The sequence below is a fragment of the Myotis daubentonii genome, chromosome 8 (genome assembly GCF_963259705.1).
Source record: "Myotis daubentonii chromosome 8, mMyoDau2.1, whole genome shotgun sequence".
In the NCBI taxonomy this organism is placed as follows: Eukaryota; Metazoa; Chordata; class Mammalia; order Chiroptera; family Vespertilionidae; genus Myotis; species Myotis daubentonii.
The window spans coordinates 57,058,114-57,634,829 of NC_081847.1; the positions used below are offsets into that span (position 1 = coordinate 57,058,114).

At 42.3% G+C, this 576,716-nt stretch overlaps 11 protein-coding genes, 3 long non-coding RNA genes and 3 pseudogenes across 27 annotated transcripts in view; 8 read left to right on the forward strand and 9 right to left on the reverse strand.

The window, feature by feature from the left end:
- ROCK1 (Rho associated coiled-coil containing protein kinase 1) overlaps positions 1-7,184 on the forward strand; it is a 150,666-nt gene extending 143,482 nt beyond the window's left edge. For both annotated transcript variants that reach the window (XM_059706498.1, XM_059706499.1), the window contains 4 exons: positions 2,576-2,654; positions 2,814-3,075; positions 4,323-4,530; positions 5,699-7,184. In XM_059706498.1, coding sequence (XP_059562481.1) covers positions 2,576-2,654; positions 2,814-3,075; positions 4,323-4,530; positions 5,699-5,702 — 553 coding nt within the window. In that variant the 3' untranslated portion in view covers positions 5,703-7,184. The remainder of the gene's footprint in view (positions 1-2,575; positions 2,655-2,813; positions 3,076-4,322; positions 4,531-5,698) is intronic.
- A 15,459-nt stretch (positions 7,185-22,643) lies between these two features.
- Positions 22,644-70,996, forward strand: USP14 (ubiquitin specific peptidase 14). Of its 3 annotated transcripts, none has more exons than XM_059706506.1 (16): positions 22,644-22,973; positions 26,699-26,844; positions 29,816-29,848; positions 35,571-35,675; positions 36,352-36,455; positions 44,266-44,324; positions 49,039-49,169; positions 53,249-53,329; positions 53,880-53,965; positions 54,608-54,722; positions 61,266-61,331; positions 61,716-61,808; positions 62,922-63,050; positions 68,843-68,903; positions 69,519-69,626; positions 70,265-70,996. In XM_059706506.1, exons 1-16 carry the CDS (start codon positions 22,958-22,960, stop codon positions 70,414-70,416), a joined length of 1,485 nt encoding a protein of 494 aa, XP_059562489.1. In that variant the 5' UTR covers positions 22,644-22,957; the 3' UTR covers positions 70,417-70,996. The 3 variants fall into 3 exon arrangements, with proteins under 3 accessions (XP_059562489.1, XP_059562490.1, XP_059562491.1); XM_059706507.1 differs by lacking the exon at positions 22,644-22,973 and adding an exon at positions 23,172-23,318; XM_059706508.1 differs by lacking the exon at positions 22,644-22,973 and adding an exon at positions 23,242-23,324.
- Positions 70,997-73,210: 2,214 nt separating this feature from the next.
- Positions 73,211-106,279, reverse strand: THOC1 (THO complex subunit 1). The gene is made up of 21 exons (XM_059706504.1): positions 106,160-106,279; positions 103,678-103,751; positions 103,525-103,585; positions 102,263-102,329; positions 95,774-95,892; positions 95,296-95,344; positions 94,809-94,904; positions 93,954-94,036; positions 91,630-91,703; positions 86,597-86,705; positions 85,190-85,321; positions 84,473-84,573; positions 83,113-83,179; positions 82,864-82,914; positions 82,710-82,780; positions 81,981-82,076; positions 81,367-81,432; positions 78,236-78,319; positions 74,763-74,910; positions 73,960-74,035; positions 73,211-73,615 (listed from the first exon to the last, which is right to left on the reverse strand). The coding sequence occupies exons 1-21, from the start codon at positions 106,211-106,213 to the stop codon at positions 73,320-73,322; spliced, it is 1,974 nt and encodes a 657-aa protein (XP_059562487.1). The 5' UTR covers positions 106,214-106,279; the 3' UTR covers positions 73,211-73,319.
- Positions 105,780-166,345, forward strand: LOC132239742 (uncharacterized). 8 transcript variants are annotated; one of them, XR_009454138.1, is made up of 5 exons: positions 106,315-106,371; positions 111,908-112,001; positions 117,964-118,080; positions 161,597-161,779; positions 165,205-166,345. It is a non-coding gene; the product is annotated as an uncharacterized LOC132239742 (long non-coding RNA). The 8 variants fall into 8 exon arrangements; XR_009454140.1 differs by lacking the exon at positions 117,964-118,080 and adding an exon at positions 139,643-139,727; XR_009454141.1 differs by lacking the exon at positions 111,908-112,001 and having other exon boundaries at positions 106,286-106,371.
- On the reverse strand, positions 129,938-131,899 carry LOC132239739 (cyclin-K-like). Its single transcript, XM_059706505.1, has one exon. It carries the CDS (start codon positions 131,814-131,816, stop codon positions 130,086-130,088), a length of 1,731 nt encoding a protein of 576 aa, XP_059562488.1. The 5' UTR covers positions 131,817-131,899; the 3' UTR covers positions 129,938-130,085.
- On the reverse strand, positions 147,029-326,503 carry COLEC12 (collectin subfamily member 12). The gene is made up of 10 exons (XM_059706502.1): positions 326,312-326,503; positions 307,215-307,265; positions 186,273-186,395; positions 176,292-176,390; positions 173,953-174,999; positions 166,494-166,982; positions 165,499-165,635; positions 162,482-162,591; positions 155,371-155,516; positions 147,029-148,483 (listed from the first exon to the last, which is right to left on the reverse strand). The coding sequence occupies exons 1-10, from the start codon at positions 326,316-326,318 to the stop codon at positions 148,464-148,466; spliced, it is 2,229 nt and encodes a 742-aa protein (XP_059562485.1). The 5' UTR covers positions 326,319-326,503; the 3' UTR covers positions 147,029-148,463.
- LOC132239744 (uncharacterized) lies at positions 150,567-152,056 on the reverse strand. Its single transcript, XR_009454144.1, has 2 exons — positions 151,123-152,056; positions 150,567-151,085 (listed from the first exon to the last, which is right to left on the reverse strand). It is a non-coding gene; the product is annotated as an uncharacterized LOC132239744 (long non-coding RNA).
- Positions 326,504-376,976: 50,473 nt separating the features above from the next.
- CETN1 (centrin 1) lies at positions 376,977-377,551 on the forward strand. The gene has a single exon (XM_059704910.1). It carries the CDS (start codon positions 377,033-377,035, stop codon positions 377,549-377,551), a length of 519 nt encoding a protein of 172 aa, XP_059560893.1. The 5' UTR covers positions 376,977-377,032.
- Positions 377,552-378,627: 1,076 nt separating this feature from the next.
- On the forward strand, positions 378,628-379,009 carry LOC132239030 (insulin-induced gene 2 protein-like; annotated as a pseudogene).
- Positions 379,010-402,792: 23,783 nt separating this feature from the next.
- Positions 402,793-426,094, forward strand: CLUL1 (clusterin like 1). The gene is given in 10 exon segments (XM_059706509.1): positions 402,793-402,895; positions 403,778-403,896; positions 405,285-405,433; positions 410,024-410,191; positions 412,040-412,473; positions 413,272-413,273; positions 419,731-419,868; positions 423,088-423,302; positions 425,358-425,397; positions 425,400-426,094. Coding segments are annotated over 9 exon segments (1,398 nt in total). The 5' UTR covers positions 402,793-402,895; positions 403,778-403,790; the 3' UTR covers positions 425,546-426,094.
- A 2,031-nt stretch (positions 426,095-428,125) lies between these two features.
- On the reverse strand, positions 428,126-430,424 carry LOC132239736 (RNA polymerase II elongation factor ELL-like). The gene has a single exon (XM_059706501.1). The coding sequence runs from the start codon at positions 430,085-430,087 to the stop codon at positions 428,261-428,263; it is 1,827 nt and encodes a 608-aa protein (XP_059562484.1). The 5' UTR covers positions 430,088-430,424; the 3' UTR covers positions 428,126-428,260.
- A 5,663-nt stretch (positions 430,425-436,087) lies between these two features.
- TYMS (thymidylate synthetase) lies at positions 436,088-445,319 on the forward strand. The gene is made up of 7 exons (XM_059706511.1): positions 436,088-436,338; positions 439,918-439,991; positions 440,756-440,930; positions 442,088-442,189; positions 442,927-443,102; positions 443,580-443,651; positions 444,722-445,319. The coding sequence occupies exons 1-7, from the start codon at positions 436,137-436,139 to the stop codon at positions 444,857-444,859; spliced, it is 939 nt and encodes a 312-aa protein (XP_059562494.1). The 5' UTR covers positions 436,088-436,136; the 3' UTR covers positions 444,860-445,319.
- Positions 445,320-445,929: 610 nt separating this feature from the next.
- Positions 445,930-466,566, reverse strand: ENOSF1 (enolase superfamily member 1). The gene is given in 12 exon segments (XM_059704928.1): positions 445,930-446,337; positions 446,339-446,371; positions 447,365-447,446; positions 449,379-449,478; positions 449,737-449,855; positions 449,857-449,864; positions 451,744-451,785; positions 454,891-455,025; positions 457,121-457,208; positions 459,730-459,764; positions 464,460-464,564; positions 466,396-466,566. Coding segments are annotated over 12 exon segments (900 nt in total). The 5' UTR covers positions 466,480-466,566; the 3' UTR covers positions 445,930-446,268.
- Positions 466,567-470,643: 4,077 nt separating this feature from the next.
- On the reverse strand, positions 470,644-524,952 carry YES1 (YES proto-oncogene 1, Src family tyrosine kinase). Of its 4 annotated transcripts, none has more exons than XM_059706513.1 (12): positions 524,775-524,952; positions 495,290-495,562; positions 491,258-491,357; positions 488,368-488,466; positions 486,763-486,866; positions 486,515-486,664; positions 484,731-484,886; positions 484,383-484,562; positions 479,501-479,577; positions 478,072-478,225; positions 476,000-476,131; positions 470,644-474,110 (listed from the first exon to the last, which is right to left on the reverse strand). In XM_059706513.1, the coding sequence occupies exons 2-12, from the start codon at positions 495,552-495,554 to the stop codon at positions 473,902-473,904; spliced, it is 1,626 nt and encodes a 541-aa protein (XP_059562496.1). In that variant the 5' UTR covers positions 495,555-495,562; positions 524,775-524,952; the 3' UTR covers positions 470,644-473,901. The 4 variants fall into 4 exon arrangements, with proteins under 4 accessions (XP_059562496.1, XP_059562495.1, XP_059562497.1 ...); XM_059706512.1 differs by lacking the exon at positions 524,775-524,952 and adding an exon at positions 524,087-524,254; XM_059706515.1 differs by lacking the exons at positions 470,644-474,110; positions 524,775-524,952 and adding exons at positions 475,794-475,834; positions 524,087-524,258.
- A 7,097-nt stretch (positions 524,953-532,049) lies between these two features.
- On the reverse strand, positions 532,050-532,163 carry LOC132240377 (small nucleolar RNA SNORA38; annotated as a pseudogene).
- Positions 532,141-536,698, reverse strand: LOC132240105 (zinc finger and SCAN domain-containing protein 4-like; annotated as a pseudogene).
- A 3,809-nt stretch (positions 536,699-540,507) lies between these two features.
- Positions 540,508-555,948, forward strand: LOC132239031 (uncharacterized). Its single transcript, XR_009453961.1, has 3 exons — positions 540,508-540,868; positions 543,726-543,869; positions 555,125-555,948. It is a non-coding gene; the product is annotated as an uncharacterized LOC132239031 (long non-coding RNA).
- Positions 555,949-576,716: the final 20,768 nt, after the last annotated feature.

Genomic DNA, 576,716 nt, shown 5'->3' on the forward strand with positions numbered 1-576,716 from the left:
TATAAACACCCATGTAATCACCACTCATGTCACCACCATGTAACATTTCCATTATCCTAGAAATCTCACCTTTGCCCCTTCTCAGAAGAAGAAAAACCTGGCCTTAGCCAGTGTCACTCAATCAGTTGAGCATAGTCCCATGCACCAAAAGGTCACCTGTTTGATTCCTGGTCAGGGCACATGCCAGGTTGTGGGCTCTATCCCTAATAGATGAAGATGTAGGAGGCAGCGGATCAATGTTTCTCCCTCACATTGATGTATCTCTCTCTCTCTAAAATAAATAAAAACATGTTTTTAAAAATCTGAATTCTAGCCAGGCCAGTGTAGCTCAGCGGTTGAGCATCAACCCATGAACCAAGAGGTTTCTGGTTGGATTCTCAGTCAGGGCATATGCCCAGGTTGTGGGCTCAATCTCCAGTAGGGGGTGTGCAGGAGGCAGCCAATCAATGATGTTTCTCATTGATGTTTCTATCCATCTTCCTTCCTCTCTCTCTAAAAAGTAATAAAAAAATTTTTAAAAATCTGAATTCTATCACTAAAATTAATTCTGCCTATTCTACAATATAAATGGAATTATACAGTGTATACTCCTTATTGTCTGGCTTTTTTCACTCAGCATAGTGTTTTACTATGTGTAGCAATTTCTGTTTTGTTTTTTTATTGCTGAGTAATATTCTATTGAAAGCATATATCTAAGTTTTTTCATCCATTGTTCTGTTGACAGACATTTGGATTGCTTCCAGTTTGGGACTATTAGAAATTAGACTGCTATGAAAATTCCTTTTAGGAACTTTAGGAGTGGAATTCTGTGTCATAGAGTAGACCTGTGTTTAATCTTTTAAAAAATCTACCAAATAGTTTTCAAAAATGTTTACACTACATTATACTTACCAGCAGTATGGGTTTCAGTTGCTCCACATCCTCACCAACATTTGGTGTTGTCAGTCTTTGATTTTTTTCTGTTCTATTTGATATAAATGCTATCTCATTGTTTTAATTTGTATTTTTCTCATGACTTATTATGCCAAGAATCTTTTTATGTGTTTATTGGCCATTTGTATATATTTTATTAAGTGTTTCCAAGGCTTTTGCCCATTTTTTAATTATGTTGCTTATCTTTTTAATATTGATCTGTAGTTCTGTATATATTATGGATACAAATTCAGTGACAGAAATATGTAGTGTAAATATTTCCCTGTGCTTAGCTTGCCTCTTCTTGTCCTTTACAGTACCTTTTAACAGAGACCATATAGCAAGTTTTTTAAAAGAATTATTGTGTTTTGTAATCTGTCCAAGAAATTTTTTTCTGCCCAAAGATTGTTGAAGGTGTTCTTTGTTTCCTTCTAGAAAATTTATTGTTCTAGGTTTTACAATTAAGTTAAGATTGATCTAAAATTTAAGAGGTACTGGTTGAAGTTAGTTTTTTCCCGTGAATATCTGGTTGTTGTTTTTTTCCCATATGAGTATCTGGTTGTTCCAACACTACTTCTTTTTTATTTTTATATATTGATCTTGAATCCTCTAATCTTGTTATTCGCTTATTTTTAAAGTTTTTTTTTATTCCACAGGGATTTTCTATATATACAATCATGTCATCTCCAAATAATAATAGTTTTACTTCTTTCTTTTTTTTTTTTTTAAATATATTTTATTGATTTTTTACAGAGAGGAAGGGAGAGAGATAGAGAGTTAGAAACATCGATGGGAGAGAAACATTGATCAGCTGCCTCCTGCACATCTCCCGCAACCCAGGTACATGCCCTTGACCGGAATCGAACCTGGGACCCCTCAGTCCGCAGGCCGACGCTCTATCCACTGAGCCAAACCGGTTTCGGCACTTCTTTCTTTTTAATCTGTACGCCCTTATCACATGCATAGATTCTTATGACCATCACCACAGTCAATATACAGAATAGTTGCATCATAGGGATTCCTCATGTTACCCTTTTATAGTCACAGGAAGCTCCTTTTTTCCATCCCTCCCTAATTCCTGGCAATCACTAATATGTTCTCCATCTCTATAATTTTATCATTGCAAGGATGTTACATAAATGGAATAAAATACTATATAAACTTCAGGATTGTTTTCTTTCACTCAGTGTAATTCCTCTGAGATTTATCCAAGTTGTAGTTTTTTCTTCCAGTTGTTGAATAGAGTAGTTTTGTATTCCATGGTTTGAATGTACCACCATTTGTTTAACCATTCATTTGGGTTGTTTCCAGTTTTTGGCTATTGTAGATAAAGCTCCTGTGAACATTCCTGTATAGATTTTCACATAGATAATAAATTTTTCTTTGGAGTAAAGACCCAGGAGTGGCCACCCTCTTTTCCAGAGTGGCTCTGCAATTTTACATTTCTACCACAATTGCATGAGTGATCTAGTTTCTCTGCATCCTCATCAGCATTTGATTTGTTAGTATTTTTATTTTTCAAATTCTTATAGGTGTATAATGATACTGTGATTTTAAGTTATATTTTTCTAATGACTAATTTCTCTTTAAGAAATGTTTGTTTATACCTTTTACTGTAAATGAGTTTTTATGATGGCCTATATCATATTTGTTTCCATTTTAGTAAATTGTTTCATGTTCGACCTGTAACCCAAGGAGATGTGTACAGAGCTGAAACTGAAGAAATTCCTAAAATATTTCAGGTAAAAATAATGAAATTATAATTTCAGAAGATCTTTTACCTAAATACTAAATATATTTTTTGAGGTAAATATATATTCACCAATGCTTTTATACATTTGAAATTTGTATGTACAGATACAAATCTTTTTTATCTTCTTTCTTTTACCATTCCTGAATAGATACTTTATGCAAATGAAGGTGAATGTAGAAAAGATGTAGAGATGGAACCAGTACAACAAGCTGAAAAAACTAATTTTCAGAATCACAAAGGCCATGAGTTCATTCCTACACTCTACCACTTTCCTGCCAACTGTGAGGCCTGTGCCAAACCTCTCTGGCATGTTTTTAAGCCACCCCCTGCCCTAGAATGTCGAAGATGCCATGTTAAGTGCCACAGAGATCACTTAGATAAGAAAGAGGACTTAATTTCTCCATGTAAAGGTAAGGCGTGAAAAATTTTACAACTTAAAACAAATTAGAGCCCTAGCTGGTTTGGCTCAGTGGATAGAGTGCAGGCCTGTGGGCAGAAAGGTCCCAGGTTCGATTCCAGTCAAGGGCACATGCCAGGATTGTGGGCTCAATCCCCAGTAGGGGGCGTGCAGGAGGCAGCCGATCAAGGATTCTCATCATTGATGTTTCTACCTCTCCTTCTTCATTCCTCTCTGAAATCAATAAAAAAATATATATTTTTTTAAAAAAAACAAGAAACACACACACATAAAACAAATTAGAGAATTACATCCCAGTAACTTTTTCAAGTGTAGCATTTTCTATACCAAGTTGAAAAGAGTATAAGCTGTGAAATATATGTCTAAAGAACCTTTGTTGCAAGGTAGTATCTACCTCCATTGGTCTGGATCCTTCAAATAAATACAGAATGCTCAAATTTAAGAAAAAAAGATTATAAGAAGTAACATTTTCACACTAGTGGAGCAACATACAGCAATCATTTTACAGTTATAGATTTGGCTTTGAACATAATGTCTTTAAAAGAGAATCACCCATTTGTAAAAAGAAAAAAAGTTATAAATTGGAGAGAAGAGCTATATAGGTGAGTTCCACTATATGCCCCCCCCCCTTGAATTTTTTACCTCTGACGTATTTTCTTTTTTTTATTGATTCAGAGAGGAAGTGAGAGGGAGAGAGAGATAGAAACATCAATGATGAGAGATCATCATTGATTAGCTGCCTCCTGCACGCCCCACACCCAGGCATATCATTTGCCCTGACCAGGAATCTGACTGTGACCTCCTGGTTTATAAGTTGACACTCAACCACTGAGCCATGCAGCCAGGCCTGATTTGTTTTCTTTTTATCTGGTTTTCACTGCCTGGACCAGTATGCTGTATCATAGACAAAATATCTATTTTACCAGAGGTAGCTAGAGGGAAATAATACAGAATATAGTTATTTTAAGATAAGAAACTTGTGTTCTAAATATACATTTATTTGTTTCACTATGCATTTATTGTGTTTCTGGTTTTACTTTGTTTTTCTTACAAGTTTATAACTAGTGTTTTTTTTTTAAATTTCAGCCTTAATTATATTAAGAAGAAAGGGATACTGTCCAAGCTTAACTAAGCATACATAGTAAATCTTTTCAGATTTTAAGAACTTAGAAAATTATGCATTTAATAGGGCTTTTTTAGATTTTATATGACTTTAATTCTACTCTTTTTTTCTTATAGTAAGTTATGATGTAACATCAGCAAGAGATATGCTGTTGTTAGCATGTTCTCAGGATGAACAAAAGAAATGGGTAACTCATTTAGTGAAAAAGATACCTAAGAATCCACCATCTGGTTTTGTTCGTGCATCCCCTCGAACACTTTCTACAAGATCCACTGCAAATCAGTCTTTCCGGAAAGTGGTCAAAAATACATCTGGAAAAACTAGGTAAGGATTGAAATGCTTACCTTTTTAACAATGTGAAAGTGATGAGTATCTATGTAGCTAGGTATTTATATATGACTAGAAATTATTTTACAATTAGTTTAACTGATTCCTGTTAGAAGTTAATAATATTTCTGTATATCATATTGATTTACTTCCATGTCAAATTTTGTCATTGGTTGGTATACATGGCACATATTTAGCCCATAATGTTTTTTGTTTTGTTTTGTTTTAATAATTCTTTATTGTTGAAAGTATTACGTATGTCCCCTTTATTCCCCCATTGACCCCCTCCAGCTCACCCCCAGCCTCCCTCCCTCCCATCCCCCAGGCCCTCCCTGCCCTATTACCTGTGGCCGTGGGCCATGCATGTATGCATACAGGTTGTTGGTTGATTACTTCCCACCCATAGCCCATAATGTTTTAAAATCTTGTGGTTTATCCCTTTTATAATGTAAGCAGATTTATATAAAACTTTGCTCATCTTTTATTTTTAACTATATTGACATAGTGGGGTTTTTTTTAATCAAAATTATTTGGTATTATCAGTGAATGACTATGATGTTACAAATAAATGTCTCAGTAAGTTCTCATTTTGACATGAGTAAATGAGACTCAAAGGAATTAGATAACTTGAACAAGATCACACAGCTAACTAGTAGCAGCATAGTCAGGATTGGAACCTCTTTTCATCTAATTCTAAAGCCCATGCTTTTTCTCCTGTACCAAATGCCAACTTTTGCTGGAATGTAGTCCCTATATTAAGAGGGGCATTTGACTCTAAAAGTGAGACCTATCACAGATTTGCCTCTCTGTAGAATCCTATATCAATCCCCTCCTGTATAGGCTAAAAGCTAGATCTAAAATTATTTAAAATTGCTTTTTTTGCTTTGTAAAGTGTGTGTGTGTGTACATATATATGAATATATATGTATATTCATATATATATATATACACACACACATACTAGTATATGCATATATGTGTGTGAAATATATATGTTTGAAATAGAGTAGAAGCAAAAAGGAGATAATATTAAGTGTATTTTTCCATTTTCTTGTTTTTCAAGTTTTGTGTGTTAGTTATTAGATATAAAAATAATGTAATTTACCTTTCCCTACAACTGAGTACATTTTTTAAATTATAGTTTTTCTTTTTTCCCCACCAACAGTTAACCGCGTGACCTAATACCTTGTGGAATCGTGTGGGATGCTACCTGATAAACCAGGCTCCTTTAACCATGCAGAACAGACAGGCTGTTCCTTTGACACAATATCACAGGCTTCAGGGTTAAGATTGCTGTTATTCTGTCCATGCTTTGGCACAAAAGCACACCAAGGGTTTTGTGTTTGTTTTTTGTGGGTTTTTTTTTTTATTGCGGGTTTGCCTACAGGTAGATTAGATTAATTATTACTATGTAATGCAAATACAATTGGTGAAAAGCTTAGCTCGAGATATATATATATATATATTTAAAAGGTGCTGCCTTTTTGAATTTCTAAGAAAATGCCTGTCAATCATGATAGAACACAGTTTCCTCGGATGAGTGAGAGGAAGGGACTTTCACTTTTAAGTGGAATGGCCATCACTATCAAGATCAGCTCATGGAAGGAGTAAAGAAAATATCTCAAAATGAGACAATTGCAATTTTTTTTAATGACTTCAGTTTTTGTGCTCTTGCAAGACTATACAAAACTATTTTAAGAAAGCGGTGACTTCACTTGACTTCAGTGCCCTCACTGTAGAATCTAAAAGCCTTATTGTTGATTACCGTGGTGGACTTAATGGAGAATAAATATCTTACATTTTGCTTTACAAAATACTGTATTTGTTTCAGCAAATTTGTAGATTGGTGAATGGGAGAAGGCAAAAAATATTACACTTAATCTATGCATTTTTGCCAAGCCATATTGAGTTATTTTACTACTAGAGACTTTAGGAACTAACTGTAAAAAAGAACCAAGTTTAAAAACATTTTGTGGGGTACATCATTTCCGTAATTGTATAATGTATTTCTTTGTGGTTTTAAGTGATAAAGACATTAAGTTAACAAACATATAAGAAATGTATGCACTGTTTGAAATGTAAATTATTTTTAGAACACTTCAATGGGCGTTGCATTGAGCTTTTAGTGCCTTAATTTGAGAGAATTATTTTACTGCCATGTCTAAATATAGAAGTTTCACAAAACATATTTTCAAAAAATTATGTGTCAGTGAGTTTTTCATTGATATTTGGTTTAATTTTAAATATTTAGAGGTTTGTTGGACTTTCATAAATTAAGTACAATCTTTGCATCAAACTACCTGCTAAAATAATGAATGACTTTATAAAACTGCAAAACATGTAGAAGGTTGCACCAGTATAAAAGAAAATTATGGCAATACATCTGTGATGTTTTCCAGTTAACATAGGAATTACCAGATAAATACTGATAAACTCTTGTGCAATAGCAAGAGTAGATTTGTATGGGCAGTATGATTTATTGTTTATTTTTTTAACCAAATACCTCCTCAGTAATTTATAATGGCTTTGCAGTAATGTGTATCAAATAAGCACTGGAAAACTGATTTGTCTCTAGGATGATATGCATGTTTCAAGTGGTATTGAAAGCCGCACTGATGGATATGTAATAATAAACATATCTGTTATTAATATGCTAATGACTTTGTGCTCATTTAATGAGAAATAAAAGTAATTTATGGATGGATACCTTTAATAATGACTGTATGGTGATTTCTCCTGTCTGAAATGAAAAGAAATCATGCTATAGTTTCTGACTATGTACAAATGTTTGTTCAATTCCACAATTAGATTAAAGTTAGTTTTTAAAAGATAGAACCTGTTTGGGTTCTAAAAGAAGAATGGCTACAGTTGTAATGAAAAGTTGACTATGTCTTTGCAGGGGTAGGGAAACTTATTTCTGCCAAGGGCCATATGGATATTTATAATATCATTCACAGGCCATATAAAATTATCAACTGAAAAATGAGCATGCTCTATTTGGTCAAACATTTAATTAACTCACCCTAATGCCTTGGCAGGGCCAGATCAAATGACTTGGAGGGCCTTTTACGGCTCTTGGGCCAGACATTCCCCATCCCTGGTCTATTGGGAAACCATTTTACCTATATCTCTTACATTTCTCATATCTTATGGGCAGAGAGAGGCTCTGGCAGCCTTTTTTCCAGAATCTTTTCCAAGGAGTTCTTCATAGTGAACAACCGTGGAAGATATTGTGTCTCCTCGAGAGGAAGGCAGGTATGTGTACCATCCGGTATATCAGTGTTCCCTCCAGATCTGCAAAAGTTGGGCAGATTTGCTTGAATTCTTTACAAAAGATTCAGGTGCCCTAAACTTGGGGTTCCTCAGCTGTGATGTAAACCCACGGTATGTTCGGGCACCCAACTGAGCCACTTTGTATTGCTCCCATGGGACTTGTGGGGCAAGGGTAATTGACAAGAACATGAAGCTCATGCTGCTGGTACTATTAGTGTAAAGTTGTTTGGCTGTGATCCAGGAGTCTCATGTCTTTTGCCAGGATCCATGAAATGTTGGCAGGCTAACTTCTGTTTGCAAGTACAGTTAAATCTCAGACTCTTCATTTTCTTGACAATGTCCTTAACCATCCTCTTAGAACCATTCACCTAATGTACTAAAGTAAAATGTATTTTTTATTAATTTTTTTTTCAGAGAAATATGATTTTATTTTATTTTATTTTTTTATTGCTTAAAGTATTACAAAGGGTATTACATATGTATCCATTTTATCCCCCCGCCCTAGACAGTCCCCTAGCCTCCCCTATCCCCCAGTGTCTTATGTCCATTGGTTATGCTTATATGCATGCATACAAGTCCTTTAGTTGATCTCTTACCCCCCCCTACCTCCTGCCCCCCAACCCTCCCCGGCCTTCCCGCTGCAGTTTGACAATCTGTTTGAGGCAGCTCTGCCTCTGTATCTATTATTGTTCAAAAGTTTATAATGGTCTCTATTGTCCATGAATGAGTGAGATCATGTGGTATTTTTCCTTTATTGACTGGCTTATTTCACTTAGCATAATGCTCTCCAGTTCCATCCATGCCGTTGCAAATGGTAAAAGTTCCTTCCTTTTTACAGCAGCATAGTATTCCATCGTGTAGATGTACCACAGTTTTCTAATCCATTCATCTACTGATGGGCACTTAGGCTGTTTTTTTTATTAATTTTTAGAGAGAGAGAGAGAAAAACATCAATGTGTTGTTCCACATTTGTTATACATTCATTGGTTGCTGCTTGTATGTGCTCCAACCTGGGATCAAACACACAACCTTGGCATATTGGGACAATGGTCTTACCAGTTGAGCTGCCTGGCCAGTTTGTGTCCTGTTTAGAAATCTTTCTATTCTGCAGGGTCATGAAAATGATTTGTGTTAGTTTCTGGAAACGTTATTGTTTAAACTTGCACATTTAGATCTACAATCCATATGGAATTCATGTGTATGTATGTGTGATGTAGAGTTTAAAGGGGTTTTTTTGTTTGTTTTTCTCCATGTGGATATCCAATTGATCCTGCAGTATCTATCAAAAAGACAATTCATCCTGAATCATAAATCAGGTGACCAATCTATTTCTCTATTCTTGCCAATATCACACTTTTAATTACTGTAGCTTTATAAGATTTTATATCTGTAGTGTTAAGGTCTCCAACTTCATATTTCTTCCAGATTGACTTGACTATTCTTGCATTTTACATTCCTATATAAGTTTCCAAAACATCATAATTTCAACCAAAGAAAGAAAAAGACTTCTAGGCTTATAATTGGGATTGCATTCAATCTGGGGGGAATTGACATCTTTACAGTTTTGTTTTCCAGTCTATGAGTATGGTAAGTCACTGCATAGAAATAAAACTGACATATTTGCAAATGTCATAATAGTGTATGTAGAAGTCTAAAAGAAGTCACAAAGTGCTAGAATTAAGTGAATTTTCAAAGGCCTCTGGATACAAAATAATATACAGAATTATGTTGTTTTCCTGTTTACTGACAACAATTGGAAAGGGAAACTTTTTAATGCTACCATTTACAATAAAATAAGAAAAATTCACTGAAAGATGTGTACAATACCCACTAAGAAAATTATGAAACATTCAGAAAAATTAAAGACCTACATACAGGTAAATAATTTTTTTAGGTAGAGCATTTTCACATAAACGGGTATACTCTGAGGACCTAATGAGATTTTAGCCTTTTTAAAAATAATACATACATACTTTTTATTGATTTCAGAGAGGAAGGGAGAGGGAGAGATTGCAACATCAATGAGAGATAATCATTGATCGGCTACCTCCTGCATGCCCCCTACTGGAGATTGAGCCCACTATCTGGGCATGTCTGGAATTGAACCTAGGACTGTTCAGTCCACAGGTTGACACTCTATCCACTGAGCCAAACCAGCGAGGGCAAAGCCTTTCTTTTTTTAAAGGAATATACTAGAGGCCCAGTGCATGAAATTCATGCCCTGCGGGGGGGGGGGGGTGTCCCTCAGCCCAGCCTGCACCCTCTCCAATCTGGGATCCCTCTTACAATCCGGGACTGCTGGCTCCCAATCACTTGCCTGCCTGCCTGCCTGATTGCCCCTAACCGCTCCTGTCTGCCAGCCTTATCACCCCCTAACCACTCCCCTGCCAGTCTAATCAACACCTAACTGCTCCCCTGCCGGCCCGATTGCCCCCAACTGTCCTCCCCTGCTGGCCTGATCACCCCTAACTGCCCTCCCCTGCCAGTCCAGTCACCCACAACTGCCCTCCCCTGCTGGCCATCTTGTGGTGACCACCTTGTGACAACATGGGCGCTGCTATCTTGTGACCACATGGGGTGACCATCTCATGTGAGGGCATGATGGTCAATTTGCGTATTACCGCTTTATTATATAGGATATATATATATTTTTTTTTTATTGATTTTTTTACAGAGAGGAAGGGAGAGAGAGAGTTAGAACATCCATGAGAGAGAAACATCCATCAGCTGCCTCCTGCACACCCCCTCCTGGGGATGTGCCTGCAACCAAGGCACATGCCCTTGACCGGAATCGAACCTGGGACTCTTCAGTCCACAGGTCGACGCTCTAGCCACTGAGCCAAACTGGTCAGGGCAGGATATATATATTTTTAATGATTTTAGAGACAAAGGGAGACAGAGAGAGAAACATCAATGTTGAGAGAGAATCATTGATTGGCTGCCTCTTGTACACCCCCCACTGGGGTTCGAGCACACAACCAGGGCATGTGCCCTTGACAGGAATCGAACCCAGGACCCTTCAGTCCCCAGGCTGACACTCTATCCACTGAGCCAAACCGGCCAGGGCAAAACCTTTCTTTTTAATTTACACTTGGAAATGTTAATCACATTGTTTTATATCTATGATTTTTACTAAACAAATCAGTTTCTAGTTGAATAATATGTGTTCATAAAGCTGTACTCAGTACTTTAATCCTTTTTAAAGTTTTTATATATTGATTTGAGGGGGGAGAGAGAGAAACATCAGTTAGTTGCTCTATTTATTTATGCAGTCATTGGTTTCTTCTTGTATGTACCCCGACCAGGGATTGAACCTGAAACCTTGGCATAGCAGGATAACCCTCTAACCAACTGAGCTACACATCTAGGGCCCCCACTCTTTTCTACTTTTAACATTTTTTTTTATAACAAGCTCTATGCTCATTGTAAGAAATTGAAGAATTGCGAAAGTACAAATGGTAATTGAAGGCTGCCCTAAATCCCACCCCACCCTACCAGTTCCTTAATAACAGGCCCTGACCAGCATGCTAAATGGTTAGAGCGTGGGCCCTGAGCACCAGAGGGCCATGAGTTAAATTCCTGGTTTAGGGCATGTGCCTGGGTTGCAGGTTCGATCCCCAGCCTCAATTGGGGTGCCTATGGAAGACAATCAATTGATGTCTCTCTCCCATAAATGTTTCTCCCTCCCTGCTTCCCTCTCCCTCCCCCTCTTCCTCCTTCCCTCCCACTCTGTCTAAAAATCAGTGGAAAAAATATCCTCGGTGAGGATTAACAACAGCAACAACAAAAATAATATTAGCCTAGCTGAGTAAAAGGAAATATTCTGGATCTTCTCCTTTGGCTAGATGGTTCTTAGATCTGATCCTCATTACATCTGGTCAAGATGTCATTGATTCTATGTGATGTAAGCCCTGTTATACCTGTAACACATTTGCTAACTCAACTCAGACCCAATACTCATTCAAAACATCTCAGTTAACCACAAGAAGGACCGTCTGAAATTAGGGATAAATGAGGTCAAGTATATAACTACCAAAAGAAAAAAAAAAGGAAAACTCAAAAAGATTTTCTTTACTGCATTATTACCATGAGATACCCCAAGATCTTGAAACTATCGAGCATGTTTCAAAGATAACATGACTTCATTGAGCTTTATAAAAGTATATTTAACTCTCACTAATAACTGTATGAAATAGGTATTACCATCCCTGGTTTATAGATGAGGAGACACTTCAAAATGTTTTATACTCTATTCTAGATCACACAGCTATAAATCTGGGATATGATAGTTAACCCAGCTTTGAAGGAAAATAGTCATAAATTAAATCTTGATTCTTTCCTTACTAGACTTTGGTAAGTTTCACATGTTGTAGCCTATTATTTAGGGAGGAAAACTTGGACTTCATTGCCACGGTATGGAAAAATGCCTATTGGGTTTCTAAGCTATATAGTAGGCCAAGATATAAACATAAAGAAAAATTCATCAAATACAAAGTAACACAAATACAGTGATGGGTGTCATTTATTTTCACTAGATTGAAAACCTCTCATTAATTGAATACACTTCACGAAGGAACTATTAAGTAAATTATGAGCATTATGCGCCCTAACAATTATTTCTCCTTTATGATACATCATTTAACAGGAACTTTATTTGCTAACGTTTATCTCTAGATATTGACCTCTAGATTTATTGTTCAGTTGGATACATATTATATTGTACATTTTCATTATTTCATAATGAAGCTAATATTTGCTTTTTTACATCCCTACTTCAGAACATGGCACATAAAATTGCCCACAATCAGTAATTCATCCTTTATAATGCTCCTTGAAATAGTTATCTCTATTTTTATTGGCCTCGAGTGTATTAATTACATGTGTTCAGTACATTATTTTAGAATCTAGAGTGTAATTACAATTAGATTTTACACCTAATTACAAACAATTTATTATAATTGCTTCAGATGTTACTTTCTGTCTAGAGGGTATTTTTAACTGTTTTTCCAATTTCTAATGGAATTTTTATAACCACTTATTTTTTATGTCTCAGAACTTCACAGCTTTCACCCAAACATCAGCCTCACTTTTAGAAATCATAATTTCTTATTTCAATTATAACTTCTTTCACATAAAATCACTTCAGGCTTGATGTAACTTCCTGTTGCTGAATTTTTATTTATGTAGCTCCTTTATGATTTTGGCACTATTTCAGCATATTTTTCTACTGTTAAGTAATACAGTTAACAATCAGTTTTAGGAAAACTTGGAGGGGAAAAATCATTGCATGACTTTTTGCATCAATACAATGCTAGCCTCAGCCTTAGTCATAATTACATTACCATTACCTCCACTCTATGTTATTTATATATGTGAAACAAATCAAGCTTTAAGAATGTGGTTTAGAATCTTTAGGGTCTGTTTAACCACCTTACTACAGTTTTGCTTAGTCACCATACAGCATTAGTCAGGAGAGGCTGGATTGTGCAGTAGTATCAAATAATCCCCTAAATCTCAGTGGTTTATGGAAACAAAGGTTTTTCTCCCTCAGCTATAGCTTTGTTCCACGTGCTATTCACTCTAGCAACCCAGGTGATGGAGCAGCCTCTGTTTGTGTTACCACTGATCATGGCAAAGGAAAACAGAACATAGTGACTCAGGAGCTAACTCAAAAGGCTTCTGCCTAGACATGACCCACATCACTTACATTCACATCTCATCGCCAGAGCAAGTCATAAGGCCAAGCCTGCCACCAAGGAAGCAAGAATACATAATATTCTGATAAAGTCAAGAATTATTGAGGAACAATGATGTATCATACCACAATTATTTCCTTTTTCTTTGGCCAACAAATCAAAGCTTTCATACATGATCACCTCAAATAAATACCCAGGTTTTACTGAAAGTGATTTGATTTACCTTCTCTATTTGCTTCAATTTAGTATAACTTTTTCCCGGTCTGGCCACATGCCCAGGTTGCGGGCTCAATCTCCAGTGCGGGTGTGTGCAGGAGGCAACCAATCCATGATTCTCATCACTGAAGTTTGTATTTCTCTCTCCCTCTCCCTTTCTCTCTGATATCAATAAAAATATATTTTTAAAGAAATTGTTTACATAATTAAAGGTGAGTAATACAGGATCAGGAGCTGAGGTTGAAAGTGATTCAAGAATGTCTCGCTCATTCCATAGTAATGGCACTGTTAGACTTTCCTAATATCAATATCTTTGAATGCAACATGTTTTTGACCAATTTTACATGATTTTGTACAGTATTAGTGAAGCTTTGGAGTCATTCTAGTCTCTCTTGATGGCAAGGACAAAGACATTATAGGGGTTATTTATGGTTTTGTCATCCAACATGTATTTTCCTTTTTTGTTTCAGCATCCTAATTTTGGGGGGTAGGAGCGGGAGGAACTTCCTGTCTGCTATTGTGTTCTGTTTTGACTGTCAATCAAGGTGATTCCTCTGATTAAGTGTGTCATGGATTTTGTTATACCAGTAGTGATGATTAATTTTATGTGTCAGCTTAACTGGGCCATAGGATGCCTAGACATCTGGCCAAACATTATTCTGTGAGGATGTTTCTGCATGAGATCAACATTGAATCTGTAGACTGAGGAATGCGGGTTGCCTTCTCGAATGTGCATGGGCCTCATGCAATCAGTTGAAGACCTGAATAGAACAAAAAGGCTGAGTAAGAAGGAACTCCTCCTGCCTGGCTGCATGAGCTGGGACATTGGTCTTTCCTGGCCTTCAGACTCAAACTGAAATATCAGCTCTTCTAGATCACAAGCCTGCTAACTTTCAAATGAAAATTATGCCATCAGCTCTCCTGAGTCTCCAACTTGGTGGCTGTGGATCTTGGGAATTCTCAGCCTCCATAATTGCATGAGCTAATTTCTTTTATAAGGTATACTAGAGGCCCGGTGCACAAAAATTTGTGCACTCGGGGGGGCGGTCTCTTAGCCTGGCCTATGCCCTCTTGCAGTCTTGGACCCCTCGGAGGATGTCCATCTGCTAGCTTAGGCCCGCTCCCTGGGGGATCGGGTCCAAGCTGGCAGTCAGACATCCCTCTGGCAGCCTGGCAGCCCTCGGGGGATGTCCACTTACCAGCAGGGAGCAGACCTAAGCTGCAGTCAGACATCCTTAGTGCTGCTGTGGAGGCGGGAGAGGCTCCCACCACCACCACTGTACTGGCAGCCATCAGCCTAGCTTGTGGCTGAGCAGAGGTCCCCCTGTGGGAGCACACTGACCACCAGGGGAAAGCTCCTGCATTGAGCATCTGCCCCCTGGTGGTCAGTGTGTATCATAGTGACCAGTCATTCCCAGTCATTCTGCTGTTAGGGTCAATTTGCATATTACCCTTTTATTATATAGGATAGAGGCCTGGTGCATGGGTGGGGGCCGGCTGGTTTGCCCTGAAGGGTGTCCTGGATCAGGGTGGGGGTCCCCACTGGGGTTCCTGGCCAGCCTTGGTGAGGGGCTGATGGCTGTTTTCAGGCTGGCCACACCCCTTTAGGGTGGGGGGTCCCCACTGGGGTGCCTGGCCAGTCTGGGTGAGGGGCTGAGGGTCATTTTCAGGCTGGCTAAGCACCGCCGGCAATGGAAGCTCCCAGCTTCTCCTTTTTTTCTTTTTTTATTCTGGGATTTATTTACCTTCTATAATTGAAATTTTGTAGCCTTCAGAGGAGCTCAGAGCTGGCCTGGGCAGGCGGGAGGGAAGCTTGCCTTCCTCCATCACCAAGGGCAACCCAAGCCTCCTGCTCGCTCCAGCTCCATCGCCATGGCCTGCTGAAAGGTATCTTGGGTTTAATTATCTTCTATAATTGAAACTTTGTTGCTTTGAGTGGAGCTCAGAGCCAGCCGTGGCAGGTGGGAAGCTTGGCTTCCTCCATCATTGGGGAAACCAAGCCTCCTGCTTGCTCCACCTCCATGGCTGCCGGCCGCCATCTTGGGTTAATTTGTATATAGTTGCTCTGATTGGCTGGTGGGCGTGGTGTAAGGCATAGCAAAGGTATGATCAATTTGCATTTTTGTCTTTTATTAGTGTAGATGGGGACAAGAAAAAAACAATTTTAATGATGTCCAAAAAATGGCAAACCAACAACTCTAGAAAACAGGACATTTTATAGTATGAAACAAGTTACCTGGCTTTTCTAAATATCAATGGCATGAAAATAAAGGAACAGAAGGAGAAGGGAAAGCTGCTTTATTTTAGAAGACTTAGGTGTCATAACAACCCATTGTAATATATGAATCTCATCCGGATCCTGAATCTAGAAAACAAAACAAAACAGACAAAAAAACATTTAGATGTAATAATGACATTCTGGTTATATAAGAAAATAATCCATATATATATATATATTTTTAAATATGTTTTTATTGATTTCAGAGAGAAAAGGAGAGGGAGAGAGAGATAGAAACATCAATGATGAGATTCATTGATCGGCCGCCTCCTGCACGTCCCCCACTGGAGATTGAGTTGCAACTCAGGCATGTGCCCTTAATCGGAATCGAACCAGGGACCCTTCAGTCCACAGGTTGACACTCTATCCACTGAGCCAAACTGGCTAGGACAATCCATATATTTTTAGAGATACTTAACTGAGGCTCTTGAGCAAAGAAAAAGAGGAAAGGGCAAATGAAGTAATTAGGCAAAACTTAAGAATTTTTGTTAAATCTGGAAACTGGTAATACAGATTTTCAATATATTAATTCCAAAAGAGAGATTAGGCAATATTAAAAACGAAGTCCTTAGTTCGAAAGCTTACCTCTAGTAATGAGAAGGATAAATTAAAATAAAATACATGCCCAGACATAAAACAATGAAACTGGATAATATTTTAATTTTTTAATTTATTTTAGGGAGAGAGAGATAGAAACATCAATGATTAGAGAGAATAATTAATTGTCTGCCTCCTACACGCCCCACACTGGGGACCAAGCCCACAACCCAGGCATATGCCCAGACCAGGAATCGAACCATGACCTCCTGGTTCATAGGTCGATGCTTAACCACTGGTTCACACCAGTTAGGAGAAGTAGGAATGGAAAGGGGAGAAAGATACCCCATAATAAGCTACATCCTCATATTTTACAATGGGATTCAATAGATATTGTGTAACTTGATAAATTAACAAATAGGGTTATAAGAATATTATTTAGAATTATGAAGGTGATCACCAGGAGCCCTAAATCACAAAGGGTGCAAGTCGGCTCCCTGTGAGAAGTGGGATTGGGGCTGGGATGGGGAGAGAGAGCTTTTTCTTTAAATATCTTCCTGTTACTGTTTGCATTTTAAACCTTGTACATGTATTACTTTTCTCTAATTTTAAAAGTAGACAACATAAAATGGCCTTTCTGCCTTGACTCACTGGGATCCCTATAAAAGAATTCTTGACTTAGATGTTTGCTTTGGAATGAGACATCATCTGGAAAAGTCTAGCACATGGAAATGTCAGTATTACTTTTCTTGTAGGTGATGTCTAGAGACTTCACGAAGATAGAAAACTCCTACATTTTTTATCCTGGCACACAGGCTGTCTATAATCATGTCCCACATTAGCCATCCTACATTATCTATTGCTACAGCCTGCACATATCCTCTGCTCTATTCTAGCTGATCTCCTTCCCATCCTTCACATGCATAGTTATTAATTATTTTAATATTTTTCTACATTTTCTGGCAAACTATGAGCTCCTGCATGCAGGGTCCATGAATAGGCAATCAATAAATAATTGTTTTGCTTTTTATTCCTCTCTAAGATCTTCCTGCCCCCCAATTGCCTTCCACTTGCTTCCATTTCTTTTTCTTTGAATCCCTATCACCAACACCAGCCATCCATTATTTAGCAAATAGATAGGGTACTTACTTCACGCTGGGCCTGTGCAGGCCTAGCAGATACAGAAATGAACAAGATATGAAGTAGATAATACACATAGTGATCTAATTAAAATTATAAAAGTTCTTCAGAGAACAGCATAGTCCTGAAATTTTCTAATTCAATTAACCATGAAATATTTCTGAAGGAGGCACAAAGAATTTTCATAGTTTAGATGAAAAGATAAAATATATCTACTATATACATATATAAAAAAGACAGTAAACATTAAATGTTAAACAAATGATCAAAAAAAGCAACTTCTTAAAGAGACAGACAAATTTGTTGTTTGTAAGGTAGAAATGTGTCATGGAGGTGAGATGTAAGTGGAGAGAAAATAGGGAGAACTTGACTCTAAGGTAGGGGTGGGGGAACAAAAATGGAAAGCAAAAAAGCACAGTAATTCAAGCATCATTGAATTTAATTGAAGTATAAGTTAGTATAGATAGGGAAATATTAGGCCAGAACAGTTTATTTCTGTCCAATTGTGGACATTTTTGTTTCTGAAATAAATTTTTTGAGGGTGAGAATTACAAATCATTTACTTCTGTTTTGGGTTCATTAATTAGAACTTCTGGAATATAATTTAGCCTAGAAGGTAGATGTTTAAACATATACGTGTACCTGGTATTCATTCTGCTCTAGATAAGCTCTATTTGGTCATTATTCCTGACATATATGCACTCATCTAGCTATTTAAATTTTAGAACATTGAGAGGACCCAGGGACAGATATTATAATTTTCCTTTTACAGATCAAAAAAACACACACAAAACCCTCTAAGCAACCAGGAATGTTGTCACTTATGTTAGGAAAACTTTATGAGCTTGAACATTACTTACAAGAGTCCAACATTTGCTTGGCAGAAACAGCTGATTTTCCACCAAAATCTATTGCCTCCCTCTTGCATAAAATAGAGTTTAAGCTTGAATCCCTCTGCCCTGTTAGAGACCACATTTCCTGGACTTCCATGCATGGAGGCCAGGAACTGTTTTTACCAATGAACTGTGAATGGAAGTGATTTGTTTCACATCCTTTCCATTCCTTTTGCTGAAAGGAAAATGCTACCCTGTAATTCCCTCCCTTCTATTTCTTCTTCCTGTGGGCTAAAACCCAGATGGTCCTGCAGCCCATCTTCAACCAACTCCCTTAATGACTTGCTGCTCAAAAGGGTGATTTTTGCCCTAGTCAGTTTGGCTCAGTGGATAGAGTTTAGGACTTCGGACTGGAGGATCCAGGGTTCAATTCTGGTCAAGGGCATGTAGCTTGGTTGCAGGCTCTGGGCTCTGGGCTCTGGGCTGGGGTGGGGGGGGGGGGGGTGTAATGAGGCAACCAATTAATGTCTCTCTCACCTCAATGTTTCTGTCTCTCCCTCTCCCTCCCACTCTCTTTAAAAATCAATGGAAAAAATATCCTCGGGTGAGGACTTTCCTTAAAAAAAAAAACAAACAAAAAGGGTGCTTTCCTGAGAGCTTGGTATCTTAGACATCATCCCAGACCTACTGATTCAGAATCTGAATTTTAACAAGGTCCTAGGTCAGTGATGTCGAACCTATGGCACGTGTGTCAGAGGTGACACGTGAACTCATTTTTTTTGGTTGATTTTTCTTTGTTAAATGGCATTTAAATATATAAAATAAATATCAAAAATATAAATCTTTGTTTTACTATGGTTGCAAAGATCAAAAAAATTCTATATGTGACACGGCACCAGAGTTAAGTTAGGTTTTTTCAAAATGCTGACACGCCGAGCTCAAAAGGTTCACCATCACTGTCCTGGGTGATTCACATTCACATTAAACTTGAAAAGAACTGCTTTAGGGAATGTTGGCCTTTGAATGACCTCATGTAGCAGAGCCGTTGCTCTCCCCCACTCATCCACAACTTTTTAGCAATTGAATTTTTTTTTTTAGCAATTGAATTTTGATGTCTGTTATAGCAGCATAGCATTCACCCTAATATAATTTGCCTTATCTCTTGACTGAAAATTAAGTTATGCATTTATTTAGGAAATGCTTATTGAACACATTTTATAGGGGAAGCACTGTTCCAGGCCCCCTCCCTACCCACAATTTGGAAATATAATATACTAGAGGCCCAGCGTGCGAAATCGTGCAAGACCCAGACCTCCCGCACCGGCAGGACCCAGACTCCCACCGCACCGCAAGACTGAGACCCACCGCGGCAGGAGACCCATCAATGGACCTCCTGGTGACCGGGCGTTTGGTTGTCCTAGTGTTCCGGCGTTCCGGCCACTGGCTTTTTATAATATAGATTACACATAAAATATTGTACATATTTACACATATTTAAATAGTTTGATATATATGTATATAAATAAATAATATTTCGGAATATAAATTCCCAGATTATTTAAGGCTGTTTTTTTTCCCCTCCAAGAGTTTATAATTTAGTAGAGGAAAAAAGACATAGGAATATTAAAATCATAAGTGCTATAAGAAAGCATAGTCAATATTTGGTGTTTTTAAAAAATATATATTTTTATTGATTTCAGAAAGGAAGGGAGAGGGATAGAGAGATAAAAACATCAATGAGAGAATCATTGATTGGCTGCCTCCTGCACGCCCCCTACTGGGGATCAAACCTGCAACCTCAGCATGTGCCCTTGACCAGAATCTAACCCAGGACCCTTCAGTCTGCAGTCTGACGCTCTATCCACTGAGCCAAACTAGCTAGGGCTTTGCTGTTTTATTTTGTTTTTTTAATAGCAAAGGTGGAAATTTATTGAAGAACAAGTACAGACTCCCATGTGGGGAGGGGGAAAGAGTCCCCTGTTTCTCTTTTTTGTTTGTCTTGTTTTTTTATACCCATGGCAGAATAATGTTACTGCAGAGATGCCCATGTCCTAATCTCTTGAACCTGCGAATATACCACCTTCTATGCTAAGGGTCTTTGCAGATATAATCAAGTATGAATTTAAGGTGAGAAGAATATCCTGGATTACCCAGGTGGGGCCAAATGTAATCAAGATGGAGACAAAGGATCAGAGTCCGTGCAGGAACTGTGAGGATGGAAGCAGAGGCTGGAGTAGTGCTATTGCTGGAATGGGCCATGAGACAAAGAATGTGGCAGCCTCTAGGTTCTGGAAATAGGTAAGGAATGAATTCTACATAGAGCCTCTAGAAAGAGTGCAGTCTTGCCAGCACCTTAAGGTTAAGACCATTCTTGGACTTCTGTAGGCCAGAACTGTAAAATGATAAATTTGTGTTGTTTCAGGCCACTAAGTTTATAGTAATTGTTACAGTAGCCATAGGAAACTAATACATAGCCCTTCTATTTTGGGCAGCCCATGCCCCATACCCCAATATGTCTGAGTGGGAAGCAGAGCCAGGCATTCCTTTCCTCATCATTGGCCAATTATATATTCTTGTTTGGTCTATGGAATCTTGAGGGTATGAAGTAGACACAGAATTAGAAATTACTCATGGAGGTGATGGCAGGAGTGGCCAGATGGTTCCTGTGACATGACTTTGTCCATGTTCCCTGGTGCCCATATCCCTTGGTTCCTATACAATATCTAAGCTTGGTTTGCTGCGTTTCCTATTGATTCTGTTAGCTTACCCTACATTCTACCAATCAATTTCTTCTCTGGTTTCTGTTGTTTATAGCCAAGAGCTTTAACTAATTCAGAGACCCATGTAGTTAGTGTGCGCATATTTCAGTACTCCTAGTAGATTCTCAGTCTTATGAAGGCAGAACTTTTGTTTGATTCATCTTTGTATCCACAGTTTCTGTGTTGAGGATCTTGCACTCAATATATACTTATTAAATAAGAGAAGCAAACAGCTACAATGTAATGCTACTTGATAGAAGAGGATAATTGCAGGAGTAGACTTGATAGGAAAGGATAATTGCAGTAGACTTGATAGAAAAGGATAATTGTAGGAGTAGGCTTTAAATGTATATGAGAGCATTAAATGGAGACTTTAAAGTTGGATACAACTTCTGTTGACCAGATGAGGAGGGGGCATTCTACGCAATAAACAGTAGGTAATTGACTTTCTGATAGTATTTTTTTTTACATTTTATTTATTTATTTACATTCAGGTTAAGATATTACCAATATCTTGAGAGCTTGTTTGGAGGTTCTAGCAGGGGAGCGCAGCTACTCGTATACCCTTGACCGAAGACCGGTCCTCTCCTGGGGGGGGGGGGGGGGGGAGGTCGTCCTCTTCGACCGAGCGCGCAGCTTCGGGAGGGACGCACATGGATCGGTGAGGGAGGAGGGGGACACCCGCCTAGCCAGCCAGATCAGCCAAATCAACCCTGGCGATCAAAGGGGTGACAGATGTCGCAGCCAGATCGCCCTCACATCCCCAATATCTTAATTATTTAAAGAAGTCAACCTTAAGCAGAAGATTCTATCCATTAGACACATGTAGACCAGGCTTAGCAGCGTATGGTATGTGGGGCAAGGTTGCTATCATCAATAACTCGCGCTGACATTGAGGCAGGCCAGCTATGTAAATTTTCTTTTATGCTTTCAGTTATTAGCATCACTCCACACCCTCACTTTGCCCCATTTGTCTTAAATTCAGATCCCTATGTCCCCCAATGAGGCTAGATAGAAGTTAGTTGCACCAAAGGGGGAGGGGTGTGCTTAAAACAAACTTGGTCATACACTATTCATTTTTGCCACAAAAATCCTTAAAGGGAGGGCTAGCTGTTTTCATTAAGAAGTAAACAGACCGGTTTGAGGGGTGGAGCAAGGGCTCTCTCAGCTCTACCACTGGCTACATGCACAACAAGAATCCCCGGCTTCTACTGACCCACCGTTTTGTAAAAGGGGGGAAAGACGTTTTTAAGAAGCCGCAAGAACGTCAAGTTCCCACTGCACCAGCGGCCAGGATGGGCGGGGCCAAGCCCACGTGGCCGGCGGGCGGGGGCGGGGGCGTGCAGTGCGCAGGCGCCCCGCCGAGTGGCGCAGGGGCCGCGAGCCCACGCGCCGCGCCCGCCGTCTCGCCGGCCTCCGCCAATCCCGGCTCCCTCCCCACCGCGCCGGCCCTCCACCCTCCAGGCCCCGCCTCGCCGCCCCGCGCCTCGCCGCCTCCAGCTCGGCGGGCGAACTGCGTGTTGCTGCGTCATCGCTAGTGGCCGGTTTGAATGAGACTCCTGTCGCACCCGAGCTGCCGCCAACCCCGCGCTGCCCTCTCGCCCGCTGCCATAGCTTCTTCGTGTCCCTTTCCCTTCGCCGCCCTTGCCAGGCGCAGCCTCCCTGTGCCGTCGCCTCCCCGCACCCCCCGCCATGCCGCTGTACTCCGGTGAGCTCCCCTCTCGCCTCCGGCCCCGCGCTCCTCGCTTCTCGTCAGCGCTAGGCCTGTCAGGAGGCCTGGCCTGCGGGGCGGACGCCCGGCTGAGCAGGGGCGGGGGAGGGGACGGGAAGGGAGCGGGGAGGCGTGGGCGGGGGTGGCGGCGGCGTGGAGCGGAGCTGGCCTCTCTCTCTCCATGCCCGTCGCGCCCGGCCACGCGCGGGGGCGCTGCCTGTCCAGGGCCGCCTGGTGGGTGGGGTGGGAGCGGGAGCGGCGATGGGGAAGCCGGCGCGTCGGCCTCCGGGAGCGGTGACTCTGCAGAATAGTTTCTGTCGCTGTCCTCGCGAGCGGGGACAGGTGAGGGTGTGTCCTGGGGCCCCGGGCCGGGCTGGGGGGGGGGGTGTCCTGGTGCTCCTCGGGGGGGCTGTGCCTGGGGGCGCACGGAGGGAATCCTGAGGCCGGGGAGGGATGGAGGGACCGGGGTTTCCCTTCGCTTACCCCTTGGGCTGCCGCTGCAAGACCCTCTTTGGTACCAGTTTCTGTTTAGTTCCCAAGCAGATTGCGACTTTGTGTTTGTGTGTGTGTGTGCGCGTGTGTGTGTGTTTACTGCGTTTTTACTTCATCAAACGTACTGAGTTTCGAAGTCCGAAGCATGGTGTTAGTTAGCTCTGGGAGGCAGATGAGTGCAGTGCACCTGTCCGCGGGCATCGTTTCCTTTTGGTTGGCGTTTGACGGATTGTTGCCTGATGGTAGTCTGGGTCTCTAGGGGGTTGGCGGGTGGTCAAGTTTTTAATTAATGGACCTTCCTGTTTCCTAATCTGATTCAAAATGGCAGCTAAGATGTACGTGGTGGCTTCAGTTGGCTATGGATGTGTGTGTTTCTTGGCCCTACCTGACGATCATAATTCCTCTAATCGAAGATTCAGCATTTTCCAAGAATGACATGCAGCAGAAAAGTACCGTTTAACATCGAGGTGGATTCTTGATCTAGATTCTTCAATGGAATGCTTTAATAGTGATTGCTCAAGCTGTTTCTGTAATGATTAGCAATAGGATAATTACACAATAATTTAACAGAATGATACTTGAAATATTACATTTATGCAATGTAGAGTTGAGGGAGCACTAATGTTGATAAATCCCACCGTAGGCTAATACTTAAACACACACAACAAAACCAACCCCTCTCTTTTGTTCCCCTAAAAATATGCCTATATTCACCAAACTGTCGCTCTTAAAAAACGAGTTCCTTCTTAAATATTTAATCAAACTTTTCCTTACTTCCAAAATGAGGGAACTGAAGTCGATTTCTAAGGTTTCTTCCTCTGACATCTCTATATTGAGAATCTCTATTTTCAGGTTCTGCAAAAAGCCCTATATTAAAACGAGAACATTTTAAGTACTGTTTCATACGTTTTGTTAGAAAATTAAATATCCAGATTTTTATATAGTTAAGGTAAGTGCCATAAAACTCAGTGACCACCTGTGTGCCTGGTACAAAGCTAGTGTTTTTGTACATGTAGCTTTGTTTCAATCTGCAACATAATCCTGAGATACTGGTATAATTCTCCTTTATGGGTTAGCAAAAAAGTTTAAGTAACTTGCCCATGTGACATAGCTAAGTACATTTCAGATAGGTCCCTCTTCCATATTGTTCTGGCTTAGTCCTGTATTTTGCTTGTACTATTATGTTTTTAGCTTATCTCAATGTTTACAGTTGTACCATTTTCAATTTCCCTGCTGCTGCTAGCATCATCTAATGTGCAAACCAAACCAGACCAAAGTTGCCTTTATGAAAACCTTTCAGAGATTGCACATTTTCTATGACATAAAGCCTGTATGTTTTAGCATAACTTATGTTATCTTCCTTGACTTGATCCTTGGCCAGCTTCCAGTTTCAGCTGATTCTGGTTCACTCTGGGAATTATATACCATGCTGCTTTATGTTTTTCTTGTCTTTTCCAGGAATGCTTTTCTTTTTTCTGGCTAACACCTAATTTATCTTTGAGTCTTAGCTTGATAGTGATAAAAAATTGATAGTGAAAACACAGTTATTACTTCCTCCAGGGAATGCTTCCTTGCTCAGGAAGCATTCTTCTGTACTCCTGTAGCATTTATAATACTTATATTATTTATCTTAACCTTTACTTCTCTATTTCTCCCTTGTTAGACTATAAATAAATTCATAGGGTCTTCCCTAATGCTTGTTACTGGACTTATCATTGAATGAATGCTGAATACATTAATTGAACTGATGAAAGAATTGGTATTTGGAGTCAGGGTCAGTTTTTCATATTCTGATTTTAGTAGTTGGAAATCAGACAGCTGATAGTTGTGAGAGTCTCGTTTTAAATAGGTATAAAGTTTTTAGTGGAAACAAACTATATCCTTGAGTTTGTTTATTTTTACATATTTCAAAAATTAGCTATTTTATGAGGCTAATTGAAAGTTTTTTATTGGTTGATTGAAATTTTTTTATTACGGTAAAGTATATGTAACATAAAATGTACTATTTTAATCATTTTTAAGTGTACAGTTTTTGGCATTCAGTACATTCACCTTGTTGTGTAGTCATCATCACTAACCACTTCCCAAACTTTTTCATGTTTCTAAACTGAAACTGTTTCATTGAACAATATACTCCCTTTTTCCATTTCCTCCATTCTACTTTCTGCCTCTGAATTTGACCACTCTAGGTACCTCATATAAGTGGAATCATACAATAATTGTACTTTTGTGTCTGCCTTATTTTGCTTAGTATATAATGTCTCCAAGATTTATCCATGTTGTAGGGTGTGTAAGAATTTCATTACTTTTTAAGGCAGATAATAATCATTGTGGATGTATGCCATATTTTGTTCACCCATTTATCTGATGGACACTTGGGTTGTTCCCATCTTTTGGCTATTGTGAATAATGCTGCTATGAACATGGGTATAAAATATCAGTTTCAGTCCCTGCTTTGCTTACTTTTTGGTATACACCTAGAAGTAGAATTACTGGATCATATGGTAATTCTATGTTTAATTTTGTTAGGTACTGCCGTATCTTATAGTCTCATTAGCAATAACAACGGTTCCAATTTTCACCACATTATTTTCTAAATAGCTATTTGAATGGCTGTGAAGTAGGATTTCAATATTTTTTAGTGACTTAATTATATCTTTATATAACCAAAGAAATATATAATTTTTAATATTTGACCATCTTGTGCTCAGGAACCACACTTTTCAATTCTTAGAATTCAGAATCTGTATTCCTTGTTTTAAATACGCTTTTATCTCCCAATTTTTTTTCTCTCTAATCACCTCTCAAAAACCTCTCTTTCTCTTCTGTATTCCAACAGTATGTAGATTTTAATGACTGCTTAATTAAAATACATTTTGAAGTCTGTGAACCTTATTCTGGGAAATATTTCATTGTGATCATATTTTGCAGAAATTATTGATATAAGATTCTGAAGACTTGAATATTTACTAACCAGCCTTTTTGACATTAGTAAGTCAACCAACTTCTCTTAATTGTTGGTTTCCTTATTTATCAAATGAGAAGTTGGATTAGATCCAGTTAAATTTTGTTCAGGACCTACTGCGTTCAGGTCACTTCTGATTTAGTATAGGCATTGTGAACATAAAAAGATGAATGACATAGTTTGGCTTTCAAGAACTAGCTTTCTTCTCAATCTGAAGTCCTGTTATTTTGTAAATGAAAACAATAAATTATGGTTTTGTTTTCAGTTACCGTGAAGTGGGGAAAAGAGAAATTTGAAGGTGTAGAATTGAATACTGATGAACCTCCAATGGTGTTCAAGGCTCAGCTTTTTGCACTGACTGGAGTCCAGCCATCCAGACAGAAAGTTATGGTGAAAGGAGGAACATTGAAGGTAAAACTTAGTCCGTATTTTCATTACATAATACTAGAGGCCCGATACATGAAATTCATGCACTCCGGGCGGGGGGCATGGGTCCCTCAGTCCGGCCTGCGCCCTCTTGCAGCCCAGGAGCCCTCGGGGGATGTCTGACTGATGGCTGTAAGTCAGCAGTGGGATATCCTTAGTGCTGCTGCAGAGGCGGGAGAGGCTCCTGCCACCGCCGCTGTGCTCGGCTTTTGGCTGAGCAGCACTCCTCCCCCTCCCCCTGTAGTCAGTGAGTGTCATAGCGACCAGTCTTTAGGCCATTTGGTCAATTTGCATATTAGCCTTTTATTAAATAGGATTATTATATAATTAGTGAAATGTGGCATATGAGGTTTTTTTATTTGGTGAATATATAGTTATGCGATTGTAATTATTTTATTCATACTGGTTTAAGGAGGAACATTGTAGCCATTTCAAACATTATATTATAAAAACATCACTAAATTTTTTATTTTCAAATGCACTATATTAATGAATACCTCTGTGGGTCATGGGAGTCAGGTCAAGCCCTGATTTTGAAATACTGGAAAACTTAATTTGTTTCCTGTGGCCTTTCTTGCATCCTATCCCTTAAAAAAGAACTTCATTCTCTTAAGAGTAATTGCTATCTAAAACCTGTTTGGAGGTGGGAGAGAAAAAATTTTGTTTAAAAAAATAGAGAATTAAATTTTTTCAACTTACCTTGGAATGATCACATTGACTATAGTTAAGAGTCCAAGCTTACTAGCATCATTGGTGAAGGGCCACAAAAAAAGATGCAAAGGTATTTTCTTCATTGTTATTTATAATACTGTATAAGTATAGTTTTTAAAACATACTTCAAGAGTTAGATATGAAATGCTAAGGGCTGGCTACCCCTGTTAGGTGGGCAGTAAAACAGATGTTGGTGAAGAAACATTATTTCTCCTCCAAGTTGCAGTATGAACTTTTAGTTATTGACTAGAGGCCTGGTGTATGAAATTCGTGCACTCGGGGGGGGGGGTCCCTCAGCCTGGCCTGTGCCCTCTCGCAGTCAGGGAGCCCTCGGGGGATGTCCGACTGACGGCTTAGGCCCGCTTCACTGGAGTGGGCGAAAGTCGTCAGTTGGACATCCTTAGTGCTGCCACAGAGGTGGGAGAGGTTCCTGCCACCACTGCTGTGCTCACCAGCTGTGAGCCTGACTTCTGCCTGAGCGGTGCTCCCCCTGGTGGAGTGCACTGTCCACCAGGGGGCAGCCCCTGTGTTGAGCATCTGCCCCTGGTGGTCAGTGCGGGTCATAGTGACTGGTTGTTCTATCGTTCGGTTGATTTGCATATTAGCCTTTTACTATATAGGCTAACCTAATTTCTGCTGAGCTGTGTGCAGGCATACCTCAGAGATATTGCAGATTTGGTTCCAAACCACTGCAGTAAAGTCTATTAAGTGTGCAATAGCTTTATGTCTAGAAAAACAATGTATATACCTTAATTAAAAAACACTTTATTGCTAAAAAATGATAATTTTCTGAGCCTTCACATTTTTGCTGGAAGAGTGTCTTGTAAAAATCACAGTATCTACAAAGTCCAATAAAGCAAAGGTAGTAAAACAAGACATGTCTGAACTGATGGTGTACTGTAGGGAATTTTAGAAAAATGCTAATTAAATGAAATTGACTACTAAATAACTATCACTTAATTAAATACTTACTTTGTGTCAGGCTTTTATTATTTAAAAAAAATTCTCATCTGTATATATTTAAAAAATGATGAAAATAATTGTATTTTATATATTTTATAAATGAGGAAATAGCATCAGAGAGCTTTAAGTAAGATAAAGTAAGAGACCAAAAGGGAATATGATGTACAAGTCAAGTAGACTTGGGTTCATCTCCTAGCTCTTGTGACCTGGGATAAGTGCTCTGAGGGGGCATATATAGTTGTTATTACTTATAATTAGCAGTAGTAGCCCTTAAACTGAGAAGTCTTTTTTTTTTTTTTTTATTAATATGTTGTTATTGATTTCAGAGAGAGGAAGGGAGAGGGAGAGAGAGATAAGCATCAATGGTGAGAGAGGATCATTGATCGGCCCCTACTGGGAATTGAGCCCACAATTCCGTCATGTGCCCCAACCAGGAGTCGAACCATGATCTGGTTCATAGGGCGATGCTCAACCACTGACCCACCTGGGTCGGGTGAGCTGAGTCTTTAGGAAGTTAATGTGCAACTTTGAAGCAGGGTGTCTGGAGAAATAATTAGTGACTCCCCCAAAAGGAAGCAGATTGAGTGCCTGTACCTTCTTCCAAAAAAAGGAGTAATATAGAACTGACTATCCTGTATAGGGAAGGGCATAGCTTTAGTAGGCCAAAATATCTGTGAACCACTCACGGTATTAAGAAAAAAAATATTGATTTAATTGAACATATTCAAGTAAAAGTATTGTTTAATTGTTTCGTAGATGTGAAATTTTGTACTTAAGAAACATTGGACAGAGCAAGTATTATTAAGGGTTACTTTGCATTGGGTGGTCCTGTTTACTCTCCTGGGACCATTTTCAATAGCATTTTATCAAGAGTCTCCTGGTTTGAATGACAAATTCTGTAATTACCCTAATTATGCAGACCTTATTTCATATTACTCTTCAGTCTTGTCACCTAAGGCAGATATTGGCTCTGTTGATTCCAAACATGCAACAAACATGCAAAAATTAGCATCTTTCATTTGTCATCAATCAGGTGTTTTTTAGTACTTTTGGTGCTGCCAGGTTTCCTGTCTTAGATTGTGTCTTATGTAGTTTAAGCAATTGATAGACTTAGTATCTTTAGGATTGCATGTGTTTTTTAAAAAAACACTTTGATTACAATAATTTAAATAAAATCTGACAGAAAATATTATATTTTGAGTAGCTTATAATTAGTTGATTATTAGAATATGCTTGGATTGTACAGGGATGATTAAAAGTTTTCTATTTGTCTTTAAAACAGGATGACGATTGGGGAAACATAAAAATAAAAAATGTAAGTATAATCCTAAGAACACTATTTATTATAATGCAATTTCCTAATTATTATTTAAAAATATATTCCAAATGTCCTTTTTTCCATGTGTACATTAAGTTGTTCCAGCAACATCTGTTGAAAATACTTTTCTCTTTCCATTGACTTGTGTTGGAAACTTTCTTGAAAATTAATTGTACGTCTGTTTTTGGCCTCTTGTTTCATATACTATATATTAGATAAAACTTACACCACTACCATATTCTTTTTTTTTATTTTTTTAATTAAATCTTTATTGTTCAGATTATTACATTTGTTCCTCTTTTTTTTCCCCCCATAACTCCCCTCCTCCCAGTTCCCGCCCCACCCTCCGCCCTCACTCCCCACCCACTGTCCTCATCCATAGGTGCACGATTTTTGTCCAGTCTCTTCCCACATCTCCCACACCCCTTTCCCCCCCAAGAATAGTCAGTCCATTCCCTTTCTATGTCCCTGATTCTATTATAATCAACAGTTCATTCTGTTCATCAGATTATTTATTCACTTGATTCTTAGATTCACTTGTTGATAGATGCATATTTGTTGTTCATAATTTGTATCTTTACCTTTTTCTTCCTCTTCCTCTTCTTAAAGGATACCTTTCAGCATTTCATATAATGCTGGTTTGGCGGTGATGAACTCCTTTAGCTTTTCCTTATCTGTGAAGCTCTTTATCTGACCTTCAATTCTGAATGATAGCTTTGCTGGATAAAGTAATCTTGGTTGTAGGTTCTTGGTATTCATCACTTTGAATATTTCTTGCCACTCCCTTCTGGCCTGCAAAGTTTCTGTTGAGAAATCAGCTGACAGTCGTATGGGTATTCCCTTGTAGGTAACTGAGTTTCTTTCTCTTGCTGTTTTTAAGATTCTCTCTTTATCTTTTGCTCTTGGCATTTTAATTATGATGTGTCTTGGTGTGGTCCTCTTTGGATTCCTTTTGTTTGGGGTTCTCTGCGCTTCTTGGACCTGTAAGTCCATTTCTTTCACCAGGTGGGGGAAGTTTTCTGTCATTATTTCTTCAAATAGGTTTTCAATATCTTGCTCTCTCTCATCTTCTGGCACCCCTATAATTCTGATGTTGGTATGCTTGAAGCTGTCCCAGAGGCTCCTTATACTATCCTCGCATTTTTGGATTCTTTTTTCATTTTGCTTTTCCGGTTGGATGTTTTTTGCTTCCTCGCATTTCAAATCATTGACTTGATTCTTGCGCTCCTCTGGTCTGCTGTTGGGCGTCTGTATAATATTCGTTATTTCAGTCCGTGTATGCTTAATTTCTAGTTGGTTCCCCAATATAAGATCGAGGGTCTTACTAGTTTTCGTGTAGATCTCATTAAGTTTATCGGCAGCTTCTAAACAGTTCTTGAGAGACCTTAAAAGTGTGGTTCTGAACTCTATATCTTCCATTGACAATTTTGTGCTGTTTCTTTGTCTCCGCATTTTGTTATGCTTCCTTGGTGTACCCCCTAGTGGTCTTTGTTCGCAGTCTTATAGTTAAATCTTGATTCACTACCATATTCTTGATTATTAAAGCTTTATAAGTCTGAGAATAAGATAGTGTAAGTTCTCCAACCTTTTCTTCTTTGAGACTGTTTTAGCTCCTTTGAATTTTTGTATAATTTTAGAGAAGTCTGTCAATTTCTACAAATGGACTCCTGGAATTTTGTTTGAGATTACATTGAATTTGTAGTTCAATTTGGGGAGAATGCACATCATAACAGTATTGAGTATTACAATCCTTAAATATGGTCTACTTCATTTGTTTAAGCCTTTATATTATCCTCTTAGCAGAGCTTTGTAGTTTTTCATTTCAGCATAGAGGTTTTGTATGGTTTTTGTTAGATTCATGGAACTTAATGTTTCTTAGTTGTTGAAAATGATACTTAAAAATGTGTTTTCCAATGTTCATGGCTAGATTATAAAAATATAGTATATTTTCATCCACATAATCACCAGCACTTTGTTGATTAATTTATGGTTGCCGTTCTGGCAGGTGTAAGGTCAGATAACTCATTGAAATTTATTTTGCATCTCTGATGATTAGTGACTTTGAACATTTTTTCCTGTATCTATTGGCCGTCTGTATTCTCTTTGGAGAAGTATCTATTTAGGTCCTTGGTTCCTTTTTTAGTTGAATTGTTTGTCTTGCTGGTGTTGAGGTATGAGTTCCTTGCATATTTTGGAAATTAAATCCTTATCAGATGGATCATTGGCAAATGTTTTCTCATACAGTGGGAAGACTTTTAATTAAGAATTTAGTGTCTTTAAATAAATGAAGGACTATCAGATACTATATTTTCTTTTACATCAGTTTTGGTAGTTTGCCTCTTTTAAGAAATTGGTACATTAAATTTAAGTTGTTGAATTGATTGGCATACTATACTTTTAATTCTAGAATCTGTAGTACTGTGTTTTCTTTCTCTCCTTTTCCCCTTGGTATTGGCAAATTGTGATTTCTTAGCTGTTGTCTTGGGTATGAATTTGCTACATGAATTAAAGATTTTATAAAGTTTCTAATAAATAAAGATTTTATAATTCAAACAGGAATTTCATTAAATTTGGATAATAATTTGGAATCATGTTTTTATAATAATTTTTCCAGACTAGAAACCTGTCATGTCCTTCAATTTACTTAGGTGTTTTCTTATATCCCTAACTAGAGCTTTATGGTTATAATCTTTATGGTGAGATATATATATATATATATATATATATATATATATATATATATATATATATATATATATATTGATTTCGGTGAGGGAGGGAGAGAGAGAGAGAGAGATAGAAACATCAATGATGAGAGAGAATCATTGATCGGCTGACTCCTGCATGTCCCACACTGGGGATCAAGCCCGCAACCTGGGCATGTATCCTGACCAGGAATCGAACCGTGACCTCCTGGTTCATAGGTCAACACAACCACTGAGCCATGCTGGCCGGGCCATGGTTATATTCCTATTACATATTTCTTGTTATGCTTTCTCTTAGATATTTGTTGGTATTCTTTCTTTTTGTATTTTCTAACTGGCTGTTGCTAATCTTTAAATACTTGGTTTTCTTGAGAGAGTTGTCTTTGGAAAAAGATTTTTTAGTGATGGCTTAGTACTGCTTTGCTATCCTATCTAATAAAAGAGAAACATGGTAATTAGCGTATGACCGCTACCCTTCCCACTGGCTAATCAGGGCGATATGCAAATTAACTGCCAGCCAAGATGGCGGCCGGCAGCCAGGCAGCTTGAAACTAACATGAGGCTTGCTTGCTTCAGTGACGGAGGAAACCAACGTTCCCCGCCTGCCTTGCCCGCCTCTGAGCCTGCAGTTTGAAACATTGTAACAAATATAGAAGCTAAACAAAACCCCAGAAACCTGCTTTCAGCCCGCCGGGATCTCAGAGCTGGAGTTGAAACAGTGTTTCGATTATAGAACACAAACAAACCAGATACCTGCTTTCAGCAGCAGAGGCCTCAGAGCTGGAGCCAGAGTTAAAGCTGTCCCAGAAGAAAAAAAGAAAAGAAAAAAAGGAGCAGTTGGGAGCTTCAGCCCTCAGCCCCTCACCCAGACTGGCCAGGCACCCCAGTGGGGACCCCCACCCTGAAGGGTGTGTGACCAGCTGCAAACAGCCATCATCCCAACACCCAGGCTGGCCAGGCACCCCAGTGAGGACCCCCACCCTGAAGGGTGTGTGACCAGCTGCAAACAGACATCATCCCCTCACCCAGGCTGGCCAGGCACCCCAGTGGGGACCCCCACCCTGATCCAGGACACCCTTCAGGGAAAACCAGCCAGCCCCACCCATGCACCAGGCCTCTATCCTATATAGTAAAAGGGTAATATGCCTCCCAGCACCGGGATCAGCGTGACAAGGGGCAGCGCCCAAACCCCCTGATCACCCTGCAGCTCTGTGTGTGACAGGGGGCGGGGCCACAACCTCCCTATCCGCCCTGCTCTGTTCGTGACAGCGGAAGGCGCCCCAACCCCCTGATCAGCCCTGCTCTGTGCCTGATAGGGTGGAGCTCCCCAACCCCCTGATCGCCCTGTGGCTCTGTGTGTGATAGGGTGCGGCGCCCCCCCGCCCCCCCCACGGGCCCTGCTCTCTGTGTAACGGGGTAGAGCCATAACCTCCCCATCGGCCCTGCCCTGAGTGTGACAGGGTGCGGCGCCCCCAAACCCCCTGATCATCCCTGCTCTGTGTGTGACGGGGCGGTGCCCCAACTCCCCTATCGGCGCTACTCTGTGAGTGACAGGGGGGAGCTCCTCAACCCCCTGATGGGCCCTGCTCTGTGCGTGACAGTGGGGAGCTCCCCAACACCCTGATGGGCCCTGCTCTGTGCGTGACAGGGGGCAGCACCCCAACCCCCTGATTGGCCCAGCTCTGTGCATGACGGGGTGGCGCCACAACCTCCCCATCCACCCTGCCTTGAGTGTGACAGAGGGCAGTGCCCCAACCCCCCAATCGGCCCTACCCTGAGCGTGACTGAGGGTGGCATCACAACCTCCCAATCTGCCCTGCTCTGTGCATGACAGGGGGCGGTGCCCCAACTCTCCAATCGGCCCTGCTCTGAGCCCGACCAGGGACTGCATCTAGGGATTGGGCCTGCCCTCTGCCACCCGGGAGCAGGCCTAAGCCAGCAGGTCGTTATCTCCGAGGGGTCCCAGACTGAGAGAGGGCACAGGCCGGGCTGAGGGATCCCCCTCCCCCCCCGAAGGCATAAATTTTTGTGCACCGGGCCTCTAGTTATAATAAGTTTTAAGTAAAAATTAAACCTCTGTACCCTTTTCTTTGTTTCATTTGTTAATATCTTCCAGTTAAGATATTGAGTAAGATTTTGTTCACATTTCAGGATTATGAGATTTAGGGTGACAGTGTCTTCATTGGTCTTTTGTTGTATAGAATGTTACATATGTATTGAATATAAGTATTCAGTTAGGTTAATAATATGTGGAATTATAAAATTGAGTATTTTGAACTTATGTGTTTGGTTTGATGTTTTCCAGTAATGGAGTTTTCAATGTTCCCAATGTTTTTATTCAAATGTAAATAATTGTTACAGTTACATAATAGATATTTATAGATAAAATCCTATCAGTGCTTAATTTATTTGTTTGGGAAGAAATTGTGCCATTAAATGTTAATGATCATTTGAAGAATTCCCTTCTCTGCAGTATGTAAACATTCTCAACTTTGTTTATGATAGTATTTTTTCATTTAGCTTTATTGATTTATAATTTTTACAGAGCACAGTTTACCTTTTTTTATTGTATAGTTTGATGAATTTGGTTAATTTTGTATAGTCATTTAACCACACCACAATCAAGATACAGAAGTTCCATCACTCTAAAAAGTTTCCTGGTGTCTTTTTGCCAATAAGCTGACTACCTCTGGTCGGAAGCAGACATTTTGTACTTAATTTTTTTTTGATAACTCAGTAATTTTTAGTATATTTACAGAGTTGTGAAATCTTCTCCACAGTCTAATTTTAGGATATTTCCATTACCCTGAAAGAAATGCACGTCTATTTAAAGTCACTCCTTCTTCCCCACCTTCAGTCCTAACAACTGCTAATCTACTTTGTATCTGTATAAATTTACCTTTTCTGGCCAATAGAAGCATGCAGTATGTGTTTTGCTATGTCTGGCTTCTTTCATCGAACATAAAAATGATCAACTTTTGAGCATTTTATGAAATTAAATTTTTTTACAACAGGGAATAACTCTACTAATGATGGGATCAGCAGATGCACTTCCTGAGGAACCCTCAGCTAAAACTGTCTTCGTAGAAGATATGACAGAAGAACAGTTAGCATCTGCTGTAAGACAAACCACATTTTATACAACCACTACTTTTCAGAAGTACAGTTACTAAGGTGCCTTTCAGAAAGTAGCACATGAATGCTTTGACGATTTAACAGTTAATATCAAGATGTATTCATTATAAAGGCAGTTAATATCTGTAATATAAGTCTGGCAGGTAGTCAGCACTATTTAAGTGTTTACTATTTTTATGGGGAAACAGGCTCAAAGAGATTAAGTAGTTTAAATGCTGGGACATTTAAATTCTTAAAACCTTCCATGTTGAAAATACATACAATTAATCCTCAATTTAAATGCAATGTTGGTTTAGAAACTGGCCAACATACACTTGTCAAATGTTATTAGTTTTACCACCCACATTTATGTAGTACCATTCCTTTTTTTGTAAATATTTCTATGTATATTTCATCATCCTGTTTTAATGATAACCCTGAAAGAGGACAGGATTGATATGACTATCCTTTTGTCCTTTTAATATTTTCAAGAAAGGAATTAAAACAGAGAATAACTGTTAGTACGATGCAAGGAAAAATTTTAGTTGGGGAAATAAAACATGTTACGTTAGGGTAAAAGTGGAATATACATTGGTATAAGTTGGAAATTTTACTTTGAAGTGTGAACTTTAGTGATTTATATATGCTATGTCATTTTATAAAAATGATTTCTCTTATCAGATGGAGTTACCATGTGGATTGACAAACCTGGGTAACACTTGTTACATGAATGCTACAGTTCAATGTATTCGTTCTGTGCCTGAACTCAAAGATGCTCTTAAAAGGTAAGACAAAAGAGAAATGTTTTAAGTCTTCTTTAGGTAACAGAGTTTCACATTTGTGTAGTGTTGTGTGTGTTGTGTGTGTGTGTGTATGTGTGTGTGTGTGTATTTAGCATCTATATTGAGATATAATTCATTTATCAGATAATTCATTTAAAGTGTTCAATTAAATTGTCTTTATTATATTCACAAGGTTGTGCAACAGTCACTACTTCTAATTTCAGAATATTCCCCACCGACCCCACCCTAAAGAAACCTCGTACTCATTAGCAATCACTTCTTACACCCTTCCCACCTGCAACTCTAGGCAATCATTTATCTCCTTTTTGTCTTATAGATTTGTCTTTCTGGACATTTTATATATAAGTGGGATCATATAATATGTGGTCTTTTTGTATCTGCCTTCTTTTACTTATATTATTTTCTAGATCATTCATGTTATGTATTAGCACTTCATTCTTTTGTATAGCTGAATAATATTCAATTGAATGGCTATACCACATATGTTTATCCATTCATCAGTTGTGGACATTTGTATTGTTTCCACTTTAAAAATATTTTTTATTTATTTCAGAGAGGAAGGGAGAGGGAGAGAGAGATAGAAACATCAGTGATGAGAGAGAATCATTGACCAGCTGCTTCCTGCACACCCCTTACTGGGCATTGAGCCCGAAACCTAGGCATATCCCCTTGACGAGGAATTGAACCATGACCTCCTGGTTCATAGGTCAATGCTCAACCACTGAGCCATGCTGGCCGGGCTGTTTCCACTTTTTTTTTTTAGCTATTATGAATAATGCAGTTGTAAACATGCAGTCACAAGTTGTACAGGTGAGTTGTTTTCATTTCTCTTGGGTATGAGTGTATTGCTTGTTCACATAGTAACTCTATGTTAAACAAACATTTTGAGGAACTGCCAGACGGTTTTCCAAAGTGGCTTCACCCTTTTACTACCTCGCCAGCAATGTAAGAGAGTTCCAATTTCTCCACCTCCATGCCAATCTTGTTACTGTATGTTTTTGATTATAGGCATCCTGAGGGTGAAATGATATATCGTGGTGCTTCTCATTTGCATTTACCTAATGAGTTGTAACATTTTTTCAAGTGCTTATTGGCCATTTGTACATCTTCTCTGGAGAAATGTTTGATCAAATTATTTGCCAATGTTTTAATGGTTTGTCTTTATGTATTCTGTGTACAAATACTTTTTCAAATAGATAAATTGCAGATTTTTTTTTTCATTTGGTGATTTTTTTTTTACTCTCGATGTTGCTTATAGCATAAAAGTTTTGATTTTTTCTTTTTAAAAATAAGTTTATTGGGTTAACATTGGTCAAACGTTTTAAATTTTGATGTAGTTCAGTATTTTTTCTTTTGTTGCTTGCTTGTGTTTTTTTTTTGTGTGTGTGTGGTGTCATGTAAGAAACCATTGCTAATCCTAGGTCACAAAGATTTATTCCTGTTGTTTTTATTAAGAGTTACATAGTTTTAGCTCTTACATTTAGGTTTGTGATCCATGTTTACTTAACTTTTATGTGTGATGAGAGGTAGGTGTCCCATCCCATTCCTTTGCATGTGAATATCCAGTTCCTGTAGTACTATTTGTTGAAAAAACTAATCTTTCCCCGTTGAATTTTCCTAGCATCTTTGTTGAAAATCAATTGATCATAATGGGTGTAATAAATAAGATTTAATTCTCGACATTCAGTTCTAGTCTAGAAATAAATTCATTGATTTGTATGACTGTGCCAGTGAATTATGGTTTTAAAAAGAAATGAAATTTTGTTTTATATCACTATACATAAGAAAAAAGTAAACAATTATGCATGTTTTGAGAACCTGTGAAATAATCTATATATGAGGGTCTCTTTTTTTTAATGAATCTAAATGTTCAAAATATGACTCTGTCCAGGTTGCACAGTTGGTTATAGTGTAGTCCTGTATACCTAAAGTTGTGGGTTCCATCCCCAGTTGGGTATGTTACAGGAGACAGCCGATTGATGGTTCTCTCTCACATCGATTCATTCTCTCTCTCTCTCTCTCTCTCTCTCTCTCTCTCTCTCCCCCTCCCCTTCCTTTTTCTCTCTCTCTCTCCTCTCTAAAAAAATCAATAAAAAATATATTCTCACATGAGGATTAAATATATATATGTATCTTAATTCTGACAATTTATTACAACTGTCTTGATATATACATTGTAGTTCTTAATGTATGATACAATTCTAAACTGCAATTTGGGTTCCTAGCTTCATGAATGTTAATTTTTTTATTTCCTTAGTGGCTTGTGAAATGCTTTCATAGAACTGAGCATTAGAGAGGAGAAAGTAGGGATACACAGAAACGTGAGAGTAACTGAAGGTTTTCTATATTTCTCTGAAGTGAATACTTGTCACATATTTATATGAAGTTGCCTAGAGTGCAACTGATGTATTATCAGTGAACAACACACATTACCTGTCTTTAGGCACTTACAATCAAATTGAGAATGATGATCAAGTAAACAGGTACTATTTCAGAACTGTTTTGATGGGAAATGTTACTTATTTTTTTTCAGAGGCCTAGTTATTTCTCCACTGTTTTAGAACTCCCACATTACAATTTACATCAAGCAACCAGATTTTCTTGGCCCTTACTGCCTCTTCAATCAATCCAGTCTTTTTTTCTTGAATGTACTTTCTTTCTACTCACTCCCTTTTCCCATCAGAACAGAAATAACAGTTATTTCTCCACACATTTTTACATATGTGTAAGAATGATATTTTCTTGATAGAATTTACTCATAAAATTGGCTGGATCGAACCTTCTCTTCTTCATATTCAATGTATACTTTTTGTGTCTTTTATTTTTTTATTATTTATTTATTATTTTTTAAAAAATATATTTTATTGATTTTTTTTACAGAGAGGAAGGGAGAGGGATAGAGAGTTAGAAACATCGATGAGAGAAAAGCACCGATCAGCTGCCTCCTGCACACCCCCTACTGGGGATGTGTCCGCAACCAGGGTACATGCCCTTGACGGGAATCGAACCTGGGACCCTTGAGTCCGCAGGCCGATGCTCTATCCACTGAGCCAGACCCGTTAGGGCTCTTTTTATGTCTTTTAGAGTCAGTTTTGGTAATTTATGTTTTACTACGAATTTGTCCTTATGTCTTTAAACTATTTTAGCATAAGGGTGTTTCCCCCCCCATTTTTATTTAAGTCAAACCTCGCTTCTTGAAGTCTCCCACCTCAAATAATTCTGTTTTCGATCAAGTTGTTTAATGAAAAAGTCTTGGTAGTCAAACAAAATTTCGGTTCTCTACCCGACAACCCCTTCATGCTAATAACCTGTATGATCAGTAACCAGACTCTTGGGTGACAAAGGAGAGAGTGGGAAGTATGAATCACTTTACCGCTAAACCTCGAATTGTTAACATCTCAGAAAATTGTGCTGTGAATATTTTTGTGCTTTGTGGTTTTGGGGTCTGGAATGGATTTTTCTAATGGGAAAAAATGATTCGGTTTTTGAACAAATCAATTCTTGAACAGCCTTCCAAAACAAATTAAGTTTGAGAACTGAGGTTCCATTTTATTTGTTAAGTATTTTCCTTTCCTCCCTTGTTTATCTTGTCAGAGGCTAACGTAGTCTGTTTTTCACAGAACCAGCTATTAGATTTATTCACTCAATTATTTCAATTGTCTGATTCATCCTACTTTTGTTTGTATTAATTTCTTCTACTTTTTTAGGCTTGTTTTACTTTATTTATTTATTTAACTTATTTTGCTTGTTTTACTGTTTTCTAACTTCTTAAGTTGCATGCCTGGGTCACTTATTTATATCTATAACTACAGGCCCGGTGCACGGGGGGGGGGGGGGGTAGGGGTAGGGGGGCACGGGGGGTATCCCTCAGCCCGGCCTGCACCCTCTCCATTCTGGTACCCCTTGGGGGATCTCTCACAATCCGGGACCGCTGGCTCCTATGCTCTCCTGCCTGCCTGCCTGGTCACCCTTAACCATCTCTGCCTGCCTGCCTGATTGCCCCTAACTGCTCCCCTACTGTCCTGATCTCCCCTAACCACCTCTGTCTCGCCCCGCACCTGGGACCCAGGATTCCCTCCTCTGGCCGGTTTCAGGCACCTGGGACCCGGGCTTCCCTCCCTCTGCCCAGCTGCAGGAACCCAGGACCCAGGCCAGCTTTGCCCGGGCCGGCTACAGCTGCAGGGGACTGTGGGCAGGTGGCTTCGCCCAGGCTGCAGCCCCAGGCACCCGGGACCGCAGGGCAGGCAGCTTGTCCCTTTCCTGGGCGGCAGCTGTTGGTGCCTGGGACTATGGGACGTGCGGCTTGTCCCTCTCCCAGGCCGTAGCCTGGCTGGTCTCCATCCTCTCTCGTGAGCTCAGTTGTGCCTGGCTGGTCCCCGTTCCTCTCTTCCCAGTGTTGAGTGTCTGAGCAATTCCGGCACGAGGGCGTGATGACCATTTGCATATTAGCTCTTTATTATATAGGATAGGATAATAAAAGCATAATATGCTAATTAGACCAGATGTCCTTCCAGACGACCTTCTGGATGAAGCTGGGGCTTCGAGAGTAGCCCGATCCCGGGTGCCTGCCTGTGGCTGGAGGGAGCCCGTGTCCCGGGTGCCACAGGGAAGCTGGTGCTGGCAGCTGGGGGAAGGAAGGCCTACTCTTGCATGAATTTCGTGCATCGGGCCTCTATTGAACATATAAATAATTAGAAAATGCCGTTTAGATATTTTTTAAAAATAATACTATAAAATCTCATAATTTTGGCCCAAAGCTTATTTTTAATTATTGAATTATAATATCCAGAAAAGTATACAAATGAATTATCCCAGAATGAACACATCCATATAACCAATACAGATAAACAGAACCCTGTTAGCACTCCCTAAACCCCCTGACCTATCCCTTCCCAATCACTACTCCAGCCTTCTTTCTAAAGTTGTTAATATTAACCTGACTTATTTGACTATTTTGAACTGTTTATGAACAAAAACATATACTAGTATATTGTGTTTATTTGAGTCTAGCTCATTATGTTTGGTTTATCCATGGTGTGTATTTGTAGTTGTAGTTCATTCATGTTTGTGCTATATAATATACCATTTATGTATATGTTACCAAATAGTTATTCAGTCTTCTTCTGTTCATGAATGTTTAGGTTGATCTGAGGTATGATTGCTTGTTCTGAATATTTCACAGATAGAAAAGTAAAGACAACCTCTTTTTGTAGGTGATAAAGTATAATAGACATTAAGCTAACTTAATTAAATTTAAAATTTTTATATCATAATTTAATTTCTATTTATTGACTTGACAAAGACTCTTGGTTCTTTTGTCTGTAAAACTCAGTAATCCTATCTTTTAAACCCTTTAGTATTTTTGTCAGTTCCTCTCTATTTTCTAACAGTTTTTCTTTTTAAAGTTCATTATTAATGTTATTTGGCTTATTAGATAGTTTTATCTTAAGTAGGAACTATGTTTTCCTGTAATAGTGAGAGTTTTTAGGGGATAGTATTAAATTAATGTGTGATATTTCTATTCTCTGTTTCCAACAGATCTAAATAAATGAAATAAAGAAAAAACTAAACTATTCAATTGAATATAATTTAACGATATTTTCTGTGACCTTTCTATTTACATAAGCATAGAGTTTTTGTTGTAGATTCTATTTCAATTTAAAAAAATCTAGTGAAAGGCATGCATTTTAAATGTTCAGTGTGATCAGTTTTGATAAATGCAAATTCTCTATAACCTATCCTATCTAATAAAAGAGAAAAATGGTAATTGGCGTACGACGATACCCTTTTCATTGGCTAATCAGGGCTATATGCAAATTAACTGCCAACTAAGATTGGCAGTTAACTGCCAACAAGATGGCGGTTCATTTGCATATGTAGGCACAATGCAGGGAGGCGAAAGGGAAAGCAGGAAGAAGCCCCCTGCCACTGACAGTGATCAGAAACCCAGGGGGGAGCTAAGAGGTGGGGGGCAGGGCAAAGGCGGCCCCAGGGCCGCCTTTGCCCTGCCCCCCAGCCATGATCGGAGAATCAGGTCCCTTTTCCGCCCTGGCCAGTGATAGCAGGAAGTAGGGGTGGAGCCAGCGATGGGAGCTGGACACGGTCGAAGCTGGCAGTCCCGGAAGCTAGGGGTCCCTTGCCTGGGCCTAAAGCGGAGCCCATGATTGCGGGGCCGCTGCAGCTGTGGGTCCCCGCTGCCCGAACCGGACGCCTAGGCCAGAGGTGTTAGGCCTGGGCAGGGGCGGAGCCTGCAACCACGGGGAGCTGGGGGGTCCCCTGCCCAGGCCTGACACCTCTGCCGGAGGCCTCAGGCCTGGTCAAGGGGCCGATCCGGTGATTGGTGATTGGAGGGTGATGAGGGTCAACTCCTCTGGCCGAGGCATCAGGCCTGGGCGGGGGCTGAGCCGGGGATTGTGGGGATATGATGGTCCCCTTGCCCAGGCCTAAAGCCTGGGTCAGAGGCGTCAGGCTTGGGCGGGGGGTGGAGCAAGCGATCAGAGGGAGATGGGGGTCCCCTGCCCAGGCATGATTCCTGGGCCAGAGGCCTCAGGCCTGGGCGGGGGCCAGAGCCAGTGATCAGGGGGAGATGGGGGTCCCCTGTCCAAGCCTGACACCTCTGGCGGAGGCGTCAGGCCTGGGCAAGGGGCCGATCAGGCGATCGGAGGGTGATGGGGGTCTATGCCTCTGGCGGAGGCGTCAGGCCTGGGCAAGGGGCCGATCCTGCGATTGGAGGGTGATGGGGGTCAACGCCTGAGGGCTCCCAGTATGTGAGAGGGGGCAGGCTGGGCTGAGGGACACTCCACCCCCCCCCCACACACACACCCAGTGCACGAATTTCGTGCACCGGGCCCCTAGTTTTACAATGAAATTATAGAACATTTTCACCATCCTATAAAGTTTTCTTATGCCTTTTCCATTCTGTCCTCATCCCCTTCCACCATCGTGCATTCTGAACCTTAAATGCACAGAATGTACTTTTTTTTTTTTGCTTTTGTTTTGTTTTGACTTAGTTCACTCGAGCATAGTTTCTGAGAGTCATCCATATTATTGATTGTGTCAGTAGTTCTGGTTGCTCCACATTCTTGCCAGTCTTGGGTGATATCACTCTTTTTCATTTTAGTAGATATATATTAAGTAAGCATAGTTTTGATCATAGTGAATATGCAATCTCTCTCCTACCCGTAATGTTTGAATATTATCTGAATGATAATTTCTGATCTTTTGTCATAAAAGATATTGTATTAGTAAATACTGTGGTTTGAATATTTCCTTTGGAAAGCCAGTTTTTTGTACTACTATAAGGTAACAATTTAGAGCTGAAAATGCATTTAGAAATCATTTAATAGAAACCCCTCATTTTATAGGTGAGCAAACTGACTTGAAATTTAAGTGACTTAGTTTTGAATATAGGTAAATTGATTTTGATTTAATGATTTTGATCTAATGTCTTTTTTCATTATTTTGAAGTTTTATTTTTTTCATAATAGACAGTTAATTTATACTTTTTGTTTTACACTGTTTTCAGAAAATGTTTGGTATAGATGAGCTAGACAAGGGGAAAGAATTTAAAGTGACTTTATTCACTTAAATTCCCTTTTTTTTAGTACTCCTTTTTTGCTTATATAAGGCTTAAAGGAACAAGACCAGAGAGATGGAAAATAGAAAGGTGGGAGCAACTCTGAGAAACTTGCAGTTGAGTGTGTCATAATAAGTCCTTTTAACTGGTTTCTTCCCATTTGAGTTTGAGAATGAATTGAATCCTAATTATTTAATTCTGCCTTAATGTCCCTAGGTATGCTGGTGCCTTGAGAGCTTCAGGGGAAATGGCTTCAGCACAATATATTACTGCAGGTCAGTATCTTAAAAATATATATTTTTCAAGAGAGAGTATAATCTTCAGTAAATGTTATTTTTACTCACAGTTTGTTTAGTGCCTTTCAATTTACAAAATGTGTTTTCTAAAGCATTACCTCATTAAAATTAGTCTATTTACTGTAAACATCTGGGGACTTATTTTATCATCCAAATTATAAACCAGTGATATGAGAATTTTTTGGAAACCAATCTTTGGATTAAATTATAATTTTGGCTTTAGGTTTATTAGTATAATATAGCTTTAGGGATATCCAGGGAGAGGTTTTATTATAGTTGATGTGATCATTATAAAAGAGAATCCTGGTGGGTATTAGTGTAAGGAAGTGTGGTGTATGAGGAATGAGGAGACATGGAAATTCTTAAATGATAGAAATAATTTATTTCTTCCTTACATGAGGCCATGTATCCCCCTGTCTCATTTTGGGACAACTTGACAAAATGAGTACCCTCTTTTTTTTTTTTTTTTTTTTTAATTGATTTTAGAGAGAGGAAGGGAGAGGGAGAGCGAGAGAGAGAGAAATATCTATGTGTTAGAGAAACATCAATAGGCTGCCTCCTACACGCCCCGCCCCCTAACTGGGGAACCAACCCACAACTCAGATATGTGCCCTGACCAGGAATTTAACGGGTGACGGTGACCTTTTGGTGCATGGGACAGTACTCATCCAACAGAGTTACATCAGGCAAGGCAAAATGGATACCCTCTTAAATCATTGGGCTAGGTTCAGTGATCGTGAACCTTTTGAGCCCGGTGTGTCAGCATTTTGAAAAACCCTAACTTAACTCTGGTGCTGTGTCACATATAGAAATTTTTTGATATTTGCAACCATAATAAAACAAAGACTTATATTTTTTATATTTATTTTATATATTTAAATGCCATTTAACCAAGAAAAATCAACCAAAAAAATGAGTTCGCGTGTCAGAGGTTCGCCATCACTGGGCTAGGATAATAGGGGTTTTATAGGCATACTTTTTTTTTTGTAACCACTTTATTGAGATATTCATATACTATACACTTCACCCATTTAAAGTGTACAGTTCATTGCTTTTTAGTATATTTACAGAGTTGTGCAACCAACACCAAAATCAATTTTAGAACATTTTCATCACTCCAAAAGAAACTCTAGCTTTTAGTAGTCACCCAGTTTTCCATTCACCACTCCCAGCCCTATGCAGCCACTAATTAGCTACAGTCTCTGTAGGTTTATTCTGGACTTTTAATATAAATGGAATTACACAATATATGCTCTTTTTTGACTGCTTTCACTTAGAATGATTTCAAGGTTCATCCACATTATAGCATGTATCAGTACTTCATTCCTTTTTATTGCTGAATAAGGTTCCATTGATTGGATATACCATATTTTATTTATCCTTTCATCTTTGAATGACATTTGGATGGTTTCTACTTTTTGACTTTTACAAAAATTGTGGAACATTTTGTGTATAAGTTTTTGTGTGGACATAGGTTGTCATTTTGGGTAAATCTCTAGGAGTGTAATTACTGGGTTATATGGTAACTATACTTAACCTTTTGAGGAACTGCCAGACTTTTCCAAAGCCACAGCATCATTTTACATTCCTTTCAGCATGTATGAAGGTTCCAGTTTCTCTGCATTCTTGATATTGCTTGCTATCATCATTCTTCATAATGCTTGATATTTTTTTGTCTTGATTATAGCCATTCTAGGTGTGTGAAGTAGTATCTCATTATGGTCAACCCTTAATTTTTAATACTATTAACAGTAAGTTCTTTTGGGTCATTTGGAGTTAGATTTCCTCTAACCTCTTTCCTAAAAGTAGATTTGTTTTTTGAAATGAAGTTTGTAATGAGAAAATATGATCACCTTTATCTAGTTCATTTGATGGCTTATGTACCTGGTATCTAATAGTAACTCAGAATTTCAGCAACTTTGTCCATTATCATATACTAGAGGCCCAGTGCACGATTAAAATCACGTGAGGAGGCGTCCGGCGGGCCACGAGGGGAGTCAGGCCCTACGGTCACCATGGGCAGCCGGGACCCGCACCATACTTCCGCCCCAGGCTCGCCCCCCCACCTGTGTCCGTTCTGGGCCACTGGAGCCGCCACGCTGGTTCGGTCAGGGCCCCCGTCTCTGTTTCCGTCTCCACTCTTGGCCTCACCTGCGCATGCAACTCCTCCTGTCCCGTTGTGGCCTGTTACAGCGTCCAGGCCTAATTTGCATATTTCCTCTTTTTATATATATAGATAGGAGGCTTATAATATTGATGAGATGAAAAATACTGTTCTTTACTTTTTGCTTCTTGACTTTTTAAACTTTTTTATTTTGAACTAAATTTAAATTTACAGAAAAGTTGCAAGAATTCACCAATTTCTAATTTTTGTCCCATCTGGTTTATTATTGTCTATAATGCGTATTCTTTTTTTCTGAGCGTAAGTTGCACACATCATTGCACACATCATGTCTTTTATTCCTGAACTAGAGGCCCGGGGCACGAATTCGTTCATGGGTGGGGTCCCTCGGCCTGGCCAGTGATGAGGGCCCATTGGGGCTGTCTCACCCAGTCCTGATCGGGGCTGGCCAGCTGGTGGGGAGGGGCTGTGGGAGGTTGGCTGGCCATGGGAGGTTGGCTGTGGGCGTGCACTGACCACCAGGGGGCAGACACTTAACGCAGGAGCTGCCCCCTGGTGGTCAGTGCGTGTCATAGCTACCAGCCAGTTGTCTGGTCATTGGGTCATTTGGTCATAACTGTCGCTTAGGCATATATATATAACTGAAATACGGATTTCCAAACAATAAAGATATTCATAACTACAGGATGGTTTTTAAAATCTGGGAGTTTAGCACTGATATAATACTCTAAAATACAGACTTTATTTAACTTTTGCGAATTGACCCAGTATTGCCCATTGTAAAGTTGTTTTTCTTTTTTGCTTCAGGAGCCAGTTTAGAGTATACATTACATTTAGTTGTTATATCTCATTAGTCTCTTTTATTTATTTTTTTGGTTAAACCTCCTGAGGATATTTTTTTCATTGATTTTTAGAGAGAGTGGAAGGGAGGGGGAGAGACAGAGAGAAAGAAACGTAAATGTGAGAGACACATCGATTGCCTCCTGCATGCGCCATGGTGGGTGCCAGGGATCGAGCCTGCAACTGAGGTATATGCCCTTCACCAGAATCGAACCCACGACCCTTCAGTCTGCGGGCCAATGCTCTAACCACTGAGCCGAAGCGATAAGGGCTCATTAGTCGCTTTTAATGTATAGTTATTTTTGACCTTTTTTCAAACAAAGGAAATATTTTGAGATGATATATATTAAATAATTTCTTCATAGTACATATTAAATATTAAACCGTCGTTTTTTTAGTGTGTGCTTTAAAGTGTTATTAAAGTTTAGACTTTTTTATTTTAAAAATAGCTTAGTAGTGATGCTGTAATTTCAGCACTCCCTCCAAAAAATATATTTATTGATTTTAGAGAGGAATGGAGAGGAAGAGAGAGAGAAACATCAATGATTAGAGAGAATCATCGATCGGCTGCCTCCTGCATGCCCCTTATCAGAGATTGAGCCTGCAACCAGGGCATGTGCTGGGACTAAGAATGAAACTGTGACCTCTTGGTTCATAGGTCAATGCTCAAACACAGCCACAACGGCTGGAACCAAAAATACTTTTTAAGCATTATGTTTAATTGATTTATTCAGGAATATTTTATTGAGTGCTTGCTATGTGCTGAAATGTAGTATTTACTGGGTTTCAATTTCTATAACAATAATAGATAACATTCACATTTTTTTTTAATATATTTTATTGATTTTTTACAGAGAGGAAGGGAGAGGGATAGAGAGTTAGAAACATCGATGAGAGAGAAACATCGATCAGTTGCCTCCTGCACACCCCCTACTGGGGATGTGCTCACAACCAAGGTACATGCTCTTGACCAGAATCGAACCTGGGACCCTTCAGTCCTCAGGCTGATGCTCTACCCACTGAGCCAAACCGGTTAGGGCACATTCACATTTTAATTAACAAGTCAAGATAAGCTAGATTAGAGTTTTGCTGTACATGAAGTAAAGACAAAGTGATAGATAGGAACTCAGCAAAGGAAAAGTATTCTGACCTCCAGAAGCCAGGGCTGAGTCCATGATTATGGGATTCATGATGTTGAGAGGGGATAAACAGGAAAGATTTTGAAGAAGGCAAATTAGTTTGTTTTTTTAAGTTGTTCAGTACAGTCAGGAAGTATGTTGTTTAAAGAGCCAGATTTCAATATTCAGGATTTCAGTAGATGGGAACCAAGTAAAGGGAAGTGAGTCAGGAGTTAAGAACTGATGGCTTGATAACGGCATAGTGGCAGAACAGTAACATTATACCTGTTTGATCTCTAGACAGAAGTTATATGTATTTGTATTGAATTAATATATACCCTGCTTTGGGAAAACAGCAGCTGGCAAGGAGAGAGGGGCAGGGCTCAGAAGTTGTTTATAGCTAGTGACTGCAGTGTAAATTCTGGTGAGTTCATTAAGATTTGAAAACCAATCTTTTTCTTATTAGGAATCTAACAATTGCAAATGGAATAGATGTACATAAAAGTTATTAAGTTATTAGGCAGTTTCTTGTTTATAGCAATTGAAATTTAATTTACAATAGCATGTGTTAAATATGCCACTCTTACTAAGGTACTGTTGCTTTGTTTTTAAGCTCTTAGAGATTTGTTTGATTCCATGGATAAAACTTCTTCTAGTATTCCACCTATTATTCTACTGCAGTTTTTGCACATGGCTTTTCCACAGTTTGCAGAGAAGGGCGAACAAGGACAGTATCTTCAACAGGTAATCAAGTTAAGGTTCTTGGTTTTCATTTTATAAATGTAAATCTTGGGTTTCCTACATTTACACTTATTGAAATATATTTAGAAATACAAAAATAAGTCATCTATTTCTATTATGTCTTGCCTGGTGTGATGCAATATTCTGTTAACTGATCCTCTTGTCTTTTTTTGTTTCTTTGCAATGTTTCTCCATATAGTCCCCAGAGGCCTTTTAAAATGTAAATAAGGTTATGTTGGTTCCGTGTTCAGTGCTTCCTAGTGATTTTCTATCCTTAAGTAACCTAAATCCTAAATAATCTAGCTTCTGGCTACCTTTCTGAACTCATCAGATGCCACTGTCTTCCTTGCTTCTCTCCAGATACTGGCTTCCTTGCTATTTTTAAAAAAAGTATGTTTTTATTGATTACAGAGAGAATCATTGATTGGCTGCCTCTGCACGCCCCCTTACTGGGGATTGATTGAGCCCACAAACCAGACATATGCCCTGACCAGGAGTCCAACTGCGTGACTTCCTGGTTCATGGGTCGACGCCCAACCACTGACCACACCAACAGGGCTTCCTTGCTACTTTTTTTTTTTAAAATATATTTTATTGATTTTTTACAGAGAGGAAGGGAGAGAGATAGAGAGCTAGAAACATCGATGATAGAGAAACATCGATCGGCCGCCTCCTGCACATCTCCCACTGGGGATGTGCCCGCAACCCAGGTACATGCCCTTGACCGGAATCGAACCTGGGACCCTTCAGTCCGCAGGCCGACGCTCCATCCACTGAGCCAAACCGGTTTTGGCTCCTTGCTACTTTTTAAACCCTCCATGTACCCTTGTTCTACAGGGCCTTAGCTCTTGTTCCCTTTGGCTCTCAGTGCATGACTCCAATGTCAGGGCATCAGAGAGACTTTCTTTGACTGTCGTATTGAAATAGCATGCTTTCCTTGCATCAATCAGTTTTTGCTCCTGTATTACTCCCCCCCCCCCCAACATAACCCTTCTCTGAACTTGAATGCATGTTATATATTTTTTATCTGTGTTTCCCATTTGAACTTTATTTTATTTACTGCTATGTATTCCTAGTGTCTAGAGCAGGGGTGGGCAAACTTTTTGACTCGAGGGCCACAGTGGGTTCTTAAACTGGACCGGAGGGCCGGAACAAAAGCATGGATGGAGTGTTTGTGTGAACTAATATAAATTCAAAGTAAACATCATCCTATACTAATAAAAGAGAAAAATGGTAATTGGCGTACAACCGATACCTTTTTCATTGGCTAATCAGTGAGATATGCAAATTAACTGTCAGCCAAGATGGCGGCTGGCAGCCAGGCAGCTGAGAATAGGAGGCTTGGTTGCCCCAGCGATGGAGAAAGTCAAGGATCCCCGCAGCTGCGGGGCTCTGAGCTCCTGAAGCAACAACTCCAAAAGATACAATGTTTCAATTATAGAAGCTAAAAGATGGCGGTTAATTTGCATACTCAGGCTCCAAGCAGAGTGAAGCCGAACAGCCCTGAAGCAGCAGGGCAGAGAGGCCTCCCGCCCCGAGATCAGCGGAGGCCAGAGTCGGCCCAGCCCCGCAATCAGGGAGGCGAGAGTCGGCCCAGCCCCGCGATCAGCAGAGCCTAGAGGCCCCCCAGCCCCGGTTATCATCCGAGCCGAGAGGCCTCCCAGCCCCGCGATCAGCGGAGTCGGAGGCCCCGCGATCAGTGGATCCGAGAGGCCTCCCGGCCCCAGTGATCAGCGGAGTCGAGAGGCCTCCCAGCCCAGGTGATCAGCGGAGTCGAGAGGCCTCCCAGCCCAGGTGATCAGCGGAGTTGAGAGGCCTCCCAGCCCAGGTGATCAGCAGAGTCGAGAGGCCTCCCAGCCCAGGTGATCAGCAGAGCCGAGAGGCCTCCCGGCCCGCGATCAGCGGAGTCGGAGGCCCCGAGATCAGCGGAGCCAAGAGGCCTCCCAGCCCCGGTGATCAGTGGAGGCGAGAGGCCTCCCAGCCCAGGTGATCAGCGGAGTCCAGAGGCCTCCCAGCCCTGGTGATCAGCGGAGTCCGAGGCCCCGCGATCAGCGGAGTCGGAGGCCCCGCGATCAGCGGAGCCAAGAGGCCTCCCAGCCCCGGTGATCAGCGGAGCCGAGAGGCCTCCCAGCCCAGGTGATCAGCGGAGCTGAGAGGCCTCCCAGCCCCGGTGATCAGCGGAGCCGAGAGGCCTCCCAGCCCTGGTGATCAGCGGAGCCGAGAGGCCTCCCAAGCCCCGGTGATCAGCGGAGCCGAGAGGCCTCCCAGCCCAGGTGATCAGCAGAGTCAAGAGGCCTCCCAGCCCCAGTGATCAGCGGAGTCCAGAGGCCTCCCGGCTCCGGTGATCAGCCAAGAGGCCTCCCGGCCCGCTCCAGGCCGGTGATCAGCCGAGTAGGAGGCCCCACGATCAGCGGAGCTGAGAGGCCTCCCGGCCCGCGATCAGCGGAGTCGGAGGCCCCGCGATCAGCGGAGCCGAGAGGCCTCCCAGCCCCGGTGATCAGCAGAGCCGAGAGGCCTCCCGGCCGGCGATCAGCGGAGCCAAGTGGCCTCCCAGCCCAGGTGATCAGCGGAGCCGAGAGGCCTCCCAGCCCAGGTGATCAGCGGAGCTGAGAGGCCTCCCAGCCCTGGTGATAAGCGGAGCCGAGAGCCCTCCCAGCCCAGGTGATCAGCAGAGTCGAGAGGCATCCCAGCCCCAGTGATCAGCGGAGTCCAGAGGCCTCCCGGCTCCGGTGATCAGCCAAGAGGCCTCCCGGCCCGCTCCAGGCCGGTGATCAGCGGAGTAGGAGGCCCCACGATCAGCGGAGCTGAGAGGCCTCCCGGCCCGCGATCAGCGGAGTCGGAGGCCCCGCGATCAGCGGAGCCGAGAGGCCTCCCAGCCCCGGTGATCAGCAGAGCCGAGAGGCCTCCCGGCCGGCGATCAGCGGAGTCGGAGGCCCCATGATCAGCGGAGCCAAGTGGCCTCCCAGCCCAGGTGATCAGCGGAGCCGAGAGGCCTCCCAGCCCCGGTGATCAGTGGAGCCGAGAGCCCTCCCAGCCCAGGTGATCAGCAGAGTCGAGAGGCCTCCCAGCCCCAGTGATCAGCGGAGTCCAGAGGCCTCCCGGCTCCGGTGATCAGCCAAGAGGCCTCCCGGCCCGGTCCAGGCCAGTGATCAGCGGAGTAGGAGGCCCCGCGATCAGCGGAGCCGAGAGGCCTCCCAGCCAGGTTATCAGCAGCCGAGAGGCCTCCAGGCCAGGGATCAGGGGAGCCGAGAGGCGTCCTGGCCCTGGGATCAGCAGAGCAGCGAGGCCTCCCAGCACCGGGATCAGTGTGACAGGGTGCGGAGCCCCAACCCTCTGATCGGCCCTGCTCTGTGTGTGACAGGGTACAGAGCCCCAACCCCCCTGATGGGCCCTGCTCTGTGCATGACAGGAGTGGTGCTGCAACCTCCCTATGGACCCTGCCTTGAGTGTGACAGGGGGCGGTGCCCCAACCCCCCAATCGGCCCTACCCTGAGCGTGACTGAGGGTGGCATCACAACCTCCCAATCCGCCCTGCTCTGTGCATGACAGGGGGCGGTGCCCCAACTCCCCAATTGGCCCTGCTCTGAGCCCGACCAGGGGCTGCACCTAGGGATTGGGCCTGCCCTCTGCCACCCGGGAGCAGGCCTAAGCCAGCAGGTCATTATCTCCTGATGGGTCCCAGACTGTGAGAGGGCACAGGCCAGGCTGAGGGACCTCCTCTCCCAACCCTGAGTGCACAAATTTTTGTGCACCGGGCCTCTAGTTACTTTATAAAAGGGTACAGTCTTTTTTTTTTAGTTTTATTCATTTCAAATGGGCCGGATCCGGTAGTTTCCCACGGCTGGTCTAGAACAATGTTTAGCATAATTAGGAATTCAGTAAACATGTCTTGAATGACTGAAAAAAACTATTTTGGAATTTTTGTTGTTTTGAAGATCATAAAATACTGACTTTGGCTTAACATTTTTAAAGAAAAAAGTAGCTTTCTTCTTCCCTAAGAATACGAATTATTTTGGGAGGATTCTATAGACCAAACACTGTCACAGCCAGGATTACTTACTATGTCATTCTAAAAATTACAGGATGCTAATGAATGTTGGATACAAATGATGCGAGTATTGCAACAGAAATTGGAAGCCATAGAGGATGATTCTGTAAAAGAGGTAATCTATATCATAAAAGGCCTGTGGTCGTGATGCCATAACAGAGTCATGACCAAACGAGCAGTGGCTCTCATGGCAGGAGGTGTATGAGCTACTCGATGTGGAGAGCTACTAGCGGCGGAGAGCTACGAGCAGCAGAGGGCGGGGCACGAGCTACAAGTGGCGATGGGCGGGGCGTCCAGCTGAGGCAAGCAGAATCATGCGTGCTGGGCTTCTAGTTGAAATATATTTGTGATTACAGATCTTCATTGTACTTGATTCATCCCCACCCTAAAGGCTTGAAATAAATTCATCTTAATAGACATGTACTTAAATATTTTAGATGGTCAATCTATAGTTGGAATTTGGAAGCTTGCATTTGACAGTTGAATTCAATGTATTGTGTTAAACTTAATTGATATCGTGCATCAAGATTTTGGCAATATTTTTTGAGCAGTAGAAGGATTGTGTAGAAAGGGATTACATTTTAAAAAACTTACATATATATTATTAAACTGGATTGTGTGGAAGGTAGTATATATTAATAAATACATGATTTTAATTTTTGCAGACAGATTCTTCATCTGCATCAGCAGTGGCACCTTCTAAAAAGAAAAGTTTAATTGACCAATACTTTGGAGTTGAGTTTGAAACTACGTATCCTTATGAGCCAAGATATGTATAAACTACTCAGAACTTACTAGAAGTGTATGAAGTGAATTGCTATAAATACCTTGGCTGATTGGAGTGGTGGGTGGGATGGAAGGAAAATTCTTTAGAGGTTTTTATGTCTAAAACATGTCATGGAAATAGGAAATTTGGATAAGTATACCCATTGGAGTGATCTTAAAGGTTAGATAAGTGTATATACATTAAGGATATTCATTATTTTTTTCTTATGAACATCTTTAACATAGTCAACTTCATTAATTTGCCTCAAAGGGAATTTTTAATTGTATGCAATAGAGTGCATCAGTTATATACATGAGATTGAACCAATTCATAAAACATGAATTTAGGGAAGTATTACTTTCTAGCTGATGGGTAGAAACTTAGAAAATATTTCTCTTTATGTATCTTTTGGTTATTAAGACCATTTTAAGACTGTGTAAATAGCAACTTACGTTTGTTTAATGTTTATCCTTTTCTTAGATTCATTACTGAATATTGTTGGTAAGTGAATTAGCATTTTAAAATATGTTGAAATCTCTATTGGAAGATCAAAATGTTTTAAAAGCTAATGAATGATACTATTAATTTTAATAGCATTAGCCATTTTCCTTATCTTACTTTGGAAAGCATGAGATGCACAGAATCTGAAGAAGAAGAAGTCACTAAAGGAAAAGAAAATCAGCTTCAGCTTAGCTGTTTTATCAATCAAGAAGTCAAGTATCTTTTTACAGGACTTAAATTGGTAAGAACAATTGGAGTTGATCATCATTATTTATGGATTCTGCATTTGCAAATGCACCTACTTGCTAAAATTTATTTGTGACCCAGCATCAATACTTGTGGTGTTTTCACAGTCATTTGAAGACATGCTTAGTGTGGCAAAAATTTTGAGTTGCCTGAAACACACACTGTACTACCTGAGGTCCAGAAAGGTGATGCTCTTGACTTCTCATTTCAGCTCTCATACTATAAACAAGTGTCTTTGCAATCCTTTTTTAGTGCCACATATTTTGCAGTTTTGTGCTTATTGATTTTGCTATTTAAAATGACCTTCAGACATAGTGCTGAAGTGCTGTCTCATGTTTTAAATGCAAGAGGGCAGAGGGCAGACGAAACCGGTTTGGCTCAGTCGATAGAGTGTCGGCCTGTGGACTGAAGGGTCCCGGGTTCGATTCCGGTCAAGGGCATGTACCTTGGTTGTGGGCACATACCTAGTAGGAGATGTGCAGGAGGCAGCTGATAGATGTTTCTCTCTCATCGATGTTTCTAACTCTATCTCTCTCCCTTCCTCTCTGTAAAAAATCAATAAAAATATATTAAATAAAAAAAAAAAGAGGTCAGAGGGCTGTGACATACCTTAAGGAGAAAATTAAGTTTCTTAGATAAGTTTCATTCAGGGATGAGTTTTAGTGTAGTTGTGACTGAATTCCATGTTAATGATTAACAGTGTATGTTAAGTACGGGATCATTATACAGAAACACATAAAACAAGGTTATGTATTGATTGGTTGGCAAAAATGGAGCCAAAGGCTTGCAGGAAGGCTCTGAGGTGTAATAATGAGGTTATTTTAATAATTATGAGGTATAAACCGATTGTACTGTGCAGATCAGGACATAGAGTCATTCTGCCATTGCACTAGTATTGCAGTTGAGGTCCTAGAATTAAAGTGACTTAGTTTGGTTTGTGACAGGTCCAGAACAAGAACTTAGTATTCTTTGCCTAGTGCCATACTAAGGAATGTACTATAGTGAGCAGATTGATAAAATATAATGGTTTTCTTGCCAATTTGTTAATTTGATGTGATTTGGGGAATATGCACATCTTTTTGAAGGATAGGTAGTGAATTGGGGTAGGTATCTTGATAGGATAATTTGTTGTCAGGGAGCTCCCATTTATAGTTTGGGGTAAAATGGGTTAGGGGGAGGGTTAGTAAATTTAGACACAAGTAGATAGATAAATAGTGATATTCTTTGCCCTCTGGTATTGGGAGGAGAGTTGTGAGGCATAATGGCTTTTGAGAGAAGTTAGTTTTAAAAGCATTACAAATAATAGCTAACCACCAAGAATCCTATAACAACTTACAATGTGCAAGGTTCAGGGTTTCAAAACATGAAGTATAAGTATTAATTGGAGAGTGTGGAATAGAATGTATGTCAGGGATTCTCCAGGATGATCTTTTCTTTAAAATTTTATGAAATTCTATAAAAACGAAATATACTTGGAACTTCTAGATGATAGTGTATTGGTGATAATAGGTATAGCTTATTATCTGATGAATAACATGGCAATAGATATGCTTTCTTGAAAAACAGGTATACATGAGATTTTAAATTTATATTATCGTAATTTTTAGATCATTCTGATTATTGGATCATTTTAATGTGTTATATTATAGATTATTTTAATCATTTAAGTAATTTGGCCTCACATTTTATTACCTTTATGTTGCTGAATAAACTTGATTAAGTGTTCAGAAGCTACTCTGCTGTGATAACTTTTGTAATGTGATTTGCAGGTTTTTTAAATTGATTTTAGAGAGAGGGATGGAGAGGGAGAGAGTGATAAAACATCAATGATGAATCATTGATTGGCTACCTTCTGCACGCCCCCTATTGGGGATTGAGTCCAAAACCCAGGCATGTGCCCTGACTAGGAATCAAACCATGACCTTCTGGTTCATAGGTCAGCATTCAATCAGCAAGCCTCACCAGCTGGGTGTGATTAGTAACTTTTAAAAAACAAAACTTAAAAAAAATTTTTTTAAACAAGTATAACATGCTTAAACTAAACATTAACAGTAAATTGTTTTAACTCTGCGATTTCTTGTATATTTATATTCTCGAAAGTAGAGCACATTAGTAGTGTTATTTTTTTTCCCAATTTCATTTTACTTTTTAAAAAATATATATATTTTTATTGATTTCAGAGAGGAAGGGAGAGGGAGAAAGAGACAGAAACATCAATTAGGAGTGAGAATCATTGATCTGCTGCCCCCTGCACACCCCCCAGTGGGGTTGGAGCCTGCAACCTGGGCATGTGCCCTCGACCGGAATCAAACCCGGGACCCTTCAGTTCACAGGCCAATGCTTTATCCACTGAGCCAAATCAGCTAGGGCTCATTTTACTTTTTAAAATGAACTTATTGGGGTGACATCTATATATATAAAAGGCTAATATGCAAGGTATCCGACCATATGACCGGTCGCAAAGACGCACACTGACCCCCAGAGGGCAGACGCTCAATGCAGGAGCTGCTGTTGATGCACACTGGTCATTTACAGAGAAATGGCACTGTGGACCTGGCACCCACAAAGCAATACTTGGTTTCCCCCAAATGGGACACAGGCCCTGCCACCACCCTGGAGTGAAACCTCACCAAATCGCAGCCAACTCTGCTGAGACCCCATGGCGCAAAATGCAGCCCACAGCCCAGTCCAGCCTGGAAATGATGGCCGTGGGCACTGGGTAATGATGTCACATGGCATTGTCCTTCCTCTCCCTAGCAACTAGCTTCCTTGCAGTTTCTTCAGTCCAGGAACACAGCTTGCTTTATAGCCAGGTGCAAACATTCATTAGCCGGAAAACGGAGATTTAGAAAGCTTAGAAACTTGACCCAACTGAAAAGAAGTAAGAAATGTTGGACCTTGAAAATGACTTCAAGTTTTCTCACTGCTCAGAATAAAGTCAAACACTGCTGCTGTTAAATATTTTACCTTTTGTTCTCCCTGTGTGATCTATAATAACCTGCTTCGTGTTGATATTTACTGCTGTGTTGCTGACAATTATGTGAAAGAAGTTGGAGTGCTTCACTGGGCTGGAAAAAGTTTAGCTACATCAGAAAGCAGGTCTAATTAAACAAGTTTATTCTATATATACAAAAGGCTAAGTTGACTTGCGCATGTGCGATACACATAAAGCTCTCAGTGCCAATTGTACATGTGTGTTGCCATCTGTCATTGTTGATCGTGAATTTGGTTGACACTTCTATAGAAAAAGGATGAATAGTGATATTAAAATATTTCTTCTAATTAATTTCCTTTCAATGTGCATGAATTTGTGCACTGGGCCACTGGTTGATTATTGAAATTATATAGGTTTTATACGTACAATTCTTTAATATATCATCTGTGTATTGTATTGTGTGTTTGCCACCACAAGTCAGGTCTTCTTCCATCACCATTTATTCCCCCTTTTATTTTATTTTTTATTTTTCTTTTAAAATATATTTTATTGATTTTTTTACAGAGAGGAAGGGAGAGAGATAGAGAGTTAGAAACATCGATGAGAGAGAAACATCGATCAGCTGCCTCCTGCACATCTCCCACTAGGGATGTGCCAGCAACCAAGGTACATGCCCTTTACCGGAATCGAACCCGGGACCCCTCAGTCCGCAGGCCGACGCTCTATCCACTGAGCCAAACCGGTTTCGGCTTATTCCCCCTTTTAGTGCTAACTTTTTTTAGTATTTTTTTTTTATTGACTTCAGAGAGGAAGGGAGAGGGAGAGATAGAAATATCAATGATGAGACAGAATCACATAGGTACTATTATCACCATTTACAAGTAATGCCCAGAGGGGATAACTACCTTGCCCAGTGTCACACAGGCTCTAAAAAGTAGATATGATCATTAAGGTATGCTTAATGGACAAAGGCTTTTCCACATTGGCTAGATTAACAGGGTTCCTTTGAAATAATAAGTAGAGGAATGCCATAAAAGAATTTATCGAGAAACCAAGATGGCGGCATAGGTAAACACCTGAAATTGCTGCCTTGCACAACCACTTCAAAAATACAACTAAAAGACAAAACGGACATCATCCAGAACTACAGGAAGGCTGGCTGAGTGGAAATTCTACAACTAGAAGGAAAGAGAAAAGTACACTGAGACTCAGAGGCGGTGCGGAAGTAAAGTGCAGAGGTACGGAGGCACACGCAGAAGGGGCTGACAACTGAGGACGTGGTTGTCTTTTTCAATTGGGAGGGAGTCTCAAGCTCCCAACTGCTCTGAACTCCAGTTCCAGGCGAGTCTCTGGGGACCCAGACTCATATGGGGAGAAACTGGACTGTCTGGCATCAGTTGGAACTTGAGGGCGGCTTTCTCTCAGAGGTGCTTGCAGCGATTTCCATGGGACACTGAGACCTGGGGCCTCTTAAGGCAGGGCTGACGATCAGCCATAGCTGTTTGCTCTGCCCTGTTGATTCCCTGAGACCCCGCCCCACCCAAGCTGTGCACAGAGGCTTTTGCATATGAATGGCCTGGTCTTTGCAATCTAAAATTACCTAATAAACTGCAGCTGGGTCAGAGAGACCAAGAACATCCAAAAGAAGGCCCAAGGCCCCACAGCAGTTTGCATTACTTCAGAGTTGGGCCTCATCTGCGCACCTCTAAACCCCAAACAAAGAAGAGGAATTTGCAGATCCCTCCATAGCTCCTGCTGGGTAGCCTCAGGCTGAGGCTAAATTAGCACCTCCTTAGAGATCCAAGTGCCAGTGTACCTAATGGTCAGAGTGGGACCATCCAGATTATAACTCCTCAGATCCATAAGGGACACACTCAGGGGCCAGACTCAGTGAGCACCAAAGCCCTACTGCAGCAAGTCTTGCCCCATAAGGGTGTCTTCAGCACAGAAGTTCTCCCACTGTAGACACAGCTGATTCTCACAGACAATTGGCCTGGAGGTCAATTCCTCCCAGTGATACCTACAACAATCAAGGCTTAACTACAACAAGACTGTGCACAAAGCTCACAAAGGGGTGCACCAAGAGTGTCCACCTCAGGTAATTGGGGAGGCTGAGCCACTGGCCCTATAGGACACCTAGCACACAAAGCCACTCTATCAACACAGGGAAGCAGCCAAAATGCGGAGACAGAAACAGGTCACAAGTGACAGAAATGGAGGAAAGCAAACTACTGGATATAGAGTTCAAAACGACGGTTATAAGGTTTTTCAAGAATTTTCTAGAAACCGCCGATAAATTTAGTGAGACCCTGGAGGATATGAGAAAAGACCAACTAGAAATTAAGCATACACTGACTGAAATAAAAAATAATATACAGAGATGCAACAGCAGACTAGAGAATCCCAAGAATCAAGTTGAAGATTTGAAATACGAAGAAGCAAAAAACAGCCAACTGCAAAAAGAAAAAGAAAAAAGAATCCAAAAATATGAAGATAGTGTAAGGAGCCCTGGGACAGCTTCAAGCGTACCAACATCCGAATTACGGGGGTGCCAGAAGAAGAGAGAGAGCAAGATATTGAAAACCTATTTGAAGAAATAATGACAGAAAACTTCCCATACCAGGTGAAAGCAATAGACACAAGGCCAGTAAGCGCAGAGTGCCCTAAACAAAAGGAATCCAAAGAGGACCACATCAAGACACATCATAATTAAAGTGCCAAGAGCAAAAGACAAAGAGAAAATCTTAAAAGCAGCAAGAGAAAAACAGTTACCTACCTACAAGGGAGTACCCATAAGACTGTCAGCTGATTTCTCAATAGAAACTACACAGGCCTGAAGGGAATGGCAAGAAATATTCAAAGAGATGAATAGCAAGAACCTACAACCAAGATTAGTCTACCCAGCAAAGCTATCATTCAAAATTGAAGGTCAGATAAAGAGCTTCACAGATAAGGAAAAGCTAAAGGAGTTCACCACCACCAAACCTGTATTATATGAAATGCTGAAAGGTATTCTTTAAGAAGAGGAAGAAGAAAAAGGTAAAGATACAAATTATGAACAACAAATACATATCTATCAACAAGTGAATCTAAAAATCAAGTGAATAAAAAATCTGATGAACAGAATAAACTGGTGAATATAATAGAATCAGGGGCATAGCAAGGGAGTGTACTGACAATTCTCAGGGGGGAAGGGGTGTGGGGGGTGCGGGAAGAGACTAGAAATAAATCATACACCTATGGATGAGGACAGTGGGGGGGGTGCTAAGGGCGGGGGGGGTGGGAACTTGGTGGAGGGGAGCTATGGGGGATAAAAAAGAGGAACAACTGTAATAATCTGAACAATAAAAATTTAATTAAAAAAAAAAGCTTTATGTAAAATGCATTATAGACTCAGAATCTGAATAACATTTTATGCTTTCTGATGCCTTTTAAAAACTGAACCATATCTAAAAATAAACATCTTCCCACATTGTCTTCATTCAGATTATTTCTCAGTAGTATAAACCCATTGTCTATTAAAGAATTAAAGGTGTGATTCTATATTGTGGAAGAATAATTTATTAAAACTAATGTTTGGTCTTCTATTATGGTTTTTTTCAGCGACTTCAGGAAGAAATCACTAAACAGTCTCCAACATTGCAAAGAAATGCTTTGTATATCAAATCTGTAAGTTGTTCATTCCTTTTGAAATAGAATTCCATTTTTTTTAATATATTTCATTGATTTTTTACAGAGAGGAAGGGAGAGGGATAGAGAGTTAGAAACATCGATGAGAGAGAAACATCGATCAGCTGCCTCCTGCACACTCCCTACTGGGTATGTGCCAGCAACCAAGGTACATGCCCTTGACTGGAATCGAACCTGGGACCCTTGAGTCCACAGGCCGACGCTCTGTCCACTGAGCCAAACTGGTTAGGGCTAGAATTCCATTTTGTTAAGAGTTTTCCACTTAATTACTGTTGCCCAGTCTTTGTTTTTACCAGACCAACAAACTAAAAACTTGTGTGGCATATTCATGTAATATGATTTTTTTCTATTTTTTCTTCTCAGTCCAAGATCAGCCGGCTACCTGCTTACTTGACTATTCAGATGGTTCGATTTTTTTATAAAGAGAAGGAATCTGTGAATGCTAAAGTTCTTAAGGTTAGTGTAACAAAATTTTCAGTGTAACAAAAAGTTATTCTTTGAAGGCAATTCCTAACTTACAAGACAATTCATAACTTACAGTAGGTTTCTTTAGTACTTTAGGGATAGTTAAATTTTCTTTAAAATATTACAAATAGGGAAGTTATTAACAATAGCCAAGTGGTTTTTAACCAAGCTATGCATTGGAATTACCTATTGTTTTCTTTATTTTAAATCATATACATGTCTGGCTTTTTCCCACCTCCCAGATTCTGATTAAGTGGGGCCTAAGGTAGTACATTTTAAAAAAGATTTCTCGAGAATTCTGATGGATACCCTCCATTTCCCAGAAACACTGCACTAGATCAGAGATCCTTATCCTTGGAGGTTTAGGGCTGGGGGTGGGCTCAGGTGCAGTATAACACACTGCACTCTGTTCTGGGCAGTTCCTTTCTTTCAGGTGAAGAGAATGTTAAATTATTGGTGCCCAAAGAGTACTTACATTGAAATTGGTTGATGTAGGAGCCCGCCATATGATGTAGCTGTTTCATTGAACTGTAGCTATGCTATATAGCCCGAGTTCCTGATCTAGCCTGTTGAGCTGAAAGTCATAATACATTTTTAAATATACTTAGTGTTATATTAGAAGGTTGACTATAGTTGCAGTATCTACTTGTGTTCACTTCATATGTTAATATTAGTTACTGAACTATATCACTATTGTTTCTATGTGAAATTGTATTTCAAATTATAGCCAGAAGTGACCCCATTTGTAAATTGACTTCTCTGGTGGTCTCTGTTATTTTTCACAACAACTGGTTTAATATTTCTAAAATGCTTCTTTGTTATATGAAATTTGCTAACTCCTCTGTGGTCAGTTTCATGGGTTAAAATGTTTAATGGAAAAAGTGTTTAAAATTTATCTTACCTTGAAGTTACTATCAGATTGAAAATAAGCACTATGATGTTTCTAATTGCAAAGATTTCCAAGCAGTTTTTACAGATTTTATTTTCAACTTTATTTGAATTATGAAAGCACTACTTTAAAATTTAAAAGTGTGATAGATATTTTAAATAACTACCTTGGTAAGTCTGTCTACACATTTTTTTTTCTTTTTGATTTGTGTATAGGATGTTAAATTTCCTCTCATGTTGGATGTGTATGAACTATGTACACCAGAACTTCAAGAGAAAATGATCTCTTTTCGATCAAAATTCAAGGATCTAGAAGATAAAAAAGTGAATCAGCAAACAAAGACAGTAGGTTCTTATTGCTGACTTTTTAGTCTTAATATTTTAATCTTCAACAATTACTTTGTATTGTTATTTATTGTAGAAATGGATGAGCCTGTATTTTATTTAGCTCACATACAAATCCCACATATATTGGTGTAAGCCTTTAAAGTTTTAGGTGTATTTTAGCATATGCAAAATAACTTTAATTATGGTAAAGTGTTCTTTATAGTAGAACTATGGGCCCGGTGCACGAATTCGTGCACCCTGAAAGGACTTGTGGGCCACAAGGCTGCAGTGGGCACAGGGGCAGGTCTCGGCCCATCCATCCTGCCCCTGCTTGACTCCTCCTGCAGTGGCCCCCGGCCCCTGTCTGCCGGTGGCCTCGCTTCTGCCACTGCCAGCCCTGCTCGCACCTGCTGGCGGCGTGGAGCGATTGGGACCTGCGCCCGCAATGGGTGTGAGCGGGGCCGGCACCATCAGCAGGTTCGAGTGGCGGCTGCTGCCCCGATTGCCCCTCAGGAGCAGGGGGAGGCGGTGAAGCCCTCAAGGGAGATTGGAGCCAGCAGTCACCTCTCCCACCCGCTGATGGCACCAAGGGATCGGGACCGGTGCTGGGTGCTGGCAGTGGGTACGAGCAGCGGCTCCAGCATCAACTGTGGGTGCGAGTGAGACCAGTGCCAGCAATGGGTGTGAGCGCCGGGTGGGACCGCCCTGCGTAGGCACAAAGAATTTTCAGTAACCACCAGAGGTTTGCCCCAATGAAAGTGGCTGGCGCCCTGCCTTGGTCTGGCACTCCCGCTCACCTGCTCCACCATTCTGCTTCGGCCGATGCCCACCATGTTCAGTGCTCTGCCATCTGCTGCAGACACCTGCCATGTTTCACACGCACCCCTCTGGTGGCCAGTGCATGTCATCGAGACTGGTTGTTTGTTTGTTCTGCCATTCAGTCTATTTGCATATTAGGGTTTTATATATATATAGACTAGAGGCCCAGTGCACAAAAATTTGTGCCCTCGGGGGGAAAGGGGGGTCCCTCAGCCTGGCCTGTGCCCCCTCCCAGTCTGGGACCCCTTGGGAGATAACGCCCTGCTGGCTTAGGCCTGCTCCCGGGTGGCAGAGGGCAGGCCCAGTCCCTAGGTGCAGCCCCTGGTCGGGCTCAGAGCAGGGCCAATTGGGGAGTTGGGGCGCTGCCCCCAGTCATGCACAGAGCAGGGCAGATTGGGAGGTTGCGATGCCACCCTCAGTCACGCTCAGGGTAGGGCTGATTGGGGGGTTGGGGCACCGCCCCCTGTCACACTCAAGGCAGGGTCGATGGGGAGGTTGCGACGCCACCCCCTGTCATGCACAGAGCAGGGCCCATCAGGCGGGTTGGGGCTCCTTACCCTGTCACGCACAGAGCAGGGTCGATCAGGGGGTTGGGAAGCTCCCCCCCTATCAGGCACAGAGCAGGGCTGATCAGGGGGTTGGGGCCCCTTCCCCTGTCAGGAACAGAGCAGGGCGGATAGGGAGATTGTGGCCCCGCCCCCTGTCACACACACAGCCGCAGGGCGATCAGGGGGTTGGGGAGCTCCCCCCTATCAGGCACAGAGCAGGGCTGATCAGGGGGTTGGGGCCCCTTCCCCTGTCAGGAACAGAGCAGGGCGGATAGGGAGGTTGTGGCCCTGCCCCCTGTCACACACAGAGCTGCAGGGCGATCAGGGGGTTTGGGTGCTGCCCCGTCACGCTGATCCTGGTGCCCGGAGGCCTCTCGGCTCCGCTGATCCTGGTGCTGGGAGGCCTTGCGGCTCCGCTGATCCCAGTGCTGGGAGGCATATTACCCTTTTACTATATAGGATAGAGGCCTGGTGCATGGGTGGGGCTGGCTGGTTTTCCCTGAAGGGTGTCCTGGATCAGGGTGGGGGTCCCCACTGGGGTGCCTGGCCAGCCTGGGTGAGGGGATGATGGCTGTTTGCAGCTGGTCACACACCCTTCAGGGTGGGGGTCCCCATTGGGGTGCCTGGCTAGTCTGTGTGAGGGGCTGAGGGCTGAAGCTCCCAACTGCTCCTTTCTTTTTTTTTTTTATTCTGGGCCAGCTTTAGCTCTGGCTCCAGCTCTGAGGCCTCTGCTGCTGAAAGCAGGTATCTGGTTTGTTTCGGTTCTATAATCGAAACAATGTATAACTCCAGCTCTGAGATCCCCACGGGCTGAAAGCAGGTTTCTGGGGTTTTGTTTAGCCTCTATATTTGTTACAATGTTTCAAGCTGCAGGCTCAGAGGCGGGCAAGGCAGGCGGGGGAACGTTGGTTTCCTCCGTCACTGAAGCAAGTTAGTTTCAAGCTGCCTGGCTGCCGGCCGCCATCTTGGCTGGCAGTTAATTTGCATATCGCCCTGATTAGCCAGTGGGAAGGGTAGCGGTCGTATGCTAATTACCATGTTTCTTTTTTATTAGATAGGATAAGCTTAATTTCTTTTCTCCTATAAACTGCAACTTATATTTCTTTTCTATTTATCTCCTCACAGCATATATAGAAAACCTTGCCTAGATTTTCGTAGTATTTTATTATTTTCCTTGCAAGGCATGGAATTATCTCCATTTTTGTGTGTGGAAGTGGTGGTATAAAATATTGACTCATTTATGTCCACTGAGAAAACTAACTGCTGCTGATATGCTTGTAACTGCTAAAATTATAACCATATCAACTTTATATTTAAGAGATTGTTATTTTGGGTTTATATAAAGTATACCTGAGTTACTATTTATTTGATTTTTTTTTTCAAAATGAAAAAGATATTTCCTGTTAATAAAGATTTTCAGTGTGATATTATAATATGTCAAATTTTAAATTCACCCAGCCGGTGTGACTTGGTGGTTGTCAACCTCAATCACCCAGCCACACCGTGGAGGTCACAGTTCAATTCCTATTCAGAGCACATGCCCGTGTTGAGTGCTCAATCCCTAGTATGTGGCATGCAGGAGGCAGCCAATTAATGGGTCTCTCTCATCATTGATGTTTTTATCTCTCTCTCCCTTCTTCTCTGAAAGATCTTTCTTGGCCTAATTTAATGAATTTCTACTCTTACACTCCTTTTTTCTGCTTGCTTTGTGTTTATTTTGCTCTTATTCTTAAGGTAGGGGAGCTTAGTTTTTATTTCAAACTTTTCTCTATTTCCTAACATAAGCATTTAGGGCTATAAATTTCTCTCCCAGCAGTGCTTTCAATATGTCCTTCAAATTTCATTATGTTGTACTTTCATTTTCATTCTGTTCCTTGTATTTTTTTTCATGTATTGCCCTTCAGACTTCTCTTTGATCTTGAATTATTTAGAACTATCTTGTTGACTTTCTAGATGTTAGAAAATTTTTCTGCTATCTATTATAGATTCTAGTTTGATTCCATTGTAGTGAAGAACATACTTGTGATATTTACATTTTTAAAAATGTGTTGAGGTTTGCATTAGATGCTTCAGGATGTGATCCAGCTTGGATACTTGAAAAGAATGTGCATTCTGTTGTTGAGTGGAGCGTTCTATAGATACTGGTTAGATCCAGTTGGTTAATGGTGTCGTTCGTTGCGGTTTTTTTGTAACCTGGCTGTTTTTCTGTCTAGTTCTATCAGTTGTTGACTGTGGAGTAGTGAAGTCCTCAACTAAAATTGTGCAGTTGTGTGTTTCCCTATTCAGTTCTGTCAGCTTTTGCTTTGCATGTTTTTTAGCGCTGTTAATTAGTGCATATACATTTAGGATTTTTTTTTGTCATCTTGGTGGAGTGAACCTTTCATTATGCAATATTCCTCTCTGTCCCTTGTAGTTTTTTTTTTTTTTTTTTTTGCTCTGAACTCTACTTTATCTGATTAATATTGCCACTGCTGCTTTCTTTTTGTTACTGCTTGCATGATCTTTTTTTTATTCTTTTACTTTAAAGTTTCCCATACTGTTATATTTGAAGAGAGTTTCCTATAGATCTTATTGATCGTGTATAGTTGGGTCATGTTTTTAATCTACTTTGTTAACCCCATTTATGTACAATAATTTACATTTATGTTATTATTGATATGTTAGTGTTTAAATCTATTTTATATTTTCTTCAGTATTTTCTCTCTCATTTTTGTCTTATAGATTACATGCACATTTTCTTTTTAAGATTTTTAATTGATCTTTAGAGAGGAAGGGGGAGAGAGAGAGAGAAAGAGAGAGAGAGAGAGAGAGAGAGAGAGAGAGAGAGAGAGAGAGAGAGAGAGAGAGAGAGAAAGAAAGAGAAAGAGAGAAGCATGGATCAGCTGCCTCCTGCATACCCCCTATAGGTTATCGAGCCTGCAACCTGGGATGTGCCCTGATTGGGAATCGAACCAGCAACTATTGGTGCATGGATGACTTCCAACCAACTGAGCAACACTGGCCAGGGACTGAACATTTTTTTAGAATTCTAGATTGATTTATGTATGATATATTTAAAATGTATTTCTTTGCATAGCTTTTTTTGGGTTATTGTAGGCATTACATTATATACAGTTGACTCTTGAACCAATGTGCAGGTTAGGAGTATAGTAAAAAATGCATGTGTAACTTAAGTTGGTCCTCTGCATACACATTCCCAACCACCAGTTGACACTGAATAGTGCTGGTTTGAACTGTGCGGGTCATTTGAAAACAAACTGCATATAAGTGAACCTGCACAATTCAAACCCATGTTATTCAAGGGTCAGCTGTATATGAAAAGGAATGGTTGGCCTAATTGTACTTTTTTGTTGTAGTGTCCTTTGATTTCTTGTTACTCTAGCTATATTTAAACTGCTTGCATTGTCTTCATTTCTATTAAAGTTTTCAAGAATTTTGTGCTCCTATGCCTATATAGGTTGTTTAATTTTTTTGTATTGCACATGGAAATGGGTTGGTGCAGGAAGTTCCCACTTTAAAGATCCTTGTCTAAAGTAGTAAATCATGCTTCTTTTAATGTAGGTAAATATTTGCTGAATTAAATATTTGTTTATTTGGGCCAAAGTGGCAGGTGACCATGGCTCAATAGATTGAATGTTAATTGCAATAATTTAACTTCTGTTATTTTGAGGCAGCTTTTTCTTTTCTTTTTTTCCCACTTACGTGGTTTGATAGTATTTTGGTAAAATAAAATTATAAAATTGGGTTTTCCTTTACTACTCTAGAGCACTGTTCATCTGTATTACTATATTCACTGGTACACTCTCTAGCTATAGTGGTTTAACATTGATCCTATAGTCAGAGGGTCTGTTATTAATACATACAAGATTTTATATTATTAAAATGTAGGACCTTTGGGTTTCCAATTTTATGTTAACTGTAGTTATATCATTTTAGTAATTTGTAAGGCAGACTAGATTTTGTCTTTGTTTTGCCTCATGTGTAACTTAAGTTGGTCCTCTGCATACACATTCCCAGCCACCAGTTGACACTGAACAGTGCTGGTTTGAACTGTGTTACAAACCGCATATAAGTGGACAGTAAATATTCGTGGAAATGAATATAGGTATTCACCACTTTCCGCAAGTTCTCATTACGCAACTTCACTTTTATGATAGACCTACCCATTTTAGCAAAATGAAAGAAATCTGAAGAGGAATTTTGCTTTTATGAAAAAAGCCATTACCATACTAATGTAGGTCTTTTGCTTTTTGTAAAAGTAAAGTGGAATAATGTGAACTTTCTGAAAGCAGGGGATACTCTTTGCTTTATATATGCCAGTTTGGCTTTTGAAAGATTTCATAGGCACGCTACTTTCAGATACTGGGGAAACGTACTCTTATTGAGAATGCAAATGTTACTTCTGATATCATGGTCTAAAATTAAACATTTTTTTCCTTTCAGAGTGACAAAAAGAGTAGTCCCCAGAAAGACGTTAAGTATGAACCCTTTTCTTTTGCTGATGGTAAGTGAATCTTTATTTCTTTTCTTTTTAAAGATATATTTTATTGATTTTTTACAGATAGGAAGGGAGAGGGATAGTGAGTTAGAAACATCGATGAGAGAGAAACATCGATCAGCTGCCTCCTGCACACTCCCCACTAGGGATGTGCCCGCAACCAAGGTACATGCCCTTGACCGGAATCAAACCTGGGACCCTTGAGTCTGCAGGCTGACACTCTATCCACTGAGCCAAACCGGTCCAGGCAGTGAATCTTTATTTCAGTTGTGGTGTGTGTGTGTGTGTGTGTGTGTTTTAAGGTAAGATTACTGTCTAGTCACATAAATTTTTTTTTAGTTATCATGCTTTAAAAAAAGTCAGGGTTCTTGAAATCTAATTTATCTCAATATGACATACAGTAAAAACCACTCTTTTTAGCATAAGCTTCTATGAATGATACTTCTTAAAACATCTTTCATGAAGCCTTAACTTTGGATAGTAGTATCTTACTGGATTCTAATAGTAGAATAGTGCTTCTCTAGGCTAAACTTCAAAACATAGTTCTTGCTTGTTATTTGGTTTTAGAAAGCACATGTCTGTTTATTTGTCTAATATTATTGAATTTATATCTTCCTTTAGACATTGGCTCCAATAATTGTGGATACTATGATTTACAAGCAGTGTTAACACATCAGGGAAGGTCTAGCTCTTCAGGTCATTATGTATCATGGGTGAAAAGAAAAGAAGGTAAAGATTCTATTTTTTTTTTTCAGTTGTTACATACTATTTTAATAGTTGGTTTAATATAAATTTTATAACAGTGGTTCTCAAACTTTTCGGTTTCAGAATCTCTTTACACTCTTACATTGAGAACCTTCCCATTTTGTTTATGAGGATTATGTTTCTTTACTATAATAGAAATTAAAACTGAGAAGTAAATTAATTTACTCAAAACTGACAGTAATAAACCAATTACGTAAATATTTAAAAAAATGAAAATCATAATTTTTCCCCAAACAAAAAAAAGTGGCAAGAAATGGTATTGATTTACATTTTTATAAGTCTTTAATAGGAGACGGCTAGATTCTCCTAATTATTTCCGCATTGTCTTTTGCTTTATCATACGTTGTGTAGCCTCAGGAAAATTCCAAAGTACACTTGAGAGAATGAGGGGTAAAGGTACTTAAGGCTTTAGTAGTGTTATGAGAATAGTTGTAACCTTCACGGAACTCTTGAAATGGTTTTGAACCTGAGTTGCCCCTGGATCATGCTTTGAGAACTGTTGCTATGGTAGATGGAATACTGCTGTGCGTAAAGTACCTTTTTGAAATGGAACTCTGAAAAATTGTGAATGATTTTAATTTCATTTTCCTCTCGTTCTTTAGATGAATGGATTAAGTTTGATGATGATAAGGTCAGCACTGTGACACCAGAAGATATCTTGCGGCTTTCTGGTGGTGGAGACTGGCATATAGCTTATGTTTTACTCTATGGGCCTCGCAGAGTTGAAATAATGGAAGAGGAAAGTGAACAGTAACCTTCATTTTAGCTATTTATGCTTAGGTGTGAAATAAATGTTATTTGTTGATCATTTCTATAATCCAGAGCTTTAGAGGAAGATATATATATATAAGTGGTTTTGTTTCCCCTCATATGGAACAAAGAGCAGAAGCAGACCACTCTGTGTGTCAACGTAAAATATTGCAGAAAAGAGAAGCCTTTGAACTGTTTTGCTCTGTATAAAGGTGACAGGAAGAAATTTTTTAAAAGCTTATTTCTTGCATTAATTTTTTAAAATTCTGAGTTGAAATGCCTTTCAACCATTATCTTCTGTGATAATTTTCCCTGCCTTTTTCAGCTCAATATTCAGCAATGAAATGTTTATTGCACACCTATTACTGTTTTGTTGTTCTTGCATGGTTCAGACCACAGGTAATTTCCTTTGCCTTATCTAACAAATTCTGCCAGGAAGATGGAAAGGAAGTAAGTGTTGCTCTCATTGTGCTCTCAGTGCTGCTGTCCACATAGCCCATGGAAACATGGATACAATCAAGTATTTGTCCAGCCTGATTGTTGCTGGCTTTTCATGACTTTAAAATAAATTGTGATCAATAGTACATTTGATTATACATTTATTACTGTCTCTTTGATGTACTATGGTTTGTACATTTAACTCTGCAATGGCTTTGTAGTAATCAACCTTAACAGGATGTTGACAGGCTCTGGTTGCTTATTTTTAGAAAACAGGGATATTTAATAAAAAAAGAAAAAGAGGGATTAACAGTTTTTGACCTCAAGTCTTGTCTGTTGAGTTGGCTGAAGTTCCAATATGTTAACCCTGATGGTTAGTTTTACTCTGCTGTTAAGCATCCATTTAAAAATGTTACCTTTGCCAGTTAGTATTACATTGTTTAGAAAGAAATAACGAAGTTGTAAGAGCAATGCTGTTTTTTGGATGCTGAATGCAGCATTTATCAGTCAGATCTGTCCTTTGGCTCAGTTATTTTTATACTTCTGTCAGTTCCCAAAAATCTTAATGTCTATTTCACAGCTTAGTATCAATGATTTTTCTAGTGGGGGTTGGAATACCAAGAGTATGAGGTATTTCAGTATAGTAGGCTTAATATATTCTAATTAGTCAGTTCCTCATCTTTGTCTTAGGAGCCTTGATTGTTAGAGAAAAGATAATTACCAAATTTGTCTCTGATTTTGAGTTGGGTATTTATAATTAAGTTTTGGGGATTATCATGAAATCTCATCTTTGCTTACTCTCGTTTTAATGCTCTGCAGAGCACAGACAGCACTGATAACCAGTAGATTCCTTAAGAATAGTGGCTATTTTTGAGTTTGTGAGAACTCTAGGGGACATAAAAGGAGTATTTCAGGGAAACTTTATTTGTATATAGCTTCTTCAGCTAATCTCTAATTACTTGAATTATTGGCAATCAGTACTTCCTTTGCTTTGAGGGAGGGTGCAGAATAGGATGGGGAAAATGAGACCATAAGAATTGTGATGTTTTTTATATATTGGTATGCTGCTTGTAATTCTGCAGTTTTTTTATTCACTGTTATATTTGGCCTGAACAATTTTGAGGACATAATTTAGCAATTAAAATTTAGATTTTTTCTGATTTGCAGGATGCTGTAGCTACTAGAGATCAGGTGACGTAGATTTAGAACAAAGTATATAAACCTTCTATAGAATTAGAATTTTAAAATTGTAATTCCTTGTCATTATAAAAAAAAACTTTATTTCACTTTATTTGATCCAAAAAGCATTATTCCAAAGATATTTTAAGTATAAGAAATTGGACTTATACCAGTGTTGTTTTAAACTAATAAGGCTGTTTTAGAGTTCAGCCTTGCATGTAGGGTCTTTGAGAGTAAGCAAGAAAAGGTCTTGACTCCTGAGTGTGCCTTATATGCTTTGCCACTAGCACGACGCCCTTTTGATACTAGAGCTGTGCTGTATACTGTTGGACTAGCTAGTGAAGTTAAGCCCAAACAAGAACATTTATTGTATAATGTGTGCATTTAGTAGTAGTTGTTCTCGATTCAAAACAATGGTAACAATCTTAGACACCTAAAGGATAATGCTTATGTGGGGACAGGAAAAAGAGATAGTTCTGTCTCCAACCATTACTAACTACCTAGTGCTTTGCTGTTTACAGGGTGCTTTCACAGACATCTCATTTGAACTTCACAACAATCCCTGAGCAATGCATCCCTATTTTAATGACTTGAGAGGTTAATTTTTATAAGGCTAAAGGAACTAGGTTTTAGACTTTACCCCATTTCTTTTAAAGTTGGGGGTCAGCAAACATTTTCTGTAGTGAGCCAGATAGTAAATATTTTAAGTTTTGCAGACTATAACTTTTTTGTTGCAACTACTTAATTTGCTGTTGTAGCAGGAAAGAAGCCATAGACAATACCTAAAAAATCAGTATGGATGTGTGCTGATTAAATTTTACTTATAAAACCAAGTGGTAAACGGACCATTGTTTGCTGATCCTCTGTTTTAAAGCATGAAATTAGAGCAGCCATATGGATTCAGAAAGTCTTATTTTGGGATTTTCAGAATAGCAAGTTAAATTTCATAACTGCTAATGGCATGCAGAAACTAATTTGGCATAGTGTATTTTAGGAAACACCATGCCTCTAAATATCACTTACTGACTTAATAACACATTTAACAAAAATATATTGTGACCTTAAGGTCATGTCACTTTGGCCATTTTTCCAACCTCCTCCTCCCTCCTCCCAAGACCTGACTGAGGTCAGTTATCAAGAGCCAATATGTGTTTTGTTCTTGGAATACCAGCCAACTGTACAACTGTTATAAAAATGTTTATTGTTTACCAAAACCAGTGGACCTCTTAACAAATGCTGCTTGGTAACAAAATCTTATCACAGTTTTAATAAAAAAAAAAAAAAAAAAAGCTAACTATTTGTCTCATTTTCATTAGTTAGACTTTCTGCAAGGTCACTTAATCCAGACTTATTCAGTGCATTAATCAGATTCTCAGGCGTTGCATGGACTCCCTCTTGATCTTGCCAGGCAACTAGTAACTGCCTAGCTCTCATCTTCATGTCTTCACTATCACACTCAATCTGTCTAATTTCTGAGTCTTTCATTTCCAAGTAGGGAGCCAGAATCTTCCATTGTTCACCCAATTTGTTGGCAAATATCTCTATTTGTTCCCCTGTTACAGGTTTGTCTCGGCGAGCATCAGGGCCTAGAAAACACAAGAAATGTAAATTATGTACTAAGTATGAGGACATCTACAATTCAAAGTATACAACAGAAATGGGAAGATATGGGGCCACCAAAATAATAATCCCCTTTAATAACCTTTATTTTAAAACAGTTCCTTTTTATATTTTTCCATGGATTGAATACTGTTCTTATGACCATTAGGAAATCAATTTTAAGTTATTGTCAAGCAGTGCTTTAAATTCCTTACTATAAGAAGCAGCTGAAATACATGGTAGAAGCTGAGAAGTAGATCAAATTAAATAACGTACCTCTCAACAAAGAACCACAATCTTTGTAAAATAGCCAAGAAAATTCAATTCTTACTTTCATTTTCCTTCAGTAAAGCATCATTATCTTCCTCATCTTCATCCTCACCTGTTTTTATTTCTTCAGAAGGAGGCTAAAATGAGTAAGGAGAATGTTTAAAAGAATGCCAACTTCTAAAGTAACTTGGGATTCATTTGTTTAGATAAGCTGATTGTGACATTCCAAGTATAGGACCCAGAACTTTACCCCTGAGGGTGTTAAATATGACAAGTAGAACAGTGTTAACCTGGAGAAGGAGTGGATGGGGAAGATCTGAAAGTTGGAAAGACTCCCCTTATTCCCCCAACCTGGGAAGAAGGGAGTTAGTAAAAGATGTTAAAGTGATTTTCACATACCTAGCATATAGTAACAACAGTCTAGGGAAGACCAGGGTTGAGCACCTATTTCCTTAACATTTTTTGAGTGATTAGCTTTTATGCACACAGTTATTAGTACCATATTGTAGAAATACAATGAGAAAATTGTATTGAAAAGGAGAGCCAGAGTAGTAAGGCCAAGTTGCCTACTACTACCCTGTCTTTGAATATAATGCACCAACAAACAGGAAAAACGATAATAGTTTCTCCAGAAGTATTACAGACAGATTAAGTTATATACGTGCTATAAAAATTATTAAAAGTTTATCAGTTTATGTGCTTCCTATGAAGTGTGTCCTCAAATGCATTTCTCTTCATTCTAAAACATGGAAGTTGGTAGATTTTTTCCCACAACTCTAAATTCAGCTCTGTTCAAACGATAGCAGTTTTAAAGAAAATAACATCAACTAAAGGAAATGAAAAAAATAGATTTATAATACTTACTGGTAATTCCTTTGCTAGCTTTATTACCATGTTTTCAAGATATTCTGGCAAACTTTTGAACTGCTGGTTGGTTGGCTGGAAGAAGTGAGGGCTTCTCCGTGCTAACAGTCTCAGGGCTCTCCAACCATAATTTGAATTGTTCACAGCCCTATAAAAAGATGTTGGTCTTATAACTTTATAGTCATTTATTTCTATATTCCCTTCTAGTTAATGTAACTCACCAAGTGAAATTCTGTAACTAAGATAAGTAGCTGAAGGCACCATTCTTTTCACTCTGATCGTATTCCCAAAGAACTCAGTGTGCAGGTCACTTATATCAGAAACCAACAGAGTCTGAAGAGGGCGGTCACACCAGCAAGCACATTTAAAAAGTTTGTATGCATTTTACTTAATTTAAAAAAGTCAATATGTGCAGTACTGGCTAGGTGTTGTATATGTAGGACAGAAATAATCTAGTTATTTAGGGGGGGGGAATGAATTCATAATAGGTTCAACATGTTTTAGTGAGTTGATATCTGCCAGCATAATGCCACCTATAGGTGTGAGTTCCAGAACGTAAGTTCAACACTGAGTTCCAATCATTAATTTAATCAATGCTTGGTTTCCTATTTATACAGTGCCTCAACTTTAATTTGCTCAGAACCAACCTGATGGGATAAAAATGGCTCCAAAACGAAAAGGGAAATATCCAGTAGTCAAGAGAGTAAGCAATGATGCCAAGAATAGAACCAACCCATGAACTGTTCCGTAAGGAAGCAAAGTGGTAATAGGTGGTATCCAGTAAGGTGAGAAATGGAAACCTCAGGGAAATTCTAAAGACAGTGTTCCTGAAACAGGCAAGCTGCAGAAGAGTCCAGAGCACAATTTTCCCCCCCCATTTATGAGTTTTTTTTGCAAGTCAGTTGGAAATGCCCTCCCTCCCTAAGTTGTTGAGTAGCAACCTCGTTTACTTGGAGCCTCATTACCTTTGAGGCATGCTGGCACCTGCAAAACTACTCCTAGACAGTGGGGACCCTTACCAAGTTAACATCATGCTATGAGGCTTTGCCAAAATAGTTAACCTTCTCTCTGACACATTTCTGTTTAGATAATTTGAATCTTTTAAGCATTCTGTCAATTATACATACAAAATTATTCTCCAGAGATCCATATCATCCAGATTCTTAAACTAATCTTAGAGGGCTATCGCTCTACCTAGTCTTACGTAACAATAATAAATCAATATTCATTCAACAAATGCTTGTTGAGCTGGGCACTCAGGAGTCATGGAGTTCAGGGCCCCTGAGGTCACAGTGATTTTCTTGGCTTTGCCATTTACTAGCTGAAACAACAATTTCTACCTAAAGAGTTATATAAGGTAAGTGCTTAGGAAGTAACTGACATAGTAAATGAATCTGTTGCAAAGCATCATTATTGATAAATACAAGGGTTAAGACAATTTCAGGTAGTGGTAAGGATGAGAAAAAAATGACAAATTCAGATGGTGATATGTACTATGAAATAAATGTTAACAGGGCTGCATTAAGAGGGAAAGGAGAAGACTTGGTCAGGGAAAACTGCTCAGTATTTAAGATGAGAGTTTAAGTGAGAGAGCACGCCATGGGATTGCCATGAGGGAAGTTTCAAGCAAATGAGCATCAAGTACAAAGGTCCTGAGGTGGAAGTACCTTTTGAGTTGAATGGAAACAGGGCTGGTATGGTTTGAGCAGAGAAAATAAAGATGATGTGACTGGAGAGGTAGAAAGTTGCAAATCGGATAAAGGAGACTTGTTTAGTAAGACTTCATCTTAATTTTATTTTCTTTATTTATTTTTAAATATATCTTTATTGATTTCAGAGAGGAAGGGAGAGGGAAAGAGAGAAACATCAATGAGAGAGAATCACTGATTGGCTGCCTCCTGCACGTCCCCTACTGGGGATCAAGCCCGCAACCTAGGCATGTGCCCTTGACCAGAATCGAACCTGGGACCCTTCAGTCCGCAGGCTGACGCTCTATCCACTGAGCCAAACCAGGTAGCAACAGATTTGACTTGTGAATTTAAAGATCACTGGCTAATGCATGGAAAACTGACCTGAATTGGTCATAGCATTCTTTTTGCAGTGCTAACTACGTCATGCATGGTTCAAAGTAAATCATCTTAATCCTCAGAATAACCCTGTGAAATGGGTACTATTCCTATTAATAGACAAGGAAACCAGAAGGGTTTAATTAGTCCTCGTAGCCTAGCAAGTTAACACATTTCGTATTGCTCAGGAGTTTTCTCATATTTCGCGCACCATCTGTTAAGGACCACTCACGAGTGTTCTCGTTTTTCACGCCCATGGAAAAAGGAGCGAATCTAGATACTTATGTAAATTTTGTTTGGTCCCTCTTCACAGAGGAAAATGTTTTACGCAGTACCATACGTTATAAAAGTACTAGGAACTTTAACTGTTTGTTTGTTTTTGTAAATAAAAATGTTATAATTATTGAAAAACAACACCTGAAGTGCATTATGATGATTTAAATAACGTGCAGTTTGCCCCAAAACGTGCGGTCCCTGGTGTATGTCTTAGAGATTGCTATGCGGTACACAATGTGTTAAGTGGTAGAGTCCCAGGATTGGAACCTAAGCAGTCTGACAAGAGGGCCCTAGCCCTTAGGTCAGTACCGTAAGGCCTATTCAAAATCATGGAGCTGTGGATTTAGTTGAAGAACCTGAGACTGAGTCCTGAAGCTACTCCAAAATTTTAAGTTAGGCAGAGGATTGGGGAAGCCAGCAATGGAGACTGAAAAGCAATTAGACAAAAGGATAACAGTGGGAGCTATAGTTAGATGGCTGTTGAGAGAAGAAAATGTTATCTAACAAGACAAATCAACTAGGGAATTATGCTGAGGGGTTAAAAAAAAAGTGACCTTGATAAGAGCTATATGACAGCCAGAGACAGCCCACCAGGAATGGGCTGAGGACAATGGGAGGTGGGGAAATGAAGGCAGCAATTATCAAGAATTGTTGGGAGATATAAGCACACCTCTCACCTTGCAGATACTGTGGGTTTGGTTCCAGACCACTGCAATAGTGAGTACTGCAATAAAGCAAGTTGTAATTTTTTTTGCTCGTAAAGGGTTTTGCCTTCAATTTGTAAAAAACCTGACATTTGTGAAGTGTAATAAAGTGAAGTGCAATAAAATGAGGTATGCCTGACTGGTCTGAAGGAAAACAGGGAAAATAGGTGATATTTGGAGAGAGATGTAGGTTCAAGAGGGATTTTTCTGATTATTTTTGAAATAATCTTGATTTTAAGTAATGCCTGTTAAGTTGATGGGAATGGTCATTGAAATCAGATGTGTCATAATGTGAACTTGGTACATAAACTCACCTAAGAGGAAAAGTACCACTCTATCAACTGCCTCCCTTATTAGCATTCTAGTATACATAAAATTCCTAAGGAAAAGAATTGGAGAAAATTAGCTCATGAGAAACATTACTTACTTATATTCATTTTCAACCATGCTTTCCGGGTCTGCCTGTTCAATGGCTTCTTCAAAGAATTCCTCCAAAGTTGGCATATATTCTCTGGATATTAAAAAAAAAACTAGTGAGGATTCTAATGTTATTCACACTTGACTTACAGTTAGATTACTTAGGAAATCAAAATTTTAAGGAGATAAATGACTCAAAACAAGTTAAACTTCTCAAAGGGGACAAAAAAGAGGGCAGTGTGGCATTTACCCACTATGTACTATGAAGTGAAGCACTGTATTACGAAATGTGACACACACTGTATCATACAATAATGTACGCTGATGTTACTAGTCACAGAGGGCAGCCAGGGGTTTACTAGCATTTGAATTTCTCCACCAAGCAGGAAATTTTCACATTATGTCCACACATGGATGTTTTCCCTTTAAACCAGAATTAAACTGAAAATAATAACCAGACATACTGAGATTTCAAGAACTTTGAGCTTTTAAGATTGCTGCCATGGTAACATGGCTTTTTAAAAATTTTTTATTGATTTCAGAGAGGGAGAGGGAGACAGAAACATCAATGATGAAAGAGAATCATTGATCAGCTGCCTCCTGCATGCCCCCTACTGGGGATTGAGCTCACAACCCAGGCATGTGCCCTTGACCCGAATTGAGCCCCTGACCCTTCAGTCCGCAGGCCGACGCTCTTATCTACTGAGCCAAATCAGCTAGGGCACATGGTTTTTAATTGCATCTTCTTGAATTTGTCTTCAGAAATAAAAACTTGAGACAGAGTCAAATAAGATCTAAGGATCTGATCAGAAGACATCTTTTTACTAACGTGAGAAAAATGAGCTCTCCGAAGAAAAACTAAGCATAAAATCTAATGACTTACTGGAATGTAACATGCTTTGTAACTGGTGAACATTAAAGGCCTGTAAGGTTGCTTTTGAGTTTACCATCACTCTTCTACACATCACACTAGATAAAACAGGGTTCACACTAAAATTCCAACCAGAACATCATAAATGTTTGAAACCATTTGCTAGTTTTGTAACACATTGTTTGCGGGTAGTTTTTATCGCGCGCTAACAGGTGGCGCGGGCCATTTTTGCTTATTTTTTGCGCAAATGGCAATGTTCAGTAAAATTACGATAACTTTAGTTTACGTATTTATACATTACCTGCATTCTACCGCTAGTCTATAAAAAACGTATTAATACGTGTCCTGCGCTCTACTACACTGGTAGAACGTATAAATACGTAAAACGTGTAAACACGTTTCCCGCATAAATGTGGTAATAAACACTGCAGGTTTTTGCCTTATCTGCTTTAAGACTTTCAAATGCTACCAATACAGTTGAGAGTGCCCATGCACCCCTCCCTAATCTCATCTTCTCCCCCCATGGGTAGCCATTCTTTAGAATTTGGTGTTTATCATTCATGTGCTGCTTTTTTTAAAAAAAAATTAAGTATATGTTGTTTTGAATCTTTTCAAATTATGAAATTCAGCTTGTACCCGCCTACAACCCTGATTTATATTTTATTTTCTTGAATTTTCTATATTTACTTTTTCCTCAACTTGTTTCTTTTACATACTTAGCAAGCATGCTTTACTTGAAGTCTAGTTATTATCTCTATCTTCACCTGTAACATTAATTCTGATCACTCCTTATATTAAGGTCACTTTTCATCAAGTATGATAGTTCCACCTTTTTAAAATGCCCCAATTAGTAATATTACTGCTTTATACAATGAATCTGATGAGACTTAATCATATTTACTAATGTCTTTGCATAGCAATCCTTGCAACTTCACATTGTTTTGGAGTTCAACTTCTTTCTGACAGGTTTTTAAAGACTGCTGATGACAGATTCTCAGTTTTAATCTGAAAGTAACTTTCTCTCTTGACTAACCGACCCACTGTTTAACTTATACAGAATTCGGAGTCCATGCTTTCAACACCTTGAAGTTATTCCACTGTCTGTGGTTCCTTTTGGTCTTGAAGTCTGCCATCAGCCTGATTTTTGGCTCCTTTGAAGGCAGTCTGGTTTTTCTCTCTGGTGACTTTTTTACAATGTGTAGAGATAAGTATTTATTCTGTTTATCCCACTTAAATCTGTACCACATGAACCTGAGAATTTATGCTAATTCTTGGTCCTGAAACAAAAATTCTGTCATTATGTCCTTGATTACTGCCTCTTTCCCATTCTCTTATTTCCTCCTTCTATTAGAAGTCTGTTGGACCTTCTCATTCTGTGGTTCTTGACTTTTTCATATTTCCTAATTCTTGATCCCTCTGTACTGCTTTCTGGATGATTTTTTAAATCATTAATTCTATTTCACCTGTGTCAAGCCTGCTATTTTTACCTGCCTATTTTGTAATTTCAATGACTAGATGATGTCATGTTTCTTTTATATCTTTAATTACCTTAAATATACTTATTGTAAGGCTTAATCTGATGTTAACTTCTGTGGCTTGTTCTGTCTGCTGACTCTTACTCATGGTGAATGGTCTTCTTGAATGTTTTGTTAAGTCTGGATGGTGAAATTCAGATTTTTATCTGCAGGATCCTGGGCTTAGGTTGAGGATGTGACCTCCAGAAAGCCCAGGGTCCCTTTACACTGCTGGCAGGATGTATGTACACGTAAGAGCGCATGGCAGCAGATTGTTATAGTTATTTCTCAGGAATACTTTTTCCTTTTTGCCCACAGCCTAGATCATAATGGACAAGCTTTCTTGTTTCCTGTACCAGTGGGCAAGTATCCCCATCTCCCACTCTGCCCTTCTTTTACAGCAAATGAATGTAGTGCGTCAAGGGGCTCGGCTCTATTCAGGGGAACTCAGTTACAAATTCATGCAAGCCCAAGGCCTTGCCTTCTGTCCTTTTGTGGCTATTAAAACCCAAGTTCCCTGGTTCCCAAAAGTGGGAATCATCTGTACTGCCCCTTAGCTAGAAGCAACCACAGAATTAGGTCATACCTTGGTTTGTAGTTCCTTCTATTTTTGCGAATTCTTATTTTCTTGTGATTTCTAAAATTATTGTGCCAAAGTCAACCACAATTTTTTGAACTCTCCTGGTAGCTGACAAAAGGCCATTCTACTCAACATTTTAGAAAAGCAATACTTGATGTGAAACATCTGAAACTTGCCTTGTGTCTGATTTACAAGCTTCCATATTATCAGGGCAGAGATTCCAAAGCCTTGTTAACTCCTCACTGAAAAATAGACACATAAACAAATACATTTTTAATGGACACCATCCTGATATGTCTAAAGTTATAAAAATACTTAAAGTTAAATAGTGGAGTTTTAATTATCTTCACTAATTTTTGGTATTTAGCAAATTTTCTATATGAGCATATATTGAATGACAATAACTACTTTTTTTCTAAAAATATTCAAGCACAATATAAAGCAGTTTGCAGTTAACTAGAAGGTAATGGAAAGGACTGTGGTATTTTGCAACAACTAGAAATGAGCTGGATCAATGCAACTGTATTGTCTGTGATGTGGTAAAAATGTCATAGCCTACAGCCTTGGATTTTTGAAGCAGGAGACATAATGGAAGTACTAGTATGTGTACTTGCATGAACCACATAATGGGCCGATAGATTGATAGGGGGTATTTTGCTTTAGTCATCTATGTATATACCAAACACTTAAAAAACTAGACAAACACAAAAATTGGAGAGGTCATATAGTAACATCTTCAAAATAAAAAAATAACTAGTAACATTCCACATATGAAGACAGGATAACCTACTTTCCCATCAGAATCTTTTTGTTGGGCCCTTTCCCCAGGAAGTCCTCTGGTGCTGTTCTCTTTCGTACTGCTCTCGTTGGCTTAGTATCTGATGTTCTGTGGTGAACAAAACATACTGGAATTACAAATGGACAACAGAAATGGAAGTGTTTAATGTAAAAGAAAACACTGTTTTCTTAAAAAGATGAAAGCTTGATATTAGTATAGAACACTCATCAGATAAAAGATAAAAATGCCACACCATGGTACAAATAGTGGTATACAAATTTTTTTTCGATAATAATACATCAATTTGTTCTGGGAGCTTAATTACAAGAAATTTGAGATGAAAATTTCACATAAAATAAATTGGAGTGATTATATTATTGAGCTCAACTTATATTTTTTAAAACCCTCATCCAAGTATATTTTTTTCCATTGATTTTAGAGAAAATGGAAGGGAGGGAGAGAGAGAGAAACATGGATGTGAGGGAGACACACATTGATTGGTTGCTTCCCACATGCTCCCCAACTGGGGCCAGCTATCAAACCTGCAACCCAGGTACGTGCCCTTGGCCAGGAATCAAACCTGCGATCCCTCGGTCTATGGGCCAACGGTCAACCACTGAGTCATACTGGCCTGTGCTTAGCTTACATTTTATATGAAATACATATACACCTACCTCTACATAATAGAACCACATCAAATTATATTTTAATATTTCTCATATTGCTTCAGTATGTATTTACCTTTCTTTCACAAAACTTGGGCAGCCTTCATTTTTCCATGAGTTCCAGTTTTCTTCAGTGTTTAATATATGCTGAGAAAAACAAGTTACATTTGAATAACGGGAGCTTCTAAAATTCTATTTGGTTCTAAGAAAACTAAATATAAAACACATACCTCTACCATCTTTGAAAATCTTTCTCCATCAGGTGGGTTTTCAGATAGCAGCTGTGATTAGAAAGAATATACTAAGCTTTCAACAACTTTCTGCATCATAGGAGTGGTTTGTAGGCAGAGAACCAGGAAGTGTTTGTGGTCTTGTACCTGAGCTTAACTTTATCCTTATTTTCCTATTTGGGGCTGAAACAAAGAAAATTCTAAATTTCCATTTTGTTCAATCATGGGTTTGTTGCGTGTTGAACTTACTTGATAAACTGATTTTGTAGTATCTTCAATCCAGAGTGACTGCTCATCAGTTAAAACATAGTTTGAACTACGGAACAAAGCAATAAAAGCATGCTTGAGTTAACAGATTCAATGTACATTCAATTTTAAGGTTTACATTCTTTTTGAAAAAACACAAGACATGTAACAGAAAAATCATAATATAAAAAGTGTCAAAAATTACCAAGACAAGATCACAAATGAGATAATTATATGAGAAACTTCTTGCATTTCATCCTCAAGATGGTTAGAATTGAAGACATGAAAGTATGGAGGAGACTAAAACATTCCATTAATTTGATTAAATATAAACAGAGCAGTGAATGTTTCCTAAAATACTAAGTTTAATGTGGGGTGAAAACCTCTGAGAGATATTAACCTATTCCTCTCCATCAGGGGTGGGGAGCGTCTGGCCTTTGGGCCATATAAGGCCCACAAAATCATTTGGTCTGGCGCTGCCAAGGCATTAGGGATAAGTTAATTACATGTTTGACCAAATATAGCAGCTAATTTTTAAGTTGATAATTTTGTATGGCCTGCAAATGATGTTATAAATATCCAAATTGGCCCTTGGCAGAAAAAGGTTCCCCATTTGTGCTCTAAATGATGCACATTCAGATGGAGCATGCTGCATTCTTTTAAAATGCATTCCAAATATAGTGAATAAAAACCCCAAGCCCTAAAGAAGGCAGAGAGCAGACCCAAATTATTAATAGTTGGCATTAGTTCAGCTCTCACTGTGTATTAGGTGCTTTATGGCCAATCGATAAATATTAATAGACTACCATGTGCCGAGATCTGAGCACTTTACATGCATTACTCATTTAATTCTCAGAACGAGAAGGTGTGCATGTTAAACAGACTTCAGTGGTTCAATGATCTGCCCAAGGCCATAGAGCTTGAATTCAAATCTAGGTTAGGCTTCAAAAAGCCCTCGATCTTTCTCTGTGCTATACCAAATCTCCACGACAAACAGAAGGATAAGAAAGAACATTTCTGAGTGCTTAATACGTGTTATCTTAAAATTACAAGTCAGAAAGAGCTGAACTGCCGCTAGTGAGTAATGAAAGTGGGATCTGAAACCAGCAGGCAGTAAAGCCATGTTTTTACACAACTACCCTGGTAATATAATACTTCTTTGCAAGTATTTACACCTTTTTTCTAAAACAAATATCCTAACGTCTAGTCTAAATAAAAGCTCAATTATCTAATATTGCTGCAAAAGAAATGTTTTAGGGATGTGACCGTTATACATAAAATGAGCCCAATACATAAGGAAAATACATCAAGTCCTTCTCTTTGTGGTTTATAAACTACTATCCATTTATTAATTTATACTTACCTTTTGAATTTCACCTGTCCCTTGAGATATTGGAATAAAATGAGATACTGCAGTAGGATGTGTCGGCGAAAGTTACTGTCACTCAGTTGTAAATCCATCAACTACTCGAAAAACAAGCATATACACAAACACATTAAATTAAAATTTTGCCTAAAGGTACAGGTTATGTTGTTACAGAAATGAAAGATTTCAATTCAAAAAACATTTGCTGAAGGCATTACCGCACACGAGGCATTACTGCAAAAGCCCCAGGACAGAATGGCAAAAGCTTCATTTAGATTTCTATCAATTTATGTCATGACATATTTGTGTCGGTGGATAGCAATGTTATATTTATGGTCCTGAAGTCAGAATAAAGGCAGAAATATAAAAAAGCAAAAGGCTGCCACTTCCCCACATATAAAGATACAGTGGTGAGAGCCCTGCTGGAGTGGCTCAGCTGGTTGAGAGTCCTTGCATCAAAAGGTTGCTGGTTTGATTCCCAGTCAGGGCACATGCATTTATTATAAAATAAGTCTACAAAACAGACTTAATGCAGAACAACCTCTTTCATCATAGAAGCCAAATTAGTCTTACTTGTAACAACAAGGAAGAAAGAGGACTCTAAAACTAACATTCGTCAGCTTTAACCAAAAGTAAGAAACATTTCTATTGAACTTAAATTAAAAAGTATATCAATAGAAAAAAAATATTTTTCTTATGCTTAGTGAGTTATACCTTTTCACTTGTTAAAAATTTTGCAAAATATACATGTTCTCCTCCTGTTTTTAATTCTTCCATCTTTTTTCTTGAGGCCTGAGTATCATCTAATTTATAACTCTTGAAAACAGCCAGAACTTCTTCTGAGTACTGCAAAGTAAAAATATCAATTAGTTAAACTTGCCATTGTTGCCCAATAATTTGTTTAGTACTTTTCTGTATCTGAATATCTAAAATTCATTCCCAGTTACCATATATGCATGTGGTAAGGCAAATTAAGAAAATTATGATAGCAAAACGAGGGTAAAACTATTTTGTAGATTTATGGGACTGTGAAAGTAGGAATAAACTCCTCTCGATGAAATGTGATTTCTTATGCAGTGTGTGTAAGGGGCAAACAGAGAAAGGAATGCTTTGAGAGTATATAGAAATTTACCAGTGAAATTAGTTATTTAGCCAGTTATGGAAACTCTTAACCATTTCTGTGCTAAAGACTGTGACAAAATGAAACAATGATGTCACACCCTATCCAGTTGAGGGGCAATTCCAGATGATTCCTCACTCATCATTTAACCTGAATTGAAATGTTGGTCAAAAAAAAAAAAAAAAATGCGTCTAAAATAAAAACTTAAAAATAACACAGAACATATACCATCCCATTTTTAAGAGCTATTGACCTTACATTTTGATTATTAAAAAAAGGACAACTGATCTGTAAGTAGCTAAGAAAAAAGAAATACAGAGAATTCTTATAAAACAGGGCTTAAACTTTTTCTGTAAAGGTTCAGAGAGTAAAATAAGTATTTTAGGTTATATATATAGCTCTTATATGGTCTCAGTTGCAAGTACTCATCTGCTATCATAGCCACAGATAAGGAACAAATGAGTGTGGTTGTGTGCCAATAAAACTTTGTTCACAAAAATAGGCAGTAGCTTGGATCTGGTCCAAGGCCATAATTAGCAGACCCCTGTTCTAACAAAAAAGCTGAAATAATTTTGTGCAAAGTACAGACAATGTATTCTGCAAAAATTTATCAATTCATGTTGATAATACTACGTTATAAAAATTACTGACTTTTAAATTCTCATCATTTATAATCATGTTTAAGTATCTACAATTTAGCTACTGTATATTATGAAATAGATACAAAAACATAAGAGGTAGCCCTGGCTCGGTAACTCAGTTGGTTACAGCCCAATACCAAAGTAGTGGGTTCAATCCTCAATCAGGATACATACAAGCAATCAATGAATACATGAATAAGTGGGACAACAAATCCATGTCTCTCAAATTAATAAATAAAAATTTTTAAAAAGGAAGCGGTATAATTATATAGTGAAAAGTATTCTGGACAGAGTCAAGATTTGGCTCTGCCATTAGTTATAAAATGTTGGACTTTTGGTAGTCTGGGATTGGCGACTCACCTTGAGAAAAGTTTTCCATGAAATCTTCTCATAGCATTGCACAGGGTTCCTGAAGTAATCCTGAAGTGACCAGAATTTTCGATACAGGTTGTAATCAATTGGAATGGAGCTAATAAAATAAATGATATATAAGTAATTTAAGTTCTCTTAAAAATATCTAAATGCTTTTAACTTTTCTTGGGTCACAAACTCTTTTAAGAAGTTGGTGAAAACTACGGTCTGTTTCCCCAGAAAACTGCACATTCATAAATACTTATATCATAAATAATTTCAAGTGAAATTAATAAATAGACCCCCCCTTTATCTATAGTGATGGAATCCTTGAATTTTGGTTGTATGCATCATTTAAAACAGCAATGAAGCCTTTTAGTATAATCCATACGTAAAAACTGCTTGAGATATTAAATACTGCATATCCCAAATATCTATAAAAATGTTCAATATTATTGCTATAAAATTAATTTTGTCTGTAATCACAATTGTGTACTTCATTCTTTCTAAATAAACCTCAATTGAAACAGTGGATTATAGTTAGTTTTCCTCTAAGCTTCATGCCCATACAAATATTCTAAGTAAGACTGCAATTTAATATGGGAAACAGAACATAGGTTTGGTTATCCACACAGTCCCATGATCTTAAGAGTCCTGCCATCTCTATTCTGCCAAATGACAGCAAGTTAACCTCCCATTCTTCATCTTTAGGATGGATATATCAAAAATTACCTTTCCTGATGACTAGGGAGTATCAGATACATATAATAATGCTTTTGAAAGGATTATAGTAAAAATCAAGTGAGTATAATTTTTAACATCTACTAAAAAGGTTTTTTTGGAGGGGGGAACTAATGTTTAAAAGACTGAAAAATGCCTTAGTTTCTTTGTATATAAAATAAGATAGAGTGAAAAAGTATAAGATAATTTGCTAGTGTAAAATTTAGTTTCAGAAGTCTGAAAAGTTATATTAGTGACCTAAGAAAAAACAAGGGGCAAAGTATTTTAGTAAAACATATGGTAGCACATTTGATAAAAAGCTCACCACAGGACTTCAATTCATATTGTTAAGAAGACAAACTGCAAGTCAATATCATAAAATATCCATTTAAAGAATAATTTTATTAGTTTTGAATTGACATCAATTGGAATAACACTTCAAAAACAACACACACATCGAAAATCACAATAGTAACACATTACATCTTTCATTCACACTTCTGACAACTTAGCTGCCTGGAAAAAAGCTGTGAACTTGGAAATAATTGAAAAAGTCCATGATTTGCAAAAAAATAGCAGTCACAAAGTCCATGCATTTTATTTTATAAAAGACTAGAGGCTCGGTGCACAAAAATTTGTGCACTCAGGGGGGAGGAGGGGTCCCTCAGCCAGGCCTGTGCCCTCTCGCAGTCTGGGACCCCTCAGGAGATGACCACCTGCTGGCTTAGGCCCGCTCCCCGGGGAATTGGGCCTAACATGGCAATCAGACATCCCTCTGGCAGCCCGGCAGCCCTCGGGGGATGTCCACTTGCCAGCGGGGAGCAAGCCTAAACTGCAGTCGGACATCTTTAGCGCTGCTGAGGAGGCAGGAAAGGCTCCCACCACCACCGCTGTACTGGCAGCCATCAGCCTGGCTTGTGGCTGAGCAGAGCTCCCTCTGTGAGAGAGCACTGACCATCGGGAGGCAGCTCCTGCATTGAGCGTCTGCCCCCTGGTGGTCAGTGTGTGTCATAGTGACCAGTCATTCCCAGTCCTTCTGCTGTTGGGGTCAGTTTGCATATTACCCTTTTACTATATAGGATAGAGGCCTGGTGCATGGGTGGGGGCCGGCTGGTTTGCCCTGAAGGGTGTCCCAGATCAGGGTGGGGGTCCCGCTTGGGTGCCTGGCCAGCTTGGATGATGGCTGTTTGCAGCTGGTCACACCCCCTTCAGGGTGGGGGTCCCCACTGGGGTGCCTGGCCAGTCTGGGTGAGGGGCTGAGGGCCGTTTTCAGGCTGGTGGGTGACTTGTAGCTCCCAACCTCTCCATTTTTTCTTTTTTTTAAATTTATTCTGGGATTTATTTACCTTCTATAGCTATCACTGGAACTGAGAGCCGGCTTTAGCTCTGAGGCTCAGCTCCAGCTCTGAGACCTCGGCTGCTGAAAGCAGGCATCTGGGTTTATTTGGCTTCTATAATGGAAACACTGCTGCAGCTCCAGCTATGAGGCTGGCTGGCTGAAAGCAGGTTTCTGGGGTTTGTTTAGCTTCTGTAATTGCAACATTGTTTCTTAGAGTGCAGCTCAGAGGCTGGCAGCGGCAGGCGGGGAACCTTGGCTTCCTCCGTCACTGGAGCAAGCAAGCCTCCTGTTCGTTTCAGCTGCCTGGCTGCCAGCCGCCATCGTGGTTGGCAGTTAATCTGCATATCGCCCTGATTAGCCAATGGGAAGCGTGTAGGAGGTATGGTTAATTACCACGTTTGTCTATTATTAGATAGGATACTTGAAGTTATCTCTCTATATAAAACCCTAATATGCATATAGACCGAACGGCAGAACAACCGATCACTATGACGTGCGCTGACCACCAGAGGGCACATGCGGAACATGGCAGGTGTCAGCAGCAGGTGGCAGTGTGTGGAACATGGTGGGCATTGGCTGCAGCGGGACAGTGGAACGCCAGACCAAGGCCGTGCGCTGGTCACTGTCATTGGGGCGAGCCTCTGGTGGTTATTGAAAATTCTTTTGCTCCTGCGTGCCATGGTCTGCTAGGTGCTCACACCCGCTGCCTGGTCGCCCCTCGCACCCACTGACGGAACTGGCCATGCTCGCACCCACTGCTGGTGCTGGCCCCAATCACTCTTTGCCACCAGTGGGTGCGAATGGGGCCGGTGCTGTCAGCGTGTGGGAGTGGTGGCGGTGGGAGCAGGACTACCGGCAGACAGGGTACCGGGGGCTGCGGCTGGAAGGGCTGGGCGGGGATGCAGAGGATGGGCTGAGACCCACCCCTCTGCTCACAGCAGCCTCGTGGCCCACAGTTCCTTTCAAGGTGCACGAACTCGTACACTGGTCCCCTAGTCATATATAATAAAAGCCTACTATGCTAAGTGTCAGGTCGACCGCTCAACCAATCAAAACATAATATGCTAATGATATGCTAAGGCCGCTCAACTGCTCACTATGATGTGCACTGACCACCAGGGGGCAGATAGCTGACCGGTCGACCAGTCACTATGGTGTGCACTGACCACCAGGGGGCAGATGCTCTGAGCGGTAGGTTAGCTTGCTGCTGGGGTCCGGGCGATCGGGACTGAGCAAGACAGGCCAGATACGCCCTGGAGCCCTCCTGTGTTACCTCCCTGGCTGGCCAACCTCCCATGTCCCTCCCAGGCCCTTATTGTGCACTGGTGGGGTCCCTCAGTCTGGTCTGCACCCTCTTGCAATCTGAGATCCCTCGGGGGATGTCGGAGAGCTGGTTTCGGCCTGATCCCGCAGGCCAGGCTGAGAGACCCCATTGGTGTACAAATTTGTGCACTGGGCCTCTAGTGCTTATATACTCATCCAGATTACAATGGCTTTGAATTATGTGTAAAGTTAGGTAAATAATTTAGTAAGTTTAGCTAATTTTGATAATGTTAACTGCTAGAGTAACTGCTAATATCTCAAGCATGTGGATCTTGCTTCAAATCAATAATGAAGAATACTGACAACTTTTAATTGACAAAAATCTAGCCTCTGCCAAAAGTTTTGTCAAGAACCAGCAATATTCCAAAGAATCTAATGGGCGTGTTAACTTTTGCTTTTTCTAAGCTCTTTCCTAATATCAACTCTGAAAACAGGAAAACAATTATCTGAACATCAACTTCTTTCTATAATTAAAGCAACATTAATGGTTTACAAAATAAGATTATAGGTATGAGTTTTCTCTGGGTCAAATTAAAAAGAAAGAAAAGCCACAGAACATTTCCCAAAATGTGAAAGTAAAATGGAATAAGAAACAGCTATATAAATTATTTGTATTCATGAAACAATACAATATTTAACATTTGTATAATTCTATACACTTCATAAAAAAAGCCTACTCTATCCGTAATGCACATGAACAAATAAGTCTCAAAAAAATAATCCAAAAGACAAAACACTATATATAATAGCTACAGGACACTGAATAAATACTGTCCTAAGTGCTTTACATATATCACTCTATGAAACATCAATACATATAGTCATAATAAGGATAACAGATCACTTCCAAATAGCATCTCATTTAATCTCAACTGAAGCAGATAGATGGCATCACTACATTTTTAAATACTCTGAAACTGAGTTGCTGGTAGGTTAATAGTTTGTTCCAGGTTATATCAGTAGTAAATACAGGAATTATGCCTGGAGCTACACTACTTTCAATGTTCCTTGGGGCTATGTGTTTGAATTTGAAATGTGGGATTAAAGGAATATATCTCCTTGTACAGATATAGAAACCCTTTCTAGATCTTCAGGAAATCTTTCAATTGCAACTGATGATAACTATTTTAAAGAATTCTAGTGAAAGTGTTCCTGTATAACTTCATGTTTCGCTTCCTCATTGCTTCTAACCAGTACTAAAAAGAAATTATTTGGAGGGAAAGCATAGGGTTATAGAGGATGAAATAAGAGACAGTGACAGAAGGGGAGCAGAAGGGAGGAGGAGAGAGAAAGGAACTTTCTTATCTCTCCTATTTCATTAAATAATCAGGCTCAATATCCACAGGTATTGAGTCCACAAAGGTGAATGGAAAGGAGGAGGGGAAGAGGACCTAGGTTGCTTATGCTTGGTCTTTTAAATGTTATGAACATGTATAAAATAGGCTGTGTAAACAATGAACCGTCTGTGCACACAATTTAGAAACTATTGGATACAGCCCAGTAGTAACTGGAATTTATAGTTTTAAGTAATTTACATGAAAGTTACAAATAAATCTACAAGCATGATTTCCTTCATCTTTGTCTACATTCTCTCTCGAGAACTCAGTAAGTCATTAAGGTATTAATTTTGTAAATCAAGAAATCTGGACTAAAAACTCACCAAGTTGTTGGAGCTTCATCATCACCCATTTCACCTTCTTCTACATCCATTCCTTCTTCTCTATCTTCAGCGTGCTAAGTTAAAACAAAACAAAACAGTTCAGCCTGTTGTGAAGCAGTTGTCAGGCAGAAGGTAAATGCTGGAATGTCATTCACACAATGCTAGAAAATCGTTTGTAGAAAAGTCTAGTCATAGTAACTATCTAGACCTATAGTTAATCTTTAAGGCAATGTGAATTTTATGCAACAGGGATCTGAGAACTCAAGACCAGCATGACAATGATATAGGAGAGCTATGAAAACAACGTGAAGTTTTAAACCAGTATTTCTCCAAACATAGTCAGTAGATTCTCTCTGGGAATAAAGAATGTATGGCAAAATACCTTTTGGAAATATATACAACGACCTTTTAGAGAATTGAGAAAACCATTAGTATATTAAGGACTCTAAGAACTGTAGTAAATAAAGTGAACTTAAGTAGTTTTTAATCTCCAACTTCAATTTGACTACGGAAATCCTCCCTAATTCCTACACAGAACACTTATTAATCTGGGAACATGACAGGATATGCTGTGTGTCCAGCTCTATATTGAAAATTCAAAATAAGTTCACATGGAATAGTCTAAGAAGTACCTAAAAGATATATAAAGGTGAAGGACAAGATTTCGAAAAAACCTTAAGCAAAGCCAACATCACTTCTGAACTGATAATGGTTTTATACTTTAAGTAATAAATTACATAAAGTAGTCATTAATCTACAGTGAGATATTAGTTTTATCTAATTAATAATTTTTAAAACTTTTAACTGGCTTCTAAATGAAGAGGAGGTGCTGAATGACCAGGAATTTCCCAACTCTGGACTGTCTTCTGGATATATCATAATCTTAAAAAATCAGTGGGCAAACAATGGATTATTTAACAAATGGTTCTGAGATAACTGGATTATTTGGAAGGCAGCTATGCTCACCACTATACCACCAACGCAAGATAACTGGATTATTTGGAAAAAAAATAAAATAATTCAATTTATTTTAAACTAATATGTCTGCTGGGTTAAAAGGAAACAACAAAACTTTAAATGCACCAGTAGAAAACAAAGGGGTTGATTCTTATGGAGGAGAAGCTTTAAGCATGACACAAGGCCAGAAATAATAAAGACCAACAAATGTTAATATTATAACCAAATAAAAAAGTTCTATACAGCAAAGACTCCATAAAGTTACAAGTAAAAGTATAAACTGAGAAAAAGTCTATCAACATATGGTAGGCAATGAATTAATATTCTATAAAATGAGTTTTTACACATCAGTAAGAAAAAGACATTTCACAGTAAATTGGGCAAATGGCAAAAATAGGCAGTTCTCTTTCTCAAGGCTTCAAACCAGCACAGAAGTAAATTCCAATCAACAAACAGTAAGTTCCTCGATTTTATTAACCAAGGAAATAAGTTAAAATAAAGATGACTTACTTTTTAAGTACACAACAATTAAGCAAAGGTTTTTTTTTTGTTTTTTTTTTTATTGCTTAAAGTATTACAAAGGGTATTACATATGTATCCATTTTATCCCCCCGCCCTAGACAGTCCCCTAGCCTCCCCTATCCCCCAGTGTCTTATGTCCATTGGTTATGCTTATAAGGAAAAGGTTTTTAAAAGTTGGTAATTCCCAGGATTGCTGTGAGGTTGTGCGAAAATGGGCAGGCATTCTCTATGTGCCACTGGTGATAGTATCAATGATTAAACCCTCAAGTAAGTAACTGGGCAACATCCATCAAAATCTGATATATGTGTTATTTAGACGTAGCAATTTCACTTATTAAACTTTATCTTACAGACACACCTGTATAATATAGCAATATTATTCACTATAATGCTGTTAACAACTTTTCACTTTTAGACGTTATCTAAATGCCACCGTCAGGATTGTTATACATCAAAAAATTTATCAAAAGCCATGAACACTGATATACATATAAACATACTGATGCAAAAATGCATCCAATTTTTTTACTACTTGAAAAGAAGAAAGTGAATTTCAGAACAGTATGTAGTGTGTGACTTCATTTTTGGAATAAAACTAACTTTATATAAAAAGTCTTACAAGGTTAGAGAATGTTAAGAGTGGTTATCTTTTGGGCCTTGGATTATGGGGTAGCTATACTATTTTAAATATTTCTATTTTGTTTGAATTTTTAACAGAGAATACATATTATTTCTATAAATTGGAAATAAAGGTTTTTAAATTTTTGATGACTTAGAAGACCCATTCATAAGTTACTTCAATAATAAACATAAACATGTTCTGTTAGATTTTATATCAGCCTCACCTTCTGACCCAAGGTGCTTTCCTGCTCATTGGTATTGAAAACAGTGACATTTTCCAGATTAAACTGACTCTGCAAATTAAGACCTATTAAAAAAAAAAAAAAGATTTCAGAGCAAATCCACCAAACACCTAAATTAAGAATGTAAGTTTGTTGTCATATAACTAAAACATATGCAAGAATAAATCCATAATTAAGAAAAAGCTCAAGTTAGAAACACCACCACACTTGTATGTTCAAATTGTTCTAAAATTCATTTCTTAAAGATGGCTTTAGAGCACACGGAATTCTACATACAATATAGTTGATCCTTATTATTCATGAATATTTAAGAACAATTTTATATAATGCAGTATATAGCAATTTATAATTTTGCTGAATCATAGATAAAAAAGTGTATTAATCAAAAAGTGAGAGTATATAACAGTATTTATAGGAAATATATTGTAGTTAATGAGCCAGGTTTCTCACTGTCAGAGAAAGAAGTTATACATAAGCAGGTCTACTGGTGGCTGATAAACTCAGAATATTAGTATAATCTCATGGTTTTTGCTGTGGGTTATTGAAAAATATATATATAGAGAGAGACAGTGTGTTTCTGTGATTTATAAGAAATATATCTGAAAATAAAAACAAAAACAATAAAAAAAAAAGAAGGAAAAAAAAGAAATATATCTGGTTTTCATCCTCAGTTCCTGGCTCACAGCTCCCAAACTGCTTGGAATTTCGTAAGTGATGAGAGCAACAATGGTGACTCTTATTATGTTAGAATCATTTCTTGTTAACATGACAGATTCTAATCCATTAAAAACTGGAAAAGACTTTCCTGCAAAGCACGTTTAATGTAAAAAAGCTTACCGGATTTCTCAGATAAAGGGAAAAGCCTGGCCAAAAAGAGTTGAATTCGTCCACAGAAAACTGTGTTCTGGGATTTTGATAATCTTCTTAAGAGATCTAATAATATATGGAAATAAAGGTTACACAGAAGAGATGATTCTTCTTTAACATTCATACCCACAGTTTTAATCAGTTTGTTAAGAGTATTTTCCTAAAGAAGCAGTTGTCAAGATGGGGGTAGAAACTGTCACAAAAATGCAACAATTAGAAATAAAAACAATTAGAAATAAAATAAGTTTAACATGGGCAAGATAAGCTTTACCTTTTTTTTTCCAACACACAACAAACAATATAATTTAAAGTCATTGATCAGTTTTAATAAATCAGATTTATTTAAAAATGAAGGTGCTAGTCTAACAAATTTTATTATTTGTGGTTAATTGAACCACCTGCTTTTCTGGCCATATTTACATATTAAAAAACAATCATTTACCACTGAATTACCTACCATTGCACATACGTAGTAAATAATTTTTCCCAGCAGAATAGAATGTATTCTGAAATTAAGACAGAAATAATTACTATAGTTCAGAAGTTGCTGCACATCCTTCAATAAGTCACAGGAAGTAAAATATTAAAGAATACTAACATGCACTGAGAATCTACTATGCCACTTTTGCTTTTTCTAGGCAAATAACATTTTCAATGAAATAAAAATATTTTCTTATATAAATCATGATACCAAAACACGGTTTTAAACATGAGAAAGTATACATTTTCAAGTTGTTATTACTAAGTACTTCAACTTTTTCTCCATAAATGACTCTTACTTGCCTCTCCCAAGAGAGCAGAATACATTAATTCTTTCATAGGAACAAACTTTTTAGCAATTAGCAGTATTAGAAATACAAACAATAAAATCTACCCTCACAATTCTGGATCAATAGAAAGATAATGTTAGTAGAAAAAGAATCTAAGGCACTTACTGATTTCCAAGTAGCAACATTTTTTTCCACAAAAGTGAATATTGTGTCACATTGATCCAAGGGGAGACAATCCAAAACATCTCCCAACAATACAAAAGGTGTAGATGCGGTGCAAATACCTTTATGCCAAATTGAAGGGAAAAAAGTTTAAAATACTGTTGAATAAAATAGCACATGAAAATCACTCTGAAGAATATCTTAAAGGTATACTTTGTCAATCCTAAAAAGTCTTTAACAGACAAGAAATGAGAGGAACCTAAAAGTTCCCAAACAGGACATACTTAAGTTTTGGTATGTGTACTCAATAATGATGATGATAAGATGTCTAGAGCATTTGCTATATGTCAGGCACATTAACGCTTTTAACCCTATTAGGTAGATAATATTCTCTCCAGTTTACAGGATGGTAAAACTGAGATACAGAGAAGTTAAATAACTTGCCCAAGATCATAGAGCCAGTAAGTGGTAGAGCTGGGATACGAACCCAGGAAGTCTGGCTTCATAGTCTGTTTTCTTCACCACTAAGCTATTCAAAAGAATATAATGCAGCCAATTAAAAATGGTGGTTATGATCACTATAACCTGGAATAATTAAGTGAAAAAGGCAAGATTCAAAACTGTATGTATATTATGGTTACGACAATAAAAATTTTAAAAGACTAGCAAAACTAAAACCACATACCAAAATGAATGGTAGTTTTTAATGTACAGGAATTGTGACTAGTACTTTTTTACTTTTTCTCATTTCTAACTGTTCTGCAATGTTGCTAAAGGGTCTTTGAGACTTGAGAAGATTATTTTTAAAAAGATAAGGTTTGATATTGATTTCAATTATTATTGAACATTTAAAATAATAGTACATATTGTTTTAGGGGACAGAACAGTAAAGTTGTTTATTTCTAAATTCAACATTGTTAAAGTAAAGCAATAAATTAAATATTTTAAGAAAAGGTCATTTAGTCTAGCTAAAAATACTTTAATCTCTCTGCTAATTCTGCCTTCTATTTTAAGGTAATATAATTACTAACACTTGTTAAATGTTTAAGAGAGTAGCCACCTAAGCATGGCATGTAAAATAAATAAAATAAATATTACTGTAAGCTCAACACAATGCATTAATATAGTATATTCAGAAAAAGAAGGCAATATTTCCAGCTCTGCTGTGCACTGGTAAGATCACATCTGGAATGTGACGTAAGGGATACTGCCTAGAGTCAGTGGGTGGCATAAGGCAGCAGATTTCAACTCAATACAGGGGAAATCTGATAATCAAAACTACCTAACAGAAATAAAATACTTAGCTCCATCAATGAGTGTAGAGACTAAATGATCACCTGCCAGGGATGTTATAGAGCAGTGGTTCTCAACCTTGGCTGCACATTAGAATCACCTGGGAATCTCTTTAAAATCCTGATTTCTGGGCCTCATCCTCCGGAAATTCTGTTTCTTTGTTATGGGTGGGGCCACAACATTAGTAACGAAGAAACAGAATTTCTGGAGGATGAGGCCCAGAAATCAGGATTTTAAAAAGATTCCCAGGTGATTCTAATGTGCAGCCAAGGTTGAGAACCACTGTTATAGAAGGAAGGCAGGAAGCCAGAGATGAGACTGGACTAGATGACCTTTCAAGTCCCTTAACACTTAGATTCTGTAATACTATATGTATGCCCTGTACATCCAAGAGATTTGAAAGGCATACTCCCTGCCCTTAATTGCAGTGTAGTTTGGCATAACTTAACTCACATTTGATAATTATAGAACTTAGATTACTGTAAACGATTCTGATTCAGTAAAAATCAATTTAAAATAAAGATCTCTGGTTATTCTGATGAGGTGGGTTATATACATGATCCCCCAGAACTTTCACAACCTGTGTCCCAGCCTCTACATGGGCCTCGTTGTTTCACTTTAACCTTGGCCACAGATAGATACCTTCTTCTTAGTTCCTAAACAACTTGCTATATTCATACTTCCATGATTTTGTTTACAATGCCTTTTCTGCCTAAAAAGTCCTCCTCCTACCATGTGGTAAATTCTTAATCTTTCAAAATATAGAGTATACAGTGTATCTAAACCAGTGGTTCTCAATCTTCCTAATGCCACGACCCTTTAATACAGTTCCTCATGTTGTGGTGACCCCCAACTATAAAATTATTTTCGTTGCTACTTCATAACGGTAATTTTGCTACTGTTATGAATAGTAATGTAAATATCTGATATGCAGATGTATTTTCATTGTTACAAATTGAACATAATTAAAGCATAGTGATTAATCACAAATACAATATGTAATTATATATGTGTTTTCCGATGGTCTTAGGCGACCCCTGTGAAAGGGTCGTTCCACCCCCAAAGGGGTCGTGACCCACAGGTTGGCGATGCACAGGTTGAGAACCGCTGATCTAAACGAAAACAACAAAAACCCTTATACCTTTGAGCAGCCCACCTCATCTGTTTCTGAAGTACACTGGACATAAATTATAACACTTATTATATCCTGTTAATCTTATGTGTCCTATGAGTTTTCTTAGGGTAGGCAATTTTGTATATATTAACAAAAGTGTCTGAAACTGACCAGAAGCTCAATAAATATTTGCTGAGTTGAATTTAATAAACTATGGACAATTTGAAAATGTGTCACATACATAAACAATACTATATTCTCTTTCAAGGAGGAATTTTCCTCGTCAAACTAAAGTTAAAAAAGCATTTATTTACAGTTTAACTAAAATCATAAGTCCTCACCTTTCTCAAATAAAGCAAAAGTTCTAAATATAGACTTTGTACAACTTCAAGTGTTAAAAACGTTGCTAGTCTACAAGAGTAACACATCAATGTACTCAACGTACTCAATGAACTAAGCAGATGCTGCTAACTGAGAGGAGCTAGGCAAGGAACACTCCATTTTAGAACTCACTAAAGTATGCTGAATGAATAAGTGAATAAATAAGCATTTTATATAAAAGTTTAATATGAAAAGTCAGAATTTAAGAATTACGCTGAGTTCACAAAATAGCCTGCCACTACACTAGGTCACTTTTACCATGTATATTCCAGTTTTTGTAGGAATAAATATCAAAATAATAATGTGACTAAATGCTTTATACATTAAAAGGCATTTCACATAAATTACCTAAATTAATCAAAGGAAAAGTTTAACCAGATCAACTATTTTTTCATTGCTTCTTTCCGTAAATATTTAACGAGCTCCTATGTATTAGGCACTGTGTACTTACTAAGCCTTTTAAAAAAATCTCCTGCCACTGTCCCATTTGGAGTCCCCTATCTAGTTTTCCCTGCCAGCAGTCTCTCCCAACCCAACTCTTCGTCCATAGCTCCTCTTTAGCCTGGTATACAAAGTACTTCACAGAAGACAGTAACTTATGCTTCCTGTGTCTCTCCTTACCGTGTTCCTCATCCTCTCACTCCCCTGCTGCAGTTCTTTAGCCATGCTGAAGTGGGCCCTTACAGATAACTATCCCATCTGTTTCTGCCTGACAAATTCATTCCTCACTTCCCAGCTCTCATGCGACAGCTTCCTTTCTAAGACCTTCCTGATTCCTTTAGACACTGAAGTTTCGAGTATTTCAACCAGATTTCATTCCTACTTCAACCGCAGTGATTACACCACAGTAAGACATTTACACTGTTTCCTCCATTAGCTACTAGGCTCCTTGCAGTCAGAAAATGTTTTATTCACCACTGAATCTCCAAGTCCTAGCTTAGTACCAGGCACATAGTAGATGCTCAGAAAATACCATATTTTTCCATATATAAGATGCCCCCTAGGTTTTCCAACCCAAAATTAAGAAATCAGTATTTTAGGCATTTTGCTGGTTTTCCTCTTAGGGCAGCCGTGGGCAAACTACGGCCCGCGGGCCGGATCCCGCCCGTTTGAAATGAATAAAACTAAAAAAAAAAAAAAAGGCCGTACACTTTTATGTAATGACTAGAGGCCCGGTGCACAAAAATTTGTGCACTCAGGGGGGGAGGGGTGGTCCCTCAGCCCGGCCTGTGCCCTCTCGCAGTCTGGGACCACTCGGGAGATAACGACCTGCTGGCTTAGGCCTGCTCCCGGGTGGCAGAGGGCAGGCCCAATCCCTAGGTACAGCCCCTGGTCGGGCTCAGAGCACGGCTGATTGGGGAGTTGGGGCGCCGCCCCCTGTCATGCACAGAGCAGGAAGATTGGGAGGTTGTGATGCCACCCTCAGTCACGATCAGGGTAGGGCCGATTGGGGGGGCTGGGGCACCGTCCCGTCACACTCAAGGCAGGGTCGATGGGGAGGTTGCGGCGCCACCCTCGGTCACGCACAGAGCAGGGCCAATCAGCGGGTTGGGGCACTGCCCCCTGTCACTCACAGAGCAGGGCCCATCAGGGGGTTGGGGCTCTGTACCCTGTCACGCACAGAGCAGGGCCAATCAGGGGGTTGGGGCGCTGCCCCCGTCACACAGAGCAGGGCGGATCAGGGGGTTGGGGCACCGCCCTCTATCACCCACAGAGCAGGGCTGATCAGGGGGTTGGGGCGCCCCACTCTCACACTCAGGGCAGGGCCGATGGGGAGGTTATGGCTCTACCCCGTCACACACAGAGCAGGGCCCGTGGGGGGGAGGGGGTTGGGGAACTCCCCCCATCAGGCACAGAGCAGGGCTGATCAGGGGGTTGGGGCACCTTCCCCTGTCACAAACAGAGCAGGGCAGATAGGGAGGTTGTGGCCCCACCCCCTGTCACACACAGAGCCGCAGGGCAATCAGGGGGTTTGGGCGCTTCCCCCTGTCACGCTGATCCTGGTGCCAGGAGGCCTCATGGCTCCGCTGATCCTGGTGCTGGGAGGCCTATTACCCTTTTACTATATAGAATAGAGGCCTGGTGCACGGGTGGGGGCCGGCTTGTTTGCCCTGAAGGGTGTCCTGGATCAGGGTGGGGGTCCCCACTGTGGTGCCTGGCCAGCCTGGATGAGGCGATGATGTCTGTTTGCAGCTGGTCACACACCCTTCAGGGTGGGGGTCCCCACTGGGGTGCCTGGCCAGTCTGGGTGAGGGGCTGAGGGCTGTTTTCAGGCTGGGAGTGACTGAAGTTCCCAACCGCTCCTTTTTTTTTTTTTATTCTGGGCCAGCTTTACCTTGAGGCTTGGCTCCAGCTCTTAGGCCTCTGCGGCTGAAAGTAGGTTTCTGGCCTTTGCTTACAATGTTGTGAATCTGCTGGCTGAAGTCTGGCGGTATTTGTTACAATGTTTCATAAACTGCCCGCTCAGAGGCCTGCAGCCGCAGGCGGGGAACGTTGGTTTCCTCCGCACTGAGGCAAGCAAGCCTCATGTTAGTTTCAAGCTGCCTGGCTGCCGGCCGCCATCTTGGCTGACAGTTAATTTGCATATCTCGCTGATTAGCCAATGAAAAGGGTAGCGGTTGTACGCCAATTACCATGTTTCTCTTTTATTAGTGTAGATGTTTACTTTGAATTTATATTAGTTCACACAAACACTCCATCCATGCTTTTGTTCCGGCCCTCCGGTCCAGTTTAAGAACCCATTGTGGCCCTCGAGTCAAAAAGTTTGCCCACCCCTGTCTTAGGGCCTTCTTCTTTTTTGGCTTCCTAAGGAGTTGTTTTTCCTGTTTTCTCTACTGACTGATCATGCACTCAGTGGTAGGCAGTCCAAACTGTCTCTCTGCAGCTCTATTGCCATGCTCTTTTGCACAGTTGATTACATTTAGTTTGAATTTTTCAGAGCAAGACAACTGCTTACAGGTATTTATCTTTTTATTTTTTGACATCTTTATGGGCTCAGAACACGGTCACTGTGGCATCTGTCTTCACCTCCAACTCCAATTACGGCATCAGGTGATGTCAGTAACAATAAGGCTCATGATTGGAGGAAGCCTGTTTGACAAGGTATGGGCAGCTACATACCCTCCTCGGCTGACTTCCATGTATGACGCCCCTCGATTTTCAGTCTAACAATTTTAGAAAAAAATAGCATCTTACATGGAAAAATAGAGTATTTAACAAGTGAATGAAATAACTGGAGAACAAAGAAAGTACTAAAATGTGTGCTACATACTGAAAAATAAAGGTGAGCTACTTTCATTGGTCTAACTTCTTGGTAAAGGTGGTAAGAACTTGAAAAATGAACAGTATCAGATAGATGGAGAGGTATGGGATGAATATGTTTGTTTCTAACCCTCACTACAGGATATTTTTACTGATTTTAGAGAGAGCGGAAGAAAGGAAGGGAGAGAGGGAGGGAGGGAGAAACAGACAGAGACAGATACCAATGTGAGAGAAACATCGATCGGTTGCCTTCCATATGCCCCTGACCTACTGGGGATCAAACCTGCAACCTAGGTATGTGCTCTGACCGGGAATCAAACCTGAAACCTTTTGGCATATGGGATGATGCTCCAACCAACTGAACAACCTGGCCAGGGCTGAGAATAAGTTTTAAATAAAGCATATCGTGTCCCAGATTTCTTAAAAATAAAACACATACTTACCTTCAGTTACTCCCCCAATAGCAAGAGAAATAATAGCTAAAACATTTTCACACGATGAGTGATTTATCTACCAACAGAGGAGAAAACAATTTAATTTAGGAGCCAGAGTTCAGACTAATTTGCTAACAATAAAAACATACCCTGTCATTAAACTGATTATCACAAATATGGGATAAAGCTATTTCTCATAGAAGATAAAATTATTTTTAAGATGAAAATACAAAAAATGGGTAGTAATAGAATTACTAATCTAGAAGTATATTAAGTAAATAATAAACAGGCAAGTCACTTAAAATCCAATGGTCTTACAAAAATGGTTTCATTAGCATGATTAAGCCTGTAAGCTAATCAAGCACAGAAGTGCTGATGCCATAACTCAATCAAAGGCAAAGGCAGAGCCAGAGGAATGAATTGTACTGGTACATCAATATGTCTGAGGGAAGGTTTTAATAGAAGTAGTACCTAGGTTTGATAACACCATAAAATCCAGCATTTATTGTGCGTTCATTAACTGTCATTTTACACAACAACGTTGAAAGAATGTCATTTGCTTTCATACAAAGAAACTGAGGCCCAGAAAAGCAAAGTAAGGTGCCTGGTGCCTCACAAAAGGTAAATGAGTAGGTCTGAAGAAGAGGAAAGAGTGAATTCTGATGCAGAAAGGGACACTATTATTGCCACAAGAAAAAGATCTACCTTCTTGGGACCTAACCTTCACTTAACCAAGAATAAACTTTTGAAACTTTTTCTTTTATTATTCACTAATGTTAAATAAATTCAGATTTTCCATATTTAGAGTAAATTTATCAACTGAAGTTAGACAAGCGCTAGTTATTCTTTTATGTTGATGAGAAGGATGACATAAGAAAATGAGAGCATGGAACCCCAGTTCCCATGCTGAACATCCTTGGACTGGACTTCTTGTGCAACTACAAAATGTGTCACACTGTCCATACAGCAAAATGAGAGACCTAACTTCAAATCCCAGTTCTTGCTCAGGAAGACCTAGTGTCAACTTCTCCCATACTGTTCACCTGGAGAAGGCTCTCTTCATCTATTAAACCGAACCCTTATACTGCACCTGTGCTGCCAAAAGCCTTATTACATTACTCCTAGGCTATTATCAAGGCAGCTTTCACAAAGTAGCAAGCTCACTCTAGAAAAAGTAATCATATTTAAATATTCATTCTAAGAATAAAAGCAAATTTTAAATGACCTAATTAATTAATTTGCCAGCAAAATCTTAATAAAATTATACTTACAATTTCTTCTTCTAGAACACCTCTGAAAGCTTGGTCAAGGGTACATTTTTTTTCATTTTCACTATTAAAAACAAAAGATACCTGCATTTTTAAAACAGCTCAGGATAAGTATAAAGATTTAGGCAAGGTGTTTTAGGGATATCAATGCCTTACCTTCCGGGTAACTGGCTGAAGGTATTCAACAATGGCTTGATATTTTTGTTGTTCAGAGCTTCTCTGGTAGACTTCTAGAAAAATAAAAATAGCAAATAATTGAAAAGATTTTTACTTATTATTTTCTGAAAAACATGTCATTCATTAGTAATATGTCTAACTAAAAAATGTTTGTAACTGGGAAAAATTACCTATCAGTCATTCTATTAGTAATTCTTATTCAAATGCCACTTCTGATAGACTCTCATTACTTTAAAGCTGGCAAGATCTTTCTAGATTGATTTTCTCATTCCAGTTTTTTCTTCCTATCATCTCTTTAAATACTACATTCATGAGAATATTCTATTTATTTTAAAATATATTTTATTGATTTTTTACAGGGAGGGAGAGGGATAGAGAGAAACATCCATCAGCTGCCTCCTGCACACCCCCTACTGGGGATGTGCCCCAACCAAGGTACATGCCCTTGACCGGAATCAAACCTGGGACGCTTCAGTCTGCAGGCTCTATCCACTGAGCCAAACCTGTTAGGGCTATTCTGTTTATTTTTAAAGTTTCCAATGGCTCCTTATTTACAGATTTTGGTTTTGAAGTTTTATATCTCCTCTCAAGGTCCTATGATAATCCCATTTAATCTATCCAGTCTTACTTCCTACTCCTCCTAACACAGTCTCCACTAAGGTCTAGCCATTTCCCCCCATAATTTTCTATCAAGCGCACTCTAGTGTATTCATGCATTCATGTTGTTTTTCCCACCTGTCCAAGCAAATTCTATCCATTCTTCAGGACCCATCTCAAGTCCTGTCATCTCTAGGTAGCTTACTCAGCAGTCCCTCACTACAGTAAACACTGAATACATACCTGCTGATTGTCTTAAAGTAGTCATAATTTAAAGACAAAAATATTGCCAAGTCATTCCTTCTGTGAAAATTCACATACACTTAAAAAGTCATCGTATTAACCTCACAGGAATTAGATTTATACTGGAAATGCCCGTTCCTGACTCTGCCATGATCAGGCTGTCATCTTGGTCAAATCCCTTAATGCTTCATTTTCCTCACCAGTTAAATACGAGGGTTGTTCTATCAGTGGTTCTCAACCTTGGCTGCACATTAGAATCACCTGGGAATCTTTTTAAAATCCCGATTTCTGGGCCTCATCCTCCGGAAATTCTGTTCCTTTGTTACGGGGTGAGGCCACAACATTAGTAAAAAGAAACAGAATTTCCGGAGGATGAGGCCCAGAAATCAGGATTTTAAAAAGATTCCCAGGTGATTCTAATGTGCAGCCAAGGTTGAGAACCGCTGGTGTAGGTGACCCCACCGCACACCGAGGCTGAAGCAGCACTATCCTAGAGACGATCTCCAATTAAGTGGTCCTTTCCAGGGCTACTGTGATGATCTTGGATAGTCCTAGCAATTACTCTTAGCAGAATTTCAAAGCACCAGAGATTAGAGCAAAATGCACAGAAAGAAAATATCCCTATGACATAAACAAGATCTACTCTGGCAAAAAGAAACAAACCCCATACCGTATGGTAAAGAAGTAATAATAACCTGCACACAAGAAAAATTCTTACTACAAAAAAAAAAAAAAAAAGTCCTTTCATAGAATGTTCATTCTGGCATCGCTGTAAGTACACAGGCACTGTTAAATACCTAAGCCGTTAAATCATGCCTTGAAACACAGGCGCAAACGCTAAAGACAAATTCAGTCAAACAGGATTTTTCATGCTGGGGATGTATGAACAACATAAAAAGAGCAGTACTGGGTTTGAAGCCAGGAAAAAACCACCACTTTAGTCAATCACTTCACTTTTGGGGGTCGGGGATGAGGGAGGTTTGTCTCAGTTTCTACCTCATCTACGAGGGATCATAAAAGTTAGCCTAATTAACAGTGTTAAGAGGTACATAAGCTCACGTAAGCTGTTTCTCAAATGCGAAAATTACTCTTCCCCAACGTGAGAATAAGATGACCTCTGGCCACGCTTCCTTTCCCCCTGAGACTCTCTCCATCCCTCTCCGAGGAGCGAGGTGCGGAGGGTTCAAGGTGCGCGGAGCTCGCGGCCCGGACCACCTGGCAGCGAGGGGGCGGGGCGGGAGCCAGCCTTTGGGTTAAAGCCGAGGCGGCCCTCCCCTCCCAGCAGCATCCCTCCCAGTTCCGGAGACCCAGGTCCGGCTCAGCGGACGTCGCGGAGCAGCTGGACCGTGCGGGGCTCCGCCCGCAGAGGAGCCCTTCCCGCTGGGCGCCCGGAACGCGGGGTCCTGGGTCCGGCCGGCGGGGTGGCCGAAGCGGGCAGCAAAGGGGCGCAAGAGGCAGGTAAGGCGCGCCTCCCCCCCCCCGCCCCAGCCCCCGACGGGGTCGAAAGCCTACGGCTGCGGCGTACCCCCCTTCACTCCAGGGCAAAATCCCAATAATCGCAGGGAGAGGAGGGCAAAGAGTAGCGCCGGGCCCAGCTCCCACCCTCCTGCCGCCCGCTCACCGTAAACCGCGTCCGCGCTTCGGGTAAACTGAAGAGCGGCGGCGTCGGAGACATCTTCTCGGCTGCGCGTGCCCGCCACCGCGCTGCGGCGCAGGCCGATGACGTCGGGGCGGGAGCAGCGAGACGGCCGCCTCCGTGTGCGGCTAGAGCGGCCCGCGAGCCGAGGGGCGGGGCGGCTGGCGACCGGGAGCGTCCGTGGTGACCGAGTTCAGGTGCGCGTTGGAAGATGGAGGCAGCCGCTCAAGGCCAAGTCCGGGTTCGGGGGTAGCCCTTGGGGTGACGGCGTGTGCGCGGCCGGGCGGGGAATAGGCCGCGGCGCGCACCGGGGCGGCTTTTCGGGTTTGGGGAGGCCGGGCTGGTTACGGCTCCGTGGGCCGCGCAGGGAGGTCCCGCTGCCGGAGAACGCGAGGCCGGCGGGTTATCCGGGAAAGCTCCGGGGGAGTAGGGGCCGCGGCCGCGGGCTGCCGGCCGCAGTCATTGCCGCGGACGGAGGCGTCTCAGTCCGGACTTACCCATCAGCCGTGGAGTTAGGTCATGGGCAGCTGTAGCTCATCGGCAGCTCACTCTTCCGTGATCATAGAAATGTCGTCTGTGTCACGGGGCTCTTGAGAAGCGGTAATAAAATAATGCATGCAAGTGTGGCTTGCATAGCAGTGTAAGGATTCAGGCAGGATTCTGTGCTACAGGGGAATGGGTGGCGCTGCCTGCAGGGTAGAGGCACCCCTTGCAAAACCCCGTCCCCTCAATTCCCTCCCTTGTCTCCTCTCCCTGGAGAGGCTTGGCCCAGGAGAAGCCAAGTAGCAGTAACTTTCTGAGTTGGAATTATGCTGCGGGGAGAGAAATTTTGTATTGACCCAAATGCGAAGAAATTTCTGCCAGTTCTTATTCCCCTAAAAGAAGAAAGTTAGGTGTATTTACCTAAGCTTCATTGGCCTCTAACGGGAACACAGGAAGCCAACAAAAAGGTAACTTTGCAGAGTGTTGCCTGTAAGGGGGAATTGTGAAAAGTGACGGCTACCTGGAGCATTGCAGTCTTTTTTAGAATCAACAGAATCATTCAGGTTTAATTGTATAACAAATCTCAAAATTGGCAAAATAAACTGGTATTAACTGATTTAATAGGTAGCTGTTGTAAGGGAATTATCGTGGGGCGCAGCGACAGTGTTTTGGACAGGTTCAAGCCTCGGCCTGAAGAGAGGGCACAGTCCTTTCATTGCCACGTGCAAGTCCCAGCCAAAGCCTTCCCAGCACAATGGTAGCCAACAGCTGTAGCTGTTAGCTTGAACCTGTGGTCTGAACACGTGACCCCACGTGCCTGAGTGATAGAGTCAGGTGCATGTAGTTGAGTAGGATCAAAACCCACGAGACTGTTGTAAACATCTTGATCACGCCCTTGTGGGTGTCGGCACTGCCTCCTCATCAGAGAAGCAGCGTCCCACCGAGACCCAGCTTTCATTCTCTTGTCTGTCTTTTCTCAATCCTTCACCGCCCCCTGTCAGGGTCACTGAACCAGGCTGAGCTGGCATGGCACTTAAGGCGCCCTGGGGCTGAGTGTGCTGTGGCTGTGCCGGCTCACCACAAATTATATTACAGATGATCATTAACTGTCTAACGCACAACTACGACCTGAGAGAGAAAAACAGTTGTGTTTTTTGGTTTTTTGTTTTGTTTTTACAAAAATCTAAGCATAAGAAAAGCTGGAGTTCATTGACTTACCCATCAAAGCCCAGTCACTTAGAATTCTATTACTCAGCACACATTTGTTGGGTACATTGTACACCATGGACAGTATTTGTGGAAAGAAGAATAGATATATGAACAAAATAATAAAGCTTAATTCCTGTTAGTTTGTTTTTAAAATATATTTTATTGATTTTTTACAGAGAGGAAGGGAGAGGGATAGAGAGTTAGAAACATCGGTCAGCTGCCTCCTGCTCACTCCCTACTGGGGATGTTCCCGCAACCAAGGTACATGCCCTTGACCGGAATCAAACCTGGGACCCTTGAGTCCATAGGCTGACGCTATATCCACTGAGCCAAACCGGTTAGGGTTTAATTCCTGTTTTGAGGAGCTCTTAGTTTGGATGACATAAAAGAAACAATTATAGTATGTATACAATTTCTTTCACAAGTAACTTAGATAATAGCTGCTGTAAGAGGTCAAAGGAGAGAGAAATCGTTACCCTATGAGGTGGTCAAGGAGTCTTCATGGAGAACATAGCATATGAGCTGGACCCAGAAGAATTCCAACAGACATAGTTAGTGGGAAGGGGTGAATGGGAAAGATATTTCCAAGGGAGAGAATGGAATGAGCAGAGGTGTGGAAGGGAGAAAGCATAGTGAAAGATAGCTGTTTAACATTGGGTTCCAGATGGAAAGAGGGCTGAACAGTCAAGTTAGAACCACACGGTATTAATGTTTTCTCTTCCCCTTACTGGTTTCTTTTGAGACCACCTTCAGTCATTTGCTCACAAATTCTCACCTCAAGATTTGTTTCTGGAGATCCTGATTGTGTTAGTTGGGTATACTAAGAAGCAGACATCAACACATGATTAGATGTGCAAGAGGTTTATTTTGGAGGGAGCTGGGGCAGGCAGGGAGAACTTGCAGACCACAGTGCAGCTGACCCCCCTGAAAGGAAAGAGGGTTGGGCAGGAAGCTTGCGTGAAACGTAACTCCAGGGAAGGTTTGACTTTGCAGTGGGGAGTCCTTTGCAGTTTGCCAGAATGGCTCTGCTACTCTGCCGTGCGCAGTCATTGACTAGAAGCAGCCTTAGAAAGCCTGGCCTCTGTGCAAATGTGATGGATCCAGAGGACAGTAGCTGGGCTGTTGTTAGTTGTCCTGCCCACAGCAGAAGATCTGAGGGGAGCTTGTTCATGGCCACCACACTGTCCTAGGGTATTGTTATTCATTTTCAGAAAGTATTTTCTTGGTTTAATCCTAACTAATAAAAGAATGATATGCAAATTAACTGTCACTCCATCACTGCGACAAAGATGGCGGTGCCCATAGTGGCCAGGGCAGAATGCTGGTGGTGTCACCCCGGCCACGTGAGCCCAGCAGGCAAGTGCACCCGCAGGCAGCACCCAGCAGGGCCTGCTTGGCCATTGCCGCGGCGACCTGCGAGCAGGCAAGTGTGGCCCACAGGCAGCACCCAGCAGGGCCTGCTTGGCCGTTGCTATGGTGTGGAGCAGGCAGGCCCCGCAGAGAGCAGAGAACCATGGGGAATGGGCCCTAGCTGTCAGTAGGACATCCCCTGAGGGCTCCCAGATCGGAGAGGGTGCAGGTCGGGCTGAGGGATGCCCCTACCCCAGTGCACGAATTTTGTGCACCGGGCCTTTATTGTATATATAATCTGGCACTGTGAATAAAACAGTAGTGCTATTATGCTCATCTACCTTTTATTCTGTGGGAGAGCAGATTTTTTTTTAAAGTAATTAAAAACAAACAAATTTTACTGTATGATAAATGCCATGGTGGAAGTAATAGCTAACATCTATTGAATGTGTACTTGAATTCTATGTGCTTTACAAATATGAACTCATTTAATCCTCCCAGCAACCTTATGTGGTAGGTACTTTTTATTCCCAGGTTACAGAAGAATCTGAGGTGAACAATGCTTAATTAACTTAGCCCTAAGGTCATTCAAAATCAAAGGAATGAGAAACTACGGTAGAGAATGCTTTAGGCAGTATTTATTTATTTTTTCAATTACAGTTGACATTCAGCACCATATTAGTTCCAGGTGTACGCATTTATATAATTTATGAAGTGATCCTCCCAACAAGCATAGTACTCACCTGGCACCATACACAGTGACTACAACACTATTGACTATATTCCCTATGCTGTGTTTTACATCCCTGTGATGTTAAAAAAAAATCAAACCTGCCAATTTTCACTTCTTAATCCCTCCACCTTTTTCACCCAGTCCCTTAATCCCCCTCTCACCCAGTCTGTTCTCTGCAATCCATGAGTTTCTCTCTGCCAGAAAAAACCCGAGGAAGTGTTATTTAAGTTAAAACTTAAAGACTAGAAAGGGAATTAATTGTACATTTGTGAGGGTGGGGCTTGGGAGGGGAAGGCAAGAAAGAACATTCCAGGTAGAAGGAACAGCATGTGCAATGACTTGTGTTAGGGAGGAGAGCAAGATGGAGAGCAGTGGAAAAAAGGAAAGAGCCAGATTCTTCAGGAGCATGTACCTCTCTGGAGTTGCAGTCTCTTCTACTGCACATTGCAGTCTTCTGGAATCTGGTGGGACACAAAGTTTGTTTTTAAAAGTTTTCTACATTTTGCATAAAGTGTTTCAGAGGAGAGTCATTTGCTTTCATTGGTCAACTTGCTTTCACTCTGGAGCATCTGATTTCCTTCATGTGACTGGTGATATTTCATTATGTGTTTGTGTTTATAAATGAAGGTTAGTTAAGGCTGTTCATTCCGCTCACATATTTCCCACTCCTTACTTGCCATTCCCACCCCCTGTCACCTCATTTTTGTAATAGACAAAGCAATTGGATTATGACCAGACCTAGCCAGCACTAAGTCTCTAAAATGTTTTTCTGCAGCTGGAAAATGTGGCTGCTGGACTCACCAGAGTTCACTTTTATAAACAATAGAAACCTACTTCGGTTAGTATTTTGAGAAGTAAGTTATTGGGAGGTTATCAGGAAGTTCAGACAACCAGGTGGAGAGCTCTGGAAATAGTGTTTGGGTTCAATGGAAGTAAGACATAGTTTCAGTCTTAAGATGTCCCCATTAACACCGCCTCTAATGCTCGGTTCTGCTCCTGGATTCTGGGACTCCTAAACACTTGTCACCATATCACTGAACGCTCACCACCCCACCATGCTGCTGCAGCCATTCTGCGTTATCGCCAGCTTTCACACCTTTGCACTATTTCCTCTAGATTCAAGGTCTTGGCTGGGAGTATCTGTGTGGCTACACTCCGGTCTTATGCTTGTGCCCTGGCTTCCAGAGAACAGGGAAAGTTATGCCCATCCTTCCTCTTTCAGCTTCCGTAGTGAGCTGCAGAGCTCTATTTTGGGAATTCCTCCCTACTGGAAAGGGTATTAGGATGCTGAACATCCAGTTGGATAATATCCATTGGTGGTTTCTCTACAATTTATGTTGCCTCAGGGGCTGTGGTGAAAATTGAGCTAATGTTGCCATCTATTACTTGGAAAAAAGCCAACCCACAGAAAGAGAAAATGAGACCAACTCACAGAAACAGCTGAAAGATGGGCTACATAGGCAAAGAAAAGAGAGGAAGAGAAAGGTGTTCAGTGGGGAGGAGAGATGTGGGGTGGGGGGAGAGAAAGAGATGGAAAAGTGGTGGGAAGAGAGATTAATTGCAGATTATTTTGAGCTCTGGGCTTTTTCCTGTCAGATGATGGCTCTGTTATCCTCTAAGTTATATGAACCATGAAATTCCTTTGGTAACTTAATGCTATTTGGTGTTGGAGTCATTTGCCATTAGAGAGTCCCAATTAAGCAGGAATTGAGATGGGTTTCATCCACAATTTTGTGAGTTACTATTTAGTGTCCTTTTCATTTCTCAGTGCCAGAAAGAGGAGCCTGGGCCACTCCTATAGTTCTATATGGGGTGGGTTGACTTTCAAATGATCCATTGTGCTAGAGGTTATGGTCCAGTGGCTTTGCACACCTCTACTTCCTCCTATGATCCAGGTGAAGTGTGTACTTGGATTTTATCACTGAGCAGTGGTGGAACTTTTTTTTTTGGATGCACAGGAAAGTAGCAGTCATGCCTCCTCTTAGGTGAGGGGTATTTCAGTGGCCGTAGACATTAATATGAGCCTATCATTATATGACCTGAAGAGATCTGGTAAGATTTATTTTCTGTATTTAAAAATATATATATTTTTATTGATTTCAGAGAGGAAGGGAGAGGGATAGAGAGATAGAAACATCAGTGATGAGAGAGAATCATTGATTGGCTGCCTCCTGTAAACCACCTATTGAGGATTGAGCCCACAACTCCAGGCATGTGCCCTTGATCGGAATCAAACCCGGGACCCTTCAGTCTGGAGGCCAACGCTCTATCCACTGAGCCAAACCGGCTAGGGCTATTTTCTGTATTAATGATGACTCTAAGAACTCAAAATGTCAGCAGAGCTTGGGAAGTTTTAGAGAGGGATGGAAGAGAAGCGCTTTAGTCTGGGTAACCTCCCAAAATAGAGTCAAAGACTTGTGTCTAGGTAATTTATTTGAAAAGTGACCCAAAGAGGCAGTGGAACTAGAGAGAAAGAAACAGAGGAGGAAAAGCCATTGCAAAAGTACATTATGGTATTGGTCACTACTATGGGTTGATTGGAACTCAGTTTGCCGTAATCTTGAGAAGCTGTATATAATGTGTCTCAAAATTGACTGCCCAAAGAAAGGGGAAAAGCATCCACTGACATCCAGTCCACATTTATCTGAGGCTAACTTAACTTTCAGTTTCAGCTGGGTGGATATGGCTGTCATAGCAGCAACTAGTGTAAAAGTGGGTCCAAAGGATGGGAAGCAGGGCCAAGAGGTTTCTGACATAAAGAGAAAAATGTGGATTAATCTTAGATAATGGGGGCTAAAATAAATAGTTTAATTGGGTCTTAGTTAATTAAAGATAATCGATTCAATTATATAGATTTTAAAAACATAAATGATACAGCCATTTGTAAAACTAAAATAATATGTACACCTCCAAGATCACTGGAAAAGATAAGAAAAACATGTAGTTCCTAGGACAAGAGTTAGAAAACAGGCAATGAAAGCAAAAACAGACAAGTGTGACTCCATCAACCTAAAAAAGTTCTGCATAGCAAAGGAAACAGTAGTTATATAAAACAACAATGAACAGGTACATGAAAAGGTATTCAACATCACTGGTCATCAGGTAAATGCAAATCAAAACCACCATGGGCTATCAGCTCACACCTATTAGAATGGTTATTATCAAAAAGAAAAGATAGAAAACGTTTGTGAGGATGTGGAGAAAAGGGATCCATTGTATACTGTTAGGGGAAGTGTAAAATGGTGCAACAACTATGGAAAACAATATGGAAGGTCCTCAAAAAAATTAAAAATAGAGCTACCATTATGACCCACAACCCCACCTCTGAGTATATATGTATACTAGAGGCCCGGTGCATGAAATTCATGCACGGTGGTGGTGGTGGCAGGGGGTGGGGGTGTGGGGCATCCCTAAACCTGGCCTGCACCCTCTTGCAATCTGGGACCCCTGGCAGTCGAACATCCCTCTCGCAATCCAGGGCCGCTGGCTCCTAACCACTTGCCTGCCTGCCTGATCGGCCCTTACTGCTTGCCTGCCTGCCTGATCGCCCCTAACTGCTTGCCCGCCTGCCTGATCACCCCTAACTGCCTCTGCCTTGGCCCCCGCCATGGCAGCTTCATCCGGAATGATGTTGGAAGGTCATTTGGCTGTCTGGTCTAATTAGCATATTACACTTTTATTATTATACTAGAGGTCCGGCGCACAAAAATTTGTGCACTCGGGGGAGGGGGTGGTGCCCCTCAGACCGGCCTGTGCCCTCTCACAGTCTGGGACCCCTCAGGAGATGATCACCTGCTGGCTTAGGCCCGCTCCCCGGGGGGATTGGGCCTAAGATGGCAATCAGACATCCCTCTGGCAGCCCGGCAGCCCTCGGGTGCCGGGGTCCAACCCCAGCGGGCCCAGGGGTCCCCAAAGGTGTGGACGGAGTCGGCGAAGAAGGCATGACACGGAGGCAGCATTCGGGTGATCATCATAGCCAGGTTCCTCTAGCCAGGTTCAGTAGCCAGGTTCTAGTCAGGCTCTCTTGCCAACCTCTGCAGTCAGGTTCAGTCCAGGATCCCTTGCCATGTTCTCCCGCTAGGCTCTGTCTCTAGGCTCCGAGGCCAGTCCCTCTCCAGGATCCTCCGGCATGCTCTCTCCAGCGAAGTTCTTCTGTCTCTAGGCTCCGTGTAGGTTCTGTCTTCTTGATTCTGTTCTAAGTTCTGAGTGTTTCTGTCTTGTTACAACTGTATTTATACCAGTTGATTCAATCCTATCAATCTCTATTACAAAGGTTAGGGCGTTTCTTATCTCCATTCTGGGGAGAAAAGATTATGTAGTTTAAGCATGATTGTTCGTAGTTAAAGGGATTAATTACCCGCCTGGCACTTAGTTGAGGGGTTTTATTCCCTCCCTAACTTCAGGGGAAAATCCCTACCTGGGGATTCAACCTTTCTCGGAGAGGTGACCTTGGTTAAAACACAGCGCCAAGAAGGTGAGCAAACATATTAAGAACCGTATGCCATATATGCCAGGTCCCTTGAAACAGCAAGGATGGACCGGTTGCCAGCGGGGAGCAGTCTTAAACTGCAGTGGGACATCCTTAGTGCTGCTGAGGAGGCAGGAGAGGCTCCCACCACCACTGCTGTACTGGCAGCCATCAGCCTGGCTTGTGGCTGAGCAGAGCCCGTCCCATGTGAGAGCGCCCTGACCACCAGAGGGCAGCTCCTGCATTGAGCATCTGCCCCCTGGTGGTCAGTGTGTGTCATAGTGACCAGTCATTCCCAGTCCTTCTGCTGTTAGGGTCAGTTTGCATATTACCCTGTTACTATATAGGATAGAGGCCAGGGGCACGGGTGGGGGCCGGCTGGTTTGCCCTGAAGGGTGTCCCGGATCAGGGTGGGGGTCCCGCTTAGGTGCCTGGCCAGCCTGGATGAGGGGATGACGGCTGTTTGCAGCTGGTCACACCTCCCTCAGGGTGGGAGTCCCCACTGGGGTGCCTGGCCAGTCTGGGTGAGGGGCTGAGGGCTGTTTTCAGGCTGGCGGGTGACTGAAGCTCCCAACCTCTCCTTTTTTTTCTTCTTTTTAATTTATTCTGGGGTTTATTTACCTTCTATGGCTGTCACTGGAGCTGAGAGCTGGCTTTAGCTCTGAGGCTCGGCTCCAGCTCTGAGACCTCGACTGCTAAAAGCAGGTATCTGGGCTTTGTTTAGCTTCTATAATTGAAACACTGTTGCAACTCCAGCTCTGAGGCCTGGCTGGCTGAAAGCAGGTTTCTGGGGATTGTTTAGCTTCTATAATTGCAACATAGTTGCTTAGAGTGCAGCTCAGAGGCCGGCAGCAGCAGGCGGGGAACCTTGGCTTCCTCCATCACTGGAGCAAGCAAGCCTCCTGTTCGCTTCAGCTGCCTGGCTGCCAGCCGCCATCTTGGTTGGCAGTTAATCTGCATATCGCCCTGATTAGCCAATGGGAAGCGTGTCGGAGGTATGGTTAATTACCCTGTTTGTCTATTATTAGATAGGAAATATCCAAAGAACATGAAATCAGTATCTCAAAGAGATGAACTTTTCAATAAACTTCATGTTTATTGCAGCACTGTTCACAATAGCCAAGATATGGAAACAACCTAAGTGCCTATTGATGGATGGATGAATAAAGTAAATGTGAGATATGTACACACACTATAAATATATATAATACATGTACAGGGTGTCCCCCCAAAATGTATACACACTTGAATATAGCTCAATTGATGTTTCTTTTCAGATTTAACCCATTGAAATTAATAATTATTCAAAGTGTGCATACATATTTTTTGGTACATCCTGTATATATGTACACACATACTGGAATATTATTCAGCCTTGAAAAAGGAAATTCTACCATTTTGACAACATGGATGAAACTAGAGGACTATACAAAGTGAAATAAGCCAGGCACAAAAAGACAAATACGGCATTATTTCATGTATGTATGGAATCTAAAAAACTGAACTCATAAGAGTAGAGTAGAATGGTGGTTGCTGGGGGTTAGGGGATATGGGGAGATACTAGTCAAAGGGTAGAAACTTAGTTATGAGTGTTCTGAGGATCAGAGCTTATGCAGCATGATGACTATAGTTAGAGGCCCGGTACACGAAATTCATGCACTGGGGGTGGTGGGGGGGTGTCCCTTCGCCCGGCCTGTGCCTTTTCCCAGTTCAGGACACCTCAGCGGACATCCCTCGTGCAGTCTGGGACCCCTCACTCCTTACCGCCTGCCTGCTCACTGCTCCTTAGCGCTGCCGCGGAGCAGCAACTGTGAACCCGGCTTCTGGCTGAGCAGCGCTCCCCCTGTGGGAGCCCACTGACCACCAGGGGGCAGCTTCTGCATTAAGCATCTGCCCCCTGGTGGTTCGTACACATCATAGTGACTGGTTGTTCTGCCATAACGGTCACTTAGGCTTTTATTATATAGACTAGAGGCCCGGTGCACAAAATTCATGCGGGGGGGGGGGGGTAGTCCCTCAGCCTGGCCTGCACCTTTTCCAATCCAGGACCCCCTGGGGGATGTTCGACTGCCTCTCTCAGTCCGGGACCCCTGGCTCCTAATCGCTTGCCTGCCTGCCTGCCTGATCGCCCCTAACTGCTCCCCCACCAGCCTGATCGCCCCTAACTGCTCCCCTGCTGGCCTGATCTCCCCTAACCACCTCTGCCTCACCTCGCACCTGGGACCCAGGATTCCCTTCTCCGGACTGTCGCAGGCACCCGGGACCCGGGCTTCCCTCCCTCTGGCCAGCTGCAGGCACCCAGGCCCTGGGCCGGCTGCAGCCACAGGGGACCGTGGGCGGGCAGCTTCACCCAGGCTGCAGCCACTGGTGCCCGGGACTGCAGGGTGGGCAGCTTGTCCCTCTCCCGGGCTGCAGGTGCAGCTGCTGGCACCCGGGATCACGGGGTGTGCAGCTTGTCCCTCAGGCCAGAGGCGTAGGCACAGCTGCTGGCACCTGGGACCGCGGGGCGGGCGGCTTGTCCCTCTCCCAGGCTGCAGCCTGGCTGGTCCTCATTCCTCTCTCGCGAGCTCATTTGTTCATGGCTAGTCCCTATTACTCTCTCCTCAGTGTTGAGTGTCTGAGTCGTGATGGCATGAGGGTGTGACGACCATTTGCATCTTAACTCTTTATTATATAGGATTATATAGATGATACTGTATCATGTACTTGAAATATGTTAATAAAGAAGGCCCTTAGGTGTTCTCATAACAAAGTAACTGTATGAGGTGATATGTTATTAGTTTGATTGTGATGATTTCACAATGTATATGTATTTCAAAACAGCACATCATACACCTTAAATATATATAATTTTTGTCAATTATACCTCAACACTGGAAAAAAGATTTAAATTTTCCCTGCCAGATATAAACTTATAACAATAGCAATTAAGATCCTATAGGGGGAAGATAGACTAATGAAGGAGAATAGGGAGCCCCCAAAGCTTCCCACTATGTAGAAACTTTATATTTTATTTTATCACATAAGACATTGTGACTCACAGTCAGTAGGAAATGGGAGAGTGTATAATAAATCATCCTGGGGCAATTGGTTGTCCTCGGTATGGCAAAAAGAAAAAAAAAATAGATCTTTCATGTCAAAAATTTCCAGGATTAAAGACATAGTATGAAATGAAAAACTAAATTATTTAGATTATTTCTTAATTACTTTACAATAGGGCAGGATTTCTGAAACAAAATTTGAAAAACAAAGGAAAGGATTGATAATTTTGGCTACATTAAAATTAACTTTAGCTGACCAAAATACATAATAAAATTGGAAAGATGAGATTTGGAGTGATAGAAAATATTTACAACTCATATAACCAGTGATTAGTATCTAGAATATATTAAACACTTCTATAAATCAGTTAAAAGTGGCACCAAAATAACTGGCAAAAGACATTTAACAGGAAACTCATGCAGAAGAGTAAACACAAAAAGATGCCTAATCTCAATCAGGATAATGCATTAAACAATACTGAGATATTGTTTTCTCATCTATAAGATGGGCATGAATTCAAAAGCCTGATGAATGAATGTTGGTGAGGAGATGAAGCTTGTATACTGAGCTGATGGAAATGTCATCTGGCACAACCATTTGGGAAAAGAAGGTGGCATTCTGGTAATGTTGACGATGTATAATATAATACTTTTCAATCCAACAATTCTATTTTAGGGTATAAACACTAGAGGATTTCTTAACACATGTATGTAGAGACATGTTCACGAATGTTTATTTCAGTACTGTTGATAATACTGAAATGACAGGTCAGATAATGAATATAGTCTTAATATTAAACTGATGAAAGTGTAAGGCAGTGAAAATTTAAAAAATAGCTGTACTTTTTTTCAGTGGGAATAAATCTCTTTCACTGGTTGAAGTGAATATGATTTGTAATTTCCAAAAGGAATATGAAATCTTGTGGAGGAAAGAGAAAGTTCTTGGGATTGCCAAGGAAAAAGCATTTTGTGAATGAGTCGCCCCCCCCCCCCCCATTAAAATATGATCATTTCGTTTCTTTCCAGCCATAACACAAATTACCTTACATTCCATTGAAATGATAGCTTTTCGAAATAATTGGTTCTTACCACAAGAGGTCAGCATTTGCATGGAAATATTTCCTGTAAAGTAGCACAGTGGAAAAACAGACAAAATGAGAGCTTTTTTGTGTTTGAATGTATTCCTATCTGATTCGGATTCTGGTACTGATCTTCAGCTGCCTTAGCCAATGGAAATTTTAAGTAAGTTATTACAGAAAATGGCATGTACTAGTACAGTGTTGTGTTAGAATACTTTATTTTCATTAATTCTGAACAACTCAATAGCTGCATGCCATAGGAGGCAGGAGTGCTCATCTTGACTTTGGTGTTTTTCTTTTGAGGAGTTCCTTGGCTCTTTATAACAGTTTGAAAAATCGGTGATGCATACTTACATCAGGGGGAATTACTAAGTTATGATTATTTCATGAGGTTTTGTGACCCTCATTTAGCATGTATAGTTTTTAATACTCTTAGAAGAAAATGGAGCACTTTGCTCTCAGGGCGAGAAGAAGGCTCTGCCACTTGGTTCCAGGTAGACTTTCCACTACAGTGTTTCTTTACCCAACTCCAGGTTCCTTCCACCCACTTTGTAAATGGAAAGTAGTGAGGAGTTTCCTGTTTGGAAGTCAGCACCAGACCTGCACTAAATTGTCAGTGCTGATGGCAGTGAATTGGAGAGTAGGATAGCATTTTTATTCAGACACCTTCCCCACAGTGCTTTGCACACTGTCTTATACTTGACTGTCTGCCTTAATGAGAACAGAAATCTGATCAATTCATTCCCAGCTAAAAATCCTTCAGTGGCAACAAGTAGCTTTTAAGACCTAATTGAATTAGCTTCATGTTCTAAAATATTCATAATGTGGCCCTGCCAGCCTTGTATATTAATATATTTATATTTAGACTAGCTACTATATGCTAAGCTTACATTATATGTCATTATTACTTTTCACTCTTTATATACATGATATTATGATTGTTCCTTACTTTTTGAAATATTGTATGCAAAGGAGGAAACCAAGACTCAGAGCCCTGGCCAGTGTGGCTAAGTGGTTAAAGTGTGGGCTTTCCCACCGAAGGGTTGTGGTTTTTTGTTTTTTGTTTTTTTTAAATATTTTATTGATTTTTTACAGAGAGGAAGGGAGAGAGATAGAGAGTTAGAAACATCGATGAGAGAGAAACATCGATCAGTTGCCTCCTGCACATCTCCCACTGGGGATATGCCCGCAACCAAGGTACATGCCCTTGACCGGAATCGAACCTGGGACCCTTCAGTCCACAGGCCGACGCTCTATCCACTGAGCCAAACTGGTTTTGGCAGGTTGTGGTTTTGATTCCTGGTCAAGGGCATGTACCTGGGTTGCAGGTTCTATCCCTGGCCTCAGTGTGTGAGGGAGGCAACCAATCAATGTGTCTCTTTCACATTGATATTTCTCTCTGTCTCTCTCTCTCTCTCTCCCCTCCACACCCCTCCCCTCCCCGTCTCTTCTACTCTTTCAAGAAAAAAATCAATGGGAAAAATATCCTCAGATAAGGATCAACAACAAAAATCCTTTATACAACTGTGATTGAACTTGAATGTATTTGACTCCAAAATCATAGCTATATATTACATTTCTCTCATCTTGCCTCTCCTCACAGCCAAACACTCTGCAGTCACACTGAACTACTCTTGCTTCCTTTTATGTCATACATTTTTGCTTCTTCTGAAATCTCTTTCTCACTTGCTCTAACTGGTCAAATCCAGGTTGGCCTTCCCCAACCTGTTCAGTTGTGTTTTTGCCCTTGTGCAGAGTTATAGGGTCACAGTCCTGAGTAGTTTTTCTTAGAATGTGTGTGTGGTAGTGTAGCAGAAGATTGGGGAGGTAATGCTGATGCTATACTGGAAGAACTTGCTCTGTGCAGGGCAGAAATCCATTTTTAGCTTGAAACCCAACAAGGCAGTGATTGTTCCTTCCAAAAGGAACAAAATAAGTCCATCTCCTTTGACCCCAGGATAAGTCACTTGGGGGGGGGGGAGAGGGAGGGAGGGAGGGAGGGAGGGAGAGAGAGAGAGAGAGAGAGAGAGAGAAAGAGAAAGAGAAAAAGAGAAAGAGAGAAAGAAAAGGAGAGAGGGGGACACAGGGAGAGAACTGACTGAAGCAGTAACTAACATTTCAAGACAGACCTCCCAAGTTACAAGGAGTTGTAGGGTCAAGAGAGCAGACAATCATTACCTGGGTTGACAAATCAAATAGGCAGCTGTACTTAAAGGCGAGACTGGAAATGAACTTTGAGTCTTTGCAAATGTAAAGACCAATGTAAAGGCCTTGTAAGTAAGGAGCAACAGCCCCTTCCCAAATCACTATAGGGAGGATTTGGGTATTCAGGATGGGCAAATAATAGAGAAGTAACACTCCTTTCATAAAATTCTTTTCTTAAAGTAGCTTATTGCTGTTTGAGCATGCTATGTGGGAACAGAAATTTTGAGAGATTATAACTTCAGCATTTCATTTCTCAAACTGGGAGCTAGACTCTCCACTTAGATTTGTAGAATGAGCATTTTTTTTTTAAAAAAATCCTCACCCAAGGACATGTTTTTAATGATTTTAGGAATCATGAGAGGAAATGAGAGGAAAGTAGAGGGAGGGAGAAGACAGAGAGAGAGAGAGAGAGGAGGGGAGGGGAGGGGAGGAGAGGGGAGGGGAGGAGAGGGGAGAGGGAGAGGGGAGGGGGAGAGGGAGAGGGGAGGGGGAGAGGGGAGGGGGAGAGGGGAGAGGGAGAGGGGAGAGGGAGAGGGGAGAGGGGAGAGGGAGAGGGGAGAGGGGAGAGGGGAGAGGGGAGAGGGGAGAGGGGAGGAGAGGAGAAACTTCTGTGTGAGAGAGAAATATCAATTGGTTGCCTCCCGCCTGCTCCCTGACTGGGCATTGAACCTACAACTCAGGTATGTGCCCTGAGCAGGAATTGAATCTGCAATCTTTTGGTGTACAGGACAGTGCTTCAAGCAACTGAGCCACCCAGCCAGGGAAAGCATTGCCTTCTTATTTAGCTACTAGTGGCCCGGTGTACGAAATTCATGCCTGGGTTGGGGGGCAGTGTCCCTCAGCCCGGCCTACCCCTCTCCAATCTGGAACCCCTCGGGGGATGTCTGACTGCCAGCTCATAAAGGCTCACCTGCCTGCCTGATTCCCCCTGACCACTCTGCCTGCCAGCCTGCTCGCCCCTAACTGCCCCCTCTTGCCAGCCTGCTCGCTCCCAACTGCACTCCCCCCACCACTGGCCTGATCACCCCCAACTGCCCTCCCCTCCTGGCCTGATTGCTCCTAACTGCCTCCGCCCCGCCATCGTGGCTTTGTCCGGGAGGACATCTGGAAGGTCTCCCATCAAATTAGCATATTACCCTTTTATTAGTATAGATCAGTGATGGCAAACCTTTTGAGCTTGGTGTGTCAGCATTTTGAAAAACCCTAACTTAACTCTGGTGCCATGTCACATATTGAAATTTGTTGATATTTGTAATCATAGTAAAACAAAGACTTATATTTTTGATATTTATTTTATGTATTTAAATGCCATTTAACAAAGAAAAATCAACCAAAAAAATGAGTTCACGTGTCACCTCTGACACGCGTGTCATAGGTTCGCCATTACTGGTATAGATGGTTTCTTCCTCTTTTTTATTTGCATTTTGAACAATTTTTTTAGTTGTTGAGACTCTGGAAATTTCCAGGCTGAATTATGGCTTCATTTTCTTGAGAGGAAGGAGTTCTTTAAAGATATGGCTTTATTAGTTTCCCATTTTAAATATTTTCTTTTTATCACCCATTCTCCAAATGTTATGAGAAAGGGAAGGGACTTAGTATTTTCTATGCATATGCTAAGTGCCAGACAATCTTTCACATTATCTCATTTAGTTCCTGGTACAGTCCCTAAGATGTGTTAGTATTTTCATTATTTCATAGAGGCAGAGATCAAGAACGATACAGATCAAATAACCTGCTAGTAGGTGGGGAAGGTGAGATTTGAATAGCATCAAGTCCGACATAGACCCCTTGTGTTGACTAAAATTATTTTAATGTTTCTTAAGTGAACAAGCATAAAACTAGATGTATGACATAAGCATGCCTTATGATATTGATATAACTGTAGAACTAAAAGCAAATACACAAACTAAGTCCTCAAATAACATTAATAATGGACAGTTAGTATGACTTTGTTGAAATAAAATGGAGACAGTATAAGTACAGTAATGATTCTTTTTACTTTGGTATTTCTAACTGCTATGTGATGATTTCATTTCCACATTATTGTTTTCTCTTAGAACTGTGAAAATCCTAGATTTGTACAGCACATTGTGATACAATTTAGACTTCGCTTGGCCCAAATGATTATTTTATTATGAAATCCCACCTCTGTTCATTAGCCCATAATAGTAAAAAGGAACTGTATTACTGGAATGTCTACTGCTTGAAGGTGGGCCCTTTGTCTGCCTTTTTCACTGTTGTGTTCTTGGTATCTAGAACATTGCCTGGCACATGGTAGGTGCTCAATAAATCTTTATTGAATGTAGGAGTTAATGAACAAATAAATGCCTGGGGTTAATACATTTTTAAATGTAAATGCAGGCCCTGAAATTTTGTGGCAATAATAGCTTGTAAGGTGGTCTTCCAGATGATTCAAAATGTGCTTATATTGCTGAGGTAGTATTTCCAGATATTGTTCATTGATTTCTCCCTGTGTTGGCCTCCCCAGCCTTACCCTTTCCTCCTACCCAGGCCATTCAAGCAGGTTCTTGGGCTCTAGGCCTGTGACCTTATGGGAGAGATCTGGTTGGTCAGAAAAGCAGAGATTGTTTGCAAGCTTTCTTGATTTCTGTTCCCTAAGCCTCCAGATGAAAGCCGTTTCCGGCTTTCTTTTCCTCAATGTGCTGCTTATCTTCCATTTATACTCTTCATTCTTCTCAATCCAGATCTGTGCCCTCAGAGGATGGTCATATGAATTGCATCATCCAGTCTCATGCCTTTTGGCTTCTGCTTGGATTTGGCCAGTGGGAGGCAGTGGCATGAAATTGGGGGAGGAAGAGGGGCAGGTGTGGGAGGGTGAAGGGGGCACATCTCCATGGCTATTTGTTAGGACTTTCTCCCACAGAACCCCCCATGTTTGGTATTTTGGGCTCAGTGAAAGGCCATGGAATTGTGACAAAACCCTGGAGATGTGGGGGCGAGGGAGCTAGGAATCTGAGGTTGTCCTCCTGTTGTAATCGTAGACTCCAAGTTAGAAATTAAGTTTAGTTATAGATAATTAAGTAATGGTTTTTTTTTCCCATACATAAGTTTGCATACCGTCTAAGCTTTAGCATTTTTTTAAAGGTTATCATTAAAGTGGAAACTTAAAACTTAAAAAATGTCCTAGTGATCTCAATGAACCCCTTTCTGGAATCCAATTTGAGACACACTATACTATGCTAAACTTTGTGTTGTAAAATTCTAAAAGCTGGTTTCTTGTGTGCATGAATAAAAGTTGTGATTAAAAGTTACACTCGGGGAGGTAGCAAAACATAGTGGTAAGAATGAAGCATCTGAATTCCAAATCCAGCTTTGCCACTTAACAGATAAATGACTTTCAGAAAGTTGCTTAATCTCTGTGCCTCAGTTTCCTCATCAGTAAAAGTACACAAAACTTTGAGGGTTAAATAAGATGTGTAAATAACTTAGAAAGGTGCACATAGTAAGCTCTCAGTAAGTTAGTAGTATGCTATCCCTAGTCAGTCCAGCATTCATTTATTTCACTAACGTTTACTTATCACAAACCTGCCATGCACATCAGGGGCACTCATGCAAAGATGAATAAAGCATTTATCTGTTTTCAAGTAGATGGCTAGCTGTTCACCAAAAAATCCATTTCTTCTTTTTCTTGGGCACAGAGGGAGACGATATTTCTTGCACCCTTATAGGTAGGCATAGACTGTAACTATGCCCATGATTTTTCTAGCCAGTGATTTGTGAATAGTATTTTACATGTCACTTTTGAGCCAGGGTTTTTAAGAGACAGTTGTGCCCTCTTTATACTTCTCCCCCTTCCAGTGTTTTGATGCAGAAGAGGACAAGGCCCTAGGAAATGACACAGCCACAAAACAGAAGGAGTCTGGGTTCCTTTCTTGCTTTGTGGAAGAGAGCCTCACACTGAATTATAGGTTTTGGAAAGAGATAAATTTCTATGTTCTTTCAGTAAGTGTGTACTTTTTTGAGGGCTGTTTATTATTAGCAGCTAGTATTATTCAAATTAATATATTCTCTTATAACTATAACCATAATGAAAAGAGTGGATTTTTGTAGTCAACTATGTTGTCTAGTTGGATTCAAATTTTCAGGATGGGGAGGGGAGGGTAGAAGCTAGAAAAATGGAATCTTTTTGCATCCTGTTTTTCCTTTTTTTCTGGAGCCATACTTCTCCCATATCCTCCTTATCTCCCTTGGTGTTTCACCCTGGGCAGTGTTTCCCCCAACCCATTCCCCATTATTTTCTTTGTTATTAGAACTCCCAAGCAGCAGCCTTCTCAGCTCAGCCATGAATGGCATCTGCTAAATGTGCTGGCCCCTTTTCATATCTGGGTCATGCTTTGTGTGTCTTTATGCATTAGTATGACAAAAAGCTCTTCCTGACCCTTCAATTCCTTTCCCAAATGATCAATTGGCAGTTTGTACAGTAAGAGGTTGGTCTTCCAACAGCCCTTAAATAATGTGACTTACTAATCAAAGGAGTTTCATAATACACAAGGCACTTAACTGTTTCTCTTGAAATATAATTTATTGTTACTTTTGGAAAATATATATATTTTTTTAAATTTCAGGTTAATTACACACTACTTTGTAAGACAGAATACCTTACTTTTGATCAGCACTTTTCTGGAATAAAAGGCCTACACCTTCACTAAATGGTAAAAACAGGTAGTGGTTCCCATACTGTTTTATCACCATTCTAACAACCTAAATTATGGAGTTGACAAAGATACTTCCTAGGACACACACAAACACCATTTAGCAAATCTGTACCTGCCCCTAGACAGGCCTATCCAGAGGAGGCTCTAGTGAAGACGGGCGCTGAGGGTGCTGCTCTGACTCAGTGTAGCACAGAGTAGCGGGTCAGTTTCAGTGTGGCCCTGCTCCAGGTTCGGATGGAGGCCTCCCTAAAGGGAGGTGTGGGTGCTACCCAGTTCACTCCCTTCTCCAGGGCACTGCCAATCTGCAACCTTGGCTTGAAAGGTATCATAACACAACTAAAAACAAATATAGGCACATTTTTACCTGGAGCTGCCAACTGTCCTGGATTGACCGTTCTCATCCAGTAAGCAAACCTGAATCTCAGAAAAATAAACACTTCAGAAACATTTGAAAATTCTTTCTCTCCTCTCTCTCTCTCATTCTCAAACCCTGAAACCAAAAGAAGGCGATACTTCTGAAGTTGCTGTATGTAGATTCAAGTGCCTACATTGATAATATTTGCTATCGGGACTTTATTTTACATTTTAAAATAATATTTCAACTCTGACAAAAATTATCCTTTTGGCATGTTTTTAAGAAATGAATGCTTAACATGTGAGCTTTTAGAAAAAAGGAAGGGAAATTAGTAACTCAATACATCCAAGCATCCAGCAACTTCTAAATCCCTGAAAAAGATCAACACAAGGCAGACCTCTTGCAGATTTCTTAAGTTTTCTGTTCTCTTAGGCATGCCAATCAGAGGGCTGGAACACAATTTGGGAGCCAGGATTGGCTTAAACCAAATTGTGGTTTTTTCATTTTTCTCTAGCAATGGCATTCAAGCTGGTAATAATAGCCGCAGCCTAAAGTATGCCCCCAAAAGTGGGCAGAGTAGGGTCTGGCGCACGGATATTTTTCTGATCTGCTCTGCAGAGGGTGTCATGTTCTGGCCTGTTGCTACAGTAGTAGTGACCACCCACTGGGCATGCATTCCCCTCTGGTTTGGCAGGGAGAGTTGTCAAGGGAAAACACAGACTTAAGTGCCAAAGATCCTCACTCATATCACATCTTTGCCCTGAACTTACTGCAGCAGGAAAGTTAGCCACCTACCATCCATTTTCCAGCACAGTGGACGAGAAAGATTACGGAATCTTGGTGCTGGCTGGAAACGGACAGCTGCCATATTATAGCCCCTCTCAGAGTGACCTTGACAGAATTAGTGAGAGTAATTCTTTCAGTGGACAGAGATGCAAACGGTGTAATTGGTGGCTCACTTTATAAAGAGGGAAAAGTGGCCTGAGGTAGAGATTGATATGAATTCTGGGACAAGGGTGAATGGCTTGGCTGCTTGGTAAGGGCTTGCAAGGAACCAGATTGGAAGGTCTATGATAAGGTAACCTGGGGAAGCAGCATGATGATGAACTTGTGGTTGTGGGCACAAAGTTTGTATATCTTATATTAATGCCCACCAGAGAACTCCCACTGCAAAGGAAGCGCTCAACAATGAGGTAGACAAGATGTCAAATCTTGTGGATGTGGACAGCTAATGATGAGCCTTGAGGAAACCAGACCACCCACTTGGTGGCAGAGTAATTTCAATACTTGCCCTGACCACTGATCTATTAGTACCCACCATCCAAAGGCTCACAGAATTCCTGACCTATTGAAGTGGCATCCTGCACAACATTGTGGCAGTGGGCAAGTGAACACAAGAGCCACTGGTCTCACCAGATATCGGATCACCCAGGAGTAGCTAGTCTAAAGGGACAGTGGAAAGACTATTGAAGGCTCAGCTAGGGTGCGAGCTTTGGGGCAATGGCCTTTAGTGTTAGGGTGCTGTCCTCCAGTGTGCAGTATATGCACGGAGGCAGTGGCTATGCTGCTATGTCCCCAATACAGGAACCAAGGGTAGAATTTGGTGTGGATCCTCTCACAATCACTGCTTCTCAAGCTTGCAGCTCTAGGCTCTGTCCTATTAAAGGTCCTGGTTCCTATGAGGAAACACCAGGCAGTCATTGAACTTGAAGCTGTGACTATTGCCAGGTCATTTTAGGCTTTTCATGTCAGTGAGAGAACTACATTAGTGGACAAAATTGACCATAATGACCACAAGGAGTAGGGTCGCTCCACATAATGAAAGCATGGAGGAGTGGACTGGAGCCTAGAGGACTCACTTGGGCGTCTCCTGGTGTCTCTTGGTGCTTCCATGCCAGGGATAATGGTAAATGGGCCCCTTCAACAGCCATGGCTTGATAAGGTCAAGGCAGCTAAGGACTCAGGGCTGAGGTCTGGGTCAGCCCATTAGGCAGGTAGCCTCGGCTGCCTAGAGTACTGGCCAAGGGTGAGTGAAATCTAGAATGGCTGGTGCAGGAGGGAAATGAAACCTTTATCTTGGGAACTGCTTTCCAAGGAACTCGAGAAAGATCCCCAGCACCTGGCACAGGATCTGGAACCTAGTAGAGAGGCCCTATGTGGTTGACTATAGGAGTTGTAAGGGTGCTCGAGCTGTTTGAGAAGGGCTTAGGACTCTCAGGGGGAGGTCTGTGTGTTAACACGTGGCACTCCCAGCCCCTGTTTCAGCAAAGTTCACTAACTGTCCCTCACACAGAACCAGGTCTCATGGTAAAGGCACACACACAGCTTTGGATGTGCACCAAACCACCTCGCTGCTTGCCTCCCCAAGCCACTGTGTCACCAGCAGGAACTCATTATTCCCCCAGAGTGAGAGCGACAGAGAGAAATATAATCGCTTAAGGCTTAACCATTTTCTTTCCCCAAAATAAAAAAGCCAAATCACACATGGCCACAATTTGGGTGCTGTGTGACTTTCACACTTAACTGGTCCACACATAAGTCAGTTGAATGTTTTTGCAAGTGACTGACTGAATTTAGTTTTTAAATTATCCAATGTACCTTACCCCGGTAAATTACCAAAATAAACAGCAAGGGTAATATAATTATAGCGTTGACAGTGGTCTAAGGCTCAGGTAGGGGGAAAAAAGGCTTTTCTTCCACCCTTTCTTTTTTAAAAATATTTTTAAAAATTGATTTTTAGAGAGAGGAGGGGAGAGAAAGACATCAATGTGAGAGAGGAACATCAGTCAGTTGCCTCCCAAACATGCCCTGACCAGGGATGGAACCCGCCATGTTTTTTAATTCTCACTCCAGGATATTTTTCCACTGAATGTTAGAGAGAGTGGCAAGGAGGGGGAGAGACAGAGAAAGGGAAACATTGATGTGAGAGAGACACATCAGAGAGACACATTGCTTGGTTGCCTCCTGCACGTGCCCCAACCAGGGCTGGGGATTGGGCCTGCAACCGAGGTACCCTTGACTAGAATCGAACCCAGGACCCTTCATTCTGAGGGATGAAGCTCTATCCATTGAGCAGAACTGGCTAGGGCAAGCCTGTCACCTTTTAATGTACAAGACCATGCTCCAACTAACTGAGCCCTACTAACCAGGGCTTGTCTGTCCCTTCTTTTCTCTCTTCTGGTATCAGCTGGTGGGAGATGAATTCTCTGATATAGGAGCTATCTTCTTCAAATGTAATCATAGGCATGGATGGGCCCAGAACAGAATTGGGTTTTTGTTTTGTGTGTGTGGTTTTTTGTGTGTGTTTTTTGTTTGTTTTTTGCCTTGTGCCTAATCGCGTGAAGTAGAGACTTTTCATATAGGATCAGAAATCTATCAGTCTTTCTCTCTGGTTCCATCTTTTTTTGCTTTCTCTTAGCTTTGACATTTTGACAGTCTGGCTCAGTGACTTTCAACTCTTAAGTCTCCAGCCCATTCTTGTGTGCTAGAACTTTTGTGACATACTTGAAGAGATCGAAATACTCAAAACAACAGTTAAAAAAACAAGCAATAAATTATCATGTGATCACTGCTAGAGTTTAACACTTTTTTGTGGTGTCTAGGAAAGCATGCATGGTAATTGCCTCATTCACCCAACAGTTATTCATGCCAATGTTTTGTTTGAGAAAACCTTATCACTGCCCTGGCCTTTCACTTACATGCTTAAATTAGCATAAATGTTATCTTTATTGGCCCAATAGAAGTAGACATTTTACTCCCTTACAGTAAGTTTCACATAGCTTTACATTATTATTACAACCTTCTCACCTCTGTTTTTTTTTTTTTCCAGAACTGCTTTTATTTGGATAACTGACTGAAGGAGTCTCCTGTGTAACCAAGATGGAAGTCACAGTATGTTGTTACATACACTTAAAAAATGTCTCTCTATGTACAGGAACTTGCAGATTGATGTAAGCATACATTACTTCCCAAGTACATTCCTCCCCTTATTCCCAGAGGAAAAAGAAAAAGCCATCCAACCAGGCAACCCCTTCAAAATAACTTTAATACAAAGATGTAAATATCTCTAAATCAGAAAGGTTCTTCTGACCGACTGGATGTCATGGAAGAGAACACGGAATAGAAGTGATGACGACAGCTTGACTTCAGATGGAGGGCCATCTGATCCATCTCCTGGGCCTGGTCCATGTCTTCCCATACTGCAACTGTCCAGCATGATACAAGGTACCCTGCTGCTTCCTCACCTCAACTACCCCTTCAAGGTAACTAGAAAAACTTGTTAAAAAAACAAAAGGGGGGAAAAGGCATCAGGTTATCTCATCCAGGCTGCGCGCCCCAGGCCCCCGACTGGAGGCATGCCTGGTGGGGGGATGGGTGGGGACACAGGTGGCTGTCCTCCAGGGGGGACAAATGGAAGTGGGTAGCTAGCTGGAGGCAGGCCCAGGCCTAGAGGAGGGTGAGGTGGAACGGCATGGGTGGGGGGCACGAAGTTGGGGTTGTAGGTGGGTGGAGGTGGAGGGTACCAGGGAGTTGGGGGTGGGATGGCAGGTGGGAGGAAGCAGGCTGGGAGAGGGGGCACCAGTGGTTGGGGTGGGTTGGGGGGGTAGACATGGTAGTAGGGCAGGTGGGCTGGAGGCCCGTAGGCAGGGTGCAGGGCGCTGTAGGAGGGGCCCTCAGTCTTCATCATGGACTGCAGGCTCTGGTAGCCCTCTCCAGACATGTAGGAGCTGGTGGTGGACATTCTGGTTATGTAGCTGGAGGGTGGCGGTGGCCTGTGTGGCAGCGGTGGTGGCTGGTGCACAGGGGCCGGGTGGGCCAGAGGAGGAATCTGGATTTTGAGGAGATCACTGGCATCCACAGGGCCTGGTGGCTCAGCCTCACCTAAGGCAGTCGCGAGGGGAGGCTTCCGGTCTGGTGGTGGGTGGGCCAGAGGCAATGGAGGGTGAGTGGTCTCTATTTTGGGAATTTTCGGTGGTGGTGGTTTTGCTGCTTTGTTCTCTTCTTTGGGAGAAACAACCGTGGCTCGCTTCACCTGGCGGGGGGGAGTAGGCTGTGGGGACAGTTTCTTGGGCTGCTGGACTTGCTGTGGCAGTGGCAGCGGCGGCGGCTGGGTTGATGTCTGTGGGTCCTTCTGTGGGCGCTGTGGTGGTTCAGGGCCTGGAGCCGACTGTGATGGTGGCACTGGTGGCACTTGTGGTGTGGGGTTGAGCGATGGGGGCTGATGCAGCTGATGAGGCGTGTGATGAGGCATCTGTTGTTTTCCTTGTGAGTACAGATCCAGGATTTGGTGGCAGATATCTTCCAGAACATCCATAGGGACATCTTGCACAAACTGCTCCCACCATCTCCGATTCATGGGTTTGGAGGTCCATTCTTGGATTTCAAATTTACACAAACGACCTGTGAAATACATCACTGCCACTGCTATGATCTCTGGTTCCCACTGCAGTGACAAGGTCGTGCAGAGACTGTCATTTACAAATGTCCATGCCATTTGAACCAACTTTTGAACTTTGTTTTTATCACCTTTGAGTTGTTTTGCATACTTGAGTAGGAACTGGTATGGATGTTCTACCTGTAAATCAAACTTTATAGTCTGTAGTAGGATTCTCTCCAGAACCATTACTTCTTCCTTTGGGTCATCTCCAAACTGGCCAAATTGTACATCATTTAATAAACTACGGGCTGTTTTGATGATGTCTTTACATTTTTTGGGTGTTTCTTCTACTTTCCCAGCCAGAAAGAGACAACAAGCTCCTGTTATATATCTTGGAAATTGCTTAAAGGAATGAAACATATAGAAGCGATGAAAATAAATTATTCCAGTTGCCAGGGTATCATAGTGTAGTCCCAAATGTGTGCCCACATCAGAGATGAACCGAGCCCCCTCTCGGCGGTACCTGGCCTCAGTGGCTGGGTCAAGTCCTTCTAGCTGAGAGGGTGTATGATCCAAGTCTTTCTTATCCCAGTACCAACATGGTTTTGTGTGGTACAGGTTTGCTGGGGTTACTGAAGGGCTTGAATTTTCTTTATTCGCCTTCATTTATTAAAGTAGACTTGTTCTTTTCAAAAGATTCTCTGAAAATGTTAGAATCCCCTTACCTCCGGTAAGTCCCTCAGCAACATCTCTCCTTGCCGACTGTGGCCATCTTGGACGTGGGATCCTTGTTGGGGTCCAACCCCAGCAGGTCCAGGGGTCCCCAAAGGTGTGGACGGAGTTGGCGAAGAAGGAATGACACGGAGACAGCATTCAGTTGATCAGCAGCCTAGCCAGGATCTCTAGCCAGGATCTCCAGCCACGTTCTGTTTTTTATTGTCGTGTTACATCTGTATTTATACCAGTTGATTTTAATCCTATCAATTTCTATTCCAAAGGTTAGGGCGTTTCTTATCTCCATTCCAGGAAGTAAAGATTATGTAGCTTAAGGGCGATTGTTCATAGTTAAAGTGATTAACTACCCGCCTGGCATTTAGATAAGGGGTTTTATTCCCTCCCTAACTTCAGGGAAAAATCCATACCTGGGGAAACAACCTTTCTCGGAGAGGAGACCTTGGTTAAAACACATAGCACCAAGAAGGTGAGCAAACAGTATGCCATATACGGTAGGTCCCTTGAAACATATGCATGCAGATGTTTCTTCCCTGCAGTGACTGTGTCAAACAGCAAGGATGGACTGGCTTCCGGCAAATTCTCCCCTTTTTATTTTTTTAAATGATAGCGCATGTAAATCAGCGGCCACCTCTCTGATTGGGTTGTTTAAGACTCGGAAGAAGACTGACAAGCAATGATAGCGAGCATACCTATAAACATAGTGGATGGAGTGCACAAGGAGCCTTGTTCCTGTAGAAGGTTGCTGGCCTCTTCAGTCAAGGGATTTCAGCTGTCCTCAAGCCGGGGATTTGGTTGTCCTTGTTGATCTGGCTAGCAGGTGGCGTCATTGGCGACAGGCTTCCCGAAGTGTCAGCGAGTTGAAGGGCTGCATCAAAGGGTCCATCAGGGCCGTGCTTGATGGTGGTGTCGGGCTTTTGGGAAACAGACCATAGAAGTGAAGTCCTATTTTCATTACATCACATATCAAGAGGGTACATGTTATGAATACTAATATTGGCCTTGATCACCTGGCTGAGGCAGCATTTGTCAGGTTTCTCCACTATAAACTTACTTTTTTCTTCTCCCTTTCCACTGTGTTGTTTTTGAGAGGAAGTCACTGTATATAATCCATTCCTAAGGAGTTTTTCTCACCCTCCTTGGAGGTGGAGGAGCCACATAAATTATTTGGACTTCTTCATGGGAGATTTGTCTCTTCTCCCCACTTATTAATTCAGTCACTTATTTGTATCATATTTATATGGATTCTTGGATACTGCATGCTGGGTATATTTGTTTCTAGTTGGGAGTTGTTTCTCTTAGGCCTTCTCAGAAGAGAGCACAGAAATTTATGTGTATATATTAACCCCTGTGTGTACACACTGTCTTTGAATAGTTCTATATGTAACCATCTATAACCATCTATAATAATAAAAGCATAATATGCTAATTAGACCGGACAGCTGAACGACCTCCCAGATGTCCTTCTGGACAAAGCCGCGGGGGCGGGGACCAAGGCAGAGGCGGTTAGGGGCAATCAGGCAGGCAGGCAAATGGTTAGGGGCGATCAGGCAGGCAGGCAGAGGCGGTTAGGGGTGATCAGGCAGGTGAGCAGTTAGGGGCAATCAGGCAGGCAGGCAAGCAAGCAGTTAGGGGTAGTCAGGCAGACAGGCAGGCAAGCAGGTAGGGATGATCAGGCAGGCAGGCAGAGGGGTTGGGGCAATGAGGTAGGCAGGCGAATGGTTAGGGGCGATCAGGCAGGCAGGCAAGCAGTTAGGGGTAGTCAGGCAGGCAGGCAGGCAAGCAGGTAGGGATGATCAGGCAGGCAGGCAGAGGGGTTGGGGCAATGAGGTAGGCAGGCGAATGGTTAGGGGTGATGAGTCAGGCAGGCGAGTGGTTAGGGGCAATCAGGCAGGCAGGCAGAGTGGTTGGGGCAATCAGATAGGCAGGTGAGTGGTTAGGGGTGATGAGTCAGGCAGGCGAGTGGTTAGGGGCAATCAGGCAGGCAAGCGAGTGGTTAGGGATGATGAGGCAGGCAGGTAGAGTGTTAGGGGTGATGAGGCAGGCAAACAGGTGAGCGGTTAGGAGCCAGCAGTCCCGGATTGTGAGAGGGATGTCCAACTGAACTGGCAGTCAGACATCCCCTGAGGGGTCCTGGATTGTGAGAGGGTGCAGGCCGGGCTGAGGGACACCCCCCTTCCGTGCACGTATTTTGTGCACCAGGCCTCTAGTATTAAGACCAATGTCGCCAACTCTAATCACCTGGATCATTCTGGCCTCCTCCCCTTTCTTACCTATAAATCCTCTCTTCAAAGAGTGAGAAGCCTGTATCCCACTAGCCACCATCCACTTCCTTATTCAGTTCCAGGATATATGCTGAGTAGTATCAGAATTGTTAATCTGTGCCCTGATGGGAACCCATATTATCTGCTAGAGTGCAGTTCGATTCCTTTGCCTTCAGTCATGCAGACTCCAGTCATTTCCAAAGCTGCTTAGGCCAGCACCCTTCCCCTTCCTTCTTCAGTGAAGTTGCTCTAATATATATAAATAAAACAGCCTAAGCAACCATTATGACCGAACGACCAGCCAGTAGCTATGATGTGCACTGACCCAAACCTTGCTGCTGGGGCCCTGACAGCCCTGAATCTGGTTCACCCGCACCCCGGACCCAGACAGGAGGGAGGAGGGAGCCCGATTCCTCGGGGAATCGGCATTGGTTAGCTTGCTGCTGGGGCCAACCTCCCGTGGTCCCTCCCCCCACAGGCCAGCCCCCCCTATCAGCCCCGATTGCTGGCCAGGCCTAGGGACCCCACCCATACACAAATTCATGAACTGGGCCTCTAGTACATTAATAATACAGATTCTCACATCATAGTTTGCCTTCCTTCCTAGACCTGCCAATCTTATAAATGACTTTTGAAAATTTTGCACACATTAACATTCACTCCGTGCTGTAAAGTTCTATGGTGTTGTGTTTTTGTTTTTTTTTAGCTCATGTAATATTTTTTATTAAAGTGTAACACACCTATCAAAGTACACAAATCATTAATATATAGTTTAATAAATTCTTGCAGTGAACACATCCTTGAAACTAATACCCGGATAGATAAACAGGACATTAAGAGCCATCAGAAGCCCTCCCTTGTATCCCCTTCCAGTTGCTACTTCCCCCACCCTAGAGTTACCATTATCCTGGCTTCGAACATCACAGATTAGTTTTGCCTATTTTCTAACATTATATAAATGGAATCATTCAGCATGTGCTCTTTTGTGTCTGGCTTATTTTGCTCAGCATTATTTAAAAACCATTTTAACTAAGATATTGACATAATATTATATTTGTTTCAGATGTAGAACATAATGATTTGATTATTTGTGTACATTGCAAATTGATTACCACCATAAGCCTAGTTAATGTCCATCACCACACATAGTTACAAATTATATATATATTTATTGTTGACAGTATTACAGATGTCTCTCATTTTCTCCACTTTACCCCCCTCCATCCAGCCTCTATCCCCACAAGCCTTCACCACCCTATTGTCTGTGTCCATGAGCTATGCATGTAAGTATATAAGGGTTTTGACAAATGTGTAATGTCATGTATCTGCCATTACAGTTTCAAACAGTTTTACTGTCGTAAAAATCCTCTATCCTTCACCTATCGTCTGTCTCCTCTCCCCTCTCTCCTGGAAACCACTGACCTTTTTACTGTTTCTGAAGTTTTGCCTTCTCCAGAATCCTCCTTCCTATATAATAAAAGCCTAATATGCTAAGTGTCCGGTCGGCCATTCAACCAATCAAAGTGTAATATGTTACTGATAGGCTAAGGCTGCTCAGCCACTCGCTATGACATGCACTGACCACCATGGGGAAGACACTCTGACCAATAGATTAGCTTGCAGCTGGGGTCTGGCCGATCAGGGCTAAGTGAGAAGGGCCGGACATGCCCTGGAGCTCTCCCACGGTCTCTCCCCAGCTGGCCAACCTCCCACGTCCCTCCCTGACCCCGATCATACACTGGTGTGGTCCCTTGGCCTGGCCTGCACCCTCTTGCAATCTGGGCTGAAGGACCTCCCCCCCACCCCGTGCACAAATATTTTTTTTCTTATTAATTAAATCTTTATTGTTCAGATTATTACAGTTGTTCCTCTTTTTTCCCCCCATAACTCCCCTCCACCCAATTCCCACCCTACCCTCCTCCCTCACTCCCTATCCACTGTCCTCATCCATAGGTGCACGATTTTTGTCCAGTCTCTTCCCGCATCCCCCTCCCCCCTCCCCCCCCAAGAATAGCCAGTCCACTCCCTTTCTATGCCCCTGATTCTATTATAATCACCAGTTCATTCTGTTCATCAGATTATTCACTTGATTTTCAGATTCACTTGATGATAGATGTGTATTTGTTGCTCATACTTTGTATCTTTACCTTTTTCTTCTTCCTCTTCTTAAAGGATACCTTTCAGCATTTCATATAATACTGGTTTGGTGGTGATGAACTCCTTTAGCTTTTTCTTATCTGTGAAGCTCTTTATCTGGCCTTCAATTCTGAATGATAGCTTTGCTGGATAAAGTAATCTTAGTTGTAGGTTCTTGGCATTCATCACTTTGAATATTTCTTGCCACTCCCTTCTGGCCTGCAAAGTTTCTGTTGAGAAATCAGCTGACATTCGTATGGGTACTCCCTTGTATGTAACTGACTTTCTTTCTCTTGCTGCTTTTAAGATTCTCTCTTTGTCTTTTGCTCTTGGCATTTTAATGATGATGTGTCTTGGTGTGGTCCTCTTTGGATTCCTTTTGTTTGGGGTTCTCTGCGCTTCCTGGACTTGTAAGTCTCTTTCTTTCACCAGGTAGGGGAAGTTTTCTGTCATTATTTCTTCAAATAGGTTTTCAATATCTTGCTCTCTCTCTTCTTCTGGCACCCCTATAATTCGGATGTTGGTACACTTGAAGCTGTCCCAGACGCTCCTTACATTATCTTCGTATTTTTGGATTCTTTTTTCATTTTGCTTTTCCGGTTGGGTGTTTTTTGCTTCTTCATATTTCAAATCATTGACTTGATTCTTGCAATCCTCTAGTCTGCTGTTGGGAGTCTGTATAATATTCTTTATTTCAGTCATTGTATGCTTAATTTCTAGTTGGTCCTTTATCACAACCTCGAGGGTCTCATTTGATTGCTTGTAGATCTCATTAAGTTTATCAGCAGTTTCTAGAAAATTCTTGAAAGACCTTAAAAGTGTGGTTTTGAACTCTATATCCAGTAGTTTGCATTCCTCCATTTCTGTCATTTGTGTCCTTTTTCTTTGTCTCCACATTTTTTATGCTTTCCTGTGTTGATAAAGTGGTTTTCTGTGCTGAGTGTCCAGTGGTTCAGCCTTCCCAATTACCTGAGGAGGACACTCTTGGTGCACCCCCTTGTGGTCTTTGTGCACAGTCTTGTTGTAGTTAAGGCTTGATTGTTGTAGTTATCACTGGGAGGAATTGACCTCCAGGTCAACTGGCTGTGAGAATCAGCTGTGTCTTCAGTGGGAGAACTTCTGTGCTGGAGACACCCCTCTGGGGCAAGACTTGCTTCAGTGGGGCTTTGGTGCTCACTGAGTCTGCCCCCTGAGTATGTCCTTTATGGTTCCATGGAGCTGCAAACTGGATGATCCCACTCTGACCTCTGGGTGGCTCCTGGATCTCTAGGGAGGTGCTAATCTAGCCTTTGCCTGAGGCTATCCAGCAAAAGCCTCCCTGCAGGGCTTGGTCTGGGTGGGGCAGGTCCCACGGGATCAACAGGGTGGGGCTAGCAGTTATGGCTGCTCTCAGTCCAGCCCTCAGAGGCTCTGCTTCTCAGTGTCCCGGTAATCGCTGCAAGCCCCTCAGAGAGAAAGCTACCCTCAAGTTCCGACCGATGCCAGACAGTCCCGCTTCTCCCATATGAGTCTGGGTCCCTAGAGACTCGCCCGGAACTGGAGCTCAGAGCCTGAGACTCCCTCCCAATTGAAAACGACAACTGCGCCCTCAGCCCACTCTGCATGCACCCCCGCACCTTAGTATTTTACTTCCAAACTGCGCCTCCTCTGAGTCTTGGTATGCTTTTCTCTTTCCTTCTAGTTGTAGAATTTCCACTTAGCCAGCCTTCCTGTGGTTCTGTGCCGGAAGCCGGTCCATCCTTGCTGCTTGACACAGTCGCTGCAGGAAAGAAACATCTGCACAGCATATGTTTCAAGGGACCTGGCATATATAGCATACTGTTCTTAATATGTTTGCTCCCCTTAGCACTGTGTGTTTTAACCAAGGTCACCTCTCCTAGAAAGGTTGTTTCCCCAGGTAGGAATTTTCCCCTGAAGTCAGGGAGGGGATGAAACTCCTTAACTAAGTGCCAGGCGGGTAGTTAATCACTACAAACAATCATGCTTAAGCTACATAATCTTTACTCCCTGGAATGGAGATAAGAAACGCCCTAGCCTTTGTAATAGAAATTGACAGGATTAAAATCAACTGGTATAAATACGGAAGTAACAAGACAATAAACACCAGAACCTCTCTGGAGATCGAGACCAGAACTTGGCTCAAGATCCTGGCTAGGCTGCTGATCAACTGAACGCTGTCTCCGTGTCCTTCCTTCTTCACCAACTCCGTCCACACCTTTGGGAACCCCTGGACCTGCTGGGGTTGGACCCCGGCAGTTCTGGATGATGTCCGTTCCGTCTTTTAGTTGTATTTTTGAAGTGGTTGTTTGAGGCAGCAAACTCTGGTGTTTATCTGTGCCGCCATCTTGGTTTCTCCCCGTGCACAAATTTTGTGCACTAGGCCTCTAATGTCATATAATTGGAATCATATAGTATGTAGTCTTTTACTTAGCAATATGCGTTTAAGTTTCCTCCATGTTTTTTTGTGGCTTGACAGTGCATTTCTTTTGTCACTGAATAATATTCCATGCATGGATGTACCACAGTTTATCCATTCACTTGCTGAAGGACATCTTTGTTGCTTCCAGTTTTTGGAATTATGAATAAAGCTGCTATAAACATTCATGCCAGCAACTTTTTTTTTTTTTTTTTTACTGACTATATATACACTCATGACTTGTGTACTTCTTTGAACCAGTTTTTCCATCCTGCTAGTTTCTTCATTAATAACATGTGCCCACTATACACTGAGTGGCCAGATTATTATTACCACCTGACATTTGTAGGCAAATTAGCTATAATTTCTCGCTGAAGTTGCTAGAGGGCCAGACTATTATAAAGGTCTGAATAGTACAGCATACCTAAGTATCATTGCTGATCAAGTTCATCCTATCATGTTGATGGTGTATCCCAATGGAGATGGCTTCTTTCAACAAGACAATGCGCCATGCCACGGTGCTCGTATTGTGCAGGAGTGGTTTCAAAAATATGAGGGAGACTTTACCTTGCTTAGGTGGCCCCCACAATCACCAGAACTCAATCTAATTGAGCATTTGTGGGATAAAGTTAAAAGAGCCATCAGGCAGCTGGTTCCAAAACCATCAAATCTCACAGAACTGGACAATGCTATTCATCAGGCATGGTGTCAGATTCCTCGCATCACCTTTCAACATCTTGTGGAATCAATGCCAAGAAGAATCGCCACAGTATTGAAGGCAAAAGGTGGCCCAATGAAGTACTGATGGGGTGGTCATAATAATCTGGCCACTCAGTGTATATTTCTATGAGAATTCTGTTCTTAACCTTTTTGACAACCATATCGTGACATGCTATTTTTAGAATGTGTCTGGGGTGATATAAGTAAGGTATTTTCTTTTGTAGCTTGGGACACATATTGCATGACCTCAAGGTCATGGCTATCAACCTTATATCCATTGGCATGGACCTTCATGTGGCCTTAGATTGGGTGAGCACTTTTAAAAAAGATATGTTTTTATTGATTTCAGAGAGAAAAAGGGAGAGAGGAATAGAAACATCAATGATGCGAGAGAATCATTGATAGTCTACCTCCTGCATGTCCCTACTGGGGATCGAGGCCCCAAAGCCGGCATGTGCCCTGACCAGAATCAAACTGTGACCTCCTGGTTCATGGGTCAGTGCTCAACCACTGAGCCACACCTGCTTCCACATGCTTTGCACTTCTAAGGGTAGCCACAGGGGAACATTTCTGATGATTGGTGCTATTGTTGGAGACCTCTTACAAGAGGTTGTTGAAAGTATGACCTTGCTTTTAAAGCTCCTCAGGATGGTTCTGTGTGCCCTTCAGACTTCTATCAGGTCACTTTAAGGACATTGTTCTTATAGGGAGAGTGGCGGGACAGTGGGATGGAAATAGTGCTGGGTTTGAGGACCCTTCTGCTACTCAGTGCCAAGTCCTTTAACACCTTGAGCCTTAGCTTCTTCATTTTGTAACGTAGGAAACATAGTGACACTGCAATACTCTGACTGATGAAATATACTCATCCATTGAGATGTTTTTCTGAGATAAATGAAATTATATGTATGACATGCTTTCTAAGCACTATAGACGGATAAGTTATTACTGTCTAGTACAGGGTTTGGCAAATTTCTGTAAAGAAACAGATAGTAAATATTTTCAGCTCTGCCCTTGTAGTTCAAAAGCAGCCACAGACAGCACATAAACCAATGAGCACAGCTGTGTTCCAATAAAACTTTATAAAAACAGACATATGCTGACTTCTTGTCTAGAATAAGCATGGAAAAACATAACCCACTCCCTGCTCCCTTCTTCCTGAAATCTCTTCCAAATACAGTGCTGGAGAGGACATTCAGTAATTCCCTGAGTCTTGACTCATAGACTACAAAGTCCCTAGGTGGGCTGAGTTACTTAACAACCCAGCTTTTTAAAAAACACTACTTCCCTGCTTTCTACATGGGATCCCATCTTCTCTGTGGGTGGAGCCAACCCTGCTTCTGTAGAAACTACCACTTTTGTCTATACATAAAACTGATCACGCACTCTCCTGGGCCATATGATTGTCTGGGATGACCAAAACCCTGTTATATCCTGAGCTGAACCAGAGAGAAGCAGGAAGGAAAAGGACTTCAGATCTTTACCTGCATCTTATGAGCCAGACACTGTGCTAGGTGCTTTTCGTATTGGACTCACTTAAAACTGGCAGTAATTCTGTGAGATAGGTATTAGCACACCCATTTTACATTTGGCAAGTTTAAATTCTGTAGTTAGAATATTCAGCTTTCCAGATACGTACATTTCTTCCATAGTCAGGACATGCCAATTTCCATAGAGAGTAGAAAGTTATTTTGTCAACTCAAGGTAGCTCAGTTACTTCTGGACTTAAATGTCGCTAGTACAGTTTTAAACCCAATGAATGCAAGTTTCCCCCCACTCCTTCCTTCACCCCTTGTCTTTGGAGGTGAGCTAAGTTTTTGGGTCACTGGCGTAAATACCGTCTTGAGGGGAGAGGTAGACACCGGTTTCCGTCCTTGCGGCATTTTCCTGAGTAGAAGTTTGTCTTTTCTAGTCTTCATGGTCCTCATGGTTTCCTGTCATGTCTGTGGGATCATACCCTCCTCCTCCTTGTTTCACACCCTGGCTGCTCTGGGACTATGGCTCCTGCTCAGTCACTTACCTGTTTGTCCAGGAACTCAGGAACCTTTTGCTTATGGTTCTATGAAGCTGCCCTGAGAGTCACCTGACCAGGAAGTTCCCTCAGCCATTGTTAGGCTGATCCTCTGGTGCCAAGCTGGACATGAGTCTTCTTCATAAGAGTTGAATTCTGAGCCAGGCAATGGTCTCTTTGGCCCTGGATACCCTGTAAGATTATCTGGGCTTTCTCTCTCCCCTTCTGTCCAAGGTTTTTGATAAGTGGAGGGGGTACTTCTTTGGGACCTAAATGTTGGCTATAGCCCTGCTGTCCTTTTTTTCCACAGTTGATGAATTCCTCTTTGTCTTTTTTTAAGCAGAAAAAAATCTGTTTATGTCATCTTACATTTTTTTTTTTCCTGTTTTTCAGCTCATAGTATAAACTCTGCAGAATTATCTAGGTCAGTGGTTCCCAACCTTTTTTTGGCCATGCCCCACCTAAGCATCTTTAAAATCCTAATGCCCCCCTCCCCCTGGACATATAGTTATTATTATTCAAAAAGTGAACTCCTATTCACATGGAGGAAGCCTAAAAGGCCATTAACTTGGTCTAAACAAGCTTCCAAAGAACATTGCATCCATGAAAGAGAAAAATAAAAGAATGAAAGGACAGTTGAAGTACTGAGGAAGAAATCACTAAGAAATTGTTAAAAAAAAAAAATCCTATATAATAAAAGCCTAATATGCAAATTGTCCCCTCGGGAGTTCAACCGACCAGGAGTTCGACCGCTTGCTATGACATGTGCTGATCACCAGGGGGTGTCACGGAACGAAGGAAGGCCCCGGCCAGCAGCCCAAAGGCCCCGATCGGTCCTGATTGCCGGCCCGGCCTTAGGGATCATACTCATGCATGAATTTCATGCACCAAGTCTCTAGTAGTAGTATGAAATGATATGAAAAAGTAGCAAATAAAGTTTCAAAACATATAATAAAGAAAAATGCATAAATATGTCACTATATATTTATATACTGTATATGAGGCCCCTAGAACCATAAGAACTTTTAAAATTCACTGTTAATAACTCATTCTCAAATTGTCTCCCTTAAAAATCAAATTGCCCCCCTGTGGGGCATGTGCCCCATGTTGGGAGCCACTGATCTAGATCCTAGTCCCTTAAGAGTTCAACATTGTCTCTTCATTTTTCTCTCTTAAGCCCCCTGCCCGCTGCAGCAAAAAAATTGCTTTGTTTTCAAAATATTGTCTCCATTCTAGGCTCCAAAAAAGCCTAATTTTAAAACTCACAGGTGAGCAGTTATTTCTTTGATTTCAGCATATTTGCCTTTTCCCTAAGAACAGTGTTTGTGGATAACTGCTTTCGTTTAGTTTGTTCATTTTTTCCCCTAGAGATAAACTATGAAAAGCTTAAGATCACATTCAATACAGATCAGTTTAGGATTCTGTTTATTTCTTTGTCTGAATGATGAAGGCAAGGGAAAGGGCACAAAGAATCAGAAGGAGAAACCTTGGATAGCATCTCCAAAGTATCCTCTGTGCATCCTCACCTATGAGGAAACCGAGGTCCTGAGAGGTTGACCAGTTGGCCAAACACCACACTGGAGAGAGTGGAGGATGCGGGGCTCCTAACTGGGTCAGCTCCAGGTCTGCCTGATTCCAAAACAAACACTGGAGTGGCGAAAGGAGTTTGCAGTTTCAGCAGTTTCAAATGCTGTAGAGAAGCCCAGTAAGATAAGAATGAAGACAGTTTTTTGGATGAGGGGCTCATGGGTTACCTCTGTCAGGGCTGTGCTCTGTCCATGCATGCTCAGAAGCCCTGATCCTGGGGCCAGATGTACCACTGAGGTGTTGCTGATTGTGAAGAGCTCCCCAGGAGTGGTGTGTCCTTGCAGCATTTTATTCTTGGGTGTGCAGTAGAGGAAGGTTCTAAAGACTAGAATGTCAGTAAGAATATACAGTACTTTACATAAGATACCTGGGTGGAGGAAGGTACGGATTTGAAGAAAATAAGAAAATTTGGCTCCAAAGCCCATCTCTTATTTGACACCAATCCTATATAATAAAAGCCTAATATGCTAAGTGTCCGGTTGTCTGTTCAACCAATCAAAGTGGAATATGCTAAGGATATGCTAAGGCTGCTCAACCGCTTGCTATGACATGCACTGACCACCAGGGGGCAGATACTCCGACTGGTAGGTTAGCTTGCTGCTTGGGGTCTGGCTGATCGGGACTGAGCAAAATGGGCCGGACATGTCCTGGAGCCCTCCTGTGATCCCTCCCCAGCTGACCAACCTCCTGTGTCCCTCCCTGGCCCTGATCGTGCACTGGTGGGGTCCTTCAGCCTGGCCTGTGCCCTCTCGCAATCTGGGACCCTGCAGGTGATGTCGGAGATCTGGTTTTGGCCCGATCCCACAGGCCAGGCTGAGGGACCCCACTGGTGCACACATTCATGCACCGGGCCTTTAGTTATATCAGAAAACTGAAGTCCAGCATCTCTAGAATCTAGGTGGTTTCTGCAAACTATCTCTTTGGACTTCCGTGGCATTGGGCACCAAGTTGTCTTTGGCCTCTTTGCTCATTAACAACTAAGGGTTTAGTAATTTTATCTAAAGTGTGCAAATTGGGATTCCTCCATTAGTTCCCTGATTCTCTTAGGAAAGAGGTAATCTTGGTGACTCGGCCAATTTCTTGTGACAAAGAACAAAATACAATGCAAGCAGCCCAGGCTGACAAGGAAGATCACTGTTGGAGCATAGGAGACAGCATGGCGGGTGGGAGCTAGATGGCCATGGGTTCAAATCTCAGTTCTTGGAAAAATTACTTAAGTTGTCTGGTTTTCAGTTTCTTTACATAGGGGTTGGAGATAGAATATGTCATGTTCCTAACCCATAGTAGGTGCTCTCATAACTACTATACAGTCAGCACTTTGTGCTTGGTTACATGGGGCCTGGCCTAGCTCCTTTGCTCCAGGGCACAGCCATTGATTTTAAGAATCTTATAATTCCCTGCAGCTTCCAGGCATGATTTTACGGGGCATGGCAATGAGCAATGATTAAAGAACACAGCAAACCCTGGCACCAAAGTTTGGAAGACTGGCCAAAGGACAATTCTCCATTCCTGGCCAGGAGGACTAAATGGAGACCCTTTGGCTAAGCCCACTTAATGACCTCTTTGGATGAGCTGTTGGCAGGAGTCTCCTCACTGGCAGCTGACTCCTGCCTAAGTTGCACGGGTTATCCCTGCTTTGCAGATTTAGGGCTAATAAGTCCTTGGAGGAAGGCTGGAGACTGGGACACAATCCTGGTCATGGCAGACAGGGCTGGACTGAGATAGTTCATTCATAAACTCATTCATTGAAAATTTGAAAACCAAGGGCTCTGCCTCTGGCAAAGTAACATAGATTTTCCAAAAACCTGTTTTTCCCTGGACTTTTGCCTATGGGGCGATATGTGCTTATTTGAACAAGGATATCTAGGAAAGGAAAAAGGATGAATAGGTGGAGCAAAAACTTTTCAACATCTGCTTTATGATTTATAAAAGGGATATAATGCCATGCCATTAAGGGAATCTTCCCAGGAAAATGTTGCTATTGTACAACGAAACATCTTGTTAAAAAGCTTGAGTTTGCCTGTACTTCTAAATCTGTTGAGTATAACAGGAAGAAAAGAGATTCTATTCCACTGCCATTTAGAAACAGTTTCTAGAGCTTTTCCCTGACTTGGCTATATGCTGGTCAATAGAATGAAATCTGTTTTACCACCTGATTCTTTTCACTCAATCTTCCATTCATTTTGATGGAGTAATATGTATATTATACATACATTCAATATCTTGGCTATGAAATAACCAACTAATATCAACATAAATTCCTTCCTTTCTCATGACTTTTCTCATCCTTCCGTTCTTTTAATATTTCATAATTGACTGGCCACATTCACCTTTCTTCTTAATTCAGTAATTTTTAGGCTTCTCAGCTAACTTGTAGATTTTCTAATGTAGTACAGAGTTTTCTTTCATATTGCCTTGAGCACTTGTACATAGCATTTGGCCTGGAAGAAGGAACCAGCTCTACCTTTAGGGTGTTTTGTTGAGAAAGGATTCAGGCAAGAAGTGATGCTTGCACTCAGTCTTAAAGGAGGTACTTTCCAGGTAAAAAGGATAGGAGAGGAAATCCAGGTAAAGTATGGGGTAAGAAAGAGCATGGAGGAAAGTGCAGGTGGACTGTAAGGCTGTTCTGGTGCTTGGTGAGGGCAAGTGGAGTTGCAGCTGGGAGAAAGGTGAGAGAGGTGTCTGGGAACCTGGTCACCAATGGCCGTATGGCCCCTGCATGGATGTCCTCCTGTGGAAGATTGTAAGCTGGGGGTAAAGGGTAGGATGGACTTTGATTTAGGGATGGAAGAATGAGGAACCTGACCGGATTTGAATTTTTGAAAACAGCTGTGACAGCAATGTGAGCAACAGGCAAATCTTAACCTCCGTTTCCTATTTTCTAGAGTAAGGACTTTCGGTTTTGCACCAAGATTAGAAAAGATTATGTGAAAGTAATAAATATATTTAAACTAATATTATTTTTGTGTGAGTCATAAATGAGTTAACATGCTTACTTTTTAAAGAAGAGATCAGCTTTGTGATTGGAGGCAAAATACATATGCTTGGTAGTGGTACCTGATTTATAGAGCTTTTAAACATCTGTGGGGTTTTTTGTTTGTTTTTTGTTTTTGTTTTTTAATGGGAGCAGCTATTGCTATTTGGTTGTCTGCTTTACCTTAAACTCTACTACAAATTAGGATAGGGGAAGAGCTGATGAACATTGATTATTGAAGAGGAAAAAAAAGGTCCACTCCTCCCACACACCCCCCCCCCCCAATTGTGCCTTCATTCTTCCAAGAGCCACTTGAAAAGAAAAATGTTTTCCATCTGCTCATAGCATGTAGCAAGCCAAGTGCCTGAAAACCTCATCATAGTTACCAAAACTTTTTTCCCCAAAGAGTAGGAGTTGTGAGTAGGTGAATAGAAACCTGTTGTGTAAATAGCTTAACATCCAAAGGAGTAACGTACACGAGGCTTCTTATAATGTGTGATATTCATCTGATTTTATTCACTGAGCCTATTAAGAAGGACCCTGGTACTTAAAGAAAATTAGGACATTTTCAAAGCTCAAGTCTGAACCCTGCATCACTCCTTGGTGATGGTGATCCAGCAAATCACATCACCTCCCCGAGCCCCTCCTTTCTCTGTAAAATGGGGAATGTAGGAAGTCCTACTTCATAGGGCTGCCGGGAGGATGACTTGAGGTCTGATTGAAGCCCTCCAGTCAGTGGCAGACAAATGATAAACACGCAGTAAGTCATTAGGGCTGGGATAGTGCTGGAGCTGGCACTATTCTTTTCTGATGACAGCATCAGACATTTAATTTCAAGTTGCTTCTGATGAAAAAGAGGATTGAGTTGAGTCTATGAGCCTGAAGATGCAGGGCCCAGACAATGATTGGTCCTTCCAGCCTGTCCAGGCCACATGCACAGGACAGCAGGGCATAAAGGTGCTGAGGAGATGGCCATTCCGTGCTGCAGAGACAGCACGAATGGGGACCAGGAGCAAGGCAACACAGTCCGCGCAGCAGATGTGAAAGTCAAATTGTCTTTATTCTTTTACCATTGTATTTGAATGGGTAGCAGCACTGCCTGGGGAGCTTGGGAAGGGAGGAGAGGGGATCTGTTGGATGGAAATCTTACCATTGAGCATCAGTTATATCTGGTGCTTATTTTAAGCACAGTTCATGTTAGACTTTTCAATGGCAAATCAAGGAGTAGACGGAAGATAGGCTCAGAGGAAAGGTTCTTTGCAAAAGTTCAAAGTGGCCAAAAGTTTATTCTTGCATTTCATCATGCATATGCCTTGGAATTGTGTAATTTTTATTTTTATTTTTTTCAAATTATGTAATTTTTAGAACCTGACAAACTTTCCAGGTAGCACATAGCTGTCCCCATCTTTCTAGCATCTCTGCCTTTGGCTGATGTGATGCCATGCATTCTTGACAGTCAGTATCAGCTCTGGTATGGGTCTAAAACCAAGTATATTCATACCTCAGCCATAAATCAGGATCTTCTAGACAGCCAGATTCAGGTGCTGTACTCTTCCCAGCAGATGCCTCTCCGCCACCCCCGGCCCCACCAAAATGAGGAGAGGCACATCCTGAGTTAAGCTCTGGGCTTGGCCAGGCACACAGCAAGGTGTTGGTTGGTGATGAGCTCAATGCACAGCCCACTTGACTGAGCCATGTATGTGCTCAGGCTTAACTACACTGGCAAAATCTGTAAGGGTATTTCTAGATATTTCACATGATTGACTCCTCTGAGGAAATGATAACGTTTAAAAATATATATGTACACACACATATTTAATTATTTTTTTAAAACCACAACTAAAAGATTCTTTGCCATTGGGTAAAATTAAATCTGACAAGAAACCCTATGAGTTTTTATTAGTACCATATTGTTTTCTTTGGCTCCATGTATTATATTGGTAAAATGGCAACGATGACAAAAATAAAAAGGAAAAAAATTGTAAAAAAAGGCACATATTTTGTACAAAAATACAGTTTTAAAAGCTCTTTAAGTATATTTCATATTATTAAGAGTTGGCCTATATATCTCTATGTCTGCATATTTTTCCTACATTTGGGATTTTAGAAATGTCAGGTACTGTTTACACAGTATATGTGTAAGTTCTTCCTAAAGGTCAACAATCAACGATAATCTTTTTATAATCGGAGCATTCCATGTTTTGGAAGATATGATTTGCATACACTGTACAGTTACTGGCTGATAAATCTATGTGACTCAGTCCATACTAAAAATCAGTATCTCATACTGGGGGAACATTTTAGTTCCAAAGTCCTTGAGTAATGGCAAATGGTAAAGAACATTAGCTGTCAATTTTTTCAGGAGTTAGTTTTCAGTGCTTTTTCCAATCTGGTGAGCAGGTGATACGATCAGAAGGAAGTATCCTTTGCCTTTGAGAACTGTCCGAAAATTTGCTCATGTTATTATCACAGTCCATTATAATGCAGATGATAGCACTAAAAGAGAGGGAAAAGGATGGGTGTTAGTTTTTGTTGTTTTTAAAGAATAACATTAATGTATAATTTAAAAAAAAGAACGTGTTTTTTTATAGGAAAGATTCCAAAATACATAATTTAGTAATGTTTATTTTTTCAAAGAAATGCCTAGCAGTTCTTATTCAGGTGAAGTAAAAGGTAAGATTCATTTCAAAGGAGCCTATTCTGGGGAAGTGTAGTCCCAACTCAAATCCCAAATGACCAAACAAGGGAAACAAACAAACATGGGTAAGCTTGTCACTCGCTACTGATTTGTAGTCTCTTGTTTAGATATTTGTGTTCTTCTCTAACACTTTTTTTCTTTTTATAATGACCATTCTAATAGGTATGAGGTGTTATTGTGGTTTTGATTTGCATTTCCCTGATGATTACTGATGCTGAGCATCTTTTAATGTGCCTGTTGGCCATCTGTATGTCTTTGGGAAAGTATTCAGATCATCTGCCATTTTTAAATTAGACACTTTTTTTTTGCTAGAGTTGTATGAGTTTTTTGTTTTGTTTTTAATGTATTTTGGATCCTAGTCCCCAACCAGATCTATGATTTGCAAAAATCTTCTCCCATTCAGTAGGTTGCATGTTCATTTTGTTAATGGTTTCCTTTGCTATGCCAGAGGCTTTTTAGTTTGAAATAGTCCCACTTGTTTATTTTTGCTTTTGTTGCCTTTTCTTTTGGTGTAAAATCCGAAGTTATTGCCAAGACAGATGTCAAGGGGTTTATTGCCTGTTTTTTTTTTTCTAGGAGTTTTATGGTTTCAGGTCTTATATTCAAGTCTTTAAGTCAGTTTGAGTTAATTTTTGTGTATAAGATAGTGGTCCAGTTTTATTCTTTTGCATATGGCTGTCCAGTTTTCTGCACCATTTACTGAAGAGATGGTCCTGTCCCCATTGTATATTCTTGGCTCCTTTGTCATAAATTAATTGGCCGTAAATGCATGGGTTTATTTTTGGGTTTTCTATTTTGTTCCATTGATCTATTCTGTTTTTTTAAAGTAAGTTTTTATAGATTTTTAGAGAGAGGAAGGAAGAGGGAGAGATAGAAACATCAATGATAAGAGAGAATCATTGATCTGCTGCCTCCTGCATGCCCCTATTTGGGATCGAGCCCAAAACCTGGGCATGTGCCCTGATCAGGAATCAAACCAGTGACCTCTTGGTTTCTGGATCGATGCTCAACCACTGAGCCACACCGACCAGGCTATTGTTTGTTTTTGTGCCAACACCATACTGTTTTGATTACTATAGTTTTGTAATAGAGTTTGAAATCAGGAAGTGTGATGCCTCCAGCCTTATTTTTTTTCCCCACAAGATTACTTTGGCTACATGGGGTCTTTTGTGGTTCTATACACATTTTAGTATTGTTTGTTGTATTTTTGTGAAAAATGCCAGTGGGATTTTTAAAATATATATATATTTTATTGATTTTTTTACAGAGAGGAAGGGAGAGGGATGGAGAGTTAGAAACATCGATGAGAGAGAAACATCGATCAGCTGCCTCCTGCACACTCCCTACTGGGGATGTGTCTGCAACCAAGGTACATGCCCTTGACCGGAATCGAACCTGGGACCCTTCAGTCCACAGGCCGATGCTCCATCCACCGAGCCAAACTGGTTAGGGCTGCCAGTGGGATTTTGATGGGAATTGCACTGAATCTATAGATTCCTTGGTATGTATGGATATTTTAACAGTATTAATTCTCCCAATCCATAATTACAGAATATCTTGCCATTTATTTGTGTCTTCTTCAATTTTATTCAACAGTTATCTTATAGTTCTTTAAATATCTGGTGGTGGAATTTATTAGTGAAGCCATCTGGTCCTGGATTTTGTTTGTTGGGAGGCTTCTGAATACTGATTCCACCTCCTTACTAATAATTGATCTATTTGGATTCTATTTTTTCATGATTCAGTTTTGATAGGTTATGTTTCTAGGAACTATTTCTTCTATGTTGTCCAATTTGTTGGTGTATAAATTTTCATAGTAGTCTCTTATGATCCTTTTTATTCCTCTGGTATGAGTTGTAATATGCCCTCTTTCATTTCAGATTATATTTGTGGCCATCCTTTTTTTTTTTTTTTTTTTTTTTTGCGAGTCTAACGAAAGGTTTGTCATTTAAAAAAAAATATTTTCAAATACCAGCTCTTGATTTCATCAATCTTTTCTATTGCCATTTTAGTCTCCATTTCATTTATTTCTGCTCTTACCTTTATTTCCTTACCTCTACCAATTTGGGGCTTCATTTGTTCTTTTTCTAATTCCTGGAGGTGTAAAGTTAGATTGAGATTTCTCTTGTTTCTTGATGTAGCCATTTATTGCTATGAAATTCCCTCTTAGAACTGCTTTTGCTGAGTCTCATAAGTTTTGGTATATTGTGTTTCCATTTTCATTTGCCTCAAGGTATTCTTGATGTGTTGCTAATAATCCTCACTTGAGGATATTTTTTCCATTGCTTTTCAGAGAGAGTGGAAGGGAGGGAGGAAGGGGGAGAGAGAGAAACATTGATGTGAGAGAAACACATCCATTGGTGGCCTTATGCATTCGCTCCGACCAGGCAGGGAGTGAACCTGTAATCCAGGTATGTGCCCTTGACCAGAATCGAACCTGTGACCTTTGGGTGTTTTGGCTGATCTCTAACCACTGGAAATACTGGCTGGGCTCAAGATATTGTATTTCTTTTGATTTCTTATTTGACCCATTTGTAGTACAGTAGCATACTGTTTAATCTCCATATATTTGTGAATTTTCCAGTTTTCTTCTTGTAACTCATTGCTAGTTTCATATCCTTGTGGTCAGAAGAGATGTTTGATATTTCAGTCTTCTTAAACTTATTAAGACTTGTTTTGTGGACTGACATAAGATATATCCTGGACAATGTCCCATATATACTTGAGAAGAATATGTATTCTGTTGCTTTTGGGGGGAATGTTAAGTATATATCTCTTAAGTCCATTTGGTCTAATGTGTTGTTTAAGGCCAATGTTTCCTTCCTGATTATCTATCTCAGCAGTTCTCAACCTGTGGGTCGTGACCCCTTTGGGGGTCGAATGACCCTTTCACAGGGGTCTCCTAAGACCATTGGAAAACACACATATAATTACATATTGTTTTTGTGATTAATCACTATGCTTTAATTATGTTCAACTTGTAACAATGAAAATACATCCTGCATATCAGATATTTACATTACGATTCATAACAGTAGCAAAATTACAGTTATGAAGTAGCAATGAAAATAATTTTATGGTTGGGGGTCACCACAACACGAGGAACTGTATTGAAGGGTCGCAGCGTTAGGAAGGTTGAGAACCACTGATCTATCTGGATGATTTATCTTTAAAGTCCTCTGTTATCAATGTAGTGTTATTTCTCTCTTTAGTTCTGTTAATATTCGCTCTACATATTTTGGTGCTTCAAATATAATGTGTTGCGTGCATAAATACTTACAAATGTTTATCCTCTTATATTAACTTCTTTATCATTATGTAATGACCTGGTCTTATTACAGTTTTTGTTTTAAAGTCTATTTTGCCTGCCCTGCCAGTATGGCTCAGTTGGTTGGGTGTCATCCCACGCACCGTAGGGTTGCTGGTTAGATTCCTGGTCAGAGCATATGCCCTGGTTGTGGGCTCCATTCCGTTTGTTCTTGCATCAATGTTTCTCTCTCTCTCTCTAAAAATCAATTTTAAAAAATCTCTAAAGTCTATTTGCCTCATATACATATAGGTACCCCAACTTCTTTTGGTTTCCATTTGCATGGAATATCTTTTTCTATCCTTTCACTTTCAGTCTGTGTGTCCTTCATTGAAGTGAATCACTTGTAGGGAGCACATAGATTGTATTTTTATCCATCTAGTCACTCATATATTAAAAAAAAGTTTTTTAAAGGCATTTTACTGATTTTAGAGGAAGATGGAGAGATAGAAACATCAATGATCAGAGAGAATCATTGGCTGCTTCCTGCACGCCTCCTACTGGGGATCGAGCCTAAAACCTGGGCATGTGTCCTGACCAGGAATTGAATTGTGACCTCCTGGTTTATAGGTCAATGCTCTGTAAATCACTGAGCAACACCGGCTGGGCCACTATGTCTTTTGATTGGAGAATTTAGTCCATTTACATTTAAAGTAATTATTGATAAGAATGTACTTATTGCCATTTGTTTTCTGGTGGTTTTGTAATTCCTCTGTTCCTTTCTTCTCTCTCTCTTTTTTCTCTTGCTTTCTTCCTTTGTGATTTGATGAATTTCATTAGTGGTATGCTTAGATTCCTTTCTCTCTCTCTTTTTTTCTGTGTATCTACTATAGGTTTTTGCCTTGTAGTTACCATGAGGCTTATGTATAACAGCTTATATTTATAACACCCTATTTTAAGTTAAAAACAATTTAAGTTTGAGCACATTCTAAAGCTCTACACTTTTATTCTTCCCCCACCATTTTTTGTTTTTGATGTCACAATGAATATCTTTTTCTATTGTTTATCCCTTAACAACTTATCAGTTATTTTTACTACTTTTCTCTTTCAAACTTCATACTAGCTCTATAATGATTAATGTACCATCTTTACAAAATGAGATTATTCTGAATTTTACTATATTCACCTTTACCCGTGAAATTTACATGTTCATCTGTTACCCTGTTACTTTTATTTTCAGCTTAACATTTTTTATAAGACTAGTCTAGTGATGATGGACTCCATTAGGGTTTGCTTTTCTGGAAAATTTTTTAATCTCTTTTAATTCTGAAGGACAACTTGCCAAGTAGTGTTCTTGGTTGGATGTTTTTTATTTCAGCACTTGAATATATTGTGCCACTCTCTTCTGGCCTGCCAAGTTTCTGTTGGGAAAAAAAATCTGCTGATAGTCTCTTAGGAGTTTCCTTGTATGCAACAAGTAGTTTTTCTCTTGCTAATTTTAATATTTTCTCCTTTAACTTTTGATATTTTAAGAAACCTGCTTCAGGTCTCTTTGGGTTCCTCTTATTTGGAGTGCTCTGGTTTCCTGGATTAGATGTCTGATCCAGCTTATGGACATTTCTTCCCTAAGTTATAGACATGTTCAATCATTATTTCTTTAAATAAGCTTATCTTTTGCTTTTTCTTCTGGGACCTTCTATAATGTGAATGTTGATCCACTGGACGTCTCATAATTCCTTTAAGCTATCTTCACTTTTTGAAATTCTTTCTTTGTTGATTGAGTTAGTGAGCTCCACTGCCCTCTCTCAGTTCACTGATCCTTTCCTCTGCTTCATCTAGTATACTGTTGAATCCCACAGGTATAGTTTTCATTGCAGTTATTGTATTCTTCAGCTCTGTGACTTCTATTTGGCACTTTCTTATGTTAGCTCCATTTCATTAAGGACTTTTTGAGGTTTTATCTTGTTCTTTTTTGGGAATATATTTCTTCATTTACCTTGATTCCCCATTTTGGTTTCTATACATTAAAGTGCCACCTTTTCCAGTCTTGAGGGAATAGCCTTGTGTAAGAGATGAACCTTATCGTTGAACCCTGCCCTAGCTCTTGATTGTCCAAGTAGCCTATTTTATAATTAGTCCCCCAGTAATTGAGGCAGATCCAAAGGAGAGGTACCCAAGGAGAGGATCTCAGTCAGCACCCAGATTTGGACTGATTGGAAGCCAGATCTTCAGGCAGCTGCTTTTAAGATATGTAAATGTACACAGTAGGACCACAAGTGTTTGTTCCTCTGGCAACCAGAGCTGGGTGAACTAGAAGTGTCTCCTGAGCAGTTGTCACAATGGTCAGGGCACCAGATGAGTGTACAGGCTTCTTTCTAGGAGATACTGATTACCTTGAATGAGGCAGAGTAAGTGTGCAAAGATGGAGTCCACTGGCCTCAGAAGTCCCCTAGACGTGTGCCAAACCAGAAGCCTTGCCCCCCTTGCTGAAGCTCCAGCACAAGCAAATAGGTTTCTTTCACAGAAACACTTGGGGTGTAATTCATTCTGCTGTGTGTGCTGTGCCCTGGGGGTGGTAGCTGGCCAAGAACTGTGTCTCTGTTACTAGCCCATGGGAACTGAGGAATGCAAGCTCTAGAAGTAGGTGATCAAGGCATGTCCCCTGGGCAGCAGCTGCAAAACCTGGGGTACCCTTTAGAAATATACTGATTCTCTGCAGCATGGCAGAGGGAGAGTGCAAAGATAGTGCCTGCCCTCCATGGTCTTCCAACTTTTTTTAAGAAATAAAGGCTTAATAAGATACACTTCACATATCATTTAAAGTATATAATTAAAGTGGTTTTTATAATATTCACAAAGTTGTACAATTTAGAACATTTTCATCACCTCCAAAAGAAATCCCGTAACTATTAGATTCACTCCTTCTCCCTAAAACTTTTAAATCTAGTTGTGATGAAAAAAATTAAGAGAACACATTCTAAAGAAGGTCATGTATTAAATGAAGCTGTAGATAAGTACTTTTGAAATGGAAAAAATCTCTAAAAGCCTCTTTGGCTTATTAACTTATAAGGGGCACTGACTATATCTCTCCATTATCTACTACAGCATCTTGCCCATAGTAAATACTAAATAAATACAGGTGGAATTAAATGCTTGGCTACCTGAACTGTGTATGGAACTTTATGAAAAAAATATAATACTGGTGCCATATGTTAAAGAACAAATGTCTGACAGTGTAACCTAGGCTAGTTAGTCTAACATTTATTGAGTACTTTCTCTACATTAGGCACCTTTATTATCGCCTCCTCACAATGACCTCCTTAAGAGGATGCTATGATGATTCCTCAGTGGCAAAACCAGGACTGGATTCAGAGCCCTCTTGCCCTTTAATAGGAAATAACCTCTGCAGCTCCCTCTTCAGTTCCCTCTACTGCTTACCTGTCTCCCTGTCTTTTTCACATATGAAGTTATTGATGTCTTCACACTGGAAATCGTTCCACTGCCCAGCGTAAATTAGCCCAGCACAGTCTTCTCCTCGCCCATGGCCATGGCCCCAGTCATCTGGCTGTCCAGCTTTCCAATTTCTTTTAACAAAACAGAAATTGAATGTTATTTTAAAGTCATGTAGAAGTTTTCTTTCCCCAAAGCAGCAGGGAAATATAAAAAAAACAAAACCCCAAAACTGAAGCATGTCATTTGTCTTAGAAGGAAAATGCATTGTTTAAAAATCCATGCATACTCTTTTTTTTATCTTCATCCAAGGATGTGTTTATGGATTTTAAAAAAATTTTATTTTATTTTTTTTTTTGAGAGAGAGGAAGGCAGGAAGGGAGGGTGGAAGGGAAAGAGAAAGAGAGAGAGAGGCATCAATTGGTTGCCTCCTGTTCAAACCTGCAACCAATTGCCTGACCGGGAATTGAACCCACAATCTTTCTAGTGCAAAGGACAACCCTCCAACTAACTGAGCCACCTGGCCAGGGTGCATGCATAACTCTTATTCAGAATAAGAATCAGCTGTTTTGCAGAGTACAGCTATACCTTATTTTATAGTGCTCTGTTTTATGATGCTTCAGATTTTTATTTTTATTTTTTACAAATTGAAGGCAAGAGCCTCCCCCAGCAAAAAGATTATGACTTGCTTTATTGTGGTCTGGAACCGAGATGTGCCTATAGTGTGTATTGCAGCATCTCCCTACAAGGTTGTTTTCCTTGTCTGAATGAAATCAACTCATTGAGTTACTTTATCACAATGCTGAGAGTAAATCCTTCTTTAACACAGTTAGATGAATGAAGATGGTCTCCTGTACTGCAATGCTGACTTCTGGACACGTGTAAATATTTGTGCATGAATTTATCTACACTCTGAGTATATGATACACACACACACACACTCTCTTGTGAGAACCTAGAGGGATCCTTGTACATTTTGATACCTTGCCTCTCTAAGTCAAAGAGTCAGGCAGAGAAAGTGAGAGGCCCTTGATATACATTTACAAGAGCCTATAATTATAGACACTTGGTTATGGTTGTGTGGCTAAGTTTTAGATCGTTGGTTGCTTTAGAAAGAAACAGTAATTTAATCTTACTGAAAATGACTCAGACATTTCACTGCCTTTTTTGGAAGAGAGATTCTTAAAAACAAGTTTTCTTTAGGATGAGTTCACTTGGGGCTTATTAACTTGGATGCCGCTGCTCAAATCACCACTTTGCCAAGTTTTGCTCTTCTTTACTCTATTTTCATGCAGTAAGTTAGATGTGCTATCAAGACTAAAAACTCGAAAGGTAAATTTTCTCTAAGAAGCAGGCCTTGCACAGAAGCCTGTGGTCACTGCCTGAGAGGACAAGCTTGCCTCACGTGGAGGGTCGGGAAGAACATCTGCAGCAGGAGTGCTTCCCATAAACTGTGACTCATTATTCCATCAGCCACAGTGTCCTAGGGCCACCCGAGGAGAGAGCCCAATCGTCCCACATCTTTTGACAATGAAACCAGCAAAATCAGAGGGCAGTGGGAAAGGACAGTTGAAAATTATAAAGGATAAGGCAACAAAATAGAAGATTTTCCCACATCAAATGTATATTCTGGGATTTAAAAGAAATGATGAGTAACCTTACTTAAATAAATCTAGTGATGAAAGGTAATTTAGATAAAACCGTCAACTGATGAGATTAAAAACAGGGTCATAGGAGGGAGAGTTAAAAATATGAATTCATTCACATTTTCACACAATACATATCCACAGAGCACCTACTATGAGGTCAGGGATAATTCTAGGTGATGGCAACACAGCAAAATAGAGAATAGACAGAACCCCAGCCCTCAGAGAACTCACATAGCAGGCAAGAAACAAATGAATTAAAAACTTAAGACTGCCACCGTGATGCCAGAGAGAGATGAAGTTGGGAGGGAAAATAGTTGACTTCCACGTGGATACTTTAAAAAAAAAAAAATCCCCACCAAAGGACATAATTACAGAGAGGGAAGGATGGGGGAGCAGGGGCGGGGAGGGAGACACAGAATGGCAAAGAATGGGAAAAGAATGGCAGAGGCCTAAGCTGAAAAATTCCTGCATCCCATACTATATCCTAGTATAATACACGTCACAGAAGTGGTTGGATAGCATACTGTAAGTACACCAGGGACCTCGGAAGCACTCGGACTCACTGTCCACTGAATTGGAAACACAAGCACGTCCGCTTGTGGGTGTGACCTTCCCCCAGGATTCTGGGCTGACCGTACTGGAGACAAAACACAAAGTCCCAATCTTGGGAATCGCCCCTTCCAACTTGGTAACTTTCTTATTGACCGCAAGATTGACTGAGGCTTCGTGGCCAAAAAACTTCTGCTGGTAAGAGCCTGGCTTCAAAATAGGAAAAATCTTGCTGGTGAGTATTTCTTTGCTGTAGAATTTTCTCCTGCTATAGAGGTCTGTTCAGTGGAAGACTTCTCTCTAGTGGCCTGAGCCAGTGCCACTCTGGTAGAAACATGAAGCATGAGTGAGTTATTGCTGAGTTAGATGGCACTGAGTGTTCCCTTCTGGTGCCTACCATTCCTTTGCCCTCTATTATATAAAGTTGTTTGGAGCAGTCTGTAGACAGAAAGGCAGGTATGTTTTATCTTTGTGATGTTGAGATGAAAGCTGTCACTCGTAACTTGACAGCATGTTTCCACCAAGTGATGTCCTGTGCAGGGGACCAAGAAGTGGGCAAGAATAAAGGAGATTCAGTGTGTTTCAGGAAACCTTCAGGAAGAATATCACACCTCTGGTGATTGATCTAGGTGGGCAAGGGCAAGTCGGGTGGGCAGGCAAGGCCTTAAAAGGCTGTTTCACAGTACTGCGCTGAATAAGTGGATAGAGTCTGCACATCCCACTTGTGGCTGACTCCCCTGTGCTAACTCAGCCTCCATTAACAGTGACAACTTCTGTCAAAGGACGTGCCTGCATTTGTTCCCTCAAGAGTGGAAAGATTGGCTTTGACATGCTCCTGGCTCACGGATCCTCTCCTGTTTGTACGTTTTCTGTTTCATTCTTTCCAGTCTTTGTTTCCTTCCTTCTACTTATTGTGGAATTAATTGCTCTTCTTCTTCTTCTTTTAACCTCTGAAAGTAGAAGCTCAGATCATTGATTTTTCAACTTAAAATATTTTTTCTAAGTGTTTTAAAGCTATAAATGCCTTTTTAAAATTGTTAGCTGCATCCCAAAAAAAAACTTGATATGTTTACAAACTTTCATTTTGTTTGAAACACTTGAAATTTCTTTTGTGATTTCTTCTTTGATTCATAGATTATTTATAAGTGTGTCCTGTAATTTCCAAATATTTGGGGATTTTATAGCTTTTTGTTCTCCATTTCTAATTTAATTTTGCTTTGGTTAGAGAACATATTCTGCATAATTCCACTGCTTTTAAATTTATCAACACTTGAGGGCCCAGCATATAGTTTCTCTTGGTGAACATCCCTTATGTACTTGAAATGCATATATACTTGTAGTTACTGGGTGAAATGTTCCATAATGTGCATGGAGTTACGTTAGTTGGTAGTGTCTACTATATCCCTTCTGGGTTTTCTACTAGATCTGTCGGTTACTGAGAGGAGAATGTTGAAATATCCTTTGAAGCCCCGCTCTTTGCTATGGCCACATTTAGGGTTGGTACATATGTCTTCTGGATTGTGGTCCTGGAAGTCAGGTTTTCTTACATAAGTGGAAGAATACCACCTCTCGCTCATACTGCTGGCCACACACTCTGGAAAGGATCCCGCAGGCCAGCATGGAGGCTGGCTCACAGGTGCTCCGGGATAATCACTGACTGTTACCATGGGACCTTGGCCAGTCACCCGTCGGGGGGCTGGTGCTGGCAGGAATGGAGTTTTCACAGGCTTGTGGTGAAAGGAGAAAAATAAGGACTCTGTGTGTGTGTGATGGTCAGCAGTCTTTTATTGAAAAGGACTGTAGGTTTCTTTTTTTTTCTGTGCTGAGATTTGTTGATAGGTGATTTTTAAAACCCACGTCCATAGTTGGTAAATAAAATCTTGGCAGTGTTTGTCAACCTCCAGTCTTCCTTTTGGAATTTCACTGGTGTGTGGACCTGAAGCATCTGGGACCCTGTCTTGGGCACTGCCCTGAGACGTCGCAGATACTGTAGCACATGCCGTCCTTTTCCTCAATAGCTGGTCCTAAGTCAGTGAGTCAGGTCATATGCTGTATAGGAAATAAACCTTAGCTCAGATTTGTGTGTCGCTCAGCCTGTGGCATCCACTCCATATGACTGTTACTTTTGTCTGTGTATTCTAGCCCTGTCCTTCTCAATCAGCTATCAGCATAAAACATGGAGGTTTCAAGAGGCAGAGAAGAGAGCCTTTTATCCCTTGTCTATTTCCTCTTTAACAGAAACCACAAAACCCTGAGACAGTTTCAAAAGGGCATGTGAATGTATGTAAAAAAGGTAAGAGGAAACCTGTGGCAGGCGAGCCAGGGTCTAGAGCAGCGGTTCTCAACCTGTGGGTCGCGACCCCTTTGGCGGTCGAACGACCCTTTCACAGGGGTCGCCTAAGACCATCCTGCATATCAGATATTTACTTTACGATTCATAACAGTAGCAACATTACAGTTATGAAGTAGCAACGAAAATAATTTTATGGTTGGGTCACAACATGAGGAACTGTATTTAAAGGGCCAGAAGGTTGAGAACCACTGGTCTAGAGGGTAAAGGTGAGAAGTGTTCGGGCAGACCTCTGAGAGCCTGATACCCAGCCCCTATGCCAAGGCATGGCAGAGAACAGTCTGTCTTCTTTCCAAACTTAGTCTGATACCTGGGCTACTGTGTGTGGCATCTCAATCAGGACACTGTATAATATATAAATGCTACGTAGTAGTACTCTGCTGTTACTGACTAGCATGAAAATACTTGGGATTATGACAATACCAGTGCTAGCAGGTGACATTTCTTGAGCTCTCCCCATGGGCCAAGTACTGTACTAAATGCTGTATGTGTATTATCTCATTTAATATCCACAATACCGATGTAGGGCCTTCCATGATACTCCTTTCTATATGAGGACGTGAGGTTTCGCGTGGTTGAGTAGCTCGCACAAGGTCGCACAGCTGAGAGTGCTCGGTCAGGGCCTGGAGCCCAACCATCGGCCCCGGGGCATGTGCGCTCTCCCCTAGCGGCACTGGCTCTTTCTAGTTTGTGCAATGTTTATTATTCTGTGTCAAGTTAAATTAGCCTCCAGTGTTGAGGCCTCATGCTATGTCTGCCTAGTTTATTCTTGCTTTTAAAATTTGATCCTGCGGGGTTTTACACGTATATGTGTTCCTTTGGGTGGAAAATGAGAAGCGCAGTCGGTGCTGTGGCTGGGGTGCAGAGCCAAAGCTCGCAGGGGGGTTCCAGGGTGGCTGGGGACAGGGTCCCGGGAAGGTGTCTGGTGATGTAATCTTTTGGTACCTCGGGTCCCAGGTACGAAAGCTGGTGCTCTCCTTCCAAATCATGTAATTCTCGCTGGAGCCTGGGGACGAGGCGAAAAGTCCCGCCTTGGGAGAGCTGGCGTAGACAGTAATGTTTCTCCTCAACCCGTTCCATATGTGCCAATCCGTTGGTTTTTTTCTTGGAGGAAGGCTTAAGATTGAATTTCTTAGTGAGTCTAACCCAGACCTTTTTTGCATTTATGGCTGTGAGAAAAGTGGGGGAGACTGGTATTTTTTCAGCACCCTTTGGGCTCCTTTAAAAAAAAAAAAGGTTTTGGCATTCTTACCTGTCAGTCAGATTCATCCTTTCCTTTAATCACCACTGCCTCCCACACCACCTCCAGCCCTGCGCTGCTCCGATTTCAGATGCCAACTCTCAACTGTTTGAGTCTCCTGAGCGCACCTCAGCCATGCTGGGCACTCTCCTCCGGCTGACGGCCATGTTCCCGGGGACCAGGGTTTGGTGCCACTTCCCCTCCCCAAGGACAGGATATCTGTCAGGCCAGGCCGAGGCTCATCTTCAGCCAACCTAAAATCTTCAACGTTCCACCTTGACTTTTGGGCCCTCGCTTTTTTTAAAGACATGGCCCTATTCTGGTCATCTGTATCTTCCAATCGTGATTTTCACATGGCTGACTTAAAAGTACAGAGAAGCCCCTCTCCACCACCTCTGACCCACTCCTGCTCCTCGACTCCTCCAGGTCTGGCCTCAATGCCCGTGACACCGCCTGAGACCCGAAGCGCCCTTGCTTTCTCCTCTCCTGGTGCCATGGATGCTGCAGTCTCCTCCACGCTCGGGACATGCTCCTGAAGCTGAGATGCCCTCACCCCTATGCACACCCACGGGCCTGTCTTCTGTCTCCAGCAAAGGAAAGGATTCAGAGGTGGGTTTTTAGAAATTCTGCTCTATTTAGTACAGTTTATTTCCACATCCATTAGAGGCAAGGCAGGACTAGGAAGAAGTGAAATTTAAATTGGCACGAAGTTAGTTATCATCAGACCTTTGGGCAGGATTAGGGGCAGTGGACACCTGGGGTAGGCAGCTGGGCCTAGGAGCTCTGAGAAGGTGCTGTGACATGCTTGCATTCTTCAGAGAACCCAAGTCACATCGGACCACACGAGGGAATCTTCAAACCTTTAGGAGACGGTTACCCCACAAACACCTTTGTTTAGAGTACACTTGAACTTCCCGTAAAACTTGCAGTTCATAATCATGCTCTGGACAGAAGCCCAACCAGATTAAGGGTGAACTCTGAATGTGCCTGAGGTCGTCTGGGCTCCCTTCTCCTTCATGGCAGCATTTAAAGGGAACACTTCAGCCACATAGGTGGTTTTTGTGAGTCTGATTTTCTTTCATAGAAATGAAAAAAGTTCACTCCACAAAAAGAAAAATCCTACTTTATAGCATATATCATCCCAACTACAATTTCCCTTCATAGAAATGCACAACGGGTACCAGGAACCTCAGTGTGCAGAGTGTCTAGGACATAGAGTTGTTAAGGAAGAAATTGTAGGAAATCAGGCAAGAGGTGAAAAACAGAACAGTGCGAGTCTGACAACCGAGCTGGAAGTTTCTGAGTACTCACTTATACTCTAGGGACGTCCCATCCAGCCACTTCCATTCATTTTCATGCTCCAAATCCGTGAGGCCGATCCAATGGCTCTCTCTCCCCACCATCTGCTTTTTTATCCATTGCTGAGCAATAAACCAGAGACGGTGCATTAGTATTTCTTGGAACAGATGTCTGTGGGGTTTCTTCCCCAACATTTAGAAAATAAGGACAGTTTAAAAGAAAATGTGTGTCAGCACATTACTCTGCTTTTGCTGTACTCCTTTTTTAAAAATATATATATTTTATTGATTTTTTACAGAGAGGGAGGGAGAGGGATAGAGAGTTAGAAACATCGATGAGAGAGAAACATCAACCAGCTGCCTCTTGCACACTCCCTACTGGGGATGTGCCCGCAGCCAAGGTACATGCCCTTGACCAGAATCGAACCTGGGACCCTTGAGTCCGCAGGCTGATGCTCTATCCACTGAGCCAAACCAGTTAGGGCGCTGTACTCCTTTTTATTGTACTTTTGTTTGGCACTGTCTTGGGGGCTTTGACAGTTTTCCTCTTATCCTATACTAGAGGCCCAGTGCACAAATTTGTGCACAGGTGGGGTCCAGCTGGCCTGCTCCAATCAGGGCCAAGGGGGCCAGGCCAGCGGGGGGAGGGGCCGCAGGTGGTTGGCTGGCCGGCCCCGCTTCCTGGTTGAATTCCCGGTCCAGGGGACAATTTGCATATTAGCCTTTTATTATATAGGACTAGGGGCCTGGTGCACGAAATTCGTGCACTGGGTGTGTGTCGGGGGGGAGTGTCCCTCAGCCCAGCCTGCCCCCTCTCACATACTGGGAGCCCTCAGGCGTTGACCCCCATCACCCTCCAATCGCAGGATCGGCCCCTTGCCCAGGCCTGACGCCTCTGACAGAGGCGTAGACCCCCATCACCCTCTGATCACCTGATCGGCCCCTTGCCCAGGCCTGACGCCTCTGCCAGAGGTGTCAGGCTTGGACAGGGGACCCCCATCTCCCTCTGATCGCTTGCTCCACCCCCCGCCCAAGCCTGACCCCTCTGACCCAGGCTTCAGGCCCCGCAGCTACAGCGGCCCCGCGATCGTGGGCTCCGCTTTAGGCCCAGGCAAGGGACCCCTAGCTCCCGAGACTGCCAGCTTCGACCGTGCCCAGCTCCCATTGCTGGCTCCACCCCTACTTCCTGCTATCACTGGCCAGGGCGGCAAAGGCGCCTGATTCTCTGATCATGGCTGGGGGCAGGGCAAAGGCGGCCCCAGGGCCGCCTTTGCCCTGCCCCCCAGCTCTTAGCTCCCCCCTGGGTTTCCAATCACTGTCAGTGGCAGGGGGCTTCTTCCTGCTTTCCCTTTCGCCTCCCTGCATTGTGCCTACATATGCAAATTAGCCGCCATCTTGTTGGCAGTTAACTGCCAATCTTAGTTGGCAGTTAACTGCCAATCATAGTTGGCAGTTAATTTGCATATAGCCCTGATTAGCCAATGAAAAGGGTGTCGTCGTACGCCAATTACCATTTTTCTCTTTTATTAGTGTTGATAGACCGAATGGCGGAACAACTGGTCGCTATGACATGTGCTGACCACCAGGGGGCGTGAGCAGGGGTGCCAGACCATGCTGGTTGCTGTCATTGGGGCAAGCCTCTGATGGTTACTGAAAATTCTTTGCTCCCATGCGCTGCGCTCCTGCCCGGTGCTCACACCCACTGCCGGTGCTGTCAGCAGGTACGAGCGGTGGCTGCCAGCCCGATTGCCCCTGAGGGCTTCTGCACCTCCCCCTGCTCCTGAGGGGCAATCAGGGCAGCAGCTGCTGCCACTTGCACCTGCTGATGGTGCCAGCCCCAATTGCTCTGCACCATCAGCGGGTGTGGCACTGTCAGCACGTGGCAGGAGCAGGGCTGCCAGCAGACCAGGGGCCATACAGGAGGGGCCAGGCAGGGGCGCGGAGAATGGGCTGAGACCACCCCTGTGCCCACTGCAGCCTCACAGCCCACGGTTCCTTTCAAGGTGCACGAATTCATGCACTGGGGCCCTAGTAAAGTCATAAGTAATATTTCAGCGGTGCTCTTCCTCCTCTAACTCACCCAGACCACTCAGTGAGTTCAGCCAGCTCTATCCCCTTCAACCACCCACCCTTCCTGTGTTTGTCTATAATAGCAACAGCCATGGCATCATAGAGCTCTTTCCCTGGGCCAGGTGCCACATCCAGTATGTCACATGCAACGTGTCTTTATGCCTTACAACAACCTACGTAATAAAGATAAGCGGCTGAGCTGGGATTGGGCCCAGCTCTGTATATCCTAAAGCCGCGGCACCTGATTATATGCTCATTCCCAGTCAGTTACTATGGGAAGCATCTATCTTCTGGGTTGTGTTTGCTGGAGAGACTTAGGGAAAAGGAAGGAGGCCACTGGAACAGTGTGGCACCGAAGAAAGAGCATCAGTATTGCCAGATGGACCTCACTTTCAGGCTCAGCTCTGCATTGTTTGTCATCCCATGATTAAACCATTTAAACCTTGTGGAACCTCAGTAGGGTCATAAAGTTTAAAGGAGAAAATGGCTTGCAACGGTGCCTGGCACACATAAGGGCCAACGGAGTGCTCACCATCACTAGCTCGTGTGGGCTCTGTCCCTATGGACTTTTCTGCTCTTTCTGACCCTGCTGGGGCCACATGTCTGGTCCCTTACACCTCACTCTACCCCTACGGTGCTCATGCCTCTTTGCCCCTCTCTCCTCAGGTGCCAGCCCACAGGCTTCTCTTCTGCGTTACTGCTCTTGACAGCCACCAGGAGGAGCCACACGTCTCCCAGGCTGGATGAGCAGTCTTCCAGGTGGAAGCAGGAGGATACAATTCCCATGCCAGGAATGCTTCTTGTCACTGGATAAAGCCCAAATCTCCATAATACAGCCTTCTGTTTTTATACGACCACGAATTCTTGATATCTTTGACTCCCCAGTAAGCATGCAATTTCCAAATGTAAACTATCCCTAAATTATAGTTTTCCCCAACTCTAAGTATGCGGCAAACATACCTGTTCCTCTCTTGTGTTTATGAAAACGAGATGTGAAGACTTTTCTTCACAGAAAAGTTTCGCATCCTCAAAAATTTCTTTCTCGACCGAAAAATAGTAGCATTTGTCTGTGAAGTTCTTCCAGTGAGGCGGGCAGCCTAGGAGTGCAAAGGTTCACAACACTGATTAAAAACAAAACAGGAAAAGCACCGTGCTTCTTCAGCTGTGTGCAAGAGGCCCTGCTTCCCGCACAGGCCTGGAGCAGCCCCGTGTCCGTGTGTGGAGCCCGGACGTGCTGGGAGCAAAGACAAGTACAGGGAGCTGCAATTATGGTTAAAACTACATAATCTGGAAAATGTCTATGCTTTGTTCTTCTGCATCCAGATTAGTCCTTACAATGACAGAAACAACAACCCAAGGCAGGGCAGGCACAGATGGTCACCGTCAGCCTGGGGTCATATGGAACCTATAGACAACTGCATGGGAGAACCCGGAACCTAATCGGGCTCACAGAACAGCAGAGATGACCCGAGTGGTACTGAAGGAAATCAAGTGAAATTGGGTGTGGGTCCAAAGAGAGAAAAATAGGCTTGGGTGCAAACCCAGCATTTAAGAATTTACCAAAGGCTTAATTATGAAAAGGGCTAGAAGTCACCATAATACCTTCTCAGAAGCCATGAAATCTGGGCTTCAGTAACACAAAGTTCCACCTGCATGTTAAGTGAGGGACGTCCGTCCCCAGGTGAAGGGCATAAAGTGAGGACAGGATGGGTCGGGAGTGGCCAGCCTTGGACTTTCATGAAGGAAATGTCTGGGGACAAGTTTGTCCCTGAGGGCCGACTCAGTTAAATAAACAAGGGCTAGAGAACCTATCATGTTTACATGCGCCTGTGAGAGCAGCAGAGCCCAGTGCCTCCCCTCGGGTGTGGGGGAGCATGGAGGGCACACTGGGGCCAGCCCAGCCATGAGCACACACACTGCCCCGTCCCCTGGTGCCAGGGAGGGCTCAGACTTACCATTGGCCTCAGGTGCTGTGGTTGGCTCGTTCTGCAGGGCCAGGGGCACTGCTGCTCCTGATGGGCCTGGAGGGCCAGGGGGGCCCTTAGGGCCTGGCATGCCTGGCACCCCAGGCAAGCCCGGCAGCCCCCGCGGTCCAGGCACCCCGGGCTCCCCCACGGTGCCTTGCAGTCCCTGGAAGCCAGGAGGGCCCTGGGGGCCGGGGAGTCCGTCCTTGCCTGGTGGGCCTTGTGGGCCTGGATCCCCACTGGGTCCTTGAGGGCCGGGCTTCCCTGGAGACCCACGGGAGCCTTTGGCGCCCTGAGAGCCTTTGGAGCCTTTGCTGCCTCGCTCTCCAGGGGGGCCGACCGGCCCAATTGGGCCCCTCTCACCAGCAGGGCCGGGCGGACCAGGCTCCCCTTTCTCTCCCTTCTGTCCCTTGTTGCCAGTGGGACCAGGGGGGCCCTGCGCGCCCCTGTCACCTTTCGGACCCCTGGGACCAGGAGGACCTAAAACATAAAAATATAAATGGTACAACATGAAATCCATTGTAAGTGATAGTGAAAATGTCACCCTTTTATAAAACTTCCAATTTAAAAAAATCGAGACATACAAAATATATACATTAAGGATTGCTTACTGTTTTACCATACTATTGTTGACAGTATTTTTTTTCTTTTTAACAGAAATGTTTCTTTCTAAGCCCACCCCTCCCTCTCCAAGCATTTAGAGTAGCTCTTATTGGCACACAACTTTCTAGTACCCACTGATGTTGTAGGGGAAGGGACAACTTCATGCAGCAGCAGCAGCACAACTCCCACCATCGAACTGGGTTCTCCTAGTCCACTGGGACCATGTGTCACCAGCGAAAACTGGGCAGCTTGGGATCAAGATTCCCTCCCACTTATTTCCTCTTTTAGTCACTTATTGGACAAATATTTATTAGGACCTGGGATGCTAGTATTGTTTTATTAGCATCTGGATGATCCCAGATGCACCACAGAAGGTACTGTGGGTACCTAAATAGTTGATTTAGAAAGAAAAATGCTATCAAGTGTTGAGAGGTACTGTCCTGATAACCAGAGAAAGGCTCTTCCTCTGTTGCATCCCACCTGGCGTTCCTGTCCTCTTCACAGGTGCTGCAGCGACACTACTGTCCTTAGGGTGAGCCTTGCTCATCATGGACCAGCTCAGAGAGACAGGAGGTCTTGGTGGAAAGTACTCCCGGGGCCAGGCCTAGGGAGGGCCGGTTTCACCTTTTCCGGATTGTTATTCTAACTGCAAATAGGGGAGGTGGGCTAGAGGGGGAAATAGGTGGACCACTGAATTGGCAGGGAAGAGAAGAAGAAAAAATACTTTTTTTCTACCAAAAAAAGGAAACAGCAATTCTCCCTGAAAAAGGCAGGGGGCAGGGTGGGGAGGAAAATACCTGCTCATCTCACAAAGCGGCTCACTTTACATAGGACTGTCTTAAGTTCTCAGGGTTGACAGGGAACTTCATTCAAATGCGCCAAGATTCTGCATAGTGAATGACAGTCTTCAAGGCACTTGCACATCCGTTATGCCACCTGACCTTTATGACATATAATTCCCACAGCACATCTGAGGAAAACTCAGGGCCAGAGGCACCAAGCTCTTTGTTCAAATCAAGGTTAGAATAAAAACCGATTTTTTCGTTTGAAGCACTGTATCCATCACAAATAGGTTATCTGTCTAAGATAAGGTTTAATATTTATGGCTGTGGGTAAAATCCTAGCATGCACACAGTCACCAATGTCTCCATCCACAGCTGCTCAGCCTTAGGAAACCCATCACAGAGCTACAGCAGGAAGCTGGGTCTGCCTTCAGAGGCTGGGCTTTGAACATGTACTGCAGGTGTTCCATACATAAGGGGATTAATCATTCATATACTTTGCTCATTAAGACGATACTTGTCTCATTAAAACTTAAAAGTTTGCTATTTCTTTTAAAGAAATGACTGAGAAAAAGAGCCAAACCCATGTTAAAAGTCAGTGCTGGATCCCCGTTAAAAGATTATTAATGCCAGGGATATATCTTCCTCCAGGACCTGGGATGCTAGTCTTGTTTTATTAGCATCTGGATGATCCCAGGTTTTTAGGTCTTACTTGAAACTTTTATTGGGTGGTGGTTGAAGTGAAAATAAAATGAAATAAAATATAAGCTACCTTTAGTGCCTTAAAACCGAAAACACTGGGATAAATGATGTGGGAGTATTTATGAGCTTGTGCAGTAATAACTTGAGTTCAGTCGAGAGAATGGTTGCGCTACATGGGGAGGCATGTGTGATGTCCCACACAGGAGCAAAGCTGAGATTTGCTTTCAAGGCCAAGTGGGTGGCCCCCTGGCTCAGGATCTGAAATGCCAGGCTACCCATGTTGCTGGTAAAGCCATCACAAGCTCCCGAAATGCCTGAATATGAACCCTGAGCAGCCCATGTTTGCACTGCCAGCAAAACCTCCTCGTGTTCCCCAGACTCCAGCTGGGAGTCTGGAACACCCGAATCCTGGCACCAAGCAGTTCAAAGAGCACGGACTTTAAATCACTGTGCTGTTTCTGTTTTGCAACCAAACTGCAGGCCTATCCCTGAGATAACTTTTCAGTTGGTTATCCAACATGACTGCTGGTGCTTAACAGAAGGCAGAGAAACCACTTTAGTTCTTAGTGCCAGCAAAAATCTTGGAGACTCAATTTTAGAACCATGAGTGGTAAGGTTGGAAGAACAGAGGAAAAGTAATATAATCTGACTTATCTTCTCACTTAAAAATCTACTTTGACTGTAATTAAATTAATCAAACATGTATTAAACACCTACAACATGAAAAAGTCATTCTGCCTCACTGAGGTGAAATGGAATGCACAAATTAGAAGGAAATTTGCCCTAGCTGGTTTGGCTCAGTGGATAGAGCGTTGGCCTGTGGACTGAAGGGTCTGGGTTAGATGCTGGTCAAGGGCACATGCCCAGGTTGTGGGCTCAATCCCCAGTAGGGGGGCGTGCAGGAGGCAGCCAATCAATGATTCTTTCTCATCATTGATGTGTCTATCCCTCTCACTTCCTCTCTGAAATCAACAAAAATATATATATATTAAAAAAAAGGAAATTTAATAGGTATCATTTGGCAATTATTCTGAAGAATAAATTGCTTCTCAACCTCATGTTTAAGACAGGCTTCTGGAGAGTCATGGGAGCTCCCTGTCTATAGAGGAGGGACATTTAAACTACGGTTCCTCACCAATTGGCCAGTCTGCTTCTATGCCTCCAAAGCCTGTTCTCCAGGATCCCAGACAAGCAGTCTTCTGAGGAAGTGTATCAAGAAGTGGTGGGGTTGGCCAGGAGAGGAACCGAGGCCTCCTGCCTGGTCCACTTTGCTTTGTCCCCTGTCTTGCAGCCTTCCTGTGCATCTTCCAAGGTCCAGCTCAAATGCCAGTCCCTTACTGAAGCCTTAATCAATTGCTCTCCTGAAAATAAACTCCTGCATCTCAACCTCCCTGAATAGGTCATCTGTTCTGAGTCATCGCAGGGCAGCAGGTGTCATTGGAGGCAAGGGCCTGGGAGCTAGACAGACCTGAGTTTAGCACCGTCTGCCATTTACTAGCTCCTTGACCTTAGGTAAGTTACTCAGGCTCTCTGGGCCTCCGTTTCCTCCCCTGCAATGGGAGTGCTGATAATTCTTAGCTTAAAGAGATGTAACAAGGAAAGCAGACAATTGATCCAAGTGCTCAGCAGTGTGACTGGCATATCACAGACACTCAATAAATATGGATTTAAAAATGAGTGAAAGCTGGCTGTTGGTGACACCTGAGACTGATTCCAGGGCTGGGCACCAGAGAGCCAGCAGTAACTGGACCCAAATCAATGTTAACCATGTCTGTACAATTTTATTCTTTGTGCACATAAAACTACTGTTTTCTACTGTGATATGTTGGCTGGTGCTACAGTAGAAGGGGAATCTTGGATAGGAACTGAACTTGGGTATGAATATTAGCTAGCCCCCTGTCAGTGCTTTATTAACATTATTGCATTAAGTCCTCATGAGTCTAAAAGGTAGACACAGGTGGGGAAATAGAGGCACAGAGAGGATGAGGAACTTGGTACTTGTACCCAGGTCTATCCGATTCCGGAGCTCCTGTTCTCACCCACTAACTCTCATGCCTTGCTCGGAAGAACAGATGTACTAGGAGGATGCAACTTACACAGTTCCACAGCTTGCAGAGGAATAGCTTAGGATGTGATGTGAACTTCCCCCCGAGTGTGCATTGTGCATTGTGAGGGATGATTTGTATAAAGCACTCAGTACACTCATACTTAATATTAGCTGATAAAAATAATCAAAATAACAGAAACATTAGCTAATTTAAAGCTAGGGTCTGACTATTCAACTACGAGCTTTTCTATACCTCCTTAGCTGACAAGTCATGCTATTAAATATGCCAGAAGTTTCCTTGTATAAGACAAGCTAAAAAAACTAATGGAATAATAAAACTATGAAATTTATAAGTAGAAAATAAATATCCAAATACCATGACAGAATTGTCTAAAGGTATTACAATTCCAAGAGCTATTTAGAAAACTCATATTTTATGAGGTTGCACATCTGCTGAGGATGTGCCTTCATTCTGAATTTAGGTTGAGAAAGTATAGAAAAATAAATAGATCAAACACGGAAGAACTTTCCTATTATTTGAAAGCCCACCCCGTATTCATATGACTCCCACCTACAATATTCCTGACTTGCAATTGTCCAGCCCCTTTAGAGTTCAGGCACTCCTGTTGCTTAGAGAAACCATTACATTTTCAGGCATCACCAATTTTTATAAGGAACATCATATAAAACCAACATTTATCTTCCTTTAGTGAATACCCACTAGTTTGTTTTGGTTTCACCCGCTGGAGCTCCTCGGCTGTCATTTAAAACCCCTTTCACATGCCCAGCCTGTGTTGCTCAGTGGTTGAGCATCGACCCATGCACCAGGAGGTCACCAGTTCGATTCCCGGTCAGGGCGCATGCCCAGGTTACAGGCTCCATCCCCAGTGGGGGCATGCAGAAGGCAGCCGATCTAAGTTTTCTCTCTTCCTCTTCCTTCCTCTCTCAGAAATCAATAAAAACATATTTTTTTAAAAGAAAAAAGTCCCTTCCACATGCTAGCCTTTTAAATCATGCAGATAGCTGCCTTGTTCCCCATTAAGCAGCCTCTCTTACAGATTAAAATCCCCAGGTCCCTCAATCCTTCCTTACAGCTCATGGTTCCTTTTCTAAGCATGCTGCTCTATGAATGTCCCTCTTAAAAGGGGCTCTGCAAAGTATACCATATCCTCCAGGGGTGGTCTTGCCATACCGAATGGAGTTTCATCTCCCTCATTCTGGATATCACATTTATTTAATATAGTCAAAGATCACATTAGCTTCCCTGGTAGACACATTTGTTGCTTACTGTCCATGAAAACCCCCTTGCTTTCCATGCATACTTCCTCTACCCATTAACATTTGTGTTGGGTTCCATCTACAAGCAGAACTTTACACATGTTCCCTATTTCATTTTGCTGGCATTGTTTTACATTTCCGTCCTTCCAGATCATTTTGAATTATGATTCTATCATCCATTAGTTAGTATATACAGTTTCATGTCAACAAGTATTGGATTACCAGGTCATCCATATCCTCACACTAGTCACTGACAAAGCTGTTGGACAGGACCCTGCCATCTGCCATCCAGACCTGCCTCCAGGCACACAGGGGCCCATTAACTATCACTCTTTATATTCATTCAACCAGTGTGGCAGGCACACCCTGGGGTGACCCCCAATGACTTGTGCCCTTATGTAATCCCTCCCCCTTGAATGTGGAACCTGTGACTTGCTTCTAATCAACAGAATATGGCAAAGGTGATGGGATGTCATACCCCTGACTAGGTTACACTGTTTAAAACTCCATCTGAGCAGACTGGAGGGAGACAGACACTGTTGCTGGCTTTGAAGAAACTGCAATGTTTTCAGGTAGTCAGTCACAGGGAATGTGGTGGCCTCTAGGCACTGAGAGTGGTCTCTGGCTGATGCACCCCGCCCCCCTCCAAAAAAAACCAAAACACCCAGGAACCTCAATCTGACTTGGAGATAAATTCTGTCAAGAACCTGAGGGAGTGTGGAAATGGATCTTTCCCCAGGTAAGCCTGGGATGAAACTGTAGCTCCTCCATGAGACTGCAGCCTGGTCAGACCCTAAGCAAAGGACCCACCTAACCAGATACCGAATCCACGGACACAGATAAGAAATGGGTGTTATAAGCTTCTGAGTTTGTAGTAATTTGCTATGTAGCACAGAAAATACAACTAATAAATCCATCTAACGGTGCTATAATCCAGCACCTATTTCTCCATCTTGTTACTTGTTTTTGTAAGAGGTAGGAGTGAGCAGTAGAAGAAATGGGCTCAGGAAACAAGTTACAGAGGCAACAGAAGAGCCCTTGGAGCTTAGAAGAGAGAGAGGCAAGGAAAACGCGCCTGGAGGAAGGGTATGGAGAAAGGCGCTGGGTGCTACATAGAGAGGGCGGGGCCTCTATCTTGTTCTTGGTGAAATACAGGCATGCTCTTTTTCATTGCACTACTCTAATCAAGCTAATAAGCCTATTAATGTGAAGAAATGTTAGGTTCGCCTGCCTTCTTAGTGACTGCATTCTAATGATTGCTGCATCCCTGAAAGCTCACAAATTATCCTCTTAATAATCTCTTCTCAAATCTTTGCTGGGATGGCCATCCATGCATGTTTCTGTCACTGGAAATAGGAATCTCTTAATGATAACTGTGTGACCTAAAAGAATTAATCTTGCTTCCAAAGAAATCCAGTTTATAATATCATTGAAATAGCTAGGCACTAATAAAATCCAAATTAACCAATCTTCTACTCAAGAAATATTTGATGGAGCACCTTTGAGCATTGTCCACAAGTTCTTAGTTACACCTCTTCTCAAGACATGGAATTTAATTCGCCACCCCACCCCTCGAGTGAAGGTTGGGCTGAGTCACTCATTCCTAAAGAACAGAATATGGGAGAAGTGATGGTCAGTGACTTCTGAGGCTAGATCATAAAAAGCATTGTGGCTTTTTTCTTTCTCTTTCTCTTGGATCACTTGCTCTGGAGGCAACCAGCTACCATGTGGGGACACTCAAGCATTTTCCATAGTGAGGAACTAAGGCCTCCTAGCAAGTGTCATGTGAGCCATCTTGGAAGCAGGTTCTCCAGGCCCAGTTATGGCTTCAGACAACTGCAGCCCTGGCCAATACCTTGGCTACAACCTCATGACAGATACCGACCCAGAACCACTTGGTCAAGCTGCTCTTGAATTTCTGAGCCTCAGAAACTATGAGAAAATAAATGTTCCTTGTTTTAAATTGCCAAGTTTTCGAGTAATTTGTTATACAGCAATGGACAACTGGTACAAAAATAGATTCAGAATTTTCACTCACCTTGTAGTATTGTAAAATTCTTGATGAGCTGACCGTGTTTGGAGTCCACAAGCTTCATTTCTTCCATAATCACTGATAAGTTTGCTACTTCAGTGTCTAATCTCGATCTCATCATATCTTGTTGCATCCTGAGAGAAACAGAATCCAAACGGATATTGGCCAGTGTGTTATTCAAGGAGGTCAGGTCATCCGTGTGTTTGGTCAGGGTATCTGTGCAAGTGGTCCTGACTTCATTCAGATTGCTGGTCAGCGTCCGCAGGTGGTGGGCTGTGTAACTGATGTTGCTAATGATGTTTACAATATCTGTTTCAAAGAGCTGGAAGCGTTCCTCCAGCTGGCTGAACTTGATGGCTGTTCTGTTCTCCGCATCCTTGTGTATGTCCTGCAGGTCTTTCAGGTTCTGCTCGTTGGCTTGTGAGGCCGTGGTGATGTTGTCCATCTGACCTGTGAATGAGCTGAGCTGGCTGTTCATATCCTCCAGGGTGTCATTGTTGGCTTTGGCCAAGGCAGAGTTATTGGCAGCCAGCATCTGCAAGCTCTGGACTTTCTCCTTCAACCAATCGGTGTCCTTCTTGGCTTGAAGAAAAACCTGCTGCAGATTTTGGAAGTCGTTTTTGATTCGTTGGATAGCCTGGCTCGTGTCATCCACAGACTGCTGCAGGTTAGTGATGAGGCTCCTCTGCTGCACTTGAGTCAAGTTTAGGTTGTTGAGGTTCATAATGACCACATTATGAGAATACATTTGACTCTGCAGATTGCCCTGCAGCACACTGGTATCTTGTTGCAGATTCGTAACATAGCCATTATACGCCTGCAGGGTTTTGTTTACAGTGGTGATGAAGAAAGAGTTATTCTCCAGAGTTTCTTTCAGTTGACTCTGCCTGTCCACCAGGGCATCCCCACTTGCCTGTAACTTCTCCAGCCTGTCTTTGTTCTTGCTGGTCTTTTCTGTAATGTCGCGAAGCTGTTGTTGAAGATCCAGAATGTCTGATCTGAAGGTGGAGAGTTCTGAATTGGTGCTTATAGCTTTCTTCCCAGTTTGGTCCCCTGGAATAAGATATGTTTGTTACTTAGATTGGTGATACGGAGAAGTGTTCAGGTGAGGTCAAAGATTCTACAGAGACTTAACTAGTATGCCTTGTGGTTTAGGTATGAAATCTGTGGTATACGCAGACTGCTCTGCATTAGTAAAATCCACATATCTATTTTTAAAATTAAACGTATTGGGGTGACATTGGTAAATAAAATTATATGGGTCTCAAGTGTAACCACAAATATATTAAAATTGGGTCCTGGGGAACTGGAAAGGGTGCGAGACCAAGACTAACTTCTTTTTTCAAAAAGGAAATGAGTATTTACCTGACTCTGAACCAGTGGTTCTCAACCTTCCTAATGCCGCGACCCTTTAATACAGTTCCTCACGTTGTGGTGACCTCCAATTTCATTGTTACAAATTGAACATAATTAAAGCATAGTGATTAATCACAAAACAATATGTAATTATATATGTGCTTGCCGATGGTCTTAGGCAACCCCTGTGAAAGGGTCGGTCGACCCCCTAAAGGGGTCATGACCCACAGGTTGAGAACCACTGCTCTAGACCATCAGACAGGGTGTCAGAAGGGAATAACCTAATGTTTGTTAAAGTCACCAAAATCTCTTTTCTTTTTTTTTTTTTTTAAGATTTTAACTTTTTTTTTAAAAAAATATATATTTTATTGATTTTTTACAGAGAGGAAGGGAGAGAGATAGTTAGAAACATCGATGAGAGAGAAACATCGATCAGCTGCCTCCTGCATATCTCCTACTGGGGATGTGCTCACAACCCAGGTACATGCCCTTGACCGGAATCGAACCTGGGACCTTTCAGTCTGCAGGCTGATGCTCTATCCACTGAGCCAAACTGGTTTCGGCACCAAAATCTCTTTTTAAAAAATGAAAACAAAAATCAAAGGATACAATAGGTTAGAATCATTTATTTTTAAAATTAATCCCTGTAATTCTTCAATGCAGAGATTCTTCTATGATTCAAATAGGAATTTACTGAGCATTTTATAAATGAGCTTTGGATTTGTGGTTCTTTTTGATCAGGATTGACCTTCAGATATTTTGGGCACATAATATTGTTCTTTGGGGGATTCAACTCCAAAATTGGTCCTTATTTTTAAAATTAAAAGTCTGAATTAAATCATGAGGAAAGATTCAACACACAACACAAAAATTTCATGTCCTTTCGGGTGAATGTGAGTTTATAGTAGCATCATTCTAAAAAGCTGTAGTCATTTATACAAAGTAGAGTCAGGGGATTTGACTTTGTGGTTCACTCTCAAACAGATTACCTAATTTTTTCAGGTCGCTTTCCACTGCTGTGAGCTTGTCATCATAGGTTTGGCGAGATGTCTCCATGCCCCCTGTAACATTGTCCATTTTCTCTACAACTAAGATTTGGAAATCAATTCATTAGTACACATATCTGCTTAAATTTTATTTTTCAGTTTCAACAAGAGCATTTCATTACAGAATAAAGAAAACAGACTGAAACAAAGAGTATAAATGAAATCAAATACTGTATGTGGAAAAAGCCATTCTTTCAGGAAAATAAGTCAGTTACTTATCTTAAAACCCAGTGGCAATTTACTGGTATGCCTGAGAATTGTATGATTTTAATTCTTCTCGTGCTTCGGTATTGCTGTAGTAGTTTTAGAAGTTGTTTGAAACTGATTTGTAAATTTTTATGTATTATACAAGTCCTCTACCTGGATTGTTTCCTATATAGATGGTCTCTGACTCTATGAAGGTGCAAAAGTGATATGCATTCATTAGAAACTGTACTTAGAATTTTGGTCTTTCCTGGGCCAGCAATATGTGATAAGATATCTCATGATACTGCTATAGCTCCCAGCCAGCCATGAAATCTCCAGGGTAAACAACCAATACTGCACAATGTATTCATTGTGCTAGAGGATTTTGCCCAAGTGTAAGCTGATGTAAGTGGTCTGAGCAGGTGTAAAGTAGGTAAGGCCTATTAAATGCATTTCCAACTTTTGATGGGCTTATCCGGATGTAACTTGATCTTCCTAAGTCAGGGAGCACCTTTAATTTCCATAACACTGGGATCATTACTCATCATACTCCCAACCACCTCTGGCAGGTAGGACTCAAGTAGTAGGAGATTTCATGGCAAAGAACACCTAGCTCATTTATATACAAAGTCTTTATAGACGAGATGCAAAATCCAGAGTTTTTGCCACTTTCTGTCTTGAGTTCCACCACTGAGACCTGAAAATCTGGCTTCCCTTTAGTGACAAGTGAATCTGTACTTTACCAATTCCCATTTAGATGCCCAAGTTTACAAAGAAGACCTTTTATTTATTTTTTTAAAATACATTATTTTTAGAGAGGAAGTGAGAGGGAGAAAGAGATAGAAACATCAATGATGAGAGAGAATCATTGATTAGTTGCCTCCTGCATGCCCCCTACTGGGGATCAAGCCCACAACCTGGGCATGTGCCCTTGACTGGATTCGAACCCAGGACCCTTTAGTCTGCAGGCTGACTGACGCTCTATCCACTGAGCCAAACCAGCTAGGGCACAAAGAAGACCTTTTAAAAAGCATTCTCTTCATGACACATGATAGGGAGTTAGTGATGCAGTGTTAAATAAAAGCTCCTGTTATTATTCTTTCTCAGGAGGCAGTAACTCTCTATGGTTATGAATACAAGTTTATTTTTCTGTAACGTCTAATAAGATAGGATTTCTCTGTAAGGGACACTTGTGAGATCCAACGTCTAGCAAGTTAAGATGAAGTCCATCCTTCTTGCCCTCAACAGCTTTTTAAAATAACAACTTTAGCCCTAACCGGTTTGGCTCAGTGGATAGAGCGTTGGCCTGCGGACTGAAAGGTCCAAGGTTCGATCCCGGTCAAGGGCATGTACCTTGGTTGCGGGCACAATCTCAGTAGGGGGTGTGCAGAAGGCAGCTGATCGATGTTTCTGTCTGTCTATCCCTCTTCCTTCCTCTCTGTAAAAAAAAAAAAAAAAAAAAAAAAAAAAAAAAAAAAATCAATAAAATAACAACTTTAGCCTTAGCCGGTTTGCTCAGTGGATAGAGCGTCGGCCTGCGGACTGAAGGGTCCAAGGTTCAATTCCGGCCAAGGGCACATGCCTGGGTTAGGGCTTGATCCCCAGTAGGGGGCATGCAGGAGGCAGCCGATCAATGATTCTCATCATTGATGTTTCTATCTTTCTATCCCTCTCCCTTCCTCTCTAAAATCAATAAAAATGTATTTTTTTTAAAAAAAACACTTTATTTTTTTAAGCATGACTATCCTTTGTATATTAATTGTGAGCCAATGGGTCTAGTTCATTTTATTCATCAAGTATTCCACCCACACATGATTGTGTGAGAGGATTCTCCTAGTGTCTATCAGGAAGTAGAAGTACAGTCCCATGTGTCTGAATGACCTAACGTGAAGCGGCTCCCTGGCTCCTGGCACCTTCCCTGGAGAAGCCTGTTGAGCTGTCCCTTAGGCTTCTACAGTCTGGCCATAATGACATGTGTACACTGCACCAAAATGCTCCTTCTCACCCTAGCCTTTCCAGGTGTCCTTCTTCCCACCTAGAATGTTCTTCCCTGGCCTCTTCACCAAGCTAAGACCTACTTGCTCTTCAAGACTCAGCTCACTGGAGGAGAACCAAGATGGCGGCATAGGTTAACACCGGAGTTTGCTGCTTTGAACAACTACTTCAAAAGTGAAACTAAAACACGGAACGGACATCACCCAGAACCACAGGAACGCTGGCTGAGTGGAAGTCCTACAACTAGGAGGAAAGAGAAACGCATACGGACACTCAGAGGAGGCGCAGTGCTGAAGTCAAATTCTGAGGTGCGGAGTGCGCGGAGCGGGCTGGCGGCGGAGGGCGCGGTTGGCGTTTTCAATCGGGAGGGAGTCGCAGACTCTGAGCTCCAGATACAGGCGAGTCTTTAGGGACCCAGACTCAAAGGGAGAAGCGGGACTGTCTGGCTTCGGTCAGAGCGAGTGCAGCTTTCTCTCTGAGCTTTGCAGCGGGTGCTGGGACTCAGAGAGGCAGAGCCCCTGGGGACCGGACTGAGAGCCGCCATAACTGCTCTCTCCGGCCCACCCTGTTGATCCTGTGCGACCCGCCCCGCCCAAGCCCTGCACAGAGGCATTTGCCGGATAGCCTCAGACAAAGGCCAGATTAGCACCTCCCTAGAGGACAGAAGTTCTCTCACTGCTGACACGGCTGATTCTCATAGCCACTTGGCCTGGAGGTCAAACCCTCCCTGGAATTAGCTACAACAATCAAGATTTAACTATAAGACTGCGAACAAAGACCACTAGGGGGTGCACCAAGGAAGCATAACAAAATGCGGAGACAAAGAAACAGGACAAAATTGTCAATGGAAGAAATAGAGTTCAGAACCACACTTTTAAGGTCTCTCAAGAACTGTTTAGAAGCTGCCGATAAACTTAATGAGATCTACACGAAAACTAATAAGACCCTCGATCTTATATTGGGGAACCAACTAGAAATTAAGCACACACGGACTGAAATAACGAATATTATACAGACGCCCGACAGCAGACCAGAGGAGCGCAAGAATCAAGTCAATGATTTGAAATGCGAGGAAGCAAAAAACATCCAACTGAAAAAGCAAAATGAAAAAAGAATCCAAAAATGCGAGGATAGTGTAAGGAGCCTCTGGGACAGCTTCAAGCGCACCAACATCAGAATTATAGGGGTGCCAGAAGATGAGAGAGAGCAAGATATTGAAAACCTATTTGAAGAAATAATGACAGAAAACTTCCCCCACCTGGTGAAAGAAATGGACTTACAGGTCCAAGAAGCGCGGAGAACCCCAAACAAAAGGAATCCAAAGAGGACCACACCAAGACACATCATAATTAAAATGCCAAGAGCAAAAGATAAAGAGAGAATCTTAAAAACAGCAAGAGAAAGAGAGTCAGTTACCTACAAGGGAGTACCCATACGACTGTCAGCTGATTTCTCAACAGAAACTTTGCAGGCCAGAAGGGAATGGCAAGAAATATTCAAAGTGATGAATACCAAGAACCTACAACCAAGATTACTTTATCCAGCAAAGCTATCATTCAGAATTGAAGGTCAGATAAAGAGCTTCACAGATAAGGAAAAGCTAAAGGAGTTCATCACCACCAAACCAGGATTATATGAAATGCTGAAAGGTATCCTTTAAGAAGAGGAAGAGGAAGAAAAAGGTAAAGATACAAATTATGAACAACAAATATGCATCTATCAACAAGTGAATCTAAGAATCAAGTGAATAAATAATCTGATGAACAGAATGAACTGTTGATTATAATAGAATCAGGGACATAGAAAGGGAATGGACTGACTATTCTTGGGGGGGAAAGGGGTGTGGGAGATGTGGGAAGAGACTGGACAAAAATCGTGCACCTATGGATGAGGACAGTGGCTGGGGAGTGAGGGCGGAGGGTGGGGCGGGAACTGGGAGGAGGGGAGTTATGGGGGGGGGGGGAAGGAACAAATGTAATAATCTGAACAATAAAGACTTAATTAAAAAAATAAAAATAAAAAAGACTCAGCTCACTGCCTGTGGGAGAGCTTTGCTGAATTTTCTTGGCCAGCAGTCCCTTGTTTATTACAGCACTTACTTGACTGTGTTGTCCTGGCTTGTTGACTGCAAGATCCTTTAAGGCAGGAACATTTGTATTCCGTTTGATCTCCAGCTCTTAGCTCAGTGTGCGGTACTTATAGGTGTTCAACTCATATTTACTTATGCCATTTATTTAAATAAATGAGTTTCTGCCTGCTGACTGCTGAGGCCTGTGAAAAACCCGCTGAGCTGGAGGTCATGCAAACAAATGTGCAAACCACCCAAACCCGGAAAGCCTCAGCACTGGCAATGAGTATGACATCTAGTTGAATAATTATTGTTTTTTTTTAAATGACTATATGGACAGGGAGGTATAGTTATGATAATCTGCACCTTAGGGTTGCCTGATGGGCATCCATACTCCTAATCCCTGGAAACTCTGAACAACAAAATGTTTCCTCTGCATTTTAGCAAAGCTAAACTGTTAAAAAATAAAATAGGGAATGTTTATAAGTTTAGGTTCAGTTCTGATCCTCCAATCCAAACATATGCCTCCGTCTGTCCTCAAACCACACACAGGATCTTAAGTCCTGCCCTTTTTTCCTGGGAGCCAAAGAAACCTCTAAATACGCTGACAGGCAGTCATTTTCTAGTCCCTCCGATTTTACTTCCATTTTAGTTTTAAGAAACACAGAACTGTCACAGACAGATAATGGAGATTTCCGTAGCATAAAAATATATATTCATGAAAAACAAAACCTGTGAATTTTCTCTTCGGTGTAGCAAGGAAGTGACTTGCCCTGCGCACAAGTGCTAATGAACTGGCTCCATGCACTGGAGCACGTGCCTCTGTTTAAACACAGGATCTGGGTAAAAAGCTCCTACAAACTCTGGAGTTGCAAAGCTGGCAGCTTGCTTCTGCATAAAAATACTATGCTGATGGAGATCCAGAACCAACACTTGCTGTAACAGCACACAGCATTTTCGTTGGTTTTTACTCCCAACTTAGTAGCACAAAGTCTAAGAATGGCAGAGTCATCCTTTCTTACCCTAGAAACTCTGAGTCTAGAGCTGCAGACCTCAGCTTGTAGACTGTCCTCATAGGAGGAAAACAAACATGAAGCACAGAAGGGTTACCAGCAGTCTGATTTCTCATGGGCTCCCCTTGATGGGAGATTGTTTCTTGACAGAGAATTTTTCTTCAGACCATCAGGCCTTTAGTGTTATAGCTGGAGAGTTGTCCTTCTTCAAGTACCCAAAGCCTAATTCTCTAGGATAGTCTGACAATAATACCTTTTCTACAAAAGGATTATAGTATCATCCTTTGGCCACTAACCTCCTTTTCCCTTGTCTTGATTTCACCCATCTTTTAAGGTCCACTCCAAATCTTGTCACCCCATTATGCTAAGCCTTCCCTGGTTATTTGATTCCATACTACACCAATTGATTTTTTTTTTGATTTTTTTTTTATCTGAATGGCAATAATAACAGCCTCCATTTACTGAGTGCCTATCCTTTGCAAGGTGCACTGCACCATCTCTGCAGTTAATCCACAACTCCTATTTTACAGATGAAGAAATTGAGTCTCAGATATATTCAGTGACTTGCCCAGAGTCACACAGCGAGTAAGTGACTAAGTGGCTAGGAGATCTAACTCCACAATCCCTGCTTTCTCTGTAAATCCACATTGCCTCTGATTTAGTATTTCTTTTCCCTAAGTATGGTTTTCTCCAAGAAAAATCCCTGGAAGGGAAAGATTATGTCTTGTCTTCTTTTTATAGTCATCATCCTTAGATGTTTACTAAGCATCGCTATGTATGTGACATAGTGTAGACAGTGAGGATACAAGCTCATGGCCCAGTCTGAGGACAGGGAACAAGAGCAGAGCACAGCTCCCGCCTGGTGCTCACGAGAGTCTACACCAAACTGACTGTGGTACTGAAGGGAAACCCCCTCCCACCCCCCACATTGGTACCTGTGACTTCCCAGTAATTCCAACTACACTTCCTGGAATGCAACTAAGACATTTCTATTTTGAACACTATTTCAGTTTCATTACAAAAATAAAGAAAATCTGGTTGTAGGGTATTATCCTAGACTCTAACAACAGCTACAGTGTGCACATTTGATGCACATTTTGAAAGTCTGCTTTGTCACTGCTACTTGGGCAGTGCTTAGCAATGTAGACATTCTACAATAGGAATGTGGAAGTAAAGGAAAGCCTTACTGAGAGAGACTCAGATTTCTGTCCTCTTTCTTTATCTCTTTGTTACCTTCAGATGGATGCCTTCTGGGCAGGACAAATGAATAGGATTCGGGGAATGTTCTGGAAGAAACATGACCTATGAACTGAAGAGCTGGCTTCTGCCACAGAAGCTCCATTGATGGGTGATAGAAAGCCCAGGGCAGAGGACCATGCTGTAACCGTCCAAGAACTTGCTTTCTGGAAAGCAGCTGACGTGCCTCATGGTCACAGTCACTGTGCAGACCTGTCGGGGTGACTCAGCAGTCCTCTGACTGGCTCAGCAGATTCTCTAGAAGGAACTTAAGTGGCGTCCTAACTGGCGGCTGTGTAAGTGACATACAGAAGTAAAGAACATTTTGAGGAAACCACGGAGTTGCCTTTGCTAACTCTGACAAATAAGGAGTTCCTATTTTCTCTCTTTTCAAATCCTCCTTCAGAGAAATATCTTCTTTCACTGAATATTTTTTCTTTCTTTCTTTTTGAAAAAAACTGAGTTTCTCTAGACTTCAAAGGGAGATCTGTGAAAGGAAAACCGAGTCTTATCTTTCTGCCTTTTACAGTGTGGAGTCGCCAGCATCTTATCAGCAAGAAAGAGGATTCACTGTACAAGAGAAAACACATCTGGAAAATATCAACATTTTAGTTCATCAAGGCTGTGCTTGGAAACCAGAATCGCATGTTGTTTTATCTTATTTTTGTCAGTAGAGGCCTGAGGGATAAGGGCCTTGAAGGAGGTAAAAGCCTCCACTTCTCTCGCTCCCTCAGTCTCTTCCCCCTTCATCCTCGTCAGACCACAGCCTCCAGAGCAGACCAAGCCAATCTCCAGGGTTTCAGGTTTCTAGGTAGGGCTTCAAATTGCCGCAGTTCCCTAAGAGCAGCCTGGCTTAGAGGTCCTTGGGCATTGGCTGATTGCCTTAACAGAAGTCAGCTCTACTCCACAATTCATTCACCGTCCATCCTCTCATTAATTCATTCGGTAAACTTCATCGGGTTCCTCTGAAGTACCATGAGGCTAGGTGCTGGTGGGAGATATATCAAATAAAAGATAGTCTCTTTTCTTCATGGAACTTACAGTTTGGGTGGCAAGACAGACAAGCCCACTGGCCATAATGATACAGTGTGGCAGGGGCTAAAGTAAGTAAAAGATGCTATAGGAACAAACAGGAGGGCACCTAACTCAGCCCTCAGGGGCTTCTCGCAGGATGTGTGAGACATGAAGGGGAGGAAGGAGCCATTTAGGGGGAGAGCAGAGAAAAGGTTTTCCAGGCAAATGGACCAACACACAAAGCAAACCAGAGCCGACAAGGGCTTTCCAATGTTATAATGCAGAAAATACGTGTGCTTTAAAAAGAAAAGAGAAAAAGAAGAAAGCCTCTCCTTTGGGTCTTCCTATGTAATTCTGAAGGCATAAAGACCCTAGACCAGGGGTGGGCAAACTTTGTGACTCGAGGGCCACAATGGGTTCTTAAACTGGACCGGAGGGCCGGAACAAAAGCATGGATGGAGTGTTTGTGTGAACTAATATAAATTCAAAGTAAACATCATTACATAAAAGGGTACGGTCTTTTTTTTTTTAGTTTTATTCATTTCAAACAGGCCGGATCAGGCCCGCGGGCCGTAGTTGCCCACGGCTGCCCTAGACCGTATTTCCTTGCAGAAGTAAAAATTACAAAATATCATATGGTGACAAGCTCTTCAAACCTTTTTCATCTCCCTTTCAAGCAGAAAATGTTTACTTTCATATCACACAGTACTGAGCCCTAAAGATATTCATTAAATGGCTGTTTGATTCCAAATTCCTCCTTTATCTGGGTTTGCTGGCAAAAGTCATGGAGAAGTGAGGAATAAATAACCTAGTAAGGAGGACAGTCTGAATTACTTAGGACATAAAAACCCTCCTATCCCCCCTCTTAGTCCCCTCCTTCACCTCATCCAGCCCTTGCACTTAATCACTTGGTTAATCCTAGGGTAGAGTAACTCATCACAAATGGATACAATGACCTGGTGATTTTCCAAATTGCCATTGCTCAAATTCATCAGTCAACATACTACAGGAAGCACCCAGCTTTTCCATGAATATGTCCCTAGAGGTGGGGACTTCTGACTACACTAAGTATTTTTAACATATTGTACCATATTAATGGCTACAGCTGTATAAATGCAGTCATAAAGAAAGAAGGAACAGAGAAATACAGCCACTTATCTATTGGGACTGACTATAGGACAGGTGGTTTAATTACATCACCTTTGCTCATCCCAATCACCTTAAAAGGTGGCATTATAATTGCCGGTTTACATATAAGAAATCGGAAACTCTAAGAGGTTACGATTCATAACTAGGTTACACAGCTATGCAGAGGACTTAGCATTATGCTTGGCACGACAGTCAGCATTCATAAACACTCATAATTGTATCACAAATGGCAAAGTCAATAATTGATCTAGGACCAAAACCCATTCTCCTTCCAATACACTGTTTTCTCAGGAAACCACTAAACACTGGGAGAGAGGTGGGAGGAGTACAAATTGGAGAGAGTTTACATTGAATCTTTCTCTTCCTAGGCCAAGTCTACAGGCCAAGGAAATGAGAGGGAATGTGTGGGATTCTCCACTGTTAGTTAACCTGCCACTCCTGAGGAAAGGCTGAGATGGTAGATGAGTGAAGGTTTTGAAGATCAGCAGACCCCATATCTGTCTCACGTGTCTTTGACAGGAAGGCTTCCATGGCTGTTTTCTATAAAAGCGTTTACGTACTTCGTGGTTCTGTATCATGACACCTTCTACCTGTGGTGTCTGGACTGGGTATGGGGTTTGGGAAGGGGAAACCTACTTCGTCTGCAGGTCTGGAAGATTCAGGCAATAGGCCTCCAGTGACCTTAAATCAGGCACACTGAGACTGCCTAACGTCCCATAAAGTATAATTGAGGAGTGGTGCTGTCTCGGTGTTTAATTTCTACAGGGCAATATTTTTATGGCGCTATATAAACAACAGTGACCACAGTAAATGTGCTGAGGAGAGAGAAGAGGAATTAGTTGGCCAGTCCCTGGGTGAAATAAGTCATATCTCTGGAGATCCTGTGTTTGGCTTCTCCTCTTCAATATAGTTTTCCTGTGTGCTGACTCCAGAGTTCCCACAGGATTCAGAGATAAGATGAAACTGATAGAGGAAGAGGGAGTAGCTGGAAATAGGTAGGAAAAAACAACAAAGAGGAAAAATCTTTATAATTCAGAGAGGGACATCATTGTTATTGCTAAAATGAGTCAAAAGGAATTACTACTCTCTCCTTCCAGATCCCACAGCTACAAGAAGCTGAAGACACACAGGAGGAACTTAGGATGTTGCTTAGTTTTGCATCTGAGTTGTACTCATGAAATGCTTCATTCTGGTAAACATGGGTTTTTATCATGTTAATGAAGGAAAACTTACTATTTGGAAGAAAAAGGAAAGAATACTTACCTTTGTATCCCAGAATGGCCACTGTGATTGTTAGCAAGGCACACAAAATGTATAATAATATGATAGAAAACTTCAGTGCCCAGTTGTTTTTACATTTGGTACATTGTGTTCCTTCCTGAATACCTGTAAGAGAAGTCAAATTTTAATAATAATGACCAAAAACATTTAGAAAAGTATCTTTGTACATTCTGGTTTAAATATTATGATTAAAAATAATTTTTTTTACACATGCCTTACTACAGGATGAGTGGTATTTTAAAATTAAACATACCTCTTTAGCACTACAAGCACTGTAAATATTACCATGCTGTTATAACTGTATTTACTATGACTTGAAAATAACACATAACTTTGTCTCATAGAATAGTTTTGAACCAAATTCCACTCTGATAATTATGATTATAATTTCAATAAAAATCTCTACATGACAAAAGATTTAAAATACCCAAATACCTATAGCAATTCAAACTCAACCAACCAAAAAAAAAAAAAAAAGTGACTTGTCTTTTGAAGATGTTTGTTTCAGTGGTATGCTAGAACTAGTTGTTACTGGTTTGCTCTTGCTAAATTTTTAGGAATTTGAGGAGCAGATTGTTAAACTCTTGGTAGCTTGAAATCAGTCTTGGAGGGAGTATTTACACCATGGAAATTGGCAAGCACTACAAATTATGATCCCTCCCCTGCCCTTGAACTGGTGTACTATCATGCCACTAGCTCTAATGGTACTATAACCTATAACAGAAAAATAGGTAATTTTAAGATTAAAATGCTCAATATATAACCATTTTTATATAATACACATATACAGTAAACAGACACAGACCTTTATGTAAGTTATTACAGTTATTTAAATACTAGAGGCCCGGTGCACAAAAATTTGTGCACTCTGGGGGGAAGGGGGGCCCCTCAGCCCGGCCTGTGCCCTCTCGCAGTCTGGGACCCCTCAGGAGATAATGACCTGCTGGCTTAGGCCTGCTCCCGGGTGGCAGAGGGCAGACCCAATCCCTAGGTGCAGCCCTTGGTCGGGCTCAGAGCAGGGCCGATTGGGGAGTTGGGGCGCCGCCCCCTGTCATGCACAGAGCAGGGCGGATTGGGAGGTTGCGATGCCACCCTCAGTCACGCTCAGGGTAAGGCCGATTGGGGGGTTGGGGAGCTGCCCCCTGTCACACACAGAGCAGGGCCCATCTGGGGGGTTGGGGCTCCGTACCCTGTCACGCACAGAGCAGGGCCCATCAGGGGGGTTGGGACTCCGTACCCTGTCACGCACAGAGCAGGGCCGATCAGGGGTTGAGGAGCTCCCCCCTGTCACTCACAAAGTAGGGCTGATAGGGGAGTTGGGGCACCGCCCCCTGTCATACACAGAGCAGGGCAGATCAGGGGGGTGGGGCGCCGCCACTGTCACACTCAGGGCAGGGCCATTGGGGAGGTTATGGCTCTACCCCATCACACACAGAGCAGGGCCCGTGGGGTGGGGGGGTTGGGGCGCCGCGCTCTATCACCCACAGAGCATGGCCGATCAGGGGGTTGGGGCGCTGCCACTCTCACACTCAGGGCAGGGCCGATGGGGAGGTTATGGCTCTACCCCGTCACACACAGAGCAGAGCCGATCAGGGGGTTGGGGCGCCGCACCCTTTCACATACAGAGCCACAGGGCGATCAGGGGGGTGGGGAGCTCCCCTTATCAGGCACAGAGCAGGGCTGATCAGGGGGTTGGGGCCCCTTCCCCTGTCACAAACAGAGCAGGGCGGATAGGGAGGTTGTGGCCTGCCCCCTGTCACACACAGAGCCGCAGGGCCATCAGGGGGTTTGGGCACTGCCCCCTGTCACACTGATCCCGGTGCCAGGAGGCCTCTCGGCTCTGCTGATCCTGGTGCTGGGAGGCATATTACCCTTTTACTATATAGGATAGAGGCCTGGTGCATGGGTGGGGCTGGCTGGTTTGCCCTGAAGGGTGTCCTGGATCAGGGTGGGGGTCCCCACTGGGGTGCCTGGCCAGTCTGGGTGAGGGGCTGAGGGCTGTTTTCAGGCTGGCGGGTGACTGAAGCTCCCAACTGCTCCTTTTTTTCTTTTTTATTCTGGGCCAGCTTTAGCTTTGAGGCTTGGCTCCAGCTCTTAGGCCTCCGCTGCTGAAAGCAGGTTTCTGGCCTTTGTTTACCTTCTGTATTTGAAACAATGTTGCGATCTTGCTGGCTGAAGCCCGGTGGACTAAAGCAGGTTTCTGGGGTTTTGTTTAGCTTCTATATTTGTAACATAGTTGCTTAGAGTTGCAGCTCAGAGGCCGGCAGTGGCAGGCGGGGAACGTTGGAGTCCTCCATCACTGAAGCAAGCAAGCCTCATGTTCGCTTTAAGCTGCCAGGCTGCCGGCCGCCATCTTGGCTGGCAGTTAATTTGCATATTGCCCTGATTAGCCAATGGGAAGGGTAGCGGTCGTACGCTAATTACCATGTTTCTCTTTTATTAGATAGGATGAATTATGAAATTACTAGAAAAAGATCTTTTTGATGAGAAGAGGTGAATTTTGACTGCTCACAGTTCAACTTTTTGAAAAATATTCTAATCTAAATGAGAAACCATCATCACTTCTGCAAGTGACTCCAGAAACCCATAACAGGGAACTTTCCATCATTGATTAGAAACACAGAAGACAAAGACTGTGGACATTTTAATGTGAAAATCACATTGTAAGGAGCACCAGCAGATTCCTTCTTTCCCCGACCTGCTTTCCTATATGTCTACTAACCGCGTCCCCCAGGAGCAACCACACATAAAGGGCTCGTCTTCCATAGCTGTGCTCAATAACTTTTGATAGATAGGTCGTGAGGATTAAGCCACAACCGAAGTTTCTCTCCTTGGGTTTGTAATTTTACCCATAGTGCCCTGCTTCAGTGAAAAGAGTTCTTCAGCTGTGTTTAATGCAAAATGATGAGAGAAACAGCATAGAACAATGATTCAAATTTAACTTTCAGGGTTTAACCAATCCCACCGTTGTTCTGGGCCAGAGACCCAACAGGAGGGGGCTCAATCTGTCCCAGGACTCAGAGCAGTGACTCTCAAACTCGGGTGCATCAGACTCATGTGAGCAGTTCGTTAAAACACAGCATTTCTAATGCAGGAGTCTGAGAAGGCACCTGAGAATCTGGACTTCTAACATGTTCCCAGGGGATGCTGATACTGCTGGCCTGAGGACCATACTGTAGAACAGTGCTTCTCAATCAAACCGTAAGGTGCTTATGAATCCCGCTGTTCCAATGCAGGCCTGATTCAGCAGGTGTGAGGTAGGAGGTAAGATTCTACATAAGATCAGGTGATGCCTGGTTAGAGAAACACACTTCGAGGAGCAAAGGTCTAGTTTAGAAGATGACCATGCTTGGATCAACCTTTGGTTAACCAATTCCTTGAAGGTAAAGCTGTAAAATCAGACTCTTTGTTCAACAGATCTAGAGTAAAACAGCTTCTTTGCATCGCAATTTTCCCATTTCTTTTACATATTTTCCTTTCCATCCTCTTTTAATTGCCACCTGGAGGTCTCAGCACCACCTCTCATGTCCAAAACCAACCTTGGTACTAGTCCTGCAAAACCATATCTCAAACTTTCACCTAACTTTCTTATTTCCATCCATTCTAAAAACTACTAATCTCTTATCCCTCCAGGTGCTTAAACTCAAAGATACCCTGAAGTCTTCTCTTTTACTTAATCTCTAATTCAATCAGTCACTGGGCCCTGCTAATCTTTCTGTGGGATATTTTTATCATGATCATCTCATCTACAGCTAACTGATGTTCACTCACTGCTTACATTGTATCAGGTACTTGACACACAGTGTCTTTAATCCATATAATAACCCTTCAAGGAGGAATGGTAGTGAGGGCCGAAATAACATCCCATAGACATTACAACCAGGATTCAAACCTGGGTCTGACTCCAAAAGCCATGACCTCTCCACTACTCTATGGTGCCTCTCTCTGGTCAGTCTTTCCTCTCCATTTCCACTGCCACCATCCTGGGGTGAGATTCTTCCATCTCAGCAGAAGCTTCCCCTTTCACTCCCACTGGAATCAGCCTCACCTGTACTGACATACCGCTATCCCCATGACAATGCTGAAAAGGAAAAACAAAAACTTTCAACAGCTTATCCTGCACTAAAGCATGAATACACACACACACAGCAGCTCTTAGGCTCTTCGTAACCTGGCAGTTTAAAATGAAACCGACTCCTCACATCCAGTTAGAGTGAATATATTTTTGGAATTGGGAGAGGGAGAAGTACAGGTAGACCCATGAACATACCACATTTCATGTTCAGAAACAATAAACTTGCTTCAGTAGCAACTATAAAACCCAGAAGGAGATCAGACACAGGGCTGCCATGGGAGTGTGGAAAGGCTGGGAGGTAATTTTATGGTTGACGGGGGTGTTTCATTCCTTTTGGATTTTAGGACCATGGTGGGTTCTTTACACCGCTCCAGGGCTATTTCTTATGTTCTATCAGAAGAGCCTCAGGAGATTTAATCAGAGCAGAGATTATGGGAGAGAATAAGGTCTGGGACTAGAAGGTTGCTTCGAGGGCATCTGGTTAGGCGACATTGTGTTACTGATGGGGAAAGTGAGGCCGGTGAGGTACAGCAGAATCAGAGGCTACTCCCAATGCAGGAGTGTCTTCCTCTCTCCTGGCCGTGTGCGCTCACTCTGTGTTTCCGCTGGACATCTTGTGCACGCGGCATGTGTGCACATCCACTCCCGGACAGTTGTCACTGGTTCACATTCTGAAGAACAGTCACTTCCTCACAATGTGCACTTCGCATTGCTGACTCTATCAGCATTTAATCAATATCAGATGGCACCATCTGACCTCCCTTTCCACTTGACACACTTTTTCTGTCTTGTTTTTTCTCCCCCCTCCCAGACTTATTTTTAATAAGAATTCTGTTTTATCTTTCCCTTTCTGCCCTCCGCTGGGACGATGTAGGAATGCCCACTACAAAGAGACCCCGCTGGCTCACGTAGCTGGGGGACTCCTCCTCCTTGAACCTAGATGGTCACAAAAAAACATTCGAGAGCTATCCCCCTGTTAGCAGCCTTTGTAGTGTTTGTTTTCTTAGCATTACTTTCCAGAGACTGGGGACTCTATTGCCGTTGGAGGGGTTGGGGTAGGAAGGGCAAGGGAAAGGATCTGCAGAGTGCTGCGGATAAGACTCTAGTGCAGGAAGTGAAGCAGTTTTGCCCCTTACCACCAAGAGATCTAGGTTATAAAAAAAACCTGGCCCAAACAGCACATTTGTAATTCAGCAGGCCACAGGCAGAATGTGCCTGAAGGTTCCATGCCTTTCCACTGGTTATCCCTCTTGAACTACCTCCCATTGAACTTAATTCTTGGCTCACATTCTGAATGTATTTTCCCGTGTCCAAGTCTTTATTATACAAAAAAAGTTCAGGGCAAAGCGAAGCCAAAATCACTCTGGTTAACTCCTTGCGTGTTCTACGGAAGTCCAGAATAGCTGACAATACGGTCCCCAGTGCCCAAACTCAAAGTCCCCTGTGTGGCCCTGTTTCCAGCCCAGGTTTAGAGTAAGAAGACTGGTGGTGGTAGCGTGTGTGTGTGTGTGTGTGGGGGGGGGGGGGTGGACGGGACACAGATCAGGGACTGTTAGCTGGTTGGAGAGAATAATTGAAACCCTGCAGGAATGACAGTGCAGATGGCCAGAAGAATTCCCCAGCAAGGAGCATTCCTTTCTGCTGTGGTTCTCCATAAAGAGCCCTCCCAAGTGCTGTGGTCCAGGCTCCAATCCCGTCTGTTTTTCCAACCTTTTAGGAGAACAAAAGAGTTTCCTTCATTATCGTATTTTTCTGCCGTGTACATCACCAAAGGAAGGCTTATCTGTTCAGACGGACACATGCTTGTTATGCTAAGGCTGGCATTACGGGCAAGTGTGGGGCACTTCTGGGCTGTTTGAATTATCACAAGTGTCTAGAGCTCAGTGATGTTGCCATAAAGATCATGTTACCAAAGATAAACTTCAGTAAGCTGGTAGTCTACAAAACCCAGAAAAACACAGGTTTTGATCTGAGATTTGCAGTGACCTTTTCATGTGGTTTTTTCATAGTTATTAATCTACTGCCTGGTGGCATATATTCCCATAAACTCATGAGAATGATTTGGCTAAAACAGTAAAGCTGATGATTCAAATACATTTCTATAATTAGAATGCCCTCAAAAGCAACAAAACGTTAAGAGTTAACATCGTGGTTAGTTATTTGGATGTTACACAATAGCACTAGAACAAAGTTAAACACATAAAACACTTTATTAAGTTTTTCCTTATTATAAAGGCCACTTACTAAATGATGAGATATGAATTTAGTTAAAAACTGTTGTTGTTTTTTTATTAATGAGTAATTTAGATCCCCAAATACAACTCCCAGCCCTGGATGCCTTATTATGCCAAGTTTCCCAAACAATGTGGAGAATCATAAAAGCAAAAGCAGGACAAGAATTGTTAATGAAATAGCTTTCTGTGCAAAATAAAGCCTCACAGCATCTCTGTATTCAGAGAGATGTGCTCAAATCAGAAAAAAATATTTAGAAGAGAGTTTTATGAGTTTGAAATCTTCAGCATTCATTCTGAGCTTATAGTAATAAGGTGCACATGTACTAAGGATATAGTTTATGGTTTTTTGGTTTGGTTTTAATGTTTAAAAAGTGTGTATTACTTGTTTAACGTTTATAATTCGTACCCTCCCTACTAAAAAGGAATTGTAGGCAAAAGCCAGATGTAATGATGCCACTCAGAACTAAGAGTGTCTGCCAGTACACATACCGTCTCAGAAGAATGCCATTATTTTCTCCTTGTGGTTTTTATAATAATGAATCCTTTATTATATGAACTGTACACAAATGCTTTCAATTCTGAGGAAAGAAATCTTGCTCATTGGGGAGCTGAACCATCACATCTCTTCCATTTGTCTCTCCCCGCTGGCCCCTTCCTCTTGGCCCTCTTCCTACTCGTGTTAATTCTATGGGCACAGAGAGCTCTCAACAAGCCTGATGATTCTATCAGCAACCCTGACCACTTCATTATCTGGCACTGCCAAACAATGTCCTTCTATGATTAGGCACTGAACCTTTTCATTAAAAGGACTCCTGAGCCTTCAACTCCAGTGTGGGTCATCAGAGTCTGCTGTCTAATTGAGAGGGACACTTGTACTTCACAGGTATTTGGAGGAAGGCCGATGGACATTTGGCTAGTGGGTGAGAGTTTCCTATTTCTGCAAATGCAAAGGGGAATTGCTGAGGAAGACTGCCATTAACTAAGGACCTGGTATGTGCAAGGCACCATCTCCTGGTTACTTACAATTCCTTTAATAATCCTGCAAAGTAGGAACTAGCCCTAATTTTATAGATTTTAGGAAAGTGATGGTCAAAGAGATTGAGTACACAAGCCAGTGAGTGGCTGGGTTGGGAGTTGAACCCAGATTTATCACATGTTGCTTCTCCAAGCTTATTGACTTCCAGAAATGGAAAGCAGAACAAAGCAAGATTAAGGATGCCTAACAAGATAAACCATAGACAGCTGACAGGTTAAACCTGTAGGAGTGTTCTGTCAAAATAAAGGGGGGAAGAAACATTATTTCAAATGTTGACAGAAAAAAACAATAGAGCTCAGTTCCTAGTAAGTTAACTATTACTACAGGCTGGAATTTCTCTCTTACTATTCTACGATGACATATTTGAGCAGCAAGTTAATTCCATCCTAATAAACACTCATTATCTCTGTGAGAGGTCAGGGCTGGCTTGGAGATTTGGCTGGTAAGGTCTTTGAGCCCCTCAGAGAAATCATCCCCCTTGGGGAGGGGATTTTTGGAATGGGATAGGCTGCGGGAAGAAGGTAGCTTTACAATGTCAAGGCAACTATGGGACATACAAGGGGCCTTGCTCCCTGTAAGCTGGAAACCAAAACCAGCTGGTTGTCCCTACTGAGCTTTCTTCTTTAGTTCTAGTGAACGGAAATAGGAGCCTCAGAAGCCAGTCTCTAATGGTTCCTTCATCAGGGGACCCAAACACTTGCTGGTGCTTCAAGTCTGCAGAAGTTGGGTGAGATAAGTGAGTGGAAAGGAAGGACATGAAAGAAGGACTGATTAAATGGTAATAAATATTTATTTCTACCCTCTTTACCCCCTTTTAAAAATAACCTTGTTGGAGTCCATTGGCAAACCAATTCTTTTTACAAATGTCAGCTTGACCCATGGTTCAGAAATCCACAGTCATTCTTTACTGCCATAGTAACAGCTCTTGGTGGCTCAAAGTAGATTCTGAGATGCTCAACAGCTAGCATCCTCTGACCATGCAGGTTCTTGGGACCTCGGGACCAGGAGGAGTATCAACTGTCATCTCTGCCAACATCCATCTTCCCAGTGAGGGAACTGTAGCCCAATGAACCCTATCATCCACCCACTCACACAGGGGCCAGCCCCCATTTTGCTGGATTTCTCACCAGAGTTATTTAGACCCCAAACATTGCCCACTTCACTATGCTTCTTTCTTTTTTAAATTTTAATATATTTTTATTGAGTTCAGAGAGGAAGGGAGAGAGAGTGAGAGATAGAAACATCAATGATGAGAGAGAACCATTGATCAGCTGCCTCCTGCACGCCCCCACTGGGGATCGAGCCCACAACCTGGGCGTGTACCCTTGTGGCTGGAATCAAACCTGGGACCCTACAGTCCACAGGCCGACGCTCTATCTACTGAGCCAAACCAGCTAGGGGACTATGCTTCTTTCTTGCTACATCCCATTTATTCATTTATGTAAAAATTAAGTACGGAGAACCTACTATGTACCAGGCACTGGATGCAATAGTGAACAAAACAGATAAAAATCTCTGCCCTAATGGAACATATACTCCAGAGGGAAGATATTTTAATATGTTAGAAGGTGATAAATGCTATGGAGAAAAATAAAGCAAGGAATAGGAAAAAGGGCATATGGGAGAGATTGATGGCATTTTAAATAAGGTGGTCTGAAAGTGGTTAAAAAGGAATTGCTAGATCATATGGGAGTTCTAGTCTTAATTTTTTGAGGAAGCTCCATACTGTTTTCCACAGTGGTTTTATCACTTTACATTCCCAACAACAGTGCACAAGGGTTCCTTTTTATCACTTGTTATCTCTTATATTTTTTATGTATCATTCACAGGATGAATGGATAAAGAAAATGCCACACAAACACACATAGCCTCACCACTCACATACATAATGGCATACTCTTCAGCCATAAAAAAAGATAAAATATTAACATCTGTAACAACATAGATGGCTCTCGAAGGTGTTATGCTAAGTGAAATAAGTCAGACAGAATAGGACAAAACTTCATGATTTCACTCAGACGTAAAATATGAAACAAAAATGTAAAATATTAATCCAGTCAAGATGATGGCGGAGTAGGTAAATACAGTACTCACATCCTTCCACAACCACATAAAAAAAACCAACACAATTAAAATATAGAACCATCATTCAGAACTGCCTGAAATCTAGTTGAACAAAAATCCTACAACTAAGGATATAAAGAAGCAACCACGCCGAGACAGGTAGGAATGGGGAAGATGTGAAAGGGCTGGCTCCTCACCCATGTGTGGCAGATAAAAAATGGGAGGGCTATATCAGCTTCGGAGGTCCTCCCTGAGGATTGAGAGGTTCCAACCCCACACCAGGCCCCCCAGCCCAGGGTTCTAGAGCCAGGAAGATAAGTCCTATGACTTCTGACTATAAAATCAGTGGGGATTGTGGCTGAGTGAGATGGAAGACTGCTGGAGTCCTAGGCATTCCTCTTAAAGGGCCTGTGCACAGACTTACTCAGGTGCACTCCCTCTAAGTTCCAGCACTGGGGGAGCAGCTCGAAAGGCATAAGGGACATACGGGGAGGAACTGAAGTGTCTGGCATCAAGGTGAGAGCTGGGGGTGAGGTGGAGGTGAGCAGCTTTCTTCCAGATTGAAGTACTGACAGAGGCCATTGCCCCTTTAAAGAGCTATCCCTACACAGAGCAGGCAGGTGGGTGACATATATGAGTCTCCATCAACCTGGCTAACACTGTTTGCCTTGCCCTAGTGATTCCCTAAGAGCATGCCCCACCAACACATGGGCCCACCCAAGTTGTTTCCAATGGCTTTTCCATATGAATTACCTGTCTTGGTTCAGGCTTCAGACTTTCCTAAAATCTCTTAAATAAGCAGCACCTGGCCTTGGTATACCTTGTACCTCTTGCTAAGTGGCCTCTCATGTGGCACTAGGGGAAGCCGGCCTTGGTTCACAGCTTGGCCTCTCCTGGGTACTTCCAAGCAGAGCAAAAGTAGCAGCCATCTACAGATCATTTTGTAGCTCATGCCAGGTGATCCAGGCAGAACACAGGTAGTGGCTGACCTTGACCCACACCTCCTGGGAGGCCACAGAGCCAACACACCTGGTGGACAGCTTCAAACCACATCAAAGCATCACCAAATACCTCTATAAGCAACACACTCAAGGGGCAGACTCAGCAGGCACCAAAGCCCACTGAAGTAAGTCCTGCTGTATGGTGTGGGCCCCTGCACAGCTGACACTCCATGGTGGTCAGTGGTCTCAGCTAATCCTTGCAGTAGATTGGCTTGGGGGTAAGTCCCTCCCACTGACATGCCAATAGCAATCAAAGCTCAACTACAACAGGAGGGTGTGCATAGCCCACTTGGGGGGGAAGGGGGAGCACCTGGAGTGCTCAGAACAGGTGAATGAGGAGACTGTGCCACTGGACCCTATAGGACACACACTATATTAGGCCACTCTACCAAGCCTGGGAGACCTAGCAGCTCTGCCTAATACATAGAAACAAACACAGGGAAGCTGCCAAAATGAGGAGACAAAGAAATGTCCCAAATTAAAGAACAGAACAAAACTCCATAAAAATAACTAAACAAAATGGAGACAAGCAATCTACTAGATGCAGAGTTCAAAACACTGGTTACAAGAATGCTTAATTAACTTAGGGGAAGAGTAGATAAATGTAGAGAGACCTTCAATCGCATAAAAAAGGACATAGAAACCATAAAATAGAACCAGTCAGAAATGAAGGATACACTAACTGAAATGAAAAATAATTTATAGGGAACTAGGAGTAGAGTAGATGAAGCTGAGAACCAAAACCATGATTTGGAATATAAAGAAGCAAAAATAATCAAAGCAGAAAGAAGAAAAAAGAGTCCCCCCGCCCCCCCCCCCAAAAAAATAATAGTATAAGGAGCCTCTGAGACAACTTAAAGTGTACCAACATTCACATCATGGGAGTGCTGGAAGGAGAAGAACGAACACAAGAAATTGAAAACAAAATAAGTGGAAAACGTCTTAAAAAAAATAAGTGGAAAACTTCTCTAACCTGGTGAAGGAAATAGACTTACAAGTCCAGGAATTGCAGAGTTCCAAACAAGATGAATCCACACCAAGACACATCACAATTAAAATGCCAAAGGTTAAAGACAAAGAGAGAATCTTAAAAGCAGCAAGAGAAAAGCAGTTAGTTCCTATAAGGGAGATCACATAAGGCTGACAGCTGATTTTTTCAACAAAAACTTTACAGGCCAGAAGGGATTGGCAAAAAAAAATATTCCAAGTGATGAAAAGCAAGGACCTACAACCAAGACTATTTTACCCAGCTAGGCTATCATTTAAAATTTAAGGAGAAATAAAGAGCTTCCCAGACAAGTAAAAGATAAAGAAATTCATCACCACTAAACCAGTATTACATGAAATTTTAAAGGTCTGCTTTAAGAAGAACAAGAAGATAAAAAGAACAATAAAATGGCAATATATATATATATATAATCTATCTCAACAATTGAATCTAAAAAAAATGAATAAATGAACAAGCAGAACAGAAAGACTCATAGATACATTTTGATGATTGCCAGATGGGAGGGGTGTTGAGTGAAAATGGTGAAGGGATTAAGAAGTATAAATTGGTAGTAACAGAATACTCATGGAGCTATAAAGTACAATATAGGGAATATAGTCAATAATATCCTATAACTATGGTTTCAGATAGGTATGAGGTTTATTGGGATGATCACTTAGTAAGTTATATAAGATCTAATCACTAGGGGTATATTCCTAATACAATATAATACAATATCAATTGTAATTGAAAAATAAAAAAATGATTTAAAAAATATGAACAAAACAACACAAGAAAAAACTCATAGATACAGACAACAGAATGGAGGTTACCCAAGAGGAAGTTGTTGAGAGACAATGAAATGGGTAAAGTGGGTCAAATACATGGTAATGGATGGACACTAGACTTTTGGTGGTGATCCACAATAGAAAATACAGATATCAAATAATGTTGTATACCTTCAATTTATATAATGTTATTAGCCAATGTTACTTCAGTAAAAACCAACAAAGAAAACCTTACAAATTCTCCCCTCAATGAATCAATTGGCCTCATCCCAAGTCCAGCTGGGCCTGAGTGCCTTCAGCACCTATGTGGTTTGCATTGCATAAATCTTTGCTTAATTGTATGTGTTCAGATAATTTAAATGCCATCTTCATGGCCATTACCTCGTATAGGTCTGGGAATTGTGTTTTTCTTCAGTATTGCTTTCGCATTTCTCTAAACAAACCAGCACTAATACTCTGCATGTCGTGCAGTTTAACAAATCCCTGACTGAAGTCACAGATCCTTGCAGTGGGGAAAGTGGGCTCTGTCATTCCCTCAGTGAATCTCCCTCATGGAAACTGTAAGCAGCCAGCATCCCCCACCTCTCAGGTGCAGGGATTTCACACCTTCTCTTACACGTTGTGTCCAGCTTTCTAGGTGACAAGTGACGTGTGGACCTTACTATGCTGCAGGTTGGGGTGTGGATGTCCTGGGACAGACATTCAGCCCAGTGGCCTGGCAGTCAAAACGCAGACACTGGAAACACCTTCCTCCCAATCAAGAACCCCGGGCCAAAAAGGAAGAGCTTTCACAGCAGGAGGCGGGGAGTGCCATGGGATTTATTAATGAAAGGAAGGCAAAGCTGTCCTTTAGACCCAGACTGAACCAAACCCCAGGATCTAAAGCAGCACAGCAGCGTTCTACGTTTTGTGTCCCTCAGCACTCATAAAGTAAATCTGTTAGGGCAAAGATGAGAAAAGCAAGCCCCCAATCCAACGTTTGCCTTGACTGTTCTTGCTTTAAAAAGTATCATTTGGGGGCAGCTAATAGGATGATGGGAACCCTACTGAGCTGAGCAGGGTGGGCAAGTCTCAGTTAATGACAGTGTATTTGTTTATCACTGAAACAGTTGTCAGGGCATGTAGAAATTATGCTGAGGAGCAGGTGCTAGCAAAACAGACTAAATCCACTCTCTCTCACCTACCTACTTGATTTTTAAAAACCAGCAGAACTAGTGGTTTCATGAAAAAAAAAAAAAGGTGGGGGGGCTCAATGGAAATGAAAATACCAATCAGCCCAACAGACATTCCTCATTCCTTTATAAGTAGGTGTTTTTTACTCTCATCACATGAAGGCTATAGTTGAGGACACTTAAATTAAGGGAAAAGTGAGCCAAGATCGGGGGCGGATTTTACTCTTGGTGTTTTCAAGGAATTATCTATTCTGCACTGAATGTAGCCTCAGATCTGAATCTTGGTAAGAAATGAGTCACTTGACTTCAAGTGACCGAAATGAGGAAAAGTTGGCAAATAAATAGAAAGGGAAATGGATTGAATCTGTTTTACAGCCCAGTAGTGAGAGTGTGGCCTCCAGATTCAGTGAAGAGCAGCCCACTCATGAGCTTGTTACTCATACTTGTTATTAAAACTGGAAAAAGGACAGAGAGAAATCACTTCATGGAGCAGAGAGCTATGATTATAGAAGTAAAAAAAAATGATACTGGAAAATAAAAATGGAAAACTACTACACAGAAAAGTCAGAAGGCATGCAATGAATTATAACTGAATGTGAAGTAAATGAGAAAATGTTTGCATATGAAGTCCTCCATGCCTTTGTAAACAGTTCATAAATGACAGAGTTAAATTTAGAAAACTGCTTAAAACTGAGATAACTAGATAAAGAGATGGGTAAGTACATACATTTGTATACACACATGCACAGTGACTTTCTTCAGACAGTAGAGATCTTTTTAAAAGAAGGATTTCTAAGTCAAAAGTCAAATCCCCAATTTGCCATCATTTCTCAGGGATGTGCTGGAGCCAGCTTACACTGACTGGTGAGAGCCAATTGTTTATATGTCTTTACAGCCCCATGTTCAGTGACTTTACCAATCTGGCCCAACTGAACCGAGACAATTTAAACAAATCAAACAACTGCTCTGTCAGATGGAGTAATCACTTGAGAAGTTCAGGATCGCTGGATGTGATGGAGACTATACAGACCTTTGATCCTTCTCTCCCCTATCGAGATTATAGAGATCTCATATGCCTTCTTATTAGTGATATTTGTGTGAATTCCAAACTTTCACGGAAGCTTAATAAATTTCAAATTTGTAATCGCTGTGGGGTGAGATAATCTTAGCTTCCCACTGAAGCAGACAATGTTTAGGGTTCAATTCCCATCTGTCTGTTAACTTCATAACATGGGTACAGGTTTGACTTAACTGTGGCCAACCACCTGGAAAATGAATTTCCTTCTCATATGGAGGCAACTTATACAAGGACTGGCCTGGTCTGCCATCCACCTGAAGGTATCATGGCAAAGGTGAGCGGCGGGGCGCAGGTGAATTGGCCTCAGGACAGGAAGTCGTGAAGGACACATTTGGCTTCAGGTGGAGGAATCACCATAGAGCAATGGTTCTCAACCTTGGCTGCACATTAGAATCACCTGGGAATCTTTTTAAAATCCTGATTTCTCGGCCCCATCCTCCGGAAATTCTGTTTCTTTGTTACTAATGTTGTGGCCTCACCCCATAACAAAGAAACAGAATTTCCGGAGGATGAGGCCCAGAAATCAGGATTTTAAAAAGATTCCCAGGTGATTCTAATGTGCAGCTAAGGTTGGGAACCACTGCCATAGAGGAAAGAATAGCGAATGACACCACCTCAAATCATGCAGGAATTAAAAACCAACCTGTTAGGCAGAAAAAATCCAAGAGTTCAAAGGAGCAAGAAACCTCTGAATGTTCAGGAGATGCACAAATGTCTGTGACAGCTACAATCAGACCCAGAGACAGACTCAGAAACCAAACTGGGGATTTGATTTCAGAACGTTAGAAACACACCAGCTGAACTGCCACTAGTGGTGGCGGAATGCCTTTTGAACTTCACCTTTCATAGCACAGAACTGCCACATCAGCTCTGGCCTATTATTAAATGGAGATCAGAGATGCAGAATCTCCATAAACACAATTTCACCCAAAATGAAATTCTTAGGGGAAAGCCACTGAATTGTACGTCATGCTCAGAAAACTGAATTTTATTTCCCAAATGGCCAAACAGCTCCTAATTAGGGTTATAAACAGGTTAAAGAGGCTGAAAGAAGAGGCTTAGGACAAGTCCTTAACAGCGCTGTGGAATCCACACCTAGCTCAGGGTTTTCTACACTGCCCTCGTGTGGGTGGAATTTAGAATTGGTATCACAATCACCCTAATGGCAGTCACTCATATATTTTATTTCCGATTTGCAGTATATATTTGTTTACATCAATTCCTAATATATTGTATGTAATTTCAAATAAACTGTGAGTTCATTGCTTATTATTCTTTAAAATATCCTAAGATCCCTCCCAGTTAAGAAGTAATTGTCTTGACTGGCCACTACACAGTGGGATGCCAGCAGATCTTGGTTGGCTCCGCAGACCAAGGACAAACACCCCTTCTAGAACGGGGCCGGAGGAGGGCTCTTCTTTTCTGGGGCAGTGAAACTTCCCAATCCCACTGCTGGGAAACCCGCTGGAAGCTCAGGTCCTACTGGTGACAGCCCAGCAGTGCTATTTGCTCACCCTCCCATTATGCTTGCACCGAGGAGGAACTGAAAAAGGAGGATTCAGTGATTCTCAAAATGCCCGTTCCTAAATGAGGAATAAAAAGAGCTCTGGACTTTATAGCTCGTTACTATGCAATGTTCCTTCCTGCCAGAAAGCAGTTGTGTTACAGCAGCAACACTAGTAAAGACAACCAACCACCTGTAAATACAACCTACTATTGCCCTGAAACAATCTGTCACTTTATACAGCACTTAGGGGAAACAACACCTAATAAACAACACCTAGTAAAGCAAAGGAACATACACTACAGTAAAAGGAAAAATCCTACTTACAACCGTGGTTATGACAGTGCTTATAAAATTAGAAGCACTAATTTATTAGGGTATGCACAGCCCCAAAAGACCATGCGATTATATATTTACTGAATGTTATCTATAGGACTACTGCATACAAGTAACTCTTCTTGGCTTTGAGCTTGGTAGGAAGAGCCGTCTGGTTCCACTCCTGCTTACTTCCCAGACAGACATCACAACTGGGCACAAATCATCTAAAAGAAATGTTTATTTAAGTGGAGCTGGAAAAGGCAGGGCTCTGGGTGGGCCCTGGGGCTCAGCGAGGGCTCCTTCTTTCAAAGGCTTCTGCTGTACAGGCCAGGGTAGGATGGAAAGGACCACAGGGTAGGGAATAGAAATAATAAAAAAAATTTTTTGAGGAAAAGAGCAAAGATTTGTGATTATCTAGAAAGAATAGGAGAAAGGGGAGAGCTGTGGCAACAACAGGCCTCATGCATAGACTATAAGGAAGGGTCCTACCACTGAGTCATTTGCGTCCTAACAAGCTGGGAGGTTCGAGGAGGAGTGTCTGTGCTTTGCTCCCTGGGATGTGGATTCTTTCTGTTAGTATTAAAGGGCAGGTTTGAGAGAGTAAAGGGAAAGTAAACTGGAGCACAAAGGTCATATAGAATTACTTGGACACCTAGGGTAAAAATCAAGCAACTACGGCTCCACCCCTCCGTCAGACACCCAGCCACTTGGGGCACTTTGTCTGAACAATGGAAGAACTTTTCTTTGGTCGATGTATTTCAGAGTTCTTCCCCAATCTCAACTCCCTTCCCTCCACCTGCCCTCATGAAACAAAAATAGGTAATAAATTGAAGATACCACACTGACTCTGTTTATTTTTACTGCACTGCCTCATTTAAGTGCCAGGATTCAGAAGTCCCTGAGCCACAGTTGGGAGCAGACTATTCAAACCCTTAAATTGGTACAGAAGGAGGTACAAAATAGATTCCTACTTACATCATTTTGTAGGGTGCACCGGAAAGTGCTATTTACTGACACTGGGTGATACATTCCACAATGTTGGGCAGTTAAGCCCGGACAATGTAGCTCAGTGGTTGAGCATGGACCTATGATCCAGGAGGTCAGGGTTCCATTCCTGGTCAGGCAGATGCCTGAGTTTCAGGCTCGATCCCCAGTGTGGGGCATGCAGGAGCAGGTGATCAGTGATTCTCATCCTTGATGTTTCTATTTCTTTCTCCTTCTCCCTTCCTCTCTGAATTCAATAATATATATAAAAAGTATACTATACCTCAAACTATTTTCTGCCAAGGGGACATGTAATGTTGTGACACAGGAAGTGTATTGATGCCTTATTAATAGGGGATCCATTTTTTTAGTCTCATCTTCCAGAAGGAAAAGGCTTTGGCAAAAGAGGTTAAACCTCCTCCCATCTTTAAAGGAAACAAGAGTTTACTGCTCTGTAGAAAAAGAATGAATCCCTCTGGGACACTGGTATTGTTAAATTAATGAAACAAGGAGGCCATGAGACTCAGGTGGCTCTAACGCCTTGGAGGCCTATATAAGCAACCCAAAACCTAAGCCGGTAAATGCTTCAAAGTTACAAAATCTAAACTTAAGGACAACCTATTAGAAACATCCAACTAGGCCTTAAGATAGCCAATCAATCATGACTTTTTTTGCTCCCACCCTTGCTCTATAGAAGTCTCCCTGGGCTCCTGTTGGTGGAGTGCTCCTAACCTCTTCCAGTTTCCCACTGCCAGGTTGGGATAGATTTTTGTTCAAAATAAACTCATAGTCCTTAATATGCCTCAGTTTGTTTTTAACAGTATATTCAAGTTAGAGAGGAGCACAGACGACGGCTCTCCTGGGACCAGGGAGCAAAACTGAAGTGTTGGCAGTGGTGGTCGGACAGGAACACAGACTGAATCAATAGCGAGGACACTTTTCTCTTTTAAAATTTCCATCTTGATAACGAACACAATTTTCTATGCAACTGAAGAATGAACAGATTTTTGTCCCATAATTATGTTGCTGATCTTATCTACTTATCGAATATAAGCTGGTGTCATGTTTCTGACGGTGACACGTTTCCCCCTCCACGGTGGTAAATAAGAGGCATATTGATGCCTCTGACTCTGTCCTGAGAGGCAGACATCTCCAGGGAGACTAGACAGAGGGGGAAAGGGCAGCGTGGACATACGGCAACGGATTCAGACAAGACCAGAACGATTTCCTCAGCCACACTGATGAAGGGTTTTCACCAGTTCCTTAGTGAGGAGGAACTGGAACCTGATATCAAAACCCACCGTATGTCCTTTATAGTTTATTGTATATAATTATGTACCATAAACTGTGCAGGGCTTGCATTCCAGGGCGTGGGATCAGTCATTCTCGACAAATCCTTCTGTTGATTTCTCTGAGTCCCAGCTAAGAAACCCTGAGGGCTTCTCTGAACGGGGTGGAAGCGACTTCTGTGGTAGAGCTCTGGGGCTGGGGAAGCAGCGCCCCCACCGAGTCCCACCTGGTGTGCTTCCGGGACGTCTGCAGGGGAGCACCAACCAACAGATGCACCGGGCGCTCCCCCCGCCCCTGGGACCAGAGGGTGCCAGTATGCGCCAGCTTGGCTTGAAGGAACATGTGTTTCTATCATTGTACTGCTGAGAGGTCACTACACTTCCCCGTTAAGTTCTTTTCTTCTTCCCCCTTCGGAGCTTGGACCTTGTCTTGCATGTGGGGCCTGTTCCATGAAGCATCCAAGGGGCTGGGAGTGGGGGGGGGGGTGGCCAAATACCTGCAGCCTAGGTTATTGTTTTAAACCACTTGGCTCGTGTGCAGGTCTGTAAAGCATTGCTAGAATTGGAGGTGTTTCAAAGGCAATGAGGAGCATATGAGAATAAATGATCTAATACAGCGGGTGAATTCTTGGTGACTGAGATACTGAGCAAGGAGGCAAAACAGACCTGGAGCGATAGTGCACCTTGATGTACTCAAAAGTACATGCTACACCTTCTAAAAGACCGTAATTTGTATTTCTATCTTGGGCACACCATAAGTAATATTTGCCAGGTATAAATAATACAGATTCTTAATAGTAGGAAAGTAAAAGAACCCTTTAACCCCTTTTTGAAATGTACACATTTTCACATGCTTGCACACAGGTTATCCAACTATGGCCTGCAATTGTGATGAAGCCATTAAAAAAACAAGCAACATCAAAGCTTTGACCTCTCTCCAAAAAACTGTACCAGACACACATTTGGACACGACTTTAGGAAGATCCATGGGCCCCAGAAACCACTCACAGAACTTGTGATGCTTCGCCTCTCACAAGAAGTATAAAGATATCCTTTGCCAAAAGAATTTATAGGTGCTAGTAAGTTCTCTGGTTGTCACAGTGAGGGGGCAATTCCATTGACAAACATCTCATCCACCACTCTTCCTCTCCATTGGTTCTCCTGGTTGCCTGGACCATGCAGTATTTATCTGTTAGTCCCTGGTCCCAGTAATTAATTCCACACAGCAACGCATTATGAATCGTGAGTGTAGGCCACAGTCATCTATACGGCGAGTTAAGTAGCATCATCAAGACAATACAATTCAGAGAGGCAGCAAAGTTCAGACTCGTCCAGAAGGGAGGAGGCGGGATGCAGAGGCAGGGGAAGTTGGGGAAAAGTTCATCTGTTGTTAAAATCAACAAGTACAATGTTGACAGTGAAAGCCCAGATGTCCCGTTAAGAAATGTCCTACTTAAACAGTCTCAAAAAGTTGGCAACTGTCCCTGTGGGAACCCACAGCGGGAGCAGCAGCTGTAGTGAACAGATCAGAATGTCCTTCCTACACGTTTGGCTCCGTCTTGATCATGTCCCTCCGCTGCTCAGAGCTCTTCTGGTAGCTTCTCATCTCACTGAGACAAAAAGCCCCCCAACCCTGACCTCATCTCCTCTTCCCTTACTCCTTCTACTCCAGCCACACCAGCCTCCTTGCTGTAGCTTGACCACAGCAGGCACACAGCCCCAGGACCTTTGCACTTGTTGTTTCCTCTGCCTAGGTCTCTCTTCTATAGATACTCTCATGGATCCCTCACTTTTCTCCAGGTCTTTACTCTAATGCCACCTTGTCAAAGAGGCTTTCCCTGATCATTCTTTTGAAAACATGTAACACCTCCCTCTCATTATCCATCCCCCTTTCTTATTTTATTTTTTTCCATAGCACTTGTCAGCATTTACTATATTTTACTTATCTTTTAGCCTCTCTCAGCAAGAATGTAAGTTTCAAGCAGATATTTTTATCAGTTGCACACACTACCGTATCCCCAGGGGCTAGATAGGACATAGTATCTTCCTCACAGGAGAGGTACTACATGCAAGTACCTTGTATGTTGAGAGTTATACATGCAAAACACCTAACAGCACATGGCATATAATAACAATTCTGTAAATATTTGCTCTTTTTTATTTTTGTTTTAAACTTCATGACAAACCGAATGAGTAGTTATTGTGCCAGTTTTACAGATTAGGAGACTGAGGCTCAGAGCAACTTACTGAAGCTGACAACATTAGTGTTTGGAAGAACCAGGATTCAAACCCAGGTCTGACTCTATATGCTGTGCACTCAGTCTCCCCACTCTGCGAGGAAGTCCTGGGGTAGAAGAGGCAGAGATCCAATCATTCTGGAACAAGCCCAAAGCCCTAGAAGGCCCAGGCCCAAGCAGCAGGGGGTAAGGAATAAAGCCTCCAGAATCCAGAGACCTTTATACTGTATGAATCTGAAATGGCGTGTGGCATTCTGTTTACTTCCTAACTTCACCAAAAAATGTAATAGAGCCTGCCAATTAAAAAAAATGTTTTCATGACCCCAGAAAATCCGTGTGTTGGTGACATTTAAACAGTCATTCCACCATAACAGGAAGAAGAGGTAGAGCAAAGGAGTTTATTATAACAGCTGCTTTCATACCCAAAACAAGGTTTGGCTGTTTTTGGCAGGTTGTACTGCAGTTGAGTTGGCAAGAAGCTGACAGACTGCGTGAGTTTCCTTTCAAAAGATCATTTTGCTTCCTTAGAAAAACCCATGCCTGGACTCTCCAGTGGGAACCGCAGATGTGTGCTCCTCCTTTGCTCCTCTGTCCTCCGGGGGCCTCCACCTTACCTGGGCCTAAACTGGGCCACCAGCTTGTGGAGCAGAAAGAGGGTGGGCTTGGGGGTTGGGAAGACCCCCTCGAGAATCCAATGCTTCCTTTATCAGCTGCCTAACTCGCCCAGGCTCAGCGTCCTTGTCGGCAGGGCTACTATCAGGATTGGAGTAAGGCCAGTACTGCTCCTAGCACATTCCCAGGTACCACCGGCAACAACTATTACGATGTAGTTATCATGACTTTAGATGTAGCAATTTTCAACCTTCGTTTGATGGCACACTTAAACTAATGACTAAAATTCTGAGGCACACGAAAAAATATGTATTTTGCTGATCTAACAAAAAAATAGGTATAGTTTTGATTTGTTCACACCAGACGGCTATTGTTGTGTGGTCATTTCTTTTATTTGACAATCTAAGGGGAAAGAGGCCCTGCCCTAAGTAGGCAGGTATTGCACGTTTTAAAAATTCTCGCAGCACACCTGCTGAAAAGTGCTGGGCTAGAGGCGCGAGTCCCGAGTTCCTCTGAGGACTCTTCTGAGACATTCCGTTTTACAAAATGCACACAGCAGAGAGAGTAAAATGCAACTCCATTCCTGGGGGCTTTTAAAAAAGTGACTTATTTACAGCCCATTCCCTTCGAACCTATAAAGTGGACAAGAAACGAAGCAAGGCGAGGTGCCAGGATCTCCCCGCAAGTGTCATTGCTCTCGGGGTCCAAAAGGGCAGGAAAGGGAAGGGAGAGAAGGGGACCCAGGGAGAGCCTGGGAGGCAGGGCTTCACTGGGTTTTAAACTGGAAATCCAACAGGAAGCGAAAGGCTCCTGGCTCCTAGGACCGGGCTGTGCTGGGCTGGCCTCCTGCAACACCGAGTGCACAGCAAGTGCCTGAAACCATTTCAGTGCTAATGGCTTCCAGATGGCAGGCGAGCAACCAGCTCACGATGCACTCGGCGCGTGTGAGCCCAAGGGGTCTGATGCCCATCCGTCGGGCTGGTGGCCCAAACTCCTAAAGAGCCCAAATGAGTTAGACCAGACCCCTGGCAAGCTCGGGTGGCCTAGCTGGACCAGCAATGCATGCTACAGTATTCCAGTAGTGGGCAAACCTGTTTTCTGCAGTCTCTCCCTCGGCAGGGAAGCCCCCTCTTCACCCCCCACCCCCCAACCCCCCCCAGCAAAACTTGCTCCTCAGCATCCAAGACTGAGATGCACAGACAGCACAGGCTTGTTGCACAAAGGAAATGCACTTTCCTGTGCCTCTGGGAGATGTGTGCTGGGCTGGGCTTTTGGACCCATACTGTAGTGGAGGGAACCCTTGGCCATTGCTTCGAAAACCCATTTTTTATTTCAAAAGCCTTTAATCCTGTGTCTCATTAGAGACTGAACTTGGAGCACTTGCCTTCCAAAGAAAGACAGGAAAGCCAGTGAGCAATCCCGGGGCGGGGGGTGTGGAGTCAAGGGGCACCCCAAGCTGGGCATGTGTGAGCCCCCACTCCTGTGCTTGAGCCTGGTGAGGAGTAGGGTTGGGAAAAGTGGGTGAGTGGGTGGGCGGGGCCTGGACTCCTTCCCTGCTGACAGCGCTGTGGTTTAATTTAGCTGTGAAAACACCCCATATCCCAAATACCAGTTGAGCCAAAACAAAGCGAATATATGATTGCGTACAACTTCAGCCCAAACCCGTACCCAGGGCTGACATTCCAAATATTAAATAAATGTTCTGGCGTGAGCACTGGTCAGTCAGAACGGTGATACCACGGCGCTCCACAGCTGACTATCAGCCCTGCCTAAATCCCGACAGAAACATTTAAAAATACCACAGCAATTACTTGTGGGTGGAATATCCAACACACTTTCCACTGTTGACACAGAGCTTTCACTGCCTGGCGCTGTTCCTGGAGGGCACCCTGCTCTGTGGAAGCCTGGCCACACAGGGCTGATGGGACACCAGGAGATGGACGACACGCCCCGTTCTGAATTAAAAACAAAACTGTTATAAAAGTAGAACGGCTATTTTAAGTTGCTCCACTGTTCAGGGAGAGTAGTTGCAGGGACAAGTGCCAGGGCTTGGAGAATTCTCTTTCATTCCTGTGAAGCTATGTAAAAACCCCAAGTGTTTTACTGCTTTGTGAACCAAAACACTCAGAGGCCATTGCCACCGGTCCCTCAGCCCGATGACCAGCATCGAGTCCTGAAGGGCGTCAGGGAGGAAGAACGAGGCCAGCGGCACCCAGGTCCTGCCCTCCAGGAACTTGCCACTGAAGTCTTGGCGACGCTTGCCTAGGTTGTATATGACTCGCTCCTGCCCGGGAGCAGTCGCCACTGCCCTGTGTGGGGAAACTCTGAGTCCTGAAGAGAACCATATTTTGTCTTGTTCTCTCAGGACTCTGACACTGTGGACTTCTTCCCCACAGATTTCCCCTTTTCCTTCTCACTCTTGGATTGCGACCCTCTTGATTCTTACCTTTCTTTCTCCCCCCACATGCCTGCTCTCCTCTGCTGTTCCTTTCATTCTGGGTGGTTCTACTTCCTCTCACTCTTTCTTTCCACGAATGCCCTGGAGAACTTTACCTCGAAGCCACCAGAAAGAACCCTGAATGCCCGTGGGTGACATCTGAGTGGGACATGGTGCAAACTCCCCGAGCCAAGGGGTCACCCTGCTCGGTAAACTAGAGCTGGGTGGATTGTTCAACCTTTTCATCACAACACTCGATCTTCGTTAGAAAAAGTTTGTTAGCAGAAAAGTTCACGTACTCCCGCCCAGGTCCATGCAACCTAGACATTTTGGAAAAGTGGGGGAGACAGAGGGAACCAGGAGGGAAAAGGGAAGAAATAAAAGGAACAAAGGGCTGAGGAGGAAGACTCAACTTCAGAGTGATCACAACTTGTTCAGGTCAGAGTTCAAAATACTAACACCGTTGCTAATGTTCCACTAAGCAGCGGCCTCTCGGTGCCTCTGACAAGTGATTTAAGAGAAGTGGTCTGCTCCCGAGGGGGCTCCTGAACCTCCATGCAGGACGGTCCGACGGAGAGTCTCGAGCCACACAGTTGGGAAGGTGGCGATGCAAAGGTCAGATGCACAAGGGAGGAGTTCATCCATCAAACCCGACAGGCGAGCAGGCCTGCGACGGCGCCCAGGCCAGGACGAGAGCCATCTGCTGTCTTTGCTTGCAAGACCAGATTAAGAAAGCTCCAGCACAGAAACCACAAAGGAGAAGATGGAGCTGTATTTCCGGAGGAAAAAGCAAAGATTTCTACTCAAAGCTGAGGTAAGAGCTTTGTTTATTTCTTTTCCAACGATGAAGAAAGAATCCTACTTCCCTCTGATTTGGATTATTTTTAGCATGTATGACTCAGCTTCGATGCCCAGCATGTCTGGCCATGTCTTTTCCCCAGCCTGAAATTTGTCAGTAACTTCCCACTGCCAAGAGTACAAAACAGAGACTCCATCGTGTTGCACTGAAGCCTGTAGGTTGGGACCCTCACCCCACCCTTCCCCTTAGCTCAGACTTCAGTGCTTGTGTCCTCCAGAGCACACACGGTCTCACTTCCCCCGTGCATGCGTGCGTGCATTTCCCTCGGCCTGGAATACCTTCCCCAGCTTGCCTGCCTGCCTGCCTGCCCAAATTTTACTCATCTTCCATAAACCATCTCGAAACTCTAGCTCCTCTGTGGAGTCTGATTTCTAAGGGGTTCCTTTTCCTACTGCACTTGGATGCCATCCCATCACATGAATTATCTTTCATAATAGACACCAGAACTGTATCGTTTCATCTTTTTGTCATCAGTACCTAGAGCACAGGAAGTACCCTAAACGTATGCAGACTATTCAGGTAAACGTTCATTTGAATTCTACATGTGTACACACACACACACACACACACACACACACACACACACACCCCTCCTGCATCTCTAGGGTTGTGGGTTCTAGTGTGGACCCTGCTGCAAAGTTTCTGATCTGGGTCCTGAGGTTGGGATGGATGTGAGGGAATGAAGTGCGTGGTATACCAGAAATCAAGTTGGGAGCTTGGAAATGAATGGCTTCAAATGCTTAGAGACTTCGTATGCACAAATCTCAGCTTTCAACTCAGATAGAATATATATGTCTGCATGAGAGAGGAGAGCAGATCAAAGTGAGTGAGAGCAGAGCGAGAAAGGCTCGGGGTCTTGTGCAGTCTCACACCTGGTCCCCCTCCAGCCTCCCAGGAAAACGGCCCCTGCCTCGTGGTTGTATATAAAACAGTCACAGGTCGTTTCCATCAACTCGAATTCCATTTTAAATGAAATCAAATTCCATTTAAATTCCCAAAGAGCCACAGCATGTCCAGGGCGCTGAGATAAGGAGCTGAGACTTTCATAAATGGCAAAGGCAGCGAAACCAGACTCAGAGCAAGTCAGGTACGTGCAGGAAGGGCCCCCTCGCGTTTCAAAGCGTGTGCAGAAGCGTGCAGAAGTGGCTATTTATGTAGGAGAGAATTTTTGAAATGGTCCGTTGTATTGAGACATAGTTTTGCTCCCAATATGTCTGGCACGAAACTGACAGGAGAAAGGGATATCTAAATCTCATATGTGTCATGATAGAGAACCACGAAGTTCTGAAATTTGGTGTAGCTTGTGTTCCATTAAAATGGTCACCTCTCATCAGGAAAATAATTGCTGAACTTAGAAATGTCAAGAACTCACCTGGGCGTGTTAAACAAGCATAGCCAGTCTGTGATCTTCTAGAGACCTAAACACAGCTCCTGCCACCATGGCGGAGACAGGAGCCTTGCTAGGAATTGGGACTGCGCTGCTACACTCTATAGCACATTCACAATCGAGCTGGAACAGTATTTTCATTACCATGGGGCAGGCACACTGTGGGTTAAATAGGCATTGCAGATGGCCAGAAGATAGAGTCTTTCTAGGGCAAAATATATCTGTAAATGATCAAATATCTGCCTTACAAATCACCTTTCCTGTTCCAAGTGAGGGGTTACGTATACAAATCATTCAGACACACTGGAGAAGAAGAAAATCCCTTTTCCTTTCTACTTTTTGTGCACAGAATGGAGAATATAGGATCAATTAGTTTCACAAGTATATGGTCTGACTATCTACTTTATGCAGTAAATTGCTCAAAGGAAGAAGGACCCACATTTCCATCCTGACACCCACTTATTAGTGCTTAGCCCCTCTGAACACCAGTTTTCTCATCTGTAATTTGGGCATAATTACGCCCCTATCACAGATTACTGTATAGGTTAAATAAGATTATGCATTTACAATGAATACAGCGAATGTGGCACATATTGGTCCAATGTATTGTAGTTCCTCCTGTTTCCCTCCTTTCAAAATGCAATTCCTTTCTGGGGGTGTCTGGGGGTATACGTATGTTTTATGACAGTGTCCACATGGGAACTGTAGTTTTCTAGTATTGCCTGTGAAACTTGTGGGAATTCCCGGCTAACTCTGGAGTCGATCGGGAATCCGCTCATTGCTGTGGCACAGCTAACCACCAGCCTTTATCAGTATTAAAGGTGAGTTACAAAAAGTATTTAGCAAAGGACAGGAGGGGGGAAAAAGTAGGTTTATAGTTGTGAGAATGCAAAGACAGAGTTTATTCTTGTATTATTATTACTTATATTATTTTCCATACGAACAACCGTAGACCTACTTCTGCCCACCACTGTATGTGACTGGAGTAATGGCCTATGAGTAGCATGAGCGGGAAAAGACGTAGGAGTTTGAGCAGCAAGTTCCATTTGAGTTAGTGATCCATAACTCCATGTATAACAGGCAGTGTGATGGGGCTGGGGAGGGGAGTGGTATCTCAGGAGAGAGATGTGCATCCTCCCACATCCCAACGCCCTGAAAGCCTCATCATAACATCCCAGAGAGCAAAACAAAATATCTGCCAGGAATATGATAAAACATGAAGCATAACATGAGCTCAGCTGGCTCAGCCGTGAAACTTAAATTACGATTCTACTCGTTTTGTATCAATGTAACAAAATTCAAGACTAAAAACCTAAAAGCCAAGAAACAAGTATGAGCTCCAGCTTACGGAGAGACCTACAGTTCAACAACAGGTCGCACCTTCTCCCCTGTTCTCATTCCTTCTCCACCCTGAGCTCGTGCAGCCATCGATGCCTCTGATTGGTAAAGGAACAGTGGCTCTCACCTCGGCTTCATTTGATATACCCCAGGAGGTTTTAAAAACCTTGATGATCAGACCACACCCCAGGTCAATGAAATCAGAATCTCTGAATGTGGGGCCCGGGCATCATCCAGGCGATGCCAATGTGCCAAGGTTTGTTATCTGACCATCTACTTTATACAGTAATTAGCTCAAAGGAAGGAAATCTTCTAAGTGTTCTGCATCTCATCCAAATTGAGTAGGTGCTCCTAACTTAGCAAATGCATGAAATGGGATTCAGAAATACTTGGAAAGGCTGGAACTTGGGAGGGAACCCAATATGATAAAATTCAAATGGATGAAGGGCCTTCCTTGCCTTAACAGTATGTGATGGTAGAAAAAGAATGACCCACTTGGAAACGACTGCTCCAGAAGGCTGGCCCCGTGCCACCGGGAGGATGGTACCAGCTCTGGACCACAAACCTGAGGAAGGTTGCAGAGAAGCAAGAGCCTGTCCAAAGAACAGTGACCAGGAGAGTGAAGAGTCTGCTCTCCGATACAGGGGCACTGGCGAAGGTTATGGAGAAGAGGAGACTCTGAGGAGTATAAATGGTGCTTCAAATGCCCGACGCTCTGTCATGTGACATCAAAGGGTGGGAACTAGAGAGAAACAGATTTCTGCTCAATCCCCGGAAGGACTTTCTTACAAGGAGAATTCAAAGACTCGGAGGCCTTGAGGGAACTTCCAACTCATAGCTGGATGCGTGTGAGCACAGACTAGCCTGGGGCCAGCTGTGGGCAGAGAGTGTTTAAAGGAAAATCGGACATTGGCCGGGGGTTAGGCTGGATGACCTTTCAGGTCTGGTCTAACTGTGATTCCAGGTGCCTTTGATTCCAGGGGCTAATGGACTAAATGACCAATTGTGCACAATGAGGAGAAAACTTTGTTTAGATCAGGAGAACAAATCCATTATAAACCTTACCAAATGGATAAACTTGAGTGAGCTAGGACACAGGAAGAAGCCCGAGAAGACTGAAATGTCCAAAAGTGCTTTCCATATACCACACAGTTCATTAGGACAATTCGAACTACAGCTGTGAAAGGCAGCTTTTCTGAGCGGCCTGGCTGTGGCGGCTCTGCAGGAGGCTATCTGCCGATGGAAGGCAGACGCTCCGGAGGAGACCCCCGCTGCTCACGTGGCTGTCCAAGTTAATTATCCCTATATTTTCAGATGAAGCCTATGGTAATCTGTTTATCTAGGTCAAAGGTCTGGGGCTGCCTCTGACCCTCGACAGTTGTACAAAAACACACAGTGTTGTCCTACTGGGCGTTATAAGAAAGATCAGGTTAAAAAAATTGCATCCACTTCTTTATAGGTTCAACACAGTAATCCCTTATTTCTGAAATACTCTAATTCGATCCAATTCTAAACAAGTGGTTTAAAATGGAATTAAAAAATACAGGGATTAAAAAAAATTGAATTGAGGCCATATTTTTTGTCTGGAGCTTATGAATATGTTTCCCCATAGAGATAATGAAAGTCGGGCATCTGCAACCATTCCTAAGAGCAGTAACTTCCACAGCACAAGGAAATATGCATGAAGCTACCGCAGTCAGCTAATAAAATGCTCCCACAGTCAGCTATGGGTTACTAGAGCTAAGAGGGGTGTTGGAGTGGAAGAAGAAACAGTATATGTCATAACGTATGTACGTGGGGAGGATGTGATTTAATCTGGAAAACAAATAAAATCTTTGGAAGAGCAACATGCTTCCTAATGGTATTTACCAGATATCCTTTAAGGCTGATCTCATTTTGGGCTGTCGGTCAGCGTGAGTGGGGGTGAAGTCAGGGTGGATAAGCCCACCCAGTGGAGAAAGTGAAGATTACGGAGGAACCTGCTGTGGGTGGGGGTGTGGGAGAGGGCCCATTCCTTCAGGGAACTGCAGGACTTCCCTTCCACCGTGTCCTTTTGAGCCATTTTTTTTTTGTACTAACTAGATCCAGTGTATCTTACACTACTGAGTACCAACCATGCCAGGCACTTCGTCAAATGCAGGTGTGTAGTGATGACTGGAAGGCTAAGCTATGGGAGCCGCCATGCTAGAATCCCCGAAATGATGCTGTGGTAAGACCTCGGTGCTCAGAATGCTGTTGGCACCTGCAGCAACGGCAGCACCCGGGAGCTTGTTAGATGCAGGCCTCTCCCAGACCTACTGAATCAGAGTCCGCATTTCAACAAGACCCTTAGGTGATTCCTATGCTCACTAAAGTTGGAGAAGCACTTCGATAGAGACCTTAGAGTTTCTATCCTCTTATTCTACAAAAACTTAAATTAAGACAAATTTTTTTAGAGAAGTTTTAGGTGTACAGCAAAATTGAGGGGAAGGTACAGAGACTTCCCATATATTTCCTGCTCCCACACAAGCATAGCCTCCCCATTACCAAATTCCCCACCACAGTGGTATGTTTCTTACAACTGATGAACTACATTGACATATCATAATCCACAGTCCTAGTTCCCATTAGAGTTCAATCTTGGGGTCATATTCTATGGGTTTGGACAAATGTGTGATATATGTCCACCATTATAGTATCACACAGAGTGGTTTCAAAGACCAAAAAATCCTCTGTGCTTTGACTGATCATCCCTCTGCTCCCCTCATAACCCTTGGCAACCACTGATCTTTTTACTGTTTCCATAGTTTTGCCTTTTCCAGAATGTAATACAGTGGGAATCATACAGTACTGGTATGTAGCCTTTTCTGAATGGCTTCTTTTACTTAGTAATATGTATTTAAGGTTCCTCCATGTCTTTTTATGGCTTGATGGCTGAGTAATATTCCACTATCTGGATGTACTATAGTTTATTCACTATTGAAGGACATATCAGTTGCTTTCAAGTTTTGGCAATTATGAATAAAGCTGCTATGAACATCTGTGTGAGGTTTTTGTGTGGACATACATTTTCAGCTTCTTTGGATCAATACTATGGAGAAAAATTGCTGGATGTTATGGTAAGAGTATGCTTAGTTTTGTAAGAAAACCTCTCATTTTTTCAGATACAAAGCTGAGATCCAGAGAAGTTAAGTGACTTGCCCAAAGTCACACCATCAATTCATGACAGCCAGGTCTTGAACAAGTATTTCTTGATGCTTCATGTGGAAGTGCGTGTTGTTATGGCAAAAGAATGGATATGGGAACCAGGGAGACCTGAATCTGGAGCTCTGTGCCTCTGTTTCCCCACCTGTGGAAACTAAGATATCTGTACTTCCCGACTAGTGTAATTGTGAAGATCCAGTGAAATCACATACCTGAAAGTGCCTGAAGTGCTCAAAATATTTAGTATCCCACATTTTTTTCTGTTCCTACTGGCATTTTCTAAGGAGTCAGAGCCTCTGGAAGAGGCCAGGTCAGGCCTGAGGGGTGCTCCGCGTGATAAGGAGTTTTTCTAGGCACAGAATGTAGAAGTCTACTTCATGTGCTGAAGAGTGGTTCCATGCTGCTGCCCATGTCCTTTAAGACCAGGCTTTATATAGATCCCTAGATGTTTCCAGTCCTGTTTTCTAACACAGTGACATGCTCACTTTTGGCAGATTAATTGGTAGAGTTGTCAGCACAGCTGCCTTTTATTGCCAATAAACTTGGGTCCCTGTGAGCCGCGGTCTTAATTATTTGTTATTTCTTTTTCTAAGGGGGATAAGGTATGTCCTGCTTTAAGCTGGTGTTCTCTTGCATCAGGACAAGAAAGTAAAGAACGCACTGAGGAATTTATCATATGGCAATGACTAGGAATGCCTTATAAAAACCAAAATATTAGCAGGGGCTACAGCACCCTTATTGCCTTTTCTCTTCCTTTTCTTTATCCTCTCATCCCCTCTTTCTCATCACACCCACTCCCCAATCCATGCTTCAACACAAGAGGCACAGAAAATTCTGCCTCTGTTCTAAGCCTCATAACGAAACGTCTACCAGTAAAATACTGTGATTTCCTTCTCCCCACTTAAGACATGTTTGAAGGTTTCCATGCCATGGTGCAATCCCCCAGTGATATTTTCCCATGTAATATTTGAGAATTGGTCAAGCTCTCGCCGTACATTCATCAATTCAGACACAACCTACACAGCTGTGCATTTTCATAGCCCTTAAAAATAATACGCTCTAGGAAAGTTCAGAATCTGTGTTACAGCATTTACAGTTAAATAGAAATTGTTTTGATGAGTGTAACCACTGTATAAACCATGTGTAGTTTTAAAAAGCTTCACTAACCTGTTGGGTTTATCAGTGTTTTTCCTTACATGTGCCAAAGTCATTGTCATATAAAGCAGGATCCTGCTGACTTTACTTTTTACACCATCAAGAAGTATTCGGTTCAGCTCTTTCCAATATTGGGGATCAGGGAAATCAGAGGAAAATGTCATCCATGGGGAACACAAAGGTCTGTTTTAGCCAACAGTTTCAGTATCTTCCTCACAAAATAGTTAACCAGATCTGTGTCTAGGCCAGCCGTGGGCAGACTACGGCCCGTGCCGTTCGGCTGTTCTATCCGGCCCGCGGAGCCGAAAGAGCGGAGGATTCTCTTGCTCTCCCCTCCGCTCCTTCACCAGCAGCAGTGTTAACATGGCAACGTCGGGAAACACGGCCGCAGCTCCTTCTGAGTCCAGTTTAAGAACCCATTGTGGCCCTCGAGTCAAAAAGTTTGCCCACCCCTGGTCTAGGCAGACAGATGTGAGTTCCCCCTTGTCTCATTTCTACCTTCTAGTCAAGGGGCTAATGAACTGTAAAGCAGTCTCAACTGAAGGGATAAGAACAAAAAGAATTTGGTAATAAGCTATCTACATAGTTGGACCTTGAAAAAAATCAAACTTAAATGGTAATTTTTAAGGCTGTTAGTAGCCTTTGGCTTCCACAATGGCAAGACACAGTAAACTATATATTATACTATTTTATTCTAGTCATATACCGCCTCATTTTAAACCAGTGGTTCTCAACCGTGGCTGCACGTTAGAATCACCTGGGAATACCTCTTCCTCTTACAGCAGACAATCCATCTCCTGGAGCGTGTAAGCCAGATGTCAGAAGAAAAGCAACCGACTGCACCATTCACAACCTAGTGTGAAGATGGAACAACTCACCACAACTCTCCCAAGGGTATTAACAACAAAGATGAGCTTATTGATAACTGAATTTATTGATAGACTTTAACAGCCAATGTAATGTTGGAAAGAAAGTTATTTCAGGGGCATTAGGAAAGAATGTTTGAAAGGCAAAGTATATACATAGCTCTCTGTCACACACACAGCCGTGCTACAGATTAGTAGGCAGCAATTAAAAAAAATGAGATATTGCCATACACACACACACACACACACACACACACACACTAAAATGGAAGCTCTCCAAGATACTGTAACAGCAAGTCCCTTTTGGGCTTCTTAAAGCCAACCACCAGGTCACAAATAAGGTCAACCCCGGTCTCCCTCCACAAATTCAGAATACTCATCCCTCGCCCCTCCCCCTGCTCCCTGAGAGAATCGAGCTCACTGGATGCTACCCACAGACTGAAGCCTGAAGAACAGTACTGGAAACTTGGCTCAGCACTTCTGAGAAATTGCTAACCCCTGAGTCTGACCAATGGATGTGGAAATATCATTTGTGGTCAAAATCACACTCACAGATCCGGCCACAAACGCAAATTCATTTTCTGCCATAGTATCCACAAACCTCATCTACAGCTTCGTAAGGAGTAGCCTTTGTTCTAAGTGAAAGGCCAATGATAAGATCCTGATGGAATTTTTTAAATCCTCACCCAAGGATATGTTTTTATTGATTTTCAGAGAGAGAGAGGAAAGGATAGATAGGGAGGGAGAAGGAGAGAAGGAAAAGGAGAAAGGGGGAGAGGAAAAGGGTAAGAAGGGGAGGGGGGATAGGGACAAGGAAGGAAAAGGGGGAGGGAGAGAGAGAGAGAGACATCCATTGGCTGCCTCCCATACACCTCCTGACCAGGGATTGAGCTCGCAACCTAGGTATGTGCCCTGATTGCCAATCAAACCCACAACCTTTTGGGGTACAGGACGACGCTCCAACCAACCGAATCATCTGGCCGGGGATGGAATATTTTCTTTAACATTAATAGCAAAAATAAAAACAAAACGTTGAGCAAACACACTTTCACACTCATAATGAAGAGGCTGCAATCTCAACTTTAAGTCATTCCCAGGATCCTTAAGAGCTTTGTCTAAGCACGACGCTGCTCCCAATCACACCTGCATTTCCAAGAACGGGCCACAGGTGCTCCCAAAATCTGGGAAGAAAATCCAGTCCTGCTGCCCAATTGTTGGTTTGTTATGGAAGCAGAGATGGCTTATGACTCACTGCCTCTGAGCTGTTTTTGAAAAAGAGACAAGTGAGAAACTTGATTAGCATCTTTCAAAGCAGAAACTACTCTCTGGGGCTCAGATTTTTTAAAGGTGTTCCATTCAGTATTTCAAGGCACTAAGAATCATTCAGCAAATGACTCTTTTCTTCAAAGATTAAAAAGATAACAGGCAATGACTCCTTTGGTGCACAGGAGTTAAGAAAGCTCTGTTTTCCCAATGCCCTTGTCACAGCTTAGCAGCAGACCACATAAGACACTGAGACGCTGCTTCCTGTACTGGTGGGACACACATCGTCCCCACAGCCAAAGTAACTGCAGCTGTCTGTGGGCAGCTGTGTGTTGATAGGGACCTGGTTCACTCTTTTTTTTTTCCAACCTGAATTTCTAGTTTTATTGCAAAGCCATTTCTGAACAATGGGGTTTCCAAACCAGTCTCAGGTTTGGCTGTCAGAGGGTCTTGTTCCCACTGACTTCACATAAACTCTAACCCTTGGGGAGGTTGGCAAGAAGGCGGCTTTTGGTGTGTAGTGACTTTCATCTCAGAGACCCAGTCTCTGTAAACTCCCAATGTTTTGAACTGGAAGAGACTTTGGATATGAACTATTCTCTTATTTTAGGAGTGCATGCAGGTGCCAACTGGAAAGGGGGGAGTGTTAATGTGTGTGCCCAGAGAAGAGAACAGAAAAGAACATGCTGGGACATTTTACTCTGATGGACTTGGGGACAGACTACTTTTGGGAACCTTTGCCAAGTAATTGCATCAAAAGTATCTCAGTTTTTCAATGGATACACAACACGTATTGCGTTACCAGGTCTTCCTACGAAACTGAGGTCTGGAATCTCCTCCCTGGCTATAAATTGGGGATACTGGTGCTATGTTGAGATCATCTCCTTTGAGCGCCTGTGGCTCTGGTTATTAGTACTCTTGCTGATCTGGAGGAGAGTCCTGTCTTTGGGAACACTAGTCTACAATGTAGTGCATTGTGCCAGCGGTGGCATCAACGTCAGAATTTACCTTCTGTCTTTGCATTTTCAGCAGGAACCAAGAGAAAACAGTCTATGCCCACAAATTCTTCAATGCACACAAAAGTAACTAGATATGAATTAGCATGTTAGATGTTCATGAAAAAGTAGACGGAAGTGGCAATAGTTTATTTTTCCTTAAGTAGGGTACTCAGAAAAGCAATGATTACAACATGCAGAGTTCAAGTTTATCCTTATATTTACAGTGAGTAAGTACCTTTGGGAAGATTTGGTCATTGAGTATCAGCAGGTGAGATTTTTGAAGTTTCTACAATGTTTGTGAAACTAATCTTGCCTGTCCACACACTCATATGTGGCAACACACTTTGTTTGTTTGGTAAACAGAGGGTTGAAAGAACAAATCCTCGGATTGTTTCTGGCTGGTGTAGACTTGAGTCATCTATGGGGTCCAGGAACCAGAGAGTGCTCGACTTCCCACAGATGCACCACTGTAGTATTTCCTGCCTAAGGAACTAATTTTTCTCCTAAATTAACTGTAGGGAGCATTGCATACCTGCAGTGTTTGGAATTCTTTTTCCAACAGGCACTACTGAAGCCTGGTGGCTGCTGAGCCTGGTTATCATGACCTACAATTCACTATTCCTTCGGGTAAGTCAGGTGAGCCTGAAAAGGTAGAAAAATAACTGTACTTACAAGACCTAGGTTATGATCTTTGCTCTTCCACCCCATGTCCATGCCAACTTGATTAAGCCTTAGTTTTCTCATCTGTATGAGGGAATAATTATACCAGTTCTGCTCAAGGTTTTTATGCAATTCAAATTAGATATTAGATGGGAATGTATTTTACAAATCATACAATGTTGTATACATATGTGGGGCTTGTTATTTATGTTTAGGAAAATTTATACACTCTTTTTGCTTGGGTGCTATATGGTGAATACCACAAGCCTTCTGAGACAAAACACCGAACCAAACAAATGCCCATATACCAGCCTTTGGACCTAGGTTTCTGCTTCACACAGTAGCTTCTGCTGCTAAGGAAAAGGACCAAATCTCAAAAGATGCTCAGCCCTCACAGGTTTCCTTGTATGATGTGTGGGCTCTTTATACACCCACCTTCAACTAAAGCTCAAAGTAAGAAAAGTGCAGTCAAGTCAGGAAGCTCTCCTTCGCAACCCAGCTCTAATTCCAGGTCGGTTTGAGCCGAGTCACGGGATTGCACTATAAGTCCAGGATGACCAATTACTTTCCTCCCATGAGAAAGCATGTTTGGAAAAGTTATTTTTTCTTTGTTACATAACTCAAAGTTCAAACTCCTTTGTTCCTGAGGTCTCTGCCAATGAGTAGAAGTTCAAGTTCACTGCCTGCTGCCTAATGCTTTTTAAGAGTCCCGTTGTAAGAAATAATATTCATGGATGACTGCCTAAAAGATATGAAAACCTTCTACTCCTCTAGATACCCTAAATTGTATCTGCACATCAAGCCAAACAATCAAAAGAGCAGCAGGCTTAGGCTGAATTGCTCTGGCCCGTGTAGAGTTGCTTTTACTGAATTACACCTTGGCAGTATGCCATTGGCTAGCACTGAAGATATTACAAGAAACAGTTCTATAAAAATTGCTAGTGTGGGGATATTGTTGATATCTCCACCATATCCCCACAGTGAGCCTTTGATGAGAATCAGCAGAGAAATTTCCCTTGGCTCTTAGTTCCAGCAAAAGCCTCTTTCTCCCAAGCCCCTTATTATTTCTTTCACATGGGCACAACAAGGTTCACATTTCCCTTTTTGCTTTGGCATCTGGTAAGCTCAGAGTCCATTTTTCATCCCTCTTCTAAGAACTAACTGTACATAGACTGTATAGGAACAAAAAACTGGCCATGGTCTCATATTAGTTTTCATCCCTTATATTTCCTGCACTTTAACTCTATCTTTATGTATTGTGTGTCGCTGTAAACTCCCCAGAATCTCTGGAGCACAATTGTGTATTTAACTCATCAGCTCGGCATAAGGCTCTTCCGGATCCCAATCTGCCCTTTCAGCCTTGTCTTTTAACAGTTTCTGTCATGAATCTGTGAGCCAGTCACACTGACCCTCATCATGCCGTGACCCTGCCACTCGCTTTCATGATCTGTATTAGCCTATGCAGATCCCTCTGCCTGGAGCACCCTTTGCCTGTTTCTTAGCCAAGTGAAATCCTTGCAGAACTAATAGTTCCCGTCTCTGTTCTTATGTAACTGTTCATCATATCACCAGTGTAGCACTTACATTCTAATAGACTATGTACACATTTGTGTCCTTTGCCAGGTCAGAAACTCCTCGAAGGCACTGCCATTTGCATTTATCTTTGTATCTGCAGTGCCTAACAACAGTTCTAGGGGTGTCTACAATAGATGCTCAACAAATGGCTGTAAAATTAATGAGTAACTGAATACATCTGTTCCAGCACTACACTCGGGACCTTTGGGATGCTTGTTACCAAGGATGATAACAAAATGCATTTCAGTATTTGCATGGGCTGCCTGGCAGTGGTTGCTGGAGGTATACGTGCAGGTGAGGTGTCTTCCAGCATTTGGGTTACTGGGCCATAGCAGTGCTTCCTCAGAGTAGACCCCAACCCTCAGCCTTCCTTCTGAAGACAGGAAGACTGAGATGTTCTCCCCACCCCCAATATTTGCCTCTGGCATTTGGTATGTGGCCAATTCCAGCTGTTTGCCATCAATGAGGCTAATACCAGAAAACCAATCAAATGAAGTCAGAAACATAGCAAGAGGGATCCAGAAAGTGGAGGGTGGGAGGCATCTGGGGGCATGGGAGTGTGAACATGCATGTGAGTGCTGAGGAAAGTGAACACCAGGAACCAACTGTCCAATCAATTCCCCGAAACTGTGGTGAAAATGATGCTCCCGCATTCTCTCTTTTTCTTTCACTGGCAGGCAGTGTGTTTCTCATTTGTCTAAGAATCCAAAATACCCATTAGATGATGAAATAGAACGTGAAAGTAGTATCGCAGTGTCTACAGCGGAATGTCACACCAAAATATATTAAAAGGGCATTGTAGAGCAATGTTCAATATGGTAAGCAGTTACTTTCTACCCTGAAGGCTTCCTATTTTTTCCTCTTGCTTTGGTGTTCCTTTGAAGCCTTATAGTAAAACTAATGGGACTACGTATTAATGTTTCAACAGGAAGACCACTGAATCCAACACCTTCATTTTCAAAAATGCACAAGCTGAGGCCCTGTCTGATATGCTGACTTGCCCAAGGCTACACAATAAGCTGGCAGCAGAACCAATATACTTGACTCCCAGCCCACTGTTCGTCCCAGGACACCAGGCCAGCTGCCTCTCATAGTCATCACCACAAACTAAGTACAAACAACCAGAAGCTCCTGGGAGGATAAGCTAGTCCGCTTGTTTCCACACGGATGCCAACTCAATAAAACAACAACAAAAACACCTTGTAATGAAGGGCTAACACACTCAGCTAACAGCCAGTGATTAATGGGTCCAGGGACTAAGGTTTGCAAAGAGATGTTATATCTTCAGGCTTGGCATCTGGAATCGCTTCAGCAAACACTCTCAGAGGGCCTGGCATCTGTTTACCCAATTGCTGGAAGAAGATGAGGTGAATGAAAGCCAAGCATGGAAGAACGCAGCAGAAGTCTAGGACTCAGACCTCCTGCTCTGCTGACGAACACGTTATGTATGTTACTCGGCAAGTGGGACATGGCGTGCGTCCGTGAAGATACTCAGGATTTCTGCCGCTGCGTTGGGAGAACACGGGGCCCTACAAACAGTTCACAATTCAGTGTGTCACAAGGAAGATAAGAGTGTTGGTGCCTTTAGTTTCAATTCTGGCACAACACCCCGTTTTTAGGGGCCCAAGTGTGTCCATAATCCCCAAGCATGTACAGCACAAGGGACAGGCTCCTGAACAAGTACCAACTCAACCGCGGAAAGAGCACTAGACATATTTCGGTTTCTGATTGCCCTTTTTAAACAATAAAAACACGGATAATAATCCTTCCCAGAAAAATGTGAGGTTAAAAGTTTAATCTGAGTTCACAGCGCACACATTCCAAGGGGGCACTGCACTTGGGGAAATTACTCACCTAGAGTTTATATAAGTTCCGAGGCGATTAGAGTCAGCCGACAAATTGGAGCCAGGACACGTTTACATTTAAGGCTTAAAAATGTAGATTCCTCTTACAGAAAAAAAGAAGGCGGGGGACGGGGGGGGATCACCCGCCACCCAATGTTTCTTGTTAAGGGACCAGACCCCATTAAGTGTCAGGCTATCGTCCTGAAGAGTGTGGATGATGCCAGTACACGGTCCCCCGTCTACCCTTCTTGCTAAGCACGTCACATCTGCTTGCTATCAGCATTTATCTCGCAGCGTGCGTCTGACTCATTTGGAAAACTCAAAGCACATGTTTATTTCTGCTGAGGAGCCAGCCATTACCGTGCAATTTACAGGCCCTCTGCAGCCCAGAGCACACAGCGATGGAGAGCGCGGCCGATGCCAAGGAGCGGGTCGGGGCTCTCAGAGCTGCTTGGTTTGATGACTTTGCTCCCACCTTTGGGAAGGGAAATGACACCCCCTTCCGCCTCCAGTGAGCTCTCTTGCCACTTCCCAGCCTGAGTCACAACCAATGCTTCTCCTCCTGCAGCCAGGGCGCGTGAGAACCCGAAAGCCAGTGTGTTTGGGAAGGAGTGACAGCAGGTAATGAGTGAGAGACACACGGCTTGTTAATTTCCGGAACCGAACAGCACTTGCACAACAACTCAAGAAGTCTCGCTCGCAAAATAAAACCGACGCGCTCTTTCTTCTTTAAATCCCTGCCGTCTCTGGGATGGATCTTGGTGATGGCAACACATTTTCCACGCTGGGCTTCTCTCCATCACCTAATCTGATTTCAAGCGGTTTCGCTAACAACACCGAAAGTGAATGCGCATGAACTCACCTCACCTGGGCCCACACAAAGCCACACTCCCAGGTGAAAGTGAAAATTCATCAGGCTTGGCGTTTTGTCTGTTGAATATTTTTTCTTTCTTTCTGCTTTTGGCTCTATTCTGCCAAAATTCACAGCAGGCGATGGCCATGGCCGGGTCAATGTAGGTGCTTTGCATGAGTCAGTGAAAGGTGCACAGCCAGTAGGGCCGGCTCTTCCGGGAGCCTTTCTACAGAGCAGAACCTGCACCACGGGCAAGAGCCCCCAGGCCCTCCTTCCCAGAAACCCTGAAAAGCAACGGAAACTCTAAGTTTGTTCGCCTTAATGGGAAAAGGCTACACCAGGATGATGAAATGCAAGAGGCTAAAGGTTCAAATCAAAACCTGCCATGCACCTCTGCCTGTGTTCTCCGAAGGCCGAACCACCCAGAGGGCTGGACGGAGAGGCGGGAGTGAGCTTTCTACACCCAGTGGGCCTCTGGCAGACGACCGTGTAATACTCGGACTGCTCCAGAACCAGCTCCGAGGTGAAACTTTTCCTTTGGTGAGATTGTGTCCACTTTCCTGGGGTATTCACTAAGCTCTGCATTTCTCTGAAAAGACAGGGAGACTCCCCATTCTCCTCCCAGTTTGTACAGTTTGTCCTCCAGGTTCTTTACTTCACATCATTAGCCTCCATCACTCCTCAGACTATGTTTGCAGGCAGGCCTGTCCTCGGAACAGGCCACCTTGGAATCCCTGACCTTTGAACATGCCACCAACCTTTGACCATCCTTAGTAGATACCATTTCCTTAGAGCAGTGAGGTCCAGGCATTTGAACATATATCCTCCAATTTCCTTATTTATTCTTCGTTACCATATATATTATCTACACAGGATACTATCATTGCTAAGTAGTTCAAGACACAAAATGTAGAGTGAGATTTATCATAACAATTTTACATGTAAGTTTTCATCCATTCTCCCCAGTGACATTTCAATAATTTTGAGGGCATTTTTTTAGTTTTGAGGTTTTTTTTGGCCAACTTGCTTAGCACATCAAATTAGATTGTCACTGTTTCTACCTTGTAATACTGTAACCTTATAATGTGGTCGGCAAACATTTTGCATAGAAGTAGCAGAAGTGCTGCCTCTTCCATTTTTGTCTGTTTGTTTTCTTGGGGACTGCATTGTTAGAGCACTACCTTTAATCCAAGGTTTCTTTAGAGCAGCGGTCGCCAAACTTTCGGACCTCACGGACCACCAGTGGTTGGCGACCGCTGCGAGGAGTCTTTAAAGCCACGTGTCCATTTTGTGAAGGTTAATACTGGCAAATTCACTTAACCAGTATAGGAAACCAGGCACGGAATATACCCTGACTTTGAATTTGAGAACGTGGAGGCAAAAGACTGAAGACCGACCCATTCGTTCATTTAGGGTTAACACCATGTCGCCCTGTCAGGAAAAAAATATGGAGGGTTTCAGGGCTGCCAGAAAAATGATAGTTTCACAGCTGATTCCACATCTATATCCTTTCTCCTTTAGAGCACTTTCAACCAAGAAAAGAGAAGTTACAGACACTAAATATGCCCAAGTACCTTAAATGCCTCCAAAGGCCATATACCTAACTTTTGGGGATTAAAAAACAAAACAAAACAGCAGAGACTCTTTCCTCCCCGGGCATTCAGAGACGCGTGGGGACGCTGGGAAAGGGACGTGCTGCCCCGGCCATTAGCCCACACTGCCGCTCACTCAGCAAAATCTACAATCTTAACACGTCAGTAAATTGATTTTGTCACCCCATTCTGGGTTTGAGAAATTTAGAGCTGCTACATACATTTTCAATCTCAAGGGCACAATTTCCAGTTTTAGAGGAATGTTGCTACTTTATCCAAGACAAGCAACTACCATCAAGATGAAAGGAGCTAGCTGCTTCCCCTTTCCACCCACCTCTATGGTGAGAACACATCAGCAGATTTCTCAGGTGTTGCCAGCGAAGACTTTTCTCTGATGCTTGGAAACAACCAGCCCTTCTGACCCAGGTCTCATCTCTGTGCGTGAGCCTCTCTCTGAGGCAGAAGCAGCTCTGGTACTGGGAAGGGGTTGGGGAAGGGGTGGGCAGCTGACCGTAGCTGTGCCAGTTACAGGAAAATCTCACCATGGGAAAAGAAGATTCAAACTGTGGAAGAGTTAGATGAGCTGGCTCACCATAAATTAACTCTAAGTTAGCTTATACACAGAACTATTTGACTCAGTGGCATCCATAATGAAGTTTAAAGGCAATAATTATATTAAAAATGTATAAAGAAAACTAATGTTGGAGCCAGCTGAAAGTATGGATTGAAACATATGAAGTCTCCAGCTTTCCTGGGGAGGAATCTGAGCTGTGGGGCGCGGTTACGGTGTTTTGGCCAGGTTAAACCTCAGACTAATGAAAGGAGAGGGTCCTCTCATGGCCACGTGCAAGTCCCAGCTGGAGGGCAGGGCCCTCCCGGCACAATGATAGCCAACGGCTGTGGTTGTGAGCTTGAACCTATGGTCCGAACACGTAGCCCCACGTGCCTTGTGATAGAGTTCGGGTGCATGTAGTTGAGTGAGGTTGAAACTCACAAGAATGCTGTAAACAACGTGATCACGCCCCTACTTTGCCTCGTGGCATCTGCTTTAAAATAAAGACACGGCTTGTGGGTGCTGTCGTTGTCTCCTCATCAGGGAGGCAGCGTCCCACCGAGACCCAGCTATTATTCTCTTGTCTGTCTTTCCTTAATCCTTTCACCCCCCCCCCCCCCCGACTCGGGATCACCCTTGGTCGTGCTGGCGTGGCACACTGACCCAAAGGTTTGACTTCAAGTCCCACATGCTGCCTCCTTTTGTGCTATTTGGAGGCATTTATATACTGATTCTAAGTGCCCATGGACTTTAATACAAGAAGGAAAGAAGGAATTAAAAGCTGGTCTATATGTGGTATTCAGACCTAAGTCCTAACCTAAACATACCCAAATTCCTCTGATCTTGTTACCGATTTAAGACAAAAGAATAGGCCCAGAAAAATGCCAAGCCTTTCAGCATGTCAGGGCCACTAGGCTACTTTACCAGCAATGCAAGGCGCTGCTTCTGAAAAGCAAAGCGATGCCCTGGCCTACCTGGTTAGTGTGGCTCAGGGGTTGAGCATCAACATATGGACCGGGAGGTCATGGTTCAATTCCCGGTCAGGGCACATGCCCGAGTTGTGGGTTCAATCCCCAGTAAGGGGCAGCCAATCAATTATTCTGTCTCATCACTGATGTTTCTGTCTCTCTCCCCATCTCCCTTTCTCCCTGAAATCAATAACAATATGTATCTTTACAAAGTGCCCTGGCCAAGTAGCTCAATTGGTTAGAGCGCTGTCATGATATGCCAAGTTTGCAGTTTCGATCCCCCAGTCAGAATCAACCAATAGACCTTGCCAGTGTGGCTCAGTGGAAAAATAAACAAATGGGACTACATCAAACTGAAAAGCTTCTGCACAGCAAAGGAAACAAGCATAAAAATGAAAAGGGAGCCCTCTGTATGGGAAAATGTATTTGCCAATGATATATCTGATAAGGGGTTAATTTCCAAAATATATAAAGTACTCATACAACTCAGCAAAAGGAAGACAAATAATCCAATTTAAAAACGGGCAAACAACCTGAATAAACACTTTTCCGAGGAGGACATACAAATGGCCAAGTGACATGAAATAATGCTCAACATCATTAATCATCAGAGAGATGCAAATTAAAACCACGTCACACCCGCCAGAATGGTTATCATCAATAAATCAATTAACAATGAGTGCTGGTGTGAAGAAAAAGGAATCCTTGTCCACTGTTGGTGGGAATGTAGACTGGTACAACCACTATGGAAAACAGTGTGGAGTTTCCTAAAAACATTTAAAAAACATTAAAAATATTTGACCCAGTGATCCCACTTCTAGGAATATATCCTAAGAAGCTTGAAACAACAATCAGAAAGAATATATGCACTCCTATGTTCAAAGCAGTGCTATTTACAATAGCTCAGATCTGGAAACAGCCCAAGTGCCCATCAGTAGACAAGTGGATAAAAAAGCCGTGGTGCATTTATACCATGGAATACTGTGCGGCAATAAAAAAGAAGGATTCTCATACCCTTGGAGACAGCATGAAGGGACCTGAAAATTATTATGCTAAGTGAAACAAGCCAGTCAGAGAAAGACAAGTATCACATGATCTCACTTAAATGTGGAATCTAATGAACAAAATAAACTGATGAACAAAACAGACCTAGACACATTGAAGCACGTAACAGATTGATGTATTTCAGAGGGAAGAGAGAGGCGGGAAGAGATCAACCAAAGAATTTATATGCATATATGCATAACCCATGGACCCAGACAATAGTGTGGTGAGGGCCTGGGGAGGATGTGGGAGTGGGGTGGAGAGGGTCAATGAGGAGTAGGGGAAGGGGACATCTGTAATACTTTCAACAATAAATACAAATTATAAAAGAATTAAACACAACCAACCAAAAGCCCAAACCTGAATTGCCATCCCAGATTATGCACCATGGATTCTGAGGTTGAAAACATTTTCTATCCTGCTTGTCTCAGGCCAAGCAGCTACTTGATGGACCTAACTTCAGATGATTGTGGGGGGTGAGGGGGGACCAAAAGCATTAGAGACCTGGTGTGTAGGGCAGGGGAGTGGCCAGGGGAGTGGCTCACTCGAAAGGGCGCTTCTCCTCACTCCCTGGTGGGCATTCTGCCCCCTGCGTGGGCTGCTTCTGCCAGCTGGAGTCCTGTCTTATCAAACCGGCCCAGTGGCAGGCCATGCTCTGCCATCCCATGTCATGGCATCCACTAATTTACACATCCATTTAGCAAAAATTTATTGAGCTCCTCCTAAGGGTCGGCCCCTGGGGATACACAGGAGTTGGACACACACGGTCTCTGCCTTCATTTGGAGCTCTCTCTGCGTCTCTCCGGCAGGTTGTTTGCTTGAGTTTTAGTTCTGGTTAGAATGCGGGTGCTGTAGGGCAGAGCTGTACTTCATTCTCTTAGAGCGTTTAACTTCAGGCGGATGCTGAGTGCTTGGAAGGATTTGGTCCCCACTCCGGACCAGGGTAGAGGTGTGTGAGCATCATGGTGGAGCACTGGGGAAATTAACTTCCATCTGTTTCACAGTTTGCTTGGGACTAGCTCAGCCTATAACAACCCCATCCTTGGCTTAATCCTTAGTCAGCCCTTGTTAAAGGGTGCCAGAGTCTATGGACATTCTCAGGACACAGCTTTAGCAAGGACCTCCAGCTTTCTCTTAATATAAACAGCTCACCCTTTCCATCTCCCTCTGTGTCTCCGTAGTGCTAGTGAGAATGAAACGGCAGACAGTGGCCAGTGGGTATCTAGAAGATGGGAAAGGTCCAGGGAAAATCTGGGACATCTCTGGGTACTGGATAGTGAAGCGCCGGTGCCCTCTAAAAGCGAAGCAACTTCTAGTCTCCATCATGCCAATTGTGCGTTCAACAGTTTACAGTGTAAACAGATCCTTTTCGTCTGCCATAAGTTCACACACTTGGAATGACCAGTAATGTATACTAAAACGTGTAATAAAACGTAAGGGGAAAGTGGGTCCCGGGAGTGCAGGGGAAGTGAGCTATTACTCCTCCGGCATGGAAAGACCCTTGTGTTTCATGTATGATTTGACCATGTTTCAGGAAAGCAATTTTTGCTTGAAATGGCACATTTCCTTTCTTCTTTATTAGGCTTCCTGGAGGGTTACTTCACCCCAGGTACTTTCTTACACTGAGTAGTATTTCAGCTGTATCGTGCAAACCCAGAGATCTCACAGAGGTCTCCGTAATACTTGGTATGTCACTAATTGTCCACAACTGGCAGGCTGTGGTTCTGGAATCCTGGGATGCATACTTGAATCTGTGATGGATGTTTATAACCGCCGGAATGTGTCTTCAATCATCGCAGAAACGCCTGCGCGCAGGGCTGTCAGTTGTGCAATGTAAGACATGACTGACGTGTTTCTAACGATGGGCACTTGTGCCAATATTTATTATTGTTCTGGTAACATTTACTATTTTGGAGAGTTTGTTGTTCTGTTTTAAGAAATAACAATTTGAGGGGTTTTTGTTGTTGTTGCTGTTTTTTAAGAAGTAGCCCAAATCCTCTTTCCTTTAGTTTTGGAGCAAGGCAGCATCTGGGAACATATGGTTTGAGCTTCCTGGAAAAGAAACTTTCCTTATTTTGTTTAGATGCATTCTTTACCCCTAGTGAAACCAAGACTAGATTAGTAAGTGGAATTTTATTTCCTTGGGACTTATCTACATGGGAACATCAATCTCGTTAGAGCCATGGAAGAGCTAATGGAATGTAACACATGAACGCCTTCTGATCATGACCTAGCAATTCTCACCTAGGAACTGCACATACCATTTTCAGTACTATCTGCATTCAGGCTTGCTTCAACCTGCCCGGTATTTAGGTGTCCAAAATTAGTTATTCATGAGCAAAACCAAATATTTTTATTTGCATACCAGTGCCTCAGATCTGTAACTGTCCATATTGGCTGGTCTTTTAAATAATTCCTCTGTAACATCTCCAGCAACTCTTGTTACTCAAAGCAAAGCAGTTACATTGGCTTCCTTACAGGGATTTAACCCTAATTCCAAGGGAAACAGACCAGGTTTTCAAAAAGCCAAACAGTCCTTGGCTCCTTAGTTGCTCATGAAAGTACAATTATCATCAACAAAAAATATACTTTCTGGTTGTTACCAAGGACTTGTCCTCAGTGTTCTGTGATTGTCTTGGGCTCAAAGCCTCTGGGTGTATAGGCAGGGCCAGTGCCAGCACTGGCCTGAGATCCACCATGCGTCCTCTTGGCATCTCGGTGTTCCTGTTTATGAAGTTGGGCAGTTTTATCCCTTAGAGATACTCTCCCAAGTACAGCAGGTCTTCTAATAAGGTCCCTTTGTTCAATGTCATTTTCGTTATTATGTTGATGATTAAAAAATAAAAAAAGATTTTTGGCCAAGGCCACTGTCTGTGTGGAGTCTGCATGTTGAACCCATGTCTACGTGGGTTTTCCCCAAGTACTCTGGTTTCCTCCTACACCCCAAAGACGTGCACGTGAGGTTAACTGGTGTGTCTCTATTGTCCCAGTCCGAGTGAGTGTAGGTGTGTGTGAGTGGCCCTGTGATAGAAGGGTGTCCTGTCCAGGGCGGGTTCCTCCTTGTGCCCTGAGATGCCAGGATAGGGTCCTACCACCTGTGACCCTGAACTGAAATAAGCAGGTTGAAAATTCATTATCTTGTTTTTATTAATCTTTCTCAAATGTATGTATAACTCACATTTATTTCAATGTTTAATATTATAAGTGTTTGGGGTCTTTATTTAGAATTTTGGTGATGCTTCTGTGACCAGAAATATGCTATAGTTACTGAACTCTTGTTTCTATCAATTAGTTTATAGTAAAATTGGTTTCCTTCTACATCATTTTGCTTAGTCACAGTTTCCAAGAACCTATTGACAATGCTAACTGAGGACTTACTGTACCCAAAGGGAATGTGCTCAAACATTTGCTTTAATATCATTCTTAGGGACGTGGCAGGGGCCACAATGTGTTACATGAGACTTCATAGCAGGCTTCCAGCCCTATTTCCTCAGGGCCCAGAGAAGGACAGGAAGGCTGAAAACAAGCTGTGCTACAGGATAACCTGGAACTCAGAGGGTCTGAGAGGGCCTGAGGGGAAGCTTGTAGAGGAGTTAACACGGCTCTGACAAAGACCTCCATTCTAAGGCATTAGAAAGAGCTGTGCACCAGAAGGCACAATTAAAACACTCTGAGTCAAACTGTGGCATTGCCACAGTTGACCGTTTCCTCACCTGTGCATTGAGTGTTTGGGGATATTCAACAGCCTTTAGAACAGTGGTTCTCAACCTTGGCTGCACATGAGAATCACCTGGGAATCTTTTTAAAATCCTGATTTCTGGGCCTCATCCTCTGGAAATTCTGTTTCTTTGTTATGGGGTGGGGCCACAACATTAGTAACAAAGAAACAGAATTTCCAGAGGATGAGGCCCAGAAATCAGGATTTTAAAAAGATTCCCAGGTGATTCTCATGTGCAGCCAAGGTTGAGAACCACTGCTTTAGAACCAACTTCCAGTTCTCATTCGTGTGCTTCTATAATTTATTCTACTCAGAATTATATCCTAGCAGACGATGATAGAGCAAAACTGCAATATAACGGTATAAAAGAGGGGACTTATGACAGTTCACCATGGCAGATGGCACAAAGGCTAACCAGAAGTGAGGCGAGGAGGTCATTTCCCTGGTCTCCTCTACTGCAGTTAGGAAATCTGGCAGAGATCTAAAAGATCCAGAAGTCTTGCCCTAGGAAATATTCAACCTTCACTTGAGAAAGGGTTTTAGCAGCAGCTGAGTTAGGGCTATCTCTAAGGCTGGGATAAGGATCCCACCTACCACCCTGGGCGGCAATGGAAGCTGGTTCCTTGTTTGCAGGTGTATGTTTGGGAGCCTCTCTGTGGGTCAGGCATGTGCACAGAAGCAGGGAGCACATACATTGGGCACAAATTGATAACGCAGCCACGGCCTGGGCTAACGGTTTGGGAGATGGTCTAAGTGTTTCACAGGACTTGTCCGAAGGTGTCCATGCTCCTGACACTGAGCCGTCTATATTCACTTCTCCTTCAAGGGTTAAATTTCTCTGACCTTCAAAAGAGGTTTTTGTCTTCCCATGTTAGCTCTCAGAAGAACGTTAGTCCTACTGAGAGGACTTTTAAATATTTGGTTCTTAAGGACTAGACTTTAAGAGACAAGGACGAAGAGATCTGTGACCAGCTTATGAAAGACCCCGAAGCAAGAAGTGCAAACCAGACCAAGTGGGACAAGATGTGATAGAAAGGACTCCGACTGGACCAGAGCTCCACTGGCGAAGGGCATCAAGTCCTTGGTGAGACAGACTGGTAACAAAATAGCTGAACCCACTTTACCTTCATTACGGTTTAGTGGGTGTTCGTGGGAAACGGAAAATTGTATAAAGTCCTTACTGGTCACAGGGTGTCTTTTTATCACTCCCGTGAAATCCCTTTGTTGTCTTCACACCGACCCTGGGTTAAAAAACAACAAACCTTTTGGGTTTTGTTATATAAAGGGATATATGAATTGGGTGAACATGAGGTGACTATAAAGACAAGATTGTGATGGCCAGAATGGAAAAATCCAGGCTAGCAGTGCCCATTGGCCACCACCACCCCCTTCAGTACCCAGAATACAGACAGCACTGGGTGTGCTAACACTATCAATACCCACTCACTAGTGCATGCATAAAAGAACAGTATACTAAGCAAACAGTGTTTTGTTGGTGGCAATTATTTTCCTTTCAGTGACATTTTACCATCCAATCTTCTGAAAAGAAGGCTTTGACAGGAAACACATCAATCTAATTCCTTTCAACCTAAAAGAAACGGAGTTAATTATTACAGTTGTATTGCCATTATCTATCCAAAGTGGAGAGTGGAGGAAACTATCTGGTTTGAGCAAAAGTAAGAGAAAAGTTATCCTTTCCAATCTACAATGCCCACCCTGGTCTCTGCAGCCCATTTCACCAGGTCAGTGGGCACCTGCAGCCAAGTGAACCTGGAACAGGGATGTCTCCATTCTGTTCTCACATGCCTATGGTATGTAAGGGAGAGGTTTTCTTTTGCTTCTGGAATTGGAAGAACTCCAAGATTCAACCCAGGGCACCTTCCTTTTTCTCCCAAATGTATTCCTCGTTTGTTTGTTTGTTTATTTGTTTAAGGGAAAATGAGAATAGCAAAACCACCTGAAAATTAGCACGAAATGGAAATTCTGATGCCTTCATCTTCGCACCTGGCAGCACCAGCATACCAGGGTAACTGCGTACCAGTGCTGTCTATACCACAGTGATGAAGGAAAGCACTGCTAGATGAACTTTGGTGACTTCTTTTGATTCCACAAAATCTGTTTACTCTCTTGAGCTGGAATAATTCCTGTGGCTTTGTTTGTTTATTGGCAATTGTTTTTCAAAGTTAGAAAAAATGTAGCAAAAAATGATAAAACAGAAATATTATTCCTTTCCCTGCTATTTACAAGACACTAAAATAAGTTAAAATTTACTCTAACAATACAGAATCCCAAAGTACCATTTCATATGTTTAAAGATATTACCAGTGTGATAGAAATTTATGGGGAACTGGTTTATGGTGTTGTAAACCAAGGCTTTTTTGACCAAGTCATGAACTCATGTTACCAAATAAAACAAAATGTTCAAAAGACAGGATGGAGCCATATATAAAAATGGGACTAAGGATGAGGCTGTATAAATTGAATGCAAAATTAGCTACCCCTACACAGGCCTTTCACTCAGGCTGATCCATGTATGGCCAATACCAATGATTCACTGATATGCAACAATGGGGACTTCTGGTTTATCTTCCCATCTCTCTCACACCACCCCATCCCATTCTCTTCTGGCTACCTCAGTTGGGCTTCTGATCCTTTGGCTCTGCCCTCTTCTCTGGCTCCCTGCTTGCCCCTTGGACTAGAATGGGACACTGGCCTGGCCTTTAATGCTCTCTAGGACTGGCTTGCCCCTGTCTTTGGTTCATCTTTCTCTTGTCTCTCTGAGTAGTCACTTCCCTACTCAGTGCGGGACGCTAGGCCTCAAGTTTAGTTTTGGCCATCTGACTGAGCCACATCTGCCCTGCATTAATGTTGAGATGCAATCTCAGAGATGTCCATCCAAACTCCTTTCAAAGAACTTTCCTTGTGTTGTCTCTAGGGACATAAAATATGAAAAACGTCAGAGACAGAAATGGTTTCTAAAAGTCTTAATTTAAAAGGGAGTATATGAGTTAGAGTTCTCTAGAGGAACAGAACCAATAGGATGCATAGGAATTGGCTCACAGAATTTTGGAGACTGAGAAGTCCCAAGACCTGCATTCAGCAAGCTGGAGACCCAGAAGAGGCAAAAGTTTAGTTTTAGTCCAAAAGTCAGCAGGCTTAAGATCCAAGGAGAGCCAATATTTCAATTGAGTCTGAAGGCAGGAAAAAAAACCAATGTCTCAGCTAAAACAAGCAGGAACAGGAGGGCCTTACTGGGGGAGGGTCAGCCTTCTTGTTCTATTCAGGTCTTCAATGAGTTCTAGGAGGCCCACCCACATTAGGGAGGGCAATCTGCTTTCTGCAATCTACTGATTTATGTGGTAACCTCATCCAGAAACACCCGCACAAACACACCCAGAATAATATTTGACCAACTGTCTGGGCACCCATGGCCCAGTCAAGTTGACACATAAAATTATGAAATCAGGAATGATGTCAGAGATTAGAGGAAGCAACGAGGCTGCAATGTATCAATCCTGGCTACACATCAGAATCACCTCGGGACTTTAGAAATAGCTTCCTGGGCCCCATCCCAGGCCAATTAGCAGAATCTCTTAGGGTGGAGCCTGACTTATGCTTTAAAAGCTCCCCAGATGATTCTGAAGTGTAGTTAAAATTGAGAAGCTCACCCTAACTGGTTTGGCTCAATGGATAGAGCGTCGGCCTGGGGACTCAAGGGTCCCAGGTTCGATTCCGGTCAGGGGCATGTACCTTGGTTGCAGGCACATACCTAATAGGGAGTGTGCAGGAGGCAGCTGATCGATGTTTCTCTCTCATCGATGTTTCTAACTCTCTATCCCTCTCCCTTCCTCTCTGTAAGAAATCAATAAAATATATTAAAAAAAAATTGAGAAGCTCTGGACTAGAAGGAAAGAATACAATAAATGTTCAGATGTCCAGACAAATAATGATGAACAGAAGGAGTTGGTGGCTGATGTTAACCTAGAAAATGAATTTTTTTGTAGGTTTTTTGTTGTTAATCCTCACCCGAGAATATTTTTCCATTGATTTTTAGAAAGAGCAGAAGAGAGAGGGAGAGACAGAGAAACACTGATGTGAGACACATAGATTGGTCACCTCCCACACAAGCCTGCAACTGACGTACATGCCCTTGACTGGAATCAACACCAGGTCCCTTCAGTCTGCAGGCGGACGCTCTATCCACTGAACCAAACTGGCGCAAGCATATCAAACTCCCGGGTGGCGGGCCGCATTTAAACAAGGCATGCGGACCGCCGGCCGAGACTTTTACATGCATGGCTTGGAAATTTATTAAAAGGTCAGTACAGTGTTGCACCCCTGATGGAATACCAGCAAATGTTGGTCTCTTCCTCCAAACTCTGCAGGCATCAAGTAGTATTAAAATTTGAGAACCATAGTCATAGCCAATTTGGCTCAGTGGATAGAGCCTCAGCCTGCAGACCAAAAGGTCCAGGGTTTGATCCCGATCAAGGGCATGTACCTTCATTGCAGGCTCCTCGGGCCTGGACCCTGGCCCTGGTCAGAGGCAAACCAATCCATGTGTTTCTCTCACATTGATATTTCTCTCTGTCTTTCCCTCTCTCTTCCACTCTCCATAAAAAAAAAAAAAATCAATAGAAAAATATCCTCAGTTGAGGATTAACAAAAAAATAAAATAAAATTTGAGAATCAGAAACATTCTCATTTTACATGTAACCCTATGTATGTTTTCAATAAATAATATATCTCATACTGAACTTCCTTTAGCTGTCTTTCTTTTAATCACTATCTTGTACCAAAACTTCATGTAGTTCATAAACAGAAAATAAGTTGTCATATTTTGAATGTGGAAAGGAGTGAATGAAGGATTAAACTTGAATTATTCATAGATGTCTCAAAGTTGAAACTCTCCAAGGAATTCAAGTATTGTCAAATATCAATAAAACAAAAAAATTGGAAAATTAAAAGAGAAGAAGAAAAGATATTTAAGGTTAAATCAAATTTCAGAGACAGTAAATAGGTCTAAACTCATTCATGTGTACAGAAATCCTTAAGGAATAATTTTGCCACAACTTATTTCACACTAAAATAGGGATTAAAATGCCTGACTCCAGACATCATTGTGGTCCACAATTATCAGCTTATTAATCTTAGGTCAATGTTTTTCACAACTGAAAGAATATTATCTGGATATTATGCCTGCAGATAAATGTTTAGGCTCTAAAAGATATGCCTCCGTCCCCCAAAATACAAGTGTTCTTAGAAAGAGTGCCAAAGAGTTGCTTTACTTACAATTTTGTATGTATTTATTCACTTATGGAATCAGCCTATTATGTCATGGGCACACTTTATATAGGAATACTGAACATAGTAACATTGTGGACTCGTTCACTAATTTGCTCCAAAAGGTAGTTATTCATTTCCTACTGTAAGTATAGGGCTCCCCTCTGTGCAGTTATAACTACATTTCTACACATAACTAAAAAAAGAAAAAAATGAATAAATTTTGCGTGACTTAAAATTGATTTGGGGTGGCATGGGATTTACTGGTTATGGACATGCAAAAGAAGCAGGAAAGACAATCTCTGTGCTAGCTGAGTTCACAAGATGACTGAAGCATGTGGTAGGAGAAAAATGTGGGCACAACTGGCCTCAAATCCTGGCTCTGCCAATTACTAGCTGTGTGATCTGGAACAAGTTACTTAATTTCTCTGAACTTCAGTTCTCACCTCTGTAAATCAGGGTTAATAACACCCTCTCTGTAATGTTATTCTGAGGATTAGGTGAAATTATGCATAAAGTGCCAAGCATATGGTAGACACTTTTCCTCTTACATAAATCCTAAAAACAAATGTTTCCTGCAGGTGGTTTGGTGTCCTTCTGGTTTAAGCGGTGCCTCATGTTCATAAAACCTTGAGCCTATAAAACCGAACTGATTAAAATGAAAGCTCCAGGACTTCCACTTCCAGGAAGTGGACATACTTTCCCCCATTTCTCTGCTAAGTATAACTAAAACCCTGGACATCAGATCTAGAACAAACATGAGACTCTGAAAGGTGAAGAGAAGAATGCAGACGAGCTAGAGATCTCAGGACCCATGAAGCAACACGGTGAGTTGTTCTTATTTCTTTTTGTCTCATGTATCCCACACTTAGACTTGAAGAAGCCAGCAACCTGCGTACCGACAAAAGATGAAAAAAGTATCCCCAAAAGCATGCGCTCTCAAGGGAAGAGGCAGCCTAACAAGATAATCAACTTTTAAATAAACAATGCTGTGCTACAGCCAAATGCCACACGAAAAATTGTGAACCAACTTCCACCCGTGCCAGCGAAGCCGAGGTGGGGAGCCTAGAGGTCCACCCTTGTAAAGCTGTAATGAGGTGACTCAACATCCGCACTGGGGTGGTGTCAGAGAACGCCTAGTGGAGAATCAGGACTTCGCCACAACCTAGCAATAACAAGGCCAACCCCACTGCGGTGTTAAAGGAGACCAGGTGGAGAGCTGGAACTTGCACCCCTGCCCAGAAATGATGCTTAATGGGGAGCATGATGATAACGAGCAATAATGACACCCCTCAAGTGTCAGTGAAGGCCAAGTGGGGGACCTGGACTTTTGTCTCCACCTAAGCAGCAATGAGGCGGTGCCCTCCCCTTCTCTGCCAAAGTTCTGTAAAAAACTCAACAGCAAAAAAAATCAAGTGATCCAATTAGAGCATGGGCAAAAGACATGAAGAGACATGTCACCAAAGAAGATAGACAGATGGCAAATAAGCAAATGAAAAGATATCTAACATCATCATCATTCAAGTAATAAAATTAAAACCACCATACACCTATCAGAATAGCTAAAATAAAATAAAAATAGTAACACCACCAAATGCTGGTGAGAACATGGAGAAACCAGATCACTCATACGTTGCTGGTGGAAGTGTAAAATGGTGCAGCCAAATTGTCTGGCAATTTCTTAAACAGCTAAACATACAACAATTCTATCCCCCAGCAATAATTGTAGTCCTGGGCATTTATCCTAGAGAGAGGAGGATGTATGTTCAACCAAAAATCTGTATACAAATGTCTATATTAGCTTTATTCATAATACGCTCAAACTGGAAACAACCCAGATGTCCTTCAATGGATGAATGGTAAAACAAATTGTGAAATATCTGTGCCATGGAATACTACTCACCCATAAAAATTATATTCAGTACGGAGGGAAAAGACAACCAAGAAATACAACATTTCGTTTATACAACATTCTTAAACCACAAAATGATAGAAATGGGCAAGAGATTAGAGAAGGTGGAGGGGAGGGAAGTTAGTGAAGCTCTCTGTATAAGGAAGCTCTCTATATAAGGTTCCTAGCACTGCAGGACCTTGTGATAAAAAAAATTTTTTTGTATCTTGATTCTACCAATGCCAATACCCTGGTGGTGATATCGTACTATATATAGTTCTGCAAGATTTTACCACTGGAAGAAACTGGGTAAAGGGCACACGGGATCAATCTGTATTATTTCTTGCAACTGCATGTGAATGAATGTACAATGATTTCAAAACAAATTTTAACTGAATGCTCCAGAGGGGACTTGCAAACTAGTAAAAGAAAGTAAGCAAAATAAAACAAGCAAACTGAAACCAAACTCTTATGGAAACACAAAGATAGAAGAGTCCTTAACTATCAACTTGTTTGATTTCTTAATCTGAATTTGGGAATTGGAGGTCTAAAAGTGGAGTGACGTGCCCAAGAACAGACTTGAGACCTGGGACCCTGACCTCCAAACAGTCTTGGACCCAGACATTCAGCCTGCAGGCCACAGCAAACAGATGTATTCACTACCCTCTAGAGCAGGGGTGAGCAAACTTTTTGACTCGAGGGCCACAATGGGTTCTTAAACTGGACCAGAGGTCCGGAACAAAAGCATGGATGGAGTGTTTGTGTGAACTAATATAAATTCAAAGTAAACATCATTACATAAAAGGGTATGGTCTTTTTTTTTTTTTTTTTTTAGTTTTATTCATTTCAAACGGGCCAGATCCGGCCCGCGGGCCGTAGTTTGCCCACGGCTGCTCTAGAGCCCTAGGAGGGAATGCAGAAACTACTTCACTATCTGAGCAGAGGATATTTCACAAAGATTACTTCACTGCTTTGCACCTAGCAAAGCTACAGTCACAAAGATGAGAGAGTAGCCTTGATTTTCAAAGGTTGAATTCAACATGTATTTGTACAACCTTGGAACAAAGTGATTACTTATGATAATTCCTCTAGAATGACATATACTGTAGAGACAAGATGAGGGCAATAGTCATTGGCATGAAGCTTTACAGTTTATTAACCCTTATATTTCATTATGTTACTTGATGACAGCAATGATTCTGTGTGATGTATTACTCCCATCTCCATTTTATGGACAAGGCACCTAAGGCTCTCAAGAAAGCTACATGACCAACCAACCCAAAGTCAGAAAATTAGTAAATAGCAGAACGAGAGCTGCTACCTAGGTTTTCTATCTTCTGGCACTGCTGCCTTTTCCTCATATTGTTGTGATATTCTGATACTGACCTAGAGAGGAGAGAGGAGCTAAATCACTATAATTCCTGGCTGTGAATTGCACTCTCCAGCCACCAAGTTAGGCCTAACCCTACCACCCCTGTCCCAGACCTTCTCTGCACTGCCAAATATTTGTGCAACATACTCTTATATTTTGTGGCTAACTGAATTAAAATTATCTGTAGGACTGTCTTATACTAATCTTTGTACCCCCTATAATAGATATCGATGGAAGTGACTTATTTGTACAAGTTGCCTCTCTTGTCCTACACATACACTGGGGCTGTCTTATCTGGTGCTTCTTTGAAATGTAAAGGCTTCTGAATTTAGACATCTAGAAGCTCCTATAAGGCACTGGCAAGCAGGTCTGTATCCAGAGAAAAGGAACTATCTTGTTGGGAACTAAGAGGAATTGAATAAACGCACAGCTTTTCTGATTAAATGTGCAATAACATGAGGTTTATTCAGTTGCCTGTCACAGTGACATATGAACCAAATTACAATGCAATTCGTGTCTGTCTTTCTTCAATTATTCAATCCTGTGATATCAAATATGTTAGGCTTAAAGTAAGTCAGACTGAAGTAAAACAAATGAGAAATGAGAATCAATAGCACTAGTTCCTGGTCAGGCTACTGACTTTCACTGCCCTCAAATGAATTATCATCATGCTAGTAGGCGGGGGTGAAATATTTGCGGAGAGATGACTTTTAAACCTCTTTGTCTGGATCCTCCAGTTTCTATTTTCTTCAAGAAACCCAAAGGCCCAACAGATCGAAATTCAAGCCTGACATGTTACGTGTGTTGAACCACAAAAAATTTCAGTTTGGGAACTGTTCCATCAAAATGCAAGAGCAAACTGAAAACAGCAAAGACCAGCCAGGAACATCCAGTGAAGTACTTATCACATGCCGACTGTTGTAGGTGACTGAAACATTAAACAGAAGTGGGTTCTATGAGATTATCTGATGTGGAGGAAAGAAAGAAGACAAAGATGAGTCAGGCCAGAAGAGATGTATAGGCGAGTCACTGCCAGGCCTCTCTAAATGTTCTCTCAACATTTAGGTTAAATGCCTCATTTTTATAGAGAAATCCCACTACTTATTGAAGGTGGTGTCTGTGCCTCCTCTCTGGTGGGGAACCTCTTCCACCAAGAGCAGGGAGGTCAGATCAAGTTTCCATCCACACGATGAGACTTTGAGACTCTTCTAGGTCCGACTGTGCTCCCTCACAAGGCAGGTACACTGTTCATGTGCGTCTCTGGAGGGGTGGTGGGGAAGCACCAGTTCCAGGGGATATTTAGGTCTGATAGGTCTCTGTACTTAAAAGGTAGATTGTTGTTGTTTTTAAGTAATATTAAAGAGGAGACCTGTCTTGCCGTGCATTCTGGACAGCATGAGATGAAGTTTGGCAAACTAAGGGGGAAAAAGAGGGTAGAAAAAGAGGAAGTGGGGAGGGGAGAAATTCCAGGCAGAGGGTTCAGAATGTACAAGAGCATGGCTGTGTGAGAAATCATGCCAGGTTTAAAGAACAGCAGTCTCTAAGAGTGATTTATTCATTTTATATATATTTGTTGAGCACCTGGACCAGCCATTGTTCTAAGGGTTATAATGGTTCCCGACCTAGACAAGGTCCCTACCCCTATAGATTTGCCTCTGACATGGGCATAAAGGGGTAAAGAGGAGACATACACTAAACAAATAAAGTAACATAAAACTATCAGACAGTTATCAGTACTATGCAGAGAATCAAAGTGGCTGCTTTTAGATTGGGTCCTCAGGGAAGGCAGGGGGTGATTACTGGAGATCTGAGTGACAAGCAGTCAGTCGTACCAAGAACACTGGAGACAGAGAGTAGCTAGTGCAAAGGTTCTAATGCAAGAAGGAGCTTGAGAGGAGAAAGCGGGCCAGCGTGGAAGTGGGGAAGGAATGTGGAGCTAGGAAATGTGTCCTGTAGCCAATAGCAGAGATACTGCTTACATCTAAATGGGAAAATGGAAGAATTTCTTAATGTGGCTTCTGCCTCAACAAAACTCCAAATAATTTTTCCTGGTTTTTGTGACATCTATAGATGTGAGATTTTGATCTAACCAAATTACTGCCTGTCCTCTTCACCATCATCCTGGCTCCCCTTCCCCCAGAACATGGCCACAGATGAGCCATGTTCCCAAGGCCATTGTCAACATGTCTGTCCAGTGACGTGAGCAGAGACCGTTCTTGCCCTACTTTCTGGCCAGGAAGAAATGATGGTGGAAAGCAAACATGGTAGAGGTGCTGAAATGCTGGAGCCAGGTTCATTACTATCAGCATCAGAAGCATGATTTAAAAAGGAGAAATTTCATTTCTAAGGCCTGTTGCTGTCAGCAAGTTCCATGAAACATTGGCCATTGCTGTAGCAACTGATTTCACATGCATCAGGAGAAATCCTAACAGTATATTAGTTGTCCCTGGAGACAGAGCTGAAACTTCCTGCGATTAGTGTTCCCCATTTCCTCTAATGATGCCGGCGCTACCCTGACCTTTTTCCTTTCTCCAACCACTCTGGCTTATTCAGTCTTCTGAGGCCCCCATTTTTGTCCTTGAAGAAGATGGGTCCTACCCTATATAACCAAGCCATTTGTATGCAGTTCTGAGCTTTCAAGGCCAAGAAACTGGGAGCTGGGGATGAAGAAATGGGGGAGGAGGGTCAGACAGCAAGAATCACAGGGTTCAGAGTTTGAAGTTCTGGGCTTGGGCACCAGCAATACCAGTTAGCCATGTGATCCTTAAGCAACTTACTTAACCTCTCTGTACTTCTGTTTCCCCATCTGAAAAATGGTGCTGTTAACAATACTCTCTCTCATGAAATCAGCAGGTGGAACAAAGTAATAGGTGTGAAAATACCTTGTAAGTAAAAGATCCACACAAACACCTGTAGGAGATAAACATCCAAAATAACGATTATGTTTTAAAAGTCTATCATAGTCTTCAGCTTATATTAAGGAATTCATGGAGGCCATCCCTGGAAATATACAGCTAATCTATTCTGTTCTGACCTCTGCCACCGTTAGTAGCCATGTGATCTGGGACACTTAACCATTCAGAGCCTCAGCTTCCTCATTGACACAACAAAGATAATACCCAAGAGTTGATGTAGGGATCAGATATTATACAAGCATTCCTCAGAGATATGGCAGGTTTGGCACCAGCGCATTGCAAATAAAGCGAGTATTGCAATAAAGTCCAGTCATATTTTTTGACAGTGGAGGGGCTTGCCTTCAATTTGTAAAAAATGCAACATCTGTGAATCTTAATAGAATGAAGTGCAATAGAATGAGGGATGCATGAATCTTAAAATTCTTTGGAAAAGATATAATAAATGTAGAAATATACATTTGAATATCCTCATATTTTTAGATCAGTGGTTCTCAACCTTCCTAATGCCTCGACCCTTTAATACAGTTCCTCATGTTGTGGTGACCCCCAATCATAAAATTATTTTCGTTGCTACTTCATAACTGTAATTTTGCTACTGTAAACAATATGCAATTATATATGTGTTTTCCGATGGTCTTAGGCGACCCCTGTGAAAGGGTCGTTCGACCCCCAAAGGGGTCGCGACCCACAGGTTGAGAACCGCTGTTTTAGATCATTGTGGAGTCATAATTTGAGTTTGAAGTCAAAATTTTTCCATCAAAAGTTTGCCATCAACAATCTTTATATGGAAAGAACTCTGAAATGAACTTCAGTTGAATATCTACCTTTTCAAGGAAGGTGCAGAATGAGATCAAAATAATCCCCTTTTTGTAGATACGCTAAGTGCCTATGGTAAATTAAAAATGACCACAGATTCTTGGCATTCCTCCCACTGAGAGGTGAAGTCTATAATCCCTTCCCTTGAATCTGCAGGGTCAGGGTAAGGGTGTCCCTGAAAACATTACCAACAGAATATGGCAGAAAGGAAGTTGCCATGCCAACTTCCAAGCTAAGCCTTGGACTTCTACCTCCTGACTCTTGAAGACTTGTTCGTGGAGCCCTGAGCCACTATGTAAGAAGTCTCGCTACCATGAGGCTCCCATGTTATGAAGAAGCCCAAGCTGGTCATTTGGAGAGACCATAGGAGAGAGTTGCTTATCTACCCATAGGGCCTTCTAGTTCTCCGCCATTCCTGTCACCCCAGCCGAGCCCCAGGATGGTAGTGCAGAGGTGAGCTGTACCTACTGTCTGAATTCTTAACTCACAGGTTCCAGAGATATACGAATAATAAACTGCTTTAAGCCACAACATTGTAGAGTAGTTGGTTTCTCAGCAATAAACAACTAGAAAATCACCCAAACATGAAATGATAAAATACTTATGGAAATTTATAAGACTGTGTCACTGAAATAAAATTTCAACCCAAAGTTGCTTCAGTGTCAGAACAGGAAAACATTTTCCTATGGCTAGCTGCTAGTTACTGTCAGAAATTATGGCAAATTGGAATGATTTCTCGGTACTTCCAAGTACACTGAAATAGGGGAAAGCCTCGTTAAGTTTTGTAAAGCAACAAAATCTATAGAGGCTAAATCTCTTCTGCATAATACAACAGAAAAAGTCTAAAACTCTAATAGAAACCCTCAAAAAGTTTTGGGGTGAGGGGAAGAGATTCTGGATTACCCCCAAGGTCCAGGTTAAACTCATTATTAGATAACTTAAAGACTGTATAAATACAGTACCATTTACTCAAAATCATGTAGACCACTAAAGACAAATAACTTCTAGAACACATTTGGCAAATAATTGTGCAACTCCATAAGAGATAATTTTAAAAGATTCAGACAAACAAATATGCTAAACTCATTTGCATTGTACCTAATTTAAATTGTCTGTATATTATGATGTTTTGACATCTTAAAAAAAAACCTTTCTAGCTGGAGAGAGACTGCCCCTCCTGGGGCTGGCCAATTCTTAGATAGCGAAGGGACCTGCTGTGTGCATGCCTTTAAGATGCAATCTAACCATTCCAGACCTCCTCTATCTGGTCCTTACACCCCAGGAGGGAATATTTCTCTATCTTTATTATCCCAGGACCATGTATCAGGCAACTAGAGGTCACCCCAAAGCCAAAAGCCCTCTGAAATTATTCAAACTAGTGGATCCTAAACTATTCTGTCATGCCTTGCCTTTCCCCACCGAAATCCCAATAAAGGCCATGGCCTTGTTTGACCATACCACAGCCAACGTGGGCATTCTTAGAACACCACTCAGAGGGTTATATGTTCAAAGACTTAGCTGAAGTCAACAATAGCTGGTGGGGATTTGGGGTGGGTCAGGTGAGGCTAGTTTACTGACCGTGGGAGCATAGAGGCTTTTCTCTGCGTCCTGACTGGAACCCTCATGTCTGCAGCCTGGTTTGCAAGTGCAGAGGGGTCAGCAAGTCTCCCATCATGGTTAGAAAACTACCCAGAAAACCTGTACTGTGAAGGGAGGACAGAGATGTCATCTCATTATAAAGGAAAAGAGGCAAGGAAGCACAGGAAAAGAGAATCTCAGCTACTTAATTCCCAAATTCCGTTTCTCCTGTAGTCTAGCAGAAGAAAAGTTGCATGGCTTTCCAAGTACCCACTTCAATTAGTTCTTATAAATAAAATATCGAAATGGTTGTGTAGTTTTAGAAAGCATACAAAGGTTTAAGTTGAAATGGGCTACATAGCTTCTGAAAGTGAAGCCTGTCTCTATTGCTGAGTTAGGAAAACTATGTTAAAAAAGGTGATAAGCATATACTTCAATAGAAATAGAAGATGAAATTCAACCTTCTTGCCTGGTGATATAAACCAAATATGGATTATTAATCATCCATGTTAGCAGGAAGCAGATGGCAAAAAATATACAAAGGTGTGACCCACTTCTATCTTTTTTTTTTTAGCTTTCTTTTTTTTTCCTTCAATATATATTTTAATTAATTTCAGAGAGGAAGGGAGAGGGAGAGAGAGATAGAAACATCAATGATGAGAGAGAATCATTTTGGCTGCCTCCTACAGGCCCTCCACTGGGGATCAAGCCCACAACCGGGGCATGTGCCCTGACTGGGAATCGAACCATGGCCTCCTAGGTCCGCAGGTTCATAGGTCCACACTCAACCACTGAGCCACGCAGGCCGGGCACTCACTTCTATCTTAAAATGCTTTATTATTCTCTACTAGGAGCAGAAGTCAGGTTTTATATCTTCTAAAGTTGCAAGCACAGTGTCTTTATTTTTCTCTGAGAAAGGCTATAGAGAAAACAAACGAATTGAGGTCTTTCATCCCTTTACAGATCTTCTGTTTGTCTCCTGCTGGTAGGTTGCTGAAGCAGGAGGCAAACATGAATGACTCAATGGAATGTAGGAGAAATTTGGAGGTGTAATTAAAAGAATTACATGTCTGCCTTTTGGTGCCTTTAATTTAGGAAGTCAGTGGCTTAAATCACCTACTTCACAGCATGAGTAATGCATAGAAGTCTGTGCTGTGGCCACATTTAAAAGAACTCTGCCACCCAGACTGAAGCTGAGTAGCACTTTCGTCACTTGATCAAAATACTGAAGTTATTCCTGATTGCCTACGGTAGCCACTGGGATTTTTCTACCAGCTTCTTCAAATAGACGCCAAACTGCCGTTCAAGCATTTTAAATATCGTCAACTCATTTCCTTCATAAGGGACCAAGAAAGGGTTTCATGCATTTGGGTCATAACAGCGGGACTGGGGTTAAAAATTCTCTCTCATCATGTCAATTTTTGGACATGAAGCTACAGGGAAGGTCTATCTCAGTGATGGCGAACCTATGACACGCGTGTCAGAGGTGACACGCGAACTCATTTTTTGGTTGATTTTTCTTTGTTAAATGGCATTTAAATATATAAAATAAATATCAAAAATATAAGTCTTTGTTTTACTATGGTTGCAAATATCAAAAAATTTCTATATGTGACACGGCACCAGAGTTAAGTTAGGGTTTTTCAAAATGCTGACACGCCGAGCTCAAAAGGTTCGCCATCACTGGTCTATCTGGTCAATGCAGGCAATTCACCGGTGACCGAGCCACCAGATTGCTGTCTCCTTTCCGGAATGGTCTCATTAGTTCTTCAGATGATCTGGCACACCGTCTGTTGCCTGAATACGGCTGTGAGGACAAAGGCCTTCCAGCCCATATGCCTGTCCAGCCCTATCAGGTGAGCAGGTCACCGGGGTAGTGGCCTTCTTATCAGGCCACTGGACTTTTTTTCAAGCAAGAAATAAACCCACAAGGACATGTACGATTAGGACTGTGTTACTTGCCAATGGCAGTCAAGCAGCTAGTTTGGCACAGTTTTGTTTTTAAAAGTGAAGAATATGCAGTTTGGCAATGGCAACCCAAAACTATTCCTTTATTTCTAATGGCCTCTTCTAGTGAGAGATCTAGATGATGTTCTTTTTTCCCTAAATCTTCAGTTCAGTTTCCTTATCATCATTCCACCTCTAACTCTTTCAAAGCCGAATTTTTTAGTATAATTTGTATGCCACTCTATTGACTGATTCACCTAAGTGTTTAACATTGACTGAATGTTCACTATGTGTCAGATGCTGTGTTAAGAATTGGAGATCTACAAAACGTACTCACTATAAGAACATTTCAAAAAAGAGAAATATGTAAGGTAAAATGTGAAAGTTCCCTTTATATTTCACGATTTTACTTCACTCTCTAGAGAGAACTACTATTAGTAATCTATATTTTCCATAGCTTAAAAAATAAAAATGCATATATATGTGCACACACTTATACACACACAACCTACGTATTATATTCTAAGTATGTACCATGGAGATGTTGTGGTGTGTGTATTCACGTACTGTTTTAGATACGGAAGTCATGAGGTTAAGAAGTATACATTATTGAAAATTATACTAAATGTTCTTTTTAAATTCTCACTCTGATCTTTTTGTTTATACAAATTTATCAGAGTTTTCAAAAAGAAGACACCATTGCACTCACAGCCAGCCACCCCAGCGGCTTTTGCTTTGTAAATATTCTTCTCACTCATTCATTCAAAAAATATTTATTGGGCCTAGAGTAGACCATCTTCCAGACACTGTGCTAAGTAGGAGTACAAAAATGAAGATGGAGCCTTACCCTCAAGTCCAAAATACACTAAAATAAACACATGTGCTATTTTTCCAAATACAATTTTTATTTTTTTTAGAAAATAACCTCAAAAATCCTTTTGGTTATAAACAGTTTTTAAAATTGTATAAACTATCAGGTGCTATAATAATAGTTTTCAAATATCAGCCTTCCCAGGTAACAAGACATAACAACTCGGTATCAATGCATGTCTCCCCAGAAGAACCTTAAGAAGTGACTTTTCAAAGTAACTTGAGAAATTTTGGGCAGCTTTCACATCAGACTGGCCACACACACACACACAGGGCTGGCTTGATGTAAGAATAGTTTGGGAGCTCTGTTTTCCACTGTTTATAACTGAGACTGGCTCACTCAGAATGTGCTGATGTGGCCCCTGGTTCAGGAGCAGGGCAAGAAGTGACCCTAGAGACCCGTCTCTCCTCCCCAGGAGATAGTTATGCAGGGTGAGAGCCGAGGAGTTCACTTGTTAACAAGCTTTAGTGCCATCCTTTCCCTCTCGTCTTAGTAGAAGACATTCTTTTTTTTTTTTTTTAATATATTTTACTGATTTTTTTTACAGAGAGGAAGGGAGAGGGATAGAGAGTTAGAAACATCGATGAGAGAGAAACATTGACCCGCTGCCTCCTTGCACACTGCCTACTGGGGATGTGCCCGCAACCAAGGTACATGCCCTTGACCGGAATTGAACCTGGGACCCTTCAGTCCTCAGGCCGACGCTCTATCCACTGAGCCAAACCGGTTAGGGCAGAAGACATTCTTTTGCTCCTTTTTCCAATTGGGAAGAAAAAGAAAGTGACTTTGGAATGTGCTACAGATGGGCTTTTATAGCTGCCACTAACTCGGTTTTAAGAACAGCATCTTCTAGTGAGAGAAAAATTATACAACAAATGTCTCTGATCATTTTTCTATGTAGAGTGAAAGCCCAGTTGTAAATTACACTGAATACCTAAATCATGGCATGACCTACAAGTGACCTTTTGCCTTCCATCAGTCCAGCCAGCCCGGTGACTCCTCCCGCCGCACCACTGTCGCCATGGATACTGTATTACAGAAGGAGTGAAGGTGGTAGCAGGACTAACGTAACCCACAGGCCCGTCTCCATCCCGGCCCTCTGCTCAAATTAACATTAAGCAGTATATAATTCAGAAGGGGGGAAATGCAATCATAGCTTTTGCCCCCACACTGCTATGAAATTCCAGGCTTTTATGTGCAGGAAGCTCCGTGTTGATCTTGGCCTTCCCCTGGGTTAAAAATCTTGTTTAAATGTTGCAGCCTTAGAATAGTCTTTGAGGTTTTTCTATGTTATTTTATAAAAGGCTTCTGCCTGATTATTTACAGATGCTGTCTCTGAGAAAGCTGAAAATAGTCTCACTATGAATGCTGAAATCTGGACTCAGGCTTCCTTTACCATGTTATGGTGAACAGTTCAACAGCGCTCAAGCCCAAAGGTTGGCCTGCTCACCCAGCTTTTAAATGGGGTTCCTGTCAGTGTCTCTGGTATTGAGGTTTCTGTTGACCTGACCTCAGCCTGCCAAGGAGTCATTCATCAATGTACTCTTTCAACATATACCTGTTGAGCCCTACTGTGTGTCAGGTCTTCTGCCAGGGGCTGGGGACATGCAGATGAAAACCAGGGCTCTGTCTTTGAGAAGCTCAGCCTAAGGAGAGGCAGTAAATCACCAACAACTAGCAGACAGTGTAGCAAATGCTGTCACAGATAAGCAGGGTATGTAGGGGACCCCTCACAGGGCACAGGGAATGAGACGAGGTAAGCAGGGAGGCCAGCTTAGTTACTCAAGCTCCCTTACTCATAACAAACAAAGTAGGACAATGAAGGTGTGGTTCCCTTGTCTCAGTTTTTTTTTCATTTTTCAAATCAGAATCAGGATTCCGCCTTTTGAGGGGCAAAATCTGTAATATTTCAGGTTAAGAGAGAGACCCATTTTCGTTCTTCAAAATCTCTAAAGAAGAACTTAATGCAATCTTCATCAATGTGTCATAATATTCACCACATTAGGCAGAAAGCTCGTCAGTGTCCATAACAAAATCCTTGAGCTGTTGTGGAAGTTAATTTCTCCTGTACCAGCCTTGGTGGAAATCGGGCCTCTGTGGAAGCATCTGTCCATACTTACACTCATGCCCCCACCTTCTTATTTCCAGGCTAGCGGTCCCAGCCCCTCCCACTCAGGGCTCCTTCATCTCCTCTCAATTCTTTCCGCATCATGTCCTGGACTCAATCCAAACTCTCCTTATCCCTTCTCAATTACAAAACCCAGAACTGGGCCAGGAAAGGAGTGTGCTGGGCCAAAGATTTCCCTTCCCAATTCCTGCAAATTCCTTAGAGTCTCCACAGGCTGGTTAAATGAGTCTCTTTTTATGTGATAACCAGGGGGAGATTCTTGGATGACAGCACTGGGGGGAGAGGTTGAGGAGAGTAAAATACAGTCCTTACAGGTTTAATTAGGGACACGGCCCCCATGGTCATCAACATTACCATTCCTGACACCACTTACTTCTCTCTGGAGCCATCAGGACATGTGGGTGAATATTGGAGAAGTGCTTTTGGATTAACAGTAATGCCATAAATCACTGTTACTCAGTTAAAGACTTCTCCATGTGATTTACAACTTGGAGTAATAATGACCTGGTGAGTTAAAGCACTCACCACTCCATCCTGTTCTATGATTTCTTTTTAAAGAAAAATGTGCCAAAATTTAAGCTGAGAGCAATAACATAATCACATCTCATTCTGGTATAGCATTTTCTGTTTTACAAAGTACTTTCCTTCATATCACCTTATCTAGTTACCACGATAACCTGGTGCAGTGAATCTTAAATACACTGACTTACAACTAAGAAAATGGAGGCACAAAAGTGGTATGTGACTTGTTCAAGGTCACATAGGATACAAAAAAGAACCATCAGTAATAAAAACTGTGTGGGAAGTAACTGTGAAATTTTTTGAAATGGATCAGAATAATTGATGGGAGTTATCAATGAAAAACAAGGTGCCTAGCACACCTGTTCTAGGATACCTGATTCTATGAGGTTTTGTGTGTTTTGTGGTCTTCAAACTATTTTGCAACTTGTAATTTGTAGACATGAAGCAATTCAATGTAAATGACTCTTGCCCATAGACATGCAAAGAAACTTTGTCCACTGGAAGTGCAATTGATTTCCCTCTCCAATGGAAGAAGCCAGCTTTGCATTTACTAAGCCAATTCAGCCATCATTCCTGATTTCCTATGGAGATGCCTGCCCTTTGGGCTCTCCTTTGAACTAGCGGTAAGATCTTACTGATTCTTTCATTAATTAATGAATTACATAAATCCTTGACACAGGTTCATTTGATATTTGTGTGACAGTCATGATTTTACCTTTTAAAATAATTATCCTTTAACAACAACTAATATTTCTTGGGCACTTAACTATAAGCCTTGACTAAGGGCTTTTTATACATTTAATTCTCACAATCATAAGGTAGGCTCTCTTATTATCCCCATTTTCTAGATAAGAAGACAGAGATTCAGAAAGTTTAAATAACTTACTCAAGGTCCCACAGTCAGTAAGGGAGAGAACACTTCATTCTTGCTTCTCTCTGAGGCCATCGCTGTTGACTTTTTCTTGGGATCTATGCTATCTGAAACTAAATAATTCGCTAGGGCAGCAAGGTCCCTGACAGAGGTGGCCATGTGAGCCATTCTCAAGCAGCTGTGGATGGCAGTCTGTGGTTCACACACTATGATGTTCAAATCATTCTCCTTTGTGATGTTGATCAATATCTCACTGACAGACAATTTGGGGTGCACTGTATATTTTCTGTCTCCCACACAGTGCAAGAAGCCAAGGGAAGATGGTGTTTGGAAACAGCACTGGCCCCACAGTTACAAGATGTGCATTCTTGCCCTGGCTCAGCTACTGACAAGCAATATGACCTTAAGCACTTAACCTTTCTGGTTCTCGTCTGTAAAGTAAGAAAGATTGGGTGGACAGAAGGGTGAAAAGGAGGACAAATCTAGCTGTGTCCACATGCTAACAAAGACAGTGTGCATGAGACAGGTAAGCATCATATGTGGGTCCCTGCCCTTTGTCATTAAACCTGGGCCTCAAAGGGGTGGTGGGGGGCGGGGGTGGATGATACCATTTTAAAACTGGTAAAGAAGCCAGAATCCAGAATCCAGTACACGCAGGTGGAAGTGCTGGGTAGAGCTGTCCTGTTCTCTCAGGCCCAGCCTTTTAAAAACTTCTTCAATGGATCCCTGAGCAGCCCTTTTGGAAGAAAAGTGAAACTCTATGGCTGGGACTAAAAGGATGCCAAGCCTTTATCTATGTAATTATTAATCCCCAGAGGGGAAAGATCTTGTCTGATTCATCTTTGTGTCTCTCCATCGACTGGCACAGCTCAATGGTGGAATCCTTTCTCAATGCACATTTAATCAAACTGTCACATTGTACACTAAATACCTTACAATTTTGTCAATTATACCTCAGTCAAATGGAAAAAAAACTTTTAAAAACTACACTATAAAACTTTAAAAAATTATTACAAATCTTGCATTGAATTTCAAAAATAAAATAAAAATAACCTAAGCAATAAAATTCATACCTTCCATATCTTTCCAGAACAAGCCAAAGAGGTTGATTTCCAGTTCTCCCATTTTCAGAGAGTAAAGAAATCACATCTTTTTGTTACAGGGCTAAAAGTGAGTAACTGCATCAAATGGATCACAACACATACCATAGATTTCTCAGCAATTTGCTCTTATGGCTAAAAAAGCAACTGATTAGAAATTATATCCAATTGATTTGCATAGACACATGTCTGATGGAATTCATTTAAAAAATTACTTTAAATAATTGTTCCCAAAATGACACAGCATTGCATTTAATTCAATAACTAAAAACTGTGTCTTTTTTGAGACTTAAACTAAAAATTATAAACCAATATAGTTTGAGAGAATAATCATTAAGACACCAAATATAAGATAATGGCTTTCCATTAAGATTCCATTAACTTCAAGTTTTTCTCGCTTTGGATTCAGTTACATCAGGCCAAGATGAACTGGCCCTAGAGCGGATTCTCTAAGGGATGAATGTAACATTTACTAGGGAACACAAACAGAGTAAAGGAATTTTTTAAAAAGGTATTTTTTAACCAGATGGAAAGTTTTACTTTAAAAATGTCAAAGGTCATTAAATCTCCCTTTTTGGAGGTAATTATAATTTGTTTAACAGGCCAGAGTGAATATTCATAACATACTAGTGAGACTTTTAATTCTTTAAAATGCAGTGGGGAGTAATTTTTCCTGAATGGTAAGGAGGAAAATCCCTCTGAGATCATGAGGCCACAGAATTTGAGACTAAAAATTTGCTCACGTCAAGATGATGTTAGTTAACCATATGCTCTGTATGTGTTTGTGTGTGTTTTCTTAACAAAAGCATTTGGCCTTCTCCATGGTAATGACACAGATGTCAAAGTATTTAAATTAGTGTTCGAACAATGTGTACCATACTAAACCATCTCTATAGCTGGCTGATTTGATAGTAAACAATGCAAGCTATTTTCTCATGCAATTCGTTACCAACACCAGCCAGCAAAGAATATGCACCAGAGTGAAAGGGAAAGTTGGACTGCATGATGGTAGATGTGGATTTGAAGGTCTAATTCAAGGCTGTGTGAATTAATGACATCCCAATGAAGAACCAAGAAGGCAGAAGCCGTGCAATCTATGTGAGATCCCCCACAACCCCATCTCTCTAATCTAGCACCCTTCACTCTCTAAGCCTTATTGCCCTAATTTCAATTCAAAGTTCTCACCATCGCCTGACATCATAGGTTTATTGTTTATTCCTCCATTTTCTGTCTCTCCCAATAGAATGTAAACTGCTTCAGGGAAGCACTCTTTTTTGCTCACCGCTGCATCCCCTGCTTCTAGAATAAGGCCTGGCACATGCAAGTGGCTCAATAAATATTTGGTGAAAGAATAAATAAATCCTTTGGAGAACTGCAGACTCTGTACCTAGATAATTTTGCCCATTAAATATCTCTATTTTGAAAAATTATGTTTCCCAGAGTTCTTTCCTACTTTCTTAACTATAAATTTGTTTCTTATAATTAATTATACATTCATTAAAATTAAAATTTTATTTATTATAATAAATAGAATAATTTATTACATTTTGAAAAAGAATCCTCTCACTTACAGTGAATTAAAAATCTCTAAGGTTTTATTTGCACAAACAACTAAGAATATGAGTATTAATGAACAAAGCTAAATTTATAAACTCAAGCTAGCTTATAAAAAGAATTTTTAATTGAAAAGTCCATTTTAAGTTATTTTCAACCTACCTTTACAGCACTACAAAAAATAATCATCATACTGACATAAATCCAACTGAAGAACTGACTATTCTAAGAAAGAGGAGAAACGTTTTACTGTAAGTCTTTATCATGTGAGAGAACATTTTTAGGACCCCAAGTGAAGAATATAATGAGTAATAAAACTAGTTTTCCTGACAAATATGTTTTGTTAACCCAAGGGGCCAAATTTTTAAAAATATACAACAACCCCTTGATTATAACCTTCATCAACTCAGCATGTAAATGGCTGTCCACTTTGAATTTAAGTGGGTGGCAACATATAGGAACTATGGCCATACCATGTGGCCTCTTATAGCTGATCAACATATTTTATTGTGACTTGGCCTACTGATGTAAGATTTGGATCAGTCACCTCACAGTTTGCATCTGTCTTATAATACTAGTACAGTGAAGATTATTCAGGACAAGGATCATCTTATTTATGTTCCTTTTTCTTCTTTTATTAATTCTCACTCAAGGATACATTTTTTAATATATTTTTATTGATTTTTTTTACAGAGAAGAAGGGAGAGAAATAGAGAGTTAGAAACATCGATGAGAGAGAAACATCGATCAGCCGCCTCCTGCACACCCCGTACTGGGGACGTGCCTGCAACCAAGGTACATGCCCTTGACAGGAATCGAATCTGGGACCCTTCAGTCCGCAGGCCAATGCTCTATCCACTGAGCCAAACCGGTTAGGGCAAGGATACCTTTTTATTTATTTTAGAGAGAGAGGGTGGGAGGGTAAGAGGGAGGGAGGGAGGGAGGGAGAGAGAGAGAGAGAGAGAGAGAGAGAGAGAGAGAGAGAGAGAGAGAGAGAAACATGTATCGGTTGCCTCCCTTACATGCCCTGACCTGGGATCGAACCCGCAACCTTTTGAGGTACAGGGATGACGCTCCCACCAACTAAGCCACCTGGTCAGGTTTGTTTATTTCTTGAAGCACTTTGGAGAGTACCTGGCATATTGTTAGTTCCTAATAAAATCATAGTTGAATTAATAAATGACCCATGAAATATGGAAGAGGAAGGAGAAAACAAAGAACAACTGAGGTTCTAGCATGGGTAAACAGTGATGGCATCGATGACAATGGGAATTCATGAGGAGGAGCGCACTGCAAGACAATGAGTTTGATTTTGGACATGTTGAGTTTGAAGTCTTTTTACATATGTTGGTGGAGATGTCCAGTAAGTAGTTATGAAAACTGAGCCAGAACTCAGGGAAAGTACCAGGGCTCCTTTCGCATTCATTGTCTGTGGTTCCAATATACAGAGGGGTATGTTGGAAAAGCAGCAACAGTAGTGGCGATAGTGATGAGGATGGTGATATGCTAACACTCTGCCAAGGGTGTGTGTGTGTATGTGTGTGTGAGTGTGTGTATGTATATACACACACACATACATACATACTGGTATACACACACACACACACACACATACACACACACACACACACACACACACACACAAATAAGTCTTACAAGAACCCAATGAGATACTGGAATTATATGGAGAGGTTACATAAACTGCCTGTGGTCTGTAATAAGCCTATATTCTTAATCACTTTACTAAATTCCAAACCAACCCAAGAAGTCTTGAGGAGTATAAAGTTATGTCCATTCACTAACTTCATTAACTTATTCATTCATTTACTAACAAATATTTATTCAGTTCCAGATACTAGGTTAAGTGCTGGTATCTACATTAAAGAGCTAGTTCTGGAACCTACATTAAAACAATTAAGTACTAGGCCCTGCCAGGGTAGATCAGTTGATTAGAATGTTGTCCCAATATGTCAAAGTTGCAAGTTTGATTGCCAGTCAGGGCACATACAAGGAGCAATCAATGAATGCATAAATAAGTGGAACAGCAAGTTGATATTTTCTCTCCCCCCGCCCCCTTGCTCTCTCTCTCTCAAATCAGTTTTAAAAATTAAGTACTAAAATAATGTTATCAGCAATAACAATAATAATACCAGGGATTTATAAAATATAGCAAGAGAGGCAACAGAGTATGGTGGACATTCCTACTGCAAAAGGAGACTGGTGTCCAGGAATCCACACTCAGCTCAGCTACTATCCTGGCAACAAACCTCATTTACCCTGGATCTCAGTATCCTTAAGTAAAAAATAAAGGGTCACAGCCCAAGTGCCCATCAGTTGACGAATGGATAAAAAGCTGTGGTACAGTTACACAATGGAATACTATGCAGCTATAAAAAAGAAGTATCTAGTACCCTTTGAGACAGTATGGAGGGACCTGGAGATGATTATGCTAAGCTAAATAAGACGAATATCACATGATTTCACTTATATGTGGAATCTAATGAACAAAATAAACTTAAGAATAAAACAGAGCCAGAGGCATGGAAACATGGGACAGACTGACAAATCTCAGAGGGGGGAGGTGGGGTAGGAAGAGATTAACCAAAGAACTTATATGTATATATGCATTGCCCATGAACACAAACAATAGAGTGGTGAAGGCCTGGGGTGGAGTGGGAACAGGTAGTGGGGAGCAAGGGGTGAAAGAGGGGGCACATTTGTAATACTCTCAACAATAAAGACTTTAAAAGGGTAAAAATAAATAAATAAATAATAAGATTACCATCAGTTCTGCTATATTGCTTGTTTTGAAAATATAAGTTCCTTCCAACCCATTTGATAGGTTAGGGAACAATTTGAGCATAACATGAATTTCATTTTTTGCCTATGCACCATTTCTTTCAGAACAAACAGTGAATACAGAAAACGTCATCCATCTGAAGTGAGCCACGCTAGAATTCACAAAACACACACGAACTTGAAATACCAACCAGCTACATCAGTTCACTGTGTGCTATGAGCCACACCCACCTACTCTGGCTTTAGAACTTTCCAATCTGATTTCAGATATAACCTTCCTTCCATCCCTTCACAAAAACTCACAAGTTGAGTACCTTCTGGTGCTTCCCTCCTCAAGTAAACTTCTCAGGATGAAGTGCCACGTTTATTATAGTATCTATATATTGCTTAACTATTTAACATGTAAAACTGTGTTGACATGTTTATTACGACCTTATCTCTTATTTAACATGTTACTGGCACTGTTTTTTAGTGTAGTGCCCCCTTTCCCATAAGCCCATGGTTTTCATCACATGTGGCTTTGCACAGTGTGATGGCTTTTAGGAAGGCGGTTTGTTGCATGACAGCAGAACTGGCTGCACTCAGATAATTTTCAAAAATGTTTGTTGTTGTTAATCCTCACCAGAGGATATTTTTTCCACTGATTTTTTTTTTTTTTGAGAAAGTGGAAGGAAGGGAAGGAGGGGAAGGAAAGAGAGAGAAAAAAAACATTTATGTGAGAAAGATACATTGATTGGTTGCCTCCCACAGGCACCTGACCAGGGCCAGGGATAGAACCTGCAACCCAGGTATATGCCCTTGAACTTGTGACCCTTTGGTGGGTGGGCCAATGCTGTAACTACTGAGAAACACCAGCCAAGGTTCATTTTTCAAATTTAACATTCAGTTCCAAGGAGGAGCACCTTCTTCCTTGTACTTGGAAATTCAGCACTTCAGAAAGGCTGCCTGTCCTTTGGTTTCCTACCCCGACCAAGGATGCTTGCAGCTTCATTTAAGGCAGGACTGATATGGGCCCAAGAAACTTAATATAGTCTGAAGGCTCTTTGAGGGCTGCTGCCAGTTTCTCCTCTGAGACTCTTGTGGTAACGGAACAACTGGTTTCTTAGAAGATTCTGGCATCCCCAGGAGGCACTGAAGTCAAGTAGTTGCTCAGCCCAGAAGCCAATCAGTTCTAGGAGTCACCACTTAGAGAAGACAACAAAAGACTTTACAGGCCTGGTCTGATCATCACAGCGAATCTGGGTCTGTCCTGCTTACTAAAATGCTGAAGAAGAGATCTGCTTATGACAGCTGGTAATCTTCTAAATATAATTAAGAGAGAAAAGAAAGGAGAAGAGGAGAGCTAAGTACCTTGCAAAGTCTACTACAAAAATCAAACTCATACCCCAAGAGGAGTCATTACAACAAATATGAGGCCATCATTATTACTAATAATAGAACACCTCTGAAATATTATCCATAAATCATTAAACTACATTCATAGGCTGGGGAAAAAGAATAGAAATTATTAGAATATATGCTTTCTACTGATAACAAACTACTGTGAAATATGCCCAAAACTGAAAAGTGGTTCAAAGTATCATTTGAAAATTCAAGAAACAAAGAACATACACAATATTTAAAACTGAAGGCATTTTTAAAAAATATAAACCAATAATGACTGAGAATGATCCAGAAATATAAATGCAGTACACAGTATTTTCATGACAAATCTCCATAACCAACTATGAACTAGATCTGGATTGCTGTCTGTGTTTCTATCTCCCATTTTCTATATTATCTGAGCAGCCACACACGGCCCATTCTTCCTCTACGAGGCCTCTTTTGGCCATTAAGACAGGTCTTTGTCACTGCCCTGATCAGCTCAAACTGCCAAGTATGATGCAATGTACTGTCAAACTCAAATCCTTATTTCAGATACCTCCTCTCTCTAATCACTTCCCCACTCATACTGCCAACAGAATTATCTTCCCAAAGCTCACATTTGAAGCTCACCCTCCCCCACAATCACACAGTGGCTACCCATTCCCTATAGACTCCTTCAGATGGCTCTTAATGCAAACATCATCCTCACTGCTCCACACTGATTTGGCGTAAACAATTTTTTCCGGCTTCATCTCTCATACTATGTACACATCCTTCAAGTGAGCCCAACCACTTGCCATTCCCAGAAGAAATGCACTATCGGGCTCCTTTTCCAAGGCCAATGCTCATATCATTTGCTCAGCTTTGAATGTCAATCCTATTGTCTCATTGACTTCCCTAATCTTGACTAGCAGCTTTTTTTGATTTTTATTAAATTTATTGGGGTGACATCGATTAATAAGATTATGTAGGTTTCAAGTATACATTTCTATGATACATGATCTTCATATTGCATTGTGTGCCTACCACCCAAAGTCAAATCATCTTCTATCACCATATACTTGACCTCCTTTATCCTTTACTACCCCTTCCATTCCCTCTGGTAACCATCACACTGCTGTCTGTGTCTATGAGTTTTTGTTTGTCTTGTTTGTTCATTCATTTGTTGCTTTCAGATTTATATCCCACATATGGGTGAAATCATATGATTCTTAACCTTTTCTGTCTTATTTCACTTAGCATAATATTCTCAAGGTCCATCCATGTTGTTGCAAATGGCAGTATTTCATCTTTCTTATGACTGAGTAGTATTCCATTGTATATATGTACCACATCTTCTCTATCCAATTATCTATTGAAGGATACTTTGGTTATTTCCATGTCTTGGCCACCATGAATAATGCTGCAATGGACATAGGGGTGCATATGTCTTTGCGAATAAATGTTTTCAAATTTCTCAGGTAGATACTCAGAAGAGGGGTATCTGGGTCATGTGGTAACACTATTCTTAATCTTTTGAGGAACCTCCATACTGTTTTCCATAGTGGTTATACCTGTTTACATTCCTACCAGCAGTGAAGGAGGGTTCCTTTTTCCCCACAACCTCTCCATCACTTGTTAGTACTTGTCTTGTGAATAACAGCCATTCTAACAGGTGTGTGATGGTGTCTCATTATAGTTTTGATTTAAGTAGCAGCTTTTTTTATATTGACTTAGCACTTATTCTTGATATTATAATTCTCTTTACTTATACTTCCCTAGATGGATTCTGAGCTTCTTAAAGATTTTAGCACCAGCCCTAACCAGTTTGGCTCAGTGGATAGAGCATCAGCCTGCAGACTCAAGGGTCCCAGGTTCAATTCCGGTCAAGGGCATGTACCTTGGCTGTGGGCATATCCCCAGTGGGGAGTGTGTAGGAGGCAGCTGATCGATGTTTCTTTCTCATCGATGTATCTAACTCTCTATCCCTCTCCCTTCCTCTCTGTAAAAAATCAGTAAAATATATATTTTTTTAAAAAAAGATTTTAGCACCTGGCACACTCTCTCGCACATAATGAACACTCTATTAATGTTCACTAAAATGTTACTGAGTTGAACTTCTAATTAGAGAGAGGATGAGAAATTAAGTACATTTACTTTATATGTATAATTTTGCCTCCTTTAAAAAAAATCCCCTAAGGATACAAAATCTGAATTTGCATATATTGACTAACCTTCTACACATAAGTTGAAGAAACTCATTTGTTTTCAACATGCAAAAATGTTGAAATATAATGACTATTATTTTGATGGGTCAGTCTGAGGAATTTCCTGGAAATTTGCACTCTTATTTATGATAACAAATAACAGAAATTTGGACTTAAGTCTAGACTCCTCATCTGCTACTCACAGCAAATGTCCGCAAAAGACTCTAGTTGGATTTTTTAAAGTCAGCTATTATTAATAACTGTTCACCTTTCTTTGGTATTCTATGTGTGTGTGTTGTCCCTGGAGAGAATTTAAGTCAGAATCCGTGACTAATGTGCATAGTTATGCCAGCCAGACTATTGCTACAAAACATGTAACGTCCAGCTAGCCATCAACTCTTTGTTGGAACACTGCTTCTTGGTTAAGTTACTTGACTGCATGAAAGAGCCCTACTTAATGATTACAATTCTGCTCTGCCAGAGACTAGCTTGAGAAAGGGGTCTTTCTTCACTAGATATATTTATTTTTCAGGTAATAAAAGAAAAGAGAATGAATTTAGATTTGGGATCCTACACTATAAATAGTTTTGCTCTAAACGCGTGGTCGGCAAACTGAGGCTCGCAAGCCACATGCGGCTCTTTGGCCCCTTGAGTGTGGCTCTTCCTCAGCCTTAGGAGTACCCTAATTAAGTTAATAACAATGTACCTACCTATATAGTTTAAGTTTAAAAAATTTGGCTCTCAAAAGAAATTTCAATCGTTGTACTGTTGATATTTGGCTCTGTTGACTAGTGAGTTTGCCGACCACTGCTCTAGACAATTACATAGGTCTCCTCTGTGTTCAGTTGGTATTTTCAGGCCTAACTTCCAGCCTATCTGGGAGTTGCCTGAACCCAAAGTCACAACCAGAGGTGGATATTACACGGAGGCATGTTGTTTTCCTCTAAACAGCTATGGAAGAGTTTGTATTGTTTTTTGATGCTCTTACATGTGTTCGTTCACCTTTCCTCCACAATCTGCCTGCAAATTCCCTGAGGCCAAGGTCTATGTTTTATATTTTATTTGTATCCCTCACATGGCTGAGGGAGTCACCAATGTTGAAATACCTAGCACATTACTCAATAAATACTGTCAATTAATGAATTTCGCCATAAAAAGGTAAGTGATACAACATGTGTTTTTCAGAGATTTCTAGCTCATAACAAGAAATAACCACACAATTACATGACCTAGGAGCTTCTAAAATGAGAAGCAATTCTCTGAGGAGAATAAAATTAGAGATGGGGGTAATGGGGCAGTGGAGGAAGGGAGACAGCAGTCACTTCGGAGAAATTAGAAGATATGGTAGGTTGTCTTGGTCCAAACCAGGGCCTCTCTTATCAAGACTATATTTTCAGAGAACAGCTCCATTAAATATTGATGATAGGACTGTGAAAGGCCTAGAATTAAATTCCAATCCTGTTTCAATTTTATGTGCCGTGCAACATAAAGACCAAGAAAGAACATCTGCACCAGTGGGCCACAATGCACATGTTCACAGCTGGAAGAGATCATAGATGACCCAAGTTAAATTAGCTTCAGGGTGGCCACCTGCACAGCATTTTCATTTCTCTAAAATTCTTTTCCTTGCCCATTTTGACCTGTTCCATGACTCTTTGCTTAAACTGGATTCTTTTTTCAAGTCTATTTCCATAGTCTCTTTTGTCTCATACTCTCAAGTTGGTTTTCATTGTGATGGTGGTATATGTACACACACATGGAATGAGGAACTTGCAATCATTTGCTCAGTTGATAGCTGGTTGAGTTATCTCTCTTTGGTATATTCCCAAGTACAATTAGAAAGGACAGGAAATGACTCCAGGGCTAAAAGTTTTATTCTGATTTGGATAAGTGGCTTGAGTCAACCCAGATGGTGATACTTCATGTGACAGTATTTGAGTTAAAAGAAAAGTCTTTGGAAAAAATAATAGTAATGACAATAGCTTACATTTTTACTGAGCCTTTACCAGATGCCAGATACTTTTCTAAGATCTTTTGCATCTATTAATTCATCTCATGGACTGTTAGAGCTACAAATTGGGTTTTTAAAAATCCCTAATATTTCTCTGGCAACTAATAAAACAGACTAAGCAAAGTAGAACTTAAAACTTGAACTATCATCCCATAGCACACATATTTCTGAAGAAATATACTCTACACACATATGTTACATGTATATAGTCACTTATACTTTAACTTTGAACTCGGATATATTTTGAGTTTAACTTTTAAAACAATTATAAAGGGGATAAGATGACATATGTGCTAGATTGTAATATAAAAGCCATATTCTTAAATAATGTAAAAAGGAATTAATTTGGTCATAGAGATACTATTGGATATAAAAAAGTATACATGAGTGGTTTCAGATGTTGTAAAGTTGGAGTGCCAGCATGGACCTCATGCTATTACAACCCAGGCTGAAAGATGAATTAATAATTTACTTTTCCTAACTTTTCTTCTATGTTGATAGCTTAGCCTTAAATATAAAGTGGTACTATATCATGAAGCTAAAATTCATTCCAAATTTTAATATACTCTGCATTTCGGTCAACTATTTATTATGTTTAAACATATTAAAATCTGAAGTGAACATTTGTCATTTTACTTTCAATACTTTAAAGATTTATATATCGACTTTAGCTGCACTTTATGAAAAAAGGGAGATGCAATCGAAGATCAAAAGTTTTCATTCCATAAAGTCCCAATCACCCCACATCTACAAACTTTCATTGAATCTCTTTGAATAGCCACAGAAGAAAAAAAAGAACTTCAGAGTTAGGCGATGTAACCATGATTATGGCAAGTAAGGGAGCAACTGGCAGGACGGAATAATAAAGGAAGCAGGAATAATAATTTTGGATAGGAACTGGCTGCCCTAACTGGCTGCCTCATCTATCTGGGAAACATTTTCACGACCCACTCAAACTTCTCTACCCTCCTCTGACAATGCCCTTGCTCTGAGGAATTAACCCTCATCCCAGCATTCTTTGTACATACATCCACACTGGTACATTCTTCACTGTTTTATAATTATTTGTTTCTATGTATGTCTTTTCCTCAAAACCATGAACAACTTAAGAAATATTTTGTTTTCTTCATATTCACTGTTCATATGTCTATACTAATCAAAATGGTACATCATCTTCAAGGCTTACTAAGTATTTATTGGACAAATGGATGAATAAATAAATTAGCAAATGAGTGCAAAGAGGTATCTAGGCTACTAAGGGAGAGAAAACCTGGAACACAGAGATGAGAGAATCACATTCTAATAGCCTCAACGATTCAAATTTTCTAAACCTCATGGTCTCTACAAACATAAATTCTTTTCCCCTCCACTTTTCCAATTCTATCTTTCTATCTATCTACCTACCTACCTACCTACCTACCTATCTATCATCTATCTATCTTATTTGAGGTATAATTCACATATCATAAATTCATTTATTTAGAGAACAGCACATGCAGTTCCTAATAATAATTAGGGAACAATACTAATACCTTCATTTGAATAGAGTTGTACATAAAAGCATTTTCACATTGGATCTTTCCAACATTTCTTGAGTTATACACCATAGATTTTACCATCACTATTGTACATATCAAATATCTGAGTTTTAGAAAGGTTAAATTACTCACAATTACATAATGCTTCTGGGAAATGGTGGATTAGACTAAGTTAAACAGGCCCCCTACACACATTCTGCTGTGCAACGTATGCTGTACATCTCCACAGAAGACTATGCCATGTAGCTTTTTCTACACTGACAGTATCGAAGGGCATTTTTTAAGGACCGTCTTTGGAGACTATTTTGAAGGAACATACTTTGGGAAACACTGGACTTAATCATTCAGGGCTCATTTGGAAGTGTTTGTCATACTACATGACCCTATGTGTGTAATAGTGAGCAAAGGAGACACAGTCCTTGTCCTCCGCAGCGTACAGATTGCAGCTTAGGGCATTCTTGGGAATGGACACAGGAGGACACTGTCCATATGCACACACCAACCAAAGTGGTGCCTACTCTGCCTCATGTTTTTATTTTCCTTTTGCCAGTGAACGTGTCCCAATAAAAGTTCACTTTGGGACAAATAATAAGAATATTTTTCTTTATATAGTTGTAGTTGTTAACAGGAAAACATCCAACAATATCTCTTGGGTTAATGTAATTGGTCAAATGCTCTAAAAGTCATATCAGATTCAGAAGAACAATTTCATTTCAATCAATAGGTTTAAAAACTAGGGATGCTCCTTACCCAGATTTGTAAGAAAAATAAAATACCTTAGGGGGTTGGAAGAACAATAAGTTAACAAAAATTTCTTAAACACCTATCTGTGTCAGGTACGAGGATGAAGATGAATGAGGCCAAAATCCCTCCCCTCAAGTTGCCAGAGTCTACGGAACAGAGAAGTATTAAAAGCATTATAATTGGATACAATGAATGCCATAATAGAATGGGGTGAGTGGTACTGGAGCACCAAAAAAGGAGGCACCCACATCTGCTGGAGCAGTGGTCACCAACCGGTGGTCCGTGGACCACTGGTGGTCTGTGAGGTCCGAGAGGTTGGCGACCACTGAGCTGGAGGTCCAGCAGGGAGGGTAAAGTGGCAGAGAAATGTAATGCTTAAATAGAGTCTTGAACTGGGAGTAGTGATTAAAAGTCTGAAGTCTCTTCCAGCATTCTAATCTCTTCTATCACTTCACTCTCTTAAAATGAAGTTCTAGAATATAATTAAAAATATTGTTTCTGATGACCATCTTTGGGGAATGAAAAGGGATTCTGAGCCTGTATGCCAATGCTGGGGGGTGCCTGAGGAGTAAGTCAGAGACTGACACAGAAAGGGAAGAAGAGATTACAAAGTGAAAGGTAGGCTGCTGCCAGGCCACAGAGGCTCAGTGGTTGAGTGCTGACCTATGAATCAGGAGGTCACAGTTTGATTCTCGGGTAGGGCACATGCCCAGGTTGCAGGCTCAATCCCTGGTGTGGGGCGTGCAGGAGGCAGCTGATCAATGATTCTCTCATCATGATGTTTCTAGCTCTCCCTCCCTCTCTGAAATCAATAAAAATATATTTAAAAAAGAAAAGGTAAGCTGCCACTTTCTTTCCTCTGTATTTAAAGTGTGGCTCTCTGATTTTCCATTTCCACATATTTCCATCAAAGACAGGTTATAAATTCATGTATTTAATTATGATGCCTATGTAAAAGGCATTTGAATCTTTATCTTCAGTCCTGACTTCTCTCCTGAATTCCTTATGGATGAGTCCAACTCTATAGATACTTCTATCTGGAAATCTTATCATCACCTCTTCCTGCTTACCTCAAACTAGCAATAGATCATCTCACAAGTATTCCTGATTCAAATCTTTCTTTCAATACAAAGATTCGAATCAGGAATCCATTTTATAAACTGCAACAGAGCTAATGCTTTTAAAACAGAGGTTGTAGTATGCCTGCCATTATGTGACAGCTTCCAGACTTCTTCTAGGCTGATGTCCAACAATCCCCCTGTCCCCATCAAGGACAGGATCCTGGCCTCATGGATAGGAGTATAGGCAGAAGTCTACCTCTGGGACTTGACTGCCATGACCTTGGGCAAATAACTAGGCCTGGAAGAACGGAATAAGAAAACCCACAACAATGCTTAGCACAGATCCAGCACTCAGCCCCCTTCAGGAAGGAAGACTTAGTTACTGCTTTGTGCGTTCCTGCCCTTTGCTCTTCACATATACTGCTTCTCCAACGTGAGTTCAAGTCTCATCTTACTTATGATACTTTCCTGAGCACTCCAGCCCAGGGTGACCACTGCTTTCTCCAAGCTCCTAGGACCTTTTTTTTAAAAAATATATATATATTTTTATTGATTTTTTACAGAGAGGAAGGGAGAGAGATAGAGAGTCAGAAACATCGATGAGGGAGAAACATTGGTCAGCCGCCTCCTGCACATCCCCCACCGGGGATGTGCCCGCAACCCAGGTACATGCCCTTGACCGGAATCGAACCTGGGACCTTTCAGTCTGCAGGCCGACGCTCTATCCACTGAGCCAAACCGGTTTCGGCACTCCTAGGACCTTTAATACCAGCTCCTGTACACAATCCTAGAGCCACCTCTCTGAAAGCTGAAAGTCACTGCAAGAGTTTATTTTGTCATTACCTGCTGGTGGAAGAATCACCTCTTTTCACTGATAAATCAAGGTTGTCTCATATGCAACCCTGATTGTTCAGTAATTTTCTGTGTGTGTGTGTGTGTGTATGTGTGTGTGTGTGTGTGTGTGTGTATGGATAAAAAAGTAGGTTTATAGTTGTAATATGAATAAATAATACAGTAATAAATAAATAATAATACAAGAATAAACTCTCATACTCACAACTGTAAACCTCCTTTTGCCCCTCCCTGTGTGTATATATATTCTGTATATGCATATTCTCTTTCCAACTGCTTTGTAAGCTCTTTTTTTTAATGAGTTCTCATCATTGACCTGAAAGCTCTTGAAGAACAAGTACTTTTCTGATTTTTCCCCACAGCACCTAAAACGTAGTATGTACTTCATGAATATTTAGCTAACTTCAAGTATCTTCAGATTGAAGTTAAATTATTGATTAAAATCTCCAAATCTGGAGAAATGGATACATCAATTTTCTCATGGCTGAAAGAAACCAAAGGTCAACCCAAAAGCAATTCAATTACCTTGCATTTCATTTTCATGTCTCTTGGTTAGTAAGAAAAACCACTCTCACTTTTGGTTTAACTATCCTCTCGGGCCTTCTATTGAAATAGTGGTTAAGAATAGTTGGCTCTGGAGGTGTGGCTGTCCTCACAGGTTTCATGGGAATGTGTTAGTTTGTGAACCCTAAGGTATGCTTGGCTCCAGATCTGTGCCTGTATTCTCTCAGCCTAATGATACAGGGTGAGGGGAAGGGGAGCCAATAAAATTGAATCGTGGAGCTCGAGCCTAAGGATAAGGGCTGTGATGGGAAAGAGAAGGCAAAGAAAAGAGAGTGCGCATCAAACCCTTTGATCAAACACCGTTATCAGAAAAAAAGTAATAAGCAAGTGTCCTCAGTATATGTATTTTATTGATAAATTATATATACACACTGTGCTTAACCATATGTTAAACAGTATTACGTCTGAAATGTCTTTCACTTTTTCAGATAAAAACCAAGCAAAGACGTTTATGCTGCATTTTGGAGGTCACTGCGGGGGTGGAGTCTAGAATCTATAGCCAGAGGCTGGTCCAGTGAAAAAGCTGTGGCAGGTGAATGTGCTGACATAACTGCAGCCAAACCTAAAAATAATATACCATCTGTACAGTTAATAAAGCCTGCAGATAGAAAATCTAAGACCATATTTACATTTCATGAAAAGGAAATAATTTATTTTTGAGAGATGATATTCAGAGAAGTGGCTTCCAATCCTGACACTCTTAACTTTCTTTGGAGCAATATTTTTGTTTCGTTTTTTGTTTTTTTATGGAGGGAGGGAGACAGTGGGGAACGAAATTCAGAGGGGGAAAGAAAAGGTTAAAATATAAGTATAGGTATGAAAGTCAAGAAAACGGTCTTTTCCCCAATGGGAAAACAACTTTTATTTGAAAAAATACTTATCTATATGTCAATGAGATTAACACATAATATTTCCATACTACCTTAAAGCAAGAAATTTAGAGTTGTCAGAAACAATATCCTGAAATCATGTCACTGGGTCTCAAACCCACGGTGACGGCAGTTCTCTAGCTGGTATGTAAGATTTGAGAAAGGGGACCGTGCACAGCGCTTTTCCACATCTAGGAAAATACCTCCTCCCAGATGTGTTATGCTTTGTTTTTACTTTGTTGGTTTAAGCTGCTTTTGTTTATTAAGATATTTGTTCTTACATATTGTTTTTAAACAGAGGACATATCTAACTCATTACCCTCTCCTTACCACATTCATAGTTCGTTTCCTCTAGTTGGAAATGGTTTTCCCACAGGATGTTTGCACTCTGAGGTGAACATATAATAAAGTAATCAAACCTGACCAGGGCAATATTTTTCATGTGGAACGCAGAATGGAACGCATGCCAGAGAGCCCGAGAATATGCACTTTTTCTTCTATTCGGCACAAAGCATGCGTCAGCAGGTTCCATTTAGTGGGGATTCCAGAGTGCCCTGGAAAAAACATTATCAGTCTCTCCTGCTACCATTTCTCAGCCTTGTTCCTTTCAACTTGCAGATGCCACCTACATTACGTTGTAAGATATTAGTCATCTGAATGCCAATTACTCACATCCATGAAAATTCTGATAGGGATGGACTGACATTTATCTTTATATATATATATATATATATATATATATATATATATATATATATATATATATTGATTGATTTTCCACAGAGAGGAAGGGAGAGAGATAGAGAGTTAGAAACATCGATGAGAGAGAAACATCGACCAGCTGCCTCCTGCACATCCCCCACTGGGGACGTGCCCGCAACCCAGGTACATGCCCTTGACCGGAATCGAACCTGGGACCTTTCAGTCCGCAGGCCGATGCTCTATCCACTGAGCCAAACCGGTTTCGGCGACATTTATCTTTTTTAACAGAACTAGCTTTATGGAGTTATATTCACATACCATACAGTTCACCCACTTAAAGTGTTAAATTCAATGGTTTTTAGAATATTCAGAACGGTGCAACCATCACTATCATCTGTTTGAGGATGTTTTCATCACCCCAGAAAGAAACCAAACACCCATTAGAATCCTCCAGCTGCTGTATTGCCCAGCCCCTAGCAACCACTAATCTACTTTCTGCCTCTGTAGATTTGTTTGTTATGACATTTCATATGAATAGAATCATTTTGTGTTTGGTTTCTTTCATTTAACATACTTTCAAGGTTCACCCATGTTGAAGCATGCACCAGTACTTTTTTTATAGCTGAGTAATATTCCTTTGTATGACTACACTCTATTTTATTTCTCTATTTCATCCATTAATAACATGTAGGTTGTTTCCACTTTTTGACTATTATGCTGCTATGGACATTCCATGTGCAAGTTTTATGTGGACACATTTTCATTCATACCTATTGCTGGGTCATGTGAAAATTCTATGTTCAACCTTTTGAGGAACTGTCAGAATGTTCTGACACTTACGTTTTTATCTATGTAAACAAGTTTTGTGAATAAGTTCAAACGCCAAATGTAAAAAAATATAATATTCACTTCTTTTCTAAAAACTTCCAAACCTTTCAAAATTTTAGCACTATTTGCAGAAACTATTTGTTAATTGCAAGTTATTGTCTTTTAAAAATATACATATATATATATATATATATATATATATATATATATATATATATATATATTTTAATTGATTTCAGAGGGAGGAATGGAGAAGGAGAGATAGAAACATCAATGATGAGAATCATTGATGGGCTGCCTGCTGCACACCCCCTACTGGTGATCCAGCCCACAATCCAGGCATGTGCCTTGACCAGGAATCAAACTGTGACCTCATGGTTCATGGGTCGAGGCTCAACCACTGAGCCATACCAGGTAGGCTGCAAATTATTGTCTTATTAGAGCAAGTCCAGTTGATCGTAATGCACATTGTAACATTGTTAGCCATTCATTTGTATTATTGCACACTCCTAAAAACAATAAAAAAGGCACTTATTACATTCACATATTCTATTTGACCTTTCCCTAATCATCCTGCATTATTTTACCCATTTATCTTCAGACTATAAGGCTCCCAGTGACATTGGTTCCCCAAACCATACAGGTTTCAAGTGTACAACTCAATAAAACATCATCTGCACACTACATTGTGTGCCCATCACCCCAAGCAAAGTTTCTTTCTGCTCCCAGTTTGCCCACCTCAATGGACCCTCCACCCCTCTTTCCCTCTGGCTATCACTATACTACTGTCTGCATCTATTTGTTATATATTTTTTTCTTAATCCCTTGACCTCTTTCATCCAGCCCCCTAAGCCTCCTCCCCTCTGACAGCTGTCAGTCTTTGACAGGTTACCATCATTGTTATTCTTGACTATTTGTATTGGCTTATCTTCCTACGGTCAAGATGCTGATTATTTATGGGTTCCTCTGGCTCATGTGATTGAAGGGAATGACTTTCTCCTGGGAAGTACATGGCCTTTAAGTCAGAAGTCACATATTGATGCCCTCCCTATGACAAACTATTCACATTGTGCAGATGACACACCCATTCAGATGTTCTCCTTGGCTTAGAGCCTTTGTTAAGCAACAAAAAGGGTATCTTTAAGTAAATCTTCTTTTTCTACACATAATTCAGGGTCCATCATGGTTGTACTATCTAAGAGACACTTGTATCTGCGGCACCTTCCTACATGGGGTGAGACCTTGCTCCTCTGAGTAGGATCTGACTTGTCAGAAGGCAATCACATATCCCTGCCCCTCCCCGCCGCCCCCGCCCTATCCCCTCCCCCAGGACAGCATGAACCTTCTCCATTTCTCACAGAGGTAGAGCCGCCGAGCAACCACTTCTGGAAATTCACCCACAGCTCTTGCCTGGCGTCCTCAATGAAGGCCACCCAGTCTGGCTTCTCTAATAGAATCTGATGACTTCGCCAGACCAAGTGAAACAGATCCACCCAGCAGAGAGGCACTCCAGGAAAAACAGCAGAGCGTGACCCCCGCCTGCTGAAAGTCTGGTATCCTGCTCTTCATAAGCCACTGTCAGAAGTGGGAGGGGCTCATCCCAGTTTCTCCTTTCGTGAAATTCACCCCTCCACATACACTTAACATTACGAAGAAGCAGCTTCTAGTGCTTGCATCTTTTACAAATACGCAGTAAACATACAGGTAAAACTGTAAATGCAGGCACTGTCCTCTCTGATTTTTACTAAGTATAAGGCTACAGATCACTTTTTTCCCTCTAGCAAAACATAACTATAATGTAGTCATAAGGGAGGAAAAACTCCAACCTTCATTATTGATAATTATCAAGTTTTTTTAGGACTCTCTTCAAAAATAGCCAGTAGTTAAGATAAAATGTAATTTGGGGGGGGGGGGGTCAGTCAGGGAGAATCTGATTTTTAGAAATAATGTGCATAAAAATATGTATCTGAAAAGCTCAATGTGAAATGCAGCACTGCTGTGACTGAAAACAATAACTGATAAAAACAAAACAAAATAAAAAACAAAACAAAATAAAAAAACAACAACAACAAAAAAACAAAAAGCCCAGTAACTCTGCCGCTTCCAAATACCCAAGTGGTGGCCACAGAGTTTGTCTTTCGCTGGAGCCTGTCTGCATCGCTTTCTTTTAACCACTTTATCGTCATCATGGGATAAAAACAATGGAGTTTCCAAAATGAATTGAGGAGTTTGGGGTTGTCTAGATAAAACACCACTGGCTTCGGCAAATGAAGGCTCACAGAGGGCCTGATCCTGTAATCTTTGTGTTGGCAGAACACTGCTGTAGTAGAGCTCGGTTTGGCAAACCTCGTGTAAAAATAGGACCCTTGACTTAAGATGCAGAGTAAACAGACTGACTTCCTAAAAACCTCAATGGGTATGTGGTGAATGAATGCTTACGTGCAGACTCTGCTATGTCAAACTAAATGAACTTGAAATATAATCTGTCTCTTCGCTCTATGTTTTTTCATAATATATGGGCAGCCCAACAACACCCCGCCCACCCACCACCCCAAACTTCGCAATTATGATCCAAATTCCTGTGGAATCCAAATGGGAGATAATATTCAACTAATGGTGAACTTTTAATAAACTGAGATGTCTGTGAGGCCAATTAGGTTGTTAATGGGCAAAAATTAGTGTAAATTACAACAATTAAATAAATAAAAATAATCAAAAGAAATATGTGGGGAAAATCTTTTTTAACAAATCCTGTTTCCAGATTACACAATTGCAAACCCCTCTTTTTACTGCATTTAAAAGATTTTTTAAATACTTAATTGAAATTTAGGCATGCTGTACCTAAATCTAATAAAAATAAAGCAATGATTCTTGTTATATTGTACAGAGGAATAAATTCTATAGTTTTTTTAAAGCTATTTTTATTGAAGGAATATTTTATACTCAGTATATTTACAAACAAAAAGAATTAGTGTTACCTTACTTAGAAAAAGAGTCTTTGCAGGGGTGATTAAGTTAAGGATTTTGAGATGAAATTATCCTGAACTGTCTGGATGGGCACTAAATACAATGAAAGGCGTTCTCATAAGGATCCTTTATGGATTGATGTTTTGTCTTCCAGGCCCACCAGGATGGCAGCCCATTCCCTGAGCCCAGGATAATGGCCAAGACCTCTGGAACTGAGGAGGTGGCCCTGCCCCCCCCAGCCTGTGCTTGGTAAGTAGCTGTCCAGCCACACCCTGGGGGTTCTCTCCAGAGTGCAGTTTCTCTTTTTTTTTTTTCAATATAAATAGGCTGAGAATTTCCCAAATCTTCAAGTTCTGTTTCTTTTTTGCATAACAATTATTTCTTCCATTTACTTCTGTCCTCTTACATTTGACTATAAGCAGCAAAAAGAAACTAGGCTGTGCTTTCAACATTTTCTTAGAAATTTCACCAGCTAAATATCCAAGCTTATCACTTCCAAGGCTACTTTCCATTCAACAGAGCACAGTCAGCCAATTCTGCCACTTCATTACACGGGTCACCTTTCCTCCAGTTCAAACATGTTCCTCATTTCTGTCTGAGACCTCATCAGAATGGCCTTTAACATTCTTATGTCTGCAACATGCTGTTCATGATATATGCATTCTCTAAGATGACAGAAGCTTTCTCGCACTGCTCTCCTCTCTTTTTTTCTGAGCTCACACCAAAATTGTGATTAATGCCCGAATTTCTACCAACGGTCTCTTCAAGGCAATCTAGGCTTTCTCTAGCATGAACCTCCAAAATCTTCCAACCTCTACCCATTACCCAATTCCAAAGCCACTTCCACATTTTTAGGTATTTGCTGCCACACACCACACTTTGGGATACCAAAATCTGTATTCGTTACCCAGGGCTGCTGCTGTAACAAAGTACCTAAACCTGAGTGACTTAAGAAACACAAACTAATTCTCTCACAGTTCTGGATGCCAGAAGTCCACCATCAAAGTGTCTGCAAGGCTGGTTCCTTCTGCGGGCTGTGATGGAGACTCTCCTCCATGCGTGCCCTGGCTTCTGTGGTTTTCCGGCCATCTTTGATATTCCCTGGCCTCTGCTAATCACCCCAATCTCTGCCTTCCTCTTCACAGGACGTTCTCTGTGTGTCTTCTGTATCCAGATTTCCCCTCATGATAAGGACAACATTCATATTGGATTAGGGCCCACCCTAAGAACCTCATCTTAACTTGATCATCTCCAAAGATCCTATTTCCAAATAAGGTCATATCCACAGGTACTGGGGGTTAGGAATTCAACATCTTTTGGGTGGACACAATTCAACTCAGAACAAGTACCTCAAATTCAACATGTATATAACATAATCCCTCCCCCCCAAAAATAAAAGTGAGCTGGTGACACCACCACCAACCATCCAGTAAGAAGTTTTGGTTATCTTTGACACTTCACTTTCCTCTGAAATGCATCAACACTCAACCCTGTTTATTTTACCTCCTTAGTATTTATTGATTTTATCAGCATCTCTCTATCCCTCCAGCTAATGCCTTTAGGTTAAGAGTTTAGGCCCTTACCATATGGGCTGTTGCAATAGACTCTTCACTGGTCTCTCACCATCCAGTCTGGCCCTTCTCATATATGTGCTCCTATCTCCTGAGCTCCTGAACTACATGCACTGCTTCTCATTCATCTTGGAATCCCATTGACCTCACACAGAGCCCATCATATAGAAGACACTCAGTAAATGCTAATCATTGAATTCATTCAGGAAATTGCATTATATACACAACAGCAAAACAATATCATTTGAGGTCTTCCATGGATTTAGAGATAAATGCCCTATTGAGACAAATGTTACAAGAGAATTTCTGAGAATGGGATTGTATCAACAAAGTTTTCACTTTGGTAGAAGGTACATCTTAAATAGTACTGAAGATAAAGTTTTATACACCATTAGTTCAAAATATAATTATATTATAGAAGAGAGATATCACCTTGACCTTGGCAACACACAGTGACTTACTCTCCCTGGAGCATCTGTAATATTTGTCTACATATCTCATTAGGCACTTCATTATATACTGCCTTATACTATTCTCAATTTTTATTTTAAGATTATGTGTTCTCTCACTTAAGTTGAGAAAAAGAATAATGTTGTATATCTTTGATTGTCCCCACTATGCATAATCTAGTGTTAAAAATAGGTATCATTGAATGAACAAATGTCACTGGCATCAACACTCACATAGACGGTTAGAAAAAAACCTTGAATTGTACACTATTGCTTCCAGTATATATGATTCAATTTAGGAGCTTGGGTAAATCAGACATACTTGGTTTTAAATTTCTCCCATCTACTAGCCTGTAACATTGGGCAATTTATACAACCTCTTGAAACCTCAGCTTCCCCTTCAATTAAATCTGATCCCTCCCTTTAGTTCCTCCTTTAAAGAATCATAGTAAGGATCAGTTGAGATAGGCAGGTAAAGTATAGCACAGTACCTGGCATATGTAAATACTCACTAAACACTTTTAGTTATCATCAGCATCATTACCATCTTTTATTCCTTTAAAGCTTTGGTTATTGCTTCTCTTCAACATGTTCCTCCTCCTCCTCACAACCACCACCATCAAAGAACATTTCTTAAAAATCTTAAGAAATATTTTGCTTCCAGGTGTTGGCTCTGGCAGAATTTTGTGTGAGTGCTGAAGACAAAACCAAAAATGTCCCCAATCCAAGCCAGGACCCAAAGACTGGATCTCTAGGACTGACTTGCAGATTTGCTAGTTTTTAAAAATTACTGTGTTCTACTAATATCTGGTTTGTTTTGTTTTTGCCTTGGGTTTCTCTACTGAACTTTACATCTGTTCCTCCTGCCGCAGGAGCCCCTGAGGGAGAATGGGGCTGCTGCAGAGGGAGGTAAGGATGATGACTTTATCCCACTAAACAGTGCCATGCAGGGACGCAATGTTAGAAGTCCTAACCCATGGGAATTTGAAGTGAATATTCTCCAAGTTGAAAGAATGTAAGCAAAAGACATCATCCCAAAAACCAGCAGGAAAGTAGAGTTCTTTTGTATTATTCTCTGCCAAATCCATCTTCTGATACTCAGAACTTTTGAACAACAAAGAGAGGTTTCTGGGGTTTGGTGGTTTATTTTTCTCCTCCCCCACCTCCAACCAGTCCAACTTCCCTTACTGAGAAGGGGCAGTGAATGTAGCAAGCAAGAATTCTGAATTACTGTCATATGATCAATGTCACTTGATCTAGAGATCAGCAAAGACAGGAATGTGCTAGGAGACACAGAAACACAATCCACTCCTGGCCAGGTTGGGGAACTCTAGAAGTTAGTAAATAATCAAGAAAGGAAAAAGGAGGGGGAAGGAAGAAGAAGTAAGAGGGAGGAAGAAAAGGGAAATAAGGAAGATCAGTAAGAAGGAGGAGGAGGAAAATTATCAGGCCCTGTCCCGCCTTCCTCTGCTCCCTGGCACACATAAAGAGCACAGAGCTGTGTGCTGGTAGTGGGGAAATGGGTATGTATTAGCAGCGTCAGTGCTGAACTCTGCAGAATAGAATGCTTACTTCTTCCTCATCTTCTCAAACTGTAAATAATCTCCAGGGTTCAGTCCTTAGCCCTCATCTTCTCTAGCTACTAGTACATTCTGTTCTAATATAACTGCACCTCATCACTTGGCTTTACACTGAGGCTCCCAATTTTTATCTGCGGTCACAACCTCCCCAATGAGCTCCAGACGCATGCAATGTAGAATAAGTATCTAAAAATGGGCATGTTTAATACAATATTCAAAATATGCTCCCCTTGTAGGCTTCCCAGTGTCAATAAATGTACCACTGTTCACCAAGATGCTTAGACCAAAGACTTAAACATCCTTCACCCCACTCTTTTCCTTCCACCCATATCAGCAGGCTCAGTCAGCCTATAACATACACCCCAATTCCTATGGCTTCTCATCATCTCCAGGACTACCATTTTAGTCAAAGACACCATCACCTCCCACCTAGTCCACTGACACAGGCTCCTATAGTTCTCCGTTTCCACACTTGCCTTCCCAACCTCCATACCCCATAATCACTTTCCCAAAGAGGAGCCATTATGAGATTAAGTCAGAAGATGGCACTTCTCTACTTGAACCCCACAAAGGCTTTCCATATACTCCACAGTCCTCCCCATGGACCACAGGTCTGAACGTGTTCTAGTCACTCCCATTCTTTTTTTTTTTTTTTTAATCCTCAGCCAAGTTTTTTTTTCTTCTTCATTGACTTTTAAAGAGAGTAGAAGAGAGGGAGGAGGGGGGAGAGAGAGAGAATGAGAGAGAGAGAGAAACATCCATTGGTTGCCTCCTGTATGCGCCCCAAGCAGGCTGGGGATGGAACCTGCAACTGAGGCACATGCCCTTGACCAGTAATGGAACCCACGACTCTTTGGTCCACAGACCTACGCTCCAAACTGGCCAGGGCTAGCCCCTCCCGTTCTTGATCACATATCCTCCATTTCCCCTTCATTCTAGTCTAGTAACATCTGTCTTAGTTCTGTTCTTAGACCACACCAGGCTGTTCCCAACTCAGAGACTTTTTACTTATGATACCCTCAGGCTGTAACATTTTCTCAAAATCACAGCATCCATCACTATTCCTGTCTCTGTTCCAATGTCACTTCCTCCTAGAGGCCTTTCCCAACCATCCTATCTAAAACAGCCATGTACCTCCATTGCTCCCTAGTCCCTGTCCTGGTTTTTCTCCAGAGCACCTATTACTATTTGAATTTTTTCAGTTTATCTGTCTCCCTCATCTGCTGGAGGACAGATAGTTTCTATCCTGTTCTCTACTGTATTCCCAGAGTCTGAAACCAAGTCTGGCATACAACAGATATTCAGTGAATGTCTGAATAAGTCAATGTTAAGCCAATGAGATTGGCCAGAATGGGCTTCCTATACTCAGAATTTTGAGTTTTATTTTCAAAGAGATGAAGGATACATGTTGGCTAGAATCATACTTGAAGATCACAAATGTTCCTGATCTTACAGATATCCAAACACCCTCCCTCTCCCCACCAGCAGGGCCGCCTTTTATGATCACAGACCACACATCCTTCAGATGGTGCTTGTGAGCGAGGCAGAAGCAACGTTGAAAATCACTGTTTCCCATCCCATGACTGTGTGGTAGCTACAGTGGAAGGTAAATAGAAATGAAAGGTACTGTGATGCTATAATGTTATAAAAATAGTGCAACCTATTTTAAATGACACAATACCTAAGTGTATGAGGCACATCCGAGTAGGGTGTGAAATTAGACCATATGTCAGCCCTCAGGTGGGATTACAGAGCACGTGGCTGAAGGCTGATTGGGTTAAGAGGGGCCTTGCAATACATCATATGGAGCATTTTACTACTTTTCTGAATTGAACTAGCCATGGAATTGAGGAAAACCATCTGACTTCCCCATTTACCCCGTCTCATAGAGGTGGGCCCACTGCAGCAGTGCTCAGTTCCAATTCTCAAGGCAGAACTACAATGCTGTGTTATGCCGTGTTTTAGTCTTAATGAAATAAAACATTATTGATTTGCATAGTGCACGCGGCTTAGTTCTACACCCTTCATACAAAACACAAATCCCTTGCTGGTTTAAGAGTGCCAGAAACCCCTGGGGAGTTTGAACCAATGGTGAGCAACTTGTGCTCATAAGCCAGGCTCACAACACAGCTTTGCACAAGGAGGGGAAAGCGACTCAGAAGCCTCCTCTGGAGAAATACTCAATATTGCCCGGGCTCTCCCTGCAGCACCGGAAACAGCAGCATGACTTCTGAGTTACCAATGATCTGTTCGCCACACTTCACTGGAGCCTTCCCGCACCTCAGCTTAAGGTCACAAACCCACTCTGGGTTAAATGCTCTCACAGCTTACTGGAAACCCACTGGCGGCTTACGTAGTGTTTTGAGAATAAACTATTGTAATCTTCAAGATTTCCAAAAGGCACATTTTCTCTTCCAACGAAGAGCAGATATGGATTGAGCTGTGGGCTGTGGGCAGTGGTCACCCGTCGGCTGCTCACTGTTTTGCTTCTGGAGAGATCACACATGAGGATCAAAGGCTGTTGGGATGGCCAGATCAGCTTTCCAGCCAGAAAGTAAAAATAAAATACAGGTGGTAGGGAAGACGGATGCGGTCATGCCCACGTACTGCACAACCCTGAGACTGCAGCTCCCCTCTCTCTGGTCAAATGGTTAGTCATTCTGCTTCTCCCAGGATAAGCCTGGAACTGCCTTCAAGTTCTTAAATATCACTGCTTTCAGCAGTGTTTTCCTGGGCGCTTGGTTAGGATGGTGGTTTGCTGGTATCCTCGGGAGTTTTCTCTTGGCAAGGATCGGTGCAGCTAGGTGACTGCTCTTCCCCTTAATGACCCTTAATTAGATTATATTTAACAGCATGGACTGTACGGAGGCCCGCTGATCTGCAGACAAGGAGTGGCTTACCCTGTAAATTAATAGGGCTGATGGGGATTATGGAAGCTAGCTGTGTAAACGCAAACGGAGCCCCCTAAGCCAACAGTCCTTGGCCTGCTGACACAGCTGCACCAGAGTAGCCAGTCACTGCCGCGCCAACGGATATTCAGTTACAGGGAAGAAATCATAACAAAGACAGGAAACAGATCAGCACACTCTGGATTTAACACCCTCCCCCCCATCGGGGAACTCTGCTGATTTCTAGGCTGCAGATGTTTTAAACCCTACCTTGAAGAATGTCTATGTCACATGCTCATGCTGATGGAGCCAAGTACCGTGTTTAGTTGAGGCATACATATTCAGAAAGCGGACTAGAATTATGTTGCTTAAAGGTCCTCATCTCTGAATGAAAGGCGGGGCAACTGTTAGGATCTGTAACATCCTTGGGTGGAATTTGCTGAGCTGTGGGGAACTGGGTGCCCATAGAGCTCAGTGTGTGTTTACCTAAAATAAGGTGGAAATGAAGTGGACTCGGCTCTTCCATGAAGGCCTTGCTGGTCCCTACAGTTGTGGGCTTTCTCAGCTGTTTCCTACTTTTTGCTATTCTCAGCATTCTACACCAAGTGGAGTAGAATGAAAACAAGCCCTCCTCATTCAGCATTTTGAAACATCCCTGCCAACAAAAACGGGATCCTTGACTGTTTAGGGCTTATGATTAAGGGGATGGCATATCTTACTGGCAGGATATAGGTCGTTTTCAAAAGTTACAGTAAAGTTTGCAGAATTGGAAATTTATCTTTCAAAGTTCTTCTGACGGAGTTACGTAAATATGTCCAAGGCTACATAAATATGTGGTTTGCCAGAGGCACCACATTTTTCTATGTGGCCGAGGGACCAACTGGGCCCTGCCAAAAGGAGTGCAGACAAGAGGCGGACCATGGGTGTCAGATAAACATCAAGCCCAAGAGTCAAAAAAGGAGAAAAATGTTCAGCTCACTTGTGACCTTTTATGGGCGGTCCCATTTCCAGCTATTTTACTGCTCTGTTTCCTTATCTATAAAATGAATAATTTTTAAGAATGCTCTCAGACGACCTTGTCAGGACCCCAAACCTTATCATCAGTTTCCTAACTTATCCTTAAAACATCCCACCGAGGACATATTTTTGTTTTTCATGTTAAGAAAGCAATGATCGTTTTAACCACTACTGGATGGAGTCTTCTGGGTGAACAGACACAGATTTCTGGTAATTTAGAGCCATTCTCCTGTCTTGCAGACTCATCCAAACGATTGAGAAGATGTGAGTGTGGCCTGGGGAGGGGGGCAGGGGGGAATTATCCAGGCTGGGCCTCTCCTCTAGCCAAAGGCACTAATCGTTCCTTGACTGTCGGGCCAACTTTCTGAAGGCAAGCCCTCACTTCTGTGAATGGGTGGCAGCTCAGGACCTAGGGGCTGATGATAACTCCCTTATGGGGTGGCCTGGTGACAGTTCCTCCTGTTAAAAAGCCCCTCCTTACCTTTTCTATCTAAATTCCTGTCTAGCAGAATTTATAATCCCAGATTCTCTCCCCGTATGATCACTCCCCAAGACTTCTCTTTTCCAGATGAATGCATTTCTCCCAATTTCCTCTCTGCCCCACCACTGCATCTGATGGAGTTCTCACTTCACACAGTGGGTACTCAGAGAGTTCTTACTTGCTATCTAAATGACTGGTGGATAGCATTGGGTCACCCCTACTCTAATGAGGAACTTGGACTTATTAGGGACAGGATGGCTCTTAGGTATGGGCAGGAAAATCCTTCCTATCTTGAACTTATCCAAACAATTGAGAAGATGTGAGTGTGGAGTGGGGAGGGGGACAGGAAGGGGATTATCCTTGAGATCGGAAGGATGTCAACAAAACTGACTCTGTCTGTCCATCTGCACTAAGTCTAGCAAGTCACTGGTTATGCGTTCTTCTCTAGGATTAAGCAGCACCCTCTCTCAAAGTTCTACTTTTGAAAGAATGACCACTGGGAGGAGGGGACATGCACAGGGCCTGGTACATATGTGCTGAATGAATTTATAAGTGAAATCATAAAGCAAACAGCTTTCTCACTGGGAAAGCTCAAAGGGGTTAAGGGGCTGGATACCTAGAAGAGACAGATGGGGCGCAATATATAAAACCCGAGTGGAGACATGAGGGGCGTTAAGATAGATCTACATACCTTAAAACTCTGCTAAGATGAAGTCCAGGCTAGGAAAGCCCAGGCCAGCTTTCTCTGCACACCCAGGGCAGCAAGTATCATCCATGTGCTGGTACAATTTTGTTTACTCCTTTCTCCACCTTCTGGAAGCTTCATGGTGGAAGTACAGCTGGAACCAGGTTACAACTCCCTAACTCTCCCATGTTTCTCAGCCATGAGGTAGCAGGGTATAGAAGGAAAAAGGGATGTGGAAGACCTTCTCAGAAAAGAATCATTGCTTATAAGGTTGGCCCTGAAATCAAACTGGAAATCCAATAAAACATGTGTTCAACACACGAATTGGTTGGTTGGACTGTTCTCTTTTAATTACCCTGCTGCTCAGTAAACCGTAATGACCTCTCGGTATTTCCCAGAAGGACTGCCCTGAGGTTCCCCTTTAAAACGGGCAAGTGATGAGTGATGATTGATTAGCCTGCCGAATCTTTCACTTAAGAACGCCTCAGGAGAAAGAAGAAAATACTCAGCTATTTTGAGTTGGCAGTGAGCTGAAGCAAGCAGTGTCCATAAAATAGTAAAAATGTTTTTGACAAGAGATGTCATTTAAACACATGTGGAGTCCCTCCGCTGTTGTCCGAGAATAAAATCCTGGCTGTCTCCTACCAATTTTTCTTCTTCTTTTTCCATGGTCACTTGGGATGGGCCACAGGAGAGATCAGGATTCTTTAGTCACTACATGCCCTAAGGTTTTATGGACTTTGTCTCACCTCTTGAGGCCCCCCTCAACTGCTGCCCCAAGTTTCATTTTATGCATCAGTGAAAGCCGCAGCCAAAGGGAAAGAAGTTTCCTTCCCATTGGAGTGGAATCCAGGAATTTATCTTTCGTAAGGTCCGGAGTCAAGCTAAATTATGTTACCTGGGGATGCTGCCAAAATACAGGTCTGTTCTGTTTTGAATCATGAAACCACTAGTGGTAACCTTATTTCCAGATATTTGAGATGAAAAACACCAGTACAAAAATGTGTGTTTTACAAAAGAGGATTGCCAAAGTACGTTATGCCTTCCACCTAGCTTTCCTGGTCATCTGAACATTGATCTTCAATATAAAGGGCAGGAGAGACGCCCGGGGCCACCTTTCTCTATTTATGATTAAATGGTATTCACTTATCTGTTGAAGGACAACCTGGTGACCAACCTCCCCCAACATCTCCCAAATAGTCTGCCACAGATGTTGCCTCATCTTTTCTTCTTTAGTTTGTAGTCCTGAGTTACACAGCAGAGAGGGGCATTGTCTCAGGCCAGCCCATTGCAAGGAGGGTCATGAAGGAGCTGTACCCAGTTACCACTCAACTTTGCTTTGATGTTTTTGCAGTCATGCTTCTGTTAAGGCTTTGTCTTATTTTGTTGGGTGGGTGATGAATTAACTTTGAAGGAAGGTTGATTGGTTAGTCAGTCAAGGCCCTACTGCTGAAAGCTGACTGGCACTCATTTGACTCACTGTTCTCAACGAGGTGTCTTTCTTCAGTTATAAAAAGATTTGCTAATAATCATCTGAGTTTTCCCAAAGGATATTTAAATTTTTTCTTTCCCAGTAGTTGAAAAAATAAGCCTTGAAGATAGTATATAACAGCACTGCCCAATAGAAATATAAGCCACATACGTAATTTTAAATTTTCTAGCTTCCACATTTAAAAAAAGTAAAAAATAAGCAAACAAGGGAAGTTATTTTTAATAATATATTTTATTTAACCCAATAAGCCCCAAATACTGTAATCTCAACATGCAATCAATATAAACATTATTACGAGATATTTTATATTCTTTCTTTCATATTACGTCTTCCAGCTCTGGGTGGAGTTTAAACTTCTAGCGTATCTCAGTTTGAACCAGCTACATTGTCAAGGGCTCAGCAGCCACGTACAGGTAGGAGCTGCCACACAAAGTTCAGGTAGAGCACTGCACTGACTACACACTCACTGACTTAAATGGGAATTTAGGGGAAGGGGGAGAATAAAAATGTTAACCAGGACTTCTTTTCCACATGGTACCAAACGAAGTGTAGTGAAATGACAGATATTGAGATGTAAAGAAATGACACCACATCTAAAAACACTCTAAAGTCATTTCAATTCTATTCCTTTTAGTTAATACACATCACCCTTGTATAATAGCAAAATAATTCAAGCTGATTTTTCCCCCTTTTAGAATAAAGGAAATGGGGATACTCAATAATGAAGGAGAGGTCCGGCAATACTACAAAAGCTTAAACACAGAGTTGCCCCATGACTCAGCAATTCCACTTCTGTATAGACGCCCAAGAGAAGTGAAAATATACAATCACACAAACACTGGTACATAAATGTTCATAGCATTATGCATAATAACCAAAAAGTACAAACAACCCAAACGCCGATCAGTTGATGAGTGGATAAATAAAATGTGGTATATCCACACAATGTAATTTTATTTGACAATAAAATGGAGTAAAGTGTTGACACATGCTACAACATGGATGAACCCTGAGGACATTATGCTATGTGAAGCAAGACGGACACAAAAGAATATTATATGACTCCATTTATACGCAATGTCCAGGACAGGGGAATCCATAGAGACGTAAGTCAGCTTTGTGACTTTGTGATTGCTGGTAGAGAGGGGTAGTGGTAGGCGGTAGTTGGAGGGAAATAGAGAGTGACAGCTAAAGGTTACAAAGTTTCTTTCTGGGGTGGTGAAAATGTTCTAGAATTAATTGTGGTGATGGCTGTACAACTCTCAACACACGAAAAACTCATCAAATGGTGTACTTCAAATCGGTAGAATGTATGATATGTGAGTTATACCTCAATAAAGCTGTTATATAAAAAAAATAACTGATGCTGCCTGATATCTGAGACCCTGCATGCCACACACATGAGATTGAGATGTGACCACATATACACGGATATATGCTTTCATCCAATGTAAACAATGATTGAAATGTTGAAGCCTGTATGTTTCTTCTATTGGAAAAAGGCAAAGCAGAGAAGCCCCAGGCCAGCCGTGGGCAAACTACGGCCAGCGGGCTGGATCTGGCCCGTTTGAAATGAATAAAACTAAAACAAAAAAAGACCGTACCCTTTTATGTAATGATGTTTACTTTGAATTTATATTAGTTCACACAAACACTCCATCCATGCTTTTGTTCCGGCCCTCCGGTCCAGTTTAAGAACCCATTGTGGCCCTCGAGTCAAAAAGTTTGCCCACCCCTGCCCCAGGCTAATGTCTCCCTAGCCAGAGTTTATGAAGGAAAGTGCAACATCTTGGATTGTAGCCTCCTCAGCAGCAATGGAAGAGCCAGCTCCTCCCATAGCTGTGCTTCCAGGAGGGTGGGTGGGAGAGGGCTGTCCGGGGGAGAGGGCGGCAGGTTCTGCAGCAGCACGGGCTCAAAGGGAGAGGCCTCGCTTGCTGCTGCCATCCCACTGCCCTGCTCACCACTTCCTCCTCCTCGGTTCCCCAAATGAGCTGCCCACCTCAGCGCTGGCTTTCAGCATCAGCTCCTCCAGAAAGCAACGTACTCTTGGCAGAGTATCATCCTCATTGACTTGTTTCTTACTGTTTTTACAATGTTTTGTCTTAGGCTTGGTTTGTCGTCGTTTTATTTTCCCCCAAATCAAAAATACTTCCAACATCGCACTGTCACACCCTGTAGTGACAGCTGATTAGTAGAAAGTGCTATTTTTTGTGCCTGACTATATACATGGTGATATTTAAGACATTTGGCAATAACCAACCACCAAAAGATCTATTAAAATTAAGGAAGTAATTAACCACACACACAGAAAAACAATTAGTTGCCCGATCGTCTCAATGCAGTTACAGCTGGGGGCATGTGTCGTGAACACTGCATGGGCCTGGATTCCTCTGGGGGTGCTGAGCGCTGTCAGGGCCCCGCTGTGGCTCTGCTACTGGCCTGGCTGACCTTCGAATCTCAGTGGCAGATGCTATCAGTGACCCCAGTAAGAGTCGGAGACATCTTGGAGTCACAGATTAGAGTATCTCTCTCACTTCATTCCCGTTGTCACAAGTCCATTATCAGCTTATTCCCTGGTGACAGCTATGGCTCTCTTCTCCTGTTCCTAACTTCTACTCTCTCTATAACACTATTTGTCCCACCACATCAGAAGCTCTCAATACTGCTGCTGCCACACAGACTGCTCTGTTAAAACACTTTCCAAGTCCGGTTATTTTAATCAAATCAAGTCTAAATTCTTTTGCCTCACTTTCAGCTCCCTAACCTGGCCTCACCCCCCACTACTTATCGTACACCCGCAGCTCCAGGCCGGAAGGTTTTCTGGTTTCCTCTCTGGGGGCCTTTTCTCCCCATCCCCACACCCACTCTTGAGCTTATTTCTACCTCTCCTCACCCAGGGCCCCAGACCACTGCGATGGTTTCCCTTTTCTTTCCTGATTCCTTCTTGTCTTCACCACACGTCTCTACTGACTTGGATGGCTTGCTATTGTTTCATGTGAGTAACTTTTGGCTGTAACATCCTGATCGTAAGGACCAGATTTGTAGTTTGAATCCTCCACAGCACCCAGCACATAGTAGGTGCCTAATAGGCATAGCCTTTAATGACTGTCACTGGATACTGGATCCCAGAGCTGGGGTGTCACCTCTGTTTGTGGGTATATATGCGTTTCCCTCCTAGGTACAGACCTCAGTCCATTTCCCCATGAAGACAGGCACTCCATGTTCCTCAGTCCCAAGGTTCTATCTTCCATCTGTTTCTTTCCTGCCTTGAGACTCTCTCCTACTGACTGCCTGGGGACTCCTCATTTTCATGCCCCTCCCTTAAACAATCATCCTTCTCTATTGATTTCTCTGATCACAGGTTCCTCCCCTCTCGGCAGAATTAATGACTTCAGAATCTGGTCTTCTATACTAGTACATCCTCTATTTCCTTTCAAGCATCTTTCCAACTATAGTATGAATACATTGATGTCTTTCTTCCCATGTCAGATCTGTGAGATCCACAAATACAGGTGCCAAGTTCAAAGCCCAGGGTCTAGCAGAGGGGTGTGAGATAGGCTCATATCAGGTGTTGTATTTTATTCAGGGAGCCCTCATCTAAGGCCCAAGACTCACACAAATGATAAGAGCTCACTTCTATTCCTAGTGAAAGCTAACCCTTTCCACAGAATGTGGCTGAGGAGTCCTTCCCAGTGGGGGCCGAGGGGGCTTAGCCCAGGGGAACCCGTCCACCTCTGGCTCTGTGCAGTAGGATCTGGAGCCTCCTGTGACTCTGGGGACCTACATTTGACGACAGTTTCCCCTGACATCAAATGCTCCCTCCAGCCCTTTAAAGATGGCTCCTTCTCACTTGCTTTCTGGGAAGAGAGGGAGACAGGCACAGACCTAACAAAATAGTTAATTCTGGAAAGTTTGTGTTTCACACTCTCCTTTCTGAGCTCCTGCCCTACATCTAGAAACTTTTCTTCCCCAAACTCAGGTTCCACGGTGCCTGCAACCTTTCTAATCTCTGAAAGACAAATCTCTTAAAAACAACTTCACTAATTGCCACTAGATTTTAGGAGGGAGGCAATGACCTTGAAGTGCAGATGACTATTAGTAACCACCATCCTTCCTAAAATTTCCCCTAGTGCAGTGGTCGGCAAACTGCGGCACGCGATCCACATGCGGCTCTTTGGCCCCTTGAGTGTGGCTCTTCCACAAAATACCACGTGCGGGCGCACATGAAACTTCGTGGCCCATGCACAGAAGTTGGTATTTTGTGGAAGAGCCACATTCAAGGGGCCAAAGAGCCGCATGTGGCTTGCATGCCGCAGTTTGCCGACCACTGCAGTGTATTTACACGTCACAGGGGCCCTACCATCTTAATTAAGTTTAAGCACAAAATAAAGTAAATTCAGCTGAAGCAGAAAAAAAACCTTCCCGGCGTCTTTCTGAAAAAGCAAACAGACACCTGCAGCTACCTCACTTGGAGATTTTCGGGTGCTTCAGGGCAGCTCCCTCGAAGAACACTAGAAAGTCTCATACCGCCTGCCCCCGCCAACCCCAATGTTGGCTTTACTGCAGCGGTTCTCAGCCTGTGGGTCGCGACGCCTTTGGGGGTCGAACGACCCTTTCACAGGGGTCACCTAAGACTATCGGAAAACACATATATAATTACATATTGTTTTTGTGATTAATCACTATGCTTTAATTATGTTCAATTTGTAACAATGAAATTGGGGGTCACCACAACATGAGGAGCTGTATTAAAGGGTCGCGGCATTAGGAAGATTGAGGACCACTGCTCTAGTGTATCCTTGTCCTTCTTATTCAGTCTGTTTGATTAACTGTTTGATTTGGAGCCTGGGCCCCTGTCTCCCCTGAACTCAAATTCAGAAAATGTTCTTCAGCTGCACACAGGCACTTTCGGGGAGAGGCCTTCCAGGGCATGAGCTTTAGTAAAATTTAAGATAAGGAGGAGAACATACGTTAGAAGCACACAAACATACTACTCTTCCTTTCTTAAATATTTGTTGAGCTGAGGAACTATCCCAGGTACAATGGTGAACAAAAGAGACACTATCTCTGTCTGTACTGAACTTACACCATGGCAGGATAAATACATTTTTAAAAAGTAAGTAATTATAAAGATGCAAGGGTTTGCTCATGCCCGTATTCCTATAATCCTAGAAAATGAAGTTTGATTGCCTCATACCCCCAACCCCCGAACCTGCTGAACCGTCTTCAACCTCCAGTCTTCTCTCTTTCCCTCCCCTATTTCTTTTCTTTCCTCTTCCTTCCTTTTGCACCCCAGGAACTCCAAAATTTTTAGCTCTCTCCAACTGTGGGAGTACCTACATCCACCCCAAGTGCTCAGCAAGAAAAAAAAAAAACTTTCAATTTATGACAATCCACCTTTTCTGGGTGTTTGCAATTACACATATGGAAAAAACCCCACTCTTTGGTCTGTCCTTCCTTTCGTCTTCCCTTCATTCTACTGCTGACTCATTCACAATTTTCAAAGTGAGGCTAACTGTTTACAAAAAGGCAGAGACGGAAGGAGTTGACCTAATCATTTCCCAGCTGGGAATAGGACTAACTCACAAGCTGTTAAAAACTGTTTCCACTTTACATAACCACAATCTTAGAGGAAGGGAAAAGGCCCTAAAACACAGAAGACCACTGGGCACTCTTTTATTTTATTTCATTTTATTTTGGTAGAATCTAATACTTGGTAATTAACCCAAGGTGAGAAAATCACAGCTCCCAATGAGTCTTCTTCTCAATAAGGGGTGAAGCTAAAGTGATTTTTTCCTTTGTTGATAGCTAGTGGATTTGTTTTCATTCAATATGTCCTGCATTAACAAGAGGAGCACAAAGAAAAATTTCATAATCTGATAAATATAAACAGATCACTGAATTGAGAGAAACTGCCAAATTTTCTTGAGATTATTAATGGAAACATTATGCTTTTTATTAAATATGCAGACACATGTATTTGAATAATTACCCACTGGTTTTATAAAGCTTGGAGGGAACAGAATCTTCCATATTTGAGTGTAGAAATCTAGAATAAAGTGAGTTCAAAACACGTAAGCCTAGAAAACACTTCAATGCCTCTGAAGTTACATGAAAGAAGGAAAATATAACCAAATGAAAACCACGAGTCATGAGATCACTAATATCTTGAACAAAATTAATGAGAAGAGAGTTTTCCATCTACCAATTTTTGCCAACTAAATTTTTTATCAGAAACATGGAAAATATATCTGGAATGAGGGTACTAAAATCTTTATTATATTTATTCTGAATTGTTAAAGTAAGAGAAAGAGTAAAAACATATATATATTTAATTGAAAGTAGTAGCAGAATAGAGCCTTGGATCACATTGTAGATGCAAACCCTTAACAATGCATGGCCTAGAGAAGTCCTTGAAATCATCTACTCCAACCCCTTTACTTTGCAGAAGGGCTCTTATGAGACCAACAGAGTTTATGTCATTCTGCAAAATTAACACTGCTAGTTAGTTAATATGTACCAAAGAAAGACTACACTTCTGATCTTCACGCTTCCAATTCAGACATCTTCAAATACACATTTCAAGTGTTGCATGTGCCCATATAGAGTATACACACACATAGGTATGTGTGTGTGTCTATATGGACAAGGAGGGAAATTAAGTACTGAATTCAATTTTTTAAAAAATTAGTTCTCTTTCTTCATCTTTTTCTCTTGATTAATAATGAGCATTTATGGAGTATTTGTAAGTGCCAGGCATTGTGCTAAGCACTTCACTTCCATTAATTCATCCTCACAGTGCCCCTCTAACAGAGATAGTTTTGTTATCCCTCCTTCCACAATGAATGAAGGTTTAGTGGTGCAATGCTCGTGTTTGAGGTCACTCGGGTCCTCTGAGATCCTCATTCACGGGCTTCCTTGTTTACAGGAGGTGCATGTTGATCTATCAAAAGTGGAACAAAGAGTGAAGTCTTCTGAACCAAATTATTTTATTACTCACTTTCTGAGTTGTGTTTGAAATGAACATAGCTAGCTGCTGCTAATTAGTAGAGCAGATTCACATGGCCGCAGTTTAAGAGCAGCTGTGGTTGGATGGCATGAGCAGCATTTGGAGAAAGAAATAACCTTCCAACCTTCTTTCACGGGCTTATATCAAACAAATTCTCACATCTTGTCCTGGACCTTTTCTGTGGGGCAAAGGAAAGGACTGCATCTATACCGTCTTCATTTGCACAGACAGTGAGAGGAGGGTGCAAAGGAGAGTCCCAACCTTACCCAAAACCACTGAAGTTTTGCCACTACTGAATTTAACACCACTGGAGTCAGAAGAGGTGGCTCACACTCAATCTGGCATATGGTGCCCTCTATTGTGCCTTTTGGAATTCTGCGGGTGGGCGGGAAGCAATATGTAGGGTTGGTTGATATTTTTCTTTTACGCAAATGCACCACTGTTGGAAAACTCTGCCTGCTTTTCATGAAATCTGGAATTCCCAAAGGCAAAAGGCCATACCTCCCTTCTTTACTGTGCACGATGCCCAACACATTATGGATGGTTAATAAATGTCATATCATTTTCACATTGCATTGAGTAAGAATGACATTTTCCCAGGAGTCTTGCTTGCTTCAGCAAACCTCACAAAGCGTATACATTTCCCAAGAAAAAGGCACTGTTTAAGGCTGGTATTCCTTGCTTGACTCTCTTCCCCAAATTCCCATTAATACTTCATTCACCTTTCCCCTGGGCCAATGGACTTCCCCCGTGTTGCCCATCTGTTTTACTCTCTTTTCCACTCCCATCTGCAGAATTTACATGTGACTCTAACACCTTATTTCATATCACTCCCATCCCCAAAATGGCAGCCCTCTAGTCTATATATACTTATGATGTTTTGGGGGAAGCCTTTGACAAGGCTTATGAACTTGGCTATTCCTTGTATGGGCATTTTTAGGGGAAAATTTTTGTTTTCGTAAGAATTTTTATACTTTTTGTTTTCCAGAAAATTTTTGAAAAATTAATCCTATCTAATAAAAGACAAAAAGGGTAATTAACCATACCTCCGCTACACTTCACATTGGCTAATCAGCAAGATATGCAAATTAACTGCCAACAAAGATGGCGGCCAGCAGCCATGCAGCGGAAGCGAGCAGGAGGCTTGCTTGCTCCAGTGATGGAGGAAGTCAAGGTTCCCTGCCTGCCGCGGCCTGGCTCTGAGCTCCGAAAGCAACAGCTCCAAAAGTAACAAAGTTTCAATTATAGAAGCTAAACAAACCCCAGATACCTGCTTTCAGCCAGCTGTGGCCTCAGAGCTGGAGCGAGCAGGACGGCAACAGAGTTTCAATTATAGAAGGTACATAAATCCCAGAATTTAAAAAAAAAGAAAAAAAGGAGAGGCTGGGAGCTTCAGTTGCAGGCCAGCCTGAAAATGGCCTTCAGCCCCTCACCCAGACTGGCCAGGCACCCCAGTGGGGACCCCCACCCTGAAGCGGGTGTGGCCAGCCTGAAAACAGCCATCAGCCCCTCATCCAGGCTGGCCAGGCACCCCAGTGGGGACCCCCACACTAAAGGGGGTGTGACCAGCTGCAAACAGCCATCAGCCCCTCACCCAGGCTGGCCAGGCACCCAAGAAGGACCCCACCCTGATCCGGGACACCCTTCAGGGCAAACCAGCCGGCCCCCACCCGTGCACCAGGCCTCTAGCCTATATAGTAAAAGGGTAATATGCAAACTGACTGGGAATGACTGGTCACTATGACACACACTGACCACCAGGGGGCAGATGCTCAATGCAGGAGCTGCCCTCTGGTGGTCAGTGCGCTCCCACATTGGGGAGCTCTGCTCAGCCACAAGCCAGGCTGATGGCTGCCAGTACAGCGGTGGTGGTGGGAGTCTCTCCTGCCTCCTCAGCAGCGCTAAGGATGTCCGACTGCAGCTTAGGTCTGCTCCCGACTGGCAAGTGGACATCCCCCAAGGGCTGTCAGGCTGCCAGAGCGATGTCTGATTGCCAGTTTAGGCCCAAATCCCCGGGGAGCAGGCCTAAGCCAGCAGGTGGACATTCCCCGAGGGGTCCCAGACTGCGAGAGGGCACAGGCCGGGCTGAGGGACCGCCCCCCCAAGTGCACAAATTTTTGTGCACCGGGCCTCTAGTTGTAAAATAAAAAGGGTAGTAAATAAAATAGTCAAGAGCAAGGATCTTGTTTTATTCACCTTTGTACCCCAGTTCATGGCACATGGAAGGTAGTCAGTGAATGCTCACAAGAATGGTAAGTATTACACCCTAACTGGTTTGGCTCAGTGGATAGAGCGACAGCCTGCGGACTCAAGGGTCTCAGGTTCGATTCCGGTCAAGGGCATGTATCTTGGTTGTGGGCACATCCCCAGTAGGGGATGTGCAGTAGGCAGCTCATAGATGTTTCTCTCATCAGCGTTTCTAACTCTCTATCCCTCTCCCTTCCTCTCTGTAAAAAATCAATAAAATATATGTTTTTAAAAAAGAATGGTAAGTATTCCTACTTCCCCTCAATTATTTCCAAAAGCAATTCAACAGTAAGACTTCTATATAACACGTGAGGTAGAGCAATCATGACACCTTGATATTCTTTATCAAATGGCCCCAGTAGAGTACTAAATATGAGATATGATGAGGATTTCCTCTCCTTTTGTTGGTTAATCCTCACCCAAGGATATTTTTTCATTGATTTTTTTAGAGATAGTGGAAGGGAGGGGGAGAGACAGCCTGACCAGGGCCAGGGATCAAGCCTACAATCAAGGTACGTGCCCTTGACCGGAATCAAACCGAGGCCCCTTCAGTCTGCAGGCCAATGCTCTATCCACTGAGCCAAACCAGCTAGGGCAATTAGGACTTTCTCTTACACATACAAAATAAAACTCAAAGGGGAAGAATATGATTCTCTCTCATTTATACTTCTTTGAATGCTTGAGCTTAGATTAAAGACTCAAACTCTAAAATGTTAGCAATGATTTTATGCATTTTCCTGCTTCACGGAACAAAAATGATGTGTTAGAAAGCTTATTTCATATATTAGAGACTAGAGGGCATCTTTAGGCATTTAGAATAAGAATGCAGTCGGGATTTCTGACAGAACTTTTGCAGACTTCTAGTTCTGTTCTCCCTTGTTTTCCTGACAAGTCTAAAGGCCTCCATCTTCTGCAGTGTGTGAAGAAATTGATCTGTATGGAAATATTCACACACACCCCAAATACTACCCTCACGTATAAAAAGAGAAGCTTGTTTCAATCAGGGCCAAATGTCAGTTTTCAAAAATGTATAAAAATGAAATATCCAGAGAGGCAGAAAGTGTTCATAGTTATGACTCAGAACAGGAGACCAATTTCGAAATACCATATTTCCTGTAGCAAGAATGGTATTCACTAAGATTTGGGACTTTCTCCATTTTTTTTCTAAGTTCCTCTTCTGTAAAAAGTTGTTTCTTCAAATCTGCTTAACACTATTGAGAATACTGAGTTCCAAAAAAGCAAAATAACTTTTCATTCATCTTTTCATTCCCTTTACTATCATACTGATTTCTTGTTTTTGAAGTTTTCTCTTGTTATAAACTGTCAAAAACTAAGCACTCCAGATTCTGGAGACTCCAACACTTTGTAGCGCTATTTTTTTTTGGGGGGGGGGGAGCGGTTAAGTTTTTTATTGATTTCAGAGAGGAAGGGAGAGAGAGAGATAGAAACATCAATGATGAGAGAGAATCATTGATTGGCTGCCTCCTGCACGACCTCTACTGGTTATCAAGCCCGCAACTGGGGCATGTGCCCTGACTAGGAATCGAACCTGTGACCTCTTGGTTCCTGGACTGACGCTCAACCACTGAGCCACGCTGGCTGGCCAGGCTTGTAGCTCCACTTGTAACAAAATTACAAATCATTTAAATGTAAAGTTGTAATTATTGTATGAATAAACTAAATTTTTCAATTGTTACATAAAACATGAAATTTTATAAGTGGAACAAATTATAAATATATTATATTTGATTATAATTGAATTATATTGTTATTTAATAATTAATAATCACTGTCTAATTTAACATTAAATTATAAATATGTATTTTATAACATTATATATAATATGTACTTATTATATTACTAGAGGCCCGATGCACAAAATTCGTGCAAGAGTAGGCCTTCCTTCCCCCAGCTGCCGGACCTGGCTTCCCTCCAGCACCCTGGACCCAGGCTTCCCTCCAAGCCCCGGCTTCATCTGGAAGGTTGTCCAGAAGGATTCCAGTCTAATTAGCATATTATGCTTTTATTATTATAGACGAAAGCAGTGGTCAGCAAACTCATTAGTCAACAGAGTGAAATATCAACAGTACAATGACTGAAATTTTTTTGAGCGCCAAATTTTTTAAACTTAAACTATATAGGTAGGTACAGTGTTATTAACTTAATTAGGGCACTCCTAGGGCTTAGGAAGAGCCACACTCAAGGGGCCAAAGAGCCACATGAGGCTTGCGACCTGCAGTTTGCTGACCACAGGACTAGAGGCCCAGTGCACGAAATTCGTGCACGGAGGGGGTCCCCTTAGCCCAGCCTGCACCCTCTCCAATCTGGGACCCCTCAAGGTATGTCCACTGGCCTGGTCGCCCCTCACTGCCCCACTGCTGGCCTGGTCACCCCATGCAGTCTGCTGTTCAGTCACTTAGTCGCCCCTCACTAACCCCCCTGCCGGCCTGGTCGCCCCATGCAGCCTGCTGTTCAGTCACTTAGTCGCCCCTCACTAACCCCCCTGCCGGCCTGGTCGTCCCACGCAGCCTGCTGTTCAGTCATTTGGTTGTCCCTCACTAACCCCTCTGCCAGCCTAGTTGCCCCATGCAGCCTGCTGTTTGGTTGTTACTGTGAGGGCATCCTGACCAATTTGCATATTACCCTTTTATTAATATAGATAGGATATATTATGGGTATTAAGTTATACATAATAATAGTGGTCAGAGTGCTTAATTCCTCACCATATATTCTACCCTAAACATTTCTCCCAAGCCAACCAGAGCCAGCACATTCCCTTTGTCCATAAAGATTTAGGAGAAGACAGTGGTTCAATGTTGGCCAATGACATGTGAGGGAAAGCCTATTGAAGGCCTTCTGGGAAGGTTTTCTTGCTCCCAACAAGACACTGAAACAAAGACTGTCTCTCATGCACCTGCTATGGAACTGCTATAGCCACCGTGTGACCACTTATGTCACTTTTCATAATGCATACATTTATCTGGTTCTTCTTTGTGCAAGGAACTGCTCTAAGTATGAACTTGTTCAGTTTCACAATATCCATACAGGTATGTCATTACCCCCATCCTTTAGACAAGGACGTTGAGGCACCGAAAGGTTTAAGGCTATCTCACCAGTAAGTGGCAAAGCTGGAAACCGAATCCAGGCAGCCCAGCTTCAGCGTACGTTCTCTTAGCCAAGAGGATGCTACGCCACTTCTCCATGAAAGCTGCTCTTAGCCCCAGTGTATGTTCCCGTCCTTAATATGTATTCTTTGCTGGTGGTCACCAAACCTTTAAATTAAAGAAAGGAAGGCAGGCTCTGGCCTGTTTGGCTCAGTGGATAGAGTGTTGGCCTGTAGACTGAAGGGTCCCAGGTTTGATTCCGGTCAAGGGCACATGCCCAGGTTGCAGGCTCGATCCCCAGTAGGGGGCATAGAGGAGGCAGCAGATCAATGATTCTCTCTCATCAATCATGTTTATATCTCTCTCTCCCTTTCCCTTCCTCTCTGAAATCAATAAAAATATTTTTTTAAAAAAGGAAGGGAGGGAGGGAGGGAGGGAGGGAGGGAGGGAGGGAGGGAGGAAGGAAGGAAGGAAGGAAGGAAGGAAGGAAGGAAGGAAGGAAGGAAGGAAGGAAGGAAGGAAGGAAGGAAAAAAAGAAAATAGTCTCTTTTGATATTGATTATGGCCTGGATGCAGAGAATACAGGAGTGAGGGCAGTAAGATTTTGATGAAGGGAGGACAGAAGGTGGGAAGGATCAGAGAGCATAAAGGAAGCACTGAGGCAACACCAACCCAGGGATATGAGGCTTGGGGAAGGGAAAAGAGAGAATAGTCAGCAGTTTAATGACAGCCATGGTTGAGTGCAAACCTACTATAACCTGGCCCCTCATATATATAACTTATAGGTTTTATAATCCATGTGCCTGTAAAGAAGGTATTATTTCCATTCCCATGTCACAGATGAGCAAAGTGAGGCTTATAGACATTGGGTACCTTGCTGGTAAAGGACTAAGCCAGCATGTGAACTGGCACTATTCAATTCTAAAGCCTTGCTTCCTAACCAGCCACCACCCTGAACATCAAGGGCACCAACAGGCAATGTGAGAGAGAAAGAGACTCTAGTTCACAATTGTGTTGAGGGCCCTGGTCTTCCCTCAAAACCCATGGCTCTAGGACATCTTTCCCATTCCCAGGGAGCCTCCAAATGAACAACTCAAGTGTTTCAAGGAAAGTTTCCAAGTTCATCTGTTTTAAGTTGCTTGGAGTTGCGAGCAGAAGGAATAACTCTTTCCCATCCTACCCCCAGTGACCAAACGCTGGAAACAACCTAATGTCTTCATGCTGCCATAACAAGAAAATGGCCAAGGAGATATTTTTCTTTAATTTTTCCAAAAATAAAAACATAACACACTCAGCTTTAACCGAATTGTAGGGAAACCAAATGATTGCCCTTCTTCTCCATCCCCAACTCTTACCAGGATGTATCAGTGAATGAAAACCAGGGAAGGCAGGGGTGGGGGTGGGGCTGGGGGTTATATTTGAAATGGTTGAAAATTCAGGGCTCAAGTGTTCAATCTACACATATTCTGAAATAATGAAATATAAGACCATGTATAACAACTGTTGAGTTAATCCACATACATCTATAATCATTGATTTTCCCCATCAAAACGTTGGGATGCTCTGAGGAAGAACATGTCCGCGTGATTCTCAGTCATGGGCCGAGTGGAAAGGACAATGGGGATCGAGGTGAAGTTGGAAGAACAATGGGGACTGAGGTGAAGTTGAATCAAACCTTGGCCACGCCACTCAGCCTGGTCAGCTTCAGTCCCCTCATTTGCAAACGGCAGGTAATTCCCACCTCAAAGGATTTCTGGGAGAATGAAGCAACTAGTGAGTGGGAAACTGCCTAGCACAGAAAGGATGCTTAATGGTTTCTTCCACATGAAAATGGTAACAAAACAACAACAACAAAAATATCATAGTCACGTGGGAATGTGGTGGTGAACAAATTTTTACTGATGAGCAAGAAAGACTAGGCAGGGAGCATCTGACCTAACAATGAGAAGTTCTTGATGGGGAAAAAATGAAACACTGTTGTCAAGGGAGATTGTGAATATCGCTTTAGCATTTATAATGTTAAAAATCGGGAAACGTCCTCCAATTATTTAAAAGAAAGTGATGGCCGGAGAACTCCCCTTCTCAGGTCTCAGGAGCCCTGCCTACTTGTTTTTCTGCAAATCCCCTGCAAGGTGATTCTGCCTGAGAATCTCTTTTGCATCTACTTCTCTGCACGCCATGTGACATGAAATTCTTATAGAATCAGAAATACCAATTCCATTAGGATTCGCACAGCCACATAAACAAAACCCTCCCACTAAAAGATGCCAATGGCTTTGAACATTTCAAAGAAATCCCACTGAGGCACCAAATCAGACCCTCATTCCCTGCCTCTAACTTATCTGCTCAGGGTCAGTCCTCTGCCTGATGTTGTACCCTTTCCATCTAGAGATGTTTGGAAAAGGTGCTGCTGAAAGGACAGCCTCACGCTGGGCTTATTTAGTCCTTCCCCACAGGAAATGATGGAAATTCCTGGCATTCTTATCAGAGAAAGGGGTGAACTCTGCTGGTGTCAGTCTTGAAGGGCTGTGGCGAGAGGAATGCGTGCAGCTCTCCTTTGTAGTTGGAGGTGGATAACTTCAAAGCGGCGCCTTCTCCAAACCCAGAGATGAAGCCAGCCTTCTGGGACGGGTCCCAGGAGAGCAGAGACGGGCAGCCTGGTCCCCAAGCCCAAACAACCACAAGTTGAGGCATCCAAGTGTTTATCTTGAGCAGCTTCCCAAAGACAGTTCAGCATCCTCTTGGTAAACTCTTCAATCCTCTCTGCACTGAAAGCAGAAACTCACCCTGTGCCTAACAAAGCACCTTTCTTTCTGGCTATTTGGCTAAGCATATCCGGGCTGCTGCTTCTCAGAAGCCCAAGTAGTCCTCTACACCGTTAGACATTCAGTTCCTCTAAACCAGTGGTTCTCAACCTTCCTATGCCATGACCCTTTAACCCTTTGAGTACCAACCAATATCCTAGGAACTATGCTAAAGTTGCCAAGGCATTTTTGCTGATTTTACAGCAGTTTAGGAAAAAAAAATTATGAATCTCAAGTAAATGAAGTTACATATTCAAAAACTTAAGGACACCTTTACTACATTGACATATTTAGCAATATCATCATCACTAATAAAAGCAGACTTAGAACTGGACGCCATTTCGAAGCTTTGATAGCGCTCCCAGCACTTTTGGCAAAAGACAGGAGGAGCGTGATCGCGCTCCCTGGCACTCAAGGGGTTAATACAGTTCCTCATGTTGTGGTGACCCCCAATTTCATTGTTACAAATTGAACATAATTAAAGCATAGTGATTAATCACAAAAACAATATGTAATTATATATGTGCTTTCCGATGGTCTTAGGCGGCCCCTGTGAAAGGGTCATTTGACCCCCCAAAGGGATAGCGACCCACAGGTTGAGAACCGCTGCTCTAAACCTTTAGGCAAGAAACAGCTCAATGACTTTATCTTTGTCACTGGTTTGGAGGATGGGTTTGGAAGGAGGGGATGAAAGGTAAAGTGTGTGTGTGTGTGTGTGTGTGTTTTGCGGGGGGGGGGGGGGGGGGGAGAGGGTTCTGGAACAGGGCTGGGCTCTACTTCAATACAGATGTCTCAGGCTGCTTCCGGATGCCCAGCACTATGCAGGTTAAACTGTTAAAAAATATTCTTATTAATCTGAAATTATTATCCAAGGGAAGAAAGGGAAAAGGAAAAGCCCAGCTTGTTTGAAACCATTGGTTTGGGGAGGCCTGTGAAGTTGTGAATAAACAAAACTATTCAAACAAAACACTTAGAGAAAGGCATTGGAGACCCTTCTTTAGCTATCGCCCCTAAATAATTTTTCAGTAGTTCTCTTACAATTTTTCCACTTCGTTTTTACAAAAGACGAATTCTACTCCATACAGAATACTTCCTTTTACTTGTTGCTGTTTCACAGTTTGCAATTTTTCAGATTATTTTTCTCTCATAACTATAAATACTCCCTATAGCTGAGCCCCAAGGAAGCAACCGTGTCAAACACAAACAACAACTGTTTCCAGCTGCTCACATCTACCCATGCTTGTCACAGGCCGAACCAAGTCTCCCCTGCTCCTCCATCGGTCCGACTCTAGACATCCTATTCTTTCCCAAAGATAACCAAGAGACCGAGACCCTCATGCAACCAGTGAAATAAAGGTGGTCTGTCCCCACCCCCTTGGCACAGAAAGGGGCAAGCAGACTCCAGAGGGAGGGCCCAGGACATCCAGGGTGGCGCTTGTCATTATACCAACACTGCCCACCATGGGGCTGGGGCAGACAGTCACTGTCCCCAGGCCTCCTTGCCTCTCTCAGTTCGCAGCAGTAAAGCAGGGAGTGTGACCAAACAAGAATCCATGAAGGTGCTGGAAATAAGAAGGTTCCAGGGACCTACTGAATCCTAGACACCATGTTCAAGCAGCAGGATCAAACAGTTGAAGAGGGAAGAGCCTAATATCAGAATAATGGGCAACACTTGTGGGATGCCACATGTACAGGCCCTGTACTGATCCAGTATCACCCTTAATTCCATAACACCCCTAGGGAGTAGGCCTATTATGACCCAAATTTTACAAGTGAGGAAATTGAGACTTTACAATTTTTTAAATTATTTTTATTATTTTTAAAAATAGTTCTTTATTGTTGAAAGTATTACCTATGTCTCACCTCCCCCCCCCCCACCACCACCATTAACCCTCTCCAGCCTGACCCTGCTCCCTGGCCCCAACCCTCAGGCCTTCACCACCCTGTTGTCTGTGTCCACCAGTCATGCATATATATATGCATACAAGGTCCTTGGTTGATTACCTCCCACCCACCCACCCTCCCCCACCTTCCCTCCAGAGACTCTGCACTGAGACTTTACAATTTTAAACAACAATGTGCCCAAGGTCAGAGTTGATGAGTGCTGGAACTCAGATCCAAAACCACATACCTGGTTCCAGCGTCCACACACTTAACCACTGCCCCCCACTGCCCCCAGAAAAGATGAAAAGCAGCCATCAAGTGGGAAAGATGACCCCTGGCCTGCTGGCCTCGTGGGGTTGTTGTGAAGGAAAAATATGTTTGTAAGTCCTTTGGTAAAATAAAAGTGAACTGGAGTCGTTATAATCATTCCCAAGAGCCACGTGTGCTATTTTTGAGGACTACAGTAACTGGGAAATAAGCAGAAGGATATCATTGTAGTAAATATCATATTCTATCTATAGAACATAAAAATTAATATACTGGCACCTCATGTTCCAGAGGATGATCTCAGCCACACTGTAACTATAGCTACATCCCAAATTAATTAGCTCTGCATACTGAGGCCAAGAAATGTTGACCCTCAGAGCCTGATTAAATGTTGAAAATGCTCACTTCATTAACCTTTCAAAATTTCCCTCATCAAAGCTTTGGTCAGAGGAGAAAATAAATGGCAAACCCATCAGATTTAACTCTCTCTTTTCTTCAGACACATGCCTAGAACTTTGGGAAAGAGGTTAACAAACATGACACATAAAGAGGCTGAAGAAAAAGAGAAGACCTGGTTAAGACGGAAGTACAATAATGAATCCTGGAATAGACAAGCGATGAGGGTTCTGAAATAATATCACACCACACTAGATCACTGGAGATCACCCCTTTTGCTCTTTATTGTAATACTAGAGGCCTGGTGCACAAAATTCATACACAGGTAGGGTCCCTAAGCCGGCCGGTGATCAGGGCCGATTGGGGCCTTCCTGCTGCTGGCCAGAGCCTTCCTTCCTTCCAGCTGCTGCCGGCAGGGGCCTTCCTTCATTCCGCGCCATCCCCTGGTGGTCAACTTATGTCATAGCAAGTAATCAAACTCCCGGTCTCCCCATCGAACTCCCGAGGGGACACTTGGCATATTAGCCTTTTATATATACAGATTGTGTTGAATTTGAAGAAACACATTATCATTTTATTGATTTGAGAGACAGAGGAAGGGAGAGAGAGAGAAACATCAATGTTTCTCTCATTTTCAATGTGAGAGAGAAACATTGATCGGTTGCCTTCTATATAGTACATGCCCTAACCAGAAATCGAACCTGCAACCTAGGTATGTGCCCTAACTAGGAATCGAACCCACAACCTTTTGGTGTACAGAACAATGCTCTAACCAACTGAACAACCTGGCCAAAAGTACAATATTGTTATGTAAACCACCTTGACTATGTAGTAAATGCTTCTAAATAACTATATATGAATAACCTTGGAAACAAGCTACCAGGTCACAATTTGCTAAAACAGTGGCCCTTTTGTCCTGGGGGTAAGTAACCTCTGGTTCATCTGGAGCCTAAATTCATCATTGTATTTGCATAAATGAGACATATGGAAAATGAGACAATAATTAAACCCTCTATGTTATCCAGTCTACTTTTGCAAAAATAAAAGCCATCGATATTACCATATTCAGAGGTAAATCACACCTTTACATGTCTTCAGGAATGAGGGTTCAAACCTGACACACACACTCTGAAGTTCAGCAGTAGCTATGCCAAAATATCCAAAGTGGTGACAGCGCCAAATCTCAGGAGAGTGATCATGCCACCTTTCTTTTTATAGTGCTGCCCCCTCAAAGCACTTGTCCATCTGGTATTTCTCTTGGTCTCACCAAAGGCCTGTGAGGTAGACTTATCTACCTTGGCAGGTGTCACTGCTCACTGGGCAGCATCTGAGACCCACAGAGTTGAAGTGGCTTTCCAATCACAAGAGTAAGTAGGAGCAGAGCCTACAGGATTGGCCCGTCTCTCCTACCACCCCTCACACCAACTTTGTCCTCCTTTAATGATTAAGGTTGACTATACCTGAAGGAATGGGCTTTTGGGTTCTGTTGCTTTTAATGACCAGCTCCGGCCATTTCTTAGGAAATGAAATCCCATTTATCTTCTATAAAACCAGGTCCAGAGTCGTAGGTCCTGCAAAGGTGACAAGACCTCCCTGGTGGGGCCATATTGGGTGTCCAGCCTATGCTAAGAGTTCTGGAACTACAGGGACCCTCCTAGGACATAGAAGTTGACAGGTCACATCAACCTTATTGCTGGACCCTTCCCCCAAAACTACTCTAGCCTGGGAGTTGAAGACCTAGCATCCAATCCCAGCTCCAGCTAACCTGCTTGAGAAGAAAATCTTTCTGGGCCTCACCTTCCTTATCTGTAAAATTAAAGGCTGATTTAAATAATCTCAAAGGCCCTTCCATCTCCAAAATTCTAATCTACCCCTAGACTGGATATGCATCACTTTACCTAAAAGCTGAATCCAAGAATTCTCAACATCAGAACACCTCTTTCACAGCCTACTCCAAGGTCTCCCATTTTAACTTCATCCCTTCTCCTACCTGTACCACTTGGTATCAGCCTTTCACTCCTCTCTGTTTATGTTACCAAGTGTTTTAAGTTATCATGTCTCCTCTGAGTCATCACCGTGTGATTTCCACACATAATTTAACCACCACACATTAAATTCTTTCAGCAGCTTACTATTTTTTGTGAGTTTGTTGTTTTTTCACCGAATCCCCACCCACCTAGCTTAGTTACATGGTCATCAAATTTTAAATAACATTTCTCTAAAGGTCACTCTTTTTTAAAGCAAACTTTTCTCTTGGTTCTTCATATTCCTACTGATTTCCAACGACAGATCTGAAATCTACTGATTTCCAAGATATGTGAGCATGTCAACATTTATTTTGCCTTATTTTGACAAGCTTGATTTTCCTCTTTATTTCTGCCTTTCATTTTTGTTTTGTTTTCCTTCCCTCTGTAATTCTTGGTTTCATTTCCACTCCTGCTGCCACCTTCGGTGAACCCACCATCAGAAAGCAGAATACAGGGTACCTATCCAGAAATATGTAATTGTAGATATGTAATTGTAGATATATAAATATGTAAATATGTAGACACAGAACTGTGTACTGTGGAGGAAGGCAGGGGGGATTGAGCATAAGCCACTGTGCCAGCACATGAATGGAGGAGCTATGGGCTTGGCACCTCTGTACTCCCATTTTAAAGCCCTAGTTTTCTCCGGAAAGAAATGCAGAAGTGTGTGTCCAGAAGGAAAAACACTAAAGCAGTGAGGGAGCCAGAGCAGCTGGGGGTTGTTAACTTTTATCAAAGTCCTGCAAGGATGTTTGTTAAGCAACAGGAAGTAGATTCATTCTCCTTCATATTGTGTCTCTCTGTGTGTGTATGTCTCTCTCTGTCTCTGACACACACACACACACACACACACACACACACACACACACACACACACACACACATTCTTTTTCTCTTCCAACCTTCTTCATTTCCTCTGCCCAAGGCACAGAAACAAGCTGGACAGAAAACCTCAGTTCCCTTGAAGAACCTTTGGAATTCTGCAATGTTCACTGGCAGCTCACAGCTAAACTGCCGAATACGAGAGGCCTGGTCAGAGAGAGAAGAGCCCCGCAACAGCAGATTCCGAGGCAGAGGAGTGCGAATTAGTCCCCCAGAGCTGCTTCAACAGGCTACCCCCACTGCGGCACCTTAAAAGAACACAAATGTCTTCTCTTAGAATTTTAGGGGCCACGGTCTGAAACCAGCCTCAGTTGGCTGAAATGAAGATGCTGGCAGGGCTGTGCTCTCTCCAGAGGCTCTGGACAGAAAATCCATTTCCTTGCCTTTTTCAGCTTCACCTGTGTCACTTCGCCACTTCAGCTAGTGGCCATCTGCGCTCCTTGGCTTATGGCACCGTCCTCCGCCCTCAGAGCACATCACTCCAATCTCTGCTTTCATCATCATACGCCTTCTCCTCTAGGTAGTCAGATCTCCCTCTCCATCTCTATTATAAGGACACTTGGATTGCATTGAGAGCTCACCCAGATAACCCAGGATAACCCCCATCTCAAGTTCTTTAACTATATCACATTGCAAAACACGCGCTGCCATACAAGGTTGCATTCAGGTTTCAGGGATTAGGGTGTGGACATTTTGGGGGACCATAATCCAGCCTACCACAGAGCACATGTGCTTAGTTGGGTTTCTAGAAAAAGTCTTCTCACTGTCTACTAACATTGACTGAGTTATGAGCATGGGGCCTGAGGAAAAAGGGAAGATGTTTTCTAAAATCGAAACAGAAATTCCACATATTTTTGCTCCTGTCTTGTCACTGGTTTACCTTTCCCACCATGTTTTGCCTTTTACGCCAGCTGGTTTGCACCCATCGAACCCCATAAGCTTTCCATGCCTGAGCACAGCTCCTGCTCCACGGCCCTCAGTGTTGTGAGAAATCATCCACCTGTTATAGAGAAACTCAACTTCCAACCAACATGGGGCCTCAGAGCCACCCACACTCATGTGTCAAGGTTCCAGCAATGGTCTTGCTGTATCCCAGATCAAGCACAGAGAAGGAAAAGCTGTGTCAGAACTCACCAAACCTCTTGTAACCAAAGGACTGCATCTCCTCCTCCTCTGCAAAGTCGTCTGCAGGAGAAGAAAAAACACAGTGTTAAGCCTGGTGAGGCCCAGAAGTGCAGGGTCAGTGCAGGGCTCAACTGTGCGACTCCACCTGCTCCCCCTCCCCTTCGTCACAGTGGCGTTCCCTCTGCTCCTGGAACGCACCATGTTTTCTGAGAAAGAACACAGTGTCTTCCTCCTGTTTCTTATGATGACACTTCTGAGATGCCTTTCCCAACCACCACCCCGCCACTCCGTCACACCATCCTATCGTATTACTCTCTGATATCCTCGTGTGTGTGTGTGTGTGTGTGTGTGTGTGTGTGTGTGTGTGTGTGAGATCATGAGTCCTGTAAGCAGAAACTTTTCTGTCTTGCTTCAAAAATGAATCCCCTATTCTTAGACTGGTGCCTGTCACAGAGCAGGGGCTTAACAAATTTTGTTGAATGAATGAATAAATGAATAAATCCGAAGAGTTAAGTTATATTCTAATGATTGAGCCTATAGCCCTCCCTTTCCGATGCTGTCTGGGCTCTGTGGTCATCTCTTCCACCAACTGTGGCATCTCAGGAGCCCAGCCTGACTCCTGCAATGACAACCAAATCCTCCCCCACTCCCTTTCCATTGGATAACTGGGACTGACAAGTGGTTTCCCAGTAAATGCATTTCAGAAGGTAGACCGACTGTGGAAATTCCTAGATTGTTATGCCAGCCAAGCTTTCTACCAAAGAAGCTTAAGTGGTTTTTTTTTAATGTGAACATGATGCAATTCCTTGTCACATCAGTAAAGAACGTCTCCTTTTCTAGTTCTACCAGGTGTCGGTGCCGGCAATTAATTGTGCAATTAAAGGTCACTTTTGATGACAAACAAAGGTGTCAAGACCAGGCCTTTCCAATTATTCTTGAATTGGTCACCATTACTGCACCAGCACCCAGCTTTCTCCCCACATGCAATTCAGTTCAAAAGCATTGATTCAGCACTTACTATGAACCAGAGGCTGCCAGGCAGTGGGGCGTCAGAAGTGAGTGAGACATGGTCCCTTCCATCAAGAAGCCGAAAGGCTTTCAAGGCAGAGAGGCACGTAGGGAGAAAATAAAGCCTCTGTGATCATCTTTTCAGCTCCCAAACAGGACATAGGGCCTGGCTATATCCGAACCTTGAAGTGTTGTGGAGAAACCAAAGATGTATGCTATCTGCAATACAATGTGGTGAACCTCAGAACACTAGTTTGTTATAAAATGCTATGCAAACACACGTAAGAGAGCAATTAACTTCTAACAAAGAATGGAGAAGTGTGATATCTTTGTATTTTCCCTTTGTTTCCTTATCAGAGAACAGGGGTGAGGTATTTGGACTCTAGAAGGCCAGATGTTCATAATTAAAGTAGTCTTCTGATGTTAAAGATTAAAGCTTTAGTTCTTTCTACAGCAGTGGTTCTCAACCTTGGCTGCACATTAGAATCACCTGGGAATCTTTGTAAAATCCTGATTTCTGGGCCTCATCCTCCGGAAATTCTGTTTCTTTGTTACTAATGTTGTGGCCCCACCCCATAACAAAGAAACAGAATTTCCAGAGGATGAGGCCCAGAAATCAGGATTTTAAAAAGATTCCCAGGTGGTTCTAATGTGCAGCCAAGGCTGAGAACCACTGTTCTACAGGGGAGAACATGCTTACAACCAAGAGAACAGCACCTTTCTCACTGACCCAGTAATTGGTTAGTTCCACAAAATACATATTAATCCCCTACTTTACTAAGTAATTCTATCCTGTTAGTGGCTGAGCAGCTGGGTCTAGTCTCAGTTAAAGAGAAAGCCTTATCTGCTGCTTCTGCTTAGAAAGCCATGCATTTACTCATTCATTCATTCAATAAAGGCTTACAGCCTAGGGGAGCTGATGAGACATGAACGTAAGTGAAGGACGATGCCACCCACACGCCAGCTTCCCCTGCCAGCTCCAGCCCCTCCGCCGCTGTGCCAAGTCTGCAAAAGAACCTACTCACACGCAAGCCGTGTGGGCCAAGGAGGCACCACTGAAGATTTCACAGTGGGAACAAAAGAGCAGCTTGTGCTGCATTCCCAATAAAAATAGCATAGAATTTCCCATTAGACATTTCTGCTCTCCTCCAAAGCTTCTTTTCAGCAGGCCCACCATTAGTTTGTTTGTTTGTTTGTTTCCTTTTCCCTCTCTGATCTTTTTCCCATGCAGCATTTAGTCTGACTGACTCCTCTCTCCTTCCTGAAGTTTCCCTGGGAACTTCAAATGTCTCATACTTTTGTTATTAAAGCATTCCAGCTCTGCCTTCCAAATTAACATGCCCAAACTCATTAGGGGGTGCAAGAAAACAAAGGCCTTACAGACGACCCCCTCATAGAACTAGAGTAGGATCTTCTGCTTCTTGTCTTAATCCTCATCCCTAAAGAATTAGGAATTTTCATGGCAGCCACTAAAAGAATACAAATTTCTATCTCATCCAACTCTAAAATTAGGTAGAAAATTACATGAGACATAAGGGGTACAAGTAAAGCACCACAAATAATGTCTGACTGGGATTATCAGTTTTTCTTAAATTTTTTTTTTGAAGTGAAAAAGAGAACTGGGAAACATTGCACACTATATCCCTTTTTTTTAGAAATTCATAATGGATTTTGAACTATTAGAGACTCTGAGAAGTGCTAAGAGAGAGAAAGATAAACAAAACTTGTTTGGTTTACTCCATGCTTTCAATATCCTTAAAAGCAGTAGAGTTGGGCAGGTAACACTTGGTATAAGAGTTCATCAGCATAGGTGTCCCCGAGAGCCCTGCTGCCAAATTCTCCCAGCTGTTCAGCTGATAAACAGCCAGGTCAGGCTGGTGATGGAGTTGGGCATTTGGGGAACTGAGAATGAGGGAGAGGCAAGAGCTGATGGGGTGTGTGATGTGTGGAGAACCCTCCTCAGGCTACAAGAGCCACAGGAGGGAGAATTCGAAGTCAGGCGTTCCTAATGTCTGGGCATTTTAGAAGGCGAAAGGCAATGATAGGGCCCACGATGGCTGACAGACAGGTCTGAAGAAGACAAACAGCCTAATGTTATGTGCAATGTTATTTTCTGTTCTCGAAATCTTTTCCTCACACTGTGTAGGCCCAAGCTACGTGTGTCCCAGGTTGTCTTTATAGAAATGGGGGCCTGCAAAGGTGATATATTCAAATAAGGATATTCTCCCTAGAGAATCTGCAGTCATTTTAGCAACTTGCCACTTTTCAAAATCTGTCTCTGACACAACCTATGCCACGCGACTCCAACATGAGCAAGGACTGGGCTAAGATTTAAGGCCTCTAAGCTGTGTAATGATCAGAACTTGATCCCTGCTCTGATAGTTTGTCTGCAGGAAAGAGGCAACCTTTACCTACTAAATAACAAAACGTGTGTGATGTGAGTTATACCTACAAGCAGGGACTTTCTCGGCTTCCGCAGATGTACTTAAGCATTTTCGCTTTAATACCTATGAGCTACGGCTTGCCTATTTCAAAATGTAATTTTTATTTTATTGTGGGCCAAGCTGTGCAATATCCCTACGGTCAGACATCACCTCTCCTTCCCTTATACTTCCTTTCCATCAGTGTGACAGCAGTTAACTGTCTGCCTTATATTTCAACTCTGGTTTTGACTCCACCAGATGGGAAGCCATTTGAAAACAGGAAATTTGTCACATTGTAACCCTCAGCAACTAGTACATTAATGGGACATTACAGGCATTCAATAGTTGTTGAAAATTAAGCAGGTTAGAATTATTCTTATGTCTATCTCTCCCACTAACTGATGAATTCTTGATGGACAGAGACAAACTCTTTCTTTTTTTGAATGACCATCATGTTTGGGGAAGATAAGAGAATGAATATTTAGTCAACAACTACTGAATATCAGGTACTTCCCATTCATTGTGTTTCTCTGTTTTACAGATGAGAAAACTGAGGCTCAGAGAAGTTAACATACTTTGACCCAAGGTCTTACTGCCCGTGAGTAGCCAGGCCAAGACTAAAAGCTAGCCTGTGGGTCCCTCCACACAGTGGTGGTAATGACCACACAGACCCAAGAAACTAAACTTTTTACTAGCAACAGAGAAAGCCAAGAAGCAATGATTTATACCATAGAATTCTGAAAAGGGACCCAAATAACTCTGAAAGGAGGCTAAAATTGGAGGGCTAGTTGAACATATATTTAAGAAGGAATTGACTATAATAAAAAAGATAGATAATAAGTGTTGGTGAGGATATGAAAAATTAGAACCCTCCAACACTGTTTGTGGGAATGCAAAATGGCATCACCACTTTGGAAAACAGTCTTCCTCAAAAATGCTAAACACAGAGATACCATATGATCCAGGAATTCCACTCCTGGGTATACATCCAAATGAAAACGTATGTCCACACCCACTTTTGTACATGAATGTTTATAGCAGCATTATTCATTATTGTAAAAAAAAAAGGGGGAAACAACCCAAATGCTCATGAACTAATGAATGGATAAACTGTGGTATCTCCAAACAATGGAATGTTATTCAGCAATTAAAATGAATGGAATACTGCTGTGTGCTACAACATGGAGGAAACTTGAGAACATTATGCTGAGTGAAAGAGGTCAGTCACAAAAGAGCACATATTGTATGACTCCACTCATATGAAATCTCTACATTAGGTGGATTCATACAGTCAACAAGCAGATTAAAGGTTCCCTAGGGCTGGGGACTTGGGGAGAAATGAGGAGTGCCTACTAAATGGTAAGGGATTTCACACACACACACACACACACACACACACACACACACACATCTTACCATTAATATCTTTATGGAGATAAGAGAAAATAAAATATCCTTAAAATAGTAACAGGGTGCTATAAAAAGGAGCCATCATCCATCACCATTTACCCTTTTCTACTTCCACTACCTCCTTCTCTCTGGTAACTATCATATTGTTGTCTGTGTCTATAAGTTTTTTTGTTTTTTTGTTTATCTTGTTTGTTCATTTGTTGCTTTCAGTCTTATAACCCACATATGAGTGAAAAAGATTTGACTTTGGGTGGTGGGCACACAATGCAATATAAAGATAATGTATCATAGAATTGTGCACTTGAAACCCATATAATCTTATTAAGCCCTAGGGGCCCGGTGCATGAAATTCATGCACTGGGTGGCGGGGGGGAGTGTCCCTCAGCCCAGCCTGCCCCCTCTCACATACTGGGAGCCCTCAGGCGTTGACCCCCATCACCCTCCAATCGCAGGATCGGCCCCTTACCCAGGCCTGATGCCTCTGGCCTAGGCATCCGGCCCGGGCAGCGGGGACCTGCAGTGGCAGCGGGGGGTGCCGCATTTGGCGGGCTCCGCCCCTGCCCCTGCAGGACGCCTCTGGCTGAGGCGTCCGGCCCGGGCAGCGTGCAGTGGCCCCATGATCGTGGGCTTCGCTTTAGGCCCAGGCAAGGGACCCCTAGCTCCTGGGACTGCCAGCTTCGACCATGCCCAGCTCCCATCGCTGGCTCCACCCCTACTTCCTGCTATCACTGGCCAGGGCGGCAAAGGCACCTGATTCTCCGATCATGGCTGGGGGGCAGGGCAAAGGCGGCCCCAGGGCCGCCTTTGCCCTGCCCCCCAGCTCTTAGCTCCCCCCTGGGCTTCCGATCACTGTCAGTGGCAGGGGGCTTCTTCCTGCTTTCCCTTTCGCCTCCCTGCATTGTGCCTACATATGCAAATTAACCGCCATCTTGTTGGCAGTTAACTGCCAATCTTAGTTGGCAGTTAATTTGCATATAGCCCTGATTAGCCAATGAAAAGGGTAGCTCGTACGCCAATTACCATTTTTCTCTTTTATTAGTGTTGATTGCCACCCAAATACGTTTAATTTAAAAAAATAAAAAGGGACCATCAGAGAAAAAGAAAAACTTTCAGAAATAAAAAATATGATTATAGAAATGAAAATTTAAGAGTTGGGAGATAAAGTTGAAATATTCCAGAAAGAAAAAAAAAAGACAAATAAATAGAAAAGAGTAAAGACAAGAAAAAATTAGAGAATCAATTCAGGTGGGTCTTATATTCAAGAAACAGAAAAAGGAACAAGGGAGAAAACCATCGCAGGAATAATCGAACATTTTCCAGTATTGAAAGACATGGTTCTCCAGAATGAAAGGGCCCATCACTTTCCAGGACAGAGAAAGGCAAGAGACCTCCTCCAAGGCACGTCATTGTATCATTTCACAACAGGGACAAAAAGAAAACCCTAAAGGCTTCCAGACAGAAAAAAGTAAGATTACCACAGAATAAAAATAAATAAACAAAAAGAACGGCTTCACACGTCTCAACAGCAAACTGGAGCTAAAAGAAAATAGATCAGTGTCTTCAAAATTCCAAGGCTAAATTATTTCCAACATAGAAATATCTCAATTAAATGAGCAGATAACAGAAAAAAACTTTCCAGACTTACAGATTTTCCAAAAATGTACCTCTCATGCACACTGTTTCCAGAAAGTTGTTGGAGAATGCATTCCATTAAAATAGGAACAAAGCTAGAAAGGTGTATGTGTTTGTGTGTTTGCACGCACGCGTGCATGTATGTACCCTAACCTAATCTTAACCCTAATCCTGAGTAGGTCATAAGGCTCCAGAAAAAATTTCTTCAAGAAGATAAAAATGGGAGAATACCCAATGTGTTTGAACACATTGCACAGCAATTTAGGAAAGCGATTTGGAATGAATGATGATATATACATACATAGGAAACTAAACAAAATAAGAGGATTATTAACGCCAGGGGAAACAAAGTTACACAAGAAAGAAATACGAGTCTGCTGTGAATAGCATTTACTTCATTGTAATAACGCAAACACTGAATATTGAGCCAATCAAGATTGGGACACAATTATATTGGGACGATGGAGGGCAACAGGTGTCCATTAGATGGAGGGTGAAAGGACTAAATTCTCATCTGCTCTAAAGGGAAGTCAATATATAGTGCCTAAAACTAAAATAATAACAATAGATAATGAAGCATACCAGAAGCATATCACTTACGGGTCATGATATGGGTACTGGGAGAATGTCTGCATGAAGGGCTACCAACAATTATTTCCATCCCTCTACCTATAAGTCCATTTCCACTCCTTTTCAACCTGGAAGGGCCCTGTGACTGACTTTGGCTGATAGAATGTGCCAGAGTGGGTAGCCTTGGAGCCTACGCCTTAGAGGCCTTCCAGCTTGTTTCCGCCCCCTTGCAGGCGGCTGTCATGTGAAAGGTCTGACTACCCTGCTGGACTAGGGGCCGCCTGGAGAGAGAGGATCCCTGGAGGATGAGGGACTGTTAAAGGAAGGAGATAAAGAGCAGGGAGCCCTCAGCCTTCTGTCCACCCCGCTGACGCTCCCTCCATGGGAGTGAGGCCTCCCACCCGGCCAACACCTTGGGAAGCAGAGGTCAGCCGTCCTCCCGAGCCTGACCCGAACCGCAAAATCATGAAAAAATAAACAGCTGTTGTTTTAAGCCACAGGGTTGGGGATGGTTTATTAGGCATCAGTAGATAACGGAAAGAAAAGTCAATGTAAAAAAAAACAAATGCCAAAAATGTTCTAAGAGGTTGTCTCTGGGGAATGGTAAATGATGAAATGATGGAGGGCTGGGCAGGAAACTGTTTTTCATAATAAATCTGTGATGTCATTGGACTCTTTAAACTAGGCACATCTCTAACTTTGATAAAAATAAAGTAAAGCAAACAAAACAAGGGAATGTGAATGGAAGATAAAAGTCAGGTAGGCAAAGGAAAGCGCCCAGGTCCAACACACGCTGATGAGCAGAGAGGCACCCTGCTCTCCAAAGGGCCAGTGTACGGAGTTCAGCCTGGCGCAACAGAGTAACAAGTCGGCACCTCCAGCCTTAAGGACCAGGCACAAAGCAGGTTCCGACACACGCCAAATTGAACAGAACACGTTCAGACTTTTCCAGAAGCCAAGATGAAGGACCCTGGACAGAGGTTAGACTGAATGTAGACCTCTCTGCCCAGCTGAGCTCAGTGCTGCCATTCATGTGCGCATGTCCACCAGCTACTCTCTACTGTTTCTACCTTGAGGCAGCTCCAGCTCTTGTCTAGTCATCACTGTCAGAACAAAACAGTACATTCCCATCCACTGTTCAAATATATCACTGCTTCCAACCAGCCCGTGGACACCCTCTGCTATGAGCATTCCTGCAAGCTGCCCCCCACCTGTCCCCCGACCACTACCTATTGTGGAAGGCCTCTTGGTGAGGAGGGAAGAAGGTGCCCTGCACCCCTAGGGCCACATGCTCAGTGCAATCTGGATCCCCAAGTCTACAGCCACTCTCCTCTGGCCAGTGTCCCATGGAGTCGCTTTCAGGTGGTTGTCTGTGGGAACTGTGGCCCCCACAATGTGTCACAGGATTGCTAAATATTTCGGGGATCACTTCAGATGCTGCTATGCTATTTTGGAGGACTTTTCTCCTAAGGCCAGATGCTGATGTAATGCTAAAGCTTGGGCTTTGGGACTGAAAGACCTGGGTTTGAAGAATGGGTCTACCTTGTACTGGCAACATAAGCTCACATCTGCCTCTCAGTCTCCTATAAGATGGGACTAATAATTCCCATCACACATTGTTGGGATGGAAAAGTGAACTGGTAAACAGAAGCGCCTGACAATAAATATGAGGCGGTGTGTGTGTTGTTTTTTTTTTTTTAATAAGGTGGCAGAGGTAGAGATAGCAGCTGCTGTGCTTTAAAGTCCAAAATAAATATCCCAGAACTTGAATGTTCGTGAAATACAGAATAGCTTTAGGTTTGCGTAGGGACTACTTTAGTCATCTAGTTTCAAAAGACACAGAGCTCCAGTCTGAGGTTAGCATTTGGGGGAGGGCAACAGCAGGGAAGGGACATATGTAGGGTGGGTTCAATTTGGGCCGTAGGTAATTGACACCGAAATGCCTATGTGATATCGAAGAAAATTTACCTCAATGTACTTGGGGCTGTAAAAACTGAAGACAGACATACTTTAACCTTGATTTAACCCTAAGGGCAGTATTGATAATACCTGCCCTGGTTTTACAGCTTTACAAATATAAAACCTCATGCTACCCCGCTGGCGTCTCTGGGCCATGGACGTGTTCTGCCAGTGAATGAGTCAGTGCACGTAATAAAATACCTGAGGTTCAGGATATTTTTCATAGGGCCTGTCTCCCATTCAACAGCTCCAGGTCTTCCCCCTACCCCATCCTAAATGGATAAAGGAGTCTGTAACCATTTAAATAAGTGTAGATTATTTCAAATATTCCAAGGGACTTATGTTAATTACTCAACTACTTTCTGAGTTTCATGTTTTGCAATGGGATTACTTTTTGGGTGTTTTTAAAGTCAAAATTATAAAAACATAAAATGACTCCATATTCTGGCATAATTTGTAATTCTGATGCTTGTGAAAATAGCAGATTCTTGTTTTTAGGACAAAGAGCGATATAGTATCTTTTTCCTTCTGTTACAGTCCATCAAAATTGAGGAGGACTGTTTGTTACTTTTATTCCAAATTGGTAGTGGGGACTAAACCAAATTTCCCCCAGCAGCCAACTTCAACACTTAAAAAGAAACAAATATGGCACTCCAAACCTTGACCCCTACCTCCATCCTTCATGTGTAACTACAGGGGAGGCGATGGACCTCCCTTTCTTCAACGAAGGACCTTCTCATCCAATCATGTTGGTCAGGCTGATCACAAGAGAGTCAGGATGAGGACTTGAACACTCACCTCAAATTTTATAAGGGCCCTTGAAGGGACACGGGTCATTTGGCAAGAAAAACTAATGCCATCCGTTTCTCCGGAGGCACAGAAAAAAACAAGTGGCCTTTGTTTAAAAAAAACACAAAACACCCACAAAACTTATACATCTGTTTTGTTTTGAAATCACTTAACTTTACATTTAGTTTATCCAAACAAATATGCCAAAGCAATATACTGTAATTAATTACAAATGATGGACCAAAATAGAGCTTAGTAGACAGAGTTTGAGAAAACTTTTGAGTTGGATTTTCTCTCATTTCCCACGCTGACATGTCATACTTGACAGTTTCAGGGTGGCTCTGATGTACCAACTGCCTCTTTAATGTCTATTAAATCACTATTAGAGTAATGTAACCTGAAATGTGAAATGTAATTCAATCTAATGAATCAGCTCAAATCTCCCCTCCAAATGAAAATAACCCTGTCTTCAGCCAGGTTGCCCTCTCTTCCTGGTTCCTCCAGCTACATTTGCCTAAACCTCAAATAGGACATTTGGCTTTTACGTTGGATTCCAGTTGCTTATGCATAAATCTTATCTTGCCTACCAGCCTGCAAGTTCCTTCAGAGGCTATACACATAGTAAACATTTGGAGATATCTAAATAACAACCTGGATAAAGAATAAATGAAAGCTAGTTAGGGCCTTGTGGCCCAATTATAAATGATAAATAAAATAGTAAGGTGACAGGTTAATGGGAAATGCACAATACCAACTAAATAGACATGATGCCAAGTGGTTAAGAAAACATATACATAAATCTGTCCTAACATTTATCTAGAGACAAATTTGTCTTATGTTTTAATTCCTTGATGTCATATCCTAACTGGATAAAGGTGGACACTGGATTTGAGATACAAATCTATAAAAATATTATGTCATTATTAGTAGGCACCTGAATAATAGTGCTCCTGGAAAATTAATGTTCCTAGCTATATTAAATGTATTTACATATATTTACCAATGTTATACCACTATCATAACAAAGGAGAAAATTGTACCATTTCACTAGAGTGACAAACCTCACTATAAATATGGTCCCTGCATTTTCAGTAGAGCTGATTTTTTACTGTATTGGAAAAAATGGCAATAACACCAGTGACGGCAGCTGGAGATGGACCAATTTAACACTGTCCTCCACTGAGAGCACAGCTCTTCCTGTCCCTGAGGTCAGTTTTAGCACATTTGTCATTTGAAAATTACTTTCATTTCAAAACTGAACTTTTGTTTTCATGGTAAACTTACCATAAATGGTTCATAATTGGCAATTATATTACTCCCTGAGGGAAACAGCAGGTCAACTGAAATGCCTTGAGTTCCCATTAAGTGCTAGATACCATTCTAAACAATTGATCTACACTAACCTATTTAATCCTCAAAACAGCTCTATCTGGTAGATGACTTTGTTCTTCCATTTGACAGATGAGGACCCTGGGGGCCCCAGTAGTTTTGTAATTTGCATGTGGTCACCAGACCCTCTGGATTCAGAGCCCACACTCTTTGCCATCACATTAAAATCACCAGATTCAACTCCTGGAATCAGTACATATAATTACATTTTATAAAAATGGTTATATTTTAAAGTAATATTTTCAACTCTAAAGTTGGACAATTTTTACCTTTGAATAATAAACTGCTATATACATATCAACTAGTTCCCTAACATTTCTATGTCACAAGGAAGTGACTGAGGCCCAAAGAAGTTTGGCTACTTCCACAGAACCAACAAGAAGTTAGTTTTTCACGCAGAATGTCAAAAGTCCAACTTAGGCTACTGAATATGACTTCATGTGATACTGAGTTATAGTCCCAAACCATTCAGGAAGCACAGAGTCATATTTAATATATCCAAGTACAATAAAATTATTAAATCTCTCATATTGAAGAACACATTTCTTTTATATTTTGAAGAGTGTTGATTGAATAATTATAGTCAATTCAGGGGTTAAAAGAGCTCTAAGCATATCTTTGGAATCTTAATTTGGGATTACTAGTTTCTGCTTACATTGGCTTTCACTGCTATGTAATTACGAAGGTCCCTTAAGCAATTGGCAAGACCTTTTCAAGGTACTATGTTGGTTTGGGCTCTTCAAATATCATTCTCTTAAAGAAATCAAACAACTGCTTGATGAAAAGTTAGCAGTTTGAATGGTTTGAATGGTTGCTTAGAAACTGTTGTTAGCAATAAAGATAGCACTTTCTATGAAGAGTGCCTAAACCTCCCTGCCCCTTATTTAAGGTGTTTATATATTATATTATATTATATTATATTATATTATATTATATTATATTATATTATATTTATTATTATATTACACTATACTAGAGGCCCAGTGCACGAAATTCATGCACTCGGGGGGAGGAGGGGGCCCTTCAGCCTGGCCTGTGCCCTCTTGCAGTCCGGGAGCCCTCGGGGAATGTCCAACTGATGGCTTAGGCCTGCTCCCTGGGGTAGCGGGCCTAAGCTGTCAGTCGGACATCCATAGCACTGCTGCGGAGGCAGGAGAGGCTCCCACCACTGCTGCTGCACTCACCAGCCCTCAGCCTGGCTTCTGGCTGAGTGGTGCTCCCCCGGTGGGAGCGCACTGACCACCAGGGGGCAGCTCCTGTGTTAAGCATCTGCCCCCTGGTGGTCAGTGTGCACCATAGCAACTGGTTGTTCTGCTGTCTAGTTGATTTGCATACTAGCCTTTTATTATATAGGATTATTCTATTTAACTGATCACCTACTGGTGGTTACAGTCTGTTCTTAAAAATAGGACTTCATAGTGAAAAAAAAAAAGGCACTTCTGAGAATGTTTCTTGTCTCATTGTAAACCTGTCAGCAAGGATCTTGCAGGGGCTGTTTTTAGAGTTGATGGCCTCCGTGGGCCATCCACATTCATCCAATCAGCCATAGCAAAACCTCCCAGAAGATGAATGCTACATCCAGCAGCAACCCTGGAATCTGCTTCATCTTTGCAAGAACTCCCAACTGGAGAGCCTAGTGACTGGCTGAAGAGCACATCGATTTCTTCAGACCTCTGATGTCAGGTTATGATAGACCTGAATCCAGACAGCAGGAGCTTCTCTATCTTGCTCACTCAGTATCTAGCAGAATGTAGCACACAGTAGATACTTCACTGTGTGCTGACTGAGCGAATTATTATGGTGTTGCTAAGAGGGAGACTAGGCTAGAGGTGTAACATGTGGATTCTGGACTCAGACTGAGTTTGAATACCGATTTCCCTACTAACTAGTTAAGTACCCTGAAACAGCTAACTCGCGCTCTCTGAGCCTAAGTTTTCCTATCTGTACAATAGAGGAAATAATAAAGCCTGTCATGGCAAGTACTCAATAATGTTAGCTATTAGTAAAGGAAAAAATAACAAGTGCAGATATTAAGTGGCCCATCAGTCATACCTAAAAAGTTGTTTGTAAGCACAAACCACAGTTCAGATCAACCTCATCCCTGTTCCCTGCCTCAAAGCCATAGACAGGAACTCCAGAAGTTGAGAGAGGCTGTGCCTTCGAAGTGGCAGACTAGCAAAAGATGGAAGAGGCAGCCCCAGCCGGGTGGCTCGGTTGGAGCGTTGTTCTACACATCAAAAAAGGTTGTATGTTCAAATCCTGGTCAGGGCACATACCTAGGTAGTGGGTTCAATCCTGGGTTAGGACATGTATGAGAGGCAACTGATCAATGTTTCTCTCTCATATCTCTCTCTCTCTCTCCAATAAATATATTCTCTAGTGAGGATTTTTTTTTTAAAGATGGAAAGTGTAGGACCAGCTGGTGGAGCCTACCCCACAGTGGGGGTAGCCGCTCTTCGCGGGATGATTACTTCAAAGACCTAGAATACTGTCCCCAGTCCCCACACTGCCTGACTTTTTCACTCTGATTCAACAGCTGAAGCTCCAAAGCACCCTCACCATATGCTGCCAGCAGGAAGGCTGGGCTCCGCGACCACTCTGGGCTTCCTCTTCTGGAGCTCCCCCTCACCGTGGGGAGCCGTGTGTGTCAGAGACCTGTCCCCCTGAGAGATCACTCACATGCTGGGATGACTCAAGACAAAATATACCTTTTCTATCACAAAAATTAAATGTCCGTTTTCCCATTTGAAAGCTAATATTTCAGGGGCCATTTAACTTGCTTTGGCAGTAGTAGCATCAACTGTTTTGAAATAATGTTTTAATGAGAACAAGCATTAACCGGAAAATGAGACACCTAGCTATGATACAGCTTGGAAGCTATCATCTGCCAGCTTTCCCCATGCACACCATTTTCGGCGGATAAGCCACAGAGTGAACAGGGGGCATGGGAACAATCTTGAGAAACTCCACAGGAGACCACAGAAAAGAATCTATACTTTGCAATAATTAAACCTCAGCTTAAGAATGTCAAGCATCCCCAAACTAATGGAAAGTCAAAAGTATAATTAGATTGTAATTGTAAATTTGCCTTCCAGAGGAAGGGCAGCCCCAATTCCCAATCAGTGAAGGGGGAAAGGCCTCATTTTGTTTTCATTTCCCTTCAGAAAACATGAATCTTCCCATGTTAAATGTAGTCAGCCCGTACACACTTGTTTGCTTATCCCAATTAAGGACAAGAAATCTTAAAGAGACACTGGGAAAGGAAGAAGGTTGGGGAACTGGGTGAAAAGGTAAAGGGATTCAGAATTACAAATTGGTAGTTACAGAACAGTCATGGGGATGTCAAGTGCAGCATAGGGAGTATAGTTAATCTCCTATATATATAAAAAGCCAGCGACCATAACTCTGTAACGACCAGAACAACCAGTCGCTATGACGCCCACTGCAGCCGGCCAACCTCCTGTGCCCTCTCCCCTCAGCCGGCCCGCCCCTGAACGGCCTTTCCTACCCTGATCAGGGGGCGGGGGAGCCAGCCAACCCCCCACGGCCCTTCTCCCCAGCTGGCCCTGCCCCACCCCAATCGGCCTGCAGCCCCTGCCCCCTGCCAACCCCACCCCTGATCATACCCGACCCCAATAGGGAGTGGGGTCGGCCAGCCAACCTCCTGCAGCACCACCCCCCACCCGGCCCCACCCAGATCGGCCCCCCCACCCCAATCAGGGGCAGGGCCAGCCAGCCAACCACCCATGGCCCCTTCCCCAGGCCGCTGGCCCCCCGATCAGCCCCCACACCCCAATCGGGGGTGGGGCCCGCCAGCCAATCGCCCACGGCCCCTCCCCACAGCCACCTCAGCCATGATTGGGCCCCGATTGGGGCCGGCCAGCCAGCCAATCTCCCGCCATCTCCTTCTCCCGACAGGCCTGACCCCAATCTGCCCCTATTGGGGCTGGCCAGCCGGACCTTACCCGTGCTGAATTTGTGCACTAGGCCTCTAGTACTGTAATAACTATGTATGGTGCCAGGGGGGTATTGAAAATATCGGGGGGGGGGGTATCGCTTTGTAAAGTATATGATTGTCTAACCTCTATGCTGAACACCTGAAACTAATACTGAATAATATTGAACATAAACTGAAATTTAAAAAAAAATTTTAAGAGACACTAGAAAAGCAAGGAGTCCCAAAACACAACAGGAAGTAGAAGTCTACCGCTTACTGTGCATTTTAAAAGCATTATTGCCAAATAGTATTGCAGAAATTTTTGTATAAAAAGCACAAAAATAAGCAGCTGAACACTGTTTTGATGGCGCCAACCTCCTCCCTGTGTTAAATTATGACAGTGTTTTGGACTTCTGTGGTCCCATGTGCTAGCGGTTGTTTTCAGCTGTCTCTTAGGCAACAAGTGCTGCTGCATTGAAACTCACCAACATTCCCAACTTTTAGAACCAAAAATGTAATTTAGTAATGACACACCTAACTCTAGAGGAGTCAGATTCCTTCTTTAAAAAATGTGAATATTTATCCAAAACTATGAGATTTATGGTACATACAGTACAGCTAATTGAAAATAAAATTGGAAGCAAATTAAAACCAACTACATGTTTTAATCAGTTTGGAAGACTTCAAGTATTGCAGCAACGGGGTAAGTAATTTTCTTCTGGAAAATATATAATGATGTCATTATTTTGGTACTTGTGACTCCAGGGATGGAGGAAAGAGAACAGAGACAGATATTTGCTGAATGCAATGGATAGGTGGCGCTGTGGCTCATAGCAGATAGGGAATTACATTCCAGAAGCCTGGGTTACTACAAAGGCCATGTCTAAGATCTAAACACCAGAATTATAAAGTCAAATAGGTGCCTTATAAAAAGGCATCTGGTGCACACAAGAGCTAAATTTTTGCCTTGGAAATAAACTTCTATAATTTCTAAGGTGTCCACTAATTTTCTATTTGGCTAAAGAATGTTTTCACTGCCCTAGTCGGTTTGGCTCAGTGGATAGAGCATCGGCCTGCAGACTGAAGGGTCCCAGGTTCGATTCCAGTCAAGGGCACATGCCTGGGTTGCGGGCTCAATCCCCAGTCGGGGGCGTGCGGGAGGCAGCCAATCAATGATTCTCTCTCATCATTGATGTTTCTATCTCTCTCTCCCTCTTCCTTCCTCTCTGAAATCAATAATATATATATATATTTTTTAAAAAAATAATAATGTTTTCACTTAATACTTTAATTTTAAGAATTTGCAAGGCTTGTCATTGACACCTGTCATTCAGGAAAATCAAAGTCTAAGGAAACACTGCCTTTCTGAAGCATAATGAGTTAATACCTATGCACCATTAATCACAAAACCAAGGAAATTTTTGGGATGTTTACCTATGGGAAACTGTCAAAATAATTCCACTTGGTAAAGGCGGCTTTCCCTTTTGGCTAGAAAGGCACTCTGTGCTTGGCCTCAGAAGGCTTGTGGCCAATTTCTTGTCTCCCCCCCATCCTGGCTGCTGCACCAACGTGGGGTTACTTGGCTGTTAGTTATCCGAGGTTCTCGTCTAGCCTGTCTGGTGTCCTACGTCTTTCCAAGCAATACCGGGAAACTGGCAAAGCTTGTCTTTAGATGCCTACTACCATCCTTCTCAATGCCAGTTCTTATTCTTCTGGACTCAGTTTCCACATCTAAAATGTGAGGGTTAAAATACCTACTACCTCACAGGGTTGCTGAGAGGATTGATTGATAGAGTGCTCACAGAGGGTATCATACACTTAGTAGGTACTAAAAAAAAACCTATTACTGTCCCCTCTACTCCCCACCTCAACAAACAGACAAATGAATGAAAACTATATGGCAATAGTTGGTAAGCGAACCTCCCACAGAACATTTCATTTTTATTTTTATTTTTATAAAAATATATTTTATTGATTTCTTACAGAGAGGAAGGGAGAGGGATAGAGAGCCAGAAACATCCATGAGAGAGAAACATGGATCAGCTGCCTCCTGCACACCCCCCACTGGGGATGTGCCCGCAACCAAGGTACATGCCCTTGACCGGAATCGAACCCGGGACCCCTTGGCCTGTAGGCCGACGCTCTATCCACTGAGCTAAACCGGTTCTGGAGAACATTTCCTTTTTAAAGAGGGTTTCAAAGTGGCAAGTCTAACTAGGGATTCATCCGTCCATCACTCCCCCTCCCCCACTGCGGCAGTGCCCAGACCACAGGGGGTAAGCAAGAGCCTTCTCCTGGGAGGTCTGCAAGCTGATCCAGAAGGCAGTGTAACTATCACAAAAACATGTTTAGAATTTTTAGGTGTTTTCTATTACAGATTTGCAATTACGATGAAAAGTACCCAAAGTGCAAAAAGTCATTGCCCAGTCAAAAACACTGTCTTCAGCATTTAAGAGTCCACCTGGGATCTGAAGGCGTGAGCGGCTAGTTTATCTTTCCAAGAATTCAAAAGCTACTGGCTTCAGTGACCAGCCACGAGAAGACTAACTTCTGGCTAAAATGAGGGTAACGGAGCCCCAGAGTCACTTTGAGCCATGCGTCCTCTTTCCTTTCTGGAAGGATCCTTTCGTCAGTGCTAGCTAAGGAAACTGTGTGTTTCCTAAAATGTAAATGAGAGAAGAGAAACTGAGATGGAGAGAGGAAGAACGCACACTGCGTTTTGAAATTCTCTAGCCAGAGAGTTGTATCACGCTGTACCATAATCTTTTGTTTCTCTTCCCCTCCAGAGGGCTACTCTGTACCTGGTGCTCTGTGGCCCCCGCCCCAGCCCTTCCCGGGTCTCCCGATTTGGAGACGTACCGCCTCGGAAGGAGAGGTAATTGGTCGGACATGCCGCTCTGGAGTGTTCAGCAAGAACTGCCTTTCAGAGAAACTTAGAGCCAGAAGTTACGTTTGGAGCGCGTGGGGCTCCCTGGGCACCTCCCTCAGACAGCGATCGCATCTCGGGGTCGCGGGTGGCTGGAAACTCGGTCACCGCGGGTCGGATGGCATTTCGCACCCAACCCCCTCGCACCAGCCCAGCCCACGCAGGGACTGACACGTGTTATCCGAGCACAAAACCAGGAACTCGAGTCTCGTGCATACACCACGCCGGCCTCGCCCCAAATGATTCCCTTTGGTGCCTCCGTTGTCATTATTTATCTCACAAACAAATCAGGGACCTGCTGACAAATCTTGTTTCTACTGCACCGAGGGGTGCTCTGCAAAGCCCTTCCCCCTGGTGATTCTGTTTAAAGGCACATCCCATCTGACGCTCCCTGGACCTGCCTGCATTGGACACCGCCCAGGGGACGATTAACGGGATGGTGTGTGTCACCCCTGAGCACACGTGGGCCCGCCAACTCCACCAGCGGGCACATGGAAGGGACGCGGAATCACAGAGGGCAGTTATTTTCCAGGCAGTGGGTCTGGCGGAGAAAGATGCCAAACGCACTTGGCGAGCCAGCTGAACTCCGCGGGCACCTAATCACTGCCAGATGTGGGGAGGGCGCCCCGAGAACATCCCCGAGTCACGGAGAAAACACCCGGCCCGCCGCACAGCCACCGGCTTCTGGGATGGAGACCCGGCCACCCCGGGGAGGAAAACGGACCCCGGGGAGCGGGGAGCGCCGCAGAGCGGAAAGCAGGCTGGAGAGAAGGATGATGCCTCCAACTCTCCTCGGCATCTTTTTTCAATTAAAAAGTTGGGAACTGGAATCCGTAAACAACGACTTCGGGCTTCAGACGAATTCGAAGAGACACGATGGGACGGGGAATACTTGGACGCTCCAAGCCCCAACCCCGGAGGTCGAAGCGCCCCCAGTGTGCACGCCGGAACCCGGCGCCCGCTCTTCTCCCGCCCCGACCCCGAGAAAAGTGCGTGCAGGGGCGCACCTTCACCCCTTCCAGCGCCAGCCGCAGCCCGCCCCGCCTCGCCGCCGCCGCCCTACCTTTCATGGTGACGGAGGAGACGCACCGCCAGCCTGGGAGCTCCGCGCGGCCAAGAAAGTTCGCGCTGAGCAGCGGTCACTGCGCGCCCATGGCAGCCGCGCCGCGCGTCGGCCGTCTGCGCTCGAGCCCTCCCCCGCCGCCGGCCGCGCTCCCTGCTCGGCGCTCTGTGCCGCGGGGCCGCCGCGCGCGCCTCTCACCCCGGGCGGGAGGCGCCTCGCCCGCCAGCGCCCCTCCCCCTGGCCCGCCGGGGCGCGCCGGCCCCCGCGCCCGCGCCCCCTCGCGCCCTCCCGCGCCCGCCCCGCCCTCGTGCCTGCAGTCGCTCCTGCCCAGTCCCTTTCTCGCCTCGCCTCTCCTCGCCTGCGCTCTCCCGGGTTCTTGTTCCCGTTGGACCCGCGGCGGAGCGAAGTCTCCTGGGCCGTCCAGTGTTCCCCCCGGTGTGCGTGGGAGGTGCTGCTCCTGAGCCTATTTCTAGACCCCAATCTACCCAGGATGTGGAGAGAGAGAGAGTTGGGGAGCAGCAGTGGCACGGGGTGGCAGGATGTGGGTGTCCCCAAATGGCTCTGGGTCAAGGGGGGTTAAACCGGAGGGAAACGTCCTCGGGGTTCAAAGTTCCAGTCCGCTCGCTGACCGAAGGAAACAGGGCAGCTGCGGAGGAGCGTGCTCACTGTCACCCGGGCAGAGCTGTCCCTAAATCCGAAGGCATTTCAACGCGGTCCCTGCAGAACTCGGAGCAGAATTACGACTCTTGAACCTTCCAGGAGAGAGGCAGAGGCAGAGACCAAAACACGCACCACACTCCGCTCGGTTGGAAAAGTCACCCTTACTCCCACCGTCGACCCTGTTTTACTAGGAAAGGGATCTGGCTTTATGGCAAATTCCTTTCATTGTGGCCCATCATGTTATCTTTTCTTTTAGAAATCCCCCCCCCCTCCTTGCAGACCCATTGCTTTATTGCTTTAAAACATAAACGAAGTGGTGAGTGGAGCCGTGAGGAGGGGGGTGCAGAGGAACTTTCTTCAACAGCTATGAGATAAATGAAAGGTTACCAGGTACTAGTAACTTCTCGAAAAGCACTACAATTCTGGCTACAGTTTTACAGATTTCCTCTCCGAAGGGCTTGGTAACGCGGTGTAACCAACCCATTGATTCATTTCTAAACAGGAAACTCTTTGCTCTAGTAAAAGGCAGTGCCCAGAAATGAATACATTCTAAAATATTTCACAGACTGGCCATTCCAGAAGCTCTCTTTTTTGAACATTAGGGGAAAACTTGTACGTGACTGGCAAAGAAAAATACAAAAACTGGCACTTTTTTTCCCTTTTCACTTTAGCGGTTGATGAAACCACAGGGTCCCTGAAGGTTACTCTGAGACTTGCTCCAGCTCTCACTAAGATACCTGCCTTGCCTGGCAGAGTCCCTGAAGGGAGCCGGGGATAGGGGTTCTCAGCCCAGAGCTTACTAACCAATATCATGATGGAGTAAGTCCATCAATTTCTTTGAAAGTGGAGGGAATTTTGGCTCCAGTGTTTGAATTGAAAAAAAATCATTTAAAAAATATAAATTATAGATATGACACCAAAAACACAGCCAACAAAAGAAAAAATAGATACCTTGGATTTCATCAAAATTAAAAACTTTTGTGAATGAATGGATACTATCAATAGAGTGAAAAGGCAACCCACAGAATGGGGTTTGCAAATATTCTCAGAAACCTACAGAAAATATTTGCAAACCACATATCTGATAAGGAGTTAATATGTAGAATATGTAAAGAACTTCTATAACTCAACAATAAAACAAACAACTCAATTCAAACATGGGCAAAGACTCAAATAGACATTTCTCCAAAAGAAGATACACAAATGGGCAATAAGCATATAAAAAATGCTCAACATCACTAATCATTAGAGAAATGCAAATCAAAACTATAATGAGCCCTAGCTGGTTTGGCTCAGTGGACAGAGCATCGCCCGGAGGACTGAAGAGTTCTGAGTTCGATTCCTGTTAAGGACACGTATCTTGTTTGCAGGCTCTATCCCCTACCCTGGTCAGGGTTTGTGTGGGAGGCAACCAATGGATGTGTCTCTCTCATATCAATGTTTCTCTCTCTGTCTGTCCCCTTCCCTTCCACTCTCTCTCAAAATCAATGGGGGGAAAAAAAGCTGATTTCTTAATTAATAATAATAAAGGTTATGCTTTAAAAAAACTATAATGAGATGCCACTTTACACCTTTTAGAATGACTATTATAAAAAAATAATAAAAAGTTAGAAACCACAGAAAATAAGTGCTGGTGAAGATGTGAAGAAATTAGAACCTTTGAGCATTGCTGGTAGAAATGTAAAATAATGCAATCACTGTGGAAAACAGTATGGTGGTTTCTCAAAAAAATTAAACATAGGATTACTATATGATCCAGCAATACTGCTTCTGGACCATAATAATTAAAACAGGGACTTGAATAGGTGTTTGTGTACCTATGTTCATAGCATCATTATCCACAATAGCTAATACATAAAAACAACCAAAGTGTCCACCAGTGGATGATTGGATAAACAAAATAGGTAAAAATTTTCATATCTGCAAGATGAAGGGAGTGCTGGAGGGTGGTGATGGTTGTACAATAATATGAAGGTACTTAATGCCACTGGGTCCCAAAGGTAACGACCTGGCACCTCCTCTGAGCCCTCTCTGGAGTATACAGGGCTGAAGGTTGTGGTTACAACAGACCAAATAACCAAGATTTCTCTAGTCAAGAGCTCTGGGAGGAGTTGAGGACTGAGCTGGGGCTCCAGTAGACAAGTGAAAGGCAAAGAAGAGAAGAATGTATGGTTCGAAATGACTGAGTCAAAGCTGCAAAGATGCCTTGAACTCATCAGGGGAAATGGGCATATAGAAAATGTGTCCCCTCGGTCTCAGCTTGGGGACCCGGGAAAGTCAACGGGTAAGCCAAAATTTTCTCATCATGACCTGGGAAGATGACCAGTTATTCTGTTCCAACTCCAAAATGTCCATGATTGTACAAAGCCACTGTTCTCAAAACTGCCTGGTACTGGCACAAGAATAGGCATATAGATCAATGGAATAGAATAGAGGCCCCAGAAATCGGCCCGAACCAATATGCTCAATTAATATTTGACAAAGGAGGCAAGAACATACAATGGAGCCAAGATAGTCTCTTCAATAAATGGTGCTGGGAAAATTGGACAGATATATGCAAGAAAATGAAACTAGACCACCAACTTACACCATACACAAAAATAAACTCAAAATGGATAAAGGACTTAAATGTACGACGGGAAACCATAAAAATTCTAGAAGAATCCAAAGGCAACAAAATCTCAGACATATGCCGAAGCAATTTCTTCACTGATACAGCTCCTAGGGCACTTGAAACTAAAGAAAAAATGAACAAATGGGACTACATCAAAATAAAAAGCTTCTGCACAGCAAAAGAAACCATCAACAAAACAATGAGAAAACCCACTGTGTGGGAAAACATATTTGCCAATGACATATCTGATAAGGGCCTAATCTCCAAAATTTATAGGGAACTCATACAACTTAACAAAAGAAAGATAAACAATCCAATCAAAAAATGGGCAAAGGACCTAAATAGACACCTTTCAAAAGAGGACATCCAGAAAGCCAAGAGACATATGAAAACATGCTCAAAGTCACTAATCATCCGAGAGATGCTAATCAAAACAGCAATGAGGTACCATCTCACACCTGTCAGACTGGCTATCATCAACAAATCAACAAACGACAAGTGCTGGAGAGGATGTGGAGAAAAAGGAACACTTGTGCACTGCTGGTGGGAATGCAGACTGGTGCAGCCACTATGGAAGACAGTATGGAGTTTCCTTAAAAAACTGAAAATGGAACTCCCATTTGACCCTGTGATCCCACTTCTAGGAATATATCCCAAGAAACCAGAAACACCAATCAGAAAGGATATATGCACCCCTATGTTCATAGCAGCACAATTCACCATAGCTAAGATCTGGAAACAGCCTAAGTGCCCATCAGTAGATGAATGGATTAGAAAACTGTGGTACATCTACACGATGGAATACTATGCTGCTGTAAAAAGGAAGGAACTCTTACCATTTGCAACGGCATGGATGGAACTGGAGAGCATTATGCTAAGTGAAATAAGCCAGTCAATAAAGGAAAAATACCACATGATCTCACTCATTCATGGACAATAGAGACCATTCTAAACTTTTGAACAATAATAGATACAGAGGCAGAGCTGCCTCAAACAGATTGTCAAACTGCAGCGGGAAGGCCGTGGAGGGTTGGGGGGCAGGAGGTAGGGGGGTAAGAGATCAACTAAAGGACTTGTATGCATGCATATAAGCATAACCAATGGACATAAGACACTGGGGGATAGGGGAGGCTAGGGGACTGTCTAGGGCGGGGGGATAAAATGGATACATATGTAACACCCTTTGTAATACTTTAAGCAATAAAAAAAAAAAAATCTCAAAAAAGAAAAAAAAAATGTCCATGATTGTTTTCCTATTAGGCGTCAGATGTATAACACCTGGACATTTCAGACGATGGGCCTACATTTAAAAGGTTTTTATGCAGGCAGTCAGACATCCCTCTCGCAGTCCAGGACCCCTTGCTCCTTACCACCTGCCTGTAGCGGAGGCAGGAGAGGCTCCCACCACTGCCACTGCACTCGCCAGCCTCTGGCTGAGCTGCACTCCTCCTGTGGGAGCGCACTGACCACCAAGGGGGGACAACTCCTGCATTAAGCATCTACCCCCTGGTGGTCAGTGAGCATCATAGCAACTGGTCATTCCACCATTTGGTCGATTTGCATATTAGGATTTTATTATATAGGATTTTTTGCCCTAATATGTGTCTTTTGTAGTAACACAGATGAGAGGGATTTGCTTCGGTGTCATCTTTCTTTTTTTTTCTCATTCATTTGTTCTGGTGAAAATGAAGTGTGTGCATGTGAACAAAATCACAGTCTGGTGATCAGTAGAATTTGACTCTGTTATTAGGTACCTGTTTGATGTAGGATGGGCCTCTAACATCTCTAGGCCCAAGTATTCTTACTGTAAAATGAAAGGTTTTTAGACTGGATCATTTCCAAGGTCTCTTTCAGCTCAAAAGCTCTAACATGAAATACACATAAATACTGTTTGAGTACAGAATAAACACATAGAAAAAGTGAAGGTCGGAAATTCAGACATATTTTGGATGGAGATATAATATGTGTAGATATCTCCATCCAAAATATGTTTGAATTTCCAACCTTCACAGTGATCAGCTACAAATATATATATACAAATATGCATACAATATACAAAAATATATATTTGTAGCTGATCACTGATTTGTATATATATTTATATACATATATATATTTACTTATAGCTGATCACTTTTTAAAATATTGGACTACCTCAAAAGTATATCTTTGTCCATGTTTCACGTTCCTGGTACATAGTAAACATTCAGTAAATGTTTGTTGAATGAATAAATGAATTAATATTCAAATGCAATTAAAACATATCCAAAAGATAGAGGAGCTGTTTTATCTGTTCATCAATCCTCACCTACCTTTAAAATGAGCTCTTCCTTATAGTAATAACAATAGCCATAGCTGATATTTATTGTTTTTCTATGTTCTAGACCTTATGCTTCGCCCTTGACACACATTATCTTACTTATTAGGTTCAGAAAATACTTGGGACTTCAGAAAAATCACTTATCTTTGAGTATCGATTTCATCTGAAGAATGAGGGCAAAAATAACTATCTTACAATATTTGAAGAGATATTAGAGATAATGATTTAAAATATCTCACACATTACCTACCACTTAGGAGAAGCTCAGTAAATTGCACTAATTTTTCTCCTAATTAGTTAATTTATTATCTTTCATTTTGCTTTTTAAAGTAAAATAGAAGACCAAATTGAACATAGGTAAAATACCTTTTGTCAATTATTTTATATGAAATAACCATTTGGCTGAGTAGGGAAGAGTAGTAAAATTAATTTAAAGAGACAGTTTAATTTTTAAAATCAAAGAAGAACAAAAATAGTAGATATCCTAAAGAGAACTACCTAAAGGATAGATTAAAATATTTATAATTCACATGTACATTGTTAGTAAGTATAGTGCTTGAACATAATTTGTTCTCTAAAGTAATTTAAACATTAACTTTATAAATATTGTTTATATTATAATTTGATTAATAATGGTGAAAAGGTAAACTGTTGTTAAGCTTTTGTCAAAATTGTTACAAATTCCAAATAAGTGGATCAAGATTGGTGAGGTCCCACAGTATAGTTTTATTCCTATGTGGTACTCTCTGTTGATATTATAGTCTTTCAAGACTGGCAGAATTTAATTTTACTCCTTACTTCTTATAAATAACTAGCCATTTTCATTGGAGTTATTGACTCCCACAAATACCTTACACTACATTTTTATTTAAGGTTAAGATCCAGTAATTCCTTCCACTTTCGTTATTTATATCTTTCATTGAGACAATGCATTTTTCTTGAGTTTAAATTTTTCTTTACCTTGAATGTGCTTTCTTAGCACATACGAATAGTGTACATCAATATCTTAAGAGATTTACTTAAAAATAAGAGCGCCAGGACCTGGCTAGGTGGCTCAGTTGGTTGGAGCATCGTCCTATACACCACAAAGATTGACGGTTCAGTTTCTAGTCAGGGCACATACTTAGGTTTCAGATTCGATTCCAGATCAGGACACATACAGGAGGCAACTGATTGATGTTTCTCTCTCACATTGATATCTCTCTCTCCTCCTCCCCTTCCTTTCTCTCTAAAATCAATAAACATATCCTTGGGCAAGAATTTAAAAATAAGAGCAACAGAACTACAAATAATTTATTAAATGTGGTCTTTTATTTTCATAGACATTTTGCTGAATTTGAAAGCTGTTCATTGTTAATTGCTTTTATGCTTAGTGAAATTGTCACATGGCTCATTAAGTTTATCTGTTCTATAAATTTTAAAAGTTGTGGATTTCCAATCATACACAATTAAAATAGTTAGTATATACAATATAATGGAAGCTAAAGCACAGAAGTTAAAAGTTCCATAACTTTTAAAGACCAAGACAATCAAGATTAAGACCATTTTGAATGTATTCAAAACAAGCACATTTCAAATTGAATATGATTTTCCAGTAACTGCAGTTTGGCTGAATGAAAAACTTGAGACTGAATTTTATAACTAAATTCTATTCAATCTCTTCTATGCAGAAAGTATGGCTAATGAAATCTTTGAAAATCTTTACAACATATTAGAATCTTAGATTTTAATGTGCTGTAAAGAAAATGCCCTCAAGTGAGCACCCAGGGGCCTGGTCCCAGCACAGATCATAGCTCTGCTGGCACCCAACGCGTCCCTCAAAGCCCTTGTACATGCTCTGGGCAGCCCATTTCCCCATTTTTTCCTACCAACTACTTCTGACCTTTCTCTCAAGGACCCTGCTTGACACCCACCCCCTTACCCTCAGCAGATGACCTTATCTCCTCTCTACAGAAAAACAGAGGTTATCTGGCAGGAATCCCCTCCAAGTTCCTGCACACTCCCCTGTTTTTGTGCCTGCTACAACTTATCTCTCAGCACCTGGCCGCACCACTTCCCTCTGTTGTTATAGGACAAGGTATCTTATCTGCCATTCAGCGCTCTCCTTCCACCTGTTCTCAAACCCCATCCCCATCTATTATTGCTTCTTTCCCTCCTCTCTCTCTCTCTTCCTGTGGACTCCTCTTTTACTTCCTTCACTTTTCATCAGAGCCAAGCTCCTGAAGTCCTCTTCACTTGCAGGGTCTCTAGTAGAATCTGTTTCTTCTTTAAACATCCGCTACCTGTCTGCTGCCACACGGTGGCGCTGGCCCGGCTATAACAAAGGTCATTCAAGCCATTAAAACGGCCAGATCCAATGGGTACCTTGCACTCACTCCCTCCTTGGTTCATCTAACTTCTCTTCTATTGACCACTCAACGTTTGAACCTCTCTCCTCCCTCCGAAAGGCGTCGTCACATCTCTCTGATTCTCCCACTAACTCCGTCACTCCTTTGGTCTTCATCGTGACACCTCTCACTTATCTGCCTTGCTTCAAAAGAACGATGGTCGGAAGGATTCTGCCATCAGCCCTGCTCCCAAGACGTGAACAACGGTGCGTTTCTGATGACCTCTGTTTCCTGCCTGGACTTTTATGAGCTCAAGACACGAATATACGATTGCTTGATAGACGTTTCAAAACCTTTCCCTTTCATGTACAATTTCAAGTTTACTGGCATGAAGTTCGTAATGGCCGCTTATGATTATTAAAAATCTCATCTCCGTATTTATACCTCTTCTTGTTCCTGGTCTTAGTTGTACCTTCTAGCTGCTAGAAGTTTTCCTATTGCAGGGAAACAGCTTTGGCATTGCTCATCTATATATTTTTATTTTGTTTTCTTTCTCTATTCTGCTTCTGCTCTTACCTTTATTATTTTCTTCTTTTCCTTTCCTTGGTTTAACTCTGTTGTTTTTCCAGTCTTGTGAATTGAATACTAACTTATCTGTAATTTTCTTACTTTTTGCCATTGGTTGAATTAAGAATTGTGGTAGATATTTGTTATTCTTTGGGGGTGTCTGGTAGCTACTATATTTATGTATTTCCTACTATATTTATGTAATTTCCATCACATGAGTACTGAAGGGAGGCAAACTTCTTCCTACTCTATTTGCTGTCTCCACTTATCATAGAATTTTAATTTGCTAAGTATTATCTCTCAACAATTTAGCTTCTGACATATATATATTGTTGCTGAAAAAAAGTTTGATATCAGTCTAATTGCTATTTCTTCACCTTTGCTCTGTATTTTCTGACAGGATCTTTGAATTTTCTCTTTATCCTTCAGATTCTGTGGTTTCAATTATAATGTGTTTAGGTACAAAATTATTTGTATTTATCTGCTTGGTACCAGCAGTGTACTTCCAATGTAAGAACTCATCTCTTGTTACTCTTCTGGAAAATTCTCAGCCATTTATCTCTTTGAATATTGCTTTCTCTCAAATTCTGTGAATTCTGTTCTTTTGGGATGTCTACTTGATTTACATTGAAGTCTCTCTACCTGCATATTTCTAAATAACACATATTATTTGTGTATTTGTCTCTCTGCATTGGATTCTGGGTGAATTCCTCACTACTATCTTTAGTTTCTTGTATCCATATAGGAATTGTCTCTTCTAATGACTTCTATAAATTTGAATGAATACATTGTTCAGTTTCAAGATTTCTAATTTTCTTCTTCACATTTACCTATTTTCATTTCTCTGTGTTATAATAGTTCAGACTGTTAGTATGGCTATGATGCCTTCATTTAGCTTTGTGAACAATCCTGATACTTAGCTTAAAGATTTTTTAAAAAAGACTATCCCATTTATTTAATTTCATTTGTAATGAACTCTTGTTCTGAGAGGTGATCTTATCTTTGTCTGTGTACATTCTTTACTTCCCTGGAATAGAATTGTATATTCACACCTTTGCTCTGGCCTTATGGTGGGTGGCGTGTACTTCCTTGCCTCTAACTGGCATTGTCTGCATACATTTGTTTTCCCAACTAGGCTGCAACCTCCTTGAGAACAAATAACATTTTATTTTGTAATATCTAACACGAAATCTGACATAGAGTATGCACCCAAAGAATGCTTGTTGAAATTTTTTTAACTAAATGCACGTAAACCTTTTTTTCCCATTAGGTCTTCTGCTTTCTCATTGATAAATGACGGAGTTAGATTGGATGACCTGTAAGAGTTCTATCAGGTTCATCATTCTGCCATTGCTATGCCTTGAATGTGTATTTTAACTATAATTCACACGTAAATTACTATTTATAGCTAACATCAGTAAATCTTTAAATGTTTGAGGCCTGAAAATATAATGGTAGTATAATTGATGGTTGCTTTAATAAATGTTTCTAGTTTATTCTGGGTTTTTGTTTTGTTGCTGTTGCTTTAGACTAAAAACAAAAGGTAAAAGAAGACTATCAGGTAAATGTACCTTACTTCAAGCATATATTGCACACAATTACTTTTAATACTTTAATGTAGTATTTATATTTTTATTGAAAGTACCTGATTATAGTTTAATTCCAATGGGAATCTTTTATTTGCAGTTGTTTGGATTTATGTTATTGTTATTATTTTAAAGATTTTTAAAACCTCATCAATGGAGATCTTAGTTAATGTGGTACAATTGTCCTATTTTAGAAATCAGAAATTGTATTTCAATTTCTCCCTGGCTTGGCTGCCCCAAACTTTTCAGGTTTGTGCTGGAGATTTCAAGCACCTGTAAGTAGCACGCAATCTAAGCAAACTGAAAGTTGGTTCAAGTCATTCATGGCCTACTAAAATTTGCCATTCATTCAGCAAACATTCATGTTTTAGGAACCAAGCACACAGTAGTTATAAGACACAGTGGGATCTTAGCATTTGGGGGAATCAAATAAGCAAGAAAAATGCTATGTATAAGTGCTGATGGAAAACACTCTGTAAGCATGAGCCAGAGAAGCATTGAGCAATTACAAAGCAAACTCCTATAAAGGAAATGAGGCATCTTCCATGGAAAAAGCAAATGCCAACCCACTGATAACGTAGGTCAGTGAGGACAAACTGGCCTTCACCAACCCCATTCCTTCCCAAACTCAGATCCAGCCCAAATGGTGTCTACAGTTACCACCAAGCTACAGAGGGCTGCCAGAATACAGTCAGTTAACCTGCACCCAGTCACTTCTCTGGGCTGAATTCACACTTTGCTTAGTGTGAAAAATAAAGACACACCCTCTTCTAGGGTCTTACCTTCTAGAAATAAAAAGGATAGCTATCTAACATTAATTGATTATATAATTGAGCAAACAATTTGCTGAATGCTTTGTGAGTATGATTATTATTATTCCCACTTAAATTATGCTTTTATATATTATTTTAGAGAGAGAGAAACATTGATTGGCTGCCGCCTGCATGCCTTCTACTGGGAATCAAGCCCACAGCCTGGGCATGTGCCCTGACTGGGAATCAAACCCGTGATCTCTGGGTGCATGGGATGACAACCAACTGAGCCACACTGGCCAGGAATTTATTACCATTCTACAGATGAGAAAACTGAGGCTCTGAGAGGTTTAGTAGCTTATTCAAGGACCCACAGGTGATTAGGGTCAGAACTATAACTCAAACTCATGGCTGTCTGTCCTTGGAGTGTTTGCTTTTACACTTCTCCACATTGTCTGAGCAGCAGGATTCCCATGGGGGTTTGTTGGAAGCAGGTGCAGTGACCATAGACAGCAGTGCTCCAGTTTCCTTGCTGAGTAGGAGAAATGATGTGAACTGGAGAATTTCAGGTGGCTGGTGTGAATTGCCAGAATGGATGGATTTGACTGTGTTCCCTCTATTGTTCTCAAAGGTAGTTGAGATCGGTTTGATATTTGAGGGTGAATACTCTAAGATAGAAAACTTTGGTGCTCATTAGGGGTGTTTTATTAGTCTTTATATATGCACTGACTTTCTTCTAAAAATAAAATTTAAATTCTGCTGGCTTTTATCTTTAGCCCTGAATGCAATTTTAGTTCTGTTAGCTATAAAACTATAAGATTACTAGAATATAGTCACGTAATTTTCCCTAATTAAATGTGTATTATTTCCAACTTCAACTCATATCCAAAAATGTGAAAATGTTTAAAAGAACCTGTGTGTGTGTATGTGTGTGTGTGTGTGTGTGTGTGTGTGTGTGTGTGTGTGTTAGAGAGAGAGGGATATTTTCTCACTAAAGTTTTTTTTTTAAGTCTGGAAATTTTTCCGAATTTTTTTAGAACAAAACAGTCCTTTCTCCCTCTTTCTTTTCTTATTCATGTTTTTTAATAAACTAACTAGAGACCCGGTGCACAAATTCGTGCACCAGTGGGTCCCTCAGCCTAGCTTGTGGAATCAGGCCGACACCGGCTCTCTGATATCCCCGAAGGGATCTGGGATTGTGCAAGGGCACAGGCCAGGCCAAGGGACCCCACTGGTGCATGGTCAGGGCTGGGGAGAGACGTGGGAGGTTGGCCAGCTGGGGAGAGACCACGGGAGGGCTCCAATGCGTGTCCGGCTCCTCTCCTCCAGTCCAGATCAGCCAGACCCCAGCAGCAAGCTAACCTATCGGTCGGAGTGTCTGCCCGCTGGTGGTCAGTGCATGTCATAGCAACTGGTTGAGCAGTCAACTGTCTGCCCCCTAGTGGTCAGTGCACATCATAGCAAGTGGTTGAGTGGCCTTAGTATATCATTAGCATATTATGCTTTGATTGGTTGAATGGCCAACCAGTTGACCGGACACTTAGCATATTAGGCTTTTATTATATAGGGTAAAATTTTTTGTTGCTAAAATCATTGAAACATTTTTTTCAGCCCCTTCAACAGTATTTTATAATCTTTTTGATAAAGTGACTATCTTAAGAATGTGTAAATAATTATATTTTCTTGCCTCTTCAAAAGAATGGATATTCATTTAGTTGAAATCCTCTTTGGCAATCATTTATGAAGTTTCTGGATCTTCTAATACAGTGACTTTGGTTGTTCGCAGCATACAGAGGTGTTTTTCATGTGTTTGCTGAGCATTTATAAATATAAAATTTGAGGTGGTACATTCAAAATGATTCAGGTATAACTACTAGTGTCTCGATATTCTGTTGGCTATCTTTCAACAAAGGTGCTATTTGAATAAAATAACTATTTGAATAAAAGGGCTGTGTAAAACAATAAATTGCACATGCTTCTAAAGTGGGTGGCCCTAGCAGGAGGGCGCTGCTCAGCGTCACTAGCTCAGGGGTCAGAGCATGAGCGTTGGTGTCATGCTCGCCTGAATCTGAATCCCAGTTATGCTGTTGACCAGCCTAGTGGCATTGGGCAAGTTGCTCAACCTCTCTGAATCTCGCATTCTTCAAGTGTAAAATCAGGGCAATAATATGTCCCTTGGAGAACTGGTTTCTGACCAGCTGCTTACCCTTTCAAGGGCTAGCTAACCTTAGCGCTTGGTCTCGGCTCTGGCTGTCAGGCTACTACTCATCACAGGCACAGCGGGGGGGACGCTGTAGAGGGATCAGTGCTTGGGTGGACTCAGTGATTCCTTTCAGCGCTGAGTCTAGACCTGCCTGATTCTATGACCCACTGCTTCTCCCCAACGGTCAGCTCCCGTTTTCTCCTACACCAATCTGCTTAGAGATGCAAACCAAATTTCACCCTCAGGTGAGTTCCCTGACATGACATCAAACCCCTCTGCCACCTCTGTGACCCTGGTCCTGACATACGTCCTGCCTGGTTGATCAGATGGCGAAGTTGGAGCAACCTTGGCAATATAAATCTTCACAGTTGGAGCCACCACATACCAAAGAAGCAAAAACACAAATCATATTGTGAAAAGAACCGGAAGGCAAGATTAGAAACACTGTTGCCGACTTTGGGAGTTGAAGAAAAGCATCATTCAAAGCATCATTTTGGTTGGATAAGGAAGAGAGATGACGTTTATTAAATTCGCTATGGTTCAACAGGATGAAATCTTGGTTATCAGATAAAAGGTGTGTCTAAGCATAACGTCAAATGATGTCATTATTTTATTCACTGATCACAGATCAAGCTAGAGATCAAACAAAGACTGCTAGACAAATCTCGTATGGAGAAAGTTTACTCAGATCATAGTCACTCATTGTCAGGAGTCACTCATTCCTTCAACACACTAATGCATTTTTCTTGATGATCCATTTTGTGAGAGAGGGTGTTTAGATGCTGAGGATAGCTAGAAAGCCCCTAGGGGATTTGACTGTCCAGTGTGGAGACAGACAGATACCAAATTGTCTCAACGTAGTGCAAGCGGCACTGACGAGAGGAGAAGAGTACAGTTTCCCTGGAGAGTCCAGAAGTCTCTGCAGAGGTGATGATGTTCTAAGAGATTTAAGCTCACTTTGCACTTTGTCCATATGCAGAATCCTTCCCCTTTTGTCATCTGAAAGAAGGCCATTAGTAATAAAACCTGTCTAATTATCTTTAGTGAGTCATACACTCGAATAATACAAGATTAAAGTCATTTAAACATGCCTAAAAGTTAGTCAAGCTTCAGAACGCTGCCTTAATGACTAAATGGCAAAATGAGGCATCAAAGTCAGTCCTTCTGAGCAGGATTTTCAGCAGAAAACTCGGGGCTTTGAAATACAGCCCCTGAGAATCAGAAACCTGCAATGTAGTCACATTCCCATGATTGAGAGCATTAATAGGAAACTAAGTACCAACTATGCAAAGTTCATTACAAAACTAAAATGAACTGAATCTTAGACATTGACAATGTTCAAAACAAATAATGCAGAAAAGGAAAACAGTTTCCATGACAAAAATCCCACTTCCAAAGAATAGCTTTTTCTCTTTTCTCTTGTCTTTTCTCTGTTTTTCCCTCCCTCTCTCCCTTCCTTTCTCCCTCCCTCCTTTCCTTCCTTCCTTCCTTCCTTCCTTCCTTCCTTCCTTCCTTCCTTCCTTCCTTCCTTCCTTCCTTCCTTCCTTCCCCTTTTCTTGCATTTGCATGAATGCACTGGTTTGTCTGAACTTCCTAACCAAATAGTGTCATCTCTGATGTCCTACTGTCCATTGCCTGTGAGGACCCAGCTAGATTCAGTCAGATCTTTTACTTTCCAGATACTAATCATAACATGATGTTTCGGCATCCACAAGGAGAAAATACAAACTTTGAAGCTAAATCCCAGGAGACAGAAATTTAATTAGGACCAGTACAAAGAAATCTATTTCAGTAGAAAATTGTCCATAGTTCAATGTGGATTTGACTGTAATTATTCCCAACAAGTTCTTCACTCATCAAAGCCACTGTATCTAAAATAGATAACGTAATTCCCCCCCCCCCCCCTCTCTCTCAGAGAAACAAATTGAAAAAGCAAGGACTACACCAAAATCAGGTCTTGGCATGCCGAAAAAGCTCTTGGTATAGATGAGGGTAGGGGGAGGTTAAGTCTGATTCACCCACAACCAAAGCAGGGCTTGTCAAGGCATCATATCCACTGCACATGTGGGGTTCCTGTCTTTTCAGAACATGTAAATCAGGGGTCTTCAATTCTGGGCGGTCTGTTTTTCCAATATATTATTCCGTTGTATTATCACTTCCCATTTTTAATTTCCTCTCCCCTTCTCCCCACCCTCCTCCCTTCTCCCTCATGCTTCTCAACACTCCCTCCCACATGGCCACTCTCCCTCACATATAGCCCATAAAGTCAAAGGCTCAGTCTTTTCATTATATGATAAAAACTAAACACAAGAGTAGAATGTAAAGATTATTTTCTAACATAATAGAATTTTCATTTTGGAAGTGTCTTTAGAAAAGACTTAGGCAAACTCTGCATTTTGCCATGAGTCAACAAGCCTGAGGAGCTCACGTGATTGTCTCTTGTTATTATACAACTAGAGCAAGAATTAACACCCAGGTCCCCAACACCTGACGTTCCTCGCCGTCATCTGATTACAGTTACACTTTAGACATAAAGTTCTGCACTTTGCAGACCACTTTTCCATATGGGAATAAGCCCAAGAATTAAGCCAGGTGGCTACAACTTCCAGTACCATGTTGAATAAGAGTGGTGAAAGGGGACAGCCCTGTCTTGTTGCTGTTCTTAAGGGAAACACTTTTCGTTTTTGCCCAGTGAGTATGATGTTGGTTGTAAGTTTGTCATATCTATCCTTTATTATGTTAAGGCTTTCTATTCCCACTTTGCTGAGATTTTTTATTAAAAAAAAGGGGGGGGTGTTGGATTTTGTCAAATGCTTCTGCATCTATTGATATGATCATGTGATTTTAATCCTTCGTTTTGTTTATGTTATATATCACATTTATTGCTTTGTGAATATTGTACCAGCCTTGCATCCCCAGAATAAATCCCACTTGGTCATGGTGTATGATCTTCTCAATGTATTGCTGGATCCTATTTGCTAATATTATGTTGAGGATTTTACCATCTATGTTCATCAGGGATATTGGCGTGCACTTTTCTTTCTTGGTAGTGTCTTTATCTGGTTTTGGAATTAGGATAATGCTGGGCTCATAAAAAGAGCTTGGAAGTGTTCCTTCCTTTTGGGCATTTTGGAATAGTTTGAGGAGGACAGGTGTTAGATCTTCTTTGAATGTTTGGTAAAACTCCCCTGTAAATCTATGCTGAGAGGTTTTTTTTTTGGTTTTTTTTTTATTGCTGCTTTCATTTCATTAGTTGTTATTGGCCTATTCAGATTTTCTGATTCCTCCTGGTTGAGTTTTGGACGTTCTGTTCTACCAAACCCAGGAGCTGGGGCTTTTCCTTCAGTACCAGCACCACCTCCTTGGATGTCAATACGCTCACCCTCTGTTTCCAAGTACATACAAGCATTGCCGGCTACAAAAGGCCCAGAGGAGACTACGGCCACACAGGGCAGGGGTCAGGACATAAGTGTCCCAAAGTGCCATGAAGGTAGCTTTGTGCAGTGCTGCATGCCACGTTAAAGAAAATCCTGCCTCTCATGGTTCCTTTTTCTGAGTGGTTTGCTGTTCATTTCAAAAGCCTCAAAGAATCTTAAGACAATTGGAATAAAGCAATTTTTTTGCCACATTTCTCCCAGATCCTCCACAAGAAAATATTTGCATAGTGTAGCAATTCTGGGCCCTGCCTTCGAAGGCCCACCCAGCCCACCCACCCTCACAAACGGTGCCTTTATAATTCTCTCTCTGAAATGTTTAGGCTAAAACCTCGTCCCCTTAAACTGTACTGGGGAGAGGGATGGCACACACTGGTGAACAGCTTGGCAAGGACAGCTCTGGGAAGAGAGCCTGGTTTAGAGGCCCTTGTTGCAGAATAACGAGCACACAGGCAGCGTTTGGGTCATGGTACAAACCACCGTGACCTCCACGATGCTGTGTGTCACTTGGAAAATGAAAGTGGAACCTACTCTCCGCTTGGGGCAGATATATTCTGATACCAAACTGACAGGTAGCTGGATGTGAACCGGTGGTGGCGGTGCAGGGTGGTGAATGGGCCTCGAACTAGAACCCAAGGTCCTACCTTCTTGATTTGCTTCAGCGTCTTTCTGGCTGTGTGAACTGAGGTAAATCTCATCATGTCTCTGGGTCTCCATGGCTTTGTCTTTTTCATGAGGAGGTTAGAATCTCTCAACTTATGCAACTCTTCTTATGCAAGAAGAGACGTTCTATGCACATTTTGCTGAAAAGGTGTTGAGGGAAAATAGAGCAAGGAAAGAGAAAAGAGTCTGTTTAAGGGACAAAGAGTTTGTTCATTGACATAAACAATGAAATACCCAGGGAGGGTGAATCATGTCCAGGAAACCAGAGAAGACAAGAGAAAGGACTAATATTTAGGGATTGAGATAATTAGCTACAGAGCATGTCAGGGTGGTGGTCCAGGAAGATGAAGTATGTTCAAGGGTAAGTTCTTGGCTTTGTGTAACATACAAGGCGGGAAAAAGGCTGGATGGGTTACAGATTTTAATTTCAAACTTCCAAGAGGTTATTATAAACAACTGGAGAGAAGGTTGTTTTAAATCGTGTTTAATGTGAGTATTCACTTGTTGGCAGTGATCAGCATTTCCTATAAATACCACTTACATCTTGTGGAATGAAGCTGTAACGTAGACCGTGTATGTGTAACGTGTAAGGAGAAGAGGTGAAGAAAGAGCAGTGAGGGAAACTTGGAGTCTGAGCACTTGGCATGAGAAATTGGGGAAATTGAACTCCCCTCCTTTTATTCTTTTTGGAACTGGTGGTGAACAATTGCCTTTTGAATGGTTGTGTTCTTATTAATATACATTTTTGCTTTGCCTTTGGGTATTAAATGTGCTCTCCAGAGGATTGTTCAAAGCATTTAAAATAGCATTTGCCAATTTCTCCTTCTTATAATTAATACCAAGTGGTTTCATTCAAACCAAAGTTTCAAGCTGATTCTACATAAGCAAAACTAAGTTGAGCTTTGAAGCCAGGATGACCTAGCTGCAGATCCCTGACCCACCACTTGCTAGCTGTGTGACCTTAGGAAAATGATTTAACCTGTCAGAATTTCAAATGCATCTTTTTAATAATGGAGATTGTTATGATTATTAAATGAGACAAAATATGGAAAACATCTAACACACTTTTTGACACACAGTAGGAACTACTTCTTTTTCCCCACCTAAAACTCTTTTTCCCCTAGAACAGGGGTGGGCAAACTTTTTGACTCGAGGGCCACAATGGGTTCTTAAACTGGACCGGAGGGCCGGAACAAAAGCATGGATGGAGTGTTTGTGTGAACTAATATAAATTCAAAGTAAACATCATTACATAAAAGGGTACGGTCTCTTTTTTTTTTTTTTAGTTTTATTCATTTCAAATGGGCCGGATCCGGCCCCGCAGGCAGTAGTTTGCCCACAGCTGCCCTAGAAGAAAAGCATGTAATTTTGGAGGTCTGAGTTATTTGTCTAGACCAGTGGTTCTCAACCTTCCTAATGCCGCGACCCTTTAATACAGTTCCTCATGTTGTGGTGACCCCCCAATTTCATTGTTACAAATTGAACATAATTAAAGCATAGTGATTAATCACAAAAACAATATGTAATTATATATGTGTTTTCCGATGGTTTTAGGCGACCCCTGTGAAAGGGTCGTTTTGACCCCCAAAGGGGTCGTGACCCACAGTTTGAGAACCGCTGGTCTAGTCTAGACGCTTACATTGGTAACATCATCAAGGATGGTCACTCACCTGCTGGGTAAGCGCCGGCAGAGGCTGGCTCGGCTAAGCACCTCTGCTTCTAAACATCTTCACTCCTTCTGCCTCAGGTGAGTGCCTCATGCATTGGCTCATGTGGCCCCACGTACCTACAGCGCCCCTTCTGTCCTGCCCACCCAACCCTGCTCTCAGGTTCTTTCTAGTAGCCAGTAACCTTCCCCGACACCATCAGTTATGGGTTCTCTCTCAATACACTGTGCATGTCACGATGAACTTCCCTCACCACTTTGTACTGCCATTATCTATTTGTGTGTCAGGCTTCTGGCTGGTCTGTGTGTAGGAAAGGCAGAAGCATGACTCCCAGTACATAATGGTGATGCAATATTTGTTTAATGAGAGAATAAAAAATCATCGTATCTAAAACTATTGTTTCCCATAAGGTTCCGTTTCCTCCTGGCTTTCCCATCATTGTTGATGCCACCTAATTCTTTCAGAAGTGCCTCTGAAGGCCCAAGCAAAGCTTTCCTCACTTTCTATTACCCAAAATAGGCCCCTGTGACAATCCTTGGTCAGGAGTGATGGCCAGAGGCTGAGATTATATAATAAGATGAGCCACACACTCAGTTCTTCAATGCAAAGGTGCAATTTTTTTCTTCTAAAGCACATACCTATAGCCCAGCCGGCATGGTTCAGTGGTTGAGTGTCGACCTATGAACCAGGAGGTCACAGTTCGATTCCTGGTCAGGGCACATGCCTGGGTTGCTGGCTCAGTCTCCCGTGGGGGGCATGCAGGAGGCAGCCAACTGATGATTCTCTCTCATAATTGATGTTTCTAACTCTCTCTCCCTCTCCCTTCTTCTCTGAAATAATATATATATTTAAAAAAAATAAATAAAGCACATTCCTATATTTAGGTGGCTATTTAAATAAAATTGGATTGGTTACCAAGAGCAGGGTAATGGATGTTAAGAAGATGCCGCAATATCCAGAATATCAATGGATAGAGCTAGCAGGTGTTGATGCATAATCAATTTCATCTTAGTATGTTGTTGCTTTCCTATTTCCCTGTTCAGTAAGGCATATTTATGTGATTTTGCTTGGGATCTGATCTACTAAAGCTGAAACTGGGAGAAACATGTATGGAACCAAGCAATGGCCTTGGTGCCCAGATGTTAGGGATACTTGGCTCCAAACTGGATTTGACAATGTTCAGGTAGTGAAAGTGGGAAGACAAGTGTCCCCAAGAATTAAGTGTTACTGGATGACACAAAGATGAACATCTCCTAACTGGGGGAAGGTCATGCTGACAGGCTTGCCTCTCTTGTTTCTCCTGACAATGCTCCTATGACTTTTCATGATGACGAGAAGATAAGCAGAGAGCAGATTTTAAAATGTGCCTTCAGAAAATAAGATCGTATTATATATGATGCTCTGTCAAAATGCACTTCTCAGAGTTAAACTTGGAATGTTGCCTTGCCACTGCCTAACTCCATAAAATCAACACTGAGTTTCCTGAGGTTCTTCGCGTCAGATTGGTCTCTCTTCGGCCTCAGAGGAGCCATGATACTAGGACCCTATGTCCTAATGGTAGAAATACATTTCACTCCTTTACTCAAAAATCTACAATGGACCCCCACACGAAGGGCAGCTGCATTCTGGTTCCAACAGTCCTTCTTAGACTTTTTTACACACCCCACATCCCAGGCAGCCTGGACAGTCATAGGGGCTGTTCTCGACTCTCTGCACCTCTTTACCTGCTCCCCTCATTATTGCCCAAAGCACTTTTTCAGCCTTGAATGCCCTCCTCCCACCATTCTTTCTTTCAAGTCCCAGCCCACATGTACCCTCTTCCCCAATTAATCTTCCTGATCCCCCAGCCTGAACGGATCAGACCTCTACCTTTTTGCTTATGTGTATCATGGATGAAACGGAAGTGTCTGTGCTTCAGGTATCTTCCTTGTATTATCAGAAAACACATGGGAAAATTAGCTCCACAAAGGTAATAAATAACAGGTTTGAAAATAGATTTTTGTGAATCAATGTGGTATTTAACCCACCGGAGTGCATTCATAGTAGAGAGCAATACCTAAGATCTCAACTTATTTTGCACTTTTACATCCACATCTCTTTCTTTGCTGTTGTAGAAGGGCTTTGCTTCCTGGCTGGAGCCCCAAATGTTAGTTTGTGGAGCACAGTGCTATTTTAGGGGTAAGGTCTGAAGTGCTGATATGCATATCTTGATTAATTAGAAAACAATCCTTATCCCCTTCCACTTTCCACATGCCCCCTTTCTCTTTTCTATTTGAGTTGGCATGTAGATATGGTGGATCTGCCAACTGAGTAAGTCAAAATGAGAAAATTTATTTTTTTCAGCCAGAAGAGTGTCAGCATTGTTCCGGGGGGGAAAGGGTGTTGATATGTGTCCTGGCAGATCCTAGTATAAGAAAAGTACCAAGAGTTTTTGAGGAAAATCCAGCATGAGTCAATGGATTGTCTGACAGTTTAAATAAATATGCTTGCACTAAACTATCCAAAATTGGCTGTCCTTTCAAATGAAGTATAAGCAGGCCTAGAGGCATGACAATAGAATAATTCCAAGCCTGCTCAGATTCAAAAATGTCATTGAACACATATACGTAGCAGCACACACAGAAGTAGCCGTCATTCTGACTGTGCAGTTTTCTGCATGGGCTATTGCTAATGAGTTCCGTAAGAAGGCTTGTCACTCCTTTGTCACATATATAGACAGCCAAAATACTATACATAGGTTCCAGCAGGAGCTTTCTACTTATGTCAATTAATCAAAAACACCTAGAAATTTTTGAATGCTTATCAACACTGACAAGGAGAGGCCAATCCCAAGGGCAATTTCAGTGAACAAATTCCTACTGTAAATCCTGACAGGTGCCCCCAGAACTCGGAGTCTTCTATATTTATTTATGGGAAGGTTAAGCAAATAGATGAACTCCCAGCAAGCTGTTTTGGGCTGAGGGTTTGGGATCCTAAGGGGTTAATAGGACCTGAGTGATTAATGGAATTGGTGGTAGTGCCAACTGGGAGAGCAGCACTACCACCAAGTCCATTAATCACTCAGGCCCCATTCACCCCTGCGGTTCCAGGGGAGGAAGGCCTGGGACTCACCTGCCCATCCCCCAGTGCAGTTGTGACAATTGTCCAAGGTGGAGAGGGCAGGACAAGCAAACTAAAAGTCAGACTCAGGCTATCACCCACCCTACTCTCTTCTGTGCCATCTAGAGCAGCAGTACTTTGGTGTGTGAGAAGAAAAAAATAAGCTCTCTGAGTACATTAAAATTCTGTTTTAAAAATAAGAAAAAATAAGATATCCCAATATTTAATATAAACTGCCACCAGAACCTGTATTCCAACAGTTTGTTAGGTTCATATACACTATGTTTACTAAAAAAGAAACCCTCATTTTATGTTCACTTTCTATGTATTTCAAGGTCTTAAAAGTGTCTTTGTTGAGATTGACTTTATACAAATGATATTGTAGTGAAATGGAAAGTGACACGAAAATCTTCCATATCACTAATTGTCTTAGGGGAAAGCATTTTTAAAAAAATGTTGAGACATCAAAATTACAACTAAACTACAGAACAAGCATCATTCAGAAATGCCTGAAATCTAGCTGAATGGAAGTCCTACAACTAGGATTTAAAGAAAAAGCCGCATCGAGACTGGTAGGAGTGGTGGAGACGAGGAAAGGCTGGTCCCACACCCACACGTGGCAGATAAAAATCGGGAGTGCCCCTGAGGAGTGAGAGGTCCCATCCCAAACCAGGCCTGCAGCTCAGGGTTCCAGTGCCAGAAAGAGAAGCCCCCATAACTTCTGGCTGTTAAACCAGCAGGGGTTGTGGTTGTGGGAGAAAAAGGGCTGCTAGAGTCTCAGGCAGTTTCTCTCTCTTTTTAAAAATTTATTGATTGATTGATTGATTTTAGGGAGAGAGACAGAGGGAGAGGAGAGAGAGAGAGAGAGAGAGAGAGAGAGAGAGAGAGAGAGAGATCAATTTGTTGTTCCACTTATTTATGCATTTATTGGCTGCTACTTGTATGTGCCCTGATCAGAGATCAAACCCCCAACCTTGACAGATTAGGACAATGCTCTAACCAATTGAGCTACCCGGCCAGGGCCCAGGCAGTTCAGTTCCTCTGAAAGGACCTGCACTCTGACTTACTGGATTCACTCCCTTTGAGCCCCAGCACTGAACACATGGGGAAGAACTCAATTAGCTGGCATCAGAGCAAGAGCTGGGTGGAGAGGGGGACGGGCGGGGGGGGGGGGGGGGGCATCTTTCTGCCAGACAAAAGTCCTGCAGAGCAGCAGGTGGGTGTCATATCTGAGTTTCCATCAACCTGGCTTGCACTGTTTGCCCCCCACTGGTGATTCCCTGAAGTCCCTCCCCAGCCAACTTATGGTCCCACCCTAGCTGTTTCTAGTGGCTTTTCCATATAAATGGCCTGTCTTGGCTCATGCTTCAGGCTTTCCTAAAATCTTTCAAACAAGCAGCATGTGGGCTCAGAATGTCCTGTGCCTCTTGCTAAGTGCCTCTAGGTCTAGCGTTAGCAACACCTGGCCTTGGTTCCCAGCTTGGCTTCACCTGGGCACCTCCAACCCCAACAAAAGTAGCAGCCATCTACAGATTGCTTTGTAGCTCATGCCAGGTGGTCCTGGGCAGAACACAGGTAGTGACTGGACTTGGCCTTCACTTCCTGGGAGGCCCCAGAGCCAGCACACCTGGTGGACAGCTTCAAACTAAGTCGAAGTACCACCCAACCACCTCTAAAAGTGACACACTAAAGGGGTGGGCTCAGAAGGCACCAGAGAAGTAGGTCCTGCTCTGTGGGTGGGTGTATGCACAGCTGACCCTCCATGGTGGTCAGTGGTTGCAGCCAGTCCTTGTAGTCAATCAACGTGGAGATAAATCCCTCCCATTGATGTGCTAAAAGCAATCAAGGTTCAACTACAATAGGATGAACACAGCAAGATGGGGGAGTGCACCTGGAGTGCCCTGCTTGGGTGATCAGTGAGGCCATGACACTGAACCCTGCAGCGCACCTACTGCATACGGCCACTCTACTAAGCCCAGGAGATGTAGCAGCTCTAGCCAGAAAAATAGAAACAAACACAGAGAAGCTGCCAAAACGACAAGATAAAGAAACATGTTCCTTGCCAAAACCGGTTTGGCTCAGTGGATAAAGCGTCGGCCTGCGGATTGAAAGGTCCCAGATTCGATTCCGGTCAAGGGCATGTACCTGGGTTGCGGGCACATCCCCAGTAGGGGGTGTGCAGGAGGCAGCTGATTGATGTTTCTCTCTCATCGATGTTTCTAACTCTCTATCTCTCTCCTTTCCTCTCTGTAAAAAATCAATAAAAAATATATTTTAAAAAAAAGAAACATGTTCCAAATGAAAGAATAGAACAAAACTCCCTAAAAATAACTAAACCAAATGGAGACAAGCAATCTACTACATGCAAAGTTCAAATAACTTATAAAAATGCCCAATGGTTATAAGAATGCTCAATGAACTTAGAGGAAGGGTAGAAAAACTTAGAGAGACCATCAACAGCATAAAAAGGACATGAAAACCATAAAAAGAACCAATCAGAAGTGAAGGATACACTAACTGATATGAAGAATAATTTATAGGGAATCAACAGTACAGTAGATGAAGTCAAGAATCAGAATAGTGATTTGGAATAGCCAAGGAAGCAAAAACACCAAATCAGAACAGCAAAAGAATCCAAAAAATGCAGACAGTGTAAGAAGTCTCTGGGACAACTTCAAGTGTACCAACATTTGCATCATGGAGGTGCTGGAAGGAGAAGAGAAAGAACAAGAAATTGAAAACCTATTTCAGAAAAAAATGATGGAAAACTTCCCTAACATCATGAAGAAAATAGACATACAAATCCAGGAAGTGCAGAGTCCCAAACAATATGAACCCAAAGAGGCCCACACCAGGACACATCACAAATAAAATGTAAAGGGTTAAAGACAAAGAGAAAATTTTAAAAGCAGCAAGGGAAAAGCAGTTAATTACCTACAAGGGAGCTCCCATAGGACTGTCAGCTGATTTCTCAACAGACACTTTGCAGGCCTGAATGGATTGACCAGAAGTGTTCAAAGTGATGAAAAGTAAGGACCTACAACTAGATGACTCTACCCAGCCAAGCTATCATTTAGAATTGAAGGACAGATAAAGAGCTTCCCAGACAAAAGCTACAGGAGTTCATCACCACCAAACCAGTTACACAAAATGTTAAAGTGTCTTCCTTAAGAGGAAAAAAAAAAGATAAAAAATATGAAATATAAGATGGCAATAAATACATATCTATCAACAACTGAATCTAAAATTCAAATGAATAAGCAGAATAGAAACAGACTCATAGGTACAAAGAACATTTTGATGGTTGCCAGATGGGAGGGGGGCTAGAGGTATGGATGAAAAAGGTGAAGGGATTTAGAAGTACAGTTTGGTTGTTACAGAATAGTCACGGGAATGTAAAGTATAGCATAGGGAATATAGTCAGTAAGATTCTAATAACTACGTATGGTGTCAAATACAAGATTTACTGGGATGATCGCTCAGTAAGTTATCTGTCTGATCACTGGGGTGTACACCTGAAACTAATATAATATTGAATGTCAACTGTAATTTAAAAATGTTTTAAAAAAGAATTGTTAAATGTGAAGCTAAGTTCTACACGTTTTTTAACAAAACAGTTTCAAGTTTACTGTCATGAGAAATAGCTGTCAGTAACTTGCTACTTAACATTGTATTTTTAAAGTACTTTTAAGTTGGACCTTTACCTTACACCACATACAAAAATTAATTATAAATAAAATGAAGACCTAAACATTATAAAACTTTTAGAAGAAAACATGGGAGAATGCTTTATGACATTAGTTTTGGCAATGATTTCTTGGATATGACACCAAAAGCATGGAAAACAAGAGCAAATATAAGAAAATTGTACCTTATAAAAATTTAACATTTTTGCATCAAAGGATACTTTCAACAGAGTGAAAAGGCAATCAATAAAATAATAGAATTTATATATGAAAATCCAAAATACTGTATGTAAAGAACTCTTACAACTCAATGGCAAAAACAAACAACCTAATTAAAAAATGAGCAAAGGACTTGAATAGACATAGTCTTTAATAAGCATATGAAAAGATGCTCAACATCAGTAATCTTTAGGGAAATGCAAATCAAAACCACAATGAGCCACCACTTCACACCCATTAGGATGACTATTATTAAAACAAAAACAGCCCTGACCGGTTTGGCTCAGTGGATAGAGCTTCGGCCTGTGGACTCAAGGGTCCCAGGTTTGATTCTGGTCAAGGGCATGTGCCTTGGTTGCCAATGGGGAGTGTGCAGGAGGCAGCGGATCAATGTTTCTCTCTCATCGATGTTTCTAACTCTCTATCCCTCTCCCTTCCTCTCTGTAAAAGATCAATAAAATATATTTTTTTTAAAAAAAAACCAGAAAATAACAAGTGTTGGTGAGGATGTGGAGAAATTGGAATTCTTGTATATTGCAGGTGGAAATGTAAAATAGTGCAGCCACTATGGAAACCAGTCTGGAGGTCTTCAAAAAATTAAACATAGAATTACTAAATGTGGGTGTATCCCCAAAAGAAGTAAAAGCAGGGACTCAAACAGTATTTGTATACCCATGTTCATAGCAGCATTATTTATAATAGCCAAACAGTGAAAACAAGTTAAATGTCCATAGACAGATGAATAGATAAAGAAAATGTGACACATGCATACAATGGGATATTATTCAGCCTGAACCAAGAAAGGAAATTCTGGCACATGTTACAATATGAATGAACCTTGGAGATATTAAGCTAAGTGAAATGTCAGACACAAAAGGACAATTATTGATTCAATTTATATGAGGTACTTAGAGTAGTCAAATTCATAGAGACAGAAAGTAAAATGGTGCTTTCTTAGAGGGCTGGGGAAGAGGCAAATGGGGGATTGTCTGTATGTATAAAAACCCAGCGACCTTTATGGCAGGACGACCGGAACAACCGGTCGCTATGACGCGCACTGACCACCAGGGCGCAGACACTCAATGTAGGAGCTGCCCCCTGATGGTCAGTGCATTCCCACAGAGGGAGTGCCACTCAGCCAGAAGCCGGGCTCATGGCTGGCGAGCTCAGCAGCGGTGGCAGGAGCCTCTCCCGCCTCCACGGCAGCGCTAAGGAGCGGCCAAGTGGTAAGGAGTGAGCAGGTGGGCAGTTAGGAGCAAGCAGGCGGGTGGTTAGGAGCAAGGGGTCCCATATTGCAAGAGAGTGCAGGCCGGGCTGAGGGACACTCCCCCACCCCCATGCAAGAATTTCGTGCTTCGGGCCTCTAGTTTCTTAATAAGTACAGATTTTCAGGTTTATAAGATGAAGCATTCTGGAAATGGACAGTGATGGTTGCACAACAATGTGAATATTACCACTAACCTGTATACTTATAAATGGTTGAAGTGGTAACTTTTATGTTACATATGTTTTACCATGATAAAAAAAGAAAGATAAATAAATAAAATACTCTTACTCTGTCACTTCATGATAAAGGTGACATGTTCACAATGAGTGAGAAAGTAAATATTGTCTGAATGAAATTTGTGCTATGGGAAAAGCACTGTGAAATAGATGCCTGGAAGTATTTCCATGATTATGGAATTCTGTTGCCAAAAATTATATGTGTCATATATAAAAACTGTGTTATTTGCACTTTTTAAAAACTTGGAAGGAGAATTTCTAGCTTTTTTTTTAAGGGTTCAGTCAGCTTTGAATCCACTTTAGAATGCACAATATAGAAATGCAACACTTTTTAGTTTGTAAGAACCAACCAGTTAACACCAGGGAATATTTAGTTTACTAGATGAATTGGAACAAAAAGCTTTGTATAACTGGTGGATACAATTAAAAATTAGGTATCATGCTTAGAAAATTTAGTTAATGATGCAATTCTTCTATTTTAACATATGTTGTCTGTTAAAAAGCAAGTATGGAAACATGAGTTATTCTATAGATCTGTATGTAACCTAGTTCTGTCTACTGAATGGGCCTAGAACAGTGGTCGGCAAACTGCGACTCGCGAGCCACGTGCGGCTCTTTGGCCCCTTGAGAGTGGCTCTTCCTAAGCCTTACGAGTACCCTAATTAAGTTAATAACAATGTACCTACCTATATAGTTTAAGTTTAAAAAATTTGGCTCTCAAAAGAAATTTCAATCATTGTACTGTTGATATTGGGCTCTGTTGACTAATGAGTTTGCCGACCACTGGCCTAAAAGAAATGACATCTCAATAGCAATGAGCACACAATGTTTTCCGAAAAAAAGAACCAGGCTTTCCAGGGCTGGGGCAGGGAAGATACAAGATAAACCTGGACCATCTTATAGTACCAGAAATTAAGAAATTGCCCTCCAAATCAAAAGCATGGTGGCATCTCAAAGGGACAGAAGAGACAACCTAAAATAATTCCCAATGGGCAAAAATTTGAACAAAATAAATAGCATAGTATTGGATTCTAACCCAAACTATAAAATAAATATTCATGCGTCAATGATATAAATAAATGGGAGAAGAAGAGACAAATCTCTTTCATGGAAGAATTCCAGACAATGAATGTAGATACTAACCCTCCAGGAGGTAGAACTTAATTCCCAGCCCATATCTCTGACATAAGGGTGGGCTGGACTTAGTGATTCTCCTCCAAAGCACGGAGTAGGAAAAATAGTAACTCTATAGAGGAGAAACTTGGCAAACACGGCCTTAATGAAGTGATGGCTAACATTCCCTGTGATGTCCATGCTATCATGTACCCTTGACAGGACATAATGAGAGGGGCACTTTACATCTAGAGTATTTGTTCCCAAAAAATCAACCCAGCCTAATCATGAGAAAAACATCAGACAAACAGATTGAGGGGCATTCCACAGGCTACTTGGCTGCTACCTCTGGAGGCTGTCAAGGTCATGAAAAACAAGGAAAGACTGAGGCGCTGTCATAGACCAGAGGAGACTGGGAGACACACTGAATGCAATGTGGGACCCTGGATTGGATCCTGGTGCTGAAAGAGAACATCAAAGTGGTGAATTCCAAATAAGTCTGGAGTTTACTTAACAATAATGCAGCCATGTCAGTGTCTAAGTTTTGACAAATGTATTACAACAATGTAAGATGTTAGTAGGGGAGTGGGGGAGGTGTACACACACTCTGCACTATCTAAGCAATTTTGTAAATCTACAGTCAGTCCAAAATAAAGAGTTTATATTTTAGAGTGTCAAAATATATTGACTTGAAGACCAGACTTGAAAATCACTAAGTAATAAAGACTTTTATAAATACTAAAGCTTTGACTATCACAGCTCCCTACAAATTAACATTATTAATAATTATAGTGAGAGCAAAATTCATTTTCTTAATTAAGAAATAAAATTAATTATTTTTTAAAACTTAATTTATTTCATTTTTTTACTCTAAAAATGTCTGTTTTTTGTGTTCTATCATGTACTTAATGTATAACATTGTCATACATTTTATAATTTCTAGATAAGTTAACATGTATATTTGATAAATATATAAGATAAATATGTATACTTAAAGTATATGTTCAAATATTTTCACAGGAATATAAAGCTAAAAAAAATGGTTTGTCTATCAGTGGTTTAAGGATACAGCCAACATATCATAACAGAAATAAAGTCAGAATGTCTGCATTCATGGAGGCTCCACTGCCCACTAGCTGAGTGATCATGCCAAGTAACCTTGCTTCTCTGAGCCTCATTATTCTCATCCATGAAATGGGGATAATACTACCTAGTTCTTGGGGTTGTGTTGGCCAAATGAGATTGTAAATGTGAAAGGCTTTATAAACAGTAAAATGCCTCATAAGGTGAGTGGTAAATTAGACTAACAGAAGGTGGGGTATTCATGGTACCAATGCTGAATGCTGAAATCCAAGGTCAGAAAAGACACAAAGCAGAGAATTGATGATGAATTGAGTAATCTTTCTGGCTTTAAAAGATGGTCCCTTCGTCCTTCCTGGGCACTCGAGGTGGCTGGAGTCATAGCTGTGCCTGGCATAGTTGGGGGTCTTATAAGCAGCTGAGGTCATGAAGTCACTGAGGCCTGGTGGCTGGGCCTCAGATTTTATCTTTTGGTTCAAAACCTTGCTCTAACCAGTTCCTTCAGGGATGTTGGAGCCTGGAAAATGAATGTCTATAGTAGTAGCCAAACCTGAGAAAATTAATTTATGAACCGTAACACATCTCTCAATTATGGTCACACATGTGTTTGCCATGGAGAGCATCATACTTGGCTCCCTGACCTTTCCTTGCAAATTTGCTTGGAGAATGGAGGATTATAACGCAGAGTGAGGTCTTCATCTAGCTGGATATTCTGCTCTGCTACAAGAACAACTTGCCACACAACCCAGGACTCCTTGGTGTGCTAAACAGAAGCTTCCTTTTCCAGGTTCTCCGATGACTATCTCTTTCTGTTGCCATGACAACATCCCTTCTCCAGGTCATCCGGTTTTCACTGTGGGTGACAATCCAGGGACAAAACATTACTGATATCTGATATCTGCTCTTTCTGATATCTGCAGAAGCATGCTACTCTCATCAATAACATCTCTAAACCCACAGCAGGGCCCTTTCATTCTGAGAGGACTTCAGACCATCTGGACCTGTCTGGGTGAATTTCAATAGCTTCAATCTTAGAAGCTATTGCTGTTGTAATGGTTGTCATTTAAAAAAAAAAAAATTCACTCAGAGGGAAGGTAGGGGAGGATGGGGATGAAAAGGGGAGATCAACCAAAGGACTTGTATGCATGCATATAAGCATAAGCGATGGATGTGGACAACAGGAGGTGAGGGTGAGGGCAGGATTGGGGGGATGAGGGGACATTGGGGGGATAAGGACACACTTGTAATATCTAAATCAATAAAGGGGGGCGGAATGTTCAGAGGGTGGTATTTCCCTCACTTGAACTTCGTCATACCCTCCTCTTGACCTCTCCTTCCAGATGTGTCCCGTCTTAAATCTTAGGGCTTTCTTGAGCCCGTTTGCATTTCCTCCACAATGAATCAGACATGACGACGTTGTGTGTGAGAGCACATTCAGGCACTCCTGTTTCCCTTCTCGCTGATCTTCAGAGATCTGAGCCCAAAACCTACTGCTGAGATTTCCTGCCCAGTGACTTCCTGTGTAAACAAAAACTGCTCCTCAAGATCCAAACAAAAAAATACAAACATCTCATGTAGCACAGTTATACCATTCCTTCTTCTTGGAGAAAGACTTTACGTCTTATCCCAAAGCATAGTGCCCCAATCTATGATTATTAAGATTCTCATCAAGGAAGGTTTTAAGCAGTATTTGTCCTCATTAAAAAAAAAGAAGAAGAAGAAGAAGAAGAAGTTGTCGGTGTTTCGTAAAACACAACCATCTCTTTCATCTACGTGTTTTGAAAAGAAAAGCTGCTGAAGTTATGGATTCCACTGTCAGGAGACTCCTTTGATAAAGGAATGTTTTTAATTATTTGGATACTTTCGCAGCAGGAGTTCACGGTAGGTTGGTTTCTAAAAGTATTAGAGTCTCACGGCAGGTAACCATGTAACTTTATCAGGGGCATTGATTAAACAACCTGGCATGAGGTGAAGTGTGGTGTGAGAGCGTGCATCCCCCATCTAAACACGCAGCACCGAGTGTTAGCAGCCATTTATTTGCGAGGCGTTATTCCCGTTCACTCCTGAATGACCGGTAGTTTCACTACATCATCTACCCCACCGCACACTTCCAGGGTTGAGGTGGGAGGAGCAAAGTCTAGCCACAAACCTCTGCTGGCTTTTTATCTTTTAAGAGATAGTAAAAGAAAAACATCAAAGACAAAGAAATATTTTCCAATCCATAGGCTATTAGGAGTAGCCTTGAGACTCTATGAACATAGATTTCACTAGTTCCTCTATCCCTTGGGAAAACATTTTCACATATAGAGAGGTAATTGCTATCCTGGGAATCTTATTTGAAGGCTCTCATTAAAAATAAGCTCTGAAACGGCTTTAAATAAGGTCAAAGTTAAACTGGCCAATAAGCATTCCTTTTAACTGAGGCATCCAGATCAGAACATACACAATTCTTCCCCTCTACTTTTCTCTTCCTTCATTTTCTTTCTTCCTTTCTTTTCAAAAAATATTTAGCACCTACTACATGTAGGCATTATGCCAGATACTTAGCATACAGAGATAAGAAACTGTCCCTCCCTTCAGATTACAGTCTATAGAAGCCAAACATTTAAGGCCTTCCTTCTATGCAACCACCCAGGACCTATAGAGTGCCTACTATGTGTGCCCTGCATTGCAGTGACAATGAAATGCTTAGTTACTTAGGTATGTGACCACCTGGGTCAAAGATAAGGGGATGGACCCTAGCCAGTTTGGCTCAGTGGATGGCACATCAGCCCGAGAACTGAAGAGTCCAGAGTTTGATTCTGATCAAGGGCCTGTATCTCGGGCTTCTGTCTCTCTCACATTGATGTTTCTGTCTCTCCCCCTCCCTTTCACGCTCTCTAAAAATCAATGGAAAGTACCCTTGGGTGAGGATTAACAAAAACATTTTTAAATAAAAATCAATAAATAAAGGGATGGTAGATGTTCATCTCAATTTTTTACCTGCTTGTGTGTTTAACATATGTAATGATAATAAATAAAATTTTTAAATGATCTACTATTGAGATCTTTGACATAAAAAATTTGTGATTAAGATTAAATGTAATAGTTACGAGAAAACCAAGATGGCGGCATAGGTAAACATCGGAGTTAGCTGCCTCGAACAACCACTTCACAAATACAACTATAAGACGGAACGGACATCACCCAGAACCACAGGAAAGCTGGCTGAGGGGAAATTCTTCAACTAGAAGGAAAGAGAACAGCATACGAGACTCAGAGGAGGCGCAGTGCAGAAAATACAAAGGTGCGGAGGTACGCGCGGAGCAGGCTGGTAGCTGAGGGCGCGGTTGTCGTTTTCAATCGGGAGGGAGTCTTAGATTCTGAGCTCCAGTTCTGGGCGAGTCTCTAGGGACCCAGACTCAAATGGGAGAAGCGGGACTGTCTAGCATCGGTCGGAACTTGAGGGCAGCTTTCTCTCCGAGGTTTGCAGCGGTTGCTGGGACTCTGAGAGGCAGAGCCTCTGGGGATGGGACTGAGAGCAGCCATAACTGCTCCCCCCACCCGCTCTGTTGATCCTGTGCGACCCACCCGCCCCGCCCAAGCCCTGCGCAGAGCCATTTGCCAGATAGCCTCAGGCAAAGGCTAGATTAGCACCTCCCTAGAGGACAGAAGTTTTCCCACTGCAGACACAGCTGATTCTCACAGCCAGTTGGCCTGGAGGTCAAATCCCCCTAGTATTAACTACAACAATCAAGGCTTAACTACAACAAGACTGCGCACAAAGACCACTAGGGGGCGCACCAAGAAAGCATAAAAAATGCGGAGACAAAGAAACAGGACAAAACTGTCAATGGAGGATATTGAGTTCAGAACCACACTTTTAAGGTCTCTCAAGAACTGTCTATAAGCCGTCGATAAAGTTACTGAGATCCTCAAGAAATCTAATGAGACCCTCGATGTTATGATAAAGAACCAACTAGAAATTAAGCATACATGGACTGAAATAATGAATATTATACAGACTCCCAACAGCAGACCAGAGGAGCGCAAGAATCAAAGCAAAGATTTGAAATGCGAAGAAGCAAAAAACACCCAATCAGAAAAGCAAAATGAAAAAGGAATCCGAAAATACGAAGATAGTGTAAGGAGCCTCTGGGACAGCTTCAAGCGTACCAACATCAGAATTATAGGGGTGCCAGAAGATGAGAGAGAGCAAGATATTGAAAACCTATTTGAAGAAATAATGACAGAAAACTTCCCCCACCTGGTGAAAGAAATAGACTTACAAGTCCAGGAAGCGCAGAGAACCCCAAACAAAAGGAATCCAAAGAGGACCACACCAAGACACATCATAATTAAAATGCCAAGAGCAAAAGACAAAGAGAGAATCTTAAAAGCAGCAAGAGAAAGAAACTCAGTTACCTACAAGGGAATACCCATATGACTGTCAGCTGATTTCTCAACAGAAACTTTGCAGGCCAGAAGGGAGTGGCAAGAAATATTCAAAGTGATGAATACCAAGAACCTACAACCAAGATTACTTTATCCAGCAAAGCTATCATTCAGAATTGAAGGTCAGATAAAGAGCTTCACAGATAAGGAAAAGCTAAAGGAGTTCATCACCACCAAACCAGGATTATATGAAATGCTGAAAGGTGTCCTTTAAGTAGAGGAAGAAGAAGAAAAAGGTAAAGATACTAATTATGAACAACAAATATGCATCTATCAACAAGTGAATCTAAGAATCAAGTGAATAAATAATCTGATGAACAGAATGAACTGGTGATTATAAGAGAATCAGGGACATAGAAAGGGAATGGACTCACTATTCTTGGTGGGGAAAGGGGTGTGGGAGATGCGGGAAGAGACTGGACAAAAATTGTGCACCTAGGGATGAGGACAGTGGGGGGGGGGGGTAAGGGCAGAGGGTGGGGTAGGAACTGGGTGGAGGGGAGCTACGGGGGGAAAAAAGAGGAACAAATGTAATAATCTGAACAATAAAGATTTGCTAAAATAAAAAAAAAAAGATTAAATGTAATAGAATACCATAAGGTAGTAAGAGGCTTCAGCTGAACTGAAACTTAGTAAAATGTTTTATGTCAAAGATTAAAAACAAACATGGAATGGATCGTCTCTGCAGAGTAAGTTTAGAAATCTTTCCACCATTATGTAACTTTTGTAACTAAAAAATGTGTCTCATCCCTTAGAGCTCTTTTATCTGCCTACTTAGACTTAGGAAAAGATTATTTCTTAACTCTTATAAATGAAGACTGTCAATGGTTTTTGAACCATTTGTCAAAAGCATAAATTCATTCTTAGATTAGGAAAGATGGGTATTTTCTAATCAAATATTAACAAAAGCTTGCATAATTGGTGCTTAAACTAAAACAAAGCAAAACAAGACAAAAAAACACAAAAATCATCATTTGTAAGTACATGTAATAATACACACCTTTCATTTTTGTATATATATATATATATATATATATATATATATATATTTAAATATATTTTATTGATTTTTTACAGAGAGGATGGGAGAGGGATAGAGAGTTAGAAACATCAATGAGAGAGAAACACCAATCAGCTGCCTCCTGCACACTCCCTACTGGGGATGTGCCTGCAACCAAGGTACATGCCCTTGACAGGAATCGAACCTGGGACCCTTGAGTCCGCAGGCTGACGCTCTATCCACTGAGCCAAACCGGTTAGGGCTGTATTTATATATTTTTGTGAGGTATCTTTTTTAGTTATAAATGTAATTAAAATCAAGTATAGAAATAAATTGAACTTAGGACCAGATTTTTAAGTAGTTTTATCATAAGCTATTAAAACAAAATTTTAATATGAAGTGTATTTAATGTCTCACTAAAGTGAAAACAAATATTGCTTAACATTAACAAATGTTTAAAATATTAATACTATTAATTATTAAATATTAAAATATTCTAAAGGGGTAGAGATAAATCTTGTAGCCTTAAATGTTTATATTAATTAAAAAAATGAAGGCTGAAAATTTGTGAACTAAGCATGTTGCTTAAGAAGTTAAAAAGAGTTGCAGGGGAAAAAAAGTGGGAGGAAGAAAATAATAAAGATAGAAGAAATTAATGGGGGAGGGAAGACATACTAAAGAGGATCAACAAAACAAAAAAATGGTTATTAGAAAAGACTGAAATGAATGTTAAATCTCTGGGGAGAGCCGAAACCGGTTTGGCTCAGTGGATAGAGCGTCGGCCTGCGGACTGAGGGGTCCCGGGATCGATTCCGGTCAAGGGCATGTACCTGGGTTGCGGGCACATCCCCAATGGGAGATGTGCAGGAGGCAGCTGATCGATGTTTCTCTCCCATCGATGTTTCTAACTCTCTATCTCTCTCCCTTCCTCTCTGTGGAAAATCAATAAAATATATTTTAAAAATAAAAAAATTAAGAAAAACAAATCTCTGGGGAGAATGACTAAAAAATAAAGATAAGATAAGGCACTAGGGTGAGGATTAAAAAAAATCTTAAGGGTTAGAAAGGGGAAAATAAAGCTGTCATTCAGAGATGATATTGTTTACATAGAAGATCTAAAGTAATTTATACATTATTAGAATTAGAATAAGATTTTCAAGATTCCCCAAAACTAAATCAATATACTAAGCTAACTGCATTTCCTTTCATCAGCTATTAATAGAATATTCAAATAAAAGAAAAACGTACCATTAGCATTAACAAAAATATAAGATACCTAGGAATAAGTCCAACAAAAGAGGTGTAAGACTTATATGTAAAATATCATAAAACATAGCAAATACATTAAGTAATACTTTTTAAATGAAAAAATAAGATGTTTATAAATAAAAAGATTCAATATTTAAAGACTAATCCCTCTTCCCAAATAACTCATGGAGTCAATGAAAATCCAATCAAAATCCCAAAGAGGATTTATGATGGAATTTAACAAGATGATACTAAAATTTATAAGACCAAATAGCCAAGAATATAGCCAAAAGAAGGAGCAATGAATATAATAAACTGTTACTGGATGAATAAATGAATAAATAAATGAAAAAGCAAAGAAAAGAAAGGGTTTATTTTGAATAACCTGATTAAGTATAGTAAAAATGTGTCCATGTTTTTTAAAAAGAGAATACAGCTAATACATTCATGTAAAAGAAAAGAATTTTTCCCTACCAGAGATCAAGACTTATTATAAAGCTGCAATAATTAAAACAGTGAGGTACTGGTATAATAACCAACAGAATCAAGGGGTCAACCACAGACCATCATACATGGGAAACTGATAAGCCATTCAATAGATAATACTGAAACAATTATCAATTGGATGTAAAAAATGAAAGTGTACCCCTACTTGACCCCATTCAACATATACTATGGAACTTAAATGTGAAAGATACAACTTTAGAACTCTCAGTAAAAAATATAGTAACTTAAAGTAGGAACAGATTTCTCACATGAGACATAAAAAACAATAACAATAAAAGAAAATATTGAAAAATTCAACTATAGTGTAAGTTAAAACCTTTGATAATCAAAAGATATTATAAAGAGAGTAAAAAGCCAGAAAACGGGAAAAGATTTTTAGAACCGTATACAATAAATTGTTTCTATTATCTGTTGTGTAACAAACTACTCCAAAACTTGCTGCCTGGAAACAATTATTTTATTGCCCATGACTCTGTGGGTCAGGAATTTTGGGCTGAGCTCAGATGGGCAACTCTTCTGCTTTCAGAGGCATCAGCTGAGGTCACACGTGCATCCAGCTGGGAGCTTGGCTGGGGCTGGAACTTCCAAGGCAACTTCATCATATGTATAGCGTATGAGTTGAGGCGGTTGGAATGGCTAAGGGCTGCCTGGGCCTCTTTTCCTACACAGTCTCTTGTAGGGCCTCTCTCTCTACATGGCCCCTCTCCAGAAGGAGAGCCAGAATTTTCCATATGGCAGCTGGCTTCCAAGAGGAGCAAATGGAAGCAGCAAGGCCTCTAGAAGGCCTAAGCCCCGAGGTCACATGACATCACTCCTGCTGCATTCGTCTGATCAAAGCAAGACATGGGATCAGCTCAGATCCAAGAGGAAGAGAAGCTATAGACCCTAGCTCTTTTTTGTGCTTTGTTTTTGTTTTGTTTTTGTTAATCCTCACCTGAGGATATTTTTTCCATTGGTTTTTTTAGAGACAGTGGAAGAGAGGGAGGAAAAGAGAGGGAGAGGCAGAGTGAGACCAAGAGAAAGGGAGAGAGAAACATTGATGGGAGAGAGACACATCAATTGGTTGCCTCCTGCATGCACCCTCACCAGGGTCAGGGATCAAACCTGCAAACCATGTATGTGCCCCTGATTGGGAATCGAACCAACGACCCTTTGGTCCACGGGCCGATGCTCTAACCACTGACCAGGACATAGACACTAGCTCTTGATGAAGATAGTGTGCACCTGCAGAGATGGGAAATTGTTGGCAGCCTTCTTTGCATACATTCTATATATGAATAAGCTTTAGTACCCAAAATATGTAAAGAATTCCTATGAATCATCAAGAAAATGACCAAAAATAATAATATGCAAAACCAGATATTCATAAAAGAGAAAACACAAATGGCCCATGATCATATATAAAGATGCTTACCCACTATCAATCAGGGAAAAACATTAAATGTACCAAAGGACAAAAATTCAAAAATCAGACAAGACATAGTATGGTAGGAACTATTGTAAAGAGCTAGTTGGGATGTAAAATGATACACTCCTTTAGAAAACAAATTTGCATATGTAAATATGCATACATAAACAATTTACTCTTAGAAATTCTTGAACATATACACTAAGGACAAGTACAGTACATTAATATTCTTAGGAGCATTTGGCAGGGGGGAAGGACACTAAAAGCAAGCCAAATGTCCATCAACAATAGAATAGATAAATAAATTACGGTAGATTCATATGAAATACTATAATGCAGTGAAAATGAGTGATCTACACAAGTAGACCTGCATCAACAGGGATGAATCTCAAAAAAATCACTTTGAAATAGAAAAAGTCACAGAAGAATATTTCAGTGTGATTCTATTTATATGAAAAGTTCACAAATAGGCAAAAGAAATTGTTTAAAGGTTCAAATTTACATATGGTAAAGAGAGAGAGAGAGAGAGAGAGAGAGAGAGAGAGAGAGAGATGTGTAGAAAATGATTAGCCCAAATTTCAGGGAAACTGGAGGGAAGAAGATACTGGTAGCGTCCTCTCTCTCTTTCTGCCTCTCTATTTTCCTCTCCCTCTCTCCCTTTAGTTCAATCATGGTGTTTTTTCTAATACTAGAGGCCCAGTGCACGAAATCCGTGCACTCAGGGGGGTCCCTCAGCCCGGCCTGTGTCCTCTCGCAGTCCGGGAGCCCTCGGGGGATACCACAGAGGCAGAAGAAGCTCTGAACTCTCTGTTTACTTTCTTGCTTCCACTCCTTTGCACGTGTTATTTCCTCTACCTACAAGTTTGCTGCTCATCTGTCCTCCTGGACGATTCACAGTCACTCCGTCAGATGGGCTGGAGAAGGGCCTCCTCCAAAGTCTCTCCGTGGCCTGCAGGGCGAGGGGAGCCCCTCCTCCCTGTTTATAGAGGCAGCATCCTCTGTATGGTGATTGTTTGCAGTACTCTGGTTCATTCCACCTGCTGAGCTGTCCCTCTGCTGAATATCCCACATTGTGGAAGAACATTCTTCATATCTCTAAGACCATCATTATATGTAGGAAAAATCATCACAGAGAAGAACATGCTTCCTATTTAAAAGATTGTAGAAGGTGTCAGAGGGAGGCTCTTATGTGCACAAGGGGATATTGTAGTTTAATCCTAGTTTTGTTTTTGATTTTCTGTAATTACATGCTGCTGTGACTTAGATGAGTTAGCCTAGAGAAGTTTCTGCTGAAATAAAGGACTGTGGTTGATGGCTACCGCACTTGAATATCTGTTCCTACTTCATAAAAAGCTGCTCTTACCAACACCCACCAGGCCAACCCCAGAGTGGACCAGGCGTGGGGGACATGGAGATGGCAAACAAGGTCCTGGTTTTTAGAACACTACAAAATGAATGCTCTTCTTGCAGAAAAAGAGAAATATCTGGCTCATTAAATATTAACCATTTTTAAAAAGCAACCTAAATCGCATCATGAAATCTATGCTAAAACAAAGCAGGGTGCAATTGAACTGCAGTTACTTTTTCTGCTCTACTTCAGGACTCCCATGTTTATTAATCCTGGGAGAAGCACGATGCTAGCTGAAGCCAAACTTGGCAATTTAAACATCTGTCAGATCCACAGTATCTGTTTTTATTTAGCAACATTATATATTTTTATCCAGCACTGTTCTATTTCGCTTATGACATTTTCGTGTGTGTGCAATGTTTTGGACCATATCTATGTACAGAGGGCAGTCGCTTTAATTTATGGGTGATTCTGATTGTCACTTCCCTCAAACAGCAATGGAATTTTTCAATATCCTCAGAATAAATCCCCCCTCTGGAGCAGTAAACATAATATGACAGTGTGTCAACCACGGATTTGTTTCAAGATTATTTACTTACAATTCAACAACACTGCTGGCCCACAGAGTGCCCTGTCAGCACAAGCTGTGTTGTTTGAAGTAGCTCAAGGAAACAGCCAGGGTTCCAGAATCCAAAGAATGTCGCTTTCCTAAATACCTCAGGATTACGAGATGCTATAGAACTAATAAATTTGCTCCTTAAAATAGCCCAGAAGGAATCCTTAACTATTCCTACATGTTTGAAAGTTTAGGTTATTGATGGGGAGAGAGAATGCAGTTTTGTCCCTCAGGTTCATATAACAAGAATCATGAGTAACTCCCCCCCGCTCCTTTCTTCTCTTTAGACTTATTTTTAAAAGGATAAACTCCAGAAGTAGATGAACTTTGGAAGAGAAAGAAATCATGATGAAATGAAGAGAGATCATCTGCAAGAGCACATGTCAGCACCAACTTTTAAGCAGCAAATGTTCACAGGATGCTGGTCATCGTTTCCCAGGATGGTGGGCCTGGCGCGTTCAACCGCCGATGGGGTGAACTGGATTACATCACAGTCAGGTGTATCTGTCTGGTACTATAGTAACAGAACAGCATGAATCATCTCATCACTGGCTTATTTTTTACACTTATACAGTAATCAAAACTAACCTATATTTATATCATCTTTTATATGTCGTAAAGCAATTTCCTGACTGCAATCTCAGTTTTCTCACAGACACCCAGAAAAGGGAGTTACTATCCCCATTGTACAAATGAGAAAGTATAGGTGCAGAAGACGTAAGCAACCTGCCCACGTTCACACAGAAAATAAATTAAAGAATAGGGACAAAAACTCAGGTCTCTTAGTTCGGTGGTCATAACCTCTGGTTTCTCCCAGATGTATTTTGCAAACTCACATTTGTCTAACTAAGAGGAATATGCACATGAGTCATGTGCAGAGGCTTCATCCATAATGATAGATTTTTGAACTTGTCACGTGGCCACCCAGAATAAAGAATTCACTTGTTAGCCTCCCTTGCAGCTACATGTGGTTAATGGATGTGAGCAGAAGGGATGGAACTCTTGTCTGCTCTCCTCTCAGGTTGGGCTCCCCTGGGAGTAGAATCTGAAGTTAAAGCTTGACTGTATGTTTATTTGGGAAGTGATTCCAGGGGGCAGGAGTAAGGGTGATATGGAAGAGTGTCACAAGGAAGGAGGGAGAGCCAACACAAGAATACGTTACTGAGTTGGCAGTGTTATAGGTGACTGGTGCTCAATTCCATAGGATCTTCTGATGAGGAGACCCAAGGGGGGGGATATCCATTGATATTCATCTGCCATGGTCAAAGTCATTGGGTTGTACTTGTTGTAATGTCTAAGAAGTCCCATAAGAAAAAGTGAGAGGCTTGGAGCCTGGGCCAAGGTGAGGTACTACCAGGAGGCAACTGTGTAAACTGGCAAAACCTGCACAACTCTGGGCCTCATAGTAGTGATTAGCTAGGGCTGAGAGGACTCGAAATGGTGCGTATGAGGGGCATGATACCTCTCCCTTCCTGCTGGCTAAGATGCCTGTGGCAGGAGCTGTCTCAGACCACATAACAAAGGCAAACAGCCTGGGGTGGCTGGAGCAATTATATCAAAGGAGCTTGGTACCTGGAACTATCTGATTAGCCAGGTGAGCTTGGACTGTACACGTGTTCACCAGCTGTTTTTAAAAACAAATACAAAAGGAAAGTCTGGTAATTATACCTCTGTAAACATCAAACTGGAGAGATTTTTTTGACACTGAATAAAAATTGTCGGTGTCAGGAATCAGTTGAAAGCCATGACAATCACTCTGAAAACGACACCACCATGCGGCTCAGTCCATGACACCGAAGAAAGGCCAGCAATTTGGTCCTGAATTCTTGAGTTAACTGGGTGGCCTGGGCACTGAAACATGGCTCCTCTAAATACTTTATTAAATAGACATATTCTTGCCTTGGAAAAGTGTGCTTTAAGCTGGAGCAATGCAAAGATGGTACTTTAGTACAAGGATGATTAATTCATATCAATGTATCACACCAATTCTTAAGGAGAACTGAAATCGCCTACATATAAAATACACCCATGAAATAATTAAATTTTATAGCTAATAGCTAATAAGTGACTAAACTTGGCAGAGCCTTAAATACAGTAGAATGCTCCTTCAAAATGCATGTAGTGACCAAAAGGAAGATTGTGCCACACCCTGAAGGAGGAGATCGGTACAGAGAAGTGGGACAACTTGTCCAAAGTTGCACAACCTGAAAGTGCCGGGGCTGGGATTTGAACCCAGGTCGGTTTGGGTCAATAACCCGGGCTTTACCTGTTAGCCTAAATCGAAATAAATACAGCCTTAAGCTTTGATATTCTCTGGGACTTAAAAGGTCTAAAATAAGTTCCCCTACTCTATGCTTAAAAGGGGGGACCATACAGGGAGAGCATTGGCGTGGAGATCAGAAGACGGGTTGAGTCCTTGCTCTGCCGCTTGCTGTGTGAACAGGAAAACAGCTGAGTCTCTGACCTGGGTTGCTTCACTGATAAAATGGTAATAATGAAATGAACATTGTAGGCTTTCTGAGATGTGAAACAGATAGTATGTGTATACAGAAGTGCTTTGCAAACCATAAAGAACTAAATTTACTGAGCATTTCCAGAGGGCCAGGTGTAGTGTTAAACACTTTACATGGTTTATCTCATTAAACATCATCACTGCAACCCTATAAACTAACCGCTTTTCCCCCATTTTTAGGAATTTGAAGCTTAGCTTGTCTGAGATCCTGTAGCTAGTGGGACTGACATTCAAAGGCTCTGAGCCCACTCTCAGGCCTCCCCACCACCACACTTGTGCTCTGTGCACATGGGTCATATCGTCCTAAACCTATATATGTACCCTAGAGGCCCAGTGCATGGATTCGTGCACAGGTGGGGTCCCTCAGCCTGGCCTGTGGGGATCGGGCTGAAACCGGCTCTCCGACATCCCCTGAGGGGTCTCGGATTGCGAGAGGGTGGTTCTCAGGTGACACACCCCAGAAACAGGCTTCCTCCTCTCTGGTTCCAGGTGCGTCACCCAAGAATCACAGCTGCCAAGTCACGGCAGCTTGACCGCTCCTGCGTTGAGTGTCTGCCCCCTGGTGGTCATTGCGTGTCATAGCTACCAGTCGGATGGTCGGACGGTTGCTTAGGCTTTTATATATATAGATACCACCAGCATCATTTAGACACCTCATTTCAGATTAAAATGTGCTGTATAGCTGCAATATCTCCCCTCATTGGGGCTGCCATAGGTGCTGGCAGAGGTGGAATGAACACAGTCAGGAAAAACCGTGAGCAGTGTTGGGGATGGGGAAACCTTCCCCTCTCCCTCTTAGTTCCTCTGACTGGTACAATTATCAAAATAACATAAGGCAGATTAACAGAGGGGAAAATCAAGTTTTAATATGTTAGCATAAAAATTCCAAAGACAGTGAGGCAAAAGGAGGTATATATGTCATTCAGGACCAGGAAGGGGAAGCAGGGGTCTAGGACTTCAAGGAAGTAAGGCAAGTTTACAAGGGGATGAAAAGAGTTAATGTTTAGTAAATAAATGTTTGCTGGGCCATCTTGAAAAAAATGGGACACAGAGAGAACTCTGATCAAATGGGCTTTGCTAGGTTCCTTCCTGTCTACTGTACCTATTTCAGATTAGACTATAGTTACCTATGATGACAGCTCTCTTCCTGGAGCAGGCCCTCCGTCTTAAATTCTTTTAGGCAGTAAAAGGGAAGTCCAGGTTATTTCAGCTAGAAATAATTTGCATGCCAGAGTGGCACCTTTTCGGGAGACTCATTCTGAACCCCCACAAATGCTTTCTACTAAGATAATGAATACAATTCCTGAAAATGCTCTTAATTTTGCTACATTTATCTAGGCATTAATCCTAGCCTTGTAAATTTCTGGAGGGCCCACATACTAAATTCAAATCTATTTGTTTTTGTATATTCTAAATTAATTCTTGATGAATCAGGAATTCTAAAGCATCCTTTCCTTCATTTAGAATAATATGTAAGCATAAAATATATTGTTTATGCTTTAGTTTCTAAAATTTGACCGTGTTAGGAACTTAGGATGTTCACTTTTAACGCAGAAAAAGAGTCTAAATACGGCCTGTCACTTCCTTAGGACTCACCAACTACTCACAATTTTTGATAAATTCACAGAGACAGGTCTGTGGTGTCATGCGTATCCTCCGCCTTTTTCAATTGAACTTGGTAGATGAGTTTGAAGTGTGAGTTTATATCTGAGAGCTCACTTGCTTCCTCTTTCTCCCCTTGCCTCATTCCCATCTGTTATCCTTAAAATATTATTTTTCAAAGCGCCTGTATGAAATCTGTTCTTAGAAGATGTGGGGAACTTTAAAATTAACAAACTATGGGCTCCCACTAATGCCATGGGGCCTGTGATCACCATGGCAGGGAAACACTGTGTATGAGGTGTGATTGAAAACAATAGCACAAGAAATGACCCAGTTTCCCATTCTAAGCTTTGTGTCATGCACAGCATTCAGGGCAAAAGGAATCCTGAGTGTTGCCAAAGGGAAAAAACAGAAGAACATGGATTTCAGATAAGGATGATCCAGAAACCAAAGGAATTTGGAAAGGACTTTGCAGATGCAAAGTAGCAAATGGGGAACATGATGGAAAGTAGAAAGGCCAGCAATTCTGGGTGCTGAACCCACTGAGTTTCAAAAGATGTTTAACCAACGTCTTAATGAGAAGCCTCCATGGGGATGGTCAGGTGCCAGTTGGAAAGGATGAGAGCGACATCTGCTCCTACGGCCCTAATTGCACCCCCTATCCTATTTGCAGGCTTAGCAGGAGGGAGCTGTAATACGGTTACGTGTTGAGGAAGGGATTTCTAGCTGCTGCTTCAGAAGAGACTAACATGACCTACTGGTTTCTTTTGATGTTTTGTTTGCTGACACAACTGCTAAACTTTGAAATGCAGTAGAACTGTAATTTAGTTCAGAAGCTTATTTTTAAATGTACATTGCAGTCATGGAACTGCTTTTTATTTGAAATCCACTTCTTAGAATGTTTTGTTAATCCAAGTCCTTTCTTCATAAAAGGCATACATCACTGTCATTTTCCGTTGGTTTCCCCAGTTCCCAACGAGCTGGGGAGGAGACGGCTGTTGCGGCAGGAAGTCGGAGTCCCAGCTCTACAGATCCCTCCGTGCACAGGACCTCAGGGGTAGCCTCCAAGACTGTATCCTCACTGCCAATCCCAGGGGCTCTCTAGGCCCAAAGGGGCGCTGGTGAAAAGGACACAGCGACATGATGAGCAGAGAGGGCTCCTCTCCTTCCAAGCTGGTTCAGGGGAGCGCACTAAACAAAATAATTGCTGTATCTGCAGTAGTTCACTTTCCCCAGTGGGCTGTCTCTATAGCATGCTCTATCTGTCACTAGGATATTTATGCTGTGCTAAAGGCACTAGGCATGTCCTAGCTGGTTTGGCTCAGTGGATAGAGCGTTGGCCTGCGGACTGAAAGGTCCCAGGTTCGATTCTGGTTAAGAGCATATGCCCTGGTTGTGGGCTCAATCCCCAGTAGGGGGTGTGCAGGAGGCAGCCGAACAATGATTCTCTCATCATTGACGTTTCTATCTCTTTTTCCCTCTCCCTTCATCTATGAAATCAATAAAAATATATTAAGAAAAAAGGCACTAGGCATGATGAGACTTTGGGCTAGAATTCAGTTCTCCCTCTGGCTCTGTCACTCTCTCTAAAACGTATCCTTGCTTCTGAACCCCAGCAGCAGAAGTGGCCAGTGCAAGGGCTGGAGGAAGAACAGGCAGCCCACAGGCCAAGTTCTGCCTGACCTGCTTCCCACAAGATCCGTTTTCTTGGGCCTGCACATTTGTTTGTTTTGTTTTTTAATTTGAATTTCGATGTGTTTTAAAAGGGCACAAACTCTCCAGGTTTCTGCTAATCCTTAAATACACTCTTAACATGCAGCTTACTTGGCTCACTCCGTGTTACTAACACCCCTGAGGGCTTTTGACCTTTCCACCTTCAGTGAGCGGAAAAGTTTCCTCAGTTTAACAGAGGAGTCAGCTTTAGAAGCTGAAGTCTCTTAGAGAATGAAAGAAGGTGGGCCCAAGAGTAAACCAATAGCTTAGCCTCTGAGATACTTCAAATATCCAGGTAAGCCACGCCCAGGCCTCTTGGTTCTGCATTTTCTTCTGTACGCCTTGCCCTCTGCACATTTCTTACAGCGTGGTGACCTGCTGGATCGTAAATCCTGGGAGGTTCTGCTTTGCATTCGTATCAACATAGATTGTGTCTTTTCTCAGTTTGTTTCCATCAAAGCAATCCTTAAATACGCTCTTAACATGCAGCTCACTTGGCTAATTTAGGCTCTGGGATGAGCAGGCAGTCATTCTTTTGTGGGATGCATTTCTTTTCACTTCGCCTCTCACGTTTAAAATGCTCCGGAGATCCATTCGCCCTCCTTTCCCTGCTGCTCGGGTCCTCCCTCTCTCTTCTCCGACTCCCAAATCCAAACGGTGTGTAAGGGGAGAGGAACTTGGTTGGGTGGGGAGGAGAACATTGCTGCTCTTTATTTTATTTTATTTTTTTCACCTCAAGCTCCACATTAGATCGAGTTTTCTAAAGAATGTAAGTTCTGCTAACCTCTGGGCATGTCCTCGGGATACACGTAAAGTCACAACATATGCACAGTGCGGGGTTTTTTCCAAGGGAATTAAATTTGCTCAATGGTCAGTCATTCGAAACCATCATAAAACCAGCAAATGTGCTACGGAGCAGAACAATTCATTTTTTTAAAGAGAAAACGCGGGCTTATAAAGACAGTTCATGCTGTTAGAGGCTTTTTCCAAATGTTTCTCTGGGTCCCAAGGAAGTGCTTTAGATCTCCTTTCCTACCAGGAGTGTTTGGGTGAAAGTTTGGGAAGCAGAGTGCGATTCTGGTGAGTTCTTTTCTAAAACACAGTCTGCTTTTATATCTGAGAGGAGTATTTCTTTATTTCTGGGGTTTGTGGAATGAGAAATTATGTAGCCCTTGGCTGGACACTTAAGTCTGTTCCTGGGCTTGCCAAAAAGTCCTGGGCTGAGTCACTGTACTGAACTTCATAATCTCATTCAAAGACCACCGGGATTGTAAAACGCTTGCTGCTCAGTCCAGTTCTTGTAAATGGCTTCACATATTTAAGAATAAATCGTTTAGTTCTGTTATTGTTGGTTGGGGGGGTCACCCCTCCACCACCCTGGCACAGTTGTCCTGCTTAGTAGAAGTGTCAAGCGTTTGTATGTTCTCTGTTCTACATGTGTTGGAAAGTAAATAGGTAGCAATAAAGAAACTTTATTATGCATGTTTTCTGCCTTGGGTGGTACCTGGAATTTGCTGAATTTGCTGAGTGCAACTTAAATTTTAAAAGGCTCTCGAGGCTCGCATTTTTCATGCCATGCAAGTCAAATAGAAAACCAAACAATGAGAATAAGCAAACTGTATGGGTCCTTTCTCTTGGTCTCAGCTGACCCCAGCCCCTGTTGTGAAATTCCAGCACCTCTTTTTTCCTCCCTCCCAGCTGTTAAGCTTCCATGACCAGATTTAAACAACCATCTCTTTCCCCCCCCCTCTCAGATAATCAACTGCTGATTTGGTATATTACCTAGGACATTCTTGTACAAAGAATTTTAAGTGCAAGAAACAAAACAAAACAAAATTGTTCCTATCCATCGATTTTCCAGGACATCTCATTTACTTTATGTCAGTCTTATTAGAACTTGAAAAGTGACGTTAAAGCAATTAAACTGATTTTCACACTGCAATATTGACTCTCGCTGATGCCAATTAAGTGCACTTTGCCCAGACCGTTTGCCACTAAACTTATACCTGGCGCTGAAAGCAGGGAATGACGTGAAGCAGATTTAAAGACAAACGAAGGTAAATACCACACATACTGCTCTTTCTCTCCATGAATTGCCCAGAATGGGACCCTGTCTGAGATCCTACAAAAATCTTGTTAAAACATTTCTAGGCAAGATATGTAATTCTTGTTAGGTTTAGGGAAGAAAGTATCACATCCTCCCAGTGATACTACATTTTGGTAATAGTATCAACTTTTGGAGAAGGCAGCATGATGTAAACAAAGCCTCAGCATTGGACTCAGACAGGCCAAGGTTTAAATCCCAGAGTGACCATTTATTGGCCGAGTACCATTGGATATGTTACAAACCTCTCCTAGGCCTCTTTTTTTTTTTTTTCCATCTGCAAAATGGGAAATGATGGCAACGATGAAAAAGGACAGCAAATGTGAGGAGCAAGCTCAATCCTAGGCATGCAATCAATGTAAATTTTCCTTCTTTTTTACACCAGATGACAGATTATGAACATAAAGTAACTCTCCACCAAGAGCCGACTCTGATTGAGAGCGCTTTTTCCAAAAAAGGGAGCTCTTGGTGGCCCTACGTTGTGACTGTTGATTGCACACATCTGGAAACCATGACAACCATTGTGCTTTGAGCTCAGCTTGTCCCAAATGTAGCTCTGTATAAGGCAGCCTCTATCCTTCAGTTTTTTCCCAACACAGCATAGCTTGGCTTGAATTTGGGCAAGGAGCAGTGTCAAAAGAAATGAACAATATCTGGGAGGAATTCAGCTTCAACTAACAATTTCCCATCCCTTTTTGACCCACTAGAGAACTGTCCCTGGAGTAGCTCCCTGAACATGCACAGGAAGCTGTATTATTATACCCACTTTGCAGATGCTTCAACTGAGTCTGGGAGGTTCACTGACTTTCTCAAGGGCACAGAGATAATAAAGCATGGGTTTAGGATAAGATCCCAGGTTTTTTGATCTGGTCAAGAAAGCAGCAGGATGGGCAGTATTGGAAAATTGGCAGCTGGAGTGCCTACTTGCCCAAGTCCACTCTGCATTAACACCTCTGTAACAAGTGCTTGGGGTGGGGGTGAGGATCCTAAGTAAAATTCTTTGACCTTTTAGAAATCCTGTGCCCAGGCCCTCTGTCCATTAAGTCACATATGGGCTAGGGCAGGTAGTCAGACCTGGCTAATTAAACATGCCATGTAAACAAAATCTGGTCACTACTTTAAAAATAACACAGCCCCTCAAAATAAAATAAATAAAAACAGCACAGCCCAGCCGGCGTGGCTCAGCGGTTGAGTGTCGACCTATGAACCAGGACCTGATCACGGTTCGATTCCCAGTCAGGGCACATGCCCGCGTTGTGGGGACATGCAGTGGGCAGCTGATGAATGATTCTCTCTCATCATGGATGTTTCTATCTCTTTCTCCTTCTCCCTTCCTCTCTGAAATCAATAAAAATATAATTTTTTAAAGTTTAAAAATAAAAACAACACAAAATTTGTAAAATACTCCTACCATAACTAAATCTTTGGGAACTTTTGTTTATTTTGACAAATCAGAAGTATTTTAAGACCAAGATTCATTTTCATTCATGTATTCAAAAAATATTTATTAATTTGCCTAGTATATGTCAAGCACTCTTCTAGATGCTGGTGATACAAAAACTGTTAAAAACAAAAAACAAACCAACAACAACAATTCTTGAAAATGCCCTCTTGTAACAGGTTAAGTAGAGATAAATTGAGATTTATTTTAATAATGCAAAAAAAAAGTCAGCTTTTTTTTTTTAACTGTTAATAAAAGTTAAAGAAATATAGAGCAATTCTAAAGGCGATTCCTTACTGGGCTTACTTTTTTCTTTCTTTTTATTTAAAAGGCTTCCAGTTTCCTCTTGCCTCTCCATTCTCAGGAGGTAATTTTGAGTCCCTACCTGCTCTGCAACATCTGCCTGTGTCCACTGCCAAGCAGGGCAATCAGAGAGTGGGTTTCAGCCCGGCCTGATTGGATGATAAACAGTGAGAGTAATGTGCTGCTAGAGGGTTTTTTTTTTTAATGCCCGAATACCAGAATGCAGTATTCCAACCCGTCTCTGCAAATCAAAAGCCTAGTGAATGAAATTATGACCACTATTCGAGTGCAATTACACTGAGCATATAAAATTGAAACACGGGGAGTAAATCATGCAGTTGGATATTACATTTCCTATTCCAGTGTGTGCCAAATAAACCAGTGAAGTGTTATTATTGTGGAGCATAATGTCAGGAGACAAACTTCTACAAATTTTATACATAACTTTTTCCATTTTATCTGTTTTCCATTTATGTCCATTGCAACACGTGGTGTGACTTTTAATATTCTCTCCTCCTTCTTCCCCCACACTTAATGCCAAGGGATCAAACCCAATCTTGATTATCCTAAATTTACCCTCGAGTAATCTCAGCCCAAGAGGGCTTTTAAAAAAAAAAAAAACTAGTTTGGAAAAGGAGGGAGGACTCTCAATAACCCTATACACCTGGTTCTGCAGATTCTGACAAATGGCCTGGAAAGACGAACAAGTGCCAGTGCGCTATGGAGGACAGCTGTGGCGACAGGCAGCCCGTGCCGGAGCGGGTCTCCGCTGGTGGAAACGGGGTAATCACTCAGGGAGCTGCGTGCGGCTTAGAGCGAAATAAGATCTCGCAGCCGCGGAAGGCTGGTGAGCAGGCCTCCCGGGAGAGCGCGCGGACAGGGTTGGGGAACGAAGGAGGCCGGGCCACGCCCGCGCTCCAGGTGGGGGCGCCCGGCGCGAGCTGGGGGACCACCGTTAAAAAGGTAACCGCTGCCGGACGGACGGACGGACGATGGCTTCCAGCGCTAGGAAGCCAAGTGTGGCCTCTACCAGCCAGAAGAAGAAGTCGGGCCCTCAGCCCGAGCTCACCGAAGAGCAGAAGCAAGAAGTTCGTGAAGCGTTTGACCTCTTCGATGCCGATGGGAGTGGGACCATCGACGCGAAGGAGCTGAAGGTGGCCATGAGAGCGCTGGGCTTCGAGCCCAAGAAGGAAGAGATGAAGAAGATGGTCTCCGAGGTGGACAAGGAAGGCACCGGGAGAATCAGCTTCAACGACTTCTTGGCCGTGATGACGCAAAAGATGGCCGAGAAAGACACCAAAGAAGAAATTCTGAGGGCTTTCCGGCTCTTTGACGATGATGAGACCGGGAAGATCTCTTTCAGAAACCTGAAGCGCGTGGCCAACGAGCTGGGGGAAAACCTCAACGACGAGGAGCTGCAGGAGATGATCAACGAAGCGGACCGGGATGGAGACGGCGAAGTGAACGAGGAAGAGTTCCTTCGCATCATGCAGAAGACCAACCTCTATTAACGCCAGCGGCTTCCCCGTCACGCCCCGCGGAGAGCTTGCTGACCCGCTGGGCTCCCTGCTTCTGCTTTGTGCAACCCTGAGTTAGAAGACAGCTCGATCCCTCCTCTTGCCTCCAGTTTGTCTAGATGTTTCTATTCCCAAATGTTTGGCTCAAGTATAGAATTTTAAAGATGCTTTCAATGTGAGTTTTGTTTCTTCATTCTCGAGAGCAGACCTGGGGCACTTTTGGTTGAAGTTTTTAAACGGGGGGGGGGGGGGGGGGGGGCCTGAATCTTCAGTCTGCTCACCATTGGCTCTGCTTTGGTGGACATCCGTGAAACGGAACCCAGGATGGCTTCTGGGGACAAACAGCCATGAGGTTCCCTTGTCACTTCTTTGGTTGTCCTAAATGGTCTCACTTCATATATTATTCCTTAAATTCTAGTCATTGATCCAGCATGATGAGCTGGAATCAGCCAGTAGGTATCCTAGCCATTGCTTCTCACTGAACTGAGTACTGATTTGAAGGAAATCAGTTCAGCCACTTACTGAGCTCAGGAAAGTCACTGTTCTGAACTATAGGCTTGCCTCTAGGTGGTGCTAAGTTGTACAATTTAGACTCTTCCCAGATTGCATCACATGCAAATGGTTCTTCATTTGTGTGTCAATCATCCACTGTGGATTATCCAGAGCCGGAATGTATCCGTGGGCCACAGAATAAAAGTAAAATTTAATATCGGCCCAAGTGAGGTGTAATTTACTGAAGAGATTAAGCTAGCTAATGATCTTAGAAGATGGTGGAGGCAGGGGATTTCTGCGGTGATTGGGTTATTATACCCCTGCATTGACAGGCATCTAGAACCACATAAATTTAAAAGACCGTCAAACCTCAGAGGGAAAGTAGGGGAGGGTGAGGGTAAGGGGGAGAGATCAACCAAAGGACTTGTATGTATGCATATAAGCCTAACCAATGGACACAGACAACAGGGGGGTGAGGGCATGAGGGAGGGGCTGGGGGGTGGGGTAATGGGGGAATAAGGACACATATGTAATACCTTAATCAAGAAAGAAATTTAAAAAAATAAATAAAAAAGAGAGGGTGCTCCAGTGTAATGCGGTGCGTAGCCGCCTTTGTTGGTATAAATCATGCCAGCGCTAAAGGGGACTTTGATAACAACATACAGTTGTCTCACACTGGCTGCACTCTCCATTGGACTGTGGTGGACTTTTGATAGATTTCGAACTGGTTTTGGCCTGGAGTAGGAATTGCTTTCTTGGCAACCTTGGTCTCTCAACTGCTAGTCTATAATGGTGTTTATCAATATGTTTCTCCAGATTTTCTCTATGTTTGCTCTTGGTTACCATGTATATTTTTTGCTGGAGGCATAACAATGGGAAATATTGGTCGACAACTGTCAGTGTCTGAATGTAAAGTTATCGCAGAAAAATCTCATCAGGAATGAAGAAGGCAAAAATATATTTTTTTGTACAAGTTAGCTAATGATTTTGAGTAAATATTTACAAATGTAAGATCTTAGTTTAGAAAATTCTAAAAAAAATAGAATACATTTTAAGGTATTTATCTGTCCTTGGAAAGATCAACAAGTGTTTAGTTATTAACTACTATAACATAACTGTAGTCATTTAATTACTGCTTTATTACAAGCCATTATCTACGTGCTAATTCTTAGACTACATTGGTTCTTGATACCTGATATTTTTCCACCTTTAGTATATAGTTGATGTCAGAATGTCTGGCATAGAAATAGTTCTCTGTTTTATAATCCCAGGAAACTATTTCATTGTGGCTTGAGTATGTGTTAATATTATTTGTTTTCTGTTAATAATTAAGCCTTTCTTGCTTTGAAAGAAGATACCTACCCTTTTGAATATCTATAAATCTGAAGTCAGGGAAAATTTAAATAATATAATTATGGGAAAATTATATATATCCCCACAGAGGGTGTCCCCAAAAAATGTATACACACTTTAACAGCCAACAGCTCAATTTTGAAAATAAAGTGTATTTTAATAGACACTGCCTTTATAATTATTCAAAATGTGTGTAGACATTTTGGGGGGGGACACCCTATATGTTGAGATGGAGGCCTAGACTAATTTTTGATAATGCACAGCAAAACTATTAAATAGGCAAGGTATTTTTGTCACAACTAAACCTAAATTAAATCCTCAAAGTCCCATTAAGATAAATGCTGAAATTCTAGAGAATTTGTCACTTGTTTTGCCAGCAGTTTTACCCTTCAGAGGGTGGGGAATCTAATCAGGGAGCTGCTACTCTGGACTTCATTCTCATGAATGGGGACTAATTTGCCAAAGCAGGAGGACGAGCTGAAGTGATGGGTATGTGGGCACTCGCTGTGAGATCTTGCTGAGGCGGCTGGCACCAGACAGGGAACTCACCCAGGCTGCAAATGTTAATAGTTCAGGTTCAAGGTCTTAGTGTGAACTCGGGTGCAGGTGTAGAGAATTCGTGTACCATTTGGGCCAGCATCAGTGTGAAGGGCCTGATCTGAGAGCAAGCGGAGGGTGGCATTCTGGAAAGCAGGGAGCTTCTGGCATCCTGTTGACCAGTTTGGGCCCCCAAATCCACATGTGGATCAAGGTAGAAATACCCCAAACAAAGAAAGTTGGCAGAAACGAGGAGTAAGCGTCAGAGCCTCAGCCAGCTGGGCTGGACCGGCCTGGCACCTGGCCCATCAGAAGGTAGAAATGAACATCGGGAACCTGCCGTCAGGCTGCTCAAACACCTGGGGTCAACCATGAAGGCTGCAGCCCGGTACCTAAGAGTTCCCCTGAGGGTGCAATCCACCCCACACAAAGGAAGGGGGCTCCAGAATACTTCTGAATCCCGCTCACAGCTAAGGAAGAAACTCTTGCTGCACGATTAGTCTTGTTTCTCAGTTAGCTATACTCTGGGGGACAGAAGGTAAAGGGGGAGAGGGGAAATGACTAGAGCAGGTCTAGACATTTGAATTTTCGGAGAAGTTAATCATACATGTCTGGCTGGGTCAGACATATATCCTAGTCTTTACAAAGGCAGAACACAAAAAAAATTCAGAGTTCCTAGCCACTGTTGCTCAGAGGTTGAGCATCGATCTATAAGCCAGGAGATCATAGTTAAATTCCAGGTCGGGATACATACCCAGGTTGCGGGTTTGATCCCCCCTAGCGGCCATGAAGGAGGCAGCCAATCAATGATTCTCTCCCATCAGTAGTGTTTCTCTCTCTCTCTCCCCCTCTCCCTTCCTCTCTCAAATCAATAAAAAAATATTTTTAAAAGATTTCAGAGAGAATTTATAGACACATTTTTGCCAATGAGGAAACATAGCTATAAAGCTTGGGAATAACTAACAGTAACTTTCCCTGGGTTATTACAAGTGGTCCCCATAAAAAGCAGGAAATATACAAAGGAACTCACGGGACTAAGTAGGGACCTCAATGATAAGCCCTTGGTTTCTAATGATAAATGGGACAGATGAGAAAGAAAGGAGCACAGGGCCGAGAATGAAAATATGAGCGCATCAGAGCTGCGTCACTATCAAGAAAAGCAAATGCCGCAATAGGGCCACGGGCAGCACAGGGAACTTTATCCTCAACATTCTGGTTGGTCACCACTGTCTGAGCCCTTACATATTCCAACCCCAGGCCACTACTCTGTCCGTACAAAGTGGGTAACCAAGTGCACTACCAAAAGTTCTGCACGCCGGAAGATTTCCCCCTTCACCGCTGTCTCTGGCCCCCTCTGTCGTCCATGACATGCCAAGGGGACCCATCCTGGACTCAAGCCAGCCTTTTTACTCCTCCAGCAGCTGCTCCTAGGGGACCCACTACCCACGTGGTCCTACGTAGGAGCTGAGGAAGCCGCTCTGGCACAGCTCGGTGGATGGCATGGGGTGCCTCCTCCTCAAGCAGCTTACGTGGGCCCTCTAGCGAGACCTGATCCCAGATATATCGTTTCTTTTTTCAGTTTCCTAAGGTGGCAGATTACATGATTTCTTTTAGACCTTTCTTCTTCTCTAATATATGCATTTAATGATATAAATCTCCCTCTAAACACTGCTCTCGTTGTATCCCACACATTTTGATAGGTAGTGCTTGCATTTTTATTTAGTTCCAAATATATTTTTTTTCGAGACTTCTTTGACCTATGGGCTATTTAGAAGTATATTGTTTAAAAAAGCTGTAATACATTTATACCATGGAATACTATGCAGCAGTAAAAAAGAGGGCTCTCTTACTCTTTGGACAGCTTGGAGGGACCTGGAGAGTATTATACTAAGCGAAATAAGCCAGTCAGAGAAAGACAAGTATCACTTGATCTCACTCATATGTGGAATCTAATGAACAAAATAAACTGTTGAACTAAAATAAATCCAGAGGCATAGAAGCATGGAATTTCAGAAGACTGTTGAATTTCAGAGGGAAGGCTGGAGTGTGTGGGTGTGTGGGTGGGTGGGAGGTAATCAACCAAAGGACTTGTATGCATATATGCATAACCCATAGACACAGACAATAGGGTGGTGAAGGCACCAGCAGTGCACTAGGATTCCCTTTTCTCCACATCCTCACCAGCACTTGTTATTTGTTGGTTTGTTGATGGTAGTCATTGGTAGCCATTCTGACAGGTGTGAGGTGATACCTCATGTCGTTTTAATTTGCATCTCTCTAATGAGTAGTGACTTTGAGCATTTTTTCATGTCTCTTGGTCTTCTGTATGTCCTCTTTGGGGAAGTGTCTATTGAGGTCCTTTGCCCATTTTTTAACTGGATTGTTTGTCTTCCTTGTGTTGAGTTGTATGAATACTTCACATTAATTTGGGAAATTAACCCTTTGTCAGATGCATCATTGCCAAATATACATTCTCCCATACAGTGGGTTCCCTTTTCATTTTGATGTTGGTTATGTTCCTATCATAAATGTGCAGAGGTACGGATTGGATGAATATTTTCCCAAGATGCCACAGGTATTTCAGGCTTTTGATGTTGGGATGCCATACCAGGCATCTCTATTTTCATATGGGCTTCTTGGATGTAAAATAAAATGAAATGTATTTAGATAGAGAACCTTTAGACTCACAGATTTCATTTTGATTTTAACAACCAAACAAAATTACTTTTCCTACATAAGAATATTTTATTACTACAGTTGATGATGATTACTTATAGAAAACATGCCTGACTTATTATTGATCTTGCCTAATATGTTTACAATTCAGGGTGATGATAAAGGTGATATGTGTGATTTTAATATATAGCCAACATTTAAATAGCACTTACTCCATACCACCCACTGTTCTAGGAGCTTCTACCTATTCTATTGCTATCTCCATTTCATAGAAGAGAAAGCTGAGGCATGGGGAGATTAAGGAATTGATGCATGGCTACATAGCTAGCAAGTGGGGAAGGGAAGATTTGAACCCAATCTCTCTGGCTCTTGAGTCCAGACTCAAAGCTTAAATAATATCCACCATCCTAACACCCTATTTAGTTTAAATAACTTGTCAGGACCTGTCTGGTACAGTGCATGTGTCCCCTTCGAAGGTCACACACTTAGCCAATGGTGCTTCTAGACTCAGAATATTTTTGGAACTCCTTTTGTGTAGACAGTCTGAAAACCTCCAGCATATTCTTCTGGAGGCAAGTCTAACTTCATTGAGACTGGGATTAATTTTTGGAAATCGCCTCAAATTATTTGTACTCAAAGCTTATGAACAGAGGGGCTGGAGAAGCTGGATATTATCATTTGAGGTTTCAAACAGTAAATGCCACTGAAGGAATGAGCCTAATTTCTGTGAATGGTGTGTAAACTGGCTATGAAGGCACCTCCAAAAGAGGCACCAGAAAGGTAGTGACGGATGACCTCTGAGTGAGCATTGTTGGAAGAAGCATCTAATCACCAAGGCAACCGGTGTTGTGAGGGAACAACACTCACTGGGATATGTACATCTGGTGCTGTCATCTTCAACGTTAGAACTGCACAGACGCATCTTTCGCTTTGTAAAACAACTGTTCTCGCATTTACCAAGAAATAAAAAGGGGGGAGGAGAAGGCACCCAATAGGGTATTTTCTTGTATTCAGGAGAAAAGACAGAGCTCTGCCAGCTCAGGTAGAAGTAACAGTCACCATATCATCTTAGGGCAGCAACCACTTCCTGGTGAGACAGGCCTAGGTTTGAGGCCCAGCACAGAGCCGTTTCCTAGCTGGTTTGGGGGAAATTACTTCTCTGAATCTTAGACTCTTTCTCTACAAATTAGGGGGGATTTTATTACCTTGTCAGTATGTTGCCAGAATTAAAAATAATTTTTTACTTCACCCAAGGATATATTTTTATTGGAGAGAGAGAGAGAGAAAGAGAGAGAGAGAGAGAGAGAGAGAGAGAGAGAGAGAGAGAGAGAGAGAGAGAGAGATTGGTCGTATCCCACATACACCCTGACCAGGGATCGAACCCACAACCTATGTATGTGCCCTGACTGGGAACCGAACCCACAACCTTTTGGTATATAGGATGATACTTCAACCAACTGAGCCACTGGCCAGGGCAGAATTAGAAATAATTTCTATAAAGTGATCTGACACAAGTAGACCAGTACAGGTAAGCTTTTAAAATACATGAAGCGTACCAAAAACAACAACAACAAAAAGATAAAAGTGGATAAATGAGTAAATCCTTCTCACATATAAAGTGAAAAAACCTCAGGAAAAGACTGTCTAAAACCTGCCCACTGCTCCAAGGTCCGCCGTGCAGAGGAGGCGGGAGAGTAAGAGTGGGAACCTTTTTAAACGTTACGGGCCCTGAGCAAGGGTCGACTGGCCATTGGCGTTGGCTTTTCTGCTCTCTAGCTGCCGCTTCCATCATCCAGGGTGTGTGAGCCGGAGGCCCCGGGGCAGGCTCTGGCTTGTAGCCTGGCGGCGACATGACTCACTGGGCGGCTGCAGGAGGCGGCCTGCGCCGTGCACCCGGGGTCCCTGCAGGCAGCGCCCAGCGGGCGAGCAGCAGAGGTGACGCCCAGCCAGGACGCGCTCCGCAAGGCCAGCGCCGCCCGCCCGGGAGCAGCGCGGGGCGCCCTGGCTGGCACACAGGCTCTGGCTGCCCGCCCCCCCACACACACACACACCCCGCTGGACCCGCTCGGAGGGGTCCTCTTTTCTAATTTGCACAAGGAATTGTCTGCATCACCCATGGCCTGTTGTTTTGTCTTTCTTTAACTGAGGTTGCCAGTTTTGAAAAATCAGGCATTTCATACAGGAGTCACGGTTTCCAGCTTCTTGTAGAAAACGGGATGTTTTTCCACAGGAGGCCCACACGCCTTCTTGACCATGGTCAGCTTTTGGCTGGAGCCGAAGGAGCGCGGCGCCCTTCCCTTCGCACCGGGACGCCTGGACAGGCCGGCTCCCCCTGGGTGCGGACTGGCCCCTGGGTGCGGTCTGGCCCCTGGGTGCGGACTGGCCCCTGGGTGCGGACTGGCGCTGCGCTAACGGGGCCGAGGGCCAGGGAGCGGCACAGGGGCCTCCAGGGGGCAGCAATCGCGCGCACCCAGCGCAGAGGAGTAGCCGCTGAGGGGAGCATCCCTGGGGAGCGGGGTGGGGAGGAAATGTCTGCGTCACTGCTCCCGCCCGCTTCTCCCGAGGGGTCAGGCAGGGTGGACCCCGTGGATGTGTAGCCTCTCTAGCGTGGACAGAGCAAGCCCCCCCCCCCACACACACACCCCAACACTCCGTTCTTGCTGGGAAACACACAAACACTGGCGGCTACTTCAGAGGCTGCTGCAAGACCCAGGGGCCTCCACAGCTATTCCACACTATTTCTTCTCCTTCTCAAAACAGCCCGGAGGGAGAGGTAGGTTTAGGGAGAGAACCCTATGAAAGTATTGGCAACACACACACCACCGCCGCCGCCGCCGCCACCCCCACCCCAGGCAAAAAAATTATCACTTGCAGGTATCAAAGCTCAGTAGCGCCCTGACCGGTTTGGCTCAGTGGATAGAGCTTGGGCCTGCGGACTGAAAGGTCCCGGGTTCGATTCTGGTCAAGGGCATGTACCTGGGTTGCGGGCACATCCCCAGTGGGGTTGTGCAGGAGGCAGCTGATCGATGTTTCTCTCTCATCAATGTTTCTAATTCTCTATCCTTCTCCCTTCCTCTCTGTAAAAAATCAATAAAATATATTAAAAAAAAAAAAAAAAAAAAAAAAAAAAAAGCTCAGGTAGCTCCTGGCGCTCTCAACCCAGTGGTTTCAATCCACAGTCCTGATGGGCCCTGGTCAACTGGTCTTGATTAAACAGATAGCTGTGTCCACTATTTATGGCTAAGAAAGCTGATTGCTCCAGCAGCTTAACCTACTTTCAATGCACTGGTCTCGCCCGTGGACAACACAATGTTCCGTTATCTGCTTTTCTCCCCCTGGAACTTGTCTCTGGACATTGCAAACAGAAAGATTACTTTTTTTTTTTAACCTGTCTCTTTTGAGAACAGGATTTTCAAACTCCTCCCTCAACATGGATGGAAACCCCTCAGTGCCTGGCGGAAGTTTCCAAAAATAACGTAGCAGCACGATTACTGAAAAGAGATGAGATGTTGTTACCTAATAGAAATGCCATAGCTATAGGATGATGAACTACCAGGGGAAGTGGATCGATAGGGAAGGACAGGTCGGAATGAGGGGTAGTAAACATCACTTAAGCTTGGGGTGACCTTGAAGGAAGCCACGGCGATACGTTTTGCCAGGTCCCTGGGACGGCGTGTTCAGACGCAGCTGTTTCAGGTCTTACTATCCCGTAACCCCTTGCTGAGCCTTCTTCCTTGGGCAGCCTGGAGTCGCTCCTGGGTCCAAATGGTTGCCTGAGTTCCTCTCTACACTCAGCATCCTTTAGGCCAGCGGTTCTCAACCTAGGCTGCACATGAGAATCACCTGGGAATCTTTTTAAAATCCTGATTTCTGGGCCTCATCCTCTGGAAATTCTGTGTCTTTGTTACTAATGTTGTGGCCCCACCCCATCACAAAGAAACAGAATTTCCGGAGGATGGGGCCCAGAAATCAGGACTTTACAAAGATTCCCAGGTGATTCTCATGTGCAGCCAAGGTTGAGAACCACTGCTTTAGGCAGATCGACTGATGAGACAATTTCATGGAAGCATCTCGCTTGTAGCAACAGGGACAGGGGTGCCTCTCTTTGATAATTTAGAACAGCGGTGAGCAGAGGGTCAGATCTCCCTGGGGTGGTGTCGCAAGCTGAAAAAGTGGCTGTGGCACTGCGTTCCTCTACGGTTTTCTACAGCTGTTCCAGATTTTCCATGGCCTCACCTTTAAATTAAAAGAATTTCTGCACTTTCAAGAATTTGAAAACAAAGCCATGTGTGAGGATATGAGATCCACTCGTATGCCCTTGCAAGAAATAGGTTGCATTCCTTTTTCTACACTTAAAAAAAAAGCACCTCTTTTTTTGTTGGATGCCATCTATGCAAATGATCCTAAATTAATCTTTAGCATGTGCCCATGTTGTTCTGATTTACTAAACTTTAAAAATATGTCCATTGTTCCCTTTTAACAGCTTTTGGCAATTTTTTCAGAAATTGAAATATATGACCAAATTAGCAAAACAAGTAACATTAGCAAGTACCATGCAGCAAGCACTAATGTACACGTACCTCTACAATACACAAAAAGCATCATTATAGATCTTATAATGCTATATAAGGTTTCTTATTTAACTTCACTCTTAATTAGAAAAATTCAACAAATTTAGAGAGAGAGAAGCAAAATAATACCATTACCAGAATACTATTTTATACATGTCTTTAAGTAATTTTGTGGGTTTTTTAACTTTAAAAAATATGTATATGTTTTATTGATTTCAGAGAGGAAGGGAGAGGGAGATAGAAACATCAATGATGAGAGAGAATCAGTGATAGCCCACCTCCTGTATGCTCCCTACTGGAGATCAAGCCTGCAACCTGAGCATGTGCCCTTGACAGGATTCGAACCCGCTGACACCCTATCCACTGAGCCAAACTGGCTAGGGCTAATTTTGTTATTTTTTAAGGAAATTATCTGATGTAGTAGAGAGAACAAAAAGATCTGGCTTAGATAGAATTCTGGTTCTCTTTGGTAAAGAGAAGAAAAGTTTTGTGACCTTGGGCAAATTATTTAATTTCTCTGACCCTTGTTTTATTTATCTATAAAACGAGGTTGGTAATACTCATATCACAAAGTTGAAAGGATTAAATGAGAGTCTAGGTAAAATGTCTAACAGGGTGCCTGATGTTGACTTAAGATGCTTAGGTACATTTTTTAAAACTTTAAAAACAGTTGGTATTTCAAATGGTTTAAATGATTTATTTTTAACACCCAAGATGTCAGTGATTGCTTTAATCATAGAAATTAATAATGATTTCTCATACATATAGAGAACAAATTGATGATTGCCAGATGGTAAGGGGTAGAGGAAAAGGTGAAAAAGGGGATGGGATTAAGATGACAAATTGCCAGTTATAAAAGCAGTCACAGAGATGTAAAGTACAGCGTAGGGAATATAGACAATAATACTGTAATAACTATGTAGGTGTCGGATGGATACTAGATTTATGGGGGTGATAACTTCATCTACACTAATAAAAGAGAAAAATGGTAATTGGCGTACGACGATACCCTTTTCATTGGCTAATCAGGGCTATATGCAAATTAACTGCCAACTAAGATTGGCAGTTAACTGCCAACAAGATGGCGGTTAATTTGCATATGTAGGCACAATGCAGGGAGGGGAAAGGGAAAGCAGGAAAAAGCCCCCTGCCACTGACAGTGATCGGAAACCCAGGGGGGAGCTAAGAGCTGGGGCCGCCTTTGCCCTGCCCCCCCCAGCCATGATCAGAGAATCAGGTGCCTTTGCCGCCCTGGCCAGTGATAGCAGGAAGTAGGGGTGGAGCCAGCGATGGGAGCTGGGCACGGTCGAAGCTGGCAGTCCCAGGAGCTAGGGGTCCCTTGCCTGGGCCTAAAGCGAAGCCCACGATTGCGGGGCCGCTGCAGCTGCGGGTCCCCGCTGCCCGGGCTGGACGCCTCAGCCAGAGGCGTCCTGCAGGGGCAGGGGCGGAGCCCGCGCGATAGCGGCGCCCCCCGCTGCCACTGCAGGTCCCCGCTGCCCGGGCCGGACGCCTAGGCCAGAGGTGTCAGGCCTGGGCAAGGGGCCGATCCTGCGATTGGAGGGTGATGGGGGTCAACACCTGAGGGCTCCCAGTATGTGAGAGGGGGCAGGCTGGGCTGAGGGACACTCCCCCCACACACACACCCAGTGCACGAATTTCGTGCACCGGGCCCCTAGTAAGTTATATAAATGTCTAATCACTATTGTATACCAGTGGTGATTGAAAAATTTTTTTAATTTAAAGAAATTAATGATTTTAATCATAAGTATTAATTAAACTATTTCCATTAGATCATATCACATGGGCAAATCTTAATTTTGGTGGCTAATTTATTCATTCCTCTAATATGCAAGCTGTTGTTTGGCCTATTATCACTTGTGTGTTGTTACTATACTCACCAGTTGGATTTTTTTAAAAATTTGCTTCAGTAGCATTTAGCCTTTCCTACCAAGATTCAAAGCAATCCATTTGCCAATTTTTTTCTAAAATCTCTTGTAAATTATAAATAGTATATACTGGCTAAAAATTTCCCATACTTACACAAAAGACACATAAATCAGTATCTATATGATGCTCCTCACTAATAAAAAGAGTTTATCTGGTTCAAGAACCAGGCCGTTTTATTGCATATCGAGTTTCTACAGTTTAGCCAAAAGTTTGCGGATAGACTGGCTGCAGGATTTCAATTGTTCACCATTTTCTCACTTAGCAACGTCCACAAGAGGGCACTATTACAACTCCTCCCTTACCAGGGTGCTGTTGTCAGAGTGTCCACAAGAGGGTACTATTGCAACTCTCCCCTTACTAGGGTGCAGTTCTCAAAATGTCCACAAGAGGACACTATTGCAACCCCTCCCTTTATAAATTAGGCATAGTAAGAGATTAACAATCACTGATACAATAGAACAATCAAAACAATATACTGTAAAATAATTTATGTGAATGTGATCTCTCAAAGTATCTTATTGTTTCGTACTCACCCTTCTTGAAATGCATTCCATAAAAAAGATGGCTGTCACCCACGTTTTTTTATTATGTTCCTTGCTCTGTCCACTGCGCCTGGCTTTAGCATATGCCCTGCAGCGTTGCCACGCAAAGAGTTCATCTGTCCTTCCATGTTTTATGCCCTGGTGCCTCCTTTGAACTTGTATGGATGTGAGTTCTATTGGTCTTCTTGAGCCTGGTGTCATTGTAATGGAAGCCTTGCTTCAGATGGTATCCGTCTCCTTAACCAATATGTTCGGCTCTGCTGGAAATGTGGCAGGTGCAGCTTCTCCAGTAATTTTTATATTTTTTAAATATAGACACAAAAAAATTCTTCACTTTCACCTGCGGTAAGAAAACATATCAACTCACAATTCTGATTTTTTTTTTTAAAATGACACTTCTGTGGCTTTTTGGCTAACAAGTTGTCCAACATCAAAATTTTACTAATTTCTTATCTACTTTCAGATAAAAGTTTGGGGTACTATCCCTCCTGGGAGCCCCCTGCCTTTCCCCTCCCCCTCCTCCTCCTCCTGGCCTCAGGCCCCTTCCCATTAGCTTCCTCCTCCCAAACTCCAAGGGCCCTTCCTTTACCTGTTATCACTTGTTTCCTAAGCCCATTTCTCCTAGGAATTATTTTTCTTCCCCTATAATTTACCCAATAAATGTTCCCTTATCAAAAAAAAAAAAAATTGGCAATGACCCAAAGAGCTTTTGTAAGCAACTTGATCCATCTACAAGATGTGCTTGAGTCCTTGCAGGTGACCTGGGCACAGATAAGGGCCAGGGTTCTGACCAGAGACAGTGGGGCCTTGACTTACGAGTTTAATTCGTTCGGAGACAGAGCTCAGTAAGGAGCTCATTTAAGAGCTCGTTAACTCAAATTACTCTATCAACTCAATGCAAACAAATCGGCCGAGAGACAGCTGGCATCTCAAAAAACTCGTTAGTCGGGACACTCGTAAGCCAAGGCCCCACTGTACTCGATAGAGAGTTCTTGGCTGGTCTGTAGATAAGATGCGTCTCTAAACCACCTCTGTCGGCCCAGCCTCGGGCTGAGTGTGAGCAGCGACCTGTGAACCAGCAGGTCAGGGTTGGATTCCCCGTCAGGGGTCAGGGCACATGCCCGGGTTTCCGCTGAATCCCCAGGAGCGGGCGGGCAGGAGGCAGCCGATCAATGATTCTCATCACTGATGTTTCTATCTCCCACTCCCTTCCTCTCTCTCTCTCTAAATATATATATATTTATTTTATTTTTAATTAAACAGCCTCACAGAGGGACTTGTGCATTCTAGTCACAGAGGTGATGGAGGGGCACCCCAGGCTGGGACACAGTGACCTCCCCAGGAAGCCAGAGAGCGTCCCCCGGCGCGTCCCCAGCGAGCACCAGGCAGGCGGGAGGGGGTTCCTCCAGCTCCGACAGTCCCTTCTCTCAGAGGTTCCTAGGGCCACAGCTGCAGACCCCGGTGGACACCCTTGAGAAGAAAACACGAGGCCCGAACCGCACAGGCCTTCACAGTGGGCCCGGAAGAAGCCTCTTGACAAGGAAGTGCTGGACGTGTGAGCCCAGAGCCAGCGCCCCCACCCATCAGTTCAACACCCAAGTGCCACCTTCACCTGGTGAACGGAGTCCCCAGCAGCGGAGAGGGTCCGGACTCCCAGAGGCAAGTGTGGGCAGCAGCCCCAGGACCGCAGGGCAGCTCGGCTCCTGCTCTGCACCGCCCACCTGCACAGCTGCTCCTCTCCTGCTCTGCGCCGCCCACCTGCACAGCTGCTCCCCTCCTGCTCTGCCCGCCCACCTGCACAGCTGCTCCCCTCCTGCTCTGCCCGCCCACCTGCACAGCTGCTCCCCTCCTGCTCTGCCCGCCCACCTGCACAGCTGCTCCCCTCCTGCTCTGCCCGCCCACCTGCACAGCTGCTCCCCTCCTGCTCTGCCCGCCCACCTGCACAGCTGCTCCCCTCCTGCTCTGTGCCGCCCACCTGCACAGCTGCTCCTCTCCTCCTCTGCCCGCCCACCTGCACAACTGCTCCTCTCCTGCTCTGCACCGCCCACCTGCACAGCTGCTCCCCTCCTGCTTTGCGCCGCCCACCTGCACAGCTGCTCCTCTCCTGCTCTGCCCCGCCCTCCTGCACAGCTGCTCCCCTCCTGCTCTGCCCGCCCACCTGCACAGCTGCTCCTCTCCTGCTCTGCCCCGCCCACCTGCACAGCTGCTCCTCTCCTGCTCTGCCCCGCCCTCCTGCACAGCTGCTCCCCTCCTGCTCTGCACCACCCACCTGCACAGCTGCTCCTCCTAGAAGAGCCTTCGGCAGGTCAGCAACAGCAGGAACAGTGACGGGGCGATGCAAGCCAAGCTCGCAGCACACAAATTAGCCCCAAAACTGCGTGTTAAGATGCATATTAAGGGCCGGCGTCCAGAAGGGAGACTTGGAGGAAATCCCGAGAAGTAAGGGCTGCAGATGCCCGTCCGCCCCTGAGGGTGAATTCTGAAGGTGGGCATTGGGTACTCTCCTGACTGAGAGGCCATTTCTTCACCAGACTTTCCACCAAGTGCGAGGATCAGTGTCCGATGCTGAGGGAAAGAACTCTATGAAGTTCCACACCAGTAGCTATAAAACAGTTCATCTTTCAGAAGGCTACTTGCATGCACTGGGAACGTTTACTATTTGAATGCCGTGCTTCTACACATTGTGTTAAAGTTTCGCAGCATGTTGTGTGCTGTCTGATATTTTCGGACACAGTAAGGGCATTGTTTTCTCTAAGCCAATGAAAGCAGGGAACTGCTTTCCCCTTCTTTTTACCTCTATCAAATAGCTTTCATGACAGTGAAATATTTCCTTCCAGTGAAATATTTCGTTGTCCCAGGCATCACCTATGAGTTAGGGCGATATAGTTCCCTCTTCTTTCGAGTACTGAACGGAGCAGTCTAAAGGATTCTATGCCTGTTTGCCTGGCGCTGTTGAGATATTGGATGGGAAACACAGAGGAAGACACTCATGGAAAAATGCTTAACTGTTTGTTTTCTTCCGTCTGTCTGTGGAAGAATGTTATCTTTCCTCTAGGTATGAATAAGGGGTACAACTGAGCCTTGAACAACGCAGGGATCAGGGGTGCCAACCTGTTCAGTCGAAAACTGTGTATAATTCCGTACTTTTAGTTGATGTTGGAGAGTAGATGGTCTTTCCAAATGACCAGCTTTGCCCAGAGTAACATGAAATACAGGAAAGTCTAAGATGACTGATGAGAGTAGCTGTTCTAAAGCTTGACTGACTTGAGTTCATTGCTCTTAACGGACGGTAGGTTCAGTTCAGTGGGGGGGGGGGGGGGGTTGTTTTTAAGCTACAATTGAATTATTGCCAATACATTGTTTTCTTCCTCCCCACCCCCAAAGAAGCATACAGATGAAGGCTGCAGAAACCTCAATCTATATATGTACATATTTACAGGACTATATGATTGTCTCCAGAGAAATTAACCCTTATGTTATCAAAGATTTCTTAACTATGTTGGAGTCTTTAAACACTGTTGAAAGCAAGAATAAAATTTTAATTAGAGCAATTTCAAATTTCTAATGGTGATGTTTTACTGGTGCTTAATTAAATTTAACTTACTTTAAAAGAGAGTTTTCATATATGTAATTTGATGGAAAACACATTTAGGTCAGATGAACATGGAGAGTAAAAGCTCAGTTCCACATCGTGCCCCCCTAACCCCCAGAAAAGCAAATTAAAACTTTACTGAGCTAACAATTTCATTATGTTTAGTTTGCAAAACGAATATTAAATGATTTCACAACATAAAATTATTTGATGTTCTTTTGTTATAGAATGAAATCATACATGTTATGTCTGGAAAGTTGGATAATGTGGAAGGGTTCACATGCATACACACAATCCCTGTAATTCTGCTACCCAGAGAGAGGTTCTGTGAACACCTGGGTATATGTGTAAAATATTTTACTTATTTTTTCTATGCATAGCTATCCATTCATATTTTCAGTAGCATAATCACACTATACATTAACTCATAGCCTGGTCTATATATTGTAAACATTTTCTCATATTAAATATTTTGCATTTTAAATAGCTGCAGACTATTGCATTTTATGGGTGTGCCATTTTAAAATCAACTGAGTGTTTAACAGTTGGATTGTTAATTATAACTGTAAACTATGATGCTATCAACATCTTAAAAGATAATCGCATCTGTACAAAATGACTTATTTCCAGAGCTTTTTCTAGAAGTGAAATTGCTAGGTGAAAGGTAAATTTTTGAGAATCTTGATATATGTCACTCATCACAAAGATTGCGTCCTTTTACATCCCCACTAGCAATATATCAAACAACCAGAATTGAAAATTGCTGTTCAGAATCTTTGCAAATTAAATAGTTGCAGAAAAGGATTACCTGTAAAATTGGGGTTTCTTTGATTACTTAATGAAGGTTGAGTGTTTATGTTTACTGACCTTTTATATATATTTTTGGTGGTGGCATTGCATATTCAAATCTTCTATATTCTCGGAGGATTTGTGATTTTTATTGGTTTATAAGTTCTTTATAAATTAAGATGCCCATCTTTTGTTGTTATGTTGTTATTGTTTTGGTGTGTTATTTGCCTTTTAATAGAGTTCATGTGTTTCGATGTAGAAGTGTTCTTTAGGATTCAACCTTGAAAAGGTGTGCTTGTGCTTGAGCGTGCTTTCCCCACTCCAAAGATGGACACATATTTATCCTTATTTTCTTCTAGCACTTTAAAATTTTTTCACTTTTATACTTACCTTTAATTCAAAAGGAAATTTTGATCCACCTCAAATTGATTTGGGGATATTGTGTGAAGTGAAGTTTAATTTTAATTTTTGCTAAAAGTTGATCAATTGGTTTAGTATTATAAACCACCATTTCCCCACTGGTTTGTAATGCTGCCAAAGAATATTCAGAGGTGTCTTTAGTGTCTCAGACCTATTTTGTTTTCCCCACACTTTTTAATCATTATGGTCTTAATTAGCATTAACATTTGGTAGTACAGGTCCTCCATTCTTTAAAATTTTATAAAATATAACTTTTTAAATTTTATAAAATTTTATAAAAGATAACATAAAACAGGTGTGCCTTTTAATGGATAAAGCCAACATCTATGTAATCACAAACCAGATTCAGAAAAGCTACTGCCAGTACTCCAGAATCTCCCTGTGTGTACCCTCTGGCCCCCTGCCTCCCCCCAAATGTAACTATTATCCTGACTTTATGTTAATACTTCCCTCCTCTTTAAAAAATGGTTTTAAAATTTATGTATGCAACAATATGTTTAGTTTGTTTTGCTAACTTTTGACTTACAAAAATGGAATCATTGTATATGTTGTATCTGGTGTCTTTCACTCAACATTGCTTATAAAATTTTTAAAAAGATATGTCTAAATTTTTCCTATCATAATATTCTAGGTGTATTGTCTCTTATTCCAAAAAATTTGTAGAGTCAGTATACAAGAGGAATTTTTTTTTCATATAGAAAAACTCTGATTTGCTTGGATAAATTCAACAAGTCAAGTCATATATTCTGATATTATTTATATGCTCCTGTTTGTATTTTGTTATTTAATTTGGACTTGCAACTACTTGGCCAATATGGATCAGAAAGGGAGAGTGAAATGTTGCTGTGCAACTGATAGAAGGATTTACTCCCCTATAGTTATTTGGATAGGCTACAGTTATTACCAAATGTGTATGGCATTTTTTTTTCCATCATGTTGCATGGAGATCAAGAGCCAAATTGAGACATTTACCAGGGTCATAATAATGTAGCCAGAATTTAAGGAAAAACGTGATTTTTAATTATATATCATTTCAGTTGTTCACTCTGATGGCCTGCCGATTTCTACATGCATTAGCTTGCTCAATAACAAAGCTCAGCACTTCTAAAGCCATGAACTCTCATGGGCCTTTACATTCCACGGACCCAGATACAATACATCGTCTGGCAGTCTGCTTGGTTGGCCACTGGATTGGATGATTCCCAAATGTCTGGATCTGGTGACAGGGAGATCATGGCAGGAGGAGCTTGAGGAAAAAAGGCTGGATTGGAACTTTGAATGAAATCCCTGTGGGCCATGCGGTCAGAGAGACAGCCAGTAGAAGGGTAGCTATGTGTCACATCACCCACAGCGGGTACCTTGGCATTGCCCCAAGAACAAAACCCTGGAGAATAGAAGCATCTACGGGTGGGGGAAGGGGGGGAAGGTCAGGACGGGGACTAAGCAGCTGTATGCTGTCTTGTAAGCGGCACATAGCAGACCCTCAGCAAATATTGGGAAAGAAAGAAATATGTGGCCCAGCCATCAGGGCCTCAGGGCCTGCAGCAAGTTGGGTGGGCAAACAGGCTCAGCCCATTCTCACTGCCAAGGAGGTGTCCCAGGGAGAAGCCCAGAGGTTGTCTGGCTAGGCCTAAAGCAAAGGGGGGTGGGGGGGGGGGAGCAAATCTAATCGGAGGTGACTTATTAGCAACTCCATTATGCCACACACCTAAGAAACTCTGCTCAAGGCTGAACTTAACAGGGGTGGGCAAACTTTTTGACTCGAGGGCCACAATGGGTTCTTAAACTGGACCGGAGGGCCGGAACAAAAGCATGGATGGAGTGTTTGTGTGAACTAATATAAATTCAAAGTAAACATCATTACATAAAAGGGTACGGTCTTTTTTTTTTTTTTTAGTTTTATTCATTTCAAATGGGCCGGATCCGGCCCGCGGGCCGTAGTTTGCCCACGGCTGACTTAGCAGCTTAGCCTGACATTATGGAGTCCATGTGTCTGACTCCTCTATTTCTCAGCTGATACCACACACCTCTTTCTGCTGCCTTCTTTCTGCACTGGGATGGCCTTGCTTCTAGGTCTCCTTAGTTACCAACTAGATATTTATAATATTTTATAATCCACTTAAATCTTAAATGCCATGATGTCATAATTATGAAAGTAACTGGGCTTGTAGGAAGTATTGCTTCATCTTAAGTACAAAATGACAGCTGTGAAAACAGATGAAATAATTAGAGGAAGGAATTATTTCTTTTTAAAAGCTTCAAGATATTTTAAAGTAATCAGTACCAGTTAGCAATAAAGTTCTGTTCTCAGAAATTACATTGAAAGGGGGAACATGGACCACGGGGTCAGGAAGGTCGTGGATATGGGTGAGCGGCATGAACAGCTGCCACGCACTTAACAAACATCAGCTGTTACTGCTCAGAAGGCCCTGCTGCTGACCAAGCTCTGACCGCAGTGGAGGAGGGGGACCACTGGACAGTCATGTGACACAGATGCTGTAAGTAGTGTCTTTGTCTTCAAATCTGAAGGAAAGTCAAGATTGGGCTTTTATTTCTCTCGTGTGATTTTTTTTGGCCGCCAACTGTGTCCTGTGGGTAACACTTCACAGAGGCTCGGGCCGATCAAATCCAGGAACAAGACCTGAGCAGCGAGCGTGGCTCTATAGACTCAGCCTTGAGTCTGCATTCACTGACTGTTGAAAACCCGGCCACCACGCTTATTATCGATCCGTCAGAGCTGGTTTGCTTCCTTTTGCACCGATGGGAGCACAGAGCCTGCGCACTGGCCCTCACGCCGTCTCCTGGCAGCAGCCTGTGCTGACGTTTAATTCCCGCCGGTGGTAACACCATTGGGTTCGTGGTCACCGAGCCTCGTCCCGCAGTGAGTTTCACCTGCCCCCGAGCAGCTGCCAACCGTGTGGAGGACCAGATGTGTTTAGTGATAATTTCACCAGTCAGTGCCATCGACCCCTATGTCCCTCTGGTCTGGGTCATTTGTCACAGAAAACCCAAGTCATTTCCCCCATAAATGAAGTTGATGACTCGGCAAAAATGCAGCGTTGTTTAGAACTAAGGTGAACATCGGGGCGAGAAGAGGGCCTCCCGGTAAAGTGCAGAGAGGAAAGGAGAGATGACAACTGGGATGGCCAGAGGAGGGTCCATAGTGAGGCCCACAGTGAAGGTGCTGGGGGAGCACCCTCCGGGCAGCTGAAGATGCTGACCAGACCCCAGCCTCCCGTCCACGCATCTCCACCTGTGCAGTCTAACATGTGTGTTTTTTGTTTGTTTGTTTGTTTTGGGGTTTTTTTGTTTGTTTTTTTTAAATATATTTTATTGATTTTTAACAGAGAGGAAGGGAGAGAGATAGAGAGTTAGAAACATCGATGAGAGAGAAACATCGATCAGCCGCCTCCTGCACATCTCCTACTGGGGATGTGCCCGCAACCCAGGTACATGCCCTTGACCGGAATCGAACCTGGGACCTTTCAGTCCGCAGGCTGATGCTCTATCCACTGAGCCAAACCGGTTTCGGCTAACATGTGTTAATACAAGCAAAACTGTGTGTCTCCTTCCTTTGCCAAATGTGGACTTCTGCCTACCCAGTAACCCGTATACTATCTGTTCATAATAAATCTATAGGTGAGTGGATGGATGGACAGATGGACAGATGGATGAGTGGGTAGATGATGGATGATGGATGAGTAGATGGATGAGTGGATGGATGGATGAATAGATGGGTGGGTGGGTGGATGGATGGATGGATAGATAGATAGATGGTAGGTAGATGGATGGATGGGTGGGTGGGTGGGTGGATGGGCAGATGGATGAATGGATGAATGGATGGGTAGGTGGATAGGTGGGTGGGTGGATGGGCAGATGGATGCTAGATGCTGGATGGGTGAATGAACTCAGAGAGGGCAGCTATAACCTAGTGATCTGGGTGGAGAGGCAGCTTAGGGTATGATTAAGAGCAAGGCCTGTGGAGCCCCCCTGCCTGTGTCTAAATCCCAGTGCCCAACACCCTCACCCCATGGTCCTGGGGACTCCCTCCCTGCTCAGGCTTCTGACATGTAAAATGTGAGTGGGAACAGGGCTGTGGTGAGGACGCAATGAGCTAATACATGGAAGGCACTGGGAACAGTGTCTGCCATATATTCACGACGGCTACGAGTCATTGTGACCGAGAGCAGAGCCGGGCAGGGAGATCTGTGAGCGCCCATTCAGGGGACAGCCCACACAGACTCTGGACAGAGGGCTGGAAAGCAGGCTTGGAGCCAAGAGTTTTCATAGTTTCACAATCACTCCTCACCTTTGACCTCGGCACTCCAGGCTGGCGGGCAGTGAATGAGTCCTTAGGACATTCTCCAGCTGCCTCCCCCGGGGAAGACTGCTGGTCACACATGCAAGGCTCTCAGGGCTCACAGCTCCCTGGTCCCTCCCTCTTCCCTCCAGGCTGCCCACGAGCCCTGCCTCTGCTGGAAAGCGTCGGAGGACCCTGTCCGGACCTGAGACAGAGGACGGGCAATGCCAACGTGGAGATTCCCGACGGGAAGATCTGTGTTTCTCATGCCCGGGTGTCTTTTGTGCTCCCAAAGCAGAACAACATGAAAGCCACAGAGGCACCAGGCAGCAGTGAGACCTGCGCTGGCTTGGAGGTTGGAAAGATAAAGTGCACATGGAGATGGACATTCAGTGAGGGAGTCAGCGCAGAGCCATATACAAGGCGGGAGTCCCCAGGGGCTCATGGCTCCAGGCTCACTGGCGGGGTGTGATTAAGAAATTACGCTGAGGAGGCTCTGGGAGCCGCCAGGTGCCCGCCCTCGAGGTTTTCGCAGAACCAGCTGGGCCAGAGCCTCCACTCCTGCCCAGGAATAGAGCCGGCAGCCTGGGCCCCTCGCAGGCCCCCCAAGGCCACCCCCCCCCCCCGCCCCTGCCGCCAGGTTGCTGTAGTTGACATGACACAGGCATGGCGCCCGCCCTGCCTCGGCTGAGCTCCATCCCCGATGGCCGAGACCGCGTTGCCCATTTTGCTTTCACTAAAAATGTTTGTGTAATTCCAACCCTCAGCAACCGGCTTCCGCCAGCGGAGGCAGCCTGCGCCCTGGGCGAGGTCGCCCCTGAGGAGACCAGGGGCCTGTGGCTGCCACAAAGGTGGTTGTGAGCACGGGGCTGAGGTTGGGGCCACACGAAGGCTCTGGGGTATTCTCGGCCTGGCCGGCCGCCCACGGGACCCCGCTCAGAGGAGAGGGACGCCGGCCAGGCGGGGAGGGGCCCGGGTGCTGAGACGGTGCCCTAGGATCGCCCTGGCTGAGCCCGACTAGCTCACGCTGGCATCGGCCAAGCCCCCTGGGCCACCGCTCAGCCACCAAACAGGAGCAGCTGAGCCGGCCTCCGCGGGTCTCCCGTGCTGTGCGCCCCCTCCTCCTCCAGAGGGAGCCACCGAGGCAGAAGGGAGGGCGGTGCGCGGTGCGGTCTCACCAGGCGCCTCCCAAAGCCGGTGCTGGGTGCTCGGGTGGATGTTGGACCAGAGGTCCGGCTCGTTCTTCCAGGAACACACAGTCCAGTGGCTCTTCGTTCCCCAAAACAGGAATGCAACAGAAACTAACACTCCATTTCTCACCCCGCAGAGGAGCACACCGTCCGCAGGCCGGAGGCACTGGGCTGGGCTGGGCTGGGAGCAGGTGCTGCACCCCGAGGTGGGTGTGGAAGCGGCAGCCTCGGGGAGGGATCTGTCTTGTCCCCACAGGTAGGGAGACACAGGGACCTGGCCCGCAGCCCCAGCTCGGTAACTCGGTCACACCGGCCACCTGCACAGCGACCTACATATACCCTGGCTCCTGGGGCAGAGCCAGCAGGGCAGAGGAGGGGAGGGCCTGGGTTACTGCGTCCGGGCTGCTGGGACACCAGGCAGCTCTGAGCGAGAGCGAGAGCGAGAGCGAGAGCGAGCTGCGTGCTGCTGTGAAGGTCTTCAGAGCATGAGGCCAAGTGAGAAGCAAAATACAGACCTGCAGGGGTGGGGGGAGGAATATGTCAGCATGTGCTTTTATTTACACAAACAAACAAAAAATGATAGGGCTGATGAGGGAACTGGGTGTGGCAGACATCTGTACAGATCATGCTGAGCTTTGAACTTCAAGCTATCACCCGGCCGGCTGTGGTGGCTCAGTGGATTGAGCATCGACCTGTGAACCAAGAGGTCCCGGGTTTGACTCCCAGTCAGAACACATGCCTGGGTTGTGGGCTCGATCCCCAGTAGGGGGCGTGCAGGAGGCAGCCAATCAATGAGTCTCTCTCATCATTCTGTTTCTATCTCTCTCTCTCCCTTCTTCTCTGAATCAATTTTATATATATATATATATATATATATATATATATATATATATATATATATATATATATATATATACTAGAGGCCTGGTGCATGAAAATTCATGCACTCGGGAGGGGGTCCCCTCAGCCCAGCCTGTGTCCTCTTGCAGTTCGGGACTCCTTGGGAGATGTCCACCTGCCAGCTTAAGCTAGCAGACAGACATCCCTCTAGCAGCCCAGGAGCCCTCGGGGGATGTCCGACTGATGGCTTAGGTCCGCTCTCCACGGGGAGTGAGCATAAGCCACAGTCGGACATCCTTAGTGCTGCCGCAGAGGCAGGAGAGGCTCCCGCCACTGTCGCTGTGCTCAAAGCCATCAGTCTGGCTTGTGGCTGAGCAGAGCTCCCCCTGTGGGAGTGCACTGACTACCAGGAGACAGCTCCTGCATTGAATGTTTGCCTCCTGGTGGTTAGTGCTCATTATAGCGACCGGTCATTCTGCTGTTAGGGTCAATTTGCATATTACCATTTTATTATATAGGATATATATATATATATTGAAGGGGGAACATGGATTACAGAAAAAGTCTGCCTGCCAGTAGAGGGCGAGCCACTGAATTGCCTAAATGACTCCATTTTCAACAAAATTTGGGTTTGCTGAAAAAGAGTGTGTAGATGTCAGCCACGAATGACCTCAAGTAGGCCCAAACTTGGACAAAAGCAAACTACTGAAAGGAGTTCTCAGGGTCAGCGTAGTGCTGGATAGTCTCCTATGACTGACCTTTCCCGAACAGTGTTCTCTCTTCCTGAGAAAAACACCTACAGGGCTGCTTCCTCCATTGGCCATCGGGTCATCTCTCAGGACAGAACACCTCTGTTTATAGATGTGAATTGTAGTTGCTCAATAAGGTTACTTAAAATCATAGATCAAGTTTTGCTTTGAGCTGATCTCTTTTCTAATAGCAGTAAGAGGTTTCCAACTAAAACAGCTGAAATGGGGTGTGAGCTGGCCTCTGTGTGTCCTGTAATTGCTCATCCCAGTGCCCAAGTGGAGCAGACATAAACTCCAGACTACAGATTGCTCAAACACAGGGACCAACTTCTCAGGGTCCTCAAAATGCAGGTAGACCGGTTCAGAACTGTCCATCTAACCCGCTTAGAAAGTACTGGGCACATAATCACTATGGATTGGCTAATCCCTCAGAACCTTCATAGGGGCCCAAGACAATCTTCATATTTCAGTAGTCAGAGGGACCCATCGCTGTAGAGTCTATACCTGGCTATGGTGACTAACAACTAAGTTGTTTTTAAATGAATTACTAAGAGGTCACATTATCAGTTCAGCTAATCAATTACCAAATTGTAGAGAGGCTGAAATACTTACCTATTGCATTTTTTAAAACTAATTTATTTTTTAAAAAATATATTTTATTGATATTGTACAGAGAGGAAAGGAGAGGGATAAAGAGCCAGAAACATCGATCAGCTGCCTCCTGCACACCTCCCACCAGGGATGTGCCCACAACCAAGGTACATGCCCTTGACCGGAATCGAACCTGGGACCTTTCAGTCCGCAGGCCGACGCTCTATCAACTGAGCCAAACCAGCCAGGGCCTCTTGCATTTTTATGTGCTAAATTTTATTACTTTATCTAGTTAAAATGTGTTTGCATCTAATCCAAAAATGCCAAACAACTATAAAAATAATCTTCAGTGTCTTATCTAAGAGTTTACATACTCTTTCATATTGTTGCATATGCTTCCAATAAAATAAATTTGTTTGTCTATATAGGAATATACATGTCATAAATTTCAAAATATTTTTATGGCTTTAATGAGTCCTACCAAAACATTTGTGTAAATAAAGTAACTTGAGGTCATTGTTCCTGATCATGTGCACTGTGCGCCCTCTAGCGTTTCTTTCTAAGTACTACCAAATTTTAAACCATATTCTTAATCTCAAAATGTTAGGTTAATAGGATTAAAAACTGTGTCATCAAATTCATAGAACAAGGCTAAATCCCTGACACGGATGAAAATTAAGTTAGAGAAAAGTGAAGGTCCTTCAAGGAGTTGGTGGTAACCTCACTGGAGAGAGACTGCAAAGTTAGTGGTAAATATATTTAAAAGTTTCATTTGCTAAATAGGGTCATAATAGAAAGAGAAGAGTTAGTTCAAATAATAGATGTAGATGTATGTAAAATATGATAACTTTTTAACTACTAGTACTGATGTTATTTTATTATTATATTTAAAAGACATTCCTAATGTTGACTAAATAATGGAAGGTTTTTGTGTGTTTGGGAAGAATTAAGGTAATCTAACATTTTATAGATTTAACTTTATTAGAGCATACAGTTGTTTTAATTCACTTAACTTTCCTTTGTAAAGTTTTAACCATTTGCATTTTAAGTGTTTATAATTAATGTATATGAAATTAAATCTAAAAGGAAATTTATTATCTAAGAAGAAAAACATGTAACTATGAATGATTTATAGATATTGATGGGTTTTATAACTATGAGAAAATGTGTGAGGCTGCTTTGTTTCATAAAAAAAATAAAGTTGTTTTTAAAAAAGTATTTAACCATCTAGGTGAAAACTCACTTGAGTTTCAGAATTGGAGGGGGAAAATCCCTCTGGTATATTTTAACTAATTCTGTGTTTGGGGGAGTTCACTGTTGACAAGGAAATAAAATGGAATTTGGGTTCTTTGGGGCTGTGAGCCGTACTATCCGTTACCTTACATTTCAAGCACTTCAGGTGATGACCTTATTTAACTGTCATAAAAATGTAAACAAACTGGAGGCCTGGGCTGTCTCTATTTTTTATAATTTATAGTTCAGGTTTCCTATGTCTCAGGCCTATGAATTGTCTAAAGTCATAAAGAAAAATTGACAGAAAAATGCTTTGCGTCACCATGTGTTTTCAATGGGTGCCAACAGAAACTAACCTCATGGCAGGCATTGGATACAGGTTTCTGTTTCCTTGGCAGTGACAGCGGGAACATGACGCGGCCACTCCTGGTGTTTATGGTGTGTCTGCCATGGTTGAAAGATTGTCGCTGTGCACCTACTTGGAAGGACAAAGCTGCTGTCCCTGGAAGCCCGAAGGGTATGCTTCGTTTCGTTATCTGTGCCGTGTCCTGTTTGCGTGTCCGGCTGCACTTACAGTGATTTACGGCGGAGAGATAACCGTATTCATGACGGCCCTCTGGTTTCATGGTGAGATGTTCTCTGGGCACTCAAACCGAGTAGGCGTGACGCCGAACATCTGGATAAAAATAGAAAATTCCAATTGAGTATCTGAGAACATTCCTATATCCAGATGTTTGCTATCACACAGATAAAACTTGCCAACTTTTTGACTGCATTTCTTGGTATCATCCAGATGTTTGGTGTCCTCGAAGCACGGTTTTAATGAACAGTGAAATTCCTTTCTAGCCTTGGAAAAATTTAAACAATTAAAGTATTCTGTGCAGTTATCCTTGAGATAGTGAGAGGATGGGTTATAATGGCATTGAATCTGGTTGGTCTGTGTTCATTAACTTCTGACCTTTGCTTGATAATATATGTTTTGGGTACTTAACACTTAGAACAATTTGTGAGTTGAAACGTTGCTTTTTGGGGGAGATCTAAATTTGGAGGCAAGAATGAGGTCTTTAGGAAGCCACGTTGGCTATTGTGGAGAGAATTATAATGAACTTTATACTCACTAAGGGATTATTAAATTGGGTAAGAGATGTCCAGTAGGTTATTTTTTTTTAAACTTGATCTTTAAGGAAACTTATTATTTTATTTTATTTATTTTTTACAGACAGGAAGGGAGAGGGATAGAGAGTTAGAAACATCAATGAGAGAGAAACATCGATCAGCTGCCTCCTGCACACCCGCTACTGGGGACGTGCCCGCAACCCAGGTACATGCCCTTGACTGGAATTGAACCTGGGACCCTTCAGTCCGCAGACCGATGCTCTATCCACTGAGCCAAACCGGTCAGGGCTGTCCAGTAGGTTATTAAAGAATCTTGCATTAAATGAGATACTTTCTAGGTCTGATGCCTCCTGGGAAGGTAATTGAAGCTGAGAGAGAGGGCAATTGTTCACTGGGTTTGAGGTTCCCCGTTGGGTATTGAACATAAATTGTGAAGAAAATTCAAACTTTTCTATAATACAAACACACTTGAGCTTTAAGTGAAAGAAATCAAATGGGTAAATGAAAGCAGGCCCCAAGTAAAATGGCAAAACTGAGGTTAAATGAACTCTGAGTGGTCTGGGAGCTCAGCAGTGAGGAACAGAAGGTGTTATCCATGTGGCAGCTGGGTCCACGTGGCAGCTGACAGCTAATTCATTATGATCTGCTTTCAGAGTCTGATGCTATAAAAGGACAATTAAATATCTATCTAGAAGACACGGAAAAAATGGGTGAATTCATTGTATTTTGATACAGATACACTGTAATCTGATCAGATCTCAAAGAAAAAAGCAGCAACATGTCTTTTAGGTTTTTCTGAGCCTGGCGATACAGATGCTGGTGAAGAGGTAAAGAAGGCTTTGATTGGTATGAAGCAGATGAAAATCATGATGGAAAGGAGAGAGGAGGAACATACTAATCTAGTGACAACCCTGAAGAAATGCAGAGTGGAAAAACAGGTACAGTGATTGAAAATAACATCTGTTCTTAATCATATGTAGACCATAAATATTGTACTTACAAGGGCAATTGATGACTTATTTATTTTCCCTAATAATAGAGTTTTTTTGGAGAGCAGCTTTTATTGAAGAAATTTTAAATGTCTTCAAAGAACATATTCCTTGTAGAATAAGCCTTTGCAGGGCTCCAGACCCAGGAATTGTGGGAACTCATCTCTGTTTGGGAATGCTGCTTTCTAAAAAATGCCTTGTCCTTAGTTCCTTCTGAGTTAGGATATTGAGTCAGAAGTGTTCAGCGAGTTTTTGGCTAGATCAGTGGTCCGCAAAGTTTTTTGATCTCCTATCCCTATTCCTAAAATATTTGTTAGCATTCACTCCTAAACATTATGCATATTAATTTATTTATAAATTAAAAACATGAGTTACCACCACCTACTAGTAGTTCAAGGCATAAAATACACTTAGGATGAGGTTTGTGGTTAGCTGGGGGGGGGGGGGGGATGTAAGTTTGTATTTCAAATAATCCAGATATTTTGAAATATTTTAGCCCATGTGCCAGGTTCAATTAGATCGTCAGATTCTTATCTGTCACCGATAAAGAGCGCAGAACAAGGAAGTGTCAGCTCCACCATTTGCTTCTTGTCTTGCTGAGCTGGGATTATTCATAATCAGCTGGGTTTTTAGCCTCCTGTCCAGTTAGTGAGGGCTAGTTTAGTTAAGACAGACAATAAAAACCATCATGTAACTGAGTCTTCTGAAACCCAACTCATTGCAATTGGCTACAAGTGAACAGAGAGAGGGGACGCCAATGTCAGTGCTTCTGGGATGCGAGGACCCCCCTCCCCCAGGCCCCTCACAGGCCGAGGGCCTCGTGCACTGGTCTGACACAGCACACAACAGAGCACCAGGGTATGAAATAGTACATCAGCCTGACCATTTTTTTTTAATTAAAATACCTTGACCTGACAGCTGTGGTTCAAGCCATGTACCTTGGCAACAGAGCATACACATTATATTCAAATGTCCGTGGAAGATGTTAAAAATTGTCCATATGTTACAATTATGACGCTCAATACATTTCTAAATTATAGACATTGCGTGGCTCCTAGTTTAATAGCATTAACCATTAACGTAACACTCAAAACAATTAAAACATTTTTTAAAAAATTGTTTTCCAGTATTACCCTTTAAATCAAAGAGGAGATCAAAACTTTAACAAACAGAACTTAGGGAACGTTTTAAATGTTAACATTAAGAGGAAATTACTTTTTAAATGTGTTTTCGTTAAATAATTTTAAAACTGTGGTAAAATACACAGAATATAAAATTTACCATCTTCACTCCTTTTCAGCGTACAGTCCAGTAGCGTTAAGTACATTCACGTGGCTGGGCAGCCAATCTCCAGAATTCTTTCCATCTCACGAAACTGAAACTCTGCACTCATTAAACAACTCCCAATTTTTCCTCCCCAGAGTCAATTTTTAAATTTAAAAAATACAAATAGAAGTTCTAGTATTTCCTCCCTGCACCTGTGAAGGTGGGGGCCACCGAGTCTCAGGTGGCTGCTGGGATTCTCGCCCCCTCCCGGCACGGAGGCCTCCGGGCCAGGGAGCTATGGGAGCGGGGCTGTGCGACAAAGCTGCCGTGGCCTGTCACCACACCTCCACCCCACATCCTGCCGGTCCCCGGCAAGGAAAGGAGATTGCCTGATCAGCAGCCGAAAGCCCTCCTTCCTTTTGGCAGCAAGCAGAAGACTTTTAGGAAATGAAAAATAACTCCTTCCTGAGGAAAGTGTGGAAGCAAGCCTCTGAGCTTCACTCTTCCCTGGTGGGCTTGTGAGCCTGGCCACCAGGACGAATGACACCAAATGTCACTTACAGGCCACGCGTAAAACATCACCACATATGCCGGCCGGCGTGGCTCAGCGGTTATCTATGAGCCAGGAGGTCACGGTTTGATTCCTGTTCAGGGCACAGGCCCGGGTTGCAGGCTCCGTCCACAGTGTGGGAGGCAGCGAATCCATGATTCTCTCTCATCATTGATGTTTCTCTCTCTCTCTCCCTCTCCCTTCCTCTATGAAATCAATAGAAATGTATTTTTTTAAAATAAAATGAAATAAAACATTATCGCATATACTAGTAATCCTTCCAACACCTGGGTAAAACATTACTTTCATTTACAAATGAGGAAAGTGTGGTTCGAGATGTTAACTGGTTAACCCAGCACTGCCGTGAATGGCTGGGGAGAAAGTCGGCTGGTGCTTTGCCTGTGGTTCCCAGTGGCTTTGTTTTTCCCCCTTTGCCCAGCCTCCTGGCAAGCCCAGGGGGTAGTCCTATGAAGAGAATGCTCCGGTTAGGGTGGGTCAAGTAAGCAGGGGTTGGTTTCAGTTCTGGCCCTAAAGAATCCTAGGACTCATAAAATTTTAATTTTTCTTTATTGTATAAAAATTCATTGAATCACACTCTTTTTTAAAATATATATATATATATATTGTATTGATTTTTTACAAAGAGGAAAGGAGAGCGATAGAGAGTTAGAAACATCGATGAGCGAGAAACATCGACCAACCGCCTCCTGCACACCCCCCACTGGGGATGTGCCCGCAGCCAAGGTACATGCCCCAGCCAAGGTACATGCCCTTGACCGGAATCGAACCTGGGACCCTTCAGTCCGCAGGCCGATGTTCTATCCACTGAGCCAAACTGATTAGGGCTGAATCACATTCTTAAGATCTGGACACTCAATTAAAAAAAGTTAATCTTTTAAAAGAAAAACTTGTTTAACCTTAAGTCTCCTAAAATTACTTTAAACCTAGAATAGGGGAGACTTTAGACAAACTATGAATTGGTATATATGGGGTTGGTGCCCCACATGTCCCAGTACTGAGCACCACCCATCCTCAGTTGACCCAGCATCATATCAATCCCCCTCCTCAGTCCCTTCCTATTAATATTTAGTGAGAACATCAGAAACTTACTAAACTGGAAAACCCTATTGGCTTAGTTTGCCCCCACTCCAGGTTCAGATGGGACTTTAATAAGCTGTAAATTACAGGAATTGATATGGACTGTCAGTGGGTGAGACATTTAGGGGGGAAATAGAAGGGATGGGCAGGGCATTCCTAAAGTAGAGAGCTACCTCCTCCATGGCAACATTTCACTGCCAAAACTTGGGACGTGATTCGGTATTAGTTTTTGTTATGCACTTGGGGGGCCAGTGGAAGAAAACTAGGAAATACTACAAATAACTTGCTTAATGCCTTGCTTGCTTATCTCACTTAATACAAAACCTTAAGTGGCAAATCCTATTTTTAATTCCTATTTGCCCAAGGGCAGTGACTGTAGTTTGGAATTGGAAATATTGGGATTTCGATTTATGATGACAACGAGCAGAATATTTAAAACTGGGACTTGAGAAAAGCTGGTGGTATCGCTGCCTGCCAAGGTGAGGCACCCTCCCGCGGGAAGATGTAGGGTTCTAGAGCTGCTCCACAAGGGAGATAAGAAAACCCTGTCTGGGTCACAAGGTACATTCAGCAGGCGGGGCCCTGCCCGTTCTAATGTGGGACACAGCAAATGCCACCTGGCTCAGCCTCGCAATCCTGCCATGGGGGCAGCTGAGCATGCAGGCCCAGCAAAGGAGATGCCGAAGATCGTCAGCGCCCAGGGGTTTCTTTGGGCTTCATATGCCAGAAAAGGGTGAATTCTTGTTTTTTCACTAGTTGAAGACACACACTAAATTATTTTTAATAATAATTAGTGTGTAGCTGCCTCCGCGTGTAGTTTTCACTTAAGGGAGTGGCCCTTAGCTCTGCCGATGTCTTCTAAAGGCTGGGTCCATTACTCCCCATAATTCCCCTGAACTACACCTCGGGCCTGGAGGGAGCCTGCCGTCAGAAGTCCGCGCTTGTAGGGAGGCCAGGGCACGGGCGGGGGCCCAGCCTGAGAGGAGCTCATGGGCAGGGCTGAAGTTCTTAAGGACTGTGTCTCTTCTGCTGGGCTCCTCACCACCCAGAGCGGGACTGGCCAGGTGCAGCAAGTCGCCACAAGGGGGCGTGCCCGGGATATGGACAAGAAGAATGAAGGCTCAAAGCCTACAGCATCCCCACAACGAGAATTATGAACAGGAAGACTTGGTTTGATATACAAGACCTGCCCTTTCTTGCAGCGTTAAAAACTTACAAAAATTAAAGGCGGCATAACTGAAATAGATTAACGTGTCAGTTTTCTAAGCCTTAAAACTACCTTCTACAGCCCTCCAGAACTAGATATGAAGACAGACAAGTAAACATGCTACTGTTGTTCCCCAAATTAGGGACTGCGTCTAGTGATGTCTGTCCCATAGCAAGCACTCAGTAAGTACCCAGTGAGTGAACAGATGAACAGATGGGTAAGCTCTTCACAGTCTTCAGTAGGAACCCATCAGTGCCCTAATTGAAGAGAAAGCTTTCTTTGGGTAGATCTGTTGGCTGCCAGGGGCCTGAAGAAGGAATGAAGGAGTAGTCTAGAATTGGGGTATTTTTAAAGAGTGAAATCAACTAAAGTATACATAGAAATGCAAATAGGATGTTTGTTTCCACTTTTTCATTAGGAGGCCCTGAAACTTATGAACGAAGTTCAAGAGCATCTGGAAGAGGGAGAAAGGCTGTGCCAGGAGTCTTTGGCAGATTCCTGGGACGAATGCAAGTCTTGCTTGCAAAGTGACTGTGTGAGATTTTATACGACCCACCAACCTAGTTGGTCCTCTCTGGGAAATGTGGTAAGGGAATAAAAGAGTTTACGATTTTAAAGTTCTTAAGGTATCTTCTTCAACTTACTTTTAAAATTTTAATTTATATTAATACTTAGAATAGAGATGCCTGATATGATATTGGCCTCTTTCAATCTAGAATCTAACATTCATGTTTATGTATGATTCGCCTGGCCTGCACAATTTATAAGTTAGAACAGCCATTCAGTATTTGTCCCTCCCTTTAAAGACACTGTGTGAATGAAACCCTAACGCTGTCTGCCTCGTATGTATTATTTGTGAACACATTCCTACTAGATTGTAAGCTCTATAAAGGCAGGGACCATACTCCGTTTATCTTCATTAAAGCGTTACAGATATCCAATAAATGTTGCTGAATTGCATTCTCAAAATAATAGTATTATAGTCTCTGATTTCAAGCTGCTTTAATTTTTTCCCCTGGAGGCCAAACATTTGAAGACGTTCTCTGCCTCCTGAATCTCTCCTTCAATGGACTTACCCTCCATTGGAGCTTGCACATGCATGTGCACACACACACAGACGAGTGTTCCCCTTGAGCCTACCCATGCATGTCTTATAGGACTGGCATGTTTTCTTTTTTTGTCCCCTGTGGCTATCTTCTGGGCAGAGGGAATCGCAGAGGGAGGTGACCTGAATATGATGAGCTCTGCCCCACAAAAGTCTCCTACTCTATTGGCCTGAATTTCCCTTCCCCTTCACGAAGTGAGTTGAATATGAAATGGAGTGAAATTTCCCTCTGCATATTAGAGCATGCACTAATTAGAGTGTGCTCCTGGCTTGGCAGTGCCGTACCCAATTATAGAGGGAACAACCCTGAGGATGATCATATGCCACGTTCATTTGCCTCCACTGTTAATTGCATCTGCTCTGTTTTTATTGCCTCTCGAATACACCAGAATATGGTGGAATAAGAACTGGCGGGAAGTCAGGAGGTTGGGAGATGGTTCCTATCTGTGCCGGTTGTGTGGTCTTATGAACATTTCTTGGCTCTTTAAAGCTTTGCTTTTATAAATGGATTCAGGTAAACAGAAGCTGGCAGAGGGAGAGGCAGATGATCCACCCAGATTACTTTTTGAGAAAGGCATGAGTCCTCTAAGAATTTCTGGAGAATTCTTTGAACCGCAGTGAGATGCTACAGCAGTGATGTTCGGCAGTTGATAAGTTCCATAACACGCAACGTAGCAGCCATATCACTATCATATAAAGGCAATATGTTCTGGCACAAACTTAGCTGTACCGTAGATGCAGCAGGACATGGTGTGACTGCTGGAAGCTCTCCTCCCAAGGAGCAGGGGGTTCTATAATTAGAGCGTCATTCCTTTCGCTACAGCGACTAGGGCTTTGCTCACTGCAAACGAGTCACCATCCTAAGTAACCTGTTTAGCCGTACTAGGCATCTACACTTCGGTGTGAATGTTTTAATGAGATGAGAAAGAGGAGAACATAAAGACACTAATGATAGTCCACCAAAGGGGAAAAGGGAAGAACTAAGACACTGAGATAGAGGTGAGACCAGAGCCTTCTTTGTGCCCTTGGGACCACGGCATGCCAACCACCGCCAGCCTGGGGCTTGCCAACAATCTTGAAAACTTGGCCTTGTTAGGCCTTTGATAGGCAAACGTAAACCAAAAGGAATTTCAGATCCTCTTTCCACCATCAAAGTCAAAGCTCGTACAAGAGTGTTAATGAATTACCTTCCATTGAATTACCTGTTGGTAGTTTGCCCAGATTTGTTCTTGCTTTAGAACTACTGTCAGTTTACTTTAAAATTTACAATAAAAAAATAGCCCAGAAAGAAAATAAAATTCTATCCCGTTTCTGTCCCCAACCCCACAGATGGGACAGTTTTTTAGGAAGATATATCAATCCCTGTTTCCTCTCCATGAAGAGAAGGAAAAAGAGCTCCCTGTCGCTGGAAAGGTCCTGGAGGAAGAGGCACAAGTGACCCAAATAGAGCACATGTTCAGCCAACTGACCGTGGACGTGAGATGTCTCTTTAACAGGAGTTTTAACGTCTTCAAACAGATGGAGCGAGAATTTGACCAGGCTTTTCGGTCCTATTTCATGTCAGATACAGATGTTATCGAGCCTTACGTTTCCCCAGCTTTATTCAAAGAGCCAACCAAAAAAGCTGATCTCGTGCAGAGCTGGGACGGTCCCGGCCTCTTCCAGCTGTTTTGTGATTTCAGTCTCTCCATTTGCCGAAGTCTCAGTACCATGGTCGCTGAGACACTGAACGCCATGGAGGACTGGGCAAAACACCAAGGCAAGTAGTAAAAGATTATTTTCACTTAGATGTTCACGCTAAAGTCAAGTTTTATTTAGCTGTGGGAATGCTAGACATTTCTAAGTCCTTGTACAATGTTTCTGAGAGTGGCAATTTCTGGAGAATCGAAGTTTCAGAGCCTCAGGGAAGCTTTGGAATCTGCCAAACACCATCCCTCTCCCATCCTCCTCCTGAGCTCGGTGGGGCTGTTCTGTCATTACAACAAAGTTTCAAAGCTGAGAAAGAAAATGGTAGGGTGAGAACCTCGCGGGGGAAGAGGTTTCCTCCTTCATTAAGACTCATGTAGACGCTCAGCTCAATTCTGCTGGAACATCCAGGAGTTTCTTTAAAATCAGTCTCCTCGCCCTAACCAGTTTGGCTCAGTGGATAGAGCATCGGCCTGTGGACCAAAAGGTCCCAGGTTCGATTCCGGTCAAGGGCATGTACCTTGGTTGCGGGCACATCCCCAGTAGGGGGTGTACAGGAGGCAGCTGATCAATGTTTCTAACTCTCTATCCCTCTCCCTTCCTCTCTGTAAAAAATCAATAAAATATATTTTAAAAAAAATAAAATAAAATCAGTCTCCTCAGCTCCCAGTGTGATAAGAAGCCTAGTGTCACAGAAAACCAGGTCGTATTTAGTGCCCTCCGTGGCCTCCTCTGCGTCACTACTGTAATTCCTTACATCGTGACATGTATGCACAAAACCCCAGAAAATGCTCACAGGCAAACCCAAAACTACAGAAATAGGAATTTCTGTAAAAGATAGGAATTGCCCTTACTGCCCTGGCTGATTGGCAAAGTGGTTAGAGCCTTGGCCCATGAACTGAGGGGGTCTCGGGTTTGATTCCTGGTCAAGGGTACATACCTCAGTTGCAGGTTCCCCAGCCCCAGTAGGGGTGCGTGGGGGAGGCAACCAATCCATGTGTGTGTGTCTCTCTCCCCCTCCTTCCTCCCTTCCAGTCTCTCTCGAGATCAATGGAAAAAAATATCCTTGGGTGAGGACTTAAGAAAAAAAGAATTGCTTTCTACCAATATTGCTCATGCCCACGTCTTAATAGTTCTTGTTGGAAAAACAATTCTGCTTTATGTTTCAAGGCAGAAGGGGAAAACATCTTGGGGCTTCTATAGAGCGGCTGGGACGCAGCATCTCAGCAATGAGCGGCCGCGTGGGCCAACTGTGAGATCTGCGTCTCCTTGGACTTATTTCTTACCGACCACTAGGCCAAGTAAAAGGCTGCTCCCCTCTGGCAGGAAAAATAAACTATGACAATATGAATGGACCGGGAGGACATTATGTGAAGTGAAATAAGCCAAACACAGGACAAATACTGCATGCCCTCACTTATATGCAGAATCTAAACTAGAAGCAAAGAGCAGAATGGTGGTAGCCAGGTGCAGGATGGAAGGGGAAATGTTGGTCAAAGGGAATAAAGTTTCTGTTATATACCATGAGTAAGCCCTAGAGATCTATTGCATAGCATGCTGCCCATAGTTAACAATACTCTATTGGACACTTTGAAAAATTGCTAAGAGGATAGCTCTTATATTAAGAGTTCTTGATAATAACAACAATAATAATGATAATAATAAATAAGAGAGCAGGAGAAATTTTTTTTTTGAGTTGATGGTTAATTTTATGGCATAGATTGTGAGGATGATTGCATGTGTGTATACTTATTTCCAAACTCATCAGCTTGTATATGTTAATTATATACAGATTTTTGTATGTAGGAAAAAAGGGGCTCCTTCTAGTTGACTATTTTCCAATTATATCAGCCGTCACTGGCAACATTTGAATCAAATTCTCCAAGTTGCCCTGACATTGCATAGCAGGCCTCTGTGGAGGAGGGGCTTCCCTCACACTGTCAGAAGCTGCAGCCAGGAAAAAACGCATTACATCCTTCCCGTCCCATTGTTCCTTGAGAGAACAGCCATTGTTACTGGAATTGTCATCAGGTTCTATTTCAGGGTCTGGTGGACTTTTCTGGTAAGTCAGGTGTTTCGTCTGGTATTCCATTCTGAGATTCCAAGTTCACCAAATATTCAGGACAACATAAGGACAACACACTAAATATATCAATGCGGGGATGATATTGGATAAGTTTTGCCTGCATTTTTATATAGCTATCAATTGTCTTGGAATAACAGTCCAACGATAAAGAACATGTTCATTGAAACAAAATTATGCCCTCCTCCTACCCTAGCTTTCACTTTGTGTAGCAATCTTACACATGAGTTGCTACATTCAAATGTGCACAAGAGTACTCTTAACTCAGACCGTTGAAATCTAAACAATTTCCCAACCACTGCAACTCCCTCCTCCACCACCAACTCAGAATGTGTGTTTCCACCAATCTGCGAGAGGGTCCTCCCCATTCACACACTCTGGCACCAGCCCCTACTCTCAGCTGGCTCCTGGGCCCCCTTCTCCCTGTCCCTCAAATCACCTTCACCTCAGTGGTAACTTGAAGATCCAGGGTCCCCCATAAATGCAAAAATTAAAAACAAAAGCAAAATAGCCAGTGTTATACCTTTATACTCTTCTTTCTCCATAAACCCTACCCTAACCAGATGGTATGCTGCAAGCTCAACAAAGTAAACATTCTCTTCCCAGAACACATGAGGCTATTTATTAAAAATTAGAGGCCTGGTGCACAACATTCATGCACTGGGTGGGTGGGGGTCCCCTCAGCCCGCCTGCACCCTCTCATAGTCTGGGACTCCTTGGGGGATGTCCAACTGCTGGCTTAGGCCCACTCGTAGGAAGCAGGCCTAAGCTGGCAGTTGAACATCCCCTGAGGAGTCCTTAGCATTGCTGTGGAGGTGGAGGGGCTCCCACCACCACCACCGCAGCACGCGCCAGCCATGACCCTGGCTTCTGGCTGAGCAGCGCTCTCCTTGTGGGAGCACACTGACCACCAGGGGGCAGCTCCTGCATTGAGCGTCTGCCCCCTGGTGGTCAGTGTGCATCATAGAGAGCAGTCATTCCGCTCTTCAGTCAATTTGCATATTAGGGTTTTCTTATATAGGATAGGCAGACAGGGGCTGGAGGGTATTTACATGTGGTTTCCATCACTTTTCTGGACAGGTGGTAAGTGAAAAGTAAACCTATGGCCTCTAGAAAATCCATCTAATGAGAAGACATTTTGAACTTTGCTCCTTTTTTAAAAAATATATATATATTTTCTTTTCTTTTATTGATTTCAGAGAGGAAGGGAGAGGGAGAGGGAGAGAGATAGAAACATAAATGATGAGAGAGAATCACTGATTGACTGCCTCTTGCACAGCCACTACTGGGGATTGAGCCCACAACCCAGGCATGTGCCCTGACCGGGAATTGAATCTTGTCATCCTGTTTCATAGGTCAATACTCAACTACTGAGCCATGCCAGCTAGGCAAGAAACAGACATTTAAAATACATATATTTTAATGTGCTGGTTATATATATATATATATATATATATATATATATATATATATACACACACACACACACACTAGGGGCCCGGTGCACGAAATTCGTGCACTGGGTGTGGGGCGGGGGGGAGTGTCCCTCAGCCCAGCCTGCCCCCTCTCACATACTGGGAACCCTCAGGCGTTGACCCCCATCACCCTCCAATCGCAGGATCAGCCCCTTGCCCAGGCCTGATGCCTCTGACAGAGGCGTCAGGCCTGGGCAGGGGACCCTCATTTCCCCCCATCACTGGTTCTGCCCCCAGCCCAGGCCTGATGCCTCTGGCCTAGGCGTCCGGCCCGGGCAGCGGGGACCCGCAGTGGCAGCGGGGGGCGCCACGATCACACAGGCTCTGCCCCTGCCCCTGCAGGATGCCTCTAGCTGAGGCGTTCGGCCCGGGCAGCGGGGACCCACAGCTGCAGCGGCCCCACGATCGTGGGCTCCGCTTTAGGCCCAGGCAAGGGGCCCCTAGCTCCTGGGACTGCCAGCTTCGACCGTGCCCAGCTCCCATCGCTGGCTCCACCCCTACTTCCTGCTATCACTGGCCAGGGTGGAAAAGGCGCCTGATTCTCCGATCACGGCTGGGGGGCAGGGCAAAGGCGGCCCCAGGGCCGCCTTTGCCCTGCCCCCCAGTTCTTAGCTCCCCCCTGGGTTTCCGATCACTGTCAGTGGCAGGGGGCTTCTTCCTGCTTTCCCTTTCGCCTCCCTGCATTGTGCCTACATATGCAAATTAACCGCCATCTTGTTGGCAGTTAACTGCCAATCTTAGTTGGCAGTTAATTTGCATATAGCCCTGATTAGCCAATGAAAAGAGTATCGTCGTATGCCAATTACCATTTTTCTCTTTTATTAGTGTAGATATATATATATATATTATTGATTTCATAGAGGAAGGGAGAGGAAGAGATAGAAACATTAATAATGAGAATCACTGATCGGCTGCCTCCTGCATGCCCCACATTGGGGATCTAGCCTGCAACCCGGGATCATGCCCTGACCGGGAATCAAACAATGACATCCTGGTTCACAGGTTGATGCTCAACCACTGAGCCATGCTGACCGGACAAGAAACAGACATTTTTAATATCTTCGAAACTACAACATATTTCACAATATGGCTTTAAAAAAATTAAAATAATTATTGAGGATTATTGGAGAACCAAGATGGCGGCATAGGTTAACGCCGGAGTTTGCTGCTTTGAACAACTACTTCAAAAGTGAAACTAAAAGACGGAACGGACATCACGCAGAACCCCAGGAACGCTGGCTGAGTAGAAGTCCTACAACTAGGAGGAGAGAGAAACGCATACGGACACTCAGAGGAGGCGCAGTGCTGAAGTCAAATTCTGAGGTGCGGAGTGCGTGGAGCGGGCTGGCGGCGGAGGGCGTGGTTGGCGTTTTCAATCGGGAGGGAGTCGCAGACTCTGAGCTCCAGATACAGGCGAGTCTTTAGGGACCCAGACTCAAACCGGAGAAGCGGGACTGTCTGGCTTCGGTCAGAGCGAGTGCAGCTCTCTCTCCGAGCTTTGCAGTGGGTGCTGGGACTCAGAGAGGCAGAGCCCCTGGGGACAGGACTGAGAGCCGCCATAACTGCTCTCTCCGGCCCACGCTGTTGATCCTGTTCGACCCGCCCCGCCCAAGCCCTGCACAGAGGCATTTGCCGGATAGCCTCAGGCAAAGGCTAGATTAGCACCTCCCTAGAGGACAGAAGTTCTCTCACTGCTGACACAGCTGATTCTCATAGCCACTTGGCCTGGAGGTCAAACCCTCCCTAGTATTAGCTACAACAATCAAGGTTTAACTATAAGACTGCGAACAAAGACCACTAGGGGGTGCACCAAGGAAGCATAACAAAATGCGGAGACAAAGAAACAGGACAAAATTGTCAATGGAAGATATAGAGTTCAGAACCACACTTTTAAGGTCTCTCAAGAACTGTTTAGAAGCCCTCGATAAACTTAATGAGATCTACAAGAAAACTAATGAGACCCTCGATGTTATGTTGGGGAACCAACTAGAAATTAAGCATACACGGACTGAAATAACGAATATTATACAGACTCCCGACAGCAGACCAGAGGAGCGCAAGAATCAAGTCAATGATTTGAAATGCGAGGAAGCAAAAAACACCCAACCGGAAAAGCAACATGAAAAAAGAATCCAAAAATGCGAGGATAGTGTAAGGAGCCTCTGGGACAGCTTCAAGCGTACCAACATCAGAATTATAGGGGTGCCAGAAGATGAGAGAGAGCAAGATATTGAAAACCTATTTGAAGAAATAATGACAGAAAACTTCCCCCACCTGGTGAAAGAAATGGACTTACAGGTCCAAGAATCGCGGAGAACCCCAAACAAAAGGAATCCAAAGAGAACCACACCAAGACACATCATAATTAAAATGCCAAGAGCAAAAGATAAAGAGAGAATCTTAAAAACAGCAAGAGAAAGAAACTCAGTTACCTATAAGGGAATACCCATACGACTATCAGCTGATTTCTCAACAGAAACTTTGCAGGCCAGAAGGGAGTGGCAAGAAATATTCAAAGTGATGAATAGCAAGAACCTACAACCAAGATTACTTTATCCAGCAAAGCTATCATTCAGGATTGAAGGTCAGATAAAGAGCTTCACAGATAAGGAAAAGCTAAAGGAGTTCATCACCACCAAACCAGGATTATATGAAATGCTGAAAGGTATCCTTTAAGAAGAGGAAGAGGAAGAAAAAGGTAAAGATACAAATTATGAACAACAAATATGCATCTATCAACAAGTGAATCTAAGAATCAAGTGAATAAATAATCTGATGAACAGAATGAACTGGTGATTATAATAGAATCAGGGACATAGAAAGGGAATGGACTGACTATTCTTGGGGGGGAAAGGGGTGTGGGAGATGCGGGAAGAGACTGGACAAAAATCGTGCACCTATGGATGAGGACAGTGGGTGGGGAGTGAGGGCGGAGGGTGGGACGGGAACTGGGAGGAGGGGAGATATGGGGGGGAAAAAAGAGGAACAAATGTAATAATCTGAACAATAAAGATTTAATTAAAAAAAAAAAAAAATTAAAATAATTATTAAAATTTTAAAATACAAATCTAAAGAGAAAAGTGGCTTACAATTCCCTATATTTAAAAAAATATATCTTTATTGATTTCAGAGAGGAAGGGAGAGGGGGAGAGAGAGAGACATAAACATCAATGATGAGAGAGAATCATTGATCAGCTGCCTCCAGTACGCCTCACACTGGGTATCGAGCCCACAACCCAGGCATATGCCCTGACCCAGAATGGAACCATGACCTCCTGGTTCATAGGTCAATGCTCAACCACTGAGCCACTCGGGCCAGGCACAATCCCCTATTTAGTTAACCCCACTGACATCATAAATAATAGTGATAAAAATAAGCTAAATTTAAAAGAATTCATATATACAAAGAAACAAAACTAATGAAAGCTGTCCTCTCCTACCCCATCAAGTCTCTCTCTGAACAACAGTTACCATTAATAATTCCTCATGATTCCTTCCAGAAAATAAAATTCTTTCTGGGGGTGGAGCAAAGGGAGTGTACTCATAATGATGAGTAATAATAATTTGTAATGAGATTGCTGAATTAGAGGATATATACAACTTTCAATAGATATCAAATTGTCTTAGCATGTGGTTGCACCAACATGCACTCCTCTGATTAAGTACAGGAAGACGATTTTGAAAGCACCGGTAAGAAAAAGAAATGGCATTGTTATCCACTCCCTGAAAGCACAGACTGTAATGACACTGACGTGTAAATGCTGTGTTACCTGCAGACGCTGACCCTGGAGGCTTGAGTTCAAAGACAGTGCCTGTGCGGGACAGAGGATTGTGTGGAGAACTTGGCCAGAATTCATCAGAATGTTTCCACTGTCATGCAAGATGCCAAAAATGTCAGGATTATCTATGGGAAGGTAAATAATTATTATTTTCTCAGGGTTTCAACAGTATTCTGGTCAGAGGTAAAAACAAAACAAAACACAAAAACTCACTTTTACAAGCATCGTGGATTTATTTGCTTCCCTTCAAGCACTTTTTTAGCGAGCTCATCTCCAGATGGAGGTGCTCAGTGTAGTTTATAAACTTCTATTATTAAAAAGTAGGTAAAATCACTCTTTCCCTTTTTTAAAATTCCCTCCCTGTTCCAGTGCAAGTTTTTATGGTTGAAGACCAAACCAACACAACTGTGTGCAAAAGAGAACTAGGAAAAAATTAGGACAACTCCTTCTTTCTTGCTGCAAAAAAAAAAAAGAAAAGAAAAGAAAAGAAACCCCACCGATGAAGGCAATCTTCCCCTTATGAAAGCAAAGTTTTAGCCAAGTGACTTCTCTTTTCTTTTTGAAAGTGGCACTAACTTTTCCCATTTGGCGGGTTAATTACTAATTGGTATTTTTTTTAATTAAATCTTTATTGTTCAGATTATTACAGTTGTTCCTCTTTTTTCCCCCCATAGCTCCCCTCCACCCGGTTCCCACCCCATCCTCTGCCCTTACCCACCCCTTGCCACTGTCCTCATCCATAGGTGTACGATTTTTTTCCAGTCTCTTCCCTCACCCCCCACACCTCTTTCCCCCTGAGAATTGTCAGTCCACTCCCTTTCTATGCCCCTGATTCTATTATATTCACCAGTTTATTCTGTTCATCAGATTATTTATTCACTTGATTTTTAGATTCACTTGTTGATAGATATGTATTTGTTGTTCATAATTTTTATCTTTACCTTTTTCTTCTTCTTCCTCTTCTTAAAGGATACCTTTCAGCATTTCATATAATACTGGTTTGGTGGTGATGAACTCCGTTAGCTTTTTCTTATCTGTGAAGCTCTTTATCTGACCTTCAGTTCTGAATGATAGCTTTGCTGGGTAAAGAAATCTTGGCTGTAGGTTCTTGGCATTCATCACTTTGAATATTTCTTGCCACTCCCTTCTGGCCTGCAAAGTTTCTATTGAGAAATCAGCTGACAGTCGTATGGATACTCCCTTGTAGGTAACTAACTGTTTTTCTCTTGCTGCTTTTAAGATTCTCTCTTTGTCTTTTGCTCTTGGCATTTTAATTATGATGTGTCTTGGTGTGGTCCTCTTTGGATTCCTCTTGTTTGGGGTTCTCTGCACTTCCTGGACTTGTAATTCTATTTCTTTCACCAGGTAGGGGAAGTTTTCTGTCATTATTTCTTCAAATAGGTTTTCAATATCTTGCTCTCTCTCATCTTCTGGCACCCCCATAATTCAGATGTTGGTACGCTTGAAGTTGTCCCAGAGGCTCCTTACACTATCTTCATATTTTTGGATTCTTTTTTCTTTTTGTTTTTCCAGTTGGGTATTTTTTGCTTCTTCGTATTTCAAATCTTTGACTTGATTCTTGCGATCCTCTAGTCTGCTGTTTGATCTCTGTATAATATTCTTTATTTAAGTCAGTGTATGCTTAATTTCTGGTTGGTCCTTTTTCATATCCTCGAGGGTCTCACTTGATTTATCGAGGATCTCACTAAATTTATTGGCGGTTTCTAGAAAATTCTTGAAAAACCTTATAACCATGGTTTTGAACTCTATATCCAGTAGTTTGCTTTCCTCCATTTCTGTCCTTTGTGACCTGTTTCTTTGTCTCCGCATTTTGGCTGCTTCCCTTGTGTTGATAGAGTGGCTTTGTGTGCTAGGTGTCCTATAGGGCCCAGTGGCTCAGCCTCCCCAATTACCTGAGGTGGACACTCTTGGTGCATCCCTTTGTGGGTTTTGTGCACAGTCTTGTTGTAGTTATGCCTTGATTGTTGTAGGTATCACTGGGAGGAATTGACCTCCAGGCCAAATGACTGTGAGAATCAACTGTATCTATTGTGGGAGAACTTCTGTGCTAGAGATACCCTTATGGGGCAAGACTTGCTTCAGTGGGGCTTTGGTGCTCACTGAGTCTTCCCCCTGAGTGTGTCCCTTGTCCATCTGAGGAGTTGTAATCTGGATGGTCCCACTCTGACCACTGGGTACACTGGCTCTTGGATCTCTAAGGAGGTGCTAATCTAGCCTCTGCCTGAAGCTACCCAGCAGGAGCTACAGAGAGATCTGCAGATTCCTCTTCTTTGTTTGGGGTTTGGAGATGCCTAGATGAGGCCCAGCTGTGAAGCAATGCAAGCTTCTGTGGGGCCCTGGGCCTTCTTTTGGATGTTCTTGGTCTCTCTGACCCAGCTGCAGTTTGTTAGGTAATTTTAGATTGCAAAGGCCCAGGCCATTCATATGCAAAAGCCTCTGAGCACAGCTTGGGTGGGGCGGGTGTCAGGGAACCAACAGGGTGGAGCAAACAGCTATGGCTGATCCTCAGTCCTGCCTTAAGAAGCCTCGGGGTCTCAGTGTCCCGCAGTAATCCCTGCAAGCACCTCTGAGAGAAAGCTGCCCTCCAGTTCCAACTGATGCCAGACAGTCCAGTTTCTCCCTGTATGAGTCTGGGTCCCCAGAGACTCGCCCGGAACTGGAGTTCCGAGCAGTCGGGAGCTTGAGACTCCCTCCCAATTGAAAAAGACAACCACAGATAATCTTTACACAATATTAACCCACTCATCAGCACACCTATATAAGCTCCTATAACACTGTTGCCGTTCGGATGGGCTGTTAGGCAATAATAACAAAGAACTGGAGGATCTTAGTGGCTTGTAAACACAAAGGTTTGCTAGTATTTCTCACTCTACAGCGTGTCAGTTACAGTTTGAGGGAGGTCCTGCTCCACATCTCCTCACTAGGATGACAGAGCCTCCACCGCCGGGAACATGGCAAATCCCAAACTGTCCTCAAAGGCTTCCTCCCGAAGCGAGACACATCTCTTTGAAGAAGGTTGTGCTCGACTTCAAAGTGGCAGGAAGCGTGTTCCCCCACGTGTCCTGATCAGAATATCAGTGAGCAGCCCTAATGGCTTTCGGAGACAGCACAGAAAGAAGGAAAAGGAAGAGTCACATCCATTAAGTCTACATTGTACACTGCGTGATCAGGCACTTTACATTATTTCATTCCCGCCCACTTTACTTCGTTGAAAACTCACTCAAGGTCAAAAGGCTGGAAATGGAAAGCTAACAGGCTAGGGTTAGACTCACATCATCTAACTCCAAATGTCATGGACCTTTTCCTTTACCGCATGACTTTCTTCTTTGTTAGACTGTCCTGATGTACCCGAACTACACACAAAAGTAGATGAGGCCCTTAAGTTGGTCAACATATCCGATCAGCAGTACGTGCAGATTCTCCAGGTAACACAACATCATCTGGAGGACACTGCGTATCTGATGGAGAAGATGAGAGAGGAATTTGGCTGGGTGACTGAACTGGCAAACCAGGCTCTAGGAACTGAGAACACCTTCAGTTCCAGAAAGGTAATGGAGGACCCAAGAACAGATATGGAGATTACATGTGCACATGTTGATTTTTCTGTTGATTTGTGTATTTGAAAAAAAACTGTAGGAGGCTATTCATGTTTCCATTGTGATTATATTCAGGCTAACCTGATATAATGTAGTGCACGTGGTCTTTAGAAAACAGAAAACTCTAGAAAGAAAACCAATTTAAAACACAAAATACTTGGTAATCTAGAGATGGCCAATTCTGCTTACAGCTGTGGTGCTATAACTGATACAGGTAACCTTGAAGAAACTTGGCCAACATGCCCTAGCCAGTTTGGCTCAGTGGATAGAGCATTGGCCCGCAGATGGAAGGGTCCCAGGTTTGATTCCAGTCAAGGGCACATACCTTGGTTGCAGGTTCCCCAGCCCTGGTTGGGGTACGTGCAGGAGACAACCAATCGATGTGTCTCTCTCACATTGATGTTTCTCTCTGTCTCTCCCTCTCCCTTCCACTCTCTCTAAAAATCAATGGAAAAATATCCTCTGGAGAGGATAAATAAATAAATAAATAAATCTTGGTCAATATGGCTCAGATTCAGCAACTTGAGTCCAAAAGCTAACTCAGAAACTAGCCAGCTGAGTAAATTTGGGAAAAGTCCTCAACTTCTCCAGGCCTCAGTTTTTCTACCTGAAAGATGGGACTAATAATAGCTGCTTTAAAATGTACATCTGTAAAGCGATTAGTATAGGTCCCTTATACAAAGCAAGAGCTCTGTAAATTATAGCTCTTATTAGTTTTTTACATAATAAGCTGCTAAATCACCTTGAAAATTAAACATATACACTAACCTTTACATAAAAACATATTGCCATGGATTTATACCATGTCTCTCACATTCAATCAGTGACTCCTTTTATATGATATATAAGTGACTACATTTCTTTCCTGACTACCCTTGCCCTGCCACACACATTACATTAATAAACAAAGGAGGCAGGTTAGCAATTCCTGGTGAGGTCAGTATTAACAGGTTCCTAAAAAGACCTGGATACAAAAATCACTGGACAGAGCCATTGAAGGTGCAGTATTTTGGGCAGCATGTAATGCTGGTGACCTGTCCCAATCTCTGGGGATCCAGCTACCAGCTCCGGCAGGTGCTGCTGCTAACTGCCAGCCGGCACCTCTCCAAAGTGTTGTCCTTGGGGCTATTTATGGTCCAGAGCTCCCTGCAGGATCAGGCTGCGGCTAGAGGTCACCTGAGGCCACACCCTCGACTGGCTTCTCCCTCTTCTCAATCTCACTTGCCTCATCCCCTTCAAAGTTTCACCTCACCAGGCTGGTGTGGCTCCGTGATTGAGCATCGACCCATGAACCAAAAGGTCACTGGTTCAATTCCCGGTCAGGGCACATGCCCAGGTTGCTTAATATTTTGCTTTAATTTATTTATAAGGGATTTTATTTGAAAAAAATTTTCAAATAGTTCTCTTAAGATTACATCAAGTTGCATATCAGAAAAATTTAAAGTGTTAAAGTCAAAGTATATGCACTTGAGAATTCATGAAGACAGCAACTATCATGCATTTCAGATTACTGGTTCTTATAAAAACCACAGGCACATGTATAAAACTTGGTGCATCATGTTAATGTTTGTGGCACAGTCAGTCGCACTCACCAAATGTTCCATTTGCTCACTCACACTTCCAGCTTCTCTTACAGTTAAGTGGTGCCAGGTGGCAAGTTCTGGCCAAGGAAATGTGAACAAAATGGCAAGCGTTATTTCTAGTCTGAGATAGAGTGAAGGGTCTCTTTCTCTACTGAGGCCACAAAGAAAGCCCGTGTTCCATATGCTACAGCTACGAGATGACATACCTCTGTCAATGAGGGTCCCGAGTGTCTAGATGTACAGAGCCCATAATGGACATGTTGCATGAGTGAGAAATAATTTTTGTGGTATGAAATCGCTGGAATATTGGGGCAAATTTGTTACCTCAGCACAACCTATCCTATCCTGACTGATGTGGTATTAAATTAATCCCGACTGTGCACTGGGATTTAGTGATCTTTTACTGTTTAATCCTTCTTCTCAGGTAGTTCCAGGTGTTCACCGAGGAGACGTTTCCAAACAAGATGAACGATGATAGACTTAAGCATTCTGCCTTCCCCCAATGTCACGCTCAAGATCCCTCTTGAAAAAAGTTCTGAGAGTTCTAACTTTGTTAGCTACGTGCTGGAAAAAGCTGTACAGCATCTTAAGGAACGTTTTAAAACTTGGTAAGCAGAGTGTCTGATTAGGAATGCTTTGTTAACAGACATAGATGATTCATAAAAGGAAAAAAACAAAACTAGTTTTAAAATAACTGGAAAATATGCTCAACCTCATCAATAAAAAAGACAAAATAGCATTTTTTTGCCTATCAAATTTGCAGATTAGAAAAAAAATATACAAAGTTCCGATAGGAATGTGATGAAATGGGAATTCTTATATGTTATTGGTGGGAATATAAATTGTTTCTGCCTTTTTAAAAAGCTGCATGACTATGCATGTCAAAAACCATAAGGTTTCTTTTTGATACAATAATTCCACTTCTGGAATCAATCCTAAGGAATAATCTAAATTTGATTGAAAGTCCTACCCCTCCCCCCTACAGTCCTGGCTAGGTGGCTCAGTTGGTTGAAGCATTGTCCTGTACACCAGAAGATTGCCAGTTCAATTCCTGGTCCAGACACATGGCTAGGTCGCAGGTTCTGTCCCCAGTAGGTGTGGGAGGCAACTGATTGATGTTTCTCTCTCACACATCAATGTTTTTCTCTCTTCCCCCCACCCCTCTCTAAAATCAATTTTTAAAAAAATTCTTGGGTGAGGACTAAAAGAAAAAGTGCTCCCTACTCCAAGATCTATATTTGCAAAATCATTTAAGACTAGAGACCCAGTGCATGAAATTCGTGCATGGGTTTGGTCCCTAAGCCTGGCCAGTGATCAAAGCATGAGCATCTGGCGTGGAAGGGCAGGTTCCCAGCTGACCTCTGGGCCCTGGGCAGCACCTGGGCTTCTGGGTCCCCACACGCCCCCTCTGCCTGAATCATAGCGCCTGAGTCCCCATGTGGAGATATGGTGAGCGCGGCAGGATGCCACGGGCTGGGGTGCAGTGTGGGCCTCTGGGCCACCCAGTCGCGCTGCACAGAAGCCAGGCAGGCAGTGCGCTCTCTCCCGGCCGGCCTTGCAGACTGGCTCCTGCATGAACCCACGGGGAGCCCAACCAGGCCCTGCAGATGGGCACTGGTCAGGTGTGCTAGGGTGAGGCAGAGACGAAGGGCGGTGAGACATAAGGTTGGACTAGACGGTCTGGAATCCACACAGGTGAGTCTGCATCCTGTGGAATGATACAAGCATATCCTCTCCCCCAGGTTAAAAGGGCATCAGGTGCCTTCTAGGCTCCAGGAAGCAAGTCTCTCCATTTGACGAGGGCGTTAGGTTTAGGTAGATCAGGGTTCCAATGTCTGTACATCGGGGAAACTCTAAGTCTTTGTGACGATGGGACAAGGAGCTTCTCTGGGTCCACTGTGGTGACGCACGTCATGCTCTGGTACCCAAATTGTCTGCACTGCTCCTTCTGGAAAGATACAAAACACAACCTCTTCCCCACATCATTACTAGATCTGGTAAAACTCTTGTCTGGTTTGTGTATCCTTCTACCAGGCTGAGTCAACAGAGGCTATTGTACAGGAGGCCTGATGCTTTTTGGCTGCTGTACAACCCTCTGCATTGTATTTTTTTTAAAAAAATTAGCATATAACATTATTCTCCCCCTTTTTTGTTTTTATAGAAAAGGTTTATATTGATGGAATTGCCAGTTTTCCTTTTCTTTTCTTTTTTTTAAAATATGTATTTTATTGATTTTTTTACAGAGAGGAAGGGAGAGAGATAGTCAGAAACATCGATGAGAGAGAAACATCGATCAGCTGCCTCCTGCACATCTCCTACTGGGGATGTGCCCGCAACCCAGGTACATGCCCTTGACCGGAACCGAACCTGGGACCCTTCAGTCCACAGGCCAATGCTCTATCCACTGAGCCAAACCAGTTTCGGCCAGTTTTTCTTTTTGTGTCAAGAGCTAACTTTGATGTGTTAAAACTAAGTAAAATGCATTTACTCAATCCAAAGCAGGCATTAAAAAGAAAAACCCCAAACGCTCTCTTGTTTCCATTTTAAGAGTAGGATTGGCGCTTTCCGCTATTACCTGAGTCCTGATCTATCACCCCAGGGAGAGCTTGCCAATCCTGCACTTTCCCAGGGTGGAAAGGCTGCAGTGGGGTTAAGGATAAGGCTCCTTGGGCCTACCTTCTCCCATGCCTTTACATTTACCTTTCCGGCACCTTTCCTTCCTCAGAAAAGCATGGACATACTTCTTGTATAAAACATTCCGCCTGACTGGGAGTAACCTTAACTCCTCTGCTAGCAAGCATATGTGTTAAAAGATCAATACGAAGTCTTTCTTCTTCTAGATTCAGTATGGCACATCTTCTCAATCTAAGTTCTGTACTATCCACCTCTTTACCCTACTTATCCTCTATAGGGGGGTCTGCAGCACCCTAGTGGAGTCCTATCCGTCCCGAGTGCAGGGGGGCCATACCTAGGAGTCCCTGTTCGGGCACCATCTGTTGGGGTCCAGCCCCAGCAGGTCCAGGGGTTCCCATAGGTGTGGACGGAGTCGGCGAAGAATGAATGGCACAGAGGCAGTGCTCAGGTGATCATCATAGCCAGGTTCTCTCTAGCCAGGTTCTGTAGCTATGATCTCCAGCCAGGTTCTCTCTCTCTCTCTCTCTCTCTCTCTCTCTCTCTCTCTCTCTCTTTTAACGTGTCTTCGTGTTTATTTTGTTAAATAAAAATTTCCCCCTTTTTCTTTAGCTCTCCCCACCCCCAAAGCCCCAGCTCCCTTGCCATCCAGAAGGGTCAATCCAGGGAGGGCAAGCTCCTGCCTTATGGCTGGGGCTAGGGCCAAGGCTGCAGCTGCCGTTGGTCATACTCAGCAACGAGCCTCTTGATGTGGGCCAGCTTGCTGTGCAGGTACTCACACCGGTGCTTCTCCTGGCTGTAGCTGGTCTTTTTGATTTGGCGGTATTCCTGTAAAATCTGCCCACAAGTAGTCTTGTACTCTTCGGAGCCCTGGGAGAGCTGCCGGAGCTGGGCGTCCAGCTGCTTGAACCGCCGTATGACCTGCTCAATGCGGGTGTGCAGGTCTCGGTACTCACTGTACTCGGCGTTGAAGTCATTCGTATAGCTCTGGCACTGCTCTGAGGAGGAGACAGTGGTATATTTTAGCAAGTAGTCTGGTGTCTCTGAAGTTGACGTGGGGACACTTGAGCTGTTGCAGGTCCCATTTAAACCCAGGTCGACGGGCGGGGCTCCAAGGGAGCCAGACACAAGTTCTGGCGGCCTGGCTCGATGCCTGTCCCCAGCTGCCCTATCCTTGTCCTTGTGCTTGTTGGACTTCTTCTTGTACTTGCCGCGAGACGAGCCACCGTGGGGCCTGCTGGGCTGGGCACAGTCCTTCAGCAGGGGAAGGCTAAGGCAGGAAGTGGGGGCTGGGGTGGCCATTTCCCCATGATCACAGTCCCCGCCACTGTGGCCCAGGTCATTGCTGACATCAGCCAGAGAGTCGTGTGCCCTCGGAGGATCCAGCCGTGGGGGTAGGTGGGCATCTGTGCCCGCCAGTGAGCCAAGGGTGGGCAGTAGGGCCTCCCGGCCATGGGGCACATTCAGCTTCCCATTGGCGGTGGGCTGAGCTCTCTGGGTGAGGTGTGATATCCTTGGTTTCTTGTTGGCCAGGGGGTCAATGAAACCAGGAGGCTGAGGACGTTTCTGGGGGGGTGAGACTGAGCTCCCATGCTCTCTTGGGGGGCTGGCGGCAGCAGGGTCTCCAGGGAGGCCACCTGCACTCTGTGGCTGGCACAGCTTTCTGATAAACATGCGCTTTAGCAGCTGCCGGTCCCCCTCTGAGTAGCCAGGCCAGTCCTTTTGCACATCCTTGTACACACAGTCCTTCAGTGTGCAAGAACCATCCTTGGTATTCATGTTGGCCACCTGTTGGAGGAGGCTGTCCAGTGTGTCCTTGTCTGCCTGCGCCAGGCCATCCTTCTGTAGCCGCAGCAACAGTTCAGCCTTCCGGTAGGGCCTCAGTGCCAGAAGATGTAGCACCCGGTCACGGAAAGGCCTCTGAGATACCCCAACGCCCCCGCTAACACCACTTTTCTTGATGACATTTGCCAGGTTGATGGGGGTCGCCCACTTCCGGGAGGGCACAGTATCCGTTGTCGCCCGTGGGGCTGGTTTCCTAAACTGAACCTTCTTGCCCAGGTAGCGGCCTCCGGGCTTGATGACGATGGCACCCCGACTCCGTGTCTCCTCCTCGGCTTGTGCCATGCTCTGCCGTGCCTTCTGGTAGGAGTCATCGGTGGCACACACTGTGATTTTGTCCTGGATGCTACCCAAGCAGTCCAGGTGTATATCCCCATGGCTGGAGTACTGCTGGATGCAGTCGAAACTGCCCTGGGGGCTGTCACCTCCGATGTTGGAGAGATAGAAGGAGAAGATCGAAGCCTCTGAGGGGCAGTCCGGCTGGGGGATGGAGATGTGCCCTTGGCTTCCTTGAAATCGAATTGATGGTCTCAGTGAGACAGAATCCTGGCTGGCGAGGTAGGTCTCAAAGGCTCTCAGGGCACTGTCGGTGAGCTTCACGTGAAACATGGACACCTTGCTGCTGTCGCTCACCTGCCCGCTCGACAGCCGGTAGCGCTGATCCTTCTTCAGTGCCGCCATCTTGCAACCATCCAGGTTCTCTCTTTATTCTCCTGTTACATCTGTATTTATATCAGTTGATTTTAATCCTATCCATTCTATTCCAAAGGTTAGGGCGTTTCTTATCTCCATTCCAAGGTTACTCTATTGTTCTATTAAGCTACAAGGAAGTAACTGAAGGAGATTATCCTAAATAAAAGATTATGTAGCTTAAGCGTGATTGTTCATAGTTAAAGTGATTAGTTACCCACCTGGCACTTAGTTAAGGGGTTTTATTCCCTCCCTAACTCCAGGGAAAAATCCTCACCTGGGGAAACAACCTTTCTCGGGGATGTGGTCCTGTTTAAAACACATAGAGTTGAGAAAGAAGATTGGGAGAGAACCAAGATGGCGGCATAGGTTAACGCCGGAGTTTGCTGCTTTGAACAACTACTTCAAAAGTGAAACCAAAAAACGGAAGGGACATCACCCAGAAGCACAGGAACGCTGGCTGAGTGGAAGTCCTACAACTAGGAGGAAAGAGAAACGCATACGGACACTCAGAGGAGGCGCAGTGCTGAAGTCAAATTCTGAGGTGCAGAGTGCGAGGAGCGGGCTGGCGGCGGAGGGCGCGGTTGGCGTTTTCAATCGGGAGGGAGTCGCAGACTCTGAGCTCCAGATCCGGGCGAGTCTTTAGGGACCCAGACTCAAACGGGAGAAGCGGGACTGTCTGGCTTCGGTCAGAGCGAGTGCAGCTTTCTCTCCGAGCTCTGCAGCGGGTGCTGGGACTCAGAGAGGCAGAGCCCCTGGGGACAGGACTGAGAGCCGCCATAACTGCTCTCTCCGGCCCACCCTGTTGATCCTGTGCGACCCGCCCTGCCCAAGCCCTGCACAGAGGCATTTGCCGGATAGCCTCAGACAAAGGCCAGATTAGCACCTCCCTAGAGGACAGAAGTTCTCTCACTGCTGACACAGCTGATTCTCATAGCCACTTGGCCTGGAGGTCAAACCCTCCCTGGAATTAGCTACAACAATCAAGATTTAACTATAAGACTGCGAACAAAGACCACTAGGGGGTGCACCAAGGAAGCATAACAAAATGCGGAGACAAAGAAACAGCACAAAATTGTCAATGGAAGATATAGAGTTCAGAACCACACTTTTAAGGTCTCTCAAGAACTGTTTAGAAGCTGCTGATAAACTTAATGAGATCTACACGAAAACTAATAAGACCCTCGATCTTATATTGGGGAACCAACTAGAAATTAAGCATACACGGACTGAAATAACGAATATTATACAGACGCCCGACAGCAGACCAGAGGAGCGCAAGAATCAAGTCAATGATTTGAAATGCGAGGAAGCAAAAAACATCCAACCGGAAAAGCAAAATGAAAAAAGAATCCAAAAATGCGAGCATAGTGTAAGGAGCCTCTGGGACAGCTTCAAGCATACCAACATCAGAATTATAGGGGTGCCAGAAGATGAGAGAGAGCAAGATATTGAAAACCTATTTGAAGAAATAATGACAGAAAATTCCCCCACCTGGTGAAAGAAATGGACTTATAGGTCCAAGAAGCGCGGAGAACCCCAAACAAAAGGAATCCAAAGAGGACCACACCAAGACACATCATAATTAAAATGCCAAGAGCAAAAGATAAAGAGAGAATCTTAAAAACAGCAAGAGAAAGAAACTCAGTTACCTACAAGGGAATACCCATACGACTGTCAGCTGATTTCTCAACAGAAACTTTGCAGGCCAGAAGGGAGTGGCAAGAAATATTCAAAGTGATGAATACCAAGAACCTACAACCAAGATTACTTTATCCAGCAAAGCTATCATTCAGAATTGAAGGTCAGATAAAGAGCTTCACAGATAAGGAAAAGCTAAAGGAGTTCATCACCACCAAACCAGGATTATATGAAATGCTGAAAGATATCCTTTAAGAAGAGGAAGAGGAAGAAAAAGGTAAAGATACAAATTATGAACAACAAATATGCATCTATCAACAAGTGAATCTAAGAATCAAGTGAATAAATAATCTGATGAACAGAATGAACTGTTGATTATAATAGAATCAGGGACATAGAAAGGGAATGGACTGACTATTCTTGGGGGGGAAAGGGGTGTGGGAGATGTGGGAAGAGACTGGACAAAAATCGTGCACCTCTGGATGAGGACAGTGGGTGGGGAGTGAGGGCGGAGGGTGGGGCGGGAACTGAGAGGAGGGGAGTTATGGGGGGGAAAAAAAGAGGAACAAATGTAATAATCTGAACAATAAAGATTTAATTAAAAAAAAATAAAAAATAAATAAAAATTAAAAAAGAAAAAAAAAATAAAACACATAGAGTTAAGAGGGGGAGCAAACATATGCCATATACGCCAGGTCCCTTGAAACATAAGCTGTGCAGATGTTTCTTCCCTGCAGAGACTGTGTCAAGCAGCAAGGGTGGACGGCTTCCGGCATAGGATAATAAAATATTAAAAACAATCTGCATGTCTGAAAACAAGAGAATGGTTAGGTAGGATATGGCTAAATACCTTCTAAATTAGTGGCACTAATAAAACCATATATATGGTAATACTCTCCTTTGGTAATATGACCAAACTTAAAGAATAATTAAATTTTAATTCTCAGTTATTATTCACAAGGGACCTTGTTAGGTCGCCACCAATGTATAATTAAGCTAGATATTACTGGATTTGTGCCTCTGTTGTTATGGAGCTGCCCTAACTGGTCAGTAAAGATGCAAATGAAGATGTACCTGTTCAGCTCCAACTGGACGGAGCAGGTATCAGCCCACTGGTTGAGATAGGATTCCAGGAACTCCTTTATAAAGGTTGGCCCAGATTTGCAGGAACACAGTGCAGGAGGCTGGCCTGTGGAGTCAGTGGCTTTTCCTGGATATGCAGTATGACTGAGAGGTCTCTAGGCTCTAATTAGGAATTTGGGCCCAATTACCCACAGGGAGTCCTTCTTGGCAGATATATTCCTTGTTGGGGGCAATACTACTCACAAGCAACAGAAGTTTAATGAGCACATACTGTGTGTATGTAGAGCACACAGAATAAATAGTTACACATCAGAGGCAGAGTCCATTATAGAAGTTCATCAAACCAGGGGACCTGTGAAGATCCCTTCAAATACCATAGTGTTAGTAAAAATATCCATACATTTGCGTTTTCTGTTATTTTGCTATGTGTTAATTTTTTCAAAAGCCAAGAGTGTTTACTATTACTCATGCTGGACTTTTATTCCAAGAAAAAATACATTCAGTCTATATGTAATTTATTAATGCTTTGATGATTGCTTTAAAAAAAAAAAAAAGGTAAGAAGATCTGATGCCTCCTCTACCCAGCAAGTAGAATCACCTCTTCAGCTGAGACCTGAAAATCCTGAAATACATAGAGTAGTACAACAAATGCAATTGCAGGAACATATGTCAGTTATATATTATGAAGTACTGTTAATTTTCTCAGGTTGAATGGCAGTTTAATAGTTACTCAGATTGTTACAATAAAAATTCCTTTTCAAAATATCAATGGTACATATTCTATGGTACATTAATAGTTATTTAAATATATTTATATAGTAAACATGAAATCATCGAGGTGTCTGTGTTCCATTATTTGTACTAGTATTCATATCCCACTTTCTAGTTAACAAGATTTGTTTAATTTGCTTTTGATTTTAATGTATAACAATTAACTTTTTGGAAAAAATCTATAATTCATGCTTTTGTTTAGAAAAGACCTATAGCTTCCACAGAGGCTTTTTTTGTGTGTGTGGTAAAACATACGTAACAAAATTTAATATTTTAACCACTTTTAAGTGTACAGTTCAGTGGCATTAAGTATATTCACAGTGCTGTACAGCCATTACCACCATCCATCTCCACTTTTTCATCTTCCCAAACTGAAACTCTATACCCATTAAAGAATAACTCCCCAGCCCTTCTCCCTTCTCCCAGCCCTTGGCAACCACCAGTCAGGTTTTCTGACTGAGCATGTCTCTTCCCAAAAGAATGCCTACCCATCTGGAGACAGCCCACTGCCACCAACCTTATCCAAACAGTACAGCCCAACACAGGAAGGCCCTCATTCCCAAAGGGGATACGGGTGACTTTTTAAAACTATTATGTGGGTGGGGTGAGGAATGTGCCGGGGGAGGGGTACAATGAATCCCCATTGACCTAGGAAAGGGCAATCTAGTATTGTGATGGGTTCAATAGATGGGAAACTGCTGTCCTGTCACCCAGTGCATTTCAGTGTACGGTGGTCTGTGAGCGCTGATACAATCCAACAGCAAAACATGGGCTTTCCAACATGAGGCTTGTGAAATGTTCCCTAAAAACACTTCCTTATTCTGTACTTAGGGATTTTTGCTTGTTTGTTTGTGTGCTTTTCTCTCCCCAATGAACCTAAATGACAGGTATTTTGCAAATTGTCTTTGGGATTGGGTTTCGGTTGAATAGGTTTTGTGCCACATAAGGCACGCATTGTTTTTTGCTGAACAGTTTAGTCAGAGCTGCAGTTGAAAGACATTTATTTCCTCCTCCCAGAATGTTTTCCTGTTACAAAAATGTTAACCTTGAGTTTGAGAGGTGCATGTTAGCAGAAAGAATCCAGAAACTTCTAAGACAGCATAGGGGTAACACTCTCTGCACTCCATCATGACTGAAAGAACTCCATCTTAGAGGCCTATGACTGCTTGCTTTCAATAACATTTTGTAGTTAAAATTAACCTGACCACATTGTTAAAGGATGCAGCATCTTTCTTTTTTTTAAAATATATTTTATTGATTTTTCACAGAGAGGAAGGGAGAGAGATAGAGAGAGCTAGAAACATCGATGAGAGAGAAACATCGATCAGCTGCCCCTTGCACATCCCCCACCGGGGATGTGCCCGCAACCCAGGCACATGCCCTTGACCGGAATCAAACCCGGGACCTCTCAGTCCGCAGGCTGACGCTCTATCCCCCGAGCCAAACTGGTTTCGGCTGCAGCATCTTTCTTAACATCATGTTCTGCAAAATAGTATTTTTGTCAATCAAAGGCTATCTGGAATGTTTATGCAAGCATTATTTACAGGCCCTCTGGGTGTAAATATTTTTACTGGCCGTAGAAAATACCTTGTGACTGCCCCGTGACGATCATGGGACAACTTGAATGGCAAGAAACAGTGTCTAATCTTTTTCAGACAGAGGCCACATCTTACTCTTCATAACCCCAGACCTAGCAACCAATTACTGAGCATCTACTATGGGCTCAATAAACACTGACTCACAAGACTGCTTGTCGTGTGTACAGGACGTGTATTAGCACGCTTTAAACTCGTTATCAAATAGTTCCCACCCACCAGTGTTTGTATTATGAACATTTCAGTAAAACTGACATTTTTGGTATTAAAAACTTGAAAACGTCTGGTTGTCATTAATCACGTTGAACAGCTGCCTCCTGCCACTTGCCCAGCCAGGCTGCCTGCCAGCACTGAGGATGTGGAGGAAACGGCAATGGAAATCACCTGTTAGCATGCCCCCTCGGTTGTAAGAAAACAGCTCAAACAACAGGGTTTTATTAGTTTGTAGATTTCACCGGTAGGTGGAGACTGTTCCAAGCTCCCCTTCATCAGTGCATGACCTGGTCGACCCCGGAACTTTCCCACTCGAGGGGCCTTTCTCAGCCAATGCACCCAGGATATAAGCTTTAGGATGCTTCCTAGGCCTAAGGTTCCTACCATTCAAAACGGGCTAAATGCGACCGCTGCGGGAGGCTCGAGCGTTCCGACCCCGCCGGCCCGCCTGCGGCTGTGCGCGCTCCGCGGACGCTAGGAGGCGGGAGACCGCCCGGCCCGCCCGCGGCTGTGCGCGCTCCGCGGACCCCAGGAGGCGGGAGACCGCGCGGCCCGCCTGCGGCTGTGCGCGCTCCGCGGACGCCAGGAGGGGGGAGACCCCGCGGCTCGGGGTTGGCCGGGACCTCAGCCACCAGGAAGAGGCGGAGTCGACCGCGCAGAGGCAGTGGGAAAAGAAGCGCCTGCAGGAGGTCTAGCCGCCTTACCAGCCGTCCCCAACCCACAGCTGCGCCCGCACCATGCCCGCCGCCGGCTCCGAGCTGCCCCTGCCCCCGCCGCCGCCCGCCGCGCTGGAGCGGGGCGCCAAGCCGCGGCCGCATGGGGAGCTGCAGTACCTGGGGCAGATCGAGCACATTCTCAGCTCTGGCTTCCGCAAGGACGACCGCACCGGCACCGGCACCCTGTCGGTGTTCGGCATGCAGGCGCGCTACAGCCTGAGAGGTGACCGCGGGCGGGCGCCGGGGGCTCGGGGCTGCGGCCGGGAGGGCGCTCGGAGGGGCGGGCCCCGCGGGGCAGTGCGGACCCCAGTCCCGGGAGACGGAGAGGTGTCCCGAGTCCCCTTGGTCAGACGCGACACTGGGGCTTGGGTTCCAGGGCACATGTGCGTGGGGTCGCAGGACGGGCGGGACGGCGCCGGGGAGTAAAGCCCCGGAGGCCTCTGGCTCCAAGGCCGGGTGCTTGACGCCTCGCCATGTGGTCTCCCCCAAAGTGGGCCGGACCCAGGAGTTTTGCCCCGAACCGAGTGGGAGAGGGTCTGCCCGAGTTTGGCCCGCGGCTGGGCCAGGCTTCCCACTGGGCGCCACTCCCCTCCCCGTACGGACCGTTGCGCTTCGCAAAGTTTTTCAAAATTGGAGCCAAAATGTTGTGGGCGGGGCAACGACGGCGGGAAGAGAGTGAACGTATGGCTCCTGGCAGTGTTCCCACCCGGACCCGCGCACCAGCATTCTCTGCTCTTACTAGTGAACCTTGAAACGAACTCGATGGTCCAAGTAGAAGTTCCTATTCGTCTTTGAAAGAGGATGGTTCCTGGGGAAAAGTGTCTCTTGTTGGCTTTCGGGAGACAAAGGGTGGGGGTGGGCGCAGGACTCGTCTCCCCGACACTGGTGTGGAGGGTGGTTTTAAGGGGGAGACCCGCTGTGGGCCATGCAAATCCACAGTGGTCACGTGTGAAACTCTGCACCCCACACCCGTCTGCAAACTGGAAAATTCCCGTTTGCAGTGGAAAATATCTGCCCTGCCTCGGACAGCTTTGAGAGTTTGGTTGAGCGGAGGGATCCTGCAGCTCCACGAGCAGTGAACTCCAATGAGCCGCAGACCTAGTTTCTGCTCCAGCTCTTCTTACACTTGGGGCAAGTTGCTTACTTCACCTCTCAGGTCTTCAACTTCCCCATGCACTTGAAATGGAGGAAATAATGATAACAGTAGGTGCTTGAAAAATGTATCCTTGTTACATGAATATCAACTACACAACTGAATAGAGATAAGCTTTACATTTGTATTTTTCTAATTTTTTTTTAATTAAATCTTTATTGTTCAGATTATTACATTTGTTCCTCTTTTTCCCCCCCATAACTCCCCTCCTCCCAGTTCCCGCCCCACCCTCCGCCCTCACTCCCCACCCACTGTCCTCATCCATAGGTGCACGATTTTTGTCCAGTCTCTTCCCGCATCTCCCACACCCCTTTCCCCCCCAAGAATAGTCAGTCCATTCCCTTTCTATGTCCCTCCTTCTATTATGATCACCAGATTATTTATTCACTTGATTCTTAGATTCACTTGTTAATAGATGCATATTTGTTGTTCATAATTTGTATCTTTACCTTTTTCTTCTTCCTCTTCTTAAAGGATACCTTTCAGCATTTCATATAATACTGGTTTGGTGGTGATGAACTCCTTTAGCTTTTCCTTATCTGTGAAGCTCTTTATCTGACCTTCCGTTCTGAATGATAGCTTTGCTGGATAAAGTAATCTTGGTTGTAGGTTCTTGGTATTCATCACTTTGAATATTTCTTGCCATTCCCTTCTGGCCTGCAAAGTTTCTGTTGAGAAATCAGCTGACAGTCGTATGGGTATTCCCTTGTAGGTAACTGAGTTTCTTTCTCTTGCTGCTTTTAAGATTCTCTCTTTGTCTTTTGCTTTTGGCATTTTAATTATGATGTGTCTTGGTGTGGTCCTCTTTGGATTCCTCTTGTTTGGGGTTCTCTGCGCTTCCTGGACCTGTAAGTCTATTTCTTTCACCAGGAAGGGGAAGTTTTCTGTCATTATTTCTTCAAATAGGTTTTCAATATCTTGCTCTCTCTCATCTTCTGGCACTCCTATAATTCTGATGTTGGTAAGCTTGAAGCTGTCCCAGAGGCTCCTTACACTATTTTCGTATTCTTTTTTCATTTTGCTTTTCTGGTTGGGTGTTTTTTGCTTCTTCACATTTCGAATCTTTGACTTGATTCTTGCGCTCCTCTGGTCTGCTGTTGGGTGTCTGTATAACATTCTTTATTTCAGGCAGTGTATGCTTAATTTCTAGTTGGTTCTTTATCACAACATCGAGGGTCTCATTAGATTTCTTGAGGATCTCACTACATTTATCGACAGTTTCTAGAAAATTATTGAAAGGCCTTAAAATTGCGGTTTTTAGCTCTATATCCTCCATTTCTGTCATGTTTCTTTGTCTCCGCAGTTTTTATGCTTTCTTGGTGCACCCCCTAGTGGTCTTTGTGCGCAGTCTTGTTGTAGTTAAGCCTTGATTGTTGTCAGCAATACTGGGGGTGATTTTACCTCCAGGCCAACTGGCTATGAGAGTCAGCTGTGTCTGCAGTGGGAGAACTTCTGTGCTGGATCTCTAGGGCAGTGCTAATCTAGCGTTTGCCTGAGGCTATCCGGCAAATGGCTCTGCGCAGGGCTTGGGCAGGGCGGGTCCCCGGGGATCTACAGGGCGGGCCGGAGCGAGCAGTTATGGCTGCTCTCAGTTCCGTCCCTAGGGGCTCTGTCTCACAGAGTCCCAGCAACCACTGCAAACCTCGGAGAGAAAGCTGCCTTCGAGTTCCGACCAAAGCCAGACAGTCCCGCTTCTCCCGTTTGAGTCTGGGTCCCTAGAGACTCACCCGGATCTGCAGCTTAGAGTCTGAGACTCCCTCCCGATTGAAAACAACAACCGCGCCCTCCGCCGCCAGCCCGCTCCGCGCACACTCCGCACCTGAGTATTTCACTTCAGCACTGAGCCTCCTCTGAGTCTGGGTATGATATTCTCTTTCCTCCTAGTGGTAGAATTTCCACTCAGCCAGCCTTCCTGTGGTTCTGGATGATGTCCGTTCCGTCTTTTAGTTATATTTTTGATTGGTTGTTCGAGGCAGCAATCTCCGGCGTTAACCTATGCCGCCATCTTGGTTTCTCCTCTATTTTTCTATTTCTTGATGCAAACTTCTATATTCCCTCCTGGGGACTGTAGAGTGGAGATCATACCAGGTGCCTTAAGGAGGGTTGGAGATGAAATAGGATCATGTATATAAAGTGTTTAAACATTACCATTTTGGGTACACTTAAAACCTTGAGGTTGATTTGCTTTGCAAACCTCTAAAAAAAACGACTCTTCAGTATTGGCCAGAGTGATATCTACTTTCTGTGGGTCCTGAACAAGCTTTCCTCAGCAGGTTAATCATGGAATAGTCCTGGGAGCCTTCAGCTCTGTCCTGTTGTCTTCACTAACGGTGCAGATGGTTGCCCTTTCCCTGTCCCCACAGCATCCCGGTCTGGCTCCTGCCCCGGCTGCCCCTGCCCCAGCTCACTGTGTGGAACTGCTGTGTCTGGTGGATGCAGGGCTCAGGAGGGTGGTCTCCGTCTGAATTGTGTGACTTGCACTGCACCCTGGGAGCTCCACCCTGATCCCGGGCGCCCACTCGGCCAGGAGTCACAGTTTTCCAGGTCACTCCAGGGCCTAATGTCCTGGGGTAGTTTTCTTCCATAGAGAAAGTTGGATGGCATGTGCTCTTTTCCCATCTTGAAATTATAAGGCAAACTGTTTTTCAGATGAGTTTCCTCTGCTGACAACCAAGCGTGTGTTCTGGAAGGGTGTCCTGGAGGAGTTGCTGTGGTTCATCAAGGTAAAGAAGGGAAGTGAGAGGGTAGGCGCAGAGCCAAGGTTGTGTGGCACCGTAGCCTTGCTTGTAACCATTCTGGCACATCAGGCCTGAAGACAGCACAGACCAGTGGAGGTCTGTCCTTGACCTGGATGCACACTCAGGATCCAGGCTAGGATGACGAGGGCCAAATCTAGTAAGACAAAGTATCAGAGAAATAAACATAAGGCTTGTACTTGGCAAAAACCAACCAACCACACCTTAACTGTGCGAGTATAAATTGGGGTAAACAGAACTTGAGAGTGGCACGTTTAAGATATGTGACAGATCCACTTGCTAGAAAAGCTAGTGCTGATGAGGCCAATCAGTAGAAATATTCTGTACACCAGATCGAAGGTGCTCCCAACAGATTGCAGGTGAGGCGCTACACTCATTCGGGGTATCACACTTTGACACAGAACACGTTTGGTGAAGAAACACAAAACTGCTAGATGGGGTAGGAATATCATCAAAGGACTTGGATGTGTTCAGTCTAGGAAATTTAGTTAAGGGGAACAGGGAAAAAAAAAAAAAGATTCGAGAGGGTGGTTCCAGAGGAGGATCAGACTGACCGGCAGGCCCTTCAAAGTTTGGGCTGGGCCCAGCCTGCTTAAAGGTGGGACGGGCTGTGCAGGGACAGTAGAGGGCCCATTGCCAGCGTGGTGGGGGCTCTTAGAGGATGAGTCCCGATGGCTCTGAAGGTTCCTGGGTGAGTGAATTCACCTGCTCTGCTCTCCCCTCTCTTCCAGGGATCCACCAATGCTAAAGAACTGTCGTCCAAGGGAGTGAGAATCTGGGACGCCAATGGGTCCCGTGACTTCCTGGACAGCCTGGGATTCTCCAGCAGAAAAGAAGGAGATTTAGGCCCCGTTTATGGCTTTCAGTGGAGGCATTTTGGGGCAGACTACAAAGATATGGATTCAGGTGAGGAGACAGTGCTGCCTCGGATCCCTGAGCGCGTCGTCGCTCCACAGTTTCATATGAAGTGTTGGGGATAAGCCAGGGTCTGGGGGGCTGATGCGTAACTGACCTTGTGGGAGGCTGTTTCGGGTTCAGGAGCGGCAACCACACCTCGTGAAGGTCAGACACACTCCCAGTGATTAGCATTATTGGGTGCTTGGCACTTCCTGTACCTTGTTTCCTTAGCAAATAGTGGCCCAGTTGGTCACTGTGTTGGGAGGTAAGGTAGGAAGCTCATCTGGGGCGCTGACCTCCCAGAGCTGGCCTTGCAGAGGCTTTGGTTTCCCTTTCTTTTCATCACATTGCAAGTGGCCCTGACGGGATAGCTCATATCCCGAGTCACCTCTCCTCCCCATCCTGCTGGGTGGAGAAAGAGGAAACATCTCACTCCTGGAGTCCACCTTCCTCTGTCACGTGGTGGCACTACTTACCGAGTCCAGCCCTGGTCCTTTGCCCCTCTGGCCCACTTATCTTTAGGTCAGAGGTTATAAAAGCAAATGTGTCCTTCAGTGTGTGTGCGTGTACACAGGCGTGTGTGCAGGAAGTAACAGTTTGCTAGCTGGGCAGAGACCCCCAATCTGGAGAGCATGAGTCTCATCTAAAGGGGGCAGTGACAGCTCATCTCCCGCCAGTTAGAGAGATGTGGGCCTGATATTGTCAGAATTCTTCAATAAAAACCTAAAGTCTGTATTTTATGTGCAATCTTGAGATCTTTTGAATGCTGGCACCTTCATTAAGTTTTAAAGTGCTGTGTAGACCTGGAATAGGCACATTCACAGAGATAGAATGGTGGTTGCCAGGGGCTAAGGAGAGCAGGGAGTGGAGTGTTGAAATTGGGGGGCGGGAGGGGGAGGAAGTAACATGACCAACCAAATACTTAAAGGATTTTTACCTAGAAAAGAAAATAGACTTTGTTATGGCTCCAGAGGATAAACCTAGGAGCCTAAACCAGGCCTTGAACTCAACATAACCTGAGAAATTTACCAAGGGCATTTGGATTTCTTGAAACCATGAGCCAGGGCTGGGCTGCAGAAGGACAGTATGACAGATGACCTGTGAGGCCATCTCGCCAGATGATGCAATTACCATGTGCACATCTTCTCTTTTCAATGATTCTACAGATTATTCCCATCAAGGAGTAGACCAGCTGCAAAAGGTGATTGACACCATCAAAACCAACCCTGACGACAGAAGAATCATCCTGTGTGCCTGGAACCCAAAAGGTGAAAGCATCTCCGCCGTCCTCTCCTGTCCTAACTGCGGGCAGCATCAGGGGAAGCGGTGTCGCCTTGTTCCGGGGCCCCCAGCGGGAGGCAGGCCCTCGGCAAGTCACAGTTGGCCTCATTTTCACCTTCAGAGGATGGAATTGGATCCAGATCACCTTAATTTGTATATTTATACTTATTCTTACTTAAAAAAAAGGTTTTAAATGGCCTGTAAAAATACATGTAAGATTTTAACATTTTAAATTGGGGCAGAAATTGCCGTTCCCTCCTACCTTGATATTATTAATATTTGTACCAACAGTATTATAAAATTAGTCTTTACCAATGTGTAATGAAGACCCAGGGCGGAATATTTACATTTATAATAGAGACTTGGAACACGGGAGGGTGTGTCTGAGACGCCAGTCTCCTGTGGTCCCTACAAATGAACTCATTCTTTCTGTGAAGGTAGCACAAGTAATTTCAGCTCGTATGGGAGAGCATTGCTTCTCCCATTGTAAATGTACATCGCAGGAGGCCTGTTAATGGACAGGTCTCTGTCGGGTTTGTGCCATCCCTGTGATTGGAATGGTCTGCTTCTGCCGTGAGGGGCAGGTGTGGGTCATGGGGGTCACATGGCCTCCGACTTAGGAGTTGGCTTGTGTTTCGCTCCTGTTTTACTTTACCTATAGTTGTGTTCTTTAACCCTCCCACCCCCCTTTCCCCGCTTATATTCCTCTGTGCTGGCTCCTCAGATCTTCCTTCAATGGCCCTGCCTCCATGCCATGCCCTCTGCCAGTTCTACGTGGTGAACGGTGAGCTGTCCTGCCAGCTGTACCAGAGGTCAGCAGACATGGGGCTAGGTGTGCCCTTCAACATCGCCAGCTACGCCCTGCTCACCTACATGATCGCACACATCACCGGCCTGAAGGTGGGCTGCTCTTAGGAAGGAGCAATTGTTGCTGGCTTAAAGAGCTGAACTCTTAGGTTCTTTAACATGAAAAAAACTAATTGCACAGAATTCTCAATTAAATAAGAAATGAACTGACTCAACTGTGAACTTAAAACATATATAAATAGAAAATCAACTAGAGAAAAAACTTTTTTTAAAAGAAACCAACAAAAACCGAGGAAAAAAGCAAAATGAAAAATAGGTAGGAAAAAAAAAATGAACTGGCTCATTTTGTAACTCTCCCTGGAACTTTCCCATCCTTGTGGTCTGTATGAATAAGTTTATATAGGTTGTTTATAATATAAGGTAACTTTTCTTAAAAGCAACACTGGTTATCTTTATGTTCTGAAAAGCTCTGCCATATCTGCACAGTCTGCATAATGTGTTTTTAAGGGATGTGTTGAAGGGGGATTAAAACTAAACCACTTCCTGTTTTGCTTCCTTCTATGCACTCAGCCAGGTGACTTCGTGCACACGTTGGGAGATGCACACATCTACTTGAATCATATTGAGCCGCTGAAAATGCAGGTAAGGATTCCATCTGTTGCACTTTGAAGGCTGGTCCCTCCTCTTGCTAAAAGGTTGGTTTGTAGAACATCCCTATTATAATAGGCATTCTTCCCGGTGCTGTGACAGATAAGGTGACCGGTTCTGACTGCAGAGCTTGGATGGTGGGCAGGTGGGTGGAGACAAAGAAGACACACGCCTCAGCTACCACAGGTGTGACAGGGGCTGTGGGGGACTAAGCCACCTGCAGACCAGAGAATTTGGGACCTTCCCAGAGGTAGCATTTCAATATTTTCCCTTAAGTTTATCCTAAATACAGTACTTAGGCCTGAACTTTCAAAAAGAGGTTCAAGTCCATAAATTATAGCAGCCAAAAGATGATTGGAAAATGGCAATAAAAAATATGAGTGTCTGCATGAGCCCCAAGAATAAAAATGTCAACCCCCAAACCTTTAGGCCCTTCCAGATTAGATCCAGGTTTTGAAAGTTTCTCCTTGGAGGAAATGTGTCTGCGTTGACTTAGAGGGTGGCTTCAAGGCTTATCCAGATGCTTCTCTAGCTCCCTGCTCCTGTCATGCTGGCCAGAATAAAGTGAGGTCATGACCTTTGTCACAACCTCATCGGCGCAGTTCATCTCAGGAATCCGGCTTGCATCCCTTTCTGTTCATTGTCAACAGATGTCATCTTTCCTTGCCCTTTCTGCCAGGGGTAGTTGGGATAGGAATTGTGGGATTCAGGTAACCATTTTTGAGTGCCTACTATGAGTTACAGATACAACAGTAAGAGACTGTGTCCAGTCCTTGATAAATTTACCAGGAGCAAGCAATCATAAGAACTTACACTTGGGGAGCCACCAGGCTCCTGACACCAAATGATTCCACAAAATACCCTCTGCTTTCCGTGTATGTGACAGAAATAGTTATGTTCCAACAGGATTGCATAACCAGGGAAAAGGTATCCACAGTATCACTGAGCCCCTGTAAAGTAATACTTGCTGATAAAATACTGTGTGCTTATCTCATGAAGGGGTGTGGGGAGCAGAATTAAAGCAGTAGTACAGATATAGCAAAATAATGGTCTGCTGTTTGTAGCTTCAGCGAGAACCAAGGCCTTTCCCGAAGCTCAAAATCCTTCGAAAAGTTGAGACAATCGATGACTTCAAGACTGAAGACTTTCAGATTGAGGGGTACAATCCTCATCCGACTATTAAAATGGAAATGGCCGTTTAAAGTGCTTTTAAAGGAGTTGTTTGAAGAATACTGCCTTTAAGGGTTGGAAAGGATGCTTAGGTGAAAATTCTTTTTTGTTCTAAAGAAAGAAGGAAGTAGGTCAAAAATCAGTTGGTAACTGCCAGTTATTACTCATTAACTTAAGACTGTTACCACTGGCAAATATAGCTGTGCCAACTCTCTTAGTAATAAAAGGCCTTAACTGAATGAGGATGTATGAAAATGCTGAGATGATGAATAAAGTGAAGACAGTAAAAACGTATATACTTTAAAAATATGTACATGCATTTCACTTCCACATTTGTATGGTTAATGATTTCAAGAATTGTAAGTTATTCCTTCACATTTGAGCAAGCTGAATACTAACAGCAGTCATGATAATGTGTGGTTGGTGTGGTTATGAATATTTAAAGTTGTTTATTTTATATATTGTTATAATAAAGGAGAGTTCTGCATTCAACTGGGTTTTCTTCTTTCTCTATTGCCATTCTGCACAGTTCCTGTCTAACTAAACATGCTATATTCTTGTTTGGATGCTACTGAGGTTAGAATATATTTTAGAAATGCTGACTAAACTATTAAATTTTTCTATGATTTATCTAATTCTAGCTGCATTTTATCATTAAAATTATTTAGGATAGCCCTGTCTGGTATGGCTCGGTTGAGCGTCATCCTGTGCACCAAAGGTTGCCAGTTTCTGGTCAGGGCATATACCCAGGTTGTGGGTTCAATCCCCAGTTGGGGTCAGTGCAGGAGGCAACTGATCGATGTTTCTCTCTCAAGGTTTCTCCCTCTCCCTCTCTCGCTAAAAAATCAGTAACATTTTTTTTTCTTCATTATTTAGGATAAAGGTTTTTTTTTAAAAAAGGGTTATTTAAAAAAAGACTATGAAATAGCCTTTCGCTCATAGTTCAGTACAGTGTAAATTCTGTAATGTGCTTAGAATGAGCTGGAAAAGAGATGCTAAACCACTTTGGGCTAATTAGTGGAATCTTTATCTTTGTTGCATCCCAGATACCCCACAGTGCTGCAGAACTATTTTTATTCTACTAATGTATGAAATGTTAAATAGAATAAGGAATTGTTCCAACAAGTTATGCAACATGCTGCTTATTTTCAAAGTACAGTTTAATGTCTGGGTACCAGCACTTGATAGAAATCTTATAAGAACATCTTATACTTTGAGCTAGTTACATTTAAATTTGTTTAAGGCCTAAGTAGGAGAGTATGTTTATTTGCTAAAAGAATTAAGTATAATAATTACTGTGCTGATTCTTGAGGATAATATGACTTTCAGCTGAATTTGTTTTCATTGGTAGATGATTTTCTTTCCCTATTTTCATAAAACCAGACCCAAGGAATTTTAAGCCTTTTCACTTAAAAAAGAAGTGGGTGTGAGGGCTGAACCCTTAATTCCCTTGAGCTGTGAGGAGTTTCTTCCAGACTTCACCATCTGGGTATTGGTGTTTCTTTATAGATTTCCTCCTTCATTTCTGTGGAATAGCCAGCTTCCTGTAAGAGACAAAAAAAAACAAAAATCAACAGTGTTAACAACCACTTTCGTTTTTAGCAAAAAAACACATTTGTTTTATGTATTTCTGCTGCTCCTAAATATGCTTTTAAATCTAAGCTAAAGGCAACTGAATTAGTACTTTTAAAATAAATGTTCTGGTTGTTTGAAATGGAGGAGAGGGCCACTTCTAGGATTAGTGCACAAATCAAGTTTCCTCTGATAGCTCAGCTTCTGACAATGAGGCCTGACCTCGACCCTGTTGAGGGTAAATGGCCAGATAACACAACTGCACTCATACCTTGTCAGCTGACTAGCCTGCTAGTTGGTGCCAGTTTATTTGTTTTGTTTGCACAAGGAATGCACATTTTAAGGTCTCAGCTGGAGAGGAAAAGGTGGCATTAGAGGGGCCTTGTTGGGCAGTTTCACCCCCAAACCCTGACCTGCAGGCCTTGGGAATTTGGTGTTGACTAACTAAAAAGCCATTGGTTTCTAGATATGAAAATAAACTCTTAAGGAGTCAAAGCTTTGTGCACTAGGGTCTAGCTCAGTGGTCGGCAAACCGCGGTTCGCGAGCCACATGTGGCTCTTTGGCCCCTTGAGTGTGGCTCTTCCACAAAATACCATGTGCGGGCATGCACGTACAGTGCGATTGAAACTTCGTGGCCCATGCGCAGAAGTCGGTTTTCGGCCTGGGCGAGTCTATTTTGAAGAAGTGGCGTTAGAAGAAGTGTGGGGGTACGTTCACTGAGGTCGACCCCTCCGATTGAGGACGTTTTTAGCAAAGGCCAGTTTAGGAGTACCCTAATTAAGTTAATAACAATGTACCTACCTATATAGTTTAAGTTTAAAAAATTTGGCTCTCTAAAGAAATTTCAATCATTGTACTGTTGATATTTGGCTCTGTTGACTAATGAGTTTGCCGACCACCGGTCTAGCTCAGGAGAACCAATGCAGCAGTGGCTGGCTTGGGCGGCCTTCCTGCCCAAGCTCACCTTAGGAGGCAGGTAGGAAGCATTCTTGATTGTCACAGGATACTTGAAATGTTCATGCAGGTCGTCGACATATTCACACATCCTAGGAGGAAAGAATCAGGTGGAGTATTAATGCCTTAAGTTAGATCATTCACTCGGTGGCAACTGTTAAAGCAGAACGGGTGACACCACAGTGAAGAAAGGGTGGACGTGGTCAAGGCTCGGCTGATAACCACGCTTCCCTCAACCTGTCCCTCGGGCTCTTATCTATAAAATAAAGCAATGTGGAGGCTTGGATGAAATGAACCAAAGTCTCTTAACTAAAGGTTTTGTGACCCCAAAAGGATTCAATTTAGACTCCATAAGGATCTGGAATTATTTGGGTGCCTTTCGCCAAAAGTTAGATGAATAGATTAAAATCACCAAATGGGGTCCCTTCCAGCTATGCACACGATTTAGAAGAGCACAGGTTTTAGGATCAGACCAATCTGTTCAAATTTGGTATCAGCCACTTTCTAGTTTTGTTATGTGGAGCAAATGGCCTAACTGCTGCCTAACTTTAGTCACCAGCTAATGAACAGCTGCTGTGAGGGACAGGCATGTGCCCTGTGCAGGGGATACACAAAGGAATTGGCAAGAGAGGGCCTCGTGCTTTCAGTGGACACAAATACTAAGTCATTGACTATATACTGTTTGCTCCCTCTAACCTGTAAAGAACATGTGAACCAGCCCCATGGGAGACACAGTTGGGCCTTGAAGACTGAACAGAGAACAATGTTCACACAGAGAAATCACAACGCAGAGGTGTTGAGGTGTGACAGCAGTGTCTGTCTGGTGGCTTTCTGCCAGCACAGTGCCACCCCTGAGCGGTGAGGCCTGCTTTCAGGGGAGCGGCAGGAGGCACTTTCCGTCACTCCTGGGCGGTCACAGTGCACAGCGGCTCAGGGCTGACCCTCTTTCTCATCCCTCAAGACCTGCAAGGTTGGTTGGAACCCACACCGCCCCCCCCCCCCTTGGTCCTGCCTTCAGGAACTGAAATGAGAGGGGCAAAAGCAGAATATCCTAGGAATGTTTATTTTTTATGGTTTAAAATACTTTAGAGAGAGAAGAGATATTAGGGAACTCTATGAACTTCTTTTTCCCTAAGAATCCTGATTAAAAGTCAATACACAGAACACTGTCCAGCAGTTCCAGTGTATTTCCAGTACTGTATATGGAGTGCTTTCTGGACAGTTATTAATTAGAAGAAGGTAATGTAAAAACGCACAATATTAATACTTCCTAAATGTCCCTTAACAAAAGAAATACAAGTCTCTGGAAAAAACAAATACTGTAGACATATTAAAAGGCAGCATGTGTCTACTCAACACCCAGCTTAAGAAAGGAATCAGTACTTTATAACAAGCCCCTATATGCCCTTCCAGGTCCATTTCTCTCACAGTCCTGAGTCTGGTATTTACCTTTCCCATGCATGTTTTTATGCTTTCACTGTATGTTTCTAGTGAGCTTTCTGCGATACCACATTTACTTCCGGGAGGCACGAAAGCATGTGTGCAGGCGACTGGAAGGAGACTGTCTTAGTTTAAAGCTCACGTGGGACACATTGAGAAATCAGAGGGAATTACATGGTAATGGCGTGACCAGGTCAGGGAGGAGCCCAGTGCTAGGAAGAGGAGTTGGGCAGGGCAGAGAATACACCGATGATGGACGTGGGGCTTTAGGAAGTCAGAAACAGGTGCTGGTTGAAGGAGTTCTGGTTTCCATCGGGTTGAAAAAATCACCTTCTCCCCTACCTCCGTGTACTTACAAAACAAGGTGATTCAGCTACCAAGAACCCACTCCACTAAGTGAAAAATGACTACTTACTATAGGGTCTTCCTTGTTGCTGTCCCATGTGAAGTGGGAGCAAAACCAACCTGGCCTTTGAGTCGCAGGATGTCCCCAAGGACAGGGTTCTTAGAGCCTCTGGTCACCAGAGCAGGAATAAAAGATCTGGGCTGAGGGACACTGTGGAAGTTAACGCCACATCACTCACCTGTTTGTGAGGCTTGCAGAGACTGATATGAAGTCAAATAGAATCAGATGCTGAACCAGTTCACAGAGGCCAACTCCACCAGCATGGGGGCAAACAGGAACTAAAATGAAGGCAGGTTTCTACTGAATGCCAGGCCTAGGGCAGAGAGAGGGAAGGGGTGAGAACCTGCGGTTGTTACTGCCAGCAAGGAGTTAAATCATCCATTAATGTTTAGGGATGAAATTCCAGGATGAAAATCATCAAAGATCCCCTGATTAAGCCTAAGAGAGAAAACATTAAATGGCAAACTACAGAGGGAACCACAGGTGTCTGTGGGCAGGGAAAGGGAGGTTCGGTCTGCAGGCTGCCACACCCTTACTTTCACATTTCTTGGCCATCAGCAACACTGAGAGGTTCCCATTGACACTTCCCAGCCTGCAGCTGTCAATCTGGAGAAACTGCAGGGCTTTCGCCTGTAGGAGCTGCTTAAACATCACTGTTGTGGCACTGGGAACAGAATGTCAGTAAGATCGGCAGAAGCATCCGCCTTGGCCTTCGGGGTCTGCGAACATGGCAACACGCCAATTCCAAGACCTTCCGGAAGCCTGGACTGTGTTTACTCTGTTCTCACTTGGCATGAGTCAAGCCCTGAGAGTCCAGGCGGGGGCCGTCCGATCGCTTCTTTACAAACCTGCAGGGGGACTGTGTGAGTCATGGAAAGCCACCCCGCGCGGCGCCTCTTACGGAGTAACTGTCACAGCAAAGCGAAGCAGCAGATGCCACACGGCGACGGGGACGAGCAGATGGCACAGGGGACAAAACAGAGCTGTGGCGAAGCAGCACTGCTCCTTTCGCGGGGGAAACCGGGGGTCTGTTCCCTCTCCCTGCGCTGCCCGTGGGCTGGCTGCCGCAGGTTTTGGCAGGCGGGCGTGCTCCGTTTGTAAGCACAGAGCGTGAACGCGGTCATGTTTACTCAGATTGGAAGCTGGCTTTCTTAGACCCACACAGTGTATTTTATGCCTTGGCAAGTAGCAAGTTTAAATTGCCGCCTTCTACATTTCCATTGTTGTGCCCAGATTTCAAAGTTCCCAAGACCCCCAGGGAGCCAGTCAGTCCGATGCAAAAGCAAAGAGTCCTTTATTATGCAAGCCGGCCTGCGCTCCCCGTTCACCAGACCCACCGACACAGCGGAAAGTCCAGTGGCAGAGAGAGCGAGGCCTGATGGGACAGGGGGTTTTAAAGGGGGGTGGAGTGAGGGCAGGAGAGGGCACTGTGGGCCCTGCCGATTGGCCAGGCGCGAGTCGGTACAGGATGTGGTCATAGTGATGGCGTGCATTTCCCTTGATCACCATTGGTTAATCCAGAGAAATCCTGGGTGTGGCTAGCAGCGGCTTCTTCCCGTGAGGAAGCACATGGTTCTGTCCCAAGATGGAGGACCCAAGGCAAGATGGAGGGCGCAGTCCTTGTCCGGCTCCTGCTGCTGCCGCTCGAACTCACCACAAGGCAGGATGGCCCTCCCGCACAGCACCCGCAGCTGGCCTGCGGGCAGACCGGGACTCCAGCGCGTCTGGGCGGCACAGGCCCAGCACATGGGGTGCGGCCGGTGGAGCGGCCCAGCTCTGGGGGAGCGGCATCCGCTAGGAGCAGGCCCAGCCCATGGGGCCGGCGCACCGCAGCATGGCGGCCTCCCTGAGCCTGGGCACGCCCACTCCGCTGCCACCGCTGCTGCACTGGGCCCGGTGGGGGGGGGGGGGTGGGGGCAGCCCGCTGCGGGCTCCCGCTGTGGGCCGGGGAGCCCATGCCCCCCACATGGGGCCCGGCGGTCGGCCCACGCAGGCCCCGGTCCCCCCGACCGGGCCCGAGGGCTGCACGGACCCTCGGCCCCAGCGTGGGCAAGCGGGGAGCCGACCACGGGGGAAGGGAGGGAAGAGCGAGGCGGTGAGGCCTTCCGCTCCCATGACCTCCCCCGTGGTCGGTCGCCGCCAGGCCCCCAACCCTCGCCGCCAGGCCCCCAACCCTCGGCCAGCCGCCAGCCACCACGCAGCCGGTCCGGAGACTCGGACCCGCTCCGGGGAGGCCAGGCCCTACTGCGGGCGCGGAGGGATCTCAGAGCCGGGCGGTCAGACTCCTCCCCCCGCACCGCCCGGAGAGGCGGTGCGCCTTTCACCATTAGACACTTTGAAAAGAATAAAGGACCTTAGTCATATGAATTATAGAACAATCCAGAAACTTTTGACTATAGCTGACTCTTGACCCTAATGAAGTGCTGTAAGATGACCCAATTTCTGAGATTATGAAAATTTTCCAACTCAAAATACTAGGGATGTACCCGGACATCAGACGATGTCCTCCCTAGGCGGACTGACCCCAAGGAGACCTCACATACCTGTTCTCCCGTGGCAACGCCAATGCCTAATGGAATCAATGCCTATAAAATATAAGGCAGCCTACTGTTATTTTTCTAAGTTATCGAACTGAGAATTTAGTATTTAAAAGTTTAGAGCTATTTAACTGTTTGACTATTCAGAGCTGATTGCTGCGGAGTGGGATGAGGCACTCAGGGGCAATGTGTGCACAGGGGAGGGGCGGTGTGTGTCTGCAGAGGGACAGCGCTCGTCCACCTGCTGCCATTAGCTCCCTGCCTGGTCATGGCTCTGCAGATGCTGGAGCCGGAGCCGGGACAGAGGTGAGGAACTGGGAGGAGACAGCCACGCCACAGTGGCTCCTCAGAGACTTGAGGCGCTCAGCCTCTGACTCCTTCGTAGAGGCCACCACTCCTTTATTCCCATCTTGTCTCCCTGATGAGCCCCCTTGGTGGTTACTCGAGAGCCCTGTCGCCTCCAGCTCAGTGGGTGCCCACAGATGCCACTTTACAGGTTGGGTCAGTTGGCGAGGTGCTGGAATCTTCTGGCGATGCTGCTCTTTCTGTCCTCCCTGAAGCTACTTCACTCCCCACCACCTGGGCTCTAGGCCTGCCACTCCCCCCTCCCTGCCCCAATGGCACTGCAGAGCCACACCCCCACCACCACCACCACCCAGGTGTCTTCATTTTCTCCCTGGCTTGGCTTTCCCATTGTTTAGGAAACTGAATCAATGAGGCCAATGGCTACACTTTCTGGGCTATGGGTAGGGAGGGCAGTGGTAGAGGAGGAAAGCCACTTGACTTAGTCATTCTACCATCTTTAAAGCATATATATTTCTGACTCTGAAGAGGTACCAAATTTTATTTCCGCCCTTAAATATTTCCTGAATCTGCCCTATTCAAGCTGCCCTCTACCCCCATTCATGCAAAAGCCTCCCAGCCTCCACTTTTTTTCTGCCCACTCCTCACCCCTCCTGTACCCGTGTCACCCACCACCCTACATGTTGCTACCAGGCAAATCATCTTTATTCCCATTCTCTCATTCAAGAACCTACAGTGCCTCACTGTGTTCAGCTGCATCTTCTGAGCAGGTGGACCCCACAACTTGGCCCTACGCGCCTGCCTTCCCCACAACTCCAACTCAGCACCCCCATCCATTGGGTCTCTCCACGGCCCCACTGTGCTGGCTCAGCTTCCCCTCCCCCCCCTTCACCCCCCCCCCCCGCCCCTTCTTCAGATGCCTCCTGAGAAGATGGCCTCCAGACATAAACAAAACCTGGGAGGGTTGAAGCCCAGAAGAGCTTCCGAGGAGCTTTCCAGGTGGCAGTGGTTCTGGTCCCTGACTGGACACGTCGGCAGCCACTGGGACACGGCTATGCCACAGGAACCCCAAGGCAGAAAGTCCTGTTTACCCATGAGCCCTCACCAGACTCTCATTCTGAGGCAATTCCTGGGAAGATTTCCGCTGTGTTTAAATTAAAGGCTACGGTCGCTCCACGGCTGCTGCTCGTGTCCCTCACCTGCAGCGCAGCTTTCCTTACGGATCAGCTCCGTAGCTCCAGGAAGGGCTCCTGCCGTTCAGCCCACACACGGCTCCCTCCGTGACCTTCTTTCTATGCCCTCAGCACGCAGGGCCCGCCCCACATCCCACCTGTCTGTTTCATGGATCTTAGTTTTTCTCCCCAGCCAGGCTGTGAAGTGGGAAAGTGGCGGGCGTTCCTCAAGCACAGGTTTTTGTAAGCATCTGGTTCCTTGCCGGGGTCCAGCCCCAGCGGGTCCAGGGGTCCCCAAAGGCGTGGACGGAGTCGGCGAAGAAGGAAGGACACGGAGACAGTGTTCAGTTGATCAGCAGTCTAGCCAGGATCTCTAGCCGGGATCTCCAGCCAAGTTCTGGTCTGGATCTCCAGAGAGGTTCTGCTTCGGATCTCCAGCCAGGTTCTGTGGCCATGTTCCCTCGCTAGGTTCTCCAGCCAGGTTCGGTCACCAGGTTCTAGTCAGGTTCTCTTGCCATATTTCTGTAGTCAGGTTCAGTCCAGGATCTTTTGCCATGTTCTCTCCAGCGAAGTTCTTCTGTCTGTAGGTTCTGTGTAGGTTCTGTCTTCTTGGCTCTCTTCTAAGTTCTGTCTCTTTCTGTCTTGTTACATCTGTATTTATACCAGTTGATTCAATCCCATCAATCTCTATTACAAAGGTTAGGGCGTTTCTTATCTCCATTCCAGGGAGTAAAGATTATGTAGCTTAAGCATGATTGTTCGTAGTTAAAGTGATTAATTACCCGCCTGGCACTTAGTTAAGGGGTTTTATCCCCTCCCTAACTTCAGGGGAAAATCCCTACCTGGGGAAACAACCTTTCTCGGAGAGGTGACCTTGGTTAAAACACAGCGCCAAGAAGGTGAGCAAACATATTAAGAACAGTATGCCATGTATGCCAGGTCCCTTGAAACAGCAAGGATGGACCGGCTCCCGGCAGTTCCTCACTCACCCAGCAGCCTATCGTTAAATATGGCTGCTCATGGAGCTTGCTCCGGTCAGAGGCATCCAAAAGCTAGAGCTCCCAGAAGTTACAGTTTTCCTTCTAAATTCACCAGCTGGTTGGTTTATATATCAGTGCTGTAAGCTGGGCTAATGGGAAACCCTCCCTGAGAGATGGGATGTTTCTCACCTGTTCTGACAAATCAGGGAGAGAGGCCAGCCCCCAGTTAGGGTAGATTTGAGGAAGAGGGGTCCTGGTTCGAAGGACACAGACAGGCAGCCTTCTCTTGGGGAGGCCTGACCTTGACATGGCTAAGCAAGCCTTTTCTTTTGAGTCATCTGGAGGGATCTACATTTTTTTTGTTTTGTTCTGGATGAACAAAATATTTTACTATCAGTCAGATTTCTATATTTACAAAGCATGACAACCATGTCTATTTACATTAACAGGATGACTGGTAGCCTTTCAGCTTTTAGCCATTTTCTTTCTCTACAATAAACAGAAATAAAGGGCAGTAGATAAACTGAAGTGAACAAAAGCATGACAGGTCTGCAAGCCAGTACCAGTAACAAGTTACAATTATTTCAGCTACTTATCAGGAAAAGGAAAAGGAATTGTAGGATCTGTTGCAGCCACTCTGGAAAACCAAACAAAAATCCATGGCAGTGACAGGACACCAGCAGCTGCAGTTTCTCTACCTTGGAGATGGTGGCGTGGCCCAGAATGTCATCAGGAGAGGTGGGCTCCTCAATCCACAGAGGCTTGAACTCGGCCAGCTTTGCCATCCACTCCACTGCCTCGGGCACATCCCAGCGCTGGTTGGCATCCATCATCTGTAAGGAGAGATCCTTCGTGGTGAGGTCTGCCAGTGCTGACCTTGCAGGGCTGTGGCTCCTGGGCAGCAAATGTCACTCGGTGCCACCTGCCAACAGAGCGAGGGAGCCTGACATTTCTTCTTTTGGAGGATCAGCAAGCAGCCGTAATAAAGGAAGCCAAAGAGCAGCCACAGAGACCAGGATTTTGGCTACAGATACTGCAAGTCCTCAAATAACATCACTACATTATAATGTTGAGATGCTGTAGGAATTTAACTCTTGTTTATATCAGTTAGACTACGGTAAAATTGATTCTGTGATAGATCGTTTCACTCAGAGTCACAGACCCTATCAACAACATTGAGGACTTACTGTCCCTTCGAAGGAGATGTCCAGAAGGGCCCATGACAGGTGCTCACAGGCCCTGGAGCTCTGACCCAATCTGCATTTAGATGCCACCCGAAAACATTTGTGTTGCAGTGTTCATTGTTTGTAGGAACCGCTTTATCACATTCTGAATCATACGCAGCCAATACTAAGTTTGTTCAATGGTCATGTATAGGTGGCTGGCACGATAACAAATAATCCAAACTCCACCATTAATTTATCACCTATGCCACTAGGCATTTTATGCATTTTGTCTAATTTAATGTGTATAATAACTCTATGAGGTAGTTCATATTAACCCATTTTACAGATAAGAAAACTGATATGCAGAGAAGTCATTTTCCCATGAATAAGTCAAGTAAATGGTGAGCTCAAGTCTAGGCCTCTCACTCCAAGGCCCTAGCTCTCTGTGTGCAGAGATCCTGCTTGGAAGCCAGGTGCTGGGTATGCAGAAACTAACAAAGGACTCTTCCATCCCCGACATTATCACGCTTTGAGAAGAGCACAGAAACAGCTATCTCTAGTACAGCAATTTTCAACCTTTTCACCTCTTGGCACACATAAACTAATTACTAAAGTACTGTGGCACATAAAAAATACAGTTTTTGTTGATCTGACAAAAAAAAAAAAACGGTAAAATTTTGATTTACAAATACACACACACACACACACCCAAAACAGTAAATATCTACCTTTTTTGCTCTAAAGTGACTTTAAAAAAACAGATGCTTATGTCCTGGCAGGTGCGGTCCCGTGCACCGAAAGGTTGCCAATTCAATTTCCAGTCACGGTACATACCCAGGTTATGGGCTCGATCCCTGGTAGGGGGCGTGCAGGAAGCAGCCGATCAATGTTTCGCTCTCACATCCATGTTTCTCCCCCACTCTCTCTACAAAAAAAAGACAACAACAAAAAAAATCAGGCACCTCCCGTCGTGGCCCCCATCCCCTGTCTGCCAGCAGCCCCACTCCCGCCGCCTCTCCCACACGCTGATGGTGCAAAGCAATTGGGGCCAGCACCCTCAGCAGGTGCAAGTGGCGGTTGCTGCCTTGATCACCCCTGAGGGCTTCTCCACCGCTGACAGCACCAAGCGATCAGCACCAGTGCAGCAGCGGGTGCGAGCAGGGCCAGCGCCGGCAGCAGGTGTGAGTGACACGTGGAAGCAAAAAATGTTCAGTAACCACCAGAGGCTCACCCTGATGACAGCGACCAGCACCCCGCCTTTTATGACTTCCTCTTATAAAAATATTTTACACATAATAAGAAGTGTTTTTAAAACTACACAGTTAGGAATACTGGTCCTTTCATTTATCTCAGTAAAAGTTCCAGCATTTCTTCAACAATAGCTCCCTGAGACGCACTTACCTAATGAGCTAGGAGTTGGTTGGACTTGTTAAAACGGGAGATCAAATGTTTGACACACTGGGGCGCCAATGGGAGACCTGTATCTCAGCTGCATTCATTTTAGCAAGAAACCCTAATCTTGATCGGAACTAGTTCTGCAGAATAAGAAAATTTTAAACTATCAGCCCCCTCCATTGTGTGGGTTTTTTTTTTTAAAGGGTTCATCTACTATAACAAGACCACAAAGCTGTACTTCCTCTGGCATTCCGTTGTAAAGTCCCCAATGTTTTTTAATCTTTGCTTGAAATGAATTGTAGTTTGGCCCTGGACAAAGGCTTCCCATGAGACGGCTTGTTTCTCAGTGGGAGGAGAGGATATTTACCAAAGTCTTCTCAGGTCCAATCATGTTTCTGATGAGTCGGCATCTGCGGATGTCATCCTGGAGATCGGCACCAACTTCCACCTTAAACCTGTAAGATCAATTCGGTTTGATAGTTCATGTCCCCTGACTTAGGAAAGAGAGCTGGATTTCCTGCGGAAGTGACCATCTCTGTCAATAATTCACAGATCACATTCTCTAGTAACTTCTTGCTCTTTCCTCATCAATCTTCAGACAAATCACTTGAAAAACACACACACACCTGCTTTTCCAAGTAAAGAACGGTATCTCTTTACTCACCACCAGATCAATGACCGTCAATTACCTGCTGACCTAAAGTGGGAAGGAACTTGAGAGAGCAGTTAGATCTTTACTAACACTAACTGGGTGTTTGCTGCCCCCTGAAAAAGAATTAAGAACGCAAAAGCCACAGACTTGAAGAGGAGAGGAGGGGCCTGGGAAGGAGTGCTGAGTAAGCCATCCTGTTAGCTCCCGAATGAAGAGTACTTGTGATAAAACACCATTCTCTACATGGTCCTTTAGAAGAGGGCTTCCTCCTCCATCAACTCAGTGAGAGGCGGACCCCGCAGTGCAGGGGCCTGAGATGTGGGGGTTGAAGTGATTTGGTCACACAATCACTTGCAGCAGCAGAGATCTCCTTGACATCACAGCTGGCCACATTAGGAGCTTCCTTCATCTGTTTGGACACTCATCTTGAGACCTGGGCCCCCACACTGTTCCCCATGACTCTGACGAAGCTGTTGTCTGGCTTTGCCGGGGAGGCACGGGTCGGCCGGAGTGTGACACTGCCATGCGGGAGAGGTGCCACCACCACGGTGAGGCCGGCATCCTCTCCCTGGCTCTCCAGGCTCTCTGCCCTGCACACTCAATATCCAGGCTGCTGCTCCATAAGAACCTCTCCTTTCCACGACGCCTACCCTCTGTGCCAACAAAGCCCCCGTGCAGAACAACACGCACACGCCGGCATCTGCTGCCATTCTCTCCCCTCCGCTCGGGACTAGACACATTTCCATCCCAGGTGGGAGCGTCAGCTTCTGGATGCAGCTTCCTGGGGTGGGGGCCTCTGCAAGTTCTCCTCAGCCTTCCCTGGCTCACCAGCTACGACTGCTCCAGGCTCTCCTGGTTACCTGCAGAGAGGGAACGGGGCAGCATTTGCTGAGCACCTGCTAGGAATCCTGGCTGTGCTGGTCTTTCTCAGATACAGCAACTCTGAGGGGAACCATGAGTTAATATTATTCCTGCCCTGGCCGGTTTGTCTCAGTGGATAGAGCGTCGGCCTGCGGACTGAAGGGTCCCAGGTTCGATTCCGGTCAAGGGCATGTACCTTGGCTGCGGGCACATCCCCCGTAGGGAGTATGCAGGAGGCAGCTGATCGATATTTCTCTCTCATCGATGTTTCTAACTCTCTATCCCTCTCCCTTCCTCTCTGTAAAAAATAAAATATATTTTAAAAATTAAAAAATATATATTATTCCTTATTTACAGGCAGAGAGAACATGAGGTTCAGAGAAGTTGAGCAACTTGCCCATGATCACACAGCAAGTACTTGCAGGCGATGAGGGAAAAAGGTAAGATTTGATTCAGAATTCATCACATTTCTAAGCCTCTTCCCACGGCGTCATGCTGCCTCCTTCAAGTCCTCCCTCCCCCATCCTGTATTTAGCTGAGCAGTCCACAAGAATTCAGCCCTCTCAAACACACACATCACCCAGGGGTCTGGTTAAAAGGAAGATTCCGACCCAGCGGGTCTGGGGGGAGGCCTGGGAGTCTGCATTTCTGACCACCCAGGGGAGGCTGATGTACTTGTCCCACAGACCACACCCTGAGCAGCAAGCGGCCAGGCAGCCAGACTGAGGGCCATGGAAAACCTGGGGACTTATCCCAGCAAACGAGCCTCCTTGAGCTGCACTGATGCTCACAGTGACTAGGTTAAGAGATGATGGTCTATATTCTGCACTGTGTCAGGATCCAGAGCCACTGACAGCCAGGTTATCCAGAGGAAGATCCTAGGCCGCCAGGGCTCCACAACCACGCAGGAGGGAGACAGGAGAGAAGAAAGGGTGATTCTGGAGAGGACACAGCCCAGGGGAAGAGAAGGGCTATCTCAGGAACCAGACTCCTGGGAACTCTGAAGATTTGGGACCAGCGACTGGAAGTTACATGGAAACAAAGAGCTCACAACACTGAAGCTCTTTCTAACACGCGAAGCCCTCCAATCACGCAAAAGTGCCTCATAAAGTTACGCTTGCTGCTTCCGAAGGTTTTCAAGTAAAAGCTGAATCAGCGCTTGTTACTGACAGTGAAGCGTGGATTTCTCGGAATCTGCTTACACCGATTGGTGCTTGAAACCAGCGATCCCCAAGGTCTCTTTCAGCTCTGATGTTCTAAGATTCCAATTAGGACTCATGTCTCATCTTTGAAAAAAGAGCCTGGCTTAGGCTAAAACATCTCTTAGGTGTCCCTGCACGCCAGACTGCTCCTGGGAGAACCCTGGCCTTCTTAGTGCCCTCTGATCCTGGCTCTTCTCCATTGCCGAGCCTCTTGTGCTGCCAAGTGGAAAGGTCAAGTTCATTACCACACAAATAAGTTACCTGGTCCAGCCGCCCTTCAGTGCCTCGGTGCAGAGCTGCAGGGAGAAGAGCACAGCCATCACCAGACACTGAAAAGCTCTCTTGGTCTAACGAGCACCTCAGTCATTTCTGATCTGGTCCCACAAATGCTGTGGCTGCAGCAGGAACCAGAAGGACAGCCGTGTGTTGTTTAAATTCAGAGCAGAAACAGCTTAGCCAACAGCGCAACTCTTTGTATTTGCAGGGTGACTTTCCTTCCTCGTGTCTATGGGAACCATTTCTTTCATTGTCACAACACTCCTGCAGGAGGAAGGGAGCATTCATATGCCTCTTTTTAAAGCTTTAATATTTTGTAGCATCCACAGAACTAGTGGGTGTAAAGAGTAAGAAACGAAATCTAGTCTCCCTCGCTTTCTCTCAGCTGTGGGTGAGTATAGTATGAGGGGAAAGAGTGGTGAGTCAGCCATACGATGATTGCACGCCATGTGCCAGGCACTGTGCTGCGAGCACTACACAACTTACAGCATTTTTCTGAATCCTCAAATCCCCCTTGAGGTAAAAGACTGTTTCCCCATCTCACAGTGAGGAAACTGAGGCTCAGCTAGATTGCATGTACCATTGCACACGGTTACGCTGCTGCCTCTGCTTGGGAATCAAATCCTAGGCTGTCGCCTTTCAGAACCCGAGGTGGGAGTCACTGGCCACAGAGTCCCAGCCTGTGTCCCCGTCCTCTGTCAGAGTCCCATGTCCCCAATGTGAATGGCGTTGCTTTTGCTCAAGTATAAGTACTTCCAGAATGAGGCCTTGGAGTCGTAAGGATTTAGAAAGGCTAACAAGAAAATATTAAAACCCTTCCAGAACGCCTTTTCATTATTGTCAAGTATAGAAAATATCTTGAATTCACAACATAACACACTATTAAAGATGAAATAAAATGAATTTTCAGTTAGTCTAATACATGCCAAATGTTAAAGTACATGAAAACACTAGTCATAAACATTAAGTTGCTTACTATTATTGACTTACTTATAATATAATACATATTTTTCATAAGTAATTTGAAGGTTAAAGTTAATTTGGGTCAGCATAATCATCCATTACTTACTTTTGGTGTTTTATTGAAAAGGCTTTATTTTGTTATTTCAGATGAAAAATAAGTGAAGTAACAAATTGAATGGGAATTTCTTTCTATCCTTTGCTCAGCCTATAAAATACTTCATCTATGTGTAAATGAGAAAGAAATTTTCTGTAAGTTTACTGTGTTACAGGGAACGTAACCAAAATAATCAAATCATCAACTTATGCCCAAAGCAATTAATTTATTAGAAAAAATTGTTATAAGCTTGTTGGGTGTTACCATTGCTTCAATATTAAAATTCTTGGTTCATTTACTAGGATGATTGTTGAGATACTGTTTTACTATGAATCATATCCTGGGAGAAAGACCTTTGAAAGTATTTGAAACATGCTCTTAGGACATTCATGGCCTCTGGGTGAAAAAGCTCTCAGATGATAATGTGCTTGTTCTCATATGGAGCTTCAGGGCTGAACCAACCATCCGGTGTTTCCTAGGGCTTTTGTTAATGGGACACGGAATCATTATAGTGCGGATATTCATACCCTACTGTTGCGAGAAGACAGAATCCTTCAGCCCTTGATGGTTGGTGCTCTTGCATTAAAGCCATTTGAAGAGAGAGTGACTCAGAGAGAGGTGTACCATTATCTACATCAAACCTTCGTCTCACCAATGAGATGGTTGCTAGAAATCACTGACGGAAGCACAGCTCTGGTTTGTGTCACAAAGACAAGAGCATTTAACGAAAGCTAAGGATGATCTCATCTTACAGCTCTAAGAGGCGCACAAGCAACACCGATATATTCACCTATAGCAGTGATTTTCAACCGTTTTCATCTCATGGCACACATAAACGAAATACTAAAATTATACGGCACACCAAAAAGTTTATTATATGTTTTGCTGATCTGACCAAAAAGAAATAGGCAAAATGTTGATTCATTCATACTGTTGTGTTGGCTGTTGTCATTTTTTTATTTGACAGTCTAAGAGAAAAGAGGTCAGTGCCCCTGAATAGTCAGGTATTGCATGTTTTAAAAATTCTTGCAGCACACCAATGTGCCTGCCATGGAACTCCAGCTGAAAATCGGTGGATGTTACTTGCTCAAACTGAGGCCACTGCAAGAAGTTAACTAAGTTTGATGCATTCGATAAAAATTTGGGTTGTGGTAGTCTGATTCCAGTGTGGAGAAAAAGTCCACTTCAGGTTTGAATGTCTGATGCAATAGCTGGGAAATTTATCTGGGAAAAAAATGGCCCTTGAAGGCAGCTTCTTGCTGACTAAACTCAGGGGTCCTCTGCTATACTACATCACTCAGGACTCAAATCATGGACCTTCCACCATGGGAAGGACAACCATGGCTTCTGAGCCTGAGTGCTGATGGGAACCCTTAAGGCTGCTTTTGGTCTCTAAAAATTCCTTCTCTTTTCCTTTTCTTACTTAAAAACAACTGTATTGGTCTATTTAATACATTAAAAAAAAAGGTAATCCACCCTCCCCCCGACTCCACACACACACACACACACACACACACACACACACACACACACACACAAGCACTCTCTTCCTGGTAATGAGGAAAGGCTATTTTCTTTCTCTTTTTTTGGATCATAAAAGAATGATTAGGTAAGTAATCTGATAAAGGATGCAGGAGAAATGTGATGAGCTCATGGGGTTTTTTTCATCTTTAATGTGAATACCCTGTAACACATTCCGTGAAACTACAGTGAGTCACCTGATTTATGTAGCAAGGCTAAAGTTAAAATGGATTCTGTCATGTTGTGGTCTGAAAAAGGCAGAAGCCAACAACATCACCACAAAAGAGCCACTTAGTAAAGTCGTAAGGAGATGGAAATCGACTTACCCCTGCCTGAGAAGTCTATCAGGACAGCCGGGTGGGGTGGGCTTGGAGGAGGGGAGAGACTGTGCAGGCCCTAAAGCGCTGAACTCAGCACTAGCCCAGAAGAGCCTCGTGTCTGTGCTAGGAGCATGCAGTGTGCACAGAGTCCCTCCACTGTGAGCGAGTCAGCAGAGTTCAAAGTCTTGGCTGTTAACAGAGAGTGGTTACAATGGCTTGCCCCAGAACGTATTTTGTAACCTTGCTGAGTTTTATGCAACCCTTGGGGTCGCCCTGTACGGTCTGAAGCATGGAGAAAGCAGGTTCATAAAATGCTCAACTTAAATCAGAGACAAGTCACAGGAGAAGCTGGAAACACAGCTCACAAATGCATCAAGGTCAGTGGTCACTGCCTTGGGGCTTAACGAAGAGGACAGGGAATTATGCTGAGTTTCCTCCCGTCTGTCTGGCAAATTCTTGGTTATCCTTCAAGACTCATCTCAAAGCTCCTCCACCGCTCTGAAGCCATCTCTGACCCGCCTGGACAAGAAATCAACCCTCTCTCCAAGTGACTTTTTAAAAATAGCTCTTCTAAAAATACAGTTCTCACACTGCGCTATTATTTCTTTTGCGTGTCACCCCGAGGAGTTTGTGCATTTCTTCTCCTTAAATGTAGAACTGTCTCCTTTCTCTCTTTTTACTTTTATTTTTTAAATATATTTTTATTGATTTCAGAGAGGAAGGGAGAAGGAGAGAGAGATAGAAACACCAAGGAGGAGAGAGAATCATTGATTGGCTGCCTTCTGCACATCCCCGCACTGGGGATAGAGCCCACAACCTGGGCATGTGCCTTGACCGAGAATTGAACGTGACCTCCTGGTTCATAGGTCAACGCTCAACCACTGAGCCATGCCAGCCAGGCTCCTTTCTCTCTTTTAAACATTCTTATCTCCAGCACCTAACAAAGTTCTTGATACACGTGAGCACCGAAGAGGAGTTTGTAGAAGGACTGGCTGATGGCGTGATGGAATGCCATCTCTGTAGAAAGCTGGAACAGCGGCCACCTTGGTAGTATCCACTTACAGTTCAAGAAAGTTTCCCTTGGTGCTCTCTCTCTCTGTCTCTCTTTCTCCCTCCCTTCTTCTCTCCCTCTCCTTTTATCTGCTCAACAATATTAAAATCTTTCAGTGGGGCAAGACTTTGATTCTACAGCTAAGAGTGTTGATGGTGCAAATATCCAGGGAGAATCGCCACCACAGTTAGCGGCTAGTTGAGCAGCTGTCTGGATCTCAATTTCCTTATTCTGAAAACTGAGGGACTCAAGACCACCTCTGAGCTCTGGTCCAGCTCTGAGAGAAGGACAACTAACTCATGGCTTAATGTGCATCCTACACAATCTGCTCTTCCCAGATGGGAGCTCTGACATTGGGCAGGGCCAAAGGCCTTTTCTGCATGAAGAGCAATGAACTTGAAACCAACTCAGTGTGAAGTATTTTGAAAAATTAGTAGACTCACTGTGCACATCACAATAAGCCTTGCTATGTGAGTGCACATCAGTCCCTCCCATGTCCCTGAGTCACTCGCCTAGTTCAGGTCCTCAAAGCTCTGCAGAGAAATGGACTGAGATGCAAGGAGTGTCCCGTAGTCTGTCCATGAGTACCAGGGGAGGGCCAAATTCTGCCAATTCTGCCTTTCATTTCTCCCAATGAAATGAAGAAAGCATGAAAGATTGTTTTCACTCACTTTGAGCAGCAAATACAGAGAAAAATAAGGCCAAACTGGAATCTCAGTGAAATTTAAGCATTCTGGAACCATATGAGAATGTTCAACTCACCAACTTCAGTGCCTCTTCCCAGAGTGAAAGTAATTCCATGCCCCCTGCGTCCACCTTCCGCATCAGTCTCTAAGACGACATAGGCAGCCGCGTAGTCAGGGTCCGTGTGCTGCAGGGAAAATGTCCCCCACCCACACGACACACACATGAGAAATCTGAAACCTGACCGTGACATCACCAAGAGCAGAAAACACAACGGGAGATATGCTAGAAAAGCTCCAATCTGATGGAACCCTGGATAGACCCCAAGGAAAATGCAGGCACTCTCGTTGGACAACAGTGATGTTCTCCTGAAGGAGTCAAGTAATCTTAACAAGTGCACTGCGGACACTTTCCATGCCAGTGTGCAGGTGTGTTTCCTTTGACGGTCAGCTCAATTTTAAACCCAGGAGTTTCACCCACAGCTATTGGTCAGCTCTTTGAACAGCTATATTCACAACCAGCTTCAAACTGCACATGCCAAGGTTTTAGAAATTCCCACATAAAATTGGATTTCTCTTCATTGCAACCATTGAAAGCAGGATGTTTTTAAGGTGGGTGTTTTTAAAGTCATGTACCATAATGTAAGAAAAGAGACATAAAGATTTTAAAAGGCAGTAAGAACTTAATCTCAGAAGAAAGGGCATTCTTTTAAATGTAATAACTTTGTTTAGATAGTATTTTTAAATGAGAGGCCTATTTTTATAAAATATTTCAGGTACACAAAGAGCACAGGTAAGGTAATGAACATCAGTGTGCCCCCCCACCCACTTAAGAAGCATGTTAACAGTGTGAACTGGAGTCCTTAGGGACCCATTCTCTTCCCCTACTCAGGTGACAAATCACCATTGTTGTCACATGAATGTTTCTTTTTTTTTTTTTAATATATTTTTATTGATTTTCTACAGAGAGGAAGGGAGAGGGATAGAGAGTTAGAAGCATCGATGAAAGAGAAACATCGATCAGCTGCCTCCTGCACACCTCCCACTGGGGATGTGCCTGCAACCAAGGTACATGTTCCTGACCAGAATCGAACCCGGGACCCTTCAGTCCGCAGTCTGACGCTCTATCCACTGAACCAAACCAGCCAGGGCACATGAATGTTTCTTACTTCTCAGCATGTGTTCACACATTCATACTCATCTTACCTTGTTTTTCTAGTGTAGTCAACTCATCAATGGACCAAGTGGGGGCAGTGAGGATCCAGTGGGTGACAGGCCTCAAAGAGACCCGGGGCCAACTCATGTATATGGGAACCATTGCACTTAGATGGTGGTGATGCTCCTCTATCACTTTGGTAAGCAAAGCGCCCTTCAGTATTTAGGTAGGAGTCAACGTCGGTGCCTTTACTGCATCTCCAAAGATTGATATTTGCCTAACTCTTTACAGTGACAAGTCCTTTCTAACCACATTTTTAGTCCTTTCAGAGAGCCCCCTCTCACATGACTCAGTTACTAGGAGCTTGTTTGTCTGGCTTCCCTCTCACATGACTCAGTTACTAGGAGCTTGTTTGTCTGTGACTCCCTCATTTCATAGAAGGGCCCAAGAGGTCCAGAGGGATTAGGGACTTCTCCAGGTCACACAGCAGGCTGTGGCATAGGCAGGATCGCCACCAAAACGCCCAGCACCGGCTTCCTGGTCCCCAACACCAAGTTCTCAGTGCAGAAGCAGCCAGGGTTGTATGCTAGGGTTTTGTTGCTTATTACGCCTTTCTACCCTTTCCAGCAAGATGTGGAGTGTAAATGTAAAAACAGAAATATTCTACGCTAGCAAAAATGAAAGAAAAGAAAAAACCCGGGAGGGTGGAAGGTTTCTGTTTGCTTTCGCTCCTTTTCCCAGCCGCCCCTTTACAAAACTCTTGCAAAGTTGGGAGCCTCCCAGGGCTGGCGGGGCTCCCCGCGCCTAAGCGGGCCCTGGCATGGGCAAGGCGGGAGGGCACCCGGAGGTCGGTCAGCGCTCACCATGGCGCCCGAGCCGTGGCCCCCGAGTGACGTGGGGAAGCGCTCGTAGCGGACGGAGAGCCGGGAGATGCTGCCACCCACCATGCCCCCGCGCACCCGCAGCGGCCCGGCCACACCGACGGGTGTCGGGGCGCGATCCCTGGTGCGCAGCGGGAGAGCGGCGGGAGGGGACAGAGCCGGGCGCTGATTGGCTGCGCGAGCCGCGGCGTGGCGTACCAGGGGGCGGGGCAGTGCGCGTGAATTTGGCTGGAGCGGAGCTGCCGGTCTGGTTTCTGGTTCCCCCGGACCTACCCGCTTTCCTGCAGCGTTTGCGCCCCGCGCTGGCCACTGCTTCCCTGCGCTGATCGGTCAGGGTCGCTGCAGACCCTGAGGCCAGGAGGCGCCCCCGAACCCCCCAGCCCCCCGCTCCTTTCGGCCTGCCAACTCGGGAGGTGACCTTCCGAAAGCGGCGCCCGCAGGTTGTGGTCCCCGCAGCCAAGGGGAACTGTGGGCGAGAAAATTCGACAAGTCTTTTTTTTTAAAAAATATATTTCAATGATTTTTTACAGAGAGGAAGGGACAGGGATAGAGAGTTAGAAACATCGATGAGAGAGAAACATCGATCAGCTGTCTCCTGCACATCTCCTACTGGGGATGTGCCCGCAACCAAGGTACATGCCCTTGACCGGAATCCAACCTGGGACCGACGCTCTATCCACTGAGCCAAACCGACAAGTCTTTAAGTGACTTAAGCCTCAGTTTGCCACCTGATAAATTAAGAGGCGGGTCATCATCTGTTACACCCCTGCTAATGTAAAACTGAAACTCATGAACACAAACAGCAGTGTGGTGGTTGCCAGAGAGAAAGGGGTGAGGAGGGAGGGGGTTCCTAATATAACGTGACAGGAGAAGATTTCACTTTGGGTGGTGGGCACATGGTGCAATATACAGATCTTGTGACATAGAAACACACACCTGAACCTTTATGTTCATGTTAACCAATGTCACCCCAATCAATTTAATAAAAAATAAATAAATAAAAAGCACTGTGCTTTAAAAAGGCACCAGACATAAGTGGCTATATACTGTAATATTCCATTTATATGAAATTCTAGAAATGTAAAATTATAGTGAGAAAACACTCAGGGTTTTCCAGGCTTAGGAATGAATGGAGGGGACTAACTGTAAAGAGGCATGAGGGAACTTTTTGGAAAGATGAAAAAGTTCTGTGGTACAAAAACCTTCGAGACCAAAAGTTGTCCTGAAAGAAAGGGTTTATTAAGCCACATGGTAGCCAGAGAAAGGACCAGGTTCTGGAGCATGCAGTCTAAAACAGCAGCAGGGTTAGATGAAGACAAACATGTCCACCATCCTGGCTCTTCATACATGAATTTTGGAGGCGAGGTAGGGAGCGAATTAAGTTGTTTGGAAAGAATTTACATTGGCTATAGATAAGGGTGGGGGAGGGAGGAGATTGGGGGAAATTCTGGGATGTCAAGAGTCTGTAAGGAAGAAGTACTTGCTGCTAGAGTGGTTGTGGGCAAGTCTGGAAAGTTTATGCATAAGAATGCAGTGGCATCTGACGGTCATCTGTTCTTGCTAGATTATTGCTGAAATAGCTGCCCGAAAATTAATTCAAAGTTTCAACATACATTCAGGAACGTGAGCAATCAATATTTTGTTGGGTTTAGCCCGTGGCTACTCACTGATTAACTTCCCTTGTCTCTTCCTCCCAACCTCCCTCCTACTGGAATTTAATTTAGGACATCTCAGAATTTGTTCTCGCCAGTTGTATATCATGATTTTGGCAGTGGTTTCATGACTGTACAAATCTGTCAAAACTCATCTAATTGTTCACTTGATGGTGAATTTCATTGTATATAAATAATAAACAAAAATGTGACTTCCCTCCTCCTCTTTGTACTTACTGAGTTTGAATTCTCTGAAATAGCACTAAAAACTTTCCAAGAATTCTCTTCTGTTTTTGCTTTGGACTGGGTTTTGTCTAGGAATTTCTGTTAAACTGATGCCACCCTTTCTAATTTTCCAGCGATAATACGGATTACAAAACTAAACAGACAAACCAACAACCCAGATCTTTTGATCCTTTAGAATAGGAGACATAAAAACATGCATTTAGTTTGCTAATTCCACAGTTATCTTTTCTCGATGTTTTAGGAGACCAAGGCTTTCCTTGAAAACAGTGCAATTATAAGTGAGTAGGAATGTGACAACCTTGAAGGTGTTGTAGCTTGTAGGAACGGTAAGAGGTGCTAGACCAGGGGGTCAGACTAGACAAACTCCATACATGGGAGTGAGGAAGGTAATGGTGGGGGTGGGGGAATGGGAAGGAAAGGGAAAGGCAAAAGCTGGGCATACTCTCAGGAGGGAGAATGTGCTGGCTAGTCCTAATGGTTTTAAGGGTGGAGATTTTAGGGGAGATCCCAGGGGAAGATCTCTATAGAATATTCAGCAGTTTTCCAGGTATGTCCTTTCAGGGTCATGATCTCTGATTGGTCAGTGCCAGAGCAGCTGGTCCTGAGGTCAGCCATGGGGTCACTTGTCTGGTTCTGCTGCTTTTCTGGACTTTGAGCTGGAAATATAACTGAGACCTAAATGTTATCTGTAGGGAGGAAAGGTCACCTTGGGGTGAGGTCCTACCCTACCACTGCTCATTGGAAGACACCTGGGGCTTTTCACCCTGGTGACCTTCTGTACTTGTCCCCATAGTCCTTGCTCATGTCTAACTGCCTACCTCAAAGGACGAACCACTTTAAATAATTCAGTTTTCTATTAGGATCACTGTCAATCCTTTTGGTCAACTGCAAAGCTTTGCTTTTTATGTCGCTGATCCCTATTACCACTTAGGATGGGGGCAGTTTGTTTGTTTTACTTGGGATTCTCCAAGTCCTTCAGCTTGCTTGTGTTAACTTGACCTTTAAGATGTCAGTGAAGCTGGACTGAATTCCTTCCTCTTGTAGGTGGGGATTCCGGTGTCCCTCCCAGTTATCTCTGGAGTACGTGGTAGGCTTTTTCTTTTTTTCTCTTCCACTTACCCGTCAGTTTCTGCATTCACTTCCTCATTGCATTTAAGCTGTTCGGTGTGAAACCCAATGTTCTTTTTGTATCTTGTCAACCCTCTGGACATTACCCTAATCCAGCCGTGGGCAAACTACGGCCCGCAGGCCGGATCCGGCCCATTTGAAATGAATAAAACTAAAAAAAAAAAAAAAGACCGTACCCTTTTACGTAATGATGTTTACTTTGAATTTAAATTAGTTCACACAAACACTCCATCCATGCTTTTGTTCCGGCCCTCCGGTCCAGTGTAAGAACCCATTGTGGCCCTCGAGTCAAAAAGTTTGCCCACCCCTGCCCTAGAAGCAGTTGCCTGGCTCATGCCATGTGGACCTCACATGCAACAGACTGCAGCTGGTAACACAGCTAACCTAGTCAGATGCTGGACTGGATTGGACCTTAATATGGTGTAGAAACCCTGGGCAATGGCTTTGATTCTAACTCTGAAGATAAAAATGGGACATTTTCCATGGCAAGATGGAGGGAGATGGGACTTGAAGGTGAACTCCCTTAATGTTACCTCAGCAACAAAGCTTTCTACAATACCTCATCCTCCACGGGGACCTTAGAATATTCTTATTCCTGCGGCATCCCAAGAGCTCCATTTCCACCAGCAACAGGTGGGGACAGATAGCACCTCACCAATAACAGTACCATCAGACAAGAGATGAGGCTCATTTTCTAACTCCATAGAGAAAAGTATTGGAGATCTTTATCAAGACATGTAAATGAAGATTTGCATAAATTAGATGGGGAGACTGATCTGAAAAATGTTCTTACCAAATTAATTTATAAGCATGATGCAATCTTAACCCAAACCTCACTTGAAATTTTTGGAAATATGAAAAAATCTAAACTTCATCAAGAATTTGTGGGACTACCAAGATTTTTAACAGAAATTATCAAAGGCAACTTGCTTAATTAATAAAATGCATTATCAAGTGATTAAAATTAATATCAATATAATTAATATGTAGTTAAAAGTGTTATGTTGTTGGAAGAATGGCAAATTAATTGGACAAAATAGATGTGTGGAGATAGAGGCATAAATAAAGGAAAGAACCAAAAACTATGGATGGGAATGAATTAACCAATAAGTGGTGTTGGGAAAATTATATGGGGGAGGGAATCATACTAGATCCTTAAGTCACATTTTATGCCCAAATAACTTCCAAATGAATTAAAGAGAAATAGAAAGAAGAAAAGCATAAAATTTAATGAGATGAATATTTAATCTTGGAATGCAAAGGACTTTTTAAACATAAAAAAGGCTTGACAACATACAAATGTACAACTAAAATGTCAAAAATATTACATGCAACATTAAAAGACAACTAGCAAAATAGGAAAATATTGAGGCACTATTACTATATTGTAAAAAATATTTAATATATGTTTACTAAATGATGTGTTTGACTAAACGTTACTCATCTGAAATCACCAGGGAAAAACAAAACCAATAATTTTAGATATATATATAGTAAAAGGTAATACTAATACCTTATTGAATATAAATGGTTTTGATTGTCCATTCATAATTTAGTATAATTTTATTTTCATTATACTTAAAGAAGTTAAAATACACAGAAATAGGCTCATTATTTTTTCATTTCTAGAAAATTAAATTCCTTATGATCAGAAGTGGTTATTCTATTTTATATTCTTCAGCACAGATTCTCTGTGAATAGCCAGTAGTTGCTGATATTACTTAAAAAAAAAAAGCAACTTGTAAAAATAATGTCATTCACCTGATGTGGAAAAAAAACCACCATAGAATAAACTTGATATAACTGAAGATGTTTTTTTCTAAATACTTTGCTTTAAATACCAATTTAAAAAATCTGGTGAGAAAGTATGAATAGTGGTGTACATTCAATGAGAATTTTTATTTCAATTATCCACAAAACAATATAATACTTTATAAAAATATTAAGTTTTAGGCTACTATTATTTATTTTAAAAAGTGTTTGTGCTATAAGTTGTTTTTGCCAACTTTTTTTTTTTTTTTTGGGGGGGGGGGGGGAAGGGTTAAAAGTTCCACAATAAGATATTAAAGGTGAAAAGGTGTTGGGAGAAAATCCTCAAATATACAAAGCTGGGTATTTTTCTTGGCAAGTTAAAAATACATAACCATTTAAACTGAATACATAGTGAGTTAGTGTTATTTCCTTACTATACAACTGATATTAGAAGGAACAGCTCCATTTAGTCAAAACCAAAGGAATACCATCATCTTTTCCTGACTTATTTTTCTGAACAGAATTAGTACATAAACATTTAATTTTATTACCCTTTTTTAAATGCTAGAAAAATTATACCATAGTTCACATGAGCCCTTTAAAAATCTGATGTCACAGGTTGCAGACATTAAGAGTAAAGGTGACTTGATGGCAGTCTTCACAGGAAGATCCTCTTGGAAGAGGGATTCAATGCTAAGCAGGTTACGTAAACATAAGAAACCACCACAATTTTTAGTACCAGAACTGTTGCCAACTTGCATGAAGGTCATCTGTCACATTTTAAAACGGTTTGAATTTCCACATAGATACCATGGCACAGAATGTTACATTTAATGATCAGGTAAGTGATGGTAGCTAAAAACTGTATTCCTAAAATATGGGACCTGCTATATTGCTTTATTTAGAGTTTGACTATAAAAGAGTATTTTAGAACATAAATACCAGACTTTTACTTTGTCATATTCAGTTCCTTTGCTAGATCCTTAGGCCAATGCTGCTATTCAAATTCATATTTTAGAATTTCTAAGTTAGTTATAAAAATCAGTCTTATTTTGTATATTTTACTTTTGTACTTTAAATGAGCAAAAACTGTCCCCCCCTTCTCACCACTATTATTCTAAATAAGTTTTCCACTTTAAATCAACTCAATTCTAAAAGGGGGAAAATTCATCACCATTAAGTATATTTAAAAAGTGAATATAGCCCTAGCTGGCTTGGCTCAGTGGATGGACTGAAGGGTCCTGTGGACTGAAGGGTCCCAGGTTCGATTCCGGCCGAGGGCACATGCCTGGGTTGCGGGCTCGATCCCCAGTGGGGGGTGTGCAGGAGGCGGCCAATCAATGATTCTCTCTCATCATTGATGTTTCTATCCTCTCTCCTTCTCCCTTCCTCTCTGAAATTAATAAATATATTTTTTTAAAAAAGTGAATATAGATTCAAACACGAATTTGAAAACTGGAGTTTTAAAAATGTTTTGCAGAAAAGCTGTATCATTGGAATTAGTGGGAAGCCTTAATTTATTTTGAGGTTATAACAGTTATTTAGTGTTTATGGTTAGATTAGTCTTACAGTCATTATCTTACAACTCTTTTAATATCTCAAAAAATAGATGAGAAGCTTTGAGTGCCAGCAAAGCCATTTTGTCATTCCATAAATCAACATTAAACATAACATTCCATCCCTCTATCTGTAAAACTTTCACATTTTTCTTTTCTCATATTTCTTTTAAATACAATTCTTCTCTGTTAGTCTATATGCAATAAGGGCAAAAGTGCATTCAAATCCCTGATCTAGTGATATTTTTACATTTGTGGCACCCATCATACCATAAGTACATATTTAGTAATATCTTATAATACCTATTTAAATTCTGGGATTTATTTTTTCATGCTATTCTAAAGATTGGATATCTTGGATTGGACAGTACAATTTCAATTAAATATTGCCATTAAAAAAATTAATGCAAACTTATAAAAGATTAACTTACTTTGTAGTTCCCTTCATTATTCCAAACTGAGCTTTTCAGAAAATGATTTAAAGTGAAAAAGTTCTACTTTCCACAAGTTTGAATTTTAACAGGTGCACTATACTTTCAAATCCCACTGCTATCGTCTAACACTTAACCAAGTTAGATGTTGCTTATATTCCTTTTTGCTTCTAAAAAACCTTGCTCATTTCCATGCAAGGAAGGCATACATTAAAACTGTATATTAACTTCAACTTATAGAAAAAACGTTTGAGAATAATGAATGTGAGCAAATTTAAAAAATGGAATGGAATCATTTGGTCCCATGAAGTTCCTTGATTTTTAGAACTTATGGCATAACTGTTCATATCTCCCAAGTTTTATCTATAATGATAAATAATTTTCTCTTAAAAATTCTGAATTTGGGGAATAAGAAAGGAAGTGACTTATGAACAGTAGCCTTGTTGCTTTTCATTGCCGTGCTATCACTCACACTGTCATCAATATCTTAGCTATACTTTCTTTGGATCCTGAATTAAGTTGAAAAATTCATCACTGGTACTTTATAGAGTTTAACATTTGGAACACAAAGAAGTGGTTTTGCGTAACCATAGCTGGAATTCCAGTTTACCATTAAAAACATGCGGAGTGAAGATTTTCTTCTTTTGATTCCTGTATATGAGGAAGTCTACGTAAGTTTTTTACATTCTGGCAGGTTTGTGCATATAAAATAGGCTACTTGGATTATAAATTTTCTCCTGGCTGGTACTGTGGCTCGGTAGCAGTGAAGTAGTCCTCCAAGAAGGATTGGATATATTCAAATGTTGGCCTTTCATCAGGGTCCTTCTTCCAACAAAGATTCATTAAATCATGTAGAGATTCTGGACAGCCCTGAGGGCAAGGCATCCTATATCCTCGTTCCACCTGTTCCAGCACTTCACGGTTTACCATACCTAACACACAAGATTCAAACATTAAAAACCAATGATGCCTTATAAGCATGAACAGACTGTTGAACCTAAGAGGGAAGGCAGGGGAGGGTGGGTGGGAATAGATTAACCACTGAACATTTATGCATATATGCATAACCTGTGGACACAGACAATGGGATGGTGAGGGCCTGGGGGGATGGAAGGAGGACAGAAGCAGGCTGGAAGAGGTTAATGGGGGGGGGGGGGAGGAGGAGAACAACCTATGTAATACTTTCAACGATAAAGATTTTTTTAAAAAAGAAAAAAGACACAGCCAATAGTGTGGTAAACGTGAGGCTAGAAAGGGTCAATAAGGGAAAGAAAGGGACATCTCTAATACTTTCAACAATAAAGATAAATTAGAAAAAAAAACACCTCTGGCCAGTTTGCTCAGTGGATAGAGCGTCGGCCTGCAGACTGAAGGGTCCTGGGTTCCATTTCAGTCAAGAACACATGCCCAGGTTTTAGGCTTGATCCCCAGTAGGGGGTGTGCAGGAGGCAGCCAATCGATGACTCTCTCTCATCATTAATGTTTCTATCTCTCCATTCCTCTCTGAAATCAATAAAAATATATTGGGGAAAAAAACAACAGAAAAAAAAAAAACCAATGACGCCAACCACCACTAACATATAATGAACCTATTGTGGTAATCATTTCATAATATACATGTAGATCAAACCATTATGCTGTATGTCTTAAATTTATATAGTGATGTATGTCAGTCATTTCTCAATAAAACTGGGGGGGAGGGGGAGAGAATAAAATAAATCCCCTAGCCACAAAATGATTCAAAGTATAGTAAGTTTACTTAGTGAAATTATTATTTTATTATTTAATATATTTTTATTGATTTCAGAGAGGAAGAGAGAGAGCGAGCGAGCGAGCGAGAAACATCAACAATGAGAATCATTGATCAGCTGCCTCCTGCACGCCGCCCACTGGGGGGTTGAGCCCACAACACGGGCATGTGCCCTTAACTGGAATCGAACCCATGACCAGTCAGTCTGCAGGCCGATGCTCCATCCACTGAGCCAAACCAGCTAGGGCTGAAATTATTTTAACAAAGAAATAAATTTTCAATGTCAAAGTATATCAAAAAGACCTTAGAAAATGCGAGGCTGTTTCAGAAGATCTAGTTTTTTTCATTCCACAATAAACCTTACTTTCAACACTAAAGCCTTCAAAAGCCAATCCCAATTGATTAATGAAAATTTAGGGTGGTACTTTGAGGTTCTGATATTAATAGTTATTAATTACCAAACGTGGGCTAATAGGGAACAGTGAGCAGTAAGATAGTGTCTAAAAGAACTTTCAGATAGAAATTCAGAAGAAGCGTTTTAGTCCTGGTTTTGCCAAGTACACTTACTATGTAACTTTATATCAAGTCACTTTCCTGTAAGTTTCTTTATCTAACATCACCTGTTTAACCTTCTTCAAGTTATTACACAGTTCCTTTCTTGTATTCCTTTGTACAAGGAATTCACAGCTCACCCTGTGTTACCTATCACAACTTGTAAGAGAGGGGCTTGGAGAGGGAGGTTGGGGAGGGCAAGATGAGCCAGGATATTTAAGATATGTTTATTATCTGAGAGAACAGTAGAGATAAATAGCCCTTTTGGAAAATGCCCTAAGAGAGAAAGCTGAAGTCAAAGGGGGCAAACCTCATGTGCTATCCTATATCAAGGATTGTGACTCTCACAGGTTGCTGTCCATCCAATGCCAAAATAAAGAGAGAGGGAGGGAGAGAGAGAGAGAGAGAAAGTGACAATGAAAGAAGAAAAAAAAGGCCTTCACCCTTACATTCTGCTCCTAATAATCTCCAATTAAGGTCACTAATGGGATAAACAAGAGCTAGTAAATGCAAGCTTACCTGGATATGGCACTCTGCCCTTTGTTACCAGTTCTGTCTGTAGAATTCCAAATGACCACACATCAGACTTTATTGTAAATCGACCATATAGTGCAGCCTCAGGAGCTGTCCATTTGATTGGAAATTTTGCACCTAAAACAATATGACATCTTGCTTAAGTAAATTGTTTTAAAAATCTGTTTGTGTAAATAATGGAATAAGGAGGGCTAACTTTCTTTCTGTCACTATCTTTATTGTATATGTCATCAGATTTAAATTCTTCAAAAGTGCAAGACACACGGGAAACATTTTTTAAAATATTTAAAATGTGGAATCTAATGAACAAAAATAAACTGATGAACAAAATAGATCCAGAGACACTGAAGCATACAAAAGACTGATGAATTTCGGGGGTGGGGCTGGGGGAAAGATAAACCAAAGAACTTATATGCAATAACCCGTGGACAGACAATAGTGTGGGGAAGGCCTGGGGTGGGGATAGGGTGAGGTGGAGAGGGTCAATAGAGGAAAAAATACTTTCAACAATGAAGACAAATTAAAAACAACAACAACAATAAAACGTGTTATTATAGCCCTGGTCATTGTGGCTCAGTTGGTTGGAGCATCGTCCCATACACTGAAAGGTCATGTGTTTGATTTGCAGTCAAGGCACATATCCAGGTTTCTGGTTCAATCCCCTGTCAGGGTGCATATGGGAAGCAGCCGACTGATGTTTCTCTTTCTCTCTCTCTCTCTCTCTCTCTCTCTCTCTCTCTCTCTCTCTCTCTGGAATCAATGGAAACATATCCTTGGGTGAAGATGAAAAACAAACAAAAAATTAAAAAAACCTGTGTATTATAGGACCAGTAACTTTTAAGTAGTCTATCACCTAACAGCCATAGCTCATCATTGGTTGAAGAAGGCATACTCTGTTGGGTTCTAATGTCTACTGGTTTTTGACCATAATCTCTTTTTCATTTTATGAAATCTCTCCGGAAAATTTTATTGTAATATAATTTTTAAAGTCTGTATTAATTAATTCAAATATGTATTGTATGCTTTTTATGCACAAGACATTATGGTAATTGTTATGGGAGAGAAAAGCATAGCCTTCATGTAGCTTATATACTTACTGAAGGCCCGGTGCATGTAATTTGTGCACGGGTGGAGTCCCTAGCCTGGCTGGCAATCAGGGCTGATCGAGGCCTGTAGGCTGGGGGAAAGAACGTGGAGGGGGGAACATGGGAGGTTGGCCACCAGCCACTGGGGCCTGACGGCTGGGGGAGGAACAACAGGAGGTTGGCAGCCAGGGAAGGTTGGCTGTGGGAGTGCATTGACCACCATGTAGAAGCTCCTGCATTGAGTGTCTGTCCCCTGGTGGTCAGTGCACGTCATAGCGACCGGTTGTTCCAGTCACTTAGGCTTTTATATAGATAGATAGGGCGACAATAGGTGTTTTACATACTTCAGGTTATTTCTATATATATGAATATAGTGTTATAAAATAGTTCTTTAGGTGTTCAAACAGAAGATCAATTTTCACTAGCACAATCACAAAAGGTTTCATTAGAAAGGGGGCAACTGCCCTGGCAAGTATCTAAATGGTTAGAGCCGTGGTTGACAAACTGCGGCTCAGGAGCCACATGCGGCTCTTTGGCCCCTTGAGTGTGGCTCTTCCACAAAATACCATGTGCGAGCACACACGTACAGTGCAATTGAAACTTCCTGGCCCATGTGCAAAAGTAGGTATTTTGTGGAAGAGCCGGTATTTTGTGGAAGAGCCACACTCAAGGGGCCAAAGAGCCGCATGTGGCTGGCGAGCCGCGGTTTGCCGACCACTGGGTTAGAGCATCAGCCCACACACTGAAGGGTCTCAGGCTCAATTCCTGTCAAAGGCACATACCTGCATTGCAGGTTCAATTCCCAATTCCTGGTCGGGTATCGTGTGGGAGGCAACCAATCAATGTGTTTTTCTCATATCAACGTTTCTCTCTCTCTCTTTCTCCCGTCACTCCCCCATCCACTCTCTCTAAAATACATCAATGAAAAAAAAATCCTCAAGTGAGGATTAACAAACAAAATAATAATTTTACCTTGTCTTGCTGTATATTCATTGTCTTCGATTAACCTTGCTAAACCAAAATCTGCTATTTTGCACACAAGATTTTCTCCTACAAGAATATTAGCAGCCCGAAGATCTCGGTGAATATAGTTCATTCTTTCAATATATGCCATACCATCAGCAATCTTGGAAAGAGAAAAATAAAAAGACACATGATACAAAGGAAAGGAGGGATAAAACAATTTTGGTTAGTATTAAGTTAGATCACTGAAAAATCACATATCTAGAAAGGAGATAACAGGGCATAATTTTGCAGATAATAAGAAAAATAGAAAACACTATAATTGAGAAGAAGGAAGACAGGGAAGGAGAATGGGAGACTGGGGAGGAAAGGAGGGAAAGGGAAGGAGGACAGGAGAGGAGGAGGAAGGGAAGGAGAAACAACAGGGATGTATGTGGCCCACAAAGCCTAAAACATTTATCTGGCTCTTTTCAAAAACAGTTTGCCAACCTCTACTGTACAAAGTCCAAGAGCCTTGAACTCAGGGGTGTGAACTAGGTGTGGCATATGCTAATGTTTCACAAGACAGTTTCTTAGTATAAAGTTTCCCTAAACTTCATCAGATATTTGAGATTTCCAAAAGTACTATTTCCTTAGGAATAGCTATCATTCACTGTCTAAAAATTTATCTGTTAAAATATAAATACATATAGCCCTGGCCAAGTGGTTCATTTGGTTGAAGCATCATCCCTTACACCAAAAGGTTGTGTGTTCGACTCCTTGTCAGGGCACATACCCAGGTTGTGCGTTCAATCCCTGGTTGGGGCGTGTATGCGAGGCAACCGATAGATGTTTCTCTGTCACAATGATATTTCCTTCTCCCCATTTCTCTAAAATCATTAAAAAAACAAACAAAAAAACCCACAAAAACACATCCTTGGGTGAGGATTAAAATAATATATATAGATTTTATATTTGTGGATGCAGAATGTTTCTGAAAGGCCATATGATTCAGGACAGAAGTGTTATGGTAGGTACATACCTGGTTCTAATACTAATACTACCTGAATTTTAAATAGTTCTGGTCTTCAGATACAACATTATCTATAATTAAATTATCTATAACTAGGAGATCAGACTGGATTATCTCTAACTAGAGGCCTGGTGCACGAATTCATGCACAAGTGGGGTCCAGACAACCAGCCCCGATCGGGCCAATCGGGCTGGGTCAGCTGTGGGGAGGGGCCACAGGCAGTTGGCCAGTCAGCCCTGCCCCCTGGTTGAACTCCTAGTGGAGGGAACAATTTGCATATTAGCCTTTTATTATATAGGATATCTCTTCCAGCTCTTAAATTTCATGATTTCATTATACAAACAATAGCATTCCATTAAAATTATTTTACATGTTTAGTGCACACTTTCGATTCAAATGGATGATACAGGTATAATATACAAGTACCTGAGCAGCCATATCAACCAATTGTGGGAGCTTCAAATATTTTCCATCTCCTTCCTTCAGAAAATCTAATAAGCTCCCTATAAGAGACAGCAAGATATTCATAGAAAATAAGCAAATAAATCACATCACAATACAAAAACTTCAGCTTTTCATTCTTTAACGTTTTTTCGTAGCTTGAAATTACTGAATAACTATCTTTAAGACTCTAGAGGCCCTAAACTGAAATTTTATAAAATTTTCTTGTTAACGTAAGAAAAAAGGAAAATGAGATAATCTCACCAGATTATAGCCATTCCTTCCTTGCTTTGATCAAGATCAACAGTTCCAATTTTGATTCAAAAAGCAGTATCCTTACATATTTTTAAGTCAGTCAGAATTAAGAACTAAAGACAACTGGGAATATCTTGGGGTACTTAAAAGTAAATCTAGGTGGCTCAGTTATGTGGAAGTGTTAGTCCAACTGACTTCTCTCAATTTCAGCAGAAGATATGGAACAACAAAGTATTATGAATAACAGCAGAGAGAAAGGCTAGAAATGAAAAGTCTAGCTGCTATTCCTCTATTACTGGTTTCAAATATACCATTAGCTCAATTTAATCAGGAGAAAATATCAGATAAACCTAAATTAAGACACATTTTATAAAACAATGGTACCATTCTCTTAAAAAAAAAATGTTATGAAAGACAGAATGAGGTATTCTCCAGATTAAAAACCAAAGAAAAATTACAACTAAAAGAAATTGGTGACGCCCTAACCGGTTTGGCTCAGTGGATAGAGCATCGGCCTGCAGACTGAAAGGTCCCAGGTTCGATTCCGATCAAGGGCATGTACCTTGGTTGCGGGCACATCCCCAGTGGGGAGTGTGCAGAAGGCAGCTGGTCGATGTTTCTCTCTCATCAATGTTTCTAACTCTCTATCCCTGTCCTTTCCTCCCTGTAAAAAATCAACAAAATATATTTTAAAAAAAGAAAAAAAAGAAAAGAAATTGGTGACTATGGATTAGACCAATGGTCGGCAAACTGCGGCTCGCGAGCCACATGCGGCTCTTTGGCCCCTTCAGTGTGGCTCTTCCTAAGCCTTAGGAGTACCCTAATTAAGTTAATAACAACGTACCTACCTATATAGTTTAAGTTTAAAAAAATTGGCTCTCAAAAGAAATTTCAATCGTTGTCCTATTGATGTTTGGCTCTGTTGACTAATGAGTTTGCCGACCAGTGGATTAGACAATGGATCGGGGAAAAATTGCTGTAATTAAGGATATCACTAGGATGACTGGTGAAATCTTAATATAGACTAGTATTAAATAATAGAATTGTATCCATGTTATAGTTCCTGAACTTTATCATTACACTGTTGTTATATAAGACAATGTTCTTGTCTGTAGGAGAAAAACACTGACATACTTAGAAGGAAACATAATATCTGCAATGTACTCTTAAATAGTTCAGAGGAAAACCCTTTATTGTCTGTATTAGTGATATATCTAGTTAACAACTGACAAATCTGGCTGAAATATATACAGGAATTCTTTGTATTATTTTTGCAACTTTTCTATAAGTTTAAAAGTATTTCAAAAGGAAAGTAAAATGAAACAAGACAAAGAATGCCCCTTCTATGTGACATGATTATAAAAGAAGGAAAATCATGACTTAGTCTCATGTATAAAGTATCAAAGTCAAAGAATATCTACATTTCTTCTGGTCTGTCTACTTACTAAGGGGAACATGTTACTGTGTTTGTCCATTTATCTGCCCATTCAAATTATTTACCAAGGGCCTACTACATATGAGGCACTGCAAAAAAGTATAGAGGATATAAAGATAAGTAAGTCATGGTCTCTGCCCTTGAAAAGATACTGATCTAATATGAAAGTCCTAGAGGCCCGGTGCACGAAATTCGTGTGTGTGGGGGGGGGAGGCTGTCCCTCAGCCCAGCATGCACCCTCTCCAATCTGGGACCCCTTGGGGGATGTCCTACTGCCAGTTCAGGCCCAATCCCGGCAGTCGGACATCCCTCTCATAATCCGGGACTGCTGGCTCCCAACTGCTCGCCTGTCTGCCTGATTGCCCCTTACCACTTCTGCCTGCCAGCCTGATCACCCCCTAACCACTCCCCTGACAGCCTGATTGATGCCTAACTGCTCCCCTGCTGGCCTGATCACCCCCAACTGCCCTTCCCTGCTGGCCTGATCGCCCACCACTGCCCTCCCATGCTGGCCATCTTGTGCCCACATGTGGGTGGCCTTTGTGCAAGGGTGTGATGGGTCAATTTGCATATTACCTCTTTATTACATAGGAGGATAGTATATATATCTATAAAATATATGCAAATATTGTACGGTAGGAGTTATTAAAGTTATTGTTACTACAGTAGAGGCACAGTGGCTATAGTTAATTCTACAGACAAGTTAGAAAAGGCTTCACAGAGAAGATGCATCTTAAAGGAAGAATGGGGGCAAACAGGGAATTCCAAGAGGGACTAACAAGTACAAAGTCTGTAATGCATAAAACAGCACAGCAAGTTCAGGGAACTGAAAACAGTCCTTCCGACGCAAGAACACAGAGCCCAAAGGTGAGAATGAGGCGCAAAAGGAGAGTCAGAACCAAGTGTATAGAAAGAAGATAGTTCTTTGATCAATACTCTAAGTAGAACATCATTCAGTGTAACAAAAGTGCTAAAATATTTTGTGCAAAATCTGCAGAGTATAGAAATCTGGGATTGGAATTTGTATCATTGTGACAATTCTTGTTCTCTGATCTTTAACTAATCATAAAAATACCCAATCCCCTTAAAATGTTTCTTATATCCATTTATCATAGAATGTTTTGGATCTTACTAGTGGTCCATAACTTTTTCTGCCCCATAAGTTATTTTGAGAATCTGATGAAAACTATGAACTCTTTCCAGAAAACATACATAAGTTATGCAAAAATTGACACATAATAACTTCAGAAAAAGTTCATAGACCCGAAAACTCATTCACAACTCTGACAGTAAGTACTGAATAAATAATAGTGAAATCAATTGAAAGCAATTCTTAAGCTTGTCTCATATACCCCTCTCTAGGCTTATTTCCAACTAGTTTCTTCTACTACTTCTGTACTTTTCACTAGCTATGGTTCTGTTTCTCATTTCCTCAATCCTCTTAGCTCTGCCCTTTACACATCCATATGCTTCATAACCATAAAGGGCAAGTCAGGACTTTTCTTTTCTACTAATTTTTCTCAATTTATTCCAGCCTATGATGTAATCTCTTCCTCAATTTCTATTATACTTACTGAAATTTATTATGTGTTGGCCTGTAGCTTCACTTGTTTATAGTAAACTGTTATTTACTTTTATGCTAAAAATTAACTCTTCAGAAGTCTAGGTCTTTTCTCTCCAAATTTAATCTACCGTATAATGAATAGCAGAGTACCTTATATACTAGAAGCATTCAATACATTCTGGTTGTTAATAACTTCTAGAGTAGTTTGATTGAAAAGACTGCAGAGGATATAATGATAATGACACATTGAACTATCAGTGGAAGGCTCCTAAACCCGACTTAAGTACAGTCTGAATAAAGTACAGTTGATGGACTGGTCAAGAGATAAGGAAACCAAATTCCAGGTGAATGAAATAACATGAACAAACTCATGGAAACAAGAAGCAACAAGAAGACCCTTCTGGCCAGAAAAGTGGATTTATGTGAAAGCACTTGAGGCAATGAGTTTGGATGGATTATAGATGGCCAACTGCAAGATGGGGAATTACAGAATTTTAAAAAATAGAAAGGATATTTGTGACCTTACATTCTAAATCTCCCATCTAGAAATAATCCTAACCCAGCAACCTGACAACAAGACTTTTACCATGCTTCCCCCAATAAAATAATTCTTGAAATCAATATACAAAGCTAATGGGCCATTAGCTTTACCAGTATTCTTATACTATCAATATCTTGATTTAAATCTCCTCTTTGTTCTCTCTTTTCTTCCCTTTCTAGTTCATCTAATGCACTCTGAAATGGGATATTTGGCAGTGGTTTGCAGGAGAGCTTCCTTCCAAAAAGTACCATGTGCTTTGAGGCTTTAGGTATGTCTTGGCTATCAATTAGAAGGCTATGGAGTTATTTTAACCTTTTGGTTCTTCTATCCCTTTTAGGGGGGGAAACATTTCCTATAGCAAATGTATAGCTTGTAGTTGACCCTGTCACCACTAGATGGAACTACATTGTGATGGACTACTGGAGAGGGATGTCATAATAATCAGCGTTAATATGGATGAGTGACTCATTAAAGAGTTTAAAAATGTAGATAAAATTCAAGAAGGTAACTGGTTTTTCTTCTAAAGCACATTAGGAAAAGGGAAAAGGAGGGAAGAGCAACAACTTCCCCTTGTTTTTAATCCTGGCCCTAACCAACCCTGGAACTAAAGATCCCAACTTGGGGTTTGGGAAAATGGAGACGCTTCAGCTGACAGTACTGAAAAAAGAATGTTTCTAGATGCCTGAGTATGAAGGTTATGCTTATATGAAAATGAAATAAAATTAATTTCTTTGATTTAGTATCAAAGATATAAATATCTTTCTGATTGAATTATTTTAATTCAATTTTTACAAATACTTTCTTTTTCACTTTCTTAGCTATTCCATTTCCTTTGGTCACATGAAATTAAGGACTATTTACTTGCAAAATAAATTCAGCCTGCTTATTTTCCTTTTAAACTTTGTACTATCCTTTGTAATAACACAATGTCAGATTTTTTTCTTTTAAATGTTTACATAAAAATCTCAAAGTAGAAAACACTACACAATAAAAATTTGTACACATAAAAAACTGAAGACTTGTTTTTAAAAAATGTATTAACATGGATAATAAGAGACTTATATGCACATACCTTTTGACATAAATTCAGTGACAATGTAAATTGGCTCTTCAGAAACAACAGCATATAGTGGAACAAGTTTATCATGTCTTAATTTTTTCATTATCTGAGCCTCTTGAAGAAAAGCTTCTGGCATCATTGTACCTGGTTTTAGTGTTTTGATTGCTACTTTTGTGGTCCCATTCCATGTTCCTAGAGAAACAACACTTACTATTTTGATCTACATTTGAAAGAAATTCTTAGCAAACTTCAATGAGCAACAGTGACTTAAAATATTTCAACATATCTTACCATAAATTGTGTATTTTTATCTATGGCAAAACAATTACAAAAACACACACAAAAGTTCAGGCTTCTTACCCATCCATACTTCACCAAAACATCCTTGTCCTAGTTTAACTTCTAGTCGCAAAGATTCTCGAGGGATTTCCCAAGCATCTTTTGCTAGACCTTGAGTCTGGGGTTTCACAGTTGGACATACAGTTGTTAACTTATGGCATAAGCCATCAGCATGTTCTAGGTAAATGAATAAACTATACTGTAAAATTAATTACTTACAAAAAATAAGTTACATGTAGTGTATCAATGTTTTAAAAAGTTGAAACTATAGAAAACAAAAAATATAATGTTCTATTATTTTTAAATAAAAACAGAAAAAAAATGTATGTAAACAGCAAAACACACAAGAAATGAAACATTTTATTAATTACATTTAAAAAGTTATGTATTGAATACTTATGTCCCAGCTATTGTGCTAATTCAGCAACTTACAGATATCTCATATAAATGAGTCTTGGAAAATTCATCGACACTCTCAAGATCACCCAATTAGTAAATGGAGATAGGATTCAAACCCAGGGTCTGGCTGCCTCCAAAATTCTACTTTTGACTACTCTGCTTTATTTCTTTCTAAAAAGAACACTACCATTAACTGTTATTTCTAAAAATCACTAATATAAAAAGCACACCAAAAATCAAGGGAAAACTTCTTTTAAAAAACTAATTTTTAAATAAGGGAGACACAAAAACAGGGAGTCCCAAATTCATAATGGCTTGACTTGTGAATTCTGCTTATACAATCTTTCTTATTGTAAATAAGACATGCTCCCTCCCATTCTCAACAAGTAACCATGCAAACTGGCATTCTAACAATTGCAATCACAACTTATGCCACTGTTTGGCAATATGTTTGACCAATGTCAACATTGGAGGATCACTTGATAAACTCAGTTTGCAGCTAACTGTTACTGAAGAAGAAATTGCCATAGGAACTTCCCCTCCCCTAGCATTAATCATTTAAAGACTTTCAGATGCATTCAAGTATCAAATTGATAATGAAAATTTTTTGAGATAGACTAATATTAAATACCTTTCAAAGATCCTTGAAAAACTGAAGAATGATATAGCTTAATTTTTTAGGAAAAGAAAAATGCATCTTCACTAGATTTATTTTATTTAATAAATAAATCTCACTATGTTTATACTTTCAGGAAGTCTTATGTAGTCCATCTCATGCAGAAGGAGGTAAACCAAAAGGACAGCTGACACAACTTTTTAAGTTTTTAGCTTACCTTCTTTTTTTTAAAAAATATGATCTTATTGGTTTTAGAGAAAGGAAGGGAGAGGGAGAAAAATAGAGAAGATGGATCCATCAACTGCCTCCTGCATGCATGCCCCCTACTGGGGACCAAGCCCACAACCCAGGCATGTGCTCTGACCAGGAATCGAACCAGCGACCTCTCTGTGCATGAGACAACACTCAACCAACCGAGCCACAGCGGCCAGGGCTGCTTTACCTCCTTAATAAGTGTCCCTAAATAAAATATTTGTTTTGCCTTTTTAATTATTGTCACAATCTACCTTCGTATTTAGCTGTCATGAAATGGAACTCCAATGTAAACACTATACCAGTAAAATATAAAGACTCAAATGATGATAATCTGATTTTAGCACATCATCCAAGAATCCAATTCAGGTAATAAGTATTACCTGTTCCTCATTTTAAAATTAGAAAACAAAAGACATCCAGTGAACACATATTATGTGTAAAGAAACATGCTAAACCTAAAGGACATGAAGATATGGATTCTGTCCTCATAAAATACAACTGAAGAAATAATTTTCACCTTTGAAATATTACATACCTGTGTAGTGTTTAACCAACTTCTGCAGAGTTTCAAATTGTGCTCTAGTTGTGATATAGTATCCACCATTGTCAAGTTTCCTAATTTTGTAGTGTTTCACATTGTCACCCCTTACTTCATCCCAATCACGAATAGAAAGGGAATAAGCACCTGGTGGAGCCGGAAGAAATGAAACCTTTTGTTATATCTTTCTCAAAATACAGCCTAAGAAGATTTTTATACTTATATCAACATAACAATATTCATACCTTTAGTAGTTTCACTTTCTCTTACTAAGAAAATACCTCGTTGATTCCCAGGATTCAGAAGTAATCTTTCAGCATCTTTTCTCCCCATTTTGCCAAAATACCATCTGGGAAAAAATAGTGTTCTGAGTTAGAAAGGTGTAAGGGTAAGAAAAATTATACGTAAGTATTAATAGTATTAATAAGAATGGAATAAGATAGGGTGGATGACAAAAAACAGCTACAGAACACAGCTTGAAAATATAGTAAAATACAATAAAAAACATTTATTAGATAGGACTACTACAAATATTACTGTTAGAATATAATATGTCATAGTATTTCCATGTATTGACTATTTAATATGTCTCTTAAACTCTACCTGAGTCACAGAAACAGTAAATGGAGAAGGAAAGACCATAATGGCAGACAGAGCCTTTCAATCAGTGGCAGATGGAAATACTAAGACCATAGTAGGAAGAATTAAAAGTAGTTCTCTGGCAATAATGTGATCATCTGTATTCAGTAACGTGCATGTAAACCATATCGAAATTAGAAACTCTAAATTAGTGTAGACATTACAGTCTCTGCCATGAATGGTTTCAGAATAGTGGAGAAAAAGACAAAAGAACAAAACAATGTAACAACTGCCAAAGCAGGACAGTTATGGAGACAAATTACATATCATTAATAAAAGCAAACAAACACTGGCAGAATACCTACTATGTGCAATATCTACTGTGTTAAGTGTTGTGATATAAAAATGAAGTAGCATTTATGGATGCAAGATAAACTTGGTTTGACCTGAAAGTGATGTCATTGAAGGTGAACTTTTTATTTTATTTTATTTTATTTTTTTAATATATTTTATTGATTTTTTACAGAGAGGAAGGGAGAGAGACAGAGAGCCAGAAACATCGATGAGAGAGAAACATCGATCAGCTACCTCCTGCACATCCCCCACCAGGGATGTGCCCGCAACCAAGGTACATGCCCTTGACCGGAATCGAACCTAGGACCCCTCAGTCCGCAAGCCGACGCTCTATCCACTGAACCAAACCGGTTTCGGCGAAGGTGAACTTTTTAATAGTAGTAGACAGAATTCCCAGATATCCTCTACCAGGCTTCCCAAATTTAACATTTTGCCTTGTACATTCTCTTTCTCTGTGTGTGCATTTTTTCCCCCTGAACTTATTGAGAGTAAATGGCAAACATGCTGAATCATTACCCTAAATCCTTCAGGGCATACTTTCTAAAAGACAAGGATTCTCTCCTACATAGGAGCAAGCACCTAAGTCAATAAATTAACACTGATATAATACTACAAACTGAGGTAAATTTTTGAAGTGAGAGAACGCTCAAAATACAAAAAAAGGTTAATATAATTTTTAAGTGAAAAGATAAAGGCATAACAATACAGTATTAATGCAGGTTCATTTATAATCCTACTCTAAGCAAGTACTATGCATTAATTATTAATTTTTAAGTAACATTTCCTATTAATATGTTACATTAGCTGTATTAAGACTGATATGTAATTGTGTGTGTGTAAAGTTGTGGCTAAGTAGAATGTGCATTAAAACATTTTTAAAATCAAAACAATTAATAAAATATGAAGTAGTGCCATACTCTTCTGCCTGAATGGAATCTGCAGGGGCTACATAATTGCTAGGAATATAGCCATTCTTTCCTGTAGCAATTGATCTTGCTTCCCACCAGTCTCCTTCCCTGCAACACAGAAAACAACAGTTACCACAAGGTAGACTACCGCTTAAGATAGATGTACTGCAGTGTTGTCTTGTAGCTGAAGGATACATTTTTTAAATTATGCATTCATGTGATCAAGAATCAACGCAAAGGATAATATTTAAAAATAGGTTATATGAATTAAAGGAATAAACCTAAGCAAAAGCACAATTACATTTCTGCTTCAAAGCAAAACAAAAAAAATTACACTTTTAGTTACATTACTCTTTCAACCTAAGACAATAAACTATACTGAATAAGACAATTTGGAAGGTAAATCTTTCAAATTATTCATTTTTGACTAAATGTTCTATAAAATTCCCCCATTTGAGATGTACAATTTAGTGGGTTTTAATATATTCAGAGTTGTACAACCATCCCCCAATCAATCTTAGAATGTTTTCATTACCCCAAAAAGAAACCTCATATCTATTAAGAGTCATCCTCCCATCCCTCTTCTGTCCCACCCCCACCAATGCCAACCACAAACCCACTTTCTGTTTTTATGGATATACCTATTGTGGGCATTTCATATATATGCAATCATATAATATATGATCTTTTTGACTGGCTTCTTTTACATAGCATAATCTTTACAAGGTTCACCTATGTTATGGCATGTATCAGCAGCTCATTCTTCTATATTTTTAACAATGTCTAAAATTATGATCTTCCTTTTTAGTCATTTTAGGGGGAAAAATCAGAACGCTCTAGAACTCCTGTAGCCAAAATCTTAATGGGCAATAACAACAAAAAATTTAATTCTTAGAATATATACAAAAATACTATCCATAAATATGCAAGTAAGACTATAAGCAATTCACAACACAAGAACTATATGTAATTTGGAAAACATAAGCCTTGACTTTTCCAAAATTAATGTGGAAGAAGCAAATATCAGTCTCTAATGAGCAAGATACAAAAATGGGTTCCACTACTAAAAATTAAATGCATGTTTTGCTTTAACAGTGAGAAATGCTGAAAATATTTTATTGAAATTGAAATTTTATAAATACTTGAGGTACATTTACTTTCTACAAAACGAAGTGGAAAATCCTTTGGTAATTCAAATACTTATAAATTCATATACCTGGTTTGTAGTTTCCTGCTAACCATTCACTGATTCATTCAAACATTTATTGAATACCTTCTTAAGTGACAGACTTTATGAAAGGGTATGCTGAAAACAGGAGTAAAAAGATAGTCCCCTTACCCTCAAGAAACACAGTCTAGAGTAGGATTTCTCAACCTCAGCACTACTGACTTCTTAGACTAGATCACTCTTTGTTGTGGGGGCATGTCCTATGCACTGTAGGATCCTAGGATGCTGAGCAATATCCCTGGCCTATACTCACTAGATGACAGTAGTAACAAACTGACTGTAAAACCAAAAATGTCTCCAGACATTGCCAAATGTGCCCTGGATGATTGTGCCACATGTTGACAACCACTGGTCTAAAAGAATAATAAGCAAGTGATGTTATAATTTGAAACTGCAATGGCAGCTATGATTTAGGTTTGCATAGGATGCTATGTAAACATTTTAAAAAAAACACTTGATCCGGCAAGAGGTAGGTACTGGGCCAGGCAGAAGAGGAAGAATGTCAGGAAAGGCTTCCTTGAGAAAGGACATAGGAATAAACATTTTGAAGGATGAGTTGGGTTGGCCATATAAAGAAGCGGGGGAGGGAAAGGAGAAATCACATTCCAGGAAAAAAAATATATGTGAAGGCCTGGAGAACGTGGAAAACCACAGAATATTCAGATATTCGCAAGTAATTCAACACGGCTAGGCAGTGGAGAAAGGGGAAGAAGCTCAATGAATAATGCCCAATATTCTTGTTATTTTTCTTTATCCTGATGGCAACTGGTATCTATTACAAGATTTTAAAGCAGAGAGACATGAACATATTTTATGTTCTGGAATAATAACTGGTAGCAAATGAGAAGAGGATGGAAGAAAACATGACTGGATGCAAAAAGACCATAAATAAGTATTTTAAGAAGTTACAAAGTAGCTGCTATGCTTGCTAATGAAATTATGGAATCTATTTTCCATAAATAACAATGGATTTTCTATGGTGGGCCACTAAATGACAAAAAGTCTAAGAGTCACATACAGAAAAAGCCACTTAATTTGGTCAGTTTGGGATTGCAGGGGTTCCTTACCTGGCCTTTTTCCTTTTTTTTTTTGTAAGGAGAAACAGATAAGATATTTAAATCATCTAGTACTTAGATAAATAGGAATACAGAGTTCTCTTTATAAAGATTTTTTAAAAAATATATATTTTATTGATTTTTCAGAGAGAGGAAGGGAGAGAGATAGAGTTAGAAACATCGATGAGAAACATCCATCAGCCGCCTCCTGCATACCTCCTACTGGGGATATGCCCACAACCAAGGTACATGCCCTTGACTGGAATCGAACCTGGGACCCTTCAGTCCGCAGGCCGACGCTCTATCCACTGAGCCAAATCGGTCACGGCTATAAAGATTTTTTAAAGTAATGTACTTACTTACATATACTTCCTCACTCTTCATTCTTAAATCTCTACTGTTTATGGCAGAACCACAGCAACACAATTTATACAAGTAATAACTTCTGGCTACATCAGTAGTATTCTGCCATATGTCTAAAGAAAACAAATGCATTGTCCAACCGAATGGGCAGAGGTCCACACCCCACTATTCTCATCTCTGAATCATTAACTAGCTCGGTGGTTTCAATGCAAAGACCAGGTGACTGTCAGTATTTCTCATTCGTAACACTTACGTATTGTTAATTATTTGAAATCTTTCACCCTTCTTAAATGAAAGGTCTTCTGTAGTTCTAGCTTCATAATCATATAAGGCCACAAATATAGTAACACCACCTATTGGAAGAAAAGAAGACCAAGGTAAATTATATAGATAAATTAACAGAAGAGAAATTAAAAATCACTGCCAGCAAAAAGGCTTAAGCATAGTTTTTTTCCCCTGGTCTCCAGAATCTATTTTCGAAAGTTGGAAATTGGGAAGCTGGCATTTTCAAATTAATAAGATACTCTTTTTAAAAAAAAAATGTTTTATTGATTTTTTACAGAGAGGAAGGGAGAGAGGTAGAGAGTTAGAAATATCGATGAGAGAGAAACATCGATCAGCTGCCTCCTGCACACCTCCTACTGGGAATGTGCCTGCAACCAAGGTACTCGCCCTTGACCGGAATCGAACCTGGGACCTTTCAGTCCACAGGCCGACGCTCTATCCACTAAGCCAAACTGGTTAGGGCAATAAGATACTCTCTTAAGGCCTTCTATGGAAGTATTATACTCTACAAATTTTAAAAGTTAGACCCAGAGACACAAATTTAATTTTGATTCTCTGGCTTGAAAGACAAAGTTCAAATCACTTCTTTGGCAGAAAAAGCAACAAATTACAGGCATTGATTCTCTAAATTTCTTATAAACAATGAGTGAACATTTCAATCCTTAAAACTAATCATTAACAATAATAACTAAGGTTTTAGTAAGATACTTTTTTTTTAATATATTTTATTGATTTTTTACAGAGAGGAAGGGAGAGGGATAGAGAGCTAGAAACATCGATGAGAGAGAAACATCGATCAGCTGCCTCCTGCACGCCCCTTACTGGGGATGTGCCCGCAACCCAGGTACATGCCCTTGACCGGAATCGAACCTGGGACCCTTCAGTCCGTAGGCCGACGCTCTATCCACTGAGCCAAACTGGTTAGGGCTAGTAAGATACTTTATTATGTTTAACATTCAAATATAAAAATGGCATGTTTTTCTTAGCAAATAAATTGTATGGCTGATATGACTTATAAATTTCAAAAATAACTATCTTATATAGCATTGTGTGCAGATGCTTAAGAGATTAGCACACTTACACAGCCAAACTATTATCTGCAAACAAAACAAAGAATAAAACAGATTATTTCATTTATCTGGCTTCCAGTCATATAATACTACCTTTTTACATGTCTACCTAATGTCTAACAAGCATTTAAAACTTATTAGTTACAAAAACAAAGGTGTTGATTTTTCTCCTCTAACCTTTTACCTGAGTCTTCCCTACCTAAGCAAATGGCATAACTAACCAACCAGGTACTCAAGACAAGTGGTTCTACCTCTAAAATATCTACTTCCTTTTCCATTTCTACTGCTGCCACCCTAATCCAAGCTCTTCTCACTGGAACTTCTGGGACTATTGAGAGTAGTAGCCTCCTTAACTCATTGTATATCAGCTTCCCTACATCTGCCAGAATGAGTTTCTTTTAAAAGGCAATTCAATCATCAAAATCCTTAACTGAAATGTCATCAATAGCTTCTTTCTGACTCTGAATAAAACCCAAACTTCTTACCAGTCTACAAGGTCCTGAGTAATCCCGACTCTTTAATTCCACATCATACAATTGTACCCTCTGTTCATATGGGCCTCCTTACTACTCTTCAAAAATTGCCAAGTCCATGTGTACTTCCTAAACTTTGCAGAAAGCTCTTTTCCCAGTTCTGCATAGGTTTAGATCATTCTCAATAATAAAACAGCTCAAATAACTTCTTGTCAAGATGCCATTTCTTGATCATCTAAAAGGCCTTCACCAATGTTCTGGTTAGTTCTTTCATAGCATTTGAGAACTGCTAATCACACTGAATAGTTGTTTATATAATTACTGTCCAACCCTTTAGGGCAGAAACCTTGTTTCTCTCATAACTCTCTATAACTGGCATACAGACACTCCATATTTATTAATAAATTAATATCCACGAACAAACTATTTCACATATATAAACTGCTTTAGGTCACTAAATTCTGTCTTAAAGTTATCAATATTTACTTTAATCATTTTGGATTACTATCTTTCCCAAACATATAATCCTGAAGATAATTAAAATTTTTGCTGATGACTGATAAATACCATCATGGCCATCTGTTACTGAAGTATTTAGAGTTAGGGGGCTGGAATTAGATTGTAATTGACTTTTTGAGGTCCATAACTCCCCACAGGAACAGTCTAATAGAATTAGTGTATGGCATCCCTCTAGTCACTATTATTGGTTCAGAAGCAAGCAGACCAAAGGAACAAATTTATAGTCCATGCTTGTAGAAGAGAGTCCTCTTTTGTCCCCATTGGTTGTTAGTAAGGACACATGTTGCTCAATTTGATGCTGGCAACTGTTTTGTCCTAAGTCTGAAGATAAAGTGGAAAATCCAAGGACTGCAGGAGAGAGATCAAAGAAACTTGAGTTGTTGATGACATGAACAACTGTCATATTCTCAAATTTACAACAGAATTGTCCTGGAGTTCATCCTACCTTTTAAGCCAGGTATGTTTTGTTACTCAAGGGAAAAACATCCTAATATGGGATCCTTCATAAAATAACTCTTTTTAAAGTTTATGTCTACTTTTTTTTAGGGCATTTCTGGCTCCATTACAGGTTGTTAGCTCTCACTTCTTGCTGTTCTTGAAAGGATATTATGATATAAATAATAAATGGAGTTCTAGAATAGGACATTAAATCTGGGCTCTCTCTGCTTATTATCTTTGACTCTAAAAAAAAATCATTTAAACTCTGAGCCTCAGAATTTTTCCTCTTTTAAATCAATAGTACCTAATAGAAAAATTGTATTATCATCACCATTTTGCCATTTAATTAACATTTAAGTATAGTGGAACATCGGTTCTCGAACTTAATTTGCATACATGTTTGACAAGCGATTTGTTCGAAAACCGAATCATTTTTTCCCATTAGAAATAATGAAAACTGAATTAATCCGTTCCAGACCCCCAAATAATTCCGTTTTATCGAACCTTTCTTACATATAATACAATGTCTAATGTACTGTTTAATCTATAAACACTTCTTAAATTTATCGAACCATCTCCACTAGCCTTAAATGAATTTTTAATATATCACTGCCTCCAAAATGCTACCACTGGCTGTTTTTCACTTATCCAATCAACAACAGTTTTTCTATCTATTCAATTGCCTGTGGTCGTTTTTTTGTGAGCACTTTCACAACCTTAGCAACATAAATACTCTTGATGGTCTTTAAGTTTTAAAATTGTGTTAATCATTGATTTCTCCAACAACAAAAGCATTCTCTTCTTTGTTGCCTGAGAGATGCTTTTTGTCATGCTGAGGTATGAGCATAAAAGGGTTATCATGTTGAAAACTGAAGTTTTGGTCAACAACTGAGACATTTCTTCTGTGAACAACTTGGTGGAGAATCGCACTGTTTGAGATGGGAGATGTTCTAGAAACGAGGTTTGACTATAATTACTATTAGAGGACAGCACTTTACAATCCTGAGAAATTGCAACATTCTTGAGCGAGAAGTATGTTTAAAATTTATTTTTCAATTACAGTTGATATAGTTTTAGGTGTACAACACAGTGATTAGATATTTATATATCTCATGAAGTGATCACCCCGGTTAAGTTTAGTATGCATCTGATACCATACATAATTATGACTATATTCCCTATGCTGTATTTTTTAAATCTTTATATCCTCAGTGCCAGCCACACAGTAGGCACCTAATAATTACTTGAAAAATGAGTTAATGAAATTCTTAATGGTGTAACACTGTACATAATCACTATCAGTTTATTACCAGATTTCTCAAAAAGATATCCATGCATACAATAACACTTTAATTTTTATGTTAAGAGACTTTAATTTTAACAAACTTATTTAAAAAGTCAACCAGTAAGTTATTTTTCTTACAGCAGGCAAACCTTATGCATGTATTGCCCAAGGTCATATTCTCAAATTTACAACAGAATTGTCCATTTAAATCTCACCTGTTAAACCAGCAGGATATGAACTTGGCACCACTGAGAATGAGGAAGATGCTCCTCCAAAAGGTGTCACCCCTGAGGATCCTCCAAATGGTGTCATGGAAAGACTGTTAAAATTAACAGATGTTCCCTTTGCTGAAGATGATGGTGTTGCTGGAGTGTGTTCTGTCCCATAATGGCTTGCACTTGTATTGACAGGTTCTGGAGTGTTTTCTGTTCTATATTTAATTGCTGGACTTTTAGTCTCTTTACTTTTAATGCAGCCCATTATAAAATCTACAATAGAAATAAGGTAAATACTTTGAGAAGCAGTTAACATAAAGGATATATCAAAAAGATGCAATTCAAAAGTTAACTTTAAACAAAGCATTTTTCTCTTGCAAAAAGTAACATTAAAAAAACAAAACAAAACAAAAATAAAAACCAGACAGCTAAAGATGAAATCTCTTCCCCTCATTATCTGCTAAGGCATCATTCCAATTATGTCATTCTCCAACGCAACCACTTTTATTTTTTTTTAAAATATATTTTATTGATTTTTTACAGAGAGGAAGGGAGAGAGATATAGAAACATCGATCAGCTGTCTCATGCACACCCCCTACTGGGGATGTGCCCACAACCAAGGTACATGCCCTTGACCGGAATTGAACCTGGGACCCTTCAGTCCGTAGGCCAACACTCTGTCCACCAAGCCAAACCGGCTAGGCAGGGGTGGGCAAACTTTTTGACTCAAGGGCCACAGTGGGTTCTTAAACTGGACTCAGAAGAAGGAGCTGCGGCCGTGTTTCCCGACGTTGCCATGTTAACACTGCTGCTGGTCAAGGAGCGGAGGGGAGAGCAAGAGAACCCTCCGCTCTTTCGGCTCCGCAGGATAGAACAGCCGAAAGGGCCGGATCCTGCCCGCGGGCCGTAGTTTGCCCACGGCTGGGCTAGGGCAACACAACCACTTTTAATGGTCCAATGAAAACATGCCACAATGAATAGGGAAAAATCATGGGTCCTGAACCAGAGAGACCCAAGTTTGAATCCTGGCTTTCTACTTACTAGTGGAGTCATTTAGATATGTTGCTTAACCTCTCTGGACCTCAGTTACTTGAAAAAGAAGGAGAATAGTATCACCTACTTCATAAGGTTTTCTGAGGAGTAACTCATTTATTGCAAGTTCTAGATAACATCTGGCACATAGTAGGTACTAGCAAATACTGGTTATACTCCAACCTATACCAGCAGTATATAATAGAAATGTAATCTGAGCCACAATATAAAGTTTCTAGGAGCCACATTAAAAATAATAAGAAACAGGTAGAATTTTAGTAAATTTTATTTAACCCAATGCATCTAAAATATAATTATTTCAATATATCAATATACAAGTTTTTAATGAGATGTTTCATGGGTTTTTGTGTGTGTGTGTGTGTGCTAAAGCTTAGAATCTGGTATCTATTTTAAACTTACAGTACATCTCAATTTGGGCCAGGTACAATAACTGTATGTAGCTACTGGCTACCATATAGGACAGTGCAGCTCCACATCTTTCCCCTTCTTTATCCATAGACACTGCCCCAATGCTTACCCAATTTGACCCCAATCTATCCTTCCAATTTCATCTATTTTTTATTCAAAAAAATATTTTTATTGATTTCAGAGAAGGGGGGGGAGGGAGAGAGGAACATCAACTGGCTGCCTCCTGTACTCACCCAGATGGGGGATGAACCCGAAACCTGGTATGTGCCCTGATGGGAAATCAAATCCACCACCCTTCGGTGTACGGTACAATGCTCCAACCAACAGCTATATTGGCCAAGGCTTGATAAGATTTTTCTATAGAGCCACGTTGGCCAGGGCTTGGGAAAATTTCTGTATGAACTCTTGACTTACTCCTTTTTTTTGGGGGGGGGGGGGGTAAAGGGGGTTTACTGGCCTAATTCCCACTCTACCTCCAAATTACTGGCAATACATTTCTTAAAAGCAAGAATTACTCATTTCTTATGCACTATACAACCTATCAATGTGACATTCATACAGTAGGTTTACTAATATTACAAAATCTGCATTTTTTTTTTCACTTCCTGAAGAAGCAGTAACGGAGATTTCATTAATTCACTAACTTTTTAAAAAATCTTTATTGTTCAGATTATTACAGATGTTCCTCCCTCCCCCCCACTAGCTCCCCTCCACCCAGTTCCCACCTGCCCCCCCAGGCCCTCACCCCTCCATGGTCCTCGTCAATAGGTGTAAGATCTTTGCCCAATCTCTTCCTGAACCTCCCACACCCCTTCCCCCCCAAAATTGTCAGTCTGCTCCCTTTCCATGCCTCTGATTCTAGTACTTTCACCAGTTTATTCTGTTCATCAGATTTTTTATTCATTTGATTTTTAGATTCACTTGTTGATATGTATTTGTCACTTTGTTGTTCACAAACTTTTATCTTTACCTTTTTCTTCTTCCTCTTCTTAAAGAATACCTTTCAGCATTTCATATAATACTGGTTTGGTGGTGATGAACTCCTTTAGCTTTTTCTTATCAGTGAAGCTCTTTATCTGACCTTCATAGCTTTGCTGGATAGAGTAATCTTAGTTGTAGGTTCTTGCTATTCATCACTCTGAATATTTCTTGCCACTCCCTTCTTGCCTGCATAGTTTCTGTTGAGAAATCAGCTGACAGTCACATGGGTACTCCCTTGTAGGTAACTGTTTTTTCTCTTGCTGCTTTTAAGATGCTCTCTTTGTCTTTTGCCCTTGGCATTTTACTTATGATGTGTCTTGTTGTGGTCCTCTTTGGATTCCTTTTGTTTGGGGTTCTCTGTGCTTCCTGGACTTGTAAGTCTATTTCTTTCACCAGGTAGGGGAAGTTTTCCGTCATTATTTCTTCAAATAGGTTTTCAATATCTTGCTCTCTCTCTTCTTCTGGCACCCCCATAATTCGGATGTTGGTATGCTTGAAGTTGTCCCAGAGGCTCCTTACACTATCTTCATATTTTTGGATTCTTTTTGCTTTTCTGGTTGGGTGTTTTTTGCTTCCTCATATTTCAAATCTTTGACTTGATTCTTGGGATCCTCTAGTCCAGGGGCCGGCAAACTGCGGCTCGCGAGCCACATGCAGCTCTTTGGCCCCTTGAGTGTGGCTCTTCCACAAAATACCGGCTCTTCCACAAAATACTGACTTCTGCGCATGGGCCACGAAGTTTCAATCGCACTGTACATGCACGCCCGCACGTGGTATTTTGTGGAAGAGCCACACTCAAGGGGCCAAAGAGCCACATGTGGTTCGCGAACCATGGTTTGCCGACCACAGCTCTAGTCTACTGTTGAGTCTCTGTATATTTTTCTTTATTTCAGTCAGTATATGCTTAATTTCTGACTGGTCCTTTTCCATTTTTTTGGCATTCTCACTAAGATCCTTGAAGGTCTCACTAAATTCCTCACAGGTTTCTAGAAGATTCTTGTGTAACCTTGTAACTGTGGTTTTGAACTCTATATCCAGCATTTTGCTTTCTTCCATTTTTTTTCATTTGTGACATGTTTCTTTGTTCCGCATTTTGGCTGCTCCCCTGTGTTTGTTTTATATGTATTGGGTAGCTGCTAAGTCTCCTTGAGTTGACAGAGTGGCCTTGTGTGGTAGAGATGTCCTTAGGGCCCAGTGGCTCAGCCTCCCCAATCACTTGAGGTGGACACTCTTGGTGCAACCCTTTGTGGGCTGTGTGCACAGTCCTGTAGTAAAGCCTTGACTGCTGTTGGTGTCACTGGGAGGAACTGACCTCCAGGCCAATTGGCTGTGAGAACACCAGCTATGTCTACAATGGAAGAGCTGCTGTGCAGGAGATACCCTTATGGTGCAGGACTTGCTTCAGTGGGACTTTGGTGCTCACTGAGTCTGCCCCTTGAGTGTGTCACTTACGGATGTGAAGAGTTGTAATCTGGTATGATCTCACACTGACCACTGGATACACTGGCTCTTGGATCTCCAAGAAGGTGCAAAGTCAGCCACTGCCTGGGGCCACCCAGCAAGAGCTACAGAGAGGTCTGCAGATTCCTCCTCTTTGTATTGGGTTTGGAAGTGCACAGAGAGGTCCAGCTGTGAAGCAAGGAGCTGGTTCTTGGGCCTTCTTTTGATAGTTTTGGGGCCGCCTGACCCAGCTTCTGCCTGTTTATGACAGGTTTTAGGCTGAGAAAGCACAGGCCATTCATATGCAATAGCTGCTGAGCATAGCTTGGGTGGGGTGGGGTATCAGGGAATCCCCAGGGCGGAGCAAACAGCAATGGCTGCCAGTCAGCCCTGCACCAGAGAGGTCCCAGCACAGGAACAATGACCGCTGTGAGCACCTCTGTCTGGAAAGCCGCCCTCGTGCTCCTGCCCCGATGCCAGACAGTCCAGTTTCTCCCCGTATGTGTCTGGGTCCCCCCAGAGTCTCCCTCGGAACTGGAGTTCAGAGCAAGCGGGAGCTGCATCTCCCTCCGGATTAAAAAAAGCAGCTCACCCTGGTGCCGGCCCATTCCTCGCCTCCGCACCTCCTACCAGTCTCAACATGCTCTCTTCACCTCTCTTTGTAGTACTTCCACTTAGCCAGCTTTCCCGCAGTTCTTGATGATAGTTGTTCTGTCTTTTAGTTGTAATTTTGATGTGGTTGTGAGAGGCAGCAAATACAGGTGTTTACCTCTGCCGCCATCTTGGTTCTCTCTAATTCACTTACTTTTAAAAGTCATTCTTATTTTACAGATTTTCCCTTCTTATATGGCATTCAAAGGGGAAGTGAGTGATAAGATGTGTGCCTCCTAAATTCTGAAAAACAACCTAGGCCAGTGGTTGGCAAACTGCGGCTCGCAAGCCACATGCGGCTCTTTGGCCCCTTGAGTGTGGCCATGAAGTTTCAATCGCACTGTACGTGTGCACCCACACATGGTATTTTGTGGAAGAGCCACACTCAAGGGGCTGCAGTTTGCCAATCACTCACCTAGGCTATACAACATTAATTAAAAATCTATAATAATAAAAGCATAATATGCGAATTAGACCAGACATCCTTCCGGACGTCCTTCCAGGGCTGCCATTGCGAGGACTGGGGCAGCAGCCTAGGAGTCCCTTGCACAAATTTCATGCATTGGGCCTTTAGTGTAGCTATAATGTTAAAATAGAAACAGAATCTCAGAGTTAGAAGGTTTTTTCAGCTCAGTATATTCTGAGGATGTGACAGCACTGAAACATGATTGGGATTAGAAATCTAAATACCTACTGAAGACACCATGAGAATTATAGCTAAACATATGAAAGGCAATTGCTTCTAGAAGTGTTATTAGAAATTAAAGGTAAGTCATTTAATAATCTAGTGTTGGAAAACTCTATTAAAGCATAATGTAAAAGCAGAAACCTTAAAAAATATGAATAAACATGATTATTTAACTTTCATGTGGGAAGCAGAGGTGGTACACTCTTAAGTGAAGCTAAAGATATGAGAAATAATTATCTTTGTACTTTCTCATTGCTCTTACTTGCTCTCTCAACACACACATGAATGTGTATATATGAAAACTGGTTGACCTTCTAAACATAGACAACTCTTACACATGAAAAAAAAAAAAAAGGATAACCCCTCAGAAAAATAGGAAAGCTTATCAAAAGGCAATTCACAAATGAAATACAAAAGGCCAATTAGCATCTCAAGATATGTCCAACCTTCTAAGTCTTCTAATAAATGCAAACTTTTAAAGGTACCAGATTGACAACTTCTGACTCAACACTCAAAGTTGAAAGATGAATTTTAACCAACAATCACTATATATCTGCAAAATATGTTAAATGTAAAAATATTTTAAAAATTCATACAAAGTACTTTCAAGATTACCTATATCCAAGGTCTAAAAATTAATAGAACACTGTTAACAATTACATAAAGTTAGCCTTTGAAAGAATAGCAGCTGTACGGAGGAAAAAATATGAAAACCAGTATTTTTAATTTGATAACAGGCCAACTGAAATACATCAATTTATAACAGAGGTTACTATAATTATCCACTCAACCCACATTTCTATTCCTAACTTCCATAACCCCTCTTTTTCACTTTTTTTGTCCGTTCAAGACCCTTGTTTAAGCCTTTCTCTCTGCAAGATATTCCTCCTTCTTTTCCTTCAAAAGTCAGTATTTTTCTTCACCCTATCAGTTTTTCATTACTTCCCTTAACCTGTCCTCCAGCTTCTTTTTCTTTCTTTCTTTTTTTTTTTTTAAATTGATTTCAGAGAGGGAGAGGAAGAGAGAGAAAGAGAGCGAAACATCAATGGTGAGGAAGAATCATTGATCGGCTGCCTCCTGCACACCCCAACTGGGGATCGAGCAAGCAATCCAGACCTATGCTCTGATTGGGAATCCAACCATGATCCCTTGGATCATAGGTCAATGCTCAACTACTGAGCCACACTAGCTGGGCTATTTAATTTTTGCTGAAAGACTAAATCACTGGATTGTAACTTAATCTAATTCTTTCCAATAACCTGCCTAATATTTATTTTTCCCCAAAGAGACAAGTATATAGCAAGAGTTCTAGAAATACTTGCAGATTTTCTATCTCCTAAGTTATCAATTCTGTAAGTCAAATAAAAGTTTTTCAACTTTCTATCACATAACATTATTAGAATTTCCTATACTGTTACCAGTATAGGATACTTTGTAACAGTATATTTAGTAGTGCTGAGACAAATTTGAAATAATTTTTTAAATGCATCTGCCTCAATCATTAGCTGATAACATTTTACACTGTACTGGGTGTTAAAGGTATTTTGTTTTAAAATATTTTACACTTTGACAGTGCTTTGTTTCCAAAGTACTTTAATATTTAATTTGACCCCATAATAATCTTAATTTGTCAGAAGGAAAAGAATAGAGGTATTCTCTACATGTTATATTTAATAAAGAACCTAAAGCCTGGGGAGGGTTCAGTCACTTGCTCACGGAGATGAGGCTAAAAAGTAAGCACAACTAGGGAGCTGGGTTTTCTGAGTTCTATGCTGCATTATTCCCAGAAAGCCTTTAGGGAAGCCCTGCATATAAAATTTTCTGTTCTTTAATAAGTTATTAAATATTAGCCCTTCAGAAAATGTTACAACATGATAACATTATTGGCAATGGACTTCACTGCTCCACCTACAACACAAATCTAACTGAAAGCATCATCCTGTCCCTCTCCACCCTGACCATGTTGCCTTATCAGTATTAACAGTGATTAAAAATTCTCAGATGATTTAATATACTTCTGAACTCTTAAAAAACATTTAAATGTACTTTATTTCTATAAACTAACTCTAGCAAGCTAAATAATTGTGACTTTATATGCTGTATCCAGCAGGGAAGAAAAGGCTAGTTTGGCATTTTGCCCAGATGGCTCCAATTTAAATCTTTAGGAAATTTTAGAGAAATAAATTTATAGACTTAATTTAAGATACAAAATGCTCACTCTCCATAGGTCACGGTACTCTATAGGCGATAAACACAGCCAATGATTTTTCTCTTTCATTTTTAAATCCCCTCCTTTTAGCATAAAGCACAAAGGACAGGCAGAACTATGAAATAGAAAACAGAGCAGAGAGGAGGAAACAGCAGACTACTAAAGGGCGTGCACTTTGTCTAGTAAAAGCAAACAAAGAACTTAATTTTCCAAGGATAGAAAGAACAGCAAATGTGAGCAATGGAAAACTGAGCTTGCAGGGCTCACTGATAGTAATTTAGTAATTTGCTACCATCTTTTTCCTTCCTTTTTTTAAATAGTATTTTTATATATACAAACAATTGACCCCAAAGAAAAAGTAAGCCAACTTATTCTAAATTCCTGGTGGTTCCTCATAGTTTCTTCAATGAGATCTGGTATAGGATCAGTCATATGAAGGACGTAATATAAATATGTGAAAAATTCTAAAGAAAACTTAAAATTCATAGTTAAAAGAATCACTTACAAATTACATAAAGCCCAAGATTTTATTTATTTTTTTAAATATATTTTATTGATTTTTTACAGAGAGGAAGGGAGAGAAAGAGAGAGGGTCAGAAACATTGATGAGAGAGAAACATCGATCAGCCGCCTCCTGCACATACCCCATTGGGGATGTGCCCCAACCCAGGTACATGCCCTTGACCAGAATCGAACCTGGGACCCTTCAGTCCGCAGGCCGACGCTCTATCCACTGAGCCAAACCGGTTTCAGCAAGCCCAAGATTTTAAAGAAATTATGAAATTCAACATAGAACAGATAATTATGAAGATCCCAGGTAAAAGTTGACTACCTTTAGCCACTATAGACAATTATTAAAACCAGTTTGTTTGTAGACAGGCACTTACAAAATATTTATTAAGCATACTTTCCTCTACAGTCAACTCTTGACAAAACTGATTTTATACCTATCTTAAAATCTTTTATCCTCTCAGATTTTTATACTTTACCTACTTTCCTTTATCAAGACTTGACCTGCAAATTACAGTAAACAATTTACTGTATTACTTTCAAGTCCTTATGTCAATTACATACTCCTCTGACATTGTATGGGTTCTTTTTTAGGTAGAGTTTTAAACCTTAAAAACATACCATGCAACTATTTCTATAATAATGAATATATCCCTTCTGTTTTTATAAAATATCTTTAAGACTAAAGAGCAGAAGAAATAAGATAGACACATTTGTTAAAATATCAATTTATAAAATTGAGCCAACACTCTTTGATTTTTCCCAAATTCCTGTGGTGTTTACTTTATTTCCATCATACTTTTACTCATTATCTTGAGTTTCAATGTATGTTTTAGTCAATAGATTTAAAACTTAACAGTTATATAAATCAAATACGCAATTCTAAACAAGAAACTAAATGCAGAATATTTGGGGAGAAGGAGCTTTTGGCAATAGCAACAAGCAAGGAGCAATCAGGTATGTTTTAAAAACCAAAATAAGTCACATGATGAGGAGCATGGCTGGAGATAAAAAAAGGAGACATATATAATACTCTTCGTAATACTTTAAGCAATAAAACAATTAAAAAAAGAGAAAAGATTTAAAAAAAAGTAAATTAGGGAGGCAAGGCATGAAGTAAATCAGTTTAATCTATTACAGCTTTCAGAGACTAGGAACCTTTCTGATTTTTGATGCCTTTTGATACAGGTATTGTATACTGTTAAATCACTAGCCTTTTCTCAGGAATTAGCAGAAGCTGTATCCTCATCTCTCATTCTTAAGCTAATATTTCTAATAACAGTAATAAGAAAAAAAAATTTAAGTTTTGATTGGTACCCAAGAACTTAATTGTAACATATATATTATGTATGTTTAAAACCACTATCTTTTTTCCAGTTATAAAAAATTTAATTTTGAAAAAATTTTAGATGTATAGAAGTTATAAACATTTTCTTTTAAAACACTGTCCTTTTAAGCTTATTTTGCTATCTAATATCCTTTCTCAAGTAAGATGTTATATTACTACATGAAGTAAATAGTTTATTGTGATTTTGTTAAAGTTTAATACAAAGTCTTAAAATGTTTGCTTCAAAAATGTAATTGCCGAATATGTTAAAAGATATCTTTATTTTAATTTCCATTAAAAAAATTCTGTCCTGTCATTAATAATTTTTAAGGCTTTGGTTTTGGTATACAGTAGGTACTTGAATATTTATTAATTTTCTTAGTTTTTGTTTCATTTAAAATCAATGCTAATATAACTCCCTGGATATCTACTATGTAAAAAGATATGAGATACCAACTTTGCCTTTAAATAAGCCTGTTTTTCTTCTAAAAATAAAAGGCTACAGGAGAACCAAGATGGCGGCATAGGTTAACGCCGGAGTTTGCTGCTTTGAACAACTACTTCAAAAGTGAAACCAAAAAACGGAAGGGACATCACCCAGAACCACAGGAACGCTGGCTGAGTGGAAGTCCTACAACTAGGAGGAAAGAGAAACGCACACGGACACTCAGAGGAGGCGCAGTGCTGAAGTCAAATTCTGAGGTGCGGAGTGCGCGGAGCGGGCTGGCAGCGGAGGGCGAGGTTGGCGTTTTCAATCGGGAGGGAGTTGCAGACTCTGAGCTCCAGATCCGGGCGAGTCTTTAGGGACCCAGACTCAAACGGGAGAAGCGGGACTGTCTGGCTTCGGTCAGAGCGAGTGCAGCTTTCTCTCCGAGCTTTGCAGCGGGTGCTGGGACTCAGAGAGGCAGAGCCCCTGGGGACAGGACTGAGAGCCGCCATAACTGCTCTCTCCGGCCCACCCTGTTGATCCTGTGCGACCCGCCCTGCCCAAGCCCTGCACAGAGGCCTTTGCCGGATAGCCTCAGGCAAAGGCTAGATTAGCACCTCCCTAGAGGACAGAAGTTCTCTCACTGCTGACACAGCTGATTCTCATAGCCACTTGGCCTGGAGGTCAAACCCTCCCTGGAATTAGCTACAACAATCAAGATTTATCTATAAGACTGCGAACAAAGACCACTAGGGGGTGCACCAAGGAAGCATAACAAAATGCGGAGACAAAGAAACAGGACAAAATTGTCAATGGAAGATATAGAGTTCAGAACCACACTTTTAAGGTCTCTCAAGAACTGTTTAGAAGCTGCCGATAAACTTAATGAGATCTACATGAAAACTAATAAGACCCTCGATCTTATATTGGGGAACCAACTAGAAATTAAGCATACACGGACTGAAATAACGAATATTATACAGACGCCCGACAGCAGACCAGAGGAGCGCAAGAATCAAGTCAATGATTTGAAATGCGAGGAAGCAAAAAACATCCAACCGGAAAAGCAAAATGAAAAAAGAATCCAAAAATGCGAGGATAGTGTAAGGAGCCTCTGGGACAGCTTCAAGCGTACCAACATCAGAATTATAGGGGTGCCAGAAGATGAGAGAGAAAAAGATATTGAAAACCTATTTGAAGAAATAATGACAGAAAACTTGCCCCACCTGGTGAAAGAAATGGACTTACAGGTCCAAGAAGCGCGGAAAACCCCAAACAAAAGGAATCCAAAGAGGACCACACCAAGACACATCATAATTAAAATGCCAAGAGCAAAAGATAAAGAGAGAATCTTAAAAACAGCAAGAGAAAGAAACTCAGTTACCTACAAGGGAATACCCATACGACTGTCAGCTGATTTCTCAACAGAAACTTTGCAGGCCAGAAGGGAGTGGCAAGAAATATTCAAAGTGATGAATACCAAGAACCTACAACCAAGATTACTTTATCCAGCAAAGCTATCATTCAGAATTGAAGGTCAGATAAAGAGCTTCACAGATAAGGAAAAGCTAAAGGAGTTCATCACCACCAAACCAGGATTATATGAAATGCTGAAAGGTATCCTTTAAGAAGAGGAAGAGGAAGAAAAAGGTAAAGATACAAATTATGAACAACAAATATGCATCTATCAACAAGTGAATCTAAGAATCAAGTGAATAAATAATCTGATGAACAGAATGAACTGGTGATTATAATAGAATCAGGGACATAGAAAGGGAATGGACTGACTATTCTTGGGGGGGAAAGGGGTGTGGGAGATGTGGGAAGAGACTGGACAAAAATCGTGCACCTATGGATGAGGACAGTGGGTGGGGAGTGAGGGCGGAGGGTGGGGCGGGAACTGGGAGGAGGGGAGTTATGGGGGGGGAAAAAAGAGGAACAAATATAATAATCTGAATAAAGATTTAATTTAAAAAAAATAAAAATAAAAGGCTACAGAATAACGGTAATTACACAATAGAATGGCAAAGACAAGCAATACTTTCTAGCAATTTGTTGGAAGAGAGCATGATTTTACTTTTCAATTTGATGAGAAGTCTCTCAGACCTTTTAAAATATCATATTACATATCTACAGATATTCTCTTCTAGAAACATAAAGATTGAAGATGAATCTTATTTTGTCAAAATATCCACTCACTAGAAGAGGCTCTTTTAGCTGGTACAGCTATCCACTGGTTAACCACTGGAACATCTTCAAGGAACCTCAAATTTACCATGTCCAAAAGGGGTCATGTTATCTTTCCCAGCAAAATCCACTCTTCCTTCTCTGTCACCCATGTCTCAATGAATGGTAAGGACAGTGTTCCCATCCACCTTGCTGCCTTAGTCTGAAACCTGAGAGTCATTCTGAACTCATACCCTCTCCCATGTCCCATATATCTAGTCAGTCACCAAGACTAGATTATACTATCCTGTAATTCCAAAATTCTTCTACTTCTCTCAACTCATCACTACTTCCCTTGACTACTAATCATTTTTGTCTGGATTACTGAAAAGGCTTTTTTACCTAATCTCTATGACTCTAGGGTTACAATTTCTCCAGTCTTTTCTAAAGGCTGTGGTGTGAAGAGTGTTTATGTTTTTAAAAAGAAAATCTGATTAGGAGCCTTCAATGTCCCAGTCTCCTCTAGCTTCCAATATAAAGTCTAAACTCTTTAATATGAATCAGAAGGTCCTGCATGATTTACTTATTTTCCTCTCTTGGCTCCTCTCTTTCCATTCATCTTCTTGTATACTCTGCTCCTTGCATACTAAATTTCTTTGAGATCTTCATATGTACTACTAGTGGCCCAGTGAACAGATTTGTGCACATTGAAAGGAAACAGGCTCCCTCCTCTCTGGTTCCAGGGTGTGTCACCGAAGAACGGCTGCTGTTAAGTCACCACAGCTTGGCAGCTTCTATGTTGAGCGTCTGCCCCCTGGTGGTCAGTGCATGTCATATTATAGGCCAGTTGGCTGGTCACTTAGCTATATATATATATATATATATATATATATATATATATATATATATATATATAGAGAGAGAGAGAGAGAGAGAGAGAGAGAGAGAGAGAGAGAGAGAGAGAGACAGACAGACAGACACTAGAGGCCCGGTGGATGAAATTCTTGCGGGGGGGGGGGGGGGATTAGAGGGAAATCCCTCAGTCCAGCCTGCACCCTCTCACAGTCCAGGAGTCCTTGGGGGATGTCCAACTGACGGCTTAGCCTCTTCCCCATGGGGAGCGGACCTAAACCGTCAGTTGGACGTCCTTAGCACTGCCGCACAGGCGGGAGAGGCTCCCGCCACCACCACTGCACTCACCAGCATGAGCCCGGCTCAGAGCATCTGGCTGGGTGGTGCTCCCCCTGTGAGAGCGCACTGACCACCAGGAGGCAGCTCCTGCGTTGAGTGTCTGCCCCCGGGGGTCAGTGCCATCACATCGACCAGTCGTTCAGCTGTTTGGTCAATTTGCATATTAGCCTTTTATTATATAGGACTAGGGGCCCGTTGCACAAAAATTTGTGCACTCGGGAGGGGGGTCCCTCAGCCTGGCCTGTGCCCTCTCAGTCTGGATGATGAGCTGCTGGCTCATCACCTTGGGGGATGACCACCTGCTGGCTTAGGCCTACACCCCAGGGGATCGGGCCTAAGCTGGCAGTCAGACATCCCTCTGGCAGCCCGGGAGCCCTCAGGGGATGTCCACTTGCCAGTGGGGAGCAAGCCTAAGCTGCAGTCGGACATCCTTAGTGCTGCTGAGGAGATGGGAGAGGCTCCCCCCACTACCGCTGTGCTGGCAGCCATCAGCCTAGCTTGTGGCTGAGCAGAGCTCCCCCTATGGGAGCGCACTGATCACCAGGGGGCAGCTCCTGCATTGAGCGTCTGCCCCCTGGTGGTGTGTGTCATAGTGACCAGTCATTCCCAGTGGTTCTGCTGTTAGGGTCAATTTGCATATTACACCTTTATTATATAGGATAGAGGCCTGGTGCACAGGTGGGGGCAGGCTGTTTGCCCTGAAGGGTATCCTGGATCAGGGTGGGGGTTCCCACTGGGGTGCCGGGCAAGCCTGGGTGAGGGGCTGATGGCTGTTTGCAGGCTGGTCAAGCCCTCCAGTGAGGACCCTCACCCCATGGGGGTTTGGCCAGCCTGGGTGAAGGGCTGATGGCCATTTTCAGGCTAGCCAGGGCAGCGGGCTGGAAGCAGGTATCTGGGATTTATTTATCTTCTATAGTTGAAACTTTGTAGCCTTGAGTGGAGCTCAGGGCCAGCAGGGCAGGTGGAAAGCTTGGCTTCCTCTATCGCCAGGGGCAACCCAAGCCTCCTGCTCGCTCCAGCTCTGTGGCTGCCGCCATCTTAGTTGGGTTAATTTGCATATTCACTCCTGATTGGTTTGTGGGCATGGCTTGTGGGTGTAGCAGAGGTACGGTCTATTTCCATGTTTCTCTTTTATTAGATTAGATGTTCTTTTTAAGTTAGCCCAGAAGACATTCTGCGTCATTCATTATATAAGAATAACATTAATAAATCTTCATTATCATGATTTCATATTTGCAAATTAGCCCACTTACTAAAATTTACTTGTAACACACCCACTCCCACCACCCACAAATCAATGGTCATGGCACTTTTATGGTCATTTGCATAAAGCTATGAAAAATTTGAGTTGCTAGATCAGCTGTGGGCAAACTACGATCCGTTTGAAATGAATAAAACTAAAAAAAAAAAAAAAAAGACCGTACCCTTTTATGTAATGATGTTTACTTTGAATTTATATTAGTTCACACAAACACTCCATCCATGCTTTTGTTCCGGCCCTCCGGTCCAGTTTAAGAACCCATTGTGGCCCTCGAGTCAAAAAGTTTGCCCACCCCTGTGCTGGATCCACACATCCCCAGCTCAGGTCAAACAAGGCTCTTATACACTAAACAAGTGTCCTTCCCACAATCTATCTAGTACCACTTTTTTTTTCTTTTTGCATTTTTGTGCTTTTTGTTGGTGATGTCACTGTTTAAAATGGTCCCCAAGTGTTAGTGCTGAAATGCTGTCTTTAGTGTTCCTAAATCAAGAATGCTGTGGTGTGCCTTACAGAGAATATATGTTACACTTAGAGGCCTGATGCACAAAAATTCATGCAAGAGTAGGCCTTCCTTCCCCCAGCTGCTGGCACTGACTTCCCTATGGGACCTGGGCTTCCCTCCTCTGGCTGCTGGCAGGCACCTGGGCCCCAGGCTTCCATCCTCCGGCCACTAGCAGGTACCCAGGACCCGGGATGCTTCCTTCCTCCAGCTTATGGAAGGCACCCAGGACCCGGGCTGGCTTCCCTCCAGCCCCGGCTTCATCAGGGAGGACGTCCGGAATGACGTCGGTCTAATTAGCATATTACCCTTTTATTATTATAGATAAGCTTCATTCAGACATGAGTTATAGTGCCCTTGAGAGTTCACTGTTAATGAATCAACAATATGTATTAAATCAGATGTCTTTAAATAGAAGCACAAATAAAACAAGATTATGTATTGGTCAACTGATGAAAATGTTGTGAACAGAGGCTTGCAGGAATCTGACCTTGTATTTTCTCTAGGAGTAATGGTTCAGTATTCACTAATTTAGTGTTCACAGTGATCTGCTAACATAACTATGGCAAACAATGAGAATTGATTATATATGAATACTTTTATATAAAAGATTTCCTATAAGTGAAGTCAAAGTTTACTTTTTGAATATTGTGATTTACACTGTCAAATTTCCCTCTAATAATAAATTTTTAAAGAAAAGTCTAAAATGTACTTTTTAAATGTTTCCAAAAGTATAGCATTTTGTTCTATTTTAAAATTATACCTTTAATAAATTAATAAAGCCCCTGACAATTTCTATACCACTTTTGCATTTTATGTGAATTAAAATTATTATATATTGTTTTGTCCCAAATAGAAACTATTAAATTTGCTAAGCATATATTTAGTTACCAATTACTAAAACAAAAATCAAGTGAGCAATTAGAGGACAAGTAGTTATGACATTCATGTTTCATATATCTAATATTATGCACATTCACTACATTTCAAAACTTTTAATGAATAAATGAGTAAAAGAACTAAAACTCTGTTGGTCAATGGTTGGAGCATCACCCCTCGCACCAAAGGGTCAAGAGTTTGATTCTCGGTCAAGGGCACACACTTAGGTAGCAGGTTTGATTCCTGGCCCTGGTTGGTGCATGTGTGGGGAGGCAACCGATCAATGTGTCTCTCTCACACCTATGTTTATCTCTCTCTCTCTCTCTCTCTCTCTCTCTCTCTCTCTCTCTCTCTCTCTCAATCCCTCCCAGTGGGAGAAAGATAAATATCACAGGACCTCACTCATTTGTGGAATATAATGAACAACATAAACTGATGAACAAAAATAGATCCAGAGACATAGAAGCATCTAACAGTCCGTCAAACATCAGAAGGAAGGCAGGGGAGGGTGTATGTGTGTGTGGAGGGGGATGGGGGGGAGAGTAAGAGATCAACCAAAGGGCTTGTATCTATGCATATGAACATGACCAATGGACACAGACAATAGGGGGTTGGGGGGCATGTGCTGGGGGCGGGGAGAGGTCAATGGTGGGGGGGGGGGAGGAGATATATGTAAAACATTCAATAATAAAGAATTTTAAAACAATCAAAGGAGAAATATCCTCAGGTGAGGATTAAAAGTAACTAAATACAAGGTAATACACCAAGAATTAATCTTAATAGGCATGTAGGGTAAAATAACTAAATTATAATCTAGTAAAATACATTTCTTCTAATTAGATGACAATAACTACAAAAACAGCTAACATTGAACAGTTAAATGGGATAGCCACTGTTTAGCACTTAAAATGGATAATTTCACCCTGGCTGGTTTGGCTCAGTGGATAGAGCATCAGCCTGTGGACTGAAGGGTCCCAGGTTTGATTCTGGTCAAGGGCACATGCCTGGGTTATGGGCTTAATCCCCAGTGTGGGGCATGCCGGAGGCAGCTGATCAGTGATTCTCTCTCATTGATGTTTCTATTTCTCTCCCTCTCTCTTCCTCTCTGAAATCAATAAAAATATTTTTTAATAGATAATTTCATTAAATTTTCAAAATACTCTGAAAAGCAATTATTTTTCCCTCATCTACAGAAGCAAGACCTGATACACAGAGGGTTAACTTGTCCAAGGTGAGGCAGTTAAAACTTCAGAGCTCCAGTGGGTTTACCACTGTGTCAAACGGAACATCTTTAAACCTTCAAGTTATAGAAATATGTCTCTACAATAGCCTGAGATATTTATTAAAAAATGAAAATACCTGGCTTTCAGTCCAAGTACACTGAATTAGAATTTCTGGAGGTAGAACTTAAGAGGGTATATTTTAACAGACATCCCAGGTGATAAGCAGCCACAATGAAGTCCTATGCTCAATGCACACCTATTAACTACACCAGAAAACATCTTGCCTTCTCCATCTTTTCTTTTTCTTTATTCACATTATCAGCTACTCTGGAATGCCCATTTTATTTATTCTTCAAAACCCTACTCAAATCCCACCCCTACCAAGCTTTTCCTAAATGTGCATTTCTCTCTTCTCTTGATCTGCCACTGAACTTTAAACCTCCAATACAGTATTTCTTCAGGTTATCTAAGGAAGCAGTATACTTAACTGATAAGCAGAATAGGACAGAGTTTCCTTTTTATCTTTTAAAAAGCTTATTTAACATGGTGCCTTGACTTAAGTAGATACAATTTTTTAAAGGTTGAATTCAAGAATTGAGTTATGAATCCTTTTATCCATCAATATTTAGGATTTGACCCAAAAGATAAATATTAGTCAAATTAACATATGGATCTGGCTTCTTTAATACAATATATAGATGACGTATTGCAGAATTGTACCCTTGAAAACTATATATTTTTATTAACCAATATCACCCCAATAAATTCAGTAGAAAACTCTCTCTCTCTCTCTCTCTTTCTCCCCCCATGTTATAACCCTTCCAACCATCTGGAAGGAAGGTTGACACCTCAATACTTGGAAGGAAAAAAGGGAAAAGATCAGAAAAAATATAATGACTACTTTATACATGTTAATACTGACAATGGTTATCGAATTATTGGTACTGTGGGTGATTTTATTTTCTTCTACAAAACTTTCCTATGTATTCCAAGTTTCCTAAAATGAATATGTAGTTCTTCCAAAATCAGGAAAATAATCTCAATAAATATCTTCATTTAAAAAAAGACTAAGTAGACCTGGCTGGTATGGCTCAGTTGGTTGGAGTAGTCCCGTACACCAGAAGGTGGGGGGTACAAGTACAATTCCCGGTCAGGGCACATACCCAGGTTATGGGTCAATCTGGTCGGGGCACATGTGGGAGGCAACCAACTGATGTTTGTTTCTCACATCAATGTTTCTCTCTCCCTCCCTCCCGCTCTCTAAAATCAATTTTTTAAAATTTAAAAAAGAGTAGGTAAAATAAATTTTATCCATAGTAAATTAACATCAGATTCATTTCCTAGTTATCTATAACTTCTTAAGCTGTAAATACTTGATAATGCTTGATTTCAACATCTGCTCTAGCCTTAAAATGTCCATATAAGGTGAGTAACAAGAAAACAGCAGCTATATAATAAAGGCAAAATGCATGTTAACCATTTCTGACATCATCTTATCAATTCTGAAATCATCTTACCAATTTAGAGTGGCAACAATTGATGCTATTAGTTTTATGCATTATTTATTACTTATCAACTGCTATATTTCCATGTAGAAATAGGTGGGAAAGTTATAGACCAGGGGTAGAGGAACCTTTTATCTGCCAAGGGTCACATGAATATTTATAACATCATTCTCAGATCATACAAAATTATCAACTTAAAAATTAGCCTGCTGCCCTAGTTTGACTCTGTGGATAGAGCGTTGGCCCATGAACTGAAGGGTTCTGGGTTTGATTGCGGTAAAGGGCACATAATTTGGTTGCAGGCTCAATCCCGGCCCTGTTCAGGTATGTGGAAGGCAACCAATCAATGTGTCTCTCATATGAAGGTTTCTCTCTCTCTCTCTGTCTCTCCCCGTCCCTTCCACTCTCTAAAAACCAATGGAAAAAGATCCTTGGGTGAAGATTAACAATAAATAAAAATGAAAATAAAAAATAGCCTGCTATATTTGATCAAACATTTAATTAACTCACCCCTAATGCCTTGTGGCAGGGCCAAACCAAATGATTTCACGGGCCTTATACAATGCAAGGGTCAGATGTTTCCCACCTATCATAGGCACTCAAATAAATAAAAAATATATGAAAAAATAGGTTTGGGTACATATCAAATTTTCATATAGTTGCATTCCCAGGACTATATCTATATCATAAAATCAGTATGTTCTACATGATCTATGTTCTGAAGGATTTTTCATTCCATTTATAATGTGAATCCCATTAAAATATGAATTTGCCTATTTTGGAATAAAAATTAAAGTGACAATAGTGTGAATTTTTAGTGAATTCCTCTCTTTCATGCCCATGGTAGGCAAATACTGCCAACAGACTGTTGCACCCGCCTATATTTTAAAATATTTTAAAAGTGCCTACTATGTGTTATTCTAGATACTTGGAATAACTTTCATAACCAAAACAAAGATCCCTGTCCTCAAGGAACTTACATTCAAGCAGTAGATGTGGTCCCATCATTTAGACTTGGCACCACAGTTTTAAAGGTATTTGCCAACCCTTTTGCAGACTCAATAAACACAGTCAATGGCAGAACTGTTAGAGTGATGTGTGAAAGAGTTGTACTGTAGATATTCTATGTGGGATAATAATGCTACAAAATAAGCTAGTATGCCCACTAGAAAACAATGCTCCAGCTTATTAGAGAAGACAAAGGGTACATTCTTAGATATAACTGAAAAAAATAAATAAAAGGAAGCCAAAAAAAAAGCTTCTAAGATGGTGAAGGAAATCACTGTCAATAGAATGTGACACAGTGACAATAACAGCAAACAAAATTTCCATTTGGAACTTTAGATGAGGCTCTTCATCCAGAGAGTACAAATTTCATGTAACAATAAGATTTATAGGAACACGCCATTATGGAAGAATCCTACTGTTTCCTCCAGAAGGAAGTGAAGGCTGGTGAGTCTGTACCAAGGTGTAAGAAATTCCATCCTACTGACAGGGCAAATTAGAAAGTGTGCTCTCTTCCTGCCGCATGGGTCTGAAATGTGATGGAGGACCATTAGCCAATGCAGACCTTCCATTTATTTTTACTAACTCATCTAGGAATAAACGATGTAATTAGTAGAAATGAAAACAATATTGTACAAAAGTCTGAGCCAATCTTTGAGCCAGAAAACTCAGATTTGAGCATGGGGGTTGGGGAGCTGACTATATACAGACTGTATACGTATACATCTTACAAACCCAAACTTACAAAAGGGCAGCATTTGCTACAGTTTAGTGTAATAATCCATCTTTTGCATATTCCTTTGTTTATTTGTTTTTGATAAATTAAATGTGGACCAAAAAAAAAGAAAACTGATTGATAAAACATCTGAACACTGTCTCTGTCAATCTAGAATTAACTTATTTTATAAAAAGATAAATAATGCTTTGGAATTAGTATATCAATTTTCCATTATAGACCCAAACCTACAAAAGGAAAGCATTTGCTACAGTTAGTATAATTATCCATCCTTTTCAGTTGATATAATACCTGACTTTGACCCCTATTAAGAAATACGTATCAGAAAGCTACTTCCACTAAAAGAAGTGTAAGTGGTTGACAATTCTCACCTCCAATACAAATGTACAGTTTAAGGGAGAAGGAAAAAGATAAGAAATACCCCTTTCCATCATTGCTCCTTATTCCTAAGGAAGTTGTCTTATAGGGAACAGGCTTATTATCAATTAGCCTTAGATTCCAATTCAATTCTACCCAATTATTTAGTCATATGACAGCGGCAAATTACATATACCTTCTGATCCTGTCTCTTCATGTATAATTAAATACCTACCTCATCCACAATTTTTCTGTGTATTTTGGAAAGGCATTTCAAAGATTTAAGTTAACTTGATAATGCACATGAATGCATACCATAACACCTGTCACAGAATAGGCTTTTTTCCTTAACCAATGCCTAAGAGAAGTGACTTGGGTGAAAAATAGAAAGGACACAAAACGGAAAATTACAAACTCCACATTAAGTCCTTCCCTCTTTTTCCCAAGCCCTTCTCTACTTTGCTCATTTTTGTTTCTCATTCCTAATCTTTTGAAGCTTTCCCATTCTTTACACTGTCCTATAGGGTTAGAGTAGGACGCAGGTAGGATAAACTAGGGAAGCTCTGTACTTCAGCTTAACAGTAAGGCCTCACTGGGAGAGTCCTAGTATCCCAAAGTGGAACTCATAACAGTGATTTCTAGAGTAAGGAGCTAGGAAGGTGAGAAGATATGGTGATTGGATAGGCTATGGATTCACCCACTGTATAGTCATAGCATCTATTTAGTAGGCCAAATATTTCATCTGTTCAAGAGCTCAGCAGGTTAAAAAAAAAAAAAAAAAGAAACCTGAAAATCAGTTCGAACACATTTACCACTGAAACTGTTATACCTGTTAGTTTTTTTTTAATGTTTTTATTGATTTGAGAGAGAGAGAGAGAAACATCAATGATGAGAGAGAACCATTGATCAGCTGCCTCCTGCACACCCCCTACTGGGTATTGAGCCCACAAGCCCAGCATGTGCCCTGACCAGGAATTGAACTGTGATCTGGTTCATGGGTCGACAACGCTCAACCACTGAGCCAGACCATTAGGTTTTTATAGGTAAACTCTAATGAGCTGCCTGGAAATCTAACCTAAAAGACTAACCGTACAGAAAAGACTTTTTCTGAGAAAAGATTTTGATTTTCAAGTAAATGCCTGACAAACTGGGAACACAATCTGTTTGTTTTTAGAAAATTATTTTGCAAACCTTAAAAAAAGCTAACCATTTTGAAGTGCCCCATGCCTATTTTGTTCTAAATATTAACTACACGTTAAAGAAAAATATCCAGAACACTTTCTTTTGTCAATTAAAAAAAATTAAATGTTTTAATGTGGCTATTTTCCTGATAAATTGTGGCAAAGCTGTCATCCAAATAATCATGATTACTGTTAAGTGACATCACAACTACCTGTGTTAATGAGTAATTAAGTCCTTACTTTTCTAATATTACTGCAAAATTTTAAAAGCCTTTCTTTCAAATGTGTCTTCTTATAGTAAAACTTCTAAATGGGGCCGAAACCGGTTTGGCTCAGTGGATAGAGCATCGGCCTGTGAACTGAAGGGTCCCAGGTTCGGTTCCGGTCAAGGGCATGTACCTGGGTTGCAGGCACATCCCCAGTGGGGGGTGTGCAGGAGACAGCTGATCGATGTTTCTCTCTCATCGATGTTTCTAACTCTCTCTCTCTCTCCCTTCCTCTCTGTAAAAAAATCAATAAAATATATTTAAAAAAACAAACAAAACTTCTAAATGGGTGTTGTGGAGCTTGTGTATGTGAGCCACAAATACCTGCAGTGAACTATAAAATCTAGAAAAACATCAAATAAAGTCTTTCTGCCCTGGCCAGGTAGCTCAGTTGGTTGGCGTGTCACCCCAATACACCAAGGTTGCAGGTTCACTCCCTGGTCAAGGCATATAAAAGAAACAACCAATGAATGCATAAATAGGGGATCAACAAATTCATGTTTCTCTCCCTTCATCTCTTCTCTCTAAAAAATCAATTAAAAAAAATCAAGTCTTTCTGCCTAGAGAATTAAATCAGTTTACTTGAGGCTACACTTATATAGTGCAAAGGGATTTATTAACATTTCAGAGGTATCGCCAACTAATATGAAAAACCAGAGAAGTATTGCAAGGGACTGTCATACTAAAAAGATCTCCAATCTACAAAATTTATAACAGCCTCATAACCATAGCCAGTTCTGTCCAACTGTGAATTTTAAAAGGCAACAGTCATCTGCAATCATTTTCATAACATCAAAACTAGCATAGTGTTTGTCACACCACGTTTAATAAATGTCCATTTAATGAATGATGTAATACTACATTTGCCTGAGAAAGTCCAATGCCAATTCTACATGTCAGGTTTTCACTATAATCTTTACTTACCTGTTATCTAATTTTATTTTAAATTCTAGATTCTAAAACATTTCCTTAAAATTTTTATCAATACAAAAACTTCAACTGTAGCAGAACCACACAAATCATAAGGTTGAAAAGACACTAGAAACCATCTGACCTAACTACCTCCTGTTTCAAATGGTAAAACTGAAACCTATGGAATATACTGAAGGCCACACAGCTCTTCATTGTCAGAAGTGGAATTAAAATACAGATGGTCTTCTACCTTTTAGTCTTTTTCTTATTACACTACAGTTGCCTTCTCTGCTCCTTTTCAAATGCCTACTACTTTTAAAGTATCCTTATCCATAAAGTGCAAAATTTAAAGATCTATAAATTTCCCATGGAACAATTATAAGTATTAACTTATGCAGCAAAAGTCACCAACTAGTCCTGGCCAGGTAGCTTGGTTGGTTAGAGCATTGTCCCAATCCCCGGTCAGAATAACACCCTGCCATAGACACACACATACAAGAATCAACCAATGAATGCATAAATAAGTGGAATAACAAATCAATGATTCCCTCTCTCTCCCTTCCTCTCTGAAATCAATAAAAATATATTTAATAAATATATAAATCTTATTAAAATGACCCTTAAATTCACATTTGCAAGTGTTTAAACAGTTCTATAAAATCTTTCTAGAACAAAACTTTGAGGGTAAAAAAACATATATTATCAAAAGAATTTGTTTTAACATTAGCTTATAAAAAAGCACAAACCGCCGAAACTGGTTTGGCTCAGTGGATAGAGCGTCCGCCTGCGGATTGAAAGGTCCCAGGTTCGATTCCGGTCAAGGGCATGTACCTGGGTTGCAGGCACATCCCCAGTAGGAGATGTGCAGGAGGCAGCTGATCGATGTTTCTCTCTCATAGATGTTTCTAACTCTCTATCTCTCTCCCTTCCTCTGTAAAAAATCAATAATATATATATATATATATATATTTTTTTTTTTTTTAAAAAAAAGCACAAACCTAGTTTTAGAAAATTTTAGTAGAGGTGTTGTGTGTGTGGAAGAAGTCATATAGCAGAACCAGATCCCTGTATACAATTAAAAAATTAAGTATTTATTCTACTAGGAACTCTTCTCAAACACTCATATAAAAGAATTGCCCTGACTGGTTTGGCTCAGTGGATAGAATGTCCGCCTGCAGACTGAAGGGTCCCAGGTTCGGTTCCGGTCAAAGGCATGTACCTTGGTTGTGGGCACATCCCTGGAGGGGGGGGGGGAGTGCAGGAGGCAGCTGATCGATGTTTCTCTCTCATCAATGTTTCTAACTCTCAATTCCTCTCCCTTCCTCTCTGTAAAAAAAATCAATAAAATATATTTTTTTAAAAAAGAATCCCTTGCCACAGTGAGCTCTAGATAAAATATATCAGTCATAGAAAGAAAAAAAATGATAATGCAAGGAGAAATGCGCTTTTACATCGGAGTTTTGTAGGAGCACAAAGAAGGGGGTCAATACACCAATGTCTTGCTAAGTATGTGCCATAATGACAATGCATACCCGTTAATGTTCAGCTGTGTATTCTTCTATACCTCTTCCTTCCTTTTGGTTATACAAGTTTGAGTGCTGTTTTCTCCCAATACTCTCTATCCCCCATCCAAAATTAGCCAAAACCCTGAACCACCAAGTTTCAAAGCCAGGAATTGTTGCTGTAGATTTTCCAACAGTAGTGGTAAAAGAGAAGACAAGATACTACGGCTCTTTCTTGGCATGTTTATAAACTTAGCAACATTTCAGAAGCAGCAAACGTTGCCTATGGCACATTCCAGTCTGTGGCTTGCCATATTTAGATGATTTTTTACCTGCATTTATTGATGTCCATCTTCTCATATCCCATAAGTAAAAGAAGAATAACAGGAAATAGAATCTAGGGTTCCCACTTGCAAAATTCAGACTGCAGGGGATATGCAGTTCTAGATCTCTTTAAGGTTTTCTACTTCCGGGGGGGTGGGGGGGGGATCTAAAGAACCTGCTTTATAAACCCTCCTGCCACCCCCAAACAACAGTAACAGTTGCAGCATTTCTGAGAGACACAGCTTAAAGCAGCATGGAGTAAGTACATGATATATGCCTCATATATACACTCAAATAAGGGAAACTGAAGGGCAATGCTATCCCAGGCATAGAGGCTTAAACTCAGTCCTACCGTACCTCACTGGTACATCATCCTGTTGTACTCTGAAATTACTCTTTCCTGGAGTGAGCTTCAAGATCTTAAAAGTAACACCAGGTAAACCCAATCCAGACCAGGATATGTTGCCATCAAGTCGGCTAGTTCCAAAACAGTAGTGCTACTGCAACCAATGATTCCTTGAAATACAGACATGTTAAAATTACCTTGGCAGCAGATTTGGCTCTTCTCTCTCACCCTCTGCTGTTACTATACCTCCTTTTGCTAAATCTGCCTCTGAGTTTAGACAGGAGCTGGATGGTTCCTAATCACCCAGCAGCTGCAGCTGAGCAATACTCAGGCTAATTGTGGCGCTGAAGCAGCTGAGAGGAAGAAAAGCCGTAATACATACCCCACCATAGACACACACAAACTGCCGTACACACTACCAATAAGATAACAAAATACTTTAATAGGAACAGATTATTTCCTGTAAAGAAAGGCAGTTATACCTTGCTAGAGGAACTTGTATTTGTATTATAGATCTATTTAAATGTGAACTGAAGATGACCTAAGCCATGTAGGGTTAACAATGGAAGATCTTAACTAAAACTTCCTTTAAATATTCATGTAACAAAGCCAGCACCACAAACATCACCTTCATAACATGACTGAAAGTTCCTGTGATAGAAGAATTTGGCACAGATGTGATCCCTTCCTTCACTCTACATTACAAAATGCCAACAACTAAAAACGATCAACAACTAAAACAGCAAGCCTTACATAAAACAAGAAAAGTAGCATAATGCAATGATTCTCAGCATTTTTGAAACTCCAATGCCATACTGTACTTGCTTTCTTTTGAAACAAAACATACTCCTTTAGGTGTTATAAGACACATCTTCATTTAACTTAAGTCAAAACATATTTTATGCTCAGAATTTCATGACATCCTTAAGAGTATCAAAACTAAGAATATCAAAACTGATCTGAAGTATTACTATTCCAGAAAACTGAATATGGATGAAAGTCAAGACTTTACCTTGATGCCATAGTTAATTCTGAGTTTTAACTGTTATGTTACATAATTTTTTGTAAAATAAAGTGTATTTAATACTTAATGACCCAACAGTACCCATTAGTTTAATAAACATATTTGATACCTACTAATTGTCACATATAAAAGCTGAAGAGGATTTAAAGTTAGTAAAAACCTGGTGTCGTCTCTCAAAATATTAACATGTTCTTTATATGTCAAACAAGTTGCATGCACTAGCTGGATATAATAATAATTATTTAATAAGTCTAAACCTGTTTGCAAAGGATAATTTAACAGTATTCTAAAGTCAGTCACCAAATGTTGTCATTTATTTAAATACCTTATATAAAATAAATTACACACAGGCTTCTTTAAAAAAGAAAAAAAGTTTTATGTAAACTACAACACAAATACAGAAAAGCACACAGAACAAATGTATGGCTTAATGATTTATACTAAGGCCAACACCCTTGCAAACAGCACCAGGTTAAAAGAACTTTGCCACCACTTAAGAAGCTGGGTCTCCAATCACAACTTCCTCCCTCCTCCCATACCTTTACTTCTGTAGAAATCACTTCCTTGCAGGTTTTAAAAAATACATATAGATTTATCACCCAAGTTTGTATTCCTAGGCAAAGTTCAGTATTGCTCTTTTAAATTTTTTATAGTAGTATAGTAGTATAATTAAGCTTCTTTTTAGCATAATGCTAGTAGAAACTAATGATGTCTACACTGAACATGAGATTGAGTTACATTTATAAAGAAAAGTTATTCACATTAATAAAATACTATCTAAAAAGACACAGCGTTAAACTTTGTGTACACAAGTCTTGTACCATGTGCTAGTAACATATCTCTTATACTGGGTCATTGCTAGTCATTTAGAATATTTATTCTCCTAACACTACATACCACAGAGGAAATTTATTTGCATAGACACTGACTTTTGTTTGTTTGTTCTTTTGTTTTTGGTGATGAAACCAGGGAACAAACCAGGGATGCACAGACATTGATTTTGTAGCTTGAGAATTTCCGGAATTTAAAAAAAACAACACACAAAAAAACTGAAACCATGTATTAACATTATACTTCAGTCATAAGACAAATTCCACCTATCCCAGGAAGATAGGTCAAAGCTGTAATTTCACTTTCGGTTGAACAGAAAGGATTCAATTTTGTGGTTTATGAAGTCAGCAAGAACATACTACAAAATTAAACCTAATATAACATTATGGTGGCTATAGCAGACTACATACTTTAAGAGCCCTTTCACCTTTATTATTCTGAAAACAGAGATACGAACTGTCTTGTATTCAGATTCAGATAAAAGGCAATTGGTTTGTTTTGTTTGTCTGTTTGTTTGTTTCAAATTTAGGAGCCTAGGAATTGTCAACCAGCATTCAAAATCTCCACTGAGGTTTAGCTAATGTCCGAAAGTTCTTTCTTACGGAACAACATATGAAAACCACCTATGATGTACACAAGATCCTTGGCTTCTAATCTCAGGCGCTCCTTCATTACCTGTCCATTCAAAATGCTTCGTGTCCACTGTGTGCCAAGCACTGCAGCCAGTTCAGACGTTAAATTTACCATGCTCGCCTCAAGGGCACGGTCAGGCGTACACACTTCGTGATATTTTCCTCCGTGTGTAATTTAACATTAGAAACTTAACTAGATGGTTTAAATACCCTTAGGATCATCAAGACACCGTTAGCACTGCAATCCTCCAGTTACAATACACACACATGCTATAATCACGTATATGCACAGGCGAAAGCACCTATGGGAACACACACAGCGGTGGGACATATACACATCACAAGCCGCATGCACATAAAGCTGTGATCCCACTAGACTAGAAGCTTTTCATTTCTTTAATGTATAAATGGCTAGTGTATTATTCCAAGCCTGTTTCGATTAATCACGCAGAAAAGAACTCAACCAAATCCAAATCTCTCACTCGCTACACAACAAAATTAAAGCAGTCCCTACGTCGGGCTCGACTCTCCAAACGGCGCTGCCCTGCCCCAAGACAGCCAACGCTGGAAGCAATTATCGGGAAGGAAAACGCACTTTGGAACAAAATTCTCTGCACCCTGTGGACAGAGGAGACGGAGCGGCACAAGACCGTACAAGTGGATGCTCTGAATGGCATATTTCCCAGCCCCCAACACATAACAAAGGAAAACTTTAACATGTTGTGGTTTTCAATCAAACCCAGGGGAGCGCGAGGCTCACCCACCCGCCCCGCACGCACACCCTCGTCGGCTCGGCTCGGCCCGGCCCGGCTCTCCCGGCGCAGCTGCCGCCGGCGCAGGTCCGCACTCAGACCCCGACCCCGACCTCCGGGCCGCCTCCCCCGCCGCTCGCTCCGGGGTACGAGCCCAGGGACACCGCGCCTCACCTCGCCGGGCGGCCCGCACCGCCGTCAGGACGCGGGGGGCCGGGGAGGGGGGTCCCCAGCGTTCCCAGCACCTGAAGTCGGACTCGGGTGGGAACGGGACGGACGGGACGGGGCGGAGACCGAGGCTGGGGGCGAGCAGGTAGCGTCGGGAAGGAGACACGCCCGCCGGGCAGGCCGGGTCGGGGGAGGGGAGAAGTTTCTCCTCAACTTCCCGACTCGGAGCCGGCGGGGGCGGGGAGCGGCGGCGCCTCCGGGCGCGGGCGGGCGGGCGCCGGGGCCTACACTGCCCGGCCGGGGTCGGCCGCCTCCGCCCGCGGGGCCTCGTCCGGTCCTTACCTGCCCTCCGGTCGTGCTCGCATGGGTCGCGGCTCCTGGGGCTCCGGGGGTGGGGAGGCGGCGGCGGGCGGAGGCGAGGCCCACGGGGCCCTCTCCCTCCTTCCACCTCCTGGTCCCGGCGCCCGGCGGCAGCGACGACAGCGCGGTCGACCCCAGACTTGTTACTCCGGGAGGAGGGAATTCCCGGGCTCCCGCCCCTCGCCCTCCCGCTCCATCGCTGCTCCGCGGGCGCCCGCCCCGCTCCTGGCGCCGCCCCTCGGCGGGGGCGGGGCGGGGGCCGCAGCCACCTGCGCGCGGCCGCCCGCGACCGGAACTCGCGCCGCGCCCCCCGAGCTCCCGCGGCCCCGACCTTCCGGCGCCGGCGCGGAGGCCGGCGGGCCACCGACCTGCCCCGCCGCGGGCCTCCCGGGTGGCGAGTCGGAGTCACGGATCCCGACCCAACATGGCGGCGGGGTCCGAGGCGGATTCCCGCGGCGGCGCGGGGGGCGTGAAGGGGCGGCTCGGTGCCCGCGGAGAGCCGGCCGCCCCGGAGATGGAGCCGGGGGCGCAGAGCCCGTCCCCCCCGCCGCTCTCCTGGCCCTCGCCCGGGTGTCTGCGGTGCCGAGGGCTCCGGGGCTTTGTTTTGGGGGGCGGGCCGGGCCGAGGGTTTGGGGGACGGTGAGCTGTCGGCGCCAGGCCCCGCACTCACTGGTCGGTGGTGGAGTCCCGCTCCGCAGGGCGCCGGGCGCGGCGGGCGCTCCTAACGCCTCCTCTCCGGCGGGGCGCCGTCCAGCCGCACGCGCCGGGCCTCCCGCGCCGTCCCAGCCCCGAGCTTCCTGTTGCCTGTGTTTGAACCGCGGCGGAGTTTTGTTGGCGACTCTCCAGCGATGAGATCCGTGGCTTCGCTTGGGGCAGCTTAAGTGTGCGGGATCCTGGCGACATCCCCGGGAGGGGCCGGGGCGGGTCTGACCCTGCGGGAGAGCCGGGGAACTGAGGCTGCCGCCCTGGAGTCCCGCGCACCGGCCTCCAAGAACTTTTTTTTTTTTTTTTTTTTTTTTTTTGCCTTGTATCCAGTCGCTGGGGAAGGGAGAGGATCCAAAAGGAAATGGGATAAAGAGGAGGGTTAGTCAAGATCGGAATGGGCTGAAGATCCAGGCTTTTCTGATGAAATCACTTCTGCCCCGTCACACCCGGAGATTAGTTCCTCTTTGTATTTCTTTTTTGCGGTGGCTATCGAAACTGTTAATGTGGGATTGTTGGTTTCCTGTGTGGTTTTTGGCGAAATTCAATATCATCATCTTCAACAGATAAGAAATAGTACAATCAAGTGTCAGTATGCACTCTGGTATTCTGGGAGCCCGGAAAGGCATACAAGGGTTTGGGAAATGTTTCCTCCGCTCCCCGTGCCGGCGGTAGGCATAGGCTCTCCGCTCATGAAATGGCACACAGAACGTGGAAAGGGGCTTTATTGGGTGTAACTACTAAAACTTCATTTGCCACTGACTGTCGCAGGCATGAAAATTTCCACGTGGGTTATATTCAGGGTTTGCTTGGTTTTTTTAACTGGAAAATAAATTCCTGAGCTGTTTCTTAACTAATAAATAAAATAGAGATAATATTTTTGTTGTTCTAAACTTTCAGCCTCAAAAAATCAACTCTAAAATGCTCGTTAACCCTAGTCTATCCCAGACTAAGGGATAAAGTGGCTTTGAAGATGTCCTGTATGTAGTTTTACAGGTGCGAGAGTGTCAAAATCTCTCCTACCTGTTATTGGTTATATTAAGTCGCCGTGTACTTTTCTTCTCTCCACCCTCATTTTGATTATTTTTATTACCTTATTCCCTGTTTTCTTTTCTTTTTTTTGAATATTCATCATGCAATCCCAAGCTTCAGTCTGTAAATCTTCGACTCAATGGCTCACCAAGGAACAAAACACAAAAACTAGAGAAAGAATCTTAAAATCTCACTGAGTTTGGTAGAATAGAAATTGTTTTTAAGTGAAAATCTGTTCATTCATGAAAGGGACAAAAGAAGCAAATTTGTGTATGTCCCACATAGCCTAGAGGTCTGGGAGGTATGTGTTAAAGCGTGATAAGGACCCAAGTCTTGGAATTCTGATTCTGGGAGAATCAGCTGGATGAAAAACGCAGAAGAAAAATTGAAACAAAATGAATGAAATATGTTGTTCCTACAAAAGTGAAATGCATTATTTTAATGCTTTCAATTTTTTGAAAGTTTAAAAAAATGTGCAGTTTAGTTGGGGCATGCTTGCTCTAATCCTGGAACATGTGATTTTGCCAGGAAATGTTTGTGTTTAGGATAAACCTCTCCTGCCAGCTGTCAGTAATCTGCTGCTTTCATCACTGAGGCTGTGACGATTTTCTCTTCCTGGTAACTAGAAAGTCTGCAGACCTACACAGGGTGCATGCACTGGTCTTTGCTCCTTAATGACTATCCCACCCCAAACATGCCTTCCACCCCACTGTGCTAACCACTCAAAGCCTGGATCTCCTCACTCCATTCAGTACCTGAAGTGATTTACACCACTGTAGCCTTGCCTCCTCCATCTGGCCAAAACTGCTGGTAATCCAGTTTGGAGGAATATGAGGACCCCTCTAAGCAAAGATTTGGAGGATCAGGCAAAAGGAAAGTGTTCTTCCTAGAATGTTAGGTTCTGTAGGGCCCGGCTATAGGGTTAAGCCTCAGACTGACCTATTGGCAAAGCCACAAACAAGTCCCAGCTTAGAGGGCACATTACCTTATGAGCTCCCTAGATCCTCCCTAGGTAGCTAATGGGCTGTGGGAGGTGTAGCAAGTGCTGCCAAAACAAGTGAAACTCACAAGAACATTGTAACTATGGTGACCACTACCTTGTTTACCTCTGGCTATAAAATAAAGGCTCAGCTTGCCTCTGGATCTCTCTCTGTGGCCTTAGCCAGGCACAGGAAGATCCACCCTAGACCCAGCTTATTCTCTCTGTCATTTCTTCAACCTTCACCACCCTCACTTAGGCTTGTGGAACCCTTGGCTGAGCTGGCTTGACACAAGGTTCATTGTATCAAGCTTAGTGGAGAGGTACAATAAACCATTAATTTCTGAATGTTCCGATGCCTTCGTTGCCTTAAGGGCTGGTGCTTGTGTATTACAGTTTACTTCCCACTCAACTGGGCTGTCTAACAACCAATTCATTGGATGTATAAGTGTTGGGGTCCAACCCCAGCGGGTTCAGGCGTTCCCAAAGGTGTGGACGGAGTCAGTGAAGAAGGAATGACACAGGCAGCATTCAGGTGATCAGCAGCCTAGCCAGGATCTCCAGCCAAGTTCTGTCTTTTATTGTCTTGTTACATCTGTATTTATACCAGTTGATTTTAATCCTGTCAATTTTGATTCCAAAGGTTAGGGCGTTTCTTATCTCCATTCCAGGGAGTAAAGATTATGTAGCTTAAGGGTGATTGTTCGTAGTTAAAGTGATTACCCGCCTGGCACTTAGTTAAGGGGTTTTATTCCCTCCCTAACTTCAGGGAAAAATCCCTACCTGGGGAAACAACCTTTCTCGGAGAGGTGACCGTGGTTAAAACACATAGCACCAAGAAGGTGAGCAGACATATTAAGAACAGTATGCCATATACGCCAGGTCCCTTGAAACATATGCTGTGCAGATGTTTCTTCCCTGCAGCGACTGTGTCAAGCAGCAAGGATGGACCGGCTCCTGGCATATAAGGACACATCCCACAATGTATACATGTAACAGGCTTCCGGCACATAAGGACACATCCCACAATGCATACATGTAACAGGCTTCTGGCATATAAGGACACATCCCACTATGTATACATGTAACAGGCTTCTGGCATATAAGGACACATCCCACAATGTATACATGTAACAAATGGCAGTCTTACAGGAGCCCATCTTTTTGCTCTTTTTTGTTGCACTCTGTAGTTTTTAACTTCATGGTCATCTGGTCTACACTTAGAATTTCACCTGTGCTGCTTGTGCCTTCCTCGCTCCAGGACTACTTTTTGAACATCTAGTCTTTCATCTCTTCAGTTCTTTCTGGTTCTTGTGTAATTTGGTCCCAGCCCTGTTATATCTAACAAAGTTCTTGATTTCAGTTCTAGCTCTTCCTGGTATCTATTTGCCTATTCCTAGGTAACCTTTCCCATCAATTCAAACTTTCATACTCTCCACTTGGTTTGTCACTCTGTTCTGGGACAGCCGTTTCTCAGCTCGACGGTATTTTGCACCTTCTCACATGCCCTCTGCCTAGCAGGATATAGCATGCAATGGACACCTTTTGAGGGTGTCTGTTTAACCCAAGTTCCTCTTTGAGAATTGGTCCTCTCCCAATAGCTGGACTATAGCCCTCTGTTCTGAGTATTGCTACCCTCAGGAATTTTGAATATTGAGGGAGTGACACAAAGGTGACTCAGATTATTCCTGGTGGTAGAGTTGAGAGGCCAGCGGCAGGAGGTGAGTGTTCAGGCTAGGGGAGTCAGTCCAGTAGTGGTAGGCAACAAGTGTTCTGTGTTGATGGTGCCTGTGTCTCAGCAGACCATCCCTGTGGCAGAACCTGAACTCCGCCTTCTCTTCCTTGGTTCCTGCCTGAGCCTGCTCCACCAATCTTCCTGTCAGTTCTCTGAACTCCCTCTTTTTCAGTTTGAATTTAGTAGAGACCATATCTTTTCTCTACAGATGAGAACCACTACTTAGTTTCTGCTTCTTACTTGTACTCCTGACAGTAAACACAGGTGATGCGAGGGCAGCATATCCTGCACAGAGTAGGGGTAAATATGGGGTGGGGTGGACCAGTTTTCACAGAATGAAGCAGATGCACAGCAAGAACCAAGGATGTGAGATGGTAGGACCCCAATGCTGAGACTCCAGTTGCCTTGAGCCACATGTAAGACCCCCAGAACTAAAACAGAGTTGGCAAGTCATTCCCTCTGTTACTAAACTCAAGGGGTTTGTTGCTTGGGGTGTTCTATTCAAGAATGAGACATGGTTGTCACAAGGTAGTTTTGTTTATTTGCAACAAGTAAAGGAAACGGAATTCATATCCAAAACTCTGTCTCTTAGAATGGAGGTTTAACCATTCCTTATACACACTATTTGGCTAATTTCACTTTGATTTCTTCTTTGCAATTGACTACCCGTACCCTGTTTATTTTCTCTAGAGCTTATCCTGTTTACATCCACCTCTGCAAAATACTGTGCAACATTTTTAACATTTAGCAAAAACAGCATTTAGTAAGAATGGACCACACTTGGAGACATTTGTCTTATGTAACACCTCTGCCGCCCTATGGTAGTCATTGCATTTAGATCACAGCATAGTACACACGCTTTCTCCCAGAGCCACTGACTTAAATCCTCAAAATTCTCAGTACAACAATTCAGCCAGCAAACATCTAAAATTGGTTTTATAGTGCCCATCAGTAGATGAGTGGCTAAAAAAACGGTGGTACATTTATACCATGAACTATTATGCAGCAATAAAAAAGAAGGATCGCTTATCCTTTGAGACAACATGGAGGGACCTGGAGAGTATTATGCTAAGCAAATAAGCCAGTCAGAGAAAGACAAGTATCACATGATCTCACTCATATGTGAAATTTAATGAACAAAATAAACTGGTGAACAAAATAGATCCAGAGATGTAGAAGCATAGAACAGACTGTGGAATCTCAGGGAAGGCAAGGGCAGGTGGGTGGGTGGGAAATGATCAACCAAAGAACTTAAATAAATACTAGAGGCCTGGTGCATGAATTACTGTACAGGTGGGGTCCCTCAGCCTGGCTGGTGATCAGGGCCGGCCGGCTGGGTGGAGGGACTGCGGGAGGTTGGCCAGCCAGGGGAGTTGGCTGGGGGGAGTGCACTGACCACCAGGGGGCAGCTCCTGCATTGAGAGCCTGCCCCCTGGTGGTCAGTGTGCATCATAGCGACTGGTCGTTTGGTTGCTTAAGCTTTTGTTTATATAGATATGCATAATACATGGACACAGACAATAGAGTGGTGAAGGACTGGGACAGGCAGGAGGGGCAGATTAGAAAGGGTCAATGGGGGGGGAAAAGAGGACATATATAATACTTTCAACAATAAAGATTTTTTTAAAATAAGTTGCCTTTAAACAGAAACACATAAAACAGGGTTATGCATAGGTCTGTGTCAAAACTGTGATTAGAGGCTCCCAGGAACCTAACCCTGTGTTTTCTCCAGGACCAGTGGCTCAGTATTTGCTAATTTCGTGTTTGTAGTGAATTTATAGAACATAATTCCTGTGAATAATAAGAATCAGTTGTATGTCATTTTTTTAAAAAAATGCACTAACATTATCTGTCATTTAATAACTGGAAAACAGTTTGTTGCACTAAGTACAGACAGCCAAATGCATTTTTGACATAACTTTCAGTTAACTGTAATAAACATTTACTAACTATAATGGTCAGATAACGTACAAATACAATGAAATGCATCCCTGCTTTAAACAGCTTTATACCAAAAATATAAATAAATAAATGCAAACATAATCACAAAAGTTATTACAAAGAGAAAAACTTTAGGTAGAGGGAGAAAGGCTTCATAAAGAGCAATCAGCCCTAGCTGGTTTGGCTCAGTGAATAGAGCATCATCCTGCAGACAGAAGCGTCCTGGGTTTGATTCCTGTCCAGGGCACAAGACTGGGTTGTGGGCTTGATCCCCAGTAGGGGTGCAGGAGGCAGCCAATCAATGGTTGTCTCTCATCATTGATGTTTCTATCTCTCTCCGAAATCAATAAAAAAATATATATTTTAAAAAAGAGCAATCAACCATCTAATTTTTTGGATTATTAATATATCTAATTTGATCAGTACAGTCAATGAACTATAACCAGGATTCTATGCAAGGCTCTTTACTCATATTACCTTATTAATTATCACAGCTCTATAAGATTAAAAAATAAAATAAAATTGGTCTTATATATTGAGACCCATTTGATATCTCTGCCCTATAGCTTTGTAATTTCTGCCCAAGACACTATTTGCAATTCCTGTAGCCATTGCCAAGTGTTTGGCCTTCACTTTTCTGATATATGGTCATAATACGTCAGTGTCTCTGACAATGAGTTTAAACACCACTAAAATTGCTATCAGGTTGCTACTTCCTGGAAATCTTTACAACTGGGTTATGAAAAGTAGAACATAACTTTGCTTGAAGGCAAGAAGTTAAAGTTAGAATGTTTACCTACATCAAAGGTTTAGAAAAGAAACTATAAATTAGTCATGCTCTTATCTTTTAAGGTAACTGATGCCAGATCATGAAATATAAACAGTTGGTGTTAAATAACTTTTTTATTATATTCTGTAGACTAACATTGTGGGTGGGATTTAAAGAAACGTGTTTATAATAAATATATGCTTTTGAAAACCCATTTTATTCTCCTTTTTCAAGCTAAACCTGTTTGTATTTTCAGTGGCATGGATAATTATTTTTATGTAGATCATTATTTTATTATTAATATTCAATGGTATAGATCACATTTGTGCTTAAGCAAACTAAAATCTGACCAGATTTTATTATGTGGTATAAGCCATAATGCACTTAATTCTTTTGCAGAATGTATTTATGTTTCTTTGACTGTATAAGAACAGCTCTTTTGAATACTTGAAATTAGCTACCTGATTTTTCTTCATTCTAAGGGAATAATATAGCAAAATTAACATAAGATTCATGCTTTGATGAAACATTTTAGGTCATCTGAACAAATTAATAAGATCGGCAATACAGAACTATGATTGACAGCAATGGCTATCATTTCTTGAGCCCTCACATTTCAGGTGCTTTACCTACATCATTTAGTGAATCCTCATAATAATCCTGGGGTTGGTAATGCTATCCCCATTTACAGACTGGATTCCTCAAGGCTTGGATAGGTTAACTACTGAAAGTCATTGTGACTACAGGAAAGACAGTATTTTGAAAAATTCTTTCTTTTTTTTTTTTTCTATGTGGGATGGTTGATCTTGAGCCTGCAGGGAGTTCTCCAAGTCCACATTGCTTTGCCTTCAGTTCTTACGTGTCCAAAGACAGGGAACCACAGAAAAGTTATTTCAATGGCCATGTGGAACAGCATTTATTTGTACAAATTCTGGAATCATTAAAATTAATAAATTGCCTTTATAATCAGGAATACATAAATAAAAAATGTGAATTTCTAAAAAACCCAAACTGAAGATCTTGGGACACTCCTCACACTGGAATGGCTTTTGGGCTCCGTGGAATCTTTCTTGGTGTCCCCCACATGTGGAGTTTCCCTCATTGTTCTGATGGGTAAGAGCAGGCTCAAGGGTGATCTGGTCTGACCTGGAGAGAAACACTGGTCCCACCTCCATAAGGAGATCTTGATTAGAGGGTCCTTTTAGGGCCCTTCCTGAGACCTGGAGGTGCCTAGACGTGCTCTTCTGGAGCTGAGTGGATTCTCCAAAGAAACACCTCCCTCTTCAGGCCTCTCCCTGGGTAATGAATAGGGAAGGTGTTTGATTGCCTTGACTAGTAATACTGTCATTTACTTCAGTAGTTTTCAAAGAAATGTTGCCACCATTTTCTTTATCTTCATCTCTTTGTCCTTCATACTTTGCAGAGAGGTATCTTGGGGAGTCCAGAAGGGTGTCCTCACATTTGCCTCTATTGGGATCCAATTGGCAACTGTTTTGTTAGATGAACAATGATTTCTCTTAAGGGCACATCCTCAGAAGAGGACTTCCTGTTCCTGCATGCGCAGGTGAACCACGCCAGGGGGCTGCACGCAGTCACCACTCACGTCCTCCATGAATGTCTCCAGGTTTCTGCCACATGATTCCCATTCTTCCTTCAATGTGGAGCTGTCACTGCAGTACCTGCTGATCATAAACTGTTCTAGGACACTTGAAAAATCACTTCCTTCTTGCTGTTTTTCTGGCTGCAGCCATGAGGGAAGTGACTTATAGAGCCTTTGCAGTGTCTGCCTTGCACATGAGTTATTGCTGTTTTGAAATAAGCTGAGCTGAGTGATCTGAAACCCAGATACACCTCTGGCCCCCACCTTTTGGAGAGCAGGTCTTTGGCTAGGTTTAAAGTCCGTGTTTTCTCACTTATAGTCATCCCTGCATGATTCAGATAGAAATGAGGTTCTGAGGTCTAAATCCATTCTAAACAATATTTCTCACAGACTCAATTTCCAAGATTCAGTTCTTTAACTCCTTTGTTGATCGTGGTGGATGCTTAGAAGACGGTGAGCTCCTCGAGAAGAATGAACTTCAAACTGGGTAATCCTCGAACAAAGGCTGAGCTGCTGTATGACTGGCTGTCTGCACTGGGTTCATCTGACGGTTTAATATTTTAAAAATCAGCTTATTTATTCATTCATGAAACATTTATAGACTATCTCCTAATACATTCTGTATATTTTAGTTTATATTGTATTAAAAGAGATATGATGACTTTTTTTTAAGTAAAGAATTGGCACTCGTGTTCATTTTAGTAATATTAATTCCAACAAGTTAAAATCAAAACAGAGCTAGAAACCAAGGAATGGATGTTTGAAAACCACGGACTGGGAAATTTGTTTTATGCTATGGTGATGAACTTTTAAAATTTATTTGAACTCTTGTTCAGGAAAATATTTAGGTTCTCCTTAGATGGCTTAAAGACCAATTGTCTAGCTGTGGATTTTATTTGAAAACCATGAAATTGAAAAAAAAAAAGTTTCCTTTTATAAAAGGCTCCAGAATAAATATCTTCTTTAAACTTTTCTCTAAAGTCTCACATATTCTCTGTAAAAATTACCGGTGTTATTTCTTTTGAGATGATGAACTATACATGCAAAGAACAAAATATTCCCTGAATCTATTTAGAATACATAAGATCTGTTCCTAAATGTTTGCCATGTACCCTCAGGAATCTGGTAGAGTCCTTAGCTGGTTTTGCTCAGTGGTAGAGCTTTGGCTGTGGACTTGGGCCTTGGGTTTGATTCCAGTCAAGGGCACGTACCTTTGTTGCAGTCAAGGGCACCTATGGGAGGCAACCAATAGTTGTGTCTATCTCACATCAAAAAGAGATGTTTCTCTCTTTTTGACTCTCCTTTCTATTCTCTAAAAAAATCAATGTAGCCCTAACCAGTTTGGCTCAGTGGATAGAGCGTTGGTCTGCGGACTGAAAGGTCCCAGGTTCGATTCTGGTCAAGGGCATGTACCTTGGTTGCGGGCACATCCCCAATAGGGGGTGTGCAGGAGGCAGCTGGTCGATGTTTCTCTCTCATCAATGTTTCTAACTCTCTATCCCTCTCCTTTCCTCTCTGTAAAAATCAATAAAATATATTTTTAAAAAAATCAATGTAAAAATATCCTTGGGTGAGGAGTAATAACGAATAATAATCTGATAGACATTAAAAAACAAAAAATACAGCCCTAGCTGGTATGGCTAAGTGGATAGAGTGTCAGCCTGTGGACTGAAGGGTCCCAGGTTGGATTCCAGTCAAGGGCACATGCCTGGGTTGCAGGCTCGATCCCCAGTGGGGGGTGTGCAGGAGGCAGCCAACCAATGATTCTCTCTCATCATTGATGTTTCTATCTCTCCCTCTCTCTTCCTCTCTGAAATCAATAAAAAATATTAAAAATAAAAAACAAAAAATACAGAAATTTGTATATAATCTTGAGATGGTTAATAGCACAGAATTATGCAAAGTCCTAGCAAGTATATCATAAATTTGATCATTTGGACATATAAACACTTAGTAAACTTACCTTAATATAATCAGATTGAAAATCCACATAAAACTGTGAAGTGGAAAGATCTTTGGCTTGGGAGTAAATATTCTGATTCTACTGCAAGTAGGTATTGGATTTCTTTTTAGGGGGCAAAATGATTCTGTAATTAGTGGTATAGTTGCACGACTTTGTGAATATACTAACAACCACTAAATTGTACACGTTAAAGAATTAACTTTCTGGTATGTAAATTATATCTCGATTAACATAAAATTCTGGTCCCACAATTTTTGCCTTTATGTAGCTATGCAATCATTTTCTTTCTAGCTTCATCGAGATATAATTGACATATAACATTGTTTAAGTTAAAGGTGATGATTTCTGTTTATATTGTGAAATGATTAACACAATAAGGTTACTTAGCATACCCATCACCTCACATAATTGTAATTTTTTGTGTGTGTGCAATGAGAACATTTAAGATCCACTCTTGGCTACTTCCAAGTATATGATACAGTATCACTAATCACACCGAATATAGATCCTCAGAACATATTCATCTTATGACTGGAGCTTTGTCCCCTTCAATTAGCATCTCCTCACTTTCCCACCCTCCAGCCCCTGGCAATCACCATTGTAGTCTCTATATCTGAGTTTGGCTTTTTTTTTTTTTTTTTTTTTTAGATTTCACATAAGTGAGGTCATACAGTATTTGCTTTCTCTGACTGACTTTTTTCACTTAGCACAATGCCCTCAAAGTCCATTCATATTGTCCCAAATGGCAGGATTTCCTTGTTAAGGCTGAAAATTTTATATATATACTTGCACATCACATTTTCTTTATCCATTCACCTGTCAGTGGACACTTAGGTTATTTCAATATTTTGACTATAATGATGCAATAAATATGAAGGTACAGATGTCCTTCAAGAGAGTGATTTCATTTCCTTCAGACAGATAACCAGTGAGATTGCTGGATCATTCTGCTGTCCAAGGGGAACTCCGTTGCTTGTGGGGTTCTTGGGGTGCCACTGAAATAAGCATTTTCAGAAGCCACCAGGGGAGGATGAGAGGTGGTAGAAGATTTTTTTGGTGTGGAGTTACATTCCTCTGTTTCTAATGTCCTATTTCCCCCAACCAGTCAGGAAAGAGGGGCAGCAGGGAGTTCAGCAAAGCCAGAAACAGGGCCACTGTCCAGAGTTTCTGTTCCATGTTGCAGCCAGGTGTGGTTTAGCATTCAAGCCAGAATAAAGCGCATTAGTCCACGTGTGGATCCAACGTGGCCGTGGGCCATGGGGGCACAGTGAGGCGCAGCCCCCTGCAGCAGGAGTCACAGGAGCCAAGAGAGGGTGGTTCCTTTGTCTAGAAGTTTATATATTCAGGTTTCTCTGGCTTGCGGTGGCCACGCCCATCCTGGTCACTGACTTGCTTTCAAGTGAGATTGAAGGGCAATCACTCTCTCACTTCACTTAGAGTCTTAGACCTTACTGGGCTTGTGTCTGAACTGCCTCTTACAGTCCCTTCTGCCTTCAGTCAGCAGGGAACAGACTTAGAGAGTGTTAAATGCAGTTTTTTGCAAAGCTATATGAATGTCATGCCTACATTATTTGGTCTCCCCTTTCACTCCTATCCTGTTAAATAATAACCAGTTTATTACAACAGCATTATTCCTCCCTGAGAAAAATAGAACCTCTTTACAATCCTACTAGAGGCCCGGTGCACGAGATTTGTGCATTGGGGTGGGGGTTGGGGGGGCGGGGAAGGGGCCCGGTTAGGGGTTGGTCCCTCAGCCTGGCCTGCGCCCTCTCGCAGTCCTGGTTCTCCTAGTCCAGGACCCCTTGCTTCTTACCTTCCGCCTGCAGCTGAGGTGGGAGAGGCTCCCACCACCATTGCTGCGATTGCCAGCCATGAGACCGGCTTCTGGCTGAGCGAGGTCCCCCTGTGGGAGCGCACTCACCACCAGGGGGCAGCTCCTGCATTGAGCGCCTGCCCCCTGGTGGTCAGTGTGCGTCATTGTGACTCGTCCTTCCTCCGTTCGATCAACTTGCATATTATGCTTTTATTGTATAGGATAGTGTTGTCGGTGTGCACTATAGGTCCTTTTGCGGCAACATGAGGAAAGAATCCCAAATGCACACGTGTGGAGAAGTCTAAATGTGATGGTAAGATTTTATTATGAATTAAGGGGAAATAATACACCCTAGGGGACCTAGAGGGTGGACAAACTCTGCCCCGAGGCTTTTGTTAATCCTCCATATGTCTTCTTGGTTTAAGACAGAGAACCATTGAAATTATCCAACCCAAATACCTAACTTTTCGAGGGCTTGGATTGGGCTCTCCTCCCAGTAAATTCTACTGGGGTTTCATGCCCTCTATCCAACCCAATTACCTTTCCAATGGTCCCCACCCTAGGCCCTACCTCTCTATTTCATCACCCTGACTCCCACTGCGCATGTGCCCCAGCAGAGGAATTCCTCCCCCACCTCTGGTACAGGGCTTTTAGCATTTCTAAGGTTGCCCGTCCCATTCTGGATGGAGGCAGCCCCCCTAGAGTGTATTAATGGGTCTGTTTATAAGTAAGCTAGATGGAAATTCTGTTCTGTTACTTGTTCCTTCTTCCCAGTTTATGAAAATTATTTCATCCCCTTTTGCTTTCTTCCTTATATTAATGACTCTAACTGCCTATGCTGACAATATGATAGCTCTATTTTTAATTTTTGAGGAACTTCCATGCTGTTCACCAATTTACATTCCCACTAGCAGTGCACAAGAGTTCCCTGTTCTCCACATCCTTGCCAACATTGTTATCGTGTCTTCTTGCTGATAGTTATTCTAACAGGTGTGAAGTACTATCTCACTGGGGTTCTGATTTTCATTTCTCTGATGAGTAGTGATGTTGAACATCTTTTCACTAGGGCAGTGGGTCATAATACAATACAGCTGGTCCTGAGGTCAGTCATGGGGTCACTGGTCTGGTTTTGCTGCTTTTCTGGACCTGGAGCTGAAATACAACTGAGGCCTAAATGTTATCTCTAGGGAGGAAAGGTCAGGGAGTCAAAACCACATGACCAGCGATATGCTAGGCGAGGAAAAGTCACCCTGGGGGGTGGGGGGTGGGGGGAGGTCCCACCCTACAATTGTCCATTGCAAGGGGCCTGGGGCTTTCCACCCTCATGACCTTCTGTACCTGGCCCATCATCCTTGCTCTGCCTACCACATATGAGCAGAAAATATTTTTTCATTTATTTGTATCCTCTTCAATTTCTTTCATCAATGCCTTATTGTTTTCAATGTATAGATGTTTCACCTCCTTGATTAAATCTATTCCTAAATGTTTTATTGTTTTTATGCTATTATAAAATGGGATTGTTTTCTTTATTTCTCCTTCAGCTATTTTGTTAGTGCAACTAAATTTCATGTCGATTTTGTGTCCTGGGATTAGATAAAGAGTAAAATGGAGAGACACTTCTTTTACATTGGTGGGTACAGGATAGTTAATAACTAACATTGACAGCACACAGAGATGCTATTCAGGGCAAGAAAACAATGAGAGGTTCTGTGGTCTCTTGCTCTGTTGTGGTGGCTGTGCCCTAAGGGGCCTTGAAAAGGTGAATACTCTGATATTTCATAGGTCTGTTTTCTTAGATGCAAAAAGACAATAGACTTTCTCACTTACAGTGAAGATTGACCTTTGTCAAGGAAGCTACACCTTAGGATGTGACTATCCTCCCTGACTCATTTATAATTAGGAATATTTATATTTATTTTTAAAAATATATTTTCATTGATTTCTGAGTGGAAGGGAGAGGGAGAGAGAGGTAGAGACTTCAGTGATGAAAGAAAAATCATTGATTGGCTTACTCCCACTGGGGACTGAGCCTGCAACCTGGGCATGTGCCCTGACCGGGAATCAAACCGTGACCTCCTGGTTCATAGGTTGATGCTCAACCACTGAGTCACACTGGCCAGACAGGAATTTTTGTCCAGATCACCCTATGTGGTTGCTGTCAGTCTCTGAGTTTGGAAGGCACATCATGCAGGCCTCCTCTGAGCTTGTCAGGTTTAGGATTTGGCCCCTTTTTCATCTACATTACATGATGAAGTACTTTTGCATACTTGTCACGAACAGAAAATATTTAATCTCAGTTAGATGTTGATTAATTTCTTTATAATTATAAACAAATAATGTCAGTCATTCTCATAATAACATTATACGTGGCTTATTTGGAACTTATTGGGCTAAGTTTACCACTTGGAAACTGAAAATATTTTACACAAAATTTCCATTATGAGGTATGTACTTCATTGTGTCGTTTATGAAAAATCAGAACAATGAAACTGAGGAGAGAATGAAGAAACAAAATGGAGGTGCCATAGCTGAGCTAACAAAATTGCCTAAATCAGAATGGGTTGAAACATGAATAGGTTTTATTTTACCTTACCTAGCCTGAGGACTTAAGCTTTCGAACTTTGCAGTTGTGTATCAGTGCCTGAGACATGTATAAATCCTACAGATAACACACTGAAGACCTCGGGAAGGAACGTGCGTGCGTACAGAACCCCTGACATCTGGAAGATCTCCCTCTCAGCCATTCCAGAAGCTGAGGTGCAGGACGGATCCTTCCCAGGAATGCACATTTTACTGTAAGTGTTACCAGTGCGAGGAGCAGACCCCAGTTCTTCTCTTCTGGAAGGAAAGATTTCAATCAAGAGACAAAGTGCAGCAGAGTAAGAAAGAATTTGTTGGCCACAGCAAAAGTAGGCTTAGGACAGTGAAAGGAAGCAACAGGAGAGCCTAGCTGGGCTGAAGGTAAGAGTGCTAGTCGATGCCAGAAGTAGAGGGTTTGTGCTGGGGTAGAGTAGGAGATAAAGGTGTCTGATAATTCAACATTTACAACTCTTGAGAACAAGAATTTTTCTATGAAATGCCTCTAACTCTCATTCTACTGAATTTTTAAGGGTGGGGCCTTTTTCTTACCTACTCTGATATTTCCAGTGTCTCATACAGTGCTGAGATAGGGTATGTGGCCAAGCAGCTGTAACCAATGAGGGCTACATGGAGGGCTCTGTGCCTTACAACTCCCAGAAGATCAGCTCCATCCAACACGGTGACTAATTTTACCTCATGGTGACCCCTAGCGTCATTGTAATACATCAGCGTAGTAGACAACACAACCCACAGCTGCTGTGATCAGAAAGGGAAAGCCTATCTAAGAACACAACTTGGCCAACAGATCTCTTCGGAGAAGTCTCCACCCTTGTCCTGGAAAAATCCTGCATAGTCCTCCCCCTTATCGAATACCCTGCCCCGCAATTAAATCAGTCTGAATAAAAAGTAAACCCCACCAGGGAGGGGCTGCTCTGTCTGTGCAGTAGCCCCTCTGTCTCACTGCTTCCATAGTAAACGCCCTTTCACTTTAAGCTCTATGCTGGCTGGTATTTGAATTATTTCCTGTGCAAAGCTAAGAACCCACAGTGGATTGAAGATCTTCTGGTCCCCAGAACTCCAAAATGCCTACATCAGTAATTTCTGGGCCTGGCACAGAAAAGGCATTCTGTATTTGTAGAATGAATGAATGAATGAATGAATGAGATTCATTCATTAAGTGAATTACTCAAGATTAAACAACTACTAAGTGTTAGAGTTATGACTGGAACAAATCATTGTTTTTACCCTATTCAGACATGAACTATAAAATATTATAGAATCATAATTTCTCCATCCTCCTTAGCTTTTGGGTGGGCCTTAAGAAATTGGTATTAAGGCTCTCCAGAGAAATAGAATCAATAGGATGTGTGTGTGTGTGTGTAGATGAGGAAGGGGCGTGGGGGAGGGAGAGAGAGAGAGAGAGAGAGAGAGAGAGAGAGAGAGAGAGAGAGAGATTGTATGTAATGTAATTACGGAGGCTGACAAGTCCCAAGTCCCAAGCTCTGCAGTGTGAGTCTGAGCCAGTGAACTGGGGACTTAGAGGAGCCAATTGTGCAGTTCCAGTCTGAGTCCAAAAGGCTGAAAACCAGGAAGAGATGATGTTTCAGTTCCAGGTCAAAGACAGAAGGAAGCCAGTGTCCCAGTCTGAAGGTAGTCAGGCCAAAGGGATTCGCCTTTACTTGGGAAGGGTTAACTTTTGTGTTCTGTTCAGGCCTTCAACTGATTGAATGGGATCCACCCCGCCCACATTACGGAGGGCAATCTGCTTCACTCAGTCTACTCATTTAAATGTTAATCTTATCCAGAAATGCCCTCATGGACTCCCGGTCTATATACCAGTTCTGAACACGTACTTGTCCACGTTCCTTTTGTCGAGATAGTGCAGCATGGGGACGAAGAACACCTTTGCTGGGGTTCAAATTCCAGTTACCAGATGTATGAACCTGACAAGTTACTTTTCTTAGTGTCAGTTTCTTTCTCTATGAACTGGGAATAAAATTGGCTACTATTTGTAAAAAATAATATAAATGGAGCCACTTTAAAATGGAGCCAGAGCTGCCATGCCTCAACCCTTTGGAATGTTAAAACGGGGCAAAATGAACTTTGGTCTGGGTCGAAAGCAACCCTGTGTCCAAAAGAACTGTTTGAAAGGATAACAGGAAAGTAGACATTATAACTTAGGAACTAATGACTATGGTACTAAAAATTAAAAACAACAAGCTCCCCTTGGACCAGCATCGAACTTCAGTCTGCAGGTGAACACTCTACCCACTGAGCCAAGCCCTAGAGGCCACTCTTCTCTTCTTACAAATACCCCTTGCCTTTGACTCCTAATCAGAACCTTTGGGTTTCTGCCTGAATCAGTGCTTCTCCAATAGCTTTTTTTTTTTTTTTTTTTTTTTTTTTTTTAATGTCAAAGAATGCCTGTTGCCTCTTACTTTGGGTTATGTTTAGGTTATATCTAATAAGAAATATTAATACAATTTAATAAATGTGGCATACCAATACTATTTCTTTGATTCTTTGGTCATTTAAAATATCAAATTATGTTTTTAATTTTAACCACTCAAGTAAAATAATAATACTCTTCTATGGCAGGTACCTTTCATTTTATTTCTATTTCTAGCTTTTATTTTCTAGTTTAATGCCTGCTACATAGTAAGCACATGATAAAAATTTTAAGAATACTTAATATTATTGTGTCAGGAAAAATATGACAGGGAATTTGAATTCTGTAATCCTAAAAATATATACATTTTGAGAATAAATAATTTTCCTTATGCACAAATATTAACTTGATTTGAAATGAAGCATTTGGAGAAGTTATAATAGCAGAGGCAGATCATTTAATTTACTTAATATTATGTTGCCATTTAAGCCTGTAAGTCTAAAACAGTTTCCATAAACAACTAAAGATGACATGAACTTTTAGTTGATCCAGACAATAAAGTATATAATTTGTTTGCACCACAGCAGCTTTAATCTCAGTGGCATAACTATAATGACAATATTGCCTTACTTTGAAAAATACTTCATACTTGTCAAATTATTTGAGTATACTATCACATCTGATTCTTACAACAATCTCTTTTTTTCTTTCTTTCATTAGATCCTTACTACAGTCTTAAAGAGTGGGTAAGTAGATGTCACTATCCCCACTTTACAGGCGAGGAAACTGAGGAATGAGAGATTCAAACTAGTACGCCAAGCACCAAGCACCAAATTAATGACTAACATAGGAACTGTTAACTTAGTATGCTTTCTAATACACCAAATCTAATCAGACTAAATTCTAAACTCTTAGGTAAAAAATATCATCCAGGTCTTCAGTTAAGAAGTGATTTTTCGCCCTGACTGGTTTGGCTCAGTGGATAGAGCGTCGGCCTGTGGACTCAAGGGTCCCAGGTTCAATTCCAGTCAAGGGCATGTACCTTGGCTGCAGGCACATCCCCAGTAGGAGGCGTGCAGGAGGCAGCTGGTCAATGTTTCTAACTCTCTATCCCTCTCCCTTCCTCTCTGTAAAAAATCAATAAAATATATTTTAAAAAAAGAAAAAAAGAAGTGATTTTCTTGCCCTAGCCAGTTTTGCTCAGTGGATAGAGCATCAGCCTGCAGACTGAAGGGTCCCAGGTTTGATTGAAATCAAGGGCACATGCCTGGGTTGCAGGCTCTATCCCCAGTAGGGGGTGTGCAGGAGGCAGCTGATCAATTATTCTCTCTCTCAATATTGATGTTCTATCTCTCTCCCTCTCCCTTCCTCTCTGAAATTAATAATAAAAAAAGAAATGATGTTCTTTCAATACAGGGGTCCTCAAACTTTTTAAACAGGGGGCCAGTTCTCTGTCTCTTAGACCGTTGGAGGGCCAGACTATAGTTTAAAAAAAAAACTATGAACAAATTCCTATGCACACTGCACATATCTTATTTTGAAGTAAAAAAACAAAATGGGAACAAATACAATATTTGTATTTGCATGTGGCCTGCAGGCTGTAGTTTGAGGACCCTTGTTTCAATACATGTGATTATTAGGCATTTTAAAATCTCAAAATTTTACATTAATAGGAATGCAAAATGGACTTTGTATATATCACATCAATAACAGTAGGTTATAACCAAAGTAACTAATTTTATACGCCAGTTTGGTTCACTAAGTAATATCATATACTTTAGATGATAACTTTTCTCATATTAAAGTTAGAGTCTTGGGTTTGACTCAGCTGCCTTTTTCTAAGGTGCTATAATAAAATTTCTCTGTTGATATGATACTGATATGATATTGTCTTAAACTCACTCAAAAATATTTTTAAAGGAGTGTGATATGTAGTGGAAATAATAGTTTTTGTAAGTTGGTGCAGGATTTATATCCTTAACACCAATTTAAGACTCAAATCTTTTTTTATTGAAGTTATAATCTTGATAGGATGATAAAATAATTAGAATTACCCCAAATCTGCCATTCTGATGGTGTAGTTATTTGATATTGAATAATTTTCTCCTATTTCTTCAGTCTCTAAAGAAGAATAAATTCCAGTTGGTCTCCCAAAGGCCCAACTTGAATGGCTTCCTGGAAACTTTGAATTTAAGGACCATGCCTTTTACTTCTTTCATACTCTGCCTTAGAGGACCCAGGACAATGCCATGCCTGTAGAAGGTGCTTAATAAGTTCTAGAGCAGGGGTCCTCAACCTACAGCCCGCGGGCCACATGCAAATACAAATATTGTATTTGTTCCCGTTTTGTTTTTTTACTTCAAAATAAGATATGTGCAATGTGCATAGGAATTTGTTCATAGTTTTTTTTTAAACTATAGTCCGGCCCTCCCACGGTCTGAGGGACAGTGAACTGGCCCCCTGTTTAAAAAGTTTGAGGACCCCTGTTCTAGAGCATGAATATGTACCTGAAGTTGGTTTGGAAGAGACCTGGGAAAGTCCGGGATAAAGACACAGGAATACTCTCTTTGTTCAAAGTACAGATAAATAAGATACCTCAACTCTGAGACATCAAAAATAACAATCCTGGGTAGCAGTTGGTGAGAAGAAGCAGGTATAAGGGGAAAATGACATAGACGAAGGCACAGCCACAGTCCAAGGAAATGAAGGCAAACTTTGATCATGAGACAAGGGTGAGCTAGGGAAGGGGATGATGTCATCAGAACAACAACAGAGGAAGACAGTTTTGGCAGCAGCTTTTGAATAGACTTTGAAGAAAAAAAAATGGGAGAGAGGGGGAAAAGGAAACAGGAAAAGGAAGTCTGCTCAAAACTCAGCATGACATTTGCAATGGGTGGGAGCTTCCTGTCACAACTTGATGTTTGGAACATCTGGTCACCTTTTATAATGAGACCTTAAAAACCTCAGCTTTCTCAAGTGATCCGGTTAGAGTATTTATGGATTTCGTGGCCTAACAGGCACTGCCAGTAGATAAGCCTATTTGAAGAAAGAAAGAAAAAAATACAGATGGAAAACAAACTCTTCGCTTACACTGAGAACACTCTACTAGTTTTATGATGTAAATATTCATGTTTGTAAATGTATACACATGCTTTACGTGTTTTTGGAATTTATTGGTGTTGTGTCAAAATGAAAGTATTGTGAATTCTTTTTTATTTTAATGATCTCAAATGGCGAAATGTAGCTAACAGATTTACTAAAATTCCTCACCTTGCTTCATTTACAATATAGGCCAAGGTTTTCCATAGCACAATTGTGCCCTCTAGCGTTCTTAGAATTTAATGAAGGCTACTAATAATTCCTACTTTATCATCACTCTATGTCAGTAAAAGTGTGTGGCTGTGTGATGGTACTAATAAACCCTCACATCTCAGTGGCTTAAGAAACAAAATTTTATTTATCAGAAAGTCCAGAGCAGGCTGGCAGGGTCTGTGTCCAAGCAACCTCTTGGGGATCTAGACTTCCTGTATCTTGTGATCTCTATCACCTTCTCACCTGCCAGTCACCAGGACAGGGACATAGAGAGGACGAGGCTCACAGGCTTTTAACTGCTTCAGCCAGGAAGTGGCACCTGGCAGCCTGCTACTGGCCAGAACTCGTCACGTGGCCCCAGCCCCAAACCCCAGGGAGCCTGGAGGAGGTGGGGATGTTTTGGGAACACTAACTGCTTCTCTAAAGCCTCTTCAGGAGCGGCCGGGGAAGAACATATCGGACATGCTAACTTTATTATTTTGGGAAATATTTTTGATTTGATGTTTTCCAGTAAAAAGGTACTCAATCAAAAAGAGAATACAATGCAATTTTAATATTCATAGTTCTTCATTTTTCCATGACACTCAAAATTAAATATTCCATTTGTATAATGGCAGAGGTGTAGGGACAGGTTTATATTAGAATTTCTGTTCTAATTGACTTTTGTATTAAAATAAAGTACCCCTTTTTTCCCTGTTGTTCTCTTTTTAAAAGGACCATCCTCCTCCTCCTGCAGCTATTTCTTAGATGCAAGTTATACTTTTATTTTTTTTTAAATATATTTTATTGATTTTTCACAGAGAGGAAGGGAGAGAGGTAGAGAGTTAGAAACATCGATGAGAGAGAAACATCGATCAGCTGCCTCCTGCACATCTTCCACTGGGGATGTGCCCACAACCCAGGTATATGCCCTTGACCGGAATCAAACCTGGGACCTTTCAGTCCGCAGGCCGACGCTCTATCCACTGAGCCAAACCGGTTTCGGCTATACTTTTATTTTTAATTATTTCTTTCCAATTTTAATTTCAATATACTTGAAAGTTGCTTCCCAAACTGTTCTCCTTACTGATATTTCAACCTTGAGAAGTATATTATATATATACTAGGGGCCCGGTGCACAAAAATTTGTGCACTGGGGGGGGGGGGAAGGGGGGTCCCTCAGCCCAGCCTGTGCCCTCTCGCAGTCTGGGACCCCTCGGGAGATAACGACCTGCTGGCTTAGGCCTGCTCCCGGGTGGCAGAGGGCAGGCCCAATCCCTAGGTGCAGCCCCTGGTCGGGCTCAGAGCAGGGCCGATTGGGGAGTTGGGGTGATGCCCCCTGTCATGCACAGAGCAGGGCGGATTGGGAGGTTGCAATACCACCCTCAGTCATGCTCAGGGTAGGGCTGATTGGGGGGTTGGGGCACCGCCCCCTGTCACACTCAAGGCAGGGTCAATGGGGAGGTTGCAGCACCACCCCTGTCACGCACAGAGCAGGGTCGATGGGGAGGTTGCGGCGCCACCCCCTGTCACACACAGAGCAGGGCCAATCAGGGGATTGGGGCGCTGCCCCCTGTCACGCACAGAGAAGGGCCCACCAGGGGGGTTGGGGCTCCTTACCCAGTCACGCACAGAGCAGGGTCGATCAGAGGGTTGGGGAGCTCCCCCCTGTCACTCACAGAGTAGGGCTGATAGGGGAGTTGAGGCACCACCCCCTGTCACACACAGAGCGGGGCAGATCAGGGGGTTGGGGCACCGCCCTCTATCACCCACAGAGCAGGGCCAATCAGGGGGTTGGGGTGCCGCCACTGTCACACTCAGGGCAGGGCCAATGGGGAGGTTATGGCTCTACCCTGTCACACACAGAGCAGGGCCGATCAGGGGGTTGGGGCGCCACACCCTGTCACACACAGAGCCGCAGGGCGATCAGGGGGTTTGGGCGCTGCCCCCCCTGTCACGTTGATCCTGGTGCTGGGAGGCATATTACCCTTTTACTATATAGAATAGAGGCCTGGTGCATGGGTGGGGGCTGGCTGGTTTGCCCTGAAGGGTGTCCTGGATCAGGGTGGGGGTCCCCACTGGGGTGCCTGGCCAGCCTGGATGAGGGGATGATGGCTGTTTGCAGCTGGTCACACACCCTTCAGGGTGGGGGTCCCCACTGGGGTGCCTGGCCAGTCTGGGTGAGGGGCTAAGGGCTGTTTTCAGGCTGGGACTGAAGCTCCCAACTGCTCCTTTTTTTCTTTTTTCTTTTTTTATTCTGGGCCAGCTTTAGCCTGGCTCTAGCTCTTAGGCCTCCACTCCTGAAAGCAGGTATCTGGTTTGTTTAGGTTCTATAATCGAAACTCTGTATCAACTCCAGCTCTGAGATCCCAGCTCGCTGAAAGCTGGTTTCTGGGGTTTTGTTTAGCTTCTATATTTGTTACAATGTTTAAAACTGCAGGCTCAGAGGCCGGCAAGGCAGGCGGGGAACGTTGCAGTCCTCCGTCACTGAAGCAAGCAAGCCTCCCCTTTCGCATCAGCTGCCTGGCTGCCGGCCGCCATCTTGGCTGGCAGTTAATTTGCATATCTCGCTGATTAGCCAATGGGAAGGGTAGCGGTCGTACGCCAATTACCATGTTTCTCTTTTATTAGATAGGATGAAAGTTTATAAATTATACCTATTAGTGTAGATATTTCCCAACTAATAGGTATAATTTATAAACTTTCATCCTATCTAATAAAAGAGAAACATGGTAATTGGCGTACGACCGCTACCCTTCCCATTGGCTAATCAGGGCGATATGCAAATTAACTGCCAGCCAAGATGGCGACTGGCAGCCAGGCAGCTTAAACTGAACATGAGGCTTGCTTGCTTCAGTGATGGCGGACTCCAACGTTCCCGGCCTGCTGCTGCAGGCCTCTGAGGGGGAAGTTTGAAACATAGTAACATAGAGAAGCTAAAAAAAACTCCAGAAACCTGCTTTCAGCGAGCCGGGATCTCAGAGCTGGAGTTGATACAGAGTTTCGATTGTAGAACACAAACAAGTCTGGGCCGGAGGGTTTCCGCTTTCCCAGCAGCAGAGGCCGCAGAGCTGGAGCCACAGCTAAAGCTGGCCCAGAATAAAAAAGAAAAAAAAGAAAAAAGGAGCAGTTGGGAGCTTCAGTCACCTGACAGCCTGAAAACAGCCCTCAGCCCCTCACCCAGGCTGGCCAGGCACCCCAGTGGGGACCCCCACCCTGAGCCAGGACACCCTTCAGAGCAAACCAGCCGGCCCCCACCCATGCACCAAGCCTCTATGCTATATAGTAAAAGGGTAATATGCCTCCCAGCACCGGGATCAGCGGAGCCGCGAGGCCTCCCGGCACTGGGATCAGCATGACAGGGGGCAGCGCCCAAACCCCCTGATCGGCCCTGCTCTGTGTGTGACGGGGTGCGGCACCCCAACCCCCCCCCCCCCCACGGGCCCTGCTCTGTGTGTGATGGGGTAGAGCCATAACCTCCCCATCAGCCCTGCCCTGAGTGTGAGAGTGGCGGCGCCCCAACCCCCTGATCGGCCCTGCTCTGTGGGTGATAGAGGGCGCTGCCCCCCCCCCCACTTCCCCCATGGGCACTGCTCTGTGTGTGACGGGACGGTGCCACAACTCCCCTATCGGCCCTACTCTGTGAGTGACAGGGGGGAGCTCCTCAACCCCCTGATGGGCCCTACTCTGTGCGTGACAGGGGGGAGCTCCCCAACCCCCTGATGGGCCCTCCTCTGTGCATGACAGGGTATGGAGCCCCAACCTCCCTGATGGGCCCTGCTCTGTGTGTGACAGAGGGCAGCACCCCAACCCCCTGATTGGCCCTCTCTGTGCGTGACAGTGGGTGGCACCGCAACCTCCCCATCGACCCTGCCTTGAGTGTGACGGGGGCGGTGCCCCAACCCCCCAATCGACCCTACCCTGAGCGTGACTGAGGGTGGCATCGCAACCTCCCAATCCGCCCTGCTCTGTGCATGACAGGGGGAGACGCCCCAACTCCCCAATCGGCCCTGCTCTGAGCCCAACCAGGGGCTGCACCTAGGGATTGGTCCTGCCCTCTGCCACCCGGGAGCAGGCCTAAGCCAGCAGGTCATTATCTCCCGAGGGGTCCCAGACTTCGAGAGGGCACAGGCTGGGCTGAGGGACCCCCCCTCCGCCCCGAGTGCACAAATTTTTGTGCACCGGGCCTCTAGTATAATAAATAATAATATAAGGATAAACTCTGTGTTTTGCAACTGTAAAACGACTTTTGCCCCACCCTATGAATACCTAAGGAAACTTTATGGTTGTCTATTAACTAATGAGCTTAATGGGTCTTATTTTCATTTTTTTTAATTGTGGTAAAACATACATAACATAAAATTTACCACCCACCTTAACCATCTTTAAGCGTGCAGTTCAGTGGCATAAACACATTCACACTGTTGGGGAATCATCACCATTATCCATCTCTGAAACTTCTTTATCTTCCTGAACTGAAACTCTGTGTCCATTAAAACTAACTCCTGCCATAGCCAGTTTAGCTCAGTGGATAGAGCGTCGGCCTGCGGACTGAAGAGTCCTAGGTTCGATTCCAGTCAAGGGCATGTACCTTGGTTGCGGGCACATCCCCAGTGGAGGGTGTGCAGGAGGCAGCTGATCAATGTTTCTCTCTCATCGATGTTTCTGACTCTCTATCCCTCTCCCTTTCTCTCTGTGAAAAATCAATGAAATGTATTTTTAAAAAAACAAAGAAAAACTAACTCCGATTCCTCCCCACAGTCCCTGAGAGCCACCATTTTATGTTCTGTCTCTATGAACGTGACTACGTTAAGTACCTCATAGAAGTAAAATCATACAGCATTTGTCCTTTTGCGACTGGCTTATTTTATTTAGCATAATGTTTTCAAGGTTCTTTTCTTCCACGTTGTGGCATTGTCAGAATTTCGTTCCTTTTTAAGTTTGAATAATCCATTATATGTACATACCACAATTTGTTTATTCCTTCAGATTAGCTCATCTTTGGGACAGTATTACACTTATTTTGTTTAGTCAGTTAATCTTACTACTTATTTTGAAAGACATATAATCTATAGCACATCCTGATTAGAGAGACATCAAGTTGTTCAACCTTTGGCCACCTGTGTCTTCTTAGTCTATATATCTGACATACATACTTTAGTATTTCTATTTTTCATCACACTTTCTGGCAAAGCTCCACTTTTCAAAGGAAGTTTTCTTCATTGTACCTAGTATTGCTCTGGGAGTAATCAATTACAGTATGTATTTGGCTCCAAGTTACTTTGCTAAGAGTACCTTGATATTCTAAGAGACTGACTTTTTAAATGCTATTTTAAATATGGAGATGCTGTGGAGTGATACGTACTTCATTACCAGTTTTACCATGTTTCTAAAAGTCTTTATCACAGTCCTACTGTTGTAAGTCTATCACTGTTAATATTATTAACTTCCACATAATAACAATAGCTATAAACACCATTCTAAGTATTTGATATACACAATACAGGATGATGCTAATTATTGAAAAAGAAAACGCAGGAGAAAAAAGCAAGGTAGAACAAAGGCAAATGATAGATAACTCAAGTTTTGGACATGTTGGGTCTGAGGTGCCAGAGGAAAGAGGGTGTCTGTGGAGAAGAGCTGGTGGGAAATGTGAATTTGAGTCGGAAGTCAGGAGGACTGCCAGGGCTCCAGGTGGTTTGGGAATGAATAATATGTTTGGAAGAGCTGCAGCTATGAACAAATGAGATTGCCGAGGAAGAGAGAGAGAATGCAATGCCCAATTAGCCTAGCACCAGCCCTGAGCTGAGCCCGAGGGAGGAGTAGGGATAAATCAGGCAAGGCAGGAAGGCAGGAAAAGACACTTCAGGTGAAGGAAACAGTGATGGCATGGAGTCTGCATGGCCCTGGCAACCCCTGTTCTACTTCCCATCTCCATGAATTTGACTATTTGAATGCCTCATGTGAGTGGAATCATGCATATTTACCTGCCATGTCTGGTTTATTAAGGGTAGTGGTTCTTACCTTGGCTGTGCAGCCAGATCACCTGAGGAACTTTGAAAAAGCAAAAATGTCTGGGCCCCAGAATGAGATTCTGAGTTACGTGGTCTAAGGTGGGAGTCAAACTTCTGCGTTGAAAAAACAGAGTGCGAACATCTGCTGTGCAAGAAGACTAGAGGAGGACCGTGTTTTGTAAGGTGATGGAGGCTGAGGGCCAGGGGCATGGCCAACAGGGGAAAAGTGCCCTGGGAGAGGGTTAGAAGGCAGAGGCCTCGGGGCAGCCACTGGGCTTGTCAAACAAGCTTTCATTAGAAGCTTCAGTGGGGCAGTTTCTGTAGAGGGGTAAGGAAAAATAATTGGTGGAGCAAGTCCTTGGGGCACTGAAGAAATCGGAATCAAAATTATGGATAGAAAAGGGAAGGATTCAAGGATGAGTGGAGCTGCAGATAAATTACTAGATAGACGGGATGCCTATGGAGAGACTTGTGAAACGCATGGCAACCTTAGACGATCCTTTCTACTCTAACACCCGCTTCTGGCTCTGCGAAGGCTGGCATTCTGCAGCATAGCTGCGCCACATCTTTGCAGGTTTGCGTGCGCCACCGTGTGGTAGAAACGGATAGTGCTGTCAATTGGCTCTGCGAGACTGAAGACCCAGGGACTCAGGCAGTTTTTATTTATATACGAAAAAATCTCTCCAGGGACAGGGGGACCTATTCATGGTAAGAGTGCTCTTTTGTTAGAAGAAATTGAGGATGAGCTGGACATGGAGCAGTAGCCAGCCTCTTATCATGGCAACCAGAGTAACTCAACACATGTGAATTATTTATGACACACTAGCCTGTTGGAGAGAGGCCAATACTAGCCAAAACTTACTTGGAATCTGTTTACTTCAATTAGATTTTTCTTTATTGAAACAGTGACCTTGAAAATTAATCCATCTTCATATTCAGGCTTATCTCTTGCGTTTTCCTGTGTAGCCATAGAATTGCTCTCTGTGTGCTGTTTATGTCATTGCATCTTTGAACTGAAATAAAGTCAGGCTCACTCTACAATGAGCCACAACAGCTTTTGACCCTAAAGTATTTTTATTTTTTATTTATTTATTTATTTTTTTAAAAATGTATTTTATTGATTTTTTACAGAGAGGAAGGGAGAGAGATAGAGAGTTGGAAACATCGATGAGAGAGAAACATCGATCAGCCGCCTCCTGCACATCTCCCACTGGGGATGTGTCCGCAACCCAGGTACATGCCCTTGACCGGAATCGAACCCGGGACCCTTCAGTCCGCAGGCCGACGCTCTATCCACTGAGCTAAACCGGCTTCAGCATATTTTTAAATGACTGACTAATAATATTGGAGATCCAGGTAAAATTCAGAAGGTTATCATAACACAAGCTTCTAGGAATGGCCTTGGATTATGAATTTCCTACCCATGAGCAAAGAGGGCGTCTGCAACAAAGGCTGCCAGGAAACAAATACAATAATCCTATATAATGAAAGGGTAATATGCAAATAGGACAAACAGCATAACAACCGAACAACCAATCAAAGCATAATATGCTAATGATATGCTAAGGCTGCTCAACCACTTGCTATGACGTGCTCTGACCATCAGGGGGCAGATGCTCTGATCAGTAGGTTAGCTTGCTACTGGGGTCCAGGGACTGAGTGAGATGGGGCGGACAGCCCTGGAGCCCTCCCGCCGTTGTTCCCAAGCCAATCGTGCACTGGTGGGGTCCCTCAGCCTGGCCTGCACCCACTCACAATCTGGGACCCCTTGGGGGATGTTGGAGAGCCAATTTCCTGCAGGCCACTCCCCTTGGCTGGTGAGCCCACAGCAGGCACAGTGGGGCTGGGATGAGTGGGAGTGGCAGGTAGACGCAAGCTGCAGGCAGCGTTGGACTGCAGGTTTTGGCCCGATCCTTGCAGGCCCAGAGGGACCCCACCCATGCACGGATTCGTGCACTGGGCCTCTAGTAAAATGATAATAGAGCAGAAGAGAGAGGGAGTTTTTCCATCATTGTGCTAAACCTTGAACCCTTGATGAATGAGACCCATGACTCCAGTTTTGTTTTGTTTTTTAAATATATTTTATGGATTTTTTACAGAGAGGAAGGGAAAGGGATAGAGAGTCAGAAACATCTATGAGAGAGAAACATCGATCAGCTGCCTCCTGCACACCCCCGACAGGGGATGTGCCCGTAACCAAGGTACATGCCCTTAACTGGAATCGAACCTGGGACCCTTCAGTCCGCAAGCCGACGCTCTATCCACTAAGCCAAACCCGTTAGGGCATGACTCCAGTTTTTAACTACACATACCCACTCCTTAGGTTAAACCCACTTTTTTTTCCCCCAGCAAAGCTTCAGACTAAAATTTTACCCTCCAAAGACCTAGTTCAAAAGCTCAGAAGAGCTCCAGTTCCCTTTATAAGTAGGGTCATTCATTGACTCTATGAAGAAATTTGTGGGTTTAAAGCTATCGTACCCAAAATTTATTATGTGCTGATATCAAACCAATCACCTAGTTTTCTAATTCTATGCATCAATCTTATACTCCTTCCCTTGAACTTCTTGCCCCTCAATCTCAGGTCTAACTGTTCAGAGCAAATGTAGTACAGTACACCATGAGAAATGTAAACTCTCTACTCCCATTCTTAAAAGTTTATGACATTTATGCTCCTTCATATTTCCTTCTCATTTTACAGTAAAAGGTGTGCACCCTCCACTTGTGTTCTGGATCCTACAACCTCTTACCTTCTATACCAACTATCATTCTCTTCTATATTTCCAACTTTCCCCCCTGAGCATACACTCATGTGTGTTTTGCATCTTTAAACAAAGAAGCAAACTTGATCCTGTTCTCCACTTTACTGTTTTGGGTGTCCTCTTCTGGTCCGAGCCAACCCTCTGACAGAACAGGTAATTTCTGTATCGCCATTCTCACATGTCATAGTTCCTCAAATGACAGAACCTCACCCATCCTACTGAAACTCCTCCTCCAAAGTTACCGCGGCCAGATTCAATGGATGCTTTTCAGGCGCCTCTTTCTTATTGAATGTAATGATGCCAGAACAGCCAGACTCTCATGTTGTGATTTCCTTTCCTGAACAACACTGAGATCATTCTTCCTGCTAATTACATGTCTCAAAGGGTGATCTAATATCTCTAATGACATCACATTAATGGAGGTCAGAAGGCCAACTATGTGAGATGTCAAAATGTAGAATTTAGCTAAAAACAAACAAAAAACCCCACAAAGACCTCTTTGTAGCATTTTTTTTACTTTATTTTTATATATTTAAATTCTTTATTAGTTAAGGAATTACAAAGGTGTCATCATCCCCCCCATTAGTCCGTCCCCCCCCACCCCTGCTTTGTAGCATTTACCACCACTGACTTTACCTTCATCTTTTAACTGTCTCCTCAACTGACACCACTCTCCCAGACTCTGCCCTTTCTGCTTTAGAACTTCCTCCTCAGGTCCCTTTTTAGGGGTGTGTGTGTGTGTGTGTGTGTGTGTGTGTGTGCACGCACGCGTGCACAAACGTGCACTTGACATTTATTGAGTCCCCACTAAGTGCTGGGCACTGTAATAGTTTGAATAAATTATCTCATTTAATTCTTAGAACTACTTTATAAAGTATGGAGACATGCTTTCCTAGGAGCCATTTCTCTGGGAATACTTGCCTGAGCCAAATGGAAACCATCTGGCCAAGTGAAATCATTGTCACGAGCTAATAACACTGTATTAGTTACATGCAGATTTAAAGGGCTAAGGTTTCTTTGAGGGGGAAAGGACTGTAATAATAAGCCGTTCTTTACTTATTTCAGCTTGAGGTCGATATTTTTAGACCAAATTAAAAGTGATCAGTTTTCTCTTTAAATACATTCTGCCCCTCAATATGGTTGCTATTTGCTTTTCAAAAGTTAATCCCACTATTTTTAATTCAGATAGTAAGATAATGATTATACAGATGTTAGAAAAAGTAGGCATCTTTCCAATCCCATGAGTAACTTTCCACCCAAAGTGGTTTTGGCAGAGGATTTTATTTTATATAGCAACACATTTTAGACAGCCTGGAAGCAGCCTGGATGACTCAATATAATAATACTAGTAACTATCAGTTATAAAGCATAGAACATACGCCTTGCTAAATATATAAGTTAAGCATTTAATCTACAGATTATAAATAGTGTAAATATTACTTTTATTTTACAGATAAAGAAATTGAAGCCCAGAGGAGCTGAGTAACTTATCCAAGGCATGGTGGGTGTTAAGCAACAAAGTCGGACCCGAACTAAGGTCTGTCTGATGCCAAACACATAGTCACATGCTATGTGCAGTATAGGCAACTGTGCTTATTTTGTTTCTTGTCTCAAAACTGCCAGCGAGAGAAAATAAACCCTACTTGTATAAAATCATTCCTCAAAAGGAGCTTAGATAAAGTCAAATGCAAATTACCAAGCTATAATCCTTTTAAAAACGACTTACTATTCTGGAAAATTTTGTTTATAATGAGATAACTTGGGCTTAGTTGTTGGAGATAATACTATTTGTATACTTAGACAACAGCTACTCATGGCCTGGCCTAGCCAAGAGAATTTTAGAAATTCAAGTCTTTTTGTTCACTTTGGAGTCCTTCTCTTCCTTTGGTGATCTCTGTATTTGGTAGTTCCCAGGGTTATTTTAAGCTAGAATTCTGAAAATGTATCAACTTAACAATACCAATCCATTAAAACAAAAGTAAAATACGAAATTCACCCAAAGAGTTTTCTTACAGTCAAAATTGTTTCAATTGTAGTTTGCATTAGTCTGGGCTCTTCAGTTATCATGAGATATATCCAACTCACATCAGCTTAAAGAAAAATAATTCTGAGCTCATGCAGTTGGGAAGGATTCTAAGCTGAGTTCTGGAATGAAAAGTTGAGCTGCAGGAACTGGGGTGTAGAGTCCTGAAACTGGGGTGCAATGCCATGAGGTCTGTCCTCATGGACGTCTGTCTTTCATCTCTGCCATCTCTGCTCAGCTTCTCTGCAGACAGGCATTCTGCTGGGGTCCAACCCCAGCAGGTCCAGGGGTTCCCAAAGGTGTGGACGGAGTCGGCAAAGAAGGAATGACACGGAGACAGCGTTCAGTTGATCAGCAGCCTAGCCAGGATCTCTAGCCAGGATCTTCAGCCAAGTTCTGGTCTGGATCTCCAGCGAAGTTCTGGTTAGGATCTCCAGCCAGGTTCTGTGTCCATGTTCTCTTGCTAGGTTCTCCAGCCAGGTTCTCCAGGTTCTACAGGTTCTCCAGCCAGGTTCTGTAGCCATGTTCCCTCGCTAGGTTCTCCAGCCAGGTTCTGTTCAGGTTCTCCAGCCAGGTTCAGTCACCAGGTTCTAGTCAGGCTCTCTTGCCAATTTCTGTAGTCAGGTTCAGTCCAGGATCTTTTGGCATGTTCTCTCGCCAAGTTCTGTCTCTAGGTTCTGTGTAGGTTCTGGTCTAGGTTCTGTGCCTCTTGCTTCTGTCTTCTAAGTTCTGTCTCTTGCTGTCTTGTTACATCTATATTTATACCAGTTGATTCAATCCTATCAATCTCTATTACAAAGGTTAGGGCATTTCTTATCTCCATTCCAGGGAGTAAAGATTATGTAGCTTAAGCATGATTGTTCGTAGTTAAAGTGATTAATTACCCGCCTGGCACTTAGTTAAGGGGTTTTATTCCCTCCCTAACTTCAGGGGAAAATCCCTACCTGGGGAAACAACCTTTCTCAGAGAGGTGACCTTGGTTAAAACACATAGTGCCAAGAAGGTGAGCAAACATATTAAGAACAGTATGCCATATATGCCAGGTCCCTTGAAACAGCAAGCATGGACCGGCTCCCGGCAGCATTCTCCACAGGATGGGAAAGGGGGTCACTGGGAGCTTCAGCTGCACTCCAAGCTAGGGAACCCCGGGGAGAGGTCCTGGCCTGCCTCTTGCGGATCTCTTTCCATCACTGTGTGCAGTTACTGAGAACGGCCTGGCTGTGGAACATGCCCACCCCTGGATCCAGGGGTAGGGGCGGGCCAGTGACTTGACAAAAAGGAATGGGCAAAATATGCTGAGCAGCCCAAAGCAGGAGTGACCACAGGCCATTGTATCCCTGTGTGGTATACCATGTTCCCCACCAGACTAAGTATTAGTAATTTAGCTAATCAGACATAATTCCTTTAGAATGGAATCTAAGTACTTTTGTACCAGTCAGATTAGATTACATGATGCACCAAAAATAAACAAGATCTTGGTAGCTCAAGACATCGAAGATTTATTTCTCCCTCACATTATATGTTGGCGAGGTTCAGCTCTATGTCTCTTTCCATTGTATTTCACCTGCAACTGGGTGTACTGCCATACATTTCTGATGTTTACCACCAGAGTAGGGTCATACTCCACAAGTTATGGGCTCAGTTTTCCATGTGACTGTCCTAAATTCAGACACTGCATACACTTCAGGGGTCCCAAGGCCACCCACGCTTTTGACCAAACCGGTGAGGGCCACAACCACTTTGTTTTGTTTGTTAGTATATTTTTATTGATTTCAGTGAGGAAGGGAGAGGGAGAGAGAGAGAAACATCAATGATGAAAGAGAATCATTGATCGGCTGCTTCCCGTATGCCCCCGACTGGGGATCGAGCTGCAACCCCGGCATGTGCCCTTGACCAAAATCGAACCTGGGACCCTTCAGTTCGCAGGCTGATGCTGTATCCATTGAGCCAAACCGGTTAGGGCAGGCCATAACCACTTTTAAGAAAAATAAATCTGTATCACCAAAATGAAATTTTATTAGTTTGATCAATCTTTTCAAAACTCTCTACAAGTTTTCTTCTGGGTAGGAAATCAAAACTTTTACTAAGTGTCTACAGCATGGCAATTGTTTTATATATGTTGTATTGTGTAATTATCATACTGATTATATAAGGTGTGTATTATTATCACCATTTTACAGATATGGAGCCCGAATCTCAAAGATAACATCACATAAAATTAATGATTGAGTCAGATGCAAATCCAGATCTGTCAGATTGTGAAGTCTCTTCCTGGGAGCTTGTTAGAGGCAGAATCCCAGGGCCCTTCCCCCACCCTCACTCGCTGACTCACAACTGCATGTTAACAATATTCCCAGGTGATTAGTATGTACATTTAATATTTGGAATTAGGTTACACAGAGGTTTCAGAAGCTATCTGAGGTTTTTCATCCCCTTCACACCCTGATTCCCCTGCTCTCACCCGAATCTGTTCAAGTAACAAAAACAAACAAACAACCCCCCCCCCCAAAAAAAATCTGCTTAGTTGCTGTCTCTCACCAGTACTTCGCAAACAGTCTCATTTAAGCCTCATAACAACCCCATAGTGTCAATACAATTCCCCACCTCTATAGGCAAGGAAATGGAATCTTTGGGAGATTAGAGTGCTAATGTAGGAATTGGAAAAGATAAAAATAGTTCCTTTCAGGTGGAATTTAAGCTCAAAATGGTGTAAAATATTGCTGCTTTTAACTAATATTTAACAATCAAATAAAGCTGGTAATGGTAGCAATAAAGAATATTGTAACTATTTGTTGAGTGTTCACGATTTGCTAAGCACTATAAAAAGTGCTTTGCCTTAACTAAATATGTCAAACTATTACATAAATGAAATTTATTCTCTCTGACCAGAACAAGTAGAAAGTGTCGACAGAGTGTAAATAAATCTGGAGGCTCCACTAAAATGAAATGACAAAGTTTTATTCAAGAGGCTCAAGACTTGCAAATCTGTCAACACTACCAGGTAACATCCAGAATGTTCCAAAGGAAGGAGAAAATTTAAGAGTTTTTACAGGAAAAAGTACATTCTTGAGAAGACCCTGTACTGCGTTCCTAGCCTTTGGATTGGCCTGAAACTGTGCTCTTCCTGGTGGCAGGTGGTCTGGATAATGGATGTCAGGCAGCCTGGATTTGTGAACATTCTTTCCTCAGTTCTTCCGAGGGTTGTCTATAGCATTTACGTATATCTCCAGGCAGTGATGCATAACTCAGAAGTTTAAGTCCTCAGACTAGTTAAAGTAAAATACAATTTATTCCTGATGTTCCAGCCCATTCTGATTTACGTAATTTTGTTAGTGTATGATAACTCCATTATGTTTCTTCACTCTTTCCTCAACAGAGAAATATCATGAAAGTATTTGGCTTGTTTATCAAAAACTAACAGCTTAAAAGAAGGAATGACAACTGTTGATTCACTATTGTCAGCAAGACCATCTGACCATCAGCCAGCGATTCTCAGTGAACTGTGGGGCACCCTCTAAGGGACATTTGGAACCACAGAGGGGCTCATTTTGGTTGTCACAATGAATGGGAGCTACAACGGGCATTAGTGTCTCAGGAGCAGGTATGCTAAATGTCCTGGCAAGTATGGGATCCCAGCACAACCAAATACCATCCCTCTCCAACCAAATACCTTGGCCTATGGGGACCACGCTCTGACCAACTGACCTACCCATCCAGGGCTCTCCAGCCCCACTCTTTAAAAAAAAAATTAAAAAAAATATATATTATATTGATTTCAGAGAGGAAGGAAGAGGGAGAGAGAGATAGAAACATCAATGATGAGATAGAATCATTGATTGGCTGCCTCCTGCATGCTCCCTACTGGGGATAGAGCCCGAAACCCAGGCATGTGACCTTGACTGGACTTGAACCTGGGACCCTTCAGTGCACAGGCCATCGCTCTATCCACTGAGTCAAACCAGCTAGGGCTCCAGCCCCACTTTTAACAGAATTTATATTAAGGGCTTGTTCAGCTATTAACAAAGAGACGCTGTCTTTCCTTCTGTGTTTCTTCCCAGGGCGCATGTTCTGTCCATCAGCTGGCCCAAGGCTGGAGATGGAGGGCTCTGCAGACAGGGGGTGCTGCAGAGAAGAGGGGCTGTCGCGGTGTGGTGGGGGTGGGGGTGGGGTGACTGGAGAGGGGAAAGCTGAAGCTTGAGCACGTTCAGTAGCAGCAGTAGCGCCATCTATGAAGTGCTTACACTATGCTGAGCACTTTATTTACATTATTTTCTTTATTCAAAACAACTCTGAAAAATGGGTATCATTCCTGACGTGGAAGCAGAAACTCTGAGACAGTAACTTGTCCAGGGCTATTAGTAGATACCAGAGCTGGAATTAAAAACAGTTCTTTGAACTCCAGACGTGACATTTTTAAACATGTATTATGATACAGATTTATCAACAAAGCACTTTTTTTTTCTTTTTTAGTTTAGGAATAGATCCAAAGCTAGTTTTTGAGAAAAAAATAATGTGGTTCTGGTAGCTTCCCTGAGAAAATAGGATATGCTCTGTCTCTGGCAAGAATAAAAATGAGGTTCCTAAAATTTCCCAACACTTTCAATTGTACCATCTGCATGTCTGAGATCTAAAACATATGTATTTTCCTCCCCTCAACAACACAGAAGACTGGCATTTTAGTATTTGTCAGTGTGATTTGATTGCAATTCAGCACTTGCCAGAAATTTGCTTGCAAAATCTGTTAAGGGAGAGAGAGAGAAAGGAAAAATGTGAAAAAAGATTTGTGGGCATTATATTTTCGTTCTTCTAGTGTTTCTAAGTTATTTGACTCTATTATATTAGGTGATCAGAAAATAATGTTCTTGATGGTGTGTGTGTGTGTGTGTGTGTGTGTGTGTGTGTTCATAGTTCCTTTAGAAATACCTTTATAAGAGTAACAAAACAATATTGTTAGACTAACCTGTCATTTTACTAATTTCTAGGGCTGCTTTAATTAAACTTGTAGGAATCACAGTTGTTCCTTTCTTTTCTCATTGTTAAAGGTCTGCCTCATAAAATTCGATTTTTGAGAGAGGAAAACTTTCTAGCTTTCTATTTCGATTTAGAAGCTGGTTCTTCATAGAAGAATTTATGTGCCCTTTTCTATTTGGAAGTGAGATCTCTTACTAAACTTTCTTTGCTTTTCTGTTTTGGTTACCAGAAAACTCATGATCAAATGAGTGTTCAATTTTACTGCTTAATTCATGCTAAGTACACATATTGTTCTTTAAAATATTACATTTAAAATTTTAATTGTCGCCTTGTGTTTTAATATTTTGTAAGTTATCTAATACATCCCCTCCCACATTTGTGTGTGTGTGTGTGTGTGTGTGTGTGTGCAATAGGCATAGAATTACTCTTGCTTAGTCCCTTCATAGACATGTACCTTCTCAGGTCAAGGAGCGCCTAAAATTGTAGGGACAGACACTGCTTTCACTCTTTGGTACCAAGACCTGTGTACATTCCCTGACAGGCACATAGCACCTCGTCATGGCCATTGGTTCACAGTGATTTTACCCTTTCAACATGGGGAGGGAAGAAATACTGCAAAACCCCTGCTGATAAAAACAGATTGTTTGAAAGGAACAAAACACAGGCTTAAGGAACTCTGTGTCAGCATCTGAGGTAAAAAACCATATATTAGAACAAAATATGCTCCTAGTGCTCTTATCACTTAGAAAATCACAAGGGTTTTAGGACCTCTGTGCCAGGTACCAGGGGCAGAGACCAACATATATATTTTTCTGTGATCACACAGGAGTCCAGGCATGTTTTTGTTGGATCCCGTTCTTAAGGTCTCACAAGGCTGAAATCAAGGTTTTGGCTAGGGTTTCAATCTCCTCTGGAGATTGGGGACCTCTCCTAAGTTCATTGGTTGTTGGTTGAATTCAGTTCCTTATGGTTGTAGGATGGAGGTTCTCACTTTCTTGCTGTTGGCCAACTGGGATCCCTTCTCATATCCTAGATGCTGCCTGCCTGCTCTGTCACATGGTCCTCTCTTTATCATGGCAGTGTGCCCTCTGTGAGGCCAGCAGGAGAACCTCTCTCATCCTCTGAATCTCTTTTTCAGGAAGGGCCCAGTGACTTTCAAGATCTCGTCTGATTAGGCTGGGGCCATCTAAAATGGCTTCTCTTTTGATAAACTGCCAACTGATGAGTGACTTGAATTGCATCTGCAAAATCCCTTCTGCCATGTGATGTAATATAATCACAGGACTAATCCCTTCATAGTCACACTCAAGGGGAGGAGATTGTACAGTGCATGTACAGTAGGACTCTTGGGGCCATTGTAGAATTCTCCTTATAAAAAATTTCTCACTGGTTAACCCACAACAGGTTTTCTCTCTATTCCATAAACACATTTGTGTTTAGAGCTTAAGGAATGTCACATCAGACTTTCTTAATTGTTACCCTCTGGGCCCTTTGGGAAAGTGGAGTATTGAAAAGAATGGAGTAAGAACATTTGGGAAGACCTCTCAGTGAAGTCAAGAGGAACAGGATAAAGCCAAGGGTCTCTGGGCCTTGTTTTCAGGGTGGGACTGACAGCTTGAACCGATGGCAGAGCTTGTGTCAGACATTTGGCTGCCTATTAATTACACAGGTGAATACCTTCTTATTAGGTTTCCTCATTCCAAGTGGAATATACATTTGTTCTCTTTAGGACCTTTGGCAAATTAGATTTCTGAATTATTTTTTAAATTTAAATTAGTTTTTTTTAGGAAGAAGGAAGAGAAATTGTCATAGAATTTTTAATGGGAAAAGTAATTTCAGTACAGTGGGGCCTTGACTTACGAGTGTCCGGACTAACGAGTTTTTCGCGATACGAGCCGTCTCTCCACTGATTTTTTTGCTTTGAGTTGCGAGCTAAAATTCGGGTTACGAGCCAGCTTCAGATACCCCACCGCTAGTTGGTGCAGCGAACGTCACAGTGAATGCCACAACATCAGCCCAGCATCACGTGCCTCAGTCGTTCACTTTTTGATTTGACATACGAGTAATTTGAGTTACGAGCTCCGTCACGGAACGAATTAAACTCGTAAGTCAAGGCCCCACTGTATTCTTTTGGGGAAGCACTTTTAAGCATGTTATTCATAGAGTCCTCATGATTATTACTTTAAATATGGACCTGAGTTAAGAGAAGATGTTTGTGTTTGAGATTCATGAGGCACAGAGAGTGTTCAATTTATTTGTAATACCATCAATTATGTATTAGATTAACATTTTTGGTGATTCATTTGCTCACTTATTAACATAATGAATACAATTTTTCAAAGTGAGGTTTAATATTTTTAGTAAAGTAGGGGTGGTTAGGATGAGGCAGACCTTTTTGTCCTGGGTTAAGTGAAACACCTTCATTTTTATAACGTAGCGAATTATCCCTTTTATAGAGAGATTGAACAAAATGCCACACGTCTGTATTTGCCCAGAGAGCTTATCAGGATTGTGTGCTAAAAGATGTTTTGGCTGAAAGTAGCAATTAGAATAAAATCTCAGGAAACTTTTAGGGACCGAATTGGTTCCACGCTGCTAAGAATTCATAAATGATCTAACTATGGAAATGAAAAAATGGTTATAAAGATTATTTCTCAATAAGAAACAATATGCATTCTTGATGCAACGTGATCAAGAATGTAGAAACCAGTTTGGATGATATATATGGTAAACATGAAATAATAAACTTATGTTCTATCTTTTATTCTAAGTATCTATCAGTATAGAACCCACTATAAAAATATATACCTAGCTCACCATGAATTTATGAATCGCTGCACTTTATAAAAAATAAAATTCATCATTAAACTTTAGGAGAAAGAAAACATGTTCAACATCAGATCCTATGATATAATAATATTACTCAATACTTATGTTAAAAATGAAGTTGTAGTATGGTGGTTATCAGAGGAAAGGGAGTGAAAGAGGTAGGAAATAAAGTGGGCCAAATATTTGGTGACAGAAGATGATTTAACTTTGGGTGGTAGACACACAATGCAACATACAGATCATGTATCATAAAATGTGCACTTGAAAGCTATATGATCCTATTAATCAATGCCACCTTACAAAATTTAATAAAAATAAATAAAAATTTAAAAATGAAATTATTTAATAACATTCCATTCTCAAAACATTGACCTCAACACAACAATCATATGTGGATACTTCCAGGTGGAATGAGTTTGTTCTAGTTTTTGGTAGCTAGAGCGGTCAGGTTGCTGCTCATTGCTACCAGATCTTCTCCTTTAAAAAATGATTTCATATATGTATATATTGTGAATTGATCACCACAATAAGTTTAGTTAGCATCAATCACCTTATATAGTAACAAAATTTTTTCCTTATGATGAGAAAAAAAACTTTTAAGATTTTCTCTCTAGGCAACTTTAAAAAATGCAGTGCAGTATTGTTAATTAAGGTTGCCATGCTGCATATTGTACCCAGGACTTATTTACCTTATGACTGGAAGTTTGTATTTCTTGATCATTTTCATCCATTTCTTCCCCCACCTTTTCCACTGTTTCTGGCAACCAACAATCTGTTTTTTTCTTTTCTTCTTCTTCTTCTTCTTCTTCTTCTTCTTCTTCTTCTTCTTCTTCTTCTTCTTCTTCTTCTTCTTCTTCTTCTTCTTCTTCTTCTTCTTTTTAAGATTCCACATATAAGAGATCATGTTGTATTTGTCTTTCTCTGTCTGATTTGTTTCATTTAATATAATGTCCTAAGGTCCATCCATGTTGTTGCAAATGACAGAATTTCCTTCCTTTTTATGGCTGAATATTTTTCCATTGGGTATACACACAACTTCTTATCCATTCATTTGTTGATGGACACTTAGGTTGCTTCCATATCTTGCTATTGTGGATAATGCTGCAGTAAACTTGGGGTGCATATATCTTCTTAAGATGATGATTCTGTTTCTTTTGCATATATACCCAGAAGTGGGATGGCTGGGCCATATGGTAGCTCTATTTTAATTCTTTGAAGAACCCATAGTAGCTGCGCCAATTTACATTCCTACCAGCAGTGCTCAAGGTTTCCCTTTTCTCCACATCCCCCTGAGCACGTCTTTCTCCTGTCTTTGAGAAAAGCAAGGCTAACAGGTATGACGTGATCTCTCATCATGGTTTTGATTTGCATTTCCCCAAAGATCAGTGATGCTGAGCATCTTTTATGTAGCTGTTAGGCGTTTGGATGTCTTCTCAGGTTTAATAGAAGCAGGGGTCTGTTTTGTTTGAGATCTTCCCATTTTTTAAATGTTTGCTCAATTTTTATAAAAAGTACTGTTGGACCCATAGGAAATCTTTGTCTAGCCCACTGGGCAGAGAAATCTGTGTGGGGCATTGATATTGATGCGAAATAGAATTTCAGGGCCACTGCATTCCTCACCTGCCTGGCACCTTAGGGAAGCCTCTTCGTCTTCTGAACTCCAGCTTCCATTCAGAACCACAGATTTGTGGTTCCCAGAGGCAGCGGGTGAGGGGAGGGGGGAGAGATTCGCTAATTCTGGGAATTATTTCTGAACAATATGGGCTTGTTTTGCTGTCTAAAAGCCTTATACCATTTAAAAGCAACAACACTCAGGTGTGCGAGAAACAATACCAGGCAGCCTCATTGTAGAATTCTATTCAGCCTCCTTAACCTTTTGTCAAGGTCTTTCTACTTTACATATTTGTTGTGAAAAGGTATCCTTAGCAACCAAGATCGTTGGCTTGTTATATAAAAGAGACCCCAGATTGGTCTTCTAGCATCTAAAGATTCAACTGCTTGTCACTGGGTTTGCTTTCCTTCCCGGTGATAATCAGCGCGCAGATGGCAAGACCTGACGGCAAGAGCACACAGGCTTTCAGAGAATAAAAGTAGGCTGTGCGTTGGGCCACGTACATGGTGGTCTCCCCTTCTCCATTCTCTCTTTTTGTCTTTCAGCAGAATCCCTTCCAGCAAGGCTGCTCCACAGAAGGAAATCTGGCATTTCATTATGGCCCTAGGGAAAATAAAAATGCTCATCCTACAATGAAAAATTCCAAACAAAAAAGTCATATCGAGGCCTACTTGAAAGAAACATGTATATGCTTACAAATTGTCATTATCAAAACAAGAATAATGAGAAAAGAGTGACGAGTCCCTAGGATGGTCATATTTAGGTGAACTTGAGAAGAAATAACATGGAGCTCTTTTCTAATTTTTATTCTGAAACTGGCGATCTCTTCAATCAAAGGGAGTTCCCTGCTTCTATGGTGGTTCTTTTTTCATAAACTAGGTTGGGGAAATTTCCAGAAAGAGGCTATTATTTCCGAGAGTCCTTTGAGATAATAAATGCCCTTCTCTTTTTATTCCCATGGAAACTGCAGCAAATGTCTCAGTTTGAGAACATGAAAGAAACAGTGTCTTCCTGACCATAGGTAGCTCTGACACTAGTTAACTCCCAACAGGTCGGAGCTATCCACTAATTTTGTGAATAAGAAAAGTGGGAAAGGGACATTAACCATAAAAACCAGACCCCTGCCTTCTTTGGCCCTCCTGTTCTGGGTTTTGGTTTTCTTTAGCTCCTTTGTTACTATAGAAATTTTTCCTAGAATTGGTCGTTTACACTTATGTTAGAAACCTGGGCACTAACAAGTTATTTAAGATTTTTCTTTTCACCTTTTCTTGGCTGACTGACCATTACATGAAACTTACAATTCAGGCAATGCTTTGTGTTTCTGACCTGCCACTCTCTAGGTGGAATGTGGACCAGCAGTTGGGGAATCTCATTCTGAACAAGGCTATCCCCGCTCTCAGGAGACACTGTTCTTTCACGAAACGCAGAAATAAAGAATTAGCCCAGGATGCGTGAGGAACAGTCTCAGAACTTCTCCCCTTGTAGAGTTCAGATATAGCTTTATAATCTTCCAGTTTCTGAAAACCCCAGGTGACCTTTAACAGGACTCACCTGGGCATATTCAAATAATCATCGACAATTGTCAGGAAGAGACAAGTACACAGGGGAAATGGGAGATGGCCTGATTGTAGCAATTTTATTTGCACCCATGGTTTTTGGTTTTTAAACCTTGACAAGACTCACTGGGTTTCTTTCTTATTAATGAACTCCCCTTAAGGTACTAACTCAGGCAGTGCTATTATTTTTTTTTCTGTCTGAGATGATCAAGTTCATTCTTGCATTAATTAAGTAAAATATTGTTACAAGTTACCTTTATGTTTTTTTTTCTCTCACGTGGAAATTGCTTCTTAGAGCACGGTGAACATCTTTTATTTGGAATAGAGTATATGCACTACCCAGAGATAAAGTGTGTAAAGCCCAAACGCTTGACTGTCGATTTGGGATCTACCAGGCAATGAAGGCTCCTTCAGGCTTGACCCCTCAACAATCATTCTTTAAGGGTAAGGGGGTTCACTTTCGTCAAATATCATTTTGCCTTGCATCAAAAGAACATGAACCCCAGGAAACACACAGCACAAGAGCAAGGGCTCTCAAGTTTAATGTCAGCATGCCCTTGACAGCTAACTAAACCTGGAAAAAAAAATCTGATATTTTTTCTTTTTCTTAATGACTGTATCTTTAGAAATAATCAAGTGCTCCCTTGTGCCTCAAGATACTAACTTTGGTAAATAAGTGAATGTTATATATTCCCTTTTCATGTTTGTGTCCCACTGAGGGTTTTTGTGAAGTGGTGCACTTTAAATTGCTGCTGTCAATGTCAGTTGCCTTCTTTTACTTAGGCAGAGCTGGGGGAAAAAGTGCAATTTAAATAATTGAAGTATTTATTTAAAATAAAAGAGATGAAGACTGAGGTTCCTGCTCACCAATATAAATTGTTTCTGGTCTCAGTTGGCTTTATGAGAGATGATTCCTCTTTGCTAGATGAATTGTAATCTGTGAATGAAAGGATTTCCTTGTAGTAAGGTAGAAGCAGTTTCAGGCTCTTCCACCGGGAAAGGCTGTGGTTTTGGCAGAGAGAAAGAGTCCTTCAAAAGGGACGCTAGGTGGCGTTGCTGCACCGTAAGTGTTAGGACGTCGTCTGCCCTGGATACTTTCCGGGTTGGAAATACTTCCGTGGAGAGAATTCTGATCGCAGATGTTTGTGCCCAGGAACAACTAAGGCGGCACAACGGAGGCGGCCTTTATAGTTACATATTGGTAACCAAATTCTGTTATGGTTTTGTTCAAGTCAGCAGATCATTGCTTGTCTGAAGGCCATCATGGCTTTTACATATATTTTTTAAATTGGAAAGAAACTTAAGGGCAAGATTTAGAATTTGTCGAGGTTTATCAGTAAGTTTTCATATTTTACATTAATTTACGTTTTCCATTGGGTGGTTAAAATTTCCCTGAGATTGAGGCGTTTTGGCGACTGAATGGAAAAGTAAAGCAGGTGGCAGGACATGGGTTCTGAAGAAGGAGCTGGAAGGTTGCTGTGGGAGGCACCCGTTTACAGGGCCTGCTCTCAGCTGCAATGGGAGAGATTGGGCTGGAGACTACGGAGGTCCTTTGTATGCTAATGATCTGTGATGACCTGATTTTAAGCATTTGCAAACCCATTGGATTCCAGTTTACTGTGAAGGCATCTGAAATGTTGCTCTTGTTTCCATTGATTGATTTTTTTAGAGATAGTGGAAGGGAGGAAGGGGGGGGGCAGGGAGGGAGGGGGGGAGAGAGAGAGAGAGAGAGAGAGAGAGAGAGAGAGAGAGAGAGAGAGAGAGATCTGTGTAAGAGAGACACATCAATTGGTTGCCTCCCAGCACGCGATGGAACCTGGGACCCTTCAGTCCATGGGCCAAGGCTCTAACTGCTGAAAAGAAACTGGCCAGAGCTGTTGCTCTTGTTAAATGTCAGAGGTCATGTCCATTCCTGGAATTCCAAGATACAGAATGAAAACTTTGAAGTTTTAGTTAAAGAGATAATGGAATTGTCTATCAGGATATTATCTTAGCGCTTTATCTTTGTTTTTGAAATGTTTTGAAACCACTGGCCTTCTGTTTGCTACTATTAAAATCACATTAGAAAGTCAGACAGAGAAAGACAAATACTGTAGTTTCCCACCCATATGTGGAATATAAAAAAAGCCAAAACTTGAATAGAGAGTAGAATGATGATTACCAGAATGGTTAATAATCCTGTATTTTACACTTGAAAGTTGTTAGGAGAGATCTTAAAAATTATCACCGCACACAGGAAAAAGGTAACGATCTGAGGAGATAGTGGTGTTAACTAACCTTATTGAGGTGATGTGTCAAATCATCACCTTGTACACCTTAAATTTACATATGTCATTAATATCTCAATGAGGCTGAAAAAAAGTGAAAATTACATTAGAATATTTGAATCATAGATCTGACATTAAATAAGTATAAAATTTTCTCTTAGGGACATGATATATTTTGCATATGTTATATATATTCCCTTTGAATTAACTTATCAATTTTCTTTTAACTAATTTATTCATTTATTAAAGGAACAAGTAATGGGCTCTTCCTTCAAAGACATTACATTTTTCTGGTCAATTAATTGGACAAGCAATTACAAGAATGTGTAGTAAGTGATCTGAGTGGAGAGATATATCTTCTGAGAGGACATAGCAGTAGAGATGAAAATTACTATCTGTAGCAAACTCACAAGGAAAAACTGAATGTTAGGTTACATGTACAGGGATGTTTATAGAAAAAATAATTATTTAATAGGGGAGGCAGAAAAGAGCATTGTATGTCTGTGTTAAATATTTTTTCTTCATGAAATCTGGAAACATATGTAAAATTCTTTCAATGATTTGATCCTAGACACTATCGAAAGCTATAGAAATAATTACTGAGGGTATTTTTTAAGTTGTATATGAAAAAAGCGTTGAATATCAGTAGTTTTCCCATTCTCTGTGAAACTTCTTTTATTTTTCCCTGTTGCTCAGATCCTTCCTTTAGGAGAATCATGAACTCCTAATTAGAGCTGCATAGTTACCCAACATTTGAAATTAAGAAGCAACGGTTCTCATTTGCAACATAGAGCATTTTAGGTTAATGGCAACTTTTGCTTATGCAAGAAATAAATACACTGAAATCTGTCATTCATGCTGTGAACAAAACAAAGGGAAAAAACTCATAGAGCCAGTGATTCAGAGTTATTTTTGTTTGGGTGAAAAACAATCTTTTGAGAAGGACATTGGTTCACTGAACAAATGCCACAGTGCAGGGATGACACAGCTACACTCATAGCTGAATGGAGGAGGAAATAAGGGTTTTCTTTTTTTTTTTTCACAAGGCCAGTTTTGATGCAATTTGAAACATTACATTTATAAAATCCTACTTTTGTTGATGAGTAATCTGCTTTTTAAGGATGATCCTTTGTTTGAGATATATATGTTCTAGCAACTAACTCCCCTTCCCACCTCCCGAATTGAATGCTTGACGTTTGATGTTATTCTTTATTAATGTTTTCTGTACTACTTCCACATCTTGGGCTCCTGCTAAGTGCCACATCCAATCCTAGCAACCAGAAAGCAGTGTGACCCCTTCTCCCAGGGACACGTTTCAGGGTGTGTATACTGAATCAGAGAATGTTAGGGATGCACATGGCTTTAAAGATCACCTAATCACTTATTTTACATATGAAAGATCAGATCTCGAGTTTAGTTACATATATCACAGGTTGTAGAACTCCAACAAGAACTCAGACAAGAGGAGAAGGTATAAGAGAATTTTTTGTGTACTGTATGAAGAATTTACTGTAATAACCATGGAATACACCTTATTTAATTTTACTCCTTAAGGCTAGAAAAGTAAAGGATACCAGGCCAAATCTGAGTATGTCGGCACTTCACTCAACTCATTTACTCACTCATTAAAAAAAACAAACAACAAAAACCATTGAGAGGCTATCTGTGTCAGGGTGTGGGGAACCCCAAGGATGAGAAGAAACCATGGAGAGTAATGGCCTCAGTGGGAGATTAGTCCCTCAAAAATATAGCTGCTAAGAAATTCCTTATAAGGGGATGGCTAAGGAACAGTGAGGTTTCGTAATACACAGTAGGCTGATTCCTGTTCTGTGTACCCTGTTATGATCAGTTCTAGAATAGAGTGTGTTAATGGAAAATTTGAGGTATAGTGATTGCCATTGAAAAGGTAGTTTGTTACTCAAGTTCCCAAGGAAAATGGGCACACTATGCTATTTGGAACCACATGAGGGAACACCAGTGTTGGCCATGAAGCAAAGAAAAGGGAGGAAATATGGGCAAAAGTTTATTATTATATTTCAGGAAGCAACAGTTGAGGTAAGATAAATAGGCTTAGATTGTTAGTTTGAATAATTTTATCAGACTCTGTGAGAAAGGGGCTGTTTTGAGTTACCTGGGGTGATTAGTGCAGGTGGATAATGGCCAAGAGTGTGCAAGACCTATAAAAAAGTGTTTGGGCCCTAGCTGGTTTGACTCAGTGGATAGAGCGTCAACCTGCCGACTGAAGGGTCCTGGGTTCAAGTCCAGTCAAGGGCACATGCCTGGGTTGTGGGCTTGATCCCTATTGAAGGGCGTGCAGTAGGCAGCCGATCAATGATTCTCTCTCATCATTGATGTTTCTATCTCTCCCTCCCTCTCCCTTTCTCTCTGAAATCAATAAAAATATGTTTAAAAAGTGTTTGGGGGTGTGGACTCTATATTGGCTGGTTTGTATTAGAAAATCATGCCCCCCAATGAGGATTCCTCTTGAGGGGGCAGGGGTCAAGGCAAAGCAACTCAAGCAAATTATTGGGTTGTCCAGAATGAGGCATGCCCAGCATGTGCATGTAGGGAAGTTATGAAAGCACTGAGTTTACAGAAGCTAGAAACATAGTTAATATATGGTCCTTGGACAGTTTTTTTAAAACTTTGGTGAAATTCTGTCATATGCCACTGTTTTATGTTAATAGTACTTTGGAGAGTAAGGAAACAGGGCTAGTTTCCATATTGCAAATGTTGCCACAGGAAGTCAATAGAGTAGGAAATAAGAGTGAGAGGCAACCAGGAGAAATATATATGTTCTTACCACCAAGAATTCTCAGAAATACTGAGAAGGGCTAGGAACATCATGTGGGATGGAGGCTCAAGTCAACTTATCTGAAAACTAAAGACTTCAAGAAGGTGGAGGGATTGGAAGGACCCAATGGTAGGCCCTTGGGTTATGATGGTAGGAATGATCAGTTCTGGAGGCTTTAAGTTTGAGGGCTGGCCGGTTCCTAGAGAAGGGTTCCCTTTCAAAACTCATTGTTAGGGCTTTTTACTAAATTTGGACTTGATTCCTTTCATTTCCATTTGCCTGGAACAATAGTGTGATTAATCTATCATTGGCTGAATGTATGTTATTTCTTTTTAAAAAAAGTATTTTTATTGATATCAGAGAGGGAGGGAGAGGGCAAGAGAGAGAGATAGAATTATGAATGATGAGAGAGAATCATTGATTGGCTGCCTACTGCACGCCCTTCAATGGGGATCAAGCCCACAACCCAGGCATGTGCCCTTGACTGGAATCAAACCTGAGACCCTTTAGTCTGCAGGCTGATGCTCTACCACTGAGCCAAACCAGCTAGGGCAAGTATGTTATTTCTTTATTGTCTTATTAAGAGACATTATCCTGCAAAAAAACAAGAAAGCCCACTGCATGGGAGAACATATTTGCCAATGTTATCGCCGTTAAGGGTTTAATCTCCAACATTTACAGGGAACTCACACCTTAACAAAAGAAAGATAAACAACCCAATCAAAAAATGGGCAATGGACCTAAATAGATATTTTTCAAAAGAGAACATACAGAAGGCCAAGAGACAAAAAAAACATGCTCAAAGTCACTAATCATCCGAGAGATGCAAATCAAATCGACAATGAGGTACCATATTACACCTGTCAGAATGGCTTTCATCAACAAATGACAAGTGCTGGCAAGGATGTGGAGAAAAAGGAACCCTCTTGCACTGCTGGTGGGAATGCAGACTGGTGCAGCCACTGTGGAGAACAGTGTGGAGTTTCCTCAAAAAACTAAAAATGGAACTCCCATTTGACCCAGTGATCCCACTTCTAGGAATATATCCCAAGAAACCAGAAACACCAATCAGAAAGGGCTGGTTCTAGTCTCCCCTTTGCCATGGGGCAGCTGTATCAACTTGGTCCAGTCATTAAATCTTCCTGGGCTAGTCTTCAAGAATCACATAAGGAAGTCAGACCAGATGACTAATTTCTTTTTTTATGACTGATTTCTAAAGCATCATCTGGCTCTAACATTCTCATCTAGAACCCCACTTTCTGACAATAGTGAATATATCGAATGTGATTCACTCTTTTGTGAGAAGAAGGAACAATACAATACAGTATAATATAATGCATAGGTTTTGAGCTCCTCCTCCAGTGAAATCCTTCATTTCTTAAAAAATAAAATAAAAATCCCATAACTCTGCCTTCTGTTCTTAATCACATCCTCTTCAAGGGTCACCATACTTAGTGTAAATCATCTTTCTCTTCTATTTTGATAATAATCTTTTTTTTTTTCTTAAGCCTTTAAAATTCCTCCTGTTGATTTTGGTTTTAAACTCAGGAGCACAGCTTCCTTGGGTCTTTGGTCTGAGGTCATCTCCCAAGGTAGGGACACTGTGGGCAGCAGTGGATCCTGGAAACAAGGTTGGAAGCAGAACTGAAATAGCAGAGGTGAGTCAGGGTTAGCTTGAGAATAGATCAAGTGGTAAACTCTCCTTAGAGGAGATGAGCAAGTACCAAGTCAGGAGCAAGTACAATATCCATAGATCAAGGAATCTCCAAACTACAGAAAACTTCTTATATAATCCCAGATGTAACAGGGCCCAGTGTTTGCTTTTGCAGGGCACAGCCAAGCCAACATTTAAAAGTTGCTGCTATGTAAAAACTCACCAATCTGGGTAGATTTTGCTTTACTGGAATTGAAGTAGAATTATAGAGCAGATATAATGGACATATGTCTGTGTAGGAAGGGACAGGAAGTAATGAGCGATTGGCCTAAGATGTTGAATAGTCCTGAATACTTAGATATTAAAATATCTTTAAAATCATCCTGGAAAGATGATTATTTTGTCATGGCAATCTTATCTCTATCTAATCTACAAAGAAATTTGGCTTTTATAAGTTATTTATGTTTAGATTGTGCCAACTGGTAACTTTCAAATTTTGCCCTATTGGATTAGGGCACCAATTTATCTCTTGTTATTCCATTTCACTCTCAGAGTAATTCTGTGAGACAGGTATGGAAAAGGAGGAAATGAGTTTCAGAAAGGTTAAATAACTGGTCTAAGACCAATTAGAGAGAATTTAATGGACCTGGGATTCAAATATAAACCTGTCAGACCTCCTAAACAAGGAAGCTTTGGTACTGGTGTCCCATGGTCCAGGTAGAACAATAATAGCTTCTCTGTTAGAACATTGTAACTACAGTGACATGAAAGGCTAAATCCCTGCACTTTCATTTTTTTTGGCCAAAATTCTCAACTTTTTTTTTTTTATATCAGTGTAACTTTGCTATCTTTGGCAAAGGGTGATATAGCTAAAATAAAAATACTCTTTATAAAAAATATCCTTAGGGTTTCCCTTACAGTGAAAATGTGTTGGTGAGAAAAGTCTTTGAATACTGAAGCATGGGTCTGTTTGTGTACATACTAATCCCCCATTCAAGAGGGTGAACTGGTGGAAAAAATTTTTTTCAGTGATAGCTGAGAATGGAGTTAACTTCTGATGAAAATGGTCCCAATGCTTTGCCTCCCCTCTCTGGGCTGTGTGTGTGTCTGAGAATTAGGGCATAACGGCATTAGAGTCCCGGCTGTGTGTGTGTGTGTGTGTGTGTGTGTGTGTGTGTGGTGTGAGTGCTTCCCTTCCCAAGTTAGCCCTGGGTAGAAATCCCCCTCCCAAAGTATGATTTAGCAGCGGCAAATGCCCACAGGGCAAGTCGGCGCAGGGAGTGCCTGACGCTGCCCCACAAGTCACCTGTGGACCCAGAGGAGTGCACAGGGCATTAGAAAGTTTCCATGCTTTCATGAGAGGGGTATGATTAGCTGATAGAAGGCTGATGGGTTAGAAGTGACCCCCAGTCATGAGCGAAGGGAAATCATGATGAAGGGAAGGAGTCAGCAGATGCTGCATGAACCATTTGAGTGAGAAATGACAGCTGGAAAAGATGCCCACCACTAAAGATCCAGCAAGATGAATTACATGACTGTAGACACCATGGAAGACAGACCATCAAGAGCTACACACCTCACCAGCTTAAGCACAGGCACTTCTATAAGTTCTCTGGCACTTATGCCCCTGGGTAAAAATGGAACAGGGGATCCCTGGATTTTACTGATAAAAAATTCCTGAATTGACTAAAAACATGGAGTGAATGAGTAATCATTGATTTGACTGAGTTTACCTGGAAGTTATTAGATTAAACTTTCTGCTATTAGGCAGTAATGGAAGCTCAGGGCAGAAATTAAATTCAGTTACAGGAAAATAAAATACAGGTTTGCATATTTGAGTTTATGACTGTAAAAATCGATTCTCCTCTGTGTAATAATACAGAACAGATCAGAGTATTTCCCACCAGCCCCCATGTTTTTTTTCATTGCTTTCTCTCTTATTTCCTCCCACACAGGCTGTCCCTGTCAGCTTTCTCGGATTTAGAGGCCAGGAGCTCCAGGGGACTTGGAAGATGTCAGGTTGTTAGTTATTATTGTAATAACTGTTCAGTTAAATAAAAGCTCTATGAATTTGTATACTGAAGAATTACAGATAGTTTCTATTTATTTTAGGTTTATTCATTTTACAATAAAAGCTTTCTATTTAATTATTAATTTGGCTATTATTTCTGGCAATTCACGGCTATAAATAAGTGTTTTCAAAACATTATCCACAAACCACTAAGGACTTTGTCCTGGTGGTAGAGCTATTATATATGAAACTAGAGGCCCCTTACACGAATTTGTGCATGGGTGGGGTCTGGCCAGCCCGCCCTGATCGGGGGCTGGGGGCTGCGGTGGTTGGCCGGCCTGCCCCCTGGTCAAACTCCCAGTTGAATTCCAGGTCAAGGGGACAATTTGCATATTAGCCTTTTATTATATAGGATTGTTGACTCTGGAAGTAGTGTTTAACCATGAAAAAATACTATTGATGCAAATTAAATTTAAAGGATAGTTTCTTCATGATTTTAGAAGAACTAAGAACAAAGAATACAATTGTGATAAAACTTGATGTCTTATTGCGATTGGATGACCAAAGGGATTGTATTGTTAATTATAATGGAAACAGAAATCACTATTGGAGATTGTGATGGTTAGTTTTATATGTCATCTTGACTAGACTATGGTATCCTGTTATTCAAACATTGTCTTGCTATGAAGGTATTTTGTAAATGTGGTTAACATGTACAATTAGTTGACTTTAAGTAAAGGAGATTATGCTGGTAATGTGGAAGGGCCTCATTCAATAAATTGATCGGCTTTAAGACTAAAGCAAGTTTCCCTGAGAAAGAAAAAATTCGGACTCAAGACAGTAGCAACAATTCTTGCCTGAGACTTCCCAGCCTACCAGCCTCCTTAAGGATTGCCAGTCCCCATAATCTTGTAAGCCCATTCCTTGAAATCTCTCTCTCCATTTCTAATTAGAACCTCTAGAACCACAGTTGGTACCAAAATCTGTATCTGTCATATAGTACTAAACTGTGGACCTCAAATCTTTATGTGCAGTGGTATGTAGTATTACTATGTTTAGCTTTTTAGATAATTCTGGGTGCCTTTAGCTCAAGAGTTGCGATGTTTGCTTTACATATCGGGGTGAGAGCTTGATCCTAAATGTAAAAGTTTACTCAGATTTACTAAAGTATAAGAGAACAGGTAAAAACAATTTTCGCACTCTAAAACATGTGTTTTTCCCTACACCAGAGACATTTGGGATAAAAGAGTGGACTGACTTCATAGAGTACTGTCTTCCACTGAATCTAGAACTATGCGTCTCAAGGCACTCTCGTGCTCCATCTCAAA

Bases quoted from the DNA above. Each gene is read 5' to 3' on its own strand.
- LOC132239739 (XM_059706505.1), bottom strand. From the start codon at position 131,816: ATGAAGGCGAATAAAGAAAATTCAAGCCCTTCAGTAACCCCAGCAAAC.
- CETN1 (XM_059704910.1), top strand. From the start codon at position 377,033: ATGGCTTCCAGCGCTAGGAAGCCAAGTGTGGCCTCTACCAGCCAGAAG.
- YES1 (XM_059706513.1), bottom strand. From the start codon at position 495,554: ATGGGCTGCATTAAAAGTAAAGAGACTAAAAGTCCAGCAATTAAATAT. The intron at 484,887-486,514 runs GTATGTAATATT...TCATTTACCTAG, and splicing joins GTTGGTTAAACACTACACAG to AACATGCTGATGGCTTATGC. The intron at 479,578-484,382 runs GTATGTGCATAT...TGTCTCTTATAG, and splicing joins CACTGAATTTATGTCAAAAG to GGAGCTTATTAGATTTTCTG.
- THOC1 (XM_059706504.1), bottom strand. From the start codon at position 106,213: ATGTCTCCGACGCCGCCGCTCTTCAGTTTACCCGAAGCGCGGACGCGG. The intron at 103,586-103,677 runs GTAAGGCATTGA...TGTTTTTAATAG, and splicing joins TTCAGCCAGTTACCCGGAAG to TGAAAATGAAAAAAAATGTA. The intron at 95,345-95,773 runs GTAAGTGCCTTA...TCTTAATTTCAG, and splicing joins ATGTTGCTACTTGGAAATCA to AATACATTCTATTCTGCTGG.
- USP14 (XM_059706506.1), top strand. The intron at 54,723-61,265 runs GTAAGAACAATT...GGTTTTTTTCAG, and splicing joins TTTTTACAGGACTTAAATTG to CGACTTCAGGAAGAAATCAC. The intron at 61,809-62,921 runs GTTAGTGTAACA...ATTTGTGTATAG, and splicing joins TGAATGCTAAAGTTCTTAAG to GATGTTAAATTTCCTCTCAT.
- TYMS (XM_059706511.1), top strand. From the start codon at position 436,137: ATGCCCGCCGCCGGCTCCGAGCTGCCCCTGCCCCCGCCGCCGCCCGCC. The intron at 436,339-439,917 runs GTGACCGCGGGC...ACTGTTTTTCAG, and splicing joins GGCGCGCTACAGCCTGAGAG to ATGAGTTTCCTCTGCTGACA. The intron at 443,103-443,579 runs GTGGGCTGCTCT...CTATGCACTCAG, and splicing joins CACACATCACCGGCCTGAAG to CCAGGTGACTTCGTGCACAC.
- COLEC12 (XM_059706502.1), bottom strand. The intron at 155,517-162,481 runs GTGAGTACTCAG...TTTTGTTAAAAG, and splicing joins GGGACGTCCCTAGAGTATAA to AAATTGGAAAGCTGGACAGC. The intron at 148,484-155,370 runs GTAAGCAGTAGA...CCTCTCTTTTAG, and splicing joins TGAAAAAGACAGGGAGACAG to TGCTATCATCTGCATTATAA.
- LOC132239736 (XM_059706501.1), bottom strand. From the start codon at position 430,087: ATGGCGGCACTGAAGAAGGATCAGCGCTACCGGCTGTCGAGCGGGCAG.